Here is a 428,664-nt window from a genome sequence, read left to right on the forward strand (position 1 = left end):
GATAGTTTGGAGTATCTGATACTAGTAATAGTAATTCTATAATTGTATAATTGAGTTTTGTACTTAACACATGGATCGTTCCTCATCTATCAGTTGCCCCCAGTGCAGTTTCATTTTCCAGATACCTTAATGTAAAGTAAAGTTTTTCATCATTTAGGTGCAAGCAAAAACCCCCCAAACCAAAAAATGGTACTGGTTGTTACCCAGTAGAAATAAATGCATGGATAGCTCATGACCCAGCTGTTTTACACTTAGGTGTATACCCAGCACAAATGCTCTGTCTACACATCTAAAGACATGTACAGGAGTGTTCATAACACTGTTATTAATTGCAGAACAAAATAAATCCCAAAAACCTGGAAGCAGCCCAAATACCCATCACCATGAGAATGGGCAAATGAGTTGCGGTGTGTCCATGTAACACAAGACTAACAGCAAAATATACGTAACAAAATAGATCTAAGAAACAGTATTGAGTGAAAAAGTCAAAGGAGTATGTGCAATATGATTTCATTATGTGCACAGACAGACAAAGCTAAGAAATACAGTGTTCAGAGATAAAACTGTAAAACCCTAAGGGAAAGCAAGAGAATTCAAAATGATGATTATAAAATAGAAGCCAGTAGTTACCAATGAAGGGATAGAACAGAGGATGGTGTATTAGTCTGTTTTCACACTGCCGAGAAAGACATATCCGAGACTGGGTAATTTATAAAGAAAAAAGGTTTAACCGACTCCCAGTTCCATGTGGCTGGGGAGGCCTCACAATCATGGCAGAAGGCAAAAGGCACGTCTTACATGGCAGCAGACAAGACAGAATGAGAACGAAGTGAAGGGGGTCTACCCTTATAAAACCATCAGGCCTCATAAGACTTATTCACTGCCACGAGAACAGTATGAGGGAAGCTGCCCCATGATTCAATTATCTCCTACCAGGTCTCTCCCGCAACACGTGGGAATTATGGGAGCTACAATTAAGGTGAGTTTTGGGTGGGGACACAGTCAAACAATATCAGATGGGATTAGGAAGGGGCAGCCATGACTGAAAGGTCGCTCAGGACTTGTGCATTTGTTTATCAGTATTATCTATCTATCTATCTATTTTTTATTTGGTTCTACCTTAAACTATTAAGGGATAATATCTATATTTTTAATAAACTTTTAAAAACAAGCAGTTTAGAAGAGGGTTCAGCTTGGAGTATTGGTAGAATACTAGGTAATAGGAATATGTCCATCAAGTTCTCATATACAGAAATAGACCAGACTAGAAAGAAAGATGCTATAGCAGAAAGCCCTTCCTGACCATCACCCACCACGGTTCCAACATCATTCTGAAGTTGAGGAATGGGTTAAACATGCTCTAAATTTTGGGGTAATTTCTGACACAGCAATAGATAATTAGTACGTGGGAGTTGGAGAGGGAGGTTATAGAACAAGTAGGCCAAGCCTTATACCCTCTTTATGTCACAGCACTCAACTTTCAACATTTTACAAGATTTAGGAAAAGAAAAGGAAGGCATTAAGTTTTTAAACGTGAGGTTCCATGGCAAGGAAGCAGGGTTTCACTGCAGTACCTTTCCTGCTAATGCACTTCACTGAAGCGTTGACACATTGCCCTCTGGGCACTTTTTTGTGCCGCAAGGTCTCACAAGAAGCTGAGCAGAGCAGACTAGGATGCTTCTGCATCCCTTGGCCCTCTAAGTGAGTGTGGTCTTGCCAGTGAACGTCCTTTAGTACAATTGTTCATCTATCCAGCACTATTTCATAGTATTTGAGATTGGAAAGGGAGGTTGGCTCCTCCAAGTCCGTTTGCAGATGCAGAAACTGAGGGCTAAATAGGCAAAGCTACCGACTCAACATCAAGGTCAAGGTTAAACAGCCAAACACAGAAGCCAGTTTTAACTTCCAGTTATCTATTTTTCCACACCACCATCCTGCCCATCATCATCTTTGTAGATTATCCTACATTCTTCAACACACCCAGCCATGTAAGCACATTCTTGTTTGCAGTGAAATTGAAGAGTGTGAAGAAATCATACATCGCTTATAAAAAAAAAGCAGACAGGTCCTTGGCCCTGCAGTTCACACGTGGTGGGTATGCAGGAAACACATCCTACTGACATCAAGTGAGGCCTCAGAAGCCCTTACCATTGGCTTCCTTTTGTGTATAATGCTGATACATAGAACCTGCCTATTAACTGTAAAAGCAAACAGTCTGGGTGAGTGTTTGCTAAATCAGTAGAGTGAAGGAAGAAAATTATGGACTATCCTTTATGTCCAGAGCACAGTGGACACAAAATGAAGAAACACACCTCACTCTAGGGTGAGTGTGGTCAGGTGAGGTGGGTGAGTGTAAAAAAATTGTTATTCCTTCATTTCTTCAACAAGTACTATGCAGCAGGCACCTTTCTAGGCAGTAGAGCTGAGCAGTGAACAAAAATCAGACATCCTAATCCTGAAAGTACTTATGTTATAGTGGAGGTAAGCAGGCAAAACACAAATAAGTAAATTATATAGAAGTTAGTGCCATGGAGAAAAATCTTTTTTTTTTTTTTTTTTTTTTTTTTGAGATGGAGTTTTGCTCTTGTCGCCCAGGCTGCAGTGCAGTGGCACAATCTCAGCTCACTGCAAGCTCCACCTCCCGTGTTCACGCCATGCTCCTGACTCAGCCTCCGAGTAGCTGGGACTACAGCGCCCAGCTATATTTTGTATTGTTAGTAGAGATGGGATTTCACCGTGTTAGCCAGGATGGTCTCGATCTCCTGACCTCGTGATCCGCCCACCTCGGCCTCCCAAAGTGCTGAGATTACAGGTGTGAGCCACCGCACCTGGCATGCCATGGAGAAAAATCTAAGCAGAAGTAGGGTTACGGCTGTGGGGCATAGGCAGTGGAATTGTAATTAAGGTGGTCAGGGAAGACCTCGGTGAGAAGGTGACATTTGGTTGAAGACTCAAAGGAAGTGAGGGAGAAAGCCAAACAGATATCTGGGGAAAAGCACATTCCAGGCACAGAGGTCAGCAAGTGCAAAGGCCCTGAGGCAGCATATGCCTGGGAGGTTGGAGGAATGTCCAGTACAGTGGAGTTGAGTGGGGAAAGGAGTCAAGGTTGGAGACAGAACAGGGAGAGGGGCAGGTGGTATAGGATCTTGTTGCACTGGCATCACTGGGAACCATTGGAGGGCTCTGAGCAGAGGAGGGGTGTGCTAACTTATAGGTTCTCAGGAGCATTCTGGGGCTGGGCTGAGGGCAGCCTGAGGTTGAGGGAGGGGTGGAAGGTGGGAGCCCAGCAGGGAGTCCACTGTAGTAATCTAAGGGAGAGAAGATGATGCCTAAGCCATGGTAGTGGATGGACATTCTGACCTAATTTGAGTCTCATTCTGACCTAATTGGAGAGTAGGATTTTTTGTTAAATTGGACGTGGGGTGGGGGAGAGAGAGGAGTCAAGGATGACTCCAGAGTTTTGGACTTGAAGAATTGGAAGGATTGAGGATGGAAGTGCCATTTCACTGAGGTGGGGAAACTATAGGAAGATGGGTGGGAATTAATAAGAAGCTTGGGTTTTGGGCGCTGAGTTTGAGATGCTCATGAGGCGGCTGAGTAGAGATGGTAAGTGGGCAGTTGGACATGAGCCCGGAGTTCCAAAATGAAGTCCAGGATACAGTTAAACAAATGTCACAACATCCGCCCAGAAAGGTGTTTAAGGTCTCAAGAATGATGAAGTACCACAGGGCATGAATGCTGATAGAAAAGAGATAAGCTCTGCTAGGAACCTGCAGCTGTAGGAAGAGCCCACACTGGAACAGAGCTGCCTGAGGGTTCCCTGCAGATCCTGGGAACCCTGTCCATGATGAGGGATGGCAAGGTTTAGATCTAGAAACATGGTCAAGGAAGGATGCGCCAGGCAAACCCCTGGCAAGTGAAAGCATGGATGTAGTCCAGGTTCGGGGTTTGGAGGGGCATGGAGACAGAGAAGGGCCCAAATGCAGGCCAATGCTGGGCACCATTCTGGGGCAGTGAGAAGCAGAGAAGGCACACGGGTACAGGGCTGGGACAAGGTTGAGGCCCCCGGCCGCAAAATCTAAGGAGGCACATGCTGCCCCAGAGCGAGATTGGTCCTTTAACAGCGCTGAGAGTTCAGTTTCCTATTCCCTCACCCTACGCCTGGCCCTGCAGAACTAACAGACAGCTGGACTCTGAGCAGATTAAATTCCCAACTCACTCCAGACCCAAGCCACACAGGTTTGAATCCCAGCAGCGCCGTTTTTGCCAAGTTATCTGTGCTTAACTTCACTTGGCCTCAGTTTCCTCTTCTGTAAAATAGGAGCAGTAATTGTACTCTTCAGGCCAACACAGAAGCCACTTTTTAGGCCTCTGTTGTTGAACTGCCTGTCCTGAGCTTGGGGGCGGGGAGACCAAAGCCTTGTGTGGAGGCTGCCGTCTTCCCACCTCCTCTTGCCCCTTTGGACTCTTCTTTGGAAGACTAGACTTTCCTTTGCTTTCCCATCAACCCGGCTCTCAGAACAGCCCCAAGTACACTGTCAGTACTTTCTACATCATTGGAATGAAAGAACACTGTGAAGTCCCACAGGTTTCATTCTCTTTGGTCTCGTCTTTTCCATGGCAACCACCTTTTTAAAGGCTTCCTTTATCTTTTGCTCTGATTTGCAATTGCTACTAAATTGTCTCTCTCACCTTCCTTTCCACTCTCCATTCTAACCAAATCATGTAATAATAATAGTCACTTTTTCTCATATGCTTACTCCCTGCCTAGTAGGGTCGTGTTGTAAGTGCTATGTACATAGCAACATTTAATCCTCATGGTCACTCCTCATCCTCAATTGGAAAGTCCCGGCCAGGCCGTCAGTGGGGTCCACTAAAGAGAAGACAGGGAGGTGGGTCTGAGGCCGAGGAGGGAGGAGAGGTGGAGGGCTCTGAGTCAATATCCACACACAAAAAAACGAATGACAACCACAAGATCTGTTAGTGTTGCTAAGGTAGAGAAGGCGAGGCTGTTTCATCCCCACTAGGTGCCATGAGCAAAAGGCCCAGTGTTTACAAAAGCCTTTGAAACCATTTTGAAACAGCTCCAGAATATGAGGGAAAATAACAGAAGAAAATTACAATGGACAAATCGAAATGCCTACATACTTGCCTTATGCCAATCAACTGCAATTGAATCTGATTCCTGTATGTCTGTAAATGAAGTATATTGACAGAGGGAAAGTGACGCATTTTATTATGTCTGGAATGAGTGGGCTCTGGAAGTACAAGTGCATAGAGGAATAAAGGCCTTAAAATGGCCCAGAGAGGAAATGAAAAGAGAAGAGGCGTTACTAATGAGAGCTGCAGGCAGAGAAAGAACATCCAAAACGCCTTCCACGCAGTGGCTCCACTAATCTTGTAAGAACCTTTAGAACTGGTGCTACACTCACTTTTCTTTTTTCTTCTTCTTCCTTCTTTCTTTCTTTCTTTCTTTTTTTTTTTTTTTTTTTTTGAGATGGAGTTTCACTCTTGCTGCCCAGGCTGGAGTGCAGTGGCACAATCTCAGCTTACTGCAACCTCCGCCTCCCGGGTTCAAGCAGTTCTCCTGCCTCAGCCTACCAAGTAGCTGGGCTCACAGGCGTGTGCCACCATGCCCGGCTAATTCTGTATTTTTAGTAGAGATGGGGTTTCACCATTTTGGTCAGGCTGGTCTTGAACTCCTGACCTCAAGTGATGCACCCGCCTCAGCCTCCCAAAGTGCTGGGATTATAGGCATGAGCCACTGCCTCCGGCCCCACACCCACTTTTTAGATGAAAAAAGGGAAGTTCAGAGTCAGTCACTCGTCCAGGCTCACACTATGTGGCTTCTATGTGGCATAGGTGACTCCAAGGCAAAAGAGAAGGTGTGCCTCCTAGTGTCCATCCCTGTTAACAGCAGGCCGCCACTCTGGTGCTCAGTTTTACTGCAACACACTTTGTTTATGGGCTCGAATGACTAAGGTCACATAGCTAAAAAATTTTACAGGGCTTGAAAATCAAGGGGGATGGGCAAACAGTTTAGCAGGTAATTCTGGGAAAACTTATTTGCTATATGTGTAGCTATAAAACTGGATCCTCACCTAACACTGGATGACAAAGATAGACTTGAAACATATTGAAGACCTAAATGTATATGGTACAACTGTACAATTTATATGGTACATATAGGAAAATACCTCTGTGACCTAGAGGTGGGTGAGGATTTCTTAAACCATGGTCTCAAGCATAAACCAAAAGGCAAAGCATTGATGTGCCAGTTGCCCCAGAAGTTCTGATTCATGAAGACCATCATGGAAAAAGTTAATACAGAGATGACCATGTGGGAGGGGACAGTTCAGTGTCTAAAACCGATAAGGAATTTAGACCCAGGTGACTTCAAGGAACTCTGACGAATCAACAAGAGGACAGGAACCACAAAAGAAAATGGGCAAAGGACATTGAACTGCTTATTCACCAAAGATAAAACCCGAAAGTCTACCAGGATAGGAGAGGTGTACAAACTCATGAGTCGTTAAGAAAGGCAAATTAAAGTAATGAGAGATTGCTTTACAGCCATCAGATTTGCACACATCAGAAAGCTGGTTAATGCCAAATGATGAGCTAGGCGAGGGGACTGTCAGGCCCTGCTGGTTGGAGAAGAGACTTTGCTGCTCAGTGTTTACACCTCAGGCACTGTGTAGCCCGTGACCCAGCAGTACGGCTCCTGGCTCTCAACCCCAGAGAAATTCTGTGTATCCATTAAGGGAACGTGCACGAAGACACCCGTTATGGCACCGTGTGCAGAAATCGAACTCCATCCTGATGGCCCTCATGGGGAATAGATGAGTCGGCTGCGGCAGATGCAATATGGTGGAGCAGTACTTGGGGAGTACTCATGCCATGGGTGGAGGCGAGTGGAAAGAAAGAGAGACCAAGCCCCCTAAACTGCTTCTGTGTACTAAAAATGCATGCCCGTGAAACCATGGTACATGTTTTACAAGCAGAATAGTACACGTGCACTGCATCAGAGGGGCTGTCTATGGAGAGGGAAATAGGAAGTGAATGGAAATAAAGGGGTGTTGAAGAGAAAGCCCTGTGCAGGCTTTCCTACAGGCAGTGGTTACAAGCCCAGCCCCTGCAGCAGGGTAACTTAACCCCCAGTACCTCTGTTTTCTTACCACAAAATAGAGATAATATTTGTGCTCACCTCCCAGAGTTGCTGTGAGGATCAAGTTAACACACACATGAAGTGCTTAGAATAGTGTGGCTGGCACGAAGGGGGTGCTAGGTGTATAAGGGTGTTCACAGTATTATTTATATTAGTGAAAAATGAAAAATAATTGAAATATCCAAATATGGGAGAAAGTTTATCCAAATGATTGGAAACATCTAATTGTTCTTCTGTCCTTCTTCCCTTTGTCCTTTTGGTAGTAGAACCCCCACTCGCCCCGCCAACCTCTACCCACACATAGATTTTAGCAATGTGCTTGGGTACCCAGCTATGCACTGAATTTCCCAGCCTCCATGACACTTAAGTTGCTCTGTGGCTAAGCTCTGGGATAGAATGGATGTGAATGTGTTATGTTACGTATAAGAAAAACACTTGCTCTCCACTTTCTCTTTCCCCTGCATCTGTGAATGACCTGACACCCACTCTGGAGGGCTGGAGGCCAGCCATGAGCAAGCAGATGAGTCAAGAAGCAAGCAGATGCTGAGCAACAAGTTGGAAGGAACCAGGGCCCTGATGACCCACACCCTGTAGCATCCCCCACCCCCACCTCCATCTGCTGGGTGGGAAAGAACAAACGTCTCACACACACTACTCTTTGAAGACACTGAACTTTGGGTCTCTGGCATAGCTGCTTAGCCTGTACTCCAACTAATACAGCCATTTAAAGGTTGTTTTTCCGAAAGTAGTTAATGATATGAGAAAAAAGCTTACAGTTTATACCTCAGTGAAAAAAAAATTAGTATATAAAAACTAGATTTATTTTTTAAGCCAGTGAAACTACTCTGTGTGATACTCCAATGGGGGATCCATGTCATTACACATTGTGCAAACCCGTAGAATGTGCAGCACCAGGAGTGGACCCTAATGTAAACTCTGGACTTTGGGTGATAATGATGTATCAGTGCAGGTTTGTCAATTGTAACAAATAGATCACTTTGATGGGGGAAGTTGATAGTGGGGGAGGCTGTGCATGTATGTGGGCAGGGAGTATACAGAAATCTCTGTACCTTCTGCTCAATATTGCTGTGGACTTAAAACTCCTCTAACAAAGTCTATTTTAAAAACTACATAGGTGTAGTTTCATATACCAAACATATGAGACTCACATTTTTCTGTGGTGTGGCCTCAGCCTTCTCAAGGTTGCTGAGAAGCAAGGCACACATTTGTTTGAAGGTAGAGCCTGGAACTTGGAGTTTGTATCTCCCAGTGAACATCTCTCTGCCAGATGCTCAGCTGGGTAGGAGAGTCACATGATCCCTCCAACCAGTGAACGAACAGGAATCCAGTGGCTTTAGGAAAATCAAACCTGTTATTATGTAAGTGACTATTAGTGGGATATATAGTGACTATGGCAGTTGCATGCATTTCTGAGTGTGTTTTTATTTTGTCCTTTTTAAATTAATCTCAGAATTGTTCTGTGCCATGGTAAAGATGTCCCATCGTTTTGGAATTCAACACAGCTTCTAAAGCTGTTAATAACAATTATACATACTTCTGAGTTACGTGGGCTGATTTTGACAGTCTGCATATGAGGTAGAAGGCGGAACTCTATTCTAGAGGCAGGGCTCAAACTCTGGACCAGAGTGGAGACTGGCTGAAACAGGGGAGAGGTAAAAGCACCTCTCCATATGACACACCCACCAGTGCCATGACAGTTTACCATTGCCGTGGCAACACCTGGAAGTTACCATCCCTTTTCTAGAAATTTCTGAATAACACCCCTTAATTTGCATGTAATAAAAAGTGGGTATAGCCCTGCTCTGCAGGAGCAGACATGGAGCTGTACCACTGCTGCCTCAATAAAGCTGTTTTCTTCCACCACTGGCTTGCTCTTGAATTCTTTCCTGAGTGAAGCCAAGAACCTTCCCGGGCTAAGCCCCAGTTTCAGGGCTTGCCTGTCCTACCTCACACACATCTCCTGAAATCTGAATTTAGTTATGGAGAGTGATATGTGACTCTCTGTAAACTTTGTTCATTAGATTCATGAGGTGTCGTATCTGAGAACGAGATTGTTAATTGTATTTATAATGAAATTCATTCATGCATAAGTATTCATGTTTTATGCATAACTATTAAGTGCTGCTGGAGAGATCAGCGCTGTGCTGAGACAGGGAGTTTTGAGTCACTGCTTTGTCTCTGCAGCTTCTCCTCTCCTTTACTGAGGCTCACACCCTGGGCTCACAGGCACACACGTATGTGTGTTGTACACACCTGCACCCATGCCCCCCATGCAGCATGGGGAGGGATGGCATCCAGGTGATACGTTCTTTCTGGATGCAAATACACATCAGGCATGATCTGACGTGAACCGCCATTCCCTTGGATGTAGCAGTAGAGACAGAGAGGCCCCAAATGCTCCTGATGTTCGGGCCAGGTCCCATCTACAGATGCCTTTGATGGCTGGGATCCTTTTTGGTCAGGGTCTGTGCCCCCAGCTGGGTCTTTCTGTTCTTCCCAGGTGAAGAAGGGAACTTGGTGGGGGCTGCTCTTAAGCAGGGGGCCTGGATCTAAACAGAGGACCTTCCAGCCTCCCACTGCGGAGAGCAGAGCTGAGGCAGATCCCCGTGGACTTCGCAGCTTTCGATCTGTGTCATCGTGTGCCTCGGTCACACGTTTTGTCATCACTGTATTTACTAACACTATACGTCGAAGTGATTCCTGCTTCTTTTCAATGTAAACACATTTATTTTAAAAGACATCAATAGATTGAAACCATAAATGGAAACCAGTCTCATTTGCCATGGAGACTAATTTTTAAAATAAATGCAAAAACACACATTTCTTTAGCTTGCATACACATAAAGTATTTCTGGAAGGACATATAAGAGGCGCATAGCAATTACCTGTGGGGAGAAGAACCAATGGCTAGGGGCAGGGGTGGGGCCCACTTTTAAGGAATATTCCTGTGTATTTCCATTTATACTTTTTTTGGCTTTTGGAATTCAATAAAAACAAAGACTTTGGGGAAGAAAAGACGTGAAAACAAAACATTGGCATTAGATTCTGGCCCGACGCTGTTGCTAGCTGAAGTTGCTAAACCTGAGGCTTCTTTCTGCTGTGGGGCATCCGCCAGCAGAGGGAGATGGTAAAGGCGCTTTCACATCCAGCTGAGGTAACAGAAAAGCTGACAGTCCTCGAGGGACTCTTCTCCACCCTGCCTTGGTGCTACTCACGCCGCCTCAGTTTCCATCTTTAGTCACCCTCTCTCCCAGGTCTCCGACTCAGGATTTCCCCCACGAGGCCACCATTGCTCCAGGAACAGAAGTTGGAATTGAAAGCAGTCTTAGAGGACTCCAACCACATTTTCCTCACCTGGTTCACTCACTCCCAAAGGGGTCCCCCTTGAAGCCCCTGAAACCTTATGCAAAATCCTGTACTCATGTATATTTTCCAGGGAGATGGTGGCTGGTCTCTATCAGAGCTCCAAGGAGGGCCATGACACCTAAAAGTCCCTGTGGGATTCGGAAAGGAGTGACATCTCCAAGGACACCTGGCTCGTGGTATCTCTCAGCATATTGTTTCCAGATGCACTTGTGCATTCATGATGAGGCGGAGGATGGATCTTTGAGCTGGAGGAAAGATGCCACAAGGACTCATTCTGTCCAGCACAAAAGGAGAAGCCTTCCCAGCCTTAACGTCCAAAGGGAGGCATAGAGGCTCAGGGAAGCTAAGTGGCTTCAAGGATGCGAATGCTCCAGTATTTACACAGTGATCAAATGTCACACTTGCACAAAGCAATCACAGGTGGAAAGACCCACTTCTGACCATGGGGATGTGGGACTTTCTGGCATTGCTAACTGCTCGGGGACAGCCAGGATGGCAATAGTGGCTCATGTTCCAGGGCCCGTCTTCCATTGACGGTGTTTGGATTGCACTCTTGCCCAAATGTCCAGATGACTTAAAGATTAGAATGTGCAGCCAGGCGCAGTGGCTCACACCTGTAATTCCAGCACTTTGGGAGGCCGAGGTGGGCGGATCACAAGGTCAGGAGTTGGAGACCAGCCTGGCCAACATGGTGAAACCCCATCTCTACTAAAAAAAAAAATACAAAAATTAGCCAGGCATGGTGATGTGCGCCTGTAATTTCAGCTACTCGGGAGGCTGAGGTGGGAGAATTGCTTGAACCTGGCAGGCAGAGATTGCAGTGAGCCGAGATTGCGTCATTGCACTCCAGCCTGGGCGACAGAGCAAGACTCTATCTCAAAAAAAAAAAAAAAAAAAAGATTAGGATGTGCACCAGACCTAATTTCTCCATCATTTCTAAGGTTGTTTCTCCACTAGAAAGTGGAAACCTGGGACTGCGTTTTGGCCAACATGGTTGTTCCCAGCCTTAGTTCCAGCGGGCAGTTGAAGGATCCCTTCTTTGGTTAATTGCCATATTAACTGTATTGGAATTTCTCACCTTACTATACCAGAGCCGTGATCCTCAACCAGGGCAATTTTGCCTGGCAGGGGACATTTAGCAATGTCTGGAGGCATGTTTGGTTGTCACAACTGGGCACAGGAATTGGGTGTTTCTCCCAGCATCTAGTGCATGGAGGCCACGATGCTGCTAAACATCCTGCAGTGCACAGGACAGCTCCTGCAACGAAGACTTTTCCAGTCCAGGCCTGGCACGGTGGCTCATGCCTGCGATCCCACCACTTTGGGCGGCCAAGGCAGAAGGATCGCTTGAGCCCAGGGGTTTGCAACAAGCCTAGGCAACATACTGAAACCCCGTATCTACAAAAAAAATTAAAAATTAACTGGGCATGGTGGTGTACACCAATAGTCCCAGCTACTTGGGAGGGTGAGATGGGAGGATTGCTTGAGCCCAGGAGGCTGAGGCTGCAGTGAGCCATAATCATGCCACTGCACTGCAGCCTGGGGGACAGAGTGAGATCCTGTCTAAAAAACAAAAACAAAAACAAAAAAAAGACTTGTCCAGTCCAAACGAGAAGCATTGCTGAGGCTGAGAAATGCTGCTATCGAGTATCAAGAACTTAGACTGTCTGTCAAAGCTGTTTCTAAAGCTATGCACAAACCCCCCGTGGAATTCTAAAAGGACCCACACCTATGGCATTAGGTTGACTGTACAATAATTACGTGATTTTTGGTAGGTATCAGAGGCTACTAGCTGTTAGAGGTAGTGAGGGTAAGTTACTCCCCCACCTTGCTACTTGGTTAAAATGTCACCACTCGATTGACAATACCAGCAAGAAGGCCCAAAGCAGTCATTCAACCTGTTCGATAAACCCAGAGGAGGCCCAATTATTTGCCCTATTAGGTGCTCCACCTGGACCTTGGGTAACGGGCTCACCAAGGCAAATGTCCTCACATCTTCTGAACCGGCGGCTGGACTCAGGCCCTTTTACGAACCGGATATACGGCACAAGCCTTAACACCAGATCTATACCCTGTTCCCGCAGGGATGGGGACTGGCTCTAGAATATTTTAGCTTATCCGCATACCTGAAAATCACAAATTTTACTGAAGAGAGCCCATTTCTGGATTCCATCCTAGTCATTAAAAAGGCACTAGTTTCATCAACAAAACCCACTGCTAACATTTATTCTTGCTAAACAGCAAAATCTCCAGTGTAGATCAGACAGGCAGACAGCTGAAGCACGCAGCCAGCCCTCTGGGGTGTGGACCTTGATGAAATGTATGCTCCTGATTAGGACAGCTGACCACCCTGAGGGTAACTTAGATTACAGCTGAGTCACCTTTACATCTTGCTATGTGGGAAGATTCTTTTTTCTTTTTTTTTTTGAGATGGAGTTTTGCTGTTGTCACCCAGGCTGGAGTGCAATGGCGCAATCTTGGCTCACCGCAATCTCTGCCTCCCAGGTTCAAGCGATTCTCCTACCTCAGCCTCCCGAGTAGCTGGGATTACAGGCATGTGTCACCACGCCTGGCTAATTTTGTATTTTTAGTAGAGATGGGTTTTCTTCATGTTGGTCAGGCTGGTCTCGAACTCCTGACCTCAGGTGATCTGCCCGCTCAGCCTCCCAAAGTGCTGGGATTACAGGCATGAGCCACTGTGCCCAGTTTTGTTTTTTTTTTTTTTTTTGAGATGGAGTCTTGCTCAGTCAACCTGGCTGGAATGCAGTGGCGTGATCTCAGCTCACTGCAACCTCCACCTCCCGGTTCAAGTGATTCTTATGCCTCAGTCTCCCAAGTAGCTGGGATTACAGGCACCCACCACAACACCTGGCTAATTTTTGTATTTTTAGTAGAGATGGAGTTTCACCATATTGACCAGGCTGGTCTCAAACTCCTGACCTCAGGTGATCTGCCTGCTTCAGCCTCCCAAAGTGCTGGGATTACAGGTGTGAGCCACTGTGCCCGCCACTATGTGGGAAGATTCTAAAGTGAATTCCAGAGGACAGAACTCCTGGCTGGTCGACGTCTTGTGTAGAGGCAGCCTGGAAATCCGGATGAAGACGAGTGGGCAGGGCCTGCAGAGAGCCCAGGTGCATGAGGGCTTGGGCGAAAGCAGCGTCCCAGAAGGGAGGCCAGGCGGAGCATTGCAGTATCTTCCAGCCCTACAGGCAGGCGTGCGTTCCAGGGATTGTGAACCTAAACCGGGACCTGGTCATGAAGGGTTGCTCCCTGTGTCCACTGTGGCTTTGCCCCAGGAGGACACTGAAAGGAGCCACCCTGGTGCTCAGCAGGCTCTCCCCATGTCACAGAGGATTTGATGATCAAAGCCAATGTCCCTCAGAATTTTTCTCCACCGTGCTGCTCACAGCAGGTGTGATGGTTAATTTTAGGTGTCAGCCTGACTGGGCTTAGGGATGCTGAGGTAGCTGGTAAAACATGATGCCTGGGTGTGTCTGTGAGGGTGTTTCTGGAAGAGATGAGCATTTTTTCTCTTTTCATCTCCTTAAATTCCTTTACCAAGACATTAACATTTGAATTAGTCCGGGTGAAGAAGATCCACCCTCACCATTGCAGGAGGCGCCATCCCATCTGTTGAGGGCCTGAATAGAACAAAAAGGTGGAGGAAGGGTGAATTTCAGGGCCTGGGCATCATCTTCTCCTATCTTGGACATTGGAGCTCCTGATTCTTAGAACTTCAGGCTCTGAACTTACACCAGTGGCCTCCCCTGCCCACTTGCCATGGGCTTCCCTGGTTCTGAAGCTCTCAGACTTGGCCTGAATTATACCACCAGCTTTCCTGGCTCTCCAGCTGGCAGGTGGAAGATGGTGGGACATCTCAGCTTCCATAACCATCTGAGCCAATTCCCATAGTAAATCTCCTATTTATCATCTATCTTCTATCTATCATCTATCTATCTACCTATTATTTATCTATCTATCTATCATCTATCTATCGGTCATCTATTTATCATCTATCTCCTGTTTCTCTGGGGAACCCTGCCTAATACAGTGGGACTATTTGAGTAACAACTTTCTCCTCAACCTGGCTGGAAGATGCAAGATGATCAGGGCCGTGTCTGTTGGACAGTGAGAGCATTTGGGGGAGCATGCAGCCCAGAGTCCAGGTTGAATCCTGATCTGCCACTTACTAGCTGTGTGACCTTGAAAGAAATGACTGAGCTTCACTGTGCCCCGAGTCCTCTATAAAATGAAAATATTAGCAGCATCTGCTTTAGAGAGTGGGTATGTAGATTAGATGAGATCATACTTACAAAGTACTTAGCACAGTGCTTGGCCATACTAAGTACTTGATAAATGCTAATTGTTATTATTATGATTATTTATCTCTATACATACCTCAAGGCTTAAAACAAAAGCTAAGTCAGAAAAAGAGGAAAAAATGGCAGATGCCAAGAGAACATGCCAGCTTCTGGAGTGAGAAGCAGAGATTGGGGGATTAGCAGGAAGAGGAAAGAGCTACTGAAACCACCCAGTCATCCCTGCATTTATTTATCCAAAGACCATCACTGAAGGTCTTCTATGTCCAAGCCCCACCTGGGCTTCCAGCCTAATAGGAGCAACAAACCTTAAACAAACAATGGTGCATGCATCATGATTTCATTACAATTGTGATGAGTGAGGCAACATACAATACAGAGGACTTAAGAATATGTAAACAGGAAAATCACCATAGCCCAGAGCTGGAGGTTGGGAACTGGGGAACTGAGGAAAAGAATCCAGGAAACCACGCTGCCCAGCATGCAGAAGGGTTAATGGAGAAGTCGTGCTGGGTCGACCTGTGAGGGATGAGTCCACACAAGCATTTACGCAGGCAGAAGGAGGCCAAGGTCACTACATCCCTTTTGGACACAGTAAATGTCCAGTTGTCCTTTTCCCTGCCATTGTATAGTAAGATGGTGGTCAGGATCTGGGGGTGCCAATGACTGCTCTCAACCATACCTCCAAACTGAGAAGGGAAAGGTCACTGAGTATTACTTAAGCCAGACTTAAAGAACAGTCCCAAAGCTTCTGACAGCTAAGACAATGTACTGTTCGCTTTCTATGACAAAGGCCCAACTGAGTAACATCTGAACATTGAGGAAGCCTTATGATTGCACACAGACACTTGGACCACTGACCCAGGGAAACGCCTTAACTGCTTGAATGAAGCACCAGTCATTCATGGTCAATAGATTCTTCTGCTGCATGGAATTTCTGCCGGGCCGATGGAGGCAGCTGAGAAATAATGGGGAGAGGCCAGGACAAAGCATGGAAAAACTTCAGTTACATTTTGTTGGTTAACAATGGAAGCTTCAACAAGACACTCATTGGCTTAGGCCTCACTTTCTTCATCTGAATAATAGAGATAATAACACCAAAGTAGGCGTGTTCCTGGTTTCAAGTAACAAACACCCACTAACAGGGGCTTAAGCAAATATATGTTCATTTTGCTGACATAAGGAGTCGCAGCCAGTTGGATATGGACATTGGAGAAGCAACTCAATAATGTCAGAGGTTTTGGATCTGCTTCTTTGCAATTTTCTCATTCTTTCCCTCATGGTCACAAAATGGCTGCTGTAGTTCCAGCCATCAAGTCTGTATTTAGTAAGGCAGTAAGAAGAAGGGGTGAAAGATAGGACCTCCTCTCTACCCTTTACACAGCCATCCAGTGTTGCCTGACACACCTTTGCTTTGAACTCATTGGCCAGATCTCTGTCCTGGGCCATCCCTAGCTGCAGGGGAAGCTGAGAAAGTGAGTTTTAGCTTTTCTAATCTATAGAGCACACGAAGAGTATCTATCTCAGCATATAAACCAGAGACTCCACTAGGCAGTGAAGGGAGGCAGGCAAAATGGATCTGTGTGTCACGTCTGCCCCCCACCCCATCCAGGCTCCGTCTCTCCCCAGCACTTGTCATAAGGGCTCATTATCATTTAGCCATCATGCAGAATATCAGAGCTGCCAAAAGGGAAAGCAAAGTGAGTCATCCTAAAGCAGCCTGTTTTTTCTTTTTTCTTTTTCTATTTGGAAGGTTTGGATTTGAAGTAAATAGTCATTAAGCAGTCTAAGCATTTGCTTTATTTATTTATTTGTTTATTTATTTGTTGAAACAGGATCTCACTCAGCCACCCAGGCTGAAATGCAGTGGTGCAATCTAGGCTCACTGCAGACTCAACCGCCTCAGCTCAAGTGATCCTCCCACCTTAGCCTCCTGAGTAGCTGGGGCTGCAGGCGCACACCACCACACCTGGCTAATTTTTGTCTTTTTTTGTAGAGACAGGGTTTCAACACGTTGCCCAGGCTGGTCTCGAACTCCTGGGCTCAAGTGATCCTCCTGCCTCAGCCTCCCAAAGTGCTGGGATTATAGGCGTGAGCCACCACACATTTTGCTTTTTAAAGCATTTACTTTAAAAATCTCACCTCTTTCAATCCTCATTCTGTTCATTGTTTGCTCCAAGTCCGAGGGGCCTGTCAGTTCTTCCTGCAAATAAAATCAGTGAACAACCCTATAGATACACTTCAAGGTGTACAGGGGAGCAGAGAATGCCGCCTGGGTGGGGGCGAGTATTACTTCAGCGGCAGGGAAAGGCTCTGTCAATATTTGCAAGGAAGAGACGTCTCCACAAGTAAGAAAGGCCACATTATGGAAATGGCATGTTTTATGCAGGGAGACACTTGAGAATCAGGGAGAGTCAATAAGGGGGCTAAGAAGGGTTAAGAACTTGGGTCTGAGAGTAAGACGAGTCTACTGGTTAAGAAGGAGAATAAGGGCTTCCGTAATCCAGCCCCACCCGCTGCCTTGCCGCCCCTTTTTAGGAAATAAGGGACGCTTCCCAGGGACTGTTTTGTGAAATAATCTAGAGGTATTTATGCCAAAAGGACTGACGGAAATACCACCACTGCCAACCACCGCAGCATCCTGGCTCCCTAAATGGATCGGCTTCTTTGTTTTCCTTCATCACAAGGAATTAGAGGAATGTGGCTACACCCACAGCTTCTAACACCAGCTATCCTGGGTTCACATCCTGGATGAATCACTTACTGTGTAACCTCAGGCGTATTGTCTAACCTCTCTGTGCCTCAGCGTCCTCAGCTGGAAAATAGGGGTAGCAATAGCAGCACCTCCCTTGTGTGGTTGTCAGAAGGACAAAATAAGTTAACTTAGGGAAGTAAGGAAAGTTAATTAGTAAATAAGTTAACTTTGGGTGAGTAAGGTACCGAGAACAGGGGCTGGCATCTAGAACGTGCTATGTTTGTGTTGGTGATTCTTACGTGTGAACCAGCAGCAGATGGAAGGTCTGGCCATTGAGGGTTGCTGCTTTTTTCCTGACGATGACCATGAATGTCTTGTGTGGTCTAAGACAGCAGTTCCCAACATTTTTGGCATTAGGGACCAGTTTCATGGAGGAAGATTTTTCCACGGTCGGGGGGTGAGGGGGGCGAGGATGGTTTTGGGATGAAACTGTTCCACCTCAGATCATAAGACATTAGTTGGATTCTCATAAGCAGTACACAACTTAGATCCCTAGCATGCCCAGCTCACCATAAGGTTCACGGTCCCATGAGAATCCAGTGCCACCACTGATCTGATAGGAGGCGGGGCTCAGACGATGATGCCAGAGATAGGGGCGGCTGTAAAAACAGATGAAGCTTCGCTCATTTGCCCACAGTGACTCGCCCCACTTCCTGCTGTGGGGCCCAGTTCCTAACAGGCCACAGACCGCATGGGTACCAGTCCACAGCCTGGAGGTTGGGGACCCCTTGTCTCAGAGACATCCTGAGAACCTTTCTTTCCTCTTTGTTAATGCAAGAAGTGGTTTTGAAAGCAATTCATGCATTTTCAGGAAAGAAGGCAAAAGAGACTGGGGAAGGGGGTAGGGAAGGCTTACCAGGTGCTGTATACACGACAAAGCAGAAAGGCGAGGAACTACAACTCTGGAGTCAGACACATTTTGGGTTGAACTCAGTCGCTGCCCATTAGTAGAGTGATCCTGGAGAAGTCATCCACCCTCAGGAATGAAGGAGAAACTACGAATGCTCCTGGCCCCGAGAGCTGCTCAGAGGATCCAATAGGACGAAGATGTTAAAAGGCCAGTGCCATGCCTGGCACAGAGGAAGGATTCAATCAGTTAATTCAGCCATGCTGAAGCCACGACGATGCGATAGAAAATCAGCTTGCAGCTGAGGGAGCGGGATTTGCCTCCTGATCATCTGCCCCGGAATCCACCACCTTCCTGAATGGCAATCCCAGGCGGCCAGGGTGGAAGCAGATGCTGGCTGAAGAGGAAATCCTGCCCTCCCACCGTCCAGCCACTTCCAGCCGTCTCCCAGCCCCTGGGTGCTGCACAGGAAGTACCAAGACTTCCCTGACCCGGAAGGACCTCTGACAAGGCCCTAGAAGCCCAGCAGGGCCAGGCTGGGCTTTGAGAGGAGGTGGGTGTCAGGAGTGCATGTCAGGTGGGGAAGGGAGCTGTAAGCAGAAGAGACTGGCAAACCTTGCCCATGAGCTTTAGGTCTCCATGTGTGTGTCCGTGCAGAAGGGCCCCCAGAGGAGAGCAGCATCCCGGCCTCTGTCAGGAGAGGAGAGAGTTACCCGATTCAGGGAGCTCAGGACAAAGAGTGAGTGTGCTCAGCTCATCCCTCCCATGGGAGCCAGCCCCCACCATGGGTGCAGAGGGGCAGGCCCCGGGGTTGGGGGTGGATGGAGGTCTGCAGAGGCCCCCCCACCAGCCCCTGTGATAGGTGGGCACGTTGGTTCCTGCGCTGCAGTCTTGGCAGCCTTGCACATTGTCCCTAGCTTCCCGTTCCCCAGTCTACCTCTTGTAAAAATGAGCTGCCACTTTGCTGTCCATCCCTGGGACCCTGGCAGGCTTCATGAGTAGGCAAGAGAGGGGTGAGGTTCACTAGCCCCCACCTCCAACAGTGTCGGGAAACTTTGTGTTCCATCTGCTCCTGAAGCAGGCAGGCTTCAGTGTATACTTTCTCAGCTGCAAATGCTACCACTTTAAACTCAGAAGATTTCTAAAAACAGATCTGAGCCCCACAGAGGAAGATCCAAAAATTATTAAAATACAGAACATTTAGACTGTGGGGCAGAGGCTGCATCTGTTCTGTTCACTTACCCCAGGGCCTAACGTACATAGTAGGTACCCAATAAGCATACACTTAGCAAATGACTGAAAATTAATTTAAGCAGCTGGTATGTGAAAAGAGCATATACACAAAGATGTTCATTGCAGCATTGTTTATAATGGTAGAAAACTATTTTGTATAGTCTGGTTAAGAAATCTGTGGTATATGAATGCAATGAAATAACATGCTATTATTAGAATTAACAAGAGGACTATCAAACCAGGAGAACAGGTTTATGGGATGTTGTTAATAATACTGTGATTTAAAAAATGTAAACATGTATATCTACATAGATGAAGACTGAAAGGCCCATTTAGAGATAAAGTGATTGCTGTGTAAAATTAGCAGCAATTAAGAAACACCTTTGGTAATGTTTTATAGTGGATTCTAGAATAGGTTTTAAACTCAAATTTTAAAGAAACCCCTGCAGTATTTTCTAAACAGATGAGCTGGTGGTTTGCTATTTTCCAGAGTCTATTGAGTGAGTTGTGAAAGGCCCCATTGGATAGGGGGCTTCTGGAAATTTCCATCTCCCCACCTCCTGGTGGATAGCAACTCAGACCTGGCAAAATTATTCTTGGCAAAGGCAAGCTCATCTCAGAAAGAGTTCTCAGTGCAAAGAGCCTTTAGCAACGGAGGTGCTAGAATCTGTATTGGTGAAGGTTTGTAAACAGCAGGGATTTGACAGAGGCCTTTTCAGGCCTTTATTTCCCGCTCTGTTCCTTCTCCTTCTCCTTCTTCTTTTTCCCCAAGTTTTATAATTAACCCAGGGATGATTTTTGTACTCCCCCAGGTCTGTGGGGGTGGGATGAGATGGAACGAGGCCTCACATTGTCCCTGCTGTCCCCTCTACCCTGTCCTTGCAGACCTGTGTCCCTTCTGGCCACCCCTGCTGCCTTAATACTCCCCTCCCACCCCAGCACCCACCTGCGGTCTGACAGAGGACACCACACCTTTGCCCATTCTCACACCCCCTCCCGCTGGACAGCCTCTGTCCTTAATGAGGCAGCTTGATGTTTTGTGGGACCTGCTGGTGTCCTGCCCGGGGATGGGGGTGGGGGGTGGTGGGCTGACCTACTCCTGGAACTGTAGCGTCAAACTGTTCAGGCTTTCATTTGCAACAGCCACACACTGGGACACCAAAATAGGTCCCGGCGGAGGTCCGGGTGGGGCTGGCCTGGACTTGGCCCCACCCAAGTAGGGCGCCAGGGAGACAGAGTGCCCCAGCGCCACCAAGGTGGGCAGAAGCCATCTGGGGCCACTGTGAGAAATTCCACTGCGGCTCCTGTTGGGCCTTCCTTCCACCCAAAGTTCTGGACTTCCTGCCTGTGTGAGTTATAGTGGGAATTCTGGGCTTTGGCTTTGGGGGCTGCCGGATGAGAAGAGTCTTACTGTTCAACTGGTGCCACCTGGCACTGCAGGAAAAGCAGAGGCTGTCACCTCCCGGTTCTGCCATTTACTAGCGCAAGTTGTTGAAGGCCATCGATTCAACGCCATTTAGGTGTGTGCTGAGCGTTACATACACCTTTTCCTTTGTCTTCTCCACAGCTCTGGCATGGGGGTACTCTTCAGAGATGACAAAACTGAGGCCCAGAAAGGGTGAGTCACTGGCCCACAGTCACCCAGCTTATCGTAGGCGAAGCTGGGATTGAAACCCAGATCTAACTTGCCTCCCAAGCAGATGACTTAATCTTTCTCTGGAACTACCTTCTTGTGTCTTCCCGAGGTTAATTTCCCTTGCAAAGCAGCAGAGCAGCTTGACAGTGGTGCACGTGTCCCCTCCAGAAATCCCACCCGCAAAAACTCTGCAAATGGAAAGCTTTATCACGGGAAAACTTGCCCTGAGCTGCCACGAGGCTCGTTGTGGTCTTGATTTATCTCACTGATTGTGGACGCTCACTTGATTTCCTGAACAAATATGAATGAGTTAGATTGTGGATCTGCCCTAGACCCTGCTTGGAATCTGATAGGGTATACAGAATTCATATTGTCTTTCTCTAGGAAATCCTGAATTCTCAAACACATCTGGTCCCAGGGAATTCAGACAAGGGCTGTGGATCTGTATAAAATTGTCCACTAGAAAATGTGGCACATATACACCATGGAATACTATGCAGCCATAAAAAAGGACAAGTTCATGTGCTTTGTAGGGACATGGATGCAGCTGGAAACCATCACTCTCAGCAAACTATCGCAAGAACAGAAAACCAAACACCACATGTTCTCACTTGTAGGTGGGAATTGAACAATGAGAACACTTGGACACAGGAAGGGGAATATCACACACTGGGGTCTGTTGTGGGGTGGGGGGGAGGGGGGAGGGATAGCATTAGGAGAGTCACCTAATGTAAACGATGAGTTAATGGGTGCAGCACACCAACATGGCACATGTATAAATACATAACAAACCTGCACGTTGTGCACATGTACCCTGGAACTTAAAGTATAATAAAAAAGAAAAAAAAATTGTCCACTAATGCTCACGGCAGGTGGGGGCTGCCCATACATTCCTCATAGGAAATCTTTCTGTAAAGCAATAACTATCACCAGTGGTTAGCATGCGTGTGCTCTTTGACTCAGCAATTCCTCTTCTAGGAATTTTTCCTAAGGATTTGAGGATAAGAATATTCATTATAGCAGAACTCTGGTACCGCCCTAAAATCTCAAAGCAGGGAAATAGTTAAGTAAAGGGTAATATATATTCCTTAGATGGAACATTATGTAACCATTAAAAAGGGTGCTTAAGGCTGACGTGGTGGCTCACGCCTATAATCCCAGTGCTTTGGGAGGCCAACGTGGGAAGATTGCTTGAGCCTAGAAGTGCAAGGATTCAGTGAGCTGTGAGTGCATCACTGCACTCCTGCCTGGATGGGAGAACAAGACCCTGTCTCAGAAAAAATAAAAATAAAAAAGGTGCTTAATATGTAAGTTTAGTAATCTCGAAAAAATATTCATTATAGCTAGTAAGTGCTGGGGGGCGGGGGAAAGCCAAAGTTACCAAATAGCATGTACTATGTGACCCAATTTTTGTTAAAAGGGAAAAAAATAAAACGACAACAAAGAACACGGTGACACTGTGAATCCACTTCCACTCCTGGAAGGCAGGTCTCGGTTTTGCAGGTCTCTCTTCCACAAAAGGCAGGACTGGGCTGAGAACACTAGCTGGCTGTGCTGCTGTTGATCTGCCCTATAAAGGACGCCTTCAGTCCTTACGTGACTCATAGCTGTCCTGTCACCATTGCCATCGCTGCCTCTCCTTGAGGGCGGCGGTGGGGAGGAGGCCTAGATTGCCACAGCAGTGCTACAGTGGATTTTAGTTACGGCACCTTCCATAGCCTGTTGGGGTCATTTAGGGATTTTCATCCACTTGTTTAACAAATATGTGTCTTATTTACCAGGCACTGTGTTAAATGCCGAGGATGCCGAGATGAATAAGACAGGAGGTGGCTAGTTATAAATTCCTCGGCTGTGTCTTATTCATCTCTGCTTGCCTTATTTAGGGTAGTACCAGCCACCTCCTAGGTAAGGGTTCCCTAAACAAATGATGAATGAAGAGGGTCCCTGTCCTTCAAAAACTCACAGGCTAGGAAAGGGAAAATGATGAGCAAGTTTGTTAAAGTGTTGGTAGTGGCATGTCCCGGAGGGACACACAGGAAGGATAATCCATTCCAGAGGGCAGGGTGAGGGGAAGAGTGGGGTGAATTCAGCCTTCATTGCTTTCACAAGCACTCTCTTCTGGACGGACGCTCCCATTAAGCCTAACAAGCAGGCTATTTAGAGCCTCAGAGCTCAGAGAATATGTGCAGTGCCATTGAGGAGCCAGGACACAGGGCTCTTGTGTTAAGTTCCTAATGACAGTGATAAAGAAGACGATTTAGGCATCTGACTATTGCATCCAGTATGTTCTCTTTCCCTTTGCTATCTCTCAAGTTGAGGTGGGGAATGGGGAGAGAGGACCTCTGGGGGATTCCCAGGTGCAGCCATTTTGGGTATGGCCATTCTGCTTCCTGGTTCATGACCCAACAGGAAGGACACAGCTGGGACGGTCTTGATCAACGGCAGGACCAGAGATGAGGCAGATCTGGGCACTGATAGATGACGATAATTAAAAAGGTATTTAGGTCGGGCACAGTGGTTCTCGCCTGTATTTCCAGCACTGTGGGAGGCTAAGGAGGGAAGATTGCTTGAGCTAAGGAGTTCAAGACCAGCATGGGCAACATAGTGAGACCCCATCTCTAAAAAGAAAAAAATACAATAATTAGCTGGGTGTGGTAGTAAACACCTGTAGTCCCGGCTACTTGGGAAGCTGAGGTGTGAGGATTGCTTGAAACCAGGAGGTTGAGGTGGAGATTGGTGGAGATTGTGCCACTGCACTCCAGCCTTAGCGACAGAGAGAGACCCTATCAAAACAAAACAAAAACAAAACAAAGATTGACTCATTAAAATTAATCATTTAACAAATAGTTACAAAGTACCTACCCTGTGCTAGAAGCTCAGTCCTGGTTCCTCAACAATGAACAGAAGCACCCACTCTCCTGTGGTGGCCTCTCCAGCTGAGCCCCGGGCCTCCTCAAGTGAGGATGCAATGGAAAGTGTAGTTTTAGGCCAGGAGCCCTGAGGACTCCAGGCACTGGGGAGTTTGTCTAAGGGAAAATGAGTAGGGGACCCAGAAAGGGGGAGGCCAAGGGCAGCCTGCAGCCCCCCTGTGTCATCTTCCTCACCCTGAAAAGTTCCCTCTTGACCCTTTGGAAGTAGCCGGAGACTGCTGTCTATCCACCATCCAGAAAATCCAGCCGCCCACAGTTTCTGCAACCACCACGCGGTTACTTCCAATCTCTCAAATGGGGTTTGTGGGCTCCCCTCCTTTCATAATTGTAGCTAACGTCATAGAGCACTTTCTATATGCCCAGCACTATTCTAAGTGGGTCACAGGCAGTAACTCATGTTCAATTCTCGCAACATCCCCATGAGGTCAGTCCTGTGTCATTCTTATCATACCCATTTTCCAGATGAGAACACTGAGGTACAGAAAGCAGAAATAACTTGTTCAGGGTCTTACAGCTGATAATCTGTGGGGTTAGGACTTGAAGCCAGACAGATTGAACTCAGCACTTGTTCTCCTCCCCTCTAGACTCTGAGGCCTTTGACCAGGCTATAATACAAGACACACAGGGTCCTGTTCCTATGGATTACAGTCCGGTGGGGACAACAGAGAGTAAGCCATAGTGATACCAATCTGGTGAGTCTCGTATGGAAGGACCAACTGGTCCTGGCTTGCAGAGATTTTCTGGCTTTAGCACACAAAGCCTCAAATTCTGGGAACCTCAGTCCTTGACAAACTAGATGGTTGTGTTAACCTAGTTGTGTGAAAGGGAATCATAAAGGATTATTATTTCTTTGCCTTATTTTGAAATTTACTGATTTGACAGGTGTCACATGGGATTTCACTGCTGTTTTTACATTGCCTTTCTTTTGATCGCCAGGGAGGCTGAACAATATTCTTGATGCTTTTTAACCAAGTTTATTTTCTAGTTTGTGAATCAGCTGCTCCTAGAATTCATCTGCTGAGGCAGAGGGTCTCAGCCTTGAGTGGGCATCAGAATCAGAGGAGGTCTTCTTAAAAAGCAGATCTCTGGGTCATATCCTCAGTTTCTGATTCAGTAGGTCTGGGGTGGGGTCTGGGGCTGGGCATTTCTTTCTTTCTTTCTTTTTGAGACATAGTCTCTGTTACCCAGGCTGGAGTACAGTGGTGTGATCTCGGCTCACTGCAATTTCCACCTCCTGGGTTCAAGTGATTCTCTCACCTCAGCCTCCCAAGCAGCTGGGATTACAGGCACATGCGACCATTCCCAGCTAAGTTTTGTATTTTTAGTAGAGACAGGGTTTCACCATGTTGACCAGGCTGGTCTTGAACTCCTGAAATCAGGTGGTCTGCCCACCTCGGCTTCCCAAAGTGCTGGGATTACAGGCGTGAGCCAACATGCCCGACCTGGGGCTGGGCATTTCTAACAAGCTCCCAGGTGACACTGAGGCTGCCAACTGGTCAGGAAGCATACCTGGAGAGGCACTGTATTTGGGTGTTTGGTGGAAGCTCTTCCACCAAAGTGGTTCTCACATTTGCTGAATGTGCACCTTAGAATCACCTGGGGAGTGTTACAAAATTCAGATGCCCAGGCCCTACCCTGGACCAGATAAAGCCAATCATGGAGAGTGGAACTTGGGCTTTGCTAGTTCATTAAAAAGTTTCCCAAGTGATTTCCTCATCTCTGTAGTGTTGAAGTAAATTAAAATGAAGACCAGTGTGAAGAATCCCTGAGCAGACAAAGCCCATTATGCTTCATAAGTGACCTTAATCTTCTTGATTTGCAAACATAAGCAAAACTGTATGCTTTTTTTTTTTTTTTCTCTAGCCTGACTTCACTAGCTAGAACTTCTAGCACTACGCTGAATAAGGGTGAACCTCCTGGCCAGGCGCGGTGGCTCACGCCTGTAATCCCAGCACTTTGGGAGGCCGAGGCGGGTGGATCACGAGGTCAGGAGATCCAGACCATCCTGGCTAACACAGTGAAACTCCGTCTCTACTAAAAATACAAAAAAAAAAGAAAGAAAAAATTAGCTGGGCGTGGTGGAGGGCGCCTGTAGTCCCAGCTACTCAGGAGGCTGAGGCAGGAGAATGGCATGAACCCAGGAGGTGGAGCTTGCAGTGAGCCAAGATCACGCCACTGCACTCCACCCTGGGTGACAGAGTGAGACTCCGACTCAAAAAAAAAAAAAAAAAAAAAAAAAAAAAAAAAAAAAAAGAAGAGTGGACCTCCTAATTTTGTGGGGGAAAGCATTTAGTCTTTCAAGCATTAAGTGTCTTAGCTATAGTTTTGTGGGTAGATGCTCTTTATTAAGTTAAGCAATGCTTCTATTCCCATTTTTCTGAAAGTTTTCTTTTAACATGAATGGGTGCTGAATTTTGTCAAATGCTTTTTCTGCATTAATGCGTATGGTCATATGATTTCTCTTCTTTCACCTGTTAATATGGTGGATTGTATTGATTGATTTTCAAATATTCAACTACCCTTTCACCTGTGGAATAAATTCCAATTGGTCATGGTGTGCAATCCGTGACATATATTGCTGAATTCTATTTGCCAATACTTTGTTAAGGATTTTCATGTATATTTTCATGAGGGATATTGATCTGTAGGGGTTTTTTTGTACTACTTTGGTTTTCTTTTGTTGTTTGTTTTTGAGACAGAGTCTCTCTCTGTTGCTCAGGCTGGAGTTCAGTGGTGCGATCTTGGCTCACTGTAACCTCTGCCTCCCAGGTTCAAGTGATGCTTCTGCCTCAGCCTCCTGAGTAGCTGGGATTACAGGCATGTGCTGCCAAGACTGGCTAATTTTTGTATTTTTAGTAGAGACGGGGTTTCAGCATCTTGGCCAGGCTGGTTTCAAACTCCTGACTTCAAGTGATCCTCCCACCTCAGCCTCCCAAAGTGCTGGAATTACAGGTGTGAGCCACCGTGCCTGGCCACCAGCCTCAACCTCTTAAGCTCAAGCAATCCTCTGGCCTCAGCTTCCCAAGTAGGGAAGCTACATGCACATGCTACAGGCACATGCTACCATGCCTGGCTAATTTTTGTAATTTTTATAGACAGAGGGTCTCACTTTGTTGCCCAGGCTGGTCTTGAACCCTTGGGCTCAAGTCATCCTCCCACTTTCACCTCCGAAAATGCTAGGATTTCAGGTGTGAGCCACCGTACTCAGTCCTACCTCTGGTTTTAATATCAGGAAATACTATCTTCATAAAATGAATTGGAAAGTGTTCCCTCCTCTTCTATTTTCTGAAAGAAAATGTAGAGAGATGGTGTGAATTCCTCTTTAAACATTTGGTAGAATTCTTCAGTGAAACCATCTGGATCTGGAGACTTCTTTTTTGGGAGTTTTAAAATTGCAAATTCAATTTCCTTAACAGTTGTAGGCATATTCAAATTATCTAGTTCACATTGGGTGAGCTGTAGTCATTTGTATTTTTCAAGGAATCGGTCCTTTTTAACCAAGTTGTCAAAAGAATGTGTGTTCTCAGTAGCTTTAAAAAATTCTCTTCCCTCCATTAGCTTCTCTCACATTGAAATGAGATGCTGATTCCCCCACAGGCCTTCCCTCCCTCCAGATCAACGACAAAACGCATTATCCTGTGCCCTAACCCAGGACAGCATTCTTGACAGGTAGAGTCCAGGATGGGGCACTGCCAATGTAAACATACAGTTTCGAGGAACCAACTGGCCTTGGACCTCTCTGAAGGGCCCTGGAACCAGAGGGGGCTGGCGGTCCTCGAGTCACCTAAGCCTCCATGGAGAGACCTCCGAGGCGGAAGGTAGGAGCTCCGTCCTTAAGAGCAGGTTTGAGAAGCCAAAAACGCTGGGGGCCCTGGGTACCACTAGGTGGCGCTCAGAACATGCAGTTGTTCTTTGAGGCCAACAATGGACTCAAGAACCTCTGTTTAACTACATTTGGTCTGTGGGGCATTTGTTCTTTAAGTGAGAGACACTTTAGAGTCTAGAAGCTGCAAGGACCCCACGAGCTCTGAGTCGGTGGACTTGGTAATGCTTTCTCTGACTTCCCTACTGACAAAGGAGGGAAGGCTTGAGAGGTGGTGCTGGCTGGAGGCTCCATGTGAGATGTCAGAGGCACTTACCAGCGGCTGCTGAGACAAACATGCCCACACGGAGCCTCTGTGTGGTTAAGAAGTGTCAATGCCCCACAGGCCTGGAAAGAATCCTCAAGAATCTACCCTGGGCTCCACGTCCCTTCCAGGCTGGCTCAATGCCCACACCCCTTCCGGATCCTGCCCCCTGCAGAGATACCTTGATCTACCCCACTACGTTAAGTATATTTTAGGGAAAGGGTCCTCTGGAGTCAGTTGGGAGGCTCAAGGTTTTGTCCTGCCTCTGCCGCTAGCAATGTGCCTTGTCCTATCTCTGGTTTTAATATCAGGGCAATACTTGTACACATCTTTGCTAGATTGTGAACTGAGTCCAAATCCTGACTCGACCACCCACAGCTGTGGTGCCCTCTTAGGAATGTTACTTAACCTTCATGGGCCTCAGGTTCACATCTGTCATCTGGAGATAATAAAGACACTCATCTCATAGTGTAGTGAGGTTTTATTTTTTAGTTTTTTAGAGACGGGATCTTGCTCTGTTGCCTGGGCTGGAGTGCAGTGGTACCATCATAGCTCACTGTAACCTTCGACTTTTGGGCTCAGGTGATCCTCCCACCTTGGCCTCCCAAAGCACTGAGATTATGGGCAGGGAGCCACCATGCCAGCCGCAGCATCAAATAAGTGCTTGATGGATGTTGGCAGTTATTATTTTATCACATTTATTTATTTATTTAGAGATGGAATCTCATTCTGTCACCAGGCTGGAGTGTAGTGGCACGATCTTGACTCACTGCAACCTCCACCTCCCAGGTTCAAGTGATTCTTCTGCCTCAGCCTCCTGAGTAGCTGGGACTACAGTGCATGACACCATATCTGGCTAATTTTTATATTTTTAGTAGAGACAGGGTTTCACCATATTGGCCAGGCTGGTCTCAAACTCCTGACCTCATGATTCTCCCGCCTCTGCCTCCCAAAGTGCTGGGATTACAGGCATGAGCCACCACACCTGGCATTGTTATTATTATTATTATTACTGTTTTTGAGAAATGGTCTCACTCTGTTACCCAGGCTAGAGTGCAGTGGCGTGATCACAGCACACTGCAGCATCTGCCTCTGGGGCTCAAGTGATTCTCTCACCTCAACTTCTTAAGTAGCTGGGACTATAGGTGTGCACCGCCACACCTGGCTAATGTTCTTTTGGTGGGGGGGTATTTTTAGTAGAGAGAGGATTTTGCCATGTTGCCCAGGCTGGGTCTTAAGCTCCTAAGCTCAAGTGATCTCCCAACCTCGGCCTCCCAAAGTGCTGGGATTACAGATGTGAGCCACCGTGCCCTGCCACTCCTATTGTCACTAATTTTTGTACCTCTCCTATGCCAGCCCTAGCATAGGTGTACTTGTTTTCTATTGCTGCTCTAACACATTACTACTAATAGAATGGCTAAAAACAGCCCAAATTTATTCTGTTACAGTTCTAGAGGTCAGAAGTCTATAATCAAGGTGTTGGTAGAGCTGTGTTCTCTCCAGAGACCTCAAGGGAAAATCTGTTCCCTTGCCTTACCCAGCTTCCAGAGGCCATCCATGTTGCTGGCCTTGTGACCCCTTCTTACATCTCTCCAACCTCTTGCTTCCATCGCCCCATCATCTGCTACTAATTTGATCCTCTTGCCTCCTTTTAAGGATTTGTACCTGGGACCTATACAGATAATACAGGATAGTTTTCTCATCTCAAGATCCTTAATAAACTGTCTGCAAATTTTCTTTTACCATGTGCAGTAACATATTCACAGGTTTCAAAGATTAGGATATGGATGTCTTTGGGGACCATTATTCAGTGTAGCACTCTGGGAAAACAGATCCAGTTCAAAAGAAATAAGGGTTGGGAAAGGGCTTCAAGTGATTTTATCTTTATATCCCCAGTGCTATGATTTGAATGTTTGTGTCCCCTCAAAATTCATATGCTGAAAACGTAACCCCCAAGGTGATGGTATGAGGAGGTGGGGCCTTTGGGAGGTGATTGAGTTTAGATGAGATCATGAGGATAGGGCTGTTATGATGGGATTGGTGCCCTTAGAAAAGCAGCCACAGAGAGATATTTGCCCCTTCCACTACATGAGGACACAGTGAGAAGGCACCGTCTAGGAGCCAGGAAGTAGGCTCTCACCGGACACTGAATCTGTTGGCATCTTGATCTTGGACATCTAGCCTGCAGAACTGGGAGAAAGAAGTTTCTGTTGTGTATAAGCCACCTTGTCTGTGGTATTTTGTTATAGTGGCCTGAATGGATTAAAACACCCAGAGTCTAGCACATTGCCTGTTTGGCCTGGAAGGTACTTACTTACTGAATGAGTGAGTATGGTAAGCATTACAGGTTCTCACCAATACCTAGCTCTCCTCTCCTTCTTTGGGCGGGGGCACATGACTAATGACTAGCTTTGGCCAATGAAAGTGAGCACAAGTGAAGTGTGTTACTTCCAGGCTGAGTCAGTGGAAGCCTCCATGTGACACTTCAGCCTCTGTCCTTCCCTGCCATGATAAATATAGAGGCCTTCTCTTGAGACGGACTGAAGCAGCCCATCACCACCACCATCAACACCACCATCACCACCCCTATCACCACCGCCATCACCACCCTCATAATCACCACCACCATCCCCACCATCACCGTTACCAACCCCATCACCACCACCATCTTCACTGCCCCATCACCACCCCCATCACCACCACCATCTTCACTGCCCCATCACCACCCCCATCACCACCACCATCTTCACTGCCCCATCACCACCCCCATCACCACCACCATCTTCACTGCCCCATCACCACCCCCATCACCACCACCATCATCACCACCACCATCACCTCCACCACCATTACCACACCTCCATCACCATCACCATCATCACCACCATAATCACCACCCCTATTACCACCACCATCACCACCACCATCACCACCTCCATCACCACCACCATCATCGCCACCATCATCATTATCACCACCACCATCATCACCACCATCACCACCACCACTATCATCATCACCACCATCACCATCATCATCACCACCATCACCACACCCATCACCACCACCATCACCATCACCATTATCACCACCACCATCACCACCACCACTAACATCATCATCACCACCATCATTACTATCATCACCATCATCACCACTGTCATTATCACCATCATCATCACCATTGTTATCAGGAGGACGAGCAGGAGAAGGAAGAAATGTTACTCGCACTTCCAGTGTGCAAAGGAGAGAATAAATTTGATCAAATTCAGTAAAGACAAATACTAGTAATAGCAATCTCACCTTGTCAACTTTAACAAATGAAGCCAGTAGAAATTAATTTTAAGGCGAGGCTTGGGGGTTCACGCCTGTAATCCCAGCACTTTGGGAGGCCAAGGTGGAAGGATTGCTTCATCCCAGAAGTTTGAGGCTAACCTGGGCAACATAACGAGACCCTATCTCTCCAAAAAAAAAAAAAAAAAAAAAAAGGTATGGTGGTGTGTGCCTGTAGTCTCAGCTGCTTGGGAGGCTGAGGTGGGAGGATATCCTCCTAGGAGGTCAAGGCTGCAGTGAGCCGTGATCGTGCCACTGTACTCCAAAGCAAGATCCTGTGTCAAAAAAAGAAAGAAAGAAAGACAAGAAAAGAAATTAATTTAAAAAGTCTTACACATTGTCATGTTTGTTTCTTCCTCTGAGACCATCAAGGTTTCTCTTCCTCTGAGACCATCAAGGTTTCTCTTCCTCCTCCTCCTCCTCCAAACCCTTAATAGACTTATGATTAATTAGAAATCTTTCTTGGAAAAGTAAGAGAAGCTGGGAAGTGAGGAAGATAGCCTATAATGAGACTTTAGAAATAGATTTCTACATAATCAATATAGTTCAATGATTTCCCAGAGAGACTGGCTTCTCTGCCATGCTATCAGTCCTAGTTTCAGCCAGTGAAAGCAAGGAGTGTGTTAGAAGCCCAGGTGGCAACTTTAGGACTCTCAGCTGCTTTGATGTAGTTGCTCACTGAAGTTGAACTGTCCATTTAAGAAACCATTCATTCATTCGCCACATATTTGTGGAGCACTGCTGAGGACCAGGCACTGTCCTGGGCAGCTCTGGGGTGGGACTGATGGGTGTTAGGACACTCCCCACCCCCTTCTGGTGATTGGTTCAGGAATAGACATGTGACCCGTGCAGCCGAGGAACTGTTTGCTGGAGGGCCTGAGAAAGTTCCTCTCTTTTCCACAGGGCAAGAAAGAAAATGCAAATGATTTAAGCAGTAGGTACCTAAAAATGCCATGCGCAAAAAATTTTCATCACAGCATGGCCTGCAACAGTGAATCACTGGAAGAAATCATAGAGTTTCGTTAAGCAAGCTGTGGTATCTCAATAAAAAGCAATGCCATGCTGTTATTTAAAATAACACAATGACTATAAAACATGAAGAAATTTTTACGTAAAGATACTAAGAGAAAAAAATTATTCACAAAACTATATAGATATGCTCTGAGGAATCAAAATGAGAAGGTCATAAGTAACACATGGAAGTAATGCCTTTGTAAGACTGCTGGGATTATGAATATTCAAAAACATCCTTTGAATTATTTTACAGTAGTCTCTATATTTTATTTCTTCTAAAGACCCCCCACAGTAATTTCTAAACAGGTGAGTCAGTTGGTTGCCATTTCCTAGGGCCTCCTCAGTGAGCGCATTACTCCTGTTTTCCTGGAAGCCTCTACAGTCATGAGGGTTCCAGCCTTCTGATGAAGCCAACGCTGAGTGTGGCAGAGAGGAGGGATGGAAAGGGACAAGCTCCCTCAGGATCTCAGCAAGCTGCTTGACCATGCTGCTGGACTCTTCCTGGGTAGCTGGTAAACTTTCAAATTATTTCATCTGGCTGGGATTGGACTTGTGATCGAGGCAGAAAGCATCATAACCTAAACCCTCCCCATAGCTGCCTTCACATCTTTCGTCACGTTAACACCCCTGCAAAATCAATGTATTACCTTGCAAAAGTTGTTGAAAAAGAGCCACTTTTGGAGAAGGTGTTCTGTGGAAGCAACCATTCCTTATGCTCCCCTCTCCCGTCATGTCCCTTGTTGCATCTTTTGCCCATTTTTTTTTTCCACTATTTTTTTCTAGGCCTGCAGCTCTCAAACTTTGGTTGCATCAGAATCATGGCTGGGAAGGCTGTTCTTTAAAATGCAGATTTCCAGGCCTCACTTTTAGAGCCTGGCTTAGTCCAGCTCGCGAGTCAGGCCTTTGTTGTCTGCCTTGTCACTAAGCTCTCCAGGGCACTGTACTGCTGCCAGATTTGAGAACCACTGCTCAGGTGCAACTCTGTTTCAGAGTGTGCCCAGGAATCACAGGCAAGGCAGCCCAACGCAGATAAAGATAAGCAGTTGATTGAAGGGAATCAATACCGTGTGTGTTTCTTATTCCTACAGATGCATAATCAAATATATAAGTAAAAAATGATATTTCCTTTGAGAACTGCTTGAACAGTGACCTGAACATCTCAAGAAAAACCTTGGTGGACTTGCATGAACCTGATTTGGGTCAAAATTAAGCACCACGCTGAAAATCATGCCCTTGTGAAATGACAAATTGAATGTGTTCAGAAATTGCATTTGAACCAGTTGAGATCCTGATCCAGGTTAGTGGTTCTTTACCTTACTGTTCGATGAAGGGGTGACATTGATGATTCAACCATGTTAGCAAGCTTTATTTGCTCTATTTGTAATGAAAATGTAATAATAGTAACATTTCATTGATTCTAAGCTGCGATTCTAACCCCCCCCCCGCCCACATACATTTTTAGCAGCTGTGTAATTAGGATGGGTCTTAAGATCAATGTCTTACGGTCATTGACACAAGGTCATAACATAGTTGTCATTGCCGACACCTTCTGGTGAGATCCAGAAAGACCCGGGAACAAAATTTGCAGAATGAGTGTCAGCAGCCTGGGAGAAACCTCTGAGACCTCAGCGTAGCATCTTTGTAAGAACTGCTTCCTCATCAACACTCTTGATGGCAAAGGGTGACTTTGCGTTGAAAGATATATACAATGACAAGATTGAGCTGAAAATCACAAAGAAGATTGAAACTCTCTGAAAAAGTTTTGGGAGTAACTTAACCAATCCTTTTCACTTCTTTTCCTATTTTGAGTGCCCAAGGGTGACACATGAGATGTCTAAATAAGTCTAAAAAATTACTTTCAACAAGTCTTTTTTCTGAGATGGAGTCTCTCTCTGTTGCCCAGGCTGGAGTGCAGTGGCGCGATCTCGGCTCACTGCGAGCTCCACCTCCCAGGTTCACACAATTCTCCTGCCTCAGCCTCCCAATTAGCTGGGACTACAGGTGCTTGCCACCACGCCTGGCTAATTTTTTGTATTTTTTAGTACAGAAGGGGTTTCACCATGTTAGCCAGGATGGTCTTAATCTCCTGACTTCATGATCCACCTGCCTTGGCCTTCCAAAGTGCTGGGATTGCAGACGTGAGCCACTGTGCCCAGCCCCTCAATAAGTCTTTACAATTTTAAGAGAGCTAAGAAAGTATTATGTCATAATTTAATTAGTAGCATTTTCTGTTTGTTTCCTCAGCAATATATAAAATAATGGTGCATGTTATAATTAACAACATATTAGATACAGTGAAATACAGTAAAAGTTCACACACATAGAACTGCCGTGGGTCAGTGCTCCATTCATGTTAACTCATTCAAGAACCCATTTTATAGATAAGGAAACTGAGGCACTTAGAAGATACAGCCATACAGCCAGAGATTGGTAGAGCTAGATGGGATTCTAACCCAGGCAGTCAGCCACAGGGTCTCTATGATAGCATCTTACCTAGAGATGTGCTACTTTGCAATGTGTCAGATAATAACTGGTGAATTGTTGACCAGATTTGTATTTTAACAAGCATAGCACTGATTAAGAAAGAAAAAAGTGCAAATATGCTGTGAAAACGAGGCCAATTGTGTGACTAGTAAAATAGCAGCAGAAACCTGCATCAAGGCTATTTATCACCCAGAACATTCCAGAAGGTGCTGCTTCATTTACCTATGGCTTCTCACACCAGAGTGTTTCTCATTGTGTTCAATGGAGTGTTGAAAAGAGTAGAAACAAAAGTAGTTTGGGTACTTATCTTTTCTCATAATTTATATTGAAATGGGGAATGACTTCGATGACTTCTACACAGATGTTTGCAGCTTTTGTCAAAGGAAGAAGGAATCTCAGTTGTCGAGGACTGAATTCAGGCCTGAATTATTATTGTTTACCAAGTTTTAAGTAGACATTAGGACAAAGGGTAAAACTGTGAATTTAGTGTTTGACCTAATAGGAAAGCCTAGCTCTCAATACTGTATTTAGCAGATTTTTTTTTAAAAGTCAAATTAGTGTAAATTTTATTTTGTTTTATTGCTTTTATTGTATTTTACAAGATTGATAGGATGACAATGAAATTTGAGATATCAATTGCTATAATTGATTATGGAGACGGAGTCTTTGGAGGCTTAATTCATTTTCAGTTGACAAAAGTTACAACCTTGGTGATGAAATAGAACCAAAAAAAAATCAGTCATCTTTGTTCATGGAAATAGCTTCCATTGTAGTTCACGGAAATATCTTTTGAAGACTATTTTCCAAGGAGGGGAAGAGAGAGAGAGACAGAAAAAAAGAGAGAAAGAGCAACTGGGATCAGAGACTGCTAAATTCCACCATCTGATACCAGCTTCTTGCTGTCTAAGAGGATGTTTGTGGAATTAATATGGTTTGGCTGTGTCCCCACCCAAATCTTATCTTGAATTGTAGCTCCCATAATCTCCATATGTTGTGGGAGGGGCCCAGTGGGAGGTAATTGAATCATGGCAGCAGGTCTTTCCCATGCTGTTCTCGTGATAGTGAATGTGTATCACATGATCTGATGGTTTTATAAAGGGGAGTTCCCTTGCATACTCTCTCTTGCCTGCCACCATATAAAACGTGCCTTTACTCCTCCTTCACCTTCCACCATGATTGTGAGGCCTCCCTAGGGATGTGGAAATGTGAGTCCATTAAACCTCTTTTTCTTTTTTTTTTTTGAGACAGAGCATTGCTCTGTCGCCCAGGCTGGAATGCAGTGGCGCGATCTCAGCTCACTGCAAGCTCCGCCTCCTGGGTTCACGCCATTCTCCTGCCTCAGCCTCCCTAGTAGCTAGGACTACAGGCGCCTGCTACCGCACCCAGCTAATTTTTTGTATTTTCAGTAGAGACGGGGTTTCACCGTGTTAGCCAGGATGGTCTCGATCTCCTGACCTCGTGATCTGCCCATCTCGGCCTCCCAAAGTGCTGGGATTACAGGCGTGAGCCACCGTGCCCAGCACCTCTTTTTCTTTATAAATGACCCAGTCTCAGATATGTCTTTATTAGCAGCGTGAGAATGGACTAATACAGAATGTCCATGGGTAGGAGCCTCAATAAGGTGCATGGTACTTCCTCCCTGACAGCACTTTCTCCCCCAAGACTTCCTTGCTGTCTGCCATCTGCCTTCTGCACCCAAATGTTTATGAGCATCTGAATTTTCCAGCTATCATGAAAAGAAATTGCCCTGAATCTGCTTGCAATATGCACTCACTTCAATTCAATACAAATTTTCCAGAATTTCTTGGTACTTTAGCATTGCATTCATTGACTGAAAAAAAAAAGGTAGAATTTTTTGAAAAAATGTGTAAGTAATTTAAAGCATTATTGTTGCGTTAAATTCAATGCAGCTACATTACTGGGGAAAATATGAAAACTAGGTGAATCTTAAAGTGAAAACTAAGATGAGCAGATACATTTCTAGCTTCCTGGTCAGCTTTAGTCTAGACCTCCAAGCCCCCAGGATTCAGTGATCATTTTTGCTGCCCCAAACGATACTGGTGTGGAAAAGTTTGAGGCACACTATGTTACAAAGAGTCCCTTGAGCCTCTTGCCCATTGGTCATTAAGCAGAAAAATACACCCGGTTCCTTCTGTCCTTGGCTGCCTCCCATTGCTGTTTGCCCATGACCATGGTCTGCCCATTGGCAGGCAAGGTCTTTTGGAGTTGAGGGCTTCCTTGGCAGAATATTCCCTGTAGTTTTAGACCAGGAGGTCCATGGAGTGTGGTTTTCAAGGCTAAGTCAGAGACCACCCTAGAATTTTGAGGCTGAAATGGAGCCTGTTCCTTTGGCCAGTCTCACCTGGTTTTGGTATAGGAGGGGTTAGGAATGGGTAGTAGGTGGCTAGACCTGTGATGGTCTCCATTTAGGAGCCTAGTGAAACCAACAGAGTCTATACTTTTGTATATAGATGATGGAATCTTTGACACTCTGAATAAGGTGTTCCCTTAGGTTTTTAAAAGAAGAGAACATATTTCCATGTATGTTAACATTTATTCATTCCACGATATTTGTTTTGTGTGCTGCACTGGGCCTGGGGAATACAGCAGCAAACAAAATAGGTAAAAACCACTGCCCTCGTAGAGCTTATATGCTAAGGTGGAGAGAGAGCAAATTTAAAAGACGATTAAATATCTGGAATGTCTGATGGTGATTGGTGCTATAAAGGAAAATGAGGGAAGAGGAGGGGGAATGTGTGTGTCCGTGGGTGAGTTGCAGTTTTAAGTAAGATGGTTAAATGCCACTGAACAGGTGACATTTGAGCAAGCCACTGAGGGATGCTGAGTCAGTTGCTTTGAAGGTGCAGCCTGCTGGGCTGCCTGAAGGATTGGATAGAGAATATGAGAGAAGGTGAGAAATTGAGGATGACTCCAAGGCATGATAGGCAGTTTATGACACAGCTCACAGTGATCCCCACCTCCTGGTATTCATGTTCTTGTATAATTTATTTCTTCTTGAGTCTGTGATGGACCTAGTGACTTTTTTTATTTTTTTATTTTATTATTATTATTATTTTTGACAGAATGTCACTCTGTTGCCTAGGCTGGAGTGCAGTAGCATAATCTCGGCTCACTGCAACCTCCGCCCTCCTAGTTCAGGCGATTCTTCTGTCTCAGCCTCCTGAGTAGCTGGGATTTCAGGCGTGTGCCACAACACCTGGCTAATTTTGTGTAGTTTTAGTAGAGATGGGGTTTCACCATCTTGGCCAGGCTGGTCTTGAGCTCCTGACCTCATGATCCACCCGCCTCAGCATCCCAAAGTGCTGGGATTACAGGCGTGAGCCACCGCGCCTGGACTGACTTTTTTTTTTTTTTAAATCATGAATAGATTATGGCAAAATTGATGGGATCTCATTTCTGTGGATATATCACCAAGATTGTGACTTCTGTTTTGCTAGCAGATTCTCTCCATTGCTTTCTTGGCTTGCACACTTCAGTGACGCAGTCTGCCTTGTTGAGAGGCCCACATGGCAAGGAACTGAGGGCAGCCCCTGAGCAGCAGCCAGCCAGGAACTGAAGATGTCAGTCCAGCTACCCCTGACGAACTGAATCTTGAACCACATGAGCTTGGAGTGCATCCTTCCCAGTTGTGCCATGAGATGAGAGCACGGCACCAGCCAACAGTGTGACTGTCCCCTGAGAAAGACACGAAAGCAGAGGGGACAGCTAAGCCATATCCAGATTTTTCACCCACAAAACTGAGATAATATATGTGTGCTTTTTAAACTGTTAAATTTTGGGACAATTTGTTATGCCATAATATATAATTAATACAGAAGGTTTTTGGCAACTGAAAGAATAAAATTAGTATTTATGATATCACAAGATCAGTGTAGGTAGAGGGTTTCTTTACAGGGAGATTTCAGGGTTTCTTTTCTTTTTTTTTTTTTTGGTGATGGAGTCTCACTCTGTTGCCCAGGCTGGAGTGCAATGGTGTAATCTCAGCTCACTGCAACCTCCACCTCCCGAGTTCAAGTGATTCTCCCACTTCAGCCTCCCGAGTAACTGAGATTACAGGCATCTGCCATCATGCCTGGCTAATTTTTATAGAGATGGGGTTTCACCATGTTGGCCAGGCTGGTCTCGAACTCCTGACCTCAGATAATCTGCCTGCCTCCGCCTCCCAAAGTGAGGGATTACAGGCGTGAGCCACTGCAACCAGCTGATTGCAGGTTTTGGATATGTACAATGCATATATGTATCTATTTTTGTCATAATACTTCTCACTAATTTTTCAAATGGTAGTTAGCTACCAATATCTATAATCTAAATACTCTGCATGAGCCACCTTAAAAGTTATTTAAGGCATCTTCAAAAATCAGATTCTAGGCTGGGTATGATGGCTCACACCTGTAATCTCAGTACTTTGTGAGGCCGAGGCAGGTGGATGGCTCGAGCCCAGGAGTTCAAGACCAGCCTGGGCAACATAGAGAAACCCCGTCTCTATTAAAAACACAAAAATTAACCATGCGTGGTGGTCCATGCCTGTCGTCCTAGCTACTTGGGAGGCTGAGGTGGGAGGATCACTTGAGCCCAGGAAGTTGAGGCTGCAGTGAGCTGTGGTCACGCCATTGCACTCCAGTGTGGGTGATGGTAGTGAGACCCTGTCTAAAAAAACAAACCAAATGTTATAATAATTTTAGTCATAATTATTTCTAGAAATGGAAAACATCAAACACAGTACCAACCCATGAATTCTGATGTCTCACTTTTAGAATTTCTTTATTCTTTTCTTTCAATTTGCACAAAAACCAGAATAAAATTTATCTTTGTATATCTGTGAGGAAAAGATGATTTGCTGGAGCAACTGGACAGAACAAACCATTTAAACGAATGTGCTTTTTAGCATTTAAGGATTTATATGTTAATGAAGTAATTCACTATTAAAAGTTTGCCCAACTTCCCAAGGTTTTGAATGATAATAGCTTAAATGGAGATTAAAAGTAAGATATGGAACCAAGAGAAATGAAGGAGGTAAAATCAGCAGGCTGTGGTGATTCGCTAGAAGTTGGAGTAAGGAAGAGGGTAGTGTACAGATATTGTATGGTGCTCATCCTCTCTTGGCAGGAAAGGTGCTCATCCTTTACAAAACCAAAAGATTGTTTTGAAACCAAAGGATTGTTGTGGAGAACAGCTGCCATGTCTATGTACAAAGTTCAACCATTATTAATCTCAGACATTCTGCTCATTCCATGGGAAGCCCCAGCCCACGACTTGTTTAGGAATGGGCATGTGACACAATCCTGGCAGAAGACTATTAAGTAGAAACTTTCCTTTCTGTATGTGTTGCCTGGAACCAGGCAGCCATCTTGGGACTACAGTGGAGTTCCTTGAAGAGATCAAGCCAGGAGCTGAGGGCAGTCAAGTGGGAAGACAGAGAGGGACCTGGGTCCTTAGATTGTGTGGTTTCAGGGTTGCCAATCCCGAAACCCCTGCATGTGGGGACTTGTTTTTATAGGAGGTGAGGCATTTTCTAGTGGTTTAAGTCATTTTGAGTTGGGTTTTCTGTTACTTGCAGCTAAATGCACTCTGAGACAGGGACATTCTAGAAGAAGCTCCAGTTTTCTGGCTTTATCAGTGGATCCATTTTCTTTTTTTTTTTTTTTTTTTTTGAGACGGAGTCTTGCTCTGTCACCTAGGCTGGAGTGCAGTGGCTGGATCTCAGCTCACTGCAAGCTCCGCCTCCCGGGTTTATGCCATTCTCCTGCCTCAGCCTCCCGAGTAGCTGGGACTACAGGCGCCTGCCACCTCGCCCGGCTAGTTTTTTGTAGTTTTTAGTAGAGATGGGGTTTCACTGTGTTAGCCAGGATAGTCTCGATCTCCTGACCTCTTGATCCACCCGTCTCAGCCTCCCAAAGTGCTGGGGTTACAGGCTTGAGCCACCGTGCCCGGCCAAGTGGATCTTTTCTATAACAGGACATTCAGAAGGAGAAGGCAACAGGCCTTGGGAAGTGGGGAGAAAGGATGACCTTGGTTCAGGACATGCTTAGCAGTGCTGGAGGGACACCAGGTAAGGACATCTGCTGAAGGTTTGAGGTGCAGATCTGGAGGTCAGGAGCAAGTTCACAGGAGATAGCACTATGGTAATCCTTGAGCTGCACAGAGAGAGGGAGGTTGAAACATAGGCTTTGGCTTGGATCCAGCCTTACTTCTTAATTTCTGTGTCACCTGGGGAAAGACACTACATTTTTTTTTGTTTTGTTTTGAGATGGAGTTTTGCTCTTGTTTCTTAGGCTGGAGTGCAATAGCGTGATCTCAACTCACCGCAACCTTCATCTCCCAGGTTCAAGGGATTCTCCTGCCTCAGCCTCCTGAGTTGCTGGGATTACAGGTATGTGCCACCGCACTTGGCTAATTTTGTATTTTTAGTCGAGACAGGGTTTCTCCATGTTCATCAGGCTTGTCTTGAACTCCCGACCTCAGGTGATCCGCCGACTGCAGCCTCCCAAAGTACTGGGATTACAGGTGTGAACCACTGCACCCGGCCTTTTTGTTGTTGTTGTTGTTGTTGTTATTGTTGTTGTTGAGACAGAGTCTCATTCTGTCACCTAGACTGGAGTGCAGTGGCATGATCTCAGCTCACTGCAACCTCCACCTGCTGGGTTCAAGTGATTTTCGTGCCTCAGCCTCCTGAGTAGCTGGGATTACAGGCGCCTGCCACCATGCCAGGCTAGTTTTTGTATTTTTAGTAGAGATGGGGTTTCACCATGTTGGCCAGGCTGTTCTCGAACTCCTGACCTCAGGTAATCCTCCTGCCTCGGCCTCCCAAAGTGCTGGGATTACAGGCGTGAGCCTCTGCGCTCAGTGGCACTTCGCTTTTCAAAGCCTCTATTTCCTCCCTTGTAAAATGGAAATTCTTGCCTTAGTGTTTCCAAAGTAAAAATTCTTATCTGTGTGTGGCAGAGACCATGCTAGATCTTCACCAAAACTTGTTTTTCTTTCCTCTACGGCCCATGGACAAACCACATATGCCAGTGTCCCCACTGTTAGGGAGGGGTCATATTGATGGACTCTGACCAATAGCATGTGATGACTTCTCTTCCTGCACCTGTCAGCTGGGAGCTGAGAATCCAGGGGGAAGCTTCTAAGGCTCCAGGAGGATGATCTTTTAGATGGAAGGAGCCTGGGTCCCTGAGTGACTTGGTGGAGAACTTCCAACCCCAAATCAGCTACACTGGACGTGACACGAATGAAAAATAAACGTTGGGCATGTTGCTTTTATAGCAGCTAGCATTCCTTACCCAGGCCCATCTACCCAACATTTCCCAGTGTCTGAAACACAAGATGATTTAAGTGTGCCCAAACAGTTTAAAATGTTCACTTGTTACACATTTGTTTTATAGGTATGCTTTCTTGATGCATTACATATTTGTTTTATAGGTATTTCTTTATTAACAAAGAACCATAGACTGAGTGGCTTAAGCAACATTTTTTTCTCACAGTCCTGGAGGCTGGAAGTCCAAGATCAGGGTGCCAGCAGGGTTGGGTTTTGGCGAGGGTCCTTTCCCATGTTGTAGACTGTCAACTTCCTGTTGTATCCTCACATGATGGAAAGATGGCTAGAGAGCTCTCTGGGGTCTCCTTTTTTTTAAAAAAAATATTTATTTATTTATTTATTTATTTTTATTTTACTTTAAGCTCTGGGATACATGTGCAGAATGTGCAGGTTTGTTGCATAGGAATACATGTGCCACGGTGGTTTGCTGCATCTATCAACCCGTCATCTAGGTTTTAAGCCCCACATGCATTACGTATTTGTCCTAATGCTGTCCCTCCCCTTGCCCCCATCCCTCCAACAGGCCCTGGTGTGTGTTGTTCCCCTACCTGTGTCCGTGTGTTCTCATTGTTCAGCTTCCACTTAGGAGTGAGAACATGTGGTGTTTGGTTTTCTGTTGCTGTGTTAGTTTGCTGAGAAGGATGGCTTCCAGCTTCATCCATGTCCCTGTAAAGGACATGAACTCATTCTTTTTTATGGTGTAGTATTCCATCATGTATATGTGTCTGGGGTCTGTTTTATAAGGATGCCAATTCTATTCGTGAGGGCGCCACCCTCCCGACCTAATCAACTCTTAAAGGCCATACCTCCTAATACCATCCCAGTGAGGGTCAGGTTTTACCGTATGAATTTGAGGGGCACACGCATTCAACCACAACAAAGTATTAATTACACACATACACCGCAACCTCCTCAGTCTTATGATTTCAGAGATATTATCACTTAGGACAAGGATTGGTTTAATTATGCGAGTTAGTTAAAGAAAAATGTCAAATAAATAACAAAAGGTGGCAGGTGCAAATGGCAAACATTTTGACAGTGACATACAGGCTGACTTACTCCATGTGGCTGTTGTGAGGCCCAAATGACATTGTGGGCTGGCCCGGGGGCTGAGGCAGGTGGATTGCTTGAGCCTAGGAGTTTGAGACCAGCCTTGGCAACGTGGCAACACCCCAACTCTACAAAAAGTACAAAAAATTAGCCAGGCATGGTGATGCGCATCTGTAGTCCCAGCTACCCAGGAGGCTGAGGTTGGAGGACTGCTTGAGCCCGGAAGGTGGAGGCTGCAGTGATATGTGATTGTGCCACTGCACTCCAGTCTGGATGATAGAGTAAGACCCTGTCTCTCCAACAACAAAAAAAAGTCCCTCTCCTGGTCCGGCGCATAGTAAGTGTGTGACAAATAGTAGCTGTCATCCTGTAGTATGTAACCTGCATTGCAGGACGGATTCCATCACCTCTGGTTTGCTGTTCACTTGCCTACCACCCTTCGTCTCTGAATCTCTAGTAGTAGCTCCATGTCTGGCACCTAATGGGGCCACATAAATGGAGACTGAGTGTTAATTATTAAAGGGACATACATCCTTTCCAGAATCACAGATTTGAGTACACTGGGATATGAGCCCTGTGCAGACAAGAACTACATGTGTCTGACTGAGTGCTGTATCCCCAGCATCCAACCCAGAACCCAGTGCATAGTTGGTGCTCAAGAAATATTTGTTATGAATGAACATACTTATCTGAATTTTTCTCATAGACTCCTATACTGTCCAACCTGGCCTGAGCCTTGAGAACAATACTTCTTAGCTAAAGAAGAGGAAAGTAGGCTGGGCGTGGTGGCTCACGCCTGGAATCCCAGCACTTTGGGAGGCTAAGGCGGGCGGATCACCTGAGTTCGGGAGTTTGAGACCAGCCTGACCAACATGGAGAAACCACATCTCTACTAAAAATACAAAATTAGCCAGCGTGGTGGCACATGCCTGCAATCCTAGATACTTGGGAGACTGAGGCAGGAAAATCGCTTGAACTTGGGAGGTGGAGGTTGCAGTGAGCCGAGTTCATGCCATTGCACTCTAGCCTGGGCAACAAGAGCGACACTCCATCTCAAAAAAAAAAAAAAAAAAAGAAGAGGAAAGTAAAGTATGAAGAAGCAAAGCGACTTCACTAGGTCGCACAGGTATGGGAATGTACAGTGGGGTTTTTGAAAGTCACATAGGACGTGAAGCAGTTCTTTGCTGTGCAAGACTGTCCCAGGCATTGCCTGCCAATGCCCTTGAAAGCCAATGGTGTGTCTAATCATTGTGATAATTAGAGATGCTCTGGAAGATCTCCAAAACACCTCATAGGGACAGTACCCCCCACCCCACCCCGGGAACTGCAGATCCAGCCTGTCCTTCCAAATGGATGAAGAAACTAAGACCCATGAAGGAAGACAGACTTCCTCAAATGATGGAGCCAGCATTTGGAACAAATTCCTGACACTGGATTAAGAATCTTTCTCCAGAGCCAGGCAGGTGGCTCGTACCTATAATCCCAGCATCTTGGGAGGCTGAGCTGGGAGGATTGCTTGAGTCTAGGAGTTCAAGACCAGCCTGGGCAATAAAGCAAGACCCTGTCCCTACAAAAAATTAAGACATTAGCCAGACATGGTGGCATGCGCCTGTAATCCCAGTCACTTGGGAGGCTCAGGCGGGAGGATCACTTGAGCCAGGGAGCTCACAATCAGGCCACTGGACTCCAGCCTGCGTGGCAGAGTAAGACCTTGTCTCAAATTAAAAGAAAAAAAAAAAAAGACTTTTTCTCCAATCATTGAGAGTAGGACTTGTTCAGATCATAAAGGAAGTTCCTGGAGGGACAGGGGCTTGGGGCTCATCAGTACTCAGCACCCCAGGGTGGTGCTAAGGCAACTCCCATGAGCTGATGAGGAGGGGAGCCCCTGGGATGCTCTGCCCTCTGCCCCGGTCCCTTCTCCCTTGTGGCTCAGCCCTGCCTAGGGAGGAGAGCAGCAAGGGGAGTGGGAGGGTGTGGGCAGATATAAATCTGCTTCCAGGCAAAAGCTGGGTCTGACTCCTAATAGAACTGAGATGAGTGCATGTATTTTAAAGCAAATAAATGTTTCAAGACCTGAGAAGGGAGACGTTAATGGCTCCATTCGAATTCAGTGAAATTTATTTTCCATTAGGGCTGGGCTTTCTGAGAAGCTTGGTTCAATCAAGGTTAGACATGAAAACAGCACTGTGGCTGAGTGGACACCAAGTTCCCCTCCACCCACGGCACATTGCTTAATTAAAGCTCCTGACCTGCAGCCGCCCTTGGCTGGCCCACAGACAGATGCACCACTCTTTTCTGCTCTTTTTGTTTTTTTCTATGTTAGATAAGATTATCTTTTCAAACTTATTTTCACAATCAGCACTGAGATGACCAACTTGCCAAGCTGCCCCGTGTGCCCACCACCTCTCCATCCACGGGTGCCTGCCAGCTGGTAATGAGAAGTTTGCCTTGCCCTTTAGAACCATTATTTTAAACAATGAATGGTGTTTGCAGAAGTGAGATGGCGAATAGAGATTCATAATGAATAGCTCCAGCAATAATTACTTATTTTCTGTATTTATCAAAAATGACTACATACAGTATTGCTCTCTTCTCTGAAGAGAAAAATGCAGTAATTATCATCGCTATTTATCTACTTTCCTATTTTAATGACTAGCAATTGCCATTTTTTAATTACTAGGGCAAAAAAAATGGTTACCTCTTAGCTGAGATGGCTGTAGTGTCATGAAGAATGCATTTGCAGACTAATATCAGTAACGTTGTGCGCAGAGAATAAATATAAGGTGTTCGGGTTTCTTGCCATTCAACCTGTTTGTTGGGCCTATGACAGAAGCAGCAACTTGGGGCTGAAATGGTTTGTCTTCAGAGCTGTAAGGGAGCCACGTCTACAAAGGCGATATAGTCTAGTAGCATATATTTATTTATGTCCAGTGATGTACTGATAAATGTGCAACAACCAGCCTTCAAGTGGGGGAAGGAGCTATGACATGTAGCATTGGCCAATTACTGTGGTGTAAATACTCCCATCATGGCAGATTTTAAGATACCAACCCTACATCATGAAATACACATTTGGGACCAGAGGCATGCAATTGACTCTCTTAAGCTGGAGTCAGCCAACTCTAGCACACACATCACTGGATATTAATTCTATTATTTATTTATTTATTTGAGACAGGATCTGGCTCTGTTACCCAGGCTGAAGTGCAGTGGCATGATCTTGGCTCACTGTAATCTCCACCTCCTGGGCTCGAGTGATCCTCCCATCTCAGCCTCTCGAGTAGCTGAGATTATAAGTGCACACCACCACACCAGGATAATGTTTATATTTTTGTAGAGATAGGGTTTTGCCATGTTGCCCAGGCTGGTCTTGAACTCCTGAGCTCAAGCAGTCTGCCCACCTGAGCCTCCCAAAGTGTTGGGATTACAGATGTGAGCCACAGTACTCAGCCCATACGCATATTTATTGAGGGCCTCTTGTGTGCCAGGCAGTGTCCCAATTGCTGATGTGACAGCAATGAATGAAACAGGTGGCCCCTGCTCTAATGAAATTTAGATTGAGTAGGAGAGACAAGACAACCACCAAAGGAACTGATAAATATGTCACACAACGTTGAGGAGTGGTGAGTGACAATTGGAGTGGAGTACGAGGGCAGGCTGGGATGGGGTGAGGGTGGGAGCTCTTTTGCATACAGTGGACACGAATGCCCTCCCTAAAGGGTCTCATAAGCATACATTTGAATGAAGTGAAGGAGAGAGTTTGTGAGGATTCCTGGGCAAAGAGCATTCTAGGGAGATGGAAAAACCAACATTGATTCTATGAGGTTGGCAGGAGGATGCCTGGGCATTGCTTTTAGTCTCTGTTTCTGAAGGTGTCGAGATCTGGGAAGTCTGGGGTATCTTCTAAGATGACACAGATATATTTCTTTTCTCACCCTGCTCCAGTGAAGCATTCTTACTCTAAATTTCAGGGAGGCTTGAGACCTGGGGGTGACCATGACTCTCTCTCCCTCCATTTCCTGCAGGATATATTCTCACATTTCTTCTCATGTCCTTGCATACCTGCAGCTCATTTGATTTCCTTGTAGACACTGGCTCCTGATCTCCTTATTCCTCTTACATTGAAACTTATGCCCCTACCTGGAACGGCAACCCGGGGGGGAAAGGGTTTGTTCACTCCTGACTTTCCGTCCCCTAGAACAGTGCCTGCCCCACAGTCAACACTCAGTAAATATTCATTGAATTCATTAACACAGGAGATGCAAGCATCTAATTATTTCATTAGGACTTCCAGTAAGGTCTTGCCTGAGCTAGAAAGCCCACACCCTCAATGCTGCATCCCCCTTCCTGACAGTTTTCTTTGCTGTTCTGCACTGACACCCTTGCCTGGAGGGAGACACTCATAAACACTGTGGAATGATTGACAGCATGGATATTGTTTTATTCTACATGACATCCGTTTTTATCCTAAATTACTTTTATTCCTTCTTCATAGTATAGATAGGACTTTCTATTGATTTTTTTTTAATTGTATGTGCAGGGAGGTAAAATTATCTGTAAATTTCATTTCCACATAGTGAAGGAAGCATGGAACTCTTTTGTTCTCTAAAGGGGCTGCCACATCTGAGAGACATAAGAATAATAGGCTGGACAGAATGATTTTCATTAATGGACTGTTTCAACAGGCCCTGGGGGTCACCTTGAGCATTCCTGAAGCCATAAGAGAACTACTTGGGTAGTTGACCACCAAGGGAAGCATTGGGGACATTGGGAGACTGAAGGAAGACTGCTGGTGACGTCAATGAGACACATCCTGGACAATGGCAGGGCTTCCGTTCTGGGCATGTCCAGTGCATACCAGCTGGAATCAGGAGAGGGGCCTTTCAGCCCCAGGGCTTTTAGAACCTGTTCGGCGATTCGGAGTGGGGGTTTGAAGTGAGTTTCTCACTTCATGCCACATTTGATCTTCGTGCACAAAGAAAGTACAAAGCCAGAGACGTGACCCAAGAGGAAAAGGCCCTTTACTTTGGGAGCTAAGTCTTGTTGGGTTTAAGCAGTCTGCTCAATGCTAATGATGAGATCGGGAAGTGTATTGACATTGCTGGTGTTGTAAGTGTGAAGATGAAACAGACGTTTCTTTTTATCTATTCATCAGTGACTAGAAAAGTCTCTCAGCTCGAGAGATTTTATTGTTTTATTCTACTTTTTTCCACACTGACTTCTTGTGTAAAGAAACTCATGGCAGCACCTAATCTTCAGAAATAAGTGACTGGCAGTCAGTGTTGAGAAAATTGTACTAAGGACGGGCACGGTGGGAATATCATTGACCCTGTCCCTGCCATTTGGCAGTCAGTCGAGGTGGGAATAGTGAGTCATACATACCCCAGGTTAGAGACAAGGAAGCTAGGCTCAGGGAAGAATGGAGTTGCCTGGGACCAACCTTCTGGTAAGAGATAGCCCTGGGCTGGGACACAAGCTTCCTGATTGCTCTTATCTTTGATGGGGAGTTGATAGAAGGCAGGAGCTGGATTGTGTTAGTCAGTGTTCTCCAGAGAGACAGAACCAACAAGGAGTGTGTGTGTGTGTGTGTGTGTGTGTGTGTGTGTAGAGAGAGAGACTTTAAGAAATTGGCTTTCACAATTGTGGAGGCTTGATGAGTCCAAAATCCAATGGGATAGGCCAGCCGGCTGGAGACTCTGTGAAAAGTTGCAGTTCAAGTCCAAGGTCAGCCGCTGGATGAATTCCTTCTTGCTCCTGAAGGTTGGTCTTTGTTTTATTCAGGCTTTCAACTGATTGAATGAGGGCCACTCATGTTATAGGTGGCAATCTGCTTTACGCAAAGTCCACCAATTTTAATGTTAATCTCATCCAAAAAAAAAAAAAAAACCCACCTTCACAGAAACATCCAGAATAATGTTGGGCACCATAGCCCAGCCATGTCGACACACAAAATCAATCTTCACGTACATCTTGATTTTAAAATATGTTTTAAATTATAGTAAATGCAATAGACACTCAGTATAGAAATTTTAAAATTGCAAACAAATATAAAAAAGGAAACTTTCCATTTCACCAGGGTACATTGGGATATTGCCTTAATAATTAATTCTAGGCATACTTACACTGTAATATTGTCATACCTTGGAATGGTATCATTTCACAGTAGTGTTACGCAGCTTACTTTTTTCACTTAACAAGACTCTATGAACTTTTCCCCAGGTTAACAAATATTATTCCACATCCTGATTTTAAATGCTAGCACAGCATCTGTCTGATGTCAGCTGTAGTGAATGGCTTTGCCCCCTGCTCAACATCCTTCCTCCTTTTTCTGGTAACAGCATCAGATTTTCTTTTAGGGATCTCCCCTGCCCCCACTCCTAGGCCATGTGGTTCAGGTGGAGCTAAATCCTACCTCCTGACCCCTCTTTGGCCTAAGACCAAAGTCATCAACAGTGAGAAAGAGGGCTGAGCACAGTGGCTCATGCCTGTAATCCCAGCACTTTGGGAGGCTGAGGTGGGTGGATCACCTGAGGTCAGGAGTTTGAGACCAGCCTGGTGAAACCCTGTCTCTACTAAAAACACAAAAATCAGCCGGGCATGGTGGCACATGCCTGTAATCCCAGCTACTTAGGAGGCTGAGGCACAAGTATCACTTGAACCTGAGAGGTGGAGGTTGTGGTGAGCCGAGATCATGCCACTGCGCTCCAGCCTGGGCGACAGAGCGAGATTGTCTCAAAACAAACAAACAAACAAACGAACGAACAATTGAGAAACAGGGTTCTTGTTTCCAGGTTGTTAGGCTGGTTAACTGTAGGTCTGGAACTGCTGGAGGCCATTTTTGTCAATAGGTGGACTTGATCCTAAAGATGAAGCCAGAATGGAGGAAAGCAAATTAGAGAACTGGAGAGAAACAGATTCCTGATTACATATTATAGTTTGAACACCTGGATTCAGCCATGCCTGAAGCTATTCTCCTATACTTTTCCATTTATGGGAGATAAGTTCTCCCTTTCTTTGCTTAAACCAGTAGAGTTGGATTCTGTCACTTTCCCTGCAAAGAGTTCAGAGTCTTACTTGAATATGGTATCACTCTCTACCTAACATAGCCCAGTACATGACTGTATTATTTTTTGCTTCTGTTTTTTTCTTCCTGGCAATTTACCAACTATGAGCAAGATATTATAAGGGGCTTTGGAGATTATAACAATGACTAAGAGGCCAGGCATAGTGGGTCATGCCTGTAATCCCAACAATTTGGGAGGCTGAGGGAGGAGGATTGTTTGAGCCCAGTAGTTTGAGACCAGCCTGGGCAACATAGTGAGACCCTGTCTCTACAAAAAATAGTAAAACCCGCTAGGTGTGGAGGCATGCACTTGTAGTCCTAGCTACTTAGGAGACTGAGGTGGGAGGATTGCTTGAGCCCACGAGGTCAAGGCTACAGTGAGCTGCGATCGTGCCACAATACTCCAGCCTGTGCCACAGAGTGAGACCCTGTTTCAAATAAAACAAAACAAACAAACAGAAAATAAAAAACTAAATTAAGTAAAGATGACTAAGACATACTCTTGGACCTCAAACAGTTTGATTCAGTAACTGGGGCCAAGTGCATTTTAGTCACCTACAAGATTGTAAATTTCAACAGCTTATAAGGATTAAGACAGGCTTCCTAGAGGAATAAGCACTAGGCGTTGACCTCGAAAAGAGAGAGACATGATTTAAAATTCCTTTTCATGGCTTATAAGGCCCTATGTGGCCTTGTCATGGCCACAGTTTTAATGTGTATATGTATTGCCTGGGATCTTAGTAAAATGCAAATTCTGGGCGTTGGTGGCTCACGCTTATAATCCTAGCACTCTGGGAGACCGAGGCGGGAGGATCACTTGAGGTCAGGAGTTCAAAACCAGCCTGGCCAACATGGTTAAACCCTGTCTCTACTAAAAATATAAAAAATTAGCAGGGCCTGGTGTCAGGTGCCTGCAATCCCAATCTCAGCTACTTGAGAGGCTGAGGTGAGAGAATTGCTTGAACCTGGGAGGCGGAGGTTGCATTGAGCCAAGATGGCACCACTGCATTCCAGCCTGGGTGACAGAACGAGACTCTGTCTTAAAAAATAAATAAATAAATAAAATAAAATAAAATGCAAATTGTGATTCAGTAGTTCTCTGGTGGTGCAAAAATTCTGCATTTCTAGCAAGTTCCCAGGTGAGGTGGGTCTGCAGGCTGCACTATGAATGAAAGGATCTGGCCCCTCCTCGCTCCTCCTGCATCATCTCCCACCCCGACCCCTCTGCTCAGTCCCAGGGACTCCTTTCTGTTATCCCAGCACCTGCAGCTCTGCACACCTGCTGGCCTCCATGCCTGGATTGCTCTTCCCTGAACCTTCTTACCTGGGACTTCTCTTCCATCTCAGCTCAAATGCCAAGGCAGCAGCCAGGCCACTGACAGTGCCCCTTTCACATGGGACTTCCCCACTCATGCTTTTCAAGCCTTTTTCACATTATGGCAGAGGCAGAAAACAGTACTCTGTGTGGCTTGCTGGACTGAAGGGATAAGCCAGAGGTGGTAGCAGAAACTTCCAGGGGCTCCCCATTTTGCACATCTGTAATCCACTCATGGCGCATGATCAGGAAGGTCAGCAGAAACTGCTTTCATAGCAATTGCTGGGATCTGTGATGATAGTGTTGATTGACTTGTTCACTGCCTGCCTTTTCCGGTAAAGAATAAAGCCCTGTAACACACAACCCCATTCCATTGCTCTCTCCTCAGCGGTGTGTGGCATGGCAGGCACTCAACAGATACTCCTTCTGTGAGTTTCTAGCAAAGGGAAGATCATGAGCAAAAGTGGGGTATGGAGTGAGTCACGCAGATGAGCTGCAGCCTGAGCAGAGCATGTGTAGGAGGTGATAGGCAGTGAGGAAGGCGGTGATGAAGACCCGATGCTTAATCTGGGAGGTGATGGGGAGCTATGACCAGATGTGATCGGGGCTACTAAGGCGTGTCTGTCTGGCTGGTGGGGACAGGGAGAGGGAGAAAGTAGGCCAGTCATATGGTTTGGCTGTGTCCCCACCCAAATCTCATAATCCCACATGTTGTGGGAGGGATTGGGTGTGAGGTAATGGAGCCATGTGGGCAGTTACCTCCATCCTGTTCTTGTGACACTGAGTGAGTTCTCACGAGATCTGATGGTTTTATAGGGGGCTTTTCCCGCCTTCACTCTGCATTTCTCCTTGCTGTCACCATGTGAAGAAGGACATGTTTGCTTCCCCCTTCTGCTATGATTGTAAGTTTCCTGGGACCTTCCCAGCCCTGTGGAACTATGAGTCAATTAAACTTCTTTCCTGTATAAATTACCCATGTCTTTATCAGCAGCATGAGAACAGGCTAATACAGCTGGGAACAGGGTGCCAGTAGCCACCAGACAGCTCTTCAGGCTCCTGAGGTGAAAGCGGGTGTGGCAGTGGAAAGGGAAGGATGGAATTCATGCAAAGGGTGGCAGGGCTAGGAGCGAAGAGGACGGTGGGAGGCACGATTTGGTGGTGGAGTGGGGAAGATACCAGGGCTGTGGACTTAAATAGGGAGGTTTCAGATCAGAAACAGGAGGTGTTAGGGAGATGCAAGCTCTGAAGGGAAGCTTGAGTGAAAACAGAAGAGTTCTTCAGCTCACTGATTCTCATTTGGATAGCTGGTTGAGTTGTATCACCTGCAGTCTGATTTAAGAGAAGGGTCAGCTGGCGACACTGACCCCCACACACGGAGGGGACCCCGGAGCCCAGCAGATCTCAGAGCCGCCCAGGTGAGCCCCTCCCAGCTGCGCTTCACTGAGGCATCACCTACTGGCTCCGAACGTCAGTTTCTCAGATGTAAAATTGGGTGATAAGTGGCCTTGTAGAATGGTTGTGCAGTAGACAGAGAGCTTGTGCAGGTGGGTGACTCATGGCAGGACGCGGTGGAGGGTAGGTGTCCTGGATGTCGTTGGGCTGCCCAGGCCCCTCCAGGACCAAATCACTTATTGTCCAAATTATTGGGCTTATTGGTAGCTGATAGCTAACAGCTGCATCCCCACAGGGCCCTGCCTCACCCTGGGACATCTCCTTCCCTGGGGTCAGCCACGTTGGATGGGCTAAGCCCTCTGCTGTGATTGCACCATCATCCAGCCTCTCCCTCTTTCCAATCCTGTATCCTTGGCTCCCCTTACAGGACAAGTTTTGTGTAGTCCCCAGTAAATGTCCGGCATGCAAATCTCAATCTCAGAGTCCACTTTCCCGGGAACCCAATGGATAGTAGTATCCTGGCAGAATGATTCTAAGCCACTGCAATATCAGATATTTCTGGTCGGCCAGAATCTTAAAGACTGTATTGCAAATTATCAGTCCAGAAGCTGAGAAGGAAAGCAATGTGTTGGAGGACTAGCCTGTGAGGCAACAGGGTTCTCAGGCATGTCCGAAATTCTTTTTTTGTATTATGGACCCCCTTCTTAAGTTAATGTTTATAAATGCCTAAAATAAAATACATAGGATTGTAAAGGAAACCCACTCTATTGCAATATAGTTATCAAACCATTATAAAATAGATTTATTACATATTAATATATGACATAGCAACATATAAATTACTGTGATACGGTAATATAGTTAATGAAAGATCTATCAGTGGGGTGAATCACCTAGAAGAGGCAATGAATATTAAAGATATCTCAAGATATACACAGCAGTTATATTGGGATATGAAAATATCTGACTTCCGTTGATGACAAAATCACAGGTTTTGCAAATACTGAGGTCAATGAAAATGAAGAAGTAATTTTTCACCACCCAAAATCTGGATTCCCTAAATTATATGCAAGGACTCCCTGGGAGTCTGTGGACCTCAGGTTATTAAAAAAAAAAACAAAATAAAAAAAACCTGGCCGGGCGCGGTGGCTCAAGCCTGTAATCCCAGCACTCTGGGAGGCCGAGGCGGGCGGATCACGAGGTCAGGAGATCGAGACCATCCTGGCTAACACGGTGAAACCCCGTCTCTACTAAAGAAAAATACAAAAAACTAGCCGGGCGAGGTGGCAGCGCCTGTAGTCCCAGCTACTCGGGAGGCTGAGGCAGGAGAATGGCGTAAACCCGGGAGGCGGAGCTTGCAGTGAGCTGAGATCCGGCCACTGCACTCCAGCCCAGGTGACAGAGCGAGACTCCGTCTCAAAAAAAAAAAAAAAAAAAAAAAACCTTAGTGTTATAAGGTCTGCAATCTACTATAAGATATTTAGTTCTAGGTGGCGTGATATACCTGTGTGTGTTTGTGCTGTGATTTAAATATATATGTCCTCCTAAAATTCCTCTGTCGAAGCCTAATCCCCAGTGTGATATTAGGAGGTGGGGCTTCTGGGAGGTGATTAGGTCGTGAAAGTGGAGGCCTCATGAATGGAATTGGTGCCCTGATGAGAAGAAGTCAGAGAGGTAGCTCGCTCTGTTTCTGGCATGTGAGGATACAACAAGAAGATAGCCATCTGCATGCCAGAAAGCTGGTCCCCACCAGGCGTTCAGATCTGCCGGCACCTTGATCTTGGGCTTCCCAGCCTCCACAACTGTGAGAGATCAATGTTTATTGTTTAAGCCACCCAGTGAATGGTAATCTGTTATAGCAGCTCAACTGACTAAGCCAGTTAGGAATCTACACGCCAGGGGTGATTAATTAACATTCACTCAGAAGGGTCACACCTCAGGACACCTGCTGCCAGCTCGTCTGTTTTCCATATCACTGACCAACACCAGGTGTCTTACTAATTAGCACAGAGAATAGCAGAAGTAGGTTTTTATTGGTAAAACTTGTGTCTAACAACATAATAGATGTAAGAAATGGGCTCTTGTTCATAAAATTAGTGGTGTTCAAAATTAGGGAATTGGCTGAAATATTTTTGAGACACCGCATGCTGGGATGATTGGGGTATAATAATTCAACAAGGCTTGTCCTTCTTCCATAGGGGTGGTGCCTGAGGCTTAATTCCTATCTGCCCTGTGTCTAATCACAGGCTGGAGGATATCTGGTTGCCTAATATCAACCCTATGCATAACAGGATCTTGCCTCTGAAATTTTGTTTTCTAATCCTCAAGAAAATGTTCCCTCTAGGGTATTATCAGGAATGGATCATAGTCCAAACTAATCCTTCCTCTTTACCAGTAATCCCTTTATATAAAATCAAGTAGCAATCACAAGACTGAGGTGAAAGAAATAATACTCTGATGTATTCATCAAATTATAGGAAAGCAAGTGGGGAGAGGTGAGCAGGAACCCAATCCACATCATCCTGATAAACACTTTATTTATCCAAAATGTAAATGAAAGACAAACTGCTTATCTATTCATGTACCCACTCACTCATTCATTCAACACATGACTTTCAACCACCTACTGTGTGTCAGTCACTGTGCTAGGCGCTGGGGGATAGTAAAGTACAGGAGAATGAAAGTCTCTTGGATCATAGACTGGTGGGAGAGATGGACATCAAATACGTAATCCCACAAATGATTATATAATTCTAATTGTGAAAAGTGTTAAGGAGGAAATGGAGGATAGCCTGAGAATATAAAACGGGAGGAGGGATGGTATCTAACCTAGCCTGGGAGATTAGGGGAAGAACTCCCTGAGGAAGTGACATTAAGCTGAGGCCTGAAGATTGAATCTAACAGGCATGGTGGCTGGGTACGATGGCTCATGCCTGTAATTCCAGAACTTTGGGAGGCCGAGGCGGGCAGATCACTTTGAGGTCATGAGTTTGAGATCAGCCTGGCCAACGTGGTGAAACCTCATCTCTACCAAAAATACAAAAATCAGCTGGGCATGGTGGCACATGCCTGTAATCCCAGCTACTCAGGAAGCTGAGGCACAAGAATTGCTTGAACCTGGGAGGTGAAGGTTGTAGTAAGCCAAGATCACACCACTGCACTCCAGCCTGGGCCACAGAGCGAGACTCCATCTCAAAAAAAAAAAAAAAAAAAAAAAAAAGCACGGCATTGAGCAGGCGAAGGACGTGCGTGTGTGTGAAGAGCATTCTGTGTAGATCTCATGCAAATGCCTTCAGGTTGGATGGTTTGGCCAAGTTCAGAAGTAGAAAGAAGCCAGTGGGACTAGTGTGGGTCATAAAGGGAGACAGGTGGGAGAAGAACCAGGGATTGTGCCGAGAATATAGATATGAATTAGACACAGCCACTGTCTTTGAGGCTCATGATCAAGTGAGAGATCACTGTGCACCTGGCTGAGGTACAGCATGGTAGAGAGATCTACCACGGAAAATTCAGGGAACAAAGTGGCTGATACCACCTGGAGGAGTGAGGGAAGGCTGACGAGAGGAGGTGGTATTTGATCTGGGTCTGAGCAGTTGCACAGGAGTTTATTAAGCCAAAAGAGAGAAAAGCATATGTGAAGGCCAGGGTAGCAGTCAGAGTGAATGGAACATGGGGGATGACACAGAAAATATCTGGAAATGAGAAGAGACAGAGGAAGGTTGTAGGAGATTGTATTCATTAGTTAATTCATCAATCCAACAAATTGGAGAACGCGAGGCACTGGGAACACAACATTAAGAAGACAAAATTTGCTGCCCACATAGAACTTACATTCTATTCGGGGAGAGAGTCAATAAACATTTTTTAAAAAGCATAATATGTGCATTCTAAGTGACAGTGAAGTTCTATTAAGATAAAGTTGAAAATGGGGAGAAAAGTGCAGCCATGTATGAAGGGCTTGCAATTTAATATCTGAATGGTCAGGGAAGACTCACTGAGAAGTGGACTTGGAGCAAAGACCTGAAGGGGTAAAGGAAAGAGGCAGGCGGATATTTGGGAACAGCAAGTGCAAAGACCCCAAGGTGGTAACGTGTCCGGAGTGTTCAAGACAGCAAGAAGGTCAGTGTGGTTGGTGCAGGGTAAACAGAATGAATAGTTAGAAGTGAGGCCAGTGAGGTGAGAGGGCCTGATCGTGGAGATCTTGTTGACCAGTGGGTGTCCTGTAGAGCGACTTCGGAAGCTGCAGAGAGTTTTGTTCAGAGGAGAGGTAAGATATGACTTACATTTTAAAAGAACCATTTTGGCTGCTACGTTGAGAACAGATGATGAAGGGACAAGGCAAACACAGAAGGCCATCAGGGAATCTATTGCAATAATCTGGGGGAAGAATGATAGTTGGTTGAGTCAGGGTGGTATCTGTGGAGGTGGTGAGAAGGACTTGAATATATTTTGAAGACAGAGCCAACAGGACTTGCTGATAAATTAAATGTGAAGTGTAAGAACAAGAAAAGACTCAAGGATGATGCCAAGGTTTTTTGCCTGTCCAACTAAAATGATGGGATTGCTGTTAACTAATGAGAACGATGGTGAGAGAACAGGTTTTGGGTGGGTTGGTACTCGTAGCTTAGTTTTATAATTTGAATATGTCAAATGAAGATGTCAAATACACAGTTGGATACACAAACCGAACATCCAGGAGTTCTTCATGTATTCTTAATATTAATCCTGTCAGATACATGTGTTGCAAATTTCTCCTCTTAGTTTGTAAATCGTGTTTTCATTTTCTTTAAGATGTTCTTTTGTAGAAGCTCAATTTTAATGTAATCATATTTATCAACCTTACATTTACGGTTGATGCTTTATGTGTCTTGTTTAAGAAAAACCTTTTCTTACCCTGAAATTAGAAAGTTAACCTATTTTTTTCTTAAAAGTTTTCAAGTTTTTTTTTTTGTTGTTTGTTTGTTTTGTTTTTTTTGAGACAGAGTCCCGCTCCGTTGCTGAGGCTGGAGTGCAGCCTGATCTCGGCTCACTGCAACCCCCACTCCGGGTTCAAGTGATTCTCCTGACTCGGCCTCCCAAGTAGCTGGGATTACAAGTGTGTGCCACCATGCCTGACTGATTTTTGTATTTTTAGTAGAGATGGGGTTTTATCACTTTAGCCAGGCTGGTCTCGAACCCCTGACCTCAGGTGATCCACCCACCTCGGCCTCCCAAAAGTGCAGAGATTACAGGCAAGAGCCACTGTGCCTAGCCTTACATTTAAATTCTTAATACTAAAATAAATTATTTAAGTAAAAGAGAGGCTTTCATGGATCAATGTTGGGAGAGTGTCATAAACCAAGGACTCTGTGCCCTTGAGGTTAAGAACTACAATGACAAAAAAGAATAGGAAGGGAATTGGACTACTTATTCCTCTTTTAATGAAGCAGTCCTACCTCTTCATCTAGTTTGCTGAAATGGTATCTTATCTATCTTTCTACCACACAGCCAAATGTTGTTCATAGTCCTCAACAGTTCAATAAATATTTATTGACTGACAATGCAAAAGTTTGCAGGTACAAGGAGGGAAAGTTTAACAATTAGCTATAACCCTTTCTAGGGACCCTGGATTTGGTTTTCCTTAAACCCTCCAGGGTAATGATTCTCTAAGTGTGGCCTTTGACTACCTGCATTAGAATCACATGAGGTATTTTATTAAAAATAAAGATTCCTGGGCTGGGCACGGTGGCTCACACCTGTAATCCCAGCACTTTGGGAGGCCAAGTGGGGGCGGATCACTAGGTCAGGAGTTCAAGACCAGTCTGGCCATCATAGTGAAACCCCGTCTCTACTAAAAATACAAAACATTAGCCGGGCATGGTGGTGGGCGCCTGTAATCCTAGCTACTTGGGAGGCTGAGGCAGGAGAATTGCGTGAGACTGGGAGGTGGGGGTTCCAGTGAACCGAGATCACACCACTGCACTCTAGCCCAGGCAACAGTGTGAGACTCTGTCTCAAAAAAATAAAGATTCCTGGGCCTCACCCAGGTCCATTGAATCAGGATCTTTGGAAATGCAGCCCAAGATCTGTTTTTTAAAACCTTTTTTAGCTTTAAAAATCAATTTTATTAATGTATAATTTACATGCAATAAAAGGTGTCCTTTTTAAGTTTACAGTTCTATGAGTTTTGGCAAATATATACAACCATGTAATCACCACCCTAATCACAATATAAAACTTCTCCATCACCCCTCAAAATTCCCTTGTATCCTTTTGCAGTCACTCTCCCTTCTAACCTCCCCACCTCAGCCCAAGGTAGGCACTGATCTGCTCGCTATCACCATAGATTAGTTCGCCTGTTATAGAATTTCACATAAGTGATATCACATAGGATGCATCTTTTCGTATCTGGATTTTTCGGCATGGCCTAATGTTGTGATTTATCCATACTGTTGCATAGATTCCAAGTTTGTTCTTTCTATCGCTCAGAAGTACTCTAGGATGTACCACAGTTGGTCTATTTATTAGACACGTGGGTGTTTCCAGTTTATGACTATTATGAATAAAGCTATAAATATTCATGTACAAGTCTTGGTAAGGACACATGATTTCCAGAAATCTGTGTTTAATCAGCATGTGCAAGAGACTGGTGCCTGCTGGAGTGTGATACCTGCTGCCCTAAGTGACCAGCAGGCCCTGGGTTAGAGGGAGCTCAATGCAGGGCAAGAAGCGTTGGGCAAAATGCCATCAGCCAAATTCTTTGTCCAAGAAGACAAAGGTCAAATAATTGAGTAGTTGGCTACATCCTTCTGCCTTATTGGGACACTGAATCTTTTTTTTTTTTTCTTTGAGATGGAGTCTCGCTCTGTCGCCCAGGCTGGAGTGCAGTGGCCGGATCTCAGCTCACTGCAAGCTCCGCTCCCTGGGTTTATGCCATTCTCCTGCCTCAGCCTCCCGAGTAGCTGGGACTACAGGCGCCCGCCACCGCGCCCAGCTAATTTTTTGTATTTTTTAGTAGAGACGGGGTTTCACCGTGTTAGCCAGGATGATCTCGATCTCCTGACCTCGTGATCCGCCTGTCTCGGCCTCCCAAAGTGCTGGGATTACAGGCTTGAGTCACTGCGCCCGGCCTTTCTCTCTTTTCTTTCAGATTTTAGAAGGAGCCAGAATTATTTCTTCTCTCAGAGTAGTAGAAGGAATTATGGAAAGTAATTTTTTTCCATCTTTATTGTGTTAAAATACATGTTACCTAAAATTTACCATCTTAACCATTTTTCAGCTTGCATTTCAGTGGTATTAAATATATTCATAATGTGGTAAAGTATCACCACCATCTAGCTCTGTAACTCTTTTCATCCTGTCAAACTGAAACTCTATACCCATTAAACAATGGAAGGTAAATTCTTACCCAGAGTCTAAGGTCTTCAATTCAGCTTCTGGATCTTGCCTCAGAAAGCCCTGTGTGGAATGGAGAGGTCTGGGATGCGACAGAGCTGGGCTTGAATTTTTCAGTTGCCTCCCAGCTCTGTACCTAGCTTCTAGCTCTCTGGAATTCAGTTATCTTATCTGTAAAAAGGAGTGATTTGATTTCTACCTCTTGGCATTGTATTAAGAATTCAAAATAATAACAAATAAACCTCCTGGCCTGTCATCCCAGCACTTTGGGAGGCAGAGGTGGGTGAATCATGAGGTCAGTAGTTCGACATCAGCCAACATGGTGAAACCCCATCTCTACTAAAAATACAAAAATTAGCTGGGCATGGTGTGCCTGTAATCCCAGCTACTCAGGAGGCTGAGGCAGGAGAATCTCTTGAACCCGGGAGGTGGAGGGTGTAGTGAGCTGAGATCATGCCATTGCACTCCAGCCTGGGTGACAGAGCAAGACTCTGTCTTAAAAAACAAACAAAAACAAAAAAAATGCTTCCTGCAGTGTGACAGGCTTTGAGAAATAATTACCATTAACTAACATTTGTAAATGTGAAAGAAAAATAGATCTCAGGACCCCACACTCACCATGCCAAAGGGAAAGTTAAGCCTGGGCATGGAGTCACCAACACTGTCTTCCTTTTGTTCTCAGATAGCTGTAATTTCACAACCCCTGTCATAGCCACATTTCCTCTCCTCTCGCCTTTCACATGTTTACTTTACCTTAGGTGAAATATAGATTTACTGAGCACAAGACAATGCATAATTGATTTTTTTCCTCTATTCTCTTTTAGCATGTAAAATGTAGATTTACAGAGGCCAACCAGAGCCTTTCAAAAATGCAACTGTGTGCCTCACTGTCTACCCTCCCTCCCTTTTTTCCCCTCCTGCTTGTTCTCTCGCCTGCAAACACTGTAGTTCCCAAAGCTGCTTTTGGGAAAAGCATGGGCCACACGTACCTTGATGACTCATGTGTTTTTCCTTGGTGTGTCCTCAACCTTGAATAAATAAACCTCTAATTGATACACCTGCCTCAGTCACTTTTTGGTTTCTGCAAGTTATCTACAGTTTGTGGGATAGACGTTAGAGGCACAGCTGTGTGACCCTGGGGAACTCACTTAACTTCAGTTTCCTTATCAGAGCAAGGGTGATCATAACAGCACTTACCATAGAGGGTTGTGAGGATTAAATGAGTTGGTCCATGTAAGCCACTTGAGATGGTACATGTGCCTGGTAAGTGCTCAAATGTTTGCTGTTATTAATTTTATCTTCACCAGCCTTTAGGATATTGTTATTGTCCCCTAAGGCTCAGAGAAATGATGGCCTCTAAGCCATTAGGTGAGGGCTCAAGCCTGGCTTTGTCTGATTCTGATCCAATAGTTGTTATACCTCTGCTTCTGGCAACATTTTTGTTTACTCTCCCAATTGCCACCAGGGAAAAACATTTCATGGGCAATGATAGAAGCATGAATGAGATAGTTGCTATAGATTCAAACATTTCTACTACCCAGAAGCCTTAGTCAAATATATCTTCTGGAAATTCTACCTTCATCACCAATTCTTCCACACCTGGGAGGCAGCAGAATTTATCAGGGGCAGCCCAATGGTTATCATTGACTTTCTCCAATTTCCTCTCCGTCCACAATTTGGTCTATCACTCAGTTCATACTCTACGTCCAAAAATATGCCCTGGAATCTGTCTTCTCCTTTGAACTCTTATCTGCCTAATTAGGCTTCAGGTTTCCAAGGCCCCCAAGTTGGCCTAGTTGGTGTTGATGAAAAAAGTCAAACTCTGTAAAATATTTGAAGAGATTTATTCTGAATCAAATATGAGTGACCAATGGCTCATCACACAGCCCCAGGGGATCCTGAGAACATGTGTCCAAGGTGGTCGGGCTACATCTTGGATTTATGCATTTTAGGGAGATATAAGACATCAATCAATCAATATGCATAAGATCAGTCTGGAAAAGGGGGGGGCAATCAAAGTGAAGGGAGTGGGCTTCCAGGTCATAGATAGATTCAAGAATTTTCTAGTTGACAATTGGTTGAAAGAGTTATTATCTAAAGACCTAGAGTCAATGGAAGGGAATGTCTGGGTTAAGATGAGGGTTTGTGGTGACCAAGGTTCCCATTATGCAGATGAAATCAATAGAAAATATTTCTTATCAGAAGTAAAAGAGTCTACTCTATTTGTATTAAGGTCTTTCTTTTTATGTTTATGCTGGTTAGCTGTGCCTGAATTCCAATGAGAGGAGGATATAATGAGGCATGTCTGACCCTCACTTCCCATCATGGCTCGAACTAGCTTTTCAGGTTAATTTTAGAATGCCCTCGGCCAAGAGGAGGGGGTCCATTGGCCAGTTGTGGACTTAGAATTTTATTCTTGGTTTATGTTAGTATTAGTCACACCCAGCTCTTTTGATTTTGCTCTTTTTCCCTTTTCCCACTCTTTCTGGTTCCAAAGATACCTTTCCTGTGGCACTTTCCTTATTTTGAAATTATTTTTACAAGTGTGTGTTTCCTACAAGGGTGAACTCCTGAAAGACATAGTCTTTTTTTTTTTTCTTTTAACCTGGAAATGGCTCCCAGGCACAATTAAGACCAGACTAATTCATTAACATGCCTAAAGGAAGAGTCCAGAAGGGGTGTAAGGGGCATAGATATTCACGGAAAGCAGAGACAGAGAAAACACACACAAAAATGTTGGCCTTCTCGGGTGAGGAGAGGTTCTTTCTGTCTATCTCAAGCTACCTGATTACTTTTTTAATTTGTAGAGATGAGGTTTCACTACATTGCCCAGGCTGGTTGAACTTCTGGGCTCAAGCGACCCTCCCACCTCAGCCTCCCAAGTAGCTGGAATTACAGTAAGTGTGCACCACAAACACCTGGCTAATTGTTTAAATTTTTTTTTTTTTTTTTTTTTTTTTGGTAGAGGTGAGGGTCTCACTATGTTGCCCAGGCTGGTCTTGAACTCCTGGGGTCAAGTGATCCTCCCACCTCAGCCTCCCAAAGTGCTGGGATTACAGGTGTGAGTCACTGCACCTGGCCTTAGAATAGGCATGTTTCTCAAGAACCACAGATCCCTGTCACTTCAATCATTTGATGACTGAGCGAACTTCTCTCAAGTTTAGAGCCTCCTTTGAAGGCCTGCCTGGGAGAAACAAATGGGTCTACTTTGCAGAAAGGAGCTATGATTCCTGTGGTGAATAGAAAAATCAATCAGCATTTCTGTTTGTACACCGGCTTAGGGAAATGCAACTGAGTCCCTGCAAGTTGGTTCTGCCCACCTCCTGTTGACATATACCAGTCTGTGAGTCTTCAAGGACTTCAGTAACCTCACTGAGGGAGCTGGCCCCATGTCACTATCATCACAGTTAGCAAACAAAAACAAAAACAAAAACTTGCCTGGATCGGATTCTTCTACTCAAGAAGTGCTTTTGGGGCCAGTTAGCAAAAAAAACAAAACAAAACAAAAACAAAAACAAAAAAACTTGCCTGGATCTGATTCTTCACTCAAGAAGTGCTTGTGGGGCCGTATCAGTCTTTCCATTTCTCTAGGAAGCACTACAAACAATAGTAGCACTCACCTTTTTTTGAAAATTTACTCTGTGCCAGGCACATAGTTTTGTTCCTGCCCAGAATACCCTATCAATCTATTTCAACCCTAGCCATCCTTGAAAGCCAACCATTTGTTTGCTTATTCAACATTTACCCAGCACTTTCTAGATGCCAATGTATGTGGCAATATTGAGATGAGTGATATGCAGCTACAGTCCTCAGGAGCTCACCGTGTAATGAGGCAGAAACAGAAACTCTCTAATGAAATAGGGCATAATGATAGAGAGACAAGCAGGATCCTATGGGATACAGAGGAGGGTCATATAACCCAGCTTTGCAAAGGAGGCTGATTCGAGAGGCTTCGTGGAGGAGGTGACACATAAGCTGAGTAGGAGACAGGCAGTGGAGAAGGTGGAGAAAGGCATCCTTGATCAAGTTAGCAAGTGGAAAACCATAGTGGGTGCAGGGTAAAACAAGCAGGGGTTCCACATGTTTATGGAGGACAAGTAAAAGGTCAGAGTCTACATCCCAGAGGGAGAGAAGAGATTCAACTCTTCCCCTAGTCTTACTTTCCATGCACCTTGTGTGGTGTGAGCATCCTGCCTCTGCACTTAAAGTGCCTAAAAGATACAGCATTATATGAAATATCTTCCAAGTACAAGCCTGCTGTTTCATCTTTGGGGACAACCAAAGAAACAGAAATCTGCTCCAATATTGGAGGGAAAACTAATCATGCTAGCCCTTTGTAGAGAAGCAGGAGGAGGACTGTGTACCTGATGAGCATTTAAAGGATTTTCTCAGGTAATTTAGATGTTGCACATCTTTGCTTAGACTTCAGAGCCAACCTTCTCCCGCTCCCATGCGGTTCAAGGGCTTGTCAATGTGTTCCCCTGCATTTGAAATTTTTCCCAAGGAGACTGTTAATTGTATTGAGTGAGGATGGGTCACATCCCTGAGACAATGCTCTTGCATTTTTTTTCTCTAGAAGAAATCCTCTAGAATGCACAGTAGGCTGACTGGTTTTGATGAGATACCAGTGAGATTGGCTTTATTTTAAGCAACATGTATACAATAACACGTTCTACCAGAACTAGCAATTTTGTCAGGTTACAGGTTTTCAGGGCTCAGGACACCACTAGTGGCCCACTTGCAGGGTCAGAACACACACTGGAAGTTCCCAGTTGCTTCTTCATTTACACAAGTTCAGTAGAAAAAACTATCAATGACAAAGCAGTGACACATGGTGGTGAAGACACTCCCTGCACCAGACCACGGCCGGATGGGGAATTAAAAGAAGGAAAAATCCTTGTAAACTTGATGTTAGAGTCAGAGAAGGGATGATCCAACACCTATAATATGAGCTGAGGGCCAAGGATATTTATTATTATTTTTTTTACTGTTAGTTCAAATGTGGATTTCCTCTGCTCAACTCCAGACACTCAACTCCAATTTTCTGATATTAACTATTGTAAAAATATTGCCACCATCTTTGTTTTCTGGGCTTATAAGTGGACTAAGTTCCTATGCTTGGTTAGGTGGAATCTTTTTAGTGACCCTAAAATGAAGGCATATGCAAATATCTTCAAAATAGTCTTTTTGAAGCTGCACAGAAAGGAAGATTCGAGAGATGATTCTGTGGTAGTAACGATTCCCTCATCACTCCCAACCAAGCCAAATCTTCAGCAGGGAGCTGGAATTGGTTTTCCGGAATAAGAGGATTATATCCCAACAATTCTGGAACCTCATGGGGTGATATTCTCATTCAGGTGCCGCCCAAGTTTTTCCTTTTTTTCTTTTTTCTTTTTTCTTTTTTTTTTTTGAGACGGAGTCTCGCTCTGTCGCCCAGGCTCAGTGCAGTGGCCGGATCTCAGCTCACTGCAAGCTCCACCTCCCGGGTTTACACCATTCTCCCGCCTCAGCCTCCCAAGTAGCTGGGACTACAGGCGCCCGCCACCTCGCCCAGCTAGTTTTTTGTATTTTTTTAGTAGAGACAGGGTTTCACCGTGTTAGCCAGGATGGTCTCGATCTTCTGACCTCGTGATCCGCCCGTCTCGGCCTCCCAAAGTGCTGGGATTACAGGCTTGAGCCACCGCCCCCGGCAGCCCCCCAAGTTTTGATGACATCTGTAACAAGTCTGCCGAGAGGCAAGCACAGAAGTCCCTTCAGAGGAAAAAGGCAATAAAAATGCAGCATCAAGATCCTGATTTATCACATTGGCATTTACCTGCCAGTCTCCTTGGATACGCCTCTCTGTTGCAGGGTAAGGGTTTTGGTTAGAAATTCTGCTCACATGCTGGGGTTGGTAGCTGCATAATTCAACTGCATGAACCACGCAGGGAAGCTGGAGAATGTTGATTGCTCCCAGATGGATGGCTAGGGGGGCACCTGGAGGACCTCAGGGTCTTAAAGGGGCCTCAAAGCAAGCTGCTGTTCTTCCTCACTTCTTCTCACTGGAGCACAAGGTGTTTTGCTGACTGCAGAAGGCAGAGATTTGTCAGAACTCCCTTCTGACCTTTATTATTGATGAAGCGATAGCAGATGGATGGCCTATGTCCCACCCAACAGCTTACTAATCCGTACGTGCCCACCTTCACTCTGCATTAGGCCAATTCACCCATGCAGGCCTGGGTGAATGCAGGCCTAGATCATTGTTTTGGATTGTAGTATCCCCCCAAATTCACATCAACCTGGGTCTCAGAATGTTACTTTATTTGGAAATAGGGTTAAGATGGATTAGTTAAGATGGGGCATTCTGGATCAGGGTGAGCCTTAGATTCAATGACTAGTGTCTTTACAATAAGAGATCACCAAGAGACATTCATGGAGAAGAAGCCATGCCAAGATGGGAGAAGATTGGAGGGATGCAGCTATGAGCCAAGGAAGGCCAAGGCTTGCTGGGAGCCCTCAGAAGCCAGTGGAGAGGCATGGAACAGATTCTCCTAGAATCTTTCAGAAGCTTCCAGAAGGAACCAACTCTGCTGACAACCTTGATTTCGCACTTACAGCCTCCAGGACTGTGAGAGAATGCATTTATTTGTTTTAGGGCATCCAGTTTGTGGTAACTTGTTTTGGCAGTCCTAGGACACTAATGCAACAGTCAAGGACAATGATGCTGCCGGAGGCTACTGAGTGAAAAATAAAGGGAAGGACAGAGCCAGGGATGCCCTGGTCCACTCCCAACTCATCAGGAAGATAAATTACTTTTGAAGGGTATCAGGGGTGGGAACTTCATGGAGCTCATTGAGGGTGAGACTTGAAGCAGGCCTTCCCCCAATACCATCACTAATAAAAGTCACACTGGAAGAGGAACGTTTTCATGAAAGCTTTAATTATGACTAAGCTAGAGTCCCTATGGAATGAACATTCACTCATACTTCTCTCCTCACTTGTTGGAAAATAAGTAAACGAGCTTATCTCAAGTCCTTAATTAGAACATAACCACATGCAAGGGAGATCTTTTATCAGCATAGATGTTTTTACCCACAGCTTAATGTTTGTACTGTTAGTTTTGAGAAGATGACCACAACTGTTCAAAAGGACATGCCAGACACCTTAGTCACATGCAAATAGGCTAAAATTACTAAGGCAGGAAAGACCACTAATAAATGTTATATCTTCTACCACAAGTCTAGGTATGGGCTAGTAAGTAGGAATACTCAATTAAGCGGAGCACATATTTGCCTTGAAAATCATAGTTAATCAAATTCTACTCCTGTCCAAGCCAAACTGAGGGTAGAACCAGTTCCAGATGACATAGAGCAGAGAGATGGAGCCTGGTGGCATTGCCTGAGGCCTGGGTGAAGCTGTGCCTGAACCCATCTCTGCCTACTGCCTTTTTAAAGAACTAGACATCTGTGCAGAAGGCTGAGTTCATCATCATCCTCAGATCATGGCACTGTATGCAAAATCTCTTCATCTCCAATTAACTCTTACCCCTCTCCCCTTTCCCCATTTCTTCCTATGGGCAATCACTCTAAAATGGTTAATATGGAACTTTGTCTGCAGTGGTTGTAAGCCTTTCTAATTTTTTCAAATAATTTTATCATATCTTCTTTCTTTTACTTTTGTCACTGAGCACCATGTCTCTGAGGTCTATCCATGATGCTACTGTGGTTAACAGCTTTCCCACTGCTTCTCATTACTGCATACTTCTCCATGGTGTGTATTCACTGTGTTTTTCCGTATCCATACCCCACAACCACCACCACAAAATCCCCTGACAGCAATGAACATGCTGTATGTGTCTCCTGTGGAGCTATGTAACAATTTCCTTGGGTCATAACATTAGCAGTGGGATTGCTGGGTCCGAGGAGGCACTTGATTTGACTAAGTAATGGCTAATTTCTCTGGGTAATGGATGTCAGTCTGCATTTCCAATGGCGAGGGTTCTTGTATCTGTATTTGCCACCCAAGGGTTCTTGTGGTTCTATTTGCCACTAGCACTTAGCATTATTCAGGTTTCTAATTTTTGCTGGTCAAATTTAAAAAGGCAATATGTCATATTTTTATTATTTTACTTTTCTGAGACAGGGTCGCACTCTGGAGTACAGTAGTATGAACATGGTTCACTGTAGCCTTGACCCCCAGGGCTCAATGATCCTCCCACCACAGCCTCCCCAGTAGCTGGGACCACAGGTGTGCACCACCACATTCAGCTAAGTTTTAAAATTTTTGTAGAGATGGGGGTCTCAACATGTTGCCCAGGCGGGTCTCCAGCTCCTGGACTCAGCTCCTGCCTAGGCCTCCCAAAGTGCTGGGATTAGAGGCGTGGGCCACCGTACCTAGTCTCGTATTTTTTTAATTGGCATTTTGTTAATCACCAATAACTTGCAACGTCTCTCCATATACCTGTAAGTATTTGGGGTTACCCCTTCTATAAACTGCCTATTCATATTCCTCACCCATTTTTCTACTGGGGCTGCTTTCTTCTTGTTGGTTCACAAGTGTTCCATATGTAGTATGATATTTAACCCCTTGCTGGTTTTAGAAATTGAAGATATTTCCCCTTTTCTTTCATCTACCCATTAGCTTTGTCCACGGTGAGTCCTTTGTGGATCAGAGATCCTTAATTTTAATGGAATTCTGGCCTGCAGAATTCTATTTTTTTTTCTTTTGGTCTGCAGAATTCTAAAGATGTCATCCCAAGATTCCGTTTCTCTGATTATCTAATCAAACACTAACCTAGGTACTGCAGAGAAGAAACTTAGCTGATGTATATAAGGTTACGGACTTTAAAACAGGGAGATTATCCTGGATTATTTGGGTAAACTCAATCTCATCACTTGAGTCCTTAAAAGCAGTGAAATGTCTCCAACTGGCATCTGAGAGATGTAGGAGGACAGATGAAGGAGAAGGAGCAAACAGATGTGAATCATGAGAAGGGCTTGACTGAATGTTGCTGGCTGGAAAGACTGAGGAAGGAGGTCATGAACCAAGCATTGGCTACGGCTTCTAGAAGCTGGTAAGCCCCTGGGCTGGCAGCCGGCAAGGAAACAGGGGCCTTAGTCCCACAGTTGCCGGGAACTGAATTTGGCCAACAACCGGAAGGAGCCCGGAAGCAGATTCTCCTCCAAAGCTTCCAAATAAGAGCCCATACCATCTGGCACCTTGATATTAGCCTGGTGAGAGCCTAAGAAAAGTGCCCAACTGAGCCCACTGGGTTCAACCTGCAGAACTGTGAGATAATAAATTAGAGTCGATCAGTTTGTGGTAATTTGCATGGCAGCAAGAGGAAACTAATAGAGAAATCAAACTTGTCAATTTTTGCCTTATGGTTTATGTGTCTGGATTTTTTTTTCAAGTTTTTTCTTACCCCTGTGCATGCATGAATTTCCAGCCTTGTAGGGGGGTTTGCCCCCCATGAGGGTGAAAATTGGTTCTTGGGAGGTGAAAAAAACCAATTCGTTTATGTTTAAAGCACAGGTATCTATATCTATGTATGCACTATATATATGTGTGTATATATATATATAGGAAACCAACATAACTGGCGTTAACATCCCCTCTGGAGGGTTGCATTTATGAAAAAAGAGTCTTTAAAAAAACTTCTTAGGAGTTTTTATGAGTTTTAGGTGATAATTAAAAGAAGATTGCAAAACACTGGCTCCATGTCACAATGATATTCTTCTACATTTTATTTATTTATTTATTTATTTAGAGACAGAACCTCACTCCGTTGCCCAGGCTGGAGTGCAGTGGCACAATCATGGCTTACTGAAGCCTTGAACTCTCAGGCTCTAGTGATGCTCCTACCTCAGTCTCCCGAGTAGCTGGAACTACAGGTATGCACCACTATGTCTGGCTACTTTTTGATTTTTTGTAGCGATGGGGTCTTACTATGTTGCTCAGGCTGGCCTCAAACACCTGGATACCAGCAATCCTCCTGCCTCAACCTCCCAAGTGCTACGATTACAGGCATGAGCCACTGCACACAGCCTACATTTTGTTTTATTAACTTTATAGTCTTTATCTTTCATATTGAGGTCTTTAAGTTATATAGAATTTTAGTTTACTGAGTTCCTCTAAAAATTTGTATGGAATTTTTATTGAGGTTGCATTGAATTTATAGGTTAATTTGGAGAGAATCAACATCTTTATAATATTAAATCATCCTGTCAAGAACATAGAAAGTCACTTCAAACATTAGGAGTATCTTCTGTTTCCTTTACTAGAATTTTAAAGTTTTTTTCCACAGAGGGCCTTTGTTATTTCCAAAACACTAAAACATCTGTGGCTGTTGTGAATGGTGTCTTATTTTCTATTCTGTATTTATTCAAATCTAAGATGCTATCAATGTAAGATGCATCCCAATTTTAGAGACATTAAAATGTTAAAAAAATTTGTGTCTCATTTTTTCTATTGATTTATTGCTAGTATAAAGAAATACTATTGATTTTTATGGGCTAATCTTGTATCTGGCAATGCTGTTTCTAAGTTCTAATAATTTTCCTGCTAATCCTGTTGATTTTCCTAGGTAAATGATGATAGTTTAATCTCTTCCCTTCCAATGTTTTCCTTCTCTCTTTCTCTCACTCTCGCTCTCTCCCTCTCTCATTGGCTATGACCTCTAGTATCATGTAATCGTTAGTGGTGAGAGTCAACTATGAATTTTCAGTTTATGAGATCGATGTTATTTTTCTTTAGTCAATGTGGTTGAAGTGTCTGAAATTTACAACTCAAGAGCCCTAACGGATGGATCCTGAGTGTAGAACTATAGCCAATTCTTGAAGAAAACCAACGTTTTTAGTAATCTATCTTCTCAGCACTACCTGATATAAATGTAGTGGCTTAACACCACCTTGGTTTATGATGAAGGCAAATTCTCTTAGGAAGGAGGTGTGGAAGGCCGGGCTTGGTGGCTCATGCCTGTAATCCCAGCACTTTGGGAGGCTGAGACAGGCGGATCACGAGGTCAGGAGATTGAGACCATCCTGGCTAACACAGTGAAACCCCATCTCTACTAAAAATACAAAAAAAATAGCTAGGTGTGGTGGCGGGTGCCTGTAGTCCCAGCTACTCGGGAGGCTGAGGCAGGAGAATGGCGTGAACCTGGGAGGTGGAGCTTGCAGTGAGCCGAGATCACACCACTGTACTCCAGCCTGGGCTAGACAGCGAGACTCCATCTCAAAAAAAGAAAAAAAAGAAAAGAAAAGAAAGGAGGTGTGGGCAGGAAGAGAATAATTGCTGGGTTTAGTACCAAATAATAATTAAGATAATTATAAAGATAATGATGATCTATCTTTATGACTTTACATTTTCTTTTTTTTTTTTTGTTTTTGAGACAGAGTCTCACTCTTGCCCAGGCTGGAGTGCAGTGGTGCAATCTTGGCTCACTGCAAGCTCCGCCTCCTGGGTTCATGCCATTCTCCTGCCTCAGCCTCCCGAGTAGCTGGGACTACAGGCACCCACCACCACGCCCGGCTAATTTTTTGTATTTTTAGTAGAGACGGGGTTTCACCGTGTTAGCCAGGATGGTCTCGATCTTCTAACCTTGTGATCCGCCCGCCTCGGCCTCCCAAAGTGCTGGGATTACAGGCGTGAGCCACCGTGCCCGGCCCCATGACTTTACATTTTCAAAACAATCCTTTATCACATTTGATTCATGGCAGTCCTAACAAGCTGGACAGGAAAAGAATCATTATGTTTGTTTTCCACATGAGGAAAGGAGAGCTTGAGTTTCTATTTGGGTCCCATGATAGTCTTTTGGGGATTGGTTTTCAAGGGCAGGAGGAGCAGGGTAATAGGATAGGAGAGAGTCCCTGGACCACGAAGAACTGGGAGAGTTGCTTATTTAAAACATCCTGCAAAGCAGGGCTCAGATAATGAACTAAACACTAGAGAATGAGCCAAATCAGAAAGAATACTGGATCTGAATGGAGAAGGGGGGCCAATGAGTGGCCCAGAACTGTAATTTTGAACCAGTTTCTAGACTAGAGTTCCACAGAACCCAGTTCCATGAAAACTTGTTATTGCAAAAGGAGCCCACATCATAACTTAAATTTGTGTGCCATGTTATGTTTGTGTATGCAGTAAAGGACTTCAACATAGCAACACTGTTTGCAATTTTGTTAAAGGTCTTTTAGCCCTGGAATTAATCAGGCAATCAGGGTTCCACTAGGGAAACAGAATCAGTAAGTTTTATATATTAAGACATGTATTGCAAGGAATTGGCTTAAGCCATTGTGGGGACTGACTAGACAAGTTTGATATCCGTAGGGCAGACCATGAGGAAGGAAGCCTGGAACCCCAGGTGCAGGAGCTGAAGCCATAGTCCTACAGTTAGAATTTCCCCTTCCTGGAACATCACACACTGGGGCCTATTGTGGGGAGGGGGGAGTGGGGAGGGATGGCATTGGGAGTTATACCTGATGTAAATGACGAGTTGATGGGTGCTGACGAGTTGATGGGTGCAGCACACCAACATGGCACATATATACATATGTAACAAACCTGCACGTTGTGCACATGTACCCTAGAGCTTGAAGTATAATTAAAAAAAAAAAAAAAGAATTTCCCCTTCCTTGGGGATGCCTCAGTTCTGCTCTTAAAGTTCTTCAACTGATTAAATCAGGCCCATCCAGACGATCTAATATAATCTTCCTTGTTTAAAATAAACTGATTATATAGACTAATATGGTTTGGCTGTGTCCCCACCCAAATCTTATCTCTGATTGTAATCCAAATTGTAATCCCCTTGGGTTGAGGGAGGGACCTGGTGGGAGGTTATTGGATCATGGGGGCGGTTTCCCTCATGCTCTTCTCATGATGATGAGTAAATTCTTATAAGATCTGGTTATTTGATAAGTGGCACTTTCTCCTGCTCGCTCTTCCTCCTGCTGCCATGTAAGACGTGCCTTGCTTCCCCTTTGCCTTCTGCTATGATTGTAAATTTTCTGAGGCCTCCCTAGCGATGTGGAACTGTGAGTCCATTAAACCTCTTTCCTTTATAAATTACCCAGTCCCAAGTAGTATCTTTGTAGTAGTATGAAAATGGACTAATACATAGACTTTAACCACATCTGCAAAATACCTTCACAGCAACAACTAGTTAGTGTTTGATTGAGTAGCTGAAGACCACAGCCTAGCCAAGCTGGCACCTAAAACTCACTGTCACAGCCCCTGTGACAGTGTGCTGGAGAGCAATGTCCACTCTGTTGAGTCCATTCTCAGATGAGTCCATTGAGTCAAGACAAGGAGGCTGTGGAAGGAGGCTGTGGATAACAAGCAAATTCCGAATTGCCCGGAAATGAAGAGAGTAGGATGATGGCATGAGCTTCTCCCTCCCACGTGACCTTGCAGAGCCTCCCCTTACTTGCTGCTGACTGGTTTATAGGAGCAAATGAGCTCTACTGGTGTAATAGAAACTCAGAGAGAAATTTTAAGACTGAAATTTTCACCCTCTGTGACCCAGCTACCTCACCTTGACTCTTTGCTGTCATTGAAAACACTGCAAAATAGACTGAACGGATAAGAGACTTGTAATGTGAAATTTTGTGTTTTGTGTTTCATTTTCTTTTCTTTTCTTTTTTTTTTTTTGAGATGGAGTCTCACTCTGTTGCCCAGGCTGGAGTGCAGTGGCATGATCTCGGCTCACTGCAACCTCTGCCTCCCGGGTTCAAGCGATTATCTTGCCTCAGCCTCCAGGAGAGTAGCTGGGATTACAGGCGCATGCCACCACGCCTGGCTAATTTTTGTATTTTTAGTAGAGACAGCGTTTCACCATGTTGGCTAGGTGGGTCTCGAACTCCCAACCTCAGGTGTTCTACCTGCCTAGGTTTCCCAAACTGCTGGGATTATAGGTGTGAGCCACAGTACTCAGAGTTCTTGTGCTTTTTATTTTGTATTTTATTAACATTTGTGTTTACAGTTTCTTTTGAGGGTCATGTGGTGAGTTGTGAAGATGAGGTATGATATGATGGAGGAAAGTTCCAGGTCTAGACCTATAGACAGTCCTGGTAAAATCAGTGATGGAAAATCACACACAGGACCTGAAATTGAAGTCATCAATGAGGAATTACAGTTTCTATGGACTGAATGCCTGTGTCTCTGGCCAAAATTCACATATGAAACCCAACCTGACCCCAGTGTAATAGTATCTGGAGGTGGGGGCTTTGGGAGGTGATTAGGTCGTGAGGGTGGAGCCCTCATAAATGGGATTGGTGCCCTTATAAAAACGGACACTGAGAGAGATACCCTCTCTCCCTGTGTTACATGAGAATACAGCAAGAAGGCAGCCATTTGTAAACTTGGAAAAGAGTTCTTACCAAGAACCCATCCATGCTGGCATCCTGATCTCAGACTTCCAGCCTCAAGAACTTTGAGGAATAAATACTGTTTAAGCCACCTAATCTACGGTATTTTTCTTATAACAGCCAGAAGTGACTAAGACGACAATCTTCAGGACACAGAGAAGCTGCTCCTTGTGATGAAAGCCACTCCTCAATGAGCTTCGTGAAGGCTGGTGATCCACATGGTCCTACCCCCGCCCCACCCACGTGCCTCTGTGGCAAACAACTCACAAGTGCAACAGTGGCCTGGCCCACTGAAAACACTGACCTACAGGCCACTGCTATTGGTAAGGTAAGAGGCTATTTTTTTTTTTTTTTTTTTTTTTTTTTTTGAGACGGAGTCTCGCTCTGTCACCCAGGCTGGAGTGCAGTGGCCGGATCTCAGCTCACTGCAAGCTCCGCCTCCCGGGTTCACGCCATTCTCCTGCCTCAGCCTCCCGAGTAGCTGGGACTACAGGCGCCTGCCACCTCGCCCGGCTAAGTTTTTTTTGTATTTTTAGTAGAGACGGGGTTTCACCGTGTTAGCCAGGATGGTCTCGATCTCCTGACCTCGTGATCCACCCGTCTCGGCCTCCCAAAGTGCTGGGATTACAGGCTTGAGCCACCGCGCCTGGCCCGGTAAGAGGCTATTTTAAATGGCAATTGGAATCTCAAAGAGTGGAAAAGTTTTGTTAAAAAGTCACCCTCAGGCACAGGAAGCAAGATCTAGTAGCAGACATTATTGGCCAGAAAAGGGAAGGCCACACAGGTGGTGAGAATCTAATAATGCCTGTAAAATTTCAGTGAGTAAACTGCCAGGACAAGATGCAGTATGAGGGATTGGAAAGGTTTCACTCTCAGGGAATACAATATCAATCAATGTATTGATGGGATGTCACATGATGCTGAAGAGGTTCGTGCAATAAACTGAAAAGCAATATCTTCTCTGTCTAGGTTGATGTGTCAACAGATTTTGCCAATACATGTCTTAGTATTTGTAAGGCTTATAAATGGTGAAACTCAAGAATATGTTTTCTGCTGCAAAAAGCTGCCCAAAACAAATATATATACTTATTTTGGGCAGCTCTTTGCAGTAGAAAACATATTTTCAATATTTTTGCATATTATTATTTTTCTATTAAAGATTTATTGAGGTATAACTGATATACAATAAACTGCATAATTTAATGAGTTTTGATATAATTGTATATCTGCAAAACCATCACCACAATCAAGATAATGAACACACTTATCACCTCCAAAAGCTTCCTCATGCCCTTGTATATATAATCCATTTCTCTCTACTCCCCACCCTTGTCCCCAGTCATTGATCTGCTCTCTGCTACTATAGATTAGTTTGCATTTTCTAGAATTTAATATAATGCAATCGTAGGTACAGTCATGCATCACATAATGACATTTCAATCAATGATGGACTGCATGTATATGACAGTGGTTCCATAAGATTTTAATACTGTATTTTTCCTGTGCCTTTTCTATGTTTAAATATGTTTAGATACACAAATACTTACCATTATGCTAAAATTGCCTACTGTATTCAGTACAATCACGTGCTGTACAGTTTTGTAGTCTGGGAGCAATAGGCTGTATCAGATAGCCTAGGTGTAGTAGGCTGTATTATGTAGCCTAGGTCTACACCTAGGCTGTGTGATACAGCCTATTACTCCCAGCCTAGACCATCTAGGTTTGTCATAGAGTACACTCTATGATGTTCATACAATAATGAAATTGCCTAACTGTACACTTCTCAGAATGTATCCCTGTCATTGAGTGACCCATGACTGTATCCTTTTGTGTCCGGGATGGGAAAGAAGGACTTCTTGTGGAATGCTCACTCTTGAGACCCAGCTGCCATGCAAAGCCCAAGTTAGCTGTGTGGAGAGGTCATGTGGAGAGAGCCTTCCAACCATCCGCACCGTGGTGCCAGACAAATGAGCAAAGCCATGCTGAATGTTCCAGCCCCAGCTGCCACCTCACTGAAGCCACACAAAAGACTTCGGGTAAGAGCAGCAGAAATGAGCCAGCTGGTCAACCCACAGAATTGTGAGATGTAATCCAATGGTTGTCATTTTAGCCATTACATTTTGGAATGGTTGATTATCCAGCCACATATAACTGAGCAATCTAATATTCAACCCCTGTCAGAAGTTTCCAGGACAATGAAAGTCACCTTACTGTAGAGCGACATCTGCCCTTTTCTGGTCTTTGCACACTTTGTTCCCGTGACTGAAAAGGAAAAAGTCAGCCTCTGCCTGCCTCTCTAGTCCTGCAGCCAATAGCCAGACTCTTCTGAGCCCAGGCAGACCCATCTCCGTCATGCCCAGAGCAGAGTTGGGGGCTTCTGTGGCTCAGGGGTGTGGACTCACATTCGCTTCTGCACCCCTACCTCAGAAGCATTTGGTGCCTGCACCCTGTCACCCCCTCCTGCCTCTTCTCCTGCTCTCAGGTAAAAACCACCCGTAACTTGTTAAGCTGCAGATTCCTGGGCTATGCTGCCACAGATGCCGTTTCAGTCAGTCTAGGGCTTGGCTGAGCAGGATGTGGAGTTTTCCACTGCAGATGACTGTGACACAGGACAATGATGGGATGATATTCAGACCATGTTTTCAGAAACTCTGCCCCGGATTCACAAGGCTTTTCTGGTGTTCAAGGGACATTTCCTTGTTATGAGCTGTTCTTGATAAGTGAGAGTGAGCATGATGAGAATGTGTTTGAGTACGTATATGTGTAAGCATGTGGTGGGAGTGAATATGAGTGTGACTGAGCACGTTTGTGTGTGTGTGAACATATGATTATAGTGTACGGGAAGGAGGTGGAGCAGGGCAGAAGTCCTGGGGTACGACACAGGGTTGGGTGTCACTGGCAGGAAGACACAAGCCCAGGATGGGGTGTAGGTGCCTGGTGAGGACGAGAAGGGTTGGGGCGGTTGCACCAAATGACAAGGGCTCCGAGATGGGAGTCAGTGAGCTATAGGACAATGTGTTCCCCACACTTGTGGCCAGCAGCTCCAAGCAGCCGCTCCACCTTCTTTCCCTAAAAACACACGTGCCTGTGGTCAGTCTGAGTCCAGAAGCCTCATGTTATAAAAAGGTATCCTGTGCAGGGCAATGGAAAAAGAGGGCAAAGAAAGACCACATGTACCTGGGAAAGGATCTGGGACTCGCTGGAACTTGGCAGGCAGCTTGACCCTCTCATGGCATGTGGCCATGTGGCCAAACTGCATTAGCTTTGGTGCTGGATGGGTCCAGCGGTGGGGGATTTCGCCCTTATTTTTCTACTGTCCCTGTTTAAGGTGGACTCCTGGTGCTTGAGGTGCACCTGCATTGTGGCGTGCTTTAAAAAATTATCTGCTCCCGTTTGGAAAGTGAAGTGAAAGACATAATAATAGTAATAATAACAGCCGCTAGTGTTTATGTAGCAGAGTCCACCATTCCAGACATCAAAAGCTTTTGGGGCAACTTGGGTGATCACAGACATTTTCTGGAATACTGATCCTGAAACCGATTTTAAAGCAAAGTATAGCTATAAAGAAAAATGCACAAACCATAAGTGTGCCCCTCAATGAGTTATCACAGGGGAGCACACCTGTGTGACCAAGTGAGCCCGCTCAGCTCCCTGGAAGCCACCCTGGGATCCTGCAAAACCTCTAACCCCCTCCTCCTTCCCAAAGGTAATTGCTGTCCTGACTTTGTACACCATGGGTTAGATTTGGCTGTTTATGGCCGGGCGTGGTGGCTTAGGCTGCCACCTAAGTTTGGGAGGCCAAGACAGGTGGATCACTTGAGGTCACGATTTTGATACCAGCCTGGCCAACATGGTGAAATCCCATCTCTACTAAAACACAAAAATTAGCCAGGCGTGGTGGTACATGCCTGTAATCCCAGCTACTCGGGAGGTTGGGCAGGAGAATTACCTGAACCTGGGAGGAAGAGGTTGCAGTGAGCAGAGATCAGGTCACTGCACTCCAGCCTGGGCAACAGAGCAAGACTCTGTCTAAAAAAAAAAAAAAAAAGATTTGCCTGCTTATAAACTTCACATGCATTGAACCATAGCCTATGTAGTTTTTTGTGACTGCTTCTTTACTCCACATGGTACTTGTGAGATTCATCCTTGTGGCTTGTGGTTGCCTGTGATAGTTTTTCCTTCATTTTCTTTCCTGTATAGTATTCCATTGTGTGACTATACCACATTTCTTTTTTTTTTTTTTTTGGAGATGGGGTCTCACTCTGTTGCCCAGGCTCACTGCAGCCTTCACCTCCCAGGTTCAATCAATCCTCCCACATCAGCCTCCCAAGCAGCTGGGGCTACAGGCATGCACCACCACACCTGGCTAATTTTTTTTTTTTTTTTTTTTGGAGATGGGATTTCTCCATGTTGCCCAGGCTGGTCTCAAACTCCTGTGCTCAAGTGATCTACCTGTCTTGGCCTCACAAAATGCTGGGATTACAGGCTTGAGCCACTGTGCCCGGACTATGCCACATTTAATTTATCCATTCTGGAGTTGATAGAGGATTTTTTCCCCTCCTGGTTTGGGTAGCTCCACTTTTTACTGTTTTACTATTATTTTATGTCTCTGTGTAGCTCACAGTCAAAAGTGCTGGATTCATGTCCTGGATACTCTACTTATCCGCTCTGTGAACCTTGGGAAAACTATTTAGCTTTTCTGAGTCTCATTTGTCTCCGCAAACAATAATGCCTAATTTCCCTTGGTTTCCTACTCAATCGGCAAGCATTTATTGGTCACCTGCTATGTGCCATCATTCTAGGAGATTTAGCAGTAACTGACACAAAGATCCATGTTCCACATGTTTGTACCTTTGTCCCTTCAATTCCCTGTCTTTGGGAAGCTTTTTTTCCCAGATCCATCCTTTTTCTTCCTTACCCCCACCCACATTTTTGCTTTGTTATTTTCTGCTCATCCTTCTAGACTGAAGTCTGACATCCTTTCCTTTCCTCTAGGAAGCCTTACATGGCCCCTGGCAGAGTACTGGCCACTGTTTACTGAAATGTTGGGGGCTCGGTCTGCACGCCTGTGAGCTTCCTCAGGGCAAGGGCTGATTTCCTGCACCTTTGGCACCCGCAGTGCCTATTCCAGGGTTAAGCTCAGGGTAAAGTCTTAGACAAGTCAAGGAGAACTTTTTTGTACATGTAGCCAAATAAGCCAGTGTGGTGGCCACTCAGGTCGTATCTGCTGAGTTAGCACATCAAGATGGTAGTCCTGCCCCTGAAACCAGAGCTTATTCCAGGTGGTTTTCAGGGGGTTCAGCCACATTACCGGGGTGATTAGGTATGACGAGCCCTGGAGTTCTTTGGGCAAACAAACGTGCTCTCTCCAAGCCTCGATTTTGTCCGTTAAATGGCTACCTTTACAAGGTTATCTGGGAGACTTAGAGACAGTATACTCGGAGTGCCTGGCATCTAAGAATAATGACTTCATTGATTGAAAGCTTATTATATATTCAGCTTAAAAGGCACTTTACATATTTTAACTAATTTAATCAACACAACAGACTGTGATGGAGGAGCTGTCACTATTTGTATCAACTTACAAATGAGGAAACTGAGGCACTGAGTGTTTAAGGGACTTGCCTAACGCTACACTGACACAGCCAGTAAGTGGTAGAACTAGGAAGGAGACTGGTCTTGACTGCTAGGAGCTGCAGCTGCCACCCAGAGACCCAGCTCAGAAACTTCCAGACAGCATGGTAGCACAAAAGGCTGCACAAACCTTCCTGATCTTTCTCTTCCCCATTCCTTTAGGGCCAGTTCAGGCAGTAAAGTTGCAGCTTCCTTTGAAGTCTTCTCCCTTCTCTCCTGACGAGGCCTGGGGAAAATGAGTCGTTTCCTTATCTCAGCAGCAAAGAAACTGTCCAAAGACAGCAGTAGCATCTCTGTGGGAAGCTCAGGAATACTAATGATAAAACAAATGGATACATTCCATTTCAAATGTGTTGATGAGAAAAACTAATTGAGAAGCTCATTCATTTATTTAACAAGTATTTAGGGAGTACCAACTCCATACCAGTGTGGAGAATTAACTCTAAACAAAACAGCAGAGGCCCCTGGCCTGATGAAGCTTATGTTCTTGAGTTGGGATGTTACCAGAGGCGAATCTGTAGCGGTCTGCAGCAACCTCAGTTCTTGCCTCTTTAGAAGAAAGAATTTGACGGAGGGGTAGAAGGGAGGAGGAGAGACTGAGGCCAGTTTTAGAGCAGGAGTGAAAGTTTATTAAAAAGCCTTACTGGCCAGGTGCGGTGGTTCACACCTGTAATCGCAGCACTTTGGGAGGCTGAGGCAGGCGGATCACCTGAGGTCAGGAGTTCAAGACCAGCCTGGCCAAAATAGTGAAACCCTGTCTCTACTAAAAATACAGAAAATTAGCTGGGTGTGGTGGCATGCACATGTAATCCCAGCTACTCGGGAGGCTAAGGCAGGAGAATCGCTTGAACCTGGGAGGCGGAGGTTGCAGTGAACTGAGATCATGCCAGTGCACTCCAGCCTGGGCAACAGAGACTCTGTCTCAAAAAAAAAAAAAAAAAAAAAAAAAAAGATAAAAAAGCTTTACTGCAGAAACAAAAGGAAGGAAAGTACACTTGGAAGAGGACCAAGTGGGGGACTTACAAGACAAGTTTGACTTTTTGACTTGGGGTTTTATATGTTGGCATGCTTCTGGGGTCTTATGTCCCTTCTTCCCTGATTTTCCCCTTGGGAGGGGCCGTCCTCATGAGCAGTGCCTGCCAGTGCTTGGGAGCGGAGCATGCGCAGTGTGTTTACTAGAGTTGTACGCATGCTCACTTGAGACGTTCTTCCCTTATCAGCCCAATGTCCCTTAGAAGGTTATATACCAGTTAAACTCCACCACTTCGCCTCTTAGGGCACACGTGTGTGCCCACTCACCCAACTGCTAAGATCTTACCAGGAAGCTACTGATCACCAGTTTCAGGTTTTTCCCTTCGATAGTGCGTTCCCCTGGCACTGCCTGGACCAATTATTATTTTAGAGAGACAGTTAACAACCACCTGACCATCACCTGATGGTCTCCTGACATTCTTGGTGTTGGGTGGGGGAGCCTCTCCTGCCCTGTTCATGTCTGACTAGCTACCTACTGTAACAGTGTAAATCTCTTTTCGACACTTTCATTTACAGGAAAGAAAATGTAAGAATGCTTAAAAAAAAAAAAAAAGACCCAAATACCAAAATTTGGACAAACTAAAAAGGTAAAAGAAGGAGAAGTGACAGAAAAAAAAACTTAGACTTCTTGAAATAATTAATGAAAGGATGTTTTGAAATAGCAAGTTTGTCCAGTATAGGTATAATGAAATTTGATTTACCCAAGTTCCATTTTTTTCCAAGAATTTGTGGTATAATATGAAGCTTACCTTTCACAGCAAAGGCAAGGTCATCCCCACCTTGGAGGACATGGAGGACATGGTGCTGCTGATGACTCTTGAGACATCTCAATCTACAGTGGCTTCAAAATTTATGCCTTCAGCTCTGCCTCCTCCCCATTCCCAAGCTTCAAACTCAAATATTCAGCTGCCTACTTGTCTATAGATTCTCTTGGATGTATAACAGCATCTCAGCTCCAGCATAACCAAAAGATAACTCTTGATTTGCACCCAAATCTTGTTTTTGTTTTTTTTCCCCTTAGTCTTTACCACTTCCTTAAATTGGCAACACTTATTCAATTGCTCAAGCCAAAAACTTACGAGGCACCCATAGTCTTTATTGTGGCTATCAATAGCAAAGGCAGCTATTGTTCAATTGAGGGTAACAGAGACCCCAAATAACTGTGCCTTAAAGAAACAGAAATCTACTTTGTGTATTTCTTCCTCCTGTAGAGAGGGAGGTAAGTAGTCCAGACTTCCTAGTGTGTCTAAACTCCATGAACTCCTTAGGGATACAGGCACCTTTCAGGTCATTGTTCCACCATCCCTGGATGTGGTCTACCTCTTTGTGACACAATACGACAGTAAAAGCACCGGTCATTGCATCATGGGTCCAAGTAGCAGGACCCCTGTAGGAAGGAGGCATGAAAAAGAAGGGGCAGAGAGCATATACTAGCTATCTTTTAAGCAAGATAATTTTGCTAACACCTCATTGGCAAAACTTAGTCACATGACTACATCACCTAACTATAAGATAGGCTGGGAGATGTAGTTTTTATTGCAGGCAGTCATGTGCTTAGCTAAAACTTAGAAGTTTTATTGCTATGGAATAATAGGCCAGATATTGGAGTGGGTGGGGGTGGCCAAAAGTTCCTGCCGTATCTGGGTTGTATCTTTAGGCTACTGGGCCTCTGCCTGCTTTTTAACCCCAATTCCTTGACCATATTCAACACAATGTAGCCATTCTGGTCACTTCTAATGTCCTTTGAATACATCAACCTTATCCCTGCCTTAGAGCCTTTGTGCTGCCACTTTCTGACCCTGAGATGCACCCTCCAGATTTGCACATGGTTGACTTCTCATTATTCCAGTTTTAGCCCAAATGTCAGATCCTTAGTGGGCATTCCCTTGACCACCCTTTCTAAGGCAGTGTTTCTGCCCCAACCAACTTCGATCACATAACCCCATTTCATTTTCCTCAAAGTACTCCAGAGTCACTCTCTGAAAATATCTACCACTTGGTTTTGTGTGTGTGTGTCTCCCTGTTACAGAGAGTAGCTAGTCAGACATGAACAGGGCAGGAGAGCCCCCCACCAGGAATGTCAGGAGACCATCAGGTGATGGTCAGGTGGTTAACCGTCTCTCTAAAATAATAATTGGTCACAGCCAGCCCCAGAAAAAGGCAGTCTCCCTATAGAAAGGAAAAACCTGAAACTGATTATTAGTAGCTACCTGATAAGATCTCAGCAGTTGGGAGAGTGGGCTCACACACGAGCACTAAGGGGGAAAATGGTGGAGTTTAACTGGCATGTGGTCTCCTAGGGATATTGGGCTGGTAAGGGAAGAACACTGTAAGTGAGCATGGGTACAACTCCAGTAAACACACTGCGCATGCTCCCCTCCCAAGTGCCGGCAGCCCACTCCAAGGGAAGAATCGAGAGAAGGAACGCAAGACCCTGGAAGTCTGCCAACATATAAAACCCCAAGTCAAAGGTCAAATCGTGCACTTGCCATTCATGTTGCTCGCTTGGCCCTCTTCCAAGTGTGTTTTCTTGCCTTTTGTTTCTGCCATAAAGCTTTTTAATATACTTTCATTCCTGCTCTAAAGCTTACCCCAGTCTCTCCTTCTGCCCCTTAGTTGAATTCTTTCTTCTGAGGAGGCAAAAATTGAGGTTGCTGCAGACCCCTACAGATTTGCTGCCAGTAACATATTTTGGTACCATGTGACTTGGATAACTTTCACCACTAATGATACGATCTAAGAAACATGAAATTATAGCATCAAACAGGAGCTTTCTGATCCCAACAGCTGCCTGGAGTGAACTCCATCTGAAAAATCCTGGTCTATTAGCCCTGGTAGGAGCTTCTCAGATCTACTTGGCCAGTGTTTCACAGGCATCAATTTATGGAATGGCCCCTGGATTTCAGGGAATATTTTCTCACTGGTTAAACTTCTAGTGCTGAAGTTATTTACATTTGACCCACCTAGACACAAATGGACAAACACCTTATTCTCCATGGTCAAGCCAAAACTGGGAATTTTTAATGAATCTATATATACATATAATTTTTTATGAGGATTTGTGGATTGTATTAAGATAATGAATATGAAAGAAAGCTTAATAAAAAGTTCCTAAGTCTACTGAGGAATGTAATGTGTGCTTACCACATTATTTGTCTGTGCTGAGACGTATACACACTCATATGTAACTATGCAATTTTCATGTGTAATGGTCAACAATTTAGGTATTTTATAATTCCCACTCTCATCTGACAGGTAAGAAAACAGGCCACCAACCTATTGTGGGGAGGCCGGGGGTGGGAGGGATAGCATTAGGAGATATACCTAATGTAAATGACGAGTTAATGGGTGCAGCACACCAACATGGCACATGTATACATATGTAACAAACCTGCACGCTGTACACATGTACCCTAGACTTAAAGTATAAAACAAAACAAAACAAAAAAAGGCCACCAAATGCGCGCACGCATGTGTGTGTGTATGAGATGTGTATATATGAGATGTGTATATATACGAGATGTATATGTATATGAGATGATATGTATGAGATGTATATATAAGATGCATGTGTATACATATATGTTAAATGTATATGTTAAAATATCTAAAAACCCCACACTAGCCCTGTCTCTTCCATAGATATGCAGTCATCCACACCAACCCTAGGCTATGAGGCTTCTCTCTCCAGAGAAAGAAAGGCTCCATCTAGAGCAAAAAGGTCATTCATCAGATTTGGATATTGAAGTAGCATGAAAAGCCAGAATTTACCAAGAGAGAAAATAATTTCTCTATTTCCCTCATATATATATATGTGGAAGAGATAGGGTCAGTGTTGACAGGAGATGGATCTGAGCATGGACTTGGTGATGGGGAGTCCCAGGAACTGGCCTGATGAGGGGGAGACCAATTCTTTGGTGAACTGATTGCCCTGTCACCTGCTGAGTGGAGAGGGTAGAGATGGACACATGGGAATGGTGAGAAACTGACATTTTACAATAACAATGACACGGGGCTTGAGTGTTTGTTCACATTACACCTAGAAGTATCCAAAACTGTAGTGAATGGTAAGAAGGAGAGAAATCAACATTTAGTCCAATAAGTAATAAACACAACCTCTGGAAGGGACATGTCTCTCAGCTCCACACTCAGTGGTTCAGATTCCACGCCACTCCTGCTTCTCTCTAAGAATCAGCTGGGTGTATAGAAGAGAACTCAAGGCCATCTTGGAGGCAGGGGAAGAAGGGCCTGGGTCGGGGATCCCCACAACCACCCTCAGCTCCAAAGCCTTGCTAGGAGGACTCATGGGACTCAGCATATAGTCACAGTCATGGCTATGATTTATTACAATGAACGAGTGCAAAATAAAATGAGTGAAAGGAAGAGACACATAGGGCAAAGCTGGAGGAGACCAGGTGCAAAATTCCAAGAAGTCACACAGGGTATGCTTAGTTCATTTTTAAAGAGTTGTGACAACCTATGTGGAATGCTGTCTGCTAGGGAAGTGCCACTAAGCCTAGGAATCAGTCCAAGGATTTTACTGAGGGTAAGTCATATAAGCATCTGTGGCCTAGGATGTACCAAAAGTCCGGGCTTCCAGAAGGATGGTAGGTGTTCAGCATAAACCACATTTTTGTACAAAGAGTTCAGGTGCAGCGCGCTGCTCTTGTCCTTTCTGGGACTGCTGGGAACCCACCCCAAATCCAAGTTCATAGATGCCAGCCAAGGGCCAACCTTGCAAGCAGTCTCAAACTGACGATGTTTACTCTTTTCTGCCTGAGACCTCAGAGCCACATGTATCTCCCTCATCCCTAGACTGGAGGCCATTGAGTCACAATAGGTTCTAAGTCCTGCTGCAGGCCATTTGCTCTCTGGAGCCCTGTACATCCTGGGCAGGCCATGGGAAGCCAGGAGGGTTGTGGCAGGCCATCTAGCCAGCCAGGCACTTCCTTCCACCAATGGCTCGATGTGACCACATGGGCACTTCTTTGCCATGCTCTCCCCTCCACTGGTACACATGGGGAAGTTTAGCATGACCGCCTCACTGTCCAGTAACCTAAGTGCCCCTTGGGTCCTATCATCCATCTGTGTTTGTCCTGAGGTGGGGGATGGGAAGGGGAACAAAAACGCTGGCATTTGAACTGCTCCCTCTGCCTCTTTCTCTTTTCTCCTGCCCACTGAATACCGAGGTGGGAATACATGGCTTCCCACATCTCCAAAACCACAGCATCATATCTGGAGTAAAACTGGCACCTGGGCAGCCAGTTTTAGCTGTTGTTAATGTGTTAACACATTATGTGACCTAATGGCCACATAACAGGACCTTGGGGAGTATAGAAAATCCTTTTTTCTCTTGGCAAATTCTGGCTTTTTATGCTACTTTTTTTTTTTTTTTTTTTGAGACAGAGTCTTGCTCTGTCACCCAGGTTGGAGTGCAGTGGAGCCATCTCAGTTCACCACAACCTCTGCCTCCAGGGTTCAGGCAATTCTCCTGCCTCAGCCTCCCAAGTAGCTGGGATCATAGGTGTGCACCACCATGCCCAGCTAAATTTTTTTTTTTTTTTTGTATTTTTAGTAGAGACAGGGTTTCACTATGTTGGCCAAGCTAGTCTTGAACTCCTGACCTCAGTTGATCCACCTGCCTTGGCCTCCCAAAGTGCTGGGTTTACAGGTATGAGCCACAGTGCCCAGCATCATGCTACTTTAATATCCAAATCTGATGAATGACCTTTTTGCTCTAGATGGAGCCTTCCTTACTGTGGAAAAAGAGGCCTCATCGCCTAGAGTTGGTGTGAATGACTGCATAGGTGAGTGAAATTTCATATCCCCCAATTTCATTCCATGATTTTCATTCCAGAAATGATAGTTTGCATTTGCAAATGTGCTTTCATGAACTTTTGGTCATGATAACTCAGAGACTGAGGTAGACATGTCCATTATACAGACAAAAACACTGAGTCAAAGAGGGCTAGTTAATGGTGGAGTTTGGGCTTGAATTTACATCTTCACACTCGACTCTAGTAAACTTCTTCCTTCACATTATTTGTTGCTAGCGTCAGATCTTTATTGTCTCTTGTAATCTATGGGCAGGAGCAGATTCTGTAAAGAATATCTGTTCTTTCCTATCCACGAAATGATCTCCCAAATATATTCCTATCCTAATCCATGGAACCTGTGATTATGTTACCTTGAATGGCAGAAGAGACTTTGCAGATGTGACCCAATTAAGGATTTTGAAATGGAGAGATTATCCTGGATTATCTGGGTAGACCTGATGTAATTACAAGTATCCTTGTAAAAGGGAAGCAGGAGGAGGGGTGGAGGGGGGAAAGAGAGAGAGCAGAAGAGAGGAGAAGAAGAGGAGAAGAGAAGAAGAGAGAGAGGAAGACAGAGGCTATACGATGGCTTTGAAGATGGAGGATGGGGCCATGAGCCAAGTGATGCAAGTGACGGACCTCCAGAAGCTAGAAAAAGACTAGGAAACAGATCTTTTCCCCACAGCCTCTGGAGGAGAAGCAGCCTTGCTGACACCCTGATTTTAGCCCACTGAGACTGGTTTTGTACTTTGGAAATCCAGAACTGTAAAATGATACGTTTGTGTTGTTTGAAGTCACTAAGTTTGTGGAAATTTGTTACAGCAGCAACAGTAAACTAATACATGCAGTATTCTCTCTTATTAACAATAATAGAATTCATCTCAGCCTCTCCAGGTAGTTGCCTTTTGGAGAAACCACCTGGCTCCATTCTTGGTCTGGTGATGTGAGTGGGGCTGACCCCATTCATGGCTCCAGGGCAGAACATAGCCTCCAGGCCTGGGCATCAAGCATGCTACGTTCTCTGGTCACGGTGGCTGGTCCGGGGTGAGCAAGGCCCTTCAGAAGGCAGCTCTAGACTCTTGCTGGAGCTGTTAGGAAGGGGGTATGTCCTTTCTACAGTGGATACTGAGCTGAAGGGAAGCCTGGAGCAGGTGGGCAGCCACTTGAGAATGAAGACAACACAAAAGAAAGCTGAGCCAAGGACTGGAAAGAGAGGCATTCTCCTTAAGACACAGCTAGAAACCTGAATCAGGTCATGTCTAAAGAGAGCTTAAAGATCCCAATGACAGGAGCCAATCAAGTCTTTTTGTTTAAGCTAGTTGGAGTTGAAGTTCTGAACCCAGATGTTTCTGACTAATAGTGTTAGGTTAGAAGTCACCTAAATTGGATTATCTGATGATTGATTTTGTGGAAGTTCAACACTATGGAGCACCATCCAGTACCACCCAAAAGAAGGCATGTTAGTACCCAAATGCCATTGATCTTACAATTAAAACCAGGGAGAAAATTTGAGTCCCTTTCCCCCAGAGGATGTTCCTGCTGAGAGTTACTACTTCAGTTATTTTTACTTAACAAATCCTAACCCTTCTACATCAGTATATTGCTTCCTCAGGCTTCATCTCATGCAGCTACGGAGACCCAGGGAAAGGGAGTGATTGGCTGCAAGACCCATGTCGGCTAGTGGCCAGGCTGGGATAAGAACTCTGACCCTAAGCACTGTGTGCTTTCTGAAGCATGCTGCTTCGAGCTTTCTTATGAGCATAGTCACTCCTGTTTCTGTGGCTCTGAAAATTCACACCCTGCTGTGTGCAATTAGTTCTTGTTGCTCTCCCCTTGCCGATCAGCATTCTCAATTTCATTTTTGGAGCCTAGCTTTATCATTATCATAAAGAGATTATCTAACATCTTGAATATTAAAAATCTGACTCCACAGAGTAAGAATTGCCTTCCAAGGTTATTGTTGTTTACCAGCACTCATCACTCGACCTGCTGTTTTTTGAGACACGTCACTCTGAAGGGCAAGAGACAGCTCCCCACGGTCCTCCTATGGAGATCACATTTTAAAGACTCTTCATTTGAGTTCCTAATACTGATGGCATTGATCTGTCACATCTCCATGAATCAAGCTTAACTGACAATTCTAGAATCAACCATAACAGGAAGGGATGTTAAAGGTTACTTGGTCCAATCCTTGCATTTTCCAGTTCAAAAAGTGAGACTTGGAAATTCAAGTATGTATCAGTCAGAGTTCTTGCTTAGAGGCAAGTACTCTGCTAACTTAAGAGTATGAATGTTTTCAAACACCGCATGTTCTCACTCAGGTGGGAACTGAACAATGAGATCACTTGGACTCGGGAAGGGGAACATCACACACCGGGGCCTATCATGGGGAGCGGGGAGGGGGGAAGGATTGCACTGGGAGTTATACCTGATGTAAATGACGAGTTGATGGGTGCTGATGAGTTGATGGGTGCAGCACACCAACATGGCACAAGTATACATATGTAACAAACCTGCACGTTGTGCACATGTACCCTAGAACTTAAAGTATAATAATAAAAAAAGAGTATGAATGTTTTAAAGGTAGCTTACAGAAATTCCAGGAGGGTCCGAGAAGCAGGTATGTGCCTATGTAACTGGAAACGAGAGCTACAGGCGCTGCCCCAGTAAATATATCACTATCACTGTCTGTAGTCGGTTGAATGGTGGCCATAAAGAACATATGTCTACATCCTGACCTATACATGTGACCTCACTTGGGAAAAGCATCTTTGCAGATGTAATTAATGTAAAGAAATGGTTCTGGATTATCTTAGTGGGCCCTAAATCAAATAACAAGTAACAAGCCTTTATAAGATACAGAAAGGGAGACAGCGCAGACACAGAGAAGGCCATGTGAAGATGGAGGCAGAGACTGGAGTGATATGGGCACAAGCCAGGGAACACTGGGAGCCACCAGAAGCTGGAAGAGGCAAATAAAGACTCTCCCCTAGAAAGTTCAGAGGGAGCACACAGTCCTGGCAAAATCTTAATCTCAGACTTCTGGCCACCAGAACCATGAGAGATTACATTTCTGTTGTTGGTGTTTTGTAATAGCAGCCTGAACAGATTGATTCAGTGACTTTGGGTAAACCACTTTGTGCAGTCTTGCCAACATGGTGAAACCCCGTCTCTACAAAAAGATACAAAAATTAGCCGGGTGTGGTGTCACGCGCCTGTAATCCCAGCTGCTCAGCAGGCTGAGGCAGGAGAATCACTTGAACCCTGGAGGCGGAGGTTGCAGTGAGCGAGAGAGGGCCATTGCACTCCAGCCTGGGCGACAGAGCAAATGCCATAGACTGGGTGACTCCAACAACAGACATTTATTCTCATCATGCTCTGGAAACTAGAAATCCAAGGTCAAGCTGCCAGCAGGGTTGGTTTCTGGTGAGGCCTGTAGACGGCTGCCTTCTTGCTGTATCCTCACATGGCCGTTCCTCTGGGCAGGCAGACAGAGTGAGCTCTCTAGTGTCCCTTTCTCTTCTTACAAGGATGCCAATCCTATTGGATTAGGGTCCCAGCCTCATGACCTCACCTAACCTTAATTACCTCCTTAAAGGCCTTCTCTCCAAATACATTCACATTGTGGGTTAGGGCTTCAGCATATGATTTTCAGTCCATGACACTCCTACAGCTAGTTAGAGGCACGTTGAGATTTGAGCCTAGGCCTCCTGACTGCGAACCCATCTCTGAGTTCAACCCCCATAAGATTTGGGCAGGCTGGGTTACAAATGCATTTAGAAAAACAAAGGTATTTAGAAAATGGAATGATACTTACCATGACTGGTCTTTGGGATCCATTTTAGCTTACTGCCTAGTAGCAAGGGGCCACAAAAGGGAAAATATCAATCTCCTTAGACATTGGTGGCCTAGCTCTAGGTTCTGCCTCTCTGCCCATACCTCATGATCTGTATATTCAGGGCTCTTAGCTGCAAGCAACAGGACGTATGATTTAGGCAAAAAAGGAATTTATTGAAAGCGTTGTGGGTAACACAGAGAAATGCTAAAAAGGCTGGAACATGGCTTGAAAATCAGCAGGAAGGAAAGGAGGTCAGCAATAGCCGAGATCACAGTACACGGCTGGTCCAGTGAGGCCACCATGGCCACAGCCATTGGATTTGCTGTGGCCATCACGAAAGTGGTTCTCTACCAGCTCTGCTTCTTTGCACCACTAGCTCCTGTCTCAGCCCATGCCATAGGTGCCTCTGAGTGCTCTGACTTAGGTTTGTGTAATCTTCACAACATCCTGAAAATATGTATCATGATTCCCATTTTACAGATGAAGAACCTGAGACTTAAATATGCTAGGTGACTGGCCGCAGGCAAATTGAGGCCTGCCTGACTCCAAAGCCCACTTTCCCAGTAAGCACAGTCTGATAACTCCATCCCATGGCTGGGATAAGAATTCCAAAGCATATTTCAAAGAGGTTGTTCCAGTTGCTTCTACCAGCAACACTTGGGTGGCTCCTTTGCATTCCACCCTCAAGGGAAATGTATTGTCCAACAAACATCTTTGCTAATTTGATAAATTAAAATTGTGTCTTATTGTTTTGGTTTGCCTCTTTTTAATTATTGAGGTTGGATGCTGTATTAGTCTGTTTTCATACTGCTGATAAAGACATACCCAAGACTGGGAAGAAAAAGAGGTTTACTTGGACTTACAATTACACATGGCTGGGGAGGCTTCAGAATCATGACAGGAGGTGAAAGGCACTGCTTACATGGCAGCAGCAAGAGAAAAATGAGGAAGAAGCAAAAGCGGAAACCCCTGATGAGATCTCATCAGATCTCATAGGACTTATTCACTACCACAAAAACAGTGTGGGGGAAACCGCCTCCATGATTCAAATGATCTCCCACCGGTCCCTCCCACAACATGTGGGAATTATGGGAGTACAATTCAGGATGAGATTTGGGTGGGGACACAGAGCCAAGCCATATTAGATGCTTCCTTATATTTTATTATCTGGTATATTTCCTTTGTGTGTGTGTGTGTGTGTGTGTGTGAAAAATCCTGTCCATTGTTTTTGTTCGTGTGTCTATTGGGATCTTGGTGGGGTTCTCTAGTTGTCTCTATGAGATCTTTATATATCACAAAGAAACGTTTCTTCCTTTTTAGATTCACGGAGTACCTGTGCAGGTTTGTTACATGAGTATATTGAGTGATGCTGAGGTTTGGGCCTCTAATGAACCTGTCGCCGAAGTAGTGAAAATAGTAGCCAATAGGTAGTTTTTTGACCCTTGTGTCCCCCATCCCCTTCCCCACCTCATGGAATCCCCAGTGTCTACTGTTCCCATCTTTATGTTCTTGTGTTTAGCTCCCATTTCTAATGGGAGAGGTGTGAGCATATCACAAAGAAGTTTAACCTTTTATCTTTTATTTTTCTTTTCTTTCTTGCTTTCTTGTTCTTTTGAGATGGAATCTCACTTCATTGTCCAGGCTGGAGAGCAGTGGTGCGATCTTGGCTCACTGCAACCTCCACCTCCCAGGTTCAAGCAATTCTCCTGCCTCAGTCTCCCAGGTAGCTGGAATTACAGGTGCCTGCCACCATGCCCGGCTAATTTTGTAGTTTTCACCATGTTGGTCATGGTGTTCTCAAACTCCTGACCTCAAGTGATCCACCCGCCTTGGCCTCCCAAAGTGCTGGGATTGCAGGCGTGAGCCACAATGCCTGGCCTATCTTTCATTTTTCAATGAATATTTTCACCACATTTTTATGTGCTGTTTAACTTTGCTCCTTTTCCTTTGACATACAAAAGTTTTACATTTATGGACAAATATTTGACAAATATTTCTCAGGCTGCCTGCATAATGCAAGGGATTGTTTTAGGCAAAAAAAAAAAAAAAAAAAAAACCTCTCTGGATACTTAGATAATTCCTGTTTTTGGACTCCCTGCTACCTCCCAGTTCTTTGGGTGAGCAGGTTTATAGAGAGCCCTTTCATCTTTAGAGAGAGGCCCAGAAACAACTCTGAGAGGCATGCTTTTTCACTGCACTTTAGGGCAAAAAAAAAGAAAAAGAAAAAAAAGACAAAGTTGAGAATTGTTTGTGCCAATTATTTACACAGACTCATTTTATCCTCCTTTCTAAACAACTATTTGTAGGGAAGGAGAAGAAGAGGACAGGGGGCTTTAAAAGTCACAAGATTTGCCCTGCGGAAAGTCCCTGGAAGTGAGCAAGTCTGTGAGTGAGAAGGCAGGACCCAGCTGCCTGGGGGAAAAGCTCTTCGTTAACTCCCTGTTTCCTATCCTGCACCCCCAAGCTTCTCCCAAGCTCCTTTAAAGGTTGATCTTGACAAGAAGCCTGGAGATGGTGCTTGCTAGACATGGGTAGAACATACAAATACAAGGCCAAGAGCTGTGGTGGTTCACACCTGTAATAAAAGCACTTTGGAAGGCCGAGGCAGGAGGATCGTTTGAGCCCAGGAGTTCAAGACCAGCCTGGGCAACATAGTGAGACCCCCATCTCTCCAAAAAATAATAATAAAAAATTAGCCGGGTGTGGTGGCATGCACCTATAGTCTCAGCTCCTCACGAGGCTGAGGTAGGAGGAGCTTGAGACTGGGAGTTTGAGGCTACAGTGAGCTGTGTTTGCATCACTGCATTCAACGTGGGCAACAGAGTGAGACCCTGGATCAAAAAAAAAACAAAAAACAAAAACATATGCTGGATACTCTCAGACTTTCAGAAGCATGGGCCTTGCTGCCTTACAACCTTGGTTCAAATCCCACCCTACCTCTGCCAATTAACAGATGTGTAAGTGAGAGTGACTCCCTTAAGCTTTGTGAGGCTCAGTTTTGCCATCTGTGTGAGGGCATACTCATGCTGTCCTTGTGTGATGGATGAGGATCAGTGATCATGTATGTAAAGTGCATAGCAGAGTCTGCCCACAGTGGGTATGCAATCAGAGGCCATTCTAACACACCAGGAAATTAATCGGCAAGTTCGTGTGGGTCATCGGTGTGTGGTCAACATTGCACCAAGTTCTGTGACAGCAGATTCTAACAGTCAACTTGCGTGAGCTTGTATGGTGTGGCCAAGGAGATAGGGCACAGCTCACAAAATGACTCTGCAACTGTATATGACAGTGTAAATGTGCCAAATTATAGAGGAGTGGTTTAGTTCTTATAAGCAGAAAGATAACTCTATGGCTTGAAATAATTAGGGAAAGCTTCATGGAAGAAGTAGGAGTTTAACTTGGGTGTTGATGATTTAAGAAACATATTCTTTGATTAGACAGAGTATTTTTCCATCCGAAAATGAAAATAGCTACATATTTTTCCTTTTAAACAATAATATGTACTCTTTTAAAAATACTTAGACAATACAGTAAATCAATTAAAAACTCTCACTGCCCAAGAATACCTACTACTTTGTTGTATGAAGTACATATAGGTTTGTACATAGATACAATTATGTTTGCTTATTTATGCAAAAAACAGGAGAACATGTAAATATTGTATTGTAGAATATTCCATCATACAGAGGCTTTATAAATTGTTTAAATCCTTATTACTAAAAATTTAGGTTATTTTAGCACACAGCTAAGTACATGAATGCCTCAGTTTCATCAATCAGTAACTTAGTGATTTTGGTCAACTTCTGACTGGATCACTTTCTAGAAATGTTATAAAAGTTGTATCAATTTATACCACCTTCCACCATCAGTTTATAAGGGTTCCCTTTTTCCCACACCCTTCTCAGTACTGACAATTGTCAGTGTTTTACAGTTATTGCCAAGCTGCCAGGTAAAAATTATAGCATTTAATATGTATTTTTAGACTACTCTGTGTTAATTAGTGGTGATAAAGACATGGTCCTAGCCATCCCCTCTCAGAGCTCAGAGACCAGTAGGAAAAAGAGACATTAAACCAGTAATTACTCTAAACTGTGATGAGGGGTGCTATAATTTGCATTTCTTGGATTATCCAGTCAGGTCCTTAATGAATAAAGTAAAACAGACCCACTGAGGTTTCGCAGCGATGTGGCCTCTTGTTTCTTGGTGGACAGATGTTCTTTTCTGCCTGTTGTTAACTCATGGAATACAACAGATGGTAGGTGAACCACACAGAACATCCTGAAGGATTTTCTAGGGGAACAACATGATCTAGATTATGCTTTTCTGGCCTCATTTCTACAACATCCTCAGAATCTTGTCCATTATCAATGCCTTGAGGACCATACCTTGCCTATGAGGATTATGTCCTGATGTAGCATACTCTAATTGCACAATGCGGGATAAAATAATACAATAAAATCGTGCTAGAACAACTGGATATCAGTATGAATTTAAAAATGGGCAAATGATTTGAACAGCCATTTTATAAAGAAATTCATGAATGATTAGCAAACATGCAAAGATACTCAACACTAGTCATTAAGGAAATGTAATTCAAACCATAATGAGATACCACATCACACTCAGTAGAATGGCAAAAATGAAAAAGATTGACAACATTCGGTGTTGGTGAGGATGTGGGACTTTCTTACCTTGCTGGTGGAAATGCAAAGGGATATAGCCACTTTGGAGAAGAGTTTGGCAGTGTTTTATAAAGTTTCCTAAGTATTTTTCTCAAGATAAATTAAAATATTTGTCCATACAAAACCTTGCATGCAATTATTCATAGCAACATTTTTTGGTAACAGCTAACAACTGCAAACAGGGCAAATGTCCATCAATCAAAACCAAATTATGGTAAATCCATGCTCAGCAATAAAAAGGATTAAATATTAATACATGCAACAAGATGAATGAATTTCAAAATAACTTTGCTAAGTCAAAGAAGGCTAAGTTAATGATGGGCTGTGTCCAGTATGGTTCCCTTTATAAGAAATTCTAGAAAAGGCAAAACTATAATGAAAGCAAGATGATCAGTGGTTTCCTGGGTCCAGGGTCTGGGCTGGGGATCAACAGCAAAGGGGTAAGAAGGAGCTTTCTGAATGATGGAAATGCTTTGTGTCTTGGTTATGGTGATGAGGGTTTGCATATACCTGTAGACGATTGCCAAAACTCAGCAGGCTGTATACTTATAATGAATAGATTTTATTTATGTAAATTATACTTAAATCAAGCTGGGAGAAAAAACATTAACAAATCTGAACTTTGCTCTTTTAAAAGGTATTTCTTTCTTGATTTTTTATTATTAAGTTTTTGAGATGGAGTCTCACTCTGTCACCCAGGCTGGAGTGCAGTGGCGCGATCTCGGCTCACTGAAACCTCTGCCTCCAGTGTTCAAGCGATTCTCCTGCCTCACCCTCCCAAGTAGCTGGGATTACAGGCGCCTGCCACCATGCCCAGCTAATTTTTGTATTTTTAGTAGAGATGGGGGTTTCACCATGTTGGCCAGGCTGGTCTCGAACTCCTGACCTCAGCTGATCCTCTCAAAGTGTTGGGATTACAGGCGTGAACCAATGCACCCAGCCTCTTTCTTTAGAATTATTTCTATTTTGAATTACATATGGGAGTGGTACACCATAAGCTCCCAGCACTCAGAGGTTCTCAGCATCTTAATCTGGCCCTGGCACCAGAGCATGAAAGGCCCTCTTGGCCCCATGAATCACCTCCAACGCATCTGCCTGGCTCTGTCCTTGAAGCTCCCTCAGGTCAGCAGTTCTGTGACTTCTGTGCCATGCTTAGGGCACTGGAATCCCTGGTGGCACTGGGATCATTGTGCCAGGTTTTAGCCATCCCAGGTACTAGTACCTATGGAGCATCCACCTCCCAGGCAAAAGGGGGCAGGGCACTCACATAGTCCTTCACAAATCCGCCCCCAGCACCCCCTTCTCTCCCTGCTATTATCTCTTCCACAGTTTTAAATTTTTCTCCCAGGAAGCCTTCATCAAATCCCTCAGGCAAGGTGGCACAAAGCCTGCTTGAAATGGAGGGGGCGTGGAGAAGTGGAAAATAGGAGGATAACACACACAAATGAATATTTCAATAAATTATCATGCCATGAATGTCAAAGTGTGCTCAAGAAATGCTAATGTCCTCACTGAGGAGCAGCAAGAGGCAGGCAGGGGGCCTGGAAAGACTCCATAGAAACCTGGATGATCTGGTGGATGGGTCATGGGACAAGCAGAGGCGCTGGCAGGGATGAAGTGAAAAAAACACAGTGAAGGCACCTTGTAGGGTGAGGAGGGGTGCTGGGGTGAGTGGAGGGCCAGGAGCTGGAGGTTTCCTAGTTATATAGATGGAGTTTAGGAGTTGATCAGGGGCCACCAGTTGAGAAATATTTGAGAGGGATGAGCAGCTCATGGAACTGATTTCTGGGCTGTGCCTGGAGACAGGGAGGTGGCCAGGGCTATCCAGAGGGCAGCTGGAGTCAGCTTAGGGTAGGGCCCAAGGGTCCCACAGACCTGGTCCTCAGTAAGGGAGGGGTCTTTCGGGCCTAAACTAGGTGAAGGAGCAAAGGTGGCATCAGAAAGTCAGACAAGGCCTGGTGCGGTGGTTCACACCTATAATTCCAGCACTTTGGGAGGCTGAGGCAGGCGGATCACTTGAGGCCAGGAATTGGAGACCAGCCTAGCCAACATGGTGACACCAATCTCTACTAAAAATAGAGAAATTAGCTGGGTATGGTGGCGCACGCCTGTAGGCTGGCTACTCAGAAGGTTGAGGCAGGAGAATTGCTTGAACCCGGAAGGTGGGGGTCACAGTGAGCTGAGATCGTGCCACTGCACTCCAGCCTGAGTGACAGAGAGAGACTCTGCCTCAATAAAAAAAAAAAAAAAAGAAGAAAGCGAGACAGAATGATGATACTCCTTTCCTCCTTCCGCTCCTCCCTCATTTTCTTCTCTCCCTTCTTCTCTCTCCTTCCTGCCTCTTCATCTTGTCTTCCCTTCCTCCCTCCCTCTCTCCCTTCCTTCCTCCCTTCTTTTCTCTCTTTCCCTCTCCTATCCTTCCTCCTTCTCTTTCCCAGGCAATTCTTTTCTTTTCTTCCCCCAACCCTTTCTCCTATCCTTCCCTCCCCTTTGTCTCTTCCCTTCTACTCTTTTTCTCCCTTTCTCTCTACCTTCTTCAATCCCTTTCTCTTTTGCTGTCTTCTTTCCCCAACTTGATCAGAAAAGCCTGCAAAGCAGAGCCTGCTCTCAGAGTCATGTCATGAGTAACCCACTTGTGTTATTTGCGGTTTACCTACCTGTAGAAAATTTGTACCCTAACATCTCCACATACTGTGGGCAAATGGTTTATAATTCAACTCCACAAATATTTACTGTGCTCTGGTTAACTGAGTGTCCTTTGTGCTAGAGGTGCCAGAGAGATGCAAATGGCAGCGCCAGTCCTTGGAGGAGCCAGTCTGGGGCCCCTGGCTGATGTTGGCAGAAGACACATCCCTCTCTCCCCTCAAGGATGCTAAAGAGCCCTCTGTCTACTAGAACCCTGGGCCCACTTTTCTCTCCAACAAGGTGCAGAAAAGGGCATCGTTGCCAGGTTTGCAAGATCTTAACAAGACAGTACATTGTAGGTGTAATCTGCAGGAATGAGGAGGAGCTCAGCCTGTGCGGATTGGAAGGGCCACACAAACATGTCAGTCCATTGCCAATGGCACCCACAAGCTCGAATTCTGACTTTGCACCGATTTCTTCTCCTGCTATAAATTCTACAAGATTGTCAACATAAATAAGACTTTCTCCTCGACCAGTTTTTTCAGGGCCATGCCAGGCTTTAAAATAGGCAGGCCCCAGTTTCAGTTGCATGTTGTTGAGTTTGGAGAGTCAATCAATCAAGCCAAGTCCCACAGTGAGCACAGTGCCAATCTGCAGAATTTTTCAGGGCAAAAGGGAATTTAGAAAGATGAGGGAGAAAGGATCTGAAGAGTGATCCGTTCCTCTTTCAATGTTCAAAGTATAAAATCTTTCTCCTCAGTCTTATCAGTTAATACTGTCCTTTACTTGGCTAATGTTTGTTATATAGCATAAGATGTAACAACATTTTCTTAGGCTAGGAATGGAAAGAAAGCAATGATTCTAACTGTAGTTGGGCAGTTTAGAGTGTGATGAAGGAGATAATAGAAATTTTCCATCACCCCTCAAGGTGCACAGAACGACAGAATCACAGACCGTTACCACTGACTTTTGCCATAGATTTTAGAGGTGATCTAATTTAACGTCCTAGTCCAAGTAGGCATCAGCTCTCTGCCTCTGACTTATTTGTACCTACTATGTACCAGTCATTGTGCTGGGCATTAGAAAGACAGAGATGAAGACAACTTGGATCTCTAGGAAGGAGTTCAGCCTAGTGGGTACAGTGGCCCAAAAGAGGTTTGGACCTAGTGCTCACAGCGCAGAGGAGGAAAGATGCAATTTCAGGTGAGAAATCAGCAAAGACTTCTGGGAGAGGTGGTAGCTTATGTGTCACAGCCTTAATCCTCACTGTGTGTCTGGGCAGGTTCCTGATTGTGGGAATGCAAGAATGGATGCTGGGTGTGATTCACCATCCTCCCCCACCATGTGGGCCAACTCCATCATCTCTATGACTCACAGGGAATTAGACTTCTGATCTCTCCTTTGACCCTGTGACTTCCCAAACTGCCTCGTGCATGTCCAGGCTTTGGGGCAGGTAACTGAAGTCTTTGCCCTATGAGGTGAGAGGTCGCCTGGGTGACCTGGGAGTAAATCCCTTCCCCTCCCTGGCTTTGTAAAGTTAAGTGTGAAATGAGAGACTGATATTCTAGGCAAAGGCTTTGTGCGAATGCCCATCTAAGCCATGACCCCTGCAAGGAATCCTGTGTCTTAGTGATGATGGTGTGGAGGTGGGGAGGGTGTAGTGCAACTCCCATTCCTGATCTCCTATCACCAGAGCAGAAGAATCACTGGAGAAGACTCTGTCTGAAGCTTGCTCAGCCCGGCTTCCTTGAGCAAGCAACTCATTCACAGGTAAGTCCAAATTCACACAGCACACACTGGCTACATAAATATTGTGCTTTAATTGATTGTCTTCTGTAATCAAAGGCAAGGCTGCTGAGTTTGTTACTTTCCCTACCATGCAACTGCTGGAGGAGAACGCTGGGGGAAGGGAACTGGGGTTGCTCAGGTGGTTTTTGTTGCATGTGTCTAACTGCAAGTTGTGTCTCTGTCTATTAAGGGGAGGATAAGGCCCATTACATTCAGATTCAATAAGAATTTATCAAATGCCTATTTTGTGAGAGGCATTGAAAGACACAGTATCTTATTTCATTTTTAATTGAATTAGTATTAGTAATGACTTGATGAGGCACAAAAGTTAGTCTTTACAATAACATTTTTTTTGTTGACATAAAAGTGATCCCTATACTATTGACTGTGTCCACTTTATTGATTGTGAAACAGCCTAAATGCATGGAATTGGAAATTGGAAGTCATTTTACACAATACAAGAAAGCAACACCATCATTCCATGTACCTACCAGTGCTCTGGCTGGTTTGGCTTTTCCAGCAGTTTTTTGGACTTGGGTGAGGTGGCTTCCTAGGGGCATTTTCTTACCCCCTCCCAGCGAAGACTGCTGTGAATTTTGCATAATTTGGAGGATACTCTACCCTTTGGGATAGCAGAGTTTTGAAACCCACAAATCCCTTTTACCTTGAGGAATGGTGGTGATGGTGGGTGTCAGAGACTCTGTATAAGTCCCTGGGAAAGCTCAGCTGTCGCCTGACCCGAGGGTCGTGCAGTTTCCTTAACCTTGACTTTAAGTCAGCCCTCTTTAACCCCGACTCCCAAGCTGGGCTGTCCTTTGAAAGAAAAACGAAACCGCCCAGTTCTGAGCGTCGGAAAATGGGCACTCTCTCCCTGGGGGCTTGGGGCAACTTCCCCGCTACGTCGCCCAGAGATTTTAAATAACTGCCAGCCACCAGAAACCCCCTAACCCTTAATTCTCCCCTCCGAGACCCAGCCGGCTCCTTGCCACTTCCCTCTGCAAACGCTCATGGGGGTGGGTGGCAGCAACGAGGCGATTTTCTTCGTCTTTTTTTTCTCCGGGTTTTGTCATGGAAACGCTGACACAACCTCCAGACGGCGGCCGAGCCCGGCCGGGGACTGAGGGCTTTTGGGACCCTGCGGGAGCGCGGCGCGCACACAGCACTCCCCGGGCAACAGCTGGACGCGACCATATCCCGGGTAGGGGCGGGGGGAGCGCGACGCTCCGCCCAGGCACTAGGGTCCCTCCCTCCTCCCGGCTCTCCGCAGGCGCCCTCCCCTCGCCGGGGGCCGCGAGTTGCATTTGGTAAAACCCAGCCCCGGAATATATAGATCTTTGGAGCGCTATGAAGTAGCCTTTGGAGAGGAGGGAGAGGGCCCGTCGGACAGCCACAGCGGCCAGCGCAGCGGCAGCGGCGGCGGCACCACCATCACCGCTCGCACCCCAGCCGCCCGGCCCGCGACCAGGCAGCGGCGGCCGCCGGCGGGATCGGAGGAGGCGGCGGAGCGGCGAGGAGGAGGAGCAGGAGCGCGCAGCCAGCGGGTCCACGCATCTCAGCACTTCCAGACCAACTCCGGCACCTTCTACACCCCTGCCCGGGCTGGGGGCTCCAAGAGCGGCAGCGAGGCGAGCCCGATCCTCCCTCCGAGCCTTGCTCAGCTCTGCCCTGCGCCTCCCGGGCTCCGGTCCGCGCGGTGGGGTCCCTGCTCCTGCGCCCCGGGCGCGCCTCCCGGACACCCCGGTCCCCGCAGCCAGGACAAAGCCATGAAGCCAGCGCTGCTGGAAGTGATGAGGATGAACAGAATCTGCCGGATGGTGCTGGCCACTTGCTTGGGATCCTTTATCCTGGTCATCTTCTATTTCCAAAGTATGTTGCACCCAGGTAGGGGGCGCGTTAGCGTGGTTTTGTTGGATATTTTCTTCTCTCTCGCGCTCTCGCTCGCTCGCTCCCTCGCTCCGCCTGGTTTCTGCCTCTTGCAACCCTACCTCTCCGCCTTCGGCCTCTTCGGGGCTCCTGGCTGCCCGGGTGTACCTGGGTCACCGCGTCCGGATGGGGAGGAGAAGGGAAGGTGTGCTTTCCCCTCTTCTTCCTCCCGGCTCCGGACTGGAGGATGGGACCAGGAGGGGCGGTAGTTTTTTTTTTTTTTTCCCTTCTTCTTTTTTTTTTCTTTGTGTCCCTTGTCTGTCTGTCTACGAGGTAGCAGGGAAAGGGAGAGGTGTGGGAAGCAGCCGGGGGTGAGGGGCTGGTTTGAGGAGAACGAAACTCCCTCCCCGTTACTGCCGAGGTCGGGGGATGAAAGAGTTACCCGAAGCCGGCTGCTCAGCGCCCGGGCGAGCCGCCTCTTCCTGGTTGCCGGGCCGGGGGCGAAGGGTTTACGCCCCGGCGAGGTTGCGAGTCCCTGAAGCAGGCTGGGGAGCCCGGCACTGGGCTCCCACGTATCCCGGGCTCGACGCAGAGCTGAGCAGGTGTGGAGAGAGGTCGGGTGCCCAGCCGCTGCCCCTCCACCACGCGCCGGCCGCTTGCCCCCGGGGTCCGGCTCCGCAGTGACCTTGTGGATGGTGCCCCGGGGCCTGCTCCAGCCCCCAGCCCCTGAGATGGGAACTCCGAGCTCCTGGGTCATGCCTTGACCCCTGCAGTTTTGGAGGAAACTTTGGTCAGGTCCTGGGCTGACCGTCCGTTTGCATCCTCCACTTCTGGAATCCGAGCAACGGGAATCCCCCGGGCGGCGTGGGAATGAACCCCATTCCTCCGGTCCCTTGCGGCTCAGGCAGAGTTCCACGTCCGAAATCTGGACTGGGGGAGGGACGAGGCTCGTCGCTTCCGAGGGGTGCGAGGGAAAGTTTGGGTCCTGGAGAGGGAGGGGCGCCCTCGAGCGCGGCGGCCGGGGGTGAGCAGCTCGGCTGCGAAGCCCAACAGGTAGAACCTTCTGAGAAGCCTGCGGGGTAACGCGGGTCTCCCCTGCTCCCTTTTCCCCTCCCTTATCAGCCCCCTGCCGGGCCACGTTGGCTCAGAAATCCATTTTCTACGCCTCCGAGTTGCCTTTCTCAGCGTAGTCACAGCAATAATTTGCTTTTCTAATTGCAAGGAGGAGGGAGGTGGAAACGCATTTCCTTCCAGGGAAGTGGGGTTGGTGTTTTTCATTTTTGCCTCCCGCCTTCTCCTTTCACTGTGTATCTAACGCTTTAAGCAGACGCAGTCCCGAATTCATCAAGCCTGCGTTTGGGTCGATGGCAGAGGAATAAAGCTGTTCTTTCCATCATACGGGCAGGGCTGCAGGCTGCAGATTCCTTGACAGCGCAGGGACAGACGGCCCCTTTGCCCCACTCGGCCTGGAGCAGTTGTTAAGGCAGCCACACTGCCAAGGATATGCTCCGACTCTACCACATGTAACCTCAGGACGTCCGAGCCAGCCCTGTTAAAGATGGCTTTTGTTTGCAGCTGGGTATTTTTAGTTTAATGTCAGCAAACTACAGCGGTGTTTGTCTCCTCACCCAGACCTGCGGTTGTGAAACTTATAAAGGAATTTAAAAATGGACCTGGCTTGCATTCCGGCAGGCAGGCCTTGGTTGCAGTGGGCAGGGCCAGACAGCCAGGGGTATCTCAGAGTGCCAAGCTCCTGGGGCCACCGGAGACCGGGCAGACTCACCCCAGAGCGCCAGGGGACTGGTGGTGTGCAGATACACTGGGGTTCAAGCAGTTTAAACAAGGGGCGGGGTGATTTGGTCTAGACTCTAGAGCTGTGTTCAGGTCTCTTGAAGTTTTGCGGGGACCGTGAATGCCAGTAATGCTCTGTACAAATGCCCAGAACGAGGATGAGTGTCAGCCTTCAGCAGGAATGTGCTTGAGCTTCTGTGTACCTGAAATACAATTGTCATGGAATTCTTTGTGAGAATTGGGAAATAACTTTCTAGCCAAAGATACTAGGAAGAAACTTCCAACTTGTAATTGGCACTTTGTGAAAATTTCCAGCTCTTGTTAGATTCTTAAGTTGACTTGAAAGTGACATCATATCTTTTCAGTCTAGCCTTTTGGAAGAGGCAGAGAACCTTTTCTAAGCTTGTGCTGATAAAGATCCTCTGTCAGTCCTGCCCCATCCTTTATGTCCCCTTCTAGTCCTATTTTCTGCTATTGTTTATTCTTTGGATCACTATAAATATATTTTTCTGATATTTCCCCCCAGTCCATAGCAAATACTACTTTCAAAACCTTCTATTGAATGTAGAGTTACAGATAGTTCAATTGAAAGGCCTTCCTTATTTCAAATTACTTACAGTTCCACTAAAACTGTGTCAACAGTTTATCATTACATGGGGCATAAAAATATACTTTGAAATCCACATTAAACATTTTCTTTTTGGGGGGGTTCATTTTTTTAAGCTACACTGTTGATGACCGCTGATGTGGAATCTTTTTCACTGGTTTGAATTTCTTTAAAAGTTAAAGATCCTTGCTTCTCTGAAGTATCTTGGGGTAAGGAGAGCTGATCCTTCAGCCTGGCTCTGCAGTTTCTGTCTCTCCAGATCACCCTGGGAGAGGCAGAAGGGACCACAGCATGGCACAGATTGTGTAGCTAAAAATTTGGAGGCCTCTGGCAGGGGTTCCAGATACCTGCGTGTGAAATAGAAAAATAGTATTGCAAAGGCAGTGGGTTCCAGGCTTCGTTGTGGCTGGAGGGTGTGAGACAGGGGAGAGAAAGAAAAAAAGGAGGGCGGGGCACAGTGGCTCATACCTGGAATCCCAGCACCTTGGGAGGCCGAGGCGGGTGAATCACTTGAGCTCAGGAGTTCGAGACCAGCCCAGCCAACATGGCAAAACCACATCTCTACTAAAAATACAAAAATTAGCTGGGTGTGGTGGCACATGCCTGTAATTCCAGGAACCCCGAAGTCTGAGGCATGAGAATAGCATGAACCTGGGAGGCAGAGGTTGCTGTGAGCTAAGATGGCACCACTGCACTCCAGCCTGGGTGACAGAGTGAAACTGTGTCTCAAAAAAACAAAAAAAAAAACAAAAAACAAAAAGCAGACAGCTGGCAAGGCTGGCTGTCCCTCTCTCAGATTCTAATCTGGGCCCCATTATCTTTTCTAATTCATAGAAATGATTAATTTGCAAATTTGAGTAATTGGTCATCAGTTGCACAAGGGTTTAGCAGAAGTGGGCCTTGTCAGTAGGATAGTTCCATTTAGAAGTTTTTGATACTCTGAGTTAATAGTCTTCCTTAAGAATATTTTATTGGACAAGGACCAGGTTTTAGACTCCTATTTTAATCCCGATGTTTTTTGCACAGTGTCTGACAACAGTGGTTCTCAATAAAATATTTGCTGGATGAATGCATGAAGTGGTTAAACTCCAGAAGTAGACCCACTTCTCTGGTTTTCAGGAAGGTCACTTCAAGCCTTGCCAAGAATGCCTGGTCGATAACTCTGACTCTGTCCGGTGGGGATACTTCCTGCCTTCCTGAACTCTGACATGGACCCGGTTAAACTCATCAGGTGCCAGACAGGAGCTTTCACCGTGGCCTAAATTTGCAGCCTGTGAGGTATAGGCAGCTGAGACACTGCTCTGTGTCCTGGATTCTGGAGAAGGTTGGCCTTGTTTAGCCACTAAGGAAATCCATCCATAGAACAGACACCTTCTATGGCCGTGAACTATTCCTAAAGTCAGGGAGAATGGAACCACATACCTGCGGTTTCTATACAGGTTTGAGTTCACCAGTGAATGCTTCCTATGAAAGTTCATCAGCTTACATTAAAGTGTCTTGCATGCTTGTCCCAGATGGCTGGGTTTTGATGGAGCTGTGTCATGCAGGGCAAAGCTGAGAGGCCCCCCAGGCTGCATTGGTGCACAGTGTGTAAAGGCAGCTCTTCGGAACCTTCCTTTTGTGTTACTCCATAGGATTGTGGTTTTTGTTTGAAATCTACTGTTCATAGAAAGAAGCCTTCAGAGGAGAAAGCCTTTTCTCTCCTGTTTGCTTCCTCTCTATTATTTTTATTTTTGCAAAATGTTTATTTTCACTGTCACCTGGGATTTTTTTGCCTTGGTGGAATGTATTGAAAGATTATATCCTTTATTTAAAGATGTCTGTTTACCCCCTTGCAGTTTCACTTGATCAGGCTGAATCTAAAATGCATTTTATATTATAATTTTAAACTAACTGTAAACATAATACGTGCTCATTTTAGAAAATTCAGGAGGTGGTCAGGTGCGATGGCTTACACCTGTAATCCCAGCACTTTGGGAGTCCGAGGCGGGCGGATCACCTGAGGTCAGGAGTTTGAGACCAGCCTGACCAACATGGTGAAACCCTGTCTCTACTAAAAATACAAAAAGATTAGCCGGGCGTGGTGGTGCCCGCCTGTAATCCCAGCTACTTGGGAGGCTGAGGCAGGAGAATCACTTGAACCAGGGAGGCTGAGGTTACAGTGAGCTGAGATCGTGCCATTGCACTCCATCCTGGGCAACAAGAGTGTAACACCATCTCAAAAAAAAAAAAAAAGAAAATTCAGGTGCCATAGAAGAAAAACAATCATTATTCCACCACCAAGGGGCAACTAGTACTTTAAAAATATATTATAGAATATATTTATATATGTTTATACATTCTATATTTTTCTCAACTATGCAAAATGCATATATATAGTTGAGATAAAATCATACATTTTGTATCCTGTTTGATAATAAGTATTTTAGACAAATACATCATTATCACAACTAGTTATTAAAGACAAAGTTTAGCCATAACTGTTTAAATGTATAGACTTGCATGTGTCTCCACCTCCCAGTCTACCCCTTTGCAGGATGTTAGTCTGGTATTATTTTTTGCTGTGGCTGCACAAATTTAATGTTACGTTACAGAATCTTTTTGCTTATACATGGAATGAGTTTGGAGTCGTACTCTAATTTGTAGGGGCTGTTCTTACGTTATATACCTGAAACTTCCATTGAAAAAGTGTCAAGAGGGTCTCAAATATGAGACTGTTATGAATTCTGAAAACAGCATTGAATCACTGAAGGTTCTCATGTACCCCGTAAATATATACAACTACTATGTACCTACAAAAATTAACAAGTAAAAAAAATAACTGAAGGAGAAGACATTTTTAGCATGGGGTCTCTCCTTGGTTGTTTAAGTTAAATGTTTGCACCTCAATGGAGCCTTTTCATAGCTGTGCTCAGATGAGAGAGACGTCGGTGATCTCCTTTGATTGTTACAGTCCTCATTTTCATTGCTTTCCAAAATGAAAGGACTGATTGGGCACCATAGAAAGGGTGGTTGGGGGGTTTCCGTGGGGTGAGGGGAGAGGGAATCCATCCTTCAGCTGAGGTATCTGTTGTTAGTATTTGTCTGGTTGAAAAATCATTTTGTTCATAGCTTTATCAGCACAGTCATTTCAAAACAGGAAGTCAAAGGCTCCTAAGCAAAGGCACCACCCTTTCCCTTCTTAAACCCACCAAAAGGACCTCTCTTTAATCTGGAGGTCAAGTGAAAAAGGCTCTCATGAAAGTCATTGCCAGCAGTTCTCTTCTAAGTTCAGACTGAGAAAAACCAGAAGTCATTCTGCTGATTCATTTTTTTTTCTTTTTAGTTTTTCTTTTGAATTTTTGGGATATCACCTTTATAACAAATAAAAGGGGAGGCAGTTCTTCCCATGAGATCATTGAACAATCTGATCTGTCAGTTAAAATTTCCTGGAACTTGTAATTTGATGCATCTCAGATCCAATGTGATTGATTGAAACTTACAAGCCCGCTTGTTCTCCTCCTCCCCAGCCCCCTCTCTGTCTGTCTGTCTCTCTTTTCCTTTCTTCTCCTCTGTGCCAGATGCTGTTCTTGGCACTGGAGATCTAACACATACATCTCTGCCTTCATGGAACTTAGATTCTAGTGGGACAGACAGACTTGAAAAAAATGCAGAAGTGATATATATGGTATATCAGATGGTGTGAAGAGAAAAACAAAACAGAGAAGATGGTTGAGGGATGTGAGAGGCAGGGGTTGCAATATAATATAGAGGTAATTAGGGAATGTCATTGATAAGATGACACTGAGAGCAGACAGCTGCAGGAAATGAAGGAGCCGGCCATGTTCCAGGGAGAGAGCAACACAAGTTCAAGTCTGGTCCCTGAGGCAAGAACATGCATGGCAAGGTGGTCAGAGTGCCTGGAGCAGAGGGACAGAGGCAGCCAACAACCACAGTGGGGAGACACAAGTCAGAGAGAGACGATTGTTTTGAGCTTTGGGTTTAACTGTAGATGGGAGGGAAGTGCTGCAGAAGCTTTAGCAGAGGACTCTTGAGGCAGGGAGGTGAGGAATAAGGGTGGAAGCGATGTAGAAAGATTGAAAATCAAGTCTCCTACTTGCACTTTTTTTTTTTTTTTTTTTTTTTAATGGAGATGGAGTCTCGCTCTGTTACCTAGGCTGGAGTGCAGTGGTGCAATCTCAGCTCATTGCAACCTCTGCCTCCTGGGCCCAAGCAATTCTCCTGCTTCAGCCTCCTAAGTAGCTGGGATTACAGGCATGCACCACCACACCTGGCTAATTTTTGCGTTTTTAATAGAGACTGGGTTTCGCCATGTTGGCCAGGCTGGTCTCAAACTCCTGACCTTAAGTGATCCACCCTCCTCGGCCTCCCAAAGTGCTAGTATAGGTGTGAGTCACCGTGCCCAGCCCTCCTTGCACATTTGTATTCATCTTTGGTCAGCCGATAGTATACTTTGGTTAAGTTGTCACCATATAAGTCCCATCTCCCCTCTACCACCTGCTCCTCCTTGACCCCCCACTAGACCATTTCCTTTTTCAATTTTTTAAACTTTATCTTTATTTTTAAAAATAGGGTCTTGCTCTATTGCCCAGGCTGGCAAGTAGTGGTGAGATCATGGCTCACTGCATCCTCAAACTCCTGGGCTCAAGGGATCCTCCTACATCAGCCTCCCAAGCAGCTCGGACTTACAGGTGTGCCACCACACCCAGTCCCATTTCCAATTTTTAAAGCAGTAATAAAGAGATCTGAAAAAGAGATTTGAGAACAATTTTGACTGAGCTTGTAGTGGGAAATTCGTAATATCTTCAGGGTGCAATCCGTGGCATTTGTGAATAAAACTATCCAGAAAAAGTGCCAGACTTAAATCGGTACCCAATAAAAATATAGCGACGAAATGGATCAACACTCTGGGAGTGGAAGACTCAGGTCCTAGTCTGGGGTCTCCCACGTCCTATCCCCATAAATTATTGTGTATTATTGATTCCAGGACGTATTTTTTCACATTTTAGTAATTATGTAATTTGTGTTGTGATTGATGGCATCTCAGCACCGTGCTGCGCTTTAATGAGCAGCTGTTTTGTTTCTTAGTGTTCCATCAAATAGTGTGCCTTCGCCATGGATGCCTTCTGAGGCCACCTCTGTAAATTGTGGAAGTACTTTATGTAAACTGTGGCACACTTCATAACCTCAGTAAGTGATGAAAAAATGGCATTCCTCCAAGATGCAGACTCTGAGGGCTCAAAAGTACCTGGTTAGCCTTGAGTACTTGCTTCTCAATGGCCAGACTGGCATGCAGTCTGTCCAGGTCTTTTTAACTTTGCCTGGCACTTATTTTCAGAACCCAGGGCTTGTAGTTAGTATTTCTCAGATTAATGATGAGGTTGGTTAAGAGTTAGAATAGGGAGGGTGGGAAGTAGGTGATTTAACTTGGGACTTGAACCCGGAAGTTCATCTAGAAATAGACACAAACATTTGCCCAGGGAAAGTATCACCAATGTGGATTTTTGTTTCTTTCAAGCTACTGAGCTGTCATGACTTTGTCATTTCTCTTTTCTGGCCCTTTTGGAAATGTACTGTAGTTGTTTGTTTTTTTGTACATCTTCCTCTTTTGATACAGCAAGGCGTGGATTCTCTCAGGTTCATCTTTATAGCCTCTGACCCTGGCCCAGAGGTGCCTAGGAAACATTTAAAGAGTTAATAATTGATTCTCAAAGATAAGCCTTTCCACCTTGGTCACCACCCAACCCATGTGCCCAGAACTCAGAAGGAGGAGCCAGGTTGGATTGTCATGTACAAACAGCATCTGCTGTGGTCTAGTCCATTTGTCTCCCAAATCTCTTTGCTTCTGTTCTGCTATGGTTCAGGGCAGGAAATAGAAATCAGTCTAGGTATTTTATTTTTTAATCTAATTGAATTTTTCTTTTTTTGAGACAGAGTATCACTTTGTCGCCCAGGCTGGAGTGCCGTGGCACCATCTGGCTCACTGCAACCTCTGCCTCCCAGGTTCAAGCAATTCTCCTGCCTCAGCCTTCCAAGTAGCTGGGATTACAGGTGCCTGCCACCATGCCCAGCTAATTTTTGTATTTTTAGTAGACACGGGGTTTTGCCATGTTGGCCAGGCTGGTCTTGAACTCCTGACATCAGGTGATCCGCCCACCTCGGCCTCCCAAAGTGCTAGGATTACAGGCATGAACCACTGTGTCCGGCCCCTGTCTAGGTATTTTAAGCAGAAAGATATTTACTAGAGGGAATTTGGTGCTTATAAAGACATTAAGGGGCTGGAGGAATGGGGCTCCAGGAATGTCTCCCAGCTAATGGTAGTAGTTTATACAATAATTTATAAACAAATGTATGTCGGCATGGCTGCTCAAAAAAAAAAAAAAAAAAAAACCTGACTCACTAGGGGTGCTACACCCTCCGAGATTGTGTCTGGAACTATTGAATTCAAGAAAAAACTGATGGCAAAGCCGGAGAGTGGACCCTATAGTGCTATTGCAAAAAACCCTCGTGTCCCCATCTCCATGCTTGCCAGCAGCCAAACAGCCCCAAAGGCAAGAAGATGGCCTCTGCCTCACATCTGCTTTCTAAATCTCAAGTGAGTGCTTCTGTTTGGGGGGAGCCAAATTCACATCTAGAACCTTAGCTTCAAAGAAGCCTGGGAAATACAACTTTTCAATTACCAGCCTCTGCAGGCTAGAAAGCTTTCTAGAAGGAGCGTAAAATGAATGATGAGCAAATAATCACAATACTCACTGCACCCTATTGGTAAAACATATTTGAGCAGCCATCCCTCAATATATTTTGTTTATAAATAATTTCTGAATATTTCTACCATTATCTACATATCTAGGATAGGATCCTTTCTGACTAGTGACTGTAAATACATATGACATTATCTGTTGGATAATTCTGTTGGCTGACTCTTTATCAATTCTCATTCTTTCATCCTTTTGACCTTGTAATGTTGTTCACAAAGATACGATGGAGAGCTAGTACTTAAGAGAGAGGAATGCCATTTCTTGTGTGCCTGGATTGTGACAATTATCTCTAAGTTGTAGTTTCTTGGCTGGGATCTCTTTAGGCCTCAGTTCTATTTTGTGAGGAATAGGATAGTTAAAAGTAGATAATACAATCTGTAAATTTACTTATGATTCAGTTGTAAATGGTTATTCATTGAAGTATGCTGAGAAGGGTGGAATTATTGAGGTGGTCACTCCAGTTCATTTTGTGGTTGAAGATACCTGCCTGAGTTTCGTAAGTGACATGTAATTTGATATGACAGGTTAGGTGGGTTGTTTGTGGCCATTTGTATTCTTGATATAGTTACTTTTTTTTTTAGGGTAACCGAAAATGGAAGGTCTGGTGTTTAGATGAACAAAAAATGCAAAGTCTGATGTTTCCTTCCCAGACCCCTTTTGTGGCACAATGTCCACTAGGATTTTGGAACCCCAGGACTAGACCTGCCTTGAATGTCATTGGTTATTGTCAGACCTGCCGTTGTCAACTCTGGGTAAAAGTCCCATGTTAACCTAGTGCCAGTTCTGGCAGTGGTGGAGGCTTAGTTTGGCTTTAGATAAGCAGTATGGGGAGGGCTGATACTTCCAGCATCACCAGGAATTGGGTTCTGTCTCAGGTCGATATGGATCGAGACAAAGAAACCTGGTAATGGAAGTGTTTCAGTCCTTATCATTCTCTGGCGTGAGTGGTTATCTTAAATGCCTTGGGAGAAAAAACTCACAAAGGCAACTCAAGTGAAATAAGCTGGTGGCTGGGTTTCTGTTAGAAACTGTTAACTTCAAAGAATCTCAGAAGAGGGAAACCACAGAGGCCCCTCTAAGGTAGTGTTGTAACAGGGCACTTAACATTTCTTAACGGTTGTCATATTTTACCTTTAATATCATTGCATATGGTCACTCATTATAGTGAAAAGAGCACAGAATTTGGAGTCTAGACACCAGCTTTTAGGATTTGGCTGTTCCCTATATCCATTTGACATCATTCAAGATATTTTTGTTAAATGCTTACTAAGAGTTAGGCTCTGTTCTAGGTGTGAATCAAACAGTTGAAAATCCATGTCCTCATGGAACATACATCATAGTGGGGGAGACACAATAACAAACGCATATTAAATTAAAGAGTATGTTTGAAGGTGACAAGTGCTACAGGGGGGGTGCGGAAGCAAGAAAGGGGGATGTGAAGTGGCAGTGGTGGGGAGATTGAAATTTTAAATAGGGTTGTCAGGGAAGTTCTCTCTGAAAAGGTGGCTTTAAAGATTGAAGGAGATGAGGTAGATGGGAGATGAGCCGATGAAATAATAAAGATATTTATCGGATATTATTTACCAAAGGCCAACTTGGGTCAGGTATTGAATATAGATTACTCCCCCACAGGACTCTTATATGTATACGCTGTAATTACCACCATTTTACAAGGGGGGAAACTGAAGCATAGAGCATTATCCCTTGTCTGAGATCCCCAGGAGAGGCGTGGATGGAGTAAGAACCATACCCGGCTGTATGACTTCATATCTGCTGCTCTGAACAGCTGGGAGGGCTCTCATTTGGGCATTAGTCTTCCCGTCCACCCCAAAGATTGGTGAGAACGATTGCAATTTAGTGATAGACATTCTGCGAAGGGTGGGACCTTTCTGCCCATCAACGAATCATTCTGTCCAAATGCCACTAATGCCCCTCCTTGAGAAAGAGCTCAAGACTCTGTGTGTAAACAGCATCTGGCGTAGTACTTGGCTGCATCCCATGACTTGGGCAAGTGCCTGGCAAGTGCAGGGGCTTAATAATTGATTGAATGAGTGACTGAGTGAAAGTCACAGACAAGAGATTTGGTCCCCTCGTTTGCCAAGTGAAGGTAGTAATATCACCTCTCTTATGGGTGGTGGTGGTGGCAAAGATTAAATGAGAAGTTAGATGTGAAACTGCTTTGGAAATGGATGTAAACCTATGTAACAACACTGCGTGTCCTGCACATGTATCCTGGAACTTAAAATTAAATAAAAAAAGAAAAAATGAATGTAAAAGCAGTATACATATATTGTTGTTACGATAAATGACCTGTGTGGTTCCTCGTTCAAGGATGTGAATCTCGATGTCAACATGATGCTGTTGTATTTCATTCTGTTTGAAACCTGAGCAAGTTTTTATCCTTTTAACCTGTGTGTCCTACACTGTAAGATTGACTGAAAGGATCTAACATCTATAAGAATGAGACTCCTGTGAATATCTTCTCTCTGTATGTGCTCACTCTCTCTCTGCCGTGCTAACAGGCATACCCTCTGCCAAGGCCAAAACTGTGTAGCAGTTTGCAAAGCAGAGTTTATATTTGGTGAGGAATCAGCCTTGTGTTTTCTTGCTGAATGCAGTGACCAGAGCATTTCCTCCCAATTATGCACTTAATTATTCCTCGGGTTCCCATTGGCTTTAACAAGTGACACTTGGGAAATAACACAGGCACTGGTCAATGCCATTTCTGAAGCTGAACTTCGAGGAGGATGAAAAGCAGTCATTTCAGAAAAGTAACAGTGGTAGCATGGCAGCCCGTATGTGAGCAGTTGTTGGCTGGGTTAGCATGGCTCATTGCACAGGACAGCATCGATTGGCCCTGTGTCTCCACATTGGGCCTGTTCTGTGCTGAGGAGGACTTTAGGGTTCCTTCGGTATAGGGGTCAGGCCTTCCCACTGTTTAACTGCAGTTAAACAGTTAAACAGTTAAACATGGAGCTTGCTCTGTGGCTGGGTTTGTAGCTGGGGCACAGATCTATTTCCACCCTTCTTCACCAGACCAGGTCCTAAAATTCAGTTCAAAGACTCCATCACCCTGATCTGGGATAGGCCCAGCATTCTTCGACCTGAGGCCAGGCTCACATTTGAAATAGTCCCTGTTAGGCTGGAGAGTTATCATAGAGGAAGGGGAGTGTATTTGTCAGGGCTCACATTTCTTTACAAGTTGAAAAAGTTTTTATCTTTTTAAGCACCCAGACTTCTTTCCATTCCACCTAATCATTGATTTAGACTATTTGTTTGCAACTGGTTTGGGACCTCCTTCTTCCTCCACAGGTGACAGGTGGCAATGTCTGGAGACATTTTGGGTTGTCATTAATACTGGGGAAGGTGTGCTACTGGCATTTAGTGAGTGGAGGCCAGGGATGCTGTTAGACATCCTACAATGGATAGGATAGACTTCCCCGCAACAAAGAACAGGCTAGCTCAAAATATCAATAGTCGGGAAACCCTCTATTAGTCTGTTCTCACGCCGCTGTGAAGAAATACCTGTGACTGGGTAATTTATAAAGGAAAGAGGTTTAATTGACTCACAGTTCTGCATGGCTGGGGAGGCCTCAGGAAACTTACAATCATGGTGGAAGGCACCTCTTCACAGGGCAGCAGGAGAGAGAATGTGTGCAAGCAGGGGAGATGCCAGACACTGATAAAGCCATCAGATCTCATGAGACTCACTCACTATCATGAGAACAGCATGGGGGAAACCACCCCCATGATCCAATTAACTCCACTTGGTCCTGCCCTTGACACGTGGGGATTATTACAATTCAAGGTGAGATTTGGATGGGGGCACAGTCAAACCATACCAAACCCTTATTTGATTAAAAATGTTTCTGATGCTTTATGAAAAAAAACAGTAACAATAGTGATCACTTACCAAATACTTGCTCTGCATCAGACAGTGTGTCAGCTGCTGTGTTTGGATTATCCATCCTATTTAATCCCCACCACAGCCTTGTGAGATGCGCATTTACCAATCCCATTATACAGGTGAGGAAACTGAGGCTTAGAGAGGTGATGGAGCCTGCCTAATTGGAAAGCTGGAACAGGAGCCTGGCTCAGGTCTAACTGACAGCAAACACTGTACTCTTCACCTCACCAGTATTCCCGTCTCCATGTTCTTGGTTTCAGATAATTAGATCAAGAAGTAATTATTTCATAAAGGCCTTAAGCTCAGCTGTAGACTCAGTAAGTGGGACATTCAGTGATAGCCCCTTCTCTTCTTACCCTACACTCTATCTCTGGTGACCTCATCCCCTCTTGGGGTATCATCTGTGTTTAGATGATGCTCATGTCTTTCTTCAACTTGGATGTGACCTTGGGTCGAAGTCTAGTTCATGTATTACCTCTTGTATTACCATCCATCCCCTCTTGGTCAGAATGAGGGGAAGGATGTCCTTCCTTTCGTCCCTGTGGTACTTTGTGTGCGTACATCTCTAATATTACTCATTCTGATAATTGACTCCTTCAGGGAAGGGGCATGTCTTGTTTAGCACAATATCCCGACATCTGCAATAGATCCTGGTCACTCAGTAACACTTTGCTAAAAGAAGGAATACACTGATGGTAATTGGTCACTAAGAAGAAAATCCCCCTTTTTGGGATGGTGGGTTTGATTTTCATTTTGATTCTATGGTGATTTGATTTTCATTTTGATTCTATGGTGAGCTGTCACTTAAGAGAGCCAAGAACAACCCCTTTTATACCGTGGTTAAATGTGAACAGCCAAAAAGTGAACAACTGTCAAAGTTGTAGGAATTGCATCACTGTAACCACAAAGGTAATTAAATGTGTCCCAGGAAGGGATCTGCTAATTTGGTTTGCAATGGGAGTGTCTGAGACAAGACTTTTGTAGAGCAGCACTGTCCAGTGGAAACACACTGCTACTGCACACAAAACTAAATCTTCTGGTAGCCATTTTTACATTGAAAAAAGTAAAAAGAAACAGGTGAGATTAATATCTGAAATATTCCAACAAGTACTCAATATTAAAACTCATTGCAATATTTTACAGAGTTTTGGTACTAAGTCTCCAGAAATCCAGTGTGTATTTTTACAGGACATCTACATTCAGATTAGCTGCATTTCAAATGCTTACTAGCCACATGTGACTAGGGCTACTGTAATGGATAGTGTAGCTCTAAAGTATTAGAGAACCTTTTCTACACTAAACTAGGGCTTTTTTTTTTGTCTCCCCTCACCCTAATTAAAAAAAAAATTTATGGTGACAGAGCAAGACTGTCACCCAGACTGGAATGCAGTGGCGTGATCGTGGTTCACTGCAGCTATGACCTGGGCTCAAGCAATTCTGCCACCTTAGCCTCCCAAGTAGCTGGGACTGCAGGTGTGCACCATCATACTGGGCTAATTTTTGATTTTTTTTTTTTTTTTTTTTTTTGTAGAGACAGGATCTAGTTATGTTGCCCAGGTGGGTCTCAAATGCCTGAGCTCAAGCGATCTTGCCTCAGCCTCCTAAAGTATTGGGAGTACAGGCATGAGCCATTGTGCCCGCCCCTTCCATTTTCTTAAGGGGATGTTGTCTTTCCTGGGTTTTAGCTATACCCTTTGGGAATAATATTGATTATCTTAAGGCTCAACATGTTAAGTACAAGATATTGGCTGCAAAGTTATACACACACACACACACACACACACACACACACACACACACACACACACATCCCTAAAGTCATTTCAGGCCTCTAAGGTATCTTCAAAGTCTTCTAGTTAATCAGTCGTTATCTGAAGCTTGATTGTGCTATTGAGATCTTAACACAGTCTGCCATGTAGCAAGAGCAACTGTTACTAGCTCCATTCTACAGATGAGGCAGTGGAGACTCAGAAGGATTTGGGGAATTGCTTAAATTTTGTTTCGAGTGGTTCTAATACCAACGTTTAGCTGCAAAGTCTGGCCCAAAGAATATTCATTCTATTAGGGTGGATGTAAACACACATACTTTACTGTCTTATGGGGCCAGATGCGATTGCTGTTACAAAGAGAGACAAACTGTGAAGGAAAGGGAGAGGAGGGTGATTGATTTTGGTGGTGCTGGGGATGGTGGTGGTCGTGGTGGTGGTGGTGGAAGGAAGTCTCCCAGGGAAAGTCGAGGTTTGTACTGGGCTCTGAAGGATGAGTAGAAATTTGCTAGCGGAATCTGGGAAGGGGGAGGAAAGACATTCTAGGTGAGGACGTCTGCCAGACCAGTGAGGAGAGTGATGTCTGGGAATACAGGAGCCCAAGGGTGGAGAGGTGAACCTGGATGGCTCTGAATGCTCTAAAGTTTGAGTTTTATTCTTGGGACCAGGGAGCCACAGGTTTAGTGACTCCTGTTTTTCAGATGATGAAATTTAAGCTGCATTTAAACTCTCTTGTTTCATTAGAAAGGCAGTAGTTTCAAACTCACTTTCTCAAAATGAACTCGGGGCCATTTGGAAATCGTTTCTATTACCGTCATTTAATGGGAGGCAAGAAGATTATTCATGAACGACTAAAGTGCAAAGTAAGAAAGAGCTTAAAAGCATTCTGTAGTGGGATTTGAAACTCCTCTGTTTTGCGTTGCTTGGGCCAAAATTATAGGACATGGGGGTTAAATTTCAGTCTCTCAGTTGCTAATGGTGCCCTAGCTTCACCCTCAGAGGGCCCTGGAAGCAGTGGTGGGAGAAAGGGAAAGTGTGTAAATCGTCCCAGGGAAGAGAGTTTCTTGCTTCAGTGGGAGCTCGTGGGTGTATCCGGGTCAGGCTGCAGCTGTTGGGCTGCCCTAGAGATGAGCAGTGAAGGATGGAGAACAAAGTCTGCTGCTTCCTCCTGGATGTCAGACCCAAGTGCACTGTATGTGGGGTCTGAGTGCATTGTCCCCCTGAAAGATGCTGCCCTGTGTCCTCTTTAAATCAAAAGGCTGCCTCTTTTTTAGGCTCCCCTTCCTGGGCTGTGGGAGAGGGCATGGGGCTATTGTAGAGCTCATACACCCTATGAAAAGGCATCTCTCTGTGGCTTTCACAATCACTTCTGGGGGCCATTGTGCTTGGTACAAAGCTGAGGGCTGCCTGTATTTTCTCTGCGAGACTGTAGCACTTGACGCCTGTCGATGAATAATCGAGAGCTGGTTTTCTCATAGGGGCATCTCACCACCTTTGATCCCCTTTATTTTCCGTTCAAACATCACCACCACCACCACCACCACCACCACCACCACCACCACCACCACCACCACCACCACCATCACGACAGGGAGAGCTCTTCCAAAGGCTTAATTGAAAAAGAAAGTAATATAATGTAATCACAGATATGCAGCGTGTTTTAAAGGGGGCACGTGGATAGGCAAGCTAAAAGGGTTTCTGGATTTATGCTTGCAAACTTATAACGATTTAGGGATTAGGGATTTGAAGGTCTAATTGAGGTAGTACTTATTATTGGAAGCCTATGCAAAGGTATTGGAATGGAGATTATTTTGCAATTGGAAGAATTAGATAGTGAAATCCTTTAAGAGCCAAGGTTTCATTATAAGTAGGGTTTTCTGTATAATTTTGCTGTTCAAAAATGGAAGTGCAGGTTTGAGATCAGTAACTGAACAGGCAATCTTTTAGTTAATTGTAATAAAACAGCTTTTGTTGCGAGAGTGTGAGCCATCATCCGAATGACAATTACGTGCTTAAAAATATTAACTAGGAATAGTGGCCTTGCTCACTTTAGGATAATCCATTGCATTTAGGAGGGGAGTGGCTCAGGGCTCTTTCTTGGGACTCTGCAGAGAATTCTTTCAAGGCTTATGCTGACTTTGTTTCCTGTGACTGTAAAAGCAAAATGAGATTTTAAAAAATAAATCCAGGGCTGATAGTAAGTGTCTTCCTGCAAATGAGATTTGAGGGATGTGCAGGATGTTGTCATTAGAAAGTCACAGCAACATTCCTTTTTTATTTTCATAGGAAATAAACAAGGAATGGATTAGGAACACAGAGGTCATTGCTGAGTGTTCGATCTGTTATAAAATTCCAACAAAGTAGAAAGGGCATTGGGTAGGCATTGGGTGGGGCATCAGGGATCTTGGGTTCTTGACCGGCTTCTTCTACCCGCTTTTGGGGACCCCACATGTGTTACTAACAAATATAGATGTTGGCAGTTTTCAAACTACTCCTTTAAGCCCAAGCATAGGGGTAGGTCCTTGGAGGGGGCTAGGGGGTCCCAGTAAACCCCACCCCAATCAGAGTGGTTCCTTGCTTATCTGTTTCATATTTTGGGGTTCTCAATAAAATTTTGTTAGAATAAAGTACTTCAGGGCCAAAACCAACAATTTTGCAGTTGACTACTTAGACTATTTCTAAGGTCTCTTCCCGACTCAGAGCTGATGCTATTAGCAGTTCTCAAAATCAATACACATTTACATGAGGGTTAAATCATAATTAAAATGAATAATTACTGTTCATGCAGTATGAACAGTCTGACATCTGTCCACCCCTTCATCCAGCACTCAAACATTTATCGACCAAATATTTATCTGACTAAAGAGACAAATCTAAGTAAGACTTAGTTCCTGCCTGCAAATAACTTGCAATTTAGCAAGTGGTGACAGACCCGTAATTGTTAGCTGTAATGCTTTATAATAATGGCTATGGGCGGCTAGGGAAAAAAAAGGAGTAATTAGTTTAGGGAGGTCAGGGAACTTGACAGAAGAAGGAATATTTGAGCTGGGCTCTGGTCATTTGTTCAGTTATTTAACAAGCATTTGTTGAATGGCTGCCGTTTGTGCCAGGACTGTTTCTGTGCTAGGGAAACAGCAGGGGACAAAACAGACAATGATCCCTATCTTAATAGAGCTCATGTTCTTGGCATAAAATTTATCAAGGGGCAAGGTTGGTGGCCCCACTGGCTCCTTTACCATCATCTCCCTCCCCTGCCCCATGATGCCTCAGAGTAAAGCAGTATTTTTTTATATATATATATTTCTGATTATGAAATTAATTCAAGTGTATTATAGAGAATTTTGAAAAAAGAGACTTACTTCCAAAAAAAGTCACCCCAATCCCTGCCATATATATGCATATATATATATTTATTTATATATATCCATGGAAAAATAGACCAGAAGGTCAAGAGATTTTTCCTGGGTAGCAGGGATTAGGGATGAATTTTTTTGAAAGTAGGTTCCATATATGTGTATATATATATAACTTTTTTTAGAAGTAGGTCCCATATATATATAAAAAATATATTTACAAAGATATATTTTAAAAAGTTATCCCTAATATATAATTGTAAATGTATATAATATATATTTACAAATATATACATATATGTAATACTTGTAACATACTTACATATATGTATATATTATAATATATAAATACGTGTATGTAACATACATTACATATGTTATATATAATAGCATATATCACACATATATGCAATATACATAATATAGTATACACACGTGACATAATATGTATTATAATATACACATATATAATATATACACATATATGTAAAATATGTAATATATATGTGTATATATATTTACGAAGATGAGATCATCAGGCTTATATTATAGTGTATTTTGCTTTTCCCATGTAGCACCGAATCATGGGCATTTTCTCATGTCATTCAGTTGTCTCTGACAGCACTGTAATATTCCATCAGATGGATGTATTTTCATTTTGCCATTCTCCTTTGTTGAACATTTTTGAAAAAGATTTCTCCTTTTAAAAAATGCCATTTTTTTTTTTGTTTTTGTAAACTAAACTTTTGTCTGAGTTTCTTAATGTCTCTTTCAAATAAAATTTCAGAGGGGGAATTCACAGGTTATAAACCTTTGAAGGCTCTTGATAAGTGTAGCCAAATTATTTTCTAGAAGATTGTATCTATTGATGCTCCAACCAGTAGTGTGTGAAAATGTCCATCTTACTATATCTCAGCTCCTTTGATTAAGCTGCCATCCAGATTCCTGATGAAGCCTTCCTGTATCTCAACATTCATGCTTTCATTGAGTTTTTGGCCCACACTAGATTATAGGCTTCTGGAGGCCACAAACTGTGTCCCCAGTCCCTGGCGTATGACAGACTTGTAATAAAATAAATGTTTGTTGAATACATGCTTGCATGTCTGAATGAATGAGCCAAGGAAGGTAAGGAGAGGTTTCACTTGATATCTGGGAAGAGAACAGAACTTTCTTCAGATGTCACAAAGTATTTTATTAATGGGTTTCCAGGGATAGGGAGATTCATGAATGGACAAGTAGCTTGCTGTAAATCCACCTCCATACCCTCAGTGCCTGTCCAAGAGTCCTATAATAGATCATCCTTAGGATTCAAATTAAATGAAAAGATACATTTTCACTGCTACTCACTAGGTACCCGTTACAGGTGTTAAATCATTTAGTCTTCTCCACAGCCTGGCGAGGAGGACTGGCCTTATCCTCATTTTTAGGTGGGACTCAGAGAAGTTTTGTAATTAACTTAAGGTAACACAGCGAGTTATCGGTGGAGCTGGGATGCCCTGGCTCATCTGACTCAAAGTGCTCTAATGAGAACTTCTCTCTGCAAAGCGTGGGCTAGCATCTGTGAGGAAAATTTCTTTTTGTGATTGAGGAGGAAAAACATATGGAGAAACCCTATTGTCTGAATGCTGCCTCTCTCCCTAATTTATAGGTTGAAACCTACTCCCCAGTATGAGGCCCTTAGAAGGTGGTGGTCTTTGGGACGTGATTAGGTCATGAGGGAGCCCTCATGAATGGGATTAGTGCCCTTATAAAAGATACCCCAGAGAGACCCTTACCCCTTGTGCCGTGGGAGGACACAGTGAGAACCAGGAAGTGGGGCCTCTGCAGACACCAAATCTGCCAGTGCCTTGATCTTGGACTTTCCAGCCTCCAGAACTGTGAGCAATAAATTTCTGTAGTTTACAAGCCACCTAGTGCAAGATATTTTGATACAGCGGTCCAAATGGATGAAGACAAGGAACGATCCTTGAGCTGAAAGGAAAAGGGACAATCGCTCTACAGTTGGGAAGACACAATGATAGCTCTAGGAAACATTGTGCACTCAATGGTCCTCAACTGATGGGAGAAAGGAATTCAGTTACGAGGAAGTTCATTTAGTGAGAAGGCCTAAGAGCTCTTCACGTGGCTCCTGTGACTCTTAGAAGGGCGATGGCTGGCAGCATCCTGAGAATGAAGCCTCTTCAGGGAGCTCTGTGTTAATGGTGCTCTCAAGTTTGGGAAACAACCCCCCTAACAGGAAGTGGGGGTGGGAGACAGGGAGAGAAAAACTAAACCAAACCCATAACGCAAACTGTATCTTTCCTCTTGCAAAAGTGAAAGACATTGCTGATAGTTACACACACACACACACACACACACACACACACACACACACGGCAGATGGAGCTTCCTGTGTAATATTTCTGTTACTTATCTCTCCAGAAGGAAGGAAGGCCTGGGTATATTTTAATTTTATTATTTTCATTTCTTAAACATTAAAAAATGATTTCTACTAGCCCATACCAGATGACCCCAAAATACACTGTGAGTAAAAATGCAACGTTTGCCATGCGAATGCAGTGCCAGCACCTCTCTTCCACCAGGTCCACGTCCCTAAGCCTTTTTATATCTGCACTCTGGAGCCTCCACTGACCCCTTCCCCATAGTCTCTTTTATGTACACCCTGACTTCCCAGCAACAGAGTGCTGAGGTGGAAGCAGATGAGGGGAAGTGAGAATAAGTCTAAAATAGCTGTCTATTAGGTTTCCTGTTAAGTAGGATGTGGTCAATTAGCTTCGGTTATCTGTAAGTCTAGTTCAGGCTGTTCCTGTTAACAGCTAAGTATTCACGGGGCCCCAGAGCATGGAGGTGCTTGCCTGGGAAAGAAAGCAATGATCAGAAATGTTGGGACACAGTCACTAGCTTGAGGAAAACCGGTGGGATTTGGCCTTTTGGGAAATAAGAGTGGTGTTCCCTGTGGCCATCGGCGGCAGCAGCAGGCAATTTCAAGACTTTCAGGAGGTGATTGGAACCATCTAGTCTCTGGTCATTTTGGGGGATGTGATGACATGGTTTAGTTCTTAACGCATAGTGGAAGAGGCAGTGAACTGGTGCCTTCATTCTAGGGAGTTATTGAAAAGGAGATTTTTAAAACTGGAAATGATAACATGGTAGGAGCCTTTAAACAGTGCATTTCCAAGGCATGCCCAAGGAAAAGCCATTTTCAAAAGAGTCACCTGTCTTTACTTGGCATTTCCAAACTTGCCTCAGATATCTTTCTGAGGGACTCTTAAGGTATTGGTAGGAATTGGATGCAACTCCTTCCTTTCCCAACCTAATTCAAATTGGTTTAAGCAAAAAAAAGTGCCCCCCCCTTTTTTTTTGGCTCAGGAAACTGAGCCAAACTCAGTGTGGCAGAGTCCAAGCACCCTAGGATGTGATTGTTCCTGCTGTGTCTGTCTCCTCATGGTGGCAAGATGGCTGCCGGTGGTTCCGGCCTCCATCCCAGCCTTTGAGCAGTCCCAGTAGAAAGAGAGGGTACTTCTTTTTTCCAGCAGTTTCCACAAAAGCCCTGGAATGTAAAGTTCTTAAGGGCAGGGATTTTTATATTTTGTTTACTGTCATCCCCAGCTCCTACAACGGTGCCTGTCTTACAGCAAGTGTTCAATAAAGATGTGTTGAGTGAGCAAATCTCATTGGTGTGGCTGCGATCACATGCCCAGTTTGAAAGTAAGGCTGGGAGTGGGAGAGGGTGGTTCTCAAAGAAAACTGAAGATGCTGTTATCCAAGACAGGTATCGGATCTTGTTTTTCTGATGAATAACAGAACCAAGAGAGGCAAGAGGTAAAAAATATATAATAAGCTTTAAAAAAGTCTTGCATTCTTAGGTAGCAGGTAGTATGTTTGGAGGTTTTTGCCACTAGGAAAACCTGTTTGGACTGAAAATGGCTACATGAACTTTTGATTCTGTTTACCTCCTGTTGCTAGAAGACAAATGTGTTCCTATGGCTTGAAGAAGCCGCAGAACATATTTTTCTCATGTAAGCATGCCACTTGTTGAAGATGGCTCACCACCATGTCCGCCCTCCTGCCAGTGGGGAGAGGGAGAGAGGTCCAGCGAGGGCATTCCCTTTGGATCCATCACTTTTGCTTAAATCTCACTTAGCTCCAGCCATTTCTGTCTGCAGGGGAGGCTGGGAAAGGTAGTCTTTGTTCTGCGTGGTCATGTAAAAGAAACTTGTGTTTACTTTATTCTAAAGGAAGACAGTGAATGGATATTGGGGGTCAACCAAGAGTTCTGCTGCAAAAGGTTCTATAAGTTGGTCAGTGCTCTCAGCCCTTATTGAATTCGGGCCTATATTTCATAAACATCTGCTTAGTCAGTGCGCTGAGTTGATAGTGTCCCCCTCAAATTCATGTCCTTCCTGGAACCTCAGAATGTGACTTGACTTGGAAATAGGGGCATTGCAGGTATAGTTAGTTAAGACGAAGTCAGCTGGGTGCAGTGGCTCCTGCCTGTAATTCCAGCACTTTGGGAGGCCAAGGCAGGTGGATCACGAGGTCAGGAGTTTGAGACCAGCCTGGCCAGGATGGTGAAACTCTGTCTCTAGTAAAGAACACAAAAAATTAGCCGGGCGTGGTGGCGGGTGCCTGTAATCCCAGCTACTCAGGAGGCTGAGGCAGGAGAATTGCTTGAACCCGGGAGGCAGAGTTTGCAGTGAGCCAAGATCATGCCACTGCACCACAGCCTGGGCTACAGAGCAAGACTCTTGTCTCAAAAAGAAAAAAAAAAAAAAGAAGTCATATTAAAGGACAGTGTGCCCTTAATCCAGTATGACTAGTGTCCTTATTATAAGAGGAGAAGAGGCACAGAAACACACATAAGACCATGTGATAATGGAGGCAGAGTCTGGAGTGATGCTCCCACGAGCCAAGGAATGTCAGGAGCCACCAGAAGCTGGAAGAAACAAGAAAGGATCCTTCTCTAGAGGCCTCAGAGAGGGCATGGGTCTGCCAACATCTTGATTTTGGACTTGTGGTCTCCAGAACCATGAAGGAATACATTTCTATTGTATTAAGCCACCAAGTTTGTGGCACTTTGTTATAGCAGCCCTGGGAAATTACTGCAGTCTGAAGGAACACATTTCTTGCCTTGACCCAGCAGGGATTCTTTCCAGTTGGAGTCAGGGGATGTGGCTTCTTAGCTTCGCCCCTGTGCCGGGATGTGACTCAGCAGAGGTCACTTAACCTCTCTGTGCCGTACTTTTCAGCTATGAAATGGGAAGAGAGCTGCCTTTCTGCTCTGCGGTAACATTGCAAAGGTACAGCCTTTCATGACTTCTCATTTTACCCCGAAGAGAAACCCAAATCCTTCGCCTGATCTCAAGGTCCCACCTCACCGAGGCCTGCCTGGTCCCACTTCCTTGTTCCCCTGCCCAGCTGGACTTGCACCACTCTGCCTTCTTTCAGTGCCTTACACGCTCTTGCCATGTCATGAATTTTGCACGTGCCATTCCCTGTGCTTGGAGTGCTTTTCCTTCAGGTCCTGTTTAATGTTGCTTCCTTGTATTGACCTTCCCAGCTGGGTGTGCTGGAATAAGTTACCCTTACAAACATAATCTACTGTCAGACTTCACAATTTTTAGAATTTGACCCAGGTTTTTTAAGTCACTGAAAGACATGGTTTCAAAAACTAAACCTGGCTGCAGGCACCTGAGGCCACTGTTCCAGCTCATGGCTTCCTTCTATAGGGAGCGGTCATGGATTCTCGCACGTGATGATGGGGGCAACGATATCAGAAATGGCAAAGATTGGCCAAGAAAGGGAAGGCATTTTTGGAAAGGGCTTTGGGGTTTCTGATACCTAAATGTCTCATCCAAGTGAACAGAGTATTTACTCGTCTATGACTTGAAAAAAGAGTATCTTTTTGATGTTATTGTAAATAGGATTGTTTCCTTCCTCCCTTCCTTCTTTCCTTCCTTTCTTCCTTCCTTCCTTCCTTCCTTCCTTCCTTCCTTCCTTCCTTCCTTCCTTCCTTACTTCCTTCCTTCCTTCCTTCCTTCCTTCCCTCCTCTCTCCCTCCCTCCCGCCCTCCCTCTCTCCCGCCCTCCCTCTCTCCCTCTCTCCCTCTGTCTCTCCCTTCCTTTCTCTTGCATTTTTTTTTTTTTTCAGAGTTTTGTTCTTGTTGCCCAGGCTGGAGTACAATGGCACGATCTCGGCTCACTGCAGCCTCCACCTCCCATGTTCAAGCAATTCTCCTGCCTCAGCCTCCCGAGTAGCAGGGATTACAGGAACCCGCCACAATGCCTGGCTAATTTTTTTAATTTTTAATTTTTATCTTTTTAGTAGAGATGGGGTTTCACCATGTTGGCCAGGCTGGTTTCAAACTCATGACCTCAAATGATCCACCCACCTCAGCCTCCCCAGGATTGTTTTCTTGATTTTATTTTTGGATACATCATTGCTGATATAAAGAATGTATGGCTCTTTTTTTTTTTTTTTTTTCCTATTCCTTACTACCTTCTGCCTTCCTTTCGCCTTCCCCCGTCCCTTCTCTTTGCTGAAGACGGTGTGTCATCTGGGGTAGCCCTGGGTATTTACGAGCCAGTGGAGGCTGCTCTGCCACCTGGGGCCGGCTGGGTCCCAGAGCCACATCAAACGGGGAGCCCCCGCAAAAATGAAAGGAGGCCATGTCAAATGGGCAGCTGGTGTTTACTTCTTTTAAGTTCAGGCACATCCTTTACATCCACATGGCTTTATTTCTTAGGCAAGTGGGCTCACCATTTTCCTAGATCAAGTGGCCACTGCCTCCCTTCCCTTTCCCCCACCCTCAGTGTCATTTTGGCTTTTCCCACAGAGGAAGGGCTCACAGAACTCCAACGTGGTTCTGCTTGCTTAGATCGATGAGACAAGATTTTGGTCCTTTGAGCAAGGTAGGAATTATTGTAAAAAGAGCTGACAATTATGGAGGACCTAGTGTGTGCCCAGAGCTTCACACACATTTGCCTCAAATTCTCACAATGACCTCATAAGGTACATGTTACCTTCACATTATGGACAAAGACAGCAGCTCAGAGAACTCATTCCACTTACCCAAGGTTGCAGATTTCAGCTCGGGCCTAACTCACTCCAGAGTCTGTGCATCCCCCCGATAGACTCTAATGTCTTAAAAATGTCCTCACTTTTTCTGTCTTTTCGTGGCTTCATGTCGGAAGTCTCTGTGTACTTTTTGGAACAGAAGGTGGTTCTCATAGTCTTGGCCCAGAGTCAGCATGGGAGAAAGTCATCCTGTCTGAAACAATGCTGATTCAGGTCACGATAGATTCATGGTTTCTAACCTCGGCTCAACTGAAGAAGAACTTGGACATCCTTTCATGTAGTTCATTGATACCCACATGCCTCCTGGTGCAATATCTCCAAATTCTCTCAGATTCATCCACAACTCTCCGTCCCTGCTGTCACTAAACCGCTCCAAGACACTGTCACATTTCCCTGGGCTTTTTGCACAACTGGACTCCTGCATCCTCACATGCTCACCCTTCACACCCCATCCATTCTCCACCTGCTTCACACCCCATCCATTCTCCACACCCCTCACACCCCATCCATTCTCCACATGCTTCTCACCCCAATCCATTCTCCACACCCTTCACACCCCATCCATTCTCCACACCCTTCACACCCCATCCATTCTCCACACCCTTCTCACCCCATCCATTCTCCATATGCTTCCCACCCCATCCATTCTCCACACCCCTCACACCCCATGCATTCTTCACACCCTTCACACCCCATCCATTCTCCACACGCTTCTCACCCCATCCATTCTCCACACCCTTCACACCCCATCCATTCTCCACACCCTTCACACCCCATCCATTCTCCACACACTTCTCACCCCATCCATTCTCCACACCCTTCACACCCCATCCATTCTCCACACCCTTCTCACCCCATCCATTCTCCACACCCCTCACACCGCATCCATTCTCCACACCCCTCACACCCCATCCATTCTCCACACCCCTCACACCCCATCCATTCTCCACATGCTTCTCACCCCATCCATTCTCCACACCCTTCACACCCCATCCATTCTCCACACCCTTCTCACCCCATCCATTCTCCACACCCTTCTCACCCCATCCATTCTCCATATGCTTCCCACCCCATCCATTCTCCACACCCCTCACACCCCATGCATTCTTCACACCCTTCACACCCCATCCATTCTCCACACGCTTCTCACCCCATCCATTCTCCACACCCTTCACACCCCATCCATTCTCCACACCCTTCACACCCCATCCATTCTCCACACACTTCTCACCCCATCCATTCTCCACACCCTTCACACCCCATCCATTCTCCACACCCTTCTCACCCCATCCATTCTCCACACCCCTCACACCCCATCCATTCTCCACATGCTTCACACCCCATCCATTCTCCACCTGCTTCTCACCCCATCCATTCTCCACACGCTTCACACCCCGTCCATTCTCCACACCCTTTACACCCCATCCATTCTCCACACCCCTCACACCCCATCCATTCTCCACACCCCTCACACCCCATCCATTCTCCACACCCCTCACACCCCATCCATTCTCCACACCCCTCACACCCCATCCATTCTCCACACCCCTCACACCCCATCCATTCTCCACACGCTTCTCATCCCATTCATTCTCCACACGCTTCACACCTCATCTGTTCTCCACATGCTTCACACCCCATCCATTCTCCACACCCCTAACACCCCATCCATTCTCCATACGCTTCACTCCCCATCCATTCTCCACACCCCTTACACCCCATCCATTCTCCACACCCTTCTCACCCCATCCATTCTCCACACCCCTCACACCCCATCCATTCTCCACATGCTTCACACCCCATCCATTCTCCACGTGCTTCACACCCCATCCATTCTCCACACCCCCACCCCTCACACCCCATCCATTCTCCACACGCTTCACACTCCATCCATTCTCCACACGCTTCACACCCCATCCATTCTCCACACACTTCTCACCCCATCCATTCTCCACACCCCTCACACCCCATCCATTCTCCACACGCTTCACACCCCATCCATTCTCCACATCCTTTACACCCCATCCATTCTCCACACCCCTCACACCCCATCCATTCTCCACACCCCTCACACCCCATCCATTCTCCACACCCCTCACACCCCATCCATTCTCCACACCCCTCACACCCCATCCATTCTCCACACGCTTCTCATCCCATTCGTTCTCCACACGCTTCATACCTCATCTGTTCTCCACATGCTTCACACCCCATCCATTCTCCACACCCCTAACACCCCATCCATTCTCCATACGCTTCACTCCCCATCCATTCTCCACACCCCTTACACCCCATCCATTCTCCGCACCTTCTCACCCCATCCATTCTCCACACCCTTCCCACCCCATCCATTCTCCACACCCTTCCCACCCCATCCATTCTCCACATCCTTCCCACCCCATCCATTCTCCACACCCCTCACACCCCATCCATTCTCCACACGCTTCTCATCCCATTCGTTCTCCACACGCTTCACACCTCATCTGTTCTCCACATGCTTCACACCCCATCCATTCTCCACACCCTTCTCACCCCATCCATTCTCCACACCCTTCACACCCCATCCATTCTCCACACGCTTCCCGCCCCATCCATTCTCCACACCCTTCTCACCCCATCCATTCTCCACACCCTTCCCACCCCATCCATTCTCCACACCCTTCCCACCCCATCCATTCTTCACACTGTTCTCACCCCATCCAGTCTCCACACACTTCACACCCCATCCATTCTCCACATGCTTCACACCCCATCCATTCTCCACATGCTTCACACCCCATCCATTCTCCACACGCTTCACACCCCATCCATTCTCCACACCCCTAACACCCCATCCATTCTCCACACGCTTCACACCCCATCCATTCTCCACATGCTTCACACCCCATCCATTCTCCACATGCTTCACACCCCATCCATTCTCCACATGCTTCACACCCCATCCATTCTCCACACGCTTCACACCCCATCCATTCTCCACACCCCTAACACCCCATCCATTCTCCATACCCCATCCATTCTCCATACCCTTCTCACCCCATCCATTCTCCACATGCTTCACAGCCCATCAATTCTCCACACGCTTCACACCGCATTCATTCTCCATACCCTTCCCACCCCATCCATTCTCCACACCCTTCCCACCCCATCCATTCTCCACACCCCTCACACTCCATCCATTCTCCACACCCTTCACACTACCTCCATTCTCCACACCCTTCACACTACATCCATTCTCCACACCTTCACACCACATCCATTCTCCACATGCTTCACACCCCATCCATTCTCCACACGCTTCACACCCCCTCCATTCTCCACACCCCTAACACCCATCCATTCTCCACACTCTTCACACCCCATCCATTCTCCACATGCTTCACACCCCATCCATTCTCCACACCCCTAATACCCCATCCATTCTCCATACCCCATCCATTCTCCATACCCTTCTCACCCCATCCATTCTCCACATGCTTCACAGCCCATCAGTTCTCCACACGCTTCACACCGCATTCATTCTCCATACCCTTCCCACCCCATCCATTCTCCACACCCTTCCCACCCCATCCATTCTCCACACCCCTCACACTCCATCCATTCTCCACACCCTTCACACTGCATCCATTCTCCACATCCTTCACACTACATCCATTCTCCACACCTTCACACCACATCCATTCTCCACACCCTTCCCACCCCATCTGTTCTCCACACCCTCCATACCACATCCATTCTCCACACCTTCACACCACATCCATTCTCCACACCCTTCAAACCACATCCATTCTCCACACCCTTCCAACCACATCCATTCTCCACACCCTTAGTTGAATGATCCATTTAGTAACAGCCACACCTACCCTTTCATGACCTCCTCTTCTTTTTTTTTTTTTTTTTGAGATGGTGTCTTGTTCTGTCACCCAGGCTGGAGTGCAGTGGTGAGATCTCAGGTCACTGCAACCTCCACCTCCTAGGTTCAAGCAATTATTCTGCCTCAGCCTCTTCCGAAGCTGGGATTACAGGTGCGCATCACCATGCCTGGCTAATTTTTGTATTTTTAGTACAGACATGGTTTTACCATGTTTGTCAGGCTGGTCTCGAATTCCTGACCTCAAGTGATCTACCCGCTTCAGCCTCCCAAAGTGCTAGGATTACAGGCATGAGCCACCACTCCCGGCCAGCCTTTCATGACTTCTCATTGCACCCAGAATAGAAACCAGAATCCTTAGCCTGACTTTAAGGTCCTGCCTCACCTAGGTCTGCCTGGTCTCACTTCCTTGTTTCTCTGCCCAAATGGACTCGTGCCACTCTGCCTTCTTTCAATGCCTTATAAGCACCACGCTCATGCCATGTCACACATTTGCACTTGCCGTTCTCTCTGTTTGGAGGGCTTTTCCCTCAGGTCCTATGTTGCTTCCTCATATAGCCTTCCTAGTTTCTGAAGGCAGGTCCCTTGGTTACAGTCTCTCCCCATGCATTTTTTTTTTCTTTTCTTTTTTTTTTTTTTGAGACGGAGTCTCGCTCTGTTGCCCAGGCTGGAGTGCAGTGACGTGATCTCGGCTCACTGCAACCTCTGCTTCCTGGGTTCAAGAGATTCTCCTGCCTCAGCCTCCCGAGTAGCTGGGATTACAGGTGCTGGCCACCATGCCCAGCTAATTTTTGTATTTTTGGTAGAGACAGGATTTTGCCACGTTAGCCAAGCTGGTCTCGAACTCCTGACCTCAGGTGATTGGCCCACCTTGGCCTCCCAAAGTGCTGGGATTACAGGCGTGAGCCACCGTGCCCGGCCTCCCCATGCACTTTGACTTTTTTTTCATTGCACTTCATTTGTCCATGCAGCAATCCCTCAGGATGTGATTCATTCAGCCTGCTGATTTTGGATAATAAGAGAAGAGAGTTCAGATACAAACTCCCCAATGTTACCTGCATCTCTTTGGTTCCTGCTTTTGGAGAGTAAGGGGTACCTGAGTTTGTTTTATGTCTCTTCTTCAGTATTCTGCTCCACAAGCTCCACATGTATTTATTCGTTGGCACGCCCCCTTAGTGAGTTTGTTCATTAGGTGACTGAAAGGAACAGATGAGTAGGTGAATGACCGGTGTGAGGCCTGGGGTTGGGGAGGACTGTGGCTCTTCTTACCTGCTGATGAAGCTGGCCTGGTGGAGGAGGCTGGAGGCAAAGGCAGGGACGTAGGCTCTGTAGCTTCTTCTGCAAGTGGAGGGCCCACTGCTGGGGTCAGGGAGGATCTCAACCTGGGCCTGCTTGACTCTACAGTCTCTGTTTGTTTCTACTGCTGTCTGCCAAGGTGTGCTGTTTCAAAGTCACCTGCATCTAGATCTTTTTGCCATTGTTGGGAACTGGTGTAAGATGGGATGAGATTAGATGGCATCATGGTCAGACTGACTCATTACCTAATGGTTCCTCTCCTGGTTAGTGGCTGGAGGGGGTGGCAGAGACAAATCATCTTTCAGTGGGTCATTGCCAAGGAGGGAGAGCCTGGGCTTGGAGAACTGTGTGCAGGTTCCTGGAAACAGGTGTCCTTGGCTTGAGATGACATATGGGTCAGCCCCGTCATGACGATTCACAATCACATTGACATATCCAGTGCTCTGGGAAGTCCTGCCATTAAGAACCCCAGTTAACCCAGAATTTCAACTTACACAACCACAGAATCTTTTTTGGGGACTAGAGAGGTCCCACTTCATTTATTGATTAAATAGTTACTGAGTACCTACCCTGTGCGATACTATTCAGACCTGAGATATGGAGGTGGCAAGGCAGACCTGGCAAACTTACAATGTTCTCACTATAAAATGGGTATACAGGAGTGTCTACTTCGCAGGGTTATGGTGACGTCTGCATTTAATGAGCTCATGCAGGGTAAGTGTTTGGCACAGCCCAGGGACATTGTAAGTGGTCAGTGATACATATGTATGATTGTTACCACCCTAGTGGAGGATCAGATATTAAACAATTAAACAGGTACCTATTTAGTAACAATGGCGGTAAGTTATACAAAAATGGACAGGTGTCAAGAGAGAACATAGCAAGGATGAGTGTTGGCAGGTGGGACGGGGGTAGTGGTCACGGAAGGCTGTCTCCTGAGCAAGCCACGTTGAAGCTAAGATGTGAAGGATGTGGGGGTTATTGGAAAAGGGTGGGAAGGGAGTGAGGACTGCTTGCCTTGGGAAATGTGGCCCGAGTGTCAGAGGCTTACACACACGGGTGCCGTCTGGGGAGTTAAATTCTCTGGACTGTCTATTTCAGAATTAGGGAGGTGGGGGCAGACTGTAGTAGGCTGTGGGGTCCAGAAATGTGTGTCTTTAAAACTTACCCCAGAAATTTGGAGCACCCTTGGGAATACTTTTTGGAATTGTTGCTCCAGGACAGCAGGCCTCAGAGGTTCATGTGCTTAGAAATCACCCGAGTCTCACTCAAAATGCAGCCGTGGGACCTCAGAATCTGTTTAACAGACACATCCTAGGCGATTCTGCTGCAGGGGGTTCTCCGACCTTGCTTGGAGAAACACATCTCTGGAAGGTTGACTCTTCTAAAAAATCTGGAACATGAAGGCACGACAGCAAATGATTTCAGTGGAGAATATACAGGGGCACCTCTGGAGACTTTATATTTCATCTTAGAAAGTGAAAGTGCATAGTGGGCAAGAAGAGTGGCATGCGTCCCCATGTCAGGAGGGCTGCAGCTGCAGGGAGCGGGGCTTGGAGGGGCTGCAGGTCCTAAGAAGGATCCACGGCCTTTGGGAACCTTGATGTTCCTGGCCTTCTGCTCACCGCAGAGGGTGAACTGGCCATCTGACACCCAGGCTCAACTTCAGGGTTGTTCAGTGTCTGTGCAGTTGTGACAATGGCAGAAACAATCGGTTTAAACGTTCTCTGCAGAAGGTAGACTGACTCGGGCACCTGTCTATGTTCCCTGACATTGCCAGGCTTAGGAGTGGGTCTGTGGGGAGCCTTGAATTCAAGCCCAAAGCAACTTTAACATTCGTAACCACAACGCATCTGTGATCAGCGGGGCTTATCATGAGTGCTTGAGCTGCAAATGGAAACAGTGGAAACTGAACAGGCCTCCTACCACAGACTTCCTGCTGACCCACCTCCCTCCTCCCTTCGGGGTGCCTTGGGTTGTAATTACGGCTGCACCATTGTTAGGCAGCAGGGTGATCTAAGGTGAATTGGGCCTTTGCACTGCCTGCTTGGTTAAAAGCTGGAGCATAAGTCATTGCACCATTCTGTGTGTGTGTGTGTGTGGGCATGTGTGTACCTGTGTGCACGTGTGTGTCTGTGTGTGTGCCCATCTTTGTCTTCCCTCTCCTCCCAGCCTTCCCTGTTTTGGGGCTTCCTGCACTGTGAATTTCACTTTGCTGGGTTACTTCCAGTGCATGCTGCTAGTCATTCTTGCTTGACCTTTAAATTTTTCTCTTTAGGGAAAATATGATCATTAGTCTGTGTTCTCCAGCAGATGTATACCAGTCGCGGGCAGTCTTCCTGCTTCACTTCACATCCACGGGGAAAAAGTGTATTCAAGTCAGTGTGATTTTTTTTTTAATGACACAGAAATGAATATTAGATGGGAGGGCCACTCTGTCGAATGGCTGTTTGGACAGGAATCGGGGAATGCAGCGGGGTGCTCCCAGCTTTCAGAAATGATGACTTCAGCTGTTTGGGGGTCTGGCTTCTTGCCTGTTGGTGACACAGTGTGGCTGGACTGTGGGGTTCACCAGCCAGAGCTTAATCCTGGGCTTCACAGCCTATGCATGCATGAGAGAGTTTGACAGACGTGGGCTGCGTTTTCTGGTGCATCTGGATGGTGAGATTGTCTAGAGGGTGTGTTTCTGGAACTTTCCAGTCAGGCTTCACCATGGTGAGTATTTAATGACCACACACGAAAGTCTCACTGCCAGGGCCGCTCCCTGGGACAAACCGAATCATGGAATCACGGAATTTCAGAGCTGGAAAGAGCCCCTGAGCCAACTGGAGGGGAAGAGAACTTCCCTGGGAGTAGGAAGACCCAAATTCGGGGCTCCTGCCCTGCTCCTGTTGCAGCTGAACATGATTTCTGAGGGAGGAGCATGTTTAAAAGGAATAGGGGGGCATACCAGCCTTCTACCCTTTGTTACACGAATATGTAATAGTCCAATTCAGCAATCCAACAGCGCAAGGCTTTTATAAAGAGGCATACCCAGATAGAGTTAGGAATATACCAAAGCAAAGCACATTTCTGGTATGAGATATTTTAAAGTCCTGTCTTGGTTTTCGGTGAATCCTTTGGTCGATACAGTAGACTTTATAAATGAAGAACACAGGCTTGCCAGATTATAGTTTCTGTCTGCCTAAAAATAGCCTGCTTTCCATCCCATGACTGTCAAGAATTCTTGCTTGTAATAACCCCGTTGTTATCAACATTACTAGACTCATAATAATGACTGTCTCTTCTTGAGTGCCTGATACATGCTATGCCAGGTGCTTTAGAAACAATATCTTGGTTTTTCTTGTTTTGTTTTGTTTTTCCTGAGACAGGGTCTCACTGTTGTCCAGGCTGGAGTGCAGTGGTATGATCATAGCTCACTGCAGCCTTAACTTCTCGGGCTTAAGCGATCCTCCCACCTCAGTCTCCCAAGTAGCTGGGACTACAGGCACATGCCACCACACCTGGTTAATTTTTAAACTTTTTGTAGAGACAAGGTCTCATTATGTTGCCCAGGAGGTGCTGTGGAGGGTGAGGATGTGCTCCACTGCAAAGCGCCTTGGGGAGCCTGAGACTAGAGAGGTCTGTGTGTGTGTGTGTATGCGCACGTGTGTGTGCATGTGTGTGTATGTGTGTGTCTGTCCGTGTGTATATGCATGTGTGTGTATGTGTGCATGTGTGTATGTGTGTAATGTGTGTATGCATGTGTGCGTGTATGTATATGCGTGTGTATGTGTGTATGTGTAGGCGTGCGTGCATGTGTGTATGCATATGTGTGTATGTGTGCATATATGTGTGTGTGTGTGTGCGTGTATGTGTATGTGTGTGTATGTGTGTATACATGTGTGTATGTGCGTATGCATATGCGTGTATGTGTGTGTATGCATATGCGTGTGTGCGTGTATGTGTATGTGTATGCATGCGTGTATGCGTGTGGATGTGTGTTTGTATGCGTATGTGTGTGTATGCATATGTGTGTATGTGTGCGTGTATGTGTGTGTGTCTGTATGTGTGTGTGTATGTGTATGTGTGTGTATACGTATGTGTGTATGTGTATGTATGTGTGTATGTGTTTGTGTGTATATGTGTGTATGCATATGTGTGTATGTGTGCATGTATGTGTATGTATGTGTGTATACATGTATGTGCGTGTATGCGTATGCGTGTGTGTATGCGTATGCGTGTGTGCATGTATGTGTGTATGTGTATGCATGTGTGTATGCGTGTGTATGCGTATGTGTGTGTATGCGTGTGGATGCGTGTGTGTATGCATATGTGTGTATGCATATGTGTGTATGTGTGCGTGTATGTGTATGCGTGTGTGTATATGTGTATGCGTGTGTGTATGTGTGCGTGTATGTGTGTGTATACGTATGTGTGTATGTGTATGTATGTGTGCGTGTATGTGTATGTGTGTGTGTATGCGTGTATGTGTGCGTGTATGTGTGTGCATGCATGTATGTGTGTGTATGCATATGTGTGTGTATACACATACCAAGCCTGTCTGGTTGTTCACCGTCGTGTTAGTTTGCTGGGGCTGCCGTAATGAGGTACTGCAAACTGGTGGCTCGCAGTTCTGGAGGCTAGAAGTCCAAGATCAAGATGTTGATAGGTTGGTTCCTCCTGAGGCCTCTCTTGGCTGGGTGGCCTTCTTCTCACTGTGTCCTCACATCCTCACATGGTCTTTTTCCTCTGTGCGCCTCCCTGGTGTCTCTTTCTGTGTTCTAATTTCTTCTTCTTCCTCTTTTTTTTTTTCCTTGAGCAGAGTTTTCCTCTTGTCGCCCAGGCTGGAGTGCAATGGCTTGATCTCGGCTCACTGCAACCTCCGCCTCCCAGGTTCAAGCGATTCTTCGGCCTCAGCCTGCAGAGTAGCTGAGATTACAGACGCACACCACCACGCCTGGCTAATTTTTGTATTTTTAGTAGAGACGGGGTTTCACCATGTTGGCCACATGCTCGTCTCGGACTCCTGACCTCAGGTGGTCCGCCCGCCTCGGCCTCCCAAAGTGCTGGGATTACAGGCGTGAGCCACTGTGCCCGGCCCTAATTTCTTCTTACAAAGGCACCAGTCAGATTGGATTAGGGTCCATCCACCGTTTTGACTTAATTACTTCTTTAAAGCCCCTGTTTCCAAATATAGTAACATTTTAAGGTCCTTGGGGGTAGGAATACTCTTATCTTTATTTTTTTTGAGATGGAGTCTCGCTCTGTCGCCAGGCTGCAGTGCAGTGGCTCAATCTTGGCTCACCACAACCTCCTGGGTTCAAGCGATTCTTCTGCCTCAGCCTCCCGAGTAGCTGGGACTACAGGTGCGCACCACCACACCCAGCTAATTTTTGTATTTTTAGTAGACACAGGGTTTCACCATCTTGGCCAGGATGGTCTCAATCTCTTGACCTCGTGATCCACCCACCTCGGCCTCCCAAAGTGCTGGGATTATAAGCATGAGCCACTGTGCCCGGCCGGAATACCCTATCCTTAAACATGAATTTGGGGGAGGGGAGGACCCACAATTCAATCTATAACAACCATCACTGGCTGATTTTGGCAGAGGCCTGTGGCCTCCAGCATTTTGAGGGAGCCGAGGGCCATTGATCTCTCCATTTACCCTCAACGTCATGGGTCTCGTAGGATGAAAGCAAGCCTCAGACCAGATTCTACCTGATACATTTTCCAGCAAGCAGGCACGCAAACATTCATGCAGCTTCTACTTGGAGCCTGATGAAGTTCAGATTGTTTGTCCTCTGAGGCTCTCTTTGCATGGAAATTTCTCCCATGACAGATGAGAAAGTTCTGGGGCAGCATTCTGCTTTCTAGTTGGATTAGGCAACAGAATCCTTTGAAAATGTCTGCACAGACCAGGTGGCTCTCTGGGCCAGTATACTCTGCAAGATGTGTGTGCTGGCCTGGCTGGTTGCGGAAAAGCAGGGCAAGACTAACCAAATCACACATCTTGAACAGTCCTCATTCGTTATACTAACTTTCCCACCCTCTGGTGTGTATAGGAGATAAAGATGGCAGACGTGCTGTTAGGCTGCCAATGGGAGTGGGCTCTGATTACAGTCTTTCAAATATGAATCACCTCTGGCATGTGTGTTAACTGTTTAAGGACCTCAGATATTACCCAACTGCACCACTATTAAAATGGACACATACTGGGTCACGCAGTTGGTGCCGAAGTGTTTTAAGGGAAGTTGTAGGCAGTATGAGTTTATCAGAAAACTTCACCATATCAGCATTTTGCCCTGAGCTTACACCATTCCCAGATCAAGGTACAAGCACAATGATTTCCTTTCCTGAAAAGTTCAACAAAAGCAAGAGAGAGATTGGAGTTGATGCTGCATTTTTATTCTGTGTTAAGTCTTGAACCTGCTTTTGCTGAACATTGGTCAGGGGAATTGGAGAAGTGGGAAGTGGGCTTTTCTCACCCTTTGAAAAGAGACGATGGATTCTTCACCAGAACTGACATTTAAAAAAAGTCAGCATGGCACGTTTCAGTATGTGTGGCGGATCTAAAGAGACAACATTTCAATCTCAGGAGTGTTTATTCTTGAACCATTTTCAGAACTCTAAGATTTGAGAAATAACAAAATATTGACCATCCTTCAAAGAGAAAAACACAGGGCGATCTTTGGCATAGCCTGTCATCTTGCTTACATTTCACTTCTCTCTCTCCAACTTCAGAGCCCCTGCTGTGGAACAGGTGCTGTGCTGGGCGGCAGGGGAGGTCTCTGGCTTTTTTTTTTTTGATCTCCGTCTTAACATCTAGCCTACTGGAGAAAGTGTATTTAATCATCCACTCATCTGTTAACAATGATCTCTGAGGGTCTGTCACATTCAGGCAAGATTCTAGTTTCTCTACAAGAATCCTCTCACTGTGTACATACTAAATCAACATCCTGCTGGATTCCCCCGGACATCTCCCTTCATCACCACTGGAGAGTATCCTCTAATTGCCAGCCCAATTCACCATAGTCATCTCATTTGATCTGGAGTTTTCTGAGAGTGATTGGGGGGGGGATGGACAGGAGAATTTAGCAAGAGTGTATAAGTAAAATCTACATAATAAAAGTTATCTCCCCTTGCCCCCCATGATCTGTTCTTTATGTAGCAGTCTGCATGAGATTTTCAGAAACAAGACTCACTTTACCTTACTTTCTTCTTCCTCTCCTTCTCCTTCTTTTTTTTTTTTTCTTTCTTTTTCTTTTTTTTTTTTAGTATTATTGGGATCTGGCTCTGTTGCCCAGGCTGGAGTGCAGTGGTATGATCTTGGCTCACAGTAGCCTTGAACTCCCAGGCTCAAGTGATCCTCCTGCCTCTGCTTCCCTAGTAGCTAGGACTGCAGGTTTGTGCCACCACACCTGGCTAATTGAAAAAAGAAAATTTTTTTCAATAGAGACAGTGTCTTGCTATGTTTCCAGGCTGGTCTCAAACTCTTGGCCTCAAGTGATCCTCCTCTCTCATCCTCCCAAAGTGTTGGAATTACAGGCATGAGCCACCATACTCGGCCAGTTCCCTTCTTAAAACACTCCAGCACTTCCCATTGCACTTGGGTTGAAATTCCCACCACTCACTGGGGCCCACAAGACTCTTCAAGACTGAATCCTCGCTCAACATTGTGACCTGCCCCCTACCACCTGCAGCCCCACTTGCTGTGCTCCAGCCATGTGGATCCTCCTCCTGTCTCTAAAACCGCCTCAGGACATTTGCACATGCTGTTTTTCCCGAAGGCTGTGTGATTTCCGTCAGTCAGTCTCAGCTCATATATTACCTACTTGGAGACACCTCTTCTTACCAACCAGTCCAAAGAATCCCCTCTTCTCATGTCACTCTGTTTTATTTATTTTTAAGACATGTATCACTCTCTGAAAATTAGCTTCTTTCTTCTTTTTCCTTGTTATCATCCATTTCCCCCAATCAGAATAGAAGTTCCTGAGGCCAGAACTCTTGTCTCTCTGCCCCTCTCTATGTCTCTCTGGCACATACTCCAGTGCCTGCCTGCTCCAAAGTAAAAGCTTGGTAAATATTGTTGTTGAATAAGTGAATGAATAAATTCCTTTTAATGCCCTTTGGAAGTTGCAAGTAAAGACAGGGATCCCTTTTTAAGATTACACTTTTGGCTATTGATCTATGTGTCTGAAACAAGATACAGTGTGAAGATACTACCATGGGACATGACATCCATTGAGCTGATTAAGGTTTTAGTAATAAGAATCCAGGATGTGTCTGGGCACGGTGGCTCATGCCTGTAATCCTAGCACTTTGGGAGGCCGAGGCGGGCAGATCGTGATGTCAGCAGTTTGAGACCAGCCTGACCAACATGGTGAAACCCCGTCTGTACTAAAAAATACAAAACTTAACCAGGCATGGTGGCGTGCACCTGTAATCCCAGCTACTCAGGAGGCTGAGGTAGGAGAATCGCTTGAACCCGGAACCCGGGAGGTGGAGGTTGCAATGAGCTGAGATCATGCCACTGCACTCCAGCCTGGGCGACGGAGTGAGACTCAGTCTCAAAAAAAAAAAAAGAATCCAGGATGTAACTGAGGAAAATGAGGTGGAAATGAAATGCACACTTACCTATAACTGTGTTTCCTGCTCTCAGTTAGGTCAGATGTTTTTGACCAAAAAAAGATCGGAAAGTGAAATAAAACTAATGGAAATGGTGTACGATGGCTCAGTGGTTTGTAAGCAATTTAAATGGCCTCAGCCATTCACATTCAGGCAGGAGCCGCTGATCCCAGTGTTTACCTTGGAGCTGGTATCCAGTAATGTGGCAAGATGTTTATTGCCTTCTCATCAGATGAGGGATGTGGAAGAGAATGTTTCTGCCCTGGAACCAGGTAGGCCTTGGGCTACTTAATTGGCTCTTTAATAGACATAGGTGTTCTTGAAGCACACCTGTCATTCCCTTAACAGAGTACCTATGAGGTGCCAGGTGCTGGGGGTTCGTTGGTGAATAAAGTACGCTTTCTGGCTTCTAATCCAGTGGCTTTGGACACGTCCCGGTGAGAGGGGTGGAAATAGTGTATGCGAATCTGTGTCAGATGCCTCAGAAGTGGGGAATGGAGGGAGAGTTTGAAGGCCTGAAGGCGTTCCATCGAAGCTTCCTTCCTCGCCGTTTCTACCTTTCCCTCAACTCCGGCTCAGGCGAATGCTCAAAGTGACTCACCCTGGTAGGCGTGGAAAGACAAGAGAGACTTGGATGTAGAAAGACACATGTACAGTTGGTGGAGGGCCACCCCTTCGGACGCATTTCATCAGTGGGCGTGACGCTCCCTGTGGGATCACACGTGCGGCAACGAGGTGTTTGGTGGTGTTTTTTGACTGGGTCTCACTCTGTCACCCAGGCCTAAGTGCATTGGTGCCATCTTGGCTCACTGCAGCCTCCATCTCCTGGGCTCAAGTGACTTTCCCACCGCAGCCTCCCAAGTAGCTGGGACTAAACACACACACCATGATGCCCAGGTAATCTTTGAAGATCTCACTCTATTGTCCAGGCTGGTCTTGAACTTCTGGGCTCAAGCAAGCCTTTTGCCTTGGCCTCCCAAAGTGTTGGGATTACACTGTGAGCCACCGTGCCTGGCCTAACGAGATGTCTGTACTTGAAGCCACATTCCTGGCCCATCCACAGTCACGAGGACTTGGGACTACTGGCTGGGTGACAAAATCGAGCTGATTTCCCCAAATCTCCAAGGAGATCCCCTCTGAAGAGATGCCGTGCAGATGAGAGATGGAGACGGACAAAGCCTGCACCATGAAGCAAAGGCAGGAGCTTGTGAGCTGGCCCCTCTGGCCTTGGCCTCTTAGTGTCTATAGCTCGTCACTGCCTTAAAGACACCACATCACATGTCACTGTTCTTCAACACTGCTCTTATTTGAATGTCTCAGTGATAACATCTCAGAAATGAAAAACAGGGTCTCCACTTCTGAGGATGTGACAAGTGAGTTGGAGGCAGTTTCCCAGGGGAAGGATTTTTGTCTCAAAGCATTAAAATAGAATCCGTTCTAAGTCAGAATATTCCTTTTAAAGTTAACTTCACAAAACTTCTCCGATCTTGATCCTCTTGCTAGCAGCTGACTGCCGAGGATGGGTTCCAGCGCTTTTCAGAACAATGTCGTAGGCGTATTAGCTCTGTAAGTCACCACGAATTCAGAATAATAACTGTGGGGTGGGGTGGGGGCTCACTGATTGACTTGGAGGCATCTAGAGTTCATTTTGTAAAACACTTAAACAATTCAGGGTGTTTTGCTTTGTGGGCAGGTTTTTAAAAATAATTTTAAAAATGTAAAATTGTGGTTAAAAAAGCAAAATGTAAACTTTACTATTTTGATCCTTTTAATTTAAGAGTACAGGTCAGCAGTGTTAAGTGTATTCATATTGTTGTGCAACAGATCTCCAGAACTTTTTTGTCTTTGCAAAGCTGAAATGCTGTACCCATTAAACAAACAACAACTCCCCATTTTCCTGGACCCCCTGAGCTTCCAGTAACCACCATTCTGCTTTCCATTTCTATGAGTTAGATAACTTGAGATGCTTCAGATGCGTGGGATCATACAGTATTTCTCTTTTTGGGACTGGCTTATTTTGCTTAGCTTAATGTTCTCAGGGTGCATCCATGTTGTAGCATGTGACAGGATTCCTTCCTTTTTAAGGCTGAATAATTCATTGTATGTGTACACCACATTTTTTTTTAATCTGTTCATCAGTCGATGGGCATCTGGGTTGTTCCTGTGTCTTGGCTATTGTGGATACTGCTGCTATGAACATAGGTGTGTAAATATCTCTTTGAAATCCTGCTTTCAATTCTTTTGAAAGAATGGAAAGAAGTGGGATTGCCGGGTTTTGTGGTAATTCTATTTTAAATTTTTTGAGGGCCCGCCACACTGTTTTCCATAGTGGTCGTGCCATTTTATATTCCTAACAACAGTATACAAGCATTCCAGTTTCCCACATCCTTGCCAACACTTGTTATTTTCTGATTTTATTTTCAATAGTCACAGTCCTAACAGGTGTAAAGTAATATTATGGTTAAACAGTGTAGTTTTATTATGTATACTTGATGTAATCAATACATAAATTAGTACTAATAAAAATTGATAACTACTATTTATTGAGTGCTCATGAAGTATTCTGAGCATCTTGCATGACTTAATTCTCATTACATCTCTATGAGGAAGAGGTTCCATTTTTACCACATTTTATAGACGAGGAAATTGAGGCTTGGAGAATGTAAGGAACTCACCCAAGGTCACACAAGGAATTGAAGCCTGTGCCTGGATTGGAACCCAACCATCTGGCTGCTGGGGAGTTCTCTGCCTCTCTTTTCCTAATTGACTATGCTCTTTAAAATTCACATCTTCAGCTGACCCATATCAAGAAAGTCATAGAAGATAATGACGTCCTGACTCCTGAGTGGAGTTCCTTGAAGTGCCCAGGAGTGAAAACTTGGAAAAAGGCCCATGTCTCAGTCATTCCTGATGCCTTGGATAGCGGGCTTAAGCCAGGGCTTTAGAAATAGTGGCCTAGTCTCCTGGGCCCTGGGCTTGTAAAATACTCTGTACTTTTTTGGTTTGAATTCCCTTGTTAAGTAAATAATAGAAAATGTGAGGAGAGAGACACAACTTTTTTTTCTTGACACTATTCCACTTTGAGTTTGGTTTCTGTTCCAAATCTCTGTCTGTCTCTGTGTGTGTGTGTGTGTGTGTGTAGTAGGGGAGGGAGGTGTGTTGATGAGCTATTGTTACATTAGAAGGTTCACTTTTAGAGCCACCAGATTTTCTGGAAAGCCATACATGTGCTATAATGCCTGTCAGATAAAAAGTCAGTGTGACGTAGTTGGTTTAATTTTTGTTAATTTTTATCATATTTAATTTTGTTTTTTGACTAGACCTAATAATGGTCCAGAGGCCTTTAGGCACTGTTGAAGTGACTGCTGGCCACAATTCCCCATATCAGCTGTAATGTTTGTGTTGGATTATTATTGTATTAACAAATGCTTCAAATTACATTAGAAAATATCTGTTACGTTATTTTAAGTTGGGGGACCAATTCCGCACTCACATCTGGTAATCCTATCGGTAAATAATGGCACAGGGCCATTCTAACAGGGGCAATTAAGTCTGCAGGGCCTCTCTTCACTCTTTGATATGTTTTGTGAACATTTTTCTTATTTTGGTGCCGTGAAATGAAGTCTCTATGAGGAGCTCAAGTCATAGACTAATCCTCAAAACTTTTTTTTTTTTTTTTAAACAAGACAAAGAAAATATGAGATGTTGTTTCCTGCAACAAAATCCTAGAGAGTTTGTAGGATGTTTTATGTGTACAGTATGTTTTGAGGATCATGGAACTGAAAAGTCCACGAGAATTTACCATCCAGAAAAACTTTTCCACTGAAGGTGGGGAAGAGGTGCCTGCTTGACTTCCTCATGGGCTCAGGCCTACCTCTGCAGTTATGGTTGTGGATAATTTAGCCCCCCTTGCAACATTGTGGTACTTGCTGCTCTCACCTCTGACTTGTGGATGAGAATACCTGCCTCCTGGGACCTCTCCTGGCTATCAAGCCTCTGGTATCTGTCATAGGACTTTCACTTAACAGGTGCTATACCTTAAAGGACAGATATTGATATTTTGGTTTGCTACAGGCTTAATTTTGTTTCCCTAAAGTTCATGTGTTGAAGACCTAACCCCCAGTACCTCATAATGTCACTATATGTGGATATGGGGTCTTTAGAGAGACAAATAAATGATTGTGAGGTCATTAGGATGGGCCCTAATCTAACCTGCCTGGTAGTCTTGTAAGAAAAGAAAATTTGGATGCACAGAGGCACCAGGGTTGTGCACACACAGAGGAAAGTCTTCATGTGAGGACACGGCAAGAAGGTGGCTGTCTGCAGGCCAAAGAGAGAGGCCCCAGGAGAAACCAACCCTGCTGACACCTTGATCCTAGACTTCCAGCCTCCAGAACTGTGAGAACGTCAAGTTCTGTTGTGAAAGCCACCTACTCTGTGAAATTTTGTCGTGGCTGCCCAGGCAAATCAATACATGATTAAACTCCTCTGATGCTTAAGTACCTCATGTATTAAAAGCAAATGTTCACGTCCTGTTTTCTCTATACTGTTTCCTTGGTGGTTTCTTCTTAAGTTGTTTTCTGGGGTTTTCCATGAGGAACCAAAGTCTCTTGGTCTCTGCTAACCTTCTTACTGTATGTCTACATCTGTCTTCTTCCTCCCCACCTTGCTGAGAACTCGGGTCTGTGATAGTGGGTGACGTGGACTGGGGAGAGGGGACTGGATGGTAACAGTGTGATCAGCCTGCTGTTTCTTCACAAACTGATTACATGCAGACAGGTGCATATGGGGCATCTGCTCAGGGTCCAGCTCCACCCTGCATGTGCTGAGTATCTTCCTGCTCCCTCTTTTTGTTTTGTTTTTGTTTTTTTTTTTTTGAGACAGAGTCTCACTCTGTTGTCATCCAGGCTGGAGTGCAATGGTGAGATCTTGGCTCACTGCAACCTCCGCCTCCCGGTTCAAGTGATTCTCGTGCCTCTGCCTCCCGTGTAACTGGGATTATAGGTGTGTACCACCACGCTCGGCTAATTTTTTTGTATTTTTAGTAGAGATGGGGTTTTGCCATGTTGGCCAGGCTGGTCTGGAACTCCTGACCTCAAGTGATCCACCCGCCTCAGCCTCCCAAAGTGCTGGGAGCTCGGTTTGCAGGCATGAGCCATCGCACCAGGCCCTGTCCCCTCCCTTGTTCTGTCCTACAGCTCCAGGGCTGTTAGACTCCACCTGTTATCTTAATAACAATTGCCATCTCTGGCACTCTTCTTCCTCCTGGGCTGGGAGTGGGGCAAATGTAAGCTTCTCCACTTCCCCAAGCATATGGGTCCATTTTATTTTAAAGGCTTTATTGCCAATCATGACTGGGGAACAGACAGACAGGATTGGAAGTGACTAGATTTTAGGGGAATTTTAAACTGTCAGTGGGGCTTAACCTCAAACCAGTAAAAAGCCAGAAGAACAAAGGGATGTGTACAGGAAGGCTGGGGATGGTGTTAGTGCCTCATGACCGGGATAATCTACTGTGGAGTTGAAAGGAGGGCCAGGCCTTCAAAGATGCTTTTATTGAAAACGTCCCTCTAGGACCTTTTTCACTGAGAGTTTCACATCTGGGTTATCCGACTTGTCGGGAAGGGGTCTTGGTTATTTGTGCAACTCTTAATGATTTCCAAGAGAGTCCGCTCAAGCGGATGTGGGGAGGATTCAGTTCAAAGACCTGGAACACTTGAATTAGCCACTGATGTTAATAGTCTTTTGCAGCTGATAGCATTGAGGGTTTCTTTTAGGAACCTTTAATAGGATACTTTTTAGGTAGTGGGAGAGAGGAGTTGTTTTTGTTTTATATGCTTTTCCAGAAGGAGAAAGGTGATTCAATTTTGAATTTTCTTTGATCTTTTCTTGATCTTCTTAACCCCTTTCAGAATGGCTACCACTCTCCCTCTCCAGAACCTTCAGTGGCTCACTATTGCCAGTCCTCATTCTTTTTTCCTCCCATGGCTGGTTTAATTTAGATCTCCCTATCTGGAATTTGATTTCTTGGCAGCAGGGACCATGATTCTTGTTTTTCAGTTCACATGGATCTCAAAGAATAGAGTCACGCTCAGCAAATACTTCTTTTCATGGGAGAGGGTGTTAGGTTTTTAAAATCCTTTTCTCATAGGCTGTCAGATTTGATTTACTGCTTCATACCTGGGCTTTCTGTTGAGGCCAAGGGGTAGGAGTGTCTTTGGGACTGCATCAGATTCTGGGTGAGGCCTGTGACCAGCCAGTGGGGCCCCAGAAGCTGAGTTAGAACTGCTTGTACCTCCTGGTCCCCTGCCTTCATGGAGTGGAAAGGGATGAATTAGGGACTCCAAGTCCAGGTACCTGGGCTGTTCTCCATCCCACCCTAAGCCCGGAGCAGCAATTGGTGATTGGGCCATTAACTTTATGTAGTTCTAGGGCCAGACTGTGCGTCCTATAACCTTGGCCTCAGCAAGAAAACATTAAAGGGGAGACCTGGAGAAAATGTGCCTGGACAAATAGATACAAATTCCTCCTGGTGGGTCATGAGTAGAAAGAAGTCATTATTATATAAATCAAATAGACACTTAAGTCTGGACAGCAGGTAGCTCAACGCTGGAAGAGTTCACACCAAAAAAAGAAGGAAAAAAAGTCAGGGACGGCAATGATTAGAAATAGGGGTGGGTTTTCTGGGCCTGGGGCTGCCTCTGGTCCTCAGTGCCACCTTCCCTCATTCTGCCCCTCTGTTCTCTTGCTGTCCTCCTGCCCGCTGTGGCCATGGGACTGCCCCCACAGGTTCTGGGGACATTTTCTGAGTCCCCCTGCAGCTGGTACAGCCAGTCCAGGGCTCAGTGGGGGAAGTGCTCCATCAGTATTTTTTTGGTGGTGGTAAATAAGATTCATATAGCTTTGCAGTGTTTGATTGTGGACTTTTAATCTGGCACCCCAGGTGACCCTTAAGCTCCTTCTATTTTTCCCCGTAGCTGTCTTTTGAGATGCATTTGCTGGGCCTTATTAATGGTTTGTTTTTCTCCTCTTGATTTATGAGATTAGAAGCTCAGTTCTTGGCCTCCCCCTTCCTGAGAGAAGTTCTTGCTTCATCTCCATAAAACGTTGCTGTTGGGCTTTTTCCTGTTTTATTACTTTGCATTAATACCTGGCAGCTTATATCTGAGCTTTCATTTTATTTTTGTAACGTATAGTATTGCCTCTCCTCTGGCAGTCTTGGTGCTTGCGAAGGGTTTGTTGGCCTCTTGTTTTTTACATTGGGAGGTAGGAATTTAGATTTATTAGTCCCAGCTTAGCGATGAGCGGCACAGAGAATTTTAAATGAGTTGTTTTAAGCCATGTAGCTAATTAGGGGGGAAAATGAACCAAGGATACTAGAAATGAATGAGCAAAGAAGAAAGCAAATGAACTTCTGACTTATTCTGCCCTTTGGTGTTTTCCTAACACAAGACTTATTTGTTTTTTAACTTGGTATTTCTCTGTGAAATGGGCAGGAAGAATGACATGAGCTAAGAGAGGAACGAATAAGCAAGGGATTTATGAACACAGTGCTCTGATGATGATGACATTGGCTCTCTTGAAGCTACATATATACTTTTTCCCACAAAATCCATCTTAGAAGAGGGGTTGCAAATCCCTTGCAAGGGAGGGTTATAGTTGGATGCCAGAGTGGTCAGTTTTTGACCTGGGTTTGGTGTGGGGCGTGTCCACTGAGCTTTAGCTTTCAGTGCATCTGATTCTGTGAAAGAAATAAGAACGGAGTAGTGGAAATGAACTATTGCCGTAGGTTGGCAAGTAAGTCTGGCGACGTTAGGGAGTAAACTGGGAGGAAGTTCCCCAGGCTCTGATCTCTGTAGGGCCATGGGTGGGAGGGCAGGTTTGATCTCTGCCCTTGTTGTGAGGGGGTTGGGTGGAGCCCTTTGATTCCATCCCCACCTCAGCTAGCTCAGCACTTACAGCAAACAGTGCTTACTGTTCAGGACACTTCATTATGCCTTCGGAGTCCATGAGGATCTTGAGGATCAGAGGGTCTCTACGTTTTTCTGCCTTATAAAAAAGTGGAGGAGCTTTTCAGAGCATTCTGGAATAAGAGATGAGACTGGGGTCTGGGAATGGAGTAGAAAGATGCTCAAGGAAGGACTCCCCTTCCTTGTTTCCACAGCTGGGCCACAAACCCAGGTCTCTTTTGCCTTTGACTGTACAACCTGCTGCCTGGGAGTTCCTGGGACGGACAGGTTTTAGGGTGTGTCCTTGATGGACACATAGTAAAGCCCTGGGATCCAGGAAGTAACAAGAGGGCACTTCCCAGTCCTTGAAAGCGAACACCTTAATTTTGCCAGGTAATTTTGGGGAGGCACCAAACCTGAAGGTTCAGGATCTAAAGTACTTTTTCTCCCTCTTAGGAAACGTGGCCTAGCATTTGGTGGTCATGTTCAAATCCTGGCCCAGTCACTTACTAGATTTCTAACCTGGGGCAATTTGCTTAGCTCACAGATGCTCATTTGACCTGAAAAATGGGCCCAAGCTGACACTCCGAGGACCCTCCTTGGCATTTGTGATTGTTACATTCCGTAATGCAGGTAAAGTACTCAGCCCAGAGCCTGGCCTGGTATTTATAGTCAGCCTGGAGAAAATGAACTCATGAGTTATCGTCTACAAACGGTGAGCTCCTTCAGGTCCACCCACCAGATGCTGGATGAAGGAGTCAGCCTCTCTCTAGCAAGGCAGGGAGGCTGAGAGCCTTTGCAGAAAGAAGGTCATTGGCGCATCAGAAGTGCCATCCAGTAAACCCTGGCTTCAGTCACTGTGGAAATTGTTAATCAGACAATTGGCCCTTGCTGATTTTAGGGTAAGGCACAGCTGTGAGCAAACAGCTCACCTCTTTCTCTTTCCCTAGCAGCACATGAGTGGACAGAGGTCACCTAGGTCACCACATGTGTCACCTCCACCATTCTTTCCTTATTTCTTCTTTTTATTTATTTATTTTTTTCTCCAGGACAGTGTCTCACTTCGTCATCCAGGCTGGAGTGCAGTGGCATGATCATAGCTCACTGCAGCCTTGAACTGCCGGGCTCAAGGGCTCCTCCTGTCTCAGCCTCCTGAGTAGCTGGGACTACAGGCCTGCACCACCATGCCTGGCTAATTTTTAAATTTTTTGGTAAAGACCTGGGGTGTGGTGGGGCAGTGGTCTCGCTGTGTTGCCAAGGCTGGTCTTGAACTCCTGGCTTTCAACGATCCTCGTGCCTCGGCCACCCAAAGTGCTGGGATTATAGGTGTGAGCTATTGTGCCCAGAGCCTTCTCTTATTTCTTCTAAATGCTTGGCTTTTAGAACAGTCTAGGAAAATAAGAATTGGCCAGATGACTCAGTTAATAAAGATGTACATTTTTCTGAGTACCCGTTGGTTGCTGTGTGGAAAAAGAAGTCATCTCCTCAGATTGCTAGTAATTTAATTGGATGGAAATCAGTTGATTTGTGAGTGATAATTTATCTCCGCTCCCTCTGCAGTTAGTCTCTTAACTTTTAGCCCTACCCCCCCGCATCTGAGAAACAAGGTGATCCAGATGGAGAGAGCACCAGGTGTTAAATTGAGTAGCTCATCTGCGTTCCAAGGAGCTCGTGGTGCAATTCAGACTGTCAAGTGCAAACTGAGTTAAGAGAGACACCAGCATGGGGCATCATCAGGAAAGAGTTCATGACATAATTTTAACAATGGAAAGTTATAAATCTTCAGTTAGAATCCAAATACTCCCGAGGCCCAGAACCCAGGAGAGGAGAATTCAGAGGCAGGCCCTTCTACTGAGTCAGCAAGAAAAGTGCCATATCAGCGCTCCTCAAATCTGCACATGCATGGGAATCGCCTGGAGTTCTGGTTAAAGTGCAGATCTGGATTCAGTAGATGTGGGGCAGAGCTGGCATTCGGCCTTTCTAACAATCTCCCAGGTGATGCTGATGCTGCTGGCCTGAGGCCACACTTTGTGTAGCAAAGTCTTATGTAATATTTAGGTTAGACAGTAATGTATAGATGTAAGTAATGTGACTAAAGGTGCTCATTACAAGAGAGAAGGAACTGTTGGTAGATGGAAGGAATATGCCCATCCAGACATCGTCAGTGGTGTGTGACATTGCATGTCTGTATTCTAACTCCAGATCTACTGCTGCCTGGCTGTGTGACCTCGGACAAGTCATTAACAGGTAATGTGAATGAAGGTGTTAGTTACAAGAGAGAAGGAACTGTTGGTAGATGGGAGGAATATGCCCATTCAGACATTGCCAGGGTGGTGTGTGGTATTGCATGTCTGCATTCTAACCCCAAATCTGCTACTGCCTGGCTGTATGGCCTCGGACAAATCATTAACCCTATCAGAGCCTCATTGCACACCTGCACATTGGGGCAGGCAATTAATACCCACCTTCTGAAGTGTGTGCCTGTTTAGGAATAAAAGAGCAAATCCATGTAAATGCTTAGAATAGCTCCTGGCACACCTCAAGTAGCCAACAATAAGAGTCTTTCCATTCTCTCACTTGGGAGCTCCTCTTCTTACTTGGACTTGACCAGTGAGACCTTCTGTGCCTGGGCCCTGTGTCTTGTGTCCCCTGGAGGCCCTGCAGGGGCCTGGGAAGCTGACCTTTGCTCTCCTGATTATGATGGTGCTTCCTGATCTTCTGGGAATTCTGGCCACCACCAGTGGGGCATCAGCACGGGACACAGTTAGGACCCGTTCGCTTTCTCTGTGGCCAGGGATTGCTTCAGGAACTGACCAGCGGAAGCCAAGGAAGGGCTTGAATGAATGCATGAGGACTTATGGGGAGAAAAAGAAAATTTTATGTGGAGAGGAAAAAAAAAGTCATCAGGCAGATGCCTGAATTAAAAATGGTAAAATGCTTTTGGGCTCAACCTTGTAGTTTTGGGTTCAGAAAGCTGGTGAAATGAGATGTAAAATGCCTCAAAGTTTGGACGCATCCAGTCCATGTTAGCTTTTTTTTCTGGCTCTGCAGAGAGCATTCCACTGAGTTTGCTCCAGTCAAGACAATGATTCTCACTCTCTAGGTCTTACCTGGGTGTACCCCACACCCCCAGGGCAGCGTCCGTGTCATCAGCACCTTGCTGCGCCGAGAGCCGGTGGCTGGGAGGAAGGGCTCCTCTGGACCCACTTCAGTGCCTCCCGTAGTTTTGCAGCTGCAGAAAAGTCCCATTTCTCCCCGACTGCTCACGGCTGAAGCAGCCCTGCCTGCCCAACTTGGTCGAGCTGTGTGAACGCAGTTAGCTCGCTGGCTTCTCACTGAGGTGGACTCAGGCACAGTGGCATGTGTGTCGAGAAAACCAGATACCAGATTCCTGACTCCGGCACTGCTGAGTCCTGTTTCTTCGATGTCCCCTCAGTGGCAGCGGGTGCGCAGCCCGTGCTGGGCTAGATGGCTTCCCTGGGAGTCTGAGGACTCTCTAGGGTCTGGTGACTTGAAAGTCAGCTGTAAGTGACACATCTGGGTAGGGAGGAGGCCTGGGGCACAGGAGGTCAACTCCTGCAATTTAGGGTCCCTGGGAATGTTCTCGTCTAGTGATTCCTAAAAGCCAGTTCATGGCCTAGGTACTTTCGGATCTTTTGAGGATCTTGTTTAAAAAGCGGGAGCTGAGTGTGGTGGGTGGTGTGTGCCTGTAGTCCCATCTACTAGGGAGGCTGGGGTGGGAGGATCCCTTGAGCCCAGGAGTTTGAGATCAGCCTGGACAACATAGTGAGACACCCATCCCCCATCTTGAAAAATAAGCAACATCTGGGGCCCCACTTGGAGGTTCTCATTTAGTTTGGGTGGTTGGAGTGGGGGGGGAACTTTAATCAATATTTTAAAAATGACTCCCAGGTGATCCCCATAGGCAGCAAGGTTTGGGGAAGCCGTGCCAGAGTCCAGCCTTGCACTGGTGCTGAATGCAGAGGTGGAAGTCTGTGATTCTGTCCCCAGAGCATGTCAGTGACAGACCTCGACCCAAACCCAGACCTTGGAACTCAGAGGCTTTTTTTTTTTTTTAGACACCTATTAGACCGGTCTCTGTAATTTTTGCCCACAAACCCCAGATTTATGCCAGAAATTCAGCCTGGCAGAACAGGGCTGTTATAGACACCAGCGGTTCTATTCTACCTGAGGGCTATTTCACTTTCCCAGGGGACATTTAGCAATGCTGGAGACATTTTTGGTCATTATGACTTGTAAAGGGGTGAGAGTTGCTACTGGCGTCTAGTGGGTAGAAGCCAGGGACACTGCATGGGACAGCACCCCCCACACGCCCTAGCAGAGAGCTACCCTCCACGTGATGTCAGCAGTTCAGAGGCTAAGCAACCCAGTTCTAGACGAACGCTTCTCAGACAACTGCACTTGCTGAGTCCTGATTTCATAGGTCTGGGGTGTGGCCTGAGAGTCCGTATTTCTGAAAAGCTCCTGGGTGACGTTGATGCTGCCTGTCTGGGGACCACACTTTGCATAGCAAGTATTTTCAGAGCAATTGATTTCAGAGTGATTCGGGAGTAGCTTGGAGTCACAGCTGTACCATTAACTAGCTGCTTGATCTTGGACAAGTTACTTTAACCTCTATCACCTTAAGTTTATTCATCTGTAAAATGGAGATCATATCACTTAGGGCCAAATTAGATAATGTATGTAAAGAGCTTAACACAGGTTATTGGCCTTGGCAAGCATTCAGCAAATGTAGCTGTTCCTTTCACTCCCTTATTATTTGCTTAGCAGTTCAGCTTTAATTGTCCATTGTTTCATTATTTACCTATTTTGTGTCTCATGCTTTGCTATAAAAAAAAAAGATGAGGTGGGAGGTGATTGAAAGCATTATCTCTGTGACGGTGAGTTATAAAGATTACTAGCGTTGTTTTTACTCCTAAGTCACCCCACCTTCTGTCACGGGGTGGGAAGTGAGGCTGGAATAGGACTTAAAATCAACTCTAAGAGAAACATTTTGAGAACTGGGGACATCATCAAGTCATTCTTCAAATTCTGGAAACACGGTAGTTATTCTCCACTCACTCAACAAAAGTGACTGTGGAAGGAATGTCCCAAAAATCAGGTGTCTGATTTGTGCGTTTCCATTCATCGTGGTTTTAGGGATCATGGAGAAGTATGACAAGCAAACACAGATATCCAATTTCATCAGCATCCTGAAATACATAAGTCACCTATCGCAGGAGCATTTCAGAGCAAGTTTTGAGCACGGGATTGAGCTTTGTTCAAAGTCCAACATTGCCACATATTAGCCGTGTGACCTGGGGGTTATATGACGTCACAAATTCTCAGTTTCCTCATATCTAAAATGGGAGAAAAATCGTATCTGCTTCTAGAGTTGAAGTGAGGCGGAGGTGAGATGACGCATGTAAATTACTTGATGACTTGACCAGGATGGACAGTCCTGCACATTAGAAAGGCTGTTTTCAAATGTTGGAGTGGGAGAATCACTTGGAAACTTATTCAGAGGTGCCCCTCAGAGAGTCGATTCATTAGGGCCAGGATGAGGCTTGGAATCAAACAGGCACCCTCGGGGATTCTAGCTGTGCTGTGCCACTTTGAGAAACCTAGTCCAGGTGCTAAATTTACAATGATCACCTTTGGGATTCTGGTGTCCAACAAAGATGGAAGCTTTGCAGGAAATGTTCCCCGGGCGGGAGGGCTAAGAGGACACTGTAACTCTTGAGAGTTGCTCCAACAGACCTTTTATTTTGGCAAGGGCTTGTGCTTTCTTTGCCAAGCCGTCATTCGTTACTTGGCTAGAGGAGGGACCACGGGGAGGGGAGAGGGGACATATACAGCTGGCTGTCAGAACAGTCGACCTCTAAGTGGGATAACCTCAGAGCCAGGCATAAGGAATCTGGAAACAAGGACGGGAGGTGATGGAAGGTGGGAACAGAGGCAGGTGCTGGAGACATTGCTGCAGACTTCCTGGAAGGGGCTGCCAAGCCGGGAAGATTCAGGGGGGAAGAGTGCAGCTGGAGAGAGAGCCTCTGCTGGCTCCAGGTGCTGGCCCCAGAGGGCATCTTTGGAGAGAAGGGTCTGAGCTGTGACGGTTTGGTGCAGGGACAGGTGGGGTAAGCTCAGGTGTGCCGGGCTCCCTCTGCATGTTGCAGAGCTCCCAGGGAGGGCAAGGAAGTGAAGTGCGAGCAGATGGTCTCCGTCACTGCCAACCTAAATCAATGACTGGAGAGGGCGAATGCTGCCAATTAGCAGGATATCCAGAGCCCCTTCTCCCAGCCCAGCAGCCCCACCTGGGAGCCAGGCAGCATGCTTTGCCTCCTGCTGAGACAGATCCTGCTTTTGCTGCTTCCTTGAGAGAAGGTTTAGCACATGAAAATGGCTAAGGGCAAAGGCTTTGGCACCACTGCCTGCTTTCAGATTGCCGCTTTTGCTAGCCATTGTCATCTTGACCCTGTTTCTTCCCTTCTCTGGGCCTTGGTTTCCCCATTTGTAAAATGGCAGTGATGGCAATAGTACTTATCGGTTAATGCCACCACAATGCTGCCCAGCAAACTACCTCCGTAGCACACAGTAGTAAGTGTTTGTTGTTCACACATCTGGGCTGGCCAGGCCAGAGGGCTTTGCTGGTCTTGGCTGGCCTTACTTATGTGTCTGGATGGCTTTGGCTGGGGGGAATGACTGAGATGATTTGTCTCAGCTTCCTGTGTCTCTCTCATCCTCCTCTAGAGGTGTAGCCCAGGCACATTCTCGTGGATCTGGCAAAGGTACAAGAGCCAGTGAGCCACTCATGTAACTGCTTTTAAGTGTTTTTCTCACCCCCTCCCCAGCATGTTTGCTGCCATCCCATTGGCCACAGCAAGTCACATGGCCAAGCCCAGCATCAAGGCTCCTGGCAGACTGCCCTGCCCAGGATGGCACTGCAGAGTCACAGCGCCAAGGGAATGCATCAGGAGGTATATGGAATTGGGGTGTTTTTTGCAATCTACCATGAGTATTAACCTCACAGTTTCGTATGCAAGCAAACCCTCATCCACTTACCAGTCTTAGGACAGAGGATCCTCACTGGTCTCCTTGCCCTTGAGCCACACCCAGATTAGGAATTCTTTTCTCCTCTAACTTCTTGCAATTCCCTCCATGTACTGTTCTATTTCCCCCGTCCATGACACCTTTGTACTGCTGTTCCTTCTGCCTGTAATGCCTGCCCCTTGGCTTACCCATCTAATCAACTCAGCTCTGGGGTCAGACTGTTTGGGTTTGAAGCTGGTTCATGTCATTTATTTAAAGCTTCATGACCCTGGCAAGTTTCTCACCCCCTCTGGGCTTCAATTGCTTCCTCTGTAAAGTTAAGTATCGTAACCTTCTTCCTTCTCTGCCAGGGTTGTCGTGTGGATTAAATAAGAGTTGTAAAGCACGTATCAGTGACTGCAAAAAACAAAAAGGAAACGCTGAATAGAGGTTTGCTTTTGTAAAGCAGAATTTACATTTGCTCTGTTGCTGTTGAAGCAAGGGTGTGCATCACATCTCATAACTGGGAAAAACAAAGCTAAATAAACCCTTTTAACCTTGAGATGTGCCAGAAATAACAGGGTCACTCTGTCTCATTCTGGTCCCCTGAATAAAGGAAATCTTGACCGTTTTCCATAAGCCTGGATTATCCAACCATCAGCTTTATCCTTAACTTGGCAATGATGATATGATTGCTTCTGGTGGTTATGATCATCTATGAGAAATGTGGCAGTGGCAGAGGTAATTATCTCTTGTGATTATTTATGTGGTGTGACAGTCTTTCTAATAGCTGGCCCCCTTGAACCTCTTTACAAGTAAGATTTTTTCTTTCTTAAATGCTTTTATCTTCCTTCTATGTGTTGATGCTACTGTTACTCCTGCTGTTTCTACCACTACAACTACAACCACTGCCACACCACCACCACCATCACTACCACCACTACCACTATCATCACCACCATCACTCCAGCACAACCGAAATGACTATTACCCTTTACACCCTGCTAGGTCATCTTCCCTATGATGACTTTCTTAACCAGTTTCCCTCAAACAATTAGTAACATTTTTCCCATGCAAATCCATCTTGAATTCCCACATGTTGTGGGAGGGATCCCATGGGAGGTAATTGAACCATGGGGGCAGGTCTTTCCCATGCTGTTCTTGTGATAGTGAATAAGTCTCATGAGATCTGATGGTGCTATAAGGGGGAGTTTCCCTGCCCAATCTCTCTCTTTGCCTGCTGCCATCCATGTAAGATGTGACTTGCTCCTCTTTGCCTTGCACCTTGATTGTGAGGTTTCCCCAGCCATGTGGAACTATAAGCTCATGAAATCTCTTTCTTTTGTAAATTGCCCAGTCTCAGGTATGTCTTTATCAGCAGTGTGAAAAGGGACTAAGACAGCCTTCTATTATTTTGTATCTTGTACCTGCTTCTGTTTTAACACAGCATATTTGAAGTACAGTTTTTGTTTACGAGTCTGCTGTTTTCCCCTATATAAGGGGGCAGAAAACATGTCTGTGTACCTTAGCATCTAAGAGAAGGATCTGGCATATAATAGATGCTCAATTTATACCTGTTGAACATTGACATAGGAATTTCATCTTACTCTCATGATATTCTCGTTCTAAAACCAAAAATTGCAATAAAAGGCCCCCACCCCCACAACCATGATTGCAGAGGTGTAGAATAGAGTAGAACTCATGAATGACATGAGACATTGGAATTCATGGACAGGCACATGCTAGCAAGCCTGAGATCCAGTGGGGCCTCTAATTTAGATATTTATAATGGACTTTCCACATTGCCTGTGTTATTTAAGGTAACATGAACTTCTGTTTCATAAGCCCCAAAATCTTGGTGAATGAACACAAGAAAAACTTATTTCCCACTGATGTGAATAGTCTAGAGTAGGTGTTCTTGGTTGGGCAGCTCTCCTCCATTTGGTGTTTCAGGGACCTAGGCTCCTTCCACGTTGAGAATCTTCCATCTTTAACACAGGCTTTCAAGGCCACCGTGAAGGTCATCTACTTTTTTGGCATCTAGCTGTAGGGGATAAGGACATTGAGCTTACTGAATCAGGCCCAGAGGAGGTCCCCATCACTTCTGCTCCCATTCCACTGGCCAGAACTTGGTCTTGGGAGGCTGACAAATCTAGTCAGCCATGTGTTCATTTTCTGTTTAGTAAGACCTCATACAACAGTGTTTATGCAGGAGATGTGCCAATTTTTTTTACACCTCTATCTGGTTTTCTACTGCTAAACCGATCTTAACCAAACCCTACTTCCATTTCATGCAATGTTGGTTCTAGACTACAGCCATGTGACTAAATAGGGGCCCTTGAACCAGAAATGGAGGAAGGGTTGGAGTCCGTGAACTGCTGTTTGCAATTTATGCATGATGAAGAAGGTTACTTTGTGCTGTTCTTAGAACCCAGTTCATTTTTAGACTGAATGTTTATATGATTAGGAGCTGTAGGAAACGCCGTGCCCACCTTGCTTAGTTTAAAGCCTTTGAGATCAATGGTGGCTGAATGTGCTTCCAGGAGCAGAATTTAATCTGCAGGGAGTGGGTGACTGCAGCAAAACTTTGCTCCTCGCTCCTCTTTGTGGAAACACTGTTTGTACAGCATGTCTTCCATAATCAATACAAGGGAGACATTAATGAAGAGAATGTCTTGTTTGGCAGACAAAGCCTTCTCTTTGTTGGGATTGAGATGCTCAGTTTATTTCCTGGGAGTGTATTTATGAGAAGTTGGTTAGTGATTCTTGTAAGTGTATGTGAGTTTCTTGATTTTTTTTTTTAAGAGAGGAGTCAACAACCCATTGTATTACTGTAAAATGTTTGATAGCTTGTAATTTGAGCAATGTACTCATGACAGCCTAGTCTTATAGATTTGGGAAATGTATACATACTTTAAAATGAGTAGGTTGGAGGGGGAACTTTAAATATGTATATTTTACTTTAAAAAAGACCCAAAACCTTTTGTTTGAAATTACCATAAATCAAAGCATTATGGGAGATAAATTTTCTAGACTTTGTGTGTGGAATTTCATTGAGAAAGATAAGGTGGACAAAATGCTGGAGAAGTGTGGGACAACCCCTGGGTTGAATCAGTCTCCGCTTTCAGGGAGTTTATAGCCTAAGTTCCCTTCCCTTTTTCAAAAGGAATTTTCATCTGTCTTGTTTAATAATAGAATCTCTTCTTCCTCCTCCCAGCCTTGTCCTCACCTCCCTTCAGGCAAGCAGGGACTTCCTTCTCTGCGTCGCTCGGGAAAGTGTATTTCCCACTTGCGAGGCTGGCCAGCAAAACCTCTTTGCACGTTGGAGAACAGGATGCCAGTTTCTGCCTTTCTGCTTTCTGCTCATAGAAGGCTTGTGTGGTATGTTATCATCGGGTCTTGCTGGCTTTCTTCTGGGTCTTCTTGCTTTCCAGAGTTTGAATCTGCATTATGTTACAGCAAATGCAGTTGACAGTCAGTGGTATAGTTGGAGTATGCATGGCCCATTTCGTATCTTTTTTTGTTTGCTGAATGTTATGCCACCTCGTCTCGGTGATGAAATGGTTTAAACAAAATAATGCTTTGGAACTGAAATGTTCTGGTTGGTGAGTTTTCTGGTCAATGGAAGGGAATGACCTTGGGCAGAGTCCATGACCACAAGTGAATTATCTATCCTTGCAGAGCCTCAGTTTCTTCACTTGGAGACGAGGCACACTATCGCTTTCCTTATTAGGGCTGCTGAGAGAATGTAGCTGAGGTTCCTTGGCTACTTAGCAAATGCAGGACTCAGTAATGATAACCACAGTCATCTCTGGGTATCCGTGGGGGATAGGTTCCAGGACCCTTCTCAAATACCAAAATCCAAGGAAGCTCAAGTCCCTGCTATGAAATGGTATAGTATTTGCGTATAACCTACAACACATCCTCCTATATACTTTAAATCATCTCCAGATCACTTATAATATTAATAATTAATACAATGTAAATGCTATGTGAGTAGTTGTTCCACTGTATTGTTTTTTATTTGTACTTTTAAAATTGTTGTATTTTTCCCCCCTACATATTTTCAATCTGTGGTTGATTTAATCTGTAGTTGCAGAATCAAGTTATAGAGGGCTGGCTGTACTATTAATAATTATTAAGATATACAAAATCACTATTAGTGAGAGATTTAAAAATATCCAGGGTAGAAAGAAAATGAAATAGACTATCAGAAGCAGTGGTTTTCTGGTATGATTTTAATTTGTAGTGATCTACAGGATCCTTTGTGGAGGCAAATTCTTTCTAGTTAGTAGTATCTGTGATATCATTTAAGGCTCCTGTTTTATAGATTCAGTTCCACAAATATTTATTATCGGGTGCCTGTGCTATGTCAGGTGCTGTGCTAGGAACTGCTCAGTTAGAAATATAGTACAGTTAAAAAAATAAGTCAGGGTGTTCTCCCTCCCAGACCTTAGAGTTGGGGTGATTCTGTGTCCCAGTTTTCCCTGGAGAGTCCTGTTTACTGCTCTTGTCCTAGCATAATTATTCACAGTACCCCCTTTTATTTTAAGTGTCCTAGTTTGGGAAACCAGGGTCATCAATATAGGTATTACTGAGGCAGAGGGAGTTTCTCCAGAAAAGGGCTGTGGAAGTTCTCTAAACAAGAAGGAGCATGATGAAAAGTATTTTTTAGGGAACTGAATTCAGGCTAGATGGTTAGTTGTAGGACCAGTGAAGAGGTGGGAGAGGGGAAAACATTTTGGAGATAGAGTAAACCAAATACTACCAATGTGATGGACAGAACCCAACTGGAGGTGCCATCTTGAATTCCAGAGTGTGAAGAGCAGTCTCAGGTGCGTAGCCTTTTTTGTCTGGGTTTCACCAATCAGCATGTCTCAGATGTCTTCTTGGAGACCCCGTTAGGCTTTAACAATTGCCTTAAAAATTCCCCAGCAAAAGCATTTTGGGAATAGGGAGCAACTCCAGGTTGCACATGAGATGCTGAGCTAGGTCATTGGTTTATATGGCCATTTCCCTCCTAAGTCTAGGTATGCAGGTCTTGAGGGGTGGAGCTCAAAGCTATTTTTGCATTTCTGCCAGTGCTTCCAAATGTCCTGACTCTGGGTGGGGCGTGGGGGTGGGCGGTGGTAGAGGGAGGGGAGGGACAAGTGGGCCAGGGTAGTACCCTTCCTTGACTTAGTGTTTGAAATTTGAAACACAGAAACTTAGTCTTTCTGTGCCATGTCTCACATACACAGAGGGAATACTGGTTGCAGTAACTTTGGAGAGAGTTAAAAGGTGGTATTTTATATATTCGGGGATTATTGTTAAATTCGAAAGTAAGAGGAATGCAGTTCAGACTTCACAGATTTGGGAGGTAAATCTCCCCCACCCCCAGTGTTTGCATTTGGTTTGAGTGTCTCAATTACCTTTCCAGAACGTTTGTGAAATTAAGGTGGAAAAAATAATTCTGGCTTAGGTACTAATATATAACCCCTGTGTGTTTATGATGAAGCCTTCACCTTTAAGATTCTCGTTTGGAATCCTGGGCAACACAACCAATTTTCTGTGTCATTAACTTTTTCCTGTAACACCAAAGGGCAGGAGGATGCTGGTCTCCACCTTTTCTTTCTCCAAGGCAGGTTGAACGACCATCTGTGCCATAAGATGGATGAGGCCGGGTGATCCTCTTGATTTGGTATTTGTGTCTTCACACAAGAATCTTTGCTGATTCCAATGCTCGATTCACTGAAATGCTCCCTGCTGTTCTCTGAATCGATGATGGATTAGTTGAGGTCTTTGTATTCATTATTGGCAAGGTTTTGAGACAGTCCGTTAAGTGCAGGAAGAATTCTGGCAGTGGCGTCCGAAGGCCAAGGCTCGGCAACCTGGGATAAGTCACCATCTGAGTCTGTCTGTGTTGCTGTAAAGGAATACCTGAGGCTGAGTCATTTTTAAAGAAGAGTGGGTTAGAGCTGGGCAAGTGCTGTGGGCTTAGCAGGGGCTGCAGGGCAGTGGGAGTGCAGGCTTAAAAAATGCAGACCCCCGGGGCACCACTCATTTCTCTAGCTCAGATCCACTGTGGTACCAGGGGTCTAATCAGGCTTGTGTCTGCCTCCCTCTTGAATAGCCCAGAGAATTCATCTAAACAGCCTTCCTATGGCAGCTGCCTACTCCAGGTGGCCACATGGGAGTTCCAGATCAGTGTTGTCTCCTGGGACGCTGACACAGCAGCCAAGTTTGTTGGTGTTGGGGCAGCCACAGTTGGTGTGCGTGGTTCAGGGGCTGGCATTGGAATGGTGTTTGGCAGCCTGATCATTGGCTATGCCAGAAACCTGTCTCTCAAGCAGCAGCTCTTCTTCTGTGCCATTCGGGGCTTTGCCCTGTCTGAGGTCATGGGGCTCTTCTGTTTGATGGTTTCCTTCCTCATCGTCTTCGCCATGTGAGACTCTGTGGGGGTCACCTGCCTGTGCCTGCTGCTGTGACTCCACACCATTCCTGGTGCTGGGAACATTTTACAACATTTCTCTAAAAGCTTTACAACATTTCTCTAAAAAAAAGAAAAAAAAAATAGAGGCTTACTTGGCTCACGGTTCTGCAGGCTGTACACGAAGCATGACGTCAGTGTCTGCTCTTGGTGAGGGCTTCAGGAAGCTTCCACTCAGGATTGAAGGCAAAGAAAAACTGACTTATCACATGGTGAGGTAGGGAACAAGAGAGAGAGGGGAGGGAGGTGCCAGGCTCTTCTTAACAATCAGCTCTTATGGGAAGTAACAGATCAACAACTCACTCATTACCCCGGGATGGCAAGAGCTGCCCCGTGACACACTAGACCCCATGTCCCACATTGGTGATCACATTTTTTTTTTTTTGAGACGGAATCTCGCTCTGTCGCCCAGGCTGGAGTGCAGTGTTGCGATCTCCACTCACTGCAAGCTTCACCTCCCAGGTTCACGCCATTCTCCTGCCTCAGCCTCCTGTGTAGCTGGGACTACAGGCGCCCGTCACCATGCCCGGCTAATTTTTGTATTTTTAGTAGAGACGGGGTTTCACTGTGTTAGTTAGGATGGTCTCGATCTCCTGACCTCGTGATCCGCCTGTCTTGGCCTCCCAAAGTGCTGGGATTGGTGATCACATTTTAACATGAGATTTGGAGGGGACAAATATCTGAACTATATCAATGGGTCACTTTGGGCCTCAGTTTCCTCAGCAGTAAACTGGAGTAAAGAAGGATATGAAGAACCAACCTGTTAGGATTGTTCTCAGGATGAATGAGATGGCCATTGTGAAAGGACTCTGGGCCGTCTTAATGTGGTGTCGTATTATTGAATGAACCATCTAAATTCATGGCCGAATCTAGCCCATCTCCCGCTTTTGAATAGCCTGCAAGCTAAGAATCGTTTTTATATTTTAAAATGGTTGGGGAAAAAAAAATCAAAAGAGGAACAATATTTCTTGACACATGAAAAGTCTATGAAATTCAAATTTCAATGTCCTTAAATAAAGTTTCGCTGGAACTCAGCCATGCTCTCTTGTTGGTGAACTTTCTGTGCCACTCTTGTGCGATAACGGCAGAGTTGAATAGTTGCTCCCGAGACTGAATGGGCCTGCGAAGCTGAAGGCACTTATCTGGCCCCTTACAGGAAAAAATGTGCCAGCCCCTGATGTAGAACAGTGGTTATCGTAGTGGTTATTGTTCATCTTGTAGCAAGATGAACTGGGTTCTACACAGAGATCTTTCTCTCTGATGGTGTCAAAGCTTGGGGAATGCTGAAGCTCTCGAATTTCTGAGGAAGAAATCAAAGCTAGTTTGTTTTTTTGTTAATCCATTCATTCATTCATCATTGTTTCACCAAATATCCTTTGAGTTCCTGCTGTGTGCCAGACACTGTGGGGGTGGTGAGGAAAATGCAGTGACACAGGAGAAAATGCCTGCCCTCCTGGAGCTTATAGTCTAGTGGGAAGAGTAAGATAATATACAAGTAAAAACTCCTGACCCACCTGAGGGTGATGGATGCTCTGGCAGGGCAGGGGGAGAGAGTGGGGACTGTCAGGAAAGGCCGTTATTGAGAAGACCATAGGTGATGTGAAGGAGATGGAGTGTGAGCCCTGAACCTACATGATGGGGCTGGGGCAGGGGGGAGACTGCTTAGGCAGAGGGAAAGGAAGTTCAAAAGCCTTGGGGTGCAAGCATTGGAGATGATCAAAGGAGAGCAATGTGCACAGAGCTTTTTTGTGTGTTTTAAAATTTCAGCATTGGCTACAGAGCTGTGGTAATCTGATATATGGTCCCGGTTAAAAAAAATTATTTTATCTTCAGAACAATAGGAAACATGAAGGGAGACCACGTAGTGCAGTGGATAAGAGAAGGAGTTTCAGGCAGATAAGAGGTGAAGCTCAACCTTGGCAGTATTGACATTTAGGGCTGAACAAAATCTTTGTTGCAGGATGCTGTCCTGTGCAATGGAGGCAGTTTAGTAGCATTCCTGTCCTTTACTTACTAGATACTTGTGATAACCAAAAATTTCTCCAAACAATGTCATATGTCCCCTAGGGGCAAAATTGGGGCAAATGTTAGTTGGGAGAATAGAGACACTGACTCTTGTTTCTCTCCTGTTCACCTTTTCTTCAGCAGAGAGCATGGTGTCTATTCATATCCTGGTGAGAAGTATATGATTTATGTGATTGGCTCAGATCCTTGTGTTAAAATACAAGCTACTAAAATGGTTATCTTTGCAATTTTTTCATTGCATTTTTTTCTCTTACTAGTCGTCATCCCTTGTGTGTGAACAATTTCCAAATTGACCTGTGAAGCAACGAGGTGGACATCATTTCTTCCATCCACTTTCAGGCATGGTTGGAAGTGGAGGGCCTAAGGCTTACGAAACATGCCTGAGCCCCCTGAGTCCATGCTTTTGGCCCATCTGAACTCCAGGAGGGGAGATATACAGATAAAAGAGTGAGGTGCTTTCATACTGTTCCTCTGAGGCTCCCTGGTAACATGCCATCCATTGAAAATTGGCCTCTTTGCCTGGGGGAGCCCCTAGTATGAGTTGATACCTAAGTCACCACTGGCCATGCTGAATTAAAGGATGCCTTGCTGTAAAGAGGAACGGAAGCTCAGGGCACCAAGTGGAAGGGGCGCATTAGGAGAGCCTAGCAGAAATGTGTTTTTGAATTTGTGTTCACTGTTGGGCTCATTTGGATTGATTTCCTCCACTCTACCTTCTATCCTGTGCCTAGGTTGATCATGGAGCGAAATGTTCCTGTTTGTTCTTCCTTCTAGAGTTACGAATGGTAAAAAGACAGTAACTGATGTTTACTGAGCACTTCTTAAGTGCTCTAAGCTCTCTTCATGCATTCTCTTTCCCCCCTTCCAAATCCTCTCCATCATGGCTGTTATTGCCACTTAAAGATGAAGGCAGAGCCTTGAGAGGTTTGGTAATGTTCCTAAGCTGAGTGGTTAAGTAACTAGGGGAAGCTGGAATTTGATCTCTGCAGCCATTTTCGTCTGCAAAATCTTGGATGCACCAGGAGAGAAGCCCAAGAATTGTCCTGTGAAATTAAAACTGCACCCCAAAGCTCAGCCCCTGGGGGGATTCCTGGGCTCCCTCCTCAGAGCCTTTTATTGCATCCACGCTTGGATGAGTCTCTCGAAGCCAATTTAATCCCGGTCTGTCTACACGAGGGAGCAGCAAGCTATTGACAGCCTCATTTTATGGTCATCAGTGCCCTCTTCCTTCTGAAGCTTGTCAATTTTAATGTCTGGAGAACCAGGAGGTGGTGTAGGGGCTTCCAGACCCCTGTTTGCAATCACCACTTATAGACCAGAGCTTCTCACACTTAGATGCGTGTGGAATTCCCTGGGGTTGGAGTTAAGCTGCAGGTTGTGATTCCATAGGCCTGGCCTGGGGTCTGATCCTGCGTTTGTAACCAGCTCCCGGGTGATGATGTGGAGGCGGCTGTCCTCTGGCCACACTGAAGTCCCTAGTTCTAGATGCCATCACCCTCACCCTAGATGCCATCACCCTCACCCTACTTCAGAGGCTGTATCAAATTCTTAGAAGAGAAATATTTTCTCAAAAGAGACCTGGGAACCTGGCTCCAGGAAGAATTCCATCACTGCGGGAGCGTGGAATCGGAGTGATAGAGGTGAATGACAAGGATGTGGTGTTCCTTGAGCTGACTCCTGATGAGCTTGGCGAAATGAAGCCAGACATTTTATAATTGGTCACTTTTGTTTGTGTGGTGTCTAACATTTTTTGAATACCTACTGTGTGTCAGTGCCTTTTCCTGCTGAGGATCGTACTGGGTAACTTTGGATCTAAGGTCACTTTGGCAGTGAGAAGTTCCCTCCTCTGAGTCAAGACCACCTTTGAGCCCAGAAATGGTAGCTCACGCCTGTAATCCCAGCACTTTAGGAAGCTGAAGTGGGAGGCTCACTTGGGTCCAGGAGTTCAAGATCAGCCTAGGCAACATAGTGAGACCCTGACTCGACAAAAAGTAAAAAAAAAATTAGCCAGGCGTGGTGGCATGTGCCCATATTCCCTGCTACATGGGAGGCTGAGGTGTGAGGATCACTTGAGCACAGGAGTTCAAGACTGCAGTGAGCCGTGATTGTGCCACTGCACTTCAGCCTGGGGGAGAGAGCGAGACCCTGTTTCAAAAAAAATAAAAATAAGGACCACTTTTGAGTCAGCAAGTGTGACAGGAGCACGTGAGTAGGAGGGAAGATTTGGATGATACACATGTTGTCATGCTATATTTCCTTCACTAATTATATGGGCTCAGTAAGGGATATTCAGAGGTTGTCAGTTGCCTTTGTGCCAGATTCAGTTGGACTCTGATAGAGACCTAGGCAAATATAATGTCTGTGCACCGTGTTCCCGGAAGCACTTAGAAAGATCCCGGGCAGATTCACTGGCATAGTTAACACACCCTGGACTTTCCCTCGCCCTGCATATGGTGGCTTATGAGAAGAAAGCAAAGACTAGAAAATCATTTGTGTGTCACTTTGCAGGAAAAACACTTCAGGTAATGAGACAGGATTTGAGTGGAAGGTGATTATCACCAACCCTTCATTCATTTTCTACAAAATAGTCAACATGCAGTCTCCCAAGCTGCATAATGAATGTAGCATCCTTCAGCTGGGGATATTGGGAGGGCTTATTTCTTATCTGTGATCCAATATTAATTTGCCTTAAACAAAAGAAGCAATTTACTGTGTAATTCTGAGGTTTATGGTGTTTCTACTAAGTCCTTTCATCTTTGAAAGATGGTGTTATGCATTTTAATAGAAACTATTGTTTTCTTAAAATCTTTTCTCTTCTTTCTTTCTTTCTTTTTTTTTTTTTAACTCTTTCTTCTCTTCAATCAGATTATAGAGTTGGAGCAAATGTCATGATGAGCTTTGAGGCCCAGACCTGGTCTTTTGAGGGGTGTGTGTGTGTGTGTGTGTCTGTTTCTTTCTTCATAATAGTCCCAACCGTAAACAGGGGTATGGCACAATACTTCTTATGAACAAAAGTGCTGTTTGTCTACAAGGGGAATTGAGCCTACATTAATTGTATTTAATTAGGATTTTTGTGCTGTCCGTATGACGTTTAACCACACTGTCAATTATAGACTTCCTTTAAGGAATTTCCAGGAAACCCCCTTACCGTAAGAGTTTAAATTAATGTTTTGCTAGTTTAATGACAGCAGTTGGGAAAGGAAGCACCTTTCAGACCATTAGCTAAAGCCAACTTCCTTTAAACTTAGAAGAGGGCACAGCATGATAGATGGAGCTCTGCCCCAGTGCGTCATCATAAATGCCTCGAGTCAGCCCCAGGATGGATTTTGACCTCAGTGGGGAGAGGTTTGGTTAGAGGGTTGGGTAGAACCCCCTAACCTGTAGAAGAATCTAGAAAAGTGAGATGAACGCCTTTCTCTTAAGGCTGTCACTTATCCAATTCCAACTCCCTTTTTAGTAACCACCTCCCTGCCTCCCAGTGAAGTGACCCCAGGGAGCCAGTTATTATGGCCCTACTTGATGGATAATTACTGGTTGAGGCTTGATTTGACACCAGCATTTTGCATGATAGCCTGTTAGATTTGCTTGGCTCAAAAATTGATATTTTCATTCCTCTAAGGCTGCAGCATGGAAACATGGTTGAGTGGGGTTTGCCAAGATGGGATGATTTCTTGTGCTGTGGCAGGACCAGGGCAGCTGTTCTGAGAACTGTTTCGGCAGAGCCTTCACAGTTGGTTTTGTTGAAGGCTTTTCTGCAGGTGCAGAGTTGGTTCCTAAAGGACAACCTGGTTTCCTGGTTTTCCTAGGAAGCTACTTATGGAGAGTGCATGTGTTTAATTTAGGAGGCACAGCTGTGCAAGGGACTGGGACTCCGTCAGGGAACGGGGTGCAGGAGCCCTGTGTTCCTTATGTGTCAGCTTCATTCCTAGTTGCTGGTGTCAGAACTGATCAAAGGTGTCTGTTGTCTTTCTGCACACACATGCTACAGGCAGTAAGGGATGAGGTAGCAAAACTAGTTCACTGCTTATTGGCTGGGAGGCTTCAGGAAAGTCTGTGAACTACTGAGCATTAGTTTCTGCATCTGTCCAATGGGCCCAATGGCACCTGCTCTGCTCATCTCTCAGGATCTTACATGCCACACAAGCTAATAGAGAAGTAAATGCTTTTTAAGCCTAAAGGAATGGGCGTGGGTGCATTCAGTGAGAGGCAGTAGGACGAATCGTTAGTGATTAGTTTGCCCAGTAGGAGCAGCAGTTGTTAGTATAAGAAGGGTGGGTTAGTACATGGGTAGTGGTCAGGAGGAGCACCACTGCTGCTGCTACTTAGCCACTTGTGTAACCCTTTTTAAAAACACAACAACAAAAACCCCAAACCTCTTAGTCTACTATAGGATAGGTTGTTCCAGCATCTGAAATTCCAAAGTACTTGTTGAAGGGGATTCTTAGGATAGCGTAATTTTGTTCATTCATAGGATCTTTTTCCTGGGGCATGATCCTAGCCGTGTTCAGGATAAGCCCTGCACATCAAGCTGGTGCAGTGAAGTGTTCTGTGGCTGGAACTAAATCTGTCCCAGGCTCACAGCATGGGAGGGGGGGTGGCAGGGGTTTTTGAATTCCCCTGAGGGCACTTGGCCTTTGCTTGTATCTGCTCAGGAAGTCAGACAGTCTACAGCCGGTGGCGTGTGCAGCTACCCCTTCTGTTCTCTGGCCCTGGAGGCTTGTGGTCCTTTTGTTTTAAAGTCGACTGCCTGATGTTCCTTTGGAATCTGTGAGTCCAGTGGGAAAGAATAGAACATATTCTGAATCTTAATGGTGGATTTAAAAAATCTATTTAGGGAATCTGAGCATCACTTAATTAGACATGTCTTTATTTCCCCAGCTGCCCTAATTAAATAGTAATCATAATAAGGATAAGGATAATAGCTGATCTCAGTGTCCTGTCTCCCAGTGAAGTTGCTCAATACATATTTGTAGATGAATGACTTGGAGATCCAAAGGAAGGTTTGGAGATTTGCCATTGTATTCAAGTCTACCCTGGTGGGACTTTGAAGGTGAACATTCTTCTTCTCTGGGTCTCCAGCTTTTCCCTTCCCATATAACTATTTTCTCCTTATCTGCGTGCTTTTCTGCAATGCATATCTGCAACAGGTGAGCCTGGGTGAATATGATTACACGCAGGTTGGTTTTTCTGCCTTCTTTATGGTCTGCATTTTGGGATTAAATCTTCCTGCAGACTTTGTCTGGTCAGCCTGGTTGCGACCGTGGATCTTGGTTTCGTGTATTGTCAGAGATGGCAAGGAATTCAAAGATGATCTCGTTTTACCTCTTTATTTTATAAACTCGGGCCCAAAGTGAAATGACTTGCTCAAGAATACACTGAGTGAGTGAGGTGGTCATGGAGAGCTAGCTCTCCTGATGCTTAGCTCTGACCTAATTCCAGGAAGGTGACTGCATCTGGCTTCTGCCCCAAAACATCCTGGGAAGAAATGGTATCCTGCTGAGAGAATGAGGGCTGGATGGAGGTGTCCTGCATAAGGGCGTCAAAGTACTTCACTCTCCTCTGGGAATCCCACAGTGATTCTTTGATTCTATGCCCACTGAGGGAAAGTTGATTTGAGTGTACTCCACTGTTCGATTGAAATGGGCCTCTTCTGTCCCCAGCCTGGTGAGTCGTATCTTGTTTCCCTGCCAGTGGGCATTTTCTGCCTTTATCCCCACTCGTGTCTGCTGAATGGGTCACCCAGGCTGGAGCAGGCTGAACTACAGGCTAATGACATTGGCCTAGTTCCTGCTTGGTGGTGAAATCTCAGACAGGGTCTTATCACCCTCTCTGTGCCCGGAAAATTAGACTCTCCTGGAGCTTATAAAATTGGGATGTCTGTTTCCACTAGCATTTCTTTCCCAGTTATATTAATCAAGAATGTGAAATTAAATCAAGATATTCCTTATGCCGGCACCAGCTTCTCCAATACATTTATCTCTGTATTTTAGTATTTGCTTTGGCTCTTTTTCTCAGAAGGGGATTTTTCTATGCAGTTTAGGAGCACAGAGCGAACTTCCTGGGAAAGCCTAGAAATTCAAACATCCTTAGCTGCATAAACTTGGGAAAATCAGTATAATCTCACTGAGCCGTGTTGTTTTTAATCTGTAAAATGGGCATCCGTGTGCCACCCTTGCAGATGTTGTAAGGACTATAGGAGATTGTATGGCGCGTAGAAAATACCTCACTTTGTGTTTGGCACTTAGTGGGTCTACATGTGGAGGTCCGCGCTTTTAAGACAGCCTTTTGCCTGATGTAGATGTATGTACGTGTATTGGTGTAGGATTCTCAGGCAGGCTGACCATCAGAATTACCTGGTGTACTTTAAAATAATCCCAGCATGAGCATCAGATACCTGGGTGCCCCTAGACCACCCACTCATCCGAATCTCCAGAGCCGGGCCCTATGTTCCATCATTTTATTTTATTTTTCTATCTTTTTTTTTCAATATTTTTGTAGACTTGGTCGGGGGGTGGGGGGTGGTGGTCTCGCTATGTTGCCTGGGCTGATCTTGAACTCCTGGCCTCAGGCACTCCTCCTGACTCAGCCTCCCAAAGTGCTGGGATTACAGGTGTGAACCACTGCACCTGGCCCTATTGCATCATTTTGAAAGGCTCCTTCTGTAATGTTTTGGATCCTCAGCCACATTTGGGGATGTCTGTAGAATGGGTTTTATTTTTTCTCATCATCCTTGATAAAGGCAAAATGGTGGTGTGGTATAGAGACTTGAGGATTTCAGTCTGATCATTTTTTCATGCTTGATTTGGGCTCTGTTCACATCAAGTTTGTTGGGATTGGTGGGGTAGGAAAGGGGAACAATTAGAAAATAATAGTCTAATAAGAGAAGCTGTGATGCTTGATAATTAGAAATGGAGAATTTGCTTCTTAAAAAGGCACTCTTCATAGTACTAAAGACAACCAGATTATATCTGTTCAGGCCACCATAGGATTTGCCTTCAGATGCAGAAACTTATCTCTGAGATGGCTTTAAGATGGAGTGGTGAGAGTCCACATTCAGTTTCCTGTCGGTTTCCAGATGTGTGGGTGGGGTTTCTCCTCTCTGTCTCTGTCCCTCCTCCTCTGGCTGGCTTAATACTGGGAGAATTCTTATCGCTTCCTGGAGGACCCACATGCTTTGGAGTGAGGGAAGCCAACTTGAATTCTGGCTCCAATCCTTAAATCCCATCTGGAAGCGTCATATAGATGGGATCTGTTCCCAGCTTGGAATCTACCTGGGTATAACCTGGCACTCAACCTGCGGCCTCATATGTTTTTGTTGAGCAAAGAGAAATATATCAGAGAAGGATGAAAAAAACTCCAAATCAGGAAACCTGTCCATTTCCACTTCCTGGTTCTGTGACCTTCAGCAAGTCATTGAACCTTAGAGAGTGAGCCTTGGTTCCCTTGTTTGTGAAATGGAGTCTTCACATTCCTTTCCTTAGTTTTCTCAAGTGAAATACTATTTTATGTAAAAATGCTTTTGTAAAACCACAGAGCAGTCTCACCCTTACTGTAAAAGGAATATTTTGTTGCTTGTTGGAACACTGGCGTTTACTCAGCATTTTTGCTGGTTGTTTACCTGTTATCCCTCTCTGTGTTAAACATGGAAAATTATTTGTTTATAAGTTTTCTTTCTGCTTTTTAGTCTTCTGGGAACTCTGCAGTGCCTAGGCACTTTGAAGAAGGGTTTTCTGGAATTTCACGTGGGTTTCACCTCACCCTATCCACAAAGCCTGTCTTTAGAAGTCCCTGTCTCCCTGTGTTTGCTGGGGTGAAAGACAGAAGCTCTGATCGGCAACCTCAAAGCTGCAGTGTTCAGGAAAGCCAGATATTTTCGTTTTCTTTTTTTGCCTCTCAATTGGAGTCATACGGTGCTGCAGCAAGGCTTGTTTTATGGATTTGTTAGTGACCCAAAGTATTTTTCTTGCGAATAAATGTTACTTCCCACCACAGTGACTTGAGAATAGGAAGGACACATGGAGAGGATTATAAATAGGTTTTGGTGCCAACAGATAGGGCAGACTTCCAGAAAAATTATTTGCATTCACCATGTTTGTTAAATGGGCAATTGTGGAGTGTACAGTTGCTAGCGTTTGTCTGCCTGTCCTGGGGAAGGCAACAGTTCAGTAGTGGCCTGCATTTGACCCTTAAAGAGCTAGTGGGCTTTGCAGCTAGTTCATTCATTTATCCTAATCTAGGATGGACTGTTTAAAAATACATATCCAGCCAGAAAACAGACATAGACACTTATGGGGAATGAGTTCTTGACAGAATTTCAGTATTTAACCATTGGTATGAGCATCCTTCCATCCATCCATTCATCTACTTGTCCACTTTACCATCCATTTTCCATCCCTCCTTCCATTCATCCATCCACTCACCTACCCTTCTACCCATGCACTCATGCATCCATCTGAAGGGGTGGCCTGCCCCTCCACACCTGTGGGTGTTTCTCGTTAGGTGGAACGAGAGACTTGAGAAAAGAAATAAGACACAGAGACAAAGTATAGAGAAAGACAAGCGGGGGCCCAGGGGACCGGCGCTCAGCTTACAGAGGACCCACGCCGGCACGGGTCTCTGAGTTCCCTTAGTATTTATAGATAATTATCTTTACCATCTTAAAGATCAGGGAGTGGCAGGACAATAGGATCGTTTTTAGGGAGGAAATCAGCAGTAAGACATAAGAACAAGGATCTCTGTGACAGGAATAAGTTTAAAGGAAAATCCTGTGCCTTGAGATAAACCTTTTAGCAGCATTGTTTCATCCTATCACATGGGGATAAACCTTGGACAATACCTAGCTTTTCTAGGAACAAAGACACACCCTGCACGCCCAAAATCCATTAAACCTTGAGTTACCGCAGCACATGTCTCTTGCAAGGACAAGGTTGGGGGTAGGGTCACAGATTAACAGCATCTCAAATACAGAACAAAATGGAGTCTCTTATGTCTACTTCTTTCTATATAGACACAGTAACAGGCTGATCTCTTTCTTTTCCCCACATCCATCCATCCATCCATCCATCCATCCATCCATCCATCCATCCTCCATTTTGGCAAATGGCTATCAAGCACCTGTTAGGTGCCAGTTCTGTCCTGGGTTTTGGGGATAAAAAGTCAAATAAGACAGGATCTCTGACCTCAAGGAACCTACAGTCTGGGGTGCAGGGTGTTTTCCTAAATTTTAAGTCAAATTCTTCCTTGACACATACCTATTTTTATTTTGTTTTGGTTCTCATCTCTGTGAACAGAGCAAAGCATGCAACCATTGTAACACTTTGATTTGTTTTTATAAACCCAAGTTCTAGAGTTGGATTTCATGGTTTGCATAACTCAGCATAGTGTAAGTGCATGTATTATTAAACAGAAAAAGAGGGAAGAAACGACAATCTAGAAAAAAGATAAAATCTTATGACTGTAATTTATTAAGTAAGGTATCCAATGAAATTCTTTCCTTTTCTCTTTTCTTTTTCTTTTTTTCTTTTCTTTTCTTTCTTTCTTTCTTTCTTTCTTTCTTTCTTTCTTTCTTTCTTTCTTTCTTTCTTTCTTTCTTTCTTTTTTAAGAGGCAGTCTCAGTTACACAGGCTGGAATGCAGTGTCATGATCATAGTTCACTGCAGCCTTCAACTCCTGGGTTCAAGTGATCCTCGGACTTGTGGCCTCAAGCGATCCTCCTGCCTCAGCCTCCCAAAGTGCTGGGATTACAAGCATGAACCACTGCTCCTAATTCTTAAGAGATATTTTTAAACCTCACAGTGTATACTCTTCAGAATCACTTTTTGAACCTTAAGTAAGTTTAAATGCCAAACACTTTCTAAATATATTTTACTGAAAGTCCAGTTGGGAAGCAGAGGATTCCATCATCTTTTGAATTAGCATGAGGACGACCATTAAAATTCATGATTAAGAGCATGGGATTCAGGTCTGACAAACTTGGGTTTGGATTTCCATTTTGCTGTTCTCTACCTGTGTAACTTGGGACAAATTACTTAATCTCCCTGAGCCTCAGCTTTCCTCTTTATAAAATGGGAATAACAACAGTATTTACCTGAGAGGATTACTATTAGAATGATGTGAGAGTAAAGATTTGCAAAGTACTCAGCAAAGGCCTGGGATGTAGTAAGTGCTGTTTTGATTATTATTAGGGGCAAAGAGATTAGATAGTTAACAAAAAAAGGAAAACCAAATATTGGCCATTGGAGGGTTTCTGTGGAAATAAGATATGTGATGCCTTTTGGTATTACACAACTAACAGTCTCCTGAGAAATCGTAAGGTTTCTCACATAGCCCTTATTTGCATCTTTGCTGATTTTTACCAAGCTGTTTTTTGCAGTTCAAGGGTTGGTGGGAACGGTTTGTATGTGTAGGGGGGCGGTGGGAGGAGAGTGTCGAGCCTATAAACAGTTATTCAGATTTTCAGCTAATTTTAGCACGAATTAGATTTTAGGTTTTTAGCACGTCTTTTCGGCAGGCCACCCCACTTAGGAGAAAATCCTATTCTGAAATTAATTTCAACAAATCAGAAAGGCAAATTGGTAGTTGTATCTGACTTATTTTTTTTTTTTTTAAAGGGTTGACCAATGAGTTGACTTTTATGTAACACTTGAGGCAAAGAGTTCAGTGTCATGGGAATTATTTTCACAAATGGATCATTTTCTTTTAAAAAAAAAAAGAAAAGAAAAGAAGGGAGAATTTCTCTTGGTGTTTTTGTTCCATGGAAGGTAGTTCTACATACTGTTTATAGAGGCCTTGATCCTTTTTAAACTTAAGGAGCCCAGTTGGCCTCTATCGCAATAAATTGAGCTCCATATAGGGGCTGAGGGACATTTAATTTATGTGCCTGACTCTTTTCCCCAGTTCAGCCGGCTACTTCCTGGGATGGTGTTCTTGATTGATGGCCCTTCTGGCATGTTGTGCTGCTGGGATGTCTTTTGAAGTTTCTCCTCCAGGCCTGAGGTTTGCCCCTGTGAGGTGTTAATGGGCTTCCTGCTGGGGCTTTATTTGTGAGGGGTGCTTGTTAGAGGGGGCTTGATGGGCCAGTGGGGGCACCAGAGCACCAGTTCTTCCACTCTGAAGAGTTGACTCTCAGGCCTTGGACTCGTGTTCTCAACCCACTGCAAGTCTTGTTTTTATTTCTGCTCCTCAGGTAGAAATGTTTAGCCTCTGGGGGTTCTGAGAACCCTGGCAAGTTTTGGGAGTGTGTGATCAGGCCCAGCCAGGGAAGGGTTGTTCTGAGAACCCACACAGACAAGTGGACTCCTCCCCACAGGGGATGGCAGGGATTTGCAGTGAATAACAAGGGGTTGAGTCTTGAGCAAGATGGCCCAACCCCAGCAAGACATACCTTGTCCTCTTTTCTCCCGGGTTGTCGAGGCCTCTATGTTCTCCTTCCTGGGTCCTCAGCGGCCTGACTGCCTCTAGTCTCCCCTCCCAAATTCCATTCTCCTCAGCACCACATGGCACTCTTTCTAAAATGGCTCTCCTCCCACCAGTTCTTTCATGGTGTAACGAGTTGAATTGTGTCTCGCCACGAATTCCTAACCCCCAATGTCTCAGAATGTGACTTTATTCAGAGTTATATAGGGCCTTTAAAAAGGTGATTAAGGTAAAATGGGGTCATTAGGGTGGACGCTAATCCAGTCTGACTGATGGGCACAGCAAGAAGGTGGCCGTCTGCAAGCCAAGGAGAGAGGCCTCAGGAGAAACCAGACCTGACCTGCCAACACCTTATCTTCCAGCCTCCGGAACTGTGAGAAAATAACTTTGTTGTTTAGGCCACCCAGTCTGTGGTACTTCATTATGGCAGCCTGAGTGGGTTAATATACATGGCTACCTTGACCGATAGGGTACATTTCCAGCCTCATGGAGTGTCACAGGAGGTCTTTTGTCTCTGGCTGCTGTCTGCCTTTCTGACCTTGGGCAGAGATCTCTTCTCTTGCCTGAGAAACTACAGATCCTTTATGACTCAATTCTAGGCTACCTATTCTGTGAGGCCCTCTGAGACCATCCTTCTCTCTCTCTCTCTCTCTCTCTCTCTCTCTCTCTCTCTCTCTCTTCCCTCCCCACAGATGTGGGCCTTCTGTATACTTCTGAGAACCTTGAGGGTAGAGATAGCACCTAGCTCTGAGCCTGTTAGTTCATCTGTGTTTATTGAATTAGTTAAGACTTACCCTTTGTTGTTTTGTTTCCTTAGAAAGCTACCCACCACCCCCAACTTAGTGCTTTATTAGAAAAGATGATGTATTAGTCTGTTTTCACACTGCTGTAAAGAACTATCTGAGACTGAGTAATTTATAAAGAAAAGAAGTTTAATTGACTCACAGTTCTGCATGGCTGGGGAGGACTCAGGAAACTTACAATCATGGTGGAAGATGAAAGGGAAGCAAGGCACGTCTTACATGGCAGCAAGAGAGAGAGTAAGGGAGGAAGTACCACACTTTACAACCATCAGATCTCATAGACCTCACTCATTATCATGAGAACAGTATGGGGGAAACAAGCCCCATGATCCAGTCACCTCCCACCAGGTTCCTCCCTTGACATGTGGGGATTACAAGTGGAGATGAGATTTGGGTGGGGACACAGATCCAAACCATATCAGATGATAAACCTTGATTTTCCACAGGGTGTTAATAGCTTCACACAGGTATGTCCCAGATGATGATGGTTATGTCCATGATAACACTAGTAATTTTAGCTAGTATTTACTGAGCACGTTCTGTATACCAAACAAGCATGTGCCCCACCTAACCATCGCAACACCCTTTCAGGTAAGTGTATCTTCAAGTAAACTTGAGCCAGCTTCATCTGGGAGATGGCATAGCCCAGCTGTGAGCAAGAAGATTCAAAAGCTATAGGCTTCTTTGCCTCCAGATCATTTCTGGCAGGCCTTGACACTCCAAAGCAGATTTTTCTTTAGGTGCCCAATCACATAGTAACATTTCTCTCTTTTTTTTTTTTTTTTTTAAATTATTATTCTACTTTAAGTTCTAGCGTACATGTGTACAATGTGCAGGTTTGTTACATATGTATACATGTGCCATGTTGGTGTGCTGTACCCATTAACTCGTCATTTACATTAGGTATATCTCCTAATGCTATCCCTCCCCCCTCCCCCCTCCCCACAATAGGCCCCGGTGTATGATGTTCCCATTCCTGTGTCCAAGTGATCTCATTGTTCAATTCCCACCTATGAGTGAGAACATGTGGTGTTTGGTTTTCTGTTCTTGTGATAGTTTGCTGAGAATGATGGTTTCCAGCTGCATCCATGTCCCTACAAAGGACACGAACTCATCCTTTTTTATGTTGGCATAGTATTCCATGGTGTATATGTGCCACATTTTCTTAATCCAGTCTGTCACTGATGGACATTTGGGTTGATTCCAAGTCTTTGCTATTGTGAATAGTGCTGCAATAAACATACGTGTGCATGTGTCTTTATAGCAGCACACATAGTAACATTTCAATGAAACTGGCGAGAAAATGAAACCTCCTTTAATTCACTCTTCATTTGCAAAGGTAGGAAGAAATTGTTCAACAACAACTGTGTTCAGTAGAACCATCATGAGTTCACTGGGCCCCCCTGCAGCTTGGGGACCGGGTGGCCAGTGCTGTTCTTCCACCTGCCACTATTTAGATGTGGAAAAAGAGACCTGGAGGAGTTTTCCAAGATGTTGTCAGGTTATAAGAAGAGCTAGTGAGTGCACTGGACTGTGCTGTTTTTCCTTTGGTGTTCAAATAGAGAGAGTTTTAAATTCACTTTTTGCTCTAGGTGCTATCAAGACTTTTAGTTATTTCTGATTTTAAAACCCTGGGAAAGAAGAGGGATGACCTGGCCATTTTCGATCCAATGCACTTGACAGTATTTCCTTGTGCTGCTATGTCCCCAGGACTGACTTTGCAATTCTTTCTGAGTTGTGCCATACCACTGAATCCACTGAGGGCAGCCTTACTTTTTGGAAGGGAGGTGAGAAGAATAAAGAAATGTAGAGATTCAATGAACACACTGCTCGGCAAGTAGGACCTCAGTCTAGTGTAGAGAAAGCTGGCTGCCATCAAGAAATAGCTGTGTCCACAGCTTTCTCATTTTACCTTAGTGCTCAGGCGGACCCTGTGAAGGAAATGCAATTTAAATAGAGAGGTGGAAAATCTCTACCTGAGCTTCCCTGAGGCTGGGGAAGGAGATGAGGGCAAATTGAGCACATGGAGACCAGAGTAACTAAGGAGTTGTGCCTACTTACTCTTTGCTGGTGAGATTGTTAGGTCTGGCATACATTTTTGGGGGTTATTAGATTCCTTCCTTGGTTTAGGTCAACTTGTTATGTGACAGGGAGACATTGTATGCTAACCTCTGGAATCTGGCTGCCTTTTTCCATCCCTGGCCCTGCCACTTATTTTGAGAGCTCAGACAAGTGACTTGACTCTCTTGGTTCTTTTACAGGGCTGTGTGTGGATTAAATAAGATCATGTATGTAAAACATGTAGCCCAGTACTTGTTTTATGAATTCAGCTGCTTTGACAGAGAGACCCCAAATAATGTTGACTTTAAAAAGATGTAAATTGATTTCTCTGTGATACATGGTCAGAGTAGATGGCCTAAGAACGGTTCTGCAGGTTTCACAATGATCAGAGACCCAGCCTCCTATAGCTTGTTGCTTTGCCATCTTCAATATATGCCTTCCAGCTCCTGGTCCAAGGTGGCTGCTCCAGTTCCTGCCATCATTTCTGCATTCCAGCCAATAAGGGAAAAGGGGATATGGAAGGCATGCCTCTTTCCCTTAACAACATGGCCGAAAAGTTACTCACAGCACTGTCTCGTCTCATGGGCCAAAGCTGAATCATGTGATCACATTATTCACAAGTGAGGTGGGGAAATTTTAGTCTTTAGCTGGATGTCCAGCTAAAAAGCATGATTACAGGCCGGGTGCAGTGGCTCATGCCTGTAATCCCAACACTTTGGGAGGCTGAGGTGGGTGGATCACTTGAAGACAGGAGTTTGAGACCAGCCTGGCCAACATAGTGAAACCTCATCTCTACTGAAAATACAAAAAATTCGTCGGGCATTGTGGCACACGCCTGTAATCCCAGCCAATTGGGAGACTGAGGCACAAGAATCTCTTGAACCCGGGAGGTGGAGGTTGCTGTTAGCTGAGATTGCGCCATTATACTTGAGCCTGGGAGACAGAGCGAGACTCTGTCTCAAAGCACTATTACTGTATAAGAAAGAGAGGTGGGATATTGGGGATGACTTGCAGTATCTATCTAAGAGTTAAATGCTCAATAAATGTTAGTTATCACTACCACCACCACCACCACCATCATTATAATCATCATGACCATCATCATTTCTGGTGTTAGCCTATAGATTCCTCCACGTCCTCACTTCTTATTTGGTCCCCTTATTCTCCATTTTAGCCCATGTTAGCTTGTGCTTTGTTCTATTGCATGATTTACCTCTGTCCCTGTCTTGAGACCTTTTTATACCCAGAGGTTGGCAATGTAACTAGAGTCCTACAATAAGCTCCTGTGTGGTGGAAATGGATCTTAAAGCTGGTGAGGACACTGACAGTTTAAGGAGACTAGAGCATAAAGTCTTAGTAAATCCACTTGGCAGCTTCATTGACATACTACAGAAAAAGGTGACGGAAGGAAGAAAAAAGTCTAGCTATCTTGAAATGTAGGTTAAGCACTTGCTTCATTTTGTTGTATTCTTTCCACTCACTTTTGTGAACTTCCACTGAAGATGCCTTGAATCTCCGTGGAATTCTTCTTAAAGCTACAGTCTGGATATCCAGCCTCCTGATTCACCTTTGGGGTTTCCAAAATATGGTAAGTTCAAAATCTGTGGCCTTATGAAGGTGGTGGGAGCCAAGTTTCTTTTGGTTTAGAAGCACTTTGAGTATATAAATGGATTCATGCTGTAGACCCTGATTCACGATTTAGATGTTTCACAAGAGCTTTTCAGGATAGAGGTGGTTCATTGAAATTTCACGTGGATTTAAGGCTCATTAAGGTGTTGGGGAAGCCGGATGCCACTCTCTCGGTATAAATCCCAGTGAGGCTAATTTAGTGGAGCTGCAGCCAGCTTTCATGTTTTCCGTCAGCCACACTTACCTTCATCTTTTCCCTTCTCCTTTCTAAAATACTGTATCAGAAAGTGACATTTTCCTCCTAGGAGAAGAATCACTCAAAGACAGTGGCCTTCCTTCTTTCTACCATGGTATTTGTCTTTAAAGATTAGGTGATGTGGTGGGTGGGCATGGTGGCTCATGCCTGTAATCCCAACACTTTGGGAGGCTGAGGTGGTAGGGTCACCTGAGGCCAGGAGTTTGAGACCAGCCTGGGCAACATAGTGGGACCTTGTCTTTACAAAAAATTAAAAAATTAGCCAGGCATTGTTGTCCATGTCTGTACTCCCAGGTACTTGAGAGGCAAGAGGATTGCTTGAGCCCAGGAGTTTGAGGCAGCAGTGAGCTATGATTGTGGCAAGAGAGGGAGATCCTGTGTCCAAAGAAAAGAAGAGAGAGGAAAAAAAAAAAGATAAAGTGATATGGAGACAAAGGATGGGAAAATTCTGCAAAGAAAGATTGAAGTCATTGTTGATTTATTTTTTCTTTCCCTCATTCTTTCTTCTTTTCAGTCCCTGTGGATTCTGCCTGAGATCTCTCTTGGGAATTCCTCTTATTCATTTCTTCCCTTCTGTTACTGTTCTAATTCAGGCCTGTAGTGTCCCTTGCTAGGACTAGTGCAGTAGTCTTCTGGTTTTCTTGCCCCCTGCCTCTTCTCCATCCTGTGCATGTTCTCCCAGCACTGACCTGGCCCAGTCACTCTGTTACACATAGTACCTTCTTCCCATTACTGTCAATGGCATGGAGTCAGCCTTCCTTGGCATGGGATCCAAGACCAGACCATGCTATGGTTGTTTGCTAACACTTAGAATATGTGGCATCCTTATAGGCATTGTTTGTAACTCTTTTTTACAGTGAAGGAAATGGAGGCTAGAGGGATTAAGTCACTTGCCCAGTGGCTCCTATTAAAAAGCGATGAAACCAGGATTGGGCTCTGGGCAGCTGTGCTCCAAAACTGGTGCTCTTAATCCCCACATCATGTGTTGGTCTCATCTCTGTCTGTCCTCTTCTCCCACCTCCTCTTTCCCTCACACCCTGGTTTCCAGCCCCATGAATCGGCTTTCATGTCCCTGTCTTGTTGCCATCAATAGCATGACTTGAAGTTGCCCATGTCGTGGTGTCTGAACCTTCATGTTTGCTGTCCTCTCTGCCTAGAGTGCCTTCCCTCTCCCTTTTGACTGGCAAAGTTTCACTCCAAGGTCTAGTTCACAGCACCCTCATGATGATTCCCACTCCCACCCCCATTATAAAAATGAGCCGAAGATGGCCACTGTGTATTGGTTCCTAGGTTGTTTCTTCACACCAGACTGTACCTAACAGTCTCAAAAATCTGTAGGTTCCAAACTCAATTTTTAAAATGTTTACGAGTTTATTACAAAGAATACCAAGGAACACTCTGACGCAGAGGTACATAGGGCAAGGTGGGGGAGGGGTGCAGAGTGTCCATGCCTTCTCCAGGCATGCCACCCTCCCACCACTTGTGTGTTCACCAGCCCAGAAGCTCTCCACACCCCTTCCCAAGCTCAAATTTTTACACATCCATTTGTTTTAAAACTAGCCAAAACAAGCAGATTTCTAGCCATTCAGGGCCTGCCTACTTTGCATACCCCACAGAACCGTACCCACCATGTGCCAGCCATTGGTAAGACAGAGCCTTATGGTTATAAAATGTAAGACTGCTCACTGACCCAACGATCCTACAATGCTCCTGAGCTATATCATCCCCTACAATTCCCCTCCCCACCCCAGACAGTGGCCCCCACACCCACCATAACCCTCTGGATGGTCCCCTGCTATGAGGAACTTCTGTCTCATGCAATCCTGTTTAAGTACTGTTGTGTGTTACTGCCAAATCTTTTTTCTTTTTATTTCTTTTTAGAGATGGGTTCTCACGATGTTGCCCAGGCTAGTCTTGAACTCCTGGACTCAAGCAAACCTCCTACCTCAGCCTCCTGAGTAGCTGGGGCTACAGGCATGCACAACCATGCCTTGCTTCCAAGTCTGTTTTCTTGATCAGCTCCCAATTACTCAAACCCCTATACCCTCAACAGATTCCATCACTCTGTTTTATGAATTTCCATGGTATTTTGAACCTGCCTCCATGGCTGCACTCATCACATCATGCCATAGTTGGTTGTATACTTGATTGTCATCCCTTTGGATTCCTGACCAAGACTTGAGGAAGCCAAGGAGTCCTGGGTTGGGAAGAATAGGAAGAAGTGTAATGAACTTGTAAACATGATCAGGTGTTCCCAGAGTCATGGATTCCTTTGTTGTTTTGTACTTGGCCATAATTTATCTTGGTTGCTGGCATCAAGTCTGAAAACACTGGCATTTTGTGAAGCACCTGGAGAAGAACTTGTAAGTTTAATTTCTTCTGAGCCTGAAAATGTGACCAGGTGAAATGTATGAGATAGAGATGATTACTAAAATGGAGACTTTTCAAGGCTTATTTTGATGGTTCTTTTGTTTCCTGCCACTCCCTCCTTAACCTGGACTTGACAACTAAAAAAATGAATAAATAAATCAATAAATAAATGAGTGGAAAGATTCTTCACATGATAATGATTCTGCTCAGCACACTTTCTTCCAAATTGTGCTCCCAGAAGACACTTGGGTTCTTAGATGGTTCATGGATCATTATCACTTGTCAGGGACAGTGGAAACGTAGGAGCTGGTTGCAAGTGCCAATCAATAAGCAATGAAAAGAAGGCACTCTGAAATGGCCTCAGCCAATGGATGTTCAGAGAGAGACAGACACAGGCAGCTTTTCTGGAATAAGTCTTTTTGGCTGTAGCTCACATCCTGTTAACATAAATTTCCATTGGATTGGGCTGAGGCTGGGAAATTGAAGGCATTTCTTTAGAATGAAACTTAAAATTTACCCCCATCCCCAAATCCTTTTAATGAAATTAAAGTTACTTATAAGGAAAGAAAGATCTTGGGTTAGTAGAGATACATTTTAATAGAGAAAGGGAAAACTAAAATGTGGTTTTCTTAAGCCTTTGGAAAGATTCATATTGAAATAACTGAGTTCTTTTTTTCCTTCAACATTGTCAGTGTAATAGTGATATAAAGTTTTATGGATAAATAAATGTATTTAGCAAAATGACATATTTCAGTGATAAATTTGGTTTCTTAGTTCAGAATATGGCTTTGACTAAGGAAGGAGAGTAACAGAATGAATATCAAGGACTCTATCCCTCATTTCCATTTCCTTTGACAGCGTATATATGGGCCACAAATGAAGACCTTGATCCTGAAACCGTCGGTGGTTTCTCTAGCAATTCTCATGACTTAGCCTCTTCCTCCTTCTTCCCTCAGAACCGGGGAAATAGAGCGAGGACAATTTCCCAGCAATATTCTTCCAAGTTGTGGCTAGTCACTTGCTGTTCACGGTTCCCATGTAGTGATTTCCATTTCACCGAACTTTTTGCTTAGTGCCTTTTGAATTCATTCTTATCACATTACAAACACATACCTGAAGGTGGCCAGGTGGATGGATTTCAGTTGATCCCACTGAGAGGGTGGGAGAAGCCACTGTCCTCTTTAGTGTTTCCTCCCAGGAAGGAAGGATTCGTCGTGTAATCCGTATCGGTGCTGCTTGGTTTCTGGTGTGAATGGTGCATGGCCTTGAAGCTCTGCTAATCTCCAGACTGCCAGACTGAAGAGCATAATGCATGTGTGGGCTGATTTCTTGGGAGCTTTTGTTTTGATTATTTTCATTTGCATACTGATTTATTAAGCACCAGAACGTAAGGGCTAGAAATCTTTTTATTTCATCTTATTAAGAGGCTCAATTATTCTTCCTTTACAGAAGCCAAGTTTCTGATTAGCTATACCAACCCCATCTCCATTAGGCAATTTAAGATGTGAATTATACATTTTTTAAAAAGCAGCTAATTATGGTAGAGCCTGACACATTTATATTTCTGTGAAACCCCTGTGGCAAAGATTCTGGCTAGAAGATGACATCATATGGGGTTGTAAAATCACTCCTTGTGGAGCTGTTTCTTCATGTTGTAAGAAAACTTGTAAATGTGAAAAGATTGTACTTATGCCTTCTGATCCTTCTTCCCTAGGCCTTACCCACCGTTTGGAGTCTGTGGGCAGAGTTATGGTGTAGGGGCTCCATCCTTGCCATTCTCATAGAGATACCCTCGTCCTCCTGGATTTCAGGGTGGAAGGAATGGGAATGGTAGGTCAAGTCTGTAGACATTGAGGTCTGACGCTGTCTTCCTGTTCAGATGGTAGCTTGTTCTGGGGACCTTTCAGTGGAGTGTCCGTCCTTAGTGCCTCATGCGCTGCCATGCACTGGGTTTTAACTGCAAACTGTTTTAGAATAATCTGGTCTTAATGTCTGGGAGTTCTAATCTGTGCATCCCAATGAGGTCCTTAGACCTCAGGGCCAGATCTCACACTGACTCTCTTTGACCGTGCTGCATTCCACAGGTAATGTGGAATGTTGCTTACCTCAAGGAACATAAACCTTACATTGTGGAATAGAGGTATTTGCAAATATCTTCTCCTCTCCCATTGCCAAGGTGGCTCAATGTCTGCTAAAATTGAATCCATATGGGTACACCGAGCAGAAGGGGAGGGCAGAATGGGTCAGAAAGTACATTGCAGTGTTTGTTTGTGATGACATTCATTTAACCAGAGCTAACCTCGGAGTTATAAACCAGGGCATTATTTCCTAAACAGTATCATGTATTCATTTGTGGCACTATAGAAAATTCAATTTATACATGTATTTATGCATAGACATACGAAAGAGATCATAGCTCTGGATTCAATGTGAATAAAAAGCAGATTCATTCTAGAGTCCCATATACAGTGGATTGTGAAGGACAATCCTTTTTATTATATAACATTTACTTTCCTCTAGGACATCTATTAGTTCAGCTGTTTTCAATGGTACATCAGCAACATACAGAGGGGATATGCATTAGAAATGAGGGCGAGACTGTAATTTGATAAAACATATCAATTCACTTTGCTGGTTTTTTTCCATACAAAATACAGACAGCAAAGCTGGACAAGTCTTCTTGCCTGACAGGGACATGAAAATGATGGACTGGGAAAGTATCTTCGGGATGAGGGCTCATAAAGGCTGAGAAATGATGCCTTGGAGCTCATGAGAAATAGTATTTGCTCAAACCCTTTCAGGACAAACTATGACCACTTAATTTACTTTAAGTCTGGTATTGATGTCATAGATCCAGTATTTAAATCTAGTGAGGCCAACTTCTTCTTCATACAGAACTGCCCATGAGTTGATGCCCATCGTTGCATGGTAAAGACTTCCTACTCAATGTGTGGTCATAGGACCAGCAGTATCAGCACCACAGTTTTTAGATGTCAGCAGTGCAGAATCTCAGGCCTCACTTGTCCATGTGATGCACTTGTGTAAATTGTGCACACCTTTGCTTCACTGTTCTTCCATGTCATCCACATCAGCCCATGGTAGCATGTCTCACTCTCTTCCTTTGATCGGGAGGAGTCTGGATTTTGGATCGGGTCAGAACTGTGCTCAACTTGGCTCTGCCTATCTTTTCATTGCTCTGCCTTGCTTTTCTCTTCTATAAAGTGGAGATACCAACAACAACCTCACAGGGCTTTTAGGAGAATATGTATAAAACACTTGGCACAGAGCGAGGCAGATAGAAGATGGTGGTTATTACTGTGATGGCAGTGGTGTTTATGTCCCATCTCCCCTGGTGGTTGTGTGTTCCTTTGAAAGAGCTTCCCTGTCCAGTTCATCTGTCTGTTCCTCCAGGCCCACTTCTCTGTGCCTGGAACATGTTTGATGGCTGAAGGGATAGTTTTGCAGCACTGGCATCTGTACCTTAAGATCCTTGATCTCTGAAAAATTCAGTTTGAGTCAGAGGCAGCAGTCCTAATAACTTTAGCTCCCAAGGGAAGCATTCTAGAAGCTGTTAGGAAACAATTCCTTCACTGTCACGTTCAGGCATGTCCATGGCTGCCCTCTGGTTACATACCACATTGCACGCAGGTGTGTGGAACAAAAAGCGTTAGTTGCTGAAAATATTCTAGCTCGGGGTTTCCATTATCATGTCACTCTGGAATGAGATGGAAAATGAAGAGCTCAGATAACAGGCTTCAATCATCCATCAACTTGGGGAGTTGTCATCTTGGATTGGGATTGTGGTTCTAAGATACAGAAGAGCTAAAACAGCAGAACCTAAGATGGTGGGCTGGTGTCCATAGAAACAGCTGACCAGGCAGGTGCCCAGCATTGAATTAGCATTGGCCTTGAGATACCCAGCATGTGGCTATACCCACAGGTATAACTGTGGGTAGTGAGGCCAAGGAGTTAACAGGGTGGGCTCTGAGGTCCAATGACCTGGGTTGGAATCTTGGCCCTGCCTTCTATCAGTGGGATGACGGGCAAGTTACTTAACTTCACCAACCCGCACCACTCACAAGAACATTAGAACACTGGAGATGGATTTATGCGCTGCCTGGTTGAGTGGCTGTTCAATAGAATTTAAAAAAACCCTTTTGATGCATTTTTAATTTGGAATAGGTTTAGTATTCGAGAAAAGTTGTGAAAATAATACAAATAATTCAGTTTTCATCTATTCCTCCCAGTACCTGCCTTTTTTTTTTTTTGGGGGGAACCAGGGTCTCTCACTCTGTTCCCTAGGCTGGAGTGCAGTGATGCTGTCATAGCTCACTACAGCCTCAAAGTCCCGAGCTCTAGTGATCCTCACACCTCAGTCTCCTGAATGACTGGGACCACAGGTGCGTACCACCATGTCTGGCTAATTTTTTTATTTTTAATAGAGATGAGGTCTTGCTATGTTGCCCAGGCTGGTCTTGAACTCCTGAGCTCAAGCAATCCTCCTACCTCAGGCTCCCACAGTGCTGGGATTCCAGGTGTGAGCCACCCACTGTTATTAACATCTTACATTAGTGTGGTACATTTGTCATGACTAATGAACTGATATTGATACATTATTATTAACTGAAGACCATATTTTACTCTGATTTTCTTAGTTTTTACCTAATGTTCTTTTCTTATTCCGGAATTCCATACAAGAGATCACATTGTGTTTAGTTGTCATGTCTCCTTGGGCATGTGGCTGTGGCAGTTTCTCAGACATTCCTTATTTCTGGTGATCTTGCCCATTTTGAGGGGTGTTGGTCAGATATTTTGTAGGACATTCCTCAACTGGGATTTTTCTCATGTTTTTCTCATGAATTGACTGTGGTTTGGGGATTTCAGGAGAAAGACCAGAGAGGTGAGGATCTGTTCTTATCTCATCCTATCAAGGGTGCATCACCCTCTCAACATGAGTTATCACTGTTGAAGTTGATGTTGGTCTCTTGGCTAAGTAGTGTTTGTTGAGTTTTTCTGTGGTAAAATTGCTCTTTCCCACTCTTTCCATGCTGTATTCTTTGGGAAGAAGTCATTATATGCCGCCTAAAGTTATGAAGAATGTTAAAGAGAATATATATTTTTGAACTTTGCCCATCCATACCTTTTTTCAACATTTTCTATAGCCCACATCCTATTAAAATCCACTTAAATTTCTTTCCTCCACCAGATTGTAATCTCCTTCATGGAAAAAACCAAGGCTGATTTGTGTAAACAATATAGGTTAATTGGCCAAGTGACTTGATATTTCAGATCAGTTTCCCCAATTGCCAGTGCATATTCTAGTTCAGTATTATAACATCTGGCAGTGAGACACAGAAATTTACTATCTTTATTTTGGGAAGTGTTGATTTTTGAGTAATTGAGGCCTAGAAAGGCCAAGCAATAATAACAATGAAAGCTCACACTTACATAGCACTTCTTGTATTTCACACATGGTGTCTGCACTCAACATATGCCAACTCATTGAATCCACACAGCAATCCTATAAAGCAGTCACACTTATTCTCCTCATTTTACAGATGAAGACACTGAGGCCAACATAATTGTCATGCCCAGAGAAGTGTTGCCCAAGGCTACATAGCTAGCAAATTGCAGAGCTAGGCAACAGAATTTTGAAAGCAAAAAGTTATCTATATATCTGCTAGCCGTTCTTCCCTCTACCCACAAGTAGCTTGATAACTCCACTCTTCACTTTTTTCTTGTGTTAGCACAGGGTCCAGACTTTGGAGCACCACAGCCACAGTGTTTATTCCTGGTTCCAGCACTTGCCTGCTGTGTGACCTTGGGCACGTTACTTCACTTCTGTGTCTCTGCAACTGAAAAATGGGGATAATATTGGTACTTCCTTGGGAGGCTTTAATAAGATAATGCACCACACCTAGTAGTTAGCATTTATTTTTATTATGTTTTTTAGCATTTATTACAAATACAACTGCTGTATTTCCTGAATTAAAAGTAGGGGGACATGGATGAAAAACTACAAGTGTTGGTATGGGGATAATAAGATGAAATATTTAAAATAGGGATTGTTTCCTGAAAGTAGGATGGCTGAACAGTGGGATTATAAAATGCTTGTAAGAAAGATGGAGGAGCTAAATTGTGGAAGGGACTGAGAAAACCAGGACATGTTAGGACCCTTAGCACTGAGGAGGGATACAGCTCACACCCGCAGAATTGTCAGCCACAGTGGCATAATTCACAGTGAAGCATAGACTGAAAGACTTTGGTTATCTTTTCAGACTTTTAATAGTTATCTAAATACAGTCGTCCCTTGGTATCCTTGGAGGATTGGTTCTAGACCTCTTATGGATACTGAAATCCACAATGCTCAAGTCCCTATATAAAATAGTGTAGTAGTATTTGTTTTTTCTTTTCTTTAGAGACAGGGTCTCACTACGTTGCCCGACTGGTCTTGAACTTGTGAGCTCAAGCAATCCTCCCACTTCAGTCTCCCGAAGTGCTGGGATTACAAGTGTGAGCCACATACCCAGCCCTAAAATGGTGTATTAGTATTTATTTGCATATAACTTATGTACCTCCTCCCCTATACTTTAATCTCTAGATTACTTAAAATACTTAATACAGTGCCTATACATCACGTCATTTGTGTGATTCAGTGTAGTACTTGTTGTGCAGCAAATTCAAGTTTTGCTTTTGGAACTTTATGGAATTTTTTTCTGAGTATTTTCCATCTGAGGTTGGTTGAACCCATGAATGTGGAACCCATGAATGTGGAACGCATGAATATGGAGGCTGATTGTACAGGACAAAAAGTCATAAATAAAATGAATGAATAAAGCCTACTTTTAAATTGATGTATATTTAAAATTTTTTAAATTGTAATTTGGGAGCCATAAAAAAGAATATAGGTAGTGTCTCAGATTTAGGAAAAGTCATTATTTTTAGCTAAGAACCATCAATTCCTAGACCTGCTAATCTTATCTTCACTTTAATCGATAGCTCTGGCAGGCCACTTTTTGGGGAGAGGCATATTTTTTGTAAAGAAAGAATGAAAGTCAGAGAGAGTGTTTGTGTGTGCGAGAGACAGGAACCTCGAACCATTGGGCCACAAGGGCAGATCCCCAGTGACGGGAGGTCGCTCTCCTGTACTCCTCCACCCTCACCTGGGTGATCTTGTCGTAGATTCGTGCCTCAGCAGAATCAGAACGATTGATTACATGTCAAAGACCACAAGGGAAACCTGCAGATGGGTGAAACCGCAGGGTTCAGTCTGGGAAAGCCGCGGCTCCATCCTCTCTAATTACAAAATTAATGAGGGCTGGAGGCAAAGGCTCCAGACAGTCCAAGGTGAGCCAGGGAGCATTTTGATGCCCTCAAACAGCTCGCATTTCTTACGTGGTCTTACCTGATCGTGTGTGAATTGAAGTGAAGGGGTGAGGTGGAAATGGAGCTTCCTCTCTAAGATTTTGCTTCTTGAGTTAAGTTTGGGGTCAGGTCAGAAGATGCTTTTTCATCGGTAGTGTTTTGATAGCAAAAGCAAAGAGCCAGTGACAGAACTTTTCAAATGACTCTTAGAAGATGACGCGGCATCCCTGAAGTATCCAGCACACCAGCTTGTAAGAGTAAGGGTTAGAACATGACACATATCACACACAGAATCACACACACACACACACACACACACACACACACACATTTTAAAAGCTTTCATGTGCTCTGATCATGCTGTCCTTCTTTTGTGATTAATTGAGAGTCTTTGGCTTTGCTCTGGAGATGCAAAAATCCTTGAGGTGACCTCCACGGAGTGATGTAAACAACAAAGTGATTCATCATGTGTCAGTGAAGTTGACATCTTAAATGACAGTCTGGCTTCACATCCCTTTTGTGGGGTATTTCTTCTCAGAGCCTGCAAGACCCTTTTCATGAAACGTGGTCTGTGTTTGGCTTGCATAGTCATCTCAGTGCAGCTTTTTCTTTTCACTATAACAAAATAACGGTGGTGTTTTCTTTTTAATTCCTTTAGCTTCCTTGCCTGAGTATTAGGAAACAGTACTCTAACATTTTTTAAATGTCTGTGGTAGGCTAGTGGATATTCTGAAATAGAGTTTTGGCATCGCCTCTTGCTTTCAAATCCCCCTGTTGGGGATAGGATATTTACTTTGAATGAATTTGTCTGAATTTTAGAGGCACTCTTGCTTTGCTCCACCTCATGGGGAAATTGGGAAAACAAATGAGAAAAGGGCAGTGCAAATTACTTCAGGTCAGCTGATCTGGAGGGGAAAGAAGTGTCTTAGGAGTAAAGATTGTTATTAGTTAGGCGTGGTGGCAGGTGCCTGTAATCCCAGTTACTCAGGAGGCTGAGGTAGGGAAAATTGCTTGAACCCGGGAGATGGAGGTTGCAGTGAGCTGAGATTGTGCCACTGCACTCCAGCCTGGGAGACAGAGTGAGACTCCATCTCAAAAAGACTGTCAGTTACCAGTTGCTGTACCAGAAGTAATAACTGAATGATACTGCATTTTACTTTATAGCAACTTTCATGTCCACTATTTCATTTTCAGCATCTTGGATGTGTAGGACCAAGTTATGATAAGCAACTAACTTCGTCTTTCCTCAATTGAGAAGAGTGAGGCATGCTTTTAAATGGTAGTGTTGAACATCGTGGAAGATATGCTAACATTTTAGAAATAATCCACATATAGCCACTGTGGGAAATGGTATGGCACTTCCCCCCAAAATTAAACACAGAATTATCGTGTGGTCCAGAATTCTACTTCTTGGGTATATACCCAAAAGAACTAAAAGCAGGGACTTGAACGGATATTTGTACACCTATGTTCATAGTGGCATTATTCACAATAGCCAAAAGGTGAAAGCAACTCAGGTGTCCATCGAGGGGTGAATGGATAAACCAAGTGTAATATAAACATACAATGGACTGCTATTCAGGCTTAAAATGAAAGAACATTTTGACACATGCTACAACATGGGTGAACCTTGAAGACACGATGCTAAGTGAAATCAGCCAGACACACAAGGACAAATACTGTGTGATCCAACTTCATAACAATGTAAAAAGCACAGGCTATTTTGGGAGAGACACACATGAAACTGGTATCAGTGATTATGCAAAATAGTCTAGGACCTGGAACCCCAGTGTCCAGCACATAGTGTATGTTCTAGAAATACTAGTGAGTAGGCAGTTGTTGCCTGGGTAGGGTGGGGATAGTGGGGAAGACCAATTTTTCACTGTATAAACCTTTTAGTGTCTCTTGGTTTTCATACCCTGTGGCTTCGTTACCTATTCAAAACATTAACCCTTTAGATCCAGTGGCAGTGCAGGTGGTAAAGGGAGATGTAAGTTCCCATTTAGGACATTTTAGGACCCCCAAGGGTTGTTCCCCTAAAGAGTAGTTGATGATTGCACTAAATCTCTGAGTCATCCTCATGCCAGAGGGGTGTTGGCTGGACAGGGGACAGTGATAACCAGTGTGTTAGTCCATTTGTGTTGCTATAAAGGGATACCTGAGACTGGGCAATTTGTAGAGGAAAGAAGTTTGATTGGCTCATGGTTCTGCAGGCTGTACAAGCATGGCACCAGCATCTGCTGAGCTTCAGGTGAGGCCTCAGGAAGCCTCCGGTCATGGCAGAAGGTGAAGGGGAGCCGGGGTGTCACATGGTGAGAGAGTGAGCAAGAGAGAGGGGGAGGAGGTGCCAGGGTCTTTTAAACAACCAGATCCCACATAAACTCTCAGTGTGAGAACTCACTCCTTACCAAGAGGACAGCACCAAGCCATTCATGAGGGATCCGCCCCCATGACGCAAACACCTCCCACTAGGCCCATGCCCAACAGTAGAGGTCCCATTTCCACATGAGATTTGGAGGGGCAAACCATCCAAACTGTGTCATTCAGTAGTTTTCTAGGCTTACTTTTTATACTAGCACGACAGGCATTGTTGGTAACATGTCATATTTTGTGTTTCCATTTGCTCCTGATAGGGGAGGAGACTAGTGGTCTCTTCTAGCTTTTTATGCTTTTAAATTGTTTTGCAGAGAAATATGGTGTTTCTCCCCAACCCCCTCCCATCCTTCTCATCCCTGGACTTGGCTCAGAGTCTTAACAGGAGTCCAGGAGTATAAGTTGAGGGATATTAACACATTTGGTCAGATCCTGCCTGATGTACTTTATCTATCAGTGGCATCATGAGACCTGATAACAGTTACTGAAGTCACTGTATACTTTTTTCACCTCTTCCTGCCTCTTCCCTTACCCATCTCCCCTGCCCTGGTAACTAACAGATTCCTTCCAGTCAAGGAGCTGATTATTATATTGTTCCCTTCACTGTTTTTGGTAACGATGATTTGGTACACCGGTAACGATGTATCTGAAGCAGGGCATGGAGGTGTGCACCTATAGTCCCAGCTACTCGGGAGGCCAAGGTGGGAGGATCCTAGGAATTCAAGACTAGCCTGGGCAACATAGCAAGACTCCCATCTATGCAAAAATAATTTAAAAATTAGCCAAGCCTGGTGGCATACACCTGTAGTCCTGGCTACTTGGGAGGCTGAGACGGGAGGACGGCTGGAGCCCAGGAGTTTGAGGCTGCAGTGAGCTATGATTGAATCACTGCACTCCAGCCTGGGCAACAGAGAGAGACCCTGTCTCTAAAAAAAAAAAAGAAAGAAATACCTGAAAAGAACTAATTAATGCTCATACATGGAATTTTTGATGAGAACCTTCTGGCTGTAGAGAAAGTATTGGTCAACTGTACTGTGTAGGCTAATTTCTCAGAAAATAATGAGCATAGTTAAGGATAACTGAGAAAAATGTAAACTATGGAGACTGTATCCCATATCAAAATAAAAAAATTGGTGGATAGGGAGAGAGGAGGGTAAGGGAGAAAATGTATTTTGCCATTGTAGAAATCAGAAATTTGGGCAGGGCATGGTGGCTTACGCCTGTAATCCCAGCACTTGGGGAGGACGAGGCAGGTGGACCACCTGAGGCCAGGAGTTCGAGATCAGCCTGACCAACATGGCAAAACTGTGTCTCTACTAAAAATACAAAAATTAGCTGGGCGTTGTGGCAGGCACCTGTCATCCCAGCTACTCAGGAGGCTGATGCAGGAGAATCACTTGAACCTGGGAGGTGGAGGTTGCAGTGAGCTGAGATCGTGCCACTACACTCCAGCCTGGGTGACAGAGGGAGACTTGGTCTGGAAAAAAAAAAAAAAAGAAAAGAAATTAGAAATTTGAGCAGTCCATGCTGTGCCCTGGGGGTCGCAGTCCTCCCCTGGAGATAATGGATTTGGTGCTTTCTTTTTGATTTCTCAAAATAATAATAAAGACATTTTCTCTTCCCTCTGAATTACTGCAGTAAATTTATATGGGGCAGATGTTGGCCTTGCCACAGCAATTATGTGGTTTCAAAGTGTGCCGTTGTTTTGCCCTGCAGCTGAAAAATGGGTGGGTTTATTAGATCCTCAGGGCAGTGTCCTTGTTCCGGGAAGGGGGAGGCACGCAGGAATGGCCAGCATTCCTTTTTGCTGGGCTCGTCCCTATGGATGGCAAGAATCCCCCAGAGCCAGGCACAAATCCTGTCTGAGCATCCCTATTATTTACCCTGCAGAGTAAAAGGGAGACAAAGACCCAAGGTGAATTTTGTTACAAATTGAAAAACAAAAAAAATCAATCCATTCATTGCCTTCTTAAATTCTCTGTCATGTTCCTCCACACTCAGAGGTTTAAGGACCTTGAGGGAATGGCCCCTTTGAGGTTGGGGAGGGCGGGGCCCGGCCCCGTGAGCTGCCTCAGGGCTTCTGCAGAGCTGGCCACATGCTGGGCTTTATTGATATCAGGTGTTGTGACCCTTGGACTTGATCGATCATTTCGGCCTTCCCTTGTGGAGCCTGTCCAGGAGAATGGATGTGGACTGTGTTCTGATGGAGGAAACTAAATTGTTCTTGGTGAGGTTTTTGAAAATAATGGTCCTTGTCTCTGAGGTGGGCACATGCTTGGCTGATTGATGGAATATGTGGAAGCCTTGGCTTAAATACAGAACAAATGATACTGAGCTACTTAATCTTGCCCACTATACCACGTTCCATAAAGATGACGCCTTGGTCAGCGCAGGCTGCTGTAACAAACAATCAAAGGCTTATAAACAATAGAAACTTCTTTTTCACAGTCTGGAAGCTGAAAGTCTGGGATCCAGGTGGCAGCATAGTTGGGTGTTAGTGAGGCTCTCTTCTGGGTTTGCAGATGGCCAACTTCTCATTATAGCCTCACATGGGAGAAGGATGGCTGGAGAGCTTTCTAGGGTCTCTCTCTCTTACTACCTCTCTCTCTCTCTCTCTTTTTTTTTAAAGCAGTGTCTCACTTTGTCACCCACGCTGGAATGCAATGGTATGATCTCAGCTCACTGCAGCCTCCACCTCCTGGGTTCAGGTGATCCTCCCATCTCAGTCTCCGTGCCCACCCTCTAGGTCTCTTTTATAAAGGCATAAATCCCACTTATGAGGGCTCCACCCTCATGACCTAATTACCTCCCACAGGCTCCACCCTCTAATACCAGCACATTGGGGATTTCGACACACACATTCAGTCCAAAACAGATGAGGAGCCAACATTGTTGAATCATAAGTGATCCATTTTATTTCTTTTTAGTTCTGATTGATCAAGGCTTGTAAAAGGTTTAACTTTCCTGGGTTGGGTGCAGTGGCTCACACCTATAATCCCAGCACTTTGGGAGGCTTAGGTAGGAGGATCACCTGAGGTCAGGAGCTCGAGACCAGCCTGGTCAACATAGCAAGACCCCACCTCGACAAAAAAAAAAAAATTAGCCAAGCATGGTGGTGCATGCCTGTAGTCCCAGCTACGTGGGAGGCTGAGGCAGGAGTATCACTTGAGCCCAGGAGCTCAAGGTTGCAGTGAGCTATGATCTTGCCATTGCATCCCAGCTTGGGTGACAGACCCTGTCTCAAAAAAAAAAAAAAAAAAAAAGATTTAAATTTCCTTTTTAAGTTTTTCTTAGCTAGCATAATAAGGGATAGTCTGAGCAACTCAGAGTGCCTATTTAGAAAGCTCTGGGTTTTGCTTCAATATGAATGGAAAAGCAGGTTGTGACAGTTAGCACAAAAGGGCACGCACTCTCAGAAAGGGCCATTGCAGTACCTGGTGATCTTTTCTTCCAGGATGGAGAAAAGTTCCTTCTTGTCAGGCTACTTCCTGATAGGTTCCTGCAGCTGCTTTGATCCAACCTCCTCTTTTCCCCACTGGACAAAACCAAAACAAAGCAAAACAAGTCCAAAAACAAAAGAGAAGTCGGGATAGGACCAGCCACGTGTGTACCCTTGGGCGGTTGGTACATGCTCAGGGCATGAGCCCAAACTTGCTGTGACAAGTACGGTCCCAGGCTGTGCCTTTTAGAACAGTGTCTTCCCAAGTACTAGTGAAGTGGTGCTGGTGCTGAGATTTCCAAAGACTGTCTTTGCAGAGCAGGATTTCTGATTCTGACAGAAACCAAGGGGAGAACTCACTTTTTCTATTAAAAAAAATTATCAGTAATAAAGCACTCAGGTCTTCCACCACTCTTGCAGATACTGATGTTTTTCTCTAGCTGAGTCTAGGAAGGAATACGAGTTTATAGTGTGGTGCCAGTAAGGTTGGAATTTTCTGTGATAGGGGAGTAATTGGGACAGGTATAAATCGTAAGATCTTCCCGGGGACTGGATACAGGAAAAAGGAATGCAGCCCCAGAAAGGGAGGTGTGCAGTTGCAGGCAAATGGACCAAGGAGATGGTCTGATTGCCAAGTGGATTGGAGCCCAAGTCTTCAGGTTTTCAAGTGGGTAATTAGAACAGGAAGGAGCCAAACACAGGCCTGCTGGCGCCAGGAGCAGCAAGATTTTCCATTCAGGTTGCGTCGTCTCAGAGCTAAGATGGGTGCATGGGAGTATTTCCCTGGCCAGTTAACAAATGCAAGCATACCGTGTCCATGACTATGGGTGCAGGGAGCAGAGTGTAGGCAGATGAGCAAATGGGGTTTCCATTCCTGAGCAACAAGAAGTCTTAGGCTAGGCCGGGCGCGGTGGCTCAAGCCTGTAATCCCAGCACTTTGGGAGGCCGAGACGGGTGGATCACGAGGTCAGGAGATCGAGACTATCCTGGCTAACACGGTGAAACCCCGTCTCTACTAAAAAATACAAAAAACTAGCCGGGCGAGGTGGCGGGCGCCTGTAGTCCCAGCTACTCGGGAGGCTGAGGCAGGAGAATGGCGTGAACCCGGGAGGCGGAGCTTGCAGTGAGCTGAGATCCGGCCACTGCACTCCAGCCTGGGCGACAGAGCGAGACTCCATCTCAAAAAAAAAAAAAAAAAGAAGAAGTCTTAGGCTAAATGGTGAGTACCTCTGCAAAAATGAGAGAATAGCACAACACGGCATAGCTGAGTAGTGCATTGCATGGTTTTGCTTCCAAGTGCCAGCATCTCTGAGTAGTGCGTCTGACACCACCAGCACACTCTGGCGTCAGGATCTTGGGTTTATATTCTGGCTACTCAAACTGTGTGGCCCTGAGCAAATTCTTTAATCTTTTTTGGGTTTCAATTTCCATAGCTATAAAGTGCGAATAGTTATAGTATCTATCTCATGAATTTATTATGAGAATTAGATTATTTTCTCTGTGGATAAAAAGAAAAAGGTCTTTTGCCCCTGATTCTTGCTTTGGAATACAGTCTTGATCCCCAGAAGTGTGGCAGCTCTCTTGTACACATGATGAAGAGTGTGAAGGGGAAAAGTTGATATGCCAACGATGGTGGATGAGAGTGGTGAAGCTGTTAGGATCCTTGATGACTGTGGGGTGGCCAAAGCTGACCTCCCACCTTCAGACTTTCTGAAATCAACCACTGATGTTTGGGCTTTCTGTTACTTGCAACCAAGCATATCTTAATTGATGGAGGCTTGTTGCCAGACTGTAAACTCATTGAGGGAAGAGACATGTCTTATTCACCTTTGGGCTCTCAAGGCCAGCCTAACCTAATGCACGGCACACAGTAGGTGCTTAGTGGTTTATGATAGGAAGATGTGTGGTTAGAAAGAGGGGAAGGAGGCAAGGAGGCGGGTAGAAGTGATTGCTGGTAAACATTTAACAATTAGATCTCTGGGGAAAAATTCTGATTTGTAGCATTTGCCAATTTCCATGGTGTAAATATTCCTATCATGGCTGATTTCATGCAACCAGTGTGATGTCAGTGAGCTCAATGTTGGGAAGAGATGATCACAATCAGTTCTTGTGAATTGGTACAGCCCAGCTGCAGCTTACCACTAGAAGGACAGGGAAAAAGAAAGGGAGAGAGAAAAGAGAAGAAAATTTATTATTAAAATTAATATTAATCATGGTAATGATGCTAACAATGTTTAAACTTTATTGAGAGCTTACTCTGTTCCAGGTTCTTCAGGTCCCTCCTAAGTCTTCCCTTTGCATCTCATTGACCATAACTGGGTTGCATGGCCTTTCCTAGTTGCAGGACAGGCAAGGAAAGTTTGGCAAAGGAAAGTGGCAGTGTTGTGTCTTGCTTGGGCCATTCAGGTATCATTCCTTAGGGCAGGGCCCCTTGCCTCCCTGAACGCAGGCAGGCAGCTGTCAGCCAAACAGGAAGAGGACTGTGGGATAAGCAGCCAAGACTCTCTGAAAAGACAAGACCTTTCAAGTAGAATGGATTATATTTCAGACACAAAGTTGCCTTTTCAGCAAAGTGAACTAGCCTCCTCATCATCAAAATTCTAAAATTTCTCACTACCTTCTTTCGTTTCTGTGGATACCACTCCAAACATCATAAACTGATCTGGTCCTTCATATAGAATGGTTGGTGTTCTAAACCAAACAGATCCCAACCACAGTGATAAATGAGGTGGGGAGATGGGAAATCTATGCAGCTTTTCAAAATATGATTGCAATAAAGCATCCAGAAGTGAAAACTGGAGCCTCCTGCATGCAGATTCCCCATGTGTGAGTCAGGCTGTGCAGTCCTGCATGGGCTGGAGTGGGGCCGGCTCTGGCAGGAGTGAGGTGGAGAGAGGGAGGTGGTGGGCATGTCAACTGCAAAGTTCCTTCATTACGCATCGGCATGCTCCTTTACACGTCCTGCCGGGCTAGTTGCTCACAGTGGAGAGTCTGGAGTTACTGCAATTCTGTGGCAGGCGAAATATATAGAATAAAAGAAAATGCCTTCATTGGGACTGTTGTTGGGAGAAAGAGGGCAAGAACTGTTCTAAGGGATATTTCTGTAGTCTTAGCATCCTCTTCATAATTTTTGCAGATTTTATATCCTGTTGTCAGTTTCTTTAAAAAACAAACAAAAGAGATTACAAGTGATTTATGGGTTCCACCTCTTAAGAGGCTTAGCGTGGGAAAACAGAGGAAGGGAAGAAATCAATATACGGAGATTAACAATTCTGGTAGGAGGCACCATGTGATGGACAGGCCTAAACTTCCCATTGAAGCTGGTTGGAAGGCCGAGGCAGGAGGATTGCTTGAACCCAAGAGTTTGAGACTGCCCTGAGCAACATAGAGAGACCCCTGTCACTACAAAAAATAACAAAAATTAGTCAGGTGTGGTGGTGCGTCCCTGTAGTCCCAGCGAGGTGGGAGGCTCTCTTGAGCCTGGGAGGTGGAGGCTGCAGTGAGCTGTGTTCTCGCTATTGTATTCCAGCCTGGGCAACAAACCGAGACCCCATCTCCAAAAAAAAAGATGACTGATTTGGAAGACATGGACCCTGTTTTGAAACGATGACTCACTTCAGCTAGAGAAGAAGCCTGGTGGCACCCAGGTGAAAAGAGGCCACTCATTATTTCTCAGCAGGCTGTAAATTGCACTGGGAGTCAGAATCAATACCTACCTGACCTCTTTGGGCTGTTGGTAAAACTGGAGTCACCCCTTGTGGCTGTGCCGAGTTGATGTCCAGAAGAACATTGGTTGGAGGCGACGGTTCTTTTTAGACTTACGACCCCCAGTGCAGGAGTAGCTTGGTTCTTTGTTGTTTGATAGTGTTTCCTGGGTCAGCTGGCATTTCCCCATGTGGTCTGACCTCCTGTGTTGTAAAGGCAAAACTACTTTAAGTTAGAGACCAGCGTCTGGATATTCAGTCATCAGCCAAATATTTTGATCTTTTTCTGAGCAGAATGGAAAATGTCCTGCTTTGAACTCTGCCTCATTCCTCGAAGGCAGGGGTTGGCAAACTTTGTTTTTCAAGAACCAAGCAGTAAACTTTGGGTGTTGCAGACTATACAGTCTCTGTCACAACTTTTCAACTGTGCAGTTGTAGAGTGAAAGCATCTATAGGCAATAAGTAAACAAATGAGTGTGGCTGTCACTCAATAACACTGTTCACAAAAACAAGCAGTGGGAAGGATTTGGGCCACATGCCATTGTTTACCAACCATGATTCTAAGGGGTCTTGGATGGAATGGAAACCTCTCTCTTGCCCATATGGATCCTAATGCATTTTAAAAGTCAGTGCACTGTTTGGCTAAGAGACACTTCCTCACCTGAAATCAGAGTGAAGAGCAAAAAGGGACAGTGAACTCCTTCTTATTATCATTGGCGCTCCAGGGGTAAAAGAGGAAGAAGATGTCGTTGGGCCACTTTATGTAAGTATATATACTTGGATGGTGCAGGCTTTGAACTTCTCACTGAGTGAAAAGTGTCTACCTCTTTTGTGTTAGCCGGCTGGCCAAAGTTTAACTTTCCTCTAGGACTTCACTAAATCCTCATGTCTGTAGTTTTTTTTTTTTTCTCTCCTCTTTCTAATAGCCTGGTTAAAGAGGAAAATAAGGTGAGTGCCGATGGTCCCTACTTGAGGCACACTACAGCTTATTTCTTAGCACTTTTTGGGCTTTGGCCTATTTCAAAGGCGACCTACTCTGTCATCTTGAAGTATGGGTTGGGATTCACTTGCATATCCTTCCAGACTGGGGATGGCTCTATTAAGAAAGGAAAGCAGTTTCCAATTTTACAAATGTTACGATTTCCCCAGCAGACTTTCGACAGGAAAAATTAATAGGCAACTGCATGTTGCCTCAATCTATTTTCACATTAAGACCCAGAAGGAGGTGTGGGGTCAAGCTGACACCTCTTAGATCCGCACACCAGGGTGAGGGCCTCCAAATGCTGACAGCATCATTCCAGCAGGTAGTGTGCAGGGAAGTTGGCTGGTTTTCAACGTATGTCCTGTGACTGCTTGCTTTTGTAAGCATGTGTTGGCTATAGATGGTTAGAAAGGTCAGCTTCGAGTGACAAAAGCCCTAGCTCATGTTGCTAGAATCACTTAGTTTCAATCCCTTTGAGGTCTTGAAAGAAGAAATGAGATAATCACCCTCCTTGTTTCCGACTTGCGCTGTGCCAGTGTAACTTAGAAGGGCATCCTCTCTGTGAAAAGACTGGATTTACATATTTTGCTAATTACAGCTGTCAGATTCCTCGAAGTGATTTAAGGGTGGGGAGGCCTAACAAGTGTGAAGAGTATTTTTAGCCAAGTTGTGTGGGTTTGATAGCCATTTGGGGACTAGTAATTGAATCTAAAGCTTCATGTGAGGCCGTACGGAAGTGGTGCGAGGCAGAAGGAGACCGCGATTGGGCGACGTAGGTGTGGGGCAGCTGTGGGGTGATTTGATCCTGGTGCGGGCCGGTGGTCTCTTTACCTGCTGTGACAGCTGTCACTCAGCCTGCTTTATGGGGTGTGAAATTGACACCTTCTCTTCTGTCTGGGTGCTGGAAGGGGTGCAGTTGGGACTGGAAACTTGATCTGCAGAGTATTTGTTTATTCATTCAACAAGCATTTTTTTGAGTAAATTAGAGTTTCTCGAACTTTCTTGTACACCCAGGATCACCAGGCAGTCTTCTTAACATGCGGATCCTGTTAGTAGATCTGGGGTGGGCTGAGCGTCTGCCTTTCTAACATGCTTCTGGGTGATGTCGATGCTGATGGTCCAGGGACCATACCCCGACTCAGAAGGCTTAACATTATATTCCACTTTGGTGTGACAAGATGAAACACTTGAGCTTGTTTCTGCCTCAGGACCTTCCTTTCCCATTTGCCCAGATGTTCTTCCTCTGGATCTTTTTTGTTTTTTGTATTTTTTGTTTTTCTTTGAGACAGGGTCATACTCTGTCACCCAGGCTGCAGTGTGGTGGCATGATCACAGCTCACTACACCCTTGACCTCCTGGGCTCAAGCCATCCTCCCACTTCAGCCTCCTGAGTAGCTGGGACTACAGGCACACACCACCACACCTGGCTAATTTTTCATTATTTTGTAGAGACGGGTTCTCACTATATTGCCCAGGCTGGTCTCAAACTCCTGGGCTCAAGTGATCCTCCTACCTTGGCCTACCACAGTGCTGGGATTACAGGTGTGAGCCACCATGCCCAGCCTTCCTCTAGATCTTTACTCGGCTGTCTTCCTTTCATTCCCATCTCAGCAAAAACGTCGCCACCTAGAGAAACTTTGTTTTCTCCCATGGCCCAAATCTAAAGTAGCTCCCACTGCCTGTTTTAGCTCTTAGAAGACAGCCTCTGAGATGATCTTGTTTTGTATTTCTCTCTGTCTCTGTGAGAAGAGGAGCTCTGTGAGAACAAAGCCCTTGCACTTGTCTGTCTCTGTCCAATGCTGTTTCTTCCTCCCACCCTTGGCTGAGCCTAGCGGGATGCCTAGCACATAGTGGGTACTCAAATTGTGTTGAGAAGGTCACAATTCCTATCTCCAAGGGTTCCACTGATTAGAATGAGAGATGGAAAACTCAGTAACTAGTTATAACCGTGGTGTTGAAAAGCAGTGTGAGAAGGAGTAGACCCCAGGTTGTCTGGGTTCTAATCCATGTGACTCTAAAATCTCTTGTGCCTCAGTTTTCTCCTTAAAATGAGGTGAAGTAACAGTACCTTTCTTGTACATCTGATGTGAGGATTAAATGAGCTAATAAACGTAAAGCCTGAGCAAAGTACCTGGCATAGAGTGGACCATCAGGAAATGTTAGTTGCAATGAGGAGGATGATGAAGATGATGGAATGGTGGTGGGGATGCTCATGGTGATAGTTACAGAGGGAGAGCCTAACTTTGCAGGGAGGGCTTCACATAGGAAGCGCACTTTGAACTGAATTCCCAAAGGCAAGTAGTAATGCCTTAGGGCAGTGTCTTAGTTACCATTGCTGTTTTATTAGTCCGATCTTACACTGCTTTAAAGAACTACCTGAGACTGGGTAATTTATGAAGAAAAGAGGTTTAATTGAACTACAGTTCCACAAGCTGTACAGGAAGTATGGCTGGGAGGCCTCAGGAAACTTACAATCATGGCAGAAGGCAAAGGGGAAGCAAGCACATCTTCACATGGTGAAGTGAGAGAGAGAGAGAGAGAGTGAGAACTAGGGGGGAAGTGCCACACCCTTAAACCATCAGATCTTGTGAGAACTCACCATCATGAGAACAGCAAGGGGGGAAATCTGCCCCCATGATCTAATCACGTTCCAATGTTAGGTTCCTCCCCTAACATTGGGAATTACAATTCAACATCAGATTTGGGTGGGGACACAGAGCCAAACCATATCAGCTGCATAACAAATTGTCACAAATCTAGCAGCTTAAAAGAACACACATTTATTATCTCACAGTTTTTGTGGGTTAGGAACATAAGCACAGCTTAGATGGGCCCTCTGCCTTAGGGTCTCTCTCTGGCCTCAGTGAAGGTATCAGCCAGGGCTGGGGTCTCATCAGAAGGCTTGACTGAGGAAGGATCCACTTCTAAGCTCACATGATTGCTGGCAGGTTTTGATTCTTGCCATGTTGGTTGGTGTCTCTGGTCAGCTCACAACAAGGCAGTTTACTTCATCAAAGCCATAAAGACAGTGATGGCACAAGGGAAATTATAATCTTACATAATGTAATCATGAAAGCAATATGTCCTCACCTTTGCTGTATTCCATTATTTAGAAGCAAGTTAGGCTAGCTTATGCCCAAGGGGGAAGGGGCATTACACAGGCTGTGAATACCAGGATTTGGGGGTCACTGGGGGTTGTCTTAGAATCTTTCCACCATAGATAACAAGAGGGTACCAAGGGTTTGACAGGAGGGGCAATCCAGGTAGAGGGAACAGCTTGTGCTAGGGCCAAGAGACAGGAGCACCACGTCCTAGTGAGGAAATGCTCATCTTGATGGGCCTGGCTGACTGGTGATTGGCAAAGTGATTGGAGATGGGGGTAAGACTGGGAGCAAGGATGCATGGGCTCTGGTGCTGGTGTTACTGCTCCTGGTGATGAGTCAGGGTATGTTCCTTGCTCTGGGCTTCCATTTCCCCAGCTGCATAAAGCAAGAGGCATGTCCTGGATCAGGCATTTTCACACTGGGTACCCAGGAATCTGAGGCCCCACAGAGAAATCTCAGGGGCTGCTGGGGAGGATGGAGGAGGAGTGAGCATCTACTGCCTCTTTGCCAGAGCACCTCTGCTTCAATCTGTGCAATACTGAGATTTCTGTATATGATTTTCTTTCAACAGAGGCTTCCATGACTTAAAAACAGGTGAAAATGCCAGCACTAGCTGCCCTCAGAGAGCCCTCTTATGCTGACCACATGTGGTTCTCTTATGGTTCCTATGGGCTTGAGCCAGGACCAAAACCTAAGACCCTGAGGCAGCCAACCAATGATATTGCTTTCCCCATCCAGAATCAGGAAAAAGGGGGACTTGAGGCTGTACCGGGGTCAGTGGAGAGGTATGTTACTGAGTTACTGGAAAATCCAGTTTCCGAGCGTGTGATCTCAACTATTTCATTCATTCACTCACTCAGTTGTTCATTTGTTCTTTTACTCACTCAGTGCTGTGTTAGGCAAATGGCAGTGAGTGTTAACAGGGGCTTTATCAAGTCCACCTCCAAAATGTTTTGTCAGTGCCAAGCTTGTGAAATAAGATACTCTGATTCCAGCCACATCAGGGAGGCAGGTAGCAGCCGAGGTTGTGCACACCTTGTGGCTTGCTCTCTGGAGGAAGGGCACCGTATCAGGAGCAGTGCCTCTGTTCTCTGGCGGAACCCATGGGAAACAGTATCTGTGGGAATGGTGGGCAGAGTGGGGAGTGAAGATGAGTAGGCTAAGGACGAGTTGACCCACAGAAGGGAGAAATATATTTTTGTAATAGGGATTTTACTTTTTAGATTTATGAGTTAAATTTCTGTCATCTGGAGTGACCTGAGAAGATATTTCTTTCATTTTCTAGACAGGAGGCACACACCTTTCCTTCTGCCTCTTTCCCCGTCATTTCCTGTCTTCTCTGCATATTTTTAACTTTATAAAAGATGCTGTTCTGTGTAGGACTCAGAGAAACAGCTGGTTCTCTCTGCTTTGGGAACTAATTGCCACTCCCCAGCTGTGGGATCTTGGACAAGTGGCTCAACCACCCTGAACTCAGGGGTCCAGGATGGGGGTTGGGCACCACAATTTCTGAGCCCCTCATGGCCGTGCCTGGGAGGCTGGGTTCTGCCTGACTGCTGAGTCCGGAAGCATTAAAATTCATTGTCTTCCCTGGAGCCAACTCTAGGCTCCATTAAACAGCTGGTCCCTGAGGCAGATGGAGCTGGCAAGGGGCCTGTTCTTAAAAGCAACAGGTTGTGTGTTGGCAGCCGCACAAAGGCAGCCTTGCGGGGATCCAGCCCCTGCCGCTCTCTGGGCAGGGAGTCCAGGTGGATGAGAAAGGAAGGTGCCTGTCCCCCTGGGAAGGAAGGGAGAGGGATTACCGTCAGGTGGTGGGAGGGGCAGCTCTCCAGAATCAGACCCTGGGACACTTGACTGAGGCAGCTCCACTCTTTGGGGTCTCAGCAGTGCAGGTGTGGAGCACATGCAGCGATGAGCTTTGGCGGGACCAGAAAGACCCCCCTCCCCCAGAAAGACAAGGCACAGGAATAACAGCAGCTGATGCTTGTTAATTTTTTATTCTGTATAAGTTAGTTACATATATTATCTCTAGCATCTAAGACAGTGTGGGGCCCCATGGGGCCCCATTTTACAGAGGAGAAACTGAGGCTTTGAGGCCTCAGGAGACTTATTCTAGGTGGTTCAGCTGGCTCCAAAGCCCCCCTTCTCCCAGCTAAGGGATTATACAAGAGAGACAGGAAGAGGATCCGTATGATCCTGGAGTTTGGCAGGGTGGATATATTAGGTTCCCAGGGCTGCCATACAAATTCCCATTATCATAAAGCGGGTTGCTTGAAACAGACATTATCCTCTCATGGTTCTGGAGGCTGGAAGTCTGGGATCAAGGCTTGGTTCCTTCTGGAGGCTCTGAAGAAGAATCCTTCCCACGTGTCTCTCCTGGCTTCTGCGTTCGTTGGCAGTCCTTAGTGCTCCCTGGCCTGTAGACGTGTCTCCGTAGTCTCCGCCTCCATCCTCACCTGACAGTCCGCCCTGTGTGTTCTGTCTTCACACTGTCTTCCTTCCATGTGTGTCTCTGGGTTCAGATTTCCCTCTGCTTGGGTTGGGTGTGGTGGCTCATGCCTGTAATCCGAGCACTTTGGGAGGCCAAGGTGGGCGGATCACCTGAGGTCAGGAGTTTGAGACCAGCCTGGCCAACACAGTGAAGCCCCGTCTCTACCAAAAATACAAAAAATTAGCCGGGTGTGGTGGCATACACTTGTAGTCCTAGCTCCTCAGGAGGCTGAAGCAGGAGAATCGCTGGAACCCGGGAGGTGGAGGCTGCAGTGAGCTAATATTGCACCACTGGGTGCCTGGGCAACAGAGCGAGACTCTGTTTCAAAAAAAAAAAGAGATTTCCCTCTTCTTGTAAGGACACCAGTCATTGGAGATTGGATTAGGGCTCACACTACTCCAGTATGACCTTATCTTAACTTGATGACATTTGCAGAGACCCTGTTTCCAAATAAGGTCACATTCATAGGTGCTGGTTGGTCTGGACATTTATTTTTCACGGACAAAATTCAACCCACAACAGTGGGGATGGCTGTAAGGCGGGAATGTGCAGGGGTGAGGTTGGGCTGAAGGGAAGTGAACTCGCTTCTGCCTCTTTCTGGTTCTCTGGGCTGTGTACCGGGGAACAGGGCTCCTTCACCGCTCATCACCAGCTGGGAACCTGGAGGCTGGAGAGGCCAGGTCATGAGGGGCTTATAGGCCTTGGTAAAGGCTTTGGACCTGATCCTGGGCTAGGCAGAGGGGAGCCATTGAAGGAGCTGAAGTGGAGGTGTGTATGGTCAGAATGCATGGTGAGCACTGGGAGGGGGACGCATGGGGCGGGGACAGGAGAGGCAGGGCACTGGCCTGGGTTTCAGATAACAACAGCCCAGGGGAGAGGAACGGGGCCCAAAGCTCAGAGGGGAGAGGAGGGCGGCTGAACGGGAATCCAGGTGGTCAGGTGGGCAGGCCTTGGTCTCAAAGGGAGAGGGCGGGAGAGGAGGGAACATTTGTTGAGTGAATTGAAGGAGTCTGTAGTGAAGGAGGGTGGTTGTCCCTAGGAGGAGCAAGAGCATGGTGGGAGGGAAGGAGGTGGGGAGAGAGGTGAGGAAACCGGTTCACTCCATCTTACCAACGGCGGATTCTTCTCCCAGGGAAATGTGGGAACCAAATTAATCCTGAAGCTTCCCCAGGTTTCTGTGATTCTCAACCAGTGTGGGCTGGAGCAATCAGAGAAGGCTTCGTGGGGGTGTAGGTCTGACTTGGGGGAAGGAAGTACAGAGGCAGGAAAGCAGGGGGTGCATTTCAGGGGTAGGGACAACCTGTACAGAGGCCCACACCTGGAGCCGAGTGCAATTCCACCCAGGGCCAGACAGGACCAGCTCTGCTGTGCGGAGAAGACCTTTTCCAGCCGCAGCAGCAGCTCCTGTCCTCCAACCGTGGAGATGTGCAGTTATTCCCCCTCATCAATATTTCAGCCTTGACTTTCACAGAACACCCCCTCTGCCTCTGCCTCCCCCAGCAGCCTGGGTGACTACAGGGAAGAGCTGACGCCGTCCCTGCTGGTGGGCATGCCAGGGCCAGAGTGGGACCTCTCGAAGCCTTCGCACCTGTCTGTGACTTGAGACAGATGAGACTTCTTGAAACTGAGCCCCCAGCCCTCTGCCTGGCTGTCTCCTAGGCCCCATCTCTGCACCTGTCTTTATGATTTGTTTTAAGGAAAAGCTGGGGAGGGGGCTTGAAGTCTCCTTATTCTCTGAATGATATTCATCTGAATTGTACCAATTCCTGGAAATTGGAGGCTCCCATGTCTGTACCCTCCCCCGCCCTCTCCCCTCCCAGAGTGTACAGAAGTAATTCTGTTGCCTATTGTCATTCTCTCTGTTTAGCAGAAATTCTTTTTTTTTTTTCTTCTCCTCGAGATAGGTTCTTACTCTGTCGCCCAGGCTGGAGTACAGTGGCACGATCTTGGCTCACTGCAACCTCCACCTCCTGCTTTCAAGCGATTCTCCTGACTTAGCCTCCCAAGTAGCTGGGACTACAGGTGCACACCACCACGCCCAGCTAATTTTTGTATTTTTTGGTAGAGACAGGGTTTCACCATGTTGCCCAGGCTGGTCTTGAACTCCTGACCTCAAGTGATCTGCCTGCCTTGGCCTCCCAAAGTACTGGGATTACAGGCTTGAGTCAGTGCACCTGGCCTAGAAATTTTTAATTCTAAGTCTTGGGCACCAGGAGCATCTGTAATAGAGACTTTTCAAAAATGATTTTAGGTTTCTATGTGGGTGACTGCTTCCTAAGCAGGTGAGTCACAAACCCATCTTAACATCACAGCTGCATTCTCCATTGGAGGTGGGTGGAATCTGCTGCTGGACCGTAGGCTTCTGAGGCAGCCGTGTGTCTTACAAGGTTGTGTTCCCACCGAGAGGGAGGAGCTGTGCTTCCCCAATATCCATCAGTGGGGTGGGAACAGGGACGGTGTTTTGTCTTCTGTGCTTCTAGAACACCATGGGGACTCTCCTAGCACTTCTGGGCTGGGGTTCTTCTCTAGGTATTGCCTCTCTAAGCTATAAACTCAAGGGCAGGCATAGTATTTTGGTTTTTGGTTTTCAGTTGCTGTATCCTCAGAGCCTAGCACACTACTTGGCATGTAGTAAATGTTCAACAAATTAATTCGTCCACTCACTTCTCAAATACTTACCGAGCGCCTACTCTGTGCCAGGCTTCATTCCAGGACTAAGGAGATAGCATTAAAGTAAACAAAGGCCCTCCCTTCATGGAGCCTCCATGCTGGTGGGGAAGACAGACTATCAACAAGTGAACACAGCTGGGCACGGTGGCTCATGCCTGGAATCCCAGCACTTTGGAAGGCCGAGGCGGGTGGATCACCTGAGGTCAAGAGTTCAAGACCAGCCTGACCAACATGGTAAAACCCCCTCTCTAATAAAAATACAAAAATTAGTCGGGCGTGGTGGTGGGCACCTGTAATCTCAGCTTCTCTGGAGGCTGAGGTGGGAGAATCACTTGAACCCGGGAGGCGGAAGTTGCAGTGAGCCGAGATCATGCCGTTGCACTCCAGCCTGGGGCAACAACAGTGGCACTCCATCTCAAAAAGATAAAATAAAATAAAAAAACACACGCGTGGTAAATAATGTAATTTGGGGTAATGAAGAATGCCATTTAAGTGGAGCAAGGAAATGGAGTGGTGAAGTGGGAAAACTATAGGTTGGTGCAAAAGTAATTGTGGTTTTTGCCATTTTAAAAGTAATGGAGAAAACAGTAATTACTTTTGCACCAATCTAATATTTTGGAAGGTACCATTGAGGAAGTCTTCGCTGAAGGGTGGCTTTTGAGCAGAGACTGAAGGGATGGGAAGGGTGAGCCATGGGAATTTCTAAGGGAAGAGTGTTTGTGGCAGAGGGAATACCAAGGATGAAGGCTCAGAGGTGGGGAAGAGCTGGGCATGTAAGAGGAATGATGAGGCTGGATTAGATGGGAGAGGCAGGCAAGGGTTAGATTATGTAGGGTCTTAACGGTCAAGGTTGAGTGTTTACTTGATTATAATCCAGGTTAGTATTGACCAGATGCACATCAAAGGCCTGCAGGAAACCAAATTAGTATTGAAAAAAGATAAGGCAGTTGTATTAATATGATTCTATTCAACCATGTTTGCAGTTTACCTTCTGCTCATAGACAGGCATTGCTTTGTAGTTAACCTAGGAATTCAACATGGCAGAGCAGTGGGAAGGTTTGGTTGAGCCGTAGCGGGGCTCATGGTACCTTCTAGGGATTCAGTCTTGGATGGGGTGAATTTGATGTGTGCTATTCAAACTCAAAAACATGGATCAGCACCGGGAAGCATCTTGAGATAGGGGCGGGAAGGGATGGTCATGCCCCAGCAGGCGGCATTACTACTTTATGGCACTTTATAATTGAGCAGCAGAAAAGGCACGAGACTTGAATTTGAAAGATAAGGGTTCAAGTTCCAGTTCTCCCACTTAGGGAGTGATGTTGGATTTGTCATTTAACCTCTACAAGCTTAGTTTCTGCAGGCGATGTCCTTGTTCTGCTTTTCCATAATGAATCTGAAAACCCTTTGCAAAGTGTGGCTGCTACATCCTCCACTATAAACCCCTCTATTAGACTGTGAGCTCCTTGAGTATGGGGGCTGCATTTCACGCATTCTGTGTCTCTTGGAATTAGCAGAATGCCAAGGTGCTCGCTGGATTTGCTGTGAATCGAATTCTGCTGTGACATTGCTGTGGTCAGCCATGTCTCCTGGGGTCCGAGTCTGCAACAGAAGTGTCACATAATCTGGGAGAAGAGCACTCAAATTGGAGCCGAAATTCTAGCTCAGTCACTTAGAGGGGTTTGGCTTGGACTAGTCACTTAACTTCCTTATGGTACTTTTTCCCATCTGTGAGATGAGTAAGATAATTTTACCAACCTCATGTGCTACTTGTGAGGGTCAGATGAAGAAATATGAGTGTGTTAGGTTATAGGACTGACTGCTATTCCATGGCAACCAAATAGCAATGGCTTACAGAAGATGGGAGTTCATCTCTCACTAAACAGTCCTGACATGGCCTGATGCGGCGACGCCATGGCATTGGAAGACTAGACCCCTCCCGTCTTATTGTTCTGCCCCCACACTGAGTGTTGACCTTATCCATGGCCCTCCACTACATTCTTACCCTTGCAGGGAAAGGGGGAACAGTGGCAAAGGGTGTCTTCACAATCCCATTGGCCAGAACTGGGCCATGTGGCATACTTCTTGCTGAAAGGGGTTTTTAACTGGTCTTTATTCCGGGTGCCAGCATGCCTGACTCACTTTCTAACACTATGAAAGAAGGCAAGACCAGGTTTTGGGGAACAAGTGAAGTCTCTGCCACAGCAAAATAAAAGATAATTCTCAACTGTGAAGTGGAAACGATTCAGGGCTCACCCACAGCTTGAATTGGAAATGATTTGATTCTGCTGGAGTCTAATGGAAAACAACGCCCTGTATCTTCTGTATTATTATTGTCACTGAATGCTTGCTCTGTGCCAGCCACTGCGCTAAGGGTTTCATAGGTGCTACTTCCGGTTAATCCTCACAACGGTCTTATTGTGTAGATCCGTTATTAGGTCCATTTTTTTTTTTTTTTTTTTTTTTAGACAGAGTCTCACTCAGTCGCCAGGCTTGAGTGCAGTGGCGCAATCTTGGCTCACTGTAACCTCTGCCTCCCAAATTCAAGCGATTCTCCTGCCTCAGCCTCTAGAGTAGCTGGGATTAGAGAGACTGAGGCTTAGAGAAGTCAGAGGAGGGATTGGAACTTGGGAATGCTGGACTCCAGAGCTCATACCTTCAATAGCTCCTACTGCTCAGTCCCCTGGTTCCAATCTGGTGTTTCTGTTCTGGATATATCTGGTCCCTTTCCTGCCCCTACCTTCCTGGCTGGGCCTCATTTCCAGAAATGCCACTGACATGGCAGGGGACACTAGTGCTCTGGTTGGTTGGTGTTGTTCCTAGCAGTGCTGTCATCCACCCAAAATGGAATTGATTTGCAGAAATATGGGCCATGATGGAGGAGGCTACTTATGCTAGCAGGAGAGGGCGCAGGTCCCACAGAGGTCAAGTGGACAGGGCTAGGAAAACCAGCTCTAGGGGGACAGATGTGATTTGAGAATTACCATTCCCAAATGCACCTGAGTTACTCTGGTAGGAAAAAGTGCAGAGCCCAAATTGTGGTCAGAGCCTTTGCTTGAGCCTTCCAGAGCCTTCCCTGGCCCAGAGCAAAACTCAAAAGTCTCCTCAGGCTAAAGTGACTGCACTTTGTCCTGTTGGCAAATTGGTTGGTTTAGTGTGTTGAGAATTCAGCACCCATTTTTCAATGATATCAAAATCATTATCCAATGAAAGGTGATCGTATCCTGGTTTAGTTGCATGATTTTAGAGTTCAAGGGGGCTTAGGCATTATTAATCCAATCCTTACCTCACAGAGGACCAGAAAGCCTGCCTGCCAGGCCTGCCCAGGGTCCGGTAGCTACATTGAGTTAGGGCTGAGTCTCTGGGGGCCCCACCTGAGCATGAGGGACAGGACTTTGTGAAATCTCATATAGGCAACAGGGGTGGCAATTCATGACGATTGGACATTTGTCTGCCTCTTGGCATCTTCTCAAAGCACAGAATGGGTTAAAGGGGCATTCTTGATTCTCCACTGTGTTGGCTTACCATTTTGGGGCCTCAGTTTCCCCATCTGTGAAATGGGCATGGTAGTAACAGAACTTACCTCATAGAGGGTTGTTGGGAAGTGGTTTTTTATTTTTACTTTTTTTATTTTTATATTTTTTAGATGTAGTCTTGCTCTGCTGCCAAGGCTGGAGTGCAGTGGTGTGATCTTGGCTCACTGCAACTTCACCTCCGTCTCCCCGGGTTCTAGTGATTCTCGTGTCTCAGCCTCCCAGGTAGCTGGGATTACAGGCGCTTGCTACCAAGCCCGACTAATTTTTGTATTTTTAGTAGAGACGGTTTTGCCTGTTGGCCAGGCTGGTCTTGAACTCCTGACCTCAAGTGACCCGCCTGCCTCTACCTCCCTAAGTGCTGGGATTACAGGTGTGAGCCACTGTGCTCGGCCATTGTTGAGCTGATAGTGTCTGCTGTGCTTAGATCATCTCCAGCATGAAGGAAATACTCAAAGCAGTCGTTATGATCACTTCCATAGTAGCCTTTTTCACTCTTGCTCAAGGGGCTGTGTGCTCCCACGAAAGCTTGGGGATCTTTGTCTCATTCATCTTTGTATTTCCTAGGTCACACCATCCATCAGCTTGAAGATTTTTTTGTTTACCTTGATTATCTCCAGTGCGCCATGCATGAATTCTTCAACAGTCATAATAGCCTTTTCATCCATAAATGTAATTTTAGCTTGTTTAATAGCCTTGCAGAACATGACCTTTTCCATGATAAATTGGCAGGAAATAAACCCATCCTTCTTCCATGGGGTAGACTGGTGAGATGGTGGGGGTTGGTGTTCTTGTTCTGGATCTGGTGGGAGTGGTTGTGGATGTTTGCTCTTGGTGGTTTTCAATGCACATGTAAGGGGCTCTCTGGGGTTGTGTGGGTCAGGAGGGGTTTGGGGTAGGCTCTGCTTGGCCCTGGAATGGATCAGGTGGGGAACATTTCTCAGTTTCTTATAGGTGCTCAGTTGTCATTTGACTCCACAGCCTGCTCTTGGTTACCCTCTGTGTAAGTGGTTCTGGGGTCTGGCACTACTAAGGTGTGGCTGGAATATGTTCCTGGGACAGTTATTTGAGATCTACGTGGAGATACCCAGGAGCATCGAGGATCAGGTAGACTCAGTCTCTGCCCCCAAGAGCTCTAATGAGACCGTGTTTCCCCCTAGTCTTCCCCGTTTCTGCAGCTCCAAGGATGAGCACCCCCCAGAGTGGGCTGAGACCTGAGCTTCTCAGGTGGGTCTCCTCTGTGTGTCTTCGTAGTTCAGCAAACACCTGATGTTTCCCTTGGGGACCAGCCCACTGGGGCATTACAGAAGCCCAGACACACTCCAGAGTCCAAACACCTGGGTGTGGATCCTGCTCTGCCACTCTGTGGCTCCCAATCTGGGACAGCGCCGGAGCCACATGTGGAATAAATCTATGTTGGATGAATGACGATTAGTGTGTTGCCTTGGGAAAGTCGTCTCATCTCTCAATCCCTCAGCTTCTTATCTCTAAAGTAGAGATCATAGTGTCCACCTCATGGTGCTCTTGAGAAAATTAAATGCGATAGTGCCTCTGAAGCTGGAACCACAGTGCTCAGGGTTTAGCAGGTCTGCAAACAATGTAACTGCTGGTGTTATGATATTCCTGTGGCCCCTCACTGCAAGGCTCTCGGAGCCTAGTTCCCTCCCAATATTAAGCCTTGTTAAATCTTGCCTCTTTTTTCCCCAAGTCTGCCTAGGGTTAGAATTGTCCAAGACGCAAGTCAGTGATCCTTTGCCTGTATTTGTATTCGTCCATTTTCATACTGCTATGAAGAATAAATACTGGCTAATTGATAAAGAAAATGAAATTTAATGGACTCACAGTTCCACATGGCTGGGGAGACCTCACAATCATGGTGGAAGGTGAAGGAGGAGCAAAGGCACATCTTACCTGGTGGCAGGCAAGAGAGTGTGTGCAGGGGATCTGTCCTTTTTTAAAACCATCAGATCTCTTGAGATTTACTCACTATCATTAGAACAGCATGGGAAAAACCCACCCCCATGATTCAACTGCCTCCCACCAGGTTCTTGTTGTGACATGTGGGGATTATGGGAGCTACAGTTCAAGATGAGATTTGGGTGGGGACACAGCCAAACCACATCAGTATTATTTTCCCCCCAAATAATATAATTTGCCTTTCACACCTAGGGTGACTCCAGTGGTGGGGACTCAAGAGCTCCCTGGTGGTGAATGGTGGTAGAAGGAGAAACCAGCTGTAGATGCCTCTGAATTCCTATCCTGGAAGGGACTCTTGGGACCACCTGGGCAGCCTCCATGTTTTCTAGGACTTTTTTTTTTTTTTTTTTTTTTTTGAGACAGTGTCTCGTTCTGTCGCTCAGGCTGGAGTGCAGTGGCGTGATCTTGGCTCACTGCAACCTCCACCTCCCAGGTTCAAGCGATTCTCCTGCCTCAGCCTCCCGAGTAGCTGGGACTACAGGTACGTGCCACCATGCCGGGCTAATTTCTGTATTTTTAGTAGAGACGAGGTTTCACCGTGTCGGCCAGGCTGGTCTCAAACTCCTGACCTCAAGCGATCCACCTGCCTCGGCTTCCCAGAGTGTTGGGATTACAGACGTAAGCCACTGCACCTGGCCTCTAGGACTTTTGTAAATTGTCTACCTGAGTATTAACCCATGGCTCAGGAAGCCCCCAGCGCTAAGATGCTCTATCTCCAGTATTTGAGGAGTCTTCAGGCAGTGGGGCAGGGAGTGAGAGCAGAACAAATGCTCCAGGATGAGGAGACCCAGGGATTTATTTGTGTGGCTTTGGCATCACCAGAATAGTTGTTAGGAAACCCGGGCTAATTAGGGTGCTCTGTTGTTCTCCTCAGCAGGCCCTTGAAATTGGGCAGACTTCTGGCTCACCTCTTAGAGAGAAAGGAACACTGTGTACCATTTTCTCCCTGTGTTTGCCACAGGGAAATGGCTATGGTTGTTGAGAAGTTGGGACAGAACCTGCAGGCCTGTGCTTACCACGTTTCTTAGGAGAGCAGGGATGGCCTGTGTGGCAGCCACATTTTCACTCCTTTGTGCTTCCCCCTTTGCCTCCATTCCCAGGCCTGTGAATGTTCTAGATTCTCTGGATACACTCAGCCTTCTGGAGTATGTCCAGGCAGCATGACTGTGGCATGCAAAGAACGAGGGCTTGGAAACCATTCTCTGGCCATGTGATGTTCATGAGAGTTAACCTGATGACTCTGTGCCTCAGTGTCACTGCTCTCATGGGAATCTAGAATATTCCTCACCGAGAGGTTTTGAGGCTTTATGGTCCCCCATAAATTACTTCTTTCTCTGTTCTTTCCCCTAAGCCCTATCTCAAAGTCTATTCCAGTCCTTATTGTCACGTGTGAAATTCTCCCTTCTCTGTTCTTTCTTCTAAAGTACATCTAGGGGTTGGAGTGGGGGGCGGTCTGCCTACAAAATGAAAGCCGCTCATAATGGAAATAATTTTAGACTCTCGCAGAAGTTACTGTGACTCAACAGCTGAACAAAAACGCTTGGTTTCTCATGCTGGAAGACATTCCTCCATCCCCACAGGTCCTGGCAGAGGAGCAACTTTGTGACTTTCACCTGAGGGCCTGTGAGGTGTACTCTCAGGGATTGTGAGGGTGGGTTCTGGAGGGATCTTCTTAACACAGACAGCATTGTTCCTCTCTTTGCAGCAGAGGGAGTCCTTTGAACCCATGAGTGTGGCCTTTATAATTCAATCCTCAGAATGTTTGAAAGAATAGGTCTTTAGAAAGTCGAAATTACCCTCTGTTTGGGAAATTACAAACACCTATAGGTACATACACCTCCCATGTTCCCCTAGTGTGAGCACAGCAGACATCACTAATGGATCCCAGCACCTTTCTCTGTGCTGAACCTGAATGGAACCTTAGAATCTTTTCCCCATAGTGCCTGAGCCTGAGAAAATGTATACTTTTACAGTTACAGAAATTGAGACCCAGAGACTTAAGTATCTAGTGTAAGGCAGTCTTCTTGTAAGGTGAATGAATATAAATATATATACACACACATATGTGCATGTACACACACATACACATGTAAAATTTATGTTGCCAAGTTGTGCAAATTGTTCCTGATGGAACACCTCCCGCCCAGTACATTTAAATGTGAGGTTCTCCATCAGGACCAATTTGCAAAACTTGCTGCTGTCTCTAAAGAATGGAGTACACTATCACACTGATAAAATAGCATAGCCCTTATGCTTGCCAGGTTTGAGCTGCGGGAATATTTGGGAAAATGAGCTGCATGGGTCGGATGGGCCACATCACCTGGAGCAGACAGAATGCACCTGAGATGGAGGATGACTGACAAATTGGAACATTTTTTGCTAGGCAGAGAGGTACAGTTACAAAATATCTGCCTGCTTCCATTAGATCTGGCAGAAAATGCAATCCTTTTCTAGAGGGTAGAGAGATATTTGTTTGAAATGATTAGTTTCTTTTTGGGTAGAAAGGTTTTCCCTGGGTGGATGTTTTATGAGGCTTATGTCATTGTCCCTCTCTTCCTGCCTCTTCCTTTATTTCCTTTTGTCCTTTAAGATCCAGCTCCCTCCTGCAGGAATCATCCCCTCTGCTGCCTACCCGAAGTACCTCTAGTTTCATTCCTGTTGAAACACTTCATTCTGTCCCCAGTGAGAGCCTTACAGCTCCACCTAGCATGAGCTCTCCTGTGAATTTTTTCCTGTGTACCTGACAATGTTGAGCAAGGATCCAGGGCCATACAACCCATGAGCTGCGTGCAAAGTTTAGAGGTTGCCATGGTCTGAATGTTTGTGTACCTCCCACAAATTCAAGTGTGGAAACCTAATTCCTAATGCAATAGTATTGGGAGGTGATTAGGTCTTGAGGGCTCTGCCTTCATGAATGGAATTAGTGCCCTTATGAAAGAGGCCTGAGGGAGCCTCTTCACCCCTTCTGCCATGTGAGGACACAGAAGGCGTCACTATTTGGTGCCTTGCCAGACACCGAATCTGCTGTTGCTTTGATCTTGGACTTCCCAGCCTCCAGAACTGTTAGGAATACATTGATAAATTCCTTAGTCTAGGATATTTTGTTATATCTGCAGGAGTAGACTAAGACAGAGATACCAAGTTTGTCTGTGCATTTGTGACTTCCCAGGGCAGGTGAGCCTGGAGGAAGAACTCGTATGTGTGTTGTTTTTCTATGCCGGGAGTCAGAGGTTGGGCTGGGTCCCATGATCAGGGCTGCTGTTTTGGGCCGGGGTCTTCCTGTCTTCCGGCCTCGTGAATGGCCTGGTGCTTTGCCTGGCGAGAGGAGTCAGGCTGTCCTCTCTTGCTGCGGTGTGTTGCTGCTACTCCGCTGTCTAGCAGCTACCGTTGCCATGGAGCAGCAAGAGGTACTGTGCCAGCGGCCCCCCTCCCACTGTCCTTGCAACAGCTCCTCTGTCTGCCTTCTTAGCCCTCAGCCCTGCCATGGGATGGGGACGGAGGAGACTGCAGCAGCAAGTGTGGCTGATTTTAACTGATTTCTGCTTGGTACACATTTACTGATGAGCTGTAGGTCAGCACCTTCCAACAGAGCTGAGATGCGAAGAGAATGGCTGGCTGCCTCGTTGCTTCCTGGGACTTTGAATGGCATCTTGACATTTTACAAATGTGATCATGGGAGCTGCTGATGGGACCTCCCCTAGAGACACAATGACAGCAGCAACTGTCACACTCTACTGTTATCTATAATGTGGCTTGTGTTTATCAACTCACTTGAACCTGGAGGCAATATTATCTCCACTTTACAGATAAGGAAACTGAAGTTCAGAGAGGTTAAGTAACTTGACCAAATTAACACAGTGAAAAAGAGGCAGAGCTGGGATCCAATCCCAGGCAATATGGCTTTATAGTTCATGCTCTTAACTACTATTTTATACTGCCTCTCTATTTCTAAGCTAAAAGTTGAAACCTGCCATTGGAGATCTTTAAAAATAAAAGTAGGTCATTAGCTCTTTAAGACAGTCTATGTATGTAGCGACTTTTTTGAAATACTTACTGAATAAAGTACCTAAGAGTATGCCAGGTACTCTTCTAGTTGCTCTCATGTATTAGCTCATTAATCCCCACAACACTCCTGAGAGGTAAGTATTATTATTTTCATCACCATTTCACAGAGGAGAAAACTGAAGCATGGAGAGGGTTAGTATCGACGGTCATAGAGCCAGGATGTGACAGGGTCAGGACTGGTACCCAATTGTCTGGCTCTAGATTCCAAATACAAGTAAAACTACTAGCTTATGAAACAAAATTTGACAAACTTCTCAACTTGGTTATTCTGGCGGAAGAAATTCTAGGAATAGAGAACCCTCCTGGAGTTACCATCTTAGTTACTAGAGCTCAATTTGTGAGACTCCATAGCTTTTCAGAACATTTTATATCCTGAATAAAAAAAACGCATACAACAAAAACAACCAGATGCATTTGTTCAAAGGAATGATCCTCAGGATTTGTGGACAGTTTACTTCGAGACCAGTGTCTCTTACAATCTCAGTTTTCTGTTCTGAGCAGTTAGCTTCAAAACTTAGGGGAAGAGCTCAGAGGACGTCTGAGTCCATTTTGCATCTTCATCACACAGAGCTCTGTGACTGAGTGCGTCATGGCTCTTAGGTACAGCAGACCTGTTGGGTTGATCAGCAACAGAATTGTTTTGCCTGGCATAAGAACATAATGAAGTAGGGAGATTCCAAGCTTGGAATTTGGGGCCCGGATTCTAGGGGATGCCTCCAGGGTTCTCAGGCTGCACCTTCTCCATTGATCTGCCCAGTTTATGGAGCCATGGGGGAATAAGTCCTGCTATTGAAGGTGATGTTGGTGCAGGTGGTAGTGGGGTGGCACCATTGACCATACTGCACTGGGAGTCCCCAACCCTGGGCTTTCCCTTTTGAGGTTCAGTGCAGTCTCTTGATTCTGCTTCATAATCTTACTTTACAGTTGGAGGAAGAGGACGGGTTGCGAAAGGAACTTCCTTTGCGTGTGGTCAGAGCACTGGGCCGTCTGAACAGCCCCCTCCACGGTCTGCAGAATTTCTAAATTCTGATAGAAACAGTTAGTGGTCTTGACATATCTGACAACCTACAAAACCAACATGCCCTGGGGTTTGATCTCTCCCGTGGTGTCAGAGGAGTCCAAAGTGAGCATCTGGAAGCTCGGCTGTGATCCAACCTATTTGGGAGGATCTGCAGTAAACCAGTGACTGCCCTCCCTGCCCCACCTCTACTCCTAAAGGGTTCCATTTCACAAGAGCCAGGCTCAGGTACCTGTTTTTGTCCACCCACACCCTGTTTATTCCTCTCTTGCTCAACTGTCTTCGTTGTTGTTCTTGTTGTATATGAGAAAGTTGACTCATTTTTAACATTTGCAAGCCTCCCCCTCCCACTAGTAGGTGTGCGAGCAGCTGCGGATTTTACCATCTGTAAACCTTCCACACTCCAGCAGATCCTCTTTCTACCTTTCAGCACTGTGCAGCCCACCCAAGCCACGTGCCTTCTCGGTGTCCCATCCATGCCTCTCTCTGAAATCAGGAACCAAGCTCACTGGTGATGAGCATGGAGGGACCTCAGAAAGAAGCCTACTCCTTTCCTTCCTGCAACAAAAAGTGCCAGGCAGTTAGTATTAGGGATACAGAAGTGAATACACAAGGTTCTTGCCTTCAAGCGACTCGGGAATTTAGAAGAAATAGCAACAGTATTAACAATTGCTACCATTTATTCAGTTTCAGGATATGCAAGCCACTGTGCTTTTTTGCTTTTTTTTTTTTTTTTTTTTTTTTTGAGACTGAGTCTCGCTCTGTTACCCAGGCTAGAGTGCAGTGGCATGATCTCCGCTCACTACAACCTCTGCCTGCCAGGTGCAAGCGAATCTCCTGCCTCAGCCTCCCGAGTAGCTGGGATTACAGGTGCCCGCCACCACACCCGGCTAATTTTTGTATTTTTAGTAGAGATAGGGTTTCACAATGTTGACCAGGCTGATCTCGAACTCCTGACCACAGGTGATCCACCCGCCTCAGCCTCCCAAAGTGCTGGAATTACAGGTGTGAGCCACCTCACCCAGCCCACTGTGATTTTCCTGAATGATATCATCTAATAATTCTCAAAACCAGCCTGGAACTTAGGAATTCTTTTTTTCATCTTAGAGATGAGAAAATGGCAGAGAGGATAAGTTAATTAGCTGAGGCCACATGGCTAGCAGGTGGTGGACTCAGTAGTTTGTCTTTGGAGGACAGATAGTTTTTTTTTTTGTTTTTTGTTTTTTGAGATGGAGTTTTGCTCTTATTGCCCAGGCTGGAGTACAGTGGTGCGATCTCAGCTCACTGCAACCTCCGCCTCCTGGGTTCAAGCGATTCTCCCACCTCAGCCTCCCGAGTAGCTGGGATTACAGGCATGCACCACCATGCCTGGCTAATTTTGTATTTTTAGTAGAGATGGGGTTTCTCCATGTTGGTCAGGCTGGTCTTGATCTCCCAACCTCAGGTGATCCGCCCACCTCAGCCTCCCAAAGTGCTGGGATTACAGGTGTGAGCCACTGCACCCGGCAACAAACAATATTATTGAGAACAATGTTGACTGAACGCCTCCAGTGTCCCACTTGTCAGTGCTTGTACACACAGGCTTTCAGTCTCCTGAAGTGCTGTGGACACTTTCATCAGAGAGGGTCATGGCTTGTTAGGATCACCACACAGGAGGAAGTGGCAGTTCAGGTCTGATGCTGAAGTTTGTTTAACTCCAGACCTTTCTTGCTCGTAAACCCTGGACTGTATCACCTCTCATCAAAACAGTGCAAGATGTATTATCAAACCCAGCTACTTGTTAGACTAGAAAAAGGAACTATTAAAAATGACTGTAGAGGCCGGGCATGATGACTCAGGCCTGTAATCCCAGCTCTGTGGGAGGCCAAGGCGGGTGGATCATTTGAGTTCACTAGTTCAAGACTAGCCTGGCCAACATGGTGAAACCCCATCTTTACTAAAAATACAAAGAAGTGAGCTGGTGTGGGGGCACGCACCTGTAATTTCACCTACTCAGGAGGCTGAGGAACAAGAATCACTTGAACCCAGAAGGCAGAGGCTGCAGTGAGCTGAGATTGTGCCACTGTACCCCAGCCTGGGTGACAGAGTGAGACCGTGTCTCCAAAAAAAAAAAAAGACTGTAGGACCACAGGCATAAACTGGGACGATCCCAGGGTGACTGGGCTTTGTGTTTGCCCTAAACAGGATGCACAATCCAGTAAACAAGTATTTTCTTTTTTGGAGATGGAGTCTTGCTCTATCGCCCAGGCTGGAGTGCAGTGGCCAGATCTCAGCTCACTGCAAGCTCCGCCTCCTGGGTTTACACCATTCTCCTGCCTCAGCCTCCCGAGTAGCTGGGACTACAGGCACCCGCCACCTTGCCCGGCTAGTTTTTTGTATTTTTCTAGTAGATACAGGGTTTCACCATGTTAGCCAGGATGGTCTCGATCTCCTGACCTTGTGATCCGCCCGTCTCGGCCTCCCAAAGTGCTGGGATTACAGGCTTGAGCCACCGCGCCCGGCCAACAAGTATTTTCTGAGTGTCTGCTGTGTGCCAGACAGTGTTCCTGCTATGAACAGAAGAGGCTCCAAGAGCTTGCCATTAAGGGTTGGAGGAGGAACTGGGGACAGAGATGAGGCTATGTCGGGTGGGGACAGTGCTCTGAAGAAGACATGCAGGGTAGTGGCATTGCAGGGGTGAGGGTGCCAGGAAGGCCTCCGCGAGTCCTCTGTGATAATCTAGGTGAAGGGAGTCTTAACTTAGACAACTGAAAAGGCAAAGAAATGCTTGGGAGCAGGAATATCTTGTCCGTTTGAAGGAAATTCCTGAGTGTGTTCTGAGTGAGCTGCTGAGTGGCCAGCAGGTGCCGTTCTGTGGGGTTGGGTGGAGTGCAGCCTGCAGCCTGGCCTGCGTGAGCCAGCTGTCAGGGTAAAGGATGCTGAGCCACCTAGTTGTCCCCTTCTGAAGGAGGCTGTTCTGCAGACAGCAGGTTTGGAGGCCACTCCTTCATCAGAAGGGCCCGTCCTGCCCTTCCCTCCTTTGGCAGTGCTCAGAAATTGCTTATCGGGGTATTCCTTGGTCTTTGCCTGGGGAGTAGAGGAACTCAACATTGTAAATAAAAGGCTTAGCTTCTTCAGAATTCATTCTTGTCTTCTATTGTTAGAGACCAGAGCTTGTGCACGCATGCCACCCACCCTGTGATTACAAATCATGGCCCTCGGGTGGGTGGGTGGCATGTGTGCATGAGCTTTGGTCTCTAAAATAGAAGTGTGAGAACTGTTCTCTCTTATGCCTGTTCCCTCCCAAGTACAGTATATCCACGTCAACTTACTCACAGGCGTGATGGTGGTTCACATTAAGTGTTCACTCAGCTTCTCAGTGGCAGGAGAGCTTTTCTTGCCTTAGCCTACCGTGTCCTCACAGGAACTCTATGAACTAAGTACTGTTTTTATTCCTACTTTCAAGATGTGGAAGCTGAGACCCAGAGAGGTGAAACCTAAAGAGCCCAAAGTCACACGCCTGGGAGAACAGGGGCTGGAATCCCTGACACAAGGGGCCTAGCAGAAGCCAGGGCAGGTATTAGCAGGCCCATTTTGCAGAGGGGAAGACTGAGGTGCAGTGATGCAAAATGCGTGGCAGAGGTCTGGGCCTAGATTCTGGGAGTTCTGGTTCTGGGTGACCGTCCACTAGAATGGGAAAGGTGGCAGAACCATATATATGAGCCTGTCACTGGTTCAGGGACTTGGTCAGGGGCCTCCCAGAACTTGGAGAAGAGCAACGGACTCTTCAGGGAAGAGCTCGGAACTGGAGAGCAAGAGCTGGGAGCACCTCCCATGGCTGCAGTCTCTGGTCATTTCCAAAGCCCATGAGAAGGCTGCATTTGGTTATCCACCCACTTCCATTTAGCCAGGGCCTTTAATTCATTCCCAAATCCTTAAAAATCACCTGGAACATGTTTAAAAGGGCAGATTTCCGGGCCCCGAGATAGGCCTATTGATTCTGGATCTGGATTTTGGGGGCCTAGGAGTCTGCATTGACAGCATCCCAGGCTCCCCTGAGGGACATTCGTGTTGGAGAATCTCTAGATCTCGGTACTAAGACTCCAGAGAGGTGGAAATGACAGTGGATTCAATCCGAGACTGCGGGTGGGGTGCTTCAACAAAAGACCATGGCCACTCAGGGCCAGGGCAAACGTTATTCTCACCAGCCCCAGACACTCTGGGGACGTGCTGGAAACATCTGCGTGGCGGAGTGTTTCTGTTTTGCGCCAGTATGATTTGTGAATCTGAGGGCTGCAGCTTTTTTTTTTTTTTTTTTGGTATTTAAGAAAATGGTAAAATATACGTAACATAAAATTGACCATTTTAACCATTTTTAGTGTACAGTTCAGTGGCATGAAGTACACTCACATTGTGTTCATGCAGCCCAAACTTGAGAGCTCCTTTCGTAACACTCCAGGAGGGAAGGGCTGTGTACACACTAGGTGCTTAATAAATGCTTTCAGCTGACAGTGGGTGGTGGGATTATTGGGGTGGTAGGCTTCATTATCATGGATTAAGTAAGCATTCCCACTCTGTACTTTCTCAGGCAACTTAACCTCACTCTGTAATGCTGAAGCAGACACTAGTGAGCTATGTTTAACGCTTCATTTCTATTTCTGGGTGAAGCAGGATGATGAGTTCATTGTCTGGTCAATGCCAAGGGCAACTTCCTCTGCTTTCCTAGGCTCCCATGGCAGAATAGAGGATATCTGTGAAAAATCCAGATTTTCCTCCTATGTGTGTGTCGGGTAAGGGCAGCCCACAGTTATGACTGGGGCTCCGGTTTCAAATGCCGCTGACTCAAGACCGATCTGGTTGAGAACCAGACAAATGGGCCTTTTTATACTTAAGAGGAGATTTTTCTTACCACGTGTCAACAAAAGATCTGTAGACAATCTTGTTATACATTTCACACTGCTGACTTCATAAGTGTAACAGCACTCACGACCCATTTACATTTTTTGGTGTATTTGGGTTTATTTCTGTGGTTACCATGCACTGAGGAAAGTCCACAAAAGGCGGCCTGTTCAGGGCTGGAGTATGGTGCCAGTGGAATTTTGGTGAGGTTCACAGCGGTAGAAGGGAGTGGACTGGGAGGTGCAGAAGTACTGAATTTTGCAGCTGGAAGGAATCTTATATAGACTAAATCCCCCCTTATTTATAGATGAGGATATTGAGACCCAGAAACAGGGGGTGGTCCTGACCTAAGGTCACATCGCTGGTTAGGCTCTCAGCCCACCACTGACTTCCTGTTCTCCAGACCCATTTACTTGCCACTGCTCGGATCTTCGCAGTCCTTGAACCCTGAGTTCCATTGAGCTAGATGCCTTGTAATGTAATACAGCTAACGGTAAGTTTTCCTGAATTGAGTATTCTTCCAAAAATCATGTATAGATTTGGTGACTTCTCCATTTTTCTTTTCCTGCATTTGGGGAGAATCAGTCTTTGTCTCTGAGCAGATCTTTCTGTTTCAGTGTCTTTCCTAAGAGCTTTATCTTTCTGATTGCATATTCAGAACCCCCTGCCTCTATTGTGATGACAGCTCTGGGTACGTTGGCTCTCTCTCTGGGATGACAGCACGGGTTGAAAAGTGGAGAATTGAATCATCAGCTTTCTGGCATGGTTTATTCTGTCCCAGAATCCCAAAGTTCTGTCTGATACTATTTAGTCACTGTCCTTGCCGTGTGAAGAGTGATTCACATGTAAGCCACGGAAAGCACTCAGCAAGCTCTCTGAGATAGGAATTCTTGAGGAGGCCATGAAAAGCCAACAGCGTTAATCGGAGATAGACTGCCATGTGAGAGCCAAACCCCTCATGTTCTCAGGTAAAAGCTAGGAAAATGTTGGGATCTTGTGACATGCAATTGTCTCAGCCTCAAAGCTAGATTAATTAACTCACTAAATGCAAAATGTTTGTTGAGGGCTTATTTTGGTCCTGACCCTACTCAAAGTAAGAGATACGAAAAGCAACTTGATGATGCCTTTGACCAGAAGAGGCCATGAGAAGGTGCCCAGGTACTTATCAAGGGGCTTGGTGTCATGCCCCTGTTTCCTTGTTACCCTTAAGGAATGAGAGAGAGATGCTTGAAGAAGAGCAGAAGCTCTGCTTGCCCTTTAAGCTTGGCGAGGGTTGGGTCTGTTTCCTCCTCCATTCCTGGGCTTCTAGTACCATGTGGATGCTCAGTGAATATCTGCTCTTTCTTTTAACCTTCATACGGGAAGCAACTGTTGTGTAGAGGGAATAAGACTAGACTTGGGTCCCATCTACCTGGGTTGAAGTCTTTGCCCTACCACTTAGGTCTCACCCCTGGACAAGTCACTTGATGTTGCCAAGCCTCCATTTTTGTTGCATTGATAGAGTGGGGATGCCAGCGATTGATCTTGTGACCTTGGGGGCATCACTTAACCTCCCTGACCTTGGATTTCTCATCTTTAAAATGAAGGACAGTGAAGATAAGTGTGGAGCACATGTCAGAACAGACAGCAAAACAGGCATTCATTATTATCATTCCCATGTCAGAAATGGGCTACTATCTTACTGTTTTATCTCAAATGAAATTTCAAGAGAATGATGTATTGCAACGTGGATAACTTTCATTTGTCAATGTGTGGATGCGCACCCCCTACCCGGGGTGTATTCCTCAGCAGCCCAGCAGGGGAGGGCACAGCCACACATAGCCTGCTTTAATTTTGTTGCCCGTTCTAATTCTGTAGCCCCACTATACACAACCAGCTTGTATCCCAGAGATGAAAGGTAATTTGAATAACTGTTTAAGCCAAAACATAATTGGAGATAAATGCTAAATGTCTAAGGTCCAGCAGTATCAAGATGACCAGAAGTGATGTATCAGATCCTCTGCTGCTTCTGAACCATCTGGGTTAACACCATACTCTCCACCAGCTTTGGTCATCGAGGAGCACACAGAATCATTGTTTATAATTGAAGACTGTGGACAATGATCTCATAAGATCATCCCTAAGTTACCAGTCCCTTTTATTCTAACGGACATTTGAAGAAAAAGGCCTGAATTTTCAATAAAAGCATCATCTTTTTGCTTTCAAGGCCCTTCAGCTATTTCGTTAGGGGATTGAAGCCTGACAACATTTGTGACTTTCCCCCTACATTTGGGGAATGGGGGATAGAATATCTTTTGTGGTTTTTGTTTACAAGAAGGAAGATTTCAGACTTGAGCTGGAGTATGAAAGGAAATTGAAACTAAAGATTGGGTTCTGGATTTGACTAAAGTTTCTAATATTGTTCAGCCACAATAAAGCCAAAAGTGTTCACTGTATGCTCTGGCTGATATAATAAACCATGGGCATTTAAGAAAAGGGTTAATTAGGTCAATTAGATTAGATGTTAGGCTGCCTGTTTCTAAATACCATGGGATATAATTTATTTCAGTGGAGCTTTAAGCCCTCATGCATGGTAGACATGTCGATTATGGATAAATTAAAGGAAAAATAAATGAATATTCACTATGGCAGACACAATCAGAGAATGGTAGAAAAATATGTAACTTAACTTTCAACCTCTATACCAGCTAGGATTGTGCCCCTTGCAAAGCTTCCTGGAAGGTTGGGAGCCCAACTTTTTCTCTCTACTTGTTGTAATTTACTTCTAGGATATAGCTGGGCCAGGAGGATTTTGCCAAGAAATGGGTGCTCAGTCTTCTGAGGCTCCATACTTAAGCTGGAAGGAAGGGGAATTTTCATACTTCTTGATTCCTTTTTTTGTAGAGACGGGGGTCTCACTTGGTTGTCCAGGCTGGTCTTGAACTCGTAACCTCAAGCAATCCTCCCGCCTTGGCTTCCCAAAATGCTGGGATTAAAAGCGTGAGCCACTGCACCCAGCCTAGGTTTTCATATTTCTTATAATTGTCTTAGAATTTTCAGTTCCAGTACACTCATTGTGAAAAGCAAGTGAAGCCTTGAATATTGATGTTTATTGAGATTAGGAGAAAGTGAAAGGCAAAAATCTGAGTGCCTTTCCCACCTTTCCTGGTGTTTTTCTGGCCCTCCTGTTCTGTCCTGATTTCTCTCCCTGACCCCCTGACCTTGGAAATGCAGGAGCTACTTCTGTCATCAGCCTTTTCTGAGTAGAACCTCTGATAAACGGATGCTTCTTGCATCCTTACCGTTGTGGACTTTGGACCCTGCTCCCAAGGGTGTTGGCCTTCACTAGCATCAGGGTGTTGACTTTCGTTAGCTTCTGCTGGGGGAAAAACTTCAAGCTTGGCCAGGTGGCAGATATCTGCAAGTCTTCATGACATACTAATATTTGTTGAGATGTTAGTACTATCTGTGTTTATATATGTATATCTGTGTATATGATTCAAGCACAACTGTGTCAACTGTTTAACAAAGTTTTATGGGAGAAAGCTTGATAACTGAGAAAATTTTATCCCTGTTTATTTATTTGAACCACAATGTCTTGTAGTTTTTCAGACTTTGGGAAAGCTGGTTATGATTTGATGTAGTGGACAAACATTGGAGAGTGACTGGAAACCGCTGATTTAGAGGAACACTGCCTGGGATCTCTGGCCTCAGTGAGGGCTGAGGCAGTTATTTGGTGGGCGGGAGGGTGGGGAGGGTCTTTCTGGATACTGCTGAAGACTCACCCCTTCGATCTATCCTGACAGAGACTTCCCCAGCTCTTCATGACATTCAGGGTAGCGACCTTGGCTGTGTGAGGAGTGGCTTGGGCACAGGCGGTCTCAAAGGACCTGTTACCCTGGAGCTGCCTGTCTGCATCTGAGCGAGCCCTCCCTTTGGGTGCAGCCTCAGAAGGCACAGGGCATTTTGGTGCTGTGGCACTTTGCCATTTCGATTTGAGGAGATTCGTCTTGGCTTGGAAAACAAAGCATTCAGCTTGCAGCAGATTAAAAGAAAAAGGAAGGGAAGTTGGGAACAAACACTCCATCCAGGAGTTTGGGCTTTGAGATGGGGATGGGGATGGGATAGAGGGAGGCGGAAAGGAAGTCAGGGATGCACTATGTCATTATCATCAACATCATCATTATATCCTTATTTCATCCAGTCTAAGAAGACTATGGTTGTAGGATGCATCTGTTATGTCAGAGAAATTGAAATATGGAAATGTGCGCCTGAGAGTTGTGGCAGCCAATGCACTCAGTGCTTTCCGCTCATGTCCTCCTCTTCATAACTTCATAAGGCAGGTTCTCGCATTATTTCCATCTTATTGGTGAGCAAACAGAGATGCAGGGGTTAAGAAAGCTTGCAGAAGATCATTCTGCTGGCTAGTGGAGGGGCCAGGATTTGAAGCAGGAATTCTAACACCCTTAGAGCCTGCCGTTGGCTATGGTGCTCTGCTCCCTAGCAATGAAATCAGTGTTGAGGTAGTCATGTGTGTGTGCGCGTGTGTCTGTGCTTGAAGACTTTGATGTCAACATTTTGACCAGATGCGTCAGACAGATCTGTTGCCTCTGCCCCCATTACCTGTACTGAGTTACTTAAACCCCAGGCCCCTGTTTTCATGTTATTATCCTTACTAAGGTATGCAACTGGAGTTTAAGTTCTTTCTGCGCATTTCACGTCCCCTCTGCACGCCCTCCTCACGGGCCAATCACTCTTGGGAACACTCAGAGATAATAAACATTTCCCAGCTGTATCATCCTAGAGGATCTGTCATTTATTAGCTGTGTACTGTTGGCAAGAACCTCTCTGCACTTGTTTCCTCATCTGTATGACAGAAATAATACATCTCGGGATGGTAGTGAGGAAGGGAGGGTTAAATAACATGACATTCACTGAAGTGCCTGCCTGGCATTCAGCATTGTATAGAGCCGGAACTCCAAATGTCTTCTGCTTGTACCTGTTTTCCCTTCTCCCAAAGTCACCCAGATCACAGGTGGCTGCGAGCTCTGAACTGGAACCGTTTCTAACACGTCTGGCCACTTCCTCTAGAGACAGACATGCAAATAGCTTCACATCCTCTTGTAGCTGTAACCATTTGCAGACACCTTATTGTCTTACAGCTTTTTAATTTGGCTGCACAAATAGACCTGCCTGGCCAACTTGGAGGGAATTGTAATATCTAAGCCCAGCCCATACATGCGTGTTGCATACTGGGGCCATGCCTTCCTGCTTATCAAGGCAACAGAAACCTTGTACATGGTTTTCTTACTTTCTGGAGAAAGATGGGACTTTGTCTCTCCATTTTGTCGTAACACTTTTTAATTTTTACTTTAAGATGAAACCCCACTCAAAATTGAGTTTCCCTGGATTTCCCTGGGGAAAAACCACTACAGTGGCTTTGACTCTTTTTCCCCTCCTTGGGATCATTCTGATCCCATTCCATATCTTTGGAGGGTCTATGGAGTGGGGCTCAGCTTTGCATCTTGTATTCACGATAAGGGAAGCAGGGAGTGAGGGAGATTGGGGAACCGTGGGCGTGTTTCATCAGATGTAGCTCCGATGGCCTTTTCTCTCTGACCATATTTCAACAACCACACTTGACACACAGCCTAGCTTCCCCCAAAGCTCACGTGTGCGCCCTCTGCCCCTGTCTGGGGCCTCCCCTATTCATTTTCAGATCTCTTCTGACACCTGCTTTTATCTCCCTCACCCCTTTAACACTTCTTGATGTCAGCAACTTAAGTATATTTAAGCATCCTATATTCCTAAAATATGCAGAAATTAAACAAATACCTTGTCCTCTCAGTTTCTCTTTTTTTTTTTTTTTTTTGGGTGGGGGATGGAGTCTCACTCTGTCGCACAGGCTGGAGTGCAGTGGCGAGATCTCAGCTCACTGCAACCTCTGCCTCCCGGGTTCAAGCAAGTCTCCTGCCTCAGCCTCTGGAGTATCTGGGGTTACAGGCACCTGCCACCACACCCAGCTAATTTTTGTATTTTTAGTAGAGATGGGGTTTCACCATGTTAACCAGGCTGGTCTCAAACTCCTGACCTCAAGTGCTCCGCCCTCCTTGGCCTCCCAAAGTGTTGGGATTACAGGCGTGAGCCACTGCGCCCCATCCAAAGATCCCTTGAGTAACAATATTCACATCAGTGGCTGAAGATAGAGAATTGTTAGGTTTTTGTTGGGGATATTCCAACTCTTTGTTTAGAACTTGCCTGATTTTCAGTAGCATCTTTAACACTTAGAGTTGATTTGGATCTGGCCTTACATTGAGTCATCATTCTTAGTGGGAAGAATACTATACAACATGAAAGAAAGTGTAAAAACTACTCTATTTTAACACAGTTGTTCTCTCTTTCTCTCTCTTTCTCTCCTTCTCTCTGTTCCTGCTTTCTTTCTTTCTTTTCACAGAGTCTTACTTTGTCACCCAGGCTGGGGTGCAGTGGTAGAATCTAGGCTCACTGCAATTTCTGCCTCCCGGGTTCAAGCAATTCTTGCGCCTCAGCCTCCCCAGTAGCTGGGACTACAAGTATATGCCACCATGCCTGGCTAAGTTTTGTATTTTTAGTAGAGATGGGGTTTTACCATGTTGGCCAGACTGGTCTTGAACTCCTGACCTTAGGTGATCCCCCTTCCTTAGCCTCCCAAAGTGCTGGGATTACAGGTGCGAGCCACCATGCCCTGCCTGTTTTCACTTTTATATGCTGTCTTTTATATGTGTATGTGTATTTACACAACCAAGGTCCCAATCCACACAATATTTTGAATTCTGTTGCTTTAACTTAAACCCCATTTACATGTCTTCATGTTATTTTAATAACAGTAGCATTTTTCGGTTGGTCCAAGATTATAGGAATAATTTCATAAATGATAGTTCATATCCTAGAGTGTTTTCAATTTTTGGCCATTACGAGGGAAATTCTATAGCAAACATCTTTACACATCCATCTTTTAGTTTCTGTTGAATTAATCCCTTGGTGTAATTTCCCAAGAGGGAAACTGCTGGATTTGAAGGGTGTCAACATCTTCACGGCTCCAGTGATGCAGCGCACATGGGGCTGTTTTTAAAATCAGTGTTCTCTCTGTTGGCATCTTGTGCCAGTAAAATGTCAGAAGAAAAGAATATGAATGGACAATTAAAAAGTTAATCCCCATCTTTACCTCTTAAAAACATGGAAATGAAATAGGGGTTTGGGTCCGTGGGTGTTGCCTTGGAAGCCCCAGCTCTGTCACTGCAGGCAGGCCTTTCCTTGGGGGAGAGATCGTCTTTCCAGCTATCTTTGCTTCTGGAGAAAAGATGCTCACCGTGCTTATTCAACAGCCCCACTTCCGCCTCCTGCACTTGCCTTGTACTCACCTTGAGCAATGCCAAAGCACTTAGGCCTCCAGCATACATCATCCACCCCTTCTGTCTGTTGACTGTGCAATAGCTCCTCTCTGGTTTGTGAAATAGTTGTGTGTCCACTGATTAATGTGTTTGTATTAAAACAGCGAGATTTTGGGTTGGAATATAAGAGGGTTTTGAGATACTCTCAAGTAATTAGAAAGACCAGGGAGTGGACGATTAGAAATGGGAGCTAATTATGGCTTATTGCGCACTTACCTTGGGCCAGGCCCTGCTCCAAACACGTGACATGGATGAACTTATTTAGTTTTTACGACAACCCTACTAGGTAGGCATATTGTTCTCCCCATTTTACAGGTGAGATAACTGAGGCTAAGAGATTGAGTATCTTGTCAAGGACACACAAGATGGGAAGCTGTGTGTATCAATTTGCTAAGGCTGCCATGACAAATCCCCACACGCTGGGTGGCTTTAAACCACAGAAATTTTTTTCTCCCACAGTTCTAAAGAGATCCAAAATCAAGGTGTCAGCAGGGCTGTGTTCCCTCTGAAGGCCCTAGAGAAGAATCCCTCCTTGCCTATTCCTGGCTTCTGGTGGCTCCCAGCAATCCTAGGCGTGTCCTGGCCTGTAGCTGCATCACTTGCATCTCCGCCTGTGTCTTCCATGGTCCTCTTCCCTGTGTGTGTCTCTGTGGGTCCTCTCCTCTTCTTATAAGGACACTAGTCTGACCTCACTTAATTTAACTCATTATATCTGTAAAGACTGTATTTCCAGAGGTCACCTTCTGAGATTCCCAGTGGATATGAATTTGGAAGGGACAGCATGCAATCCACCGTATCATGGTCATAGCATGTCACAGTGGATTGCAGCGGATTGTACACTGCGATCCATGGTTGCAGGTGCCCAGTGGATATGAATTTGGGACACTGTGCAGTCCACTTTACCATGGTCATAGCCAGGACCTGTTCCTGCCTTCTAGGACAAGAGTGGAGAAAAGGGAAAGAGAGCAGAAGCCTAGGTAGGCTCAGGGTTTGCCCGGGTGCTCTTGAGATGGACAAAGAATGGGCGAAAATCCCTTGGGCTTTTAAGAGGTCGTGTGGCCGGGAGGGACTGGAGCCCTGGGCGAGACGCCTGCCCGAGTGAGGTGGGGTTGCCGGGCACAGTCGGACTGTGTGAGGACTGTGTGAGTGAGATTTTCCTGGGCAAAGCTAAACAGCTTTCTGGACTCAAGGGGAGGAGGCAGGTTTGGGGTTAATGCCCCGCCATGCTTGAGTAGCTTAAATAAAGGTTATCTGGACTATTTCCTTTCTCAAGCAGCCACGTTACTCTGTCTCGGAAGCCATGGGGGAACCCCAGAGGCAGACATCAGCGTGTCCAGGTTGTAAAATCAGACTTGGAGTGCCAGGCAGAGGAGAAAGCACTTTGGCATGTTTTCTGCCTCACTGCAAAATAAATGTATAAGCATTCCAGGGAAACTGCAGGGAGAGGGGAACATTCTTCAGCAGGCGAGGAAGGATAAATGCAAAGTAAACGTATAAGGCTTATAATTACTCATTTGAAGTGTGTAAAATGTAATTAATATGATCTGTGTTGCAGTACTGTCTCTCTTGTTTTATTTAAGTGAACATAAAATGTAATTTATGAGGGCTTCCCCAGGTTAACTGCCAATATCAATTCCTTGAACTGCGTTTTTTCCACAGCGTCTTAAGTTTCTCAGCAATAAAGTTCTTCTACTACTGTAGGGGTTTTCAGGGACAGAATTTATGCTGAGCTTTGGGGTAGGGGCTGGTTCTCCTTTACCCCAGACACTCACACTCTCCACCCCTTAGGCCAGCCTAAAGATGCCAATTCCTATTAATTATCTTCTCTGTTGATGTGAGGTTTTTTTCATGTCACTGGGATGACAGTTGTATACAGAAAAGGCTTCTAATAAAATTTAAGTCACAAATCTAGGCAGCTACCTTTAAATTTAGAATTACTCTTCTATTCATAAGCCTTTAACAGTTACATTTAGGGTGGCCTTTAATTAATGTTTGATCCTTTAACACACTTAATCTTCTGATAACAATTCAAATTGCATTTAAAATGTCATCTATTTACAGTTATTTTTGAATACTTCATTTGCCCAATTAATGCACAAGCATTTATTTATTCATTTGTTTGTTTATTTATTTTGAGATAGGGTCTCACGCAGTTGCCCAGACTAGAGTGCAGTGGCAGGATCGTGGCTCACTGCAGCCTCAACCTCCTGGGCTCAAGCAGTCCTCCCACTTCCGCTTCCCCAGTGGCTGGGACTACAGGCATGCACCACCACACCTTGGTGGTGTTTGTATTTTTTGTAGAGATGGGGTTTTGTCCTGTTGCCCAGGCAGGTCTCGAAAACCTGGGCTCAAGCAATCTACCCGCCTTAGCCTTCCAAAGTGCTGGGATTACACGTGTTCACCATCCTGCCCGGCTCAAGTATTTACGTAATAGAAATCTAATACCTCAAACTTAAATATGGCGGATCTTAAGATTTACTTATTTATTTAATGTTTCAGACTCTTCAATTGGTTAGAGATTAAGGTTTTTTTGTTTTGTCTTGTTTTGTTTTTGAGATGGAGTCTTACTCTGTCGCCTGGGCTAGAGGAGATTAAGTTTTTAAAATGCTCTAGTATTATATGTAAACTTAGATTTCAGCTTAAAATTTCAAATCAAATAAATTGTTCAATGAAGTATTTCATAGTGTATTGCAATGTAGATCTATTCAAGCAGGTCAAAATCTTGAAAATATTAATATTATGGGTTTATTCTTAAACATCTCTATACTTATTTTAAAAGCAGTCTTATTGAAATATTATTTACATGTAAAATTCACCCACTTTCAGTAGAATTCAATGAATTTTAGCGTATTTATAGAGTGCGTCCCCACAGTCTAATTTTAGAACATTTCCATCACCCTAGAAAGAAACTCTGTGTCTATTTATTGTCACTTGCCATCCCCACCCCTGGCTTTAGGCAATTGCTGGTCTACTTTCTGTGTCTATGTACTTACCAGTTCTGGACATTTTTTTGCACTTCATTTGAAATCATCCCAGGTTTTTAAGAAAACAATTTTGGCATCTCATACAATATTGGGGTCACCTTCTCAAGCCACTTTTCGGGTTGCAGCCTCAGAAGCCTGAAGCTGCTTTCTTCAGAGCCGAGCTCTGCTCTGAGTGGGTTCCTGCAGCCTATGACCCAGACTTGAGTCACAGACTGGCTCATTCCAATGTCTTGCCACCAAAGACCAGACCCACCCAGATGGCTTCATTATGTCTTGATTCCTTCCTTGCCTGTCCTCGGGCTCACAAACAGCTTTAAGACTTAGTTAAGTGAGAGTTGACTGAAGTCCATCCTGGCATTGTTTTACTTAAGGTCACTGTTCTAAAGTTCTGTATGTGACAGCCATGCTCCATTGCCCACCTGCCATCCTCACAGCACCGGCTTTCAGTGTAGAAAGCTGGTGTACTACCATGCCCAGCTAATTTTTGTATTTTCATAGAGACGGGGCTTCACCACGTTGACCAGGCTGGTTTTGAACCATCAAGCCAGTTAGTGGTGGCCACCAGCCAACCTGCTCACCAGCAGCCTCTGGGCTCCACCTCAGGGTGTTGCTCCGTGTCCCAGCAAAACAGCTTAAAAAGCAAAACCGCAGCCAGGAGTTGGACAGATACCTGAACACCGTGTTCATAGCAGCATGAGTCACGGTGGCCAGAAGTTGGAAGCAACCCTAATGCCCATCAGTGGATGAATGGATAGTGGTATGTATGATGGGATATTATTCAGAATAACAATATGTCAGAATAAGGAAATTCTTATACATCCTACAATGTGGATGGACTTAAAAGACATTACGCTAAGTGAAAAAAGCCAGACACAGAAGGACAGACAGTGTATGATCCCACTTGCGTGAAGTGCTTAGAATATTCTAATTCAGCTGGGTTTGGTGGCTCACATCTGTAATCCCAGCACTTTGGGAGGCCAAGGTGGGTGGATTGCTTGAGTCCAGGAATTCAAGGCAAGCATGGGCAACATGGTGAAACCCATCAAGGCAAGCCTGGGCAACATGGCAAAACCCATCTCTATAAAAAATTAAAAAATTAGCCAGGGATGGTGGCCTGTGTCTGTAGTCCCAGCTACTCTGAAGGCTGAGGTGGGAGGATTGCTTGAGACTGGAAGGCAGAGGTTGCAGTGAGCCAAGATTGTACCACTGCACTCCAGCCTGGGTGACACAGCAAGACCTTGTCTCAAAAAAAAAAAAAAAAAAAAGAATATTCAAATTCATAGAGACAGGAACTCGAATGGGGGTTACCATGGACAAGAGAGACGGGAATGGGGAGTTGTTATTACAAAGTGATGTACAGTTGGTGACAGTTGCACACGAATGTGAATGTACTTAATGGCACTGACTTGGACACCTGAAAGTGGTCAAAATGGCAAATTTTATGTTATGTGTATTTTATTACAATTAACAAAAAAGCAAAACTGCAGTTGTATTATTTCTTGCCTCGAAGAACTGATTCAAGGGTTCTAGTTTGACTACAGAATCAGATGAATGCTTTCTCGGTTTGGCCTCAAATCCTTGTCTGGATGACTTAAAGTTCCCAGCACTTTGGGAGGCTGAGGCAGGCGGATCACCTGAGGTCAGGAGTTCAAGACCAGCCTAGTCCACATGGTGAAACCCCGTCTCTATGAAAATACAAAAATTAGGTGGGCGTGTGGCACATGCCTGTAATCCCAGCTACTCGGGAGGCTGAGGCAGGAGAATTGCTTGAAACCAGGAGGAGGAGGCTGCAGTGAGCCAAGATGGCGCCACTGCACTATAGCCTGGGTGGCAAAGCAAGACTCTGTCTCAAAAATAAATAAATAAATACATAAAGATGCCTTACCCTTGCTGGCCCGTCCCTTGGCTATTAGGTGCCACATGACCCTTGTAAGTACCTATGCCCAGGCCCCTGGCCTCATTGGCCCCACCTCGTACCAGTTTCTCCCTCTGCTCTTCTCCAGATGGCCTGCACGTGCGCTCTCTATGTGTGCACCTGTTCCCCATGTCTGGCTGGTCCAGCGTCCCCAGACCCTTCCAAGATACAAATCCCCTGGGGTGCTCATCAAGCTTGAAGCTTCCCAGGCCCCTCTGTGGGAGAATCTGATTCAAAAGGGCTGGGAATATATGTTTTTTAAATAAGTACCTCGGATGACTCTTATCAGGAAAGTTTAGAAGACCTTGGACTGGGGTGACTGTATTTCAAAATGGTTTAGTTTCCTGTCTTTTGGGAAAGGTACTTCCATTCATTCATTTATTCATTCAGCCCTGAATTTAGGCCCCTTTTAGGAACTGAGGATATTGTGGTAGACAAGACAGTCCAAGTCCTTTTGCTCATGAAACTTAGGGTCTCGTGGTGGCAATAAATAGACAACAGCCAATAAAGCATTTAAGATAGAAAGACAGGAGGGAATCAATGCCTTGAAGAAGAATATAGCAGGCGGGGCACGGCGGCTTATACCTGTAATCCCAGCACTTTGGGAGGCTGAGGCGGGCAGATCACTTGAAGCCAGGAGTTTGAGACCAGCCTGGCCAACATGGTGAAACCCTGTCTACTAAAAATGCCAAAAATTAGCTGGGCGTGGTGGCACACGCCTGTAATCCCAGCTACTTGGGAGGCTGAGGCATGAGAATCGCTCAAACATGGGAGTTGGAAGTTGCAGTGAGCCAATATCACACCACTTTACTCTAGCCTGGGCGACAGAACAAGACCCTGTCTTTAAAAAAAAAAAAAGAATACAGCAAAGAAGGGGAGGGACAGGAGAGAAATGAGGCCACGGGAGACAGTGTGTCCAGGGAAGCTCTCTCTGGGGACCTGATGATGCGGTCGGAGGGCAGAGTAAAGAAGAGAGCAGTTGTTGGTGTTGGGAGAGGGGCTCCAGGCCGACAGAGCAATGAGTGCAAAGGCCCTGAGGCTCATGCTTGGTTTTTTGGAGAAAGAGCAAGATGACCACTATGGCAGAGGAGGAGGGGCAGAGGCAGGTGGGGCTATATCATGGGGGGCCTCTGGGCCATGGAAAGACTTTGGATTTTGTTCTAAGATGGTGGCAGGTCTTTGGAGCAGGAAGGCTGTTGTGATCTGATTTACATTTTTAGAAGATTATTCTGGCCGCTGGTAGAGAATAGAGTAGGGAGGCCAAGGTGGCAACAGGGAGACCAGTTAAGAGGTTTTTGTCATAGCCCAAGGGGAAGGCGATGATGGCTTGTACCAGGGTGGTGAGGACAGAGACATGCTGATGGGTGGGGCATAGCAGACAGAAAAAAGAATTTAAGAATAATTCCTCGCTGTTTGGTCTTCACAGCTAGGGCATGGTGGTGGCATCCACTGTGATGGTGAACATTGTAGGAGGGAAATTTTAACTGTGGAAGCCAGGAGTTCTCTTTATCAATGTTTAACATATTCCATTCATAAGCACCCTCAAATTGAACTTAAAGGAAGAGTCAAGTCAAGGCCACAGGTCCTACAACAGGGCTGGAAAGCACACCTGTGGGACCTCTGGCCTTGGCTTGACTCTTTCCAGATATCTGAGTCAGGCGTTTTCAAACCATGCACCATGACCCATTGGTGTGTTGTAAAATGGGTTTAGTGAGTTGTGATTAGTACTTTATAAAAGAACAATAGGAAATGTTAGTTCGTCACACATAGTAAGGATAGTACTTCTAAAATAAAACTTGTCTTGGTTTTCTATATATATTTATATGTAAATCACGTGCAAAAGGAGAAAGGGATGAGGCCAGGAATCAGGAGGTCTTCATTTTAGCTGCAACTCGGCCTATAGCCAGCAGTGTGTCCTTGAACAGATCACCTTCTATCCTGCACGTCCATTTCTTGACCTGTAAAATGGGCCTAGGGATGTGGTAGTTTAATCTTTTAATACCTGGCACCTCCTCCCCTCCCCTCCCCTCCCCTGCCATCTCCTCTCCTCTCTTCCCCTTCTCTCCTCCCTTCCCCTTCTCTCCCTTACTGTCCCTTTCTCTCTTCTCCCTTCTCATCTCTCATGCTCTCAGTGGGTGGACAGCATACCCCACTGGCCAGGAAGATTACGTTTGAGCTTTGTGTCTTAATCTGTTCAGGGTGCTATAACAAAATACCATGAACTGGGTGGCTTATACAGAACAGAAATGTATTTCTCACAGTTCTGGAGGCTGGGAAACCCAAGACCAAAGCATTGGTAGATTTGGTGTCTGGTGAGGCCCTGCTTTCTGGTTCATAGGTAGTCCCTTCTTGCTGTGTCCTCACATGGTGGAGGGGGTAAGTGGTCTTTTTAGGGGCTTCTTTTATAAGGGCACTAATCCCATTTATGAGGTCTCTACCCCCCATGACCAAATCACCTTCCAAAGGCCCCACCCTCTAAAATGATTATCTTGGGGGTTAGTATTTTGGGGGGACAAAAACATCCAGATTATAGCACTTTGTGTCCTGCCATTTCTTTTGCTCAGTCAGAATCAGTTTTGAGGATACTTTCCCTAACCAAATAGATTCATTCTCTTTCCTTGTGTGCAAGTCGTTGGACCAGGTGGTCTCTGAAGAGCTCTTTTTGTCTTAGATGTGCCTGATGGTGCACTAACCCGTCAGGCTGACAACAGATTTGTACTTGGACAGGGATCTTGTACTTTCGGAAGTAGGCATGCGCTCTGGGCATATGTCTGCAGATCGGCCAGAATTCTCTAAAAGAGGGAATGGGTTGGCTGCTGGGGCCATCGGTTTGGGGGACTCCATTTGGTGGCCCAGTTCTTCTCCTGGCTGGTAAATATTTTAATGTATACAGTATATTCTTCAAAGCTGAGGATAAGAGCCCCCACTGGAAGGCTTCCATGTCAGTAAATCTCACGGCTCTTAGATGAAGCTGCATCTTTTCCCAAGCTATACTAAGCACATTCACGTAATTCTTAGATTTACACCCTTGACTCTCATCTGCCAAGTTTAATTCACTTTAGTTCTACAACCACCTTCTACAGGCTGGGCGTCGGGAGGGGCTCTTGCTTGGAGGAGCTGGAGTAGGAGAGACCGACGTGGGAATGGCTATGATATAGGTTCAGATTATTCTCTAATCAAATCAACCCCAAATCCCTCAGTATTCTTCAGTGAATTTGCTTATAGGGTCTCCAGTAAGGAGAAAGAGATTTGGGAATGGTTTTAAAGGCTCTGAATTGTCCCTGTGGGAGGGACTGGGTGAGGGGAGGAATGGGAAGTTGGAAAACTTAAGTTTGATAATGGCATAGATGACAGGTTAGGCCGAACCCTATTTTCACCTCACTGTTTCACGGCTCCTGGAAAGTCACTTGTGAATACAAGTGTGCTGAATGTTTTGTAAAGCTCCTGAAGGTCTGATTGGTGGGAGAATACTGGGTCAACATTTGGGATTGCCTATTTGCTTGGTCTCTATCAGTCCCCAACATCTATAAGCTGTGACATGTCCCATTTCCCAGGAGTGGGGGAAAGCATGCAGGTGTGTGGGTTTGAATCCCAACTCTGCCATTCACTAGCTATGTCACTGGGTCAGTTCTTAACTTCTTTGAGCCTCAGCTTCCTTGTCTGTAAAATGGGTGTGATACCACCTCCCTCCTGGCTTGGCCATAAGTAATAGAGAGAGACGGTAATAAAGGCTCATGTTGACTGGGTACTTGGAGAGTTCATTTAAGGCACATCACAGCACCATAACAGTATATCATATTAATTTTTCTTTTTGATTTAACTACTTTGGCTAAGAAGGTAATTAAAACACTTTGAGGAAGCATTGGCACTTTGAGAAGAATTTGTCAGGAGAGCACATGCTAACTCCTTTTCTTTGTTCGTTTGCTGTAGGTAAGTGATTTGGTCTGATACCCTTTAGTAGAGTACCTTTGGTTAAAGCCTCAGATCACTTGTTCTGTTGTTTTTATTCATTTGACACAAACGTACCGAGTACCTGCTGTGCACGGAGCACTTAGGCCGTGGACATGTCGAGAGGGGCAAACCTGGCAGGCGAGGGGCTTGGCTAGGCCCAGGGGTGATCTCCAGCCCTGCTGTGGGACCTCTGGCCATTCTGTCCCCACACTGGGCCCAGTATTTTCCTCTGCAAATGAGCAGGAGTGACCAGATGAGGGCTAAGAAACCCTCAGACTCCAAATATGAGTTTGGATTCAAAGAGCTACAGGATCCTTGTAATAAAATGAAATCTCACGGAGACAGAGGTTCTTGGGTATTTTTAAATCTCAGAGTGGATTAGCTTCAGATGTAGTTTTCGGGAGGACTTACTGGCTTCTGTTTACCTCTCATATTTATGAGAACGGTTTAGGATTGAACCAAGTCTAAGACAAACTGTGATGTAGAAGCCTTCGGGCTTCAGTACTCTCCCCCCTCTTCTCCCCGCTCTCCCCCTTTTATTTTGCCTTTTCTTCTCTTGCCTCCAGTTCTGGTATTCCTTCCAGAAAGCGACTCAAACAGTGCGCTTGGGTTCTAGTGTTAGAAGGGAGTTCCTTCCTTTGCATTTAAAAGGAGAGTAGGGCTTGAGGAGGTGGCTCAGGCCTGTAATCCCAGCACTCTGGGAGACCAAGGTGGGAGGATTGCTTGAATGCAGGAGTTCGAGACCGGCCTGGGCAACATGGCAAAACTGTTTCCACAAAACAATTGCAAAAATTATCTGGGCATAGTGGCATATGCCTGTAGTCCCAGGCACTGGGGAGGCTGAGGTGGGAAGATCACTTGAGCCTGGGAGATAGAGGTTGAGATTGGGCTACTGCCCTCCTGCGTGGGTGACAGAGTGAGACCCTGTCTCAAAAAATTAAAAAATAAAATGAAAGGAGAGTGTTGGCAGTGCTGAACTCAAAGTAATGTAAGTCATTGCTAAGGAGAGCTTCAAGGTGCCTCTGTTAGGGGTCAGATTCTTCCCACTCTGAGGTCCCCTAACTCTGAGTTCCTCCTGGGAGAGCTTCAGGTTGCAGCTGGGTTACTGAGTCAAGGAGTTTGTCCTAAAAGCTACCCGTGTGGCCCACGCCCCACTGAGCTACAGACTCCCAGCTCTGCTTCTGTGTAAGGTTTTTTCTTGGAGGGGATGTCACTATTTCTGTGTTATTATTGCAAAATGATAAAAGCCTCACTAGCAGGGGTTTTAAAACGCTGGTGGATTGTAAACCGGGTAGAGATTGTTCTCACAGCCAGGTGTGGCTTTTCCGTTCCCTGCCTCTCCTGGCCTCAGATTCTTTCCTCCCACGCTGATTACTGTTTCACTGCTCCGCACCCACCGCTCCTTCCACCCTGACTCCCCAAACCTGAGCAATTCTAGGGCTTGTTTAACCCATGGTTCTACCATGGTTAACTTCCGCCGCCCTGTGCTTGGAAGTTAGGAGGTTAGAGTTAGAGCCAGCTCTCCACGGGCCGCTCTCAGCGGACTGGGAATGGAGGGTCCACTTGAAAACAACGTGCTCTTCATTATAATGAAACACACACAAGCGGCTCGAGTTTAATTTTAGCTTCATTTATGTATCGTGGGAGATGTGGAACTGTTCCTGGGTCCAAGAAATCATACTGTAATTTGAGCTAATTAGATTCTTAGCGATCACATGGTTGAACCTTCTCACCTGACCAAGGAGAAAACGGAGGCCCAGGGAGACCTTGTTCAAAGTGAGGATCTTAGTTTGGTGGCAGAGCTAGGGGTGGGATCCAGCTCTGTGGCTTTCCACGTGGACAGTTTTTGAGTGCCATGGACCAGGCTAGTTTACGTGTTCACTTCATTCCCACCACCACCCTATGATACAGGCATTATTAACCGCGTTGCATAGCTGAGTTTCAGAGATTAGGAAGTTGACCCAACGTCCCAAGGCTAGTTAATGGGTAAAACCAGGACTTGAATCCAATTCTGGTTGAACCTGCTTCTTCCAAAGGGTTTTGCTGGGTGAGCAACTCATCTTGGTTTACCTGGAACTTACTTGGTTTTAGCACTCATTTCATCACAGTGAGCTCAGAAGAGGATGAGGGAGAGCTGGGAGACTCAGTGTCCTTTGAGGGCTGACTTTGGGTCCCCCGGGTGCAAAACAGAATTGCCTGTCCTTGCAGGAGCAGCTCCCGCTGAGGGAGCTGGGCATTGCTCACCCTTCTAACTTGATGAGGTTGAATCAGACACTGTTCTGTCTTGACGGATGGGCTGGGGCACACTGCTAGGGCTCCGGCATGAATTTGTGCATTTGGAAAAAACATTTCTGCAAGTGCATTGCTGCCCTGCACTCTCTGAGTGTGGAGCAGATGAATCATGCCCAGCCTGTTAGCAAGTCAGATTTGGAAAGCGTCCGAAGTCAACCGAGTATTAGAGTTGTTTTGCCAGCAGAAGGAGCAGAGACCCATCTGGACTTGGGTGATTTAGTACAGCAGTGCTTCATTTTGAAACGTTGAGGGAAGTGACAGCCCAAAAATGGTAGGAGTTGTAAGGGTAAAAGCATCTTTTACTGCCTTTCGAGACAGCACGGTGAAGAGCACCAGTGCTAGAAATAAACAGACATGGGTTGTCAATTAGATACTTGCCCTTGCTGCTTGCTGGCTGTGTGATCTTGGACAAGTTACTTAACCTCTCTGGGCTTCAGTTTTCTCAAGTGCAAAATGGGAGTAGATGACATCATTATTACATCTAACTTAAAGGGGTTTTATCAGGATTCAATGAAACAATGTGAGAAAAGGGCTGAGCATTGTGTCAGGCATCAGATACATGGTACATTCCCACTACGTGATAGTTTATTTTGTAAGATACGACTTCTGGCCCTGGCTCTGCTGCTAGCTACACTGGGCACTTTGGGCAAGCGTGTAAGGTCTCCGAGTTTCTTCTGTAAATCGAGGGGATTGGCCTATACTCGAATCCCTTGGAATTCTAAATGTCTTTGGTTTTAGGACATGCATGAGAGGCAAGTTCCTACCTAGGGTCCTGCAGTATTTCAGTTCTATGTCTTCAGACCTGAATTAACAATCCAGCAGCTCTCTTGCATTCCAGCAGCACTGAGAGGGTCACAGGGAGTCGCCCAGAGAACTAGGTGGGCTTGATTCCTTTGTCCTGAGCCAGCTCTCCACGGGCTGCTCTCAGTTAGCAGACTGGGAATGGAGTGTCCACTTGAAAACAACGTGCTCTTCATTATAATGAAACACACACAAGCGGCTTGAGTTTAATTTTAGCTTCATTTATGTATCGTAGGAGATGTGGAACTGTTCCTGGGTCCAAGAAATCATACTGTAAATTGAGCTAATTAGGTTGTTTAAAAAAAAAAAAAAAACCTTTAATCCCATTGATTTGAGTTTAGAGAGGAGAAAACAAGTGTTGTGGCTAAATAAAACTCCCAGTGGGCGGGGTGGACAGCAGAAGGCTGCCGTTAAATGTCCTCGGGGCCTCAGGGATTTCTTTTACGGGGCTTTTGATCATCAGACCTTTCATTATTCAAAGGAAAAAAAAAATAACCGTAGCCTAATACTACTGGCAGTTTTCTCCATATATAGCAAGAACTAAACCTCTCTGATGCTCTTAAAGGAAGTGTTAAATCCTCTATCATTCATCAACCTTTTGAGTACCTACTACATGCCAGGCACTACAGCAACAACATGAATAGGTTAGAGAGAGGCTCTATCCCCCAAACCCAGTGCCTGGCGAGTTGCCCCGCACATCGTAGGTGCGTGATAAAAACTTGTCGAATGAATGAGTGTAATAAAACCATTAATTAATAGTTTGCCATCACAGCATTTCAATGAATCCTATTACATTTTGACTTGTCCTAGAAGTGGCCAGCCAAGCAGGTCTCAGGCCTGGAGGAGACTATGGAGATGTTTGACTTACCTGTCAGTGAAGAGGTGACCCAGTGTGGCAGCTGAGACCATGGGCTGTCTAAGGCAGAATCCCATCTCCACCTCTTTCTAGTCATGAGACCTGGGCAAGTTACCTAACCCTGCTGTGCCCTGGTATTCTCATCAGTGAAGTGAGGACGGTAGTAGTACCCACGCCGTGGGACTGTTGTGGGGATTAAATGTGTGAACTGCTTGGTGAAGCATTGATGCCCTCTGAACGTTAGCTGCCACCGTCTGGGCCTTGGTTACTCAAACTTCCCTAACACCACTTGTAAGATACATGTGGGGTGAATATACTCGTGTGCATAATTGCTGGTCCTTCCTTTGCATCCCAGGCAACAGAGTAGGTCCTCATTGTTACCATTTGCATATGACTAGCCCAGAAGTCATTTGTGGCCCCTGGAAACCGAAAGCCCCTGTGGTCTAAACCTGAGAGGGTACAGTGGGGCTTAACTTCTAGGGAGGGTCCGAACCTTCACGCAACATCAGCAGTAGGAGATGGTCCACAGCTCTTACTGTAGATGCTACAGTATCTTCTGAGGTAGATGGAGCCCGGTGGTGTGGAAATTGTTTATTGTATAATTGGATGCTCAAGAATCAGAAAGCATAAAGAGTATAATTTGTACGTGTCTTCCCCATGGTGGGGAAGTCTTATTAAAATGCAGATTCCTGGGCCTTCACTTCCATCTGCCCTTCCTTCTGATTCAACAACTCTGGGAGGAAGCCCAAGAATGTGCCCAGAAATCTGCTTTTTTAACAAGCAATATGATGGGCAAAGTAAGTAGAGCGCGCATTGAGAAACTCTAGTTTTTGGAACGTGACATGGAGGATTTGGGGAACTTTATCTTTTCTTCACTCTCCTTCTCTTCCTTCCACAGATCACTGGGCTCCTCCTGAGTCGTCCGGCTCCTTCTTTCCTCTTGAGGGGAGATAAAGTGCTGGCCCAAGCCTCCCACCCTGGTGGGCGGGGCGGGCCTTGACTCAGTGGTCTGTATCCTCGTGGCCGGCTGGCCTAGCTGAGTTGGGAGGTGACCCTTGGCTCACAGGTTAGGCAGCGCCTGTCAGTCTCGAGGCTCAGCTTGGCTCCTTTCCACTGACATGGCCTTGACCTTGGCCAAGTGCCTGCAATAAAGGGAGGCGCCGAGGGGTTATCTGTAAAATGCAGGTACTTCCTTCCCCGTGGGAAGGATCCCGCTGCACCGACTGCCTGGTGCACAGTGAGCACTCCAGAAACGGTGGGGTTGTTATCATTCCCATAAAAGGCACACAAGGCCCCTTTGGCTTTTGTGGTCTGGGGAGCCAAGGCCGGTTCCCATGGCACCTAGTGAAGTCACGGGCAGGGCTGATGGCTGTAGGCAAATAACCCAAGGCTCAGGCCCCACACGGTCAAAGCATTTTAAAGACCTCGTATTAGAAAAATAAACCAATTAAATAATACTGCCCCCCATAAAAGCAGACTTTTAATGGATTCCATGGTAGGTTTTTCACCGCGGCGGTCCCGGAGCCATGGGCCTCGATGAGCCTGTCTGCCGCCATAGGGAGAATTTAATCTTGCCCGGCGTGGGCATAATTTTACGAGTTTTATGGCTGTTTTTACTTCTCCGAAGTGTTGCTATGTCATTGTGCACCAAGGGCAACTTGCGTGCATTTAACAGTTTACCTCCTTTTTGGTGGAAATGAAAAATGAAGTCATAAATTAAAGAAAAACAACATAGAATTTTTTTTTTTCCCTCTTCTTGGGGCAACTGGAGGAACAAAGAACCAGTGTTTCTCTGTACAGCCTGATCAAATTCTAATGGCTTTAATGTATTAACGCTTGCCTGTGACTCTGCCCTCCGCAGGGAAGACTGTGGGCATGTAGCTATGTTTGGAGCTTGTACTACTGACCCTGAGAAGACCTGGAGCGGTTCTCTAGGGCAGGGGTTGGTAAACTCTAGCCCAAGGGCCGAAGCTGGCCCACTGCCCATTTTTGTTCATTGGTGGAAAAAACTCAAAAGAAGAATAATATTTTCTGACACATGAAAATTAGATGACATTTTCCCAGATTTCCGTGTTCATCAGTGAGGTTTTGTTGGCGCCTGGCCACACCCATTCATTTCGGTATCTTTCGGTAAGGCTTTCACACCATGATGGTCCTGCGGAAGAGTTATGACAGAGGCTGCAGGATGCAAAGCCTAAATACTGTCTGGTCCCTTACAGAAAATTCTGCTGACCCCTGCCCTAGGAAGTCAAGAAAAGGAAAGAGAAAACATGGCATCTTGTTTCTGGGCATTGATGATTGACTTGCGGAGTTTCCATGTGGCTCAAAGTGGCAAGTCAACAGAGGCTCACCTGAGCAGCAGTTGTTCCTCCGGAGACCTTCCAGATGTCATCAGCTGCTTGTGGATGACTCTCCTCCCTTTCCCGGCCTCAGATTAACTTCTGAGCAGAGGTCCCTGGGCTTACCCCCTGCAGCCAGCCCTCCCAGTCATTTGAGCTGTACCCTGCTTGAGGTCTGGTTTCTCCTCATCAGGCCCCTTGATAGCCACGAATAGAGAAGTTCCTGCCTTCCTCCCAAGGGGATCTTAAATAGCTTCTGAAATTTGTCACCTACACTTTTAAACTCTGGCTTTTTGCCAGGCACACTTTTAAGCATTTTGCACATAGTAGTTACTCCTTTAATCTTCACATCCAACCTAGGAAGTTAGATGCCTCTCATTCCCATTTTACAGACAAAGAAGCAGAGGCACAGAGAGGTTAGGTAGTTTCCCTAAGGTCACACAGCCGGTAGTAGTAGAGCCAGTATTCAAACCCAGGCTGTCTGTTCCAGGGAATGTCCTGCTCTCCATTTGCTGCCTCTGTGGAGCAGGTGAGTTCTTTAGGCTCATGGAAGAATCTAGTTTTCCTTTTTTCACTCATGCCATTGTTGCACCTTGAACCATAAGAAAACTGCCTATGGTATACTTGAGCAGAAAGCTCTTCCCCCATCTCTCTTTTTTTCTCTCTCCTTCCTTCCCTTCTTCCTTCCCTCCCTTCTTCCCTCCTTCCTCCTTCTCTGCTTCCTTTTTTCCTTTCCTCTTTCCTTTCCTTCCTCTTTTCCTCTCTCTTTCTTCCCTTCCTTCGCTTCCTCCCCTCCCTTTCCTTCTCTTTTCCTCCTTCCCTCTTTCCTTCTCTCCCTCTCTACTGCTCTCTTTCCTTCCCTCCTACCTTCCTTTTTTCCTTCCTTCCTTCCCTTTCTCCCCATTTCGTCCCTCCCTTCCTCCTTCCTCCTCCCACCAACAAATAATGATCAAGCCCATGACTATGCTTTACACAATGCATGAGGGGCTGCACAGAGTGAACAAGAAAAATGAAAAGGAAAGAATTCATTGCCATTTAAAAAGAGCTCTTGGTGGCTTCAATGTGGGTGGGTTTTGAGGAGTTCACTTAATTCCTCCTCTTTTATTAATTGTAAGTACCATCTCTGTCTGGACCCATAAACTCTTGTCTTTTCTGCTTCATGCTGATATTTTCACTAAAAATAACATAATTTAGGAGAGGCTTTGGGGAGGCTGGGCCTCTGACCTATCCAGTGGGAGGAGCCTCCTGGGGAAGGACCTGCCCGTTCTCAGAAGCCCAGCTTCCAGGGACTAGGAATAAAAGGTCATTGACTGTTGCTGGAGAAGTCTGTGGAATCTTAAAATGTGTTACCAAGCCTGGTGCTGGGTAGAACTTGCTGTCTTTGAAGCAGCCATTATGTTATCTTTTGTAAGTGGTTTCATTTCAATGAGTTTTAGATGCCTGTCTTGTTTTCTTAAAACACTTGCTGGGGACACTTTTTAGCATGATTTAGATCCTTCTGGATGTGGAGATGCCTGAATGTTGGGAAGACAGACAGCAGCTGTGCTGTTGGAGAAGGGACAGCGTGGAAATCTTCCTTTGCTAGAAGCTGGTTTTCTCTTTCTTTCCTGCCTGTTTCTTCTTCCCTCCTCTGTGCCTTTTTCTTTGTCAGACAACAAATCTTTATTGCTCATTTCTGATGAGCCTTCACTTTCTTTCCTCAGTCATGCGGAGGAATCCCTTTGGTGTGGACATCTGCTGCCGGAAGGGGTCCCGAAGCCCCCTGCAGGAACTCTACAACCCAATCCAGGTAAGCTTCAAGTACTCTGTCAGCATGTGAACTTTTTTTTTTTTTTTTTTTTTTTTTTTTTTTTTTTTTTTTGGTGGGGATGGATACTAAAAACTCCAAAATTATGGTCTTTGGGGGATTTAAAACTTCCTTTCACAGCCCAGCATTTTACCTTCAGTGGTTGCTTTCTTCGTCACCCTTGTTCTATGTAGCATCTCTGAAAATTTCTAGCAGGGGATGTTTAGAATTAAAGAAATGCCTAGGCTCAGTGCTAAGTGTTCAGACCTGCCCAGGGTTTGAACTCCTGAGATGAATACAGTCTTAAGTCCGAGCAATGGGACTCGGAAATTAAAGGGCCTGTGAGGCTGTGCAGTCTTCTCGTTGGTATCCCCAAAGGAAGAGTTGCACATTGACACCCACTCCCACATCCCACATATTAAAGCCCAGTGATGCCCCACCTCACTGTGCCAGTTTGGCAAACTCCCTTGTGAGCAGGGGCCTTTTGCTAAGTGACTGCCTCAGTAAATCTAACTTGTTAGTTTAATGAGGTAGCAAACGTGGCCTCTGTGCCATCAATTATGAAAAGAGCTCCTCTTTGAGCAAAAAAAAATCCAACCAAGGAAAAGTGTCTTCTGTGGAAAGCTAGTGCAAAGTTAGGAGGCCTGGTTGCCATGGCAACAGCCTCAGTGGCGTGTGTGGGTCCTGATGTGGAGACTCTGGGACTGATCCTTTCGTAGGAACATTAATTAGCACTTGATGCCCAGAACTGGTGAGTGAACAACTAGCAGCAGCATCAGTGGACATTCGATAGCTGTAGAGAAAGAGGGAAAAATGTACTGCTTTGGCTACAGTCTCTGACTAAATTTAATACTTCTTTGGACCAAGGTACCTGGTGGAAGAAGATAATGCATGGGCCTCAAAGGTGTCGAATTTTTAGAACTCTTGCAAAGGGATGCACTCGAGAACTACCTGGTGCCCCCTACCACCCTTCCCAATCTCTCACCTCCACTCCCTTCTGGAAAAATAGACTCCTGAGTTTATGCATCATGGGTGGCCTAATTAGGTTAACTCATGCCCTGTCTTGAGGTGTGACTTGGCCAGATTAGTCCATTAATTGCCACATCAGTATTGCCTGAGGCTTGCTGTACTGGGTTCTGTGGTGACTCAGTGGGGAATTTGATAGTTGGGTTCCCTTTGGTGCCCCAAAAACTCTGCATATGATAGGCAGGTCTCCTAGCCTGTCCACACACATTCTGTCCTAAGGAAGAGGCAGAACTGTGTTTCAACAAAGGATGGGATTTCTGGTAACCCGTGTTGAAAACAACACAGGCTCCTCAGATGCAAACCATTCCCATCTTTTTGTTGATATCCTCTGTTCTCAGAGCATTTTCTCCTTCAATACAAAACTGCTGAAACACTGCTGCAAATTTTATGGGTAACATATGGTGTCATGGGAAAAGCTATTTCTGAAGTCACCGCCCCTGTGGATGGAAGGTTCATGGACTGCGTCTGTCCTATTCACTGTTGGCTCCCCAGTACCTAACACAGGGCTCTCAAATACTTGTGATTCAAAACATGAAAGTCCAGGTTCAAATCCTGACTTCATCTCTAACTAATTGTGCAACCCTGAATATATGATGAGTTCTCTTTAGAGGTCAGTTTTCCTACCTAAAGCTCTCCCCGGAATGTTGGGAGGATGAAATAATTCTGATGTGTCAGGGGCTCTGTCGGTATGATTTGTCATTTTTGTGGTCCAGAGGATGGCTTCCATATCAGAAGCCTTGACTTAGGAGTGAGACCTAGGGTTCAAAGCCTAATTTCATCATTTCTTAGCTATATGACTGTGGGGTGTTTTCTTAACCTCTCTGAGATTTCTTTCTTTGATTTATAATGTGGCATGAATAATACCTGCCTTGCAGTGTTGCATGTAGTGATGTGTCTGGCTTGGAGCTTCCTGTAGAGTTTGTGCCTTCAGGGGTTGATTCACTCCTTTTTCTCATTCATTTCTTCATGTGCTGTTACATGTGCCTAGGAACATATAGCTTAGTAGCTTAGCAGCTTAGCACTAGGCGCTGGGCACAAAAGGGTGGAGAGGGTGTGTGCTTAGCCTTTTGTGGCTGGTAACTCTGGGCTCAGGGTTGAGGGGAATGAGTTGACTGGCAAGGCAGACCCTGCTTGGTCCCATTGTAAACCAGTCAGAGGAGAGATGCCCGTCCTGGGTAGAGGCCCGCTCTTCCTTCCGGTAGTGTTCTGAGCATTGTCTGGATAACAGGCATATTGAGCAGTAGCCTGGTACTTAGGAGGGAAGCTAGGGCTGGAGAGCAGCTCCGGGAGGCATTGGGGAGGGCGTAGGTGGGTGAGTCACCGTCCTCCCTTAAGGACGTCTTGGGCAAGTTGTCTGGCCCCATTAGCCAGCAACCAGGGAAATGTAGCTGCAGGAAAATCACCTCGTTTCCTCGGAATGTTTTTTCTTAGGCTGGTTTCCTTTACAAGCTGCAATTATGTTCCATCCCACGCAAGTTCAGTAAGTGGCACTTTTCAGAGAAACTGTCTTGGTGATCATTTGGGCCAGGGAGTTGAGGAGAGAAGGGAGCGAGAGCTTCTATTGAGTTGGTTTTGTGTCCATGAGCCATTTACAAACTTTGCACCTGATTGGGCTCTGTGGCAGTTTCTTGTATTTCCCTACCAGCCAAGCTGTTGAAGCTGCTGAGCCCGGAATGATGTTATCACTGAGGCAGATGACAAACCCTCTAGTTGCTAGAAACCAAACTGCTCCCCGAGCTGGCGTTTCCGTTTTTTGTACTGACTGCTTATTTGGGCTTGATATATAATGGTGAAAACAGGAACTGTTTATTTTAGGTGATAAGAAACCAACATTATGGCAAGAAGATGTCATCTTAGTTACTCTGTTATCAGTACCATAGGCCAGATACTATCTAGATGCTTATAAACATCTTATCTAATCCTTGTAATAATAAGCCCCAAGCTAGGTTTTATATCCCCATTTTATGGATGAGGGAACTGAGGCCACTAACTTCATACAGCTTATCCAAGGCCAAATAAGTAGTAAGAAACAGAGTGAAATTCAACCCAAAAGCAAACTATAAATCCAAATTTCTTTACCTCTATGCTGTACTTGCTGTTACCAGCAAAGTTCTCTTGGTGGGAGTTACCCCATCCCCTCTCCAAAAAGAAAAAATCGAACCCAGATTTTCACTGGACAAAGGGTTGGGAAAATTGGGAAATTTTGGCTATAATCTGGGAAAATTGGCTATAATATTGGGAAATTGGCTATAATCTGATTTTAGTGTACCAAGTTCTTTATTTTAGTGTCCAAGATTTCCTTATTTTAGTGCCCTGCAAACCCCTAACCAATAAAACAACAATTGGTTAAGAAAAGTTTGGAGTTGATATTCTTAGAAAAACTGTACTCTGATGTCTTATAATTTTCCTGGTTCTCTGCTGTTTCCTTGGCCCCAAAATAAAATGTAATTGCCGATCAGATCAGCTGGAATCAAGTCACCGAAAGTTCAGGAGGTGTCAACTGCATATTTGTGGGCCGAGCCCATCTGCTGACCTCTCTGGCTCAGTTCAGAGGCACAGGGCAGAGCTGCATTGTCAGCCATTAATAGGGCCTAATTTCCGCTAAATGCCAGCTAGGGCGAGACAGCTTGTCCTTCTGCCTCGCCCACGTCCTGGTCCTCTCGTGGGTTCCCTGAAATCTTCACAACGTCACTCATGTGGTTCAGCCCTGCCCTGCTTGGTTCTTTCTTTAGCATTTACACTTGCTCTGTGATTACCATGTTCCAAGGGGAGGGACACACATAGCACAGGGCTGACCGTGAATTTGTAAGCACTGAGTCTAGGAGGTTTGCACAGGGCACAGCAGATCCAATTGTTCGAGGGGTCTCCGAGGATCAAACAGTGTTCAAGGAATTTAGAGGAATTCTGGGGAACTCTTTACGGGGCGGGGTTTGGGAGTGGGGGAAAGACTCCAGGAAAACTGAGAATGACAAGATCTTGGAGGCCCCCACTGAAATCTCTGTTACATGGTGACTCTTTATTGATCAAGTCTTCAGGGTGCTAAAGTAAACTTATTTCTCCATCAGTTAGACTCCAGGAAGCAGGATGGGGAGGAGGAGAGAGGGAGGGAGAAGGAAGGTCAGAAGGAAAGAAGGATGAGAGAGAAAAAGGAAGATAAATTACTATTTACTAAATGTATAATACATGCAGTGACCATTCTACATATTTGTCACACACGTCTCATGGAATCTTTACAAGAACCCGTAGAGGAAGGTCTCCAGTAACCCCATCTTTTAGGTAAATTAACTGAGGCTCAGACGGTTGAGCAATGTGCCAATCACGCAGCTCCTGAATGAGCGAGCCAGGCCAATGTAGCCTGGCTAGGTTGCAGGATGAGGAGAGGCTAGTGCTTTATTTTTTCCGGGTGAAAAAATGCTTCCTTGAGGTTCTCTTTCCCAGTGACTCAAGCCGAGACCTGAGGTGTGCTCAGGACCAGCTGCAAAATTTACAAAAGCAGGTGCCAGGACTTCTGGAATGGCATGGAATGCACAATAGCCGTCAACAATTGCGGGCCGGGCACAGTGGTTCATGCCTGTAATCCAGCACTTTGGGAGGCTAAGGTGAGCAGATCACCTGAGATCAGGAGTTCTAAACCAGCCTGGGCAACATAGTGAAACCTCTTCTCTACTAAAAATACAAAAATTAGCCGGGCATGGCAGCTCGTGCCTATAATCTCAGCTACTCAGAAGGCTGAGACAGGAAAACCTGGGAGGCAGAGGTTGCAGTGAGCTGAGATCGTGCCTGTATACCCCAGCCTGGGTAATAGGGTGAGACTGTCTCAAAAATAAAATAAAATAAAATAAAATAAATAAAAATTGCAGATTTCTTTTTTGCGTACTGAACCTGATATATAGCCCAGTGAAGGACAGGCCTTTATCTCCTGGCTGGAGCTGGCAGAGCAGGAGTCACCCCCGAGAATTCTGCCATGGGGTAGAGCATCTTGGTGACATTTGGAAGCTGGGCTCGTTGATTTCGTTGAATGTTTTAGATTGATAAAAGCTTGTAATAGTCCAAAGGTTGTTGGGGCAGTTGTGGGGGACTCTCTTAGCCCCAACCTAAATAGCTTTTTCAGCAATGCCTGCCAAAATTTGTTCCTTCAATGGACATTTGTAGTGGGGAGGAGAGGCACCTCAATCATGTAACCTGATAAGCGGTATATAATAGAAGCTTTTTGCAAAGTTATGAGAGAATCGGGAGTGAGTGCTTAGCCTCTGAGGGACGGTGCACAGTGGGGGCCTTTCTGCAGGATTTGAGTCCAGTCTCTGAAGACACAGCAGACTTCCCCATGGTAAAGAAGTGAGACAGCATCACAGAGTGGGGAACATCAGCAGGGCCACAGGGAGAGAGTCCATGGCGCATTCAGAGAACTGGGAGGGGTTTGTGGCTGGAGTGAAGGTGATGCCAGGGGCTGATTGGAGAGGGAGCAGGAGTGGCAGGTTGGTAGCATGTGGATTGGGTCATGTCTGCCGTTCATTTCCAATCCACCTGGTCTTTACCTATTGGCAGGGTTGGTAGTCATGAGGGGCCCACAAAAACTGGCATGCATCTTGTGACCTAGCTTCTCCTTTTGACTCGGCCACTTGCTAACTGTGGGGCTTCTCCAGGGCAGGTAGTGTCCTCTTCCAGGCCTCAGCATTGTCATCTATAAAATGAAGGGGTTAGACTGGATCAGTGATTCTCAAGCCTGTGGTGAGGACCATTCTGGAAGCTTTTGGAAAATGACCAGTGCCCAGGCTTCACCCCTGGCGATTCTGATTTTATTGGTCTGGGTTAGGGCTGGGGTGTTGATATTTTTCAAAGCTCCCTAAGTGATTCTTATGGGTAGCCAGGGTTCGGAAGCCCTGAGTTGGAAGGTCTTTAAGCACCCCCTACCCCCTGGTCCTAAAAGTCTTTGATTCTAATATAACCTACAACTTGCAAAGTTAGGGAGGGAGAAGCAGGCTGGCAGGACCAAGGGAAAACAAAAAGAGAAAGCAGATAAGCCGTACGTCTGCCTGTCTTCGTGTTCCAGGACACATAGTCCTCCTGTGCAAATAATTCGCCATCTTCCTACACCCACCTATCACCAGACCCTCGGCTGATAGAAAAATGCAAGTTAGTTCACTAAAACCTTGGCGCTATCAGTACTGCGCAAAGCCTTCTTCAGCACACAGCACAAGCACCGTCCTGTAAAATCCCCAGCAAGCCTTTGTCCACTTGCAGTCAGTTCCTCTCTTGCTGACCTGCCCATTGCTCCCTTGCAATGTGTTTTCATACTTTCTCTGATAAATCTGCCTTTCTTTACCTACAGTTCTCTTGGTAAACTCTTTTTACCACCCACATGACACCAACCCCAGATAGTCGCAATGCAGGACATAACCCGTCATGTGAAAAGCAACTCAAAGCATATATGCTGAGGTCGTTCACTCTACATAGTTTCTACTCTCTTTCTGTACGGATGCTCTGTGTCTGTGTTTTCCACTAGGACACAGAGATCATTGTCCTTCATCTACTCCATTTGCAGGTTTGTGGGTCCAATGCCTACAGTGCTGGACACCCAGCCAGCAGCATGTGGGCCAATCCGAGATGCCAAGTCTTCAGCCAAAGTATTGGGAGGAGCCCTGTGAAACGGACCCGTGGGCCACTTTTGTCTTGAGCCAGTAAGAAGGAGAACCCAGACTTGCTCCAGGCCAGGCGTCAGATGAACATTTCTGAAGGATCAGTTACAATCATAGAAATGAGCATGGAAGGAGAAGGGCCCTCTGCCTTTTGAATGCTATTCAGGAAGAACGAAGCTGAGCGGTCACATATGCTGGGGAAGGCATGAAAGAGCAGACGTTGTACTGTCCCCAACTCTGGTCAATTAATCCCTTCATTACCAACCACCTGGTAAATGACGAGTTGGTCTAATTATCTTCTTTGACTCAGCAGCTGTCTACCAGCCAAAGAGGGATTAATTGATTTGGTTGTAGACTGACTCTTTATGCAAAGATAATGCTTACTGCCAGCCTGGCAGCTGGCTGGCAAAGATGAAATATTACATTAACCTGATCTTACACACAGCACTTGGGAGAATGCTTCATTATTAATTGCAAATTACAATAGACTAGCGAGGCCCATTGCAAAAAAAACACGGACAGTGAACTACCTCTTTCACTGTGGCTAGTGGATTCATTATTCTTGAACCAGGGAAGCTTCACTGGTCAGATTTCCAGTCAAGCCAGGAAAGATTTCCAGTCAAGTCAGGGGACATGACAGTCAGACACAATTTGGGTCAGAGGAAAGGATTGGATGCCTGAAGGAACTAGGGAGTCCCAGCCCAGCTGTATGAGCTGGGACAGTCACTTACTTACCTTGTTCAAGCCTTGGTTTCTTTATCTGTAAAATCAGAGCTTGATAACCAGTCTTGTTGGTTTGTGAGATTCAGAATTCTATATAAAAAGCACCTAGGACAGTGCCAAGGTCAGAGTTGGTGTTAATCAGTAGCCATTCATTGTCAGAATGGAGTTAGGTAACCTGAGAATTTTCTTAGGGGGTCTGGGCCCTTGCTGTGCTCTGTAATGTAGACTCAGACATTTTGCACATGCACATTTGGAGTTTTGTTGAACAATAATAAGATGGATGATTCCCTCTTACCTGGAAGCTACTAGCTGTCTTCATTGTGAGTACTTCCTAACAATTTTGATTTATTTGTTTCTAGCAGAGTCTGTGTTGATCAGCAAGCTTGATGCACTGATTTATAAAGCCATGAGTGCCTCCGTGTGTGTGTGTGTGTGTGTGTGTGTGTGTGTGGTATGTGTTACATATATATTCATACAACCTATATTCTATAAAATGTGCAGATGCAGCTTTCATATTTTAAAAGTCTCCCGTGGGCATGTCTGTTATACTCCCAATGCCTAGTTAGGTACTCAGTAATGGTTGTTAAATAAGACCTCATCTCCGGGTTGTGTTCATGTGAAAGCATTGATCTCATTGATTAGTCCACATTTAACTCAAGCTTTCTTTATAGGCAGTTGTTCTGCTTCAGAAACAGAAGTTTCAGGAACAAGCCTAATTTGATCCAATATATTCAAATCTGGATAGTAAGCTCAATGCCCTAATGGAGTTTTTCTGTGTCAGTCTGTATGAATATAATCTGACATATCTAAACTGGAGAAGGGCATTCAAGTGACAAAATGACCTCGGCAATTTCCAAATGGTAACACAGCTGTAGTAGCTGCCATTTTCAGAGAGTTATTTCCTGAATTACCCTCAATTATAAGAGGCCTCCACATAATTCGATTTTTCTGTAAATGACACAACTCAAGTAGCTTCTCAGCCAATTGGATTTTAACCTTGTCAGAATGGATAGAACTGAAACAAAGCCCTGTCTTGTTCTGAAACTGCCTGTAGGAGAGACGTCGGGGGTGAGGGGGCAGTGGTAGCATGCATCTTCCTTTCCCAGTGGAGTCTGTGGGTCTGCTGGACCATGCAGATCTCAAGGGAGTTTCCACCCCGTCTTCACACTAGTTACTCTGAGATCCGAGGCACATGGCTGAACCTTTTTGAGCACTGGAGTCCTTGTTTGTAAAACAGGAATAAAATGCTTGTAGTTCAGTTATTAAGGATAAAATTAGAAAATATATAGAATCCCAGGCACATGGCAAGATGCCCAGTGAATGTTGATTTTTTTATTTGCATGCAAGAAACCTCCTCCAGGAAGCTCTGATTTTTTTCCTCTCCAAGCTCAGGTGAAATGTCCTTCTCGAATGATGCTGCCCACTAGCAATATAATATAAGCCACGTATGTCATTTGAAAATTTTTGGTAGCCACATTTGGAAAGGAAAAAGAAAACAGCTGAAATTAAGTTTAATAATATTTAAAATTTAACCCAGAATACCTAAAATGATTATTTCCGTATTTAGTCAATAAAAAAGTATTAGTATATTTTATGTTTGTGTTTTCATACTAAGTCTTTGAAATCTGATGTGTATTTGACACCCACAGCACATCTCAACTGGGACAGGCAGTACATCCAGTGCTCAGGGCTGCATGTGGCTCGTGACTGCTGTCTTGGACAGTGCTGCTCTGTAAAATGCCCCGTTATCCCTACGTCCTGCCCATGTTAGGACACTAATCTCGCTCATTTAAAATGATTCCACCAGTCTTTGCGCCCCTTGAGGGAAGGAGCTATGTCTTTCTTACTCATCTTGGAGTGTCCAGTAGCTACTATGGGCCAGCCCTAGAAAAGGTACCCAGTAAATGTTTGGGCAATGAATGAAGCCACTTGCTCCTGTGCCTCCTGTGAGTTCAGCATGGGGAGGTGACCAGGGCTTCACTGCCCTAGAGGTGCAGAGGTGGCCGAACATCAGGGTGGGTGGTTTCCTGGGACCCAGTGAAGAGTATGGCGTGTTTGTCCCAAGTCTCCGCTTCATGCCGATGCCCGATGTTTCCCCCAGAAGTTCCTGCTGGAAAGTGTAAGTGTGAGTGTCGTGGAAGGGCTAACGCTTTGAAACGTATCAGTCATTATATCTCCACTTTGATTTCACAAGACGTTATGTGACTAGTGTGCGACAGGTGTGAGGTGGTTGGAGAGAATAGGAGCAGGGGATTGGTTGCATGAAGGAACTGGGGAAAGCAAGTCACGGGACTAGGAAGGGATTAGCGGACTGCTTAAGCCCAGACTCTACCCTCCCTCGCTGCTTAGCCCACACTCAGCCCTGTTTCTCAATTCCTTCCACTCCTACCTCCTTTCCTCCTTCTTCTATAGTGTGTGGCATGCAGCAAATACGCACTGCGTGAAATGGAACTGGAGTTCCCTCACACCCCACCCTGCCTCCCTCACTGATTGCATATTCACTGTAGTAGTTTGCTGGGGTTGCTGTAACAACATACCACAGACTGGGTGGCTTAGACAATAGAAATGTATCGTCTCACAGTTTTAGAGGCTGGAAGACAGAGATCAAGGCACCAGCAGGATTGGTTCCTTCTGAGGGCCATGAAGAAGGGCCTGTTCCAGGCCCGTCTGTTAGCCTCCTGGTTTGGGGGTGATCTTTGGCTTCCTTGCTCTGATTGCTGCCTTCATCTTCACATGCTGCTGCCCCTGTGTGGGTGCCTGGCTTTGTGTCCACATTTCCCCTTGTTCTAAGAACACCCATCATATTGGAGTAGGGGCCCGCTGACTCTAGTATGACCTCATCTCAGCTGACTGCATCTGCAATGACCCTATTTCCAAATAAGGTAACGTTTGAAGGTACTGGGGTGAGAACTTCAACATACGAGTTTTGGGGGGAACACAATTCAATCCATAGTGCTTACTGTGTGTATCGCGTTCTGCTAGATGCTAGGGCTTTCGAGATTTCGAGATAAAAATCCTTCTATTATCAAAGATAAAGGATCAGGGTTGGCAGGGATGTGAAGAGGGAACTCCTGTGCACTGTTGGTGGGAATGTAAATTGGTACAGCCATTATGGAAAACAGTATGGAGGGTCTCCAAGAAATTAAAAACAGAACTACCATATGATCCAGCAATCCCACTTCTGAGTATATGCCCAAAGGAAGTGCAAGCAGCGTCTGAAACAGACACCAGCCCTCTCACTGTAGCAGAGTTGCAGCATTGTTCACAACAGTAAGATACGGAATCAGGCCGGGCGTGGTGGCTCATGCCTGTAATCCCAGCACTTTGGGAGGCCGAGGCAGGCAGATTGCTTGAGGCCCAGGACTTTGAGACCAGCCTGGGCAACAGGGCAAAACCCTGTCTCTACAAAAAATATAATAAAATTAGCCAGGTATGGTGGTGCGTGCCTATAGCCCCAGGTACCCGAGAGACTGAGGGAGGTCAGGTCGAGGCTGCAGTAAGCCATGATCATGCCACTGCTCCCCAGCCTGGGGAGACCCTATCTCAAAAAGGAAAAAAAAAGATACAGAATCAACCTAAATGTCTATCAATGGATGAATGGATAAAGAAAATGTGAGTGAGATATACATAGATAGATAGATAGATAGATAGATAGATAGATAGATACAGATAGATAGATAGAGATATATATATATAAATGGAATGTTATTTAGCCTTAAAAAAGAGGGAAATGTTCAGCCCTTGGTGACACCATGGGTGAACCTGGGGGACTGATATGGTTTGGATTTGTGTCACCCCTGCCCCCTGATCTCATGTCAAATTGTAGCCCCCAGTGTTGGAAGAGGGACCTGGTGGGAGGAGATTGGATCGTGGGGTGGATTTCCCGCTTGCTGTTCTCATGATAGTGAGTGAGTTCTCATGGGAACTGGTTGTTGGAAAGTGTGTAGCACCTCCTCCTTCTCTCTCTTCCTCCTGCTCTGGCCGTGTAAGATGTGCCTGCTTCCCCTTTGCCTTCTGCCATGATTGTAACTTTCCTCAGGTTTCCCCAACCATGCTTCCTCTACATCCTGTGGAACCAGTGAAACCTCTTTTCTAAGTAAATTACTCAGTCTCAGGTAGTTCTTTAAAGCAGTGCACAAACGGACTAATACAGGGACAGTATGCTAAGTGAAATAAGCCAGGTGCAGAAAGACAAATACCACATGAGCTTACTTATATGTAGAATCCAAAAAGGTTGAACTGGTAGAAGCAAAGAGCAGAGTGGTTACCAGAGGTGGGGGAAACAGGGAGATGTTGGTCAAAGGGTACAAAGTTTCATTAGACAGAATGAATAAATTCTGGAGAGCTAATGCACAGCCTGGTGACTATGGTTAATAATAATGTATTGTAGACTTGAAATCTGCTAGGAAAGCAGATCTTAAATATTCTGACCACACGAAAAATGATAACTATGTGAGGTGATAGATATGTTACTTAGCTTGATGGTGGGGTCATCATTTTTGCTATCTATCTCTCTATGTAAGCATCATGTTGTATACCATGAATATATGTAATTTTTATTTGCCAAATTAACCTCAATAAGTCTGGGGAAGTTTGTGCTCTAATAGGGGTATCAAGCCAGTAAACTGACTGACCACGATAGAGTGAGGTCCTGGCCAGACGTAGTGGCTCATGCCTGTACTCCCTACACTTTGGGAGTCCGAGGTGGGAGGATGACTTGAGCCCAGGAGTTTGAGACCAGCCTGGGCCAGATGGCGAGACCCTGTCTCTATAAAAAATTTAAAAATTAGCTGGGCCTGGTGTTGGTGCACCAGTCGTCCCAGCTGACTCGTGAGGCTGAGCCCGGAGGATCCCCTGAGCCCAGGAATTTGCGGCAACAGTGAGCTGTGATTGTGCTATCACTCTCCATCCTGGGTGGATTTTTTTTAAATTAAAAAAATTATAAAATGATGCCCTATATGAGTTTAATACATGATATTGGAGGAGTATAGAGATGGACCCAGACTAGGCATGTGCATGTGTGTGTGTGGGTGTGCGTGTGTGTGTGCATGCATGCTTGTATGTATGTGTATGCGTGCATGTGTGTGTGTGTGTATGTGTGTGTGTGTAGAGCCTTGGTCATCCCGATGGAGCAAAGACACAGGAAGATGGCACGCAGAAGAGCAAGTGGCTCCACCCTCCCTTGCACAGTTAAAATCTGGCCAAGGTGAGAGGGGAGATGGGAGAGGGGAGAAGGGAGAAGAGGCACTGACTGGAGGGGCTGAAGCTTTGTCCCTCCTGGGTAGGCATTCTCCATCCACGCCCCTCTGCTTGGATGCAGAGGATAAGCAGGCCAAAGATGCATGAAAACTGAGTTCCATTGTAGCTCCAGACTTCTAGAAAAGTCAACAGCCCCCATATCCTCTGCCGTTCAATGTCTGCATTACCACACTGGGAGACACTGACAGGTTGGGCTTGCCGCAGGCCATAGCAGACATTGGGCAGCCCTAGAAGGAAGCTGGCTGGCCTTGGAATGTGCCACAGGGGTATGACACCCAGGCCGACTCCAGTGCTGCCTAAAATGGCCTCTTGCAACATTCCTCCGTCTTCATCTTAAATCAGGGACTTGAAGCCACAAAATGGCAAATACACAGCTCTGGCAGTCACTTTGAGTATTGGAGAGATCGCTCTGGCCATCTGTTTTGTCTCCAGCATGTTTCTCACGGAATACCCACGGATATATCCACGGATATAACAGACATCCTGCCAAGGCAGAGCTTGGCTCTTGAGAACTCGGCAAGCTCAGTGCTTGCCTGGATTCCTGCCTCATGTCCCATCCAGTGTTTGGAGAAAAGCTCTGAGAGAAAGATGAATATCTGAGGCCACACAGCCTAGAAGTAGTCAAGAGCACAGGCTCTAGAACTAGCCCCACGTGGGCTGAAATCCCAGTGCCAGCGCCTGCCGGCTGTGTGACATAGGAGAGCTTCTTACCAGCTCTGTGCCTTACTTGTCTCACTTGTAAAATGAGAATTGGCTGGGTTCGGTGGCTCATGCCTGTAATCCCAGCACTTCGGGAGGAGGCTGAGGCGGCTGGATCACTTGAGGTCAGGAGTTCAACACCGATCTGGCCAACATGGTGAAACCCCGTCTTTGCCAAAAATACAAAAATTAGCCAGTCATGGTGGTGGGCACCTGTGATCCCAGCTACTCAACAGGCAGAAGCAGGAGAATCGCTTGAACCTGGGAGGTGGAGGCAGCAGTGAGCCAAGATCGCACCACTGCACTCCAGCCTGGGTGACAGAGCAAGACTCTGTCTCAAAAAAAAAAAAAAAACAATAGCCCCTACCTCATTCTCTTTTGTGAGAATTTGATGAATCCAGACATGTGAAGTGCTCAGAAAGGTGTCTGGCACCAAGCAAAGGCTGTTTGCTATTTTTTGTTGTTATTGTTACTCAGGCACAAAGGCAGAGAGGAGCAAATGGTCCCTGGGAGCAAATGAGCAGGTGGAGACTAAGATCACTTGGACGATGCCGCTGGCTCATCTTCCATCATCTTGGAAATCCACTGTCTCTAAAAGAAACACCATCTTTTAGTGCAGGGGTTCACAGCTTTGGCTGCACTTTAGAAGCAAAAAAGGAAATTTAAAAAATCGCAATGCTCAGGCCACCCCATCGGTATTTTCTGTAAACCCTCAGGAGATTCCAGTGAACAACCAAGTTTGAGAACCACTTCTCTAGGTTTTTCCTGTTCAAAGACAGATGCAGAGACCAGCAGCATTGACACACGTGGGAGCTTATTAGAAGTGCAGAACTGGCCCCCAACCCAGCCCACCAAAGTTTTTTTTTTTTTGAAACAGAGTCTTGCTCTGTCACCCAGGCTGGAGTGCAGTGGTGTGATCTCGGCTCACTGCAACTCTGCCTCCTGGGTTCAAGCGATTCTCCTACCTCAGCCTCCTGAGTAGCAGGGACTACAGGTGCGCACCACCATGCCCAGCTAATTTTTGTATTTTTAGTAGAGGCGGGGTTTCACCATGTTGGCCAGGATGGTCTTGATCTTCTGACCTCCTGATCCACCTGCCTTGGTCTCCCAAAGTGCTGGGATTACATGTGTGAGCCACTGCACCCGGCCAGGAAACTATATTTTTAACAGGGTCCCAGGTGGTTTGTATAAGCATTGACTGGACAAGGCTTCTTAGAGCCTGGGAGCCCCTAGAAGAAGCAGCCGTCAAGTAGGTTAGGTCACAAAGGACGAGTGGTCCCAGAGTCCGTGTGGATTGCTGAGACGGGACACAAGAGAAGTCCTGACCTCTCTGGGAAGGTGGCATGCTTCTGCTTCCAGAAACCCTGGAAAATAAAAGGCCATGTTTATGCAGCTGTGAAGTACTGGTCCGTGGCAGGGAGCAGGAGTCCCAAGGTGGGTGCAGCCTCTTGATCCCTGTGGATGCAGTAAATACTCATAATTTCGTATGACTCAACTCAGGGAGAAGAGAAATGTGGCATTGAACGAGTGCTTTTAGAAACAGAGGTCACCACGCTACCTGCAAAAGGAAGACCTGTCCAGCTGGGCTGCAGTGTCCCTGGAGTGCAGGGGATTTGTGGGGCTAGAGGATAGAGTCCCCTGGGTAGCCACGGTCAGAGTTATTCATAGTTCTCTTCATAGATTGGACTATTGCTTCACTTTTGTCAAGAAAAAAGAAGGAGGAGGCAACCTAGGCTTTCCATGCCTGCCTCTCACCTTCACTCCAGCTTTTTCCTTCAAAGGGCATTTTTAGGTGTTATCTTACCCTCCTCCCATCACCCCTGCGCGGCCCCCAAATGCCTGGTGCAGCAGATCTCAAACAATGCAGTTTTGTGGGAAGAGCATGGAATTTAGACCCCTGCATCCTGAGTTCAAATCCTGCGCCTTCCACTTACTAGCAGTGAGATTTTGGGCAAGTATTTCAACTTCTTGGATCTTCAGTTTCCTCATCTGGAAAGCTGGAATAACTTATTTAAGTTCAGCTAACAAGGCCACAAAGTGTAACAGTTAAAACTGTGGGTTCTCAGTCAGGCTGCCTTGCTTCAAATTTATATTTACTGGCAGAGCAATTTGGGGTCAGTTTTCTAATCCCTCTGTGCCTCAGTTTCTTTATATGTAAAAACAAGAAAAACAACAATACCTAGCTCTTTGGATTATTTTGAAAATTAAATGAGTTGATTTGTGTAAAGTGCCTAGAACTGTGGCTGGCAGTACAAAGTCAAATACATATTTCTTTCTTTCCTTTTTCCTTCCTTTTTTTTTTTTTTTTTTCATGAAATAGAGTGTCACTGTATTGCCCAGGCTGGTAAGCAATGGTGCGATCTTGGCTCACTGCAACCTCCACCTCCCAGGTTCAAGTGATTCTCCTGCCTCAGCCTCCCGAGTAGCTGGGATTACAGGCGTGCACCACCACGCCCAGCTAACTTTTGTATTTTTAGTAGAGATGGGTTTTCACTACGTTGGCCAGGCTGGTCTCAAACTCCTGACCTTGTGATCTGCCTGCCTCAGCCTCCCAAAGTGCTGCTGGGATTACAGGCGTGAGCCACTGTGCCTCGCCTCTTCTTTTTTTTTTTTTTTTTTTTTTTAAAGCAGGGTCTTGCTCTGTTGCCCAGGCTGGAGTACAGTGGTGTGATCATGGTTCACTATAGCCTTGACTTCCCGGGTGCAAGTGATCCTGCCACTTCAGCCTCCCAAGTAGCTGGGACCGCAGGCCTGGGCCACCACGCCCAGTTAATTGTTGTTGTTTTCTTTTTTTGGTAGAGATGGGGTCTCACTATGTTGCCCAGGTTGGTCTTTAACTCCTGGGATCAAGTAGTTCTCCTGCCTTGGCCTCCCAAAGTGCTGGGATTACTGGCGTGAGCCGCCGCACCTAGCCAAGTTATTTTTTTTCTTTCTTCTTTCTATGTTCTCATCTTTAAAACTTTCCACTATTCTTTCTTTAAAAAGAAAATTGTAATCATGATTTGGGTCCTAGTAAGTGCTTTTTAAGAGAAGCTTCTTTTGCCCAATGACTTTTTTCCTCCCTCACATTCAGTCAACCTTTCACTGCTTTGCAAATACATCATTCCCCATTTTACAGATGAGGAACCTGAGGCATAGAGAGGCATTTTGTGATTGGCGAGCAGCATCATCCAGCCTCTTTGGGGAATTGCAGAACCGTGATTCAGTCCGGCTCTGGAGCTTGCTTGTTGCTCATGGGACCAGGCTAGGCCACCTCCACCAGCTCAACTGGGGTCAACTCATTGATTAAATGAGTGACGTGAATTCCTTTGATCCTTAATTTACTGGTCTTTAAGTCAAGATGAAACCGCCGCCCTCTCCAGTGGTTTGTGGAAGGAGTATACAGGGCTTGTAAATGGGCTGACTCAATGCCTGCCCGCAGTTGGGTGGTCAGCTGGAATGAAATGCACAGTGAAGACCACCCATGGCTGTCCCAGGCACACCTGGGTGGAGGGTCCTGAAAGCCCCCATCCTAGCAGGCAGGATTCAGTGAAATGGGAGCAAGGCATGGTGGGCTGTGTGCCCACCTGCGCCTGTGCCGGCTATATCTCTCAGTTTCCTGGATTGTCGGCTTCTCCTAGAAACTCACTCAGACCCCTCCTGAGTCAGACGGAGCATCCCTGAACCAGGACTGGGTTTGCTCAGGCCAGAGGCTGTGCTTGAAACAGGGGAGTTGCAGAGAAGGACCTCTGTGTGCTTGGAACTTTTTAAAAAAATTTTCCACACACACACACACAAATGTTAGGAGGCTGCTTTTAGACGTCTCTTTTCTGAGCTCTTCCCTGCCTAGGCACAGTAACCGTGTGTAATTTTCTTCTCGATTCATTCTTCTTGTCAGGAGAGGGCTATTTTTAGCCACTCCACTGGGTTCTGTTTCGAGCGTTCTCTTCTAAACCCCAACCAAGAATTGGTGTTCAGACGTGAGTCAGAATGGTTCGGGGTCTCTTTCCTAATTAACAGGAAGCCCGAAGTCAGTGAAAGCAAGCCCCAAACAGGCACCGGGAGAGGCTGGGGTGGGGGCTGCTTATTCAGGGGCTGCCCATTTTGGAGAAGGCTGTTTACACCGATCCATCGACTCATTGGGTTTTGGTTGGCTACGGGTTCAGAAAGGGTTAATTCATCTCGCAAACCCATTCTCTAAGGGTAAAGAATTAAACTCATGCTAAGCCCATGGGTTTTGCCGATGGAACATTCTGGTTTCTACTTTTCAAGAGCAACCCAAAAGTTCATGAACAAGGAGGAACTTGTAATCTTTGCGAAGGACCAAATTTGAATGGGAGAACCCATTCCCTCAGCCAATAAGTGAACCCCGCCAACTCCTCAGCCCAGCAGCTTTGTCATTCTATAATTGTCATTCCTGAGGAGCCTTCATCCCAGGTCTGGTGGGGCCACTTGAAGATCTTATTGAATTTTGTAGGGAAATTGCATGCTAAAGAGACATTTGGAAATGAGGAGGCTTGAAGGCTGCCTTGAGACAGGTCCCCCAAAGGTATTTTGTCTCCACACAGAATGGCTCCCAAATGGTGCCCTTGCACTTTCTCCTGCTTGCTACTTTTGGGTTTCTCTCATCCATAGAACAGTTAATCTCAGTTCAGAATCTCAGTCTCGGCTCTCCATAGATTTTCCTTCATTTTCCAGGATAAATGAGCTGGAGTCTGAAAAGAAGTGTGACTTCTTCAAGGAACTGGCAGATACTAGGGGAGTTCAGAAGCAGCTGACATCCAATTATTCACGGTCATGGGGGAAAGGGATTGAATGAGAAATAGAAATCCACAAGATAGTCTCCAAACCTCATGCTCATCCTTAGCCGCCTCTTCCAACATGCCTTTAACAGGACCAAGAAATGGGCTGATTTAGCACTGTTTTCAAAACGGACGTTCTGAGATATCAGTACAGTAAAATTAATTTGCCAGCCCTTCTCTTAATGAGAAGCATTGAAAGGAATGGAAATTCCCCAGTTATTTATTTATTTATCTCTTTTTATTACCCAGAGTAAAGCATCGTTTTTCTTGAGTAAGTGGCAAAATGAGCTTATTTTCTTGGCTGGTTTTGTTCATTGTTTGTTGTCATCAGAGAAGGGCATAGAACACTGTGACTTTCTTTTCACTAACACAAAACAAAATAAAACAAAAATGATTGGGATTCAGGCCTGGATAATCTTGAAATAAAAGCCAGGAGCTAGGAGAGTGACAGTCAATTGCAATTGATAATTGAGTCTCTTTCCCCGTAGTACCCCGAGGCTATTATGGTGTAACTAAACCAGAGAGGAAGAAGTGATAAGTATCTTGTTAAGATAAGTCTTTGCCAAAAACAACCCATGGCAAATCGCTGCCATTTGTTATCCAATACTGAGCGCAGAGTGTAGTCTTTCTTGAGCCTCGGAAACCCTGCTTGTCTCTATCAGTTCAGTTCACATTTAACTTGCTAAATATCGTTGTCCGAAGCCTGGGCAGACTTTCAAAAGCAGCGTTGTTGCTGATCTCAAGCTTGACACAGTGGGATCTTGCGGAGTCTCACAGACCACAGCCCCCAGTTTGTGGGGACACCTTGATCGACGCCTAGGCAAAGGATCTGTTTGGAGAATAAAAGCCAAGCCAACTTCAAAGGTGAACATGGGTGGCCCGGCCTGTTAAACCCGGTCAAGGCGATGAGCTGCAGACATCCTGTCTTTCTCTGGTGCTGTCCTAGACCTTGCCATTGGCCCAGGGCCATTCCAAACCCGAGGCCTACAGTCACGGCTTCCCAAGCTATGGTAGGCAGAATGCCTTGCCCCTTTTCCAAGCAATAAGAATATGTTCTCTTATTTGGCAAAAGGGACTTTGCAAAGGCAGTTTAAGTTAAGGGTTTTAAGATGGAGAGATTACCCTGGATTATCCGGATGGGTCCAGTATAATCATCAGGATGATAAGGGAGGCAGGAGTGTCAAAGTCAAGAAAAGAGATGTGAGGATGGAAGCAGAGCTTGGAGTGATGTGAGGAAAGGGGCCACAAGCCTAGGAATGTAAGTGACCTGTAAAAGATGGAAAAGGCACAGAACAGATTTTCCCCTGGAGCCTCCACAAGGAACGCAAGCCTGCTAACCCCTTGACTTTAGGACTTGTGACCTCCAGAATGGGAGCATTTGTTTGTAGTGATTTGTTACAGCAGCAATAGAAAACTAACATGCACACACCCCTTTTTAGTTGGAGCTAAGCTTCCCTCTCCCAAGACCAGGGTCCAAAGGAGGCCTGGGAGAGGCCGGGTCTGTGACATCAGGTAAGCAGTCTGGCAGCAGTGTGGTGAGTCTGGAAAATGGGAATGCTGCTGGTGGTGGTGGTGATACTGTCTTTTTCAGAATTGTTTTGAGGATCGAGTGAAGTACTGTGAAAATGCCTGGCAAATCTAGGTATAAGCCGGCAACCCTGGTGACCCCCACAGGCACATCACGGCTTACACACCGGCAGGGAATAGGCTGAGTCGATACAACCAAAATGCTTGTACATATTCATAAGAGCTCTTCGACAACCACACATTCAACCTGAGATTTACATCAGATCACACTTTTGTGGATGGGTTCCTATGGGTAGGAGGTACTACCACTGTTTAGTCAGTACGTTTATTTTTTTTTAAAAGGATGGAGTAAATATTTGGAATTAATGGTGTTATATTTGTCAAGATTTTCCTTCATGAAATGATTATGTAATTCTTACAGTATTCTCAAAGTACCCGCATATAGGCTAGCTTCATTGAAACTCACAATTCTCTCAAGGTTGGCAGGGGAGAGAGTTATCTTCCCATTTTACAGATGCAAAGAGAAGGAAGATCAGGGTATTAAATAACTCTCCCCAGCCAAGTAAGCTCTTAATAAATGTCAGGTAAGGCTAAACCTGATCGTCGAGCCTCGAGAGGGCATACAGCCTGCCGATTCAGAGCAGACACCCCTGCCAGGCACTAGCTGGGTGACTTTGGGCAAGTTACTTAACCTCACCGTGCCTCAGTTTCCTCATCTCCCAATGTAAGGATAATGTACCTACCTCACAGGTTTGTTGTGAAGACTAAATGAAGATAATGCAATAAAAGGCTGAGGTCCATGCCAAGCACATGGTAAAAGTGTATCATTGCATATTAGCAGCAGCAGCAGCCACAGCAATAGCCAAGGGTCAATTAACTCCCCGTTCAGTGTTCAGTTCATGATTGTCCATGTATTAAGAGCCAAAGCACCCCCAAAGCCGTCTTGCCCTGCTGAAGCAGTCTGAAGTGCTCTACTAAGTTGGTGCATTAATCTCTAGACCAGAGGTCAGCAGACGTTTTCTGTAAAGGGCCAGATGGCAAATATTTTAGGTCTCTGTTGCAACTACTCAGCTTTGCCCTTGTGAATGAAAGCAGCCAAGACAATATGTAAATGAATGGGTATGGCCAGATTTCATCCACAGGGGTTCCCTGCTTTAGGCTGTGCTGAGAGTCAGAGGTCTGGATTTCAAGTCCCAGCCTCACCACGCTGCAAGGCTGTTCTTGAGCAAGTCAGGAAGGCTCCCCAGAGTCAGGCCCTTAGCCTCTAAACATGGGACTAATAATGCCTCCCTCAAGAGCCGGTGAGACGAGGGAAGCTCTTTGGAAACTGCAGAGTACTGTGCCTAAGTTGGTTATTAGTACTTTATTGCTGATATATGGTCAAGGTCCAGGACACCCATGGTAGATAAAAGTGCATGTGGGCTAGGCGAGGTGGCTCATGTCGGTAATCCCAGCACTTTGGGAGGCCGAGGCAGGTGGATCACCTGAGGTCGGGAGTTCGAGACCAGCCTGACCAACATGCAGAAACCCCATCTCTACTGAAAATACAAAATTAGCTGGGCGTGGTGGCACATGCCTGTAATCCCAGCTACTTGGGAGGCTGAGGCAGGAGAATTGCTTGAACCTGGGAGGCGGAGGTTGTGGTGAGCTGAGATCGCGCCATTGCACTCCAGCATGGGTGACAGAGTGAGACTCCATCTCAAAAAAAATAAAAAATAAAAAATGTGCATGTGCACTTCGTGTAAAATACCAGGCTCTATCTCACCGTCTCTGTTGTCTGCAGTTGCATTATGAAATCAGGAAAGGGTTATTTAATTTCAATGACTTTCAACTTGTTTTGGGGTATGAGAAACACACCAGCCTTTTAAAGCTTCCCGTTGCTGTCATGCGATGTTTCTCTAGCCACGAAGCCTTCTGTGTAGTCTGAGTTGATCTTCATTCTGAAAATGGCAAATGAACAGAATGACCATGATGAATGGGGGCTCCAGAGAAACGCAGCACTCGTTCTCAGTGTCTCAGGCTGGGGGAGTGAAGCCTGCAGCCTTGATGGGGGGAAGGTATGTGGAAAATGAATTGCTGAGTGGAATCTCAGAGAATGGCTGCTGAAGAAAAGCATTTCAAGGAGCAATTATGCAGCTCATTAAGATGCACTCCATTCCGGCCTCTGATCCTAGGGGAATTGTCAGAGCAATTATGAGCAAACCTCAATTTTGGGGTTTGAAAAGAGGTTGGTGCATAATCGGCAGGAGAAGAAAAAGAAGGGAGATGGTTTGAAACAATAGGTATTAAAAGGTTGTCACAGCAAGGAAGACGGGTGGAAGGAGTGGACACCCTGGGTACTTAAGATTGAATGTGTGGTCTCAGGACTGCATACAGGCCACATGGGCAGTGCATTTGTACACTTAATAGGACTTCTTGGAATCAAAGTGGTTTGCTTTGTACAAAGTTGTAAGCATGATGTTTGGGATATGTTTGTTGAATGAATGAATGATTTGTGCTTGCCACATATGTATCAAATGAATGAAGGTGGGAAAAATGAATGAAGAAGTTAAAAAGGTGAGAATTCATGTAAAATGAAGATAATAATCATACATACCTTATATGACTACTGTGAGAATGAGGTGGTATAATGCACTTAAAGCTGTTAGCACAGAGCCTGACAGTGGCAGGCTCTCAATTCTAGCTAGTATTGTGATTACATTTTTTCAGGTGTGTTAGTCAGCTCAGACTGCCATAATGACATACCATGGACTGGGTGGCTTGAACAACAGACATTTATTGACTCGGGTCTTGAAGGCTGGAAACCCAAGATACAGGTGCCAGTAAGGTTGGTTTCTGGTGAGCCTCTCTTTTTGGCTCACAGACGGCCACCTTTTTGGCTGTGTCCTCACATGGTCTTTCCGCGGTGCCCGTGCACTCCTGGTTTCTCTTCTTGTAAGGACACAGTTATTCTGGGTTAGGGCCCCACCTTTATGACCTTATTTAACCCTAATTACCTCTTCAAAGGCCTCATCTTCTCCACATACAGTCACATTGGAGGACAGAGCTTCAACATACAAATTTTGGGGGTGAAATTCCTCATTCCATAACACCAGCTGAAGAATCCTACTTTGCTGTTGTGGTTATTAGGCCTGATCTTGTGACTAAGCAGCTATGCCAAACCTTTTAAAGCTACTAGAATCACTGTTTCCTGGGATGTGAAACTGGAGATGCCCCAGTGTTCTGGAAAAGCAAATAGACTTCCAGTAACATGTGTCCTTCTGTGTTAGTGCCTGACTCTGCTCTTCAAAGATCCCAGTGATCATCCTTTTTCTTTTTCTGAGACAGAATTTCGCTCTTGTCGCCCAGGCTGGAGTGCAATGGCTTGGTCTCAGCTCACTGCAACCTCCGCCTCCCTGGTTCAAGCAATTCTCCTGCCTCAGCCTCCCGAGTAGCTGGGATTACAGGTGCCCACCGCCGTACCTGGCTAATTTTTGTGTTTTTAGTAGAGATGGGTCTCACCATGTTGGCCAGGCTGGTCTCAAACTCCTGACCTCAGGCAATCCGCCCGCCTGGGCCTCCCAAACTGCTGAGATTATAGGCGTGAGCCACCGTGCCCAGCTGAACATCCTTTTTCTTTCCACTGTTAGACAAACAGGCAACTCACTCATGCTGTTTTTCTGAAAAAAGCAAAATTTCTGAACTGTCTTCCTAAGGATTCCATAAAACAGGTGTCCTGGGAGTTGAAATTGACCATGTAAACCTGTGATCTTGTGTCAGAGTGAGCACTACTAAATCTCGTTTTCTTCCCTGTCTTCCTTTTCCAAATCTGCCTGGAAGACAGTAAAAGCTCATTAATTTGAACCCTGCTAATTTAGAATATGTAACATTTCCTCCAAGCTCACCATAAAGAAGGAATTTGTGAAGCAAATTAATAGTGTGAATATAATTAGAAAAGATGAGTCTTGTAGTGTTGGGAGGTACCTGGAGGTGGTCCAGTCCTTTTCATTGGTGGCTTGTTTCTTTTCAAATGAGGAAATCGAGGCCCAGTGAGGTTCTGTGGCTCTTCCACACTCACACAGGGGGACTGTTTAACCTCCTTCAGGACACCAGCCTAAAACACGGAGTCTTATTTGTCTGTGAAAGACACAGGCTCTTTATTAGCTGTGGGTTCCTTTTACAATGTGAACTTCAAGTACTAAAAGTGCATTTTTAAAGAAATATTCTGCATTTCAGGTTTCCCACTAATTATGACTGGCCTTCTCCCAAGTTAGTTTGAGCTATTTTGGTGAGGTTTTATAGTGATTTAGTAAGAAAAGCTTTTTTAAAACCTCATAAAACCTTCTGTACAATTCATTCTGACCAACATTCCCTCTTACAATTATGTCATTAACAGCTTCTTTTTAAAAGACCAGAACTTTTGTCTATTCATGTTAACCTTAAAAGCAGCATTCACCGAACCCCTGAGAAACAAGGAGAGCTATAATACTTTACAGGATTGGGGCAGAGCAAATGAAATCGTGTGTGAGAGAGGGTTCTGTACATTTGTTTTGCTTAATTGCCATCTCTGACTTGGGCAGCCCCTCCACCCCCCCAAAAGAAAACATGGTCAAAATATACTTGTGCATGTAAATGTGGTATTTCCTGGGAGAGTCCTGCGGGAATGGCCTGTTTTCCGTGTGATTTGTTTTTTAATACACTTTTTTTTTTTTAGAGCAGTTTTAGGTTCATGGCAAAATTGAGCAGTAGTTTCCAGACACCTCTGCCCCCAGACATGCCTGGCCTTCCCCGTCATCAGCATCCTCCACTGAAGTGGTCCATTTGTTACAACTGATGAACCTACATTGACACGTCTTTGTCACCCAGGCTCACAGTTTACATTAGGGTTCACTGTTGGTGTTGTATATTCTACGGGTTTGGACATGTAGCCACGTGCCATTATACGTTTTAGAGTAGTTTCATTGTCCCCAAAATCCTTTGGGTCTACTTGTCCATCCCTCCCTCCTTCCCTCCAACCACTGGCAACCCCGATCTTTTTATTGTTTCCATAGTTTTGCCTTTTCCAGAATGTCATGTAGTTGGAATACAATATGTAGCCTTTTCAGAGTGGCTTCTTTCACTTTGTAATTGATGCATTGACGTTTTCTCCATGTCTTTGCATGGCTTGATGGCTCATTTCTTTTTAGTGCTGAATATTCCATTGTCTGGATGGAACACAGTTTATTTATCCGGTCACCTACTGCAGGACATCTTGGTTGCTTCCAAGTTTTGGCAATTAAGAATAAAGCTGCTCTAAACATCCATGCGCTGGTTGTTTGTGTGGATGTAAGTTTTCAACTCCTCTGAGTAAATATCAAGGAGTGTGATTGCTGGATCATACGGTAGGAGTATGTTGACTGTTTGAAAAAATTTAATGAGATGCCTATTTATTAATTGAAATCAAAGTGTAGCTGCTGCATGGACTGGAATGTCCTCATCAGCAGATCAGCTCATATTCTCCCCGGAGTCAGACCTACTGAGGCACCAAACTGCAATCAAGAGGTTATTTAACAAGCCCAGGTTCAGAGCCCTAGTGAGATGGCCAGAATTACTATGTGTTCCTTAGCCTTGGGGTTTGAATTCTCTGCCACAGCCACAGCCGACAAGAATGGAGCACTCCCGAGTATTTGACAGGCTTCTTATTCTCTCCTTTTGGGCATTTAATACATCTTTAACACGAATCAGGATTGTGGAAGATTAGGGCTTATTTTCAAAGTGACTTCTCAGCATAAAGTCAGATGATGATGATGATGGTGGTGGTGGAGGATGACAGAATTAGCGGGTGGTGGGTGTGGTGGTGATAACAGCAGCAGCAGCAGCAGTGGCAGGACTGGTGGTAATTATGGTTGTTAACATTTCTTGAACACTCACTCTGTGCTTTACACACATTATTTCAATCATCACAACTCTTTAAGGCAGACACTCTGTTTGACGGATGACAATGCTAAGGCCCAAAGAAGTTAATCACTTTCCTAAGGTCACACAGCTGGCATGTGCTAGCAGCAGGAGGTAATCCCCAGCCATCTAATGCCCTTACCCCCTTCCCCGCTGCCTGGCACAATGCTCTAAGTCTTTGTCTGCCAAGGCTTTTAAAAGTCATGGGATGCACGGAGTGATGTATCTCAGGGCCCCGACATTTGCCGTTAAACCCGAGGTCGGGAGACAGGAGACTGCAGTTGTCCTGCTTAATCCCAATGGTCCCGTTCTTTCTGTGTTTCTTTTAAGGGAGTTCTCTCCAGCCTCACAAATGCTGACAGGTGGCCCCTCACCCCACAGGGCTTGCTGACTGCACGTGCCCAGACCATCTCTTCAGGGTTCCATTTTTTACATTCAAGAAAAGAAAAAGGGCAAAAGATTTCTATTTTCAGCTGTCAGACACAACATGAGCCTATCAAGGCTTGTTGAGCTTGGAAGCAATTCCAGCTTTTCAGAAAGCAGAAATTTTGACTTTGGGCCACTGATGCTCGGTGAGATGTGTTTCCGTTGTCCAGGGTAACGTGGCGTTGAATTCCTCTGACAGAAGAGGCTCTGCATCGGCTCGAATGGGAAGCATCATTTCAATAAAGCTGGCCCCTCCCTCCCTCTTCAGCCTCATCTTGGGCACCTCTATTCCTTCCCGCCCTCCAGGCCTTGGTTTAGTTCCTCTGCTGCCCTTGCTTTTTCCTGCCACTGGGCCTTTGCACGTGCTATTCTTTCTGCTTTACCTCTACTTGGCTGACTCCTTCTCAGCCTTTAGGGTCTCTAGGGCTGGTCACATGTTCCTCTAATACCCTTGCCTCTCTTTGACAGCCTTTGCTTACTGTAATTATTTTATGACTTTCTGGTTATTTATTTATTGCTGTCTTCCTCATTGGATGCTAAGGTCCATGCTGGCTGCCTCTGTGCTGGCTTTGTGCCTAGTAGACTACATGAAATTAGGGAGAGCTGGATGGATGGACAGGCTGGGAGCCTCAGGGCACCCCAAGCTTCCTAAGAGCTTAGTCTTCTGACCAGTCTACTCAATACCTCATTTTATAAGAAGATCTAGAGTTGCAACTTGCACAGGGGTTAAGAGCAACTGCTTTAGAATCAGGCTGCCTGCATTTGTATTCCAGTCCTGCCTCTTACTAGCTGTATTTACTTGTTTCTCTTGCTGGGTAACAAATCACACAAACTTAGCAGTTTATATGACAACACACTTTTAAAAAATCCCACAGTTTTGATGAGCCAGGAGTCCGAGTATCTTTTAACTGGGTCCTCTACTTAGGATCTCACCAGGCTACAGTCTCATGTGAAGCTTAGGGTCCTTGAAGCTCACATGGTTGTTGGCAGAAATCATTTCCTTGTAGCCATAGAACTCACAGTGGCTTGCTTCTTCAAAGCCAAGAGGACAGTCTCTCTGAGTTCAGAGAAGGTTAAGCCCTCTTTAAAGTACAGCTGCCTCTTGACTTACAATGGGATTATTTCTTTGTAATTCTTAAGTCAAAAATGCATTTGGCCATTCGCAGTGGCTCACGCCTATAATCCCAACACTTTGGGAGGCCGAGGCAGGCAGATCACTTGAAGCCAGGAGTTCGAGACCAACTTGGCCAACATGGTGAAATCCCATCTCTACTAAAAGTACAAAATTTAGCTGGGCGTGGTGGCACACACCTGTAATCCCAGCTGCTCAGGAGGCTGAGGCAGGAAAATTGCTTGAACCCAGGAGGCAGAGGTTGCAGTGAACTGAGGTCGGGGCACGGCACTCCAGCCTGGGCAACAGAGTTAGTGGGACTCCATCTCAAATTTTTTTTAAAAAAATGCATTTAATACACTTAACTTATGAAACATCACAGGTTAGTGCAGCCTACCTTAAACATGCTCAGAATACGAACACTAGCCTACAATTGGGCAACATCATCTAGCACAAAACTTATTTTATAATAAAGTTATCTTGAAGAATTTTGAATCAAATTTAAAGCCAAACCATTGTTAAGTTAGGGATTGTCTTACTTATTCCCTGGTTAGGTTAGCCCCATCCAGGATAATTTTGCCTTTTGATTAACACGTAACTCACTTATGGATCTTAGTTATATCTGCAAATCCCTTCGCCCTTGCTGTGTAATGTAACATAACCATGAAGTGATATCCCCTCACATCCCCAGGTCCCGTCCACACTCAAAGGGCATTATACAGGACATGTATACCAGGAGCAGGAATCGCTGGAACCATCTTAGAATTCTGCCTACCACACTAGCTGTGTGGCTTTGGGGAAGTTGCTTAACTTCTCTGTGCCTCTGTCACCTCATCTGTAGAGTAATACCCACTTCATAGGATTTGTTGTAAAGGTTAAATGAGTTGATTTATGGAAAGTGCTTAAGACAGTTCCTGGCAGGTGGTGAGTACTCAATAAATGTTAGTTGTTACAACCATAAAGATGAGGATAATCTCCAGCCGAGCCAGTGGGCTCCCAGCTTAGAAATGCAGTCCACCAACTGGCTGGAAAATGAAATCCGAGAAGCCAGGCTGACCGGGAAAGAAGACACCAGAGAATATCAATGACTTGGTAAATTGGCCATCCCGAAAGGGAAGCTGACAGCTTCTCCTCCACCAGGCGAAAATGGGCAAAGCAGGTGGAAGGCTGTATCAAGTTACTAAAGCAAATTGGATCTATGTGGGTGCACGTGCCCCTATTTTAGTTCCTTTCATGAAAACATCTCAAGGAAGGAGTCATGGCCTCATCTCTCTGAAAAGCTTTGAAATCCCTTACATCAGGGATTTCAATCGATTGATATCTCCCAGATATGAAGAAATGAGCATAATTAGATATCCTGGCAACTTATGTCAGCAGCTGCACCCCAAAGTTTATGTCTGCCTTAAGGGAAGGCTTTCTTCTGAAACAGGATCTCAGTTGGTTCAGTTTAAGAATAAGGGCCTCTGGTTAACACCGGTGAGACCCCTAGTAACGTGAACCAGTCTTTGTGTGGTGTGGTCAGGAGGAGGCCTGCCTGGGAATTTGCCCCACCTTGTGTGCATTTTGCTGAAGAGTGTTCAGAATCGATTTGTTGCTCCGTCTGGGATGCTGTTAACCAAATGTGGGAAGAAGCAGCGCGGTGAGTCAATGGAGCAAGTTCACAGTGGCATGTTTGTGAATACTGGCTGGTCGGGGGAGAGGGATGGCGCAGCTTCTTTCTTTGGAAGGGACTCGCTTTATTGAAATCCTTTTCAGTGGGGTCACCTGGGGCAAGTCAGTCGCTCTTCCTTAGACCTCATATTTTGCATCTGATAATTCAACTCAAGTCATTTTATTGACAGTGGTAATGGACCCTGTTGGTGCTCTGCGCAGACCCGATCCCATCCGTTTTAGGGTTTCTGGGCTCTCATCCCCTGGCGTCTATGTGCTTTCCCTCTAATGGCTGCCTGCACCTACGACTTGCTTTCCGAGGCCACCTTTGAGCTACAAGAGCTGCTTCTCCCATGCCCAGAGATGAGGAGGAGGCTGGAAAGTTACCTCTTCATGGGGGGCCCTCAGCCCAGCTCCCTTAAGTCAGGACAAATTCGGGGGAGTAAAGTTATGTTCCAGAGCTCCCCACGGGATCAGAATTAAGCCTGGCATGAAGGCCTGAATTCCATCCTTGCTGGGCCTCTCCACCTCCCTTTGCTCCCAGGACTGGCTACATGATTTGCATGACTCAGTGCTGAATGAAAATGCAAGGCTCCTTGTTAAAAAATGATTAAGAATTTTAAAACAACGGTGACGGCAAAGCCTGAAACCTAACCTAAGACCCTTCTGATTGCAGGGTCAGAGCCACGGCACAGGTTGCACGCCTACGAAGCAGGGCCTCCCTGCTCCCCCGCTTTCCCGGGAGCTCTCCCTCGTTCAGTCCGTTGCATGTGAACTCATGTCTTGTACTCTGCTCTGATGAACCTGACTTAAGGCCACTGCCGAGGCATAATGCTGAGGGGCTGGATTCTGCAGTAGATATAGCACCAATCCTTCCCTTGAGGGGCCGACTCTTTAGCAGGGAAGACAGATGTAGGCACAGATCATAATGTCACAGTCAGACTGTGAAGCAGGGCCCCGTCCCGGAGGCATCCACAGTGTGGGGAGGTGATGCTGCCTGGGAACACCAGGCCTCCTGGATTCCAGGCCAGGGTTCCGTCTTCTGCCCCAAATGATGGATGAATAGAATTGGGGGTGATATGGGAGAAGGATGGGGGGCCACTTCAGAAGGACACAGTGCAAGCAGAGGGGTAGCGGGGGGGACCTCTGTTTGGTTCGCAGGAGCCTACCTGTGCTCAGTGTAGAAGACTTGAATTTGAAAAGGCCGAGTTCCTGCCCCCAGGTTGCTCACAAGAGATTCGTACAACCAGCTCCGGTGGAATTCTGTTCAAGGGAAGTGCTGAGCTGACGGGGATGAGAGGAAGTGCTAGATACAAGAGGAGCCTGGTCTTCTAAGAAGTTGCCACTAGGTGTTAGGAGTCCTAGAGTTTTTCATCAAAGAAAGATTCTGTAACTGTGGAATTTCAGAAATTGGCAAGCGGTCAGGGTTGGTTTTGGGGGAGGAGGGAACCTCCTGAAGTCACTTTATGTAATGGGTTCCCCCAGCCGCTCAAAGACGCGTTTCTTAGTTTTAGCCCATCAGCCTGCTCAGGTGAAGTTAAGTTATTTTCCAAGTTTGTTATCTGAAGTGACCCTGGGTCCCTCGGTACGGCAGCTGCGCCCTGACCTGGGCTGGTGACAGTGCTCTGCAGGATGCGCCCACTCGTTCCCGGTCCTCTCCGGGAGGAGCCCACAGACACCACATTGGTTTCCCGGTACACTGAAGCTATAGCTGACATTAAGGAGCCTCTTCTAAGCTGGGAAATGTGGGCAGCTGGCTGCGGTCCTCCCTGGAGCGGGTGAGGGAAGGTGATGGTGAAACACTTGTGGTTCTCAGGGGCCCTGGGAAACTCTTTTCTTTATCATCGACTTTGTCAGGCTGAAGCCATCTCTCATTTTTCATGCTCATGGGCAGGGAGGGTGAGAGCGCTTCCATCCGGGAATAAGTTCATAAATGCACGAAAGCAGCTGGGCTTTGCCAGGAAGCAGGATGAGGGGGCTGCCCTGGGTTTGATGTTGTGCTTTCTTCTAATGCTAGAAATATTCAGCTGCCACAGGGTTGGATGTGAGCACCCACTGAGGCTGGCTCATAATTCTTCCTTGACAAATGCCTCATTTGGGACAATAACTCATGATTTCTTCACTGCCTCCTATTAAGCAATTAAAAGAAGGCATACATTATTCTATGAATATATATGATCAAATGATTTTAAATTATTGAGTGGTGTTGGAAGCCAGAGAACAGTGAGGGAAGGAACTGCATGTGCTCCTCTCCCTCTTTTTTTTTTTTTTTTTTTTGAGATGGAGTCTCGCTCTGTTGCCCAGGCTGAAGTGTAGTGGCGTGATCTTGGCTCACTGCAACCTCTGCCTCTTGGGTTCAGGCAATTCTCATACCTCGGCCTCCCGAGTAGCTGGGATTACAGGCGCCTGCCACCATACCCGGCTCATTTTTTTGTATTTTTAGTAGAGACATGGTTTCGCCATGTTGGCCAGGCTGGTCTTGAACTCCTGACCAGGAGTTCCACCCGCCTCAGCCTCCCAAAGTGCTGGGATTACAGGCATGAGCCACATCGCGCCCGGCCTCTCCCTCTGTCTTGTTTTAGAATTTTATTTTATTTTTCAGTTGGGCTTCAGAAGGGCCCTGGAACATGGTTCTGTATGATCTGGCTGCTGCCTACCTTTGCCACATCTCAGAGCCCTCTGTCCCACAGCTGCATCTTCCCATCCTCTGCCACTCCCAGCTCCCCCTGCCCCGCTTCTCTGTTCCCTCTGCCTGGAGCATCCTCCACATTCTTTCTCGGGGACCCTGGTGCCCCCAGCTAGCTTAGGTCCTCTCCTATTCCCTCACCTTGCCTTTTGCTTTTCTTTTATAGCACTTCGTTCAACAAATATTTTTTGAGCACTTACTATGTGCCAGGCTGTTACAGGCACTTATGACATAGCAATTAACAAAACAGACACAAAGCTCTGTCCTCATGGAACTGGTAATCTAAGCTCATTGCCACTGTGTTGATGAGTAATTATTCAGCGATTGGTTTGTTAACTTGTCTTCCCCACTAGACCGGAAGCTCCACGAGGACAGGGCCGTATCTGTCTCGTTCATAGTACCATGAATCCCCAGTGCTTAGTAGGCACTCAGTAGATTCCTGGGGAATGAAAGGCAGTCTGGGATTGATGGCTGCCATTTGACCATCTGGGCTCTCTAAGGTGGCTGCATCTTCTTTGGGAATCCAGAGGTCGTCATGTGGAATTAGCTCCTCAAGACTGAATTACACAGCCCGTTAGAGGGAACATAAGACGAGCCGAGCTGGCTCCACCACGGCTCCTGGGCCTGGAGCTGGTCCTGGAAGAACTCCAGAGACCACAGAATGCTCATAGTTTGTCCTGTGCCATGTGCCCGACACGTCTTGCACTATTTCCAAACTGCTCCTCGAGGGTCTCTCCCCTCTTCAGCCTCTGTGTATTTTTGCACTTACAACTTCTTAGGGTCATTTTACTTTACGTCAAATATATGCTTGCAGGGTGATCATGTCAGGGCCCTTTACTGGCCCTGAGGCACCTCTTCTAGGTGTCAAGAGGGGTCTTCCCTGTTTGGGGTTAGCTGGGCAACTTCTCTTTCACCATGTTTGCTTTTAACCCGGGGCTAGTGGCTTCCTACCTATTTGTCTTCAGACCAGACATTAACCTCTTAAAAACCTCACACCTTCCACTGAAAAACAGATCATCACTGCCCTCAACAGTATGCATTTGCTCCATTTACTCCTGGGGCTGTCCATTTGGCTGTTGGATCATTCATTTGTTGAGTCCTTCATTCATTTGTTGAGTCATTCATCGAGGGAGGTAGGGATTGGGTCCAGGACTAGGTAAGGCAAGCTGGGCTCCTGGGTTGCAGAATTTAAGGCAGCATTCACCCTCAGGACCGGGCAAGTGCAGAGTCGGCAGTCCTGTTCCTGGGTATAGAGTCCTGCCCTGCCCCGCCCCTATGCCCAGCTTCACTCCCCTTTGAGATTTCATTTGTCACAAAAGCCTTGCATTAGGTGAGGACCGAGCTCCAGAGGAGACCCCAGGTAACCCATGAGGGGCTCCTGCACACCCTCACATCACCTCCCCACCATGTCCGAGCTTTGTATGTAGCGAAAGTCTGTGAAAGACGGCGTGGGAGGGAAGTGAGACTCTCCACATTTTCAGGAATAAAAAGTACATTTTTACACTTGCATGATTACTTAAAGGCCCCATCCATCGCAAATGTCGCCTGGCTGGCCCTCCGGTGGCACACGCCCAGGTCTTCCAGTGTTTTGATATAAACCCGGACCCTTAAAAGGATGTAATTGCTCGTTGTCTTACAAGCAATCATCTCATCACAGGGGGTCGGGAGCAGAATTCAGGAGGCAAACAGCCGCAAGAGCACCTGGCAGATCCAGTTCCGCTGGATAATGTCTTTGAACAAGACTGAAAATGACTGTGTTGATGGCTTTGCCATTTCCCAACATTTGGTGGAATGACAGAGCCTTAGGACATGTCTGTGGCCACATCTGCCATCTCTGACATCAACTGAGTGTTCCTAATTCCCATTCCTCTCTTTTAATGAGGGAAGAGTTCATCAGTGCTGGTCTCATCTGAAGAAGCAAATTAGGGAATCTGTTCTTAGCAAATGTTGGGGTGTGGTTGGTGATTGCTCAATGGAGACGCAGCTGCTGGTGATCAAGTCCTCTATGTTCATCAGCCCCCAGTATGTACAACTATTATGTATCCATAATAATTAAAAATTAAAAAAGAAAACAGCTCCCAGGCCAACACACAACACTGCCTTAATGAACATCATTGTCATTCAACCCGTGTAGTTTTCATTCCGGACAGGATGGGCTGGAATGAAAACTAAATTGTACTGCTGGATCCAGTACAATTTAATACTAATATAATTAACATTTACAGAGTGTATATTACGTACCATAAGCTTGCCGTGAGGTTTGACTCTGGATTGTGGCCATGATCACCCCCGTTTTACAGATGCAGCTGTTGAGGCCTGGAGAGCTTGGTGGCTGATCCAGGTTACGCAGTAGGGTTGTGGCAGAGGCCAGATCAGATCCAGGCATTGGCCTCCCATATCCTCATTTCTGTGTTATTCAGTGTCCTCGGACATCCTGCTCCATATCTTTGTTCAATGCTACCACCCTCTACCCTGGCCAGACTGGGTTCCTCTCTAACTCAAAGAAACATGATGGGACAAGCCGTGCTTTACAGGGAGGGACAGTGGAGGCCAGGAGAGAGAAGGCTGAACCAAAGAAACTTCCTAAGGCTCAACTATTTATACAGTTCTCTCCATCTGTTCTCCATGTTCTCTCCATCAGCCTCTGAGGATCTTGAAGCTCCTGTAAAAGTCCTTGGTCCTTTAGGAGCGCTCTGGTACCCTCTATCTCTATAACACCTTTTGTGGCCTTCAGGTAAAGAGCCAAGAAGGAACACCCCTTTTATTTCCGCTTGATTTTTGTGCCATTTATTTATTCAACAGTATCGTCTAGCATTTAAGAGCCTGGATGTGAGTCTTGGCTCTGCTACTTAGCAGCTGTTAAGTAGCAGACCTTGGGCAAGTGAGCTTGGGCACTGACCTTGGGCAAGTGACTTAACCTCTCTGTGCCTCAGTTTCTTTATCAGTAAAATGGGATAATAGTATCTAGCTCATGGAATTGTTGTAAGAATCAAAGAAGCTAATCAAAGTAAGGCACTTAGAGCATGACCAATATATATTAATAGAAGGCTCACAAAAATATCTAGCTCTTACTGCAACTCCTACTACTCCTATTTTTTTTTGTTTGTTTGTCTTAAAACAACTTTTATTTTTGCACCCTTGTCCTGGAATAGATGCTCTTGGGCCTGGTTTCTATAAGAAACGTTGACTGTCACCATCTGTAAGGATAAGTACTTAGTGACTAAGTCGAAGTCTCCAAAGTCTTGCTTTTAAAAAAGAAAGACCCTTGGCTGGCCAGGCATGGTGGCTCACACCTGTAATCCCAGTACTTTGGGAGGCTGATCCCAGGAGTTTGAGACCAGCCTGGCCAACATGGTGAAACCTCGTCTCTACCAAAAATACAAAAAAAATTAGCTGGGTGTGGTGGCACGCACCTGTAGTCCCAGCTACTTAGGAGGCTGAGGTAGGAGGATCACCTGAGCCTGGAAGTTGAGGCTGCAGTGAGCTGTGATTGCACCAACAGCAGTCCAGCCTGAGCCGTGGGAGTGAGACTCTGTCTCCAAAAAAAACCTTTGGCTACAAAATGCCCCACCTGTATCCAGATTAAAATCTGTGTGAGACCTTTCTATGGCTTCCTTCCTACTGCACTTAGAATAAAATGCAAAGTCTCTAACAACGTCCGTGAGGGCCCCCTACTAGCCCCTGCCTGCCTTCCACCCTGGCACTCAAAGCTAGTCACTGTCCCTGTTCCCCACTGAGACTTGCATTTTCTTGCCGGAGAAACTGCATCTGCTGTCCCCTTTGACTGGAACTCTTGCTCTAACCTTCAACTCATCTGGTCACATGCACGCACTTGGTCTGCTTCCTGCTCAGCAGGACTCAGCAAAATGGTCATCTCTCCCTTCTCCCTTTGCCACAGCCCCCCAACCCCAAATCAGGCGTCTGTGTCACAAGTTCCCTGCACTTCTCTTTCAGTGTCTGGGTCCTGCCAGGCTGGAACCTCTGTGAGGACAGGGACTCCTTGCAGAATTCACCACCGCCTCCTCAGTGCCTAGCACAGATCCTGGCATAGAGCAGGCTCTCTCAGCTGAGCAACTCAAGGAGGGACAAACACCAGGCAATGGTTTACCGGTGGTATGTTGTGACCTATCGTAAAATTGGTCTCCTGGGTCAAAACCAACCTTGGAAGAAGGGAAAAAGGAGGAGGAGGAAGGAGGAGCAAAATGAGAAGGAGCTGGAGGAAAAGAAGGAGGAAGAGAGAAAGAAGAAGAACAGAATGAAACAAAATAGAAAATATCAGAAGACATTGCATGTGAAAGGAGAAAAATATTGTCTCATAAGACTGTTTCATTTTATATGTGTGTGAACGGATGTGCGTGTGTGTGTGAAGTTGTACAATATGTTCTTACTATAGGTTGAAGTAAAAAAAAAAAAAAAATAGGTGGGAAGGTTACCTGACTTAAAGTGTGATAATATTAGCAACAGGTGTCAACCACGTGACTCAACCTGAACTCCTCCCCTTCCCAATGGAGTGGGATGGGAAAATGCAGTCAGCATCCAACTGCTACTTGAATTACCAGCATCCACTACTCTCATGATAAAGGGAGTATGTGGGGGTGATCTGGGGAGTGGGCAGGATAGGGTATTGTGAGGTAAGGGTTGGGGTAACAAAAAATAGCCTTGCATTTCTGCCAAGAATCCCCTTCTTTAAGCCTGCTCACTTTGCAGAAGAATGCATGTGGGACATTTGTCTCAAGTTCCTTATCCTGTGTTGCTTTGGCTGAAATCTCTGATGAATATGTGCCCCTCACCTAAAGGAAGAATTTATCTGAATGGATCAAGGTCCTGCAACTCCTTTCATGGGGTATAACTGTAGTTTTCAGCTGCTGTTTTTCTGCTTCCTAGAACTCGAAAGGTACAGGCAGTCTGCAAAGTGCAGTGGCTTTTGAGTTGAACAAATCCCGAATACCAGTGGCAGGCACAGATCCCAAAAGCTGCGCATGTGGCTTTTCTCCTGGCACTTGAGCTGAGATTGTCTCTTTTAGAAATGTCAACTTGGGAGTGAGAAGCTTGAAAATGTCAGTCTTGCTGCTCTGGCTTGGTGGCTTTCAGGGACTGGGGTTCTCAGAATTGCATGTGCCTTTCCATGACCTTTGTTAGAAATGTATGCCATCCTGGAGTTTGCAGGGCATGTGGCAGGAACTTCGGATTAATGTGCTTTGAAATTCAGGTCTGGAGTCACATAGCCCATGTTGGCATTTTTGATAACAGTTCACACAGTTTGAAGTATAATAAGACATACTTGTATATTACAGTTTGAAGATTAAGATGGCAAAATACTTTAACGCCACTGGTCACAGCCAAAGGACTGTACATAAATAGCATCAATCCTAAAGGCCCCAAACTGGAAACAAATGTCCGTAAGCTTGTGAATGGATACACAAAATGTGGTATGTCCGTACAACTGATACCCAACTACACACAGTAAGCCAATCACTGTGACAATGGGTTTTGCTAAAGGAAAGCATTTTTTCATGAGGCAGCCAACCTAGCAGGTAGGAGAACAGGTCTCAGATCTGACTCCCCAAAGATGGGATTTTAGGGATCTTTATGGGATAGAGGAGCAAGGTGGCCTGAGGCATGGGGAAAGGCGATTATGGGGAAGGGAACATGAGGTAATTGGCAATCCATGCATGCATAGTCAAGCTTCATTGCCCTTCATGGAGTGAGTGTTCAGAAAATGGTAGCACTAACATGATCTGAAGGAGGAGCGTTTGGCCCTCTGATGTCAAAAGGTCACCTTTCACGCCTTTGTGCAGGCCCAGTTGGAGGTCAGTGGTCTCAGCCAGCTTGTGTTTGCAAAACACATATCTAATAAAAGACTCGTATCCCAAATATACAGAGAACTCTTAAATTCAACAACAAGAGAACAAACAACCCAATTAAAAATGGGTGAAAGATACAAACAGATGTCACCAAAGGAGATCTATAGATGGCAAGTAAGCATAAGAAAGGATGCTCTATATCATATGTCGTTAGGGAATTACAAATTAAAACAAAAGTGAGATAACACTGAATACCTATTGGAATGGCTAAAATCCAAAACACCAGCAACACCAAATGCTGGTGAAGACATGGAGTAACAGAAATCTCATTCACTGCGGGTGGAAGTGCAAAATGATACAGCCCTTTTGGAAGACAGTTTGGCAGTTTCTTATGAAACTAAACATCCTCTTATGTGATCCAGCAATTACACTCCTTAGTGTTTACTCACATGAGCTAAAAACTTATATATATACAAAAATCTGGACACAAATGTTTATAGCAACTTTATTCATAATTGCCAAAACTTGGAAGCAGCCATGATGCCCTTATACAGGTGAAGGGATAAGCACACTATGGTGCATCCATACAGCAGAATATTATTCAGCAATCAGAAATATGCCGTCCAACCGCAAAAAGACATTGGAGGAACCTTAAGTGCATATTACTAAGTGAAATAAGTCAATCTGAAAAGGCTACATTCTGTATGATTCCAACCATATGACATTCTGTAGAAGTTGGTAAATGTCTGTAAAAGGCAGTAAATGACTGTGGTGGCAGTAAAAAGATCAGCGGTTGCCAGGGTTTCAGAAGGTGGGGAGAGGGACGAACAGGAAGAGCACAAGGGATTTTTTTTTTTTTTTTTTTTTTTTTTTTTGAGACAGTCTCACTCTATCACCCAGGCTGGAGTGCAGTGGTGCGATCTCGGCTCACTGCAAACTCCGCCTCCCGGGTTCACGCCATTTTCCTGCCTCAGCCTCCTGAGTAGCTGGGACTACAGGCACCCACCACCATGCCTGGCTAATTTTTTGTATTTTTAGTAGAGACGGGGTTTCACTGTGTTAGCCAGGATGGTCTCAATCTCCTGACCTCGTGATCCTCCCTACCTCATGATCCACCTGCCTCAGCCTCCCAAAGTGCTGGGATCACAGGCATGAGCCACTGTGCCCGGCTGAGCACAAGGGATTTTTAGGACAGAAAACTACTCTATACAATGCTGTAATGGTGGATGCGTGACATTACACAAAGAGTGAAGTCTAATGTAAACTATGGACTTCAATTAATAAGAATGCATTGATATTGGCTCATCAGTCACAACATGTGTACCACACCAATGCAAGATATTAATGACAGGGACAGGAGGCAGGGAAATTCTGAGCAGAAAAGGGTTGGTCCCCGGTGAGGTCCCTACCCTCAAGCCAAAAAGCCTAATACCATAGCCCAAAGTGAGACCTTACATCCCTGTTTTCCTGTTCAAATGTTGCCTGCCCCAACCCCCATCCTGTGCCCATAAATACCCCAGGCTCAGCCAACAGAGATTGGAGAAGCAGCTGGACATTGGAGACTACAGTCGGATGTCAGAAGCAGCTTGACTTTAGAGAGACAGCTTGATGGCATAGCTTTGGAGAGAAGTCCAACCGGGGACCGCTGGACTCCAGGGGAAAATTACCTTCACACTCCGTCCCCTTTTTAGCACCCCTTCCTGCTGAAAACCACTTTCACTGGCAATAAAACCCCCCACATTTACCATCTTCAAGTCATTTGTGTGACCTCATTCCTCCTGGACACCAGACAAGAACTCAGATGCCACAAATGTGAATGCCAAAGGGTGTCACACTGACCCTCCACTGGGCTGTTAACACTTAAGCTGTCCATGGATGGCAAAGCTAAAAGGCACTGTAACACTTCTTCTGGGGCTTCAGAGGTCATGGGCACCCTCCCCTAGGTGCTGCCACAGAGTCAGTACAGAGTTTGCTCTTGCTGGCACCTGAGAGCGTTCACCCCACTTCCTGCACCCACTCACCTGCGTTCCCCCTCCCCTGAGGGGTGGAGCAGTGAGTGAGTGGAATTTTCCCCTGCCAGCACCCATGTACTCCAGTTCCTGCCTGCAAAGGGGTCAGGGAAGTATCCTGCTTCATTAATAATGGGAAACTGGGGGTTAAGGTATGAGTGTATATATATGGAAACTCTCTATACTTTTCACTCAATTTTTCTGTCAACCTAAAACTGCTCAAAAAAGGGAATCCATTAATTTAATTAAAAACAAAACTGGGCTGACCCTACTCACCTTCCTACCAGCAAACATGAAAAGGAGAATAACTGTTTCCCAGTGCTGACTGGGGCACTCAACCTTCTGGGGGCAATTTAGCAATGGGTAAGAAAATAAAAAGTCTGTAATTGCTTTGATCTGGCACTTCCAGGAGTTTATCCTAAAGCCATGGTTCTCAACCAGGGGGGATTTTCACCCCACCCACCCCAGGGAGGACATTTGGCAACATCCGAAGACAGTTTTGATTGTCAGAGCTGGGGAGCTGCTACTGTCCTCTAGTGGGTAGAGGCCAGGGATGCTGCTAAACATCCTATGATGCATAGAACAGTCCTTATAACAAAGAGTTATCTGATCCTGTATGTCATTAGTGACACTGCTGAGAAGCCCAAATGAGGAAGTGGGCAGGTACATAGTACTCATCTCAGTATTGTTCATAGTAGTGAGAAATTAGACATGATCAAAATATCATGTGGCAGTAATTAAAGGATGGTATATCCATACTATGGGATCGTGTGCAGCCTTTGGAATGCCTGTATGGGACTATGATCTCTAATATGAAAAAAATGCTCATGAGGCATTATAAATGAAAAAAATTACAAAGCAACATGCATAGAAGAATTGTACCATTGTAAAGACAGAGTATGCTCATTTCTTCTTTTAATTTTTAAAAATTAATTTGATTTTTAAAAATTTTGAGACAAGGTCTTGCTGTGTTGCCCGGGCTGGAGTGCAGTGGCGCAATGATGGCTTACCGCAGCTTCGCCCTCTCAGGCTCAAGCAATCCTCCCACTTCAGCCTCCTGAGTAGCTGGAACTACAGGCATGTACCACCATGCCTGGCTAATTTTTGTATTTTTGTAGAGATGGGGTTTCACCGTGTTGCCCAGGCTGGCCTAGAACTCCTGGGCCCAAGCGATCCTCCTGCCTCAGCCTTCACAAGTGTTAGTATTACAGGTATGAGCCACCACACCCAGCCTGTTATGTATCTCTGAGAAAACACATAACAAAATCTCAAGCCTGTGTCTAGGTGGTTGAAATATAGGTGATTTTTAACTTTGAAAATTATTTTTGGGATTTAGAATTTTTTTACAATGAACATTTATTACTTTTATAATTAAAACAAGAATACTTTTTAAAATTAAGAAATTATGAAACTAGATGTGTAGTCAAGTAGAGGTTGCTTAAATACTAAGGTTTATTCAACTACTAATTACTTTCAAAAGCATTTTAAGGAACAAATTGTCATACCAATTAGATGCCCACTACATGCAGGTTTTGTACATTTCATTTACTTCTCAAAAACCCGTGTTGTAGGCTGGGCACGGTGGTGCACACCTGTAAGGCCAGCACTTCAGGAGGCTAAGGCGGGAGGATCACTTGAGGCTGGGAGTTCAAGACTAGCCTGGGCAACATAGTGAGACCCCTGTCTCTACAAAAAAATAAAAAAATTAGTTGGGCATGATGGCACATGCCTGTAGTCCCAGCTACTTGGGGGAGGCTGAGGCGGGAGGATAGCTTGAACCCGAAAGTTTGAGGCTGTAGTGAGCTATGATTGTGCCACTGTGTTCCAGCCTAGGCAACAGAACAAGACCCTATCTCTTAAAGCAAAACAAAAAACCCCGAACCTTGTTGTTGCTCCTCACCACCCATTTTAGAGATGAGGAAGCAGAAGCTTGGAGGGTTACACACGTCAAATGCAGAGATGGGGTTCTACCCCGTGTGTTCAAAGTCCAAGTCTTTGCCTCTGTACCATGGTAGGGCCAGTGTGCCACTGTACTGGGTAGCACGTTTGTGTAGGATTAGCAGTAACAGATTTCTTCCAGTATGCTCTTTTAAAGAACCCCAGCTCATTTAGGGGATTTCCGTTTGGGGAACTTAAGAGAACATTCGGAGACTTTCTCTTCACACACACGCAAAGTTCTCATGACTTTTTTTGCTGCTGTTGCACTTGAGGAGTTTTTCTTATCTGGAAAATTCCTGTGTCTGGAATGACTTATTAAAGATCAGGGATGGAAACATCAGTTGTGCCTGAGAATCTGGTCTGGGTCTCATGAACGTGTTTTCCAGCTCCTGGAAAGCCAAGACTTCACTGTTTTAACCCAGGGCAAGAAGGGAGCTCTCTAGAACATTTCTCAGCTGTCATCTCATAAAGAGACTTGTCAAACCTGATTCCTCTGGTACCAAGAGGAAGCAATTTGAATTTTCTTATTTCCTCTGGAGTTTAGGGGTGCAGTTAGCAAAGAAAGGAACCTTTTAGGTCTCTGCCTTTGCTATCTGCTAGTGGAGACTGCTTTTCTTGGAGGGTTTCTGCAAGGAGCTGTCCGGCCGGTTGTGGATTGGCTCACAAGGATGGAGAAATGCTTGCTCTGAGGAGAGCGACTTCTGCTTCCTCCTCACTGTGCTTATTGCCGCTCAGAGGCTGCTGGGAAATCCCTGCCGCAGCCCCCCCTCACAGAGTGCACCTCCTGGATATCTGTCCATGGAAGCTCCTGGACACCCCCCACCTTCCCGCATCTGGATGGGCTCCCGCATGCACTTGCTGCACTTTGTCTCAGGTTGCCTTCTGACTCTCCACCGCTTACAATTCCACACGGTGGCCTCCCTGCTGATGTCTTTCCTCAGCCATCTTGTAAGTGGTTTCTCCTTGGTTCCAGCCCTCACTGAGACCAGATTCTGTTTCCTGCCTTCAGTGTCTAACGTGTGGCCAATCCTCTTTCTTCAAAGGCAGAGTGGCTCTTCTCGCATCTGCCAAAAAGACACCCCTGGGCTCCCTGCAGCTGGCGTGGTGCTGCCTGGGCATCCTGCCAGGCCAGCGTGCCCTCTTTCTAGAGGAGCTTTCCTGCTTCTGGTTTTCAAAGCCTTGAAGCAGCACTGGGGAGGAGACGAAGAGGGCCGGGTTTGGAGTCTCTGGCTGAGTCCTGGCCCTGGCAGGCAGAGTGGTGGTTCTGTCTCAGAGCCCGGTGGCAGACTGACCAGTGTAGGTAGGGGAAGACTGGCTGGACCTCCATCTCAAATCTGTCCCTTGAAAGTAGGGTTGGGATGAGACCGCTTAGAGGCTTCAGTCTGGGAGACAGTGCAGGAGCAGAGCTGGTAGGAGTTGCTGTAGAGACCAGCCCTGTGCTGGAACAGGCCCATGGCTTGTCTGCGTGAAACCTGAGGACAGATCACTGCAGCGAGCCTTCTTCCACTGTTTTTTTTTTTGTTGTTTTTTTTTGTTTTGTTTTGTTTGAGTCTTGCACCGTCATCCAGCTGGAGTGCAGTGGTGCGATGGCTCACTGCAAGCTCCACCTCCCGGGTTCACGCCATTCTCCTTCCTCAGCCTTCCAAGTAGCTGGGACTACAGGCGCCCACCACCACACCCAGCTAATTTTTTGTATTTTTAGTAGAGATGGGGTTTCACCGTGTTAGCCAGGATGGTCTTGATCTCCTGACCTCGTGATCTGCCCGCCTCAGCCTCCCAAAGTGCTGGGATTTCAGGCGTGAGCCACCGCGCCCGGCCTTCCACTTTTAAATTAATAATAATAGTTCCCATGGTTGGAGGGCGCTCACTCTGAGCCAGGTACTTGCACTTAATCCTCTGAGGTGGAATCCGTGATTCTCATCCCCGTCATACAGGTGAAGAAACTGAGGCTCAGGAAGTTAAAGAACTGGCCCAACAGAGAGTCAGGGGGCTGGGCCAGGACTGGAGCTTAGGCCTCCTATTCTGCTTTGCAAGAAATATTTGTGTTGGAAGCCCAGCAGCGCTTGTTGCAAAAGCGACCTGCAGGTGGGGGTGGGTACCGCAGTTGTCTTTATTTTGGCCCCTCCTGAGTTTGCTCTCTGTCTGCCTGGGCTCTGGGGGCCCTTCCCCACCCACTCATCTTCCCCTGCTGGTTCTGGCCTACCAAGGGCTCCAAGTCCTTCCCTCCACCCTCCCCTTGGCTTAGCTGTGGACTAATCCCTTTTCCCATTAGGTGAGCCAAGACAAGATTAGAGCTTTATTAAAAGGAAATTAAACTAGGAAATGAAAGGATAAACAAGCCTCAAATGAGAAAAAACAACAGCACCAAATAAGATGAGTTGACAGAGCACCACTCTTTATCCTAAAGGGTATCTGTCTACCTACAAATTAGGGTGTGGCTCCCAGCAGGGCCATCATCTCTTCTTCCACCCTCACCAGCTCTGCCAGCCTGTCATGGTCAAGCTGGTCATCATGGTGGCTTCCGCAAACATGTTCTTTGGGGACCTTGATGGTGGCACCATACTCTCCAGTGCTTTGCTCACACCAGCCCCTCCCCTGACTTCTTTCTGAGTCCCACGTGCCGGATGCTGCAGGATGCTGCCGGCTCAGCCAGCGTCTCCCTGGTGAATGGACCCAGGTAATGGCTCCCACGCTGGGTTCCCCTACAGGGGAGAAGTTGCATTTCTTATCCTCTGTATTCCACTTTCCAGGGCCCTGAGAGATCCACTCCCCACATCCCTTTAGTCTGCCCTCCTTCCATGCCTCGCTTCCACCCCACTTTTTGCTCCTTCTTTTCTCTTTTGCTGCAACCTCTTGGTGGCCTTTGCTTGCAGTGTTCCTCCTCTCACCTCCACTTCACTTGGCCAACGCCTGCTTAGTCTTCAGACCTTGTCTTAAATGTCGCTTTCTCAGGGTACCTTTCCCTAACCTCCCTAAACTGATTTCTCATGGAACCCTGGAGTTCACCTTCATCGTAGTGGTGATTAAACCATTATTTCCGGCTGGGCGCGGTGGCTCACCCCTGTAATCCCAGCACTTTGGGAGGCCGAGGCAAGTCTTGATCACGAGGTCAAGAGATCAAGACCATCCTGGCCAACATGGTGAAACCTCGTCTCTACTAAAAATACAAAAATTAGCTGGGCGTGGTGGCGGGTGCCTGTAGTCCCACCTACTTGGGAGGCTGAAGCAGGAGAATCGCTTGAATCTGGGAGGTGGAGTTTACAGTGAGTCGAGATTGCACCACTGCACTCCAACCTGGTGACAGAGCAAGACTCCGTCTCAAAAAAACAAACAAAAGAAACTTATTATTTCCTTTGCGCCCATCTCCCCTCCCAGACTATAAGCTCAGTGAAGGCCAGGACCAATGTGCCAGGCTCAACACTGAATCACCAGAGGCTAAAGTGTCTGACAAATACTACTTACTCATTCATCCATTCATTTACTCAATCATTCATTCCACAAATAATCCCTGAGTGTTTATTCTGTGCTGGGTACCCTGCTAGCTGCTAAGGATACAATGGTGAGCAAAGGCAAGTGCCTGCTGTCATGGAGCTTGCAGACCAGCCACTCATTCTGTGTGTGTTCACTAAGTGATCAACAGGAAGAGGAATGCCCACTCATTCTCACATACACTTTTAGTGATGAGCATTGCCAGCCAATAAGACCGGCTGCCTCACGTGGAGGTGAGCTCCCCAACACAGGAAGTATTCAATAAGATTCTGAACAAGAAAGAGCCCATTGTCATGATGCTGCAAGCGGAGGCTCCTGAAGGTCCCTCTTACTCCAGGATTCTCTGGTTCTCTGGAGGACGCCATGGGTGGCTGCTGTTGTGTGGCTGTCAGAGCCCAGCAGCAGCATGCGAGGTAGACATCTTTGTCTTTTCCTGATGGAAGTCAACTGGCTTCTCTTGAAAACCAGAACTAAACACTTGCATTCGATATAAAATAAATTTTCATTGAAAAAAAAACAGGAAATCTATTTTTTTAGGTGTACTTTTTTTCAAAGAAAAATGATCATTTTGGAAAACACAGAAAGACTGAAAGGAAAATTGGAAGGACTTTAATTCCTCTACTCAAAGGTAATTATTGTAAACATTTAACAATGGCCTTTTTGATGAATATATAAAAATGCACTTTTTTAAAAAACGAGATCACATCTTCTACCTTGTTCCTTTCACTTAAAAGATTGTGAGTGCTTTTTACTTTGCTAAATATCATTTCAAAATAAGATTTTTACCTCTGTGTGATATTTCCATATATATGTTATCTATTGATATGATCTATCACCCCAAAAGTTAGCAGCTTAACAATAATCTGATCTCTCCTGATTTCTGTGGATCAGGAATTTGAGAGTGGCTTGGTTGGACATGTCTGTTGTGGGGTCTGTGGTTTGGGCTGTAGTCAGATGTTGGCTGGAGCTGCCATCATCTGAAGATTGGATTGGAGCTTTCAAGGTGGTGCCCTTACATGGTTATCAAGTTCGTGCTTTTCCACGTGGCCTTTCCACTAGACTACTTGAGTGTCCTTACAACATGGTGGCTGGCTTCCCAAGTGAATGCTCTGAGAGAAAGAGGCAGGTGGAGGATGTGGCTTTTCTATGACTTGGTCTCAGAAGCCACATGCTGTCACTTGGGTGGTATGCTATTGGTCACGTAGGTCAATCCATTCTGTTTTGGGAGCATGTGTACATAAGGTATGAATACAAGGGATGAAGTTTTTTTGGAGCCACCTCGGAGGCTGACTATTGTGTATCCTCTTTCCACAATAATTGCTTCTTCACCAGTCCCCTGTGTTTGGGGGCATCTATATTGTTTCCACTGTTTCACTCTCATAGGGCATGCACTTTCCCGAAAACCTTAGGTACCTGATGTGGGACAAGTGCCTGATCTGCATTTGAATTCACTTAGTCCAACCAGAGTTTCATAGTTACAACTTAGGAGCAGAGTCATTTTGGGGCCATACCCAAAGCTGCCTCCCATCTGGACCATTCCCTTTAAGCATTTTCATAGACTATCTCCTGACGGGATGGTCATCGTGATTCAGTAGGTTAGCAGGGTCTGGCAGGAAACAAAAATCAACTCAGAGACTCTCATGAAGGCCCCATTTATAAAGATCTGAGCAGGGGGCCGGGCATGGTGGCTCACGCCTGTAATCCTAGCACTTTGGGAGGTTGAGGTGGGTGATCACTTGCGGTCAGGAGTTCGAGACCAGCCTGGCCAACATGGAGAAACCCTGTTTCTACTAAAAATACAAAAAAACATTAGCCAGGTGTACTGGCATGTACCTGTAATCCCAGCTACTCGGGAGGCTGGGGCAGGAGAATCACATGAACACAGGAAGCAGAGGTTGCAGTGAGCCGAGATCACACCACTGCACTCCAGCCTGGACAACAGGGCGAGACTCTCAAAAAAAAAAAAAAAAATAGAAAAGAAAGAAAGAGCTGAGCAGGGACTAGCAAACCAGCAAGATTTGAGGCACCCTGAAACTAGCAACAGAGATGAGCCATTGCCACCCTGAGGCCCGAAGAGCCGGGGTGACAGCTGCCTGAACTGCAGTGGAAGCAGGGGAAATACACCCTTACTCCAATCAACCTCCCCTTCCTCCCTCTCTTCCTTTCTGTCCTCTTGCTGGTTCCTCCTGTTGGCCAAACTGAAACAGAGGTCAGCCAGCTGCCAGCATGGAGCCCGGCTGATGTAGGATGGGAGTCAGCCTCGGGGGTGGGGGGAGGCAGAGCAGAGAAGGGTGGGGAATGGATGGGGCTAGGGGTGGGAAAATGAGGGAATGGGAAAGCCAACACATTCAGTCAATATTCTTGGAACATCATTAAGACACAGAACGATATATCAGAACAGAGGTAACTGACCCCTGCCCTATTGTAGATCTGAGGTAATTTTATTATTAATAATAATCTTAACAGCAATATTAGCTATCCTGTGTTAAGTCTTTTCCATGTACAGGGCATTGTATTATGTTACAGGACATTTAACACATACAATTTCTAATCTTTATAGCCAATCTGTTAGGCATATGTTATTATGAGTCTGTTTCAGGCAAGGAAAAATGAGTTTGGAAAGGCTCAGTATCTGCCTGAGGTCACAAAATCTGTAGTAGAGCTAGGATTAAACTCAGGTCTGTTTTACTGTAAACTCCAAGTGCTTTTGTCTAAAAGCAGTCTAGACCAACCTAAGAGAGGAGTGGGCGAACCAATGTGGTTTCTGTAAGAAGCCTTCAATGGCTTCTTCCACAATGGAGCAATAATTTTAAAAAGAAGAAGGAAGGGAAGAAAATCTTTAGCATGCCAGCTCATCTGAACAATTGCCCAAGAGTCAGAGTATAGTGTGTTTGGCAAATTATGAGTTTTGTGTCAGTGCATACAAAGTAGGCAAGAAGTGAGGAAAAGATCCCTTGAAATAATGGAATGGGGAATGCAGCACTCAGCATGGTGAGCTCACATAATAAAGGTCACCTTGTAGATCTCAGTAAATTATTGTGCAGAGACTGCTGCTGATGGACGAGGCACACTGGCATCCCTCAGTGCTCTGGCAGCCCTGGGCACCCAAAGGGCACTCCATCAATTACTTGGTTTTAGAAGGCAATTTCCCCCACCGTGCCGATGGATGGATGAGAGAAGGATTGGCAGAAGTCGGAGAGGGCAGGGGAGAGGGAGAGAGTTGCAACAGAATGACATTACTTTACACTTGATATTTTGCAATAATGAAAATTACCCACTCTGTCTTCAGCACTGGACGTGTAGAAAAAAATTTAGGAACTTCTCTGGTTTGTTTTTGTCTATGTCCTTTGGGTGCTTCCTGAAATGGAGGAGGGGACTTGATGCCATTGTGCTGGGGAGGTCACAGGGTGGAGGATGGGCTGGAGAGCGGCCAAGAGCCCACAGTCTCCAAAGACTTTGGCCCAACTCTTGGGACAGGCTCTCCTTGAGCCGAAGCCAGAACGTGATGGGTTTGGCGGATTTGTTTTGCGTTTCTCTACCAGGTAGAGAATTCTCTATTTATACCTCAGAACTCTAGATGCCATCAACCCTGAGATGCTCAGATGCTTGCCAAGTTAATCTCGCTGATTAGAACCTGCGTCTGTGAGAGGAGTCTCTACAAGGGTCACCAGAACGCTCTGCTTATTCACTTTGGAGATGCGGGCACAGTGCAAGGGGGAGTGGGACATAGGAGGGAGGAAATGATGTTGGGGGTGGGTAGCCCATGCGTTCACAAAGTCTCCAGGGCACTAAAGAGGTGACCAGGCACCCATCCAAGGCTTTGCCAGCCAATGGACAATTCCACATAGGCTGGAATTGGAAATTGAATTTGATCTGAGCCTAAAACATGAGAGGCACAATAGCACTTGGGGTGAACTTTGGCCAGGGTCCTGCACACAGCAGGCGCTTCCTCAGCCAGCATTGCTAAGAACCTCGCCAGTATGGAGGTGGTTAAGAATGGGGACGTGGGAGCCAGAGGGCCTGGATTTGCATCCCGCCCTCTGTGATCCTGGGCAAGTCACAGATAATAATCACCCTACTTCATGAGGTTGTTGCAAGTGTTAAATGATTTAATACTTGTGAAGAGCTTAGCACATAGTATTTATTAGTCATTATTATTATTTCTAATTTTTAGCCCCATTTTCAAATAGCCAAGCCAACCTTTGATACCCAGACTTTTTCAAGACCCCCAGTCTGGTGGCCCAATTGCCGATTCATCTCCTGGTCCAAAGCCATCCAGCACATCACCATCAGATTGATTTCTAAATTAACCTAAAGCTTTGTGTTCATTGCTTATTTGCATTAAAAAAATTAATACCAGATGTAAGAGACCTGATTTGCAATTTGGCATCAGTTCACATGAAGACGATCTGTGGGTTCTCCCTGAAAAAGTTAATATGAGCCAAGAATGTGACACTCTGGTTTGTTTCTTTGGAAGCTGTTTGGATGCATATAATGTAATTAACATGTATTGAACACCTACTCTGTTGGAGGCGCTGTGCCGTTCTTCACTGCATACCTCAACAGTGTCCCCACCACTACCCTGCACTGTTTTTCAGAAGAAAAACACCTTAAATAAAATATTACCTTGGAACCCTCGCCAAAAGGATTGGGGTAGGAGTGGGAGAAGCCCAGACCTCTCTTGCTTAGCCTCTCCTTGACCCTGGGTGCCAGTCCTGCTTAGGATTCCCCGGCCTTGGCCCCTGGTCACTCCTCCTTTGTGCCTTGAGAAGAACTGACCAGAAGTGACCTACCCAAGGCCATTTTAGAACGTTCTAAGGAAACAAAACCAGGGCCTGTGACCCCCAGCCCAGCCCCCTTTTTTCTTTTCTTGCTTTTTATTGCTCTTTGCCCGTAATTGTAAAAATGCCTCCTGCTTTCTACTGCCTCTTGATTTCTCCCCATCCCAGCTCTTGCTAATCTGACCCATTTTCTTTTCTCGTGCATGGATGCTGCTCGGAGAAGCTCCCAATCGATGCATTTGGGAAGATACCCTTACAGGGTTCCCCCAACCGCACCTCATCTAATAGAGTTAACATTTCGTTCTCATTCTTTCCATGCGTGAGCCACAGCCCCTGACTCCTGCACTTCCTGGCTGGGTGACGTTAGACAAGAAAGATTCTTTTCCTGAGCAAGGATAATTATACCCACTTAGCAGGCTTGTGAGGCACAAAGGAAGTGGCTTGTGTGACTGTCCCTAATGCAGTCCCCACTCCAGGCCACATTCCATCCTTCCCACCCACCCCCGGCTCTTAGAGATTCAGGAAAAATGTGAAGATTTTTTAGTGTTGTTTAATAATCATTTACATTTTCAGTGCAATCAAACTTGTAGTTTGATTTAGATGAGAAGAATAACTGCCAAATAGACTAAAAATGGCGTGGACAATGACGGTAATTGTCAGCAGCGGGATAATTGATCTAATTACACAAAGGAAAGCAGCTCCCCGATGAGTTGAGCCCGTGGGCTCCTGCAGGCAGCAGCTCAGGCCGTGTCCCAGGTCCTGAGTGACTGTAAGAAAACCAGAAGGTTCAAGACAAGGTGAGGGGACAGTCACGGGAGCAGCATGTCTTCAAGGGGAAATTGTTCCAATTTGCCCACAGATGATCACTCATGTGTATTTTGCTGGGCTGCCTCTGGAGAACGGAGCTCACATTTGGGATGGTTTAGATGATATTTTATTGCAGCTGTATTTACTGTTCGCTTTCCCAGCCATGGTGAGGAAACTGGTACATTCCCAAGGCCACAGAGGAAGTGATTTACAAAGCCAGCCCAGGAAGGGCCACCCTGTTCATCTTGGAGGAAGACCCAAAGCCCCAGCAGGGTCAAAATGAAGCTGCTAATGGATGAGTCTTTTTGGTTTCAATCCTGAGCTCTGTTTGCCTGTGGAAGCTTTGCTCAGGACAGTCTCGTCCCGGCCAGCAAAGAGGGAGGCTGCCCTGCTTGGTCTCTGCTCCCTACGCACTCCCCACTCACATCTTAGTCAAACTGCTTCGCCTCGGGCCTAATGACCGCTCGTTCCATCTAGGGAGGCAGTGACCTTTTTTTAAAAATTATAAAAAACACATAACCTAAAATGTGCCATCACAACCATTTTTAAGTATACAGTTCCATAGAGCTCGGTGCCTTCACCCTGTTGTGCAGCAGCTCTCCAGAGCTGCTTCATCTTGCAGCGTGGAGTCTCTATACCCTGTGAACAATAACTCCCCATTTCTCCCCACCCCCATCCCCTTGTAAGCACCATTCTTTCTGTTCCTATGAGTTCGATGCTTTTAGATACCTCATGTAAGTGGAATCATATAGTATCTGTCCTTTTCGTGACTGGCTTATTTCCCTCAACCTGATGTCCTCAGGCTCCTCCATGTTGTAACACGGTAGGATTTCCCTCTCCGTAAGGTTGAATGATATTCCGCCGGATATATATACTGCATTTTCTTTCTCCATTCATCTGTTCATAGACATTTGGCTTTCTTCCACCAAAGTTTACCCTTCTTTAACAAATACTGAGTACCTACTACATGGTGGACAGTACCCCCGATCTTCGTGCTAAAATGTATACTCATGGGAGGGTCAGTATGAGTGAATGCGAGTACCTGAGAGGAAAGAAAACAAACACCATCTCCCACTGAGTGAAAACTGAATGTGGACCACGATCACAGCCACCCCATAATACAACAGCCCGTGTTTACTGGGCCCTTACCATGTACCTGACACTGTATCTGTGTCTCCATCTTATGTGATCTCATTGAATCATTAACAACCCTATATGCAGAAACCTTTCCCGTCAACTTAACATTATCTCCAGTGAGGAATGGAGGCTTGAGGAGATTAAGTGACGTCCCGAGATCATGTAGCAGGTAGTGGCAGAACCAGGATTCAAATCCAGGCAACCTGGCTCTAGGCCACAATTCCTGAACTGCAGATGCATAGTTGGACTGAAAAACCTCAGGTGGGTGCTGTCCTTCTATTTCAGTGCCATTTCACCTGCAGGGGACCACGGTGCTTTTCCCAGGGTAGTAGAATGTCCCCCACCCCCCCTCTGCCCCATGGTCTGGAGCAAGTCATAGATACATGGTTGGTTTCCCAGGTGCAGAATGTAATGGAACCCTGGATGGGTGCCAGGCTTAAGAGGGTCATCCCACAAGTATTTCCTGAGCACCTCCTGTGTGCTAGGTGCCGGGGATGCAGAGGTGATCTAGAAGGCAAGGCCGTGCCTTCAGCAAGGGGAACTTTTTGAATACAGGGCCAGGGAAGCCAAGGGAGGGAGCTCCGAGGCTACCTGCAGTCACTGGAGTCTTGGACAAATAAGTCCCGGTGTTCAGAATCATCCAGGTCGATCCCAGCACTTGGTAGAGCCCCAAAATTTTCCACTGAGTCCTCTTTGGACAGTTGTATAAGAAGGTGTAGGGCTGAGAGTGTGAGAAGCTGCTTGATTGTCTCAACAGGATGATGATGAGATCAACAGAAAGACACCCACGGACACAGTAGGAAGTGACCAAGGATGTGGAAACATGGGGGAGGGCTGTGCAGTGAGGACAGTGCAGTGCGCTACTGGGTGGTCACTCCTGAGGTCCCTGGATTCCCCATGGTGGTGATACGCAGCACAGAGTGAGAGCCCAGAGGAGGAGTCCACCTGGCAGGGAAGCTTCCTTTGCCATTCCTATGGGCGGTAATATTCCCCATGCCAGCCCCTGCCCCCAGCCCAGTGCTCCAGAGACTGTGGCCTGTCCACTCACCAGGAGCAAGGAACTGGTACCTGCTAACCCCAGCTCGTAGCTGAGGCTAGATGCTGCAAGGTCATGTCCAGACATATGCCAACCTCTAGCCTCCCCACAGAAGTGAACTGAGTTAACCATGAGCCCCTCCACTGTTGCTTTCTACTTATTTCCACTGCCAACTTCCCCCTAGCTATGGAAGTCATCACCAGGCCACTACCCCGTCCCCCATCTCCAAAACAGGAGTGGTCATAGCATCCGCGTTAGAAGGACTGAATGAAATAAACTTGAAGCATCTGGTCCTGTGTCTGGCACTTAAAGAACACACATTTAGCTCTCCTTTCTCTCATCCTTTGGCTGTTTGCATGTGTGTCTTGGATCTCTGTCTGTCTGTGTCTCTCTTATCTCTTCATGGAATTCTGGGAAACGCTTAGAAAGTGGGGGTTGGTGAGGACACATTCATGCCCAATAATAGTTGATGGAAATGGCAGGGGGCTTTGTCAAGTTGATGGGGAAGGTTTCTGCATGCCTTGCTTTTGGTGGAAGGGTGAGCAACTTTGCAGAGCCCAGAGCAGGCTTCCAGCTGCTCGGTACAAATCCCCCTGACCTTCGCGCTGGAGCCGCGGGCAGGTATTTTCCACTTCACAGCATTTCTTTTAAGTCTTTCCTGATTGATGTATGAGATGCCAGTGTGAAGGCAGCTCTGCCCCTCCAGCCTCAGCAGGATGGCTAGGGATGGATTCCACCACTGCTCTCACTCCCCCCAACATCCCTTTATCCTGGAGCCCAGGGTTTCTCAGCAAAGATTTGAGGAATTTGACTTTCCTTTTGGGAGCCGGAGTCCTGGGGAGGTGGAGAAGGTGGTGGGAAGTAAGGGACAGCCTCCTTGCTTTTCATGGCCAGAGTTCACTAGCAAAGGCGGGGCTGCCTTGCCTCACTCCTTGTTGCTCAGAAAGATATACCAGAGAGTCAGTTTAACAGAAACAGTGTTACAAGCAATAGGTAAGAGATTTAGGTAAAGAAGGGAGTGGAAATGTAATCATTTTGAACCTAAGGAGCACATTTGAGTTTAAAAGTCCCAGAGTATAAAAGGGGTGCTGTGCTCATGTATTAAACCAGGGTGGGCCCATTCAGGTATAAGTGTCAGAGTGCTCTTCTGTCCCACTCCCTGTATAGTCGCTTATGTAAATTCAGGGTGTTTTTCTCTCATCTCAAGAAGTCAAAGTTGGAGTTACTCTTATAAGTCAGCAGCTCAAAAATGGCAGAGCTGAAGTCTCTATAATTTTCTTAGTTTTTTCCTCTGGTTCCAAGACAGCTGCTATAGCGCCATCCATCATGTCTAGATTCCAGGCAGCAGAAAGAAGGAAGGTATACAAGACAAAAGGGGTAGTTCCTAGACCTAGAAAGCAAGACTTTCTGAATAAACCTTAAAAGATTTCTGGTTACAATTCATTGGACAGAACTATGTCAGTTGGTCACTGGTAGGGAGATTTGGAAATTTGGTGTCCACCTCGAATCAAATCAAACAAATAGGTGAGGAACAGAGGGAAGACCAGATGCTGGGTAGGTAATTAGCAACCCTGCTGTAGCACTTCTTTTGGATTCAATCAAAGTCTAGCTGCATATTTCCCCTCCACCCACTTTTCCTCTTTTTTTCTCATTCATTTTCTGTCTTTTTTCCAAGTGATGCATCAGGCTTCCTATTGCTGATGTGCAGTGGTCAGCCTGGGATGAGGCCCTGGGTCTGTCTTCACAGACTAAAGATAGTGCCTTGATCTGAGCACGGCACACAGGCTCCATCTCAGGTGGCCCCCGTAACTTTGCATAGATCCAGTAATCATCTTGTGTCATATCTCCTATGAAGCCAACTGTGGCGTGCTGCCAGAGCTCAGCGTGCACGCGGTGACTCTTTGTTGGCCTCTGTGGAATTTGCACCGCAGGACATCCCCAGCCCCAGACTCACTGCGACTGGTCTCACTAATGCACAAGTAGCCCCTGCCGGCCTTGCTCACGGGATGTTGGCATGTTGTCCCCAGCCAGTGAGACACAGATACACACTCACAAACCGTCTTCGCGACCACAGAGGGGGTTGCTGGTTTAAAGCCAGAGACAGTGGAGGAGAAAGGAAGACCAAATCCTTATTTTGTTTGTTGCTATTTACTGTCTTCCTGTTCAACAAGCTTTCAATGACCCCGTCTAGGTGTTAAGACTACAGAGGTGACGATCCCAAGTCCCTACCTCTAGTTCATACTTCGGAAGTTTCAATATTTCTAAGATACGGTGTTCCTTACAAAGGGACAGCATGCTGGGAAAGACCTTCAGGCATTGTCTGATCAAACTTCATCTTTTTTTTTTTCCTTTTTTTTAATTGATGAAGAAAGCGTGGCACCGGGAAATTGAGTTGCTTAAGGCCAGAAAACTTGGAAGCAGTGGAGCCCAGCCTCAGCTCCGGGCTGTCAGCCCAAGCCCATGCAGCCATCCCCATTTGTTTTTCCCGTTACCTAACAGTCAAGTGGAATCATATTCCCTGAGCTAGCAAGCCTCTTTAATTCACTAGTTGCATGTCTCTCTCATCTCTGGGAGCGAAACAAAAAGAGTAAACTTGAAAGGTTTTCATATCCTTCACCCTAAATGACCATTTATGCACATTTTAAGTATTGTCAGCGATTTGTGTTTTAAAATACAAGACTTGCTATGTTTAGCTAATTCTCCTGGGTGAGAGACATGATTGATTAGAGACTTAAACAGCCGTTCATGGAGGGAAGTGTACGTCTTTCAGGATCACGCCTCTCACCCAGCCTTTGTTGGGAATGGAGAATTGATCTGGGAGCCACAGCCCTTCTTTCTTCCCTGGCAGATGAAAAAAAAAAAAAACCCTTGAGATCATTTGCAGGCCAGCCCCGCTCCCATGTTTTTTCTGTGAGGAGCACAGGAGAAAGAATGCATGTTCCATTTCACAGCTTGGAAAATCAGCAGTAGTTGTTTCAGATTGCTGGAATTTTGGAAGGATTTTCTTTGTACTTTTCCAAGTGCCCCATGTGTTTGAATAAACAGGTGATGGTGGCGCTGGCTACCTGGACAGCTTCTGCCACCTTCACCCTCTGGACTCCAATGGCTGGACTCGCATTCTTCAAGGTCCCCGGGCTCCAGTGTGGTGTGTCGGGAACATAGAGAGAACCTTGCTCAATAAGCATCTGTGTCTGCCTTGGCTCAAGCTGGAGCAGGGTGTCCAAGGCAGCCCGGACCCGAATAAAGACACGCTTTATTTCCCCTTCAGTTGACGGAGGGGGATTTTGAAGGTAGCAGGGGAAACAGAGTGAGCAGTGTTCAGGGATGCAGCCCACCTTTCTGGGTAGTTTTCCACTGCGACAGACCCGCCGAGGCCAGCCGGCCAAGGATACTCAGAGTTTTACAAGCATGCCGTGTGGACTGGGGCGGGGGCTGGCGTAGAGCCCCCTATGCCGCCCCTAACCTGCAGTGCCTCTTGGTGAGGAGAGGAGGCAGGATGAGCGTCTGCTAGCATTGCCATGACAAAGTATCAGAGGCTGAGGGGCTTAAATAGCAATTTATTTTCTCACACTTCTGGAGGCTGGAAGTCTAAGATCAAGGGGTGGGCAGGGTTGGTTTCTTCTCAGGCCATGAGAGAAGGGGCTGTCCCAGGCCTGTCTCCTTGGCTGGTAGATGCACCTTCGTGTTCACACGGCAGTCTCCTTCTGTCTCTGTGCAAATTTTCCCCTCTTGTTGTGATACCAGACAGATTAGATCGGGACCCCACCCTGAGGACCTCATTTGCACTTGATCACCTCTGTGCAGACCCTATCTCCAAATAAGGGTACCGTCTGAAGGACTGGGGGTTAGCACCTCAGCATGTGCATTTTGGAGAGACACAGTTAATTCATGACAGCGTGTACCTTATACTCCCTGGTGTTTATCTGGAGAGGGGGAAGCAGCCCTGGGGACCGTAGCTCTGGCACTTCCTAGCGCCTTGATGATTGGCTTTTCTCCTACCTTCTGCTTCCATTCTCCTCCTCCCAGACTCACTCATCCAGTAACCCCCGCATCTGTACCCTGTTCACTCTGTAATAATGATAACTACTCTTTATTGGTTGCTCCTTAGGTGCCAAGCAAAGTGCTAGGCATTTTATTTTTATTAACTCATGTAATCCTCATAATGACCTTTGAAATAGGCTCTATTGCCATTCTCATTGTATAAACAAGGGAACTGAGACGCAGAGAGATTCAGTAACTTGCCCAAGGGCACACTGCTAGTAAGTGGTGAAGCTGGGATTTGAACTGAGGCAGTCTGGCTACAGAGGATACTTTATTTATTTATTTATTTATTTATTTATTTATTTATTTTTTGAGACGGAGTCTCGCTCTGTCGCCCAGGCTGGAGTGCAGTGGCCGGATCTCAGCTCACTGCAAGCTCCGCCTCCCGGTTTTATGCCAGTCTCCTGCCTCAGCCTCCCGAGTAGCTGGGACTACAGGCGACCGCCACCTTGCCCGGCTAGTTTTTTTGTATTTTTTAGTAGAGATGGGGTTTCACTGTGTTAGCCAGGATGGTCTCGATCTCCTGACCTCGTGATCCGCCCGTCTCGGCCTCCTAAAGTGCTGGGATTACAGGCTTGAGCCATCGCGCCCGGCCTAGGATACTTTATAAACCACTTCTACTTCACTTAATAGACGTAATATTCCACTTGAAGCCCTTCACATCTTACCAAGGGCTCCCAAAACGTTCTCTCACTTGATCTCCATCAAAAAAGAGCACCATTGGAGGGGCTCAGAAGGAATGGGTTCTAACCTGGGACCTGTCTTGGGCCGTGCTCAAGAACTGGGATGATGCCATGGATAAGAGTACGGCTCTGTGTTCTGCGTCGCAGGCTCCGCATTGACTAGCTGTGTGACTTTGGCCAAGTGATGTAGCCTCTCTGTGCCTCACTTTCCTCATCTGCAAAGTGGTGTGACAGTCTCTCAGGGTTGTTTAGGGAGGATTCCTTGAGGGGCTGACACATGATAATTGCTCAAGACATATGATCATTGGTGGTAATATTATTTCTCCATATCTCTAAGAGCTTCCGGGGATCTCTAAGAGCCATCACTGCCCCGATCCTCCATCCCCACAGTGCAGAGCTGTGCTGCTCAGGGTGGTGGCCCTGAGCTCCACATGGCTGCTGGGCACTTGAAATGTGGCGAGTGTGAATTGAGATGTGCTGTAAGGGTTAAATATATACCATATTTTGAAGAATGAGTACCACGAAATGTAAATGATCTCATGAATAATTTTTATATTGATTGTTGAAATGAAAATGTTTTAGATATGTTAGGTTAAATAAAGATATATTATTAAAATTAATTAAGGCCAGGCACAGTGTTTCATGCCTGTAATTCCAGTGCTTTGGGAGGCCAAGGCAGAAGGATTGCTTGAGGCCAGAAGTTCGAGACCAGCATAGGCAACATAGTGAGACCCCCATCACTACAAATAATTTTTTAAAAATTAGCTGGGTATGGTGGTGTGCACCTGTAGTCCTAGCTACTTGGGAGGCTGAGGTGGGAGGATTGCTTGAGCCTAGGAGTTCGAGGTTACAGTGAGCTATGATGGCACTGCCACACTCCAACCTGGGCAACAGAGTGAGACCCTGACTCTAAAATAAAAATTAATTTCATTCTTTTACTTTTTAAAATTGTGGCTATTGGAAAGCTTCAAATTAAATATGTAGCTCACATTATACTTCTATTGGACTGTACTGGGCTACACTAGAAATGAGAAGCTCCGGGGACCACGTCTGTTTTGCTTGTCACTGTATACCAGCACCTAGCCCAGATCCTGGCCTTATAGTAGATGCTCAGAAAATACTTGTTGATGCTGTTTTGATTGTACAGATGCTCTGTTCTTAGCCTCAGAAAGGTCTCCTGGGTACCACGCCAGGACCAGAGGAAAGTCCTTTGTTCCCAAAGCTCAGGGAAAGGCCTGCAGGCTGGGATTTTTAGCTCACTGGGTCTCTGTGGCATTGCCATGGCCCATGGGCTTGGCGCAGGTGGGCCCCCAGCTGAATGGCTGGGTTTGATGGCCAGGCCACTGCCTTGCTCTTCAGCCCAAGGGAAAACATGGCTATGGTAGTTTCTTCTATTTTCAGCACGTTAGAGAAACCAACTTTGTACGGAGGACATGAAAGCTCATTTCATAGGCCCGAGGAGGCCCGTGAAAGAGAACACTGTGCGCAAACGGCAGGGGAGAAAGACCCGAAGGAAATTTCCATCCCGGCTGAGGTCCTCTCCTGGACTTGGCTGCTCTCAGGAGCCCTGTGAAGATAGAAGTGTACTCCTTCTATCCCCGGCCCTTTTTCACATCCCCTTCTTCTCAGAAGAAAACCCCAAACCCAGCTCTTGTAAAGGGGTGTGTATCTGCCATTCCTCTTTGACCTTACATTTTATGAAAACTGACTCTAGCTCCACCTGCAGTCTTGATCAATCCCAAGATTTGAGGCCACTGGGAGGAGCATCTCAGGGAAGGAATTGCAGTTAAAGGATGCTGGAGTTCAAAGTCCAAACTACTTACATTTGGGGTTTCTGTGGTTCTTATCCTTCTGTGACATCTCTGCTACTATTGAGGGCCTCAGCATGCAAGAGAAATGAGCCTAGATGACCACATCCTCAGCTCGATCCACTCCGTCCATTTCCAGACTGCTGCGAGCCTGGGAAGGGTGATGTAGCTGAATCTATGTGAACAGCGATTCACCTGTGCCCAAATCCTGACATAGCTTCGCCTGAGCTCTGTGTCTCCAAGCAAGTGACAACTTCTGTGAGACTCAGTTTCCTCATCCATAAACACGGAAGGAGGAGCTCTTGCCTCATTTGTCAGTGGGGTTAAACGAGACAATATGTAAAAAGCAGCAAACAGGCCAGGCACAGTGGCTCACACCTGTAATCCCAGCATTTTGGAAGGGTGAGGCGGGTGGATTGCTGGAGATTACTAGCGTTTCCACCTCCTTAAGCCCAGGAGTTCAAGACTAGTCTGGGCAATATGGTAAAACCCCGTCTCTACTACCACTAATAATAATAATACAAAAAATTAGCTGGACGTGGTGGTATGCACCTGTAGTCCCAGCAGCTTGGGAGGCTGAGACGAGAAGATCACTTCAGCCTAGGAGGTTGAGGTGAGCTTTGAGTGAGCTATGATGGCACCGCTGAACTCCAGCCTGGGTGACAGAGTGCAGTGGCACCATCACTGCGGGTTAAAAAAAGCAGCAAACAGCGCCCAGCATGTGGTAGACATTTAGGAAGCAGGAGAGCTCCTTCTGTCCTGGGTCCTGAGTGCTAGTTTTTCCGTCTCACGCTCCTCTGCCTCCTGATACACAGCAGTAGTGGTGAAGGCGCTCCTCTCCTTGACCAGGACCCAGGATGCCTGGTTTCCTAGCAGCCACATGATTTTCACCCCAGTTTAACCACACCCAGTGATGGGGTCTCTTCCACGACAAAATTTGGATAAAATATTCTGGAAGTTGGAGATGACTAGTGTTTCCACCTCCTTTTCAGAAAACACCTGTTCTTTCTATTTGTGTCAGGATTAGAACGTGGAATCTTGGCAAAAAGAAGATGTTACTTTTAATTAAACATCCTGAGCCTGGTTTCTCAGTCTGAGATGAGTCAGTGAGCTCCATCTGGGTGGAGGTGAAGGAGAGCAAGAAGTCATTTTTAATAGAAATATAAACTCTGATGGTCACAAGATGAAAGTCAAGGATACGTGTTGGTAGCAAGGCACCTGGCACATAGTAGGATCTCAGTGTATGTTACCTTCTTATCCTTGATGTCACACCTGAAGCAGGTCATCGAACAAAGGAAACGGGCCAGGAGTCCAAGATCTGGGTTTGAGTGTCAGCACTTCCTCTCATTAGCTGTGTGCCCTCAGGAAAACCACTTAACATCTCTGAGCCCAAGGTTTCTCCTCTTAAAAGCTGGACATAATTGCAACTGTACCTACTTCGTGGGGCAGTTATGAGGCTTGAATCATCAAATGAAAGGGCTTTGTAAATGGCAGAACTCCATAGAATGGTAGTTCCTCCTCCTCATTATGGTTAGTGATAATTGTGTATCTTTTTCATTTGACTTGGGGAAATATTAGTCAATTCCCAGTCATGACTCAAACTAGATATTTTTCAAATGATATGATTTTTAGGCCATTTCCTAACTCTTGTAATCAAATATGGATCGTGTTTGCTTTCTGGAGTCAGAAATTCAGGTTTCTTCCATGCTTTATTCCTTTTTACCTGATGTGTAATTCCCAGCTCACCAAGGTACCAGATGGGAGCTCAGGAGGTCTTTTGAGAAGAAAGAAAAAGCTCATTGAAAACTGCTGATATGGAATGTTTATTTAATTTCAGAGGAGGAGGGTCTGTTTTTGTTTTTAGGTGCAATGCAAGTAGGGTTTATTGCTGTTTGAGCTTTTAATTGGTTTACTAATATTTTTTATAGCTTCTTATTTTAATGCTTACAGGTCCCCAGATGCTGAGATTTACTGACATCTATGAAGGAATTGATAAATGATTTAGCTGAAATAGCAAAACTGGAGGCATTGTATGAATTAGAAATTGTGCCACGGAGCCCACTCAGGTGCCACTAATTTATTTAACGTGATTTGGGTTGTACAGCTGTTCCTCACCACAGACAAAGGAAAAACAAACACCAACTGTTCCCCTAGAAAAACGGGGAGTGCCCCGAGGGATTGGGCCAAAGACTAGAGAGCACCCGGGAGGACCCAGCAGGCTGGCCTGTGTTGGGTCACTGTGACAAGGCTTCCTTCCAGAGGCCTGGGCGAGCCCTTTCTAACCTACTCCAGCCTCACCTGGGTGCAACTTCCATCTTGTGACCTTCTACTGAATATGTGATTTCGCTAAGTTTTTGATTTCAGTGGGTTTATTTTGCAAATACTTTTTCTTCTCTGGCATCATCAGAGATTTCTTGCGATTTTTAAGCTTTTTTTTTTTTGTGGGTATGAGACAAATACTTGTTTAGTATAGAAAGTATAGAAAATAAATACAAGTCAAATGAATAAAGTAAAAATCACCAGCAAATCCACCACCCAGAGATAATCATTGCTAACAGTTTTAGTAAATATCTTTCCAGACTTTTTTCTCTGATATTCATGTTTGTATTTTTTAAAAATGGATACTCCTAGCTTATATTGTTTGGTAACCTGTGTTTATTCATGTATCATTTTTGAGCAGGTTTTCTCCATAACACTCAACTGCTTTGCTTAGACTGGTGTTCAAAGAGGGCTCGTACAGACCAACCCTAATTTAAAAAAGATCTTACTGGGAATGGTTTGTCCAAGTGCATTGTGCCCTTGTAGAGAGCTGTGCATTTCTGTTCGGGTTGATTCAATGTCATCTCAAGGGCACTGACATGATAAGAATGCCCCTCCTCCTTTCTTTAGCCCATTTAAGATACTTTATTAATAAGTTCATAAGGGTGACTTTGTTATTCTTGTTCCCTTTCTTTCTTCCACCCATCCATCTGTTCATCCATCCAGCCAGCCAGCCATCCATGTATGGAGCAATTAGTCTGTGCTAGGCATTGTATCTGGTGATAAAGACGCAGATACATAATTTCAGCAGCCCCTGTCCACTAGGGTACTGGTCTCCATCCAGAACTTCCGTCTGCCCTGGACATGAGATAGGGACCTCCATCTTATTTCTTCACCATGGAATTGATTACTTCCAGCAAGCTCTCTGGCAGATAATTCCTCCCTTTACAGTGGAGGCATCTCAAGGGTAGGGACTGTATATCACCTCTCTTCTATAAACCGCAGAATGCTGACTGTGCTTGTAGCCTAATACTCAGGGAGACCACGAGGTGAACGGAATTTTAGAGCTGAGGGTGAAGCAGCGGGAACATTTTTAAAAAGCAACACAACTCTTATGTATGTCATCTATCAAAGAGAAATGAGGATGCTAACAAAAATGTTTTTTGATTCCTTAAGACTTTATTTTTCTAAGTGTGGTCTTCTTAGGTCTTTGAGAGACAGCAAGGCCTTTTTGTTAAGGTTTAGACAGCATTTTCTCTTTCTCTTGGTGTGTTCTAGAGAAGCACGGCTTTATGTAAAAATGTAAGATTTATTTTTGCCTGTAAAATATAACACACAGCCCAGCCCAGCAACAGCATACATCCTCACTGGATGCCAGCAACAGTCACTGTAAAATGTTACAAGGGCAGACAGCCCCAGTCCCTCCTCGGACAGAGCACGCTGCCCTTTTTCCAGGGAAATGGGGTTATTTCTTTTTATGGTGCCATTTTGACTTCCTAAGACTGCCATAGATTTATAAGGAAATAATTGCTCCAATGGGCCCAAGTGACATCCTAAAGTTTTACATGAGCCAGTTATGAAATTGCAAGAACTGTTTCATGGAAACATTTCCATGTCACCAACGTAGGCCTATTTATTAAATTTATGGAACTTGCTATATGTGCTCTTTTAAAGATACCAAAATATATTTAACAACCCCAACCCTGAGGCAAACCTCAAGGGTTAATTACAGTAACGAATGTGGCCGACACCCAGGCTATTCAGGAAGAGAGACAGGCTCTGCGCTTTGCCTGAGTGTCTCACCTTGTGCTGGCAGACTCAGGGTGTTACCTCCGTCAACTTTTATCTTCCGTCCTCTTCCCACTTTCACCTCTCTAGGTGATCTGATCGCTCTTGGATGAATCGCAGATGTATGAGAATGACCTTGAGATTTGGGATCGAAAGGCCTGACTCTGAGATCTGATTCTACCCCGTTTATTATTCACTGTGTGGCCTTGGTTACGTTACTGTCCTACTCTGGGCTTATTTTTACATCTATAAAAGGCCAGCATACTAATAGCACTCATCTCAGGATTTGGGGGGACACAGAACTTTGGGAGGAGCGAGGAGCAGCATGGAAGAACAGAAGAGAGTCTAGTCTTAAAAACATTTAAAAAGGTATCACAGTCCAGAAAGTCTTGTTTCAAACTGTGCATGGAGGTAGTTGAATGTAGCAGGTTACAAATGCAGATCCTGGGGTCACGCTGCCTAGGTGTGAATCACAGCTGAATCTCTGTTTCCTCATCTGTCAACTTGGGATAATAATGACTACTCACAGGGTGGTTCTGAGTATTCACTTAATTAATCAACCTAAAGTGCTTTGCACAGCATCGGGTACATCATGTTCAATTTTTCTAATTTTTAACTTTTTATGCCTGTTGAAAATTTGAAAACTCTGCATGTAAATTTGAAACAACATACTTGGAATTTTCTCTGGATGCTGAGCAAATGCCCGTGGTTTGTGGCGGGTGGTTGGCGGGGGGGTGTTCTTTCTTTTTTTCTTTCCCTTTCTCTCTCTCTCTCTTTTTTTTTTTTTTTTTTTTTTTTTGAGACGGAGTCTTGCTCTGTCACCAGGCCGGAGTGCAGTGGTGCAATCTTGGCTCACTGCATCCTGTGCCTTCCAGGTTCAAGCGATTCTGCTGCCTCAGCCTCCGGAGTAGCTGGGATTACAGGCACCCACCACAACACCCGGCTAATTTTTTGTATTTTAGTAGAGACAGGGTTTCACCATGTTGGCCAGGCTGGTCTCAATCTCCTGACCTCATGATCTGCCCACCTCGGCTTCCCAAAGTGCTGGGATTACAGGTGTGAGCCACCACGCCTGGCCTCTTTCTCTCTCTTTTAATGATATTCAGACTATCATGTATAGAATTGAGATTGAGTACTTTATTTAAATTGCTACTGATTGCAAGTTCTGTTTGGTAGGGGTTTAAAATATGCTTAATATTTCACATGATCACAGGTATAGGCTTTCTCTCCCTGAAAAACACCTGAACTGTTTCCCTCAAGCTTTCCAAAACAATTCAACTTTGGATGCGAGCAAGAATGGAGAAATTTAATAAAGATTTTTGTTTTTTTCCAAAATGCAATACAGAAGATTGGGGTTATTGTGAAATGTGGGCAGGCTTTTGTAGTCCCCTTTACCTTAAATTCTGCTTTGCCAAAGCAAGATTTTATTAAGATAGTACTATCCAATTTCCTTCCGTTGTTCTTGGGACTCTGCGTTTTTGCAACTTATTTGCCTCTGTCTGCGTGTTGAATTCTAGAGGGTGCGATGATGGAAGAATGAAATGGGATGGAATAATACCGGTGTCCTGCCACATTTGTATTCAAATTCAGTATCCAAGGCTCCACATGCCTGAAATACAGATTTGCTCTGAAATACAGTGGATGGCCAACAAATGTTTCTTGATTGAAAAGAGATGGAAGGAAAGGGAAGGGAGAGGAGGAGAAGCTAGGGAAGCCCTGTGTGGAACAGCAGGGTTGGGATCAGGGACCTCATCAGAGAGGCGGGGCAAGGTCTGATACCCCCTTTTTTCACTCTTCTACAGTACCATGTGCGGTGGGGTCTGGAGTGAGCCAGAACAGGCAAGTTGTTGCCCCTTGCCATCCCCCAAAACTATGCCCAGGGTAGCTGGCCAGGACTCTGTCTGGGTCACACTTCTGCCAGTGTATGGCATGGGGCCTGGCACATCGTAGGTACCTTTAAAACGCTTGTTGAGCAGAACATTCCAGTTGAGCTGATAGTTCTTCATGAACATAGTCATTCATTGTCATTGACAGAACTTGTGTTAAATGATATGCAGTTATTTTGAGAGGTAAGTGACGCTGACCCTGTCCACAAGAATTATTCAGTTCAGTGAATTTGGTCCAGCAGAGTCTGGTTTTTAACAGCCATTTGGCCTGAACTATTGACTACAAACTTTTAAGGTTCTTCCAGGCTCTCTCATTAGAAGTTGACAGCACTTTGGCACCGCGGAGACCTGCAGGTGTCCTTCTCCCCCACCACTCTTCCGGTAATGAGATATGAAAGTCATCCAGCCTCAGCTCACTTTGTGTTCCAGATTACACACCAAGGCTATGCAATCTAGCCTGGGTTTTGCTAGATGCTGGTCTGGCTCCAGATATATGTCATTGGATGGTAACATATATGTTCCTTAAAACTCCAGCCCTTAGAGTTTCATACCAGTCCTTACCTCGCATCTCAGTCAGGGACAGAATTTTGGCCGTCATTTGGGAAGGGGCCAAGTGGACACAGGATGGTTTTAGACGAGCAACCCTAACTTTTTCATCTACATTTCCATCCAGTATTAGAGCTAGGACTTCCACATTCATCCAGACTCGGCTTTTCTACTCATTTTATGTCCTCAGGGGAGCCATGAATTCCTCTGGGCCTCAGTTTCCTCCTCTGTAAAGCAAGCAAGTCATGGACCTACCTCAGGCTGGTTGTGAGGATGGAATGAGGTGCTGCCTGTCAGCTTCTTAGCACCACCTAAGGTCTCTGGTGACGCTGGTTATTACAGCTGCACACCCAAAGCACCTGGCGAGCTTTCAAACACCTTAGACACCTAGAACCACGGAATCAGAATCTCTAGGGGTATGCATCCATGAGTTCATGGTTTTTCAGATCCTCAGAGATGATTTGTGTGCCTAGTCAGGATTGAAACCACTAATTCTAAAGGAAGTGGACTCATGGAGTTTTGTCTTTAGGAGGGAGTCTAGCCAGTAGAGTCAACCCACAGAGGCTGGAGTAAGAATACTTGGGTTCCAATCCCAGTACCACCCTTGCCTTACCCCACAGCGTACACCCCTGGCTGTGTGACCTTGAGCTAACGACTTAACTTCCCTGGAAGTCAGTTTACACAACAAGAAAGTGAGGACAGTATTTATGAGCACCCCTCATAGGGTCATACAGGGACTAAATGAGATTATCCATGGCAAGTCTTATATTAAAAAGTGCCTGCCACAAAGGAAGCCCCCAGGAAGCGGTGAGCACGTGATACATGTTAACTCACTCTCCAGAGCAGCCCTGGTAGTGGATTATGTCATCCAGTTTCCATATGTGGAGCATCTCTGTAACTCCTCTAAGGTCACGGGTGTTAAACCCACTCCCGAGACACCGTGACAACACAGAACACACCACACTGGGCCGTCAGCTGAGTCGGCTGAAGGACCTGTGAGTGCACGCTGCCTGAGCTGCAGCTGACCACACAAGTGGGCAACTGAATGCAGTCCCCATAAAGCATGTTTATCTTATCTGGGGCTAGAGATTAGCTGTATTGTGCAGAAGGGAAGAGGCATTCCAGGTCTTTCCAGCTGTCTTGCCTGTGAACATTTATCGTCCCCTAGTTCCGACATTTATTATCCCCCCGGGTGGATAGCACTAATTCATACCAGTCTGTCTGATGGCAGCAACCCCCATAGATGTATGGGTCATGGCGGAAGAGGGAGAAACCCCAGACTCGTGCTATTTGGAGAGAATGAGATTCTGGTAGTCACAGCCCTCGGCAAACTGTTCTCTTTGGAACAAATACAGTTGTTTTCCTGTAAGAACACAGAGAAGACCCAGGCAATGCTGGGTTCCAGAAATGAAGGCCTCCTTGAGAAGCCACTTTAGCCCTGACATTTCTTTCTCATTTCTGTGGGCAAGGAACATGGCCTCCAAGCACTGAGGATGTCCCCACTGCAGAGCGCTTTAGACGTATGCACCCCTCTGCAAGCACAGGCTCGCACAATCGCCCGCTGTGTCTCCTGCCAGCCAGCTGGGTGAATGTTCCCGGGCAGCCTGAGCGTTTTTCCTCCCCTCCTCACACTCCCCTCCCCTTCCCCTGCCCTGCCGGCTCCACGCCCTCCTGAATGTTCCATTCTAAACAGCCACAATCAGGAGCCTGTTCTGCACTGGGAAAAAGAGCAGCATGAAGGCTTTTAAACTTGCTGGGTAATTTAAGGTATTTATCGCTATTTGGAGAGCTTTGCTTGTTTTGAAGCCGTTCCCCCTCCAGCTCTCAGAAATGGTGCAAACGATTTTTTCCCCCCTTGAAAAGGATGCTTCTAGGTCCTTCCACTGCCCTGAGGCTGGATTCTGAATGCAGGCGTCCAGACCGGAGTGCATTCGCTGAGGTTTTGTTCATTCATAAACGTTAATTGGGCGTCTCCCTGCTGCAGGCCTACATTGTGGTTGTAGAGCGCTCCCGCTTTCTGCAGTGGACTGTTTCTAACTCATGCACAGTAAACGAGGTCAGAGAGCCTGGGTTTGGGATCCAGGCTGAACCAAGGTCAAGCTACGCCCTGCAAATTCAGTGTGACCCTGGGCACAGTTCTTAGCCTCTCCGGAATGCAGTTTTTCATCTGTTAAATGGGTATGATGACGACTCGTAGCTTACTTGCTTTAGAGACCAGCCTGCCCGTGTCCAGATCCCAGATCTGCCACTTCCTCCTTCTGTGAGCCTGGCTTTTGTTTTGTCAGTTGATTTACCTTCAGTCAGGAATAATAGCGATTCCCTCAAAAGGTGGCAGGAGGACTCAGTTGATGCATATCAAATACTTGTGCTTGGCACATAGAAAGTGCTCAACTCAACAAATGTTAGTTTAGAGGAGGCCCTTAATAAATCTAAGTTCCCTTCTCCCCTCTCGCTTTCCTAAAGCTTCACCTAAGCCAACAGCTGGACAGCGGCGGAAGCTTGCCAAGAGTCAGAAGAATCTGGACTCCACACCGCCTGCTGCAGGGCCTGGCTGGCCTCACAGGGCTGCTGTCCAGAGCGGCCCACAGCGGACTTGTGGTCTCCCAACTTCGTCAGTCCTTAGGACGCTAACAGGGTTGTAAGATAGTGAGTCCTCAAAACCAAGGGGCTTCCCCACCACTCCGAATCCACCAGCAATCTCTGCCTCTGTGCGGCACCCAGGGCAGGGTGGTCCTTCCCCGCTTTTCTATTCCAGACCCTCCGTGAACTGCCTCCATTTCCCCCACCCACCCCCAACGTAGCCTCCTTCATGGACCATACACACATGTGCAAGTGCATATGTTCACTCCCACACATACCCACACACTCTCACACTCATACACACACTCCCACACACATGCTCTCACATACACTCCCACATACACACACACTCACACTCACACTCCCACACATACCCCACACACACTCCCACTCATATACACACTCCCACTCATATACACACTCCCACTCATATACACACTCCCACACAAACACATCCATGCACACATGCACTCACACTCATACACTCCCACACAAACACATCCATACACAGATGCACTCACACTCATACACACATGTACTCACACTCATACACTCCCACACAAACACACCCACCCACCCTCACACACACTCCCACGCAAACACACCCACCCACCCTCACACACACTCCCACGCAAACACACCCACTCACACTAACACACAAACACACCCACCCACACTCTCATACACACACTCCCGCACAAACACGCACCCACACTCACACTTCCACACATACACACACACTCACACTCCCACACATACACACATGCTCTTACACTCACACACCCACACATACAGACGCACTCACACATACACTCCTACACACACACACACACTCACACTCGTACTCCCACACATACACACCCACACACTCATACCCACACACGCTCTCACTCATACACACCCCCACGTGCACTGACACTCATACACGTCCACACACACGCTCTCACATACTCCCGCACACACATGCACTCACACTCATACACTCTTCCCCCGCACACGCACTCACACACTCCCATGCATACACACCCACACACACGCACACGTGCACTCACACTCATACACTCCCACACATACACGCACTCATACCCACACTCCCACACAAACACACACACATGCACTAACACTCATACACACACTCCCACACATACACACTCACACTCATACACACACACCCCCACACATACATGCACTCACACTCATACACACACACCCACACATACACACATGCACTCACACTCATACACACACCCCCACACATACATACCCACACATGCACTCACACTCATACACTCTCATGCATACCCACATACACACCCCACACACACAAATATACTCTCACACATACCCCTGTATACACACACACATTATACATACACACCACATATACAGACCCACACACACACTCCCACACATACGCCCCATACACCTACACATACAAACCCCACACACACAAACTCTCACACATACCCCTGCATACACACATACATACCATATATACACAACCACACATACCCTTCACATACACACCTGTACACACACACCCACACATACACTCACACACGTACTCCCACACATACCCCACATACACCTATACATATACACCAACACACACACACACACGCGCACATACACCCACACTCACACACACTCTTCCAGCTTTGCGTTTCTGCTGCGTTTTCAGTTTCTTTGATTTCCCGCGTGTGGATTTCCTGCCCTGCCTTCTGAGGGTGTTGGGCAGGTGAGAAGCTCCAAGATCATGTTCAGAGCTGAAAACATAATCACCAGATTGGAAGGCTGGAGATGAGACAGTGGAGAATGGCCAGTTTTAGCTTTTCTCATTAACACGGGGTGGGAGCAGCTGACCTTTTCCTTTTAGCTGACAGTCTGCTGGCCATGGGCACACCCTCCTCCGCGAAGCCCCTCGTGATCTCCAGTCTGACTGGACCCAGCTTCTTGCTGCACCTGTGATCCTAAGCACGGGGTGTGGGGTGGCAGGGAAGAGGGCTGGAGCCGGGCTGCTTCGTTGAAATCTTGGCTCTGTAAGTTATTTGGCTTTGCTATGCCTTCATTTCCCCATTTGTAGAGCAGGACCAGTGTTTGCCCCGATTCATAGGGTTATTAAGAATATTCGATGAGGTGAGCCACATCAAGCGCTTGGAATGCCTGCCCACTGATCGCTACTGTTACCAGCGCCATCATTATTTTGATCGTGGAAGCTCTTAGCCCACTGCACTGTGATTGGTCTAAGAAGTCCTGTGGCTTCCCCTACAGGTTTCACAGCAAACGGGCCAGGACAGTTATCTCAGGCAACCTAGAGAACCACTGCAGTGTGAGCAAAGCCACTGTTTAAAGTGAGGTGACACTTTATTCACCAAAGATTCCTTTACTTATGAAAAGGCCCCTTTTAACTGATGATTTGAGTTTTAGACATTTTACCCAATCTCTGTCTTTCTCTCTCTCTCTTTCTCTGTCTCTCTCTCTCTTTCTCTCTTTCTCTGTCTCTCTCTCCTCCCTGCCCCCAGCCCTCTTCTTGCGTAATGTGAGTAGAGACTTTCGAAAGCCAAATGGAAACCCCCTTTGTCATCTTGTAGGCGTGTGGCATTGGGACACTGAAGTTAGTAAATTGGCCAGTGACTCATCTATTTCCTCTCCATAACTGGGTTGTGCTTGGGGGATGGGGCAAAGCTGGCACTTGGCAGGAGGCCTTGGCACAGTTCCCAGCCAGCATTCCTTCTGACCGGTCAGTGACCATGTCCTACCCATTAAGAAATATTGTAATGATCAGCTCTGGGAGAAGGAACATTAAGATTTCTGCTCTGACTGCAGATGTTTTGATACAATCTGGGTAGCTTGAGTTCTCCATCCCTGACAATGAAGATGCCCAGGAATGCCAGGAAAGTACGTTTTCTGGAAGCACACCTCCCCGAGACCTGTCTGGCCCGCACAGCGGGGTGGACCCTGTGGGAGAGAGGTTGCTGTGGAACAGTTCCCAAGGTCAGCTCTGGCTCACAGAGTAATGGCTCGCGTGAGTGATGTGTGTGCAGACTCCATGAGGGGCCCGGCTGTCCAGCTGTCTTGTGGCAAGTGTCTTTGCAGAGAGGGGCGGAAGGAGCAGATAGCTCCAGAAATGGAGAATAAAGAGACGATTGCTTTCTGCTTTCTGCTCTGGCAAATTCTGCCAAAATTCTACAGAGAATGAAAAACGTTGAAGGAAAACCCCTGTATCAGCTATCCCATGCCTTGTGACCTTTGATTCCACCAGCAGGTGTTTCTGAGAGCTGGAAGCCGGCCTGGCCCTGGCCTCTTTCAGGAATAGAACATGTGAGGATGGTTGGCTTCACCACCTCCAAAGGGATCTCAGGAGGAGTAACCTCCCAATGGGGCAAGATTGCTCCCCATGACGGGCAACTCAGTGCATGCCAACAAGCGTATGCGCTGCTGGGCAGCGTTCTTGGCTGGAAAACTGGCTCGTGATTCTGACTGTGACTCTCCCTCCTACACTTTCCAAGCCAAGAGCCTCCCCCAGATTTCACATGCCTCCTGCATGGCACCTCTGTTCTCCTGCTGCCACCACCCAGCCAGCCAGGCGTGAGGATTACTCTGAAACCCTGATGCTTGGCCATACCTGCCCCTATTTCTTTCTGAGGCTGCCATAATGAATCGCCACAGACCAGGTGGCTTGAAACAACAGAAATGTATTCTTTCCCAGTCCTGGAGGCCAGAAATCCAAAATCAAGGTGTCATCAAAACTACACTCCCTCTGGAGACTCTAAGGGAGGATTTATTCTTTGTCTCTCCCAGTTACCAAACTCCTTGGCTTGGGGCCACATCTCTCTGCTCCATCTACACGTTGCTGCCCTGTCTTCTGTCTTCTTCTTTTCTGTCTCTTATAAAGACACATGTCATTAATATTTAAGGCCTACCCACACACTCCAGGATAATCTCAAGATCCTTAATTTAATCACATCTGCAAAGACCGTTTATCCAAAGAAGGTCACATTCCCAGATTCTGGGAATTTGGATGTAGACCTATCTTTTGGGGAGGTATCATGCAACCTACTGTACCTGTTAATGGAATGGTTTGTTACATGGATTAACACTAACTTGAGGCTTTCTAGGGTGAGCCTAGAGCATTTTCTCAAAAATAAAGACGTGGTGACACCTATTTTTAGATATTTGACTTGGACAAGTAACTTACCCTCTTTGGGCCTCAGTTTCTTCACCTATAAAATGGGAACGATAATAGTACCTACCCATAGGCTTGTTATGAGGATTAAATGAGTTCATGTAAGTACGGTGCTTCGAGTGCTATCTGGCAATTAGCAGAGCACTCCATAAATATCAACCATTCTTATGGTAATTATCATCATGGCATCATAATCATCATTGGAACCTACCCCAGGCAATGAGGCTGTCCTAGACAACTCATTTAACATGTAGCACTGCACATTCTTCTTGTGTGCAGACCGTTTATGTTGACTTTTTGACCTAGTGAAAATCACTTGGAATTTGTTGCTGTGTGACCTTGGGCAAGTTCCTTAACCTCTCTGAGTCTGGTAGAACATTCCCTGGAAGGGCTGCTGAAAGATTAAATGTGGTCAGCCTCATGACACATGTTCTGCATCAATCCACATTGGCTGAGCAGTGAGAAAGCAGCATGTTACAGTCTTGTCACTCCACGGATGTTGGTGGCATCTTTCTTCCCTGCCCATATCTTTATGGCTACTTGGTTTTCCTCTGCTGTCAGCTCTCCCGGCCTCTATTAAATGGCCTGCACTTAGTTTTAGTCAATTTCCTCCCCTGAGTCTGATTTCTCTCCAGTTTCCAGCACAGATAAGGCTGTACATTTCAGACTGCCGCCCCAGAGCAGGATTTTTTGGCTGGCTTCTTTGGGGAGGATGTTTGTTAACACGGAATCAAACCTTAGCTGTTCTGTTAGGTAAAAGATTTCCAGGTAGATTCTCACTTTGTGTGTTTAAAACTCTTAGCTGTTCATTAAAATGCTGCCTCATTTCTCAGTGGTCTGTCAGAGTGGTCCGAACCAGATGACTAATTCTACGACAACCAGTGTTTCTATGACAATAACCACCCTGCCATAGCACTTACTCTCTGCCAGGCATTGTTGTAAGGACTTTACACTTAATCCTTGCATCCTAACGAGGAAGGTGCTGTTACAATCCACATTTTAGAAATGAGCAAACAAACAAGGCCCAAGAAACAAAAAGTGTTCAGTAACTTCTTGTCCAGTATCACCCAGTTTGTCAGTGGTGGAGCTGGGATTCAAACCCAGGCCTTCTTGAGTCCAGCAGCTCTGCTCTGAGCCACCACCCAGGACTGTCCCTCATTAAATGCCTGAATAATTTCTAAAAGTCAGAGTTCCATAAATGTTTATAGAATTAATTGAATATTGAATGGCTTTTCTTGTTAACAGAGGAATCTTAGTCAATCTTTGCTAATGGATTAGATTTTTTTTTTTTTTTTTTTTCCAGCCCCTGGCTTGAAACAAGTGTAGATTTTTCTCTCATTGGTCTTCCAGTCCTGTATCTAGGATATAATGCCCTTGTCTTCTTGCCTGTGTATGGTATAAAAAGGATGGTCTTTCAAACCCAGATACTGTGTAACCTGGGCAGGTCACGTAACCTCTCTGAGCCTAACTTTTCAGGGGTTAATAACATTTAACACATTAAATGTGCTAATGTATGTAAAGTGCCAGGCATAATAACAGGTCCTGATACACAGTGACTTGAAAAATAAAATACAAAATACTTTGCATTTCTCTGAAGAAAGGTACCACGTAACTCGTAAGATATGTTTTTACTATATTTGCCTTGCTCTGATCAATCTAGTGTCGGTGTCTCTATTATATTAATGTTTTAATGGTGATCACCCTAAGCAGTTATATATATTAAAATATTCTGGCCAAATGAAACGTTTATAAAGAAATGCTTTTAAAATTGAACCAGAAATAGATGAAGATAGTCGTCATTATTTTAAAAACAGAATAGTTTACCATTGAAATAGATCTCATTAAGGACCTATAATTGACATAAATTACTTCAGCTTCTGTTGTGCTCACGTCTTGATGGGAGCATTGAATACACTCATGTGCCTTCTATACAAGTAAGAATGGTATGGAATTGCCTCAACCATAGATTTGCCTTTTCCCCCCTGGGTGATACAGACTCATAACCTTCCAATCTTCATTTTTCTTATTTTCTCTTAGCTATGTAATGTGAGTAGGATGTACTACTATCTCCCGTTCACAGGATCCAATTAACTGAGGCCATAATAAATAAATAGATGAATGAATGAATGAACTGAACTAACAACCACTGTTATGAGCCAAGTGCTTACTCAGTGTCAAATGCTTTGTTTGGACTTTATTCAATCCAGGGGTTGAAGAACCACCTGCTCTGGAGTCAGATTCCTGGTCCTAAACCGTGTACTTGAGCAAATTACTTCCCTGTGCCTCAGTTTCCTCTCCTGTGGAATGGGATTAATAACATTGCCCTTCTTATAGAGTTGTTTTGAGGCTTAGATGATATATACATGCAAAGTCCACAGCATGCCATCAGGCTATAAGCACTCAGTTACATTAATTGCTGTTAATTCCTTCAAGGACTCTGACAGAGGTATACCCCTTTTTTGTGGATGAGGAACTTGTGCTCAAAGCGCTGGGGGCTTGCTCAAGGTCACCTGTGCTTTGGTCAGGAGGTGTAGGCTAAAACCCAGGTCTGACTCCAGAGCCAAGGTTCACAAGCTACATCCTCGTGCGCCTCGGCTGGTCAACTCCTGTAATTTTGTCTGCACAGGAAAGACCTGTTCAATGATTACCTTTTTATATTGCTTTGATTTTTGAGCCATGTATCTCATTTGAGGAAGAGATCAGCCTGCAGTTAGGGCACCATATTGGTTTCCAATTGCTGCTGTAACAAACTGCTACAAAGTAGAGGCTGAAACAACACAAATGTATTATTTTACTGTTCTGGAGGTCAGGAGTCTGAAATGGGTCTCCTGGGGCTAGAATCAAGGTGTCCACAGAAATGAGTTCCTTCCAGAGGTTCCGGTGGAGAATCTGCCCCTTGCCTTTTTTAGCTATTAGATGCCTCCTGAATTTTTTGGCTTATGGCCACATCTCCTCAACTCTGCTTCCACTGTCACATCTCTTCTGACTCTGACTCGCTGCCTCCTTTTTTTTTTTTTTTTTTTTTGAGACGGAGGCTTACTCTGTCACCAGGCTGGAGTGCAGTGGCGCAATCTCGGCTCTCGGCTCTCTGCAACTTCTGCCTCCTGGGTTCAAGCGATTCTCCTGCCCCAGCCTCCCAAGTAGCCGGGAACTACAGGCGTGTGCCACCATGCCCAGCTAATTTTTGTATTTTTAGTAGAGATGGAATTTCACCATGTTGGCCAGGATGGTCTTAATCTCCTGACCTTGTGATCGGCCTCCCAAAGTGCTGGGATTACAGGCGTGAGCCACTGCACCCGGCCTCCCTGCCTCCTTTCCTAAGGATGCTTCAGCTCCCTTGGGAAATCCAGGATAACCTCCCCATCTCAAGACCCTTCACTCTACCGCAGCTGCAAATTCTCCTTTTGCCGTGGAAGGTCACATTCACAGCTTCCAGGGATTAGGATGCGACCTCTTGGGCATGTGATTCTGCCTAGCACAGATGGCCATTCTCATCGTGCCAGGGTGCTGGCACATTCTTCTTTCTAGAGGGGCTGCATGGTGCGGGCCCCATCCCTTACTAGTCTGTGAGTCTAGGCTAAGCAGACATTTCATTTCTTTGCCCTTCTCCAACCTTCCCCCGACCCTGCCCCATTTCCTCCTTTCCTCATCTGAAGAATAGAGTGTTCAGTACCAGTTTTGCATGACTGTTGAAAGCACAAAATGAAGTAATGTGTGGAAAGTGCCTGGTCCTAATTGGCTCTCAAAAATGGGAGCCATTATTCTCGCAATGATTACTTTTCAATTATTTTTAATGCTCCTGTAACAACAAACAAAGCCCAGTGTCTTGGCCTGGTCAGAGGGAACAACGGTCTTAGCATGCAGGTCGAGGGGTCCCCATGGCCTCCAAAAAGCAGAAAAAAACAAAACCTGGTTCCAACTGGCCAGAACTGGACTCAGTTAGGAACAAAAGGGTTATTCAGCCGACCAGAGGATAGGTGAGGACCAGAAGGGGAAGGTGAGTGGAGATTAGCTTGTCAAACAGTATTTTCTTGTGAATGCTGCAGATCAAGGCAGTCTTTTGTGACAGCGTTTATATTAAAAGGGGCCCAAGATATTTATAGCCCCTATTGGAGCCTAGAGCCTAAATAGCAACTCTGTTTGATCAGCCTTTCACAGGTCATGTGATGTTTCTCCTTCAGGGTGTCCATTGGGAAGTGGGAGAAACCACTAGGAATTTGAGGGGAATAGAGCAGAGAGAGGTAGGGAAATTTGGTTCATTTGCAGGTTCACGGAAGTTCAAATGTGGCATATAGCTGTGCGCAGCTTCCCCTCCTCCTTGGGTACCATGTTGCCATGACGGGTGGTTAGAGATTCAATGGCAGAGGGCTAGATGGTTCTGTTTCCAAGGGGCCCTGCTTACCTTCTGGCCTCACCTCATATCACCCTGTCCCTCAGTTGCTGTTCCAGCCTCCTGGCCCACAATCCTCAAACATGTCAAACAGGTTCCACCACAGGACTTGCGTATTTGCTGTTCCCACTCCTGGAACATACTTCCCTGAGATCTTTCTGTGGTTGGTGCCTTCTCATCAAGTCTAAGATGAAATACCACCTCCTTCGAGAGGCCTTCTCCACCCTTCCAGGCACTGCTCCTTGCATGGCCTTGTTTTATTGTCTTCATAGCACTTGTCACCATCAGAAGTGATCTTGCTCATTTATTTGTCTGGTGTCTCTCTCATCACCTCTAGAATTTAACCTTACATTTAACTTTTATTGTTGGATATCCCTATTGACCTCTATTAGGGCCCAATAGAGAGAGAAAAATGTTCTAATAATATATTGTAAAGGTTTGCCTAGAAAGATGTGTCCTTCCCCAGCATTTCCATTCATTGAAAGAAAACGCCTTATTTGTGTGGTGTCTCTCTCACCACGTCTGGAATGGAACCTCTAAGGGAACAGGGACCTTGGCTCTTACTGACTGCCATAACCCCAGAGTGAGACACTGCCTAACACATGAAGGGCGTTTATGAAAATACTTGCTAACACGCTGCACTTATTATGGGCCACATCCTGTTCTAAATGTTTTGCATGATTTAATTCATTTAGTCCTCTCAACTCATCCATTGTACAGATGAGGAGATGGAGTCATAGTTTAATAAATGAAAGACATCAAATGAGTAGACTATTCAGGTATATTGGAGGTATTACAGAATTGATTCAGCAATTGTATCAGTTTTCCGTTGCCACAGTAATTCTGCATAACAAAACACCCTATTTCTTCCTGCTCGTTAAGGCCGCCAAGGAAGGGAAAGGACAAGGTTTTTGTTTTACTTCATGGTGGGGGAGATAAAAACTACTTTTTATATTTTCAGAGAGTGACAATGAGCATTAATTGAGCATCTACTGTGCGTCAGGCTCTCTGTTACGTTTGGAATTAAACATTCAAAACAGTCCTCAGGAGTATGGCACTGACCCCGTTTCATTCAGTTTGTGAAACAGACTGAGAGGTAAAGTCACTTACTCTGGCTCACACAGTCTCAGGGCTATTTTAATTTCTCCTGCTCTAGCTCACACAGTCTTGCCGCTATTTTTATCTCTCCTGAGATTCTCCAGACAAAAGCTCTAGCTCATAAGAGGGCACCCAGGCTGTCGTTGGTACTCAGTAGACATTGGCTGAATGAAGGAGGAGGAAAGGCCGTTAACTGACCTGTGAGGGTGGACTTTCCTATCTTCGTGGTACTTAGACGAGGAAACTGGAATTTAGAGAGATTCAGTCCAAGGTCACCTGGCCAGTAAATGATCAAGTCAAGATTCCAACCCAGAAAGTTCCAATTCCTGAAGCCAGTGCTGTCTGAGGGAGGTAGAATTTAGCAGTGAGGACTTCAGGACCCCCAATGCCTTCTCCACAGTTTAGATCCCCCACCGGCCAGGAGAGAGGTGACGGGAGACCGAGGGCATATATGTTTGTCTGTAAACCCATTGGGAGGGTGCCCACTCAGGCCTGGAACCAATTCAGGCCCTGGGGCCTCCGTGTCCTGCTCCATTTCCCCCCGAGCCGCAGTCTTCCTTGAGCAGAACTCTGGAGTCAGATCTTCACCTTTTTCCTCCACCCCATGTGTGGTTTGGGAAGGAAGAGTTGGAAATGGAGAGAGCCCTCATGCAAAGTCATTTGCAGATGAGACCTCAGCAGCTGGTGAGGGGGGCTAGGCCTGTGTGGATTTTGAGTGGGATTTGTGGCGTGAACATACTGGGGCTGCCGAGCCCCAGCTGCAGGGACAGCCGGCATTATCACCTGCCCTGCAGAGAGCAGGCACCTTTCTTTCCCTTTTGGAAACTGCCATGTGTAACTCATGCAGTTTTTACATGAATTACATGTAATTCCTGTAAAAGATGCAATGGAGCCCTGCCCCATGGAAAATCCTAATTAGCTCCCCACAGGGCTACCAGGATCATGGCAGGCTCCTCACAGCCTCCCTGGCTCTTGTCAAAGGTTGGCGGCCCTGACTGTTCAGAGGAAGAGGCTTCCCCAAAACAAAACCCCTCCGGTTTGTTTTTGCTGGTGGTTTGTGTTTTTACTGCCCTAGAAATCAGGGTTATCTGCTGCACCACCTTATAATTCGCAAAGCCCGCCAACGGGTCCGCTTTCATCAGAGTGGCTGGAACGTCTGAGCATTCATTGACTCACCAAGCATCAACCGGACTCCTGATATGTGTGGGGGTTTTGTGCTAGGCCCCAGGGGTACAGCAGTGCATCAGGCTGTCTAATCCTTGTTCTCAAGGGGCATACTTTCTGATGGAGAGGATGCAGGTGATAGCACATAGATAAATAAGATACAAGGTAGTGATAGCATGCAGTAAAGAAAACAGAGTTAGCTAGTGGGTGTTGCTCTTAAGCCATGCTCTTGCCTCTCAACACCTGAGTGAGATGCAGATGCCATGGGACATCTCAGGGACATACTCAGGCAGAGAGAAGAGCAAGTGCAAAGGCACCACAGCAGAAGTAAGCCTGGTGGCTGGAAGAAGCCAACACAAAGGCTGTGCAGGGAAACTTTGATGAATGTGGGGATGGGGACAGACATGTGGCCAGGCAGGCAGGCAGGGGCCAATGTGCAGGGCCTGGTCAGACCACAGAAGTAAGGATGTTCTGCTAGGAAGCACCATTGCTTTTGCCTACTGGGCAGACGTGTGGAGCCTCCCACTGGTGTCCTGTCATTCGAGGGTTTATTTCTGCTTATTGGGTCAATGATTCAGCTCCTGCACCTGCTCCACGTGGGAAGGGAATGCTGTGCACTCAGTAAAGTCAGTTCTTCTCAATCCCTCCTCCTCTGGTATGTGCCCACCCAAACCACGTTTGAAATCATCAGGTCACACTGACCTTTAACTTATACCACACTCCCCCGGGTTCTCACGTGCAAGCAAAGCGCGACTCACCGGGCCCACATCTCTGAGTGCCCCTGCCCCCACGTTCCTGCTGTGAGTGGAGGGTTCAGGTGAAGAAGGCATAGATGTTAGGGGCAGACAGATCTTAGGTTTGAATCTCAGTCTTGCCACTTAATGGCTGTGTGGTCTTGGACAAGTCTCTTAAAGTCTCCGGACCTCAATAACCCTGGGGATAATAATATCTCCTTCAAAAGGTTCTTGTGAGGATGAATTGAGATAATAAATGAAGACATCTAGGGCAAGGCGAGTGCTTGATTAGTTTAAAGGATTTCTCTTCTTGCAGTCTCTTACCAGCCTGTTGTGGAGTACCTGGAAGGAAAGGTACACTTCTCTAGTAACACATCTCTGGGTGGCAATGAGTAGGGTTGGGCCATCTAATGACTTTGTAAAGTGTAACTTCATGCATTACCATCTAAATGATAGGATACATATAAATAGGTCATCAATAAAAAGGAATGCAGTACTGATGCATGCTACAACATGGATGAACCTCAAAAACATTATGCTAAGTGAAAGAAACCACTCACAAAAGACCACATATGATATGATTCTATTAATGTGAAATTTCCAGAATGGATAAATCTATAGAGACAGAAACTAGATTAGTGGTTGCATAGGGCTTAGAAAGGGTGTAGACAGAATCTTTTGGGGGTGATAAATATATTCTAAAATTAGATTACGGTGATGATTGCACAACTCTGTAAATACACGAAAAACCACTAAATTGTGCATTTTAAATGGATGAATTTTATGGTATATAAATTATATCTCAAGCTGCGTTTTTTTTTTTTTTTTTGAGACGGAGTCTCGCTTTGTCGCCCAGGCTCAAGCTGCTTTTTTAAAAAGAGATATTGTTTCATTACTTTCAGAAATAATACAAAGATTAAAATGACGTGCTAAACCTGGGCAACATGACAAAACACCTTCTCTACAAAAAAAAAAATTAACCAGGTGTGGTAGCATGCACCTGTAGTGCCAGCTGCTACTTGGGAGGCAGTTGAGGTCTGTTTTTCAGTCTGATAGGTCTAGAAACATTAATATACTTCTTTTTTCTTTTTGTTTTGATTTTTTAGAAAAGAAACTGGCATAATATTTTGACAAATGCTGAAATAATATAATGTGGGATTGGGCTCTACTGGAAGTCTATATGTTGTACAGCACCGGGAACAGCAAATTCCATCAGAGTGGGACAAAGTGAGGGAGCAAGAGTATGGGGAAAGTTTTTAAAGGAGGTTGCCTCTGAGCATGCCGTTGAGGAGTAAAGGTGTTCATCTGTCTGGCCAACTGCCACAATCTGGGTAGAAGCAGCAGCACACACACACAAAAAAAGATCAATAATATTCTGTAAGCTTTGAGCTGCCTGAAGAAACAGCAGCAGCATTTGTTATGGTTGTATTTTAGTTGTGTCCTTGGTGACAAGAAACCCTCCCTGGCCACCGCACACAAGTGGGTCATTGATATCAGTTAACTCCTGGTTACCCCAGTTTTGGTAACACCTGTAATGTCTTGGCCTGGATCTTGGTAGTGAAAGATTTCATCTCTCTGGTGTTTATGGTCTTGTTTTTCACCAAACTGACATTGAGCGAATCTGAGACAGACTAGAGATAGCAATGGTGTCCTCCATATGGTACAAGAATTTCACCTGTATGATGTGTTTCTCCCGTGAAACCATTTCATTGGGAAATAAATTCTGTTCCGTGGCAACTGATGTTCAATCACAGTGACAGCAGCATAACCCAGCAGAAAGCACTGAGAATCAGATTCCAGATTTCAACACTGCTCCAACCCTAATGAGCCAGCTACCGTAACCGTAGTCACCGATCACCGAGTACCAACCCTGTGCCCAGCCCTGCCTGACTCTCTGTCCTTCTTCTCCAAACTTAGGTCTAATAGGGGTAAACTGTACTCACCTTCACGGGAGTGTTATGCATTCAAAGACAAAAGTGAATCCACTTTATTTTTATTTTTATTTTTTTTTTTGAGACGGAGTCTCGCTCTGTCACCCAGCCCAGGCTGGAGTGCAGTGGCGCGATCTCGGCTCACTGCAAGCTCTGCCTCCCGGGTTCACGCCATTCTCCTGCCTCAGCCTCCCGAGTAGCTGGGACTACAGGCGCCCACAACCGCGCCCGGCTAATTTTTTGTATTTTTAGTAGAGACGGGGTTTCACCGTGGTCTCGATCTCCTGACCTTGTGATCCGCCCGCCTCGGCCTCCCAAAGTGCTGGGATTACAGGCGTGAGCCACCGCGCCCGGCCGTGAATCCACTTTAAAAGATGTGCAAACCTCAAAAGGGAAACTAACCTTTGGCAAGAAGGAAGAAAGTGTTGAGATGGCAGAAGGGGGCGGGGTCTTGAGCAGGAGGAGGAATGGGTTGATTGGGCAGGGGGAGAATGTCATCAGTAGACAGGGTTTGACGCTTTCGGGCCTAGTACCCACCTGCTCAGTGTGAAACAATCCAACAGTCAGACAAAACCAAGGCAGAGGCTTCAGCAAAGCTGGACGCATGCCAGCTCCCCACCCCAAAACAGAGAGGGAGGGAAAGAGAAATTGTTTATATTTATAAAAATCATCAATGTAGTCATCATAGGACCAGTCAGAAATGAGGCTGGGCTTATACTTACTTTCTGGTTTCACCTTATATTCACTTCGAATCACATTTTGGAGGTGGCCCTGTGGTTTTGTTAGGGTTTCAGACCTCTAAAGGCCTAAATCCAGCTGTGACTACACTGAACAATTGTCCTGTAATGGCTGGGAGCAACTTTGTGGGTTGAAATATGGCGTTCAGAAATATGGATAGATTTTCCCAGGAAATAGTAAGGTACGAGATTCCCCTTTCAGCCGCCCCAGAACTGTTCACTCTCCTGGGGTGGATCTTTGATTTGCCAACACCAGATTACCCACCCCCATGGAACATTTTTAAAAATCATGATTTGAACATTTTTCTTTGACATTTGAATTGTATCCATTGTTACATCCCTTGGGCGCAGTGCTGGGCAGTGAGTAGATGCCAAGAACATCTACCAGGATGAATGAAGGAATCTGTTGGGGAGTAAATGAATGTGTGAGTGAACGCATGCATTCACATCTATGGGAAAATTCACTATGATTGGATTCAGCTCTGAACTCAGTTCCATCATGCTAGCATCTGTTAGCCAAGTAACCTAAGCTGGAGAGGCCTGGAGTCCTACCAATTCAGTGGATTAGAAGGGCAGAGAGGTGAAAGAAAGTTCCCTCAATGCTTAGCACATGACTGTAAGTGCACACTGCTGGCAGAATAGTCAGCAGTGGAAATGAGGGAAGAGCGAGGAGATGCAGTAGAACTAGCCGTGGGGCAGAGCCCCAGATCCCCACGATGGTGGCATTATTTATGAGTAAGGACTCTTCTTGCAAAACTGTGCGTAGACACATGGGTGTGGCTCTTCTCCCAAAGGATTGACTTTCCTTTCCTCCTTTCTTGAAGGATTACACAATAAATAGGAATTGGTACAAAATGTGGATGGATGCATGGATGGATGGATGGATGGATGGATGGATGGATGGATGGGTGGGTGTGGGAGGTTGGGGGGGTGGATGGATGGATGGATGGATGGATGGATGGATGGATGGATAGATGGGTGAATGGATGGATGGATAGATGGGTGGGTGAGTGGATGGATAGATGGACAGATAGGTGGATGGATGAGAGGACATCTACATAGGGTGGTGAAAAGAGCATTGGCCTTGAGTAGCAGAGCTACTCAGCCTCTTTGAGCCTAACTCTGTCATCTATAAAAAGGGGATAGTACACCCTGACCCTCCCTGGCTCCAAAGGCTATTAGAAAGCTCAGACTGAAAGCCAAGACACCTTTGTTTGGTTTGGTTTGGTTTGGTTAGGTTTGGTTAGAGACGGAGTCTCACTCTGTTACACAGGTTGGAGTGCAGTGGCGCATCAGCTCACTGCAACCTCTGCCTCCCAGGTTCAAGTGATTCTTCTGCCTCAGCTTTACAAATAGCTGGGATTACAGGCATGCACCACCATGCCTGGCTAATTTTTTGTATTTTTAGTAGAGACAGGGTTTTACCATGTTGGCCAGTCTAGTCTCGAACTCCTGACCTCAAGTGGTCTGCCCGCCTCGGCCTCCCAAAGTGCTGGGATTACAGGCGTGAGCCACTACCACACCCAGCCCCAAAACACCTTTGTTCAGTCAAGGTGCTCTGCAGCTATAAGGAATTACTTTCTTTGTAACCTCTTCCCTCCAAAGACTGCCTCTAATCCCCCATGCTGCAAATATATTATGATTAAAGTGCAAGAGTAAGTCAAAATCTTAGTAAACTCTGTGATCACTTTGGCATTCCTCCAACAAACTCTGCATGGATTTTTCCTCCTCTCAGCTCCCAAGTAATTTTTCTTACATTGGAGGTTGCCAAGATTTTATGGCTATTTGGTTATCTTATCCATCCAGATGGTTAGCATTAATTTATGCTGAAATAAATCTGCAAAACCTCATCTGTCTCATTGCTCCAGAAGCATTAGGTGTAAGGCCTAAAAAAATCTTAATATATAGCCTCCTGAGAGGGCTGAAGTGCGATGTTACTGCATGCTTTTTATTTAATTTGGCTTGAAATTCTGCTTTTCTATCCCTTGATATTTATATATAAGCAAATTAGGTTGTTTGGTATAAGAAACCCAAACTTATTTTATGACTTTTAATACAGATGCTCGTCTCAGGTTACGTAGGTGCTTTTTATTGAGAAAAGTTATGCCGTGATGTATTACCCAATGATAAATTTTGAACACCTTTTCTCCATTTTTAAATATTCATCATTAAGACATAATGTATGGTTAGTGACCAGGGATTCAAATACTCATTAAATGTGTGACCTCAGGCAAGTCTCTCAGCCTAGTTGAGCTCCATTTCCATCACCTAGATGAACACTTGCCTGCAGGACTACTGTGAGGATTAAATGTTTAATGTATGTAGGATGCTTAGCACATAATAGCACTTAATAAATGCTATTAGGGACTATTCTTGTTATGGTCGAGCTGGTGAAGGATTTTGTGTGAGAGATTGTGTCTGGACTTTCATTTGGAGCAAGTTAGGTCAAAATAACTGCTCCTGGCACTGCTGGTGCTGAACATGTGTTCTCTGCCTATTCACTTGCTGAGACATGAATTATTAATATTTTATGCCATTATTCTGGTGCTATTTGGGGACTTCTCTGGCAGACTCTGGTGTTTTCTGATGGTTCCAGAAATTCATGCATAACATTTCTATAGGCTGGGCACAGTGGCTTACACCAATAATCACAACACTTTAGGAGTTCAAAGTGGGAGGACCACTTGAGGCCAGGAGTTTGAGACCAGCCTGGGCAGCCTTAGTGAGACCCCCATCTCTACAAAAACATTTTTAAAAAATTAGCTGGGCATGGTAGTGCATACCTGTAGTCCTAGCTACTCGGAAGGCTGAGGCAGGAGAATTGCTTGAGCCCGAGTTTGGAGGCTATAGTGAACCGTGGTCCCACCACTGCACTTCAACCTGAGCACAAAGGGAGAACTCATCTCTTAAAAAAAAAAAAAAAAAAAGACAACATAGTGATTCATAAGGTTGACCTGACTTTTCCTAAGAGTCTAATGGATAGCTGCTCAGCCGCTGATCCAACACTTGGCTAACTGACTCCAGGTGCCAGAATGTGGGACAGCTGTGCTCTGAGAGACAGTCCTCTGCCCACTCAGGTGCAGATGACACTAAAGACTAGAAAGTTTGTTGATGATTGCTGGAATAAAGGATGAGAAACTGGAATCTGGTACTAGGCCCACACAAATTCAGTTACTATGTGTCACTTCCTGTTGGCTATTTATTTAAAATTATAGGACTTCTGGACAAGATTTGCAACTGTGGCTGCTACTGTATCAAAAGTTAAACTGCTAAGTAGAGCCTTTAGTTTGTTGTTGTTCTGGTTTATTTTATTTATTTGTTTTGTTTGTTTGTTTAGAGGCGGAGTTTCGTTCTTGTTGCCCAGGCTGGAGTGCAGTGGCGTGATCTCGGTTCACTGTAACCTCTGCCTCCCAGGCTCAAGCAATTCTCCTGCCTCAGCCTCCCAAGTAGCTGGTACTACAGGCGCTCACCACCATGCCTGGCTAATTTTTTTGTATTTAGTAGAGACAGGGTTTCACCATGTTGGTCAGGCTGGTCTCAAACTCCCAACCTCAGGTGATCCACCCACCTCAGCCTCCCAAAGTGCTGGGATTACAGGCATGAGCCATCACACCTGGCCATTCTTGTTTATTTTTGTTGTAAGCTGGTATATTTTGAATCAGTTTGCATCTCTCTCTCTACAGGGATTGGTTTGAGCATTGTACAGGTCCCAACTGCCAAGGCTCGTGGTCCTTCTGTATAGATGCCACAAACCTGCAGTTAACACAGCAACCTTTCTGGCCTTGCCAAGTGCTAAGAGTGGTTGCAATAGGGCCTACGATTCAGAAGTGCTTTGGGCAGTCCACAGGGCCCATGTCCCTCACCAGCACTTCTGGAACTATTTTGTTTTTTTAGCATCCAAGTGCTTTATACCTTGTTCTCATTTGGGTGGTCAAGCCAAGTGTTGTTGACTGAATTCATAAAAGCACCTTACACATCAGAGACACCAAGTAAATGTGTATAAATCCTGGACAATACGGCAGTAGTGATGGTTAATAACAATGGTTCTCATTTATTGAGCACTTACTGTGTACCACACACCATGCGAAGCTCTTTACCTGAATTATCTCATCTCACCCTCCAACCACCACATTAGGTAGATGCTGCACTAGCCCTGATTTTACAGATGAAGAAATAGGCCAAAGAGCTTAAGAATTTGCCCATAGTCATAGCCGGGAAGCCGGAGGCAAGGATTTGATCCCAGGGTAGTCTTTAGACGAAGACCTGGGCAGTGAGGAGGTACTTCCCAAAGACTGGGGCAGTGAGGAGGTTCTGGGAAGTAAAGAGGTACTACGAATTGAAATGGAAAGATAGATGTCAAGGCCAATTTAGCTCAAGATTCTTTTTTAAAGAAATGGCCTTTCCTGCCTAGAATGATCCTATTTCAAACAGCGCCCCCCACCCCCCCAAAATTTTTTTTTTTTCTTTTGCAGCTTTGGATTTTAGTAACACCAACAATATTTCCTGGAGAAATACTCCAAATACAGTCTTCTGGTACGCGGGAAGCTGTTTTCATACCATACCAGCATTTCACAGTTTAATGTCGTTGGGTGAGGGTGGCGGTTGTTATTCTGTATTTCCTGCTCTCAGCCAGTGTGTGGTTCACACTTGAATTTGGCAACAGTGTGATTGTGTTTTCTGTGCATCACTTCCCTGCATGGCATCAGATGGGCCTTCTGATTCTCAGAAAACACAAAGATGTGGTCATTTGTGTGGCCGGAGATTGGTATCCCTGCGTGCGCTTTAAGAACCCCAGGCTGTTGCAGCAGAGGGAAACAATAGGGACCATTTTCAAATGGGATGCCAGTGTTCAGGTGACTGTGGTTGTGGGATTTTAACCCTGGATGAATAGCTTGCTGTTAGAAAGGATGGGTACCGACAGATTCATGGACCTCTTGTCCTGATCCTTGATCACAAGTGCTTTCCGTGTAGATTGACAAGTTGAATATTCACAGCAACCCTTTGTAGTGGGTGCCACTCCATCCATTTTATAGATGGGAAAACTGAGGCAAGGAGAAGTAACTCACCACTAGTCCCTGAGCCAGTAGGTAGTAAAATGAGATGTGGCCCCAGGTAGCGAGGCTCAAGAGCCCCTGAGTCTATGTATTGAACTATAGGGCTAGACTGACGTTTTGGGAAGTCTTCTGAATAAATTGCTTCTTCCTCTCACTTGTTTTGCTAGAAACATAAATTAATGTTAAAACATCAACCTGAAACGTGTATTTAAAAACCTGTAAAATATTCTCAAGATAATCTTCAGAAATATGTGACAAATAAAATGTTAAGGATCCTTAAGGATGTTCACACAGGTGTTCTTTCTAATAACAAAAAATTGGAACTAGACAGTAACCAAAGATAGGGGTGTGGTTAAGTATATCCTGTCACAGCCATATAAGGAAAATGTATAGAGCCCTTAAGATGATGTTGTAGCATGAAGTTTATGGGCATGGGAAGATGTCAGTTAAAAGCCATCACTGCTGGGCATGGTGGTGAACCTTCGGTCCCAGCTCCTTGGGAGGTTGAGGCAGGAGGATGGCTTGAACCCATGAGTTTGAGACCAGCCTGGGCAAGAAGGGGCGAGAAGGAGCAAGAGGAGGAGGAGGAGGAGGAGGAGGAGGTGAAGGAGACAAGCTATTGTTAAAGAAAAACAGTAGGTTTTTAATATAAGTATTATATGATACAATTATTGGTATATACACACATTCATGAAAGAACATTTCTAGGACAAATGTCAAAATATTAACAGTATTTCCCTTGGGTGTAAGGGTCTATTGTGATGTAGACTTCATTCTTTTGTAACGTTCTCATTTTCCTTCCAAGCTGCCTGCAATGAGTAAGGATTAGGAAAAGAAATTTTTAAGACCAAAATAAACCTAGGCCTCAGCCAGAATCCCTTCCTACCCAACCTGAAACCTCAGGGCCATAAATCGCCAGCTGCCTTCTTGAGTGGACATGCTTGCTTCCCATAGAAATACAATGGAAGCTTTTTCCATTGCCAAGGGTGGGCCCAATGGCTGTTCTATCCCATAGCAAGCAGATGCCTGAGACCCTCGTTTGTGTGTTATGCTCTGTTGAAGATGGGGCATGACTTACCTCCCAGCAGCTGTGAGGCTGAGACGAGGTGAGCAAGTCCTTTTGGATTCTCTTTCATGCATTCATTTAGCAACCTTTTATCGCGCACTTACTATAATTACGTGATTAATCATTGTAACTACCTTTATGTGATTCTTCTCCTTGCCTGGCACTGTGGTAGGTGCTGCCTCATACCAGTCAGTGCCCAAGGCAGCTAGCATACCTGTCTGAAGTTAGAGACAGGGTGGGGGAGACAGCTGTCCTTTAACATCGGAGAGGTTTGGACTGTCCTGGGAGAGACAGAGCCCTGTGAAGACCATTATGGGAAAATAGAGCCCAACACAGGCATTGTCTGCTTAACTGGACAGAAAAGCCCAGTTCCGTCTCTCCTTCCCCCTCCCAATACTGTCCCCAGCTCTGCCCCCCCCGGATGCTCTTCCCCATTCCCCTCTGCTGTGGTCTCTCCCCCTGCCTCTTCCCTTTCCTCTGTCACAAAATGTCCATGCATATTTTTTTACTTAAAACCACTACGCAGAAATCGTAATTTAAGTTAAAACGGGGTCGATTCAACCCAAAGAGGATTTTGCGTGACATTCTCAAGAGGATTTTCAATTTGTCTAATATCAATTGTCTCCCCATTCAGGTGGACTCAGACTCTGGTGACGAAGGTGAAGATTTAAAAATAAATTATTCCCATGTAGCCACAGGAAATCAATTGAGCAGAGAAAGGATTGAGCCGAGCAAGTGAGATTTAGTTTTCATTAAAATAACACAGTGCCTATAAATAAGGTGAGAATCCAGTTAATAGCTTTCTATTAAAGTGGAGTTGACGGAAAGAATTGCACTGGAAGGATTTTGTATGGGGACTCCGTGAGGATTTAAACATTCCCTTCCTGTCCCTGGGTCTCTGTACATTTTGAAGGTTGAATCATTTCACTTGTATTTCTCTTTTCAATTTGCTAAAAACTATTCTTAAAGTTGCATGCATTTGTTACTTCTTGGTGGGCAGGAATAGAAGTAGATTTCTGATCCCCTCTCATATGAAAAATGGATGCATATAGTCCAACATCTGAGGTCTTCTCTGGTCAGTCGTAAAACAATAACAAACAGGCTGTTTGAAAAGAGATACGAGACTGGGCGCATTGGCTCATGCCTGTAATCCCAGCACTTCGGGAGGCTGAGGAGGGTGGATCGCTTGAACCCAGGAGTTCCAGACCGGCCTGGGCAACATGGTGAAACCCCATCTCTACATAAATAAAAAAAATACAAAAATTAGCTGGGCATAGGGGCATACACTTGTGGTCCCAGCTACTGGGAAGGCTGAGGTGGGAGGATCACCTGAGCCTGGGAGGTTAAGGATGCAGTGAGCCAGGATTGTACCACTGCACTCCAGCCTGGGCAGCAGAGTGAGACCCTGTCTCCAAAAATAAAACTAAAATAAAAGAGATATGAGTAAGAAAATAAAAACAGAGTGATCGGGGAATGTCAGACCAAAACAGGATTTTCACAAGTGCAGCTTACTCACTGTAGTTACTGTATGTCAGAATCATCTTTGGCCAGCATCAGAGTGGTCTTTTCTTGCCTGAAAGAATCCATTACTGACTATGTTGAAAAAATTAGGTAATGTATAGACTCCTGCCATCTTCTTTCCTCCCAACTCTCACCAGGTCTGGGGTCAAAGATGTGGGTTCTAGCCACAGTCCTGTCCTTGAAGAATAGATGGCCTTAGACAGGTGTCCAGGTCCTCAGTTTCTCTACTAAGAAAACGTGCCAGTGCCCAACGAGGCACGGGAAGGGTTGGTTGGCTCAGCTCGTTCTGAACTTCCTTTCAGCTCTGGATGTGCCACGAGGATGTGATGTTCTGTGTCCTGTTGTCTTTCACCAGGGAAGGACGCCTAGAGAGAGCATCAGGTGGGTGCTGAAGTGAGAGTTGGACTTTCAGCTGATCCACTGTTAGATGAGCACAAGCCAGCACTCCCCAAAGCATGCTACCCACATCAACCATTTTCTCTTCATGGTGATATGTCTATTTTAAAGAATACTGGGTGGGGCGGAGGCGGGGGACAAAAAAACAGGCACATTAGAGGCACAATTTTTTTTGTCACAGAGTCTCACTCTGTCACCAGGCTGGAGTGCAGTGGTGCGATCTCGGCTCACTGCAACCTCCGACTCCCTGGTTCAAGCGATTCTCCTGTCTCAGCCTCCCAAGTAGCTGGGATTACAGGCACACACCACCAACACCTAGCTAATTTTTTTTTTTTTTTTTTTGGTAGAGATGGGGTTCCACCATGTTGGCCAGGATGGTCTCAATCTTGACCTCGTGATCTGCCCACCTCGGCCTCCCAAAGTGCTAGGATTATAGGCATGAGCCACCCCCCCCCCAGCCTAGAGGCACAATTTAACACAGGTGTTGTCACCTAAGGACAGGACAAGGGACACCAGGCTTTGGCAACCAGCCTCATGCAGACCAGATGAATTCCGAGTGTGTGGCTTGGTACTTGGATGTGTGACAATGTAGTGAGTGACTGCTGTTCAGGAAGTCACTGCCTCAGAGAAACGCTTTCTCTCCTAAGCTGCAGATTCTCTGCAGAGCAGTGCCACACCGCAGACCAGACCTCAGCGTGTCTCCTTGTTTTGACTTTATCATCACTTTTAAATACATACAAGGTCTTTGAATATTGAGAGCAAGATGATGAAGTCATTCACGGATTGCATTTCTTCTTGAATGGAGGACCTGGTTCCAGGCACAGCAACTTCCCCAAAAGCAGCTCCTGTTCACTGTCTCTGCAATTTCACCCACGGAGTGAACCTTGGTCCATAGTCCTCAGAGCGTGCAGCCAACGAGCACAGCTGCTCTGACGCATGCAGTGCTCCCTGGGCAGCTCGTACCCGCTCTGAAGTCAGGCATTGTCCATCCAGACAATGTGTGTGACTGCCTACCATGTTCAAGACATTGCATTAGGAACCAGGGATTCGGCATGACCAACAAAAGTAGCTAACACTTTCATAGCATTTGCAATTTGCCAAGTGATGTTTTCAGTGTTTTGCATGTATTAATCCACTGAAGCCTTACAAACCTCTGAGGGAAACTGTTATTATTTTACAGAGGAGAGAATTGAGACACAGAGGTTAAATAACTTACTGTATTAGCCTGCTCTGACTGGCATAATAAAACATCACAGACTGGCTGACTTAAACCAGGGGTCCCCAACCCTGCTGGCCACAGACCCATACCAATCCCTGGCCTTTTAGGAACCAGGCTCCACAGCAGGAGGTGAGTGGCAGGTGAGCACGCATTACTGCCCGAGCTCCACCTCCTGTCATATCGGTGGCCACATTAGATTCTCACAGGAACACAAACCCTATTGTGAATTGCATATGTGAGGGATCTAGGTTGTGGGCTCCTTATGAGAATCTAATGCCTGGTGATCTGAGGTGGAACAGTTTCATCCTGAAACCATCCAACCCCACGCCTCCCACCCCCATCCATTAAAAAAAACTGTCTTCCGTGAAACCAGTCCCTGGTACCAGAAAGGCTGGGACTGCTGACTTAAACCACAGAAATTTATTTTCTCACTGTCCTGGAGGCTGGAAGTCCAAGATCAAGGTGGCCGCAGGTTGGTTTCTCCTGAGGCTTCTCTCCTTGGCTTGCAGGTGACTGTCTTCTTGCTGCTTCCTCACTTGGTCTTTCCTCCCTACACACACATATCTGATGTCTCAATTTCCTCTTCTTATAAGGACATCAGTCAGATTGCATTAGGCCCCACCCACCAAAGAATTCATTGTATCTTAATTACCTCTTTCCAAATCTTATCTCCAAATACAGTTACATTCTGAAGTGCTGGGGGCTAAGACTTCAACATATAAATTTGAAGGGGTCACAGATCAGCACAACACAGCCAGTGTGACACCACTGAAAAATGGAGGGCTGAGATTGGAACCCAGAGCACATGCTCTTAAGCTACTATGCCCTACCTAGGGTGGCAGTACTATATAATTTATCCTCCAAACTGGGACACTTTGAGAAGGAAGGATCGTTGTTAATATTTGTGCTGGGTCAGCAGGCATAAGATGACGCTGTCTCAGGCACACCAGGATGTGTGGTCACTTAAATTATACAACTTCTTAACTCTGGCAGAATGGTGCCTGCCCTCATGGAGTCTACAGTCCACTGGGTGGGAGACAAGAAAGTGGCAATGGTAATGCACCATGCCAAGTGTCAGGACATGGGGGTTTCAGGGGACCATGAGAAGATGGGAACACAGAGAAGGGCCCCTGATTTGGTCTTTGGGGGTCAGGGAGGGCTTCCTGGAGGAGGCGACAACTAAGATGAGATTGATGGGTAAGCAGGAGTTAGCCAAAGTGAAGTACATTGTGGTGAGAGCTGAGATGGAATGGATACCAAGGACTCAGTCTAGAGATGAGGCCTCTGGGCTTGGGCACACCCCTACTCTCTGGGAGCGCTTATATAAAATGAGATATACTTTACATCAAGGATCTGTAACTTTTTCCTAAAGAGCCAGATAGCAAATATTTTAGATTCTGTCGGCCAAGAGGCAATATCAAGGATATTACATAGGAACTTGTATAGTTACTTAAAACATAACCATTTAAAAATATGAAAATTATTCTTAGCTCCAGGACCATATTAAAACAGGCAGCTAATTGGATTTGACCTGCACATTTATATCAAAAGTTATGGTCTTGCCCAGCTTTATGGCATATCTGTTCATCAGAAAGCTTTGCCAGATATTGTATAGACCGTGGGGCAGGGGGTAGCTTGTATCGTGGACATACCTGTGTCAAAAGCCCCCAAAATCCCAGCAAATACACATATTCAAACCTACCTCCACTATCCAGCCGCAGTCCAGCCCCAGCCAAGCCACTTAACCTCTCTGAATCTGTTTCCTGACCCTGTGGAATGTGGGTAATAGCACTGCTTCTCAGGGCTGCTGTTGGTTGCCTTCCCATTCCTCTTACTCAGCATTCATCAAACACTTATCCTGCACTGGGCACTGCACCAGGCCCCGGAGTTCAAAGGTGGCCAAGATGCCACTTTTGAAGAAAATGTTTTTTGAATGTGTTTTTTGGTTTGGTTTTGTTTTTGTGGTCATTTTCTTGAAAAACCTGGGTGTGGTCAGGAGCACAGCCCCCTATTTTGATGCTGCTAATTAGTGGAGGGAATGAGTTTAATGAAGCGGGTGACTTCACCTGGGTCGCCTGCCAGGATTCTATCTGGGGTCACAGTTACTTCAATAAAGTGAAACGGGAACGAGGCAGAGGGGACGTGGGCCTTTGTGAGAACGAACGATGGAATCTCTTTGAACTCCTGAGATAAAAAGGCCGAGCTGTCACTGGAGCTGTTCGTGATGGGGGAGTGATTAAAGCCCGTTGGAGTTTCCTGCCTTCTTGTGGCATCAGTACTTTCTGCCTGCTCTGTGTGCGGAACCAGAGCAGCTCCGAGTCCTGAGCTTTGACGTGGGAATCAGATTTCCCTGGGCCTGAGTCAGATTCTGGGCCCCAAGGGGGAGGTCAGTGGCTCCCATTTGGCCGAGGGGGTTCCCACCGGACCCTTTGCTGGATGGAAAACACAGCAGCCAAGAAGGATCTGTTGGTCCTTGAGTCAGCTGTTGAGAAATGGAGGCTCAAGGGACACTGGGGGGTTCTCCAGAACTTGACACCCTGCCTTCAGATCCTGGCATCGTCATTTGCCAGGAACACATGTGGCCTTTCACAAGCAACAGGATTTCTTTGAGCCTCAGCTGTCCCATCTGTGAGATGGACATGGTGTTGCCTGCCCAGCTGGCTTGCCCTGAGACTAAATTTGTAAATTGCCAACATTCCTCAAATGTTCCTTATGTGCCAGCCATTGTGGGGAGGGCATCAGCTCAGCCCCCTCCATAGCCTGATAGTTTGAAGGCACTGAGGTAGAGGTTTTGTGTCTGTTCCCGGAATTAGGCAGTTTGGTTCCAGAATCAACATCGTTAACCATTAGATGACACTGTCTGTGAAGAGAAAGAAAACTCATGAAAACACAGTTCACAACACAATGACTCTGTGTGTGTGTGTGTGTGTGTCCTTGTGGTTTGCTTATTGAACAAGCATTTCCTGAGCACCTACTTTGTGCAAAGCCCTGGAAACATAAAGATGACTAAGGCACAGTTCCTGGCTGCAAGCGGGGAGCTTCCAGACATTTCTATCTTACCTCAGAGCTAGTGATAAGTATAGGTTCCCTCACTCTCACTTCCACCCAGCATGTGCCTTAGCTTACAATTGATAGATTTTTTTTTTTATTCTGTGACCACAGAGCTCTTTGCCAGAAATGGGGGCGGGGGAAATCCGTTACCCAGAAGTGGCCCCAGCTCCCCCATCACAACCCTCCTTTCTTGTGGGTAGCTGGCATTGCCACGTACAGAGTAACTTGGATGTGACACTTCATGGTGAAGTCATGCTCCTGGCCAGCTGGGAACGGTGGGGCAGCCCTGGAGGAGCCAACCCGATGAATAACGTTATTGGAGGCGTCCATATAAAGAGGACCTTGTGTAAATAAATGATGTGACACTCCCACCCCTGCTTTGGCAGGGCTGCAGGGCTGAGAAAGGGAAGCACAGGAAATGTGTTTATTTTGCCTTTGCTGAGCAGTCCTTCTGAGTGTACACAATGCAACGTTAAGCCCCAGGGGAGCCTCCTAGGTATGTTAACTCGCCATCTGCATGCTCCCTTTGCCGTGCAAAGAGCACAGAAATGGTTTCCAAGCCTTCTGTTTGGCTCCCACCCACCCACCCACCCACCCTACCTTTTTTCTTTTTTCCTTTTGTCTACTTGGGAAATTTTTGAAGATAAAGTGCAGCAGATGATATAATAAACACTTTTTACTCACCATCCTGAATTCACAAATGTAACATTGTGGCATATTTGCTTCAGATCTTTTATAGATCTGCCTATATAATAGAAATAAACCATCAGGGTCAGGCACCGTGGCTCACGCCTGTAATCGCAGCACTTTGGGAGGCCGAGGCAGGCGGATTACCTGAGGTCAGGAATTCAAGACCAGCCTGGCCAACATGGTGAAACCCCGACTCTGCTAAAAATACAAAAAAAAAAAACAAAAACAAAAACTGGGTGTGGTGGTGCACGCCTGTACTCCCAGCTACACGGGAGGCTGAGACAGGAGAATCACTTGAACCGGGAAGATAGAGGTAGAAGTGAGCTGAGATCGTGCTACTGCGCTCCGAGCCTGAGCAACAGAGTGAGACTTGGTCTCAAAAAAGGATAAAATAAATAAACCACCACCAAGGTAGAAATCTCTTTTGAATCTCCTCTTCTGCCCTTCATCCCCGCCTCTCAACCTCTTAAGAATTTACAATATAAATTCCAGTGTTTGTTTTGTACTGCGACTCCTATATCTGGACCCAGATACAATATGCAACACAGGTTTATGTTTTCATAATTTATATAGGTGCTATCATACTGAATATATTGCTCTTCAATTTGCCTGTTCTATGCAACTATGTGTTTTGATGTCCAGCCCTGTGAATCCTTCAGTCTGTTCCAATTGCCCTATCATGTTCCATCATATGATTATATTGCATTCTATTTATGTATCTCCCTATAGGTAGACACATAAATTGCTTCCACTGTTTTTATCATTATGAATAACATTGATCAAAGCATTCTGGTGCATGTCTGCCTTTGGATGCACAAGTATAAGTGTGTCCCTACAGTGTGTGTCTCAGGACACCCTCCAGCAGTGGATGGGGACCCCGGTTTCCCTGGGTTCTCCTTACTGCTTTGTGTTGACATATTGTGATGGTTAATTTTTTGTGACCATGTGACTGGGTTAAGGGATGCCCGGATAACTGGTAAAACATTATTTCTGGGTGTGGCTGTGAGGGTGTTTCTGGAAGAGATTAGTATTTGAATCAGTAGACTGAGTAAAGAGCTCCCTCTCCAGTGTGGCCAGGCATCCTTCCAATCACTTGAGGCCCTGGATCAAACAAAAAGGTGGAGGAAGGGCCAATTCTGTCTTTTCTTGAGCTGGGACATCGGAGCTCCTGGTTCTCTGGCCCTCGTATCCAGACTGAATCTCATCACCAGCTTTCCTGGTTCTCCAGCTTGCCAATGACATATCATGGGACTTCACAGCCTCCATAATCACATGAGCCAATTTCCATAATAAACCTCCTCTTATATATAGCTCTGTATATCCTACTGGTTGTTTCTCTGGAGAACCCTAACACACAGATGTTTTGTATTTCTTCCCAACTAAGTGGCCTCTCCATTGAAAAAATAAGAAAATTTAAAACAAGGAGCTTGCTCAGAAGCGTCATAACCTGCCCGTGAAAAGGAATGCTTTGTAAATCCCAGAGTTCAACATCGTCCTTCCTCAGGGCTCCTGGAGATTCTGGACTCAGGAGCTCTTTGCCTTCCCTGGGACCATGCACAGCGGCCTGGCATTTCAGCCTTTGCCAAGTAAAGGGCGACCTCCTATGGCAATTTTTACCAAGTCTTGACTTTCTTACCTGGGTCATTTAAGAATATTTGGGCCTCTTCTCCCATCTGCTGTCAGCACCTGGTCCAAGCCTCATTACTCATCTTTTACCTGGATGGGTGCCCTGTATCCTCACTGGTCTCCTGGCGTCAATGTCCCCTAGTTGAATGCATCAACATGTTTATTTCATGCCATCATGTATCCAGCCATTTATTCATCCATCATTGACCAGAGCCCTGTTCAGTGCACCCCTGTAACTGTAGTTATGGCCTCTCATTACCTGCAGAACCCAACCCAAATGCCTTAGCCTGGCCTTCAAGGCATTTCATCATCCCAACCTCAACCCATTTCTCCAGCATCATCTCCATCTTCTCCACCTCCTCACCCACATGACTCCAAGCACTCGATGACAATGTTCTTGCTCCCTCTGCTAATGTTCCCTGTCTCTACTTGTGAAACACTTTCCTGTCACTTGGAAGTCACTTGGTAAGCTCAGTTCTTACCCAGGGAGCTTTCCTTGGGCTCCATCTTTTCCCTTGTCTGCTTCCATAGAGTTATCTGCCTGTCATCACCTATCTCTTCAACTACAATGCAAACTCTGTAATTCCAAAGTTCTCACCCATCTCTGTAGTCTCAGGGCTAAGGGCTGTGTCTGCCATACAGAAGGAATTCAATTAAAGCATATTGGTGAATGTCTCCTAACCTTCCTTCCTGCACTTACCAGCTCGGCATAGGCAGTGCTACCACTCAACTTTATCTATTGTCTTGTTAGAAAGTTTTTCTGTTGAGCAAATTACTGGAGATATGATTGAAGGTTTGTTTAATCTTGGGAAAATAAATTAGTATTTCAAGAGTTTAACATAGCGTGTGCAAATGAATATTCTTTATTATTAATCAGGAAGTCTTATCTGTTTACTAAAGCAAGCTGTTTACTTGGAAACTCTTTTGAATTTACTCTTTATACTTAAAAGTAATTCAACTGAATGTGATTGAATATTGTCTTTAATTCCAACTTCGCTAGTTAAAAACCAGGCTTTTCCTAATCAATATGAATTAGGGAAGCGTCTTCACTGGCTATCTGGCCAGTCTCTAAGAAGGCACAATAAATGACTCAGCTGCATTTTCTCAGCTCACTGCTTCCAAAATGACTAGTTGCATTAGAATATCCTGGAATGCTGGTTAAAATACAAATTCTCGGGCCTCACCCTAGATCTAATGAATCAAATCTTTGGGTGGGGGCTGGAAAGCTGTATTTTTGTACATGCTCCCCATGTGATTCTAATACATCGTGAGATTGAGAACTGTACATACAGATCTGTGCTTTCCAATATGGTAGGGAGCTCATGGGTGGTGATTGAGGTCTTGAAATTTTGCCAGTCCGAACTGAGATGTGCCATAAGTGTAAAATACAGATTTCAAAGAGTACAAAGAAAGTAAAATGTCTCTTTCATTAATATTTGTTAAATATTAATTACATGTTAAAATGATATTTTGGATCTATTGAGTGAAATAAATGATTAGAATTTATTCCACCTGCCTCTTTTTGCTTTCAAAGGTGGCTGCTAGAACATTTTAGATTGTAAGCATGGCCCGCATGATATCTCCCTCTATGGGACAGCACTGGTCTCAGTTGTGGGTCACTGAGAACGTGGTGCTTCTCTCCTGGTGGCTTTCAGGTAGTTGGTGCTCACTGAATATCTGTTGAGTGGACAAATGGGTGAATGAGGTTGATGTGTAACACATGGTTTCCACTTACCTACTACGGGACCTAGACAAGCTGTTCCACTTCTCTTATATCTGTAATATAAGCAGAGTAACTGGAGCCCTTTTGTTCACCTGCAGTTGGATCTCAGTGATTTGGGGAAGGATCTTGGGCCTCCACTTGCAGTGACTACAGTGCTGCATCAGCAGGGGTGGGAAATGATGCTGCCTCCAGCTTGCAAGTGATGAGGCCAGCGCCTCCTGGGAGCCCTCGATAATTTTATCTTCTTTTGCCATCCTTCCCCAAATCTCTCGGTTCCACCCAAAACTAGGAATAGTCCTGCCCACTGTGGCAAGCTGTGGTGCCCATCTTTCTTACAGCTGTCCCCACAGGACTACTATAATTATTCACTTTTATCCCGTTGCCTGTAATTCATGACTCAACTCTAGAAATACCAGATTAAACATTTTCTTTTACATTTAAAACACTGGCTGTATTCAAATACTACCCATCTGGTTTTTTAAAAATCAGATTAGAAGTAAATGTCTTATTCTTCCAACTAAATTCCATTACTACAAGGATAGCAAAACAATGAAACAGTAATATATTGGGGGTGTCGGGAATGCAGCAATAAACATTTATTTAAAATACTGATAGAATAAAATTTAAAAACTATCAAAAATAAAAAGTATAATAAAAAATTAATTTAAAAATAAATGAATAAATTACAAAATTAAAAAAAAAAAAAAGAAAATCATATGAACCCATTCTGAAATCCCCAGAATTCCTGGAATACAGAAATGCCTGCCTCCGTCACTATTTCACAGGAGTCACTGCAGGCTTAAGTGGCTCTGAAAATTACATATTTACTATGGTGGTCAAAAGAGCAGCCTTCAAAATCTAATCATCTAGGCTCATATACCCATCCCTACATCTTACTAGTTATGTGGCTTTGGACAAATGAACTGAGCACCTCGGTTTCCTCATCTGTAAAATGGGGATAATACTAGTAATTAGCTCCTGTGTAAGATGGGAGGGTTACAGGTGACTAATATATGTAAAGCAGTTAGCATGGTACCTGGCACCTGGTAATATATTCATATTGCTATTGATCGCTGTTTCAAAAACTTTTTTTTTTTTGGCACCTACTCTATGCCAGTATGATTAGGATGTCACCTAGTATCCCAGACAAGGGAAGCTTTTTGGGAGAATGGCATAATGAGAGGATTAAGATGTAAACAGACATAGATTCAAAAAAGGAAAAGTCCAGCTGTGCACAGTGGCTCATACCTATAATCCCAGCACTTTGGGAGGCTGAAGAGGGCAGATCACGAGATCAGGAGATCAAGACCATCCTGACCAACACAGTGGAACCCCATCTCTACTAAAATACAGAAATTAGCTAAGCATGTTGGCATACACCTGTAGTCCCAGCTACTTGGGAGGCTGAGGCAAGGGAATTGCTTGAACCCCATAGGAGCTGGACGGCAAAATATAGCAACAACAATAATTATAACACCAGATGCTTGCCATAGTCCAGTCCCATTAAACACATGGTCTCATTTCCTCTTTATAACCCCTCCATTTGATGCAGATGAGGCTCAAAGGGGTTGAGTAACCGGGCCAAGGTTAACCAACCTGCTGCTAAGTGGCCAAACTGAATCCAAACCCATATCTTTCTGCCCAGAATGTCTCCCCTCTTTCTACTGACTCAGTTCTCTCCATTAAAGAGATAGGATTAATCCCTTTGATGCATCTGAAAATCTGTTTCATAATAAGACATCTCTTATACCCAATGTTATTGCGGACAAGCAAAAATAAATCACTGAGGTTAAAATGAGAAGGCCTCTGCTTTCTGTGAACCCCAGACTGACTGTAGGTGCATGAAGTGAACCCGACGGGCACACTGTGTGGTGTGGGCTAACCTCCAGTACGAAAGGCCAGGTGCTGGTCAGATCTGAGAAGGTGGGGCGGGCTGCCTGGGAGTACAGAGCTCCCTGTCACTGCAGGAGTCAAGCAGAGGCTAAAGACACAGTGTTCAAGAATGTTCGGCATTGAGCAGACCAGCAGGGTCCCTCCAGGTGAGACTTCAGGATGCTCTATGACATTTTCAAAAACCACTGGAGAAAGTGTCTCTACCCTGGGTAACTCATGACAGTGTTTAATTCACCCTGCCATCTCACCAAGCCGTGGGAAGTAGAGGGAATCCTGGACTTGGGCTGCCCCGGGCCGGTCTGTGTGTTATTCTAGTGGGACTGAGCAGGGAAGGTGCAGCCTGATAGGCATTTGGGTGCTGGACGTGGCAGGGGGCACAGTGACCCTGGCTGTGCTCCCCTCCCACCAGTATTAGGCTCCCAATATTGCTTCAAGCAGAGTTCACCTTGGTTTGGGGTCAGGGAGGGACTCAGAGGCACTCACTTCTGGCCAGCAGCCAGGCTGGGCTCACAGGTTCATGTGAGCTGCACCAAGCACTGCCAAGATCCCCTTGGGTTCTAGAAGCCCATCTTTTATTCATTCGAGAAGCAGGCCGAGAGACTCCGCTCTATGACATTTTCAGAGACTGTTGGAGAAAGTGTCTGTACCCCGGGTAACTCACAATAGTGTTTAATTCACCCTGCCATCTTACCAAGTCCTCCACTGCCCATTTCAAAGAAATCCTGATACCAGCACATGCTGGGTGCTTAATAAATAATAATAATAAGAGCTAACAATTACTGAGTACTACTGCATGCCAGACACTTCTAAGTCGTGCTCTGTGGTGTTTCATTCAATCCTCTCAACAATTCTGTGAGACTGCACAGCAGCTCTAATTTGTAGATATGGAAACTGAGGCATAGGGAGGTTAAATCATTTGCTCCAAGTTCACAGCTAGCAAGGTTGGGAACCTGGGTGGCCCTGAACCCATTCTGTGATGTCAACTGATGGGACATGGGAGGACGGCACCCAGCTCATTCCTCAGGGTCCTTCAGGAAGCTGCAGGGAGGGAAGAGACAGCTCTTTGTCCCCGTGGTTGAGAGACTCCCCTCCCACTGGGGCGAATCACCTCTCCCTCCCCACTCTCTCGGCTCCTTCCCAGATTCCACCCTGTCCCCAGCAGTGTCTTCAAGCACGTTGCAAACATTAAGTCGTCCCCTGCTATTCATCTGAGCTGATGTTGGCTCAGACAGTACCGTTTCGACGTTTCTCCAAGGGCGGACAGCGGGTCTGTGAGAGTCGATAATGGGTTCCAGCAGATTGGACACCATTCAGATCTAACTCGAGCCTGGCGCCCTTCACAGACTTGGAGTCCAAGTCCTCCTCATGCCTTAGCAGCAGGCTCCAAAGCAGCCTGGATGGGACGGCAGGCGTGTGGTCACCACTGACCTGGCCCTGAAGCCCCACACGCACACTCTCTGGGACTAATCACACACAATGCCGGCTTCTCACTTTTCCCAGCGACTTTCCCTGTCGCCCTGCCTGCGGCATGCCTGCTGGCTCATGGGAACTCACTGGGGCAAAGACTTTATCTGCTTCCTGCTGCATCCCCTGCACCTAGCACAGTGCCTGGGCCATAGTGGGTGCACCCTAGAGTGCGTGCTAAGTGAATGCATTCATAATTCCTGTTCTTAGCATGAGGCAGCTGACACCTCAGGCCTCTCGGACCCCAGACTTGTTTCTGTAGCTGCCTCCTGGCCATCTTATTTGGCGCTGCAAATTTGACAGGTCTGAAACCGCTCAGATCTCCCGTCTCAACAAATGCAACCTGGTCTTTTCAGGGTGAAATCCTCAGAGGCCTCTGTGACATCCTCCTATTCCATGCCACGTGTTTAGCCCCCATGCAGGTCCTCTCAGCTCGACTTTCAAAGGAGATCAATAATTCAGCCACTTCCCCCCACCCCGGCTGCTGTCTCTCTTCTCCAGTCTCACCTGGATGAACCCTGTCTCCACCCCCTCTCCCACCTGAGAACATTCTACTACCGCAGCCAGAGCTGGTCTACAGCGTAAGTCGGATCATGTTCCTCCCACACTCACACCTCCAAGGGCTCCCCGCTCAGAGTGAAAGGTCGGAGCCTCCTCGTGGCCTGTGAGGCCTGGCACTGCCCACTCCATTCCAGGCTCACTCTGTGGTTCCTCGCATGTACCAGGCACACACCAGGCACGTGCCTTTGCCTTGCTGTCAATGCTGCCCGTAACATCCTTCCGCCAGGTATCCCCCATTAGTTCCCTCACTTCCTTCAGGCCTCTGCTCAAAAATCACTTATCATCGACGCCTGGTTTTGAGGATGGACAAGTTTGCATGTGAGGAGCATTTAGAACAGTGCCCAGCTCAATAGCTGGTAGTTACGGCCGGGTTCTTATAACGGCTCCTTAGGGCTTGGTTCGTAGCTGATGCCCCTTTTGTTGAATGGCATACGTGTCCAGGGCCTAGTCCAATGCCTGGCACCAAGTGGGAATTCAAATGTCCGTCGAATGGAAGGTGTAGAGACGAGCCTGGGGGCAGTGCATACACTGCTTAGTTCAGGCCATAGGAACTGGACAGTGTGAGAGAAAGGTGACAGCCCATCACTTCCATATATTCTGGAAGCAAACTCCTTCCACCCCCACCTCCCACCCCTGCCTATGTCACGTTCCTGGGGCCTACCCCTTGCCTCCTGGCTCCGTGCTCAGGGAGATCCAGGAAGGCCAGGGCTGTGGTCTCCTGGAAGGAACTGGACTCCAGACCTGGCTTAATTGCGGCGGGGGGGCGGGTGGGGGCTGCAGGTGAGGGAGGAAGGGGAAACTGCAGAGCCAGGCAGCAGCGCCTGCAGAGGTGAGACCTTGTGCTGGGCTCTCCCCGCCTCACCTCTGTTGCTCAGGTTCTGCCCAGGCATTCTGGGAACTGCTGCTGGTTAGAGGAGGGGGTGGGACCCAGCTGCCTGGACCGTCACTGCTTGTGGCCTTTCTCTGCCTCTCAGCTGCAGGCTTTAGCCAGAAGAGTCTGAAGATGAAGGCTGTGGCCCAAGTCTTTTGGTCTCTTTCCAGGGCAGAAAAACCTTGTTAATCTGCTGTTTAGAGGAGTTCACAATTTGAAGCAGCTGCTGTCCCTAACCAAAATCATGCTGCTGATGCCCCAGAACCCCGGCCTGTGGGGGCCTCAGATGCCTGGCTCATTTGTTCTTGGCAGCTTGGCCCTGAGGTATGGAGGGAAGCGGAAGGTTGTCACATCCCGCATCACCGGGCCACCTTGGCCCCTCGGTACTCCTTCTGGGGTGCTGAGAGGAGCGCACCCAGCTTCAATCTCAGGGGACTTGATAAAGGGTATTTAGGGGCATAGGTTTCTAAGGCACGGAACTGTTTATGTTCCGTGTGCCTTAGTGTGTTGAGAAACAAAAAACATGGACATTTTTTATGAATCATATTACAATATGAAACTGCTTCCACTCGGAGAGGACGGGCCAGCTGTTGGCCAGAGAAGCCTCTCTGCTGATTAATAACACCACCTTCACACTTTCTTCAGGCACAACACAGAGAAGTGCTTGGTGCCTACAGAGCTTGATTTTGGGAAGATCTTGCTGTGGGTCACCTGGTGTATACAGTGTTACTGTTTGCTAAGTGGAAGCATTGTGGCCTGGAGGGTTTGGAGTCAGGGAGACCCAGGCTTCGGCTCCAAATTCATCACTGATTCCCTGTGTTGCCTTCGCCTCTTGGAGCCTCCGTTTTATTATCTCTAGAATGGGAATGATAGTAACCACTTTGCAGGGTTTCCATGAGGACCAGGGGTCGCAGGTATGTAGAGGGCTCAGCACATACCAGGGCCATGGTAAATGGGAGCTGTTATTCATTGACCTGGGCAACAGCTATTTTTTTGAGCACCAACTGTGCCTTAGATGGGAAACAAAATAAAAATCTCTGCCCTTTTGGTGCTCACACTCTAGATGGGGAGCTGGGTAATAAGCAGATAAGCAAGTGAAATATTAATATATAGCAAATCCGGAAGCTAAGGGCTGCAGGTTAAATAATGAGGGCAGGGCCAGGCGCAGTGGCTTACACCCGTGATCCCAATATCTTAGGAGGTCAAGGCAGGAGGATTGCTTGGGGCCAGGAGTTTGAGAACAGCTTGGCCAACATGGCGAAACCCCATCCGACAAAAAATACAAAAATTAGCCGGGCTTGGTGGTACACACTTGTAATCCCAGCTACTCAGGGGGCTGAGGCAGAGAATTGCCTGAGCCTGGGAGGCGGAGGTTGCAGTGAGCCAAGATCACAACACCGCCAGGGCGACAAAGTGATACCCTGTCTCAAAAAATGAAAACAGAAATTCAAACTTAGACAGGTCTGGTGGCACGTGCATGTAGTCCCGCCTACTGGGGAGGCTGAGGCAGGAGGATTGCTTGAGTGCAGAAGTTTGGGGTTGCAGTGAGCTGTGACTGCACCACTGCACTCCAGTCAGGGAGATGGAGTGAGGCCCTATCTCAAAAACAGACAGATATTGCTGGGCACAGTGGTTCACGCCTATAATCCCAGCATTTTGGGAGGCCGAAGTGGGCGGATCACCTGAGGTCAGGAGTTCAAGACCAGCCTGGCCAACATGGTGAAACCCTGTCTCTACTAAAAATACAAAAATTAGCCAGGCGTGGTGACGCGTGCCTGTAATCCCGGCTACTCAGGAGGCTGAGGTAGGAGGATTACTTGAACCTGGGAGGCGGAGTTTGCAGTGAGCCGAGATTGTGCCACTGCACTCCAGCCTGGGTGACAGAGTGAGACTGTCTCAAAAAAAAAAACAAGCAAAAACAGGTAGGTAGGTAGGTAGGTAGGCAGGTGGGTACACAGGTGAGTGGGTAGGTGGGTGGGTGGATAGAGAGAGAGAGAGATGATAGAGTGAGTGGTCAGCAAAGGCTCACTGAGTAGATGGCATTTGAGAAGCGACCGCCTGGCAGTGAGGGAGATGACCCCACCTACACCAGGAAACTTTCACTTTCTTTTTTTTTTTTTTTTTTTTGAGACGGAGTCTCGCTCTGTCACCCAGGCTGGAGTGCAGTGGCCGGATCTCAGCTCACTGCAAGCTCCGCCTCCCGGGTTTACGCCATTCTCCGGCCTCAGCCTCCCGAGTAGCTGGGACTACAGGCGCCCGCCACCTCGCCCGGCTAGTTTTTTGTATTTCTTAATAGAGACGGGGTTTCACCGTGTTAGCCAGGATGGTCTCGATCTCCTGACCTCGTGATCCGCCCGTCTCGGCCTCCCAAAGTGCTGGGATTACAGGCTTGAGCCACCGCGCCCGGCCGAAACTTTCACTTTCTATCCCTGGAGAGGGAGCCCCCAGCCTTGAATGACTTTGGGGGCAAGGACTCTTTCCATTGTTTTTGTCTCATTGGAAGTGGACTTTCTGACTCGAGGCTCTCAACTCCACCTGCCTGGCCTCTCCCTTCATTCCTGAGCCTTGTTGATCAGCGAAATCACCCTCCACAAACTCAGCTGTCTTCTATCAGACTAAATGTTATATTTTAATATCCCGGGGGGAAATGAGTCTGTGTCACTGGAGAACTGCCACATTTTAATATGGAGAACTTGGGGCAAAATGTAGCTGAAAGGGGAGGGGAGAGGAGGGGTAGAGAGAAGGATGGGATCACAGCGAGGCTCTGAATCGAGATCCATTTCCACCCTTTGACAGCATAGACTGGAAACAAAATACAGGACAGTCGTCCTCCCACGTTTTGCCAAGGTCAGCTCCTTCTCATCATCCGAGTCTCAGTGCAACTGTCACCTCCTCAGAGAAGTCCTCCCAGACCAGCCCACTGCAGCACCTTCCCAGACCCCACTAACCACCTGAAATGATTGAAATGTTTTAGGTTGGTGGTTCATTTTCTCCTTTAGAATGAAAGTGCCAAGAAGGCAGGACACTTGTTTCCCAAGAATCTAGAAAAGAAGTTGGCACAAAGTAACTGCTCAATGCTCATTTGCTAAATGGGTGGGTGAAACCCCTTCTACAGAGTCGGGGCAGGAGTCCCCCAGCCAGCGTTTTTCAAAATGCAGTTCACGTCCCACGAATGGGCTGTGACTTCACTTTAGTGACTCATAGTTACTGGCATTTAAAAAATGAAATAGAAAAAATAAAAAATAGCGCACATTACACATGGTAAGGGTAACTGTTGTTTTAAGAAATATATATGGAATGATATACTTTATTTCTTGTGTGGTAGTCAAAAAATTCAAAACTCAGCAGTGAATGCTAAGTTTTCTCAGCCTAGATGACTTCAAAAGGAACATTCTTTCCCTGGAGACTGTAAACCTAGTCGCATAAAGTTTACATTCTGGTGCCCCAAAGCAGAACTTGAAGAAAAGATTTCTTTGTTTTCTATTAGCTGAAAAAAATGAATAACTTTCCACTGTAGGGGACCCAGTCTCCTAAATCTCCACTGGCATACATGGGATCATGTATACACTCACATCCAAATGCACACAAACACACACAGATACGTGCATCATATGTACCCATGGACAGTGAGGACACATAGAACATACATACATGCAGGCAGATACATCCATACTTTCAAACACACACAGGCGCAAGCACACAGCAATGTACTCACAGATGTGTGCATATACAAACACACATGTACACATAGACACATGCAGGCATGCACACAGATACAAACACATAGAGACTCATGCTCACAAGCATACATGTGCATATAGACACATAACACAGACACAGTTTTAGACAACACATGCACATGCACAAAACACACATGTCCATACATGATCATCCTTATTCTATTCCATGCACTGACACTTCTCCTCCCCCGGGAGATTCCCGGGCCATGTTCAGACGTGCACCCTGGCAAGGGAGAGCATGGAACACAGCCTCTCTACTAACCGAAGTCAGAAGGGTGTTAGGGGTGGGTGCATCCACAGGCTTTGCAGTTAGGCCAACTTGGGTTTGAATCTTCGCCAAGTGACTGAGTGACCTCGGTCAGGGTACTTCATTTCACAGAGCCTGATTTGTCGCCTGAGAAATGGGGCTGATGACAGTCATGCCTCCTTCCCGGGGGGCGGCTGTGGGGATGAGCTGGGAGCAGGGTTGTCAAAGGTGCCAGCTTTCCCTGCAGGTGCGTGGGACCCACTTGTATCCCTGCCTAGCTGTGCGGCGTTGGAACAGCTCCCTGGGCCCAGATACCTCTTTTGTAAAGTGAGGATCTCCTATCTCTGGTGGGATCCTGGTGAGGAGGAAACAAGGCTCTATATGAGGAATGACAGCTCCGTGACTGGCCAAGCGTGCAAGGTGCTGAGGGTGTCCCTACTCCATCCTCCAAGGCTGCGTCTTCTTCCAGGTGCCCCCTCCTAGCCAGCCCACCCCATGCTGTCCTCACCATCTCTGGGGTCACACGGAAGCCAGACTGGGCTCCCCTCTGGCAGGACGCTCCCTAGAAAACCACTGTCTGGGCCATGTAGAGACATCCCCTTGAAATGCCATCTGTGACTTTTCGGATGGGTCTACTCTCGCTCCAGCTTCCCCCATCTCCGGAAGGCTCCAGCACGATGACCCTGTATTACCTGCCATGCGGCAGGGGCCCCTTGGGTGCCCCAGTGAGCATCGGTTGAAAAGTGTGTCATTTTCACCTTAGTAGCTTCATAGAATGTGGCCTTACGGAGAGGAAATAACAAAGCTGTGAATGTAGGGAAAGAGAAAGGTCATGGGGCAAGGTGTGGGGATCAGCCATCCTGGGCCCGGGACAGAGCACGTTCACACGGGCACCTGAGATGAGGAGGAGCAAAGCACCGAGATCCGGTTCCTGCTTTACTTTTGCCTTCAGAACAATGCAAAGCAGCGGATGGCAATGACAAAGAAACTGCAAGACAAAGAAATGCTTAAAACTTAACCAGAAAGCAACAGAGTTTGCCTGCCATCTGGCGCTGCCTTCTGGCCTTCCTGTGGGGACCTATGAGCCCGCTGCACCCACAGCCTCGCCCCCACACCCAGGGTTCGCTCCAGGGCCTTCTCTCTCCTCAGCTTCCTCCCGTCATCAGGTAGCAAGTACATGAGGCTCTGATAGGAACCAGGCATGTGGCAGGTGGCTTTGGGGACAGGAAAGCCAACAAGGCAGATGTGGCCCTCACAGGCTGTCATCTGGTAGAGGGACAGGCACTGTCCTCAGAGTGATGCCCACCATAGCAAAGCGGGCTGGAGATTCCTCTGCCAGCTCTGGGTGGGGCCAGGGAGCTGGAGTGAGCTTGTGTGCAAATGAAACAGTTGACTTGGGACATCTCATTTAATCCTTAACACCTTCCTTTGAGTCAGGTGCTACTGTGACCTGCTGAGAACCCAAGCCTAGGAAGCTGCAGGGTTCAGCCAGCACATGCGGTTCTTTCATGAAGAAGCCCAGAGGGCACCATGTGGTCCATTTCTATGAAATGTCCAGAATAGGCAAATCCATGGAGACAGAGCAAGTTAATGGTTGCTTAGGGGTAGGGGATGGGGACAGAGAGTAACAGCAAAAGTGGGTGGTGAGTACAAGGTTTCTTTTTGAAATAACAAAAACTGAAAACCATTGAATAATGTACTTTAAATGGGTGAAATGTATGATATGTGACTCATATCTGAGTAAAGCTGTTATTAAAAACTTTCGGCCAGGCGCGGTGGCTCAAGCCTGTAATCCCAGCACTTTGGGAGGCCGAGACGGGCGGATCACTAGGTCAGGAGATCGAGACCATCCTGGCGAACACGGTGAAACCCCGTCTCTACTAAAAAATACAAAAAACTAGCCGGGCGAGGCGGCGGGCGCCTGTAGTCCCAGCTACTCGGGAGGCTGAGGCAGGAGAATGGCGTGAACCCGGGGGGCGGAGCTTGCAGTGAGCTGAGATCCGGCCACTGCACTCCAGCCCGGGCGACAGAGCCAGACTCCGTCTCAAAAAAAAAAAAAAAAAAAAACTTTCAGCTGGGCATGGTGGCTCATACTTATAATCCAAGCATTTTGGGACACCAAGGCAGGAGGATCACTTCAGTCCAGGAGTTTGAGACCAGCCTAGGGAACACAGCCAGCAAGACCCCATCTACACAGAAATTCAAAAAATCTGCCAGGCGTGGTGGCGTGTGACTGTGGTCCCAGCTACTTGGAAGGCTGAGTGAGAGAATCCCTTGAGCCCAGCTGGTTAAGGCTGCAGTGAGCCATGATTGCACCACTGCGTTCCAGCCTGGGCCACAAAGCAAGACCCTGTCTCAAAAAAAAAAAAAAAAAAAAAAAGGTTTTTCATGTGAAGCTGAGCCCTTGAGTCCTCTGTCAGCTGGCCTGTGGCTGCAGCAAGGAGGGAGGGAGAAGGGGAAAAGATGCAAGAAAATTCTTGCACCACTGACGTGGTCTTGAGTTGGTGCTGGCTGTCTCCAGACTGGGCAGATGTTCCCAGCAGGCTCTTTTCTTCCGTGGCACTTTCGTGGACTCTCTGGGGAATCAGTTTCCTTAATAAGGCTTCATTCCCGCTTGCGGTTGCCAACTCATTCCTCAGCTCCTCTAGGATTGGAAATCCATCCATACCCTTCCAGGGGACCCCTCCTCCTGGACAGGCCCAAGCATGACCCCTCCCTGGAGCAAGGCCCACTCTGGTCCACAAGAAGCCACATTCATCCCCTTCCCGGGAGGTCTGGGAGGGCCAGCTGCACTCCAGCTTTTCCTTTGATGTTAGTTAGCAGTAAGTCACAGGTTCAGGCCCCCAGACAATGAGTAAACGTGGCCCCTCAAACTGTCAGGGCACATATATTAAGCTCGTCAGTGATTTAACTCCCCCTCTTCTATTTAACACATGGGAGGACATCTCCCAGGCTTCTCCTGTGGGTAAACGGGCAAGTGTGACTTCCAGCTCCGCAACGTCTCTCCAGCAAACTTCTGTACAGCCTGTTTTCCCGGCTCCTAAAACCCAACCCTTCTGTGCTCGACGTGGGCAAAGTTGAGTGGGACTGTGGTTACGAGTTAAGACTAGCTCACCAGCTGTTAGCCTCTATCGTAGAGTCTGCTTTTAGTCCAGGCCCTCTTTTGGATCGGGCATCTAGTATATTTTGATGTTTTAGCGAAACTTCCATTTTAACATCCTGTTGCAATTATCAAATATTTGCGTGGGGGGGGTGCATATTCTTCCTTCTTCCCTAGAGCAACGGTGTTGTGTCATACTCAGTAAAACTGTATTGATGCCAAGATGGGCTTGTACACAGAGCACATTTCCTGAGATGCCCTGTGAATGCTTTTTTAAATATCCCTTTTAAAACAGCGCCTGAAGTTCCCAGATGGATTTAATTTTTTTCACTGGTTTATAGATGCACTTCCTTTCATAGGCAGTCCCTAGCACTTTCTTGCCCTAACTCTTGAATAGGTTATATATCCAAATAAAAAGTGATTCTTACAAAAATAAAGAAAAGAAAGCCGATGTTTCAGCATCACATGGAGATGGTAGGAAATAGAATTAGAAATGATCCCTCCTTCCCTTCTACTGTGAATAAACAGCCAGGCTCATTTTTTTAAATGTCCTTAATGGCGATTTCCCAATTAATCTTGGGAATGACCCAAGGACAATGTCAGCCAATTTATAATTGAATCCAAACTGGGGGGTGGCAGGAGTGGGAAGTGAGAGGTTTACTCTCTTCTCAGCCATGTGCAGTGACATTTTTTTAAGCCTACAAGGGTGAATTTAAAAGGGCCTGAGAGGGTGAAGTAGAGGTGATAGCCAGGTTCTTTAAAGACAAGGGATGCTTTAAAAGTAAATAATAATAATAATAAACTTTGGAAGGAAATAACTGAACAGGACTTAGATGAGTCTCACATCTCTGGGTCCCAGGTCCACCTGGGGCTCAGGATTTTACAAACTTGCACTGTCTCATTCCCACGAGGAGAAATAGGAGGCCACCGAGGCAGAAGAAGCTTCCCGGAGGCTTCAGCCTAGTCCAGCTGGTGCTGCCTCTGACCACAGTTTAGCTTTATGGAAGGGACGGGACAGGCAGCACCTGACATTGGAAGGAGAGGAGCGTTCTGGGGAAAAAGCTGAGTCTCACTGGGAATGTGTTGATTGGGTAAGAACACGTTAAGGTTGGGCTGGGGCGGGGCAGGAATGAGTGGTTAGGATGGAAAAGTCAAGCTGGGAGCTCACACTTGTCAAGCGTTCACCATGCAGAAGGCACGGAGTGAGCATTGTACACCACGTGTACCATTTGGTTTCTGTGACGTGGGTACTGTTACTCCTATTCCCAGTTGACACTTGAGGACACCAGAGAAGCACAACATCTTGTGCAGGTGCACAGCCAACTGAGGGTGGAACTTCAGTTTGGAGTGTGCCTTCAGCACCTCACCTTGACTCCTTATCTTCTGTGACAAGTTAACAGACAAAGGGAACAGATGGTCCATTTTGATCTCGTATTTACTGTGTGCCAGTATAAAGCTTCTCACAGCAGCCGCTCCTTTTTGTACTACTACTTCTTCACACGTGAGGACGTTAGGAGCCAGAAAGGTGAAGGAACACACAGCTAGAAGGTAGTGGAGCCAGGGTCAAAATCCAGGTCTCTCTGTTTCCAAAGGCCAAGCAGCCATTTTCTCCCAGTCCCTGAACTCCATTTGGAGTTGCCTGGAAAGCATTTGGTGTGAAGAAGCTGGCCACATCTACACTAATCAGCTGTTAACCCTCGGAACTACCAGGCAAGAGAAATCCTGGTTGGCCAGAGCCTCAGTCCTTGAACAGTCGCCCTGACATTGCATGGAAATTCCTAAAACCAACGTCATCATTCTTGAAACCTCCCTCTACAACAGCATAAATGCCCTTTTCTCCTGGGCTGAATGAATGGAGACCATTTCTCCCAATTTATGGGGTGATGCCAATTTGACTGGGTAGTTCTCATAGGCCCTGACCCTGGCAACTTAAAGTCTTCCATTATTTGGCTGGGGACAGGGGGTTGTTATTTTAGGGGACAATCTTCTATTGTTCTGTGCAAGCAAACCCCATCCCCCTTCCCACTTTCCCCTCCAGGACCCCTGAGATAAATAAGAAAATGCACTCATTAAACAAGTCCAACCTCTAATTCATGCGGCTTGCAGTAAGGACATAGGGAAAATGGTTAGCATACAGCAGCGTGTTCTTAAGGATCTCCTGGCAGCTACGGAAGACAAATAATGAATGCCTTGTAACCCAGCCTGGCCGCACCATTTCGGCAGCTCAGCCTTATCAAACACAGGCCAGGTTGTGGATATTTCCACCCTGGGCCCTCCTCAGGATCCAGTAGGTATTCAAGGATGTGGCTGGACTGCATTTTTTCTGCTTGGGGATTTGACATGGCATGACTGTGTCCCAGTGAGACAGTGGATTGTGGGTGTATTTGTGAGATGGAGCCCTCCAGGATAGAAATCAGCCAAGCTAAGCCAGTGCCCTGGGAATGGGACTATTTACCTGCTTTGCCTACTCTGAGCACAATCAGTGTACTTGCAAAACCCAGGTGGGAACCAGGGTGTGTACAGCCAAATGTAAAGAAATGTTTCAACATGGCTCTGTATGAAGATAAAATATTTGAACCCACACTCTGTACAGCTTACTCTACGTGGGTTTCAAGTGGCAGCTAAAGTGTAGGTAACAGGAGCCGATACCTGGCTCTGCACCTCTTCCCAAAGGAGTCCTGCTGGTGAAGGATGCCGTGCTGGGCCACTCTTCTGTTTGCCCACTTGGCTGACGCCTGAGGCCAGGTCCATACCGGGCTGTTTGTTTCCTGATTTGAGGCCGTTTATCCTCATCACCCCATGATGCTGCAGTTTAGGCTGTCTCATTGCAGCCAGGGCTTGCTAACAGGCTTCCTCCCCAAGCCAGCTCCTACGGATGGGCAGAGGCTGCCTAAAGAGTTGGAGCAGCAGGAAGGCTAGGGTGTAGAGAGACATGTTGGCTGCATTTTTGCCCACCCACCCGTAGCTGCCCCTTTACTTTCGTTCTGGCAGTGGGTTCTCTTTGGGTTCTCCAACTTGGAAGCAGCTGGAGCAGCCTCCCTGCCACCTGTCATGTGCTCTAAAGATGCCTCACGGGTAGTAAGGCTACCCCCTGCCTCCCACGTAAGCATAGCTCAGAGCATTGCAATGTGATCATTACGTGTCCAGTGTGGTGGGTTGCCCAAGCACATGGATGTTTATATACGATGTATCTCAAAGGTCAGAGCACGCGAAGAAGGTGCACTGGGAGAGTCCCACTAAGGGGAACCCCATCCCCGTAAACAAACTCGTTCAAGTCCCTATCACTGAGGCCCCCTCCCTTTGGTGGGGGCTGGGGAGTGCTTCCTGCTTCCTCTCCCACAAATGCCAAAGGATGCAACAGATTGAGGCACTGGGGAGAAAGCGCCCAGCCTGCGGGATTGTGAAGGGCAGTGCAAAGCCTCACCTGCTAGTAGAGCACCATGGGGCCGTGGTCAGTTTCACTGTCTGCAAACTGGGCTTGTTTTTCCCACCATAGCAAGCTGGGGTAGCCGACCTCGAGGCAGAGCTGTGGGAAGAGCCCACTCGTGACCTGGATGCAAACCCTTGACTTGCCAGAAGTCTGTCAGGGCTGGGGCAAAAGTCAGAGGCCTGATGGATGGGAAAGGGCTTTAAAATGTAAAAGTTGCCTGATAAATGTGAGGAATTCGGGTTTGCTTTGGTGGTGGTGATGATGATGATGATGGTGACTGTGATGATGACAATGACAGTAATGAGCTCAGCCAGACACAGCGGCTGCTTGATGTTCACCCTGGCACCGCATCGGAGGCCTTTCTTCACGGTGAGCTTTGTGGTGGTGAGAAGTGCTCGTCCGTATATGGTATGTAGCACGGCACAGCCCGGCGTAGCGTGGGATTTATTTTAGGTGCTGCACGGTGTAGAGATAGAAAGACTACCTGGGTTCCAAATCTGGGTCCACCACCCAGCTCTGTGACTTTGGGCAGGTCATTCAAACTCTTTGTGCCTCAGTTTCCTCATCTGTAAAACGGGAATGATAACAGTACCTCCCTCCTAGAGTACTCAGTTTCAAAGACCATGGGCCGGAACTCAAGAGCTAATGTTCCAATCCAGACCTGAAGCAAGCTGGGGTAGCTGGCCTCGAGGCAGAGCTGTGGGAAGAGCCCACTCGTGACCTGGATGCAAACACTTGACTTGCCAGAAATCCATGGGCAAGTTCTGGCCCCTGTGCCAACCTTAGTGTCCACATCTATAAAATAAAGACAGGCCAGGCGTGGTGGCTCACGCCTGTAATCCCAGCACTTTGGGAGGCCAAGGCAGGCGAATCACTTGAGGTCAGGAGTTCGAGACCAACCTGGCCAACATGGTGTAACCCCACCTCTACTAAAAATACAAAAAAGAAAAAAATTAGCTGGGTGTGGTGGTGAGCGCCTTTAATCCCAGCTACTCGAGAGGCTGAGGCAGGAGAATCGCTTGAGCCGAGAAGGTGGAGGCTGCAGTGAGCTGAGATCATGCCACTGCACTCCAGCCTGGGTGACAGAGTGAGACTCTGTCTCAAAAACAAAATAAAAAATAAAAAAATAAAATGAAGACAGTAACAGTGACTTCTCTCAGAGCCATTGGGAGGGATTAAATAAGACCTTGCATGACATAATCATGTGGTTATTAAGTGCCGGCTGCCAAGCTAAACACCTTATATTGTCTCAATCCTCCCAGTGGTCAGGGAAGTACTATTATGAGTCCTTATTTTATAGATGTGCAAATTCGGACATCCAGAGGAGTGTGTTGTAGGTCACCCAGCTAGAGAGGTACAGGAGGAAATGGACCCAGCCAGCGTTCGCCTGGCTGCCAAAGGATGCTGCTGCCACAGCTCCCAGGAGGGCCCCCACATGCACCAGCCCCTCCTGGCTTAGGCTCCTGTGACTCCCCTCCCACTAACAGGAAACCTTGCCGCCTTGCTGTCCCCACCCTGGGGGATATCACTCAGGGATGAGTGAGTTCTGGGGTTGCAGGCTGTTGCTGGAATAAATGAGCTCGTGTGTGTCACACCTGTCTCTCGTTGAGAGAGCATCACGCTGTGCATTCTCGGTGAGCTTACCCGACATATAGCAATATTGGATCCATGTTTAAATGGACAGCCGTGTGCTGCAGAGAATGACCAGTCAGTAAAGGCCTGTTGACTGTCAGCAGGCTTGGCTTGGCTCAGCTCCAGCCCAGGCCTGGGGTCTGTGCCAAGCCCAGAGAAAGGTATAGCACAAGCCCCCAGCTCGGGTGGATCTGGTGGTGCTGCGTCTGCACATGGGGTGCCAAGGGCTCTATCATATTTAGCCCTCTGAATATCAGCCCCAGAGCCAATGTCGCAGACATCTGCTTTAAATGAGGAATCCCTTCCTTTAAGATAGAGAGAAACCTTAGAGGCCAGAGTCACACCTTCCTTCTTCTCTTGGATGGTCCCCATCCCTTGTAATTTTAGATGCAGCATAGTATACTGATGGAAGCACTGCCTGGGTTCCAAATCTGAGTCCACCCCCTCCCAGTTATGTGACCCATGAGCACCTCATGCAAACACTCTATGCCTCAGTTTCCTCATCTGTAAAATGGGGATGATAATGTTCCTTTCCTCATGAGTATTGTGAGAAATAAACAAATTAATGTATGGCACATTGCCATGCACCTAGTAAGCACAGAAAAGGGTTTCTATGATCATCTTACATCCATATCTGTCGTAAATTAGTGTCCACTTTTGGCTGTGAGTGCCATGAGGGCAGGGGATGGTCTGTCTTCTTCACTGCTGTGTTCCAAGGAAAGTTCTCAGGAAATATTTGCTGAATACATGAAGGATGCATGAGCAAACAGATACGTGATTGCTCCCAACATGCTTGTGGGAGGCAGAGGCAGGGGATGCTATGGATGCCGCTCATTCCTGGAGGGCTTCACAGGCCCAGAAGTTACCTTAGATTCAAAGATGAAGGAATCATCTGGGGCTATCTTAGTTTCCTATCGCTGCTGTAAGAAATTACTGCAAACTTAATGATTTCAAACAATACACATTTATATCTTATGGTTCTGGGGCTCAGAAATCTGATGTGGATCTCACTGGCTAAAATCAAATCAAGGGGATTGTTGCTTCGGGGGCCACCTGCATTCCTTGGCTCATGACACGCTTCCATCCTCAGAGCCAGCAATGACCGGTTGAGTCCTTCTCACATCTCATCACTGAATCCCCTGCCTTCCTCTTCCACGTTTAAAGGACCCTTGTGATTACAGATTACACAGGACCCACCCACATAATCCAGGCTAATCTTTTTATTTTGTGGTCAGATGATTAGCAGCCTTAATTCCATCTGCTACCTTGATTCCCCCTTGCCATGTAACATAACATATTCACAACTTCTGCAGGTTAGGATGTGGACATCTTGGATGCGGGAAGAGGGGGAGGTGATTCTTCCAGCCACAGGGATTTTCAGTTATTAAGGAAGATGGGAAAGTGAATGAAGGAATTCTCTATTTAACTGCCCCAAGACCATTTTGAGAGGGAAAGGACTTAGACCAGCGCTTCCTTCAGTAGGTCTCCATGGTATCTCTTTCTGAATTGCGTGACTCCAGGCTTCAGGCAGGTTTTTTTAGTCATTTTCCGAGGATGGTCATAAGTGCCAGGAAGTCAGGCCTCAATAAAGGCCAATAGGCTGGGCACTGTGTCTCACGCCTGTAATCCCAGCACTTTGGGAGACTGAGGCGGACAGATCACAAGGTCAGGAGTTCAAGACCAACCTAGCCAATATGGTGAAACCCCGTCTTTACTAAAAATACACAAACTAGCCAGTGTGGTGGCAGGCACCTGTAGTCCCAGCTACTCTGGAGGCTGAGGCAGGAGAATCGCTTGAACTTGTGAGGCAGAGGTTGCAGTGAGCGAGATCGCGCCACTGCATTCCAGCCTGGGTGACAGAGTGAGACTCTGTCTCAAAATAAATAAATTAATTAATAAATAAAGATAAAGGACAATAGGACAGTAGCCCAGATGCAGAATCAGGAGTTGGTGATGGAGCCCCTCCCACGTGCCAGCGTGGGTTGCATTCAGCAGCAGCCACACTCCTGGGCCCATCTTTATTGAGCACTTACTATATGAAAGGCACGTTACCAGTCACGAGATGCCCCTTCTGTCACTAAATTCTCATGACAGCCCCTTGAAGTAGTTCCACTTGTCACCCCCATTTGACAGATGAGACGGCTGTAGCACAGAGGGATTTTGTGACTTGCCTGAAGTCACACAGTCCGTCAGTGGCAGAACTGGGATTTGAACCCAGGGAGTTGGACTCCAGAATCTTGGCTCTTTCCTGGCTTGACCTCCTGCTTCTCTACCATTCACACATGTTGTTCCATTGCCGTTGCACAACCACCAGGTGAGGACGGGATTTCATTTGAATCCCTACTGCTTAGATACGGAGACTGAGGCTGACAAGGATCGTGTGGCCAGCCCGGCATCACTCAGCCGGTAAGCGAGCTGCCTGGGCTCTTTCTCCGTATCACACTGCCTTGCCATGTGTTACTAATGAAGAATGAATTTCTAGAAAATGAATATTTTCAAAACACTCCCTGCCACCTGCAGTCCCTTTCAGGAGTGGCAATTGTTTGTAGTTCCCCAGGCCCCCCATACAGGTAAGCAATCACTCCTACTTTAGAACTGAAATTGGGGGCGTCTCCTCCCTGCCACCCAGGACTGTCATTTAGCCAGCCAGCCTGAAGACTGCGACAAGCAGGCAGATGCGATGCTTGAGAGAGTGAACGTGGCCAGTCTCCCAGGAACTCCTTAATGAAAAATTGCAATCCTGTGGATGAGAGTGGAGTCGACACAGTCCTCATTACTACCCAGGTCTAAATTAAACAAGACAAGGGAGGCTCTTGAGGAGGAAGGCAGAAGTTACTGAAGGCTTAAATAATAAATTGCAGGAAGGGAGCTTCTGTCAGGGAAGGTTCTCTGACTTTCCAGGGTGCGTGGAACCCCAATACATTTCTCCTTTGGAGTATCAACAGCCACTTAGGTTGAGGATACAGAATGGGGCCCAGTAAACCCAGGCTCTTCCTTCCCTCTCTTGCTGGGTGAGGGCTGGGCTGCAAGCGTTGTCCCCAGGACTCTGCCTTGGCAGCTATGGCTCCAGAATGGTGACGCCCAGAAGCAGATATTCTGCAACGTACTGTCTTCTAGGCTGACAGCTCTTGCCTCCCCAGCTTGAATGCATGCTCAGTGTACCAGGGTTGAGTTCTGGAGTCCCCATGTCCCTTCATAGTGACACCCAGCATCTCTTTCTAGATAAGGGGCTTGCATGAAGCAACACCATGTTGGCTTACAAGTAGGAAATCATGTTCTTTCCCACCAATTGGATTTCTAGGTGACCACCTGAGATCCAAAGTTCTGGAAGTCAACACACCATCCACCCACGCTCCCCTTGCCCACCTCACTGTGTCTGTCTCGTGCACAGGCACATGCACACAGGGCGCGGGCTGCAGTCCGACAGAAACATAGGCTTCCTGCCGTTAACTGGAGGGCCCTGACTGCAGACACAGCATAACTATCTATTCATAGTCTTTTTTTAATTCTAAGAAATGCTGCTCTAGCTATCACCTACTTCAGGGCAAATGGCTGGCTGGCGTATCAGCATTTTTCAAGTTATAAACACCCCCTTTTAGCTGGGACCCCTTGTTTATTTTCAGTATTCTTCAGAATGAGGAGTTTGGGCATGGCCAGCCGGCCCTGGCTGTGGCATGGAAGATGGATTGGCCCTGGGCACTCAGGGAGGGGTGGTGGGGGTTGCACCCCATGGCCAGGGGACAGTTACAGACACCACTGTCCCCAGATGCCCCAGGGAACACTGCGTCCCAGCTGCTTCTACATGACAGTCCAGGCCATGGCTTTCCTTGTCTTGCACCCATTTCCTGGAGGAAAAGTGGGAATGGTTCAGGAATGGGTCCCTGCTCCATGGCTCCTGAGAAGGATTCCCTCTCTCCAGACTAACGCTGCTGTCCAGGCGCTTCTCCACCTTTAGATCCAAAGCTATGGAGGGGCTTGTAAACATGTTGCTTTTTGTAAATTGCACAAGTGGACTTGTCTAGTTCCGTAAACATTGCTGGCGGCATCCAGATGGAGCCCCAGGAAGCAAGCTTCCTCCTGAAACGCTCCTCTGGGGGCAGAACAGCCCCCCGACTCTGGCATCAGCTGCCATGTCTTGAGAGCCTACTGTGTGCCAAGCATTTTACCTGCAGGGTCTGATTTTATCCTCAATCCTATGCAGCGGGGTACCAGGATTTTCCCTTTTTACAGATGAAGAAGCTGGAATTGAGGAAGGCTGAGGAGCTGCCCACAGCCTCACGATCGTGAGAGGCAGGGCCGGGACTTACGGCGTCCAAGGCGCTTGGTGTTGTGTCTTCCACCTGAGGGCTGCATGCAGCCTCCCCTTCCAGACCCCACACGGTATTTCCTCATCCAGGAAGAGGGGACCTAGGGCTGGACGGCAGCCACGCTCACTCATGCGCTGGGAGGGTCTCCCGGGGTCTCCCCAGGATCACGGCCACCTACCACCCCTGTCCCCTGAAGATGAATGGTCACAGCTGCAAATTTCAAACAGTGTTACGTGCTGCGGTCGGCAGCCAAGACAAAAAGTCCACAGACGTTTGGCCTTTGAGGCAGAGGAACACCACGAGCTTTCCGTTGCTTTTCTTTTGATCTGCTATTCAATTTTAAAAAAGGAAAAAAAAAATGGAGAGGATCAGTGAGTAGAAATCTAATTTGAAAAAAAACAAAACAAGTTCACACAAACAGGAAATGTCGTCTGCTGTGGACCAGTCGCTGCTGCTTTGGGACTTTTAAAACGACAGCATGTCTTATGGACGCTGCTCACTTCTCTTAGTGAGCCTGGAATTCTGGGGCTCAGAGGAGCAAGGTTGAGAGGTTGTGGATGCGGGAAGGGAGGAGACACCATCTCATGTGCCCTGCAGCATTTGGTCCAGGGCCAGGGCTGGTCTTCGGCTAAGCTGGCTTCCTTGGTTTTACTAAAGGAAGACTCAAGTCTTCCCTGAGAAATGTTTGCTTACAAAAGACAGAAACACCACCCTGTGGTGCTGAAACCAAGGGGAATTTAATGCAAGAGCAAACCCTAGAGCCAGAAGCTGGGTTTGGGCCTGGCCCCATCCCCACCCCCATCTCATCAGGCATCACAGACTTAAGGAGTAGGGCTGTGGGTCCCTGGTGCTCTCTGAGCCCTTAAGTCTCTGCTGGGGCATATCTCTGTGTCTCTCTTTCTGTCTCTCTCTCTCTCTCTCTCTCACACACACACACACACACACACACACACTCATGCCAGAGCTACTTCAGAATGGTGCCTTCAACCTGGAGCCTTCAGTCCCACGTGGGTCCAGTGCTCTACGGGCTCACTGTCTCTGACCTTCTGTGCCACCTTTATGGGAAAGAGAGTCAGATCGGTTCATGTATCTCTGTGCCTCAGTTTCCTCTTCTGCAAAATAGAAACACTAATGGTATTTCTGTCCCGGAATGTCTGTGAAGGTGCCTTGGGTTAGACAGTGTGCTCAGCTCATTCAAACTCAGGCGAGTGTACCCCTGCGCCTGATAGAGAGTGAGTGCTCAAAATGGGGTGTGACTGCTGTCCTTCCTATTGTACAGCATCCCTGGTGTCAGGAGTTACGTGAGCAAATGTTTTCAGAGCCACCTCAGAGAGAACACAACCAGCATAGAAAAAAAAATAGATCATTTCACTGAAAGAACTATTATAAATACTTCATGATAAGTCAGATTTCTGTATAATTTTCAAAGCACTGCCACATACATGGCTTAGGCGATTCCCTCAGTATTCTGAGATATGACTGAGACTGTTTAATAAACAAGGAAATTAGAGGTTAAGGTATTGCCTGAGCTCACACTGTCTGCAAGTGGCGGAGTTTAAGCTCAGATCCACGTCCCACCTCTAAATTCTGTGTGGGTTTGTTGTTGTTTGTCTGTTTGGTTTTGGGGGGTGTTTTTGAGACAGGGTCTTGCTCTGTCACCCAGGCTGGCGTGCAGTGATGCAGTCATAGCTCACTGCATCCTCAACCTTCCAGGCCAAAACCGTCTGCTCCCCTCAGTCCTGGAGTAGCTGGGACTACTGGCGCACACTACTACACTCAGCTAAGTGTATGTGTGTGTAGATGAGATTTCACCATTGTTGCCTGGGCTGTTCTTGAATTCCTGGGCTAAGCCATCTGCCCGCCTCAGCCTTCCAAAGTGCTGGAATTACAGATGCGAGCCACCATGCCTGGCCAATTTTGTGTGTTTTCAACTGCATCAGAGGTAAAAGTTTTTATAACCCATCATATTTCTCTTTATACCTTGGCTACCGGGAAGCACAAAATTTTAAGTGTGATGCCCAAACTCAGCACTGCCCTAACCATGGTTTTTAGTATATTTTGGATATTGACTGAACTGCAGTACTTAGATGAGGTAGATTGGTTTTCTGAAACACAGCGTAAGTGCCTCTGTGAAGTGGATGAATTGCACACGTTCAGAAATGGTGAGGATGAGTTTTATTTCTGACACGTCATCGTTTCTGCTTGTGGAAGAGGATGGGCTCTGGTGGACATAGCTTGACACCTGTTCCTTCCTGTGGCATGGTTCTCTCTTCCAGCCTTTCTGTCTGGAGTCTTTGTGAAAAGAGTGTCCAAAGAAAACAAGGCCCCACTCGCCTGCAGATCATCTTTCTGTTTCCTGCTGATACCTGGCGGGAGGTGAGGGGAGCTTTTCTCAAAGACCCTGGCAGTGAAGCATCATCAAAGTGAGCCAAGACCTTTGTGAGCCTGAGACGGGGATCGCAGCTTTCCAGAACGCTCATCAGTGTCACTTCCTAAGGATTTCAAACCTGCACAGACAAACCCACGTGTCCTACGGGAAGGCTGCTGTGTGTCTAGGGGAAGGCTAATGACTTTCTTGGCCTTTGTCCCTCAGTTCGCAGAGGGGCAGTGCTGGCGTGCCCTGTCAGACCGGCTTACCCCGACAGGAGCCTGACATGCCTGGCTGAGTCCTGCCTCTGGCCCTGTGCCTCAGTTTCTTGATCCGTGGTGTGAGGGTAGTATCACCTCCGCTGGGAGTCGTGGTAGCAGTCAGCAGTGTTAACAACAATGACAACAGGGGCAGCTGGGCCCCTCAAGGACCGCACTTCATGCTCATGATATCCCTAATACTGCTGTGAGCCCTTTGTTTTAACTCATTCCTGTCTCACAATCGCTGATGAGAAAACAGAGAGGCTGCCCACTTGCCTGGGATCACACAGCAAGTACACGCACAACAGAGCCAGGACTCCAAGATGAATGGAAGGCACTAGCTCAGACCAGGGGGCCTCAGACAGTGGGTTCTCAAGCAGCGTTGGTTCTCTTGCCTTCCCCGGGGACCGTGAGGCCAGCAGCCTGTCTTGCCCGGGAGGTGACTGCCGCAAGCCACTGGTCCATGCCTCCCCGCATTCCTTCCTCTCTGACCCCCTTTCACCCTCTGCCCTTCATTTTTTCCTTCTGTAAAAGCCCAGACCCAGCCTATCCCAGCCTGCATGAGGGACTGGTGTTGAAGTGGAGCTGAGCTGGGACCCTGGAGCTCGGCTGCATAACGGGGCCGTGTTTTCTGAGGGAGCCAATTCATAGTTGTGTTAAACACATGCACTTGACTTTAAAAACCCCAAGTCCTCAGTAAATGAAATACTCATCCCCAGCTCAACGCCGCTGTGGGGTTCGGCCCCTTGGAAGCTGGGGGCTTGGGAGGAGAGAGTGCCTGCCCACTCCAGGACCCCAGCACCCCCTAGAAAGTGGCCTGTGGGCCTCTCCCCAGAGAAAACAAACTGCGGCTTATCTGACTCTCCCTTATTTATTTCTTTTTTTAATTTTTTGATAATCATCTTTTTAATCCATTTGAATTCCATTATCCAAATCCCGATGACAAATGTACCGACACACCCATCCAACCAGGGCTTGGTCTGCTGAGTACCGCCGTGGTACCCCGCAACTATCTCTCATGAGACCTCCTGTATGCTGGGGACGCGGCTGCATGTTTGACGAAGTCCTGGCCTCACCCTGTGGGTATCATTAGCCCGACGGGGGACCACATGCCACAGTCTTACGGTCTCTAGGGTGAGATGGGCATCTGGGGTGCCATGGGTCTGCCCCAGGCCTCTGCCTGCACCACCCCTAACCCTGAAGGCTTGTTCGATCTGTGGCCTGCAGTGAAGTGGGAATTTGCTCTCCCCTTTCCCGACACTCACTCCGATAAATCACTTCCTGTTTTAGTTTTATTGTTAGAGCAAAAATAAAACCTCCATGGAGTGCCCCATATATCTGCCTCTGGCATCTTTATAGGGTCTTTGGCATAGAGAGACATGCCCCTGGGAGGTGGTAAGAGTTGGGTTAGCCAAGACGTGGTGCCCAAATCAGACTCTGGGGTGACAGGCCGCCTTGATCACCCTGGCCAGGTACCCCTAATTACTGTGACCCTAAGTGGCCCTCCCTGGAAAGGGGCTCTGTCGTGTCCCTTTAGCACCCGGAAGACCAAGCGATTGGACTGGGCGTTTTCTGACCTCTTCTCAGAGAAAAACGGTTCCTATATAACACGAATTCTGTTCAGTGTTAAAAAGGAATGAAATTTTGACACAAGCTGTGTGGATGAACCTTGAGGGTTCATACTGGGGAAGTAGGAGAAAGACATTTCACAGACATGGTGGTAAGTGTATATGTATATAATTGAACATATAAGGCATTATAGGCAATTATGTAAATTTGAGTTGAAGGAGAGCTCTTGGAGGTTTATAGGGAGAGTTTGACATGATGTGACATTTTAAAATAATCACTTTAGCTGCTCTGTTGAAAACAGATTATAGGGAAAAGAGCAGTAGTGTGGTGAGTAGTTAAAGGGCTACTGAAGTAGTCCCAAAGAGAGAAAGTAGTGGCCTTCAAGTGGTGAGAAGGGCATTATGTTAATTGAAAGAAGCCAGACACAGAAGGACAAATACTGGACGATGACAGCACTCGGAGGAGTCAGGATGCCTCAGGATGATGGCTACGAGGAGCTGGGGGAGGGAACGGGGAGTTCGTGTTTGATGGATATGGAGAATCCGTAGGGAAGATGAAAAGCTTCTGGAGATCGGTTGGTGATGGTTGCACAACTGTGGCAGTGTGCTGAATGCCACGGAACCGGAAGGAGAAGACGGTATATTTTGTGTTGTGTACATTTCACCACCACTTTTCTTTTTTAAAGGGGAGACTTCTGGGTGGTTTTCTGCCCGTGTTGCTACCTAGGGAGCTCTTGGCAGGTGGAAGCATTTGTTCCCACAGGGTTAGGAGCAGCAGCAAGGGTCCCGGCAGGCAGAGAAACTTGTCCTCAGGCCTCCCCTCTGCACCTCTGAGGCCTCACCGTGGGCTTCCTGGGCCGCTCCTTGCCCAGAACAGTTGCTGGAGGACTCTCTTAGTCTTTCCCTCCACCAGTGGAGCTGCAGTTGCCTTACAGAGCGTTTGAGATCAGCTGTGGTCAAATAATACAACATGTTAGAGTAAGATGGACTGATAAAATACAAGACACCCCCCTGTTGATATTGAATGTCAGATAGACAGTGAGTGATTTTACAGTATATGTATATCCCACGTGATATAGGGACATAGTCCTGCTAAAATGGTCTGCAACTCCGATTTAACGAGCGTTCTGTATTTTCTTTGCTAAATCTGGCAAGCCTGTGTGAGCGGCAGCCCAGCAGTGGAATTCTCCCCGGTGTATCTTGATGCTTTAGGGCTGGAAGTGGGTGGTAGAGTGTTAGCCTTGTGAGTCCCAGTTCTGGTATGGACTTTTCTAAGTCCACCACCCCCATTTTGTAGCCACTTGACTTTGAGCACATTCCCAGCTTTCTGACTCTCAATTTCCTTATCTGCACGTGTGGATAATAATGGTTCTTTCCTCATGAAATGGCAAAGGATGAAATGATGGTAGCTGTGCAGCCATTAGCATAGCAAGCATTGTGTTCGTGTCAACACTTCAGGTTGTTTCTGTTTCTTTGCCTTCCTTTATGAATTAAAGATGACCATTTTCTAGATGAGCCTGAGGCTGTGGTGCTGAAACAGGAAAACGACAGTGAAGACCTGGTTCTTCAGCCCAGCCTCGTCCTATATGGGCTCATGACCTCGAGTGAGTCAGTTCACCTCTCGGGGTCTCAGTTTTCCCAGCTCTAAATTCAATTAAACAGTTCTCAGGTTCCTTTCAAATTCAAAACTGTACATGATACCTCAATAAAGCTGTTAATTTTTTTTTTTTTTTTTTAATTCTGAACATGCTTCCCCTGTGTCTCCTCCCAGCCGTGGTTGTTTTCTCACCTAATACTTACAATCATGAGAAGTGGGTGTCACTTCTCCACTTAAATAAGTCTCACGACTCAGACAAGTTCTAAGCGCCTGACTCAGGGGCACACAGCTCTTGTGTGGTGGAGCCTAGCTTCCAACCCTAGAGTTCCTTTGGGCCAATTCTTATCACCCTTTACACACCAGGAATTGGTTTTCTTGGAGAGTGGGCAGTGGGTCTCACAGCCCCAGGCCAACCCACTCAGGATGAAGGTTCACCACTCACCAGACTCAACCAAGACAAGGTAGGGCAGTCACCGTGGCTCCCAAGGGCCAGTAGGAGCCGTGTATGGATGATCTTTCCAGCTGCTTTGCCTCTGCTGTCTTGATTAATGAAGATGTGGCTAGACCACAGGGCTCTTCAGTCTTGACATCATCAATCCCTTTGTGTCCATCTCTTGAGCCAGTGAAGCAGGATTGGCAAGAACAAGGCCTGTGGTGAACAGGCCTGAGCCAAGCCTCTGTTGACAGAGGTCAGAGAAGACAACAGAGAGGCAGCAGAAAGAAATATTGCATATTTCATAAGGGGTTCTAAGCATCTCATCAAGAATCCTTAGTGAAATATGTAATCAGAGACTCTTTAATTCTTTGCTTCAGGCCTAGCTTCAGAGTTCAAAGGTAATTTTTGTCCTTTTCATTTTCTGACAGACCTTGTCAAAATTGGGTTTGGAGTGGTCTTGCTGGCCGGTGAAGTCCATATTGGTACATACCCCGGTGCAGAGTCCACACTTGAAGCAGACACTGGATCTGCCATTGAGCATATTCAAAGAGAAAAACGAGGCAGCTGAATTAAAATGAAAAACTAAGCGGCCTGTAATTAAAAGGCTGTGGTGTAAACCAGAGGCCTGGAATTGGTACCTGGTACCACAAACTAAAACTAGACTCTTTCCATAGAACGAGCAGGGAAATCCCAGTGATCATGGAGCACTGGGAGGTGGACCGAGGAGGCCATGTGCATCTTCCTTCCCTCCTCTCCCCCAAGACAGAGAAGTTCAACAACCTGCTTCAGGATGGCGTTTTCCAGAAACGGCCAAGCTGGTCTATAGGTGTAATAGACTGGGACAGGGTGTGCCAGGATTTGAGCTGCATCAAAACGTGCTGTAGGGCTGAGACATTAGAGTGTAATTCCTCAAAAATATCCCCGACATACACATTTTAACTGGGCTTCAATGTGGTTGTATATGTGATTAGAATACACTGCCTAAGGAGCCCATTAGCAAGATCTGATATATCTGAACAATCTCATCTTTCTTGCAGAATTCAGGGCCTTGAAAGGTAGGATGTAGGGCAGATATTGGTGGATAGAGTAAGGAGGCTATTAGGGACATGCCTGGGACTGGTCACTATCATGACAAAGGATGATTATACCCACCTGGCATTTTTGTCTGGTCCACCAGGCTGCCTTAGTTCACCAGTGTAATTGTGAACAAGTGGATCTCTAGGGATCCAAAAGGAAATAGACATTTATTTGGCCATCTACCCCCACCCCGAATGATGGTGCACTCATGACAATGGCAAGTTACATTATTAGAACCTTCTAGAAGGGAGTGGTTCTAATAATGTAATTTCCCAATCCCTGGAAGTCCCTAAGTCTTGATTGGTTAAATTTTGTGTTGCACCCCTCAGGGGCCTACATTCAAGATCCTTTAGGGCCAAACCTTGCTCCCAGCTCATCCTATTCAGCCCTTGGAGGAGCAATAAATGTGTTAATCTAGCCAAGAATATACAACAGAGCCAGGGAAGTTGGCCATCTGCTCAGGTGCTGAAGTTACGCCAATGCAAAGAGAAATTTACTCCTCAAATCCCAGCACAGACTGTGGCTATGGGGCCAGCAGGAAGGCTGATGGGAGTGGGCAGGCCCCAGGTAGCAGGGCTGTGGGGAAGCACATTCGCCACACCTTGGAGTAGTGTTTTGGGCATTGGTAGAGTGGAAATGATAAGACTGGACTAACCAGTCCACCACCCAGCACATGGTAGGTGTTCCTAAATGTTTACTGAATAAATGAGTTATCAAGTGATTTTATAATTGAATATAGACAGGAGTCTACACTCAGAGCCCAAGGAGGAAATGCTTCATTCTCCATTCCCTTTCAGTCATTCAACAGGTGTTTATTGAGTATCTACTATGCCCCAAGCAGTGTTCTAGGTGCTGGGGACACAACCATGAAAATGGCAGATGAGCTCCTTGAGCACAGGAAGCTTATGGGCTGGTGGGAGGATAAGGAGACGGTCACAGGACCGAGAACAGGGACCCTAAGCTACTCAGGAAAGTCCCTCCAAGGAAAGGACATCTTAGCCAAGCCTGGCAAGCAAGTTAGAAATGAGGCAGGCACAGTGGGAGACGAGGATCCAGGCACAGCTGTGCCTTCTGGCATGTCTGGGGATAAAATCCAGTGTTGAAAGAGTTGACGCCCTCTGGACATAGCATGATTTTAAAAACAATGTCAGCAGTAATAGTAATAATAAGAATAGCTGCAATTTCTCACAGCTCTACATCAAGAGAGTCTTCACTTCTTTCCCTTTCATGGGCTGCAGCTTTAATTGGGTAAGTGGTTCCTTTAGAAACAATTAGGGATGGTAATCAGTCGCCATTCAGAAGTCTTGAGCAGGAACTGATTGGCAGGTCTCTTCGGGCTTGACCTTAAAACTTCCCCATAGCTGTGGCTAATGTCAAGCAAAGCCTGGAGGAGCACGATGGATTTCAGAAGAAAGGAAACAGAAATTTGGACGCACCCACAGTCTGTGCACACACTTAGCACCCAGCGTTTTGTGTTCTATGGAGAAACATCTGAAATGATCAGACCATCTTCAACTCCAAATTCTTCTTAAAAAAAAACAAAACAAAAACAAAAACAAAAAAAAAAAGCTGTGAGTTGTCTTTTTTAAAAAGACAGGAGTTGGAGGAGGAATTTCAGACAGGAGCCACCCATCTGTCTGAGGTTAGGATGAATTTCAGAGTTCCCAACTGTGTTTCACAGGGGCCCCGTGGAAAGTGCCGGCTCCTGTTCTTCACTGGCCATGATGTGCTCTTGTCCCACTGATTTGACTCAAGAAAACACTGGGGACCCTTGAAGTCCTGAACTGAGGACCTTGATCCTCCTGTAGTCCTAACCCTACCCGGGAAGGCTTGCTCCCACCCTACCCTGCTGGGCCCCTGCCGTCCTGGGTCCCACCAGCTCTTAGACTCCTTGGAAAGCAGAGGGGAGAGGATAAAAAGAAGCCACTGAGGAAGGCAGACATGGGTGTGGAGATGAAGAGAAAGGGGAAGGAAGGTAGATGGCCAGTATCTTTCTTCCAGAGTCAAGAGTCAGTTAGAGCGATGTCGTGCTGGTTAATTGTCAGATGGAGAAATGTGACTTACAAAACAGTATAATACTAATTAAAACTTACCCCAAAAAGCTGGGAAAACATCAAAACAGGGATAATAATGACCTCTGGTTAATGAGAATTTAGGGGAATTTTATTTTCCTGTTATTGTTTTCCTCTAATTATTACCATTAGTTTCTATAATTGTTTTAAGGATAACAGCAAGCAAGAAATAAAAGAGACAGAAAAACCACAGAGACCAAGATGAGCTGACAGAAGCAGACACACGGCCAGAATAACCGACAGACTAGGGGAGACTGACCTCCTGCCCCACATACTCTGTTCCCTTGAGCAAGCTTCTCTGTGACCTTCAGCTTCCTCCCCTGTGAAATCGTGCTTCCTGTCCTGACCATCTTATCAATTGTCCTGACACTCTAGTGAGAAGACAGGGGACCTGGCAAATTGTGTAGAGGATGATTGTGAGCCAGTCATTAAGTACTGAGGATTCACGCAGTGTTTCTTTGCAGACAGTTCACCCAAATGATTTGTGAAGAATGCAGATTCCTGGGCCCAGACTGGGTCTCTGGGAGCAGGGCCTAGGAATCTGCATTTTAATAAGCACCTGCCCTCCGACTTTGAGATCCAGGCATTTCAGACAGACAGCATCAGGGCAGGAACATGGAAGGATGCCTGTCGTAGGTGCCGTGAGTGATAGAAACAGTGTAAGGTCTAGTGTATTGTCTTCTCGCAACTTGAACCTTGCTGGAGAAGTGAGAAGTGGGTGTGCAGAATCATACAGTGTGCAGACGGCGGCCTAGTGAAGTGCCGTGTGCTTGCGAGTTGAGGGGGAGCTCGATGGCGCTGGGGCAGAGGTCTACGGAGAGTAGGCTGGGTTTAGAAAGATGAAGAGGAGGAGCAGCACTGGCCATCTGTATGGGGGAGACCCTGGTGAGCAGGGTCCACCAGGTGGGAGGGCAGGGCCTCCTTCTCTGGCCGTGCGTGTCTGGTTGCTGGTTGGTGTCAGGGATGGTTTTGCACTTTCTGTTTCCTGATCTCACCTGTCCCAGGACTTGGGGCTCTAAGTGGCATTACACTGGTTGGGCAGGCAGGCACCCTCGTCCTCTGAGCTGTCAGACTGGCTGGTGTCAGCTGACAGCAGAGCCACGCTAAAAACAGAGACAGCAGCACCGGGGCCTCCCTCTAGGGCCTTGTACTCACTGGTTTGCTTCCAGTCGACTCTGAAAGCTCCCTGCTGCTTCCTCCACCATTCCTTCGCTTGTTCCGGAGGAACCACCCGACCTGGGTTGGCATCCTGCCTCTGCCACTCACTGTGTGACCTGAGAGCAATTACTTAACCTCTCTGTTCACACGGCCTCTTGTATGAAATGGGAGAAGAGTGGCTTTTGCCACAGAGGGTTGTCATAAGGATTGTCCCTGAGATAATCCACACAAAACCTTTGATGTGGGGCCTGACACTTAGCAAGGACACAATAAATGTTAGCCACTGATACACGTGTTCACCTGACAACTGTTCACTGAACTCCTGCCATGCTAGGTGTGAGGGAGGGGCTAGAGACACCGGGAGCCCATGATGGGCCCGGATGGGTGTGAAATAGCCTCCTGTGACACAGTATGATGAAGTGGTATCTCGGATGCAGGTGGCACAGTGTGGCATGGCTGGCCCAGTGATGGGCCCAGAGGAGGAGACATTTGGTTGGGTCTTGAAAGGACAGAATGGGAAGGTGAGAGGACATTCTAGGTGGAGGGAATGGCATATGAAAAGTCCCAAGTCCAGGATGTAACATCCTCGCTCCTTTTATCATCTGCTTGGGGAAGAAATGGGGAGAGGAATGGCTTCTGCTCACCCACGCTGTTCATATCTAGGAATGGAGTGGCCAGGTTGAATCCAAGGACAACTTGGAGTGGGCGGAAGGTGCAGCAGTTCCCCGGAAGGGCTCTACAAGACTCCTGGGTTGCAACTGCCAGAAAATTCTGTTCCCCACAGCTCCCTGGTCCCAGCTATGAGGTAGTTAACTGCAGCTGCCTCAATGTCAAAGCCGGGGCGAGGATGCTCATCTTACCTTCTGCCCTGGACAGCTGCAGCTGTCCTGCTTCCTGGACGTTTGCTGTCTGCGCTCCACTTACGAGCTGTCTTCCTCAGGCCAGTCCTGGCTGCCGGCTCCATTTCATCTTGTTTATCTGTGTGCCTTGACAGTGGCTGTCTCCTGCATCATTCCAAGCCAGAGAACCCAGACTGACCAGAACCCTCATTGGAGCGCTAACTTACTGTACACAGCATGGCTTAGAGGCATGGAGGGTGAATGTATCTATCACCCGGCACAGCTGCCCTGACCCTGGAAAACAAGGGCAGCCCACACAGGGACACTCCCACCAGCAAACTAAACAGGCAGTTCAATCCATAAGCAAACCAAAGCGGAAACAAGTGCGCCGAAGAGATGCCATCCTCCTCCAGGCTCTGCAGGGGGCTGGCTGTCTAAGAGAGTAAGTCCTGCTTGGGCTGGAAGTATGAAAACAGACCTCTAAGGCTTCTCTCGGTTTTATTTTGGGGGGATCAAGAGGAGAAGAGGGGAGAACCTGGTATCCCCGTTCTGAAAATGGGCTTGAGGGCTGTGGCTCTGAGGCCACATTTTGTAATAGGAGAGTCAGCAAACTGGGTGTAAAGCCCTGCACCCCTCCCTGCCAGCCCTGAGACTCGGGACCACGACTCAGCCTCTGTGGGCCTCAGCGTTCACATCTGTAAGTTGGAGCTGAGCGTGTCCACCTCTCGGGGTTGAAAGGATTCGGGATGTAATGTGTCCAGTTTCCAGCACCAAGTAAAGGCTTCCTATTTTTAGTTCCCTTCCTTCCCTGGCACAATGTCCATCAGTGTCATGATTCGAAAATGTGGTTTTGCACCAACGCAACTGTGGCCTCCTTCAAGGTACCTTTGTCTATTATATAATGTTTAATCCCCAATGTACTGGGCACTGGGAATAGAGCTGTGAATGAGACAGATGAGCCAGGCCCAGCAGATTGACCTTTGGTGGCGTTTTGGGGGAATCAGCAGTGATGGCAGAAGGTTCACCCCAACATCCTCCCCTCTGGCCTAGGGCAGGAGAAACTGCAGCCATCTCCACGCTACGCCCGCTCCCTCCAGGAAAGAGGACTGCGCTGCTGGTGGTCGGTTTTATTTGGGTGCACCTCAGCATCAGCGGCTCAGACGCAGGAGGTGGCAGGTTGTGGCCATGCCCTGTGGTGGCTGGGGCCCCTGGGGTTCGTGAGCTTTGCCGGCGTGGACCAGGCTGTGCCAGGAGCCTGTCCTCTGTTGGTCTATGTGCCATAAGCCAGACCCCAGCAAGGCTTCTCCCAAAGACGTGGGTGCCTCGGAAAGATGAAAGCGGTGATCCTCATTTCCCTAAGGGCCTCCCCAGCCTTTGACAAGGTCCTGGCGGAAAAGCTAGACCTGTTTTCGTACGTTTTGACCCCAGGGACATTTATAGGTGGCCTGAAAGCTAAATCAATGGATTTTACTTACTTTTTAAAAATTCACCTTTCATTACATTTGAAATAGACCTTCTTGCCCTATCTCTGAGTCTCCTCACGTCTCCTCTCCCTTCCCCAACCCCCCCTCTAAGGGTCTAAGGGTGAAGTAACAGGCGGGAGTGCCTGTCATACACAACACTAGGTAATAAAACACTTTTTGGGGCTTAGCCACCAAATGTCCCTCGTGTCCAAGTGTCCATATCCAAACCTGAGCTCAGTCAGGTATCTGACTGGTGTTGCTGTCACCGGGGCATTTGCCGCACCCAGGTGCTGACGTCATCTATTGATACCCCCTGTCTCCAGATTCTTTTTGGCATCCTCCTCCCCAGCTTCCTAATCACTGATGAGACCAGATGGCAAAACAAATGGGGACTGATTTTGCAGTGACATCGGAATTGGAAGCTTTCTTTCTGGAACTAAGTATTAAGTATTTTTTTAAGCACTTATTTTCTAACATGTAGTCCACAAAGAGGGCGTCAGCCCTGTGCTTTGAACTTGACACGCATCGTCTCACTTCATCTTTGCTGCACACCCTTGTGTAGCAGGTATGACCAGGCCTATGAGAGAAGGGGAAACTGAGGCCCAGACCAGTGAGGTGATGTGTGCAAGGTCACGGACTGGGATTTCACCCATGCACCTTGTTTCCGGGGTGTGTCCTCTTCCCACAATGCTGTTCTGCCGTTGGGTTATTTAACTGGAAGATGACATAGGTAAGACATACCTTGAATGTAGCTATGAGGCCAGACTGATTTTTGCTAGATGCAAAATCTGGAGTCTAGCTTTCCAGATCCCACAGGGAAAAGACCTTGGAGTAGAACCAAGATTCCCCCATGGCATGGAAGGAAGAGGAAAGGGGACATTTATAAGGCTTTTGTGGGAGGCAGTAACACTGTGACTGTGGGTGTCAAGAAAGGGCCTTGCCTGATTCTGCGGGCATCTTTAAACCCAGCAAGTTCCCCTGTGTTCAACCCTCCCTCCCAAGGCTGCATGATGGAACCCTTGAATCAGGGTCAGTTGTTGGGAATCGCAGCCAACACTTTGACACACACTGTGTTTCAAGTATTCTTCTGAATGCTTTGCATATTCTGTGAAGTTGGTACTTCTCTTAGGTCGGTGCAAAAGTAATTGTGGTTCTTGTCATTAAAAGTAATGGTGGCCGGGCACGGTGGCTCACGCCTGTAATCCTAGCACTTTGGGAGGCTGAGGCGGGCGAATCACGAGGTCAGATCGAGACCATCCTGGCTAACACAATGAAACCCCTCTCTACTAAAAATACAAAAAAAAATTAGCCAGGCATGGGGGCAGGTGCCTGTAGTCCCAGCTACTTGGGAGGCTGAGGCAGGAGAATGGCATGAACCCGGGAGGCAGAGCTTGCAGTAAGCGGAGATCATGCCACCACCCCTACCTAGCCTGGGTGACAGAGCGAGACTCCACCTCAAAAAAAAAAAAAAATTAATGGTAAAACTGCAATTACTTTTGCATCAACGTAATACTATCCCCACCTTATAGATAAGGAAGTTAAGGCACAGAGAGGTGAAGTAACTTGCCTAGGATCACACAGCTAAGTAGGTGACAGAACCACATTCAAACCCCCATGGGTTTAAACCCAGGGAAATTGGTTGGCTGCACTGATCTTATCTATCCTGCCTCTGAGGAGGGGAACCCTGCTTTTGACACTGTAAGGCAGGAGGAGCTGGGTGATGGGTCTGGTTTCTTTGAAAAACCAGCTGAGGGGGGGGAGCTTTGGGCCTTCTGACGATGCCTTGATGGCTGCCACACCCCCATGGCCCAGCCCTGGCGAAAATGCGTGCCTGTGGGGGCTGCCCAGGAACGTGGGCTCATGCCTCCTCCCTGCCACAAGCAGCAATCTCTGTAGCTTTTGACTGGGCACTCTTCCTCTGAAGAAGGCAACAGGGCTTCCCTGGGCCAGTAGCTGTGAGATAAACAGCAGGGAAGGCCGGGCGGGCCAGCTCCTGCCAACAGAACTACTTATCGAGAGGTACCCGGTCAGCACTGATGCCAGAGGGGCACAGGGAGGTGGTTGCTCAGGCCCAGCCCATGCTTCTCTGCAGAAGTGGATGTGCTTTTCTGTTTGTTTTTCTTTTTTAAAAAATTTAAATCCAACTACCTTGAGATAGTCGGAGATACAGAGCTGCTTGAGGAAAATTCAGCCCCAAAATTCATCAGAAAGATGATTGGCCTCAGGATTAGGGGGGCAAGATCCCTCCTGAAGGACCAGCAGTGCCGGGCCCTGTGTAGGCACGAGGTGAATGTCATTCATTTCAATCTCACCCTGGGCCCGTTTTATAGTTGCAGAAACTGGGGCTCAGAGAGGTCGGCTTGCCCGAGGTTGTGCAGCTAACAAGGGCAGGACTGGACCTTCGGATCTGAAGCCAAGTGCCTGCTGTTGCTCCCTCCCCTAGTGATGAACACAGTCACAGGTGGAAAACGGGGTGGCCTGCGATACTCCAGACCCGTGTTTCTTACTTTGCCATGGGGAGGAATGAGGAGCTGGGGTTATCGCCCTGTGGTTCATTCCACCCTTCACCCCATGGGATACCGAGTCAGCCACCAACAGCCTTTCCTGGTAGGCACTCAGTTACATGCCCTGGGATGAGGAGGATTTGTGAGAACTGTTGCTCTGCTTCTTGGGAGCTTGATGGCAAAGTAAAAGCAAGAGAACACAGACAAAAGACATATAATATGGAGATCCAGAGGAGGAGGATTTGGAGTGCTTAAACAAGGGTGGGGCCCTGCGTTTGTCTGATAAATAGCACAGTGATTCTGTATCATCATCGTGTTGTTTATGTGAATCCTGCTGGGCACCACATGCCCTCATCAGGGCAAACTGCAAAATCGCCAGGTTTGCTTCTGTTCTACAAACAGTTTTTGAGCTCCTGCTCTGGGGGCCGGCCTGGTACTAAACACGGGGGATTCCAGGATGAGCAAGGCAACAGTCCTGAACTTCAGGGAGCAGAGCTAGGGGTCCAATGGGTAAAGAGACAGTTACAGTATGTTGTGAGAAGAGAGTAAGCTGCAGAGTCCAATTGCCTGGGTTCAAATCCTGGCTCCACCACCGGCTAGCTTTGTGACTTAAATGACCACCTCTCTGGGCCTCAGGTGCCTCATGTATAAAATAGGAATATAGTATGTCTCTACCTTGTAGGAGTGATAGAAGAACTAAATGTGATTATATAAGAGCTCAGTACGATGCTTGGCACCTGGAACTCAAAGTATATTAGCTCTTCTGGTGGTACTGGTGGCTGTGCTATGAATGATAACAGCAATAATGGTAAAAAAAAATACCATGCTCTCTAAGAGAGATGAGCCTAGATCACTGGCGAAGCACCAGGAAAAGGGGATACCTGACTGATCCAAGCCTGGTGGCAGGGCTGGGTCATGAGAGACATCATCTTAGAGGAAGTGAGGAATATGGTGAGGTCTGAAAGCCCCACAGTTAGCAGGAAGAGAGGGGTGAACAAATCTAGAGAGACTTGGGGGCAGGGGACTCCCTCCTGGGTAGGTCCCTTAGGTGCAAGAAAGCGCGGCGCTTCTGGAGAAATCACAGGGGTCCAGTGCCCTGCATGGGGCAGGGCTGCTGAGAGACAGAGCCTGAGGGGCTGGCAGGCGCCAGGATGCAGACGCTGTGTGCCACGCTCAGGCATCTGCACTTTCCGTGGAAGACAGTGGGGACTCGTCGTGGGTGTAAAGCACAAGAACAGCGGAGTTAGAGCCGTGGTCGCAGCCTCTGTTTTGGTCTGGAGGGACCCAGGCTTGGAGCCCAGAAACTAGGGGATTGTCAGCAGCAGTCCAGGCTCGAGGGGATGTGGTTGGTACCAGGGTTGCCAGGATGGGGGGTTGTGGCCAGGCTGTGGGAAGTGGGTGCCTAGGTACCTGGCAGGGAACCTGAGCAGACAGCGGTGCTATTCCCTGAGATGGGACACAGGAAGAGGGCAGTGACCACTCTCAGACATTCCGAGATTGAGGTTCTTGTGGGACATTCCATGGAGAATGTCCAATGGGAAGGTGAGAGCGTGCTTCTCGCCTCTGCTATAAATCCTCCCTTCCCCAAAGTTCCCCTGCAAGATGGCCATCCCTGTGCACCTACAGAGTCTGGGGCAAGAGCATTCCATGCAGAAGGAACAGGACGTTCACTGCCCTGCGTGTGGCCTGTTCCGTGGAAGGAAAAGAAAGGAAGAAGAGAGAAGAGAAGCGAGAAGGAAGGTGGGGGAGGGCCATTTTGTAGGGGTGATGATAAGAAAGAGACCAGTGACTCACAGGCTCGGACAGAGAATGCCTGGCCTGGCTGAGCTGGAGATTTACCCAGAGGCATCCGGCAGAGTCCCGTGTATTTCCAGATGTTTCTGGTTAAAAGTTCCTATAACATTCAGAGAAAATGCCCTGCCCTCCTGGATTCTGGCCCAGTTTGAAGAGCACCCCAGGCTGACTGAGCTGTAGCAAAGCCTCAGAGATGCAGCGGTGGGCTGGTGGGCTGGGTCCCACTGCACGTGCGCCTCGGGAAGCCCACCTGGCCCTCTGTGAGTCTGGCCTGTGAACTGATTTGCCCAGAGTTGGTCGAGTGGGGGGTCTTAGAGTAGCCCTTTGAGAAGGTGGTTCAGTTCTGAACTCCATCCAGGTGTCCGTGAAAGAGACTCCTTCGAGCCCCTTTCAGTCCCCCACACAGCGCTGTAGGTGTACTAGAAGTCATGTGTAAACTGCCCTGAAAATCTGATTTTTGAAAGCTTAGGAGAAATGCGTCCTTTGACTGCCTGAAGCATCTTCACTGTGAGTCTTGATAGAAACCAAATATGGCTTCAGGGCTCAAGAAGGCCAAACCTCACCCTGTGACTTATACAACTGAGACCAGGAGTATCTTTGAGAATAAAATGTGATTTTCCTTTAACACAATTTATAGATGATCTTTATGGGATATTCTGCCTAAGCAATTAGTTATGGGAATTTTAAAACTCCATAACAACTTTAAGGAAAGGAAGTTAATCAGAACTTCCCGACTAAGAACTGAGTTCAATAATCATTGCCCAAGGGGCTTCCCTGTACCCAGAAGCCACGTAGATCTGGGCTGTGGATCAGCCTTTGCCATCCCCCATGGGAATGTCTGAAGTCACACGGGAGGTCATCGTGGGGGTGGCTGACTTGGGGGCCAAAGACATGAACTTCAGAACAGGACAGCCAGGGTGGAACCTGGGCCTCACCACTTGCAAGGCCTGAGCCTTGGGACATGCATTCAAGCCCTCTGAGCCTCAGTTGACTCATTTGTAAGTTGGGGATATCACTTTTGGGATTATTGTGAGGATTAACTGAGATGGTGACTGTCAAGTGCTTGGTGGGATGCCTGACCCATCACAGAGCCCTGCAGGTGAGTTTGTAGTTTTCCCTTCTCTGGCCACCTTGGGGTCATAGATTAGTTAGTGAATGATCAGTTGATCTAGAACCTTCTAGATCTGTTTCATTCCAGATCTCACATTGACCCTTTTGTCCAGTGCCTTCCTCGGGGCGGTGGAGGAAGACACAGAGTGGAGGTATTTCTGACTCCTCTTGAGAGACTGTGGTTTTGATGTTTTTCAAAAGAACAGAACAGAAATAGAGGAGGGAGAATCCCCCACCAGGCAGTTTTGCAGGGAGGGCCTGGCCTAAGAATGTGCTGGGCATGGGGAGGTGAAAGATGAGCCAGGCAGAAAGGGAGGGCTGAGGCTGTCCCCCGGGAAGGCTGGGTGGCCTGTCCCCAGCTGTCACTGGGGGCCTTTGTTCCCTGAAGCCAAGGGGCCTCCCTTGGAAGGCATCCGTTGCCACAGGAAGCAGATTCGTTCATGAAAACCCACCCCCCAGGCCCCGACCCCACTTGCTTTTTTGAACCTTTCTGTTCTTTGCTTTGGCTCAGAGAATGCCACTTAGTGTATAAAAAAGGATCCCAGCGTCCCGCCCTGCTGGACCGGTGTGATTATGTCTGCTATGCTTCCTTTCTGGAAGGCCCTGGTTGGGGGACGCTACAGCCTTTCCAGGCCCCACGGGCTCATCCCTCTTCAGCAGACCGGCCTGTCCTGTCATTTTGGGCATAAAGCCTGTGCAGGGACAGTCATGCAGCCCTTCCCCTTCCCGACCGGCTTCGAGGTCCGCAGAGGTGCCCTGCTCTCTGTCTCCTCAAGGCCTCACTCCCTGTTCCCCCGCCCCATCCCCTCTTAGATGGCCTTCGGCGCCAGCTCACTCCTTCTCCTCTGTGGGCTTTGCATGAATACTCCTTTCTTGGGAAAATCATTCCCTGCTCTCCCAAGCTGGAACGGCACTCCTGTGCCATGTGTCCATGGCACCTGTGCTTAATGAAAGCAGGGAACATGAACTAAACACACACCCAGGCAAGGGCCTGGTCTGGCCTTCCTGACTTCATCCTCACACCCGCCCCATGATGCAATGAGGCATTTCCTGAGCGCTCACCTGCAGGGGCGCATGCAACTCCCTCCTCTCATCTGAACTTTACAGCCACCTTTGAAGCAGGGGGTACTGTTTGGCCCATTTTACAGTGAGGAAATACAGGCTTTAGGAGAAAGCCCAGACCTCATAGCTAGTAGGTGCCAGATCTGAGAATCTGACACCAGCATCTTCTCTTGGCCACTAAATTACACTCCACCTGCCACACTGCATTGCCATATTTTCTGTTCCTCATCCCTATTAGAATATGTGCTTTCTCCCTGAAATCATATCTTGCTTCAAACTGGGCTCCCCCAGCGCCGCAGGCTGGGGCCTGGTTGCATGACTGGCAGTCATCGGACTGATTCAGGCCAAGGATGGAGCTGCCACCAGGTTGCAGGGTCGCTCCTGAAGATGGAGGATCGGGCCGGGAGGTCGACAGCCTGCTGGGCAGGGGTGAGGGGCGAGCTGACCAGTCCAAAGCTCATCCAGGGCAAAGTGGGACCTGCAGGTGGCAGACGCTGTCAGCGGGAGGTTGGGAACCAATGCCTGTGCATGCCAGAGGAGCCCAGGCAGCGGGTGCAGGCAAGAGCAGGCCTGAGCATTCTCTCCCTCTCTGCCTGGAACACCCTGAACTCATCAGTTTTGGGGCTCCAACCAGGGCAGGAAGAGAAAGTGAAAGGAAAGTGACATCAGCCACTCTCCCTCCTTGTCAGCAGCTTAGGGTAAAATTCTAGTTGGGAAAGGTGTCCTCATCTTTTCATTACCACATTGGCCTGAATTTCTAGAAGGTAGAGTGACTTCTCTTGGCCAGGGTATTCTTCTGTGCAAGAGGCATACAGTCAGCTATTCTCACCATCATCTATAACCACAGGAGGTCTGTAGCATCGTCATCCCCATTTTACAGATGAGAATGCTGAGTCTCAGATTAAGTAACTTGCCCAAGGTCCACAGCCAGTCAGTGCTAGAGCCAGATTTTAAGCCCAGGCTGTCTGGCTGCAGAGCTTGTATTCTGAACCACTCTGCTCTGCTGCCCCTTGATGGAAACAGCCACATAGTAAAGAAGTCTATTTTTTTCATGAGAAAAAAAACTTTTAACTGTGAATATTAATTGCTTGTCCATTAAGAGCACCTGTGGGTCAAGTGACACATTAAGTTCTTTGCAGACTTTATCCCTTTAAACCTCATAAAAGCCAGTGAGGTTGGTGCTCTCATCAGCCCTCACTTTACTGATGAGGAGACTGAGGCCAGGAGAGTGAATCTGACTGACCCCGGATCATGGGGCTGGTCAGGGCCCTTGCCAAATTTTACATCCAGGTTGGTCTGTCTGACTCCAGAGTCTGATCTCCAGCCTGTGCTGGCGAGCTTGCTCATCTCCGCAGAGTCCCAGACATCCTAGGGAGAGTAAACCTTTGTTCCTTCAAAGCAAATACTCTCCATTTTTGTTCAGTATTTATTGAATGAGATCAGGGAGACACTGATTTTCTGTAAAAATTGTATCCTGAAATCAATGTATTTAGTTTCTACCAGTTAGTTTCAGTAGGGTCACCAGCCTTTAAAAAAAAAAAAAATGCAAAAACTTCCCAGTTCTTGCCTCACTTTCCTTTAATGAGCTCTGAAATCAGGCCAGCCCAAGGGGACCTATCCCACGTTCCCTATTCTGGATAACAAAATGGGTCACTCACGTCTTTTTAGTTTTATAATTTCCATTGATCGTAAATCTATATGTGTTGCCAAAATACTCCTCTGAGGTTGATGGAAGGTAGCAAAGATGTTTTTTTTATTTCACAGGAATGTTATGGCACCACACAGATGACACTCCCTGCCCCCTCGCTCTGCCCTGAAATCCATCCCTGCACCTCCAACAAGGGCTGCTGGGTGGATAGAAGGAGAAAATCCCTCTTTTTGCTCTGCAGTCCAGCAGCACAACAGAAAGACATACTTGGGTTCCAGGATTTGCTCTGCTGCTTCCTGGGAATGGGTGGGTGAGCTCTCATCGCTGGGCCTCAGTTTTGCCATCTGAAAATCAGAGGGTATTTTGTAACTCTGAAGTTCTGGATTCTAAGGACTCTGAGATGTAAAATCATTTGAAAGCTCTACAGGCAGAAGAATATTAATACCTTTGATGTCATGCAATTGAGGGTGTCTTATTCACCTCTGGGCCCCAAGTCTACGTCCCTGCCTTCGTGTGTGACTCTGTTCCTGGATATCTGTATCTTCATGTCCTTGGCCATGGCCTAAGAAGCCGCAGAGATGTGTAACTTCCTCAGTTAACAGCTGATGGATTTAGATGTGCTTGTCCCCCTAGCACTCCACGATGGTCTTCCTGTTTCACTTTCACTGTGATTACAAATGGGCCGTCCTTCTTGAAAGAGGAAAAAGGCAGTGAAGTGATAAACAAAATCTTCTTAGTACTCTACAAAGATGTTAATGTGTTGCCACAAAGCTAATCACCCTTTTCTGAATTCTGCAAGTATTGGGCACCAAGTGCCTGGGACACTGATAGCTGGGCCTTAATCCCAGCTGCCCTGGAGGGAGGGACATGAGTTGAGCTCACATTGTTCATAGTGACATGAACTATGATAAGGATGGAGCAGCTTGAGGCAAAGGGGTGCAGGTAAAGGTGGTGGAAATGGCTCCGTTGGGGCCCCAGGCTTGGTGGTGGTGGTTGCTGGGGAGAGAAAGAGGGTGTCTTCCAGGCAGGGATGGGAGGAGGGCTTTGGAGCCCCGTCTGCAGAACTAGCTCCACCTCTCCTCTTGGGGGAAGACCAGACTTCCTCTCACTGAAAGCATACAACATGCAGAAACGAAAGGCCCAGAGCATGGCTCATGCATGCCTTTGGAATGGAGAAATGGGGTATTGTTGAAACGTGCTGCTTGATTAAGAAATAAATGGACCTCTTTGGGTACCTCTCAATTCATAGTTCAGTTACTGTGAAATTCCATGAATCCTTTACAGTCTGTTAATACATATTAATAGCTAATCTTGATATTGCCAGAAAATTGCTCTTCAGGCCTCCAATTTGCGTAACAGCTGCCAATCTAAGTTGCCGCCGATTGCCTCTATCGGCCTTCTATGTCAGCGAGAGATTAAGTCGCCATGAGCCAGGCATTTTGCACAGATGACAAATGTGTTTAGCATTCACTGCAGAACCCGCTCATGTAAAAGCGACGCTCAGTCAGCAGTTGTCAAAGTGAAACAGAGACCACCAGCCTCAGAACTGGCCTGATAGAATCACCACGGGGCAGCGATCAAGAGCAGGTTCCCAGGACAGCCAGACCCGCTGAACCAGAATTACTCAGGGTGGCGTCTGGGAACCCGCATTGCATCAGATTCTCGCTGTGGTTCTTTCATACACTGAACATTGAGAAATGCTGTCAAGTGAAAGGCAAAGCAATATTCCTGCTATCCTGCCCGGCACTTGGGAAACCACTCTCCCTAAGGTTTATAGTAACTACTTCCTGAGTGCCTACTATGTGCCAGGTACCATGCTGTGTGCTTTCCTTGTGGGCTCTCATCTAATCCTCAAAACAACCCTGAGAAGTAGACTCTATTATTGTCCCCATTTAGCAAATGGGGAAACTAAGGCCTGAAGCGTTCAAGTGATGGGTCAAAATAGAAGTACAATATTCTGGTCAGTCTGGGAAGAGAACCAAGGAAGGCAACTGGTTCAAAGACGGGAGGGGGCAGGAGGAGATCCTGAAGGGTGGTAAGCCCCTGCCTCCCAAGAGCATCACCCTCTGGGAGGCCCATCTTGGTGGGGGAGATTGACAGCCTCCCTGGCTAGGGGAGGGGTAAGCCACCCGGGACTGCTCAGTGGACTCATGCTCCTCCTCCCCCACTCCTGCCAGCAGCGACTTCCGAGGACCCCAAAGCACTAGCCAGCAGGTGCTCAGCCTGCCTGCCCTTACTTCTGATTTCCCAGCAAATTCAGCCTCCCAAGCAGTGTGGGAGCTGCATCCCTTCCTCACCATTGTTCCTGTTCCGGGCCACCATTCAGCGGAAAGCAGTCCAGCTTGGCAGCAGCCCCATTCCTATTCCTGCACCCCTCCGGCACCCTGCCCAGGCCTCCGGAAGCCCGAACAGCTGATCTGAGATGTCAGTAAGGCCCTTCCAGCTGCACCTGGCCTGGCTGAAAGGGAGCCCCGGGGGTACCACGTAGCCTCAGACCAAGTCCTTCCTGGGCAGCCCTTGGCGCCCTCCCCCTCCAGCGTGATTTGATTCCCCTCCTCTTGTTTCTTGGACTCACCAGATGGGTGGAAAGTGCCAGCGTCCTTCCCTCGTCAAAAGCTGTTGCATTTCTACCCAGGGCCGAGAGTCCCCGCTCTTCTATCTTGGCCTCCAGCCCCAGGGCTGATGCTAAGTTCCTGTGTAGCAGCCACAGGCTCTAAGCCAAAAACCTCCACCAGAAGATGAGGCAGGGGCTGCGGGTTTAGGCACAGGAAGCCCATACAGCCTCATTGGCCATCTTGTGACCTGAACAATCCCTAATGTCCCAGAGTCATTCATGCATTCCACAAAGCTTTCAGTGTCCACTGTATGTGAAGCACTGGGAATACAACAGTGAACAAAAATTAGTGAAAACTCCCTGCCGTCTCAGAGTTAACATTCTAGAAGGGAGAGACCAGCAAAATAAGTAAATTGCGATAAACTAAGGAGATAAGTACTGCAAAGAAGAGGGAAGCAGGGAAGGGGATGGGAGAGCTGAGGTTCCACAGGTTTCTCTTACTATCCAGCACTGAGTGCGAGCCTTCCTAACTGCACCAGGGACTCCCACATTCTGGCTGGTTCCACCTTGTCTTTCTCTTGCAGTTGCCCACAGGTTCCACTAACTGAGCAGGGGCAGCTGGGCTGGAGGCGGTGGGGGCTGAGAGCAGCCAGAAGAGGGCACCCCGTACTATCCTCAAACACCTGGGGGAGGCGCCAACCCAGACAGGGATGGTTCAGCCCGCACCAGTAAAATGATTGTAGCTAACATTTAAGAATACAGAGATTTCACATGAAACCTGATATTCTGACTTCTCTTTTTTTAATTTACATTTTTCTAACTTTTAAGTTCAGGGGCACATATGCAGGTTTGTTACATAGGTGAGCCTGGGTCATGGGTGTCTGTTCTTCAGATTCTGTCATCACCCAGGTATTAAACCAGTACCCATTAGTTATTTTTCCTGATCTTCTCCCTCCTCCCACCTTCCACCCTCCAACAGGCCCCTGTGTGTCCATGTGTTCTCATCATTTAGCTCCCACTTATAAGTGAGAACATTTGGCATTTGGTTTTCTGTTCTGCATTCGTTTGCTAAGGATAATGGTCTCCAGTTCCATCCATGTCCCAGCAGAAGACATGATCTCTTTCTTTTTTTATGGCTGCATAGTATTCCATGGTATATATGTACCACATTTTCTTTATCCAGACTATTATTGGGCATTTAGGTTGATTCCATGTCTTTGCTATTGTAAATAGTGCTGCACTGAACATACGTGTGCATGTGTCTTTATAATAGAATGATTTATATTCCTTTGGGTATATACCCACTAATGGGATTGCTGGGTCAAATGGTAGTTCTGTCTTCAGGTCTTTGAGGAATCGCCACGCTGTCTTCCACAATGGCTGAACTAATTTACACTCCCACCAACAGTGTATAAGTGTTCCTTTTTCTCCGCAACCTTGCCAGCATCTGTTATTTTTGACTTTTTAGTAATAGCCATTCTGACTGGTATGAGGTGGTATCTCATTGTGGGTTTGATTTGCATTTCTCTAATGATCAGTGATGCAGAACTCTTTTGTGTGTGATTGTTGGCCTCCTGTATGTCTTCTTTTGAAAACTATCTGTTCACATCCTCTGCCCACTTTTTTATGGGGTTGTTTTTTTCTTGTAAATTTGTTTAAGTTCCTTATAGATATTAGACCTTTGTCAGATGAGTAGTTTGTAAAAATTTTCTCCCATTCGGTAGGTTGTCTGTTTACTCTGTTGATAGTTTCTTTTGCTGTGCAGAAGCCCTTTAGTTAAATTAGATCCCACTTGTCAATTTTTGCTTTTGTTGCAATTGCTTTTGGTATCTTCATCATGAAATCCTTTCCCGTGTGTATGTCATGAATGGTATTGCCTAGGTCGTCTTCTAGGGTTTTTATAGTTTTGGGTTTCACATATAAATCTTTAATCCATCTTGAGTTAATTTATGTATATGGTATAAGGAAGGGATTCAGTTTTAATCTTCTGCATATGAACAGCCAATTATCCTAGCATCATTTATTTACTTATTTACTTTTCGAGACAGAGTCTTGCTCTCTTGCCCAGGCTGGAGTACAATGGCACGATCTCGGCTCACTGCAACCTCCGCTTCCCGGGTTCAAGCAATTCTCCTGCCTCAGCCTCCCAAGTAGCTAGGATTACAGGTGCCCATCACCATGCCTGGGTAATTTTTGTATTTTTAGTAGAGATGGGGTTTCGCCATGTTGGCCAGGCTGTTCTCGAACTCCTGACCTCAAGTGATCCGCCTGCCTCAGCCTCCCAAAGTGCTGGGATTACAGGCATAAGCCACCACGCCCGGCCCCCAGCACCATTTATTGAATAGGGAATCATTTCCTCATTGTTTGTTTTTGTCAGGTTTGCTGAGTATCAGATAGTTGTAGGTGTGTGGTCCTATTTCTGGGTTCTCTGTTCTGTTCCATTGGCCTATGTGTCTGTTTTTGTTCCAGTACCATACCGTTTTGGTTACTATAGCCCTGTACAATAGCTTTAAGTAGGGTAGCTGATGCCTCCAGCTTTATTCTTTTTGCTTAGGATTCCCTTGGCTATTCGGGCTCTTTTTTGGTTCCATATGATTTATAGAATAGTTTTGTCTAGTACTGTGAAAAATGTCAGTGGTAGTTTAATAGGAATAGCATTGAATCTATAAATTGCTTTGGGTAGTAGGGCCATTTTAATGATATTGATTCTTCCTATCCATGAGCATGGAATGTTTTTCCATTTGTTTGTGTCATCTCTGATTTTTTTTGAGCAGTAGCTTATAGCTCTCCTTGTAGAGATCTTTCACCTCCCTAGTTAGCTTTATCCCTAGGTATTTTATTCTTTTTGTGGCCATTGTGAATGGGAGTTCGTTCCTGATTTGGCTCTTGACTTGACTATTGTTGGTGTATGAGAGTGCCAGTGATTTTTGTACACTGATTTTGTATCCTGAGACTTTGCTGAAGTTGTTTATCAGCTTAAGAAGCTTTTGGGCTCAGACAATAGGGCATTCTAGATGTAGGACCATCTCATCTGCAAACAGGGGAGTTTGACTTCCTTTCTTCCTACTCGGATGTCCTTTATTTCTTTCTGTTGCCTGATTGCCCTGGCCAGAATTTCCAATACTGTGTTTAATAGGAGTGGTGAGAGAAGGCATCCTTGTCTTGTGCTGGTTTTCTTTTTGTTCTTTTTTCTTTTTCTTTTTCTTTTTTTTTTTTTTTTTTTTTTTTGAGACAGAGTCTGGCTCTGTTGCCCAGGCTGGAGTGCAGTGGCACAATCTTGGCTCACTGTAAGCTCTGCCTCCTGGGTTCACGCCATTCTCCCGAGTAGCTGGGACTACAGGCGCCCGCCATCACACCCGGCTAATTTTTCTATTTTTAGTAGAGACGGGGTTTCACCCTGTTAGCCAGGATGGTCTCGATCTCCTGACCTTGTGATCCACCCACCTCAGCCTCCCAAAGTGCTGGGATTACAGGCGTGAGCCACCGCACCCAGCCGTCTTGTGCTGGTTTTCAAGGGGAATGCTTCCAGCTTTTGCCCATTTAGTATGATGTTGGCTCTGGGTTTGTATTCTGACTTCTCTTGAGAAATTGAAACATCTTGAAAGACCAGGTCCTCATTCCCTAATGACGGTATCAGTGAGATCTACGTGGCATCAGCCACCTTCAGTGGCCCGGGGACTGTGATTGGGTTCATTCCCATTCTAGGTGCCGAGTCCATTCATTTCTATTTCCTGATGGCTCTGGAGAGCCTTTGAGTTTGTGACTCTAACCCAGGTCACCCAATATAAATCCTGCCTACACGGGAACCCGGGAGGCGGAGCTTGCAGTGAGCCGAGATCGCGCCACTGCACTCCAGCCTGGGCAACAGCGTGAGACTCCGTCTCAAAAAAAAAAAATAAAATAAATAAATAAATAAATAAATAAATAAATAAATAAATAAATCCTGCCTACAAAAGAACTTTAACTACTATGGTGAAACAATCCTTTCTCATTGCTCAGCAAATCCTGGGCTTTCCTTTCTGTTCATTTTCTTCTGCCTATAAAGCTCCCAAGGTTAAAATGGAGCTCAGAACTATCACTCACCTGTGCCAGTGTCAGCTGAGGCTGACTGGGGGCTGATCCAGAGGCTAACACCGGGCCCTCCATCACCATCACCCAGAGCCTCCTACCTCACCTTCAGGGCTCAAAATGCTTTCCAGCCACGGTGCATTTTCCTTCTTCCTTTTGCCTTGGAAAGGAAGGCAAAGCTTCTGCAGAGATTCGGTTGTTGTTCCTTGCAGTCAAACAGGTGCTTCCCTAGTGACAAGTTACAATCCAGAGAAACCAATTTCCCTGACAACGTTAATGTCAGTTAATATGAAATCACTTCTTTCCTAAACCCTTTACATTTTGCAGCAGGTCCAGAGCAGATCGTTTCTTTAAAGGCCCAATATTTTTCTCCTTTCTTTGCTAAACTTAAGAGTTTTTGAGCATTATGTAATTCTTAGTGCTTCCTCTAAAATGCACCCAAAGATGTCTGAGACCTGTGGCCTTCTAGACCTTTGACCCCTGGCTCTACTGAATGAAAAGTCCCCTATCTTAAACCTGAGGACCAGGAAGATGAAACTGGCCCAAGATCATATGCCAGTGAATACTCCGGTCCAGGTCTTTGCTTTAGCTTATAGCTCCTGGCATTGGAGCTCCTGAAATAGTGGGGTCTCACCCGGGTAGCCTCAGATTTCCAGGAGCAATTAAATATAACGGATCTCTGGGGTGGGACTCAGGCCTCCGTGTTTAAAGCTCTCCTGTGATCCCAGTGAGCTACGAGGGTTGAGACCCACACCTCTAGTGACCGCCCAGGAGCTGATAACTCCCAGGTGGGTCTCCAGACCCCAGGAGGCTGCACCATGCGGGGTCTCAGAGCACAGGCTGCCGGGACTTGAACCCCAGACCTAGTTCCTAGCTCCCTGAGCTTAAGCAAGTCAGTTATTCTCCCTGTGCCTCAGTTTCCTCATCCACAAGTTGAAAATACTAATGATACCTACCTCATAGCATGTGAAGATCAACAGTAGCTGGTACATAGTAAGTGCTCAGTATATGGTAGCTGGTATAAACATGTGACCCTTTTTTTTTGCTGTGAATGTGGTGTCTTCAGTGATTCCTCATGACCAGCCCTTTTCATGAGAGTTTAGGAATTCCTCTACCAGAAGGAAATGTCATATAATCAGAGCAAATCAGCTCATGGGGTACTCCTCCCCCTCCCCCAGTTCTGAAACAGACAGATGATGGCAGCGCAACTGAGATGCTGAAAGGGGTTTTGCATGCAGATTTTTAAGTGGAGAAACTGAGGCTAGACCCAAGCTAACAGTTGTTAAAGGCAGATTCAGAAAACCGTCAGTCACTTGGTGCTTCCAAATGTACCTATTTCTCTGGGTCGATTTCCCTGCATGTCCTCCTCACTCTGCCCACCCCGAGACAGTCAAAGGGGACAACCTCTCTTCCTCCCGTTTGGGTGTCTGTGTCTGAGGGAAATTGCAAACGCTGCAGAAATGTTTTAATTTAAGGGAAACCAGCTCTTCCTTTTAAGATGAAACGTAGTAAAATTTTAAAGACTTTTTCAAACAGTCCCTAAATTTGGTACTTAAACTAATTATGGTTGCCTTTTATAAATGTCCAAATTAAAAATAGACATCTAAACGAGAATGCAGGACACAGCCCAGAGCCCGGAGCCATGTTCACGGTTTCCTAGAATCAGCCCTCCTCTGACCTAATTTATACTTTTGAGAGATCAAAGCGAGATGAAGGGAGTTGGAGGCTGGGGCTGGGGGTGGATCTAGGAGTCTCTCGGCAGCAGATGGCAAACCTGGGTTCTGTGTTTTGTAATTAGGTATAGCTGTGAATTGGTGAAAGACGTTAGATTACAGTCATTTCCAAATAGTATAAAACTGTGGTTCTCAAAGTTTGGTTCCCAGTCCAGCAGCATCAGCATCTCCTGGTGTTATGTGGATTGAATTGTGTCCCTCCCAAATTCATATGATGAATTTTCAACACCTAGGACTTCCAAAGGTGATTGTATTTGGAGAGAGGTCTGTTAAGTGGGGGACTGAGGAAAAATGAGGACTTTTGAGTGGGGCCCTGATCCAGTCTGACTGGTGTCCTTGTAAGAGGAAGAGACACCTGGAGCACATGCCCCGTGGGGGCGTAGGGGGAGAGGGGAGATTAGGAGGAAGAGACACCTGGGGTGCATGCCCCGTGGGGGCGTGGGGGGAGAGGGGAGATTAGGAGGAAGAGACACCTGGGGTGCATGCCCGGTGGGGGCGTGAGGGGAGGGGGGAGATTAGGAGGAAGAGACACCTGGGGTGCATGGTGGGGGGAGTGGGGGGAGTAGGGGGGAGTTGGGGGGAGTGGAGGGAGAAGTGGGGGGAAACTGGGGGGAGTAGGGGGGAGTGGTGGGGGGAGCCAGGGAGAGATGGCCACGTGAGGAGGCAGCAAGCAAGGCATATCTACAGGCCAAAGAGAGAAGCCTCAGGGAACACCAGCCCCACCCGGCACCTTAGTCTTTAAGTTCCAGCCTCCAGAACTGTGAAAAAATAAATCTCTGTTGTTTAAGCCACCTGGTCTGTGGTATTTTATTATGGTGGCCCAAACACTTGGGGGGGCTTGCTAGAAATGTAGGTTCTCAGGCCTGTCTGACCTACTGAGTCAGAAATTCTGGGAGGAGAACCCAGCAAGCTGCGTTCTAACAAGCCCTCCAGGTAAGAATGTTCACGCAGGCTCGTTTGAGAACCACTGGCATGAAGGATGATTAGTACTCAGGGGTAACCAGCCCAGGAGAGAGTGACGCATGGTTGGAGTCGGGTCTGGTCGGCTAAATATAAACTTTCTTTTAGTAGGCTCTGCAGCCTCTGGAAGAGTCCCAACGGGTTGCTTAAATGGGATGGTGTATGTGAAAGTGTTCCTTACATACTGAAGCTTTCTGTTGACCTTAGGTGGAAGTGAATCGTGGCATTATTCAGTCAGCTGAAGAAAGCAACCCTCTAAATACCCCAACACAGGCAAACTGAATCCAAGAACCTCCCTCCGGCACTGAATTTTCTGAGTCCCTTGAAATCCTGTGCATGTTCCTCTCCAAACAACTGGAATGTTTCTCTTTTCTGATAACTAGAGCAAGAAGATTTTACCATATTTCCCCTTTTGTCCTTGCTGCTAGGAGCCCACAACCAATTGACATTCTAAATCCCAGCCCTCATAGAATATGTTTTTTTCTATTTTTATTTCATACTGCACATATGTCCTTTGTTATGGTCTCTTCAAAACCTTTTGAGAAAGCAAACAAGAAGAGGGGAGAGAAAGGGAGTGTAGGAAGAAAGACATGGAGCTCACAGTTCAGATAATTGTCAGATCAACAAGTCCTTTCTTGTAAAACTGATCAAACTTGGTTGGAAAAATTGGGCATTCTCTTTTACTGATGAGGGAACAGGTTCTTCTTCATTAATGAGTGAGTCTTCTTCACTCTCTTGTCTTCCTGATGTCCCCAGAGCTGTCGGTCCCATCGGTAGTTCCGGAACTGTGCTCAGGGAACATGTTAGTGGCTGAGGGGTTACGACAGTTACAAAAGCTCGTCTGAGCCCTGTTGGAGACAGGAGGAGCATGGCAGTGACATGACCAGGTCTGCATTTTTTAACGTTAGAAATCGCTGTTTTCCTGATCACAATCTCTAACAAGCCGTCGATCCTCTGAATAAATGTGGACATTTCTGGAACACCCCAGGCTGTCATCAGAAATCTCTCCTGCCCCATTTTGACACGATGGTAAAGAATTCCTCTCTTCCCTGTGGCCTGTCCAGGGCTGTTCTTAATCCAGGTTTCATAAACCAAGGTTCAAGAAGTCCACAGATAGAACCCCCAGGGGTCTAGAGTTCCATAGAAGAACTTTATTAATGGAGCGTTTTTTATTTTGGTGATAATCTTTTGAAAAATGATTATCCATTTCTGGATCCTCAGGTCTGCCCCAGATCACCGAGTTCTGCCATGTGAAGTCGTGGTGCCTGTGTTCATTCATGTTCTTGAGGGTTCCATGTAGCTTCATTATTGTCTCGGACTAATTGGAAATGAGCAGAAAAGGAAAATACATACATGATGAGCTTTTACCAAGTAAAGGTCAAATGAGATTCCAGCATGCTGAGTTTCCTAGTAACTAGGAAGGGGGAAGTGGTTAGGAAACCGAGTCCTCATGCAGCACAGGAGAAGAGGGAAGCTCTACTGCAAACACCCTGACCCACAGCCGTCAGCGAGCGTCTGTGTGGTTTCAGGCGGGGCTTTAGTTCCAGTAAAACAACATCATCCCTCATGTTAATGTTGTGCATTTGAATGTTTATGTTTATTTTGGACTTGTAGTTGTGCACCTGGTTTTATATTTCTGCCCTTTTTTTTTTTTGGAGACGGAGTTTCGCTCTGTCACCCAGGCTAGAGTGCAATGGTGCAATCTCAGTTCACTGCAACCTCTGCCTCCCGGGTTCAAGTGATTTTTCCCCTGCCTCAGCCTCTCCAGTAGCTGGGAGTACAGGCGTCCACCACCACACCGAGCTAATTTTTGTATTTTTAGTAGAGAAGGGGTTTTGCCATGTTGGCCAGGCTGGTCTCGAACTCCTGACCTCAGTTGATCCACTCGCCTCGGCCTCCCTAAATGTTGGGATTACAGGTGTGAGCCACCATGCCTGGCTTGTGCACATTTTAGTACCATTTTATTTTTAATAACTTGAATCACTACTAGTCTGAAAATATTTTTATTTTTCGAGACAAGCGGCTTACTCTGTCACCTGAAATTATTTTAAAATTGAAAAATTATAAAAACCAATTAAAATGTATTTTTTAAAACATTAATACTAGAGACCCAGGTGAATTTCCATCTTGGATTTGAGAAGCATTGTCTTGACCCCTACCCCAGAGTCTTCCTGAGGGGAAACTGTGTGTGCCTCGTCGTGGCAGGTACACCCTTTGCCCCTTAAACTGCTGTGGAGAAGAAGGAAATGGAGGGGAAAGAAACCTCAAATACCAGGTTTTAGAGCCCCACTAAGTTATTTTCCACCTCTGCAACTGAATGTAAAATGATATGCTGGTGTCATTTCCGTTTTTCCTGCCTTTGTGGTCCTGAATGCAGTATTAACTGGCATGTTACCGCCCTGGGGATTCAGGTGGCCAGAAAATTGTCTCCAACTGAAAAGAGCTTGGGAGGGGGCGAGGGGGAGATCCCCTTATTTCTCTGCTCATCTTAGTAACTTATTGCCTTCAAAATTGTCCTTAGTGATGCAAATGGCAAATTGATGGACCCCGTTTCCTTTCTAGTCCTTTCATTTCCTTTAGCACAGGTTTTGTTTTGTTTAATGGCATTGTTCAACAGCCCAAGAGGCCCATGAATGCTTCTCTTAGGGTGATGAATACATCAGCTAAGAAGTCATGAATTGCAAAGGTCAGAGTTTTCCTATTCAAAATAAATATTAATTAAATCCAATGACCTAGGGCTGACCTGCAGCAAAATTACAGAGCTGGTGAAATTTGTCTTTGAGATTTCTAGCCAGGAGTTCTTTTTCAGATTTCTTTTTTCTTCTTTGATAAAAGAATGCCTACATATTAACCACCTATTTTGTGCCATACCTTGTCCAAATCCTGTACTAGAGTTGATCTTATTTACTGAATGCTGAAATGTACCTTATTTGCTGTAGTCACCACCCCCGCGGGGTAGGTGGTACGATCCCCATTTTGCAAATAAAGGAACTGAGACTCAGAAGGTTAAGGCTCTTGCCCAAGATCAAGCCCAGATCTTCTTATTTCAAATCTTATCCTCACTCTGCAAGTGCCCTAATACGTTGTCCTTATTCTTCTATGTAAAATAGTCTCTTATATGATGTTATCTTCTCTTTAAACTTATAATTTAGTACCAACTTGCTCAAAGTTATCACTCGAATGATTGACCTCCCCTGTTAGGTTCCTGAGGCCATCGTAACAAATTACCACAAACTGAGTGGCTTAAAACTAAAGAAATGGATTCTCTCACAGTCCTGGAAGGCAGAAGTCTGAAATCAAGCTGTTGGCAGGGGATGCCCTCTGAAGGCTCCGGAGGAATGGATCCTTCCTTGCCTCTTCCCAGCTTCTGGTGGCAGCCGGCAGTCTTTGGCATTTCTTGGCTTGGAGACACATCGTTCTCGTGGATGTGTCAATGCCACATGGAGACAAATGCCATGTGGAGACATGTGGCATTCTCCCTGTGTGTCTCTGTATCTCTACTTTCTCTTCTTACAGGGACACCACCCATTGGATTATACCCTAATCCAGTATAATCTCATCTTAACTAATTGCATCTGCAAAAACCCTATTTGCATATCAAATCACTTTCCGAGGTTCTGGGTGGACATGAATTTGGGAGGCACATTATTTGTCCCAGTACAGCTCTATGAAAGAACTTTATGATATCGATGAACAATTGGGAAGTTAATTAATTAATGTATTTATTTATTTATTTATTTATTTATTTTTGAGACAGAGTCTCACTCTGTTGCCCAGGCTGGAGTGCAGTGCCGCGATCACAGCTCACTGCAACCTCCGTCTCCTTAACTGAAGGGACCCCCCCTTCGGTTATGAAGGAGTGAGGAGTAGGAATCAGGCAGGAAAAGTAGGTTCAAGCAGTTCTCCTGCCTCAGCCTCCCGAGTAGCTGGGATCACAGGCACCCGCTACCACGCCTGGCTAATTTTTGTATTTTTAGTAGAGACGGGGTTTCGCCATGTTGGCCAGGTGGTCTCAAACTCCTGACCTCAAGTGATCTGCCCGCTGTGGCCTCCCAAAGTGCTGGGATTACAGGCATGAGCCACCGCGCCTGGCCCAGAAATTTCTTTAACTACAGAGGGGTTTTCCTGCTTACAGATCAAGTATCCCTACAGAGATTATTAAGCCATTCGTTCATTCACTCAACAAACACTTATGGAGCATCTCCTGTGGGGCTGGCACTCTTGCAAGCACGGGGGTGTACCACTGTGGAAAGACAGAGTTCTGGCTCTGTGGTATCTCTATTTGGTAAGGCAGAGACTTCATGCCAGAACGGTGTGACAAGCATAGATCTGAGTCACACCCCCTGGCTCGCATCACAGTTCTGCTTCTCTTAGAAGGACTTACCTTGGGCAGTCACTTTGTCTGTCTCAGCCCGTTTCCTCATTGACAGAATGCAATGCTGAGACCACCATAGCTTTACAAATATGGGGAGACTCTCCTCAAGGTAATGAACAAGGAGTGCTCCACAAATCGTTTTCCATATTATCATTCATGTGTTGGTGCATCTGAAGGATCCTCAGCTATAAAATGGAGATCCTGATAATCTCCGTTATGACTGATTGCATTGAAGAAGTTAGTCAGTGTGAAGCATGAAGAGCGTTACCTGGCTCACAATGAGCACTCACCCAGTCAGTGTTAGGTGTCATCATCATCCTGATATATATTGTGCAGGAGAGAAAATTAGGAAATTCTGCAGCTTGCTTTTGATATTTCTTGGCATATGCCTAGGGTCACTTATACTTGGAGAACTAAAAAATAGCATAACTGGAGATTTGGATTGATGGAGGACCCATGACCACTGGGCATTGAGCCTTTGTGGCAAAATCTCAGCAAGACAAAACAATACAAGAGTCCAGGCACTAAGGAAGAACATTCTGGAAGATTCTCTATGGGACCCAGAAAAGAGTGCATGGCCACCAGTTGGCTACCCTGGAAGAAAGTGGGCTCTACCCAGCATTAAAGGTGGCCACAACCCCAGCAGTCAGTTAATCTAACTGCCTCTTTCTGCAGGCAAGGCAGGGGCAGCCTAGAGAGGGAGGAAAGGAAGAAATACTACTGATTGTGTATCTACTGTGTTCAAGCCATGGAATACACACCTTATAGTCCTCACACCAGCCTAACAAGGCATGGGAGTGAGGATCTCCATGGCACAGGCAAGGAAACAAAGGCCAAGAAAGGTCCAGGCCCCATATTTGGGTCATAATAACATGGAAACTGGATCCGTGGTTCAGTAACCCAGGGCTCTTTGCACAAATAGATTATTGCTCTGCTCTTTATAGTCGGGATAAATTTGTTGAGTGGTGCTATTTGGTCTGTGAATAACCAGAGGTCAGTAATTTGCCAGTTATTTCCAATTTGGGAAACTCCAGGCTAACCTGGTTTTACCAAGTGGAAACCAAAAATATATATGGTGGCCTTGCTTCTCTGGAATCTGGCTGAGGGTCTCAGCATCATATCCTGACTGGGACCCTTAGCTCTCCTGTTTTTCAGCTCTCCTGTTTCAGTTATTTATTGCTGGGCAACAGATCGCCCCAAAACTTAGTGACTTAACACAGCACTGATATGTCATCTGCCACAGCTCTGTGGGTAGGTAATTAAGCAGGTCTGCTGGTCTCTCCTGGGATCATTCACACCACTTTGGTCAGTGGGTGGCTGGCAGTTGGTACTGGTCTGCAGTGCCCTAGTCTTCATCCTCCAGGAGGCTGGACACGTCTTTCCATAGCATGACTGTCTCAGGGCAGTGTTCCAACAGCGTGAAGGCTAGGAACTGCAGACCTTCCTAATAGGCTTCAGAACATGTTCATCATTGCTTCTACCACATTCTACTCATCAGAGCAAGTCACAGCCAGCCCCCATTCAAAGAGCTGGAGAAATAGTCTCTATTTCTTGATGGGAGGAGTGTCGATGTCAGATTTCAAAGGGGAATGCACATCAGGGGATACTAACAACTCTTTCCAGATTTCCACCAGTTATTTGTGAGGTTAAAGCAGTGAGAGAATCACCATACTCTTCACACACAGACCTTGCAAAGCGTTAGTACTCTGTCTTGGTTTGCTTCCTCCCTTGAGTATAAAAATTTTTAGTGGCGATGGCATGTTGTAGTTCAGCGTATTTCTGGGAAGATTAAACATAATGTATTTAAATCACCTGTGAAGGTGCCTCCTACAGAGTAACTCCTTAGTCACACTGTCTGCTGTTGTCATGGTGACCATCACCATCCTTTGTCCTGGGGACCATGAGAGGAGATGGACGTGGAACTTAATGCAGGGTGCAATGGCTTCTCCCTGGTGGCTACCATGATGCCCCTCAGGTCCCCAGCAAACTCATCAGTGGCCCTAATTTAGGCCCATCCCAATGGCCCTATGTACCTTTTAATATAAATTGTGCAGACTGAGGTTCAAAGTTGGAGGAGCAGGGGCAGATAATTGGGTTGCACTCAAGTCCTAGGCTCTACTGACTTGGCTGTCCAGGTGATTGGAGGATTTCATGGATATGGCTGCATTCTCAGGGCTCAAAGTCACCCACAGTCTGGCCTGGAGGAGGCAGTGACTCTGGGGCTCTGAGTTCCTGTGAAGCAAGTGGCCACGGGAGTTGAGAAAACCAAGAATGAAGTAGCCAGGAGGGTTGTGCTATGAAGCACACTCAGTGTTGTGGGTGTTCAGTAGAGGGAATGATTCTTCCACTAGTGTGGCAGGGAGTGTGTGGGGCCATGAAGAATTGTCAAGTTTGGGGCCAGGCACAGTGGCTCACCCCTGCAGTCCCAGCGCTTTGGGAGACTGAAGCTGGCCGATCACCTGAGGTCGGGAGTTCAAGACCAGCCTGGCCAACATAGTGAAACCCCGTCTCCACTAAAAATATAAAAATTAGCGGGGCATGGTGGTGCATGCCTGTAATCCCAACTACTCGGGAGGCTGAGGCAGGAGAATTGCTTGAACTCTGGAGGCGGAGGTTGCAATGAACTAAGATCGCGCCACTGCATTCCAACCTGGGCAACAGAGTGAGACTCTGGGGAAAAAAAAAGAAAAGAGAAAAGAAAAGAAAAGAAAAGAATTGTCAACTTTGCACCAGCAGAGATTGAGAAGGGAGAATCCCAGATGTGCCCAGCCTAAGGAATGCTTGTGGCAAAAAGTGAATCACTGGTTTCTCGGGAGCCTCCTTTGGTTATGAAGGGGTGAGGAGTAGGAATCAGGCTGGAAAAGCAGGTTGGCACTGGCCTATGGAGAACCCCAAAAGACCAGTGTATGAATGGGGCCTTGGTTCCTGAGGCAAGGAGGCCACCAGGCTACCACCTCATCTGTGGCTCCGGAGCAACTATTCCATAGCCCTGTGCCCCCAGTTTCTCTATCACTTTCATCACAATTAATATTATTCCATTTATATAAAAGAAGGACCACACTGAACTTTCACGAGTGGTGGTGGAGGTAAGGCAGGAAGCCGACAATAGGGTGCCACCACTCCGTGAAGGTCTCTGAGTCTCTGGGTGCTGGAGATGCAGGCGGTGGCAGAGCAGGGCAGAGTGTCCTCCTGTTTCCTGTTCTAGGTGGACTGTGAGCTTTGGTTTGGACTGGGAATGAATGGCCTTTGGGGAGAAACTGTTGCTCTTCGAATTCAGAGGAACACACATATCTTCCCAAGCATTTCCCTTTGCCCTCCATTGAGGCTGACGGCTCTCTGCCCTGGCACCTCCTAGACTATGAATGATTAAAGGTTATGTCTTATGTCTCTTAGCAGTGCTGAGCAGAGTGCTTTATACATCATGAGGTCTGGATCAGTGTGTTTTGTGTGTGTGTGTGCGTGTGTGTGTGTGTGTGTGTGTTTAGAGACAGGGTCTTGCTCTGTCACCCAAGCTAGAGCACAGTGGCACAGTCATACCTCAATGTAACCTTGAACTCTGGGGCTTAAGTGAGATTCTCCTGCTTCAGCCTCCCAAGTCGTTGGGATGTCAGGTGTACACCACCATGCCTACCTAATTTTTTAATGTTTTTAGAGATGGGGGTCTCACTATGTTGCCTGGGCTGGTCTTGAACTTGTGGCCTCAAGCAATCCTCCTGCCTCAGCTTCCCAGAGTGCTGGGATTAAAGGCATGAGCCACTGCACCCAGCTTAGATACGTATTTGAATGGGTGGATTTATGATCTACTTGTAGCCAAGTGGAAATGTTTCAGGCAATTACTGAGTTCTTATTCCTCTTGTGTCCCCTCTGCAGCTGGAGCTCTCAAACACTGCTGTCCTGCACCAGATGCGGCGGGACCAGGTGACAGACACGTGCCGAGCCAACAGCGCCACAAGCCGTAAGCGGAGGGTGCTGACCCCCAACGACCTGAAGCACTTGGTGGTGGATGAGGACCACGAGCTCATCTACTGCTACGTGCCCAAGGTGGCCTGCACCAACTGGAAGCGGCTCATGATGGTCCTGACCGGGCGGGGGAAGTACAGCGACCCCATGGAGATCCCGGCCAACGAGGCGCACGTCTCCGCCAACCTGAAGACCCTGAACCAGTACAGCATCCCAGAAATCAACCACCGCTTGAAAAGCTACATGAAGTTCCTGTTTGTCCGGGAGCCCTTCGAGAGGCTGGTGTCCGCCTACCGCAACAAGTTCACCCAGAAGTACAACATCTCCTTCCACAAGCGGTACGGCACCAAGATCATCAAACGCCAGCGGAAGAACGCCACGCAGGAGGCCCTGCGCAAAGGGGACGATGTCAAATTCGAGGAGTTTGTGGCCTATCTCATCGACCCACACACCCAGCGGGAGGAGCCTTTCAACGAACACTGGCAAACCGTCTACTCACTCTGCCACCCCTGCCACATCCACTATGACCTCGTGGGCAAGTACGAGACACTGGAAGAGGATTCTAATTACGTCCTGCAGCTGGCAGGAGTGGGCAGCTACCTGAAGTTCCCCACCTATGCAAAGTCTACGAGAACTACTGATGAAATGACCACAGAATTCTTCCAGAACATCAGCTCAGAGCACCAAACGCAGCTGTACGAAGTCTACAAACTCGATTTTTTAATGTTCAATTACTCAGTGCCAAGCTACCTGAAATTGGAATAAAGGGGGTGGGGAGAGGGAGAGAATCATGCTTTTTAATTTAAGATTTTTATTTGTCAAAAGAATTATATGGATATTGGGTTATTTTGTAAATTAATATTTCTTTGGGGATGATGCTGCGAGCAGCATAGTGAGAATTATTTAAAATCCTTCGTAGGGAAGGACAGCTGTCTTTGCAGGGGAAATAGGATGGGTCGTCCTTGTCTGTAGAAGTGAATACTGCAACACTGTCTCAAAGGTTTCCTTGTGTTCTGGTGAATTCCATGAATTGTGCATTCCATAAATTCTAATTAATATTATTTATAGTTATTTAAACATGGTCTCATTATTTCTTTTTGTGGCAGCAAAATTCTGACGTCTTTCCAGAAGAAATCTATGTTTCCTGCTTTGCTTGCTACAGCTCATTTGGGGGCATGAATGTTCTCCTTACTAACCTTTCATGGAGTCATGTGATAACAGCCATTGTCATGTGTACAGATGCCACCATTCTTGAATTTCTGCTAGAAATAACTAGGTTGCTATTGCACTTAGAGGCATCTTTGCAAGGGAGTCATTCCAAACCAATTCCAATTGACCTGAAAGTCCCTTGCACTAAAGAAATGTTATTTTTTTTTAACCCAAGGAGAAAGTTGATTGTAGCAATTTTTCACCAGAAATAGCAATCTGATACAATAGGCTTTTTTAACAGGAATTTTAAACTGGCAGTGCCAGTCGTGGTGAAGGTGAAGTGGCTGTTGCTTTATATTTGACAAGTATTTATTGAGCATCTACTCTATACTAGGCCCTGAAGATAGAGTGAACAAACCCAATAGTCTTGGCCCTCAAAAAGCTTTAACGTGACATAGAGCATCCAGCTCGACAATTAGCAAACCCCTGATATTCATGGACTTGACATGAGGTTTGGACTATTCATGAGCAACACCAGAGGGTCCATGACCCCTACACATTTTCATTTTTCTATGGCCCAAATTTGAAAACCTCACATTCGGAGCAGGCCACTTTATCTTCATGAGTGATCCCAAGCTCATTGCCCAACAGAAAAGATGCTAAAAAAATGTTTCCTATCATGTGCCTGCTCCAATTGATGGGTAATGTCTGCCTTTAAGCCCCAGAATGGATTCTCCAGGCACAGTGTGGAAGAGTGCAATGTGATTAGCAATGTCTGCCTTGGGTGAGGAAAGGGGAACACTCCTCAAGTGCCTCCTACTGTCATCTCCATCCAGCCTAGCACCACATCCCCGTTTAGAAGTGTTGTCTTCTACTGCTTGCCACATACAAGTGTGAAATGCCAAGGTGAGACTCGTACATTTGGGGATTTGCAATGGTTTTTGCCCCTCATGAAGGTCAGAGGTGGACCATTTGTACACATAGGCACATGCACACCCTCCCACATCCTCCAGAGGCTGAAAGACCATCAGCACCTTGGTAACTGCCATGCATGAGCAGCAAAGACAGCCTTCCATGCTGTTAATCCATGCCCCATTTCCTCTGGACGCCTGGAAACTTCATTTCCTGTTCCTTGCTAATTAACATCTAAACACGTTTCTCATTTCCAGCCATTGCTGATGCTTCTCGGTTGAAGTTTGAGCCACATCCCTCTTACAGCTAGTGAATGAGTTGGTAGCAGATACTGTATATAATAATAATAATAGTTTTAATAATAGGGGAGGGTGGGATGGGGTGTGGGTAAGTTTTGCCTTTTGTTTTGTTTTTGATGCAGTATATAGTGAAGGGGTGAGGATATTCTAAACAAACAAAAATTGAATAATTTATTCACAGAAACTATTAAGATTGTATTGTAAAGCTCACAGCAAGCTCAGTGGGCAGCAGCTGCAACATCTCACCAGGGAAATTATTTTCTTTAACATGAGTGAGATGTGGGCCGGAGAAGTTAGCTGGAGCTATTTATAAAACGTTGTGTACCTTCTTCCGAGCTCTCTCCCCTTTGTGAAGGGCACAGCAACTATACCCTTGATGGATGGAGATTTATGCAGTGTGTTTTACCAGGTAGAGTGACAGACCTTGGCTGTCCCTGGAATTGAGAATCTGGACCTTATTTCCAGGCAGGGAACACTGTCCTCAGAAATGGGACTTCTGATAACGAAACAGGTTGTCCAACATTTTCTAATACGTACTCTACAGAACACAGGTTCCAGGAGGCATCAGGTTGGTGTGATGCAAACTAAGGGTTTTGTGGTCAAATATCCTTAAGAAACAAAGTTAAGTCAGTTTCCTTTCTGTAGGACTTTTCAGAGCCTTGAATGTGTGCTGTGCATGGTGAATCCCCAAAACTAATCCTTGAGTCTGTAGCATTTCCTGAACGTACATGACCAGGATACTTTATTTTGCAGATCACCCCACAGAGCTAGGGTTCCACCAAGTATACTTTGCTTAAGCTGAGTTAGCATATCTGAGGTCGTTGAGGATAAAAACTGCCACCCCAACACCCTTCCATTAAAAAAAAAAATACAAACTAGCACCACAGTCTCCATCTGGTTTATATAGCAAGAGGTACTTTATTAAATGAATTAAGCTTTTACTTAAGTGCAATGGTTCTAATCCTGGATACTGCCATGGACTACGATTCCATCCCTCCCAGAGGGAGTGGAGGAAGTCTTGGGTGGTGTGGACAGAAGGAAGAGAGGAGAGGGCGAGTAGGGTATAGGGCCCAGGGTGGCTCCCTCCTCCTCAAGCTCAAAAGGGTGCTCAGTGGGAACAGATGATCTCTTGATGAGTGTTTCTTCAGTTTCATAGTTTGGAATCGTTCCCTGTGCTTTTGGGGGGATTTTCAATGGAAATTCATGTTGCTTTGCATTTCTATGTCCGTCTTTGATCAGTTGTACAAGCCAGCTCACTGTCATGTGAAGATGGCCTTCTTTCATCCGGCTTCTCTCTCTTAAGTGAGAAAGATTGTCCTTCAGGGGACATGACATCAATAGATTTCTGGAATGAGGGACTCTTTCTCCCCGTGTTTTGCTTTGTGTTCACATTTTCTTTTCTAATGGCATTGAAACTTAAAAAAAAAATGGATTCAACTGTTTTTTGCAGAATGTATAAATTCTGTGTCCTTGGTTAAAGAAATCCACTGGTGAAGTGTGCCTGGAAAATGAAAGTTTGTGTTTTTTAAAGAGGAATATTTGAAACTACTTTCTATGCATGCTTAGCTGGAGAAAAGTACAGGCAGGCGTTCAATCTCCCAGCCACTTCTCAAAGGTGCTGCTGTGTTTTAAAGACCAGGTACAGCCAGGGCAGAATTTGCAAGGACATTCCTGCTTACTTTATCCCTTTGGTTGGAAAGCTCTAGATGATTCCCGCAGCTCCTCCAGACCCCGCCTCCCTGCCCTCCCCAGCTGGTCTGGGAAGAAGGTGGTCTGCTGACCTGTAGTGTCTCAGAGGGGACGTTCCTCCTCCTCCCTGTGCACCAGGTGAGCTGCACCCTCCTGCCTATTCAGGATGTGGATGCCACAGGAGAGCAGCGGGCAGTGGAAACTTCAGTTGCAAGTTGCACCGGTTCACCTGGTGGCAAAAGCATGAAGCACAGGGGTCTAATCCTGGCTACTAGAAAGCTCCAGAACAAAGTGTGTGGGTCCCACAAATGCTTGGCTGGTGGGGTCTCGATCAGCGCTGAGATAGAGTTGGCAGAAGAAGCCGAGAGACTCTGCTTGCTTTCCTAGCCAGTCCTCCCCTACATACACACACACATACACACACACACACACACAATCTCAGCTGCCCCATTCTGTGCAATCCCAGTGACCAAATCCCTTCCTTGCCCACTTCTATGTCAGCAGGACTGACCACATCACTCCCCCAAGTTCCCACCACCAGCATTTCCTCCAACCTTTTTCCATCACAACCAGTTAGAACCCTACAGGCAACAAGGCCTTCTAGAATCCGCTTGACCCTTGGCTGATAACAGGCAAACGTCAGTCTGCTATACTTTGTTAGGTCCAGAAGGAGCTGCCCATACTAATTTCTTATGAGCATGCTCAGTATGGCATATGGACATGTAATTTCACATCTTTGTGGAGTGTGATTTTCTTTTTTTACATATTTGTATGCAGTAGAGGGCCTGTTGTAGAAAACGCTCCCTGTATCTTGCTGTACTGTTAAAGAAAGCTGAATTCCACATTGCCAACAAAAGCGTGAAAATGTTCATGAACCTTCCTCCAGGAAAAGCCATTCAAGCCTGATTATTTTTCTAAGTAACTTCAATTAAATTGAAGAAAAAAAGAAGCTGCTTTCTGTGTATGGTTTGTTCATGGCTCATTAACAAAAGACTGTAGGGGTGGGGTGGGCCGTGGACTTTAGCATGCGGGGGGCCCTGCTCATGTGTATCAAAGGATGAACATGCGGGCTCCGTTGGCAGACTCAGCCCTGGTAAAAACTGCCATAGATCCGAATTCTTTCTGTTTATCGGGTGAATGGAAGCTTTTCTTCATTCCATTTTTTCTATAAGCTCTTTGTAGAGTAACGCATTAGAAGGTCCACTGTGATCACACAGTTCCACTACTCTTGCGAAGAGGCCATGAAGGCTGTCAGTAAATGGCTTTGGTGGCAGAGCCAGTATTCAAGCCCAGGCTGATGCGCCTTCAGAACCCCATGTTTTTGGCACTGAACAACATGCCTCTCTAAATGGCCATCCATGGTGCCACTGCTAGGAAGTTGCAAGCCAGGAAGCTGCAAGCCTGCACTTCAAGTCCCAGTTTTTCAATCCATATCCAATCCTGTTCTGATTCCCCACAGAGCTTCTTTTGGCTCTATGGATGAGCATCTTTTAGCTTCTTTTTTTTTTTTTTTTTTGAAACGGAGTCTTGCTCTGTTGCCAGGAGGGAGTGCAGTGGCGAGATCTCAGCTCACTGCAATCTCCACCTCCTGGGTTCAGGCGATTCTCCTCCTTCAGCCCCAGAGTAGCTGGGACTACAGGTGCACGCCACCACGCCCAGCTAAGTTTTGTATTTTTAGTAGAGATGGAGTTTCACCATATTGGCCAGGATGGTCTCGATCTCTTGACCTCATGATCCACCCGCCCCGGCCTCCCAAAGTGCTGGGATTACATGCATGAGCCACTGTGCCCGGCCGTATCTTTTAGCTTTATTGGTAAAAATGATTTCTGTATATTTTTCCAAAGAAGAAATTATACTCAATGTTGTTTCTGTATTTCATTGTATTCTAATTTAATTTTAAGAGACAAGGTCTCACTCTGTCACCCAGGCTGGAGTGCAGTGACACGATCATAACTCACTGCAGCCTTGACCTGGGTGCAAGTGATCTCCTGGCACAGCCTCCAAAATACCCAAGGATTATAGGCATGTGCCACCATGCCCGGCTAACCGATTTCTTTAAACATAACATCTAAACATTTTTAACATTAAAATATTGGGTGAGAAAATAGATCCCATTTTCAACCATGCTAGATATGGTTTCTAATCACCAGCTGGCTTTCCCCACTGGTAGCTAGTGCCCACCCATGGGCATGATACCCAAAAAGACCAGGAGCCACTGGCTAACAATACATTTGGCCAAGAATACATTGCTGGTGTCATCACTGTCCTTGCTATGGTCCCATCTGGTTGGGAAATGCCCAGATCACAGAGCTTAGTCATCTTAGATTCACAGAAAACATACATCCTTTTTCATCAGTGAATGGATGTGACTTTGCTATAGCCTGTCTCTGTCTCTTTTGGAACATTGTAAATGTCAGTGGGAAGCAAAGCTAGACAAGGTCATCTCTAGCCTGTTTGCTCCCCTTGGAGTGAGACTAACATGCTTTCTTGCCAGCTAATCGGGAGGTGTTTCTGATGGCGCCCCAGGTGCCCTCTGTCTGACCTGCAGAAGCTGCAGAACCCGAGAAGCCTGTGGCCCAGAACACTGCCCGGGCCAGGTCAGGGTAAGGTTATTATTGTTCCCCCAAGTGGACAAAAATAGGATGAGGCAGAATCATTAGTGTAAGATGTAAAGTACTCTTTCTCGGGAAGAATTCCTTCTTCTCAAGTTACGTCTTTCCTACATTTTTGGATTAGAATACCTTTTCTTTTTTTGTTATGTTTTGTTTGTTTGTTTGTTTGTTTGTTTTTGAAATGGAGTCTCGCTCTGTGGCCAGGCTGGAGTGCAGTGGCGTGATCTTGGCTCCCTGCAACCTCCACCTCCCAGGTTCAAGCGGTCCTCCTGCCTCAGCCTCCCAAGTAGCTGGGACTACAGGCACCCACCAACATGCCCAGCTAATTTTTGTATTTTTAGTAGAGACAGGGTTTCACCATGTTGGCCAGGATGGTCTCGATCTCTTGACCTTGTGATCCGCCTGCCTCGGCCTCCCAAAGTGCTGGGATTACAGGCATGAGCCACCGTGCCCAGCCTCTTTTATGATAATAGATGTTAATTGATACCAGGACATAAAATATTGGTAACTTAGGGTCAGCCCCCAATGTCATTTTAAACATTTTCTGAAAAAGTCATGATATCCAAAAAGACCAGGAACCATTGGTCAAGAATACATCTGAGTCATGAAGCGATGGGAGAGAAACCTCAGGGCCTGGTAGACAGAACTCTGTGGAAATCCTTTCTGAAGCACAGTCCTGAGTGCCCCACAGCTGGACCCCACAATGTGGCCAGTGGCTATGGCCTTCGCGTTCTGGGGTGACTTACAAGAAGCTGAACACTGGGCTAGCTACATTCACTGTAGATAGTTCATCAGACATCTTAGGTCTGGGGTGATGAATACGTCTGGTGTAATGCGAAAAAGGAACATTCTAGCAAGGCTGAGATGAGAAAAACAACCACCTTTTCCCTATTTCACAATCTTCACCTAGCGCCTGCCTCTTCCCCAAATTGTAAGAACCCACAGGTGGAGAAAGCAGTCAGAGGATGTGAGTGAAGGCCGCCTGCTGGTTCCCAATGCGTTGCTGGCTGAGAACCGTTCCCAAACAAACTCCCTTAGTCACTTCCTCTTTGAAACAGGGAAAACAGTAATATCTGGATTGTGCCACGATTGAAAAGAACCCTGTCCTGGCTGCAGTTCATCCACCAAGGAGCTGTCTGCAACCTACAGGTAATTACTTCCTAGGTGGGGAGGGGACCTCCATTTCCTCATCTGCGGAACAAAAGAGCTATATCTGTGGTTTTCAATGCGGTGTTTAAAAATGAGCCTCTTAAAAATTCTTGCATTCTGAACACTCATATGTAGAACAGATGCAGCAGAGATGCTGTGATTGAATGGGTCGAGGCCCAACTCTGCCTCTTTTTTCCCATAAAGTCCCTGTAAACCTTCATGGGCCGTAAGGTTCTAAGGAAAACAGTTTGAGAAGCGGTAAGTCATGTGACCTCTGAGCCTTTTCTGCTTTGACTTCTCTAATGATCTACCTGAATCCTCTGTGGCTTCTGCTGCTTTAGGCCTAAGAGATTGACCGGTTAGATGGTACCACGCAGGTAAAAACTGCTTTGAGAAGGGAGTTAAAGGGATGATGGTAGACGGAGATTAAGATGGAAGAACAGAAATTATAAGAAAAAAAAGAAAGAAAGAAAAAGAAAAACGTAAAAGCTGATGCAGGAAAGAGATAGCTCATAGCTAGATTCAAGATGGTAACCGAAATTTACACTCCTCTTTCCAAACGCTCTACCATGGAAACACAGGCTCCACCTTTCTACAAAACCCTATTATTTTGAAATACAAGAGACTGGAATGAAAAACTGTCTCTGCATTAATCTGCTTTTTATTTTTCCATGTTTTATTTGTTTTTTGTTGTTGTTGCTGCTGTTGTTTTTTGACACAGAGTCTCCCTCTGTCGCCCAGGCTGGACTGCGGTGGCGCGATCTCGGCTCACTGCAAGCTCCGCCTCCGGGGTTGACGCCATTCTCCTGCCTCAGCCTCCCGAGTAGTTGGGACTACAGGCGCCCACCACCTCGCCCCGCTAATTCTTTGTATTTTTAGTAGAGACGGGGTTTCACCGTGTTAGCCAGGATGGTCTCCATCTCCTGACCTCATGATCCACCCACTTCGGCCTCCCAAAGTGGTGGGATTACAGGCGTGAGCCACCATGCCTGGCTCCATGTTTTTTTTTTTTTTTTTTTTTTTTTTGAGACGGAGTCTAGCTCTGTTGCCCAGGCTGGAGTGCAATGGCCGGATCTCAGCTCACTGCAAGCCCCGCCTCCCGGGTTCACGCCATTCTCCTGCCTCAGCCTCCCGAGTAGCTGGGAGTACAGGTGCCCGCCACCTCGCCTGGCTAATTTTTTTTGTATTTTAGTAGAGACGGGGTTTCACCGTGTTAGCCAGGATGGTCTCGATCTCCTGACCTCATGATCCACCCACCTCGGCCTCCCAAAGTGCTGGGATTACAGGCGTGAGCCACCATGCCTGGCTCCATGTTTTTTTTAAAAAAATAATAGAGCATCTCATTATGGGAGGAGAGCAAGGGCTTTGGATTTCACGTTGGTTTGGACAAGCCAGCAGCAGCTAGAGAAGGAGATTATTTTGTGGCTGGGACCAGCCTTGGGCTTTATCTGACAGATCAAGCCAGAAACAACTTTGTGCCTGGAACCAAACTGGCAAAAAGATGGAGAAAAAAAAAATGCCTAAAGAAGAGACGAAGGAAGAAGGACCTCTGACTATAGAAATGATATCTTTATTCTGAGCTTCTTTGCACAATGAACACAAACTCAACTGTGGGTGGCTTGGAAATGTTCACTTTTAATGTGCTCTTTTCCAAATTCTATATTTTCATGGGGAAAGCTGACCATAAAGGTGGCTAACTTATTAACCATTCGTTTATTATATGCCACACAGTGTGTTACATGCTTTCCATTTAATCCTCACAAACAACCAACAAGGTAGATACTCGGATCCTTTTTACAGATTGATATGGTTGGCTGTGTCCCCATCGAAATCTCATCTTGAATTGTAGCTCCCACAATTCCCACATGTTGTGGGAGGGAGCTGGTGGGAGATCCTTGAATCATGGGGGCGGTTTACCACATACTGTTCTCATGTTAGTGAATAAGTCTCACAAGATCTGATGGTTTTTAAGAAGTTTCCCCTTTCACATGGTTCTCATTCTCTCTTGCCTGCCACCACGTTAAGACGTCCCTTTGCTCTTCCTTCATTTTCCGCCACGATTGTGAGGCCTCCCCAGCCACGTGGAGCTATGAGTCCATCAAACCTCTTTCCTTTATAAATTACCCAGTCTTGGGTATGTCTTTATTAGCAGCATGAGAATGGACTAATACACACATAAAGATGCAGAAAATTAGAATAAATAACTTGCCTCTAGTTACCCAGAATTCAGATCCAAGTCTGGTTGACTCTCTAGCCCACTAAAATTGGGCATCATTGGTGGACCAAGAGTAGAGGATGCCAGAAGTCTAAATCTGGAGGCCAATGGTACTACAAAGAGACATGGATAGAGAGGAAAACTTTAGCCCAGTGGGCAAAAGCTTGGAAAACCTACTGGACTGATGAACATCAAATTTGGACAAACTGTTTAGAAAGCTTGGACTTCCAATAGAAGCCAATGAATAGCAAAGTGAAATTCAAATCAGGGGTCTCTGTGAGAGGGAGGGAGGGAGGGAGCTATGAGACTACTGAATGGAAAGAAAAAGCCATAAGTATTCTGATGCTGTAACAGAACAAGCCAGCCTGAGTTTCCAACATAGCCCCAAATCAAATTCCAAGGGCAGCCATTCAGGGTAGAGGTTGTGTTCAAGCAGCTGCACACACAGCAACACTGCCATGCAGTCCACTTGGGCAAGCAGCAGTGGGACTGGAGTCATTTAGCCCAAATGAAGGACATTTCCAAGCAGTACAGAAAGGCCAGACAAAAACAGGGTAAGAGAGAGAGACTCCAGGGCAGGTGGGAGTGTCTTAGGGCACCTTTGGATGTCTCTTCTACAGAGTTCCCTCTGCATGGTGGCTCCCTGCAGACAGCCCTAGGCCTTACTCTGTAAGCTGAGAGCTCTGAGCTTCCCCAAATTCCCTCCATCTCACCCCCAGGAACCTGCAGCTGTCAAGAGATACATTCATTCCTTCATCCATGCAAACATATATTAAGCATCTGCCTATGTCAGCTCTTGTGCAAGATGCCAAGAATATGGGAATTCTTAAGATTCATAAGTGGACAACATAGAAATGTTAACGGGTAGTTACGGAATAGTTGACACATGCATGAAGACAAAACACCAAATTCCCCTTGGGAAAGAAGTGATGCAAGTTTGTAGCTAGAGAGATGGAGAAAAGTTGAGGGTTTGGAACAGTGGCTCCCAACCAGGAGTGATTTTGCCTCCCAGTGGATAGATCTCCACAATCAAAAATTGCTTGGTTCACAGTGTCAATAATGTCGAGGTTGGAAAGCCCTACACTGGATAAATTGATTTGGGATAGAATCTATGGCTTTTAGTAACTGAATGGGAATGTAGGTGAAGAAGAGGAAAATAAGAAGGGAAGGAGGATTGCCACAAATCGAGCTTGGGCAACTGTAGCTGGATAGTGGGGCCATCATTGGAGGTCAATTAATTAGGAGCAGAAACAGGTTTTGGGGAAGGCTGTGACTTAACTATGAGACATGCTGAATTGAGGTTCAGGTAAAACATCCAGGGGAAGTTGGAGCGGTTCTAGAGCCTTACTACTCAAAGTGTGGTTTGTAGACTAGCAACATGGAAATTACTTAGGAGCTTGCTAGAAACCCAGTGTTTCAGGCCCCACACCAGCCTTCCTGCATTTAAGGAATCTCCCCAGGTGATTCATATGCTTCACATTTGAGAAGCCCCTGTCTAAGCACAAGGGACAGCCTGAGGAGAAGCTGTGGTTTGGGAAATGGGGTCATGTTTCATTACCGTTTACTCTTCCAGCAACCCTGAGACACGTATGATCAGGTCCACTGTGTCTGGTTGTGCAGGCTGTGCACTGCACAAAGGTAGGCCCAAGATGGGGTTGACGTTTGTGATTTACTCTGAAGGACTGGATGCCTTTTTCTTACCCTACTTGCCAAGTTATGTGCCCAAAAGCTGTAACCACCCAGAAAATGAATTGTCAAATTTGCACAAAAGCCCTGTGACTTAGCAGTGGCCCTAGATATAATGGTTTCACATCCCTTTATCTGCAGTTCTGAAATCCACAGAACTCTGAAAACGAAATGTTTTTTCATAGATTTGCAGCAAGCTCACTTGGCAGAGAAACCTGACCTTAGCTAGCATGAGACTAATTATAGTCTTTATTTATCCCACTTACTGTGAATATTCATGCATTTTCCTGCAGAAATATTCATGTGTTTTATTATGGGAGTTCAGCCCCGTATTCTACTAGGGTATTAAGAAATACATGGTATTTGCATAGTATTTGGGGGGAGAAATTCTTAATTCTAAAACATGTCTGATCCAAGGGTTTCAGATAAGAATTGTGAATTTGTACTACCCCAATTTTAGAAATGGGTCAACTGAGGCTCAGAGAGGTTAAGTCACTGCAAAACTAGTACGTGAGAGAGCTAAGGTTCGTTCAGACCCATGCTCCTTTGGCATGACACTTTCTCCAAGAGGATTATTAATGAGCTAGACACTGCTCAGTTAACAGTCCAGGCCTTTTTTCTTTCACAAGCCATGTGGATTTTCAGACAGAAACACAGGGAAGGGGCACAAGGAGCATAAAATAAAATAATCTGCTTTTTGTGTGGGTCTGCCATAGCAGAATGCCAACTCCGACACCTGAGCTGTATTTTTCCAAACAAGTCTCTGCAAGTTCTGACAGCATTCAGCCCAAAGCCAGGCACCCCTGTGCTGGAAGCATCCATCAACTTCAGCCTCACTGGCAGACATAGAGAATCCCAGCTACATTATAAAAGAATGAAAGCAGGCGAATTCTCTTGTTAGATCTGTGATCGAGATGAGGCGAACTACAGCAAAACAGCAGGATGATCTTCTGTTGTACTATTCTTATTCACCAGAGACACAAGTCTCCATTAGCGGCAGCAGGATCCAAATACCAATTCCTTCTTTAAAAGACATTTGTGTGCTTTGGAGAACAATGCCTGTCATTGCTTCAGAACCAAGAGTTGCTCCCATTTCCCTTCTTCATCAAGAAAGAATAGGCTTTATTCTTCTTCCAGAAATAAACCTAGAGCTATAAATTATTAGCCAGATGAGAGTCAATGTACCTTCCTCTTTGAGATGTTGCAAACTCTAAAATTCTATTCATGTGATATACCCACATCTGTATTCTTCCCTTTTGAGCTTACATGTTGGGGTGTTGCTACGAGTTGAATGTTGGAAATTTGGTATCTTGGCATCAAAATCAAGGATTATTCATTATTCATTTAAATGAATTTAAGCTTTCCTTAAAATATTTATATGTAAAAAAACCCTTTATTTAAATATATTCCACTGAATATTGAACTCAAAATCATTTTTGTGATTCTTTCCATTGTTTATACATGAATTACATATTTATATGTATGTATCACTTTAGATTATTCTATATACATATTCCTATATCTTCTTTGGAGAAATGTTTATTCAAATCATAAGTCCTTTATCAGAAATGTGTTTTACAAATATTTTCTCAGTCTGTGGTTTGCCCTTTTCATTTTCTTAATGTCTTTCAAGGAGCAAACATTTTAAATTTTGATGAAGTCTAATTTATCCATTTTTATTTTACGGCTGGGTTTTTTGTGTCCTGTGTAGGAAATCTTTACCTAACCTAAAGTCTCCAGGATTTTATCCAATGTTTTCTTTTAGAAGTGTCATAATTTTCCCTTTTACATTTACGTTTATGACCATTTAGTTAGTATTGTATATATGAAGTAAGGGTCATAGTTCAGACCTTATAAATATCCAGTTGTTCCATTACCATTTATTGAAAGAGCTGTACTATTTTTACATTGGTGCCTTTGTCAAAAATCAAGTGATCACATCTATGCGAGCTTCTTTCTGGACTCTCTCTGTTGTTCTATTGATCTATACGCCTGTTCCTATGCCAATATCACACTGTCTTAATTATTATAGCTTTATAGGAGGCCTTGAAGTCAGTATTATAATTCCCCAAGTATGCTTTTATGTTTTTCTTTATTGCACGGGCTATGACTTCCAACACCAGGTTTAATAAAAGTGGTTAAGAGGAAAGCTTCAGTTTTTTACTATGAAGTAGGATTCTAGCTGTAGGTTTTTTGTAGATGCCCTTTATCAGATTAAAGTGGTCAATTTGCTAATATTTTATTTAAATTTTTTTCACCTATGTTCGTAGAAAATATCACCCTATATTTTTCTTGTGATGCTTTTGTCTGGTTTTGATGGTAGAGTAATTCCGGCCTCATAATACAACTTGGGAAATATTCCTTCCTCTTCTATTTTCTGGAGGAATTTGTGTAGAAATTGTATTGTTTTTTCCTCAAATATCTGGTAGAACTCACTTGCAAAGCTATCTGCTCCCGGAATTTTCACTGTGGGAAGGTTTTTGATTACAATTAATTTTACTTAATAGGTAAATATTTAATAGATAAATAAAATTATTAATGTTAAGTAAGCTACTTAAGTAATCTAATTTTTCTTGAATGAGCTTTGGTAAAATATCTTTTAAGGAATATGTCTGCTTAATCTAAGTTGCTGAATTTATTGGCATAATGTTGTTTATAATTTTATCTTATTAACATTTAATGCCTGTTGGATAAGTAGTTCTATTCCGTTTTTCATTCCTTCTGTTGGTAGTTGATGTCTTCTCTCTTTTTTCCATTGTCTGGCTGGAAAATTTTCAGTTTTATTCTTTCTAAGAACAATCTTTTGGTTTTGTTGATTTTCTCTGCTTTTTTTGTTTGTTTGTTTGTTTTCAGTTTCACTGATTTGTGCTCCCATCTTTATTATTTTCTTCCTTCTCTTTGCCTTGTGAATAATTTGTTCTTCTTTTTCTAGTTTATGCCAGAACTTTAGATTATTAATTTGAGGCCTTTCTTCTTTACTAATATAAGCACTTAAGGCTAAAATTGTCCTTCTAAGTACTACTTTAGCTGCATCCGATAAATTTTGGTAAATTGTGTTTCCATTTTTATTCAGTTTAAAGTATTTTCTAGTTTTCTTTATAGTTATTTCTTTGATTCATAGATTATTAAGAAGTGTTCTGGGAATATTTTTGATATTTTCATTTTATTTCCACTTAAATTCCATTGTGGTCAGAGAACATATTTTGTATGATTTCTGTCCTTTAACTTCATAGAGACTTGTTTTAAGGCCCAGAGTAGGGTCTGTCTTGGTATATGTTCCCTGTGGACTTTAAAACTATGTATATTCTGCTATTGTTGGATGGGAGGTTTTATAACTGTCAACTGAATCAAGTTGCTGGATAATGTTGTTCAAGTCTTCCATATCTTATTCATTTTCTGAACATTTATTTATTAATTATTGGAAAAGGGGAGTATTAAAATGTCCTATTATAATTGTGGATTAACCTATTTATCCTCTCAATTTTTGCCTAATTTTAAAACTTTAAAAATTAGTTGCATACATAGTTCTCTTGATGAATTAACTCCTTTATTATTACGCAATGTCCCTCTTTTTCCCAGCAGTATTCCTTGTTCTGAAGTCCACTTTGATACTACTATAGCTACTCCAGCTTTCTTTTTTCAGTGTTTGCATTATATATCATTTTCTCTCTTTTACTTTTAACCTATCTGTGTCTTTATGTTTAAAGTAGCTTTCTTTGTTAACAACATATATTTGGGTCTTTTAAAATCAAATTAAGTTTAATTAAAAATTTCTTTTAGAGACAGGGTCTCACTCTGTCACCCAGGCTGGAATGCATGGTGTGATCATAGCTAACTACAGCCTCTAACTCCTGGGCTCAAGAGATCATCCTGCCACAGCCTCCCAAGTAACCAGACTACTTGGGCAAAGGTGCACACCCTTTGCCCAAGTAATTTTTTACTTTTTGTAGAGGCGGGGTCTTGCAATGTCACCCAGGCTGGTCTTGAACTCCTGGCTCCAAGCAATCCTCCAACCTTGGCTTCCCAAAGTGCTTGGATTACAGGCATGAGCCACCACAGTTGGCTAGGTCTTTAAAAAAAAAAATAATAATCTGACAACCTCTTTCTTTTAGTTGGAGTATTTAGACCATTCACATTTAATGTAATTATTGATATAGTTAGGTTTAAACCTACTATCTTATTGTTTTCTATTTTTTATCTTTTTTCCTTTTTCCCTCTTTTTCCTTTGCTTTGCTTAGATTGGGTATTTTTATGATTCTAGTTTTCCATCTACTTTTGGCTAATTAGCTATTTCTTTGTTGGTTTGTGTTTAGTGGTTGCCTTAGGATTTATAATATGCATATTTAAACTTATTACAGTCTATCTTTAAAAAATTATGCTATATACACATTTAGCATAAGAACCCCACAACAGATTACTTCCATTTACCCCTTCTTTTTGCCCTTGTTGTCGTATATTTTGTTCTACATGTTACAAACTAAAAAATGTATTATCATTTTTGCTTTATCTGTCAATTATCCTTTAAATATGCAAAAAGTGAGAAAGACAATTTAATATTTACTCACACATTTACCATCTCTGGCCCTTGTTCTTTTGCATAACTCCATACATCTGGTCTCATTTTCTTTCAACCTGAAACATTTCCTTATCATTCCTTGTATTATAGATGTGCCAGCAGTAAATTATCTCATCTTTTGTTTGACTGAAAACTCTTGATCAGATTTGAAAATGTGCGGCCATTACTTCTCTAAATATTCTTTTCTGCCCCCATACTCTTTCTAGGACTCCACTTATATGTTAGGCCACTTGATGATGTTCCATTGATCATGAATGCTTTGTTCATTTTTTAAAGTTTTTGTTTTCTTGGTGTGCTTCATTTTGAATAATTGCTAATTGCTCTGTCTTCAAGTTTACTGATTCTTAATCCTGCTGTTAATGCCATCCCAGGGAAATTTTCATTTCAGATGTTGTATTTTTTATTTCTATAAGTTCCTTTTGGATCTTTAAAAGTATTACATTTCTTTCCTTATAATGATCATATGTCCTTTGTATCCTTGAGAATGTGGAAGAGTGTGTGTGTGTGTGTGTGTGTGTGTGTAATCTTTTAATGTTATTATCTGCTAATCCATCATCACTATCATTTTTGGGTCTGCTTATATTGACTAATTTTTCTCCTGATTATTGTTCCAATTTTCTTGGCTTTTTGTATGTCTAGCAACTTTTAATTTGATGGTGGATATTTAATTTTACATTTTTGAGGCTGAGTTTTTTTTTTTTTTTTTTTTTTTTTTTGAGACGGAGTCTTGCTCTGTCACCCAGGCTGGAGTGCAGTGGCCGGATCTCAGCTCACTGCAAGCCCCGCCTCCCAGGTTCACTCCATTCTCCTGCCTCAGCCTCCCAAGTAGCTGGGACTACAGGCGCCCGCCACCTCGCCTGGCTAGTTTTTTTGTATTTCTTAATAGAGACGAGGTTTCACCGTGTTAGCTAGGATGGTCTCGATCTCCTGACCTTGTGATCCGCCCGTCTCGGCCTCCCAAAGTGCTGGGATTACAGGCTTGAGCCACCGCGCCCGGCCTGAGGCTGAGTTTTAATATACTCCTTTAAGGGGTATTGGACATTTTCTGGCAGGCAATTACACCACTTACGGATTAGACAGATTCTCTTCAGGTTTGTTTTTAAACTCAGTTAAAGTGGGTCTGGAGTAGCCTTTATTCTAGAGCTAATTTAACCCCATTTGTAAGGTGTGGTCTTTCTGAGGGTTCCACTTAATTCCATTAATATTTAATGAGGTCTTTTACACTTGCTAGAAGCAATTCAAATAATTCCTGGCATTGTGTAACCTCTGGGAAATATTTTTCATATAGCACCTCAGCAATTATCCTTTGCTTGGAAGTTGTTCTCATCTGGCCTTGTAGGATTTTACTCTATCCAAATTTCTGATGCTCTTTCTTAGTGTAGCTGTCTTCACTTGCATACCCTGCTCTGCACCTAATTCTAGCCACTGAGGCATTTCAGAATTTCGGTCTAACTCCTCGACTCAGAGAGACTGTATGGAATTTCCTTCTGTGAACCACAGTCTGGGAATTACCTCAGATAGAAAGTCTTGGCAATGTGGGCCTTACCTCCTTTGTTCCCTTTTCTAAGGAATTTCAGACACTGCCTGTTGTTCAGTGTCTGAAAATTGTTATTGTCTATGTTTTGTCCATTTTTCTAGTATTTTATTGTGGGAAGGCAATTCTGGACTGTCTTACGCTGTCATAGGTGGATGCAGAAAAATGCCTGTTTTAATACCTATAGTTAAGCCAACATCTTAAGGCTATTTAGTTAATCCCTTAACACTAAGAATTTAGTGTTATTTCTCTAGTTTTAAATATTATGTTTCATAATGCTTTTTCTAATTATTTCTATTTAAAACATTATACCTAGTACCAATGTGAACATTATTACTAAAAATGATTTTTTTCCTTTAGAGGATATTTCCTTGAGATTTAGAGTTACCAGAACAAAGGATACAAACAGTTTTATAGTTCTCATTGCAGTATTTCCTGATTGTCTCCAGAAAGATAAGACTCATTTACAGTGCCTCTAGGAGTATGAATACATATTTCTCCTGATTGCTAGCATTGGCCTTTATCACTCTAATTTATTTTCATTAGTTGAATGCGTGAGTAATGGTGCCTAGAAGATGGTTCAATTTGTTATTTTTTCTCATAGTGCTAGGAGTGCATTTTCTCAATAGATAATTAAATGTCTGATTTTTCTTGTGTATATACTATCTGTTCATCAATCTTGATGATGTAGCAAGTAGAATTATGGTATTTGTATTATAGATCTCCTTACATTTTGTAGAATTGTATGCTATTACCTGTTGTGTTTTTCACATAGCTTAATCCCTTCTTTTAGTTTACAAGTGACTTTCATTTTTCAGTCTTCTTTAAGCAACAGATTGCTAGATTTTGTTCTTAATTCTGTTAATGGTTCCTCCTCCTCTTCTTCTCGTCTCTTCTTCTTTTTTTTTCTTTGAGACAGAGTCTTGCTCTGTTGCCTAGGCTGGGACAATCATGGCTCACCACAGCTTCGGCCTCCTTAGCTCAAGCAATTATCCAGAGTAGCTGGGACTATAGGCATGTGCCACCACACCTGGCTAATTTCTTAATTTTTGGTAGAGATGGCATTTTACCATGTTGCCCAGTCTGATCTTGAACTCCTGAGCTCAAATGATCCACCCACCTTGGCCTCCCAAAGTGCTGGGATTACAGGTGTGAGCCATACTGCTCCTGATTCTTCTTTATCCAGAGGATTTTATCTTTTTGGCTTAAATATAAGTTGATACATTTATACTTTTTACTACATCTCAGTCTATTTTTAAGGGCTACTATGGCTTGTTTTCTCTTTTTATTTGCATTGCCACTGTAGTAAATTTCAGCATCTTGATTTCCCTTCATTCTGCACTCCCAATCTACTGGACTCTAAATTCCACGTCTGTGTTGTGAAACCATGTCTGTGTTGTAACTGCCATATTCTCAGTGTCTAGCACAGTGTCTGGCACATTGATTTATTCATTTAAAAATAATTATTGAGATCCTGCCGTGAATGCTATGGAGACCAGGTGTATGTGGCTTAACCCAGTAATCAGCTCTTTTCAAGAGTCAAGTTTTATCTTGTGCTTCTCATATTTTATTGTCTGTTTTATAGTTATTAATGTTTCTTTGTTAACTGTGCCCTCTGGGAATATCCTAGACAATTTCTCTTTCAGAAGGGTTTTTATGTAATTCAAATCTGCATTGCACCTGATGGAAGTTCTTGCAGCTGTGGGATGTGGGGTTGACAAATTATTTCAGTACCTCTGACATAGCTCATATTAACTCATAAAAGGTCAACCTGGCCTAGGTTAAAGGTCAAGCAGAAGGCCAACGAGACCTTGAAAGGTCAACCTGACCAGCCCTGCAAGGATACTGACAACCCCATTTCTCTTAGTTTTGTATGTTTTCCCCAAAGCCTTCCTTTTCTTTTCTCCGTATTAAGGGGTAAACTCCAAATTTGTTTTCTTCTTACATCTCTCAATACTTCCTTTCTTTTTAAATCCTTAAAAGAGGCTGTCTTTAATTCTGATGTCTAAAACATTGACCAGAAACTTTCTTTGAATGTTACTCTTTAATTTTTAAATTAATGTTATTCTTTAATTTTTTTAATGTGGATTTCTTTCATTCTCTCCCAGTGACTGAATTCAGATTGCCATTCAGGATAAAATACGGATCTTTAATGATTTTCTTGGCCCTAGTATATCCCTTGAAGCCCTAGACACTGTGGGATCTGCTTGTCCTACTCTATTTAATGAGTTCTTCACAGAACTCCCAAGATCTGTCCATTTTTCCTGCATTCTAGTCTGTGTGTCTGTGATTTGGTCTTGATTTAGGTTGCTGTGCAGGTGCATCTCCCACCTTATAGACTGGCTTTTTGTGCTGATGCAATAGCATCTGTGTAAACTTTGCCAAATGCTTGGTTCAAATGAAATCTTATGCAGAAGTCCAGTCTGAAAAAGAGGCATACCCAGAGCTGCTTTGGTCATTGGTGGTGGTGAGGGAAGAGGATTGAGAGGGTATGGAGCCGTCCCAACTTCTCCATCCCCCATTGCCATAAGTCCCCAAGAGAATTCTGAGAACCCAAGGGTTCCAAGTAGTTTTACTCAAGCTGCACTTGCATCGGGTCTGTTTCCCCACCTTGGTTTTACGTCCTAGACACATTTATAAGCCTGAGTCCTGTCTTTCATGTTTGCTCAACTTTCCTTTTTAATACCATCATTTCTTACTTAATATTTTACATTAACCCATGTCTTATCCCTCATGCTCCCTTGAGGGTCTTTAGAAATCCAGGCAGATTTGGTTAATTTTTTAAAAATCTATTTATACTTAGGGATTGTGAAGAAGCCAGGAAAAAGTGTTTTGGATTTCTAAAATACACATATGGGCATCTTTTTATTTATTAACAGCTTTTATATGTTTTCAATATTATTCCTTAAAGCAGCTGTTTCTTTGAGTTCTCTTTCACACCTGCCTGTCACTTAGGATTTCCATTTGTTAATTTACAAATCTGAATTGGAAGTGACAAAAGCAAAGCACAAGGTAACTTTCCTGATTTT

The 428,664-nt window shown here is 45.9% G+C and overlaps 1 protein-coding gene, 2 long non-coding RNA genes and 1 pseudogene across 8 annotated transcripts; all 4 read left to right on the forward strand.

The window, feature by feature from the left end:
• Positions 1 to 31,167: 31,167 nt before the first annotated feature.
• LOC135966315 (uncharacterized) lies at positions 31,168 to 75,442 on the forward strand. 2 transcript variants are annotated; one of them, XR_010579555.2, is made up of 3 exons: positions 31,168 to 34,046; positions 38,695 to 41,624; positions 75,226 to 75,442. It is a non-coding gene; the product is annotated as an uncharacterized lncRNA (long non-coding RNA). The 2 variants fall into 2 exon arrangements; XR_010579556.1 differs by having other exon boundaries at positions 32,120 to 34,046; positions 41,527 to 41,624.
• A 26,429-nt stretch (positions 75,443 to 101,871) lies between these two features.
• Positions 101,872 to 408,891, forward strand: CHST11 (carbohydrate sulfotransferase 11). Of its 5 annotated transcripts, none has more exons than XM_015431469.4 (3): positions 101,872 to 102,401; positions 249,266 to 249,351; positions 407,725 to 408,891. In XM_015431469.4, the coding sequence occupies exons 1-3, from the start codon at positions 102,284 to 102,286 to the stop codon at positions 408,577 to 408,579; spliced, it is 1,059 nt and encodes a 352-aa protein (XP_015286955.1). In that variant the 5' UTR covers positions 101,872 to 102,283; the 3' UTR covers positions 408,580 to 408,891. The 5 variants fall into 5 exon arrangements, with proteins under 5 accessions (XP_015286955.1, XP_015286956.1, XP_073863759.1 ...); XM_015431470.4 differs by having other exon boundaries at positions 101,872 to 102,386; XM_045366648.3 differs by lacking the exon at positions 101,872 to 102,401 and adding an exon at positions 248,847 to 248,969.
• On the forward strand, positions 157,600 to 162,938 carry LOC102144904 (ATP synthase F(0) complex subunit C1, mitochondrial pseudogene; annotated as a pseudogene).
• LOC135966402 (uncharacterized) lies at positions 196,311 to 198,783 on the forward strand. Its single transcript, XR_010579715.2, has 2 exons — positions 196,311 to 197,491; positions 197,808 to 198,783. It is a non-coding gene; the product is annotated as an uncharacterized lncRNA (long non-coding RNA).
• Positions 408,892 to 428,664: the final 19,773 nt, after the last annotated feature.

The sequence above is a fragment of the Macaca fascicularis genome, chromosome 11, assembly GCF_037993035.2.
Source record: "Macaca fascicularis isolate 582-1 chromosome 11, T2T-MFA8v1.1".
Taxonomy (NCBI): Eukaryota; Metazoa; Chordata; class Mammalia; order Primates; family Cercopithecidae; genus Macaca; species Macaca fascicularis.

Excerpts from the sequence above, each read along its gene's own strand:
- CHST11 (XM_015431469.4), top strand. The coding sequence starts at position 102,284 with ATGAAGCCAGCGCTGCTGGAAGTGATGAGGATGAACAGAATCTGCCGG. Across the intron at positions 102,402-249,265 it reads CCAAAGTATGTTGCACCCAG|TCATGCGGAGGAATCCCTTT; the intron begins GTAGGGGGCGCG and ends TTCTTTCCTCAG. Across the intron at positions 249,352-407,724 it reads AACTCTACAACCCAATCCAG|CTGGAGCTCTCAAACACTGC; the intron begins GTAAGCTTCAAG and ends TCCCCTCTGCAG.